This window comes from Uloborus diversus, chromosome 10 (assembly GCF_026930045.1).
Source record: "Uloborus diversus isolate 005 chromosome 10, Udiv.v.3.1, whole genome shotgun sequence".
Taxonomy (NCBI): domain Eukaryota; kingdom Metazoa; phylum Arthropoda; class Arachnida; order Araneae; family Uloboridae; genus Uloborus; species Uloborus diversus.
In genome coordinates, this window is record NC_072740.1 from 60,448,818 (window position 1) to 61,025,533 (window position 576,716).

Consider the following 576,716-nt stretch of genomic DNA (forward strand, 5'->3'; position numbering starts at 1 on the left):
TTTCTTGTGCACACTCCCATATTGCCAACTAATTTTGAGTCAAACATAAATGAAAATAATCCAAACGGTCTAGGCGCTATGCGCGTCACAGAGATCCAGACATTCTGCTTTATTATTAGTAAAGATTAAACTACAGATTTGAAAAATTACAAAAGCATTTTACATTTGCCCATAAAAGCAACATTGAACGCTGAAATGTTGAAAACACTAAAAAATGATAATAGACTTCATTTTTGTTCTTGTTTAATGATTAAAAATGTCATGACCTAGTTTGTTAATATTTTCATAATCAAATAATATAAATGAATATGTTACATAAGTAAGGTTTATCATTAAGTTAAGTCCGTTTCAACAAACAAAAAAAAAAAAAAGAAAAATATTAGTGAAATTGTTTCAAAATCTTAAAATGTACTTTCAACGAACAGTAAATTTTGCAATCATACATCCAAATATGCTGTACAATGCTTCGAACAACACTTTGTTTCAAATGTTAATATTGGTTGCACGTCCCAAATCCCATTCATCATTTTCTTCGCCACGGAAATAACGAAGGAATCCAAATAATTTACCGTAAGTATAACTGTTTGTCAAAGCCCAGCACTGTTCGATACCTACATTATTGATCCAGCATATCTCCACTATTACTGTAATTACTGACTCACTGATTACGAAAAAGCACATGATAGTCATAAAATGGCTGTGCTCAGAAAGTAATAATATTCTACTTGATATCATATGTATCATTTTCTTTGTGAAATGACACATTTGAAGCTAAATTGCGGACATGGCTTTAATTTAAGCAGCTTAGATTGTGCTTTGATGCAGATATATTAGATAGGTGTTGGTAGTTGCACATAATTTGTACGACGATTCCTCAACATTTAAATTTCTTTCGCGCAAAATTATTCTACGGAAAAATTTGTTTTAGGATTTAGTTGTTATTTACTGGTTGTTTATTAGCTATTAAACTGATAAAGAAAATTTAAAAACATACAAATAAAGTTATTTTCTATTCAGGCATGATTATTACTTCCTTTCACAAAAAAGAAAGTATTGTATTCGCGAAAAAAATTTCACTCAAAAATTGACATTAATTTCCATTTTGTTCACTCCCGAATGAATGTTGAGTTTTTTTTTTTCGACCCGACCACACATGCATACATATCCAAGAACGTATAGACACCCGAAATACCCATTTTGACGATTCCCGAGTTAATTACAACCAGTTTTCTCGTGAGGTCTGTATGTACGTATGTATGTCGCATAACTCAAGAACGGTATGTCCTAGAAAGTTGAAATTGGGTACGTAGACTCCTAATGGGGTCTAGTTGTGCACCTCTCCTTTTGGTTGCATTCGGGTGTTTCTAAGGGGGTCTTTTGCCACTTGGGGGGGGGGAATCATTGTTAATTTCGATGTAAACTCAAGTGGTGTTACTGCACTCTCAAAAATGGACTTTCAAATTTGACGAAATTTTCTTCGTTTTTGACGAAACCACTTCCAGGGATATGCTCCGAGCGAACCTTTCGTCAAATTGAAGAAACTGCTTTTGTTAGTGGTTTGAGGATGCGAATTTCGTCAAATGTAACAAAATATTTCTTCATTCTAGTTTCGTCAAATTAACAATCATTTTCGTAGTTTTGAGAGCATTAGTTTCGTCAAATTAATTTCGTCATATATGAGAACGTTAATTTCGTAAATTTTTAAGAAAATTTATTTCCTTTTTTTTTTTTATCTTGGAGCACATTAGTTTTTTTTTTTTTTTCAGAATACAGTCGAACCTCGTTAATTCGAACACGCTTAAAACAAATAACTGCTGATATGAACTTTTTTGCAATTTTTGTCTTATTGTTTATTGTTTTTCGGATAAAGCGAACCACGTTTTTAATCGATTTTAATGGTCCCTTTAAGTTCGTTATAACGAGGTTCGACTGTATTTTATAAGATTCGTGTGCGTGTGATCAAATCGTAACTTCAGAAGCTTACCACCGTAGTTTCCCATTTTAAAGCGTATAGTCACTTTCACAGGCCCGTCATTTATGGGGTCAGGGGGTCAATTGACGCCCCCCCCCTCCCGTCTTGATTTTTGAACATTCATGTTTTTACACATGACTGGCCGTCGTTTTACTTGGTTTTCTGTAAAAATTTTATCTAGTACAGACTCTTTGCCATATTTGGGGAAAAAATGAAATAACGGGCCTGCAGCCCCTCCCCCATAAAAAAAAGACAAGTAATTGTTGAAAAAAGAGGCACATAAAATATGTCAAGCAAATTTTTATTTATGTAAAAATGCAAACAAACAACTTCTTAAAAAAGGTAAAACAAATCATTGCAGATTAAACTCCCCATGGTATCCAATAAAACCCCCATAATGGGGGTTTTCCTCCAAAAAATCTAATTTTTGTCGGATATTTTCCAAATTTGGCACATAGGTTCGTTATTGGAGGCTCGGGAATTCACACAAGGTCGTTTATGTCTCTCTATGTGAGGGGGGGGGGCAGACAATCCCGCATTGAGGGTTCTCCGTAATAAAAAAAAGTTTTTGTCCGATTTGTCCGATCTTTTTTAAATTTGCCACAGAGGTTTTTAGATGCTCTAGAATCACGCAGGGTAGTTTTCATCACTTTATAAAGGGGGGGGGGGGGGGGGGGGGTCCTTGAAAAAAATCTAGTTTTTGTCGAATTTTTCCAAAATTTGGCACAGAGGTTCTTTGATGCCAGGGGATTCACGCAGGGTAGTTTTCATCCCTCTTTGGGGGGGGGGGAGGCAACCCCTATGGTAGTTTTCCTACAAAAAATCCAGTTTTTGTCGGATCTTTCCGAATTTGGAACAGAGTTTCGTTATTTGATGCTCAGGAATTCTCATAGGCTGGTTTTCGTTCCACTATGAGGGGCAACCCCCATACGGGGGGGGGGGTTCTTATGAAAAAACAGTTTTTATCACATCTTTTCCAAATTTGGAACAGAGGTCCTATGATGCTCGGAAATTCACACATGGTAGTTTTCAATCCTCCATGATGGGGGGGGGGGAGCAACCCCGCATCGGGGGTTCTCCTTATATAAAAAAAAGTTTTTGTCCGATCTTTTCTAAATTTGCCACTGAGGTTCTTTGATGCTCAGGAATTCACGGAGGTTAGCTTTCGTCACTCTATGGGGGGGGGGGGGCAACCCCGATGGGGGTTTTGCTTGAAAAAAATTCATTTTTTGTCGGATCTTTCTAAAATTTGGCATAGAGGTTCGTTCATTGATGCTCAGGAATTCTCATAAAGTAGTTTTCGAACGCCGCTATGGGAGACAACCACCAAATGGGGGGTTTTCTTATAAAAAAACCAGTTTTATCAGGACTTTTCCAAAATTGTCACAGATGTCCTTTGACGCTTGGAAATTCCCGTTTTCGTCCCGCTATAGAGTGGGAAATCATGTGTGTGTCGGGGGGGGGGGGGCTTATAAGAACCCAGTTTTCGTCTGATCTGTTCCAAATTTGGTACATTTGTCTTTTGATTAAAATTAGAAAAAGATTTGACAAAAGCCTGGATTTTTGTAAGGAAAATTCCACTAATGAGGGGGGGGGGGGGAGTGCCCCTAAAGCGGGAAGAATATTTCAAACTGTTTGGACTACATCGCGATGTAAGGATGGCGATGCATCACGATGTAGAAATTCCTACATCGCCCTGTCCTACTGGGAATATAAAAGTGCTACTTCCTCAGCAGACATTGGGTTCTGGAAAAATAAATCATGTGCCACTTTTATGCACAGTTACATCGATATATGCTCGGGAGAAATTTGCTGGGGATTTTCTTCTTCATTGCATTGCATGAAAAAATTCCAGAAAAAAAAAAGAAAAGATTTTTATCCAATTTATACCACAAATTTCAAAGAAAAAGTACAATAAAATGGACAACTTTAAGTTAGTATATCTTTGTTCTAAAATTAGATACAGTAAGTAAAATTAGATTATCTTAAGAAAAAGGTTACCTTTTTCTTTTTCCAATCAATTATTTGTTTTATTAATTTTGCTTGTATGTAGAATGTTTATTTGGCCAAATTTATGTTTTAATACAGGAACTTTATTACTGCATGCATTTCATACTTCATACTTTGAAAAAAATTCTCTGCCAAAATTGCAAAAGGTATTTGAAAATATGAATCTTAAAAAAATGCAGATGTGAAATAAATCTTTTGGTAAAATTAATTTAGTGTAATGTTTGTTAAATAATTATAAAATATACCTTTGTTTTTTACCCCTAAGTTTTTATTATTATTTCCAAACATGTGTAACATTAAATCAATGTATAATATACAAACACTCTGAATATTGCTATAATTATGGAAAACATCTTCGTCTGTCTTGGTTCTGATTATCTCCATGATGTTGGATTCATCCTAAAAGAGTTTTAAAAAGAAAATATATGTATAATAAGTAAAAGTGTAAGTCCATGGGTGTATGCCCTCATGCACATTGATCTTTTTTCTATTTCGAGGCAAGTTTTACGATTAAATGCAGCAGCTTATTTCTGAAATAAAGCATTTTTCCACAATTTCTTTCAACTGTTCCCCTTTAGTTAAAAAGCTACGATTCTCTTGTGACTTTAAGGAGCATCTGATTTCATTTTCATATTTTTCAAAATATGATTATTTCGACGGTGACAGCTATTTTTCCAAGCAGATTGCAAGAGTGAGTAATTTTTACAGCGGATGGGCAAAATTTTTATTTATTCAGACAGACAATGATTTCTCAGTTGGTATCTGAAATTAATTTCTGAATAGCGTTCTGGAATTAGAGTTTCTTCAATTTATCGACAATCAGCATTACTTAGCCATTAAACTAGTTAATTCCTTTGCATATCAAGTCGTGAATTTTCTTTTTTTTTTTTTTTCGAGCTATAAAAAAAATCAAGGGTGCGACAATTGTTGATCTGTGATTTTTTTTTTTAATTTATTTTTTATTTCAGCCGACAGCCAAAATACACCGTTTTCTCCCGACTTTCGTTTTCAGATTTGCAGTTTTCTTGACGAATGTTTTCTAAAGTACTCTCTCCACCACAAATTAGTTCTATTAAGATAATAACAAATTAAGTAGTACTGAAACTGATGTGATTATGATTTATTTTTACTTTTTTCAGAAATTTTATTGTGTTATGTTATCAATAAGTAACATTTACTTACCGAGCCTTACCTCTTCAAACCACTACCAAATTAGAGTCAAAAACCAAGGGCTCCAACACTCGATTGATTGATAGTATAGTACCTCGAAATCTTTAAAAAATATTCAAACAAAATCATAAAAGCGTCAGAATTAATCACTGGTACAAAAATATTCAAACGTCGCTCTACTAGTTTGAGACGAGAGAGTATTACCAAGGAAGTATTACCGTTTCCCCAAGCATATTTGATTTCTAAAATATGTCATTTTCACGCAGTAAATAAAAAACACGCCAAGGGAGAAGAGTTGCCAAAGACAGGGGAAATCCAATAACATAGTGCTTTTCTTTGTTTGTGTCTTGAGAACTAATTGTCAGATATCGATGGATTTTCTTTTTTGATTATCCTTTCAATTTTTTAATTAAAGTATAGCTGTTCGGTTAAAATTTCAGATATTTTACGTTGCATCCAGCAAAAATCACAACTGTAATTTACATTTGGATTGATTGGTAGTTCATCTATAAAATGCATCTTAGTCTGGTTTCATGTAGACCCGGATTTTTCATTTTTAGTTGACAATACCTTGAAACGTGAAATATGGCAATAAAATTAATGCTGCATTAATTTTAGCCGTAGAAACTATGTATAATAGAAAAACTCATAATTATCACAAATCATGTAACACAAATTGACATAGAAAAACTTATAAATTTAGGGTATTAAGTGTGGAAATAAACAACAAAAAATGCTTATCATTATTATTTTCAAAACATGCTTCTATATATGTATTTTTTTTAATAAATCGAGGTTAAACATTAAAATTCTATTTTCATTAATTTCTTTAATTTGCGGAAAAATTGAAAAAAATATTGAAAATATTCTGCTGAAATATCAAGCACAAAGATAGAGTTCTTTACGGAAATTAATATCTTCTCTAACTTAAAATGATTTGTATTAAATTGATATTTACTTTACTTCATGTTTTATGCAAGTAAGAAAAAAAGGCTCCACAAATAATGCACTTATTGCTAGAAACATCTGCCGTAGGGAAAGAGATTATATAAACAACACGGGGTAAGCATTTATAAGTCCTGTCTACGAGCATAAAAAAAAGAGGGTATCATTTCGGATCCAAAAGCTGATATAAGCGTTTTTATTGCATCAAGCGCTTTTTTTTCTTCGAGTTTCACCGGTTTTATTCAAAGATTGCTAAACAATTATTTTAAAATATTTTCTACGAACACTTTTGTGTTATAAAGTTCTTGATACTTTTGATTAATAATTTCTTCAAAATCATATTTTATTTTGCTATTAAAATATTTCATGTAGTTTTGTAATATTGTTTACCCAGTCCAAAATATTAATTTTTACTAATGGGTAGAGCAATATTTCATTGAAAATGATAAGCGTACGAACACTTTTGGGAGCAACTGTATAAATTATAACATTGAATTACATGTAGAGTGGAAGAAGAAAAAATATCAATACTTATTGGAGAATGGGTACATATTTGTTTAAGAATATAAAAATGCACAGTGAAAAAAATTTGAACTATTAAACTAACAAATAAACTTTGTTTTCAGAATTATTTTTGTAAAATTCATGGAGAAGAATGAAAACACATAACCATGCAATATATTCAACGTTGAAATTAAAAGCTTCAAAGTTCTATGCCTTTTATAAAAACGCTGTATTTATCATCTGCGTTAGTTTAGCTACGGTGGATTTTTTTTCTTTTCTTTTTTTGTAAGTTTAAATTTGTACAAATTCCGTGGTCATGTTTGACATTTTTTTAACGAAATAAAGGAAGTACGTTTTTGGAAACTAATGTCAATAAACCAATATTTCCTTTTGCAAATAAAAAAACAACGCTAATTAAGCCTAACGTGGAGGTGACTCAAAGTTAGTTCAAAAAACACACAGAGTTCTAAACCTAATCGAACGGTTCGTTTTCAATTTTAATGTGTTTTAAACACAACTATAAACACATCACTAAACAAAAATGTAACAATAAATAAAAGAAAAAGCACATTGCACATACAAATTTTAATAAATACTAACCTTTTTTTATGAATCCTTTAGGATAATTTAACGAGCAAGTACAAGACTGAAACGAAAACTCCCAGAATGCACTGCAATATGACGAAATCGGGACGAAATAATTTCGTCAAAAAGTTGAGATTTTTGGTTTTGTCAAATAGCACGTGATTTGGTGACGAAAGGATCGTCGAAAATAACGAAATAGTGCTCGAGGATTGCCAAATCGTCAAAATTGAGCGTTTCATTTTTGACAGTGTGTTTGGCGGACACTTGGCAATGTATCGCTAGTCTTGGTCGCCAAGTTTTGTCACCAACTTGGCGAGAAATTTGGCGATTTGTTTTTTTTTTTAAATCTGGTTTCAATTTGGCCACTGTTAGTGACATTTAGAGAGTAAACTATTGAATCACATTAAAATTGCCGATAATGGGGAATGAAGTTAAATTGGTGTAAAGGGAAGTCATGGGATGCACACATCAGCTTGTTTTTAACTGTTATTCTCATTTCAAAATGTTTTTTCTGCTAAGTTAAGAGTAGCTAAACTAATGTAAGGCTGTCACTGACGACTGAAAATGGCATCTATGAAAGAAAATTATCTAAGTCATTAATAAGTAGGGTAGACCGGGTCACGTTTACGAGGATTTTTTTCAATGAATTTTCTAATTTTCATGTTTGAACCTAGGAAATTTTAAACAGTGTGGTTTTATAAAGCAGTTAATGAAGTCAAAATTTGTATACTCAGTTGATGCTCAAATTGTGTTTTTAACTGTAAAAAAAATGTTTTTTAAGTCCAAGTCGGTTGCGTAAACTTACCCCGAACACGAGGCAAGTTTACGCATCGAGTGGGGCACGTTTACGCACAATTAAAAATGATACCAAGAAGTAAGTAAATAGATATTTAACCAAATTTAAATGTTTTACTTCTCTTAAAACACTTTAAAAATAAAAAAATTGCAAATAATTAATTGTAGACCATTTTATGGGCTAAACTAAAATAATATGGCTTATTGCTAATTAAACACAGAAACTATTTCGACATCTTCTTTATCACTATTTTACTAACAAAAATCAAGTATTTCTTTTCGCATACTTGAAATGGGACTGTGTTTTGACATATAAGACATTGAACTCTGTCCTGTCCTTTTTCCGATTGGTTTTGTGCTTTCAAACAATAGATGCAAGCAGTATTTTCTACTTCCTAAACAAAATCGTTCATTCATTTTCTTTTTACAGAGTGTACTAACTTTTTCCATGTCGTAGGTTTTAGTTTCATACTTTCTTCTTTTGATATCTTCTATTTCTGCTTCAATAGAAACTTGTAAATTTTGAAGTAATTTCTCCTTTTTGTTTTGTTTTTCTCATTTTGTTATTTTTTTCTTTGTATCTTCTAACTGCTCTTGTCTGAGGACTACTTTAATCGGATTATCAGTTATTAGGATAGTGAGCACTCTTTTTTTTCCTTTCCTTGTTCCTAAGCTTTGGCCACACTTTTTCAAATGGTCTCAGTTATGGTGCACTATACGTGACGATGTGGAATGCCTACTGGGAGAAATACTTGGATTATCGATAAGTCTTGTCATTGTTTTGACATCTAATGTGGTTCTGTTAATGTTTTGAACGTAATGTCTTTCCAACTTTAGAATAAAAAAAATATATATTACAGGCTGACTAGTGTATAAAGTTAAAGCTGAACAGGCATGAAGACAACACTATATGATTGTAAGCTATAAGATACGAATCTGTTACTTAATTGAAAACGAATGGTCATTTTCAAAACTAAATAACCTGAAAATACTAAAGGTTTGAGTCAGTACGGAGCGAAAAAAGCCTCAGGGGTCCGTTTAGAAGTAAGACAGAGTAGTAAGACACAGTGAGACCGTGCGTATAAAATAGCCCCATGAAAATGCGTAAATGTGCCCCGTCGGCAAGTTTGGATTTATTCTTACGTGCAAGACAATTTAATAGTTTTCCTGTATATACAAATACAATTTTCAAAAAAGAATAAAATTCTGCTATATTTTTATACATTTATTTGTTTTTAACACAGTATTATTTATTCACAATAAAGTTCAAAACGTTCATCCCAAAATTTACTCAGCTTGGTCGAAAACAGATTTTCCTATCCGCATGTTAACCGAAGCTCGGTGATGCTCAAAAACGTGTGGAAATATTTGCTAGGGAACAGCGTCGATCTGGTATGACCGTTGGCTCTCTAGTGATAACTCGTTTTGGAAGAAGGACACTGCGTAAACATATCCCACGTGTAAACATACCCCGGTCTACCCTAGTTATTACCAGGGCTATGGAGTCGTTATCGGAGTTGGAAATATTTTAGTGTAAAGGAGTCGGAGTTGGAGTCTTGGAGTCGAAGGCTCAAAATTCCAACGGTCGGAGTCGGTCTTTTTGCCCACAACTCCCCCAAGGCTAAAGGGCTGAAAGGCTGAAGTAAGATTGTCTTTAAGGTAAAGGGGTCAGTGTCGGATTGATTTCCAGATAAATAAATCGGAGTTGGAGTCAAAGCCTCTAGAATTTTTTCTGTAATGTAAACACTCCATTTTACAGTAACATTTACCATAAAAATTTCCTGAATTTTTGACAGTGTACAGCTGCTCTAGTAGAATAAAATATTGTTGCTAAAATGTTCGCAACAATTATCGTCCTTTTAGAAAACATTACTGATATTACTCGTATGCTTAATTTTATAATAGAAAAACAAAGCTTCGGAAATATCGAGGGTTCACAGCTTATCAAAATAAAATTCAACAGTAAAAACAGAAAAAACCCTCCACTCTTATCAAGGCTAAATAAACACTTGGTGTCATATACATTATGTCTCAAAACTCGCCATTAAATCCTTAGTTAATTTAAATTAACTATATTTTTGATGGCAATTATCTTCACTTCATAAAAATATTTCCTAGTTCAAAATTCACAGCATACATGTTCTGCAAATGTTACTTAATGCAGATTTCGGTCGAAAAGTTCAGAACTTTAAATAATTAACTGTAAGAAGAGAAAAGCGACATGCCATGAAAATTTTATAGATCTGACATTATTTTAAAATGAAAAATCGATCTTAAGCAAGCGAATAGAAGGGTGCAACGATCGACAATAAACGATAATCAAGTAAAATATTAACAGAGTTGAGTGTTTAATGGCTCTCAAGATCTATAAATTGCTGAATGGGATATATTTTTCATCTTGAAAGGGGAGAAAATGCACTAACTTTAATTTTCGATAAAAGAAAAGGAAGTTAATGTATTTTATCAATAAAGCAAAATGTAGCTCGTTGCTTTAGTTTCAGATAGCGCAGAAATTTCAGTACTAAGGTTTATCTAGCAATACACTTCCATCATAAAATAATTACCATTTTGAGGAAAACGAATTTAAGTCTGTTCTTATAAGGAATTTAATTCATTATTAACACTGAAAATTCTCAAGACATGAAGGCTCTGTAACAAAGATGAAATTTCCGTTCTAAGTGGCCTTGAACGCAATTTTATATTTATGTACTTACAATAATTATTTTACTTTGTCATTTCTGCTCGACTGACTTTGATTATAACGAATCCTTAGAAAACAAATTATAGATATGAGACTGCTATTTTTTCAAGGTCCGATCAGTCGTAGAATAAACATCTACAGCAACAATGAAAATTGATTTTATTGTAACATTTAGAAGTAGCATACAGCGGACCTTACACAGTCACAGTTATAATTAAATGGCAAACCTCGAGGTTTTTCTAAAATTGATCTTTCCGCTTTTTTTTTCTCATGCACACGTGTAGATTTTACAGCGAGAAAGATGCATAATTGGTTGCAAGAACCAGAAAAGCTGCCAATTAATGACCTCGACTTTTCGACGATGACATTTGTTTTATGACTTGACCTGTGTTTTTCTTGACAGACAAAAAAGCACACGTCAAATTAACGATCCATTCTATTTATTAGTAGATAACTACTTCTTTATCGACACTTATACTTTAATTCTTAAATTATAAAAGTTTGCTACATGAAAAGGATATATATCAGTTATAAAAATTACCAAAATTGTTTTGAAATGTTTTTTTTTTTTTAGTTTACTCATCACGTGCTGCATTAAGAGTACATTTCAAGTTGTCGAGATGGGATTGTAATTTAGTAAAATACAAATAATTTACATTTTCTAATACAAACAAATTACTTATTTTTACCTGAGAAAGTTAACTATTGTAGTGTTTTTTGGCACTCTTCTGTAACGAAAAATACTTATGCATTTCGCAAATGCATTGAATGTCATGGAAAAAAAAAAATATATATAACTCCAGAAGAAAAATAAACTATATACTTTTTTTTTTTTTTTTTTTTTAAGTTTATATCCTCCTAAATACTAAAGCTGTAAGAAGAAAGTTAACTATATTTCTTGCATTGCTTTCTTACACAAAAGGCCAATTTACAAATCTGAATGGCGGTGAAGATATCCAATTCAGTTAACTTCAAACTCTTATTTAGAATAGAGTGGAATCCACTGAATGTGTAATCCGTTTCAGTTCCAATTCATTGAGACATGATAACACTGTGAATGCGAATAAATCAGCACAATATTTATACATTGTTTTATGTACATATTTTACTTTTGTCCCTGAACTTTCATTCGTTTTTTTGAGTTGTAATACTTTTAATGAAGCAAATATATACTCCTCATGCATCGTCTCTTGTGCAATATAGTAAATACATGCAAAAACTTTCGCTTATTGCAATGTAGTATATATATATATATATATATATATATATATATATATATATATATATATATATATATATATATATATATATATATATATATATATATATATATATATATATATATATATTGTTGCGAATTCTGTAAATAGTAATTACTGTAGTAACGTAACCTGTAAATAGTTTCTTGTAATGAATATACAACCCCTTTACATTCGGCTGAAGTATACGATCCCCCCCCCTATTTCCTTTTTTTTCATTGATAAAATTTGATAACGGTCTACGCATTTCGAGAAGCAGTAAGAATGTTGTGGATTCGATGTTTATAAAAGCGTCCCGCATGATAAAAAGTTCAGTTTCGATTGAAAATTCGAACTGAGAGTGTATTAGCTCTGTTTATTGCGAGGCATTTCGCTGTGTTGTTTTTCGTATTTGGAAGTAAATACGTGTGTAACCGTTGAGTTTACGGTGTGGTGTGATATTTGCTTAATTGCTGATGATTAATTTAGCAGTTGTTGACGATCTTTCCTGTACATAGTGTAAATAAATTCTCTGTGTTTTTAATCAAGAACTGTGTCGTCCTTTCAAGAAAGTTGGAAGTCGCGCCGGATCCGTTACAATATATATATATATATATATATATATATATATATATATATATATATATATATATATATATATATATATATATATATATATATATATATAAAACTTCACATTTCAAATTTCATCATTTTCAAATAAAAACATCGTAACATGAAGAATCCGCTTTTTATGGACCAGATTAATAAATTTATCTCAATGATAGAGCCTTACTAAAAAGCAATAACGATTGCTTTGTCGTCCATTAATACTGTCAATGGCTTTCTTTCGAAAGCCAACAAACATACATCCCTTTCTGACTGTTCCCCAGGCGCCATTGACTGTCTCAAATGTCTCTTTAACACTTCCTACTTTTTATTTCTGTGCCCTTCTTCACATTCCTTGCGCGAAATCCTTTTATTTCTCTTTCCTTACGCTTTGGTTTTATCTCACTTTAAACGTAAATGTTCAAACAGAAGTAAACACGTCATCAGTTTCATCCAATTCTTTTAGACTTCTGCGGAGGGATTCTTCGACTTTTTTGGTAAATTGAAATTACGCAGGAAACCGGTGATGTTTACAATTGATTTCTCAAAGATTATTTTCATTTTTTTTTATCTCGCTGTTGTACATATAATGACTGTTGCGTACACTCAATAAATATTTTGCTCTTTTTTTATTCAATTTTTGTGCAAATTATTTTTGTGTGGTATATGAAAATTCCAATCAAGTTGGAACATAATTGACGAAGGTTATTATAAAACCCGCGCTAGGTAGTATCTTTTGTTATTTTAAGTAATTTTGTACTAGTTTACCACTTGAAACTTCGTGTATTTTAGGAATGCGAAGGATAATGGCTATACGCTTTGTGAAGTTTTTTAATTGCAAAATGAGTGCTCATGTAAACAAAAAAACAAGAAAAAAAAAGTTGAAAGCACATGAATTTTCTAATTACGTTTATAAAAGTTTGGCAAATCTCAAAATCCAGGGCTTTACTCAAAGTAGCTGCATCGTGTTGATTTCTTTTCTAAAAGCATTTCCTAGTTATTTTGTAAGGTTTTGATTTTTTTTTTACATGAGATTTTTTATAAGGTCCCTATCCATCGCATAAAAAAGTATTTTTTGATTGTGTTGCGAAAACTATTCTTTATAGCTACTCGTAAAGTTTCAAGCGATTTTTATGCGGTCCCTATCCACCACGCAATAATAGGCTGAAGTGTATTTCATCATTTTATTAAGAAATATTTAAATCGTTAATGAAATTATGTACTTTTGAAAATTACGTTGTTAAATGTCTTATCATTCAATTGAGTTGGCTGTCTAGGAATCTATATGAATAAGGCATATGTATCAACGATCTATATGAATAGAATAAGGCAAGAAGATAATTTAACTACGCGCAAAAGGAGAGACACATGTTAAGAGGAGGAAGTTATAACGATGATTTTTTAAAATAAACATAATGATTTTAAATGAAGGACACCTAGATATCGGCATGATAGCAACTGGTATATTAAAAGCAATATATAGTGCATTAAATCCTTCCATGTCGACCTTAACCAGGGGTTCTAAAAGTTTTAGGCTTTGCTCCCCCCACTGAACCCTGTCGGGAGCACCCCCCCCCCCCGTCAATGAGGGCACAGTCAAAATTCGAAACTGAAGCTAGTGTTATGATAGCTAAAGCAGGTTATAAAATAAAAATATTTATAATTTCGTAAACAAATTTTATATTACTAATCATAACTTTTATAGTAAGTTACCACCCTAAGCCAGGGCTAAGACAGAAATACGTAATGTAACTTACTACAAAATACCATGTTTTGCTATCAATCTTTGAATTGAACCGCACCATTGCTGCGGTCACTCATCTGGTGTGCTAATTCTACATTAGCTACCAGTTTGTTTGGCTCTCTTGGCTCCCTTAAGAGATTTTTCGCCTCCAGCTCAGGTAGTTCCTATTCCGAGCTGAAGAGTGCTAAAAAGCACGAATTTCTCAAAGTATTTTCTTGCTGTCGACTAACTGATAGCAAATACGAGTGGGCTTGAGGTGCATTTCATAAGATACAAATACAAATACAAATACAAATGTGACGACCAGCAACAGGCTCTAGGCCCAGCTAGGCTGGTCCTAGTCAATTAATTAGTCCCCAATGAAGATCAATGGCCCTCTTAAAGCTATCCACTCCCTTGCTCATTACCGCCTCTTCCGGTAAGCTATTCCAAGTGCCCACGACCCTGCTAAAGTAGTAGTTTTTCCTGATTTCCAAGTTAGCCTGAGATTTAAATAGCTTAAAACAATGACCCCTTGTCCTGCTTTCCCCGCAAAAATTTAATCCATTTACATCTTTCATTTTGATAAATTTAAATAACTGAATCATGTCCCCTCTGACTCTCCTTTGCTCCAGGCTCTACATGTTAAACATATTAAGTCTGGTATCATAATCTAAATCTGAGAGTCCCCTTACTAATTTAGTTACCCTTCTTTGAACCCTTTCCAATACAAAAATATCTTTCTTCAGGTAAGGCGACCAAAACTGAACAGCATACTCCAAATGAGGTCTTACTAAACTCCTATATAAAGGCAGAAGAACTTTCTTAGATTTGTTTGAAATAGATCTATTGATAAACCCAAGCATTTTGTTGGCTTTGTTACTAGTAATACTGCACTGTTGACTAAACTTGAAGTCCTGATTAATAAAGATACCCAGATCCATAACATTTTCTGCCTGATTTATGACTGAACTCTGTAAACGATATCTCATACGTTTATTTCCATGACCTAAGTGTAGCACTTGACATTTCCCTACATTAACTGCCATACCCCATTTATCTGCCCACTTAGTAATATGATCTAAATCCTCTTGCAGCTGTTTTACTTGTTCTTCAATTTCGACAAACCCCATAACTTTTACATAGTCAGCAAAACAATTCATGCTTCCAGAAATATTTTCATTGATGTCATTCATAACTATAATAAACAAAAGAGGCCCTAACACTGATCCCTGAGGAACCCCACTTAAAACATCACTCCAATTAGAATGATTTCCTCTCACAACTACTCTTTGCTTCCTACCAGTAAGCCAATTTCTAACCCAAAGTAAAGTTTTTCCTCCTATTCCTATGTCAGCTAACTTGCTGAGAAGAGCAACATGCGGTACCTTGTCAAAAGCTTTTTGAAAATCAATATAAACAACATCCACACATTTTTTGTTATCTAAAGCTGAGGTAACCTTGTCGTAGAAATGCAATAAATTAGTAGTACAGGATTTACCTTTCCTGAAACCATACTGCAAACTAGTCAACAGACTATTAGTCTCTAAGAACTTCATGATCTTAATTTTGATCAAAGTTTCGAAAATCTTACAAATCACCGAAGTCAAACTTACAGGTCTATAATTCCCAGCAATACCTTTAGACCCCTTCTTGAAGAGTGGTGTTATGTTAGCCAGCTTCCAGTCCTCTGGCACCGTCCCCGAGTTATAAGAAGCATTGAAAATATTCAAAAACCAATCCACTAACTCCTCTGCACATTCAACTAAAATTTTTGGATAAATATTATCTGGTCCCGGAGCTTTAGTTGCTTTAATCTTTTTCAACTGAAATAAAACCTCCTCCCTGGAAAATACAAAATCTTCAAGCTGTATAATAGCTTGTGTCTTGTTAGTGTCAACTGTTGAGATACAGTTATCGTTAAACACACTGGAAAAAAAGTTATTTAGAACATTTGCAATATCCCTAGCGTTTTGGGTTAAATTTCCATACTCATCAACCAAAGGCCCAATTTGACTGTTTCGAGCTTTCCCAGAATTAGCGTAAGCAAAAAACCTCTTAGGGTTCCCATCAATGTCATCTGCCAGCCTTTGCTCCAATTCCCTTTTCTGAATCCGTACCAAATACTTACAATTTCGCCTTGCCTTACCATACTGGAGTCTCTCCGCACTCTGCCAGTTCCTTTAAACTGACGAAAAGTGGCTTGCTTATAATTAAGAGCTTCTTTAGTCTCCCTGGAGAACCACATGGGCCAAGTTTTGGTACTAACACCTTTTCTCCTAAATGGAACATAGTCCCCAACCGTTTTAGCAAGTTTATCCTTAAATTCCGTCCACTGCTGATCTACGTCGCTATTTTTCAATCCTGACGAAAAAACCTCTTTCAAACTCTGCCTAAGTGCAACAAAATCAGTGTATCTGAAATTGGGCACAAACCTAAAATTATCATCTTTGCACACTTCAAATTTAACCCGGAACCTAATGCTGTTATGATCACTACCTCCAATATGCTCCCCTACACACAACCCTTGAACAAAACTACCTATGTCACAAAAAACTAGATCCAAAATCGCCTCCTCTCGAGTTCCCTGAGTTACAACTTGATCTAAGAAACAGTCACCAATTACTTTTAAAAATTCCTCTTCTTTGCCATTACCAGGATAAAAATTATTCCAATCAATACCCGGAAAATTGAAATCCCCCATTATGATAACGGATCCCTTACTGGACATGTCACTAATAATACGGTACATCTGTTCATCTTGTCCCTGGTTTGAATTAGGCGGCCTATAAATGTTTCCAAAGCGTAGCTTTTTGCCCTTACTGCTCATCAACTCCAGCCAAACCATATCAATATCAGTAGGCTTATCATTTATGACCAATTCATTGCAAATAAAATTGTCTCTAACATAAAATAAAACCACACCACCTCTTTTACCTACTCTATCCTGTCTGAACAAATTATACCCAGCAATATGTAATAACTCTGCATCAGATTCGGTAGCCCATGTCTCTGTAATTCCAATAACATCCAACTTCTCATCCATAACTATGCTTTTCCATTCATCCATCTTGTTCCTAATACTGCGAGCATTGGTATAGAAAACTTTAAGCATGCCTAAGTTGCTTTTATTTAACACCCTGAAATTTCCTAAATTACAATTGTTAACATTACTACTCTTGTTCGTCACTTTATTTACACGAAGGACTCTGCATTGATGAGGAAGAAAAATTTATAGATTTTACTACAAGTGGCGAAACCAAAAGACAGTTATGTAATAAATCACTATTTAAATTTTGGTCAGGTGTAGAGGATTATTTTTCCGCACTAAAAACAGGGGCATTTCGCATTCTTGGATATTTTCACCCCCCAACCCCTTGAAAGTGCTCACGCCCCCAAGCTGGCGCGCTCCACTGGTTGAGAATCACTGGTCTTAACTTTGCTAAAAGTATGAGATAATCATTGTTCTAATGCAGGTCTACTCCAAATTACATATGGCCAGTTTGATATATTAATTTCATCAGAAGTTATTTAGAACATGTTAGAAAGGCACAAAAGACAGATTTTTTTTCTCTTTTCTAATTTAAAGGAACTTCAAGTCTTCTTGGCCACTGCTCACTGGTCATAAATACCCTTCAAAAGTTCGTAGAATCGATGATCGATATGGCATGGTATCGGAATACTTTATGTTATCCGCGCAAAGAGAGGCCCAATTGTTAAAATTTCAAATAAAGTAATATTATTTTACAAGTAAAGTAATATTCGAGTGAATGAAAATTACGCGTTTTGATAATTAAAAATTGAAAATTATAGTTATTTAGATTTTAGAAGAAAATTACCTTTCGAATGATTCAAGGTAAGTCTTTTTTGCCTGCTTTTCATTTAATTTTATTGACTTAAAAGATTTTACAATTTTCGTCGTTCAATGTAGGGGAAAGAGGGGCACATGTGAACATGGTAAGTTTACTAAGATAACTTGAAGCAAAAAATCTTGAGAAAAATTCTCAAGTAATGGCAGTAACTTTCTTACTTCTGGACCAAAATTTTTAGATCAATGAGTCATTTTACATTTCCGTGGCGACGCCAATTTTTTTTTGCAGGTGTTAATTCCTCAAGTGAAAACATATTTTAAACTAAGTGACTAGTTAAACCTTATTATTTCAAACAATTTATTTGAAAATTTAAGTAAATTTATGACAATGTTGAAAGTTTCATATTGGATTAAGAATTCTTCAGTTTTGCGAGATACCTCTAAGGTAAATGATGGGGCACTTGTGAACGCATCACATCTATGGGGCACATATGAACAGCTCCCGTTTCTTCTCCGTACTATTAAGAATAGTGAAATAATGTTGGAAAAAGTAAATATTTCCAATTATGATTTTTCTATAGACAGTTTGTAAATGTATAGTTCATTATTATTATTATTAAATATTCATTTATGTATTTAAATTTTATTTTTCCCCCCTTACAAGACAGTTTGTCAATAATTTACCGTTACATAATATTTACTGGAAATAAAAATACACTATTTTCATTGAACTAAAAACAGAAGTTTCAAATCATTTTAAAATACATATTTTATCGTACTCTGCATGGAGCTAAAAAGCAATATGTAATAAGAATAATCTGTAAATAATAAAATATTATCTGTAATTTTTAGTCTTGTAAGTTTTTTGATGTATATCAAGTGATCAGATCAGGCTACGAGACGTTATATACTTGGGAGAAAGTCTTTGACACACACAATTTAACTGACACAGTACCATACAATTTAAACAGACACAGTATAAGTAAGAAACACTTCAATGTAATTGGTATTTACGTATACGGTTCATATTAAAGAGTCTTTTCTTGAAACACGATGCTTGTCTTGCCTTTTTTAATTGTGTGCGTATGTGCCCTAGGATTCTTCACATGTGCCCTGCTATATGGACATATGTAAAGAACTGAAGACATTTTTTAAAAAATAACATAATTAAATCTTTTTTATATATTTTTTTTAAATCTAAATCAAGTCTATGACTCAAAGAAAAGGCTCCTCAATCGTGGAGACATTTTTGCGCTGAGAAATTTATATATATATATATATATATATATATATATATATATATATATATATATATATATATATATATATATATATATATATATATATATATATATATATATATATATATATTTGCAAGTTAAAGAAACGAAAAATGATCACTCGGACCTCCTTTCCCCTATATATATATATGTATATACAGTTGGCTCTCTGTTTAACGACTTTCAAGGGACAACAAAAAATCGTCCTTAAGTATAAATCCTCTTCAAATAGAATGCTTTTAAAACTAAAGTGAACCATCTGGGGCCGTGAGAATTCGTCGTTAAATAGAGAGCCAATAACTGTATATATATATATATATATATATATATATATATATATATGCGAGTCTGATCGAAAAGTTGCAGGACTTTTGAAATTGCGCGGGAACAGAGAGTGCTAGAGACTTCCGGTTGGCAGCATTGTTTAGAGTAAGTCTTCCCGAGCACAGCTATTGTTTCATAATATTGATAACCTTCTCCAAACGGAAGTTACAGCTGTTTTACTGAAGCCACTTCTTTGTTTCTAGCTTTTTCGTAATGAACAGGAAAGTAGAGCAGCGCGTTTGCGTCAAATTTTGCGTGAAATTGGGCAAATCATTCGTGGAAACTTTCCAAATGCTTCAGGACGCTTTCGGTGATGAAGTGATGAGTCGTTCACGGTGTCATGAGTGGTTCATACGGTTCAAGGAAGGCAGAACTTCAACGACAGATGACCCTCGTTCAGGAAGGCCTTCAACTTCAACTGACGATGCTCAAGTGGCCAAAGTGAATGCCCTATTGCGTTCCAATCGACGTTTAACGATTCAAGAGATGGCAGAGGCGTGCCACGTCTCATTTGGGTCATGTCAGGAGATCCTGACCGAAAAATTGGAGATGAGAAGGGTTGCAACCAAATTCGTTCCACGTCTGATGACAGAGGATCAAAAAGCGCACCGCCTGGAGGTTTGTCAGGAGCTCTTGCAAATGGCCAGTTCCGACGAAAACTTCTTGAAAACCATCATCACAGGTGACGAGAGTTGGGTTTATGGCTACGACGTGGAAACGAAGGTGCATTCGTCCCAGTGGAAGTCAAAAGGCTCACCAAGACCCAAAAAAACTCGTCAGGTGAGATCGAACGTCAAAGTGATGATCACTGTTTTCTTTGATTCGAAATGTGTGATCCATCATGAATTCCTCGCACAAGGTGAAACAGTCAACAGATTTCGCTACCTTGACGCCCTGAGAACTTTGCGTCAAAAAATTAGGCAGAAGAGGCCTGAATTGTGGGCGACAGGCAAGTGGTTTCTCCACCATGACAACGCGCCCTGTCACACCGCCCTCCTCATCCGCGATTTTTTGGCCAAAAACAACATGACAACCCTTCCCCAGCCCCCCTATTCACCTGATCTGGCCCCCTGTGACTTCTGGCTGTTCCCCATGCTGAAGTATCCGATGAAAGGACAGCGGACGGACGGATTTCAGACGATAGAAGAGATTAAAGAAAAACCGCGGGAGCAGCTCAACAGCATCCCCGAAGAAGAGTTTTTCAGGTGCATGGGACAGTGGAAACACCGGTGGGAGAAGTGTATTTCCTCCAGAGGAGAGTACTTTAAAGGTGATAAGTTAGAATAATTGTTAAAAAATTTTAATAAAGAATTATTGAGAAAGTCCTGGAACTTTTTGATCAGACCTCGTATATATATATATATATATATATATATATATATATATATATATATATATATATATATATGTAGAGAGAGAGAGAGGAATCCCTTTTAAAAATTATTTTTACCTTCTTAATTGTACTCTAAGTGTAGTTTTATTTCACTCATTTATTTATCAAAATGTTAAACACTATAGTACATAACGACAGCCATAGGTTCAAATTAAAGAAAGAATTCAGCGTTGAGAGTATTATTAATACTTGAAAAATATATTACATCTATTCTTTATTTTCTTCTGTCTTCACAAATTTCAAACGTACAAAATCCACAACATTGAATATCTGATCTTAAAATGGACAGCACGTTCACAGATTCATTTATCAATCCGTTCATCTCAAACATAGCGTAAGGTTCAAACAGAAACCTATTTTAGTATTTTGCTTGCATTTCGTAAATCGAGTGATGTTTGCTTCCTCGATGCTCATGCAATATATCTAGAAGATTACTGTAATTATTTCTTCTTGCATAATCCGCTAGTATGTTAAACTTGAGTAGAGTAAACTCTTTTCGACCTGCGTTCGGTAATTTATGTTATTTTCCTTTGGAAGTTTTTGGTTGTACGCTAGACGAGTTATAATTTATGTACCGTAATTGTGGTTTTATGTAACAGTTCTTTCATGTTGTTTTATGTGATAGAGAATGATTGATTTAGTTTACTTGGTAAAGTTGAAAATAAATATTAATTGAAAAGAGGCAAAGATGCTGAGTGTTAAAGGAAATACTTTCGGAAAGTATTGCATATTCTGATTAAATAATAAGAAAACAGTTATTGTCTCAAATGTCAGTCTATAAATGTAAGAGAATGTGTTGAAATGATGCTAGAAATGTTCTTTAGTAATACTTGCCACTGTGTTATACTTCACAAAGTTTAATTTAAAATTTTCCTTTTAATTAATTTCTCCATTTCAATATACGAGTTAGAAAATATAGACAGATAAAAACTACTTGATTATCGCCTAAATTAATAAAGTCTCAAGATACCAGAGAAAACCAATATCTGTAGCTTCTGGTTTCAGCACGGAAATGGTCAGTACGTTTTTTGTTTTAATTGCGAAAATCTTAGAGAGCCTTGTCAACAAAAGTTAAAAAAAGGCAAAAAAGATTTTTTGGTAAGAAAGGTAAGTCCCGGGCTGCGAAAATATTGATCGGTGAACGAGATCTGATGAAAACAGTTGTGTGTTGTGTGAGTGCTTGGAGATTTTTATGTTCTTCCTATGAGAAAAAACTATTTTAGAAAAAAAATATTTTTTTGGTAAATTATTATTATTTGTAGCGTTTATTGATTTCCTGTAATAAATATTTGTAATTTACGTACTGATTTTTGTATTTGAAGGCAACCGGTAACCCAGAATGAACCATATGCTAAAATAATTGCATATTTTTAATTTTTGTTCTTTGTTGAGTGTATTTATCATAAAATTTAATATTCTTATGAAACGAGAAATATACTGAGTAGTTATTCCTATAGACCATGTAAAATGTCACATTTAACTTTTTTCTAAAAAAGTTGATGACTCCTATATATGGTTCATTGAAGGAAACCTTCATCTACATGGAAACTCCTTTTGATTCAAATGGATATGAATAAATTAAACTCATGATTACGTTCGAAGAGATTATGAAACTGCGTTGTTGCGTTAAAGAGAGAGAGAGAAAAAAAAAAACTTTCCATTAGTTTGCAGCATCTCAAAATATATATATATTTTTTAAAATAATCTTTTGGAACTGAATTATTACATTTTATAACATGTATTTTTTTCTTAAGTCGGTAAATTAAACGATTAATCATAAATCATTTATTTAAAATCTATCATTAACACCAAACTGTTCTATTAAATGCACCATATACATTTTTATCCGGAGTGAAAACGTTTAAACTGCAGATTAACATATCACATGTTGAATAAGATTAGTTTTTTTTTTAAAATCGAAAATGTGTACATTCTGAGTAAATCTTGATCCAACACGAAAAAAACCATCAATAAAACAGCAAAAAACCTTACTAATTTGCAAATTTGTCTAATGTTCTTCTTATTCTAAGAATAAATTAGCAAGCAAAAGTTATTTTAATATTTTATATAACATAAATATTTTATTTAAACCAAATAGTATAAGTATTTTGGTATAAATAAATTACTGAAACATAATGCTAACGTATGACTAAGTTATAAAAATTATAATGTATAATGATAATTCTGAAACATAAAATTATTTTTGGCGATAATGAAAGAGCCTCATATCTTGAAAATAGTCTTTGCTCTATAATTTTAGTAATGAAAAGAAGACTTCATAAACTCTAAACACATGAATCTGAACTAGTAATGATTAATTGTATAACATACATTCCTTAAATTGCCATTGTCTAATTACAAATAGTCAACAAAAAATTGAAAAAAAAAAAAGATTTTTCATGAAAAACAAATATTAAAGTAAAGCAAGCATCGAAAATAAAATAAGCTTAAGCTGGCATGCAGAACAGACGTATAATGATAACAGAAATTTCTTGCTGGCACTACGTTCCATTGAACTGAGGTTCGTTAGGGAGCAAGGTAGTTGCATTGAAATTCAGTTTTCGTTCTTTTTCCAATCTTTATGAATCCTAGATTTTAGAGAAATGGCAAACTATGGAAATAAGATTTGAACTGCAAGAAGTTTATTTACTCAGGGGATAAAACTTTTTCTATGTTGCTCTTCTCTTTTTCTCCTTTTTTTTTCTTTAAAATTCTCCTTTTTTTTGGTATTACATATATTTCGTTGTAATTCTGTATAGTTTGTTGGGAATGCAAAGTTACTGAAACCAGATTTTGATTGCCTTCAAAATTCTGGGGATTTCTCCTTATTTTTACATTTTCTGGGAAGTCTAGGGATATATATTTTTTTACAGCTATTTTAAAGTTTGATGTTTTTCATTGCCAATTTTATATTTTCTGATTGCTTCTTAAGGTATTCTCATCATGGGTTGATAAACTAAAAAAGAAAATTTAGATTGTTTTTCTTAAAACCGCAATATTGGATATTTTAATTAATTAAAAACTAAATGTAAGAGCAAATTTCAAACTGCGTAAAAGCGTAAATTATTTAGTAACCTGAATTGCATACAATTGGTGTTATTTAAAAAAAAGTATGAAAGTACAGAGCACTTTAAAGCGAAACCAACAAAATAGCACTTACTACACTGGCCTTAAAACGTTAAGGTACAACCGGTTTTTTTGGGTCTAAATTGCAAATGAATGAATGTAAAAACAAATTTAGAGGATATGTGCATTAAATGGTTTCTTATTGAATGCGTCATAAAAATTTGTATAAGTGTATTGCAAAAATGATTTATAACAAAAAAAAAAAAAAAAAAAAAAACAATGTTTGCTGATAAGTCCATTCTTGAAGAAAGCAGAACATCACAGTGTTATGTGGCAAATTGTCAGAGAAACAATACAAAAATGGGTTCTAATAAGGAATGTGTACCCCTAACTTGAATTCATAGGCGGCATCGATTTTCCATGCTGTTTATTAAGTTGTTGGACACTGGAATAGGAAGCGAAGACGAGACACAGAGTAAGCCTTGTTTCAGCTCATGTAACGTCCTTGGAGGGGGATTTAAAGCATCAGCCGGTCTGCCAAGATAGTCCCAAAGATGTTCTATCAGATTCAGGTCTGCATTTCCATTCGTCCCAAACCGTGATCCTCAAGATACTCCTCAACAATCCGAGCTTGGTGAGGTCGTGCATTATAATCCATCAGAATAAAGTCATTACCAATAGCACCTGCATATGGGTGGACATATGGATCAAGGATCTCATCCCAATATCTCAGACCAGTCAGAGTTCCTCCATGGAACACATGCAGGCCAGTGTGACCATCAAGCAAGATCCTTGCCCAAACCATGATTCCACCACCTCTATAACTGTGTTTTTTCAACAGTGTTGGATTGATGGTATCTATTGCGCTGTTCCCTCCAGATCAGTAGACGCCCTGAATCACTCTCCAATGTAAATCTGGATTCGTCTGTTAGCCCATTGCTGTTGGGTCCTGGAAACAAGTTCTGTTGCCCAACATAAGTAGATTCTTCGCTGTGGTCCGTTGAGGGGAACACACACAACTGGTCGTCTTGCATAGAGACCTGCATTGTGAAGACGATTTCGGACCCTAGTAGCACATATTCTTCTTCCTGATGCTACAAAGTGGTCTGCAACGAACTACGGCATAATAGTTGTTTTTATCTTTTGGGCCGAAAGAACTAGAAAACGGTCTTCTGCAGGTGTTGTAGCTCGTAGTCGGTTTGGAACAGGTCTTCTGGACACACAATCTTCAGGTTGGTATCGATCCTAAAGTCGCTGAGCAACACTACGAGACACATTGAGACGTCTAGCAGCATTAGCCTTCGGCAATCCCATTTCCATCTATCTAACTGCACTCCACCTTAACGAATCAGGTAAACAACATCTATGAGACATTTTCTAAACTATGTTGATTATTGTCATCGAAACTGCCTACAACAGTTGAAAATCAACACAGTTATCACACAAAAGTACGAAAGCTCGATATTTGCTCACTTGTAAAAATATGTTCTTTTCTATAAAATAAAAGTGGTAGCAGCTTTTTTTTTATAAATGGTTTTAAAGTTCGTTATTATCATTCATGCAAACTATGCATTTTATTGTTACTGACGTTTCTTTTTATGGTAACTTCAAAAAACATGTTGTACCTCAACTTTTTGTGGCCAGTGTACATTAATATATGATTAAATACTGTGTTATAATACAACGTATAAAATTAAAACTGACAATAAGGCAAAACGAATCAATCATTCGAGTCATTCCAAGCGAAAATATATTTTTTTTAAATTTAAATATTAAGTAATTTTGTTACCACTTACTTTTATGATTATTTGAATGATGGAAGTTTTTAAAATGTTTTCATTTGTATTTTTATGTAAGTAAAATTACATGTTGAACAGCATTTCTCGCTTAATATTTCATTAAAAACAAATTTGGACAATAGTTTTCAAAGAAAATTAACGCACCGCAATCAAAATGCCTTTATATCTTTATAAAGTGTTAGAAAACTAAAATACCTCTAACTGTTCAATCAATAATTGAGTTGAAACTTCATTTCGTCTAAGAAAGTAGTAATTGATTATCAATAGACGCTTTGAAATTATGAAGAGACATATTTATATGTCGTATGTAGATTGTTACGACATACATTCATGCGTTCAAATATATCTATATTGGTGTGCAAAATTTTGAGTACATTGTATCGTTATACTAAATCGCTGGTGAAACAAAGTACTAGTCTAAGTTTCGGCTTAGGTTGACCTACCCTTATCTAGTTTCCCATTTAAATAAACATTTCATGCAATAGATAATGTGTTAAGCGAGCTAGTGTTGCCTTCCCACAACCATGTATAACTGTTTTTTCGATAATTATCCTCATTCGGTTCTCAAATATTTTAACCCAAAGCAAAAGTAACAGATGTTGATAAAACGCTAAAGTAAGGTTTTCTACCTTTTCGTGAGCAATAATAAAGGTTGTTAAGTGTTTTGAGAGAATTGAAACCCCATTTAGTTTTCACAAAAGTTATAAATAAAAATGTAGATAAAAATATTAAAAACACGATGGTACACAGTTGTCTAAACAAAAGTGTGCAAATAATAGGACTGTCGTGATTTAAAGGTTTAACAATTTTATAATTTTTCAGATTTTCTACAAGTATCTTCATTGAAAAAGTAATTTTTCAAAGTTTTTTAAAATTAGATTTAGTAATTTCTGACATATATGACGCTTATTCGGCTCTATCTCACGAAAAATATGTTTTGCTTTTACAAAATCGCTATTTCTCAGAGGCAACATATCTTTGATTTTTAAAATACACCATTAGTTCAGTTATTCCATCCGAGGACTGCAGTTTCGTGCTTTTTAGCACTCATCAGCCCGGAATAGGAATCACATGAGCTGGTGGCGAAAATTCTCTTAAGGGGATCCCCTTATTTTCGCCAACAGCTCATGTGATTCCCAGCGGCGTAGCTGCAGTGTTTGCCACCCGGGGCGGTTCCTCAATTTGCCGCCCTTTCATTGTGAAATAGCTAATACTTTAAACTGTCAAGGGTGTTTAAATTAAAACTAAAAATTCAATTTATGACAAAAAAGACGCAATGAATTTCTGCGTACTTTCCAAAAAAAGGGGGGGGGGGGGAAAGAGACTCTCACTTATCGAAAATTGCTAAATTACGTAAAAAATTGCAATTTTAAGGAATTTTTAGTATAGCGAAGGGAAAGAAGAATTGGTTTGCTTCCGATTTTTTTTTTCAAAACTAAAGTCTCTCGAAGCGTTTCTTTGTTGATGTTAGGGGATCGGTGGGCACTGCAAGGAAATGTTCCGTAAACAAAGGTTTAAAATGCAGCTTAGGCTACTTTGTGGAGAGGTTTAAAAAATCGGGAATGGTCGGATACTCAATTCAATTATTTTTCAGTTCTGAAATATGCAATTTTAGGCTGTCTTTGGCAACGCAATTGAATGTGTATTTTAACGCAGTTGTAGGTGTAAGGAGAGAGAGGGACGCTCAGTTTTTTACTGAAATATTTTTTTAATTGAAATCAATTCGGCATGAAGGTTCGGCTTCTTTCTTTGAAAATTGTTCTGCACCAAAGTCTCAAAAACGCAATTCTAGGCTATATTTGGTGACTGTAAAAGATTCCCTAACCCCAAATGGCACCAAAAATGTTGTGAAGCCAGGCAGCTCTCTATGGAAAAATTTCGTAATTGACGCATGACTTAAGGCTTTGTTTGATATTTATAATGTTGCCAAAACGGGACAGAGGGAGGTTTACCTCCCAAAATCTTCCGTAAAGCTGAAGTTCATTTTAGGCTATCTTTGATAAGAAGAAAGGCTTAGCGAGTTCTCCCACCCACGCAAATTTCTATGAACGAAATCTTAGGCTATCTTTGGAGACGTTAGGAAAAGGTCTGAGGAGTTCGGCTTGCCTTCCTCGGAGAGTTTTCAAGATTGAACTTTCCAAAACGCACTTTTAATCTATGGAGTCATTAGATGAGGGGAGGGGGGGATTAAGGTATCTCTTACCGGGAAAAAATGCGAAACTGAAGTCCTAAAAACGTATTTTAAGCTATCTTTGATGACTTAAGATTTTGACTTAAGACTTTGATGTCTTTGTTTGGAGATAAAGGATAGTCAAGGTTCAAATGCTGTTTTCACAAATAAATATAAAAGAATCGAAGTTTTAAAAACGTAATTTTAGCTATATGTTGAGAACTTAAAAGAGAGAGTAGAAGTTTTCTCCAGGAAACTTTTCAGAATTTAAAGGCCTAAATGTTTACTTTCTGGCTGTGTTTGCTACGTTAGAGGAAAAGACAGGGTTCGGTGTTCTACCCAGACATTTGTAAACATTGAGGTCTAAAACCGTATTTATAAGCTATATTTGGTGATATCAGGAAAAGAGGTGAAAAATTCGACAACTCTCCCTCCAAAAAACGTTTTGAAGCTACCTTTCACGCTGTTGGACTGGTGGTAATAGATGTTCCCAACCGGAAATATTTGAAACTGAATACGCTAAAAAACAATTTTAGTCTAAGTTTGTCCAAGCTGAGAGCAACCAAATGTTAAAAAATGAAATTCGCTTACCTCAAATAAGGAGCAGACTGACATATGATCCAACGTTGTCAGATAGATATTCTCCTCTCAGAGCAGAGAAAACAAAAATACATTTTACTTCTTTTGAAATAGGGAACTCTTTTAATGAATGATAAATAAAAGTAAACCCTATGATGAGCAGTAAATTGTTTCGTGTACCGTTTTCTCCTCCCCCTTTCTTTCTTAATCTTGTCACCATTTTCCTGAAGTTAAAAAAAAGTTTTTGTTTCTTTAATGTAGGTTTTCAAAAATACAGTGTTAAATCTCTCTTATAACGAAAATGTGAAAATTTCATTGTTTTCTTCCTTCTGGAGTGAACTTCTAATGTCTAAAAAAAACATTGGTCTTATGAACTGCCCACTGCCGCCCCTCAGAAAAAAAACAAGGAATTGTACTTATATACTATCAAGAAAGACTTCTGAAAGTTTTTGAAAGAAAGCAGAAAGTTTTGTATGAAAGTAATTTTAATCTATCTGGTAGGGACACAAAAGTCATATTATTCTAAGATTTTCTTTTTGCCAGCAGTAACAGTTTAAAACCATAATTTCATTATTTTAAAAGACGTTTACCTTTTCCTTATCAAAAGGGTTAATTTGCCGCCCCCCCGAAAAGTGCCGCCCGGGGCGGACCGCCCCCTCCGCCCCTCCCTAGCTACGCCACTGGTGATTCCTATTCCGGGCTGATGAGTGCTAAAAAGCACGAAACTGCAATCCTCGGATGGAATAACTGAACTGGTGGTGTATTTTAAGTATTTCTGCCTTAACCCTGGCTTAGGGCGGTGACTTACTACAAAATATCGTTGATTTATTAGTGAGTTTTTATAATCCTCACATAATTTTTTTAAGGGAGGATTTTTTTAATGACAAATTTTGAGTTAAATAAGCAGTATTTGTCAGAATTTCTATTAATTGTCAGAATATTATATTTATTTGTCAGAAATTATAAAACTTTTGCAGAACTTGCAAAACTATTCATTTTGTTTAATGATATCTGCATTATTTCTCAATTTTTGAGCTCCCAATCCAGGCAACCCTAAAATTTGTTATAAGTTTCAAGCCAAATAAGTAACATTTGTGTGAAATTTAGATCTACTTTTTATTTTAAAAAAATCTGCAGAAATAACGGAAAATTTCTTCAAAATGGCTTTTTTAATTTGATGATACTTGGAAAAAATCTGCAAAATTATTCAATTATTCAAACTGTAACTCACAATAACTCTGTGATTAGTACACGTTTGCCATCGTGTTTGTAATATTTTTATCTATAACTGTATGCTGCGCTATTGAAATAGTAGAGTTATAGAAAATAAATGTTACGAAGAATACGTTTTTAAACGACACCAGTACATCGATATCCGCTCCCTTAACTTTAATCGTTGCCTGACACCCAATTTTCACTCAGCAGCAAATAGTACAATTGCTACCTTAAAAAGAGCAATCTTTTAAGGTTTTCCAACTCTGTTAATTGCACCTTAGCTGTTCCTATATTTTTGTTTTAAGGTAAATTGCTCATAAAAGGGCAAAGTTTTCCAGAAGTAACAACGAAAATGTTATCAAAAATGGGAAAAACAAGAAAATTGTTTTGTAAGCATTCCCTTACACAATCTTGAAGCTCGGTTTTCAGCTAAACCCAAGTGAAGCTCCCTGCGTGATTTACAATTCTATTCCAAATCTTCACGTTCCACTCTTTTTATCTTTAGTGCATTGTTCCTCTGAGGGAATTCTCAGAACTCGAGGGAATAATCCAGGGCCAGAAGACGATTTTTTGATTCGGCAGTTAAAGTTCTATGCCGTCACTGTTCTTAACGAAAGAAAAAGAATCGGTAAAATATGTTAGTCTTCCTGTTTTATCAGCGTTTATTCTACTGATAAAAATTTTCATATTGAACTACACAATTTTATGATACATCTTATTTTTTAAGCAAATCTGTGATATGAATTTGCTTAAGAGTATGGGTGAAACTCTTTTTTGAATTCCATGTTTTTTCCCTACAAATTTCCTTTCAACAGTGAGGCAAATCTCCCAATATAGGGAACGTTGTTTTCAAAAATTGCATCGCTTAATATAAGGTTCCCCTAAGCGAACTGCTTTATTTTGTTTTGGAAATTGATGCGAATTGAGATAAAATGAAAAAAAAAAGTGATGCAAAATAGAAAAACAGATATTGTGAACATATATGAACAAATAATATTAATAGTTATGCACGCTTTTACATATATAATCTGTTTTTATTATCCACTGCATGCAAATGAAAGAAAAAAATGATTTCTACTAATCACTATTTCAAGTTCACATGTGCTTCTGATATTGCGTGTAAAAATAAAAAGATAAATTGTAAATGCAATCAAGACATTATTCCTTTAGAAGTTCTAGTTTGACGTTAATAATTAATGCGAATTTTAAGAATGAAATGAAAGCCACTTAGCGTCTTTAAAAAATTTTAGCTGCAAAACATGATTTGCAGACATATTGTACTAAATCATTGCACTAATATTTTAACTTATGAAAATGTTTAAACATTTAATTTATTACAAATTTAAAATAAGAAGACATAAGCCCCTTTTAGTGCAGAACATTCCCGGAAATGACAATAGCTTAAGACAGCAATGTAGAAATGAAAGATGTTTGTTACCAAAATGATAGTTCTGGAAAAATTACAAAAAAGCAAATCATATGTAAAACGATATACATTTACTGAGTTCTTCTTATGTGTTTTAAATAGAGCCTGGATTTATTGTGTTTTTTAATGATGAACAAATTGTACGAAGTCGTACGCTATATGTTATCTATAAAAACTTGCTACTCAAAATAGTCTGCTCTTCACGCTTTCAAATTTTAAGTAGCCTTTTAACTGTCAAAATGTTCCTTTTTACTCTTAAAATAGTCTGCTTTTCTTGCTTTGGAGTATTGAGATACCTTTTTTTTACTGTCAAAAAGTCATCTTTTTACTGTTAAAATAGTCTGCTTTTCTTGCTTCGGAGCGTTGAGACAACTTTTTTTTACTGTCAAAAAGTCCCAAAGTTAAATCAATAGTTAACGATTTTTTCCTGTTTTCGTTTTTTGAGGGAGACAGAAAAAAGATGATATGTCAGTGTGACTATAGGTGACTAGAAAATAATTACCTGTATCAAGTAAAAAAAAAATCCCGAAATACATTTATAGTAAAAATAATAACAAAAACGGAAAAATTGAGGGAGCATGTTAACTTAATTTTGGAAGTAAACATTGAAAGTAGACATTATCAACTAGAAATGGTTAAAAACGCTACCTCAAAACCATGGTCAAAAGATTTTGTTAGTATCACTCATAAACTCTTAAAACAAATTATTCACAGGAATACAATTTCATGCGTTGGTATCACCGAAAAAAATCACGAGCAGATGCTCTAAAATTGAGTTAAAAAGACGAGAAAACTACGTAATTATTTAAAACTATTGTCTTAACTCTAAAAATATAATTTTGTTTTGAAATTTAAAGAGCCGTGCACTTCCGTTGAAATGTGAGTGCTCTATTCATGCAAGTAATTACTATTCTTCCTGTCTGGAAGTTTTAATTGCATTAAAACTGTTTATCTGCTCGGCTCAGTACAGGATTCCCTTTTCAACAAAGCGACGAACGAGATTATGCAAATCTTGAATTTCCAAGCTCAGAATTTTGGGATAACATCTTTGGTATGAAAGAGAGATGAAATAATGTTAGATATCTTGCACTAATATAAACTGATTATACTTGAGTCTTGTCTTATGAGAGAAAATAATGCATTGTTGCCTATGGCTATCTGCTTGTAGTTGAGATCACTGTAGTTATGAAGGATTATATAATGCAATAAAATATGCATTTATTTTGTTTCGTGCTTTAAACAATATTTGTATTTTTTTGAAAATTAAACACGTTGGTTTGCCGTTGCGTCTGAATTAAATAAATGAAAAAAGGGAAATGATGTCAACGTTACTTATCAAATATGCGCAAATAGCTCAGTTGCTGAACATACTTTTTGATAAAATACCACGCTTTTAAAAGCTAACTTCAAAATTAACACCAAATAGTTACTATTGATAATTAAGACGAGAAGCATTTAACTGTAATAATTAACTGTTTATTTTAACTCTCTGTTTATAGTTGCGACCCCCGTAGTTATGAAATATGATTTAATGCAATAAAATAATCATTTGTTTTGTCGGTATACTAAGTAAAATATGTATGTATATATCCACGGAAGTTGGCGTGAGGTTCCCAACTGCTAAGTCTCCATGTATTGTTTCTATGAAAATACTTTTTCTATATGAAGTAATAAAGTCACGGGAAATCTTTACAGTCATTATCTTCCTGCTTCAACGGTTATAATTATGTCAAGTAACGATCCTGTTCAAGAGTCGTCTTATTTTGGAATCCTCAAACAGGCGGCTTAATTTCCCAGTTTGTTTCAAACTTAATCTTCAACCTTGTCACCATTGGTAGTGCCGCTTATATTCGTTCGCCACTTCTGATTCTCTGACATGCTGAAAGTCTTTCAACTTTTTTTCACAGTATCGAACCATCAAAAAAATTACAAAACCTCTTTTGGCGACTAAATACTATAAAACCTAAACGAAAGAGACGCGTGAGATTTCCTACAATTGATACGGATTTAAATGCTGATCAATGAACGAGTTTCAGTGTGCGAACTGAACATCGGAATGATGTTGTTCAAGATTTTTAAAGCTGAATGCCCCCTTTCCACATCGATGGGGTCTATCAGCAGCTCTAATGAACTATTGAGGAGTGGAAAAATATTTCCTCAACAGACGAATCTCTTTTTCAACTATATTGTTCTGATAAGCATAAACATCATTATCACTCCATGAACTCAAAAAGTCAACAGGACATTATTTAAACTAGTTGTGATTGGTGATTGTAATACCGGTATACCGAATACCGGTATTTTGAGTAATTTTGAAATTTCGTAATACTGGTATTTTCGGTATTAGCTGAAAATATAAATAGTTTCAATCAAAGAATTGTCAAGTTTACTTATTAAATATCTACTTATATTTTCAAGTAGCTGCATTGCCCGGCTTTGCACGGTCTACCACGAAAATAAAAGTTTTGTCAAGTGATGCATGTTCAACAATCGGGCTTCAATTAGAGAAAAAAAAATACTACAAAATTTAATGTCAAAATAATCATTCTCAAAGAAAGAAAACGGCAAAACAAAAGTTAACAAAAAAATTTAAAAAAAACCCTACGTAAATACAACTAAAATCCTTTAAAGAAAGAATAAAGTAAATCGCAAATAATAATCAAAAAGGTAAATTTTTACCTCAAAACAATATCAAAATTTATTTAGTCACAGCCGAGAAAAAAAAGTGGCAACCTTCTGAACGCTAATTTAAAATGAGATCGCGCAAACAATAATTTTCCGATTTAAAATTTCTGTTCCATTAAGCTAAGCAGTGCTTTTTAATTTTTTCTGGTGATTTTACAGCCTTTTCTTTTGAAAATCGAAGGAAATGAATGAACTGTAAGGGTCTTTTTCGTGGGGATTCGAATGGGACCTGAATCAGAGAAATCGGATAAATATTTGAGGATAGAAAGAGCCATTTTTGGGTTATAAAATTAGATTTCTAACAGTTCGTTTTTTTTTTGTTGTTGTTCAAACTCCCCCCCCCCTCCTACGTTCCTTCTCGGGTGCCCGAGTTCCTCATTGCCAAATTTGGTCTAGACCCGACGTAAACTGTGGATTTGTATAGCGAACATACACACACACACATCTATATTCTATGGTTTATTTATATAGATGTACATTTCTTTTAGCATGATACAGAACCAAAATCAGTCTATTGATGTAAAAATTTGGCTTTAAAAAGCACGAACGAATAGAAGATCATTGAACGGAAAAATTGCAAAATGAAATTTTATTGAAAACGGAAAGATTGCAAAATGATATATTCATCAAGAGATGGTGGGATGAATAGCATTTTTGTGCAACATGTTTTTATTTTTTTCAATTTCCCTGACCACTCACTTTCCCTTTTGTGAAAGTTAATTTTGAGTGTAATTTCGGATGTATTTGTTCTATGAATAATTTATTCCAACCATCAATTGCAGTAATACTTTATGATATTTTCTTTAAATATTTGTCTGAACTGTACTGAATTTTGAAAAAAAAAAACTTTTTCTTATTTGTAAAACAAATGGTAATTTGTTGTCACCGGTATTGGTTTGTTGTCAGGTCTCGCTTTATACTTGGCAAGCTTATAGTTAGAAATTATATAGTGCGTAGAAACTTTTCATACAGGTTAAGCATAATCATTTAAAACATATTTTCAGATATTTATGCAATTATAATTGTACAGAATTTTTAAAAGAACGCGAAAACGAATAAGAGAAACTCAAAAGATCAAATTTAGTCAAGTTTATCGTAAATTTCAAACCAAAGGACTAATAATAAAAATCACACACAAACCTCTCTTGCTCAAGAGAAATGAAGTTGATGTTGGAAAGGTATCGTCTCTCGGAAAGAAATTACAGTTAGCTAAAAATCTAAAAAAAAAAGGATAATACTGCACAAAACACACACACAAAAAAAAAAAAAAAAGATTTTTCCAAAAATAATATGCAAGAGACCGATTTACTTGAAGGTGAAGGGCTTCTAGACAATTAGAGGAGGTGTATCGCACATTTTTATCAGTACCACCGACCTGCAAGAATTCAGAAAGAGAATTTTTAACTGCAGGAAAGTTGAGCACTATACGAGTTCCAGGCATAGAGACAATTCAATAAATGCATTATATTTTTCACAAAAATTGATTTTTTATTACAACATTTGTTCCATCATTTTGTATTTTTCCCAATACGTTTTCATAAATAATACAACTTCTGTACAAAATTATGACAAGTGGCAACAAAACAATATATTTTCAAGATTTTTTTGAGAAATTTCGAATACCGGTATTCCGGTATCACGTTTTAAAAATACCAAATACCGGTATCGAGTTTTTGGTACTGTATTTTTTGGTCCCTAGTTGTGATGGTATAGTGTCTGCACAGTTGTGAAACAGAGACCTTGGCATGTATATGGTGCATCTTTGAATTGTTGAGACATGACTTTGACAATCTTTACTTCTTTTTCGGATAATTGGGGAGGGTGATTGACGCTGAGTTGAGTAGGATGGCTTTCTTACTAGTTTTGCTGAAGTATCCCAATTCAAAGCTGCTCTAATAACACGTTTAATAACACGAGGTAAACATTGTGCGGATCATTGATCAACTAACCAAAGACAATATATACATACGACTTTGATAGGTGACAAGTCTTACTCATTTTTTTCCAAACACCTACGCCCATTTGTTTCCATAGTGCATATCGACTGATTTGATGCATGCCAACAGAACACTGCAAGACTCCACATGCCAAAGCTATCGAGTGGCTACAGCAGTTTTCTTTCTTTAAATACTGACATGGGGTATATTCCCGGGATTGAACATTGCTAAGATTCTCGGGGAAAATTTGAAACATGTTGTTCAGAAAAAACATGAAATTGCATCATTATTTAAACAGGACAAGAGGATCAGATACAGGAACAAAACAACTTATAGCGTAACATGCAGAATTTTGTTTTTAAGAAGTACCTTCACCCTACACTCAACATTTGTTAAAATTACAGTTCTTCAGGCAAAGTCTTTTTCAGAAATGTACCGTTATTTGCTGCATCATGTAAGTATGGGCGTCACATTTCGGTAAAGCAAATCATTTATTAATTTTAAAAAACTTCGTGAAGTATGTTTTAAGTAAAGTAAATAATAATTAAGTTTTAATATTAGTCAAACGAGAACACAAATAAAAATCTCTGAAGGATTTATAAAAAAAAAAAAACACATTACTTGCAAAATGCTTAATCATTATTTTAAAATTACATAATTAACACATTTATCGCAGTGACACTTTTGCATTAAAAGTAACATTTAAAATGAATGAAACTAATCTCAAATACTCTTCGACTTTTTATCCTGTAGAGTAAAATAATGCCTTTGTTACTTCTCCATTCTTTTCCCAGCTTACCAATAAAATCATTCTATCTTCATTATCTAACGTCAACGTAAAATTTTAAAGTAATGCTCTCTATAGAACTCATGGAAACCTTCCTGCTCGTAGAAATGGCGAAATAGTGGTGAATTCTGTACAAGCCCACACAAAATGGGGTGAAAATCATTGCGACTGATGCAGACGAACCAAAATGACATCCGGAAAGGGGATGAAAAACGGATTTATGAGGGAAGAAGGGTGGAAGCATGGGGAGAAAATGCGTTTTCAAGGAAAGATATAGATAAAACTATCCCGATGGTATTCGAACTGTGACGAAAAATGTGAAGGCGCTGTGACAGTGAAAAATTCCACAGTAAGTGATTATTTTCCATCAATAAAAAAGCATTTCCCAATCCAGTTCGTTCTTTCTTGTCTCTCAGAAAAGGAAAGGAATAGTATGTGTCTGTATTTTGGCAATCGCTGCATTATTATGCTTCTATTTCAAAAAAAAAAAAAAAAAAAGAAACTTTTCTTAAATACATACTTAAAACTGCTTTTGTATGTGAAATACTAAAATGTTAATTTCATCGATCTAAAAATTTTAATTATTCATTATTTCCTCCCATTATCGTATATAAAAGGAGCACCACATGACTTCATTTTACGTCACAAATAATGATTTTTAATCAAGACTTTCACAAAATCACCAACACCATAACCTGACCCGATTCGGGCGTGTCAATCACATTAAGGAATCAAAAAACATTTGAAATATTAACAAGTTTGTCACGAACCGATGCAAAAAAGCGTTTTACAGAGCTTACGTTTCTCATTATCGACAATTTTAACGTGATTCAATGGGTAACTCTCTAAATATCACCAATAGCCAAAAATTAAAACCAAACTTTTTTTGCCATACATTTTTTCCCATTATATTTTGAGGTATATCGCCCATTTGGCGACAAAAATTGGCGACCAGAAGCTTGGCGATGTATCGCCAAATGTTCGCCAAATTATAGCATCACTTGAGTTTGCATTGAAATTAACATTGATCTTCCCCCTAAAAGGTGTAAAAGACCCCTTTTGGAACATCCGAATGAAACCAAAAGGACAGGTACATAGCTAAACCCCACTAGGAGTCCACATACCAAATTTCAACCTTTTCGGCACGGTTTTTCAGTTATGAGAGATACATATACGATACGTACATACGGACGCCAGGAGAATACTGGTAGCAATTAACAACTCGGGGATCGTCAAAATGGATACTTAGAGCGTCCATACCTTCTTAGGCATACATGCACGTGCTCTCGGGTCAAAAAAAAACACTCAATATTCATTTGGAGATGAGTAAATTGGAAAATAAGGCCGAAATTCGAGGGACTATTTTTTTCGCGAATACATAGTTCCTTTACTACGCAAAAATTAGTAAAAAGTCCCAAAATTTTTTAATTGGCGCATATGCTTCATATTATTTTATTGTTTTGAAAGAAGGTAAAGTAAAAACCTTTTTACCACATAGAATTCTTCAATAGTACAAAATTGGCACACTTAAAATGCTTTGCATTAAATAAGATGAGTTGGGCAACAACTTTCACGTGGTAAGATAATGTAAATGCTGATCAAGGGTGGATACAGCTTCTTTTTTTGGAGGAAGCTATCATCAGAAGGAGAGGGGCGTCAATATGCAATTTTCGGGCAAGTATAGTGGGTCTGGGACCAATTTTTCGAAATATAAGCCCCAAAAGTGCTGGTTTACGCTGTATCGCTTTGATCGTTTAAGGGGGAAAGGGATCATGATACTCATAAAATCATGACCACCTCTCTGGATTCGCTCCTGATGCTGCCATGAAGAGACTTCTGCCACACATCGAATTTGCTGGGTGAATGTCTAGGGGTATTTCCTATAAGTAGAGATCAGCACTGGCTTGCACTAATAAAACACAATCAGTAATAACTAGCATGTCTTTTAAAGAGATCTAATGTGAAAGTTGAGAAGGTTCGAGTTTCGTTATTTTGTTATCCTATCAAACAGTTGAAGTCAGCAAAAGTTTTTAGTACTAGTTACTATCAACATACATGGTACATGTTGATTAAATACTATAACCACGATTTGTTTCTACGAGGGGACGTACTTTCCCCTTCTTAAAAATAAGATAGGGAAAAAAATTGAGAAACCAACTGTGTCAAAGCAGCAGCTAGGTGATTTGGCGTTCTAAAATTGACTATTGTCGATCATTTGAAGGCTTGTTGAGGTTGGAAGTATTCACTTGATAAAGCTAATGTGATTCGTTAATAGGTAGAAAGAACACAGAGAGTTTACATGAAATTGATTAATGATTCCTCAGAAATGAATTTGAGATCACTCAAAGATTAAGCTTTACTGACTGATATAGATATCAGAGATGAAGAAGTTAAATATTTGGAAAATTATTAAATAATTTAATTCTTGTATTCTGTAAAATATGCAAAATAAAAAAATGTAGAGGATTTATCAAGTTAATATGTATTAGAGAGCTTGATGTAAAATTGTTAAAAAACTATAAATAATGTTTCTGGTGCTACTTTTAGACTGCTACTCACCTAGTAGTTCTATAGTTGTAATTGTGGGTCAAGTATATGGCGTTTTGGAATGCTTTACCAAGGCACACTCATAATTTGATACTTTGAAACTTTACCAGGACCAAGACAGGGGTTCTAAATTTAGTGATCAACACAAGCCATGTAATAACCTTTTTGACAATAATGGGCATTTTTTTGGTAGTCTTTTTAGTAACACACTATTCTTCATACCTATTGCTAGTGGACAATAATTTTATTCAAATAGGGTAGCATAAAGCAGTGATCAGATGTTGCATTGGGAATTTTATTTGCAGAGTCAAACCTTTCTTGCAGCATTTTTATCAGCTAGTTTAATATACTGAGTGCTCACAAGGATACATGCAATGTTTGGTAGCAAAAGTGCAGAAGGTATACATTTCTGTAGGAGTTAAAATGTGACTTCTAGTAGTTCTTTGCAAGCTAGTCATAGTATCAATTACTTTCACGGTTCCTCTAATTCCGTTACATAGTCCATGTGATTATTAATGTGATTTACATTACCATGTGATATTGCATAGAAATGCCATTCAGCTCTCAAGTTGACATCCGTTTCGTGATTTCATAAATTAACAAAGTTCTTTCTATTTTTGTACTGTATTTGAGTAAAGTATTTTAGTACGCCACATGCTGTGTCACCCCCAGAACTATAGTATGTTCTACTTGTGAGTTCATTTTCTCAAAATTACTCAAGCAAGAAATGAAAAACGCATTTCTTTTCTTCTATTATGTAGATAATGTTTTTGCATATGTTTAAGTAATCTGTACATAAGTTAATGTACAGAGAGTATGTTTGTATGTATTGAAAATTTGCGTGTGTAGATTATCAGTATAGTTGAAAAATTTACTACGTAAACTGTCAATGAAGTATGAAGTACTCATTTCTGTCCAAATATTTCTCAGCGATCAAATTAAAATAATTATTTTTATACTTGCAATATGTTTTTTTAGTATAATATATTATATAGAGCACAATATACGTAATTTAAGAAGGTGCAATGAAGTTTTCACAATTTTTATTCCTGTTTTAGTGTTTTAGCACTTGAGTGGAATATTCAATTGGCCAAGAAATTTCATTTTTAATTCCATCCCCGTTTGGTTTATAGGGGTCTAAAAATGTCATTTTTGTCACTTTTCCGATTTTTGAGGAGCTGTTTTCTATAAAGGGTAAGGAAACACACAACAACAGTTACATATTCGTATTAGCGTGGTTCCAGTAATTAGTTTTCACAATATTTTATTTTGTGTTTCTGTCCCCTATGCGAGCTGTCACACTTTGAAATGAGTAAAATTTTTACATTTGACCTTTAACTTTAACCTGTTGCCATTATTCTAATTATTAAATTACAGCGACGTAACTCAGCATGTAAGACTATCATCTTACGCACTTTAACATCAAAGCGTAAAATTAAGTGCCATAAATGTAATTCAAATAGATTTTGGCCAAAATGCAAAGGTCTAAAAGTCCCATTTTTGACTACGAAAACCACGTTTGATGACCTCTAAAAAAAATCAAAGATCCAGTTTAGAGAAAAAATAAAAGTGGTTTTGAACATCTTTCATATGCAGATTTTAGGGATATGAGTTTCAAAAAAACTAAAAATGGTCGAGCGCACTCATCCGTCGAAGCTGTATGGATTGACCCAGCATAAACAAGTGATTGTAATTAAATTATTTTTAGGGTAGCAACAGTTTTAAAACTCATTGTTAGACAACACAAAGAGTTTTAATTGACTGCCAAAGGGTCCGAAATTTTTTATGAAAACAAAACTTTTGTTTTGACTTTCCAACAGCTTCAAGAAAGAAAATTTCTCCACATTATATCAATGCCTTCAGCCAAAGAGGATCCCTTCGTTGTATACAATTTTTATATTGTTCTACTTCAGGCAATAAGCTAAACACATGTTTAGTTTCTAATAGAATTTATTTAGGAGAAAATCCTAAAATAAACCTTCTTTTATAAAGCTGAAAGTATTACAATGCTTATCTGTAACAATTTATGATAAGCAACAGGAGGAGAGAGAGAAACGTTTTTGTTTTTTCCTTTAACTCTTACCACTTTAAACAGCGTTGAAAGCCTTATCAGAAACAAACCTTTGACGATATATATTGCTTTTTTTTTAGAACAACGTTATCCTGAACTAGCTGAATAAGTTACGCTAAACATCTTGCAAACAAAGTAAACTAAACTTTGACACACACACACACATATTTAATCATTTATATTTTTCTTTTATTTCAAGATAATTTTTCTAGATTTTTTAAAATTTCTTACCTGTCAGACTGATAACTAATTTTTTGAATAATCCACGTTTGAGAAACACACCATAGTCTTCTGTTTTAAAACTGTATCCTCCGTTATGGTTTGGACATTCGACATTTAGTTGGACGTTCTTCAAATTTTTTGCTGGGGTGGAAATCTGTAAAGAAAGTTAACTGTTCGTGAAATACACCGCCAGCTCAGTCAAAGGTATATCCAAGGTATATTCAATATAAAAAAAGTCGGCTACAGAAGTACATTGTTGCAGGAGGTGAAGTTTTTTTTTTTTCAAAACTATTTGTCGATTGTACCGATCAGATCAGCTCAATAAATATCTTTTTAAACGAAGGCTCATTACTTTTGGATCGCACCATGGAAAAGACCTTCAAATCTGCCTTAGATTAAGATCCTTAGATAGATACAGATAAAAAAAAGTTTCTCCCATTACTCACCGAAACTTGCTAAATTTGGCAACTTTTCTTAAAATTCCGGCAGATTTGAAAGTCTTATCCATGGTGCGATCCAAAAGTAATGAGCCTTCGTTTAAAAAGATATTTATTGAGCTGATCGGTACAATCGACAAATAGTTTTGAAAAAATAAAACTTCACCTCCTGCAACAATGTACTTCTGTAGCCGACTTTTCCATGACTCAAAGGGATCCCTGAAGTCCTGTTTTGGATATCTGCAAGGGCTGTCTTGACATGTGCTTGGATGTCCTCGATGGAGTGGAAACGTTTCCGTTTCCGCTCTGATTTTAGTAGTGGAAACAAGAAGAAGTCAGGAGGCCACAATTCCGAACTGTAGGAATGCTACGGCATCACGGGAGCCTTGACTCGGACCTTCTTCAGTTAGAACTCTTGGCACAAGTTTCGCGCAGACTTTCCGCATGTGCAACTTCTCCGTAACAATGCGTTTTACCGCTGTCTCCAATAAATCCAGGGCTTTTACTACTTGGTAGAGGCTCAAACACCAGTCCATGTTCAAATATTCACACACTCATTGCACATTCACGTCAGTACGGGCCGAGTACGGGCTTCCACACAGACTAGGGTTCGTCAGTCACCACTTCCCGGTCTTACGAAAGGCCTCGTGCTACTTTTCTACTTGCGAATAGGACAGACACTCAGTTCCAAACGCCTGTTGAAGCATAGCGAATGTTTGGGATGGAAACCGGAAGCAAAATTTTATCTCTTTGCGTTGCTCTGACGAACATTCCAAATTGCCGTTTTACGCACCTCCGTATAAGGGTTACTGTTAAAGCTTAATTAAACTGGATTCCGCGAGATTTGCAAGATACGTATAGCTATTATAAGTTTTCAATATTATTCCTATATTAGAGGCTATAAAACATGTTGTATATTGGCAATTGTTCAAATGATGTGCATGCCATGGAATAGCATGTTTTATTAGTAAAAACATGGTGTCTGTCGTTTCGATTTCCTTTGCAGATTCATTCCGATCAAGGGAGGAATTTCATCTCTGCTGTGTTTAAGGGCCTATGTCAAATTTTCGGAATTGAGAAAACTAGGACAACACCACTACACCCACAATCGGACGGCATGGTGGAGAGATTTAACCGCACAATCCTGAATAATATCTCGCTTATGGTATCCAGAAATCAACAGGATTGGGACAAGAAGCTACCTTTGTTCCTGCTGGCCTACCGCAGTGCTGTCCACGAGACTACTGGATTTGCCCCATCTCAGATGCTCTTCGGACGAGAGCTTCGGCTACCTTGTGATCTCGTCTTCGGTCGTCCTCCGGATGCGCCTGCATCGCCTGAGGAGTACATCCAGGATCTCCAGGCCCGGTTGGAAGACGTTCATAACTTCGCACGAGAGCGAATCAACATCGCGGCGGAGAAGATGAAGACCCGATACGACACAAGGTCTACTGGACATGAATTCAACGAAGGCGACAAGGTTTGGTTATGGAATCCCATCCGACGGAAAGGTCTGTCACCCAAATTGCAGTCGCATTGGGATGGACCCTACAAAGTCCTTAACCGACTAAATGACGTCGTAGTGAGGATCCAAAAATCACCTAATGCAAAACCTAGGGTTGTACATTATGATCGGTTAGCCCCATACTATGGCCATAGTTCATGAGTATTACGTAAACAACCGTGGTTGATAACATAAAAGTTGTAGATAATTTTTGCTTTTAATGCTTAGTAATATTTCTTGTTATTATTGTGTTTCCTATGCATTATTGGTTATTATTTAATGTGTGTATTTGTGAACTTGTGATAGAAGTTTGACATCCTTTCTGGGGATTGTACTGCCCGGGACGTGCAGTCCTTAGGAAGGGGGTAAGTAAACAGAAGTAAACAGAAAGTTTGCTTGGTTATGGGCGTACAAGGAAAGCTCTCCGCCTCCAAAGCTCCCGATTCCAATTTTCAAAAGTTGCTTCATGAGAAGCATTCAATGAAAATTAAGCAATTGAAACAAGTGGTCTCTTCTGTTAAGCTTCCAGTTATTAGTCCAGGATTAATTTTAGTTATTCCAAAAGTGGATTAACAAATAAATATTGCAAAAGACGTGGAACTTTAACGGAATGAATTGAAACAAGAAATTAAAAAAAAAAAGGACAACATATGACCTAAAACTTCGAAATCAAAACGAATAATGTGCTTTTAGAGTTCAATGATTAAAGATATCTAAATAAAAAACCACGTTTCCAAGAAAAATAGAGAAAACTAATTTCTTGACGAAGAATATTTATCTTGCTACAACTTTTCCGATTAAGGTTTTTCACAGTGCATTCGTCGCGAGTGTTAAACCCACAATTCCTGTGCAGGGTGACTGTTTTGCGGCCGTTCACATGTTCAGTACATCTGTGGGGATCTGAGGTATAAAAAAGTATTGAAATAAGATTCGATAAGAAAGTATTGCATTAAAGTTGTTAAACGTGAGGTCCATATCTTACCTCATATATTAATCAAGATGGTAAAAATATAATTTTTTTCAACTACTGTTTTTTTTTTTTTAAATGTACCATGTACTTAAATACAGCATAGTTTCAAGTTTCTTTGAGCATTTTTGCAGTGCAATGTTAAGCAAAGAGAACCTGTTAAAAATGTTTTGTTTTGTTTCATTTTTTCCTGTTTTGTAAGAGGTTAAATTTAGCTTTTCAATCATGCCCCACTCTTTCCTAATTTTTATGTTTGAAAATGAAAGGAAACTTAAAACACGTTAAAATATGCATTAAATTTTTCTTAGCACATACATTTACATTCCGTGTATATAAAATAAGAAATGTTACCCTCTATGTTCCAAATATGCATTAAACATGTAATGAAAATTGCACGCACATGTCTTGAAGTTGTAAAGAATTGAACTTAAGCGATATAAAATTGAAACATGCTAAATATATATTTTACAAACATTCGAATATGTTTCCAAAAAAAGTGTAAAAAAGAAAATACACTTAGACTATTAATGAAAATAACGTTTTGTTACCTATATCACAAAAACTCACTATGAAATCACGGCGAATACAGTCGAACCCACTTAATGCGATAGATGATTTCTCATTAAAAATTATTCAAATAAGCTGGATATTACATTAAACGGGATATTCTTTTAACCGATGTTCTAATAAGCGGGCTTGATTGTATTGCATAAAGACAAAATTGTTTTATATGTTAAATTAGATTCTTTTACATAAATAAAAAAAATCTTTATTTAAATACCGAAATTTGTAATAAAACAGGACATATAAGGTTAATCACGAGAACAGAAAACCTATAAAATTCACCAAACTTTTTAGCTTTAAGTCTAAAAAACTTAATTTTGTAAGAAATTAAAATTCGGCATTCAAACAACGTTTTAAAAATACGAATAATGAAAAAAGTTAAACTTTTAACCTTAGAACGGAAACTGAGCTACTATAAATTTTTCATTGATAGGACAGTTGAAATATCAGAACTATGTTTGCCCCTCATTAAAATATCATACATTTAAAATCAATAAACATTCAATAAAATATAAAAAGAAAACTGCTCATTATGGGAAACATGTTGTCTATTCAGTCTATATGTCTTGTATTAAAAATTGTGCCGAAAATGTAAAAGTTCTACTTTCCTACAAGACGTTGGGCGTGACTTCAGATGTTAAGTGATTCTGTACAAGTACGCTGAGATTAAATTCCAGAATTCTGGAACGGATTCAAAGTTTCTATCAGACACTAGGTCTTTTGATGCTTTCGACTATGAAGTTGGTCGAAAATATCTTAAAATAAAATCCATTTTTAGCACAATTGTTTTATAATTTTATCTTAGGAACTAAAAATAAGATTAAATTAAGGATACAAATCGTCAAATTTCTCTGTTGTTGTCATTAACCGATGTGAGCTCTAGACGAATGGATACAAAACATGTTACCTAATAATGGAAAATAATAGGAAAATATGTTTTTAACTAGTCAGTATTATGTTTAGAATTTCTTTCTAAGTGATGTGTTACGTTTGGACTTTATATATACCCTTAAATATGAATGCTGTTGACTTCAAAATCATTTGAAATACTAAATTATTTATAGAAAACGCTGAAATGTTTAAGCTGCGTATCATGATTTAGTGTCAAAAATAGCTTTGAACATTCAAAAGCGTTTAGTAAAGAATTTTTACGAAAATTAGGTATAAATATTTAAAATAAATTTCACAATAGTTTTCTATGGTCAAAATATTTGCTGAACAATCCAATTTCTTACTTGTGTACTCCAACACTACCTTTAAGTCTTAACATAGAATATTTTCTATGAGTATACTGCAAACACATTTAAGCAAGTTTCTATCGAATTTTAAACAGAGTCTCATTCAATAACAAACATCATTCTTACTATTTAAGGGGAGTCAATACCCTAAATATTTTCAAAAATTAGAATTTTTGATTTTGAAACTCCATTTCAATGCCTCTTTAATGATACAAACTTCTTGATCGTGCTAATATTAGAAGTAAGTTAAAATAAGCTTTAAAAAATGTAAACCTATTTTGATGAGGTATGATTTTCCCTTTATATTGCAATATCTCAAAATGGTATTTTTGAAAATTAGTGCTCCTTTTTTTCAGAAACTAAATTGTGTTAGGCCTTGAAATTTTTACCACTTATTACAAACATCTAACTGCATATACTGATGTAAATTTTTTCTCATATTCAAAAAAATTTTTTTTTATAGAGCTGATTTCGTGTTGCAAAAAGGCATTTTTTGAAAAAAATACAGTGACTTACACATTAGATTTTTTAAAAAAACTTTTAGCTTTTTTTCTGTAAAATTTTACATCAGTATAGAGAAAAGAGTCGGCTTAATGTACAAGAAAAAATCATAATTCTTGCGTTAATAGATTTTCATAAAAAAGGTACATGAACATGTGCAAATTAACATTGACGGTATAGGGAGTATTAACTCCCCTTAAAGCTAAAAATTCAACCTTTTTGCTGAGATAAGTGCGTCAAATGGCACCGCCATGAAGTTGATGCCTTGTTATCTAGCTCATTTATGATTCAATTGACTCCAAATTTTACACATTTGTCACATGACTCCGAAAATAATACATAAAGAATTCAACATGGAACTTAAAGTTTAAATTACGTTTTTCAGCACTTTTAACAAGAAAAGGCGAACTGCCCTCATCAAGAACTACGGTTATTAATGATCACAACTCTGAGAAAAACACCAAAAAGTAGTACAGTCGAACACGCTTGCAACTAGCGCGAAGACGCCTTAATATTTGCTCGTTGTAACCGAGTGCTTGTAAAAAACGGGTTCACACATTTGCTTTGTGTGATTTTTATTTCATTACAGTACGAAAGAATTTAGTTAATATGCTTTGAACTGGTCTTATTATTTCTTCCTTGCTTTACTGTTTTTTAAGTACTGTTTCTTTAAATACTCATGTCTTGAAGATTATTATCATTTTCACCCCTATCTTCCAAAATAGTTTGAAGCTTTTCTGGACATCAAAAGTCATTGACTATATTGAGCGTGGCTCAGCTTGAAATTCTTCATATTTGTCATTAGTTTGTGGCTTTCATGATTATTTTCATCCGTTTTAATTTGAATTAGAGCTACAATAATCGCGGAAGTAATAATGTTGGCAGCAACCACTCGACAAATATTTTTCAAATGTTCTCTACTCCACAAATTAAGGGGGTCCGGGACACAAAAATCGTCAAATTTTGCAATTTTTTTTTATCATGTAAAAAATTACTCCGTGTTTTTCTGCTTAAGAGGAGGTTTGAATCTTGTTTCTATCTTAAATAGAACGAAAGATATAATTATTTTTGTTTCATGCACTTAACTAATGTGTACTTAACTTTAAAACTTTAAACGCGTTTTTCTCCATGATGCAATTTTTCCTGATTTCTTGCATTCAAACTCTTATAAGTCAGGAACCGATAAAGATAAAGTAATGAAACTTGGAGCATATCTTTTTCAAACAGTTTACTTTAAATTTTATTCGTCGAATTTAAAGAAAAACGTTTACTGCAAAAATTACAATTTTTTTTAAAAAAATATCTTCGAATTTTTCGAAATTTTTCTTCAAATATTTTTTATTTTTTATTGAATCAATATTTTTAAAATCGCCGAATAAAAATTAAAGCTTAGATAGTTGTGCGTAATTCATTGAAAAAAAATTGAAAATTGTTTAAGAATATTTTGAGTTATAGCAATTTAAAGCAACCCCAATTTAAAAAAAAAAAACAATTAAAATTAAATAAAAAATTTTCTTTTTTTCATATTTATGTTATGATTTTGCTTATTAAATAAATGGTGAATCAGTGCAAAAAATTTCAAAACTCTAAAGTATATAATAAAAAAAAATTTCAAAATGTGTCCCGGACCCCCTTAAAGAAAAGTGCAGTAATCACTTGTTTTCAGGTTTTCTGACTCATCCCTTAATTTTGGTTGACTTTGGAAAGCAAAAGGAATTTTTCCCAGAAAGGATAAATTGAGCTGGAAGTCAATAGAAATTCTATGAATAACAAAATATTGTTTGCTTTAAGCGGGTTTTGCTCGTTAAAAGCCATTTATAATCCCGCAGACTTAAAATTGTACCAACCAAGTAATTATGATTTCCTTGTTAAATCCAGGTTCTCGTTAAATCAGGCATCGTTATTAGCAAGTTTGACTGTATCAAACTATTTTTAAAAAAAGTTTATTGTTAATACAAAACATAAAAAAAGGGCATTTACAAACTCAAACACAATATAAGCAATTTCATATTTACCTGAATGGAAAAGAGAAAGGTCAATGTCACATTCGGAGCACTGATTAATGGGTGTTTTTTTTTAGGTCACCCCTGATCACAGTTCGTGCACATACGTGCAGTATAAGCAGTACACGATCATATTCTCCACCCAATCCTTTGGTGTTTTAATTATGAGGACATTGAAGTCCCTTTAAGGCCTATCATGGCCCATTAAGGGCTACAATCTACTTTTGTAGACAATCAACTTTTGTAGATTTTTCGAGTCACAAGACAAAGTGACGGTACAGAACTTTTTTTTTTTTTTGAATTCATCAGCAACATTAATATACTTTCTAGAGCAATTTACAACTTTTTTTTACAGTATTGAACTAAAGTGGAATACGTGAAATTTACTGCAAAAAAAAAAAAAAAAAGAAAAGAAAAGACATGCATTTTTGAAAAGACTTTTCTGTAACAACTTTTGCTACACTTTTACCTGTTGATAGAAGATTGCTTTTTGATAACGCTTTATCACGACATAGCGAACTTTTGCTATCCAACTTAAAAAAAAGGGATGGCTTTATTGGTCTACATGGCCTGATTTGGTGCACACGTTTAGATTAAATGTACTAGAAATTTCAATTTTGAAATAAAAGAATATACAGGGTGTTCCGTTTTAATCTGCAAAACCTTTATTTTCGTAACTGATTATCCTAGATGTATACTTCCAATTGAAAAAAACGTTCAAAATCATATGCAGAGTTAAGACATTGAAAGTTTGAAGTGAAAATAGAAATAAGTCAAAAAATACAACTTTTTATGCGGGCCCCATGCCTAACATATATTTAGGGAAATAATCTCAATTCAAAAACAATTCCAACACAAAAAGTTTGAAATTAGTGCGACCAATATTCACCGAGACATGAAACGCAGCGTTTTGTGACTTACACCACTTTTCACTCGCCGTCAATGACGCCTTACGAGGGAAAATATAGCAGTTAGCATGTGTATAAAATTATATATGTGCATAGAGTGTGGCTTTTTGAATTGTTCGAGGTTTTGTCGTGTGTTTTTGCGTATCACGCATAACATTTGCATTTATTTTTGAATAGCAATGGAAAATGTAAATACTTTGTTTTTCTTACTTTGACGACCTGTCGCTCTTCTGAAAGGGCGGTAAGTTCCAATCTCATCTTTTCTATGGTCTCTTAAAACTTTAAACTGGAATATCTCCCTCAGTTTTGGTCGCACAAATGTCAAGTTTTTTTGTGTTAATAATATATTTCAAGTGAGATTACTTCCCTAAATATAAGTTAGGGGACCTGAGGCCCGTATAAAAAGTTGAATTCTGTATTTTTTGACTCAGTTTTATTTTTGCTTCAAACTTTCAATATCTTAACTCTACATCTGATTTTGAACATTTTTGAATTTGAAAGTATACACCTACGACTAACGGTTGCGAAAATAAAGATCTTGCAGGTTAAAACGGAACACCCTGTATATAAATTAATGAATTAATTAATAAAATTCATTTGTTTGTCATTATAGCATGTAATTTCTACTTGTGCTTTAAGTCTGACACAGTTTTTTTACTTATCTTTCCATATTGTTTCCCTGTCAATACAAGAACTTAACCCCATCCAATATACATACATGTTCCATCTTTTTAGGAACGACCGATAGTTTGACGTACCAACCGATTTGAAAAGCTCCAAAGAGACCACTTAGACTGGTGTTACTTTTACGGGGATTTAATTAATAGAGACATTAAGTAAAAGCTAAACCAGAAAAATATAACATAACTAAACAGAAACATTAAGGTATTCTACTTTAAATTCATCAGCAAACACGAAAATAAGCTTGAGTAATAATCAAATGCTTTGTAATTTAATACATTGGTTGGTATGCCAGTAGTTAACCAAACACAAGTAATTAACCACTGGAGCACAAATGCTTTAAGAAAATGAATAAACAGGAAAATATTCCTTATCTCATTTCTAGAAAAAACTTCTAGCATCCAAAGTAATGCTCTTTTAAAATTTATAGTTATAACTGAAGTTTTGAGTAGAAGTTAAGACGGAACACTTGCAAAGCTATCTAGAGAGTTTCAAGGAATTTAGTTTTAATACAAGTGAGAATTGTTATGCAATGAAATGTTTAGTCGTATTGCTTGAAGTTAAATTTAATTATGCAGTTGTATTTAGCGTGATATGTAATTCAGCCATGTTTGGTTTGTGTAAAAGAAATATATATTTAATAACTTATTATTTATATTAGGATTAAGGAATGATCGCTTACTAGTTTTCGAAAATCACTATTAGTGCTATTAATTGACCAAACGGTCAATTTATTAACTTATGTTTGTTTTAAAGTTTTTTTCCCTCCAAAAGCAAGGACTACACTATTTTTTGCTAAGATAAAGTATGTTAGAACTTTTATTTAGAAAAAATTTTTTTTCTCAATAATTGACTTGATGAGTTGATAAATAAATGTTCTTAGTACTGAGGAAATTAATGGAAGAGAACAAATAATAATAATAATAATAATAAAATAAACACAAACGGATACTAAAAGTAAAAATGACTGCTCACAAATGAAAAAAAAAACTAGGGTTACAAAGTATTTTATTTTTTCATTTATTTGTGTAAACATTTGTCATTCCCCTTTGCAAGAGGTTTTTATTCTAAAAAATCTGATTTAACTTATTCTTCTTATCGATAACACTTGAAGTGTTGTTTTTATTACTCGTATGTTTCTTAGAGAAATAATAAGGCATCAAAATACGAAAGATTGCAGCATTATTTTAACTTTTCAATTTATTCATCCGGACTAGAGTTATGAAGTGATATCGGACAATTCAAACCTCTGGCCCTGAGGCACGTGTGACAAAAAAAAAGTGATTGCGTTAATACGTATACTTTTGTAATCAATTTAACGATTTTCTTAGAAACTGTAAAATGCCACTTTTTTCTTATTTTAAATGTTACATGCACGTTTGGTAGGACTTAAGCTCTTTTTTATTGTGTTAGTCTTGACAAAATTCTATTAAATACGAAATATTTCATGTATCTTCAACGCTGGAGGGAATCGTATGCTATGAGTTGCAGAATTCTGTAAATATATCTATACGTTATGATGTGTTTAAGCATGAGGAAGTCTAATTTAGGTAGTCATAAAGCAAAAACACTTTTTTACTATTCGGGAATATTTTTTGTCACTTATGTTTTAAAGGGTTGTAATGAAATTAACTTTACGTGAAAACATAGCTTTAATAGAAAATAAATGTATTTTTTATTTCTACTAGTCTATTCTTAGGTAACTGAATGACGGGCTGGAAGTCAAGAATCATCATTTATCAAGTTGATAGTCTTAAACACATAGAAAATAATGCTACGTCTTTTTTCTTTCGTCATCATTATCATCATCATCATTATAATTCATTGAGTTTGCAAAAAGCGCTACCATCATTTTATATTATAACTGCGTTACCAAAAATGTATGACCTAGGCTGATATGCGTATTAGTTCAGGCTACTATGGCATAAGTTTTAAAGCTTGCATCTGTTCTGTAAAAAAAAAAAAAACACATTGGCGGATACTATTTTCACTTCAACGAGACTAAGAGTTATGAATAGTACTAGCAATGTTCATAAAGTAAAGGTAACTTATCCCAGAAAGTCGCAGTACATCGAGCGTGTGAAAAAAGGACGTGTGAGTAGTGAAGTTAAATGTAAATTGTTGTTTTATAGAGTGCATGACATAGAAAATTCAGTAAGAAATTTATCTGTTGTTCGGCGGTTAAGTACAAAGTATGGTTTTAACAACTTTCAACTGTTTTCAAAAATTAATAATAAGGTCGTGAGTTTAAACCAAGTTCTTCAATGGCAAAAATGAATCGAAATATAATCTTTGACAAAAATGTTCGGTGAATACTCCGGTAAGCATTAACGTAGATCAAATATGGACGAAAGTTACCTTACTGTCCTTCGAAATAGTCATCTCCTGTAGCTATGAACCGCTGAGGTCTGCTGTGCATATCCTGGAAACTTTGCAAGAAGTCTTATTTTAAGATGGAGTTTAAAAGCCTCCTCCAGTTTCGTTGGATATCACGAACATCGTCAAATATCTGCCCTTAAAAGCGGCTTTGAGTAGTGAGAAAATTAAGAAGTATGGAGGATTAAGATTTATATTTTCACTTTCCCTATTTTTTGCAGGAAATGTATAGGCATACTTTAAATTGATCTTCTGTTCATTCAGTTTCCAGTTATCAATTAAGAACCAACTCACTAAACAAGCACTTTGTAAAAAAAGTCTTTCACGGAACACAAATGACTCTTAGCTGAACTAAGGTGGGGGAAGATGGTCAGACTAAAACTTCTCAAACTTTTTGATTCGCGGCACCCTTTGATGAATTAGAATTTTCTCACGGCACCCCACTTCATCTTTATTATATACTATCGGTAGCCGCATGGCTTTGCCCGTAGTTGAAAATTATAAGGGCATTTGGCTCGCCTGTATATTTATAAATAATGGATGATGAATTTCTCGTCAATTTGCTATGGTAATTTGCTCGCCCATGGTCGCATATGGTAGTTTGATCTTCCACTTTATGGTAATTTGCTAGTCCAAGTTATGGTGATTTGTTCACCTACGTTATAATAAAATAGTCTTAAAATTGGAATAGAAAAAAAACAAAATCGAATTTTCAAAAAATCGTATCGAGGTTGCCACCCCTATGCTACAAACTAATTTTGTGCCAAATTTCATGAGAATCGACAGAACGGTCTAGGCGCTATGCGCGTAAAAGACAGAGATCCCGACACAAGGACTTTCAGTTTTATTATGAGCAAAAATAACGAAGATAAGTGCATCAAATGAGACCACCCTGAGGTTCATATCCTAATATCTCATTCATTTATGAATTATGATTGAATTGGCTCTAGCTTTTGCATGATCATCGGATGACCTTTTGAAACTAAGAAAAAAAACTAAAGAAGTGAAAATTTAAGTTTTACTAATGTTTTTCAGCAGTTTTAACAAAGAAAAACGGTTTAGCCTTATTAGGAACATAAATTAGGCTTCAAGAACAATAAATAACTTTTTTCATACTATTAACCTATAGTGGTGGTTAAAAAATGCATCACCGCGCCGCAAAGGAGAGGAATATCATCCCGACTGCATTCAACACACATTCAAGCATCCCGTATCCCGGATGATTTGAGGATGTATTTCTCATCAAGGAGTTGGTGGACTTCACTTTGTGCAAGGAACACTAAACGCTCAGGTGTGTATTGACATTTGGAGGAGAAATTACTTCCTGCTATCCGGGATCTCTTTACTTCAGTTCCAAACGTCATTTTCCAGGATGATTCTGTTCCGTGCCATAGAGCAAAACTGGGAAGTAACACATTCACTTTAAGTGCACATAATTTAAAAAAATTTTGAAAATAATTTAATGTTTGAAAATATTTTACATTTTAGTAGCTCAAAGACAATTTAGGGACACGTTTTAAATGCTTATGTAGGAAATTAAGTTATGATTAAAGTAGCATTTTAATCTATTTTTTTTTTATTTTTTCAACAAATGTACTAAAAGTGCTGCTACATTACAAAGCACATTTTAAAAGTTTAATTTTTTCTTCTCGTCAATAACACATCAAAGTTATCCTAGTTAATTTAATTTATTTCAAAGTAAACGCAATTAAAGCATTTTAACTATATGATACATTGTTTTAGACATAGGTTTTTTAAATTTCTGATTGCAATTTTAAGTTTATTCCAGATTAAATTTGTGAGACATTTATATGAACAAAAAGAATGATTCCATTTACAATAGTTCAAAACAATGCATAGGTTTTATGATAAAAAAATAATATTTATTAAGCAAGATATTTTTTAATGATATTAACTTTTCCACAATCGGTCCTCCTTAAAATAAAGTTTAATTGAATAACAACCAAAAATGAAATGCTTAGCACTTTATTTCAATTTTGGACTTCAGTTTTCAACATTTTCAACAGATCATCGGATCTCATTAAATATAGTTTGAACTCTTGAAACAGTCCCCTAGTGCTTTGGAAGCTTCAACAATTAAGTATTATCTGCATAAGAGCACTCGTAATATACAATACAGCATTTATTCCATGATTGCATAGACAAAATTAAAAAGTGAAAGACTTTTGACGTGAATCGATGTCCTTTGCACTTACCTCTGCATCCTTAATTACATTACTTGAAACTCAGTTCGCAATATTAGAGAAAACTACACTTTAAGTGCGAAAACGTAATTGAAATCGCCGGACCGCTTTGTGATACCAGCATACTTACTGATAAATACGCAATTAATATTGGCACTTTAATTAGCAGGTCCGATGCAAATATTTGAAAATGTACAAATAGAAACAGAAATCAAATGGCTAGGTCTAAAATTGTTTGCATAGAAAGTAATTTCAACTATCTAGAAAATTTACAAAATGAAATGAAGCTAAAGTTGGTGCATTTTTCAGTTCGTTTGTGTTTATATTAATGTGCGTATGATTTTTGCTTACATCGTCAGCAAAATACTGCATTGATTTTCTGGATTGCAAATTAATTTAATTCTTTTATTAGCGTAAAACTTTAATAATGTCGATGTTTGATGCATAGTCATGCATTCGCATTTTTAAAGTCATGATGTTCATTAAAAACATAATCCTAAGTTTTTACATAAAAGCTGGTGTCTTTACGGCGTCACGATAGATACAGTACGGCAAATCAAAGTCGTACAAAATCCTTATTTAATTGAACAGAAGTTAAATATTTTTTTTTTTTTAATTTTTGTTTCTTTTTTTTATATGCCACTCTAATTATAAAATATTTTAAAATTTTCCCTCAGTTTACCGAGTTTTTTTTTTGGTATTTTTATTATGCCAATTAAAAGACAGTCACTCGCTTATATCAAACACAAAGGGACCGCGATATTTGCTCGTTGGAACCGTGTGCTCGTAAAAAACGAGTTCATGAAAAAAGTCATAAAAATTTATAGTAGTTGCCTTTTTTTCCTTCTTCTTTTCAATCACTGTATTTCAAAGAAATTTGTTACTTTGCTTTGAACTGTCTGAATGTCTCTTTCTTATGTCATTGTTTTTGAGGAATATACATATACACATATATATAATTTTTAAATATTTCTTTACTCTAAAAATTAAAAAAAAAAGTGCTGTCATCGCATGTTCTCGGGATTTATGATCAATTACTAACTTTGGTTAACTTCGGATGATTTGGATGTTAAGAAAATTTTTTAAAGAAAATCTACCAAAAAAGGCTAAGCTGAGCTGAAAGTCAGTAGAAATTTTATGAATCCCAAAAATATTGCTCGTTTTAAGCGGGGCTTGCTCGTTAAAAGAGATGTATGCTCCCTTAGACTTAACATTGTACCAACCAAGTCTTTCTGATTTCCTCGGTAAATCCAAGTTCTCGTTAAATCAGGGCCCGTTTGTAAGCGAGTTTGACTGTATATGCTATCTTCAAAACGAACAAGAAAACGGCAAGGAAAATGAGTTTGTTTGCTCAATGTGCCTCTCTTTACAGTGTCTAATGCAATTTGTCATTTAAAAGATTTCAGCAATGATAGTTAACGTGCTGGAAGTTGACAATAACGTGCGGTGAACATTTCCGATAAGCGTAATACTGTCAAAGATTGATTTGAACAAAATCCGAGAGCCTTCGTGAGAAAGAACGATCGTGTAATGAGGATAATAAGTCGATCAAAGCTACAAATAGTAAAAACAGAGCTTAGATTCCCGCGTTTCAAGTTCCAAAAGGTTCAGTTTTTCACTGAAGAAAAGAAACTCTTGTGGCTCGAAAGATGCTAAAGCTTCTTAAAACCGGCCGCTAGTCAGCGCTTTCAGAGTTGTTTCCCCCCCCCCCTCATGAGAGTTCTTTAATATCCAACTAGCTCATTAGTCCCAGGATCAAAGGATTTGACCTGTAAACAATCCAAGCGCCCCGGACAAATATTGTTCATCTCCAAAATCCAAAGTTGGTCAGAATCTGAGACGGAATTTGCGCAAGCTGCGAAATAACTCTGATTTTTTGTTAAGGAGGCTGTTAAAATTAATTTAAAAAAGTACCAGCGTGATATTTAAGAAGCCTCTAACTTATGGGCCAAAAATCCCCAATGTAGACTGGACATTTTTATAAGACTAAGCCCCAGTTCATAAAGTCAAAAAGACTAAGAGTAGTAGGGTGGTTCGAAAAAAATTGATTTGTTCAATTTCGGAATCGCGTTACCTCTCAAAAGTTGTAGTTTGATATCCTCAATTGGGGATTTTTTTTAAACAAATTTCGAGTTAACATCATCAGTTCGCGCATGAGGCTGAAAGTTTGAAAAAAAATGTTAAAAATTGAATTTTTCAAAAAATTATTTTTTTTTCTAATTTGTGTAGTGCAACAACCACACATTATCATTATATAGCGTAGTTTGGACCTAAAAATACTTTATAGCTTTTACATAAGATCTTTAGTCGCGCATACGTAAATTAAAAATTTTAGTTGATTTTAACCCAATTAAAGGCGTATGCGCGAATTAAAGATCTTATGTAACAGCTGTGTAAATCATTTTTTTAATTCAAACTACGCTATATGCGGATAATTTTTGGTTGTTGCAGTACTATAAAATTTAAAAAAAAAAAATCAATTTTGAAAAAAATCAATTCAACAGATTGTTTTCAAATATTCAGCCTTATGCACGAACTGAAGATGTCAACTCAGTTTTTTTTTTCCAATTGACGATATCAAACTACAACTTTTGAGAGGTAACGCGATTCTGAAATAATAATAATAAAAAAATATTTCTTTCGAACCACCTTAGTAAGTAGACACCCCTCTCACCAGATCTGAATTACCACATGTATTATCTCTATTACCACACTTATTGTATTATTTGAAACTGAACTGTTGGTCAGGGAAGACAAGTTAAAATATAGAAGATGCACGTGATTCCAAACAGTTCTGAACGCGTCATTATTGTTTGAAGATGGCACTGTAATTTTTTTTAAATGTTTTTTAAAGATTTGAAATCTCCAAGAGTCTCACTCAACTAGAAAAATAGTTATGATCATTTCTAAGTAAGCATCAATTTGAAATTGGATTATTTACCTTTGCAAAACGAGTTCAGTTTTATATAGCATGAATCAACTCATTTATAGAATATAATGTGCCAAGAAATACCTGTTGTCATAGTTTTCTCGAGAGTGAAAAAAAAAAACATTTTTTGCTTTTGCTTTAAAGCTTTTCGGGGGAGTTAAAATGGTACAATTTTGGCTATTTTTTCCCTATTTATTAATTTTTTCGTTCTGCCGGCAGAAGATAATGAAGGATTTATGTAGCACCAATGGAGACTTTGACTAATCATTTTGATTTAATCGGGACTTTTAGATTTGCCACTAACGTTAAGAATGTTTATTGCTTATATGGATTTTGAGTGACGGACGTCGTTATTCTAATGGGAACTTTTGCAGAACTTATTCCAAATGGGAATTTTTCGAAGCTATTCTTGCAATCTAACGATGGGATTTAAAAAGTAAAGTGTTGATGTTTTTTTTTTTTTTTAATTATCTCATCTTAAAAAAGGGGGCTTTCGAACTGCTTTCCTTATCCAGATAGATATTTTTAAGGGGTTGTTGAAGTTAATTGAAAAATACAGACCCGTAGGTATACTCAGAACGAACTATCCGGCATTTCGGATCAAAAGAGGGTGAACCCCCTCCCCCCCAGGCTTGTTTTTGCTTCCTTTCAGCTTCATTTTATGTTAGCGTATTGCATTAGTTTTGCTCCCAAATAGATAATAGAATTTTTAAAAACAATAATCTTACACTTATAGGCTCAAATGACTTTCGTCAGATGAAAAATAAAATAACTTGGATATCGCAAAAGGAAAAAAAAACATTAACTGTGATAAATTGATAGATTTTTTGTTCACGTGCGAAAGTAAGTATCTTTGCATATCACGCGGTGGTTTTATTACTTAAATTATTTTATTTTGAAAAGGTTGATGATCCTTTATTTGAAAGTTTTTGTGGCATTAAAATTGAATGCAAATTAGCTTTGAGGACTTTTGCCCTCATTTTAATATCAATTTTTAGGAACTACTGTTCTTACTCTGTTGGGGATTTTAAATAACTATTGTCCTCACTGTAGTAAGGACTTTTTGGCATTCAAGCCAAGATTGTCCTGAGACTTTAGAGGGGACTGTTGTCCTCATTCTAATGACCTTTTTAGCTATTTTTACTTCCTTTTACAAAAAAGGAAGTATTGTATTCGCGAAAAAAAATTTCACTAAGAAATCGACCTTAATTTCCATTTTACTCACCCTCGAATGCATGTTGAGTTTTTTTTTTTCGATTTGACCACACATGTATAAGTGTCTAAGAACGTATAGACACCCGAAATATACATTTTGACGATTCCCGAGTTAGTTGCAACGAGTTTTCTCGTGACGTCTGTATGTACGTATGTAAGTGCGTATGTGCTTATGTACGTCGCATAACTCAAGAACGGTAAAGTTGAAATTTGGTACGTAGATTCTCAGTGGGGTCTAGTTGTGCACCTCCTATTTTGGTTGCATTCGGTTGTTTTTAAGGGGGTCTTTTGCCCTTTTTTGGGGGGAAATCATTGTTAATTTCGATGTAAACACAAGTGGTGTTACAACTTGGCGGACACTTGGCGACATATCGCCAGCATTTTGGTCGCCAAGTTTTGTCGCCAACTTGGCGACAAATTTGGCATTTTTTTAGAAATCTAGTTTTAACTTGGCCACTGTTAGTAGAGTAAAGTAGTTAGAGAGTAAACTATTGAATCACATTAAAATTATCAATAATGGGAAAATGACATTAAATTGGAGTAAAAAGAAGTCAAGGGAGGCACACATCAGCTCGTTCTCTTTAATTGTTCTGGAGAAGTAGTCAGTGCCGGCTCATGTGCCCTGAGTTTCTTCTCTCCGCTGGATTGTCATAACAATTAAGATAGTTCACACAGCGACCGACACAAACTGATAGGAATAGAGATTTTTAGAGGAGTATTAACTTTATTTACGAAGTTTCTTTATTCGAATAGGGATTTTCAGGGATTAATGTTCAAAGTCTAATGGGAATTTATAGGGAATGTCGTTATTGTTCTGATGGGCGAATTTGCATTTTTTTTTTAAAATTTGGATCCATATGTTGAACATGCGTCACTTGACGTTTCTTTTATTTTTGAAATAGATCGTGCTTTGCCGGGCGTCAATGCTAGTCGAGTATAAAAATTTGATTAAGATTCAGCATACATTGCACTTTTGAGAAAAAATCGCATTAACTACCTCTTAAGTACAGAAATAATACTAAAAAAATGAAACTGCCTCAATGTAAACCGACATGGCTCAATTTACCTTAAACGACTGTAGAAAAAAAAACATATTTTTGCTTACTCTAAAGTAAATATACCAAACACATAATTTTAAAATATCAATCAGATTTTAAGCTCATTTTGCTTAAAGTCACGAAATATTCAATAATTTGATACGTAAATGGCATGCATTTAGCTGAAAGAGTTTAAACATCTTAAATTCCGGTAATTAAGGTAAATTAATTAATTTAATGAAGTTCTTTAAATCATTATCATCCAAAAAATGATCCAGAAACTTTAATATTAAACTTCTACGAAGCGTGCAAAAGTTGAAATTGATCTTGATTTTCAATTATAAAAATAAAAGAATAATCAAATGTTAATTCATCCGTGTACAAAGAGCAAATTAATTTTGAGGGATAATTAGAAAGAAAAGCATGCAGTTATCTCCGTCATTGTATGATGATGAATTATTCATTAGTTTAAAAACTGAAAAAAGAAATGTTGCTTCAAAGAATATTTATTGATCATTGATATTTTCATATGGTTATGACATCGTTGGAGAAAATAGTTTCTTCTGCTTGTTTAGAATGTAGGAAAATAGTTTCTTAGTTTAAACTTTGCTGAAACAATAACGTACAAAACGTTTTCAAATAGATTTTTATGGCATTTTAAACGTTTACTTTCATTATACTTGTACATTACAGAGAACTTTTTTTTTTTGTAATTTCACTGTCTTTAAGCTTTTTTTAGTCAAAAAATTCTGATATTGCTTTTCATATAAATGACTTTAGATAAATGAATGGGTGACGGAAAAAACGTTGTATGTAGATTTTATTTTTTTCAGTTTAAAAACGATGAATATAGTCCAGAGAATGAATCACCAGTGTTTTTAGTTCGTTTACACTGCCAAAGAATGCGATAGTTGGGATTGAACTTGTAAATAAAGTGTTCATAATTTCTGAAAAATAAAAAAAAAAGCGTTGTAGGTTGCTCTCGGTGGCCTGTTCAGTATATTGCACTAAGCAGATTCGTTTTTTGGCTGTAGTGAAAAGGTGTTGTTTTCAACATACAACTTTTTTCCCACCGCCCATTTAAATGACTAAAAGTCCTCCATTTATGTTCAAAAAAATAAAAATGATAATCGAAAAAAAATTCCCCTTAAGTTGTGAAAGTACTTTTTGAAAGAGTTTATTAGATAACTGGAACTACAGTATATGGAAAATATCTTTGGACGAAATGCGATTCTTTTTGAACCTTTTAAGTTAGCAGAACTTATTTAAAAAAAAATAGTATACCCATTAATAATACTCAAAGTAGGAAGGAATTCGATCACTGACCAAAGTAAGAACGCTATTCAAATATGCAATGAAATGGTCCTCTAATATAGTCTCACAGTGAGTCAGGCTACCATGATAGTCGTCTAGATGCCAATGGGTTGTGTGCGCGGGCCCCGGAAAAACAAACTTACTTCCGAGCAAAAAAATAAAATATAATTAAAATTCTCTTAAGTTTACAAAACATATGCAACCAAAGATTGACTGAAGGTCATATAAAGCGAATAACTCGAATTTCAACTTTTATGGGAATAATGGCCACGGCAGTCGACGTTTCTTTCGTCGTCCTAAAAGCGCCATAATAGATACCTATACTGCAAATAACCAAACCTTTTTGAACACGAACACTTGTCTCCTTTTTTTAGAAAACTTTTTTTTTTTTTGAAAAATGTTTTATTTCTCTTTTTAGCTTCCTTTCAGAACATTGAGAGCAATGCGAAAAAAAAGAGCAATTAAAGGGTTTTTTTATTCACATTTATAGTTTGAACAGGTTTTTTTTAAACCCTTAAGTTACTTTTAAGCTTTTTTTTTAATTTTAATATTTAGTTTAGTCTTACTGCTGTTAAATGTAGATTTAATTTATTTAATAACTGCTCCAGTGCTACTTCATTTTCTGTAAATATTTTTCACATACGTGCAAGTAAAGACAAAGGGACAGTAAAGTACTTCATTTCACTGCCCTGCAGTTTAAAAATGGAAAACATTTCTGTAATAATAACAATGGGGCGAAAAAATGTATCAAGAATTGCAGAATATTTTTTGTCCAGAAAAAAATTCTGGAAAAGTGATATTTGTCGAAGTAAATAGTGAGTCATTTTTTACTAAGAAGTAAGAAACCATTTGTTGTACAATATGTTTTTTAAAATAAAAATTGTACAGTTTCATTTTTAAACACAATTATAATGAAAAAAAATCAATAGGAAAATTTAAAAGAAACTTAATAGCCAATGCTCTGCAATAAAGCGCAGAAACAGAGGAGTAATTGTCTATGGAGCTTTCCATCATGATGATCTCATGTAAGCATGGATGACAATATGGATCAATACAATATAGTAATCTTAAGGGGCAAAATCGTAATGGGTAATCATAAGAGGTCCACCATAGAAAGCATCCTTTATTCCATGACGAGGTAATGTGTCACAGTTCTCAAAGTAAAATAATACAAGGTCCGGCTATTAATTTCCAGTACTGACGTAACTGTAAGAGAACGAAAAGCCGGAAGATGGCGCTAATGATTGCATATTGAAGAGCGTTTTTTTACGCGTGCGCAGTGCAATCGGCGCCATTCTGAAGTGAGTGGTTTTCTTGGAAAGGGGGAGTATTAAAACGTGGCTTTTCAATTCCTGTTGTCACCATAATGCGAACTGTTTCAACTGGTTCCAGCGTGCGTACGGACTGTGGGAGACCTGTATGTGGATCATCATCGACGCTTTCGTGCTCGTCCCGAAAGTGTATGAACCATTCAAAAGTTCAAGTAAACTTGTTTCAACATTTCGTATGTTCCTGCAGCTGTCTTGCCCAATTCGAAGCAACATTTAATGTTAATTATTTCTCCATTTTCACGTCGACGACAGAAATTTGAGAGCTACATTTTAATGCGCATTTCCCCGAGAACCACTTACTTTAGAATGGCGTCGATTGCACTGCACATGCGCAAGAAAGCGCTCTTTAATGTGCAATCGTCTATGCCATCTTTCGACTTTTCGTTCACCTACAGTTACGTCAGTTCTGGAAATTAATAGCCGGACCTTGTAAATAAGAAAATACTAAATACTGATGTATTTCGTTACATGAAGACATTTAAATTTAACTAAGAACTTGAATTCTCTCAAAGCCTTTGCAATTTGAGAGCAATTTGAGAATTATTTTTAATCATTGCATACTATTGTATGTTGTGTACACTTGTATTAACATTGCGCTTTATTGAGCTTTAAAATGAGTAAAAACTTGTAAAAAATATGCAAAACATTTGTGAAAAATTTCCTTAAAGAAAAAAGTAGGACGGAAAAAATCGTCTCAGAATGTTTCAATGACTGTGCATCAAACTAAAAAAGCCGTCAAAAGAACTTCAAATTTTGGAGTAATTGTTTGCACCGTTTATCACATATATGTTCCAACTGATGGCAAAAGCAGCATATAAAATCAAGTTCAATAATCTAAACTTCTGCGCAACCTGAAAATAATGTACACCATAATATATTGGCGGAAGGTTCGCTCAATATTTTACTATAACGACATAGTGCAGTACAAACATTTTAAACCAAGGTTTCTTCTACCTTTGAACGCGTTACAAAAAGTATTGCTTCCCTTGTAAATTAATTCTTACCTTACTATGTTTAAATTTCTGAGCATAGCATTTAAAAAGCAAGTAATGTGTTTATTTCAACTGGTGCGTTATTTTTAAAAAATCTTTGAGCACGCAATCCCTTGGCAGTAACAGCTAAACTTCACGCAAGAAGAAAGTTTCGTTACGTTCTTGTACCGAATTAATCCCGTGGCATCGTTTGAAAAAAAGTTATAATTGCATCACGCATTGTATTTTGTGGTGTTTACATACTTCCGAGTTTTTTAAGGTTGTGTAAGAATTTGTTACAGTCACGTTACAGTTTGATAATGTTTTTGGTGATTTTAATCTTTACAAAACTTACCACTCATAAATGTAAGGCAAAGCAATAGTTAAGTGAATCAAAAATAAGTTTTCAAAAATTGTAAGCATAACTAACTTGGAAGAAAAATATATGTACAATTTATCTGTAAAAAATATTTAATAAAAAGACAAAAAAAAAAGAGAAAAAAAGAAACACAGACCTCAACGATTTGTACGACGTTTGTTATTTTATAAGTTCGAAAAAGACGTTTTTATTTGTGTGCGCTTTATTTCTTTTCATCAACTATACTCTTTAAAAATTATCCGTGAAACGAATGTGCAAGATAATTGGATAGTGTTCTTAAAGGATTCTTTCATAAGGTAAATTACCTAGGTCAAAATCTACAAACGTTGAAACTTTTCCTGTGAAAAGGGAAGATTTGCTTAGCTTATCCAAAACTTGATTGCTCTTAAAGCTAAAATTTTGAAAACGAATTCATCCAAGTGGCATTTTTCTACTAGCTTAAGGTAGCACGAAACCTTCTGTGCTGTTTTATAAACGTTTTGAGCACTATACTTGACCAATGGCCTTCTTAAATTTTCTTAGGTGGGAGATTTAATTGTATTGTCAACTGAATAGTATTGATAATAATAATGTTCATTATTATTATTATTATTACTGTAAATATTACTATGAATATTATAAAAAATCAATTACTATTATTATTATTACTATTGAAAAGATTGCTATTATTATTATTGTAAATATAACTATTTTTATTATAAAAATACTATTACTATTATTATTATTATTATTATATTTAGCATTACCCTTACCATAGCAATTGCTTAGTGTTTTAAGTAATAATTTAAACTCTTCAAAACAATTTAAATCTCCATTTTTGGTGCAGGCATTTCAAAATAGTTTTACATGAGAAAAAAAGACATTTTCAATGTATTAGATACAGTTCTAAACTTTAACTCTTCTACGTTCTTTATTCAATGAAGAAGAAGAGAAGCTTTAAAAAAATTCTTACAAATCTTTTTGATAACATAAAACAGATGCACGAAAACTGCAAATTTTTATTTTGCCTAGGGAAAAACTTCTTTCAAGAACTGTTGGGTTTTTTTTTTCTCTTTTACAACATACTCTCTTGTAACAACACATATTTCTCAGATTAAAACAGCAACAATATTTATTTAAAAGTATTTCTCCAAACTTAATGATATGAAATGCACACATGATGATAGATTTGTAACTTAAGTTTTAATGTTATATTTACTTATGATTACTAACTCGCGTCCGCGTAACGCCCCATTTGTCGTTTTACTCGCTATTTGTGTGAATTTCGAAATCAAGAGAAAGGTATAATTGGGGTTTTAACAGAGCAAAAACCAGAGTGTAGTCATTCTGTAGCCAGTAATATCTGATGCTAAATATCAAATAAAAATCTTGATCAACGCAACCACTTCAGTAGAACCATTGTTGGTTTCTTAAATTCAGGTCGGAATATTAGACGCATTTAAAGATATTCTATGATACCTATTGGCAAATATAGTTTTTAAAGAATTTCGGCAGATAAACTCTCAACATATAAACATTTAAAACTAATAAGTTGTTGCTGGTTTTGTTATACAAAAGACCTAATTTATAAGGTTTTATTTACTAATTCATACTTATAACAAATTATGTATAAATTTTTTTTTGTTTTGTATTTTGTTGTAAGATATCGAAAGTGTTAAGCAAATTGTTTTCCAGCCCTAATCAACTTATTTTCATCTAAAGCGAGCAAGGTAAGCATTTATATTCGGCACTTCTGGATCCAATGGTGCACGTTGTTATTCTTAAAAAAATATATATATTACTTAATCAAGTTAATTGACAAAACTCAAAGTAAGGTTTTTGTTTCTTTAATATTAATATTTGAGAAACAAAATATACTTTATTTATTGTACTTTATTATACTTTATTCATTGTATTTGATAATACTCAATCAATTATATCAGCTACAGTAGTTTTTACGTTCATCAGAAATGCGAACATCAGTTACAGCACATTTTGGTTGGTCTATTTCAGTTCCTTTATAAAGTAAATATTGATGCAAATGTAGGAAATATTAGAAAATAAATTCTTAGTTTGAATTTTTCAGTTTTCCATGAATAAAAATATTAAACAATACACATACTGAACTTTCCACGCAATCAATTTACTGCATTAACCCTCTTAAGCCGATAAGACTTGCCGTAAGAGAGCCGATATGCCGTAAGATTAACCAGCATGCCGGAAAATTCGAATTGTGAGGCATACCGGATAATTCGGGGTTCATTTCAAAAAAAAAAAAAAAAAAAAAAATCAGATTTAAATTTGAAAAACATGATTTAAGTAAAAAAAAACTATTTTTTTTTTCGAACTCATATATAATTACATTTATAGTAAATACATTCAAATTGAATATCGTAAAATATTTTTACGCCATGATCATCACCATTATTATTTTTTTACGCCATGATCATCATCATCATTATTATTATTATGTTATAAAACTGATATTATAGGTTTATGGTAACCAAAATAGGAAATAAAAAACTTTGTTTCGAATCAGTTTAAATATTGTTTAAAGACTGCATCAACTGCACTTTTATACTTTGTTGTGCTTAGATTGCAATTATTGGACATCGTTAAATTAAATTCTCCATTTAAAAATTCAATTAATGGTAGATTTTTATTATCAGATTTTATCAAAGTTGATGTTGAAATTCACACTCAAAATCATTGGCAAACCATCAAAGCTCTTCCCAATTTTATCTCGAATTAAAACGCGTCATAAGAATAAATAAATAAATTTTCATACAGAAATTCTCGTATTGCGCTCAGGACTTATCCAATGAAATATAAACCACAACCATAACAATTAGCTGTCCATTTTTTGAGTGGCAACGCCAAAACACTATGTCTCACCGACATCAGAAAAATTGTTTTTTCTCATCTCAAAAAATATCCATCGCCCAAAGAAGTTTTCACTTCAGAAATTGTATTATAAGAGGGTGAGAGTCGAACTCACGATGGGCAGCTTGTTCGATTCTTGAGGTTGTTGCGCTGCCGATCGTGTCACTGAGCCTGGTAATCTTAAAGAAAAAATCGCGCGTAAAGGAGCAAAGGCAAGCCGCGCATGCGCTGCATTGGAAATGTTGGTGAGGTGACGGTTTTATGGTGCCGTGAAATGGATGGTTTTTTTCCCGCCTCAAAAGTGCTTAGCGCGCCTAAAGAAGTTTTCACTTCCAAAAAACTGTATTATACTTTTTTTATTGTATTTGATAGTAATCAATATATTACTTAATCAAGTTATGAAACAAAAGCCAAAGTAAGGTTTTTTGTTTCTTTATTATTAAAATTAAAAAAAAAACCACTTTATTTATTTAAGAAATGAAAATTTTCCATAATCGATTTTTGACGAACATAGACACCAAAGGTCACCAGAATAGGTCGCCATGAAATTTTTTCTTCGGTAATAAAAAAATTATTTTAAATCAAATCAAAAGACGATTTTGACGTACACAGAAACTGACGAACAAATCGTAGATTCATATGTGCACCTTACATTTAGTAAAAAGATGTTCATTAATATCTAAAAATTGTGAAACAAAATTTAGAAAACGTAACTGTTTAAATATAAAAACTTTCTAAAACATAATTTTCAAAGTTATCGTGAAAAGACGTAGTAAAAAAACTATGACAAGGCAACAAATATTTTTCTCAATGGACTACGTGCGTGAGGACATTTCAGCAGAAGAGAGGTGGGGATGGTGAAGGGAACTGATAACCACTACTGCGACCATCTATACCTCTGCAACAGTCGAAGATAAATTTCAGCTACAGGGATCTTGCTATACACGTTCCGGTACTTATCACGTACCCAGAAAGATTTTTTGCCACATTTTTTATCGCGATGCGGTTTATATCCGACATAAAAATATATATTTTTATTCTTTATCCAATAGAAACCAAAAATTGACAAGAATAAATAACCTCTTGCTTGCATCGAATCTATTTTATCTGAAGCATAATCACGTTGTATATATCCCAGCTAAAATGGACAAGTTGCATCATAGAACATGAGTTTAGTCAAGTTCTTTAGTGAAACCGGCAACAAATGTCCGCCAAGTCACTCAGAAAAAAAATATTTTAAAGTTTTTTCGCGCAATTTACTTGCCTGGATTTTGCAAGTAAAATGCATACTGAAGCAAAACATGTAAGGCACATGTTGATTCATTTGTATCAATGCATTTGTAACAGAATGTAATAAAATTATTTATTAAACACTCTCACAAATGCATTTGTAATAGCTTGTAAATAAAGACTTTTATATCATGCTTTCTTTCGAAAAATGAAATAAAAAAAAATCAAGAAAGCCCAACATATTGTAAAACTAGCTAAAGAAAAACAAAAGTCAAAAATAAATGGAGTAATTAAAAAAAATATATTTAGGGAAAAGTGAAAGCAACATTTTTTTTTTTGGAATTGTGTGTTTTTTGTTCTGTCTGTAAACTAAGTGTTTCCATTTACCTCTTACGTGCTGTACTCTGAGTTAAATATAAACAACTAAGGTTTTAAAGTTTCAAATTTCTTGAAGATTAAACTTTGATATAAATTATACTTTGATGCATATTTTACACAAATAAAGCGCAAAAATTTTCTGTTTAAAGGATTTCTGATTAAACTTGGAGGATTCAGTAAATCATATGGGATCCACGGGTCACAGTTTCATAGTCATTGATGCAGAAGGTTTTAAACTTCTAAAATGATTAAGTATATTGCGATTTGCTTTCCACATCAACCTCATGGGAGAAAAAACATTGGTTTCATTTACCCGCTAGTCTGTGGACTGAAGAAAACACGCTGGGACATATGTAAACATGATGTAACTCTCTAATAAACATTAAGGAAGCCAATTGTTTCATAGCTATAGTTACTCTCAAAATTCCCAAAATTTGAACTCTCAATTCATCCAAAAGAAAAATCGGATGGTAAATCGTAGGTTTAAAACATTGAAGTTCTCTTTTCAATTACCCTCAAAGACCCTAGCATGCTGTATATAGTCAAACCAGCTTTTATAGACTTTGGTTTGTGCTTAATTCTCAAACAGAATGATGTGTTGATGTTGCAAATATTTATTTAATGGCATTAAAATGCATGTATTATGTTTAATGTTTCGACTTTGACAAATTTATACAAGTTAAATCTCTTCGAAATACATTTTTGATAATACAATTTTTTAAACTATTCCAAGCAGCGAAACGGGCTTTAAATAGTAAAAATTAAATGTTTATGATGAAAATCGTATGGGTTTTTGCACTTCAATAGTTATATTCCTATTTTGCAATCACTTTTTTTTCACGCCTGTATTTAACAGACAATTCAATCCATTTCAGACAGCTGAACCATTGGTTTGGTTGTCTGATTTATTGATCATCTTCGGTCAATAAGAAAGCAATCTTTACTTCAAGCTAATGACTGAGAGTGGAATAGTCTGGTAAAAACGGGTGTAAGTTTTTAGTAATATAGTCAAAAAGCTAAAGTGATAGTTATCATATGGTAACAAAACTAAACTGTAATTTTTTACGTGACGAAATCCGCCAAAGTAACCCGCCTGATGCAAATCAATGTCTTATCTTGTCCCTTAACCATAAAAGAAGAAGTAAAAACTATTTTTTTTTTTAATTTTTATAATGCCATCCTTTTTTTCCCAGACCTTTTGTAGAACGTGAAGAGTGATAGCGAAGGAATAATAAAAAATCATTGGGGATCTTTTAATTTTCACAATATTGCTAAATTCTTTTGAAATGGTACATGAAAAGGATAGAAAGAAAAGGGTTAAGACATATGGGGCATTCCAAGGTATTTTTGACATTTATGTAGAGTCCGTAACGTGACCTTTTTTGCCATAACTTTTTAATTTACTGTTTGATTAGCATATTATTTTATTTTGATCTTTTCCTACCAACACACCAGGTCAAATTAAAAGAATTTGCAAATCAAACGGTAAATTAAAAAGTTATGGCAAAAAAAGGTCACGTTACGGACTCTACATAATGTCAAAAATACCGTGGAATGCCCCATATATAAAATAAAAAATATCAAAATAAATTGTAATTATCAATTATTTTGAATATGTGCCATATGCATATTTGCTAATAACAAGTTCATCTTTGATGACCTTCGAGCAACTTCAAAGTTAAGGAATAGCAATCAATTCAAAAACAGTTGCTATAACAGTCTTTTATAAAAACGCTTTATAAAATTACTAGGTTTTCCAGATAGCATATAAAACAATATTAACAGTACATGAAAAAAAAAAAGATTTCTAATGAATTTCATTATGATTTAGAGTATCTGAATTCTCTAACTAATTATGGGAGAGTGTTGTACCTTGAGAAACTTTTCATATTTTAATTTTTAACGTCAATTATTTGAATCAAATTTAAAATATATAAGTTACATTAAAATACCGCAACATACTTCTATGCAATATATTTTTTAAAGTTCAGACAATTTGAAAATAAAAAGCCATTTAAAGTAAAAAAATCCAAGCTGTCCCAAGGAACAACATCCTATTGTACCTTGGGACACATCCTGTTGTAATATGGGAATATCTTCATGATTCAGGAAACAGCCATAGACTTGAACCAATTTTGCACCAGAAAAAAAATCATGGTAGTGAATTAAATCATGAATATTTAATAATGAATTATGAATTATTATTAAACATTAAATGTGTTTAAAAGACTACATAAGATTAGAACATTGTTCCATGTTCCTAAACATATCTTAATTATTAAGAACCATGCATATTTGTACCTTGAAACGTATACCAAGGTACAAAATGTTTGGCTGTCCCAAGTTACAATCACCACGTGGTTTAAGAAAAACCAAAATAATGGTCAATCTAGATGCACTATCAATATTTTCATACAAGCAAATTATTTAAAGTACTTCTCTTTTATAACAAAATAAAATTCAGTTGATTAACTTTACAAATACAAAGACAGAAAATTAATTAAAATGAAGAAAATATTTACATTTGAGTCATCAAATTTTCTTTCTCTCACAAAATCATCAATTTTACTCATTTGATGCTGATTTTTACTATGGTACCATTTAGTGGTGAAGCTTACTATTAAAGTTTTTAAAAACATAGTTGCCAAAAATACATTCTTAGAAATTAGCAGTGTCCCAATGTACAACACTCTCCCCTATTAACTTATAATCGGCACTTCATTTAAAATATTTTCCACTGAAATAAGACTACAAGAAATCAAAGTTCACATTAGTTTTCTATGCTGTCCAAACGACATCTGTTTTTTTTTTTTTTGTTTTTTTTTTTTTTTTTTTGTTTTTTTTCATCCTGAGTTTGATAAGGCTTTCTAAAAGAAAAACACAATTACTGTAACAGTCTGGCACAAAAACGCTTTGTAAAATTGCTATATTTCCAGAATACATTTTTACAATAATTTTTACAATATAAGAGAAAAAAATGATTTGTTCTGATTTAGAGTAACTGAATCCTCTAACTGATTAATTACTTACGATAGTCACATTATATTAAATATTTTTTCTCAAATTACAAAAAATCAAGTATTTTTTATTTATATTTTGTGCGGTCTAAAAAAAAAATCCTTGTTGTTTTCATCCTGAGTTAGATAAAAGCTTATAAAACAAATTCAATTCAGCATGATAACATTGATGAGCTCAAGAATATATATGAATGAAATGCGGAATTCTGAAATGAGTACAGTTAAATTTATGCGTCACATATTCATACTTCAGAGTAGATAAGAAAATCATTTATCAATGAAAAGAATGTCTCCATTTTCTGCTTCTCAAAAATGAATTTAAAATACCATTTTCAATCCCAAAATACAAAAATAATATTTATATGCTGTCGGATATTCTTTGTTTGAGACATTGTGAAATTTATGTATTCGATGTGCAGCGAATAGTGGTTTTTACAAAATAATGTTGTGTGACGAAGTGTTTCACATGACATATAAGCTGAACTTTCAATACATTAAAGAATGTTTTTCTTAAAAATCCAAGAAGGACGTAATGCACCCGTTTTGTTTTGTTTTTCTTCGTAAGTAGCCATGCTCTCCGTTCTTATTTCTACGCATCTGTTCTTTAAGTCATTTTTCTTGATTTCATTAGAATTAAATTACATACTGCATGGCTTAAAGAAACTAGTTTTATGAAATTGGGACTTTTTAGTGTGATCAAAAATGACATTTTGGCATCTGAAAATCATTGAATAATGAATAAAATTAAACATTAAGTATTAAGGATAAGTTTGAGAGATAAGTGCGAATGCTAAGTTTCTTACGATGGAGTTAACGTTGTAAATGTGTTAATTGTTTGAAGCTTTTAATTCTGATAGTCGATTTTATGTAACCAAAAAATTCACATTTTCCATATTTAATGCCTTAAGAAGGAGATATAATATTTAACTAAATGCTGCGGTTTCAAAGCTTTAAGTTTCTTCCTTATGTATAGGAAATTAATATGCTTTGTATAATGAGAAACGTTGATAAAAAAAATAACATGCTTGTACCAGAAAATAGTTGCAGAGAAAGTTGTTTTGCTTTAAAATGAAAAAAAAAGGAAAAGAAAAGAAAAAAAACCCTACAATCAAAGAATGCCGGTACTATTCTTCTTAACTGTTTTATACCAACTAGACGCCAATAGGAATCGGAATTGACATCTAATCTTATTTTCCAGATAAGAATCAGTATGCTCTAAGATGCTGAGATGGAAAATCAGGACATGCAGCTGTGTAGTCCCCCCCCCCTTATTTATTTTTTTTTTTGTTGAAAAATTAAAAAAAAAGGGAACCTGCAATAAACATTTAAAAAGAAAAGTTACATACTTTACGTTTTGACCTTTTTTGATCGATTCAAGTTGAAATTTTCTAAAACATTTCCAAATAGCCCACGCAAATAGTATTTGTGTGAAAAAAAAGAAAATGTAGTTGCTAAACAAGTAGTTAGGTTTGTGTATGGTTAATTAAACAAACAAAGGTTTTTTTGAAGTTTAAAGGTTAAAATTAGAAGTCTTCGCAAATTTAACTAATAATTTCTGACATTATATGAGCAATATTGTTGGCAGAAATACCTTTTCTTCAAATTTGTTCATCGAAAAATCTTACTTCAAAGGAAATATTAGAGTATGTCGGGGATCCCGCCTCACCTAAGTAGAAACTTTACTTTTAAATTTTTTGTTAGAGAAAAAAAACGCCTTCCCTCTCCCAATGTTAGTCCAGATGCTATGCAAAAATAAACTTGACCAAAAACTATGATTTAAATTGATTAGTGCTAACAAACTAAATTGCAGTTTTGGGGCATATTACCTTGATAGTTAGTCAATTCGCTTCACTGTTTCAGGTGAAATGCGCTACTTGAGGTAACATCAAATTTGTTATAAAATGCAAATATTATTTAAAATTGATTGCATTGTTGCAAATCAATACAAACCATAATTAAGTCGATTCTCGAAAAAATATATCGTGCGTAATGCTAAGTTTTTTTATTTTATTCAAATAACTATTTGTTAAATATGGGATTAACTGTATGCTATGCTTTGATAGTACATTAATGCATGTATTATTCCCCAACAGCATTTTCTTTTTGAAGGCTTTGGTTAGCTGGAAAAAATAAAAAACTTATCACTAAGCACAGGACATTTTTTTTTAAGAATCGCCTATATTAGCAACGAAATGGAAAATCAAAATCAATGAAAAAAACAATAATTATCGAATGGATAATAATGACATACACGAATTCAAACTACGCTCTCCTATCTTTTTCCCGCCAACTGGTAACTTTGAGCCATTACTGTATTATACATATAAAAAGTAAGAATAATGTTAGAATCCCACCTGGGATCACAACCCACAGGTTGGGAAATACAATAACTCGTAGCAATATTTTTGGCAGATCAGGAAGCCGCATGTAGTGTTTTATAGGTCAGAAAATTGTAAACTACACTGTTAAAACTACAGGTTGCGTTTGGCACCTTTCAGGGGGGAAACGCTAGTTCACCAGCGACACCCAATACGGAGCCGAAATCGCACCTTTTACAAGGGTGAAAAATAGGCATCTTTTAAAAGACAGACAGCGGGGGTGAAAAGAAGGAACCTGCGGAGAGATAATTGGCACCCTTACTGATTTCTACAGTAGATCCTCTTCCCCCCTCCCCCGTTTTGTGTGCGTTTTTTGAATATTATGGTGTTTATTGTTTGGGATTATGATATACAATGTCTTGGTACGTTTTTCACATTGACTTGATTTTGGATTAAAACTTGTCATTTAAGGCTTTTGATCACATTTCAGACTTTCCAACATAATTTAGAAGAGTTCATGACTTCAATTTCTCTATTCGACATGTAACCCTTGGATTGTTCAGTAGTTTTAAATAATATTGACATTTACTACAGCATGGTACCAAAAAATAAGAGTGTAGGCATTTATGGATAATTTACAGGCACAGCCAAAAATATTCAGTTAAATTACAATCACGGAAAAATAAAATAGTTTCATAAATTGCAGGCGTTTCATAAACGTTCAAAATATTTTAATCAAGAGTAACATATAGATACGTATATATGGTTCAACATTTGAATATCATATTTGAACATAAGTAATCTAAAAAAGAACTTTTTTTCTTTTTTAAATAGGAATTTATTTGACATTAAAAATAAAAACAAATTTTTAGCATCCTACATAATAAAAAGCATTGGAAACAGAAATTAGAAAGAAAAAAAAATAAACGCGTCTAGACACTGCATTCTTTTTTTGAAATAACACCAACGAAATATTTTCACGTAATGAGTCATGGCATAAAACACACAGAGAGATTTATTTTCAAAGCGTTTTTTTTTCTTCCTTTGCTACGTCTACGCAGCTATTTTATTGAGAAGATAAAGACATTTAGAGTATCTGCTGTAGCAGTTAGTTAAATCATCGCATTTTCTTCCCGGTTACTGATTAATTATTTCGTATTGATAACAATAAACATTTTTGGGGAAAATCCGCGAGACCGCTGACGCGACAAACAAGTAACACCATATATTATTACACATGATCATCACTATGTTAAAACGGTTAACTAGAAACAATAAGTAATACTCAGTTTACTTTGTTGAAACACAACTCTGAAAGCACTAAAAGCCTGTTGGAAAGCCTTAAATGTTACACCAAGATTAAAAGCCTGTACTGACGCAAGTTTTTGAAGGTTTGTCACAGAAATGCTGAATTTTAATCCAGTTTCGTTGTATATTCAATTTGAAAATTTAATGTACCAACAACTTTGTTGCAGCATCGTCGTCCGCCATTAAAGTGGCTAAACTGAACTTATACCGGAAAGCACAGCGCATGTGCGAGCGGGGCACCTTTTCGAAGGAAAAAGATTCAGCTATTGGCTACTGCGTGGGCTGATGGCCTTTCATTACCTTCTTTCACCCACTGAGGTGCTAAAAGATATCGGAACAATATTTCCTATCCTCCATGGCTCCCTGTAGTTCCGTCTTTGCACCCTAAGGCGGAAATTCGCTCCTATATGGCACCTCTGGTTATAACAGTGTATAATGTTTTGCATTCACTCTCAGAAAATTATCCTCAGATATCATGTATCTTTCGTCTTGTTTGACAAAATGTCTTCATGAAAAAAGCTCTGATTGATGTTTCGTCAAATTGCGTCCATTTTACCTCAAATTGATAAAAATTTCGTGATTGATTTCTGACTCAGCTAGAAGTTACTCGTAGACTATGCAAGTTGTCTTAAAATAGAAGAAATCATGAAACTGATGCACTTCTGAGATTATTGTATTTATTGTATTTGTTTAAAAGCACAATTTAAAACAGAACATTGAAAACATGCTAAAACAATCAATTTTTGAGAATGAAAAAGATGAGGATAAGATAACACTCTTTTATGGTCTAATTTAATCCTACAATTCCTGACTTTTCATTATCTCATTTGAAAAACTTGTGTAATTCTAAAAAACTGCACAAGTAACGGGAAAGTTATTTTTTAAGAATCACAGTTCAGTTTTTGTTCATAATGTAAGGGAAATTTGGAATGTGAAACGTGGTCTAACTATGAAATAAGCAACATAGAAAGACAAAATTTGAGATATGCAAGTTGGCTATACAATGTAAATAGAACTATTGTATGGAAATATATATATATATATATATATATATATATATATATATATATATATATATATATATATATATATATATATATATATATATATATATATATATATATATATATATATATATATATATATATATATTCCTAGAAGACTTAAATAACGTCGCCATCTGCCTGCCCGCTATTGCATGGTTTTTGTAAATATGTTGTATTTAAAGCTGGTCCTATATATATTACATGATTTGAGGCAATGAGAAGCTAAGGGATGTAAGTGGCAAAATTTAAAATCTGGAGGTAACCAGTACACATAGTAGGGGTACATATCTTCTGTCTTGAGGCAAGATATAGTTCTAGTAACCCTGGTAGGTGCTGCTGTACAGCATGATTTAGGGAAAAAAATCAATGAAAGCCTAGCTAGGACGTTATCTTCAAACGCGTTTTACTTAAAACTTGAAAATTGCCACTTACATCCCTTTGTTTCTCTCTCACACACACTACCTCTTATATCCCTTATTTTCATCGTACATAAAATTCTGACTAAAAGAGACTGTAAAGTTCATCTATTGACTATCTTTAGCCTGATACCATGAAATGTGTGTGTGTGTGTGTTTTTTTTTTAATAAGAAAACTTGTCAAATTGCTACACGATGTATTGTTGATTTGAAGCGGTTTTGGTTGAAACGTAAACTATATTTCAAATAATAAACTTTAAATAATATGTAATAAGATAAAGCATGCCATGCTTAAATACATATTATAAGAAATACCTAACTTTTCCTTGCTTCTTTAATACATATTAATATCATTTAAGTCTTGCTTGCGTCTTTTTTTCCCCAATAGGTTTCATTTTACTCAATTGAAAAACCAAAAGCTAATAACCATGAAACCATACAAGTTTTTAATGCTCCCAGCTTTCGCAATAATCAGAAACATGAATGAACGTTACGATCTAGAACAGAAGTTTTAACAAAACAGATAACGATTTTCCTGATAAAACTTTCATCCTTCCGAAAATATGCATCATTACAAGTCATGTCTGAACCAAATGAGTGCAATCTTTCCAGTTACAAATAAATGGAAATAAAAAATAATTTTATTGTAAATATTAAACTTAACAACACATATAGAAGCACATTTTCGGAAGTTATTTCAATAATATTTAAGAACTTCTCTCATAATCGTTAGAAATAAATGGTCCGTGACAATAGTAAATGGAAGTGACGTAAATAGAAATGCAAAGTTGACATGGGCAATTTAATGCTTATTTCAATGCGAAAAATGTGGAAAAAGTAAAGATTGATGCAATTTTTTGCATTTGGATTGATGAAGCATTGAAACCAGGTCTTTTTCTCTCTTTTTTTTTACGATTACAAAATGAGTAATTACCTTTAACATACCTATGTCTAAAGAACGGAAAGTTTGAGGTTTCGTTCAGTAGATTTTAAAATGGTTATTAATGCGTCGCTTTACTTAATTATACTCCTTTACGTTTACTTATTTCTCCCGTAAAAACGTTTTCATGGAGGACTCAATTTTGGTGTAAAGAAACATTTTCCCTAACCATTATGATATTTCATTACGCATATTCACACCATTTATGGTTTCAAAGCAATTTTATTTATGATAATCTTAAAAACGATCAATGATCCCAAAAAATGTATTTACATTGTGAACAACTTAAATTTTAATATAAATTCTTCCAGGCATTGAAAAACCAATCGTCCATTTTACCATTAAATGGACAATTGTTTTTCAACATTTGCAGAACTGTTGATTGAATTATGAGTATCAACTCAAAATAGGAAGAGGTGTTGTAGGGCAAATGTATACAGATCAAAACACAAGATTTCTTGATGTTTAACTTAAAAAGAAATATTAAGAAAGAATATTAAGAATTTTAGAAAGAACAATTACTTTTTAAATTGCTTATAATTTACATTTACAAATCTGTATATTATTACATATTATACTTACTTATTATACTTTGGTATATTTTATAACTACAACATTAAAAAACAAATGTTCAAATATTTGAATACTCATTAAACAGAACCAGAAACCTTTTTTTTTTCAAAATGGAAGATATAGGCTTGTGGATGCGGAAATATTCGATAATATAATGTTAGATTATTTATTTCATACACAATTGCACGTGTTTTGCATGGCGTGTCAAACTTTTGCATATTGTTTTCAACGTAACAACACATGTCATCGACTATTTGGAAATTTTGTGCTTAATTCAAGCTACTTTTATCATTTGTCTATCAGTTCAGAGGTATACATTATTTCTGCTGTTAGAACTGTATTTTCTGAAAGATGTTTCAAGTTATGAGTAAAACATAGATGCAGTAGCCATAGCTACATAAAGCAATAATTATAGGTGAAAAAAGGATATGGGTTTAATGGGACAAAATTATTTAGGTAAAAATAAAAGGTTTCCAACTTATTTTTCAAGATATTAAATTGAACATATATCTGATGAACAGTTATCATAAACATGTTAAAACGCGACCAAATTTTGAAATTGGGACACTATTCAAACTTGTTTTGTTGAACAAAATAGTATCACAAATATGCGTTATCGCAAAAAGGTATTTGCAGGGGTGGTACGGGCATTTTGAACTCTGTGATAACATTTAAAAAACTAAACCATGATACTATGAGTATGAAAACAAATCCATATATGTTCAAACGAAGGTAGTTCTGAAAGTCGAAACAATTTATTTCCGATGGCAATCTGATGCATCAAAATTAAATCCTAAAATTGTTGCATAGTTTTTTGACGTATAAAGAAAAAAGCTGATTAACAATTAAGTGTTTAAAATGTGTCTTATACTCATCCTTCTTTTCTGGATATAGGAATAATTTAAGATGTGTTAAAATTAGATAGTTGTTATGGAATCTTTAACTGTGTATTTTACTTTATCCAACCATAATAAATGTCAAATTTTAGAAACTCAAAAGCATTTAATATTCCAATCTCTTACCGCAAAGTTATGAAAAAACAAATTAGAAGCCACTGATAAAACTATCCAAGAAAGATAATGAAATTAATCATGAAAGACAATTAAAAAAATACCATAAGAAAATTAAAACGAAGGTACTGAAAAAAATCCCCAAACTAAGAAAGGTGGTTCTGAGGAGTGTTCGGACTATAAATGCTTATAATGCAGTAAACTTTACTCAAAGTCAATTGACGATTAAGTGTGTTTTTACTTTCTTCTATATCTAATATATAGACGAAAGTATTGGATTCGTGCAAATTTTCGAATTTCGAATTTTGACAGATTTGAACGTTTTAAGGTGTGCTGAGTCCATTTCGACCATTTTTGAAAAATGTCTCTGTGTGTGCGTGTCCGTGTGTGTGTGTGTGTGTGTGTGTCACGTATGTGTGTGACCAGTTTTTTTTGGCCGCTCTACAGCAAAAACTACTGCATGAAATCGAACAAGATTTGGTACACATATGTGCCCCTATGTGAACTTGTGCCCATTGGTTTTTGGCGCGAATTCCACCAAGGGGGGTGGAGCAATGGGACGTTTCTTGAGTTATGCATGCCTGCTATTACCCAAGAAGTAACTGGCGGAATCAAACAAAATTTGGTCCATATATTGCTCCTAACAGGAACAGGTACTGATTCAATCTTGGTGTAAATATCTCAAACGGGGGCTGAGCTGTAGAACGTTTTTGTGGTCAATTGTGACTGCTGTATCTCAAGAAATAATGAACGGAATTAAACAAAAATTTATCGACAAGTAGCCCTTAGAGGGTATAAGAGCTGATTCTACAGTGCTTGACAATTGCTAAGGAACAAGTGATTTATGCAAATTTGTACCTCAACCACCTGGCCAATGGAAATAAATTCAAGTTCAGATGGCGTGATAGACCAAGACTCGTTAGCTGTATAAAAGACAGTGCATACACGCTCAAAATTCGTACAAAAATTTACGCTGTTTGGTTTTTAACAAAAATTTCACTGGATGTTAAAAAAGGTTTTTTTCTCTGAAATTCTGTTTGGTTCTTGAAATACTTAAGAGTAAAATGTCAGTAAGACATCATTTGAGTATCTACGATCGTGGACGAGCGGTTGGACAACTGGAAGCAGGTCAAAGTGTCACCACTGTGGCTGCTGCAATGGGTGTATCAAAAAGTACCATATTCCGATTAAAGATGGCCGCTGAAGGTGGAAATGTTTTGCAAAAACATGCCGGGGGTCGTGGTAGGAGCACCACACCTTCAGAGGATCACTATGTAGTCGTCGTGGCAAAAAGGAACAGAAATTTCACTCTTGCACAGATAGCTGCAAATCTAACAACCGCTACCGGTACGCATGTTTCTGCAAGAACCATCTCACGGCGAGTAAATAATGTCGGTTTGTATGCACGGAAGCCTGTACATTGCATCCAAGTTCAACCACGCCATCGTCGAGAGAGATTACGCTGGTGTAAGGAACATGTTGGTGGGATCATCAGAATTGGTCTATAGTGATGTTCTCTGACGAATCTCGTTTCAGTGTGACAAGTGATTCTGGTCACCAACTTCTGTGGAGAGAGCGTGGAACACGTTATGCACAAAAATTTGTTTGCGAACGTGATTGGTACGGCCCAGGCGTCATGGTGTGGGCAGGCATCATGCACAAGGGCAGAACACCGCTTCACATTTTTGAATAAGAAAGCGATACGTCGCAAATGTATTGCAGAGATGTTATGCTGGATCATGTTCGTCTTTTTAGGGGGGCTGTCGGTCCAGACTCTCTCTTTACGGACGACGATACACGGCCAGACTGGAGCATTGAAGTGTCAGACACACTGCAAAGTGAAAACATTCTCCGTATACAGTAGCCTGCTTACTTTCCCGACTTAAATTCAATTGAACTTGCCTGGGAGGCTCTTGGCAGACGTTTTGCGGGAAGAACCGTCCCTCCCAGAACCGTACAAGAACTCAAATCCGCATTGAGAGAAGGGTGGGAAAACATCCCCCAAGCACTCCTCAATAATTAGTGGGGAGTATGGAAAACAGATGTGAATTGTACATCGGTGTCTCTGGTAATCATACATCATATTAAGGTACTCATGTCTCCATCATTCTGACCTAGATCATTTTTTTGTTGTTGTATGAAAATCATTTAAGTAGGATTTTTTTTTATTTTTAAGTTTTTATTTCATTGATGCAGCAATATCTGTATTATTTTGTACTTATAATAAAGGCACATCCTCCCTACTAACTATATATTTCGTTCTGTTTCTTTAATCATTATCTATTCTTAACTATTCCAAAAAACGTAATTGTTCCTTAGCAATTGTCAAGCAGTGTATATTGGTGTCAACAGCTGAAAAGAGGATGGCGCAATCGCACGTTCTTATTTTCCATTGTGAGCGCCCTATCTCAAGAAGTAATGCTACGTTCTGGATGAAATTCGGAATAAATGTAAATCTATATGTAAACAGGATTTGGTTCAATTTTCAAGCCAATCGCTCCAAGAGATGCTGATTTTTTTTTTTTTTTTTTTTGCGAATAAAAATAGTTTTATTAATGCAACAATAAGAAAGATAAATCGTAATAGACTGTCTTCTACATATTTCTCGTGGTTTTAATTGTATGGAAATGATCGGAAATATTATCTCAATGATTTAAAATTTTAACTGTTGCCATCTTTTGTTTGTAAACAAATAAATTATTTGTAATTAAATCAAGCAAGGCTTTTAAAATAACTTTCAATTTCTCGCTTTACTTTTGCTATAATTCAGACATTGGGACGGCCGTCAAGTTTTTGCTAGTGTACTTTTGTTTTTAATGGGAATATTGCTTCTTCGTCAAGCATGGGGAGGGATCAGAATTATAGGAAAAATATAGAAGAAAGTTTCGTGATGGCCACAACATACTAGTTTAGACATGAATACACATGGATACACATTTCCTGTGCTGAAAGATAGCGAAGGTGACGGAGAAGACTGTTTTAAAGTGTGAGTTTCTGGAATTAGCTGAAAAAAGAAACGCATTTAAAGAAAACATTTAGAACATCACATAGTCATTAAAAACTGGAAAAAAATAGAGTAAACTTATTTTTTTAAGTTCACTTGTTTCATCTATGTTTCTAACTAGCTTTTCACCGCCCTGTTCAAATTCATTCCCGGGGTAACGATAAAAAGTTATGTTTTTGCAAGCGACAATATTTTCTTTTTTTTTTACAGAATCATTGTTTTTTTTTTTTTTTTTTTTGTGACTACTAATGAATAATGTGTTCATGGAAACATGTTCAGCTTGCTTAATCAGCCCTTTGCCTTTTTTAAATAATATTTTCAACTTAATAAACTGTTCGCCCCTGGCTCCCCTGCATATTTTTGCCTAAATATACATTAATTTTCAAACTTTCCTCAATTTACTCCACAATAAGATATAGTGGGGTGCATCAAAATACGCTCATTAAAATGTAATTTTCAGAGGAAACAAGTAATATTAAACGAATCTGCGTCATGCTTACCTGATAAAAATCCAATGTATAAAAAATGTGTTTATCTTCTATTTAAAATAAATTAAACAGACTGATTTTATAGACTTTTTTTTTTTAAGTTTCATTTTCCTCCCACTTTCCCCCACACCTTCTTCCCGTTAATTATTTACGAATCCGGCTTGATAGCTATATTTAAAATGAATAAGCTTTATAAAGGAAACAATTAACTCATTTCTCATTTATTTTCTTTATATACTACATATACATACTATAAATTAAAAAAAGTATAATCGCATTTTACGATCTACTTTTAAAGTTTAATTATTTACCAACTTCACATTCTAATAGTCTGTAGTATTTTGCAAAATAATTATCTCTGATGAAATATTTGTTTTAGCTTTTGCTCTTCAGAACTTAATACCACTTCATTCATCTTTACAATTTCTACGAGTAAAAAGGCTAATAGTGGAGCAGTAAAGTATGTTTTATGTAGAAATATAAAATGCATTTATTTTTATTTGAAAAGGGTTTTTCTCTTTCCTTACTTTAAATATTTACTTTAAGACCAAAGAGCAGATATCTAGACATGTTTAAAGTTCATTTGATTTTTTAATGTTACAATACTTGGGGAATTTTAGTACCATGAACGTTTTAAAACATTCCCTTATCTTCTGATCTTAGTTAATTTGTCTACTGAATGAAATAAAACAAAATACACATTTTTAAGTGTTTACCGATCCTTAATAATTTTGTTTGTTGAAGTGTTTAAATCTCTCATCCGTAAGCAAATAAAACTAAGACTCATAGCAGAGAACATAAAAATGATGGCCTTTCTTTATTATAAAAGGATAAATTTCTAGAAAACCATTTCTTTTTAGTTTAATTTCTACACTTTTTAAAAGCTGAAGCAGATTATGCTTTAAATAAAATGTGCGCTTGGATCAAATTCAAGTTAAAGGAGCGTTTTTAGTTGTTAACTAGTGTTTATTTCAATAATTAAATAATGGGATTTTATGATATAACGCCATAGGTTTTGCCATTAGCTAGAGTCTTGGTTTACAACCTGCATTCTGGGGAAAGACTTTTTCAAAAGTCAAAAATATTTCAGATAGCATAATATTTTTTTTATAAAATAATACATACGTATATGGTAATGCCAATAATATTTAAACAAAAAAAATAATTAATTAAAAGTTAATACAACTTCATCATTTATAAAGTAGCAATTCATAAGAGTAATTTAGGATCTATGTATCTTAATTTTAATCTTGTAGTATCTTAATTAAAGATCTACGTATGTTAAATATACTATCAGTACAACTTCACTTACGTATAAGCATTAAAAAATATATTTTTGTAGTGAAACTAAAATGATTAATGCATTATTAATAAAATATAAAAACTTTCAAATTATTAAACACACCCATATTTGGGTTTACGAGATATCCTTTTTACTGCACACGATTACAAGCTGGGTTGAAAGAGAGGAGCTCTTTATTACCACGAAATGCGTATATGTAATAATATGAAATATTCGTGCTTCAGTACCTTGCTTCAATTATACTTAAATGTACTTGTATATTGAAGACTTTTAATAATCTTTAGTAAAGAACGTTGATCAAAGGATATTCTTACATCAGTGTTTTTTTTTTTTTAATGGGCAATTAAGAATTGCTTATTGTTTTCACTTGACCGTTGAATGACAAGATTTAATGACGTAAAGGTAATAAAAAGTGCTATTTGGGCTATTAAGTTCCAGGAAAAAAAGTGCATAATGTAAATTTATACTTTGAGACAGATTGCTTGAAACGTAATGTTGCAGCTTGGCAACAAACAACTAAAAGTGAGCAATGGAACACCGCATTGTACTAATGAAAGCAAGGAAGCAATTACCCCATAGGAAAAATGTGCGACTCGAGATTTTAATTTGTATGAATACTTTGTTATTCTTTGTATAGTTTTACACTAAGTTTATTTCATACTAGTGGTACCCGCACGGCTTTGCCCGTAGTTGAAAATTAAGAGGTCATTTGGTTCGCCTGTATATTTACAAATAATGGATGATGAATTTATTTACAATTTGCTATGTTTATTTGCTCGCACTTGTTATGGTAATTTTCTCGTCCACGTTATGGTAAATTGCTTGCCAATGTTATGGTACTTTTGCTCGTCCACGCTATGGTAATTTGCTCGTTCACGTTATGATAATTTGTTCGTCCACGTTATGATAATTTGCTCGTCCACGTTATAATAATTTGCTCGGTAAAATGTTCTTAAAATTGGAATAGAAAAAGAAAAAAATTTTGAAAAATCGCTTCGAGGTGCTCACCCCTATGCTACGAACTAATTTTGTGCAAAATTTCATGAAAATCGGCCAAACGGTCTAGGCGCTATACGTGTAACAGAGATCCAGAGGGACAGAGATCCAGATACACACAGACTTTTTCAGCTTTATTATTAGTAAAGAAGTTGCATTATTGTACTGCGTAAATAAAATAAATACTTCAGCGCAAAAGCAGAGCGCATTCATAAAACTTTCTGATAAGCTGTTCTACTGTTATTTGATTGTAATAATAACAACACGACAATTATGGTGTTCCAATTAAGAAGCATAATCTGATTTTTATCTTGAATTTCGAGATTTGTTTCTTCGAACGTGAAACACGCACCTTTTTTAACACCTAAAGAATAAACAACGCTTTCAAGAGAGAAAACAAATTAACGCACAAATACCCTTTCAATAAAATACTGATACTAATGGAGAAGTTTCAATGTACGACAACTCTGGAATCATATTTTACGAATGAAAAGCTTAGATCAAATAAAATGTGAACTGGAATTTCTCGATGTCTGTTTCTTTAACCATTAATAGTGTCAATGGATACTGAGGAAGGCTCCTATTTATTTTTGACTACTCCCAAAAGACTACTGAATGTCACAAATGTCCGTTTAACACATCCTTTTTCATTTCCCAGTTGTTTGTTTCACATTCTTTGTACCAACGTCTTGTCGTTTACTTTTTAGATTTGTTTTGCTCTGAGAGTGGTTTTATAATAAACGTTAAAAGAACTGTAAATAAAAGCGCTCTTGGTTACATTGTTTAACACAGATTTGAAAAGCGTTTTCAATCGATAAAACTCTATTAAGCTAATGGCAAGAAACTTATTTCTGACCATTAAACAGGTTTTTATCCGTGATCTGACATTTTAAAGTAAATGTTACTTCATTTTATACATATAACGTGAACAATAAACTTTAAAAAATATATGCTAAAAATAAATTTAGAAAAAAAAATATATTTTTTAATTTATTTAAATTGAAACAATACTCTTCAACCTGTAAAACTAATGCCTTTGAGTTGGTGCATGTATCGACAAATCCATTGTCATTTGGTCGAAATCCGCAGTTAAAGTTGCGTACATGTTTTCTAGTTACAAAACATAACCATAATTATTACTTGTGTGAATAGTGGAACCTGTGAACACAAATTCCACTTTTAAGAAAATCTTGAGAAATGGTAATAAAATCAATATTTTTCAAAAAATATTTTTAGGTCAATTTTTGAAACCCAAATCAGGATTCAGGTTAGATTTGTAAATTGCAACGGGCTAGGAGAGCATGTATCGACAAATCCAACGTCGTTTTGTCTAAGTCTGCAGTGAAAGTTGCGCAGTTTTCTAGTTACAAAACCTAACCCTAAATTTTACTTGTGTGACCAGCGAAACCAGTGAAAACAAATTCTACTTGGAAGAAAATCTTGAGAGGTGATAATGAAATCAATATTTTTGAAAAAAGAAAAATTATTTTTAAAATCAGTGTTTGAAAACCAAATCAGATCTTGGGTTAAATTTGTTAAATTCGAACGGGTCAATACACGTCAGAAAAATTTTACAATACATAAGTTGAGTTTTTGAAAAATAATCTATATAAAGTTTGAAACAGAAAAATTGCTCTAAATCAACGGAACACACACTGCAAACGAATTTCGGCTGCTACCGAGACAATTGTGTTTCTTTCTTGGAAGGTATGGAATTATTTCTTAGAAGTTAAACTTTACAAAAAAGTCGCTTCCTTTAAGGTGTAAGAATTATACTTTTGACATAATTGAAGTTGATTGTCAGTGAATTAAGTGATTTTTGAATAGATCGACTAGCCGCGAAAGAAAAAAAAAACTGAATTTAAGATTTAAGCAACATGCTAATAACAATTGCAACGCTTACAAAAAATAACATAAATCTCCGAAGTTAATACACAAATTCCATTAGCATATAACTGACAAAAAGGAAATAAAAAAATATATTTTCAGTGTGCTAGACTAGTAATTGCCGATCAGGAAATACATTAATTTGTTCTAATAATGATAAAATTTTTCATAAAAAATCCTAACTTTGTTTTCTTAAATTCATTGTACAGAAGAAACGCGTAGATTGGTATTTTGGAAAATGAATATATTTTTCTATGGAAAGTAAAAACGTTAAGCTAAATATTTTACCTTACGTCTTTCTTTTTCTGTTAAAAAATAAAAAAAAAAAAAAGCGACTTGTGAATCTACCTATTTATGAAGAAGAATAAATTCGAAAAACAAATACAAATAAAATAACACTCGATCGTTTTATGTTAAGGGATGAAATAACAGGTTTTAGAAAAGTGAAAATGAAGATTGATGATATTTGAATTTCAAATTCCATAGCTAGATTCCAAACATTGCATAATCGAAAGATGTGTCGCGTCTGAGCAAAAATAAATCACTTATATACGGCTTTGAGTTGTCATTTTCGTCGCAGAAAGTACTTGTTATTTAAAAGATTTGGTCAGTGAACTTTGCAAAAGAGAAGAAAGTCGAATCAACTTTAAAGCCATCAATAAGCATTTCTTTCGTAAGCTGAAAACTTATCAGTAATATGACATCAATTTCAGAGGCATAAAGCTAAACTTTTGCTAATTTTGTTGTTGTTTCTAATGGAGCTGCGAGACATGATGTTCCATACATAGTGAAATTCCAATTGGTTGGTATAAATTATACCATGTGGATTCATCATTGGTGGATAGCCATTACCGATTGAGAATTCTTGCTTCCACTTTATTCCCGGACTAATTCAAATATAATTTCATCATGCAAAAGGGCACTATTGATTTATCTGAGAGTAACCAAGCCAACTTCGTCCCCTTACCATGCTGCATAATAATACGACTTAGATGCTGACGATTTTCAGCATCTTGAATATTAACCTACTAAAATCCGGACCATGACCTTGACTGCAAAAATCCAACGCCTAACCACTGCGCTACCCTCCTGCAGTATATCTATACTGTAAAACCTATAATGCGAAATATATATAAAAAAAAAACTTTTAACAAATATAAGGTGGATGCGGGTAATAAAGCCTACCTAAGGGAGATTTGAAATAAAATAAAAACTATGTATACGAATCGACAAATTGTAATATTAATTTAATTGAACATACAGATCTATTACTACAAGAAACTAACAAAAAATAACCAGTTTTGCAGAAAACAGGCATGAAATTAAACATTTTTTAAAACCTTGTCATTAGACCTTATTTTACTATGGTCGGATAATAAGGCCTAAAATCTTTAATACTATTAAATAATCAAAATAAGCTTTCAACATTGATAATTGAGATCAATTGTAATATATATATGCATTAATCATGCTTAAAGTATATTTGTTTAACAACTGTCAGGGCAATCAAAATTGTTTTTGTCATAGACTTTCACACCGACACATTTCTTATGATACCAGTTGCCGCATTTTAGATATAGTCTTATGTCATTCATCTTATCCTCTCTCAAGTGTGTGACAGTACCAAACAGCATCGTTTTCTTTAGTATCACTTCCTTCATTGAGGGTTCACATCTTTTTTATTTTCTTCTCTTTCTTGTTTCTGTCAAACAAGTCTTTGATGACTGCAGTTCTCTGATAATTAATTTATTTTCTTCTAACAATAGGTGTGTTTTTTTCATAATGTCCTGTGGTGTAGGCATAAGCTACTGAAATGCTGTACTTTTTAATGGAGCGAGCCGCAATACCTTTCTCATCGTCCTATCTAGGACCGTAAACCATGTGATTAAACTTTTCAGAGGTCTGCTTGGAATACTACACTGAACCAATTAGTAAATTGTCGTTTCTTCTTATAAACATCCATAATGCATTGAGAAAGATTTAAAATAAGATGTAAAACTGACAAACATTGATGCTAAAACAAAGGAGTATAATAAGGCCTACGAAAAAATTTCGTAGACCGTATTAGCCGCTGACATCGCGTACAAAGAAATACACAAAAGTACAATAATTGGTTTATATATATATATTTCAGACATCAAAGATCGATAAAAGTATTGAACATAGAAAACTGGAGCGTAAAACTATATCTAAAAATTTAATATTACAAAACTTATTTAACATTCAGTCGGTCGATTTTTTATTATTCGTGTTTCACTGACACCCTGTGCAAACGAATCGGTGACATTAAGTGAGCAACATGTCGCGACCAGTATGAAGTGCCATCTATCAGTGTTCGCTACCTACGAGTGTTTCTTTGAGTGGATACGAACATTTTAAATTGTATTTTTGTTATTTAGTTGTTTAGGACTTATTAGCTGACAGGCCTTAATACCCGCACCTACCTTATATGCATACACATTTTTCGCTCCGGAAGTATTCAAAGTTTTTCTTAAAATATACCAAAATTTTGAGTTTTAGGGCAACACGTAAAAATTGTTACGTCTATCAATCCAGAACGTAGATTTTAAGAATATACTTCTTCCGTAGGTAGGACTTTGAGTCTTCAATTGCTCAAGTTCCATTTTGATTGCAATCCAATGTCTCAAAGGGGGTCTTGAAACGTTTCTTATTTCTTTGGAAAATCGACTTTAATGTCAGTTCAGACTTGGAACTATGGAGACCCCCGCACCTCCTAATTTAATTTTTTGATCTGATTTAAATGCCAGTTTTTCCGTGGCAAGTAGGTCCGTCACTTAAATCTCCACAACTTTTTTATAGCACTGAAGGGAAGGGAATCTCTAATACCCTATATCAGAGGAAATTGCAAGCAACCGACCTCAGCTATTTTAGATCGACAAATTCTACCAGCATTTACTTCACGCGTTTCCGATAGGTATTTGATAGGTAGATTCCGTCAGGATTTGAACCCGGAACCTTCCGATTCCGAATCCTCTACTCCCCTACACATCTAGATTACCGACAGTCCTGTCAGTGCAGAGAGAAGTAATGTCATAAATTGGCGACTATTAGGTGATATATCACCAAGTTTTTGGATGCTAAATGTGTTCGTCAACGTGATGATATGTCTCCAAGCTTTCGGCCTCCAAGCTTTTTTTCCTCCAAATTTGGCGGAACTTGAAATGAGATACCAATTCTAACGTTAGTTTGGTGATATTTAGAGAAATTCCCCCCCCCCCCAAAAAAAAATGGAAATGATTGATGTACATATGGGCCACACCAAAATTTTTAGGTAATGTGAAGATATTTTTTACATTGCTCTTCAAATGTGCTTATTTAGCCTCCCATCTATATATTTTATAGAATTTCAACAGCTGTACTGCATTACATTCTTTTCAAAATATCATGGAAAAAAATATCTATTGTTAACATTTTCCTACGAAAATGACCTATTTTTATCCCTTCGTCGAGAAATCACAAAATACAAAACGAATAAACTATCTTCGCAAATGTTGAAATGTTTTAACACTTATTAAACAAGCTCCCCGAACCTTGCATACTTTTTTAATTCATCATTTCACCAGAGGGTTGCTAGTGCTTTAGTTTACGGCCAATAACTGTATGGGGACCAAAAACTATACTGTATATCATACAACTGAAAAAACGGTATACAAGGAACTACACTCTTACCAAAGATAAAAAACAAGTGTATATCTTGTTCAAATTACCATTCCCACGGACGTGCATTAATAGGTAGTAGCTTTGTTTTGTGAAGAAAACGTTTGAAGGAATATTTTATTGAATTTTGTTGAGATTAATTAGCGGAACGTTATTTTTTTATTTTATTTAATGCAAGCACAATTACAACCGGTAAAATAACTCCGACTCTACTTCAACTGAGGGCTTTCATTGAGGTCTGATGTCTAAATTCCTTACATACCCAAAGTAAAAACATAGTTTTACATCACATAAAGGAACTATGGTTTTCGTATAAATAATAAAAAAGTAATAATTTTTTTCCAAATGCCATTATTTGACACGATGGTATAAAAATAAAGTACTCAAACATTCAATTTAGTAAACTCATTGATGACACTTCTTTTTTTATGTGTGTTTTCTTCATGTTGTCACTTTGCGAAGATGATCATGATTTGTATTAGAGCTGAGAAAAATGAGTATTGAATTCGGAAGGAAATGTCTACTGAATTCATTGTGATGTCACGTTTGTTGATGGATCAAAATATATTTTGCTACTGAGGCTGAAAATTTTTGATCCCATGTTATTTAGTTCTGCCTCGTCGTTCACTTTTCTTGAAGCATATTTAGAATAGACGGAATGTGATAGACGTATCTCTCTTTTTTATTTAAGGGCGAAAATATTTCAATAGAATTATTCAAAACAGGGGAAAAATCGTATGCAAAGAATTTTCCTTTCAGATCTTAAAAAAGGTTTTACGTTTCTCGTGTGTTTTTTTCCTCCATGAAATTGCTTCTTGAAATAAAAGAAAAAAAAACAATAAAAAATGTAAACTGTCATTACCACTCTGGCAAAAAATACATTACTAATGATTTTCCCAAAATTGTACAGGAAAAATTACTGGCATTTATGTTACCAGTACTTTTAATCATAAAATCATATTTTACTGTAAAATTTTACAGCAGAAAAAGCAAGAACGCTACGGCTAACTGTGTGTGTTAAAATACATCTAAGCATATTTTTTTTAACGAACTAGTTTCAGTTCTATACCTTGTTTTTTTTCTACTATTCACTTCTATTTGAAAATAAGTGATATCAAAGAGAAAAAAAGGGGTATAGAATGCTTAATTCATAACATTAGAAGCTAACCAATGACACATTCAAGTTTTGAACGAAATGAAAGACCTTAACCTCGTATGCGAAAGGACTACCATCAAATCTGTGCCTTGTAACATAAACGTTTTAAGCAGTCTAATATTTGTAATTAAACACTATTTTGTCAAAGATAGTTTTAAAAAAAATGTTACATTTTGGAATTATCATTTTAGTAGTAACGTACATTTTAGTTTTATTTGGAATTTGATCTTATGTCGCTTTTCTGGTTAGTGGAAGAGGTAGTGGTATTGCGAGACGCAAAAATTCAATTGCATTTTTTATCATTAAAAAACAGAAATTAAATTCCTTCAAATGGTACAACATTTATGACTGTAATTAGGTAATATAAAATAGGATCTAGAAAAAATTACGATATAATACAAAAGAGGAAAAAAAAATAAAGGACATGCAATTTTGTCTCACTGTTCTGAAGTATTAGCGAACTATGAAGGAATCTAAATTTACCTGGAAAAATATGATTGATTGTTGTCGTTTGGTTTTCGTATGAGCTATTGATTTTGGCAAGGTAATTTTCCACGTCGCACAGTGGGGCGAAAACGCCAAAAAGCGCTTAAAAGTGTTTTTAAACCTCTCTCGCTTGTTTGTTTACTCAGGCATGTTATAATGGATTTTTCTCGATTTGTTTGGACTCTAAGTCCAAAGTTCGCAGGTTTACGCAACTAATTCCTTTTCAGGGTATTTCTACAGACCATTGGTGACTAATTAATATTAATTTCTAAGAGGAAATAAGAGGACATTTTTTGTAGAGCGTTTTGAAAAAAATAACTTTTAATTCACCAGTTTTCGGTACTGATCAAAACCAATTATCTGTTTGAATATTCGATTATGCTTTCTTTTGTTCTTTTACTATCGTTGGACACGAGAGAAATTAAATATACCCGCCATTAATAAGAAAAAATATTTATAGATTGCTTTAAAGCAATTTGTTTAAATCCCCTTCATTCATGGTTCTTCACCTTCTAAAGGCTATCTTTAGCTTTGTAGTGGACGAAAGGCTCTAAAATTCCAGTTCTGATTGCCTAAGATATAGGCCTGTGCAAATATATTAATCCGCAATTGGTTGAATATAGAAAAAAAATACCTTTTGAGCGGTTTTTGTCGTTTTCGTCCCACTGTGCGTCGTCTCGACACACAGTAGTGATATTTGCCTCGTATTTGTTAGGAACTGATATAGAATAAATTAGATCATTCAGGATTAGTAAATTGACCTGAAGCTTTGGAGGGTCAAGGGGAAGAAGGAGGAAATGCTTTCGCTGGGTAGTCATTGTCTATTATAGTACAACAAAATCTTTCCTGCTGGAAAAATATCCAAAATCGCGTATCTGACTTTCTTTTCTGAGGCATGCCAAAATTAAAAATGTGGAAAAGTATTATTTTTATCACATTGCAATAAAACAAATAAAAATAATTTGAATATAATAAGTACGAAATGATAATATTTATGTTATATAGCAATAAAAGTCGTAATTAAATTGAAGCATCTTTATTTTTTTGATACAGTGCTTTCAAACTTAGCTTATTTTTATTTACATAAACAGGCTAGTTGTAACTTAATTTAATTCAATGTATAATTTCTCCATTTTAAATATAAAAGTGCCATGGAGACAGTGTGCAACGAAATAATGATGTATCACTGCTACTTGCTCAATGTTCTCTCATTGCAAAATATGAACACAACGGCTGCCATTCTCAGACCAAAAAAAAAAAAAAAATCCATCATTCTACTGCTAAAATGAACGCAAGTTAATCCTTATCTTATGTGAGGTTAATATCACCAGTCTATAAAGTTTATCTAACTGTTTTGAAACAGTGCAACGAACAATAAAAATATCTTATTTTAATGGGTTCAGACTATGATGACACAATTATTTTTCTTACATAATACTTGACAGCAAACTTTTTTCTATAACATTGTTCACAGTATGTCGATCTATTTTTTCAAAAGTCTACCAGGCTGAAAATATCCAAACAGAAAATACATTGCAGTCGTCTCACTGCTCTCCCTGTCTCAATGCACCCCCTACACCTTTAATTTCTATTGGTTCATATAATACAGGAAGACAGTTTGAAAAATCATTTTGGACTTTAAAACGTACTCTTATCAACATCTCTGTCGCAAGATATTCTATCGCAAACTTAACATTAATAAATACATTGATATTATAGGGTTTCAGATAATGTTAGACCCTGCTGGTACATAATATATAAATTAATATTGCATGAAAAAACAATAAAACAAATTGATAAATAGTTTTATCAGCAGAAATCATTGTATTGTAATGGTATTTGAAGTTCAAACGATGTTTTTGTAAAAATAAATATAATATGACCTCAGAATTAATGAAGTTATTGCTTATATTATGACTTTATAGCCTCAATAAATATTTTTTTATGAAGTCTTATAAAACAATGCAGAATTAACAAACTAAATACTCATTTACGAAACATGAAAAGAAGGAAAAATTTAATCATAGATATGTAAGTTTTTTGAACTGGTATAACCACGCATTTAATTATAGTTTAATTTATAGTTTAATCATTTTCTTTCAAAATAATGTTGTGCAATACCAGGTAAAATGTTTCTTAAAATACCATTTGCATTAGAGGCAAACTATACTAGCACTTTTTTCTAGTTACCGTTCTTAAAATAAAAAATTAATCATTAAAACTAAAGTTTAATTATAAATTTATAGTGCTGTTATTCTTTTTGCTTCGAAAAACCTTCTAAGCAAATAATTCATAAAATAATTTCGTTTACCTTTAATTATTGAAATTTAAGAATTAGGCTTGTGTTAATACAAGCAATAAAAATTTACAAATAAAAATTTAGCAGTGAAAATAATAACAATAATTAAACGAAATCGTTATTAGGGTAACCGGCTAAAAAAGTATAAAATTATTTTAAATAAAGCATTTCTTTTTTGATTTAAATTAATAAATAAAATTTTTAAAACAATCTTAAGTTTAGAGAGCCAGTTTTTTTAAGGATTAGGCAATCTGGAAAGTTAACGTTTTTGATCTTGCTGAAATTTTCAGGCTCTGTTCCTTATTTAAAACTTCAAAACACATTTTTTTTTTCATTTTCACAAAAAAAAAAAAAAAAAATAAAAAATTATGTTTTTGGAGGTGAAAGTTGGACTTTTTTTTTCTAGAAAATTTTACCAATTTCCACAAGCCAATGCTTTTTATTTTAAGAACGAACCGTAGCACTGACAATGATTTTCTGTTCTACTATATCCTCCATATACAGGTAGTTATCAAAATAAAGGAAACACCTGTGAATAAAAGTGACATTTTTGAGGTCGCTTCGTAAGTAATAAAGAATAAAACTAGATATCTTTTTTGTAATGGATAGCAATGTATATATTCTGGTAGTATTTGGTGGTTTAACCGAAGATCTGGAAGTCTTAGATATTTTTTAAGCGCGTGATGTGTCGGACCTCTCAAATTTTTAAAGACGGCAAATCGTTGGAGCGCGTCTAACTGGAGCCAGTGTGACTGAAACATCTCAACCTTTTGGCGTTTCTAGAGGTACAGTATCTAAAGTCATGACAACATACACACATTGCGGTAAGACAAACTGGGCAAAGCAAAGTAGTGGACGGAGAGAAGCTCGAGAAAAGAAACCGACTGGTATTGAAGTGAATTGTAATGTCTAAAAAGCAAACAACATCAGCAAAAGTGACAACAGAATTCAATCACCATCCGGATTCACCAGTGTGATTGATTACAGTTACAAGGTCACCTTTATAAACAGAACATTTACGGTAAAGTAGTGATTCACAAACATTTTTCAACTGTTTCCATTATTTTGGTAACTACCTGTATTTTAGTACGTAAATCTTGTGATTGATTTCTTGCGGTAAAGGTTAGAGGTCACCAAAGTTGCGCGCAAAAGTTTTTTTTCTGCAGCTTTGGCCGTCGAAATCTTCTTGCGCCAGCAGTGAGCGACAGTAGTATATGTTTCAGTAAATACACACAAAGAGTTATTACGCAAAAAGAGAAAGATTTGTGTGGCTGACATTTGGCGCAATGAAATATTTGACTCGGAAATCGCGGCAATGATAAAATTACATGACTCTCAAGGTCATCTTTTTCTTGAACCAACTGTCAGCAGACATGAAACTACATTGAGATTAAAGAGACCTAAGGCATTTTCAACTTTTACTTAATTCGAAACTAAACTTTGCTCAACGAGTGGTTTTTTGTGCTTGTGAAAAAATGCCAATTACCTGATTTCAAATATTTATTACTATAATTTGCAACAATAATATTATAAATTTTCTTAAACTAACTAAAATGGTAAGAAAAGATAATATAAATAGAACCAAATTGAAAGTAAAGACCATAAAATATTCAGTATGCGTCAAAAACTTTATCTGTTTACTTAAAGAGGAGTTTTTTCTCAGAACATTTCGCCTTCCCCTTTAAATAGATAACTTGTTCAGGTTTCGGAAATTGTATTTGATTATCATGAATCTGCGCAAGCGTGGTAAGCAAATCATCCGCTTCTTGTTGTTATGGTTGCTGTAAAAAAAGGAGAGCACTGTTTCTTTAATGTTGCTTTGTTTTGATATAACTCATATCAAAACAAAGCAGCACATTCTATGTTTACTTATTTATTTTAAGATTTTAAAAGAAGTTAAAGCAGTAATCTGAGTAAAGCTGGCAATTAACATTGCATCATTTTTAAAACGAACAATTTAATAGAGCTTTTAGTCATTTGTACAACAAATAAAAATAATTTTGAACAACTTACCGATGAAAAAAGGAGGACGAGATATTATAAGTAAAGTCGCATGGCCAAGTAGACATAATATTTCACGAATACTGAGTATTTTATAGACTTAACTTTCAATTTTGTTTCAAGTATATGTTTTATTTTGTTACCATTTTAGTTAAAGAAAACTTATAATACTGTTGTTGCAAATAATAGTAATAAACGTTTAAATCATTTAATTGTCATTTTTTCACAAGCGCCAAAAACCACTCGTTGAGAAAAGTTTAGAGTCGAATTGTGCTAAAGTTAAAAAAAGAGTTATATGTATGATTGTGTTTTAATTACAAGAAAGGCTTTTTCTCCAGGAAGTTTCATATCTGCTGATTCTTGGCGCAAGGAATTAATGACCTTGTAAGTCATGTAATTTTGTGATTTTCGCAATTTCAGAGTCAAATATTTCAGTGCGCAAAATGTCAGCCACAAATATCTTTTTCGTTTTGGATATTACTTTTTAGTATGTATTTACTGAAAAATATACTACTGCTCACACTGTTTTCCACGATGAAAGTTGCAAAAAAAAAGTAAAAGGAAAAAAAAATTGTACAACTTTGAGTGACCTCTGCGCAAGGAGTCAACCACAAGTAATTATGTACTAACTGATATTGAGAATACAACATAAAACAAAATAATTGTCAGGTCCACGGTTCATTCTCAAAGTAAAAAGTATTGGCTTATGGAAATTGGTATGTCTTCTCGAAAAAACAAACAAGTCCAACTTTGACCTCTTTTTTTTTTTTTGTAAAAATAAAAAAAAGAACCACGTATTTAGTAGTTTTAAACAAGAAAGATATTCTTAAAATTTCAGCAAAATCAAATGTGTCAACTATCCAGCGTGCCTGATCCTTAAAGAACTGATAGGGGAAGGTTGCCGTCAATGAACCGGTTCCATGATTAGACCGAAGATATTTCCCGTACCAGAGTTTGTGCAGACGCGTAATCAGTTTTAGTACCTTCTTTAGTCTGAAAACAGTCTACTGCAGAGTCGTCAAGTAGCTAAAATTATTTCACCATATGGTTAATCGGTCAGAAAAGATTTCTACTGTTATCTTACTAATTATCGAGATTTTCATTTAGTTACAACATGCTTTGAATATCAATGATCAATTAGGCGTAAACATTGACTTAAAAGAGTGCCTTTTCAGTACAATTCCCCACACTTCATGTTTCCCAATGATTCGTCATAGCAGTAAAACCTATAAAAATATTCAAAATGACACAGTTGCTATCATTGGAGCGCTGGGAGTTTCCACGATTGGACCACCTGACAAAGTGGTTCATTTATGGAAAATCTCAAATATTGTTGTAACTTCAGCTCAATTACCTTTGAAAATTGCTCAATTGTTTTAAAATAAATATGATAAGGAAAAAAATCTCAGTAAGTCATTAAAACTCTTACACTTTTTTGTAATTTTAAGACATTTTTTTTAAAAAATTGCTTAAAAATTTAAAACGTAAAATATACAGTTTTAAATTTTTTTGCTATTCCAAAAAAAGCAAAAATTAATAAAATATGGCCAGTGGACAAGTGAGAGCATGTAACGTGCTCTCAGTAGCTTACAGAAATGGTGGCATGGACCGTAACGAAGTCTGCCGACAATATAGTCCTGAAAGCAACTTTAAACAGTCGGATGGAAGATAAAAACCAGTTTGTTGTTACCTTAGTCACTTATTAGAAATATAGGAGGTAAGCCCTCCGAAATGGGATACGATTAGTGAATCATAGTTTGAAACTAGATCAGAAGTTTTTGGAATTACTTCCGAAAAATTCGGGAAATGGCCTTGCAAAAGGCTGAGAAAAATAACATGTCCCACAGATTTAATTTAGACAAAAAGTCTGTTAGTACTATATTCTCTGCTAGTTTAAGACTTAAGCTTCTGGTTTCAGTAATAAAATGGTCAATAAGTTATCTGAAATTTTAGAGAGCAAGTACAGTCTTGAGTCGAACGATAATTTTCTAAATCGATTTAACAAAACTTTCCACAGTTCAAAGGAGGTTGAAAAGATATTAGCTAAGAACAGTGAAGCAAAGGTTGAAAAAATATCAAGTGGGGAACGAGGTGTGATGAGAGAGAGAGAGAGACATCAGTTGTGTGTTGTGAGAGTGCTGTTTTTTTTTTTTTTAAATTTTTCTTTAAATTTATGTTTCTCTTATCCGAAAATAAAACATTTTGGAAAATAAATCTATTTTTCTATAACTTATTGCTATTTTCAGCGTTTATTGATCCCCCATTATAAATACTTGTAAGTTACGTATTGATTTTTTAATTTGAGAATGTGATCCATTGATGGAAACTCGATGGTCCATCCATAGAAACCGGTAGCCATTAATGAACCACATGCTAAAATATTTATTTTTAATTTTCATTCTTTATTGTGTATATTTATCATTAAAGTGAATATTATTTTTAAAAGAGAAATATACTAAGAAATTGTTCATATATTTAAGGGGAAATTTGATTTGGATTTGCTTTCTAAAAAAATCGAAAACTGCTCATTGACGGCAACCTTCTCCTACTGGTTTTTATTGTTATTTGCAACAAAATGGTGTCAAAACGTCACACCCGTAACGCTAGAATGGTCCTCATGAAATCGAAAAACCAAAGCAATTTTTTTGATTAATAATGTTTTGCAAGTAATAATGTCGAGTTCGTTTCCTCTAATTGATTTTTCAATTTTTAGCAGTAGTTGGAAATAATACTACCGGCTTCTCTTTTGAAAATTTTGTTATTTGAAAACACCAGCAAAAACATAAACTGACTCATTGCTCTAAAAGTTTGGCCAAGAGATAGGACTGGTGCTGCCAATACTTGAGATTTTTTCCAGATTTTTTGCTTGAGGTTATCCTAATAAAATATACCATGTTCACATGTGAATTCTTTCCCTTATATATCATAATATTGATTTTAAAGATGTGCGTTGTAAAGTTTTTTCATCTCAGTTTATTTTTAAATTTGAGCAAGAGTCAACTTTTTTCTTTATAAAATGATGTCTTTGGTATAGTTGAAAACCCAAAAGTAAAAGATCATGCTTTAAAAACTGAGATTATGTGTTACTTTCAGTAATGAGTTACAATAAAAGCCTTGAATAATGATTTACAATAAAGTCTTGAACAAAGATCCATGTCAAAGCAAATGGCTAATAGAGAAAATATTATATATTTATTAACGTGTTGACACCATTGCCCTATGATTTGTTGCTTGAGAAGTGTTTCGAATCAGTAACTCTGAATGGAAAATTACTTTGATTAATACTGTTGATATCCTTCGTTTTAGTAAACGTACTAATACCTACAATGATAAAGTGGTAGTTCTTTATGTATTGCATTATATATCTATATATGTTTTACAATAAATTTTTCGATATTGTCTAAATGGCAACATAAACTACAGTACCTCTTATTTATTATATAATATTTCAAGTATAACCACTTACAATCAGACAAAATGAAATTACTTGATAATATTACCCGTTTTTAAAATTTTTATATCGTAAGAAAATAATAAGTCGCTTAGTCCTGGGAAATAAAGTATTAGTAAGAAAACTTTCAAAGCAGAAATCTGCGAAAATTTGCAATACTGAAAAAAAATGCAATTATTATTATTATTATTATTATTTTGTTTGCCAATCTGTATTTTGAACATTAGTTTTTTTTTTAATTTAAATTATATTTAAGCCTTCTTTTTAAAGTTATTGTTTAGTTTTATTGCTGTTTAATGTAAGTATACTTGTTTATTTAAAAACTGTCTCGTTTTTTACTTTAAACTCTTTGAATCTATTTCACATACATGCAAGTCAGGGGAAAGGGAAAGTGAAATATTCAATTCCACTTTCCCTAAAGTTTATGATTGTAAAATCTTTCTGAAACAATAAAAATGAGATGAAAAAATATTTTAAAGACAGGCATGATCATTTCAGTCAAGAGAAGTTCCAGAAAAATTAAATTTACCGAAAAAAAAAGTAAGGCATTTTTACTGATTGACTTTTCTAAGGAACTAACAATTAAGTAAGAAGCAGTTTGCCGTACAATATGTTTTTAAAATTATAATTTTACAGTTTCATTTTAAACACATCATTTTATGACGAAAAAAAACCAAGAGTGGAACTTTAAAACAGCGTATTTTTTTACATTGTTCTCCCGTTAAATACTGAAAATTTAATTCTATGTTTTGTTTAAAAATTTAATTTAAATATTTTGTTTAAAAATGTAAGATTACTTACTTATTTCAATTCACCCCATGTTTCATCAGAAGTTGACGACTCTGTGCACATTTTGGTAATGATTGAAATTCACAGCAAAATTATTTTTAAAAAAAACTATTAGTTCCACTAAAAAAAACACGTGTTCTTATTTTTTAAAAATAGTAATTATCTTATTAAGTGCTTTAAATAAACGTTTAAACAAGTTTTAGGTACTGTATTAAATATGATTTAATTTAAAAAAAATCAAAAGTTTTATGGTTTGAAAAGTAACTTTTTTTTGTCACAGCGTTGGTACTAATAACTCTATCATACACTTTTATGCTTTCTGAACCGTGTCATTTGAGAAGAGTGGGTACAGTGAGACACGAAAATCAAATTGCAATTTTTTATTATTAAAAAATACAGAAATCAATTCTTTTCAAATCGTACGATATTTGTCACTCTCATAGGTATTAAAAAAGTGGATCTAAAAAATTCTACAAATTCACACAAACGAAAAACTAAATAAAAACGAAAGACAATTTCATCTAACTGTTCCCCCAGTAAGTGGGAAGAGTGAGACACAATTTTTTTGAATTAGCAAACTTTGAAAGAATCTAAATTCACCTGGAAAAATATGAAAGTCCATTACTTGGACTTTCCGTTGATTGTTGCCGTTTGGTTTTGGTATGAGCTATTGCTATGTCGTCTTATCACACAGTAGTGAAATCTACCGCCTATTTGTTTGGGACTTAGCTAGAATGACTTAGATTATTTTTAGTTAGCTAATATCAAAATCGTTCTTAATAAAGCGCACTTAAATAGAGATTAATTTCACCAATATCTAATCTGTAAACTGAAGCTGAATATTTTTAGTCCGAGAAGTGCATTCGGACATTGTCACTAACACAAAATAATTTTTAAATCGTAGTAAAAAATTGACGATTGATTATTTTATGTTACAGGAAATAGCTAAAATAAAAACATAAAAAAAGCTAGATTAAAATTTTTGATATAGTAAACAGCATTTGTCCTCTGATGAAAAAAAAAAGAGCATTGCATTTATTTGGACTAGACTAACGTCATGGTTAAAAAGATGAGATACCTTTTCAGTTGAATACAATAGAAATAAGCAAATAAGTGGTAATTGAAAATTAAAACATAAAAAACAATGGGTATGTAAATGAGTTTCTACACACTGAAATTTCAAAGACAAAACAGGAATAACTATTCACCTTTGCTTATTTGTATCTAATTATTTTATTGTGGAAGCATCCGTCTTTGAAGCGCTACGACATGGACAAAAAGCGTTATGGCATCTTTATCTACAGCTTAAAATGAAAACCTATTTTCTGTTCTCCCTCCATTTTGTTCCTCATAAATCGGTTTTACACCCCCATTTTCGGATGTCATTTTGGCTCGTGAATATCAGCCGCTAAGACTTCCATCCCTTTTTACTTGGGAGTATTCCAAATGCTCTGCTATTTCACCAGCGCTAGGACAAAGAGTGTTTTCCAGAAGATTTGGAAGAAAATGTGACTTAGTCTTCTCCGTTGACATCGGACAATGAAGATGGAACGACTACATCAGTAGATTATGGAACAGGAGTGAAAAAAATGTTCATGAATTATAATATTCTTACCTAAACCAGAACATGAAGATTTATCATTGGAATATTTTGTAGCTAAATTGTGTATGCTGTAAAATATATTCAAAAGAAAAATTTTCAATGTTTCTGTTAATGTCTATGAACAATCAATTATTTTGATACCCAAAAGAGATATAATTTGCAGTTTGGTAGTTCTTCCTCCATACACAAGGATTTTTTTAATTTTTTCATTAGTTTATCTGTTTTTTCCAGACAAAATTGACTATAGAATGCATTTAGTAGGATTTACTATCAAGTAATTTTGTAAGTCCGGAATTGGGGACACGTTTAAGATTAGAATCCGGTAATTGTCATGAAGATTTTTTTTAATGCATTTCAATGGTACTCTTCACCGGTTAAGCTAGAAATGGCAGGTACGAAGGTATCATTGGTTAAAAATAAAAAAAATAAAATAAATAGTTTCAATAGAGTTAAGCCGCTTATGCTTACTGAAATATTTGTTATCAAAATTTCTATAAGTAGATTTGTTTTTGAAAGCCACGTTAAACTTATGTTGGTTACAATTTTGTTAAATGTCATTTCTAAGTATTTTTTCCTAAATTTATATCTCAAGTCAAAACGTATGCCGAAACGATATATATTTAAATACTTTTGCATAGAGCTAATACAGTTTTATCGAAAGTGTCTTTTATATGAGTGTATGATAACTGTTCTTTAACGAAGAAATTTCAAAAGACGCATTTTCAAACACCAGTTTGCATTCTACAAATTCAATCGAAGCTACACCATATTTTTTCAAGCATTCCTCTTTATCCTTATTTTTTCGTGGATGATGCAAAAAATGTTTTTATTTCTTCCCTTAGCGTGTTACACATCCGGTAGTGTACTTTTTGCGCTTCGTTACATGCTAATTTTTCCATTACACTCCTTTCTTTAAAAAGAAAATTTCGTTTTCGATCACAAAAAGCTACTAATTTATCCTAAATAATATTTTTTGCCTAGTACTTTTTTTTTTAATCCCAATTCTCTATTTTTATGGCAGAGCCATGATCTTTTAATTATGCTTCTTCTCAATCAAGTGCTTTCGGATGGAAACTTCATTAATTACTTCCACTATGCAGCTGACGCATTATTAACGCCGAACAACACCAGCTTGAGGTTCTGTTTACTTACACTAGCATCCTTTTGTCCCAAAAAAGTTATTTAACCTGCGAACCCGATGTTAAGATAAAAAATTGGGTATTGAGAATTCTGAAATGCCTGTTCCGATGAAAGGTTATATCAGACATTTATTATTATATTATAACTGCAGAACTGTGCTTTTGAACTTGACAGCTGAAGCTTTTTTTTTTTTTTTTGTTTTCCTAATTTATGAATTCAAGCATTGGATGTCCATGCTTCACAAATGAAAGAAAGTTTTACTTATAATATTTTTCGCATTCACTGTAAAATTTTAGCAGTATGATGCACCAATTAAATTGAGGCAGTCTTCCAAAAAATAAAAGGTATTTTTTTTTAGTTCACAATAGGCAAGAAAGAAGTAAAATACAAAAACAGTAAAGATCTTCAGTAGCTGTCAAATCGGTGCTATTTTGTAAAGATCCATAGCACTAATTTTTGAACAAAGAAAAATAGCCCAAAGCATATTACTCAAGACTTCACTGATTATAAAATTAACTATCTAATTGCATTTTACGAGTATTAAAGGTATAATTGTAATTACACTAGCAGAAAAACATCCCAGCACCAAGAAAGACTTGTGTTCGATAAATGGATTTTGGTTGGCATGATTATACATCGATGTATCACATCGATTCATATTTTGTGCATCTGAAATTAGACTTAATGATTTGATGCTAGTTAAGAATACTTTTAAGATGACGATGATGCCGTTATCAACCGCTCACCGAGTTTGAACTAGGTCGTATGATAGGGCTACGAGAAGATAGATATCCTTTCGACACCAGTGGTGTCAAGTCAAAGATCACTGGACAAACGGAGACAAGATCTGATGTGCTTTTTGATGATATCAGGCTCTGCCACGGTGCCACAGATGTCCATATGTTGGTTAAAAGGATGCCAAGGGAACACCTGCTACAAAACTGTCTGCAGCCTAGACACTCTGATCCTAGGCTTTAAGTCATGGTCCAAAAAGCCTATGACAGCTGGAGCACTACCGTGGTTATCCCAAACAGACTACATGCAAATTTGAATTTCAGTCTGGTAAGTTATCCTGCAGTTCTGCCATTCATGAACAGCGTTCAAGGGGGAGTTTTTCAATAGGATAATGCTTGCTCCTACACCGCAGTCGTAACGCAACGTGCACTACAGATTGTTGACATATGAGGCAGTGAGAAACAAAAGGATGTAAGTAAAAAAATTAAAAATTTGAAGATAACCAATACGAATAGTAGGTGAACCTCTCCTCTGTCTTGGCGCAAGTGGTAGTACTAGTAGCTCTGGTAGATGCTGCTATGCGGTATGATTTACAAAAAAAAAAAAAAAAAAATTAATGAAAGCCTACCTAAGACCTTACCTTTAAACGTGTTTCACTTAAAACTTGAAAATGTAGACTTACATCATTTTGTTTCTGACTGCCTCATACCATCTTGTCCTGCGAGATCATCAGATCTGTCTCCAATTGAGCACGCATGGAACATCATTAGACGACAACAACAATATCTTGCAGAGCCAGCACTTACCGTCCCAGTACGGATACAAAAAGTACAACAATCATTGGAATTCAATACCACAATTTGACATTCGTCACCTGTACGACTCAGTGCTTTCAAGCTTGCAGGTTGGTATTCAAAGTTCTGGAGGCTTCACCGGCTATTAATGTAACAGCAATTCACATTTGAGATGCATTTTCTGGAGCTTAAATTAACCTGTGATCTTCAAAAATTAAAAATTAAATACGTTAAATAGACAATTGCATTCTTCAAATTTCGATGCTTTATAATATGTTTTTCTGGGTGTTTAGATCCTTTTTTTTTCGTCAGTCTATTAACGCTGAAAAAACTGCAAAATATACATACGGCTTAGAGTCTACATAAAATAAGTACGATTTTTGTCGTACGTTAGAAATATTTCTAGTTTAATTAGGGGCATAGTCGTTACGGATGAAACAGATAATTGTCTTAAATTAGAAGTAGTTTTTTCATTGATACAAACTACAGCTTGTGCTTATGAAAAATGCAAAGAAGGAGTGAAAAAATCTGATTATAAACGAATTTTTCAGTTTACACTGATACAATTTTCTGCAAAGTTATGATCAGTCTACTTCAGGCAGCAATTCGCTTTGGTCTACCTTAAATTATATTTATCATTAAATACATTTTATCTCAAGTTTTTAGTTTCCTAAAATCATAAATATATTTTTGAGACAGAACAGATATAGCTTTAACTGTATGTTTTATTGTTCCATGAATACACAGTGTTTGATTGTATCATTACCAGTAGTAGTTCATTAGTTTTGTAATTAATTTTTGAAAATCTACATAAATAAAACAAAGAATGTGTGTATGTTCCTATGCAAATCCACAGTTTACGTCGGATCTGGACCAAATTTGGCTGGGAAGTACTTCGGCACCCGAGAAGGAACGTAGGGGGGGGGGGGGGGTTCGAACTCCAAAAAAGTACTGAATCGTTCGAGTTTTAATTTTAGGACCCGAAAATGGCATTAAATGGCTCTTTCTACTCGAAATAATTATTCAATCAGTTCGATTTTGGCGCCATTTGAAAGCGCGCGAAAAGCAGCCGTAGAATTCATTCATTTCCTTCAAATTTCAAAAAAAAAAAAAAAAAAAAATCTGTAAAATCATCGGGAAAAAAATTAAGAAGCACTGCTAAGTCTAATGGAACAGAAATTTCGAATCAGAAAATTATCGTTTGCGCGATCTCATTTTAAATTAGCGTTCAGAAGGTTGTCATTTTTTTTTCCTCCGCTGTGACTAAATTAGATTTTCCTTTCGTTTTGAGGTAAAAATATTCAAATATTCCCTTTTGATTATTATTTGGCAATTTATCTTCTTTATTTTATTTTATTTTATTTTAGTTGTATTTATGGGGGGTTGCGTTTAACTTTTTCGGGAACTTTTGATTTGCCGTTTTCTTTCTAAGAGAATGATTATTTTGACGGAAATTTTATAGTATTTTTTTCCTCCAATTGAAGCCTGATTGTTGAACATGCGTCACTTGACATAACTTTTATTTTCGAGGTGACCGTGTAAAGCCGGACAGTGCGGTTAGTTATCTATAAAAGAAATAAACATTTTTATGCATGTTTATAATGTCAATCAGTTTATCTCCTTAAATATTTTACACACTGATCAAATTATAATAATTCGGATAACAATGTAGATCAGATAGTTACTTTCTCTTGATTTTATACAAACATTTCAATTAAAAAAACGTACAAATGTAAGCGAGGTAAACACTTTCCCGTGCGTCAACAACAATTGACTAGTAGAACTCGCATCTCATTCCCGATTCATTTAGTTTCAACATATAAAAAACAAAAACAAAAAAAAAACACTATTTTAAAGGTTAAATCAATTAATGAAAAAATAATATAAGTAGGATGAAAACACGAAGACATAAAATGATATAATAATCACTCTCTCAACTCGGCTAGGAACTATATTTCAGTTAATTCCAACAGTTAAGAGTTTAATCCTTTGTTTTTTTAAATACTTGTAATTAATGTTTCCAAATTTTACAGCTAGTACTTATTACTGAAGATACACTAATAGTATTAACTCAAAACTTTTTATTTTAAATGTGTAATTCTAATTGGAAGAAAAAACATGAAAAAAACAGATTAACTAGTCCCAAATAACCCTAATTTGAATCCCCCAATGTGTTTTCTTTTGTAAAATGCCATAAACTGAAAAAAAAAATTCCAATAAAAACGCATAAGTATGATGTATCTTAACCAATATCTTTTAAACAAAAAATACCAATTTTCACGAATCAGGCCGATTGAGGGGGGGGGGGCATATATACATTCTACAAGTCAAAAATTAACTTTAAGTTTTTTTTTTTTTTTTTTTTTTTTTTGTTTTCTTAATAATTAGTTATCAATTTTTACTATTTTTTGTTACGTTTTGTTTTTTACAATATTTTTACGGTGCATTAAGCATTTCCTTAGTACTTTAAAAAAATTTACGGGAAAATAGACTTAGAAAAAGACTTTTTAACTCTTTACGAAACTCTTTTACTTAAAACTCTTTACGAAAGAAGATTTTAAAAAACACTACTTTTAATATCAGTAATCATCATTCGTTTCTTAAGAAACTTATTTGCATTTTCTTCTTTGAAGTTTTTTGTTGGAAGTTCTACTTTATTTGAATAATTTAAAGTCACTAAATATTTTCAAAAGTCAAAGATTTCATTTTCCTTCTAAAATTAGTCCCCTAATATACGCCAGTGTAAGCAATCATGTAATTTTCAATATTTTCAAAGACTCGCTCATTTGATTTTAAAATTTAAATTTTTGGCAAAAGTTTTCGGAAGTTAGCATTTTCCTCGAAGCTCTTTAACAATTTGACATCATTTACTTTGAGCTAATTTTATCCCTCCCCAGCAGCTATTGTGGATGTTTTCAGCTTTTATGCGTTAATTTATAGTATTGTTCGTATAAATAAACATTAATGAGTTGTAAAGATTCTATTATAAATCTCGTGAAACTTGTTAAGTATTTCACTTAAACTTTTCTTTCTTAATTTTGTAGTTATTTAGTAGTTTAATTTCAAAAATTAACAAAACGGTGACAGCAGTCTTTTCTGTATTTTTATGCTGGTGCAAATGCAAAAAACTAAAAGCCCTCACATCTTTTTTGGCATCATCTTAAACTATTAGAAAAAAAGTCGATATTCTTGAGCATAGCTTTAAAATATCACATAAAATCAATTGATGAGCCGCACTAGATCGTAATCAATGATTTAATTTTAGTTTTCGTATTTTTTAATTACACTAAATTTCTTACAGATATCATTTTGTTTTAATTTCCCTAATAAAAAGTCGTACAAACATTTCATTACTTTGTGAGTTACTCCCCTGTTGAACAAAAGACCATGCAATACAATAACAAACAGAAAACAGCATTTACGAGCTAGCTAGCATAGTCTATACTGAAGTTACAGGGCCATTGATTCATACTTAATGCATATTAGTTACTTACATACTATTAGTTAGCATATACTTTTAATCGACAACACAATTTAAGTCGTTCGCGGGCCGATATGGCTGATGTTATTTCTTGATGCACTACGATTGCTACGAATTGTGGGCAATTTTAACAGTACCCGATACATAAACGAAGTTTTACAGCTCCAAGCTATTCCATTCTGGCAAGGATTGCCAGGGGCTTTATTCCAGCAGGATAATGCCCGTCCACATGTCGCCAGGATTGTCAAATCCTACCTTGATTGGCAGCAGGTACAGCTTCTTCCTTGTCCTGCATATTCCCCGGATATGTCACCGATTGAACATGTGTGGAATTTCGTTGGGCGGCGTCTCGCTCGTGATCCTCGTCCTGTTTCTTCGACAGAAGAACTTTGGTTGCGCATACAATCAATATGGACTATTTTTTCCGCAGGCAGATATTCAAACTTTGTTTCACTCCATGTCGAGTCTTGTAGCAGCTCTTATTGCGGCGCGTGGTGGCCACACAAAATACTAATTTCTATCTCCTTCTATTGTTTGTTTGGTTTGAAAACGTAATCATTTATTTGTACCATTACCACTCAACTGTGTATTAAATTTCATTCAACTGTAATGCTTCTTTTATGGTGTTGCAATTTTCACAAACAGGAGTGTAATTTTTCAACTAATAAATGTTAATATCAAAATATTTCCCTACTTTATTTTTTACGTTTAAATGTTCTAACGATGCGGTTAGCGTGTAAACATTCAATTTACTTTAACCATATTGACCCAAACAAATCGAGTTCAAGCACTGTTTACTAACAATATTTGTTTGGTATCTTCTAATCTAAATGGAACACACTTCATGTTAAATATTTGACATTACTCATGTAAAACTTTAAATTATACGCTGATATTATCACTAATTGCAAACATTTCAGAATCTATTAGCGGCTTTTATACCCTCAAATATAGAAATTAGGGTTTAAGAAGTGAGCTATTTTATGTTTCTATATCTATTTGATATGATGATAATCTATTGAATAGGATAATCTATTTGAACTTAAATACGTAGCAACTTTCGAATATGTAAGCGATTGCTAAAATTTCAAACCTAGTTTTAGGCATATTTTACGAAAAAACCAAAACAAGAAATTGAAGTAGAATCAAACGAGCTTTCATTGCAGTACATTAAATTGCTTTTCTTTCCCCATTTGCATTATTTTTCATTATGGGATATAAGGTAAACACCCCAGAAATGGGCAGTGCTTAATAGTGCTTCAGTAGTGACCGCTTCAAGGTTTATATTTGAAAAAATAGGATTCCAGGTTTTCCAATGGATTCAAACGTGCAGGAGGTATAACCTCCTGCACGTTTGAATGCGTGAAGGCATGCGTGCAATGATGAAATGTGCACATTCAAAAGTTGCATCAGCTTTTGAATCCATTGGGAGACCTGGAATCATATTTTTTCAAATATAAACCTTGAAGTGGCCATAAGTGGTGTGTTTTGTTTACCTTAGTCCTTTTCAGCGGTTTATGAAAAGATGTGAAAACATATACATTGAAATATGTGCAAGTAAACCCCTTGCGGCGCACTATATTAATGGTTAACTTGAACAGCTGGGTCAATAAATTGAGAAACTTTCTGAGACTGATTTTTATCATATTAAACTACTTTTGTACCTGAAGAAAGCGGTCAATTTACAAGGTGGTCAACTTTGCAAATTTTACTGTATTGGATCAGTTAGAGTAAAAAGAAAAATGGTGCAAATGATAACAAACGCTCTTACCACTTTTATCTTTTGAAGCTAAAGTGCAGGTATGTGAAAGACTAGGTAATATATAGATATTCTGAAGGTTCCGCGTGTTTCCAAATAATTTTCTAAGTCTCATCATTGGTTGAAGATGACACTATGAAAAAAGTTTCTTTTTTATCCATTTGTGCATACTGTCCTTTTAAAAGGACGCTTGCAAACGTTTCTGCAATTTATATATAAAAAACATATTTTGTTTCAAACCAAATAGCTTATTATTAAAATAAATTGTTCCAACTGTAATTATCCACGAGATAGCAGTACTGCATCATATTTCATTCTGTGCTTTTTCTGACAAAAGTCGAAAATAGTTGTTTTTAATATAGTTTCAGCATTGCAAAACACAAAAAGTGAGCTAAATTATTTAGTTTTCAATGTTACGAAAATCTTTTATATGCGATTATTTCAGTTAAAACTCTTTTACAAAGCACGTATTTCTCAAAACGTTAAAAATAATATTTTAAAGTAGTATTTTTTTCCGTCATTTTTTTTTCGAATGTAAAATAACCAGCAGTTTAGCTGGAAGTTCCAGAAAAAATAGAGAACTAAATCAATAAAACTATATCACTAGAAGCTAATTTATTAGCATATACATCAAGTTATAACGCGTAGTTAGGGATAAAACGTTTTCTAAACAATAAAAAAAGTAAATATATATATTTCAATACGAGATGTTTGCAACTGTAATAGGGAAACTTTAGAAAATGATAATAATTAGGTAATAGTTTACAACTAAAGCTTAAAATAAAAGACAATTCTCTTATTTCAATTCGTTTCTATAATAAAGGTACCTAACACAATGTAATAATTGCTAATACAAGCATTAAATATGAGTAAAAATGACAACAACGTGTATAAAGTACAAATAAAGTAGTATAAAAGAGTTAAAAACTCAGCAAACAGCATTTTGTGACAGCCCCGAAACAGCTGTTTGCTGAGTTTTTAACTCTTTTATACTACTTTATTTGTACTTTATACACGTTGTTGTCATTTTTACTCATTCCATAGTACAAAGTTTTCGACTGCTTTTTTACAAGCATTAAATATGGTATAATTTAAACGATTAACATTTAGCAGTTTAAAATTATATAGTTTGACTATAATGATGCAACTTGTTTAAATCCATTATTTTTGAAGAACCAATGCCAAGAAAAATACACACTTTACAACTAAGTTTTATTTAAATGCATAATGATATAACATCCTTGAATCTTGAGCTTGATAATCCTCATATATATAATAGAGAATTCACTGATCGAGTAACGCTCTAACGGCATCAAGAATGAAACTCGCGCTATAGCATAATAATTTGATAATACTTTTTTGGCAATGTTTGACATGCAGATAATTGCTTTATTTTGACAAGACTGAACTGGATCTGGTAACTTAAGTGTTTAATTAGTTAGACTAAACTGTACGGGAATTAAGAAACGAAAAAGTGGTTAACAGTTAACGCTAGCTGATGGAATACAACTAAAATTTCAACTATCAAAATATCACCAAACAGGCAATTGCTTCGTTCAAATGTAGAAGCAATTTTCACCCGTCATACCTTGACGGGCGATTTTCTAGTTATCAGTAAAAAAAGAATTACTCGTTTTATGAAAATATCCAAAACGAAAAGGAGGAGGAAGAGCATATTTAAGCATACGACTTTTTAGCTTATCATCCCAATGTGATAAGTAACTGAAACGTGTCGTTATGTTTACGCCTAACATTATATAGAAGCAGTTTTAAAAGTTTGAAATGTCGAATATGGCACATTTAAATTTTGGTTAGTTTGAATGCATACCATTTTTTTAGAATTGTTTTCAAAAGGTTTTTAAAATTGTAAGCAGTCAAATGCTTAACAAAATCCCAACGAAAAAAAAAGCAATCAAGAGTTTTTAAAGGTACTTTTCGTATACGTTAAAAAATTGCTTTTTTAAGTCAAAATAGCATTCATAAGTAGGGAATGAAATATTAAACAATACTGTTAGAAAAATAAAACTTTATTGGAAACTAAATGTACTAAAATGTAAGCAAATGTGATACAGTTACACTTTTTGTCACTTTTTTGTACGCAAAGTTTTTAAAAATAATTAAAGCCTGCGTTAAAAGTTTAAATGAATATTTACGCGTGATTAACTCGGCATTTATTTTATAATATTCTCGAGTATATTTATGATTTATCTGAATTTTTTTTCTTGCATTTAACAGTATTGCTTTATGGTGAAATACAATTATAAGATATATATGCATGACGCTCCTGACGTATATGAGACATTTGATATACTAAGAAAAGTTATGGCTCAAAATTTTAGATTAGATATCTGTATTATCAATGCTATAAAGAGATAAATAAAACTTTCGCTTTTAAACTGCTATATATTTTCTAGTTAGAAAAATACATAAATCAACTCTGAACAAAGTCGAACCAATCGTTCCAACAAAATCTTTTCTGTGAACATAATCGCGTATTTCAACACATTTCTTCTGAAATGTGTCCAAATTTCAGTTCAGTGTTTTTAAATCTCAAACTCTCAAAACTCATATCATATGAACTTTCATATATTACAGCCAAATGCATCATTTATGACATTCTGTCCCCAACAATTCTAACAGCAGTTGAAAACATTTTGCTTCTGGCTCTACGATTTACTCCATTTAACGGAGATGATTCTCCTACTCACACATTCAGCAGCGAGAGGGGGCGTTGGGGGAAGTTTTAGAGTGAAGGTCATGAATAACAAACAGGATCTAGATTGTTTTCCATTTTGTATATTAGGCTACGCTGTCAGCTTCGGAGTGGTTGTTTTTGATTTCGTGATGCGAATTACTAAAAAGAGTAACCCCACAGATACTGCGTTCCTCAAGCTGTACTTGGATAATTAGGGCTACGGATATTTTATTTTTCGAAATTCAACAAAAGTAGGGATTTACTTTTTAATTTCAAAACTTCTGGAAAGCTGCAATGGATTCGGGGAAATGCTGCAACCAAAAAAAAAAGGCAGTTTTGTGTGGAGCAACAAATTAAGGCAACAAACTTTTCTTCAATTTTGCGTGTTTGAGAAGATTTAACTCTAAAAAAAACTTTGGATTTCACTTTTTCATTTAAATTTTCAGTGAAATGTGAACTATACGGGAGGAAGTTATGCAACTTTAAATTTTGCTTTGAAATATGAAGACAAGGATCATTTAGTGAAAAAGGATTTTACTTTTCTCAACAATAAAAGAAACTTGTTTAATAGAGAAATTCTTCTGATTAACTTTCTTGCATTTAGAGCAAAACACGCAAATTATTTTTAAACCACTGCATATACTGATTTATTTTTGCAATTGAATAAACAAGTAGTAATATTTTCACGAATAAATCATTTATATTTTAGTTTACAACATTCTTCAAAATAAAATAATTTCGGAGATAACTAAAGTTAAAACTCTTTTAACTATATAAGTATTTAGACTAATTAATTCTTTGAGTGATCTAACAGTAATTTTCATTCGTACTTTTATTTAATATTTCATCAATTTCTAGATAAGGATTATAAGTTTACTAACCTTGGCGTGAGGTGGAATGTATATGTCCTACAGTAAAATAAAATTTTAGTATGCACTTATGGCTCCAAGAAATTTCGTAGAAAAATAATTAATGTAATTTGCAAAACCCTTCCAAAAGTAAACAAAAGTAAGAAAAATGAGTTTCAATAGTTACTGCATAATCTTTAACCAACAACCTGTATTTCCAAATAATTACTTTGTATTTTACAGTGTATCCACATTCAAATAAGTGTTTCTTTAGTAGAACATGTATTTACCATTGCATTAACGAACTTGCGATTCAAATTCCTCTTAATCTAAGAACGTTTTTGCCACTAAAGGACCCCTTACTGATTACAATTCCATCTCATTACAATTCTTCATATTAACAATTGAAACTGCTGATTTACTAATACAATGTCTTGCTTCCTTATACTTCGTATAATTGTTTTTCGAGAAAAAACTTACATAATTTTTGAAAATAGTCCAATAGGTTTTATCATAAGAAAAAGCTGTTTGATTTGTTACACTATTTATTTTTTTACACTACACTACTTAATTCAATGCATTATTACTCGTCTCATTAAATCCTTAGTAACTTTCTACACGAATTTTCCATACAAACAATGGTGCTTCATCAAAGAACTCTAAGACAAATATATTTGAGTCCCATCAATTTATGGACAAAATCAAGTGATATAGAGTAAGGATCTGAAAAAGATAAACGGAAACTTGCAATTAGAAGATACACGGACAAAACATTGCCCAGACATTTGGAATATACAGGTTTGTCGAAATCTCTTCTGTCAGCGTGACCTGGATAAAGATTTTTATTGCTGAAGAAGATTGATCTGTTGACGATACTATTTTACTCGTCTCGTTGTTGCTTAAGTCAACTGTCAAAACAAATAAATAAAGTAGTAAATTTAATGAAATAGAGGTTTGGATTAAGGATGGAAAATTATTGCAAGGATCAATTTGGGAAACAAGTGACGACAATTTTGGAACCCATGGGATCATAAGAAGAATGCTTAGGTGTCCTTTTAGCTGTTCATTTATAATCAGATTGATTAAGAATTGATTCCTATTGTGTAACTGCTTTAAATTGCTTTTTCAACCAGCATGTTTTTAACATCACGCTTTAATAGGCTATTTTATTCCGGTGATAAAATAGTTTAGTTAGTCCGTGTGATGGCCAACCTTCCCTCGGCAAACCATCTTGCCAATCTTGCTTCAAATATCAGTTTATTTTGGGTATTTTCTAGCCGAGGATTAGCTCACTTTAACACTTTACTACCTTTTAGTGAATTTGTTAAAGCTAGCTGATCCTCGGCTAGAAAAAAACATTTATCAAATATACTTTAACATTTTTCAATATTTCAGTGGAATGGCCTATGATGTAAAGTTAAATGCTTTTGCAATTAAAAAAAACACCTTTCAGTGTAATTTGAGATTTGGTTAAAATTAAACCTCGTGTTTATTCACTTAGTTATTATATTTCCAAAAGGTTATCCCGTCAGTTTGAGAAAATTAAAAGCAAAGTCACCTTCAGCAACTAGTTAGTAGTGATGGGCAAAATCGAGAACTTTTGATAATCGAGATCTCGGGAATTGAGTACTTCCCATAATTGAGTGATTGACAATCGAGATCTTTCGAAACCTAGAACTCAAGTGATTGATAATAGAAATCTCTTGAAATCGAGAACTCAAGCAATTGCTTTCTCGATTATTTTGAATCGAAATCTTGGAATATGATAATCGATACCTCGAGATGTGATAATTGAGAACTCGATACGTGATAATCGAGAACTCGAGATGTGCTAATCATAAACTCGAGATATGATAATCGAAAACTTGTGATAATCGAGTTCTTAAATGATCTTGAATAATCTAGTGATTCGATTATGATAACTCGATTATGCCCATCACTACTAGTTAGTTTCCTTTTACATGTAAAAAAACTTTATACATATATAGTGATCTAGTTTTAAATCAATATCAGGCCAAAATGATGAAAATTATCCACTCACAGTAAGCAGTTTGCCAACATTTGCGTATGTAAGCATCATTATTTTGTATGACCACGCGACAAAGAAAGGAAGTGTTAAAAGTCCATGTAAACGTATCTAAATGTACAAGCAAAACGATAATTCTTGTTACTTAAATAAAACACACAAAAAACATACGATAATGAAACATACTTAGAATTCAATCTTAAACATCGAAAATGCAATAGTACAATTCTAAGTTAAAAACCAGGTAAATTAATAAAATCGGAAATAATAACATTTTAATTACCTGTAACGGCATATAACTTAAGCTGGCAGAAATTGAAACCAAAACACTCGCATTATCTTGAATGCCTTCAAAAAACATCGTTAATTATTTTTCATAAGTAGTTTAGTTTTTAATCAAAATAGATATACTGGTAATATACTTGTTAACATCCATTTCTAAATAATAATAATAATAATAAATATCGAAAAAGGTTCTTGTATTCTAAATAACATATTACATTATACTGTTCCTGTAATATGTTAATTTTCCATTATTGTGTTTAGGTTCTAGAACTATGGCATCCTGAGAAACTTTGCGTAACAACAAAGACTAAAATGCTATAACATATGAGCGAAATACTTTCCACTAATGTCGCCCATTTCCTGTTATCTTTACCTATTGAGAACTTTGTAAGAACAAAGAATAATTTCACAATCAACTGTAATAGAAAATGCAGAGTAAATTAGCAAAAAAAATCTTCCTATGCCATTAAATGATGAGTATCCTAATATGGTATGTTATCAATACTATGAGGTACATCTTGCTGCAATTTGCAATAGAATTGGTTCAGACAAAAACCATTTGATTTAACTTACTCGCATTGTAAATTCTTTTTATATTAAGAATTGGATAAATATCCAAAAACCACAACTTATTCTTCGGGAAATGATCTTGAGGAAATTGCATCTGATAAAACTCGAATCATTCTTACCCAAAGCCGGACAGATGTCTTGTTGTTTTCGAAGACATAAAAAGATAAATGCACATAAGCATGGAGGTTTTACCCTGCTGACATTAAAAGCCAGACGTTTGCATTTTCTTCTTCTCAGAAAACCCTAGACAAATGAATTATGGCAGCATTAAAGTGGTTATACCAAGAATTTCTTTTAAAAATAGGCACGGATCTGCTTTACTAACACACTTAGCATTAGTTTTATTTTTGCCGTTAGTCATTCATGAAAACATTTTTCACTTAATAGTCATTTTCATTTTTAATAGTGCTATTCCCAATGCAATTTCGTAAAGGAATAATTTTTAAAAAATGGAGCATTTAAAACTTTTAGGTATTCAGCTGCATAGCTAGGGTTAGGCGCTTTTCTTAGTTAATAGTTGGTGATTTGAAGCATATACCTGCAGGAGTAGGTATCTTCAATTCTAGTTTCTTCGCAAATGAGTTATTATTGTTATTTATTTACTCTTTTCTCAGTTTTTTCATAACATGACTTAGGCGAACAACCTGAGACTGTCAGAAAGTTTTAAAATGGTCCTCTAAATTATTTTATCAAAACATGTTCATACGAACATTTTTTTTCTTGGGAACCCACTTTTGAAGCCATACACTTCACATAAAGTAATTTGGAGAAGTAATTATAAATATTGTTTCTCTAATAATTGAAATTGTTTGCCAGTAATGCTTTAGTGTTCTTGTTTCAGTACACAGTAATTTTCCTTTAAAGCGTAAAATACAAAAACACTGTTAGTAATTATAACATGTTAAGACGTCTTTAAATAGGTTTTTTTTATTATAATGATTAATGTAATAACTTATAATAATTTTTACTGAAAGGGTAATTATTATCAGTGAGAAATATTAATGTTTCGTTCAACAATTCACCGTGCTACAGTTTTAGAAATCAGTGCTTGAGTGAAGTCATTTTTAGTGCTAATAATAATAATCAAAATAATACACTGGTGGACAATTGCTTAGGACGGCTTGCAATATCAGCGTTAGCAACCACAAAATGGAAGGCAAAGAAATATGAAAATTAGAATAAGTTCAGAAAACAGTAAGACGTATTGTGCGAATGCAAATTTTGGTTTCACGATTTTGTTCGTCACGTGATAGCGCTGATAAGCGATGAAAAGTATTTGGCTCGTAAGACCGTTTTTGTTGAAAGGCAGATTTTGACACGAAAGAATGAATTGACGAACTTGCAATTTTCGGTATGTCTTGCCGACATCACTTAGATGATTTTATGGATAGCCGTATTACTGAGAAAATTGAAGAAGGGCAGAAAACAGCAGTTGTTTCCAGGGAGTTCGAAGTCAGCCACAGTGTTGTTTTAAAACTTTGGAATTCAATTCGAACAAATGGAATACGATGCGAACGATACTGGTAAGGCCGTGCATGCAGTGCGACTTCAGCAGAAGATAGGCATATTGTGCTTGCAACAAAAAGAAACCGGTGCAGCACAGCTACTGGGGTAGCAAATCAGTTTCTTGTTGTTACTGACAAGAAAATATCCAGAAAAACTGTAGCCAAACGTTCGCATGTGGTAGAACTATACTCCCGTTAGCTTGTTTTTTGCATCCCTTTGTCTCCAAGTCAGTATTTCCACTGTTTGTAATGGTGTCGTCAGCATCCTAATTGGAGGGAAGCCGACTAGGTTTGTGTACCATTCTCAGATGAAAGCAGGTCCAGTCTGTTGCCTGATAATGGACGACAACTGATACAGGCCGGAAAACATAAAAAAGGGACCAATATCCTACACGTTGGTGTCATGGTGTCGCTGGGATCACGAGCAATGACCGTACGTAGCTCCTGAGCTTCTAAAAGAGACTACGGCACCCATGGTGGCCATATCCCGTACTGACATCTTGCGCCGAAATGCCTGGTTACGGTAATAACATTTTTTAACTTTTACGCATTCAGCACAAAAAGACCGTTTTGTTCTTTAAACACTTTTTAAAGCCGTCTTGGTTTCGGAGCACAATTAGGGGAGGGTGGCCCAAAGCAGGTAGGTTTTCGAAGAACGCTTGAAAATTGTAGATTTTGGATTTTAATCGGAACAATTTCGGTTTTATTTCCTAGCAGGGTTCTTGAACTTCAAAATAAAAAGTTATTTTTGTATTATTTCATACCCAATATTTATTTATAATCAAATTTAGCAAACATGTGAAAAACTCGCTTTGCCCTACCATTGAGCCCAAGGTGGTCATTCCAAACTCGTCAGCTTGCGAGGTCAAGATTTTCGCTCAAGTGATCGGTTGTGACGTAGAAATTTCGCAAAGTAGCATTTTAATCTACTCCAACTTAGTTTGCGGCTAGGTTCGAGTAAATTAGAATACTACTTTGCGACATTTTTATGCTACAACCGATCACGTGAGCGAGAATCTCGATCTCGCAAGCTGACGAGCTTGGAATGACCGCCCAAAACGGGTAAGCTTAACTATTGTGGTTTCGTACATTTTCCAATCAAATATAAAGTTATAAATGATTAAAATAGTTGACCAGTTACCTGCCATTATATAAAAGAATTTAAAACAGCTGTACTTATCCAATTTAAAGTCAGTACGTTTGTCTATAAAACATAAAGAAATAACTGAGTTAATTAATAGTTTAATTAAGGGGGTCCGGGACACATTTTGAAAATTTTTTTATTATGTACTTTAGAGTTTTGAAATTTTTTGAACTAATTCATCATTTATTTAATAAGCAAAATCATAACATAAATATGAAAAAAAAATATTTTTTTATTAAAATTTAATTAGTTTTTTTCAAAAAAATGGGGTTGCTTTAAATTGCTATAACTCAAAATATTGTTGGTCAATTTTCAATTTTTTTTCAAAAAAGTATGCACAAATATCTAAGCTTTAATTTTTATTCGGCGATTTTAAGAATATTGATTCAATAAAAAATAAAAAATATTTGAAGAAAAATTTCGAAAAATTCGAAGATACTTTTTTTTAAAAAAATCATAATTCATTGCAGATCATTGCAAAATCAAATCATTTTGCAATAAACGTTTTTTTCAAATTCGCCGAATAAAAATTAAAGTAAATTGCTTGAAAAAGACATGCTCCAAGTTTCATTACTTTATCTCTATCGGTTCCTGACTTATAAGAGTTTGAATGCAAGAAATCGGGAAAAATTGCATCATGGAGAAAAACGCGTTCAAAGTTTTAAAGTTATGTACACATTCGTTAGATACATGCAACAAAAATAACTATAGCTTTCGTTCTATTTAAGGTAGAAACAAGATTCAAACGTCCTCTTAAGCAGAAAAAAACGGAGCAATTTTTCAAATTATAAAAAAAAAATGCAAAATTTGAGGATTTTTGTGTCCCGGACCCCCTTAATTGTGTGTATGCCATCCTAAAAAATAACTTTTTAAAGTTATACTTATCCTATGGTAAGAGAAAATCTAAGTCAGCACACGAGTCAAGAAATTTTAAATAAATATATGATTAAATCCTATACCACTTTGCCCAAAGGCACGTTTTTTATTTAAATAATTATAACCTTAAATTAATAATTAAAAAAAACGGAATAACCATCGTAGTTTATAGGTGGATAGTGTCAGAATAAGTTAATATTATTGACAATAAAAAAATAAGCTGGTCTTCGACTAATCACAAGTTACAAAACTTCTTTTTTTTTAATGTATCATTTTTTTTTTTTTAGATTTTAAATTTTTGGTTGCGCCTTGCCGCTTCAGTGCTGCTTTGCTGGGACTGATAATAACACGGGGGTGTTCGGGTAAACACGACATACGTATTCATCGCCGCTAACACCGCTTTGGGGGGGTTGCATACGAAGGCCTACCCGCTTTGGGCGACCTACCCACTTTCGGCCACCCTCCCCTAGTTACCGTCATTAATTTATTTCACTTGGGATCCAAATCACACTTATGTTTTACGCGCAACACAGCCCTTGGTGATCCGTCCTTAGCAATTTTCCACCAGTCTATATACCAGTGTCGTCGAAGCTGCCATCTATGTTTTTCCTCGCGCTAATTTTAGCGTTTTAAGGGGTCACAGTACCTTTCAAACATTTTTTTTTAAATTCAAGTAAATTTTCTATTCCTTTGAAATTATAACATGCATACTTCTTTCGTAATCAATAATTTATTTTGAAAATTAAAAAAATATTGCCTACTTTTTTAAAAAAATTCAAAAAATTGAGGAAAATTTCAATTTTTTAAAATCCTTAAGGCTTTTTTATTTTTGCACTAATTTAATTTTTTTTTTTGATAAACGATCACTATAATCATCTCTAAAAATCTGTGCATTCATTTGCTTATGACTTTATTTGAAAATTTTCTGTGATTAATTACGTAAAAAATCAATTTTTTTTTTAAGTTGGTTTTTAAAGGTTTAACATGCTATAAACATTTGAGTAACTTAGAAAATGCTTATCTAATGCACAGTTTTGTCAAATATATTATCCCAATTGCAAAAAGTATTACTTTAAAGCTGTATCTTTAATAGAAAAAGAATTCTTAGGGATTCTAATGACATGAAAACACACACACACAAAAAAAAAAAAAAAAAAACCATCATTGAGAAAACGCAATTTAAAGTTTTTCTTTTGCATAAGAACACATAGCGAGCATGGCCTAAAACCACTCATACTTTTTAAACATTTGAACTAAAGCAATGAAACTTTTCCCCTGTGTTCAAAATAGTTTTTAGTTTTGAAATAAGCAATAAAAAATTTTTTGATCGTTATATCATTTTTAAGGTATTGTAACCCCTTAACACTATGTAAAAATTTAAAAACCTATAAATATTAAACAAAAACGTCAACGTCATATGTAGAAGTACGAAACACAAAGTTTATAAAGCACAATTCAACAGTTATTTTATTATACTGGTCAACTGCTAATTTGTGCTTTGTGAACGTTGTATTCAATGTTGTTACTTTGCTGAACAAACGTAGTTATTCATTTCGCAGCGCGGTATGTTTTATAAGATTCCAATGTCTCGGAATAACATATAGGGTAACGACACCAGTCACAGACATGCTTAAGACATCGTTTTTAGAATAGCTCAATTTTCTGAGCCTTTTAGTGTAATTCGACTTTTTAAATTATTTTTCTCACATGCAAACACATCTCATCTAAGGTTTGGCTGCTTCTGGATCCTCTAAATTAGTTAATTCTATTTTTATATGCCCAACTCCGAAAAAAATTCAGACCCTCAGTACCAGACACCGAAAAACCAGATGGAGATTAGATACCGACATGACGGTAAACAAAAACAGACAGGATGAGGAAAGGATAAGTAATAGACGAAATTCCTTTTTTCTCTTCAAAATATACAAAGGTTCTTTTTATTTATTTATTTTTTTGGAACTAATTCCTGAATATATTCAAATGAACATTAAACACCAGCTGACCTCGTGGCGGCTGTTCATTATCTTCCAGCACTGCCTTGTAAATACCAACTGGATTGTAAAATTACTCTGATAACACTAGATAGTTGAACCCTATTCATAAGGCACATCAACATCAGTTTTACCCGCCTAAAAGGCTTATTATTTAAATCCAAAATTTTCACTATCTGTTACTGGACCCTTGTCTGTTACTGGTGACCTTACCCTACTATTTCTAACGTCATATTTTAACAAAAATCAGCTATTATTTTTTGTAAAACTGCTATTTTTGCATCATTTATCAGCTTCTTAGGAAATAGTATATTATGACACGTACACATTACATTAAGCACATTGAACGTTTTTGTATGAAAACCATTAGTTACCTAACTTATCACTTTATGACATTGAAGCAGACATGTGTAAGCTTTTTGCAACAAATACAGCACTAGTTGCAAGTCGAAACGTATTAAGTTATTACTTTTCAATTTGAGCTATTGCATGAAGTATACTAATCAAAAATAATTGCAACACGTAATTGGCTTTGATTTGAAATAAACAAGCTAAATAAATTATTGAAAACCATTAGTTAACTAACTTATCACTTTATGACATTGAAGCAGACATGCTTAATTTTTTTGCAACAATTACAGCACTAGTTGCAAGTTGAAACTTAGTAAGTTATTACTTTTCAATTTGAGCTTTTGCATTAAGTATACTAATCTAAAATAATTGCAACACGTAATTGGCTTTGATTTGAAATAAACAATCCAAATAAATTATTGGCGCACATAACCTCATTAATTTATTCCATTGCACGAATTGTTTTCGCTCCATAAGAGAGTTTAAATTCACATGTCAACAATAAAGAATGAATGTTTCCCACTTTAAAGTTTCTCTGTTGTTTTCAAGTAATTAATAGGTTAACTGTTTTCCATGATAGTCATTGATTTTAAATGCTCTCTGTTTATTTTCGGTTAAACAACCAGATGAACTCTTTGTCATAAATCAATTGTATTATTCAGCAGTATCTAAATCACCGACTCGAATTTAGTTCACTTTAAAGTTAATATTTATTACAGAGGGAATTCCTCAGTAGTTTCGATGTTGAATGCTGATGACTGTGAGTTATTAAAATGTATTAAAATTTTATTTTAACCAAGAAAGTATGAAAAAATATTGCTTAAGTGCATGCTATCATTAAAAAAAAACAAATAAATATTTTAAGAGTGTATAATTTTGTGCACATTAAGCCAACATTATTCCTTGTTTTGCTTTGCACAAAATGAAAAATTCTGTAGAAACTTATGTGTTTGAATCAATGTGTAAGACTATGAGTAAATAATTTTGTAGCTGTAATGTGGTAGAGATACTGAACTATGTATAAAAACACAATTTAAAATAATTCAATGTTTTGAAAAATAGTTTTGATAGTATAATTTCATTTGCAGTTGATCATTTAGAACATCATGTTAATAGTTCGTACATTTCTTCATTAAGTTACTCTGCCATAAGTTAGTTTTGTCATTCAGTGATACTATTAACGTATTTTAAAAAACCAAATTGTATTGCTGATCTGCCATTTCTTTAAGCCCTTGCATCGAAAAGCACGTTAAATTCATTAATCGTTTATTCAAAATCTAAATCTAGGTACCAAATCAGGCATTATTTGTTTAAGCATTTTACGCACAATAATGTTCCGTTTCTTAGCTTACTGTATAATTGCTTGCTTAATTAGATTCTTCAGATTTTTAGCGTAATTTAAAAATTATAAAACTGAAAAGAAATTTTGTTTAAAAAAATGGGGTGGTTTGAGTTTTTCAATTTTTTGACTATGCAGGAATTCAATTAATCGTAAGAAAAAGAACGGTGCACACATACAATATGAAAACCTTTTAAACCTTTCATCCCTAAGAAAATAAACATTACTAGTAATACGTATGAGAATATTATAATATCACAGATAATACTCAATGAACATTTAGCTTCTGGCTTTTGACAGTGTTATCGACTCTAAACTGATAATTGCTGATATTTCTACGAGTATATTGTGGAAAGTGCTACATGTTATGCATCACGCAAATCGTATTGGCTTTTAAGTATAATTGAAAACATATACTAAAAACATATAGCAGGAAACACCTGTATGTGTAGTCTTATAAAAAAGAACGTAGGAAGCAATTTTAAGTTTTATTTATACGTCCATTAATCTCGTGGTATAGATTTAAGACTTGGTGTTTGAATATACAATTTAAGTGTTATATGACGAGGAAAACTCATTTTTTCCTTTTATCGCGGCGAAAAGAACGGTTATGTTTTGAACAAAAGATTGTGTGATCATTTTTTACTTTTACATTTTAGATTTGAATTTTTATCAAACAAAAAAAAAAAAATAAGTAATTTGAAAACACCTTTAGTACTTGCGCGCTTATTCACTTTACGTCTAAGATTCATAAGTTAATGGGTAAAACCATTGTTCGCGTACGCTTAATTTTTTTAAAAAGAATCTTTCCTTTCAAACAACCGATTGCAACTTTTTTTTTCTCTCATAATAATGAATATATCTTTCTTGAAGCATATAGATACAAATCTTTTGATAACAGAATCTTCTACTGAACTTAAGGTCCGCCATAAATCAAAAGCATTTCTCACTTTTTAAAAAAAGAAGAGCGATTGCTGCGCAGGGAAAATGGTCTGGTCTTTTGTTTCCTTCCCAAAAGACAGCTATTAATGAACTTTGTTCGCAAAAAAGCCGAAATTGGAATGGATTTTCGACTAAGAGTTTTTTTCTTTTTTTGAAAAACAAATCAAAAAGCATTTTAAGGTCAGCTTCTTGGTTATAACGTATTGATACAAAATTATATTCTATTTGGCGACAAGAAATTCTACAGTTCTTATATGTTAAGACATTATGCCATAACCAAAATAAATCACCATTGTTCATTGTTAAGTTAAGCGGAAGAATACGGAAATGTGCTACATTGGTGTGCAAAAATTAAGGACGAGACGGTTTTTTCAATATAACTTTGTACAAAAGCTTTCCAAATCAACACATTTAATACCGTAAGATCCCCAATACGTAAGGACATGTGTAATGTAAGCAACACTTACTAAAAGAGATATCAGAGGGATAAAAAGAAGCTTTATTGAAAAAGTAGCATCTAGCGCAATGCGACTGAAGGCCGAAACGTCTCTGTGATGGGTGTCCAGCAAGAAACATCCGGTCTTTAGTAGGGGATATGATCTCCCCCGACTGCTAGGCAGGTTTCACAGCGTCTGCCCATGCTGAGAATGAGGGTGTCAATGAGTTGTTGAGGCATTGCTGCCCATTCGTCTTGCAGCGCCAATCGAAGCTCCCGAATCGTTACTGGTGGTAAGGTACGAGCTGCCAAGCGTCTGCCTAGAAAATCCCATAAATGCTCGATGGGATTGAGATACGGAGATCGTACCGGCCAATCCATACGTTCATTATCTTCACTATCTAAGAGCTGTTCGGCAGCTACTGTGCGATGACATGGTGCATTGTCGTTAATGAAAAGGAACTGCGGACCCATAGCGCCTCTAAAAAGACGCACATATGGAAGAAGAATCTCGTTACAATAACGGGTCCCGTTGACTGAACCTGCGTCGAAGATGTGAAGGTCTGTACGACAACCAGACAGACAACTCAGTACAACTCTGCAGCCACACTTGTCACACTGCGGCCTTCCTCCAACTTCCCAATGATTCGACCTCGGGTAAAAGCATCCAGATGTCGTCTAACAGATTGATTATTCGCCATTTCTCGCTGAGGCAGCAACTCGGTGTGATTTTAACTGCTATACGGCGTGCAATCTGTTTGCCAGAAATACTGATCTTACACCGACAACATGGTTTATACTACTCAGACACTCCCCCATTACGTCTGCTTGCATATCTGCGCATGTGCTACCGTACATCACCTTACTTAATCTCCTGATTGGTTTTTCTGTCCGCTCTGCCTCTTCGTTCAGCTGATATGCTAATTTTTCGACTTCGTTCTTAATTTTTGCACACCAGTGTATATCTACTTAGTGCTCTTTGGAACTTGCAAATAAATATAAAGTAATTATTTTAACCATTAAATATGTGATTAATACACCCATATTTTTGCTTATATACACATATTTTTGTTTAGTTTTGCTTTAATTTCAGCATGCATTTTATTGAAGTGAATTATGAAATGTTACCTTCAATGTGTAAAACAACTAAACTTATACATTAAGCATTAATGTTCAATATATTTAGTCAACAAAAATAAACATTTAAATTATGAGGTAAACAATAATGTGCGCGTTCGTCGCATATGCGTTTTGTTCTCTGCATAATTAACTGAATACTTTTGTATTAAATCGGTAGCTGCAGTTTTAAACAACAGGTGGAAAATGATTTGATCATATATTGAAATTAATATGTTTCTATATTTTTAGTACACTGAAAAAATAATGTGTAACCTTACTGTAGTGGTAGTATTTAGCACCTTGTGTAGCCTTACTCCGACGGTTAGCTTCCTCCATAGAAATGGAGTAACTTAACTGATAAAACTAGTGTAACGTTATGAGTGTATACCAGTTTTATCAGTTAAGTTACTCCATTGCTATGGAGGCAGCTAAGCTGCCACCGCTTTTACAGAGTAAGGTCAGACATTTTTTTTTTTTTTTTACGCTGTAAAAAAAAGATTTAATGTTGGTAACTGCTTTTTAAAGCAACGTCATGAGGGTTTTTTTTTTTTTTTCTTTTTCTCGGGCAAAGTGTAAGTCTTGCTGTTATATTAACTCAGTACTGTAACTTCAACGTCGGCTGTCGGAAGTAGCGAAAAATCAAAAACCGTTTCATACAATGTACTTTAAAACTTTTTAGGACTAATACGATGTATCAGCGTACCAAACCCCATTCAAGAATACATTTTTTAAATATTTTACTTACAGAAAAATAAAAGATAAATTTCCACGCCTTTGTTAAAGTAGATGTAGATGCAGTGTAAAACTGATCAATACTAAAATAATATGAACTAAATTCTTTACTATTAAAAAACGAAATTTTAGCTTTGAGGCGTATTGCTCTAACTTTCAGGCAATACGCTCAACTCTGTCAGGTTATAGGTCCCACTTGAAATAACATCACACTATATGTTATAACCCGTAAAAGTGATGCGAAAACTAATGCTACTAATCACATGAGTGAAGCAATAGAAATAAGACTTAACTTTAAATGAAGAAAGTGAAATTAGAGAAGAAAATTTTTTACATAAGGTTATCGCATAGTTATGAATTTTAAATCTTTCTCAGTTCTTAATCGTTCTACAGTTATTCCATATCTGATTGTAAATCGTAAATGTTTCATGCAATCCAAGTAACAGTTTTCATTTCATTGTTTCATTCTGGACGGTCCAAATACTTTTTTTCATCACATTCTCATTTTTACTCAAATGCGCGCGCGCGACGCAGAGGAGGGTAATATGTTTATGAGTATATGTATGTTTGTCCCTATGTGGCGTTGTACAGGCTAAACGCCTTAGCCAACGATTATTCCTACGTCAATCAATTTGTGTTAACCTTGGAAGTATTACTAAACACATGACAGTTATCAAAACGACACATGCAGGTAAAGTTTTCACTGCCTGAATTTTTTGTTTACAAAGTCTACTAATTCGATTTTCAATTCTAACATGTTGCATTTGTTTTTGTCATGATTCAGGGGACTGAGTTACGCAACGTGTGCTTTCTTGACGGGCTTTTTTAGCCTTGCGAGAAAGATTTGACTGACGAAGTTTCCGAGCTCGCGACATCATTAGTTATACAGGCTGTTTAAGTAGCTGTGGTTGACGTTAGTTCGCTCATTTTTTCTGAAGTTCAAGCATATGTAGCTTTAAGCCAAGTTAGGTCCCTAGAGGGACTAATAAATCAGTAGTTTAGAAAACCGCAAGTTACTTAATAATCCTTACGATATTCCTCTTACTACTCTACTACTTACTCTCGTTCCTACGAGATTACGATTCCTCTCTCAATGAAATAGTAAGATTGCATAGTAACTAAGTCAATCAAAATTTACTAAAAAGTCTAAAATAAAAGTAATTGTAAAATAAAAACGAAAAACCCGACTGCGTAAAAACAAAAACAAAAATAAATAAATAAATAAATAAAAAGAAAAGAAATATAAGCCCAGTAGTTTAAAACGTTATTAAGTACTGCGAATAACTACCCCATTGAATTTGGTTTGGTTGAATGGTGTTTACGCAGTCGGGGTTTTTGTTTTTATTTAATAGTTTTGTTTTTCATAAATATGATATATAAATTTAAACAGACAAAGAAGAAAGTATAGACGTTCAATGTAGGACGATATCTTTATTTACTTAATTAGATTTTCCTTAGTATTCGCAACAACCCTAAAGTAAATAAAATACTTTAAGACACAAAATTAAACTTCAAATTTCTAATAATATTATTCACTAAGTTATAATAACATTACTTAATGTTTTTCAATGATGTTACTTACCGGCAAATTAACGCTATATTCCAGAAACGTACATTTTTTTTCCTCCTCATTAAGGCAAAGCAATATGAATCCAGTTTAAAGTTTGCATGATAGAATGAAACGAAGAAAACCATTCAAAGTGCTGTAACCTTTTTTCCCACTTAATCCTCTAATTAGATCTTCATGGAGTTACCGCCGATCTTCAGCTCGGGTTAATTATCTTTAAAGCTTCTTTCCTACAGATTTAGCGAAAATAAACTAGTTTTAAATTGGGAAAAAAATCGGGTTTCGAGTATGTGCCTGTTGTACTTACAAATTGATAATAGAAAATGTTTTACATTAACACATTGTTTTGAAGTAATTGGTCCGAACAATAGGAATAGAAAGTGAAACATGCATATTTAAAGATTTAATTACGTTTTATTGAATTAGCACCGAAAATATGAAGCATGTATTGAGAACCATGCAAGAGTAGAATAACTATGCATGGTGATATGAAATAATTTCGAACTGATGTGAGATTTCCAAAAATGAAGCAATAATAATTTACTTACACTTTGCTTATTTACAGAGAACACAGGCCTGCGAAATTCAGGTCATGAAAAGTGATTGCACAGTAATGAATGATTTTGATACTATTTGCTACGTTGATTTTAATGATGACATTCATTTTAATTAATCGCATAAATATTTTTCACGAAATGGGTTAAATATGGGCAAAGAGCCAATTTTAGCATGGTTTTAGTCTTATTTTGCCATTGTAGGAGAAAGAAGATGTTTTTAAAACATGTGTAAGTATCACCTCTCCTCCCCGCGTAAAAATGCGCAAAGCTCAAGCTAATTTTCAGGCAACTTTTTTCCTGCATGTGATTAAGGGGGGTCCGGGACACATTTTAAAAAACACTTTGCTAAACATTTTGCTAAACAGTATAGAGTTTTGAATGTTTTTGCACTGATTCACTATCTATTTAATAAGAAAAATCATGACAAAAATATTTTTAAAAAGTTTTTTTTAGTTTAAATTTAATTTGTTTTTTTGAAAAAAAATAAGGTTGCTTTAAATCGCTAAAACTCAAAATATTCTTGGTCAATTTTTGTTTTTTTTTTAAACCTATGAACAAATATTAAAGCTTTAAACTTTATTCGGCGATTAAAAAAGTATTAAGGCAATAAAAAATGAAAAATACTTGAAGGAAAATTTTGAAAAATTCTAAGATAGCTTTTTTCTCGAAAAATCGCATCTTTTGAAGTAAGCATTTTTTTTCAAATTTGCCGAAAACAAATTCAAGTAAACTATTTGAATAACATATGCTCCAAATTTCATCGCTTTATCTTTATCAGTTCTTGACTTATAAGAGTTCGAATGCAAAGAGTAAGGAAAAATTGCATCACGGAGAAAAACGTGTTTAAAATTTGAAGTTAAGATCAATATTACTTAAATGCAAGAGCAACAAAAATAATTATATACTTTGTTCTAATTAAGATAGAAACAAGATTCAAACGACATTTAAGCAGAAAAAAAATGGAATTTGTTTTTAAATGATAAAAAAAGGCAAAATTTGACGATTTTTGTGTCCCGGACCCACTTAACAAATGTTAGCGAATATACAATAAATGACAAACATAGCTTCTGAACACGGTCTATATAAAACGTGTTTGAGACACTTTGCAAGATTCGGAGGCTCTCTCCAAAGACTTTTCAACATTGAAACCGTTGATCAGACAAACGCAATTACAGGCTTGGTGAGGGAAGTTGGAGGGGGCTTCAAAAACATTCCTCCAGAGAAAAATCTAATTAAAGTGCACGTTAACACAATATTAAAAATGCACTAAAAAGGCTAAAAGGAATATCTGAGTTCCAGGAAATTTCTCAGACTTTTTTTTATCTTTAACTTCTAATATTTCAATTTGCGGTTACACTTTGTTAAAATAATGGAGGAGGTAAGTACTCTGTCTCTGGACACGTTTTCGAAATTGAACATCTGTAATTGCACTTCTATACTTTATTTGGAGACATTACGGGTAAATGGGGTGGATTCGGCTGCTCTCCCCGGAAATGTTTGGAATTTAAAAAGTTCTAAAAATGCATTTTTAAACTCTTTTGGGTGATTTTAGGGGAAGAGGTAGTAGATTGGGTTCGATGAAGGAAAAGGGGGAGGCTCTCAACGACACATTGTTTGAAATAGATGTGCGGAAAACACCCTTTTTGGTTTGGTGAGGGAAGGGTGGGTAAATGTCTATCCTTCGGAAATTTCTTTAAATTCACGTCCTACAAATAGTTGTAAGTCATTTTTTGCATTATTAAGGAGATTCGTGCAGATCGGAGGCACTCGCTCGAAAATGTTTCGGAATTAAAGGCTAAAATATAATTTTAGGCTCGCTTTGATCTGTTCTAACGGATCACGCCCCCCTTTGGTATTAGTGTAACACTTCAATTTGCCACTCATTCAGCTGTTGCCACCTGGGGAGCTGCCACCAGCTTCTCCCCGCTAGATCTGGCATTCACCAAAGCATTTTTGAGGTTTTCGAAAGCCGCACCACTCTTCAGAGTCGCTGCCCTGATCGAACTAAACATGATGACTAAACAACAGACTAAAAAGTCTTTAAAAAACTAATAACGATACATATGAGGCTATTGACCCACAGTTTTAACACTAGAGTTACAGCGGTCTTCGTATACCTAGAAATACGGCGGGAGTCATTTTGACCCTCTGAGAAGAAATCTGCATAGTTTTCTACATAATATTGTATATTTGTAAAAATTAGCTGAAAATAAGCATATTTTTAAGTAATACAAGCTATTTAAAGGCCATAGAGATTTTATCTATACATAATGAACTATTTAAAAATATTTTAAAATACCTTTAACATAAGCAGCGCTGTTTCAGTTGCGTTGCAGAAACTTGTTCCAAATGTTCCCTTTTATGTACAAAAACATTATAAATGGTTCAAATTCTTGCAATGATATTCTCTATGAGGTATACCCGAGTTTCTGCTGTTTTAGTACAAGTAAATGTATTTGCATCGCTTTTTTTTCTCAAAGAGGCCAAAATAACATTTGCCCATGCTGACAGATAAAACTTTTAGTTCGAATTTTAAACAAATGAAAATTTCCTGAAAACTGTGTATTATTTCACAACACGATTATTAAGGAAAAGTGAAGGAAATATTAACATTTCTTTGAAAATACAGAGAAATAGTTATCAATAAAAGTGTGTTTGGGATCAAAATGACCCCACCAACAAATAGTTGAAGTGCTAAAAAGTCGTTCTAAAGTTTTTTACAAAGCCAGCAATTATTTAACTTAGCACAAATTCTAAATTTTTAATCAAATATCGTAAACTTCTTCAATGCAGTTACTATCCTATGTAGCATGAAGTTATCACCAGTGTAATGCTAAGAATATAATCCTATACGAGATTTTCAGTAATAGAAGACCACATGAGCATAAATAGAATTTTTAAAAAGAAATCAAAGTATAATAATATTGAGTCAAAATTGTAAACTATTGTTGAAAAAAAAAAGATTTACGAAGTGACTAAAGAATGAAAAAGTGTAGGTAAGAGAACATATTTCAAAAAAATAAAAAGATTACCAATTATCATTTTTTTTTCACATATAGATATAGAGGCATCACGAAATAATCATTTCAAACTAATCTTACACTAAGCTGAGTTTAAAATCAAACACATCCAAACCTTTTTTTATGCGGTGGATAAGGACCGCATAAAAAAAAATAAATAAATAAAAAAAAAAAAGTTCCAAACTTCACGAGTAGCTTTAAAAAGTTGTTTTTGCAACACAGTTTAAAAATATTTTTTTTATGCGGTGTTTGGGGACCGTATAAAAAAAGTCTCACATAGAAAATAACCCAAAAACGTACGAAATTGTAATAATAAAACTAAATCAAAATAAACCAAGTGATAATTTTTGCCAAGTAGTTGGACAAAATTTCCCGAATAAGGAAATTTTTGGGAGTTCACAGTGACTTCCCATCGGGGTGCCTATGTCGTCACTTGAAAGATACTACCTCGCACTCCTTTTAAAAAGAATTTCGTCAGTTAAATCCCAATTTGATTGAAATTTAAATATACCGCACAAAAAAAAAAAAAAAAAAAAAAAAAAAAAAAAATCGCACAAAAAAAAAAAAAAAAAAAAAAAAAGACCGCATGAAACTAGGTTTGGGAGTATTTGCTACAAAATAAATTCATTAAATTTATCACCTCAAATAAAGAAAAATATGTTGCACCACACATACATTCTGGTTAATGTCGGGAAAAGCCCCAGAAAAATTTCCCAAACGAGTCCAATTAAAATCCAAAGAAAGACAATGGAACTATTTATATGGCTTTTAAATCAGATTGGCAACGTGTCGCACATTCGAATCGGGATCTTCAAAATAATCATGTGCATGATAACCCATCGCAGCATTGACAAATATCAAAAGAAAAAATGTTTTTTCGTTCATCCATCAGGATGAACTCTTGTGTTTTACAAAAAAAAAAAAAAAAAACATCTATACATATTTTTTTTAAAGTTCGTTCAAAGTTTTTATACCATGTCGATAGAGCAGATTTTTGGTCATTTATTTTGCCCCAAAGGATTGTTCGCCTTGATGCCCTTTTGTGTGTTGTATGAGTTCCAATTGAAAGTTTTCACTTCAGCTGCATAGAATTATAGTTAAGTGTTTTCCAATCTTTACGTTCTGTCTCTGTTACTACCAAATGAAAGAATATATCAGTATCACAAGTTGAAACGAAAAATAAATTAATTTTTTATCATGCAAATTGCCATGATAACAATCACGCGGTTTTTTTTTCTAATATTTAACTAGCAATGTTCAGCTTTTACATTGCGAGAAGTTCGTCATGTCTAAAACATTTAAATCCGTAACATTGAAGAAGAAACCGTTTGTTACCGAAATGGTGTGTTTGTTACCGATGTATTTCCAGAAATTTTTCTTCGTGTAATGAAGTTCTTTTTTTGAGTTGATTTCTATGGTACTAAGATCAGTTTAAATGCATCGCTTTTTCTGTCAGACTATCTCAAGTTTTAAATGTCCCTAAATTTCTTAAAATGTGCTTCAAAAACATTATGTTCTCCTCAACTGTCCAGAAATGCACATCCCTCTAATGGGGTAAATGTTCACCGTAATTTTTTTACTAACGTTTTAAAACATCTGATACTAATTTGTAGTTAGAAAAGCCTATTAATTTTACTTCGTAAATATCTTTAAAAAATGAAAATGTCCATTGTCAAATTGGCACTTTTCCTTATATTTACCCATATATAGACATTCATATACGCGCCTCACAATTCTGAACGTTCCAAAAGGAATAAAAATAAATAAAAAAAAACAAATCAAGTAGTGGTATAACGTTAGTTTCAGGCAGACGAGACAGACTTTTTGGTTTCAGCATTCGAAAGTTTACCGTATTTCATCTAAACAGATAACAATGAATTTCCCAAAAGGTAATAAATGAAAGTAATTTTGAGAGCTGTATCATGAAGAACTGTCTAGAAAAAATAAATATGTTACGTCTGATGGGTTGAATATAATTTGAAATACTGGTAAATAGTTTCAGAAACTATGTGGTTATGCTTGTTACTAACCCTAAAACCCATTTAAGTAACACCCGGTGCACCCACTAGCAAAAACAATAAAATAGTTGCGCAAGGTCAATGAAGGTGCCATTGTTGGCTTGTAGCAGCATTATACATGCTATGGAGCTGTACATAAACGATGTTATACTTCTTTCAACAAATGTGACCCTCAGCCCCGTTTGCAGTAAAGTGTCACCCACTTCACCTTGTACCCTCTCTCTCTGTATCACGTGTCACGTTGTTTTTCTTAAGCATATTGTTATTAAAATGTATAATATCACACGAATTGTTATTACCTCCAAAATACCACAATTTCACGTACCCCTCCCCCCACAAAACGTGACATCATCTGTAGATGACCCTTTTATGAAACTTCAAACAATGTAAAAGACAACAATCTTTAGCATCTTTTCACCATTTAACAAAATGCATGAGGTGAATTCCAGGAAAAAGGGGACATGACACTTGAATTTTAAAAATTAATTTTCTGGCACTTGACATATACTTCTCTTCAGAAATAAATGAGTTTCTTGAATCTTAACTTGCTTTTCCCAAATAGTTTGATGAGTTTTAGAAAATCAAGTTTTCTCTTTGTGTTTCTACGGAGCAAAAAATCTCTTTTTTGTTACATACTGTAACTTCAACAGAATTGTTATCTCAGCATATAATATTTAGGTTAACTTTTATCTTTTAAATGCCTAGTTAAGCCTTTTGGTAAGTAATTTATTTTTTTTCAACCATGAAATAGGTCCATTACTAAGGGGACAATTCGATGTCCTTCCATTACCAAAATACTACATAGTTCACCAAGAACCTATTAGGTATAGAAACGAATGTTTTTTTTTTATGCAAAGCAGAATCATGTCCCTTGTCAGGAGGGCATAGTTGGAACTTTAATATAGATTTTATTTATATGGTTTTTAATGGTAACGGAAGGACAAAATAATACTGTAACGGAAGGACATTTAACTATAAGCTGGTAAAGGCTAAAATTTTAGAATGCTAGTACAAAACTAACTATTATATAAAGTTAGTGGTCACATTTAAAACATATATAAGTTATATATGTACGAAAATTATGTGTGCTTTTATTTAAAAATTTAACATTTATTTAAATTTATTAAAAGTTGTTTCGTGGTTTTATTTCTTCTATTGTATGTGATGGAAATCATGAAAAACTACACTTAAAAATTCCGAAGCCTGTGTGAAAATAATTTTGGTATGACATGATTGTGATATGACAAGCAAATTCAAGCAGAAACATTTGCTTAAAAACTTGAAATTTATATTGGAACAATACAATATTTTCAAACTGCTTTCAGATTTGTTGCCACAAGTCACAGGAAAGGACAGTTGAGAACATTAATTTAACCGTTAAACGTACGGCGAAGAGATCAGTAAATTCATAGATCAACTTTCAAAAAGATGGAGAAAAAAACATCCAAAAATATTCATTCTCATCTTGACACACAAAATATGCGCTATTTGAATCCTGTAACAAGTTATACTACTGAATATAGTAAGTACTTCAGCAAATTGAAGGAGATTTCACTTCAAAGTCAACAGACTGACTTTGAAAGTCAAAAAATAATGTTGAAAATGAAGATCCAGCTGAATCAAAAGCACCAAATCATAAGAAAATTCATAAGGATTCATTAAGTTTGGGCAAGTTTTGCTAGTTGAATGGAGGGGAAAGAAATTAACGAAGAGCAATGTTGCACAGGTGATTCATATAGAAGATGAAGAAATATAAGTATCTTGTTTGAAAATGCGTAATAATGTGGGAATAATCTTCGTGTTTGCTGAGAAAGAAGATAAATGTTGTATTGATCATGATAAAATTATTGAGTATTTAAAGAATTCAGAGTTGGTAACAGTTGGCTCAGGCATTAGATATCATTGTTTCTGACTGCTGTATTAGCTGAATAAATGTTTATAAGTTGAAATTTACTAAGTTTAATTGTTTTGAACTCTTTGTCCTTCCGTTACCCTTAACAAATACATAATTCATGTGCTTAAAATAATTGTTTTTTAAAACTAAAGGTGAAATTGTAATGATAGAACACTTTCGTATGTGCCCTAGTTTTTTTAGAATTTTTCCTTTTATAGTTTTGCTGAACTTTTGGGGAGAACATGACAGCGTGAAAATCATGTCGCAAAAACTTCCTTCCGTTACCGTTTTTTAAATTTGATTTAAAATAAAAAGTTACTAACAAAACATTCTTGGCTTTGGCATTTTTAACAACTTACCGTGATGTGTATAAAAGTCTATGCATCAGTTTTTGGAAAAGTATGTATTTTGATACGCTCACAGACAGAAATGCATCGATTATTTTTTTTGTAAAACTCTCCTTCCATTACCGCTGGAATTCACCATATATACCTATCTTTAAGCACATTTTAAATAAACTGTTACATACAAAAATTAACATTTCACGTATTTATTTATTATTGACAGCACAAAATAATAATTATTATCAAAAAATCATTAGAAAAAATAATAAGAACATAAGAATAAGACGAATGCTATGCCAAAGCTCAAATTTTATTTATTACAAAACAGGGGCTCATCGTAAAGCCATAAAACATGCAGGCGCAAATGACTAGTTATGGGCATGGTTAAGGTTTTTTTTTTTTTTTAAATTGGATTGTATTTCAACTATCATGTTGCTGTTCTAGTTAATGGGAAAACGAACTTTCACGGTGTTTAAACTAAAAATTATACTTTTATACTTGTGAAACTTTCATTAATTTACAACTATGATTTCTAAACATTTTTTGAAATAAATTGGAATGCATTGGTTTGACTAGTTTTGGCCAGACTCATTTAGCTATAGGCAAACTAAACGCTAGTAAAGGTCATGCTAGATGAGTTTAATTATTTTCTAGAAATACACAAAAAAAAGTATGCAACAATATTAAACCAGTTATTTGCCTTACAATACGATCTAATTTCTTGACTTATCAATTCGAGCAACATCAGAATTTAAAGAATGAATAACTGATAAATCGCTTTTGGAAGGCTTGTCCGAACAACAATAAAAATATATAAATTAATAAAACAAATAGAACTATTCTACTGCTGCTTTTTTATTTATAGTTTGCCAAATTTAGCTTAAGCTTTATAATCAATTATAAACAATAATTTTGAGTAAGAATGGCTAAAAAATTAATCACGGTCATGTAAACTAAATACATACTTTTACTTGACTAGTTATGGGTACATTAGCTTGAAAGGATCTTAAGTATCTTAAGTAATGGGAAAAAAATATATGTATATGATAAGAACAAAGCTAAAGAATGAGTACGTACAATAGAACTACAAACTGATAAAAAACTGCAATGCCAGGTCCTTAAGAAAGAAACCCTTCAAAACCTACAGGCAAAGAAAGTTCACTATTGGTGACTGCGAAGTAAAAACATTATAAATCACACTGTAGATAACAGCGTATGTTTGGAAAAATGTAGTGTTCTTGGAAGGTGCTATCTGAGAATCTACAAATTGTGTTCTTGGAGATTAAACTTGATATTAAAAAATACAAAACAAAGCTGTCCGTTACTAATTGGGTGTCCTTACCTAGTCCTTTACGCAATGTATTATTTTTCTACGCTCTGTGTCTTAGTTTACTACTCGTCAACCCGTCTATAACATATGTTTGCGTTATTTTCGCGATTAACAAAGCATATATTTTAGTAATATTTATCAACTCAATCAATTACATATAAAATTATAGACGTTTTAATAAACCTTAAATAAAAAACATGTGCCCAATTCATGCTAATGCAAGTGTAGTTTAATTTTACATGCGAATTATTGCGTTACTGCCATAAGAACAAAGTTTCGTTATCAATAAGAAATTCAAAATGAGGTATTTTCCAGTCTAGTTTACTGAAGATTGAGCTCAATAAACCAAGCAAATAATCAAAGTGCAATTTCTTCCGAAGAAAACTTTCTTCTAAGAAAAGAAGGCTTTGAAGATAATTAGCTGAAGCTAAAGATTCTCAAAAGCTCTAGAAGATCTAATTAGAAGATCAAGAAAAAAGTAATATCTGTTTTAAATGGTTAATTTCACCTTAGATTAGCTTTTATCTTATTCCAACAAACAAAATTAGACTTCTTCATTCGAATTTAGAGCACAATTTTAGGTCAAATGTTCCTTGCACGGAATATATCTCAAGGTCTAAAAAGCGGAACAAAACGATATTTTAAAAAGAAGATTCGTGTTTATTCATTGCAAATGGGGCATTGTTCAGCAAAAGTTTTTTTTTTTTTTTCAAGCATTTTATGTATAAGAAATAAAACCGTTATAGTGCTCTTGAATACATTTATACGAAGTGTACACTTGCTCTCCTTGGATACTACATTTGAAAATTTAAATTCAAAGCTATCTGTAATGTCAAAAAATATGTAGTCTGGCCACCCCACATGGTAAGTTACGGAATATGATTATTTAATATATATTGGCGGCATTTAGATTGCTGCATTTCAAAATCACTCTAAAAACTACTATACTTAAAAGCATAAAAAAAAAATTTCAAGCTGTTTCAAAGCTACAAAATTCACTACGTTATACGATTTCAGACTCGACAAAAGTGAATTTTCATCACGCAACAAAAGTTCCGGCCGAAAGTGACAACATCAATTTCAGCTGCTGATAGCTTTTTTTATCCATCTAGAACAAAACACATGATATAGTCAGATCTAACTTTAAAAAGCTTTTTTCCTCAAAAAATTTGGACTTAGCACGCACTGAGAAAAATGCAGTTTTCAAAAATGAGTACATTCATGCTTTCAAAATTTTTTTTGAAAGCTTTTGTTTAAATATGAGTACCCATGTTTTCAAATAATTTGCTGAATTATTTCATAGTCAAAAACGAGTATTTAATTCGGTTAATAACCAATTTTAAATTTATTATATATATTCTAAATTGAACACAAATACCTCAAAAATGAGCACACATTGATTCGAGTATTTGATGAGTATTTGAATGTTTCAAATTTGAATACCACATAGTCGGAGCCATTTTGACTCAGCAATATGTTTAAATTTAAGTACTTTTTCGTCATTTTTGAAATAGTTGTTTTTAGAGTGCTCTAACTCAAATACGGTATCGTGGGCATTTCATTATACGTGGTTAGTCTTTGTTTTTTAACATACATTGCAATATAATACATATAAAGTATTACATTTACAATACTAAAGTAAAATCCAAATACTTAAAAAAGTTTCATTTCAACGTTGATATTATGTTATTTAGAATCCAAAGACTAACTTTAAGGTGTCGGACGTTGTTTGAAGCACTTAGGCAGCATTCTGAAATTACGCTGACATTTGAACTCAAATTTCACTTAAATATAATAGCTGAGAATCAGGTATCACAATATGAATTAATGCACATTTAAGGCATCTAACTCGAGCACATTAGTTCTTTTTCGCATGATAAAAAAACGCACATTAGCTCTTTTTTGCATGATAAAAAAAGAGCACATTAGCTATGTTTTGCATGATAAAAATGCTTCTCAGTTGTTCTGTATTATTAACGAAATGAATTGTTTTGTACTAGATTTGTTTCTAACATGCTTTGTTAGCTTGATTATGTAAGTAAAAACGCGCAACTCCTTTCTGTCCAGAAATCTTCTGATAATTACTTGTTTGACCATGAGACAGATTATTTTCAGAGTTGGAATATTCCGGAGAAATTCTTTCTGTCCGGTGTTTTGCTCTAGAAATTTTGGTCCCGTTGATACTAATCATAACAGAATCAAAATCCATCCTTGTGTATGTACCTGTCAGTCTTTCTAGAAACTAGTGACCTTTATGGGTTAAAAGTCAGAGTTGGCACCTAATTTGGCTATATTTTGCTAAGCTGTTGTAAAATGACTGCAGCAGAAATTTATCGACAGATTTGCGAAGTGTACGGTGATACTGTTTTGAGTGAAAGCAAAGTGCGTCTATCAATAAGAGAATGCAAAGATGGCCGTAACAACGTCCGTGATGAGGAGCGCTCCTTTCGCACTTCTTTGATTACAGACGATTTGATGGCTTCAGTGGAAGCGAAATCTTTGCAAATATGTCGATGAATTTCTACAGCAGACAGGTTTCTTGCTGACAAAAAGCGTAACAGTAAGCGAATCTCAAATGCGGCGGGCAAGTTGGTAGTCTTAAACATTATGAAAGCGTAGAGCAGAACCGTACAGGTTAGCTACAGAGCTGAAAATGAGCACAGTTGTTCCCAAGGCATGCCCGTGCACGACGCACGTGTTCGTTTTGGTATGCGCGAGAGCTACTGGTGTCTAAAACAAAACGGATCTAACTTAAAAAACACGCTTCGTAATTGAAAATTTAGCAACAGAAAAAAACATCTAGACATTGAAACACATTGAAACATCTAGCTTGAATCTTTATAATTTTTATTTTGCTTACGGTATGAAAATATATGATTTTTCCCGACGTGCTCCATGTCCCTTTCTCCTCTTTAAGAACATATAGTATCTTCCTAAAGAGCAACATTAGTCATTATTAAATTCGGTTGCTCAAAGCTTAATTCTCGAGATGTATTTTAAAAAGTAATGGTAGTAACTGAATTCCTTATATTTATTATATGTAACTCAATTAATTACCAAAGAGTTCGGTTGCTGCATATACCAAATAATAAACTCCGTTGAAGCATACCGCTTTTTATAAACAAACGTAACCTGATCAGACGCAAGAAAATAATTAGGAAATGCTAATGACAAAAAGTCCGTTTGTTTCTCATTAATAATGTCTCATTAGTAACAAAAATAAACCACGTTTTTAAATGTTTTAAATTTTCATTTGTGTGAATAATCCACTTACATAAAAAATAACATTTTTGCCCTAGAAAGGAGTCGTCGTTCTTTTTCAGTGTTGCAGCTCAAACATTGAAAGTTCTTTAAAACCTTAAAAAATAACATTTAAAGAGAACCAATCTGTTTCTCTGTACTATAGTAATGGTTCTTTTGAGTTTCTTAGCACGCATAGCGTTCTCCTTAACAGTGCAAGTGCACGCGATATCTTGGTTTCATGCTGTTATCTGTTCAAAAAGTTTGCTTTATTAAAAGTGTTATATGAAAATACATCATGTGTTAGAGATAAAATCTTGAAAAAAAGAACTTCAGCAAAGCACCTATAGATGATATTATAAAAAGTATGGTAAACTAATGCTGAAAATTGTTACAAAAAAAAAAAAGCCTAGCAATAGCATTTGAATAACATTTTCTATTTGCTAACCTTAAAACAAATACATTGTCCCTTTAAAAAACATAGCATAACTATAAATATCTGCATTAATAAGGAACATTTCTTTTAAAAAATATATTTCATATCCCTGTTTGGTCAATTACAAGGGCGAACCCTGAGAGGGGTTATGGGGTTGCAGCCCTTCCCTCTGGACCAGAACCCTCCTCACTCCATTAGCGTCCTTTAAAATTATCTGAAATTTCAGTTTAGGGATTTCAAATTCTAAAAAAAAATCGGCTACAGAGTTCACGAATTTACCTGTCCCTAACATTATCTAAAATTTCGTGTTTCGAACTTCAATTTCGAAAACTTTCTAGCAGAGAGTGTCCATTCTCCAGCCCTTCTCTTAACTTCATCAAAGACAACCTACTATTGCGCTTTTAGGACTTTTTAAAAATATGTGTGGGAAGATTCCCGAACCACCATCCATTCTCCTAACTACAATGAAATAAGCTAAGAATTGAGATTTCTTTACAACATTTTCGAAAAATTAGTTAGCACCCTCAATCCTCCTCTCTCCACCTATCATTAAACATCTTCGAAAACTTCGTTTTAGGATTTGAAGTCCCAGGAATATCCGACGAAGAGTCTCCGAGCTCGAAGCTTTACCTGAACCTACACTCTTCTAAAAACACCATTGATTGTGCAGACCGCATGAAAATCGCATTCAAAAAATCGTTCGTTTTATAAATAATTTCGTTCGTTTTATAAAGAATTTCGTCAATTAAGTCCCAATCTGATTGAAATTGTCGCCAAAAAAAAAAAATAAATAAATAAATAAAAAGAAAAAAATAAATAAAACGAACAAAAAAAAAAGGGGGGGGGGGTCTAATTTTCGACGCAACCTAACCAATTTTAAGATATAAGAGATTGAAATATTCAAATACAGCACACAATTGTATATTTCAATGCCATAAATCTCAACAGGAAACCATACGATAGTGTAAGAATGGAAAAAAAAATCTAAAAAAGTAGAAATCGAAAGATATTGTAAAACATGTTTTTGGACAGATAAATAGTTTTTCCTCGTATCCCCGTTATCAAAATATGAGGTTTTAAAGTCTGCTAAAATGTTAAGAAAATTCACCAGACTTAGCCAGTTTTGATAAGAAATGGAAGATACATTTCATACGCTTTGAAGATAGATGTTCTGCTACATGCAGACGGTGAAGTCTATGTATCTCCAAGTCTTTGAATTTGGACACTTTTCTTCCTCTTTTTGTAGACTTTAAAACCCTATACTTCGATAACAAGCGAACAAGACAAATAATTTATGCGTCAAAAAACTCTCAGTATAGTCTTTCGATTGTTACCTAGCTATTTTTTTTCACTATTACTGTATTTGTGTGGTTCAATAAAACAAAGCTTGGTTCGTTCACTAATCAAGAAGATGGAAGAAGAATGAAATTATTAAAAAAAGTTGATACATTCGCCAATAGTTGACTGGCTTTGTTGTCTCCAACAACAGGTGATGAGTAAAATCAAGAGCAAAATCAAGAAGCACTTATTTCTGGTCTGTTCTTACTCTCAAATGTCATTCTTGGTTCTCATTTTTTAAAGGGGTTATGGAAGACATGAACCTGTAACATCTTCTGTTATTGCACAACGCAACACTATACATGAGTACATGTTGCAAAAATTCGTATAGTTCCTATAGATTTTTTATGCGAGATGGAGTCCCATCTTATACTAGAGGAGCAGTACAAGAGTTGCAATGGCGGCATCTTACTTATGATGGGGTAATAAGCAAGTACTCTCATATGGCATGACCTCCTCTGTCCCATGATCTAACGCTATGTGGTTTTGGCCTTGGTGGTACTTAAATCTACTGTGTAGTGTAAAGATATCGCTAATATCAATGACCTAAATGATCAAGGAAAATAACATGAGCATAACATCACTTCTGATGCATTACATTTTGCAGTTGAACACACCGCGCATTGCCTGGATTGTGTCTTCCAGCTCAATACTGCCGTGAGCAGGTAAAGGGCAGCAACTGCAAATTTTTCATTTCTTTGCATTTTTGTCATCTATTATACGTTATCTTTATTGTACAAGCTCGCTTATTTGTTTTCCGCTAAAACAAATAGGCGCGAAAAAAAAACGTCTAATTCTAACATTTTCCTATTGTTAGTATTGAATACACCACACGTGTCTTCAAATATCTCGAAAACTAATTTCTGCAGATTCTTCTTCTTCTACTGTCGTTTACCTGCACACGACTGAATGGACATGTGGAACTGGAGCTTCATTTGCATCACCATGCTCAAGTGTAATCTGTCTTTAACATTTTTCAATGAATTAAGTATGCCATGCATTTTATTTTGTAACTATTTGTTTCTGTATAACTCATTATACATTCAAAAGCCCCATCTGTTAATTTTTTAATGCTTCCATTTTTTTCGCTCTTCCTGAATAGTAAGTGTTCCATTTTCTGTTTTATTCGGATCATTCCTTCATGCTACATGCAGCTTCATATACATATACGTATTTGATAATGACCCAGTAAATTACTGATACCGCAATTTCATAACACCAAAGGGAAACATACTAAAATTTTTCTTTTAGATTTTTCTGAAATAATGATCACAAAGTGTTATGAAGCCTAAAATCAGACGGATCGAATTTCATGATCAGTTTTTTCGGTTTTTAGACTATTTATAGATATTTCTATTGACTCCAAGACATAAAGTCTCAGCAGTCTGCATTAGTTTGAATATGTTCTTAACAATAGTATGTTTTTACAATAAAAACAGTTTTGTCTCAACAACATAGAGAAAAATAAACTCATCCTTCTTGTTATTGTTGTTGTGCATTTTTAAACTATTTTTCACTGAATAGGTTTCAAATGTTCATCCTTAACATCGACAAACATATTCATGCTTCAAGCTCATAACAGTATGAAATATTTCTTACATAATGAATGTTCAAGTCGATTAACTTGTTGAAACCCTTTAAAGACAAGATAAATTCATTCATTCTGAATGAAAAAAAGGAAGAAAAAAAAACCTCAACCATCTTCTATTGAGGATCTGCACCCCATGGCTTTGGTCCAAGTTTGATGTAAATGTATTGGGAATGCATTTCCATTTATAAAAATCGAGGCATCTCTATGGTAACTAGTATTTATCTTCCGACAATAACAACAGCAGGGAAAAAATAGCCACTGAAATCCTTGCAGTTTCCCTGCTTGACTAGACGCAAACTCAATTAAACATATTTTTGAAGTAATGGAGAACTGTTTTTTTTAAGAAAACAGCTTTGAGAAGAAATGCAATTAGAGATAGAGGGAAACGGATTTTAGTTAAGATATAGGAAACCGAAATTTCTGATTTTGCAAAAAAAAAAAAAATGTTCTACTTACAAAAGAGTTGGCTTACATCCATATGAATATTGCAGGCACAAATTTTTAGAAACGGAAAGTAAATGAAGTACACAACCTACTTTTATAATCGAAAAAAATTTTTTTTTACTTACAGTAATAACGTAATTAACGCATTTTCAACCCAGTTTTTGTGAATATGCATTTCAAACGTAAAAATCTGTGTTAAATTCAATGTGTACAAATTTTACCCAAATCATGCATTTTCACTAAGATAGGAAATACTTAAGCAATAATTTAAAAAAAAAAATTAAAGCCAATTGTTACAATTGGCTAGACGTAAACTGAATTAACTATTCCAAAGTGTGTTTATAATTTTTGTTAGATTTTTCCTTAAAGTATATAATATTACTTCATTAAAGCAGTTTTGTATACGTTTAAATTTTGAATGTACCTCGATAAAGAAAATTAGTTGACCCTTACTTGGAATTTTCGTGATTTTTTCCGGTTTAGCTAAATTGGTAAACTAAACATTTTACACTGAGAAACGAATCAATTCGGTTATTTTTATGTTAGTAAAAACCGCATACGACATTAGAGAAAAATATTAAAACATGTCATTAAAAACATGAAATCAACAAAGTAAAAACACTGATTTCTGAAACAAAATGTAAAATGTTTTTCAAAAATCTGCACTTTTATGTGTTAAATGCTTAATTATTCATTTATAGTTACTGTATAGTTATTTCTATTTGATAAATATAGATAATTCTCTTATGCTTTCTGTTTCAGCAAATTTTATTATATTTATGGCGAAATAGTGAACCGATTAAGTGAACATTAAAAGAAAAAAAAAAGAAAGAAAATGAAGTGTGAAAAAGTGATGCATCCTCTTGAGTTTTCAAATGCAAAATAAATTATTTATGTGTGGTATTCTGAAATCTTGTTAAATTTACAGACGGGCAGTACCTCTTGAAATTTTACTTTACTGCTGTCTAGAAAGCTTTCAGAAGCAGATGTATTTGAATAGCAGTGTGCATTTCCATTGATATATTTGCATTGATTTCCAGTGCAGGAAATATAGGTGTGTGAACATAGCTCAGCTTGGACACAAAAAGAGCAGGATGTAGGCTTATTAAGTATTAAGAAAAAAAATCCTTAACTCTTAATGTAAAAAAAAAAAAAAAAAAAAAAACCTCCAAAATGTTTACTAATGTTCCGGAAAGATTGCAACTCCAAGAATATGGCAAAAGTTTGAGATTATCAGTTGTTTTTCTAGCAGAATAAGTGCTTTGCATATGCGTTAAAGTTTGTGCGACTATAATGACAGAATCTGAGAGACTGGGCTAACTTTCCTAAAGTTGAGGTCTATATTCCACGAAATTTCTGTTGGACGAATTAGGCAGACTCTTATTGTGCCTGGAGCCGCATCAGATACGACAATATGTCCGATTGTATATTCACGCCCTTTTAGTAAATACATTAGAGTATTTACGCATTAATTAATGATTTTAGTAATGAATTATATTAATAATAATAGAAAAGAAATAAAGTTAATTAATGTGCACATGCAAACAATAAGAGTAAACAAATGTGGGCACAGTTTATCGATATCAATTATTTATTTATTTTTTAAGCGAAGTATTATGAGCATGCATACATTTTTGACACGTAAAATATGTTTTTTTTTTTTCTGAAATGAAAATGGTTGCTTAAATTTATTTTCTAACGTAGAACATTTGATTTATTTGTTTTTTATGATTTCACTTATGGGCCATTTCAGCATTCCGTGTGTGACTTTTTGACACCATTTCGTTGCAAATAACAATAAAAACCAATATGATACTTTAAAAATATTTCTTAGCAGTTTCTACTGGATAATCAGAAAATATGTAATAAGTTTTAGATGGCAGTTTTACTTCCGTAGGGCAATTCTAGCTCTTTTTAAATAAAATTTTAAATGAAGCGTTACGTGTGTGACTCTAAAAATCTGAAAATTTGCTATACCTCATACTATTTTGTAATTTCCTGTGAAGTTTTAAAAGGTAAATGAATAGTATTTTTATGCATGTGTCTAAGTATACTGAGTAAGTATTCCACAATTTTTTCCCCTAAAGTTCGTTCAATAGCAACAAAAAATATTTTATTAGCGTTACGCGTGTGACATTAGGGCGTTGTTACGTGTGTGACCGCGTGCAAGAGTTGAAGAGGAGTTCCTAATAAAAATCCAGTTTACGTCGGATCTTTGCCAAATTGAGGACAGGGGTTCTTTGGTTATCAGGAGCTCACATGGAGATTTTTTCCTCCTGGGCTTTGACCCCCCCCCCCGACGAGGGTTTTCAATATTCAAGTTCAGATTGCATCGGATCTTTGCCAAATTTGGCACAGAGGTCCGTCTTTTGATGCTCAAGAATTCTAATAGGGGTACTTTTGCCACCTATGGGGATGGTCGACCACTTAAAAGGGTTTTTCCAGAAAATCCGTAAAACGGGGATAGTGAGGCCTATCAGTAACAATGATAACATTTTTTTTTAATTTAAAAAAAAAAGCCAAAGACTTCTTTATAGTTAAATTTTGAGGAATAAAATTGCTCATTCCTACACATTGACGGGAAACCTAAAGTTATTTTTTCTTTTATTTAAGCCTTATTGTTGAAAACACGCCACTTGACGCAAATATTACTTTCGAGGTAGACCGTGCAACGCCGGGCAACGTAGCTAGTAAATACTTAAAATGAAAGGATAATTTCACAAAACAAAGAATGATGATGACATTAATTTTTATTTGTATACGAATTAAATATCAAATGTCAAGCTTAAAAACTGAATCAAACTTCTAACCTATGCATATGTGGTTTAAAAAATTTGGAATGTTTTTAATCGTCCGTACAATTTATTCACTTTTTCTCAGAAACCATTTTCTCAGAACTCATAGTCCATTGTACTTTTGATCTTAAAGTATGCAGATAGCAAATGCTTAAGTTTAAATTGATCTTCCTGTATGAAAAACAATTCTTAATGCATTCTTTTTGTTTATTCATTATTTTTTATTATTATCATTATTTTTTAACCCTCATTGAGTCTTGGATTTAGGCCACAACATTTTTAGTTGAATTATGTAAAGTACTTTTTTTCCATTATATTCAAATAAATGAAAACCATTCAGGAGCGTTACGTGCGTGAGATCTTTGAAAAGTCTCGTTAAAATTTTCTGCCGAATGTTTGAAGATGAAAGTCTGGTTACAGGTATTATGTATCAAGTTAATTTATGATATGAGATATTTTTCTTCTAATCCCACAACGTGACCTTGGAGGAAAACTTTTTTTTTCTTTTGCGTTACGTGTGTGACCAACAAAAAGTGACCTGCATATTTTGGGGGGTAAAAAACTTCTTAAAAGTATTTATTGAAAAAATTACACAAAATTCTAGTGAAGTATTTGTGTTCATGATATTTGCTAAGTTTTTTTCAAAAAACAACTGATGATTAAGTAGAACAATGGCCCTTACATTTATTTCACTAACAATGCATTTTTGTTTACGTCTTCTAAATTTTACCAAATGAGGTTAAAATCTGATTTAAAAATATTTTAAACCCAAAATTGATGCTAGAATCGAAGAACAGATATTTTTTGTCAAAAAATAAGGTTTGTTTATATATTATTGAAAAAGAATTTTTGGTGTGTCAGGACCACTTTTCGTAGAATTGCCTTTATGCATGATTTTACATCTTTTCAAACTTATTTCCTGGAATGCAGACGAGGACACAGAATTTCTAATTTTTAGTTAAGAAACATTGAAAAAGTGTCGGTACTGCGCATCTTATATTTAGGCTGCGTTCTGTAACACATTTCTGAAGAACATTACGAACAACAAATTACGTTCTAATATTTGTTGTTGACTTGTGCGTTGTTATTAAACACTGCGGAAAAATTGGGTGCAATTACCACGAGAGATTAGACTTCTTTGTTTATTTACTGATAAAGCAACACAAGACACAAAGGAAATATCACCCAAGACACCGTAGTTAATCAAACCCACGACCTCCGACATAGGAAGCGAAACTTCTACCTGAGTCCCTTTGTTCTAAGATTTAAAAAGAAAAAAAAAACCAGACAGTTCAGCTGCAATTGCTGTGGAAACTTGAATACAGCTAGATGTGCAATGCGCATTATCCCAAAAGCCGTTTTCTTTACTGCGGAATAAGTCCCTGTGTAAAAAAAGCAAATTTACAGGCTCAGAAGTACAGGGTGAGGAGAGGGAACTTCCTTTTTTAAAAAATGAAATAATAGTAGCACATAATGAAACAATGCTTTTCACTGTTTTGAAAATAATATCTTGTAAGTGTTGATTTAAAAGGACTTTTAAACCGATATGACGTACAGTAACAAATCTTACAATGCCTGCCAATGATTCAAAGGGTTCTTTGAGCAAAACAAAACTATGAGACATGCAAAAACTATCGAAATTTTGCAGTCACTTTGTAAGCACTCTATTTCGCAAGATTGTGTGTGAAATAAATTTTGTACACTAAATCCTTTGTAAAAAACCTCAAACATCATATTTTATATTATTTAATTCATATTTTATCGTTTTAAATGACAATTTGGTCGAGCCCAATAGAAAGTTTTCCCCTCCTTTACGTGAGTCTTGCAAAAAACTGTGTTTATGTAAGTGTGGAGTTTTGTTATTGACTTTAACAATTGTGAGTATTTTCTTTAAAATATGTCTGTTGAAGTAATTCACGAGAAAAAATCATATTGAAGAAAAAAACGAAAGATCAGACAAGGAAATCTTATTTTAAACATTTTTATCGCAAGAACATTTGATGGAAATGCCTACTCAAACGTACCAAACATGAAGAACGAATGCCCCCCCCCCCCCATCCCATTCATAACACAGCAAAACTTCCATCCACTTCTAATCTCAGGAAGACTTCCGCCTCCAGACACCCCGATGGAATTTTCGGATTCCTTGCCTCCCAAACCCTGAGCTTCATTTGTTTGAGGTGCGCGCGCCTTTCGAACTGTGTTTTCATTGGCCGAAAGCTCGCGGTTCACCCCCGTCCGTACCACCGGAAGAGAATGGAAAGTGGGGAGCAAGGTCTCAGTCAGTTCACAGGAGTCTTCTGAACTAGACGCGCCATCGAACCCATCGAACTCCATGGAAAATACACGTTGCTTCAAGCCATGGCTCTTAATCACTGTCCTCTGCCACTGCTACGTTCTTATCCCACGTAAGTGGCTTTCCATTGATTGATGTTTTGTTTTGTGGAACTTTAATATTTTACTACGGACAAAACTACCTCTTCTTTCTAATCAAGAATTCGGAAGCATTTAGGGAAGTTTTATTAATACCTGTTAAATTTTAACTTTCGCTTTATTATCCCCAAGATGAATATCCACTAAACAAAATATATATGTATATATAAGTGGTCATATTATGAAATCTTATGCGTTTTGTACATTTAAGAAAACAAATACCAAAACTAAAAATGCTGATTTACTGCAAAGAGAGAGAAAAAAGCGGAAGAACATGAAAAAACACCTTACGATATATATATATATATATATATATATATATATATATATATATATATATTAAATGGTATATATAACTTGCGGAAGGGGTGTTGTACGCTGCTGTTTATACAGGGTAATACATATTACGCAGATACATATTACGTTTGGAAATGATTAAAACGGAGTTTTGATCAAGCTCCTGAAGTTGATGGGCAATTTTCGGAAGTTAGTAAAATACAACTTTGTTAGGTGATTTATCTGTGAACATAATTAATAAGTAGTGGTTTTCATTCATTCCTCTTAAAACACGTGTTTGAATGGTAGTATATCCAGTTATTAAGTACGTTACTTTTTTTTTATGAACGTATTGCTTTTGTTTTACATTGTATTTTGGATTCTTCACAGAAGGGCTTCTTAATCCTCGACCTCCAAGTAAAAATAAATTTCCATCAATCTCACGCAGATTTGGGATAGTCCGTGGAACTGTTTTCGTAACGGGTGTAGTAGCAAAGGGTATATAAGGGGTATGGAGATAACATGCGCGTTATAGAGATGAGCTAATTTTGGTTTGTTTATTTCAACTTTTTACTGAAACAGTCAAGGATTAAACAAATTACTTCCTGAATGGAAATCACTCTTTAGAATTGTAATTTTAGCATCCGTGATTCACATCTACCTTAGAAAATTGGTGAAATCTTTTTTTTTTTTTTTTTTGTCATTTCTATATGCGACACATATTCACTAAAACTGTATTTGTTAAGCAAAACAATGTCACTACCGGATTTATTTTTTTAAAACTTGCGTTGATGAAGTATTGTTTTTCATAGGATCAGGATTATAAAAGCACTTTTGTTGTGAATTGCAAAAGTTTTTAAAAGCGTGATAAAAGTATAATGAACATATATCTTTTTAGTATTTGAGGTAATTAATCAATTATCAGTTCGATATTTCTACATATAGCAGTTTCACAAAAGTTCTTATAAATATTTAAATCAAATTGAAATGCCGCAAAAAATGAGACCAAGAACCGAAATGTAAGTTACTGCTGTTTGTTGAAAAAATATAAATATAAAATCAGCAGACAATGAGTTTCATGACTATCAGAAAGCTCTATTGAATGAAATTTACATAATTTAATGCGTGGTGAAAATAATTTTAATTTTCGGAGAAAATGGAATTTTCTCCACGAGCGGATTATCAATGATATCTTTTCGCTATACGAAAAGACATATATTATTCGTGAGAATTCATCATCAACTAGATAAATATTTATAAATGCATTTATGTTTTTAAAAAATAAAAAACAAAAATGTAAAGCTTAATTCTTTGATTTTTTGATACATAGCAGAAATTTTTAAAAATAAATAAATAAATGAATGTGAAAAGCAAAACTTCCCCTTTGTTGTTATTGTACACGTTAATGGACTTAAAACTAGCTCGCACAAACACAGAAATTTGCTAAAATTCAGTTGGATTTTTAATGTTTACCCAAATCACTTTTGCTCAAAACATATATTAAACATAATCGTATACTTCGTTAAAAATCTTTAAAATAAAAATTGATAGTTTTCTGTTTGAATGAAAAACACACAATTACCTCAGAAAGAAAATTTATGGGAAATGCTGCATGAAAGTTTCACTTTTAATGCCAAACATTGTTAGAAAAGTATTTCACTCATAAAACATAAGTTGTTGAAGTCACTTCAGATTGATATAAATAAAGTGGTTAGGAGCATTATAGTATCCTTTAGGTAACATGTGCAATGATATCAGCAAATTATGTAGTAAAAATTAGCGAAACATTTCATTGCACTCTGACAAAGACAACATTCTATGTTACATTATTTCGAATTTAATATTTGACGACAGTTCACTAGCTCTGTCGACTGATACCTTTATTTTATACAGCTACGAAATCAGATGATCGTTTTAACCACGTGTTGCTTATGTTCATAATTATGCCTAAAAATGCAGAAGATAAAAACCAGTTTCTAGTATACCTATATTTAAAATAACTAAAAACTATTCATTAATAGAAATTACATTTTGCGAATCGCCGTGGAAAGTTAAGTGTAAGGATGTTATTATTTTCGTAAAATGCATATTTCCCAACAAGGGCAAAAACTTAAAATATGAAATAGTTTTTACGCTGACTTCAATAGTACTTCACAGTGTTTTATAAATTTTGTATGTAATTGTGTTATTACAAAATTTTGAAATATGAATCCTGCCAAGCAAATACATAAACGAAAATACGAAATTTTTTGTCACATTGGTTTTCATGGAAATACAGAAATACCTAGGTAAATAATACATAATGGAAACAATATTGTCGTGGGAAGATAAAGGGCAGTATCTGAAGAGATGAGTTTTTGATATATTTGAAGAACTCCGTTTTGGATTCCATACAAACAGCAGGGAAATGTTGGAATTCGATGCTTTTTTGCGTGATTCATTTTTTGCGGAAATCAAGTAATCAAGTTTGATCAACAAAGCTTAAGTACTGTCCGTTTACCAGGAGAAGGCCCTTGGCTCCGCCTTCGTCGCGTGGCATCAAACGATTATATTTCGATGTTTTCGGAAGAAAACTTATAATCATAGCATTTCGCTATAAAAGCAGTGGTTTTTAACGTTTAAGAATAACAAGAGTAGCAGCTGAAAGGTGAAGCGCAGAGGACAAGAAAAAAGGTATTTTTGCACATTTAATTGTCCTTCAAAGTAAAATCTGTTTTATGTACAAAACGGGAATGAGTTCACCAATCATCCGCGCTAAACATAACTCGTTCAAGTGCATTCGAGAAGACGGAGCGTAGGGTCATTTTGTCGTGAACGCAAAATCTAATAGATGACCAAAATGCGAAAATAAATAAAGTAATCAATTAATTAATTAGTAAAAAATTTAAAAAAAATAAGTATTTTCAGATACTACTCTTTACTTTCTCAAAGTAGAATGGCACAGATACATAATTATTAGTTAAAAGAAAGAAATATGCTATCGTGCTAACAGCTATAAATTAGTTTTGTAATTTTAAAGCTTATCTCATTACATTATCAGAAAGAAAGAAAAACAAAACGTGGTATCAAGTGAAATTGGTACGAGAATAAAATATCTAGTATTGTGCATCTTATTACTTCTAATTAAAAATATAATTATAATTGAGGTAGTGTGAAGCAAAGGGATTTAAGTGGATACTTTCAAGTTTTGAGTAAAACGCGTCAAATTAAGTAGGCTTTCATTGAATTTTTTTTCTAAATCATGCTGTATAGCAGCAACTACCAGGGCTACTAGTACCATCTCTTGCCCCAAGACAGAGGAGAGGTTCCCTTACCATGTGTACTGGTTATTTCCAAATTTTTAATTTTGCCACTTACATCCCTTTGCTTCTGACTGCCTCAATTGATCTTTATTTAACCTATTACGAAACTGAATTCATTAGTGAGCTCATTGCTAGTTTTTTCTTTATCACTGGATGCAAAACAGAAATGAATAATCTGCTTTTAATTAAGTTATTCGTGCAAAAACATCACGAATTATAATAAAAATTATTAAAATTGTTTCCCTTTGTTAATTTTACCGTTGGAAATTTGAAACAATTTTCAATTTTTCTCTTAATGAATAGTAATAATCATTTTGTCCTTCATAAATTGTACAGCAGGTAATATATATATATATATATATATATATATATATATATATATATATATATATATATATATATATATATATATATATATATATTACCTGCTGTAGAATTTATGAAAGACAAAATGATTATTACTATTTATTAAGAGAAAAATTGAAAATTGTTTCAAATTCGTCCAATTCAAAAATAAAAATAATTCAAAAATATAAAATTTAACTTCATATACGGGCCCCTGGTCCCCTAATTTATATTTAGGGAAATAATCTCCTTTGAAAGATATTACTAACACAAAAAACTTGACATTTATGTGACCAAAACTCAGGGAAATATTTCAGTTTAAAGTTTTAAGGGACCATGCAAAAAGATAAGATTGGAACTTACCGCCCTTTCAAAAGAATGACAGGTCGTCACAGTAAGAAAAACAAATAATTCATATTTTTCATTGCTATTCAAAAACAAATGCAAATGCTATGCCGTGAAACGTAAAACCACACGACAAAATCTCGAACAAAATTTTAAAAACCACACTCTATGCACACGTATAATTTATGTGTTACCACATGTTCACTGCTAAATTTTCCTACAAAAAGTGTTATTGACGGTGAGTGAAAAGTGGTGTAAGTCACAAAACGCTGCGATTTATATTTCGGTAAATATTGAACGTACGAATTTCAAACTTTTTGTTGTTGTTTGTTCAAACTTTTGGAATTGTACTTCAATGGAGACTATTTCCCTAAATATAAGTTAGGGGACATGAGACCCGTATCAAAAGTTAAATTCTGATGCAATTCCCCCTCGCCCCCGTTTTATATTAAAATACTGTCTAATCTTACTACAAGTTTTTGTATGATAATATAATTTGCATATAGATCAAAAAACGTTTAACAATACTTTTTGCAAGAAAGCTTAAACCAATAACCTTAGTGAAGAATTTATTTTCCTTCTTCATGAAACAAACAAGCATAACATCAACCACAAAACTATGTTTCTGCTGACTGTGTGAATCAAATGTACAGGGTGCAGCAAAAAAAAAAAAAAAAAAAAAACCCCGGGCAAGCAATTTTCCATGCAACGTTATTAAAAATGAATAAATTAACAAAATACAAAAAATAATACGAGTAGATCTTTAGCAATCAATAAATTTAATTGGTTTCAAACTAGCAGCCTTTTGCAGCAATACAGGGATGCAACAACTGCTTATTGAATTTTTCATTCAAGGGCCACAAGTCCTTTAATCAATCATATTCCCTATAAAGCAATTGGTTTAGAGAGTTCTAACTTACGTGTAGTTTAGGATAGACATTCGACTCCTAAATAGGCCATACAGAGTAATAAATGGGATTGAGGTTTAGCGAGTAGAGCGTTCACTCAAAAGATAATATCATGTCAAAAAAATGCGCCTTGCAAACCAAAAGCAAACCAAGTGCTTTTGCCCATATGAATCGGCGTGGAGTCAAGCGTCCAGTTCACATTGCTGAAGTGCTCTTAGGCCTACAGCTTATAAAATGTCATTCTGGTTCACATTTGGATTCTTTTTACAACCCTTATCCACAAAAAGCTAGAGATTTTTTTTGCTTGTGCTGATTCCATCAAAGACCAAGGCTGAGTTCGGATTTTGGCGATATTTAACATTTTTTAAGGTGCTTAGCTACAGACCAATTCTTATTGTTCTGGGGGGTATGAGCTGGTTGAATCTTTCAGCGTGGCGTTGCGGCCCATCTCAAACGTTTTTGGCATCTTTGGAGAACAATTGCCTGAACTTTTTGGAACTCGTAAAACTTCTGTTTGAGCTTTTTTTTTCCCTTAGTCGCACTTATCGGTCACAAATTCTCATCTTATGAACGACTGCTCTCGTGGAAGCCCAAGGATTTCATTGAACTCATTTTTGGATTACCTGACGATTAACTCAAATGTTCATTGTTCATTTAGTCAACTTTCCGGACATCGACGATCATTTCCAAGCCACTCGAAACGACATACCATTTCAAATACTGTTTCCCGGGGCACAACAAGCAAACGAACTGTAGTTCTACTTGGTTAAACAACTTAAAATAGCAAGTATTTTATTTAAAATTGTAAGAAAACCGAAAAAAAACATTAACTATGAAATATATTGTAAACCATTTCCTAGTAAAGTGAGAGACAAAAATAAATTGGGCACTTATTAAAATGAAATTACCTTTCTTCCATTCGATGATACAATTTTCGTCCGATATTCTTTTTTTTTTTGACGCACCCTGTATACCGCCGTGCTAAGCAAAAAAGTGGAATTTGAAGTTGGGCTCAAGCTGAGATATTGTGTTTTAGAGTTTGGCTCTTCCATATATTTGATTCAGATTTTTTTTTCTGTTTCTTTTTTCAAGTTCTTGATCAAATGACCCTTAAACATTTTATTTAAAATGTAAAATACGAAACAGAGAACAACTTGGTTCTAATAACTCAGTTTTGTTCAAAAGTTCTGGTATGACTACTTTTACTACTGTGCTTAGCACGGCCATATGAATAAACTAATAAACTGAAACTCTAGTTTAAGTTTTGGTTCTTCTTAAGAAAAACCAATTTAGTTTTGATTTGGACTTAGACTGGGTTGGAAAAAATCAAAACTCAATAGCTTTTATTTTCAGACAGTAACATTGTATCATTTTTCTTTCAAAAAAAAAAAATCATGTTTGAAAGTCGAAAATTTCAATTAATATTTGAAGTTTCAAAGGCAATCTAAAATATAAAATGTAATTTTTATGATTAGACACACATAACCCAATATTAATGGTTGAATGACAACTGGACTTATTTCTGGTGTTTAACCTTGAAAGCTCTCAGTTATAAAACAAAAAGGTTTTTTTTCCAATTAATCTTACCTTTATGTGTATTTCTGTCAAGCAGAAAAAGAAGATGTGTGGATAGCATATATTTTTTAATGCTTAACCCTTTATATGTTCCAAGAAACACAGAGCTATTAAGAAACCCTAATTTTATTCATAAAGAAATCAAAATTTCCAATTTTTCCAAATTTTCCCGAAAAAAAACCGGTAAAAAACCGTTTTTTTTTTCCACTACTTCAAAATTTCCGGAAATTTTACATCTCCACAGCAGCTAAACACCGGTTGTATGTAAAAACGGAACTCACGTTGCTTATGGCCGTGGCCATACTAATCCATTCTCCTAAGGCATATTTAAAACGGGATTTATGATGTTCAATGTATACATCGACTATTTGCTGCACGCATTAAACGCAGGGGCGGATTAGCCCATTACCCTCCCGCAGCTGCGCTTTTTTTTTTTTGTGGGTGTGTGTCCTCAAATCTGAGCGTCTTCGTTTTTTTTTCTTTCTTGTGCGCACAGACCTGTGCGCCTTCTGCTTTTACTTTTTGCGCTCCTTCGAACCTTTTTTACTTCTGTGTAATGAAACCTGTGTCCTTTTTTTTTCTTTCTTTTTTCTTCATTTTTTTAAAAATCAGTAATCATTTGGAACTATTTGTACTGAAATTCTACAACTTTTCAATTATCTATAGCTAAATATACATGTAAGAAATGCTTCAAAAAATGTTTAATTGCATTACATGTTCATTTTATTATTTCAAATCTTCGATCATTTTCTACACTCCAGAAAAACTGACAGCAATGCAACTTTTAAGATATTTTACATTTAATCATCATATTTTTTTTATTTGCAAGTTCATATATCTGACTAGATTTTACCTTACCATTTGAATCATCTTACCTGTTTGGAACTAATTATTTCTTCGATAACAATTTTTTTTTCGCTTTTTCTGCATGCTTCACTATTAGCTTTGAGTGCTTCTTAAAAATATAACGGAAACATTTTCACCGCTAATTAGGCATTGCATTCTGGAAAAGAAGAGCAAATGCAACTGTGCCACTACGGAGTCGTTAAATTTCCAAACACAAAAGAAAAAAAAATATTTTTTTTAGCTTGGATGTTATTTTTCTCCACAGTAAAGATGTTATTTCTTAATGTAAAATGAAGGGAAACCGGTCGGTGTACAAGTTTTTTTTATTTTTAAATTTTATTTTTTATTTATTTAAAAGTGTCCACGGAAACTTTTACCTAGTAATTTGAAATTTCGAAATCATGCTCTTTTTTGATGATATTGAATAGGTTAATTTAGTTTCATGCATTGTGAAGAAGAAAACGAGATTTAAAATGTAAATTAGTTGGAAATTTAATTATTTTCGTTGATTCAATTGCATTAATGTTCAAAAAAAACTTTAATTAAAAGCGTGTTAACTTCCAAATTAATTTTGTGCTTTTTTTTACCATCAAGTCTCCTAGAGCTTTACGTAAAACTATGGGGTTGCTGCAGGGAAAAGGCTGTTTGTATGACATATATATAGGTGTTTCAAAATGATATGGAAAAAAATATATTTTTATTCACATTGCTTGGTGATTGAGCAGTCGAACGGGAGTTGGTGAGCGGAGTGAGTAACGGGGCGGGGGGGGGGCGCTTAGTATACATTAGGTAAATGCACCTAATAAGACCCACTTAATGTTCAGGCCCTAGTATAGTTCTTATTCATCATTCAATTGGCTCCAATTTGTGTACATTCATCAAATGACTCAACAAAAAGAAAAAAAGTTATTTTATGGGAAAATTGTCTGTAAGAATACTTATTATTCTGGTGAAACCGTACGTAGAAATTAGTGAGACGTTACGCTATAGTTACATTACCATGGTGTAACCTTCCACAAGTGATGTGTAACTTTACACCAGTTATATCAGTTTACATACTCCAGAGTAGTGGAGACAGCTATGCTGCCACCGATTTTATGGAGTAAGGTTACACACAATTAGTGTAATGTCAGTATGTAATGCCAAACGTTTTGTGTTAGAAATGTTTTCTCATGCTTTTGAATTTAATAGTTCAAGTCTCGCAGAAATACTATTAAATAATTACATGTACGTAATTCTGCGCCACTTTACATTTCTGATATCGATGGGTCTAAACTTTTAGTAGTATAATGTATGCTGTAGTGACTCAAATACCAAATGTGCTCAGCATCTGGTAAGTTAACGCCAAACAAGTGAATGGGTTCAAAAAAAGATTTTAAGATTTAATGACCAAGTAAATGTTAAGAATCTTAGCACAAGACAAAAACGAGTTGATGTGTGCATCGGATGACTTTATTTTACTAATTTAATATCATTTCTCCATTACTGGCAATTTTAATGTGATTCAATAGTTTACTCTCTTAATATCACCAACAATGACCAAATTGAAATCAAATTTTAAAAAAAATCGCCAAGTTTGTCGCCAGTTCGGCGACAAAACTTGGCAACCAAAAGACCGCCAAATAATAACACCACTTGAGCTTACATGGAAATTAACAATGATTCCCCCCCCCCCAAAAGGGGCCAAAGACCCCTTTAGAAACACCCGAATGCAACCAAAAGGGGAGGTGCACAACATGACTCCACTAGAAATCTACGTACAAAATTTCAACTTTCTTAGACATACCGTTTTTGAGTTCTGCGACATACATACGCACATCCGCACTTGCATACATACGTACATACAGACGTCACGAGAAAATTCATTGTAATTAACTCGGGAATCGTCATTATGGATATTTCGTGTATCTATACTTTCTTAGGCACTTATCCACGTAAGGTCGAGTCGAAAAAAAACAAGAACTCAACATTCATTCGGGAGTGAGTAAAATGGAAATTAAGGTCGATTTTTAAGTGAAAAATACTTCCTTTATTGTAAAAGGCAGTAAAAAATAGCGAATCGTGACGTGCTTGAGTCTTGCTGCTTATACATGATGACAATGCATATACTCTTACTAATGTAAAAATCATAATTTGTTACACAAACACATCGTTTTAAATAGATCTGAAAAATTACGTCAAAATTACATCTCCTTATGTCAAAGAAGTAAACAGACTGATGCTTAGTGCACTCTCTCCCCTTATAAAAAAATCTATTTTGTCTCCCATGAAGGCTTACAAAAGCGCGTTTTGTAGAGAAGGTTTAAATTTTGCTTCATTGCACTAGTTTAACCCATAACAACCAGTTGCAGCTAATTCGTCATTCAAAATTTTAAATAATATTATATTCAAATAAAATTTGCAATGAAAATGAAATAATAAGGACACAATTTTTAAATTAATTTTATTACGCATATTACTCTTTTATTCTTAAGAGAGATGATCATTTTCTATATTAAACATTCACAAAATTTTTGAATATTTAAGATTCTACCGTAAAAGAGAAGAAATTTATTATAATGACGCGCTAATTGAAAATCAATAATCTAGTTGGAAAGTGATAAACAATAGAACATCTGTTATACGTTTTTAGAAATTGCATAACAGGTGGAAAAATGCATACCTGAAAGGCAGTTTCGGGTTGAACTACTAGGAACAAGTTGCATAAAAAGGATTAGAAAAAAATCAAGCTATGTGAGTCTGGAACCAGTTTAATCTTTTAATTTTGAAAGCCTCTTTGAAATGTACTAAAGCTAAGTTTCCCTCAATGATTCGACGCATTCATATCTTTGAAGTTTGGCATTACTAAATTATTGACGAACAGAAACACTGTGACGTGTCTGCAGTGTGTACTAAAGAGAAAAACTGAACTGATGTAATAGTTCGTACATAATCAACCCTAAACAGTAGAATTTTGATGTTTTGTGAATGATGAATTTTGTTTTTCGTTTAAGATGTCTAAAGACGTTTAATCTTCAAAATGTTCGACTTTCTGGAAAAAATAAATGTTATGCATAATTTAATTCTGAACAATTATACCTTACTTATTAATATACGCAAAAAAAAAAAAAAAAAAAAAAAAAAAAAAACTTTTGAAGTTATCGTAAAAATGCGTAAACATTCCACATAGAGATTTATATTAACAGCAGCTATTTAAACCTCTTTTTCTCAGATGCCGGTTTCTCATTTTTCTAGTTTTACGTGCGTGATATCTCACAAAGTTTCTTATATAGTTCCGTAAAACTTTTCATGCATGTTTGCGTGGTTTATTTTTATGATCGGAACCTAAGTTTATTAATTTTTAAAAATTATTTGTTTATTTTTTAAAATTTTATAAGATAATATCAAAATGTGTTAAAATTTTAGGCGAATATATATTTTTTAAATATTAACTTTCATTTTTACTTGAAATTTAGTTTTAGATCTTAAAAACAAACCAGACCAACATGAATGAAAAGTTTCACGAAAATTTATAAGAAACTTTTTGAAATATCACTTACGTAAAACAAGAAACCATCACCTGAGAAATAGAGGCTAAACTAGCTGCTGTTAACATAATTTTCTATGGGGAAAGTTCTCGCATTTTTACGATAACTGGAAAAGATTTTTGCATATGGTACTAAATAAGGTATCAAATTGTTTAGAATAAGTAATGCGTAACATATATTTTTTTCCAGAAAGTCAAAAATTTTGAAGGTTAAAAGTCCTTCGACCCCTTAAGATAAGGCTTCACGGATCCACAAAACAAACTTTAAAAATTGCCTAAGTTGGTATTTGATATAAAATGCATTTTTAATACTGTGTTTAATTGGTTAAAAATCAAAAAGAATTAATACAGCAACTCAATTAATAATTCTGAAGTGGGGAAATATTCTGCTTGGTTAAAGCACCTGCGTCTTACTTTCAAACCGTGTTTTAGTTTTAAGTCGTTCTGAGAGAAAGCAAAATAATATTAGTGTTTAAAGGAGAAAAAAAAAAATGTACATCACCATTAAATTTTTGCTTTAAAAATTAAACCGGTTTAGAAACATTCAACAACACCATGTAAAGGAGCCTAAAAAATGTTGATACTATATCCGTACAACGCTTCAACTCTTAATTTTTTTTCCAACTAGTGTAGAAAGAGAGAGAACAATTAAGGCAGTGAGAAGCAAAGGGATGTAAGTGGACCTTTTCAAGTTTTGAATAAAACGCGTTTAAAGATAACGTCCTTGGTAGACTTTCATTCAAAAGTTTTTCTAAGTCATGCTGTATAACATTATCCAAGAGCTAAATAGTACTATGTCTTGTCCCAAGACAGGGGAGAGGTTCACCTACCACTTGTACTGGTTATCTCCATTTTTTTTTTTTAATTTTGAAACTTACATTCCTTTGCTTCTCACTACCTCATACGTTCTTGCGAAAATTAAAGCATTCATGTTTTCTGAATTAAACCGCTTAATTAATCTTTTTCGTCAGTTATAATTCTATGGATAATTTAAACTGTATATTATTTTTTTATATATATATATATATATATATATATATATATATATATATATATATATATATATATATATATATATATATATATATATATATATATATATATATATATATATATAGATATAGATATTTATTTAAATTATTATTTTTTATTTATATACATTCTTCTAATGTCAAATTATGAACTGTTACAGCAGAACACAAGTTAAAGAACACGAACACAACACAAAAATAAAGGGTCTATTAATTCAACATATGTCTTGCCTACCAGTTTCACTCGGTGAGAAAAAGTATTGCGCGGAGCAGGACAGTGGGGTAGATGTGCCAGTCCATCATCTATCTGAAGATGCACAGAGCTAATATTGGAGAAGGAACAATTTTCAATGTACTAAGATGATAACGTAGACAGTCATGTCTGGTGGCAAGGCGGAATTCAGCGATTGCTCTAAGCCTTGAGCCATTACACAAATTTGGAATAGCATTCTTCCAAAACTTATGAGAAACACGGCTATCGAGTTGTTCTTGAGCACATACTTGGAGATATTTTTGAATAAGGCTTTTAATAAAACAGGAAGGGTATTGGATAAGAAATATTCTGCGTTGTTAAAGTACCTGTTTTAGCCTGCATGTGGGCTTTCTCATTACCTGGAAACCAACAGTGATCAGGAAACCTTTAGAGGACTAGTTTTCTCAAGTGATAATAGGTTCTTAGATATTGGTGACAATCCAATGCGTTTCGTGTATGGAATTTTTATCCGAAACGGAATTTTTATCCAACAGAGCAGCAGCTTGGGAATCACTGATGATAACAGCTCTTTTGAATTTTTTTAAGTGGCTTGGCAGATGGGACAGAACGTTGCGAAAGGCAACAATCTTACTTTTAAACGTAGTCGACCCGCAGAAATGTAGAAAGAGAAACTTTTTGAAAAAAGCTCCGGTACTTGCTTTTGGGCTATCAGGCAGGATGGATCCATCGGTAATGATTCGAAGAGACTGTAGTTTGGAGGGGAAAATGCTCAATGTTTTGAGAACGTATCTCGCGAAGAAAAAGGCTCCTTATTGGTTTAAGTTACTTTTGACCCAGGTTAAGATTGTTTCAGAAAGATTTCAAATTTATTGAATTTTGTAGTGGAACAAGTAATTATGGTTCATGCACAAACCTAGTGAATTTTTAAGCTGAAAAACTCCCCGTAGAAAGCCATCTGGGTCTTTAGGATTCCAATCAGGTCTTGATTGATTTAATTCCAGAGGGAAAGACATCTAGGTAATTTAATGATCTTTTCCTAGACCATTAAGGTCTTATCATGAATTAAGGTTCTTAAGGGCTTATATCAGTCAGTATAAGCATTGTGTCGATCGAGGTCGTCTTTACTACTCCAATAACACTACTTAAGGACTGATTTTGGACTTTTTTTCTAGAGTAGAGTATATTTTTCGGGCACGACAAGTGTTCCACAGCCGAAAGTCAGAAAGGGGAGAATGAACAGATGTAAAAATAGTGAATCATTTGTTACTTGTCCTATTTTTGTTTCAAAAAAAAAATATTGTGTTGCGTTGTTTTGTTCGTGTTTTACTTCAAAATTTCTTTCTGATAATCCGCTTACTAAGATTTGTATAAGTTTAAAATTTGACCAAACATAATCAATAAGTAAATAAATACATAAATTAAGTGGTCCGGTGAAGACCTCTCAAACCAAAAGCAAAAAAAAAAAAAATGTAAAAACGGTGATTTCCCTATAGATTTTAAGAGGTAGCAGAAATATTGCCATTCATTTGCATCTTGATGTCATTAATTTAGTTTAAAGCTTTGAATTGAAATCATTGAATTCAATGACTTACTAATTAGATCATTCATGTACTTATTTTGAATTTATGGTAGTTTTTACCAATTATAAAGATTTCTTCACGATTCTTTCTATATAAGTTTTTTGTATTACATACTTAAAGCTTAAGCTAAAAATATCGTTTAAACTTTAGTGATTAATTTTGACATTGGCCTAAAAGTAGAAAAATATCGTTAAATATTAATGAACATGCACCGCTCATGTACTTATGTATCAATGGAAATCGACTATTTGCATCATATGCTATTTAAATATTAGAAAAAGCATCTAGTCTTAATTTGAGTAAAAAATAGTGAATAAGTTCTATTTTTAAGATATTTTAGTAAAATGTCATGGTTTATGATAGAAATCGAAAATGATTAGAGTTACGTTTTACGCCATTGAAACCAATATGGAATTGAAAAGGCTGTACCAATGCGCAATTCAATTCCAAACGCTGAAAAAAAAAAAAAAAAAAGAAAAAAAAAACTTACATTTTAAGCGAAAGTCATCAAGGAATTGATTTTAAATAACAGTTTGAAAATTGAAGTGTTAGATAATGGTGAACAGGATTTTCACTTTCACTTCATGTAAATGAGTTTCAGTTTCTAAAAGAAACAGGGTTCAATTTTTCACGTTTACGACACCGAGTTCTGTTTTCTACTTGGCAAGACATTTTACTTTTGAAAGTTTTGATTGATTAAAAAGAAAAACTTTTATCACGCAAGTTTGATTTATTAGCATATTGGATGAAGGGCAAATTGATTACATGATTTGAGTGTGAAGGAATGACAGAAACAAATTAGAGTTTAAAATAATGTAGAGATGTTCGTGTTTCAAATAGTACGAATATATTTTAGGATTTTCGCATGTAAAAAAATCTTAAATGTTTACAAAATCAGTTGTTATATTGCAATTTTTTCAACTTTTAAAAAAAAAATTTCTTATACCAGCTTTCTTTTATTTTTTTCAAATATTATATTTTCTCCTTTGGGAAATTTAAAGATTTCTAATTTTCTTTGTTAAGATCAAATGTACGTTATTTAATTACCGCGGAAATTACGTTATAGTTACTGATATAGGACCATTTTCATGTTACCTCAAATGACGCATCAACAATATTTCTCTGCTAGGGTAATTCAAATTAAAAGTTTATAATTATGTCAAATCGAAAAATTAAGATTAAAAAAATCTCTTTTCTGAAATATGTTACGACTTACGTTTTAAAATGTCAAATATGTATAATAGGGCAACAAATCGGTTAATGTGATTGATTATTATCACTTCTTGTCAATTCTGTCCATTAAATTAATTTTATACTTAACAGTCACTCAATTTTTAAGAATTATTATAACAAATATTGGTGGGGGAAGTTGGGACAAAGTAAAGTAGTTATGATGGCTTACTTTTTTTCAAAACAAACATATTGCATTTTTTTTTACTTTACGGTAAGTACCAGAAGAATAACGCATTTTATAAAGTAATTTGCATCGAAGTGAATTTTTTTGGTTTTTAAAAATAATGATTCAAATTAATTTTAAGTAAATTTGTAAATAAAAAAAAAGATATTCACGTTTTTCTTTTTTGTGGGGACAGTGAAAAAAAAGAAAACTTCTAATAAAATAGTTTCTAATTGATCATTAAAAATAGTTCTAATCGAATGAATGAGCAAATATAATAATGAATGATGAAATGTTATAAATGAATAAAACAAACACTAAATGAGAAACATAAACGAATGAGTACTCACTCAATTATTTAAAAAATACTAAAGGAATAGGAAAATAAGTAAATGAATCTATAAATACGTTTTTTTATTCAATGAGGATGCATAAATAAATGAATAAATAAATGAATAGGTAAGTGATTTAACAACTATTTCACTTAGCTCCTTCTAATTTGCCTCGCATGCACTGAGTAACTGTATTAAACATTAAAAATAAGAAAGCTAAATATTGAATAAATAAATACTGCACAAAATATTAGTCGGTCTCAACAAATATTTCAAGCGATAATAACAAGAACTTCATAATTTTATAGTAACAATTTTTTTCTTTTGACTTACCACAAAATATTACAATATTAGTATACATTTTTCAAAATTGCTTGTACCTATTATTAATTGCATTCATCTTCGTAGGGTACTTTTCCAGATTGTAGTTGACTACACATGGTACTACATGGTTAAAATATTACCAGATACGTGATGCTAAAATCAGAGTAAAAATTTCCCCACTTCATTTTGCCCCACATTCTCGTACATCTTTACTAATAATAAAGCTGAAAGTCTCTCTGTCCGGAGGATGTCTGGATGTCTGGATGTCTGTAGGATGTCTGTGACACGCATAGCGCCTAAACCGTTTCTGCCGATTTTCATGAAATTTGGCACAAAGTTAGTATGTAGCATGGGGGTGTGCACCTCGAAGCGATTTTTCAAAAATTCAATGTGGTTCTTTTTCTATTCCAATTTTAAGAAAAAAAATATCATAAGATGGACGAGTAAATTACGAAATTATCATAACGTGGAACCGTAACATGGGCACAAGCCAATTGGCGAGATACGAAATTATCATAACGTGGAACCGTAAGATGGGTACAAGCCAACTGGCGAGAAAATTCGCCATACATTATTTGTAAATATACAGGCGAACCAAAAGACCTTTTGATTTTTCTATTACGGGCAAAGCCGTGCTCGTATCACTAGTACCCAATAAAACTAACTAAATGTATTAACGTGGTCTTGCTGGTTCGTCAAATATTTTAAAATCTGCATTTTACCTCTATCACTTTTGAACAAGTTTATACGTTTGACCAAGTCGGAAATAATAAGCGTCGTGTTCACGCTTTTTTAACTAATATTTTAACCACCCCATTTATTTTTTTTATTTTAGGAGAAAATTGTGAAATTAAAAATGACTTACCGCAACAGAGTATGAGCAAATTTACTTCATAAATAAAATACATCTGCTCATAGTATCGCATTACATTACAATAATTCCTCCATAAAAATGAAACAAAAACAAATTTGTGACAATTTCTTGTACCTTTTACGGCAAAAAGCATTTTACCATTTGCTTAAACGATTTAATATTATGTTTTGAAGATAAAGTTTAACAGGGGTTTTACACATTATTAAAGCAAAACGAATGATTTTTTTAACGAGCATTTAGTTAAATGTTCGGAAGAAAAAACATTGCAAATACATCTCACTACTCTGGTACAGTGTCTTTACAAGAGTTAAAAGCCAATTATCAAAGATAACAGATAAAAATATGTTATTAAAGTGATTACGTATTCTAAAAACCCTTCCATTGCAATGCTCAGCAATATTTTTGTTTCCGAGATTACTGCAATACAAGACTCTCACGAATAGTTCCTCCTGTTTTCTTTTGATCACTTAGTTAAGCGTTCAAAAGAAAAAACATTGCCAAATACATCTCACTATTCTATTACAATGCCTTTATTAGGGCTAAAAGCGACTTATCAAATCGAACAGATTAAAAAAAAATATGTAAATGAAGTTATTACGTTTTCGAAAACTCCTTGCATTGCAATCTCAGCAATGTTTTTGTTTCCAAAATTATTGCAATACAAGACTCTTACGAATATTTCCTCCTGTTTCCTCTGATAAAGTAGTAGAAAAAAAACATTATCTCGTTGAATATCTACAGACGACTGCTGTTATTCATTGGGTGATACCTTGTGCTTTTGCTAGTGTAAGCCTTCAAGAAAGAATGCGAAGAAATAGAAGTCACGTCTGTCAAGGGACGGTCGTAGGAAAAAAAAGGAGGGAATAAGTGTCGCCAGAGAATGACATTTTGCCTTTCTATTGAAATAACCGTCAATTTATTGGTAGCCACCAAAAACAATAAAAAGTTTGTGATCGAAGCGCCGTAGTGACGGCTGTAGCAAAGATCATTTCCAAAGTTTCGGGGGTTAAGATGAGCGAAAGTTCGTCTTCCTCGTGCTGTCGAAGGATCAAGTTTTCGTGAGGTGAATTTTCCGACAGCCTTTTTAGCGGCTTTGACCAACTTTATTCCTTATTCAATCGATAAAAAAGCGCGCGAGTTTGACGTTAGTATCTTCAAATCTGGGAGAAATAGCGCCAACGTGAGTGCACTTCGAATGTAGCTGCTGCGTTCATAGCTGTCAGAAAGGCTGCATTCCTCGTTGCTGCAATTCTCCATAACGTTCATTAGCCAGATTGGTTGCCGGAATGAGGGTCGCTAAACAATGCCTGTTAAATTCCTTTTTTCTGTTATTATTTTTATTAGCCAATCTCGTTTTGTTTTAAACCCTTTTTATTATCCATGAAAATGGGCATTTGGAAAGAACGTGCTAAAGTAAAATCCATGCTTTCATTCGCTGCTTAAATCTTTTAACACTGCGTGGTTGGAATATTCTTTTGCTGCAAGGGAGGTTTTGAATGCGCTATGTTCGTTAGAGCGTTCATTTGATAAGCTGTTGGGTTTTATTACTTCTCATGTCTAAAGCATTATGATCGCTCATTTTATGTATTTCTCAACCGTGTTTAACGGCTAATTTTCCAATCGAAACAAGAAATTTGTCATACCCCAATTACACGAAACGTTGTAAAATTAAGCATTGTAATCAGACTTATGAAACTTTCTTTATGCAGTATCACATAAAAAGCAATCTCTTAAAAAACATTTTTTTATTGATTTGCATGTATTTCTCGCTAAAATATAACTTCATAAATAAATGAAATAACTAGAATATTACTTATGTAAATTTAACTATTGTCGGAAAATGCTATTTTTTTTCTTTAATTTACATAAATAAATATATAATTATTAAAATTAAATAAATAATTTTTCCTTCATTTTGAGTTCACAAAAAAAAGTCTTAGCTGAGACACTTGGATAAGCCAAGTGCTAAACTAGATTGTTTTGATATACAGTAGTCCTTCATTTTATCATGGTTTATTTTACTCGGATTTGATTACACATGATTTAAGGCTAGTCGTATTTATTTTGTTTTACGAGGATGAGTTTTACTTTAACGCTAAAGTTGCATCGCAAACAGAGCAAGTGATCGCCTCCTTCATAATCCAATCCCCTGAGATTGCTGTTAAAATGCAGTTAACAATAATTTAGCTTACTAATAAACAAGCTTAGGTCACTGAACCCACTTTTCTTTTATTATTTCGAAAAATAAAAAACTCTGGATTTAATGATGTTACACTCATGCAAGTCAGGTCGGCAAAATTAAAAATTTGGAGATAACCAGCACAAATGGTCGGTGAACCCTTCCTCAGTTTTGGGGCAAGAGATGGCAATATTAGTCCTGGTAGGTGCTGCTGTATAACATGATTTAGAAAAAAATCAATGAAATCCTACCCAGAACGTTATCTTTATATTTGTTTTACTCAAAACTTGAAAATGTCCACTTACACCCCCTTGCTTCTTACTGCCTCAAATGATCTTTTTGATTTGTTAATGAAGGAAGGTCGCATTATGAAAGTGACATAAGAAATCAAGAATGCGTTAACACCCTACAATTAATGACTGCGAACAGACTCACAACCAGTTATTTTTATAAATAGTAAGTTTATTCATTTTTTTAAGTGCCGAACGGGAAGCATACAAACCGTCTTTGCTCAGGGGACCCTAAAGTAGTCCTGGGACTCCTGATGGGCTAACCGACGTAAATAAGTCGGCATGTGTTTTTCCCCATCCAACGCATGGAAAAAATTCGTTCCTCAGAAATTCCGAATTCACGAATTGAATGTTTTTACCCTCTACCCTCTTCAAATAATGTCTAGAAAAGAAATTTTCCGAAATGAAACAATAAGTTTATGTCAAACCAGCTTTAAAAAGATGAATGACGTTTTTAACGTGGCAGCCAATCAGCAGTCTCCAAATTTCTTACATGGTCTCCAGCAAAGTAAAGGTTGTTTAAATGCTGACGGGCATATGCATCGAAATAATTACTCAATTTAATTATACATTTAACTAACACTTGAAAGAAGTATTTGTTTTAATGACTGGAACCAAACCTATGTTTTTTAACAGTAAGATTAGATCTTAATTTAACGATTTTGATTTAGGTGCCATTTTCATTGAACGCAACCCCGCGTAAAACGTGGCTCTACTGTATTTAGAATGTGTCAAAATGTTTGGAAATGGAATGCAATGACTATTTGACACTATTGTACTAATTACTTTATGCAAATAACGTAAGTTGCAAATGAGAGGTAAAAGAACCTGTGACTTGGTGTTTCGGATTAATGGTCAATGTATGTCAAGATAAAGAAAAAAATCAGTTTACCTGTGGAATGAACAATAGTTTGAAAAATTTGTGGATCAGAACGAGTGTTTCAACTCTTGGAGGTTTTTTTTTTTTTTTATTTTTTTTTTAAAGCACAAAACGGCATTTAGTCACAAGTGATAAAAGCAGTTGTAAAATCCCACTGAGAAAATATATATTATGGCTTTAGGGGGGGGGGGGGCTAGGGGTTTTTTTTTTCGGGTGTTTGGGAACATGAGGTTTGGACGTTCTCATAGCTATTTGGTACTTCAAAAGACAATTTCAGCATAAATTCCCATATTGGTTGTGCCAAAAGTTTGTAAACACTTGCTTAAAATTTAATTTTTAGCATTGTGGAAAAAGTTTTCTTCTTGTTTTACTTCTATGCGAGCAGAATTTTAAATTTTTACAAGTGTGTACAAACTTTTGATACACCCCTAGTAATTAATCGAAAAAACTGTTGATAACTGCGCCATACATTCGGAGAACTCTACTCGAATGCCATACTTAAAGACAGATAAAACAAAAATGATGACAATATTTAAAGATCTAGTGTAACACATATTAAAAAATATATATTATTTGACTGACGATATTAACAATCGAAATCATTTAAACTAACGATGCCACATTTCATTGTTTATGTGAGCTCATTAAAAAAAAACTGTCATAAATTAAAATTACGTACTTTTACATTTATGCAAACAGAAAATCTAAACATGTTTTTTTATTTTTTTGAATTCTTATGCATAAGAAATGAAATGTTATAAAGGATAGATAACGTACGATTTTTTTTTCATTTCATTTAAATATCAAATTTAAAATTTTTTGAAATCGAAAGAAGCATAAATTTAACAACAAATTTAATACGACTTGTAGTATTAGTAATATGCAGAAAACTAACGTTAGTAAAATTTCGAATCTAAAAGCGCTTAAAGTCCATTCATTATTTTTCTCAAACTAAAACCGAATGTAAATTCAAATTGATGTGACACATCTGATGAATTATCACAGGAATTTTAAAAGAAATCTGAAACTACGATAAACAGCATCTAAGAAATCGTAATTTTCCTATTGCTAAATTTTATTTTTGAATCATAAATAGAAAAAAATACACTGCAGAAGAAATGAACACATAATGAATTATTAATTTTATTAAAATAAAGCTTCTGAAATTTTAATGCTTTTTACTACATAATTTTATGAAGACACAATCAAATTTTCTCATGAAATGAAAATAGCTTGCCCATTTGTTTTTTTGTATCATCTATATGTTCTAGCATCAGAGTTTAAAATTTTCTGGAAAACAGTTTTTGTAATTCACTACGCATAATGAATTATACGCATTTATTTATACGCATAATGAAGTTATTTAGTTGCTCAGGATTCTGAAAAACTTTTCTTTGTAAACACATTTTTAAAATTATATTGCAATTATGTCTACACATTGGTATTTTTGCGTAAAAATATTTTTATTTTTTTTAAATGCAGAATGGATTTTTACATCACCCAGGATTTAAATCAATTTATCCTCAATGTTCAGTAGCTGATATTATTCGGGACACAATGTCAATCCAAAACTAACTATTCTGGCCTTGAGGCTGAACAACAAATAATAGTGGAAAATTATTTTCCTAGATGATTCTCGAAATTGTGCTTGTCCTTCAAGTGCTTATATATATATATACTAGCTGACCCAGCCACGCGTTGCTGTGGCAAAAAAGTTGGATTAAAATAAACTTTTACTCATTATTTTGATAGAATCAAATAAATATTTTTAATAGAGCTTAAAATAGTATAGCCGATTTTAAAACATATGAGATTGATAATGGGCGTGATTCAATGTAAAAACGATTTCTAAATGTTCCTGGAAAATTATGGGCAGCTGATGTGGCCAATTTCTGCCAGTAACATGTCCTGCCAAAACCCGGAAAGTTTTCCGATAAAAGTTAATAACCTTCCTGAAATCATCTCGGAAGCCTCTTGAAAAATTCGAAGATCTTTCCATTTGAAGTTAGTCGTGTTTCTGGAACTTTAGTGTAAACTTAGGAAGGGATACAAAAAAAAAGCTTATCACCTTTCTGATTTATAAAGGAACTTCTATAAGCAGTAATGCAAACATAGATAAAGCTTAGCCAGAACTGCAAGCAAGTATCGAAAATTTTTACTCATTAACGTTTCGGATTTTTTTTTTTTTTTTTTTTACAGTGCAGGCTGAAGAGAGTACTTACTAAATTTTCTATGGAAAAAGCACTATACTTACGCTTAGTAAATTTTGTAAGTATGACTTCCGCAAAAAAAACAAACAAAAATAACTTGAAAGTGATAGTAAATATCGAATCTGATTGTAAAATAACCGAATGTAGAAACTAAGCGTAAACCACCATACACTTTTAGATTCTACACTACATTTTATTCACCTCAGCTTTCTCTATAGTTTGTAATCAATAACTTCTTTACGAAATACACTAATAGGTATGATAACTTTCCCACTCGTGAGTAGGCGATAGATAGTTTTCCCAAGAGATAAATATGTATATTTCAAGTACAAACCGCAAATAGACATTGTTTTGTCTTAAGATATTTATAGGGTGATTGAAAAAGCTAAACGCTTTGAAAGCTGAAGTCTTCTAAATATGCTTCAAAGTTATGACGCTATTAATGGATTACGTGGCAACACAAACATTTCTCCTTTAAACTTTCCCGACAAAATTGTTGACTTTTGATGTAGAAACGTGTACCGTTGCGTAATTTAGGTGGGTTTAAATCGCGAAAAAGAATAAATTGTTGAGCCAATTTTCAACCGGAAATCGTGTAGTCGCATTCCTGGTGTATCCGGGGAATTTAAAAATTCATTTGGAATGTTTACTGCTTTGTTTTCATCGACAACTGTATAGGCTTGTTCAGCATTAATGGGGAGCTTTTTTTTAAGCCGTCAGTAATGGCTCATTATTCGCAATAATTGTAGCTAAGACAGCGTCATTGCTCTGTTGTTATACGTTGCAAATCAATGTTAACTAAGTCGGTGGCCCAACTATCAAGTGACGGCATATCATAATAACTAAGTGGCAAATTTGAAATTGAAACGCAAAAACCTTCAGTTAAAACTAAAGCTTCATATTCATCTCTTGTGTAAAATCTGGATTTGGACATTTGTGTGTTTGTTAAACTTTATGAAATACGTCTTCAAACGTGAAAGTTATACAGTTTCTCCTTAAAAAAAATGATTGTATCGGATAGTATGTCGTCAAAATTGTTTTAAACAGTTGACGAATACTGTTTCTCCGTATGTCAAACCTGCATCAGAAAGTGTCAACTCCCAATGACTTTGTGCGACCAATAAATACAATTTGCGACATGCATCATATGTATTTGACAGTCGACAATTGACGATCTAAATATTTCTGTCTGTTCGGGAATGTTTACCGAAAACAAAACTGCAACAAAACCAGCGCGATTACTGTGGCAATTATGAGTTTTAAAAAATTAAATTTATCTGGGAATAGACTCTCAATTAGATCACTTTTCGTCTCAACGGCAGTGTAGAAATTGTCTGGCTATTTCTTGTACTGTATATTTTGATACAGATCAATTTCACCGTTTCCAATACTCAGCAATTGCTTAGAAAATACTTATGCGATTAGATTATTTTACATTTATACTCGCATGTTCATGGCCAATCGCATTATCTCGACATTACGCTATAAAAACGATTGTTTTAAAAATGCGTTGATTTCATCGGAATAACTGGTAATGTCTGCCGGAAGTCCCCAGACAGTATTCAGACGATTTCGCCTAAAAGTTTATCGTTGCCCTTCAAATCTTGCACAATCCTAGGATGTGCTTCGAATGAACCCTTTTACTCATGAGCCATAGTACACTTATCCCAAATTATAAATTCACTCTCTTGCAACACTACAGCCATACCACGTTTTTTTTTTTCTTTAATGTTACACATTGCGTTTTGTTTGTTATGAATATCTAATAGGCAACTTTAAAGCTGAATGTGCTGTTCGTCTACCATCTAAAAAAAGTAGCAGCAATGCATGACGATGCAATTGTCACTGCAATTGTCTGTTGCAAACGTATGTTTGCAAGAATTAATGATATTAAAAATCTCTTGGGGAACAAAATAAAGAAAATAATTGTTTTCCGCTTAAATTCATTAACCTTCCTGAAATTAACCTGGAATATTTTTGAAGAATTCAGTAGACTTCTTGGTTAAAGGCAGTTATGATTCTGGCTTCTTCAGAGAAGCCTAACGCAGGTTTAATATAATAACCTGGAACCTTCCTGCTTTTCTAAGAAAGCTCTCAAAGCATTAATACACCCATTGCCAACGCGAAGACGGACTCTCAAGTAAGTAGCTCGAATGTAACTCCTCTGCAACTCTTACAAAACTTCGTGATCCAGTTAACTTTTCGCACTCATTGGGTGTTGAGTCAATCTGGACGAACCGTAATCGCTCCGAAACCGATACACCTACTAAATACGTTTAGTTAATCTTGATACTGGTGGAGAAAAATACTTTTCACAACGGTGTGAAATCTGCAATTTGTAGCAATTCAAGGAAACGTTTTGAAAAATATAGTTGATTTTCTCAGGAAGTAAATAATAACCTGTAATATCCCGAAACGTTATATGGAAATTCTAAGCAGCATTTCTGAGTTTTTTTATCATGCTTTATTTAGCAGTAAGTCATACCATGTTAGAGTTGTATCGATTAATTAACTTACATCGCCATCTATTAAGAATTTTTAGAACTAAACAATTAATTCACACTATTATTGCATAATTAATATGAAATTTGCAATAAAAAATTATAAAAACTATCCTATCTTTTAAGTTGAACTAAATTACAGATAGGTATGAAATTTGATAAAAATCGGTTCAGTAGTTTCGTAGTTTACCCCGAACAAACATCGTGACAACGAGATTTTTATATATATATATATATATATATATATATATATATATATATATATATATATATATATATATATATATATATATATATATATATATATATATATATATATATATATATATATATATATATATATATATATATATGTGTGTGTGTGTGTGTGTGTGTGTGTGTGTACATAAATCTGTGCACATAAATACATCCGCTTCTTTTAAGAAGCGGATTTTATTCCCTCCCCCCTCAAAAAAAAAAAAAAAAAAAAATGCATTTTTTTTTTTTTTTTTTTTGTAGTGTTTTTCGAAAATAATTTTTTCAACCTTATTTCGGCAGAATAAATATTTCCCACCAAAATAACAAATGAAAAAAATTCGGGATAAAATATTTTTATTTAACTAGATGCAACACGTTTTCAGAGAATAGGAAATAAAATGGGATACATTGGTATTATTTTCCAAAACTGTCATGAAAAGTAGCAACAGGGAAACCTTCGACAAAGACTAACTCGCGAATTGAGCCAAACAACATTTGTTTATCTGCGGTTTTTGCTCAATTGACACGTTTTTTTGTTAGTAATAAGTATTAGCTTATGTGTATGCAAACGAAACCAAAATATTACTACCGGCGGCTAGTTTTCTATTTCACTTTCAAACTGGATACAAATATTTCCTTAAGTATACTTAGTTTAAAAAAACTTTTAAAAAAATCATGAAATTCTACGGTAAAAGTTACTGGCATCCATGTTGCCAGCAACTTTTACCGTAAAATCCTATTTTAGTGTAAAATTTTACGATACAATAAACGAGAGTTAAAAAACGCAACATGCGAGCAGCAGGTTCGAACTCGGGACCTTCGTATTCGCAGGCAGCTTTGCCGACCGCCATACAGTTGGGACACACCAGTGGAGGAAGAACAGTGTTATCTACTTCGATCTGTATTTCCGTGGTCAATAAGTTGGCGCAATTGTTCATTTTTTTCGGTACAATTCACTGTAAATTTTTTCTGTACTGTAAACACTGCATTTCACAGTAATATTAACTATAAAAGTTTCCTGAATTTTAGCAGTGTATAAGAAACTTCCGTAATTTCTCTTCGTTTTTAACATTCTAAATCAGCTTTTAATTCTCGGGGGTGTCTGGAAGAGTCATCTTGGCTCTCACTTAAATAGAAAAAATTACAAACCGGTTTTTTTCCCTTTCCTCGCTTTGTTAATTCATCGAAAAATTTAATGAGATATCTAATGAACTAAATTGGCATAAACAGCGTATTATAAAGTGGCATATAGCCCAATGTTAAGAATGAAGAAGATTAAAACATGTTTAAACAAAGATGGTTAAAACACATTTTTATGCTTCTAATATTTTATATAAATAATAAGTGTTTCTTTTTTGAATAAAAAAAGGAAAGACTAATGCTTCTAGTAACATGAAAATAAAACCCAAAAAATATAAAATGTTGTTTTATTTTTTTTTATAGCTTTTACATATGTGTTTTGATGACAAAACAATATTGAAAAGTTGCAGCTCAACACTTGTGAACTCAAACAGTTGGCTATCTACCAAAATCAAAATGCTACAAAAATATTTTCATAGTTATTAATGTCCTCCATCTTAAGCTCTTTCTTTCTGCATATTAAAAAAAAGAAACAAAGCCGAGAATAACATTTTATTTATGATTTCATTTAACAAAGAACTTCTTTTTTAACCTAATTTTTAATCCTTTGAGAATTGTTCAACTTTTTAGAGCTTTCCAAAAGAATACTGCTTTTCGTGCTAATTCTTTACATAAAATGCAGACAAAACCAGTCGCGGTTATACACAATGGCTATGTTACCCATTTATAATGTGGAAGGTGACGCGACAGAAACTTTTGTGCAGATCGTTTTAAAAAACAATTGTCTTTTCAGCAAGGATAGAAAACTGAGAAGTAAGCTAATTACCATGCACTTAGTGCTACATTAACGCATCCTAACACGTTGCTTAGTTTTATGATGAACAATTTGATCAAAAAGGTTTTTCTCTCATTAAATCTATTCTTGATTGAGAACTTACCTGGATATCGTAGGATGAGTTCTACAACTAGGTGACTAAAAACTTGGATAACAAAGATTATTCTAATTTGGTTGAAACTTTTTATTCCAAAGACATACATAATTTGAAATGGTAGTGGAATGACGTTAAAATCCAGTCTCCAAAAATTTTGAAAAAAATATTAATTTATTAATTTTTTCTCGAAGCAGTATGAAAAAAACTGAATTGTAGTTACCTATTTGTAATATTCACCTTACGATATATATGAGCGATTTCATTACTTATATAATAGTAATTTTCATACACTTTCAACGGATACTACCACGGATTTAGTTTAAGTTTTGACAGTATAGGAGTTTACAGTGATAGTTCATCATTCATTAACTAACAAATAGCATTTAATGAATCCATTTAAAAAAGAAAACTCCTCTTATTTGCTATTACAACATTTTTATGTTTAATTTTGGAATTTTCAAACCACATAAACGAAAAAAAGTTTTCAGGCAGCTAAAAAAGTATTTTAAACAGTACATGCGGATGTGTGTGCATTTTTCTACGTTCAGTTAATCATTGCTGTTTTTTTTTTTTTTTTGAAAGTATAAAAGACTACGGATAAGCTGCCCAAGAATAACTGGGAGTCTATTATACGTGACAATTTGCAGATAAACTACCAAATTCTTCGTCAAGGATAATGATCAGAATGATAAAAATAATGATCAGTAGTTTCAAAACAGGTTAGTAATTCCTGTGTTCAGGTTAGTAAAGGTGATAATTTACAGTAATCTCGCGATTGTCAGCGAATTAGAGTGGCAGGGTAACCGCGAATAAACGAGTTTTGCGCATAATCCGCAAACAGGTAAAAATCGATACTAGTTGTATGCGATAGCTTTAAAAATCAGTAACACTTGCATATACGTTTAAACTATAACTGGAAACGATAACAGCGTATGTAAAACTAAAACAAGGACAGCTCATTGTTGCAGCCGGATTACACACATATGCGAGCAAATATATCAACTGAAACACATCAAGTTAGGTTATTCCTTAAAATGAGAGGGATTTTGTTCGAAAAAACTGGTGTGACGACTCGCTTCGTGCGTAAGTGACGTAGATCTGATAATCAGTAAGTAGTGTAGATCTAAAGCAGTAAGTCGTGTAGACCTAAGGCAGTTAGTGTAGATTTTAGGCAGTAAGTAGAGTAGATCTAAGATAGCAAGTAGTGTAAATCTAAGATAGCAAGTAGTGTAGATCTAAGATAGCAAGTAGTGTAGATCTAAGGAAATAAATAGTGCAGATCTAAGGCAGTAATTAGTGCAGATCTAAGGCAGTAAGTAGTGCAGATCTAAGGCAGTAAGTAGGGTAGATCTAAAACAATAAGTAGTGTTGATCTAAAACAGTAAGTAGTGTAGTTCTAAAGCAGTAAAAAGTGCAGATCTAAATCAGTAAGTACAGTATATCTAAATCAGTAAGTACAGTATATCTAAATCAGTAAGTAGTGTATATCTAAATCAGTAAGTAGTGTAGATCTAAAGCAGTAAGTAGTGTAGATCTAAAGCAGTAAGTATTGTAGATCTAAAGCAGTAAGTAGTGTAGATCTAAAGCTGTAAGTAGTGTAGTTATAAAAATCAGGTTTCAACTAGTAGTATAGATCAAAAATTGTGTTTGTAATAAAAATCTAAAATTCATTTTGTTGTGTAGATATCTAAAACTGTAAGTTGTGTGGATCTAAAAATCAGTTTGCAGTGTAGATCTAAAACTGTAAGTTTTGTGGATCTAAAAATCAGTTTATAGTGTAGATCTAAAACAATAAGCTGTGTAGATCTAAAAGCTTTGATATCACTTGTAGGGAGAGAGGAAAATAAATAAGAATGTCTAGAAATAGATTTTTCACTCGTAAAGTTAAAAAAGGTGCATTTGTCTACTTTGAGTTAATCATGCCCGAAAAAAAAGTGTCAAACACCGCGGATAATAGAGAGTTTACTATATATTGTGAAAATTATTTTAAACGTTGTTCAATGTAATCTTCGTTTACCCCCTTCTTTAGTGAAGAACAATATATGCAATATATTCTGGTTCCATTTATTAGAATGGAATAAACCAATGAAAATCAGTATATCGTAGAAATAAAGATTTTACGTCAAAAAATACACAATTTTCCCTCTTCAGTTAAAATAAAAAATATCGCACGTGCATTACAAAGAAATCGAAAGAAAGTAAAGAAGAAGTCTTCCAGCCACTCTATTGAAACTGGCAAGACAGTTTTAGTCAAACAGAACAGCAAGAGAAAGTAGCATTGAATCAGTTTCATTTGAAATAGCGAATGAAATGCTCGTTTGCTTAATGAGCAGTTACTTGAAAGTGTATCGTTGAAAGAAACTCTTGTGAGAATCAACAAAAATAATCCACCCTGAAAAAATATGATGCATTGAATTAGAGCCCAATAAATAGCGTAATTATGTTGCCAAGCTTTCACAAACGCTGCAGATGAAGTGCAATACTAAGCGATTTCAAGTTTTTTGAACATATTAAAATAAATGAATAAAAATTGTGAAGTTTTGTAAAAAATCTAACAACACATACTGGGATGATCAAAAATTGATGATTTTTTTAAAACTTTTCCGCACCATGTTTCGTTTTTTGTTAAGAACTTGAGAAAAAAATGTTTTCTATTTTGTACTCTTAGTCACGTTTGTTAAGATCTTTCACGCTCAAAAAAGGTCCTTTTTTATTTCGAGCAATTTGTCGAGTGTCAAAAGTAAAGGTTGATTTGTTTCTAAGTTTTGTTTAAAAGGAAAGGAAAAAATCAAACATTCGTTTGACTTGCCCAAAGCAAAACAAAAAGGCAAAACTCGAATGTGAAGAAGTTATTTTTTTTTCTAAGATAATCCTTGATGGACTAAAGAGCCTTCAGAGGAGCATCAATATTTTTAACTTTTTCTTTCTTTTTTTATTTTTAATTCTTAAAATTTCGTATTGATATAAAAGTAAAATCTACTTGACGATTCTGCAAAATAACATTATAACACTGTTAAGCAAAAAATTTTCCCACCAATGCAAAGACACAATTTTAAACAACGTAAATTAGTTTGAAGAAAAAGAAGGCTAAAAGATCTATATTACCTTTGACAATTGAAAAAACTAATAAACTAATATAAATATAGTTAAAGGACAGTGTGTGATGCGTAACAAGGTTAGAATATATTGATAATTTTTCACTGCATCGAACTAATTTTGCTCAAGTTTCGCGAAAATTGGTGGACTGGTCTTGACCATCATATGCTTTGAAAAAACAATCATGCACATTTTATGGTTTAATATTAGTATAGATAACAAACAAACAAAGGTTTCTACAGTAGTTTATGCAGGGTTTATACAATAAAACTCCTACTTAAAGCAATAATTATGGAAATGTATTTTACTTTTATTGTTGACAAAAGTGCTGCATTATATTTTTTATATATCACTAAACGTTAACGTTTATTGTTAACAGCACGAAACTCATTACATTCTGAAAACTGATATAGCGTTCTCTGATGATGTTAAATAATATTAATTCGGACAAAGCATTTGTTTTCTCACAAACATTCAATTTATGAAATAAATACAAACTTTATGTACATATCGCAATGCAGGAATTATGCAAATGTGAACCGCACAAATATTCCAGATATTTCCATGCTTTTCCAAAATTTTATAAGTTTCTAAACATTTTGTTTTCATAAACCTATTCCATAATTTTATTTCTTTCCATTTCTCTAAGAGACCTGCTATGTCCACACAGAATCCAATAAACTCGGAAATCAGAAAAATTCTTATTCATTTGAGACTGCGCTAACAGCTTTTTTAGGAAACAAACCATCTTCCTTTGAGTTCATAGCCGGCTAAAACATTTCAAGATTCCCTTTGGTAAACATTAACTCGCATTTATCGATTCCACAACAAAAAGCATTAAAGTTTTATCAAGTTACATAAAACTCAAAAACTTATGGTAGCATTTGTTTTAACATTTTATGACGTAGTAAAATCTAGCGTACCATTACAAAACTAGAACGAGCTTAAAAATATGATCCCTTGGAGACGATTTTTTAGTACACCTTTTTTTCCCCGACGCTCATTGTCCGAGAGCTTGGCGGTAAAAATTTTGTTGCATCAAAGCTGTGTTTTTGTTTTTTAACCAATGGCATTCAAACCACCAAAAATCCAGACAGCACGACATCTCAAGGATGGTGATAAAAAGACAGTTTAATTATCGCGAAAAAATTTACGATCTTTTACAATAATGCATAAATTGGCTTCGCTGCTTCTAGAAAATGATTTCTGAGGGCAAGTATAGTTAATAGCTAAACAAAGATGTTATTTTATATTTTTGTTATTTGGAAAATATATTTAACCCTTAACTGATAAGGCAATATTTGAGTGACGTAAGTGGAAAGGTGGATATTTTGTAACTACATCATTATTTTGTTTGTGCACTCCACAAAATAATAGAAAATTAAAGTAAGGCAATTTACAAAGTTTTGTGTGCTATTTATTTAAACAAACACAACTAAAACAATACAAGTAAGCCACATACATATGCATATCAATCCGTAGGTGTAATCGCTGCATAGTCTAATTATTCTTGCGAGCTGTGCTCCCAGTTGAGAGCTAAACAAAATTTTCTTGATATATTTACTTCATATTGATATTGTTGATTACTTATTAATATGGTAAATGTTTGAACCTTTAAACAAATGTAAAGCAAAGTAAGATGCATTAGTAGAAGTAGCAGATTCTTTCATGCAGCTTTTTTCTATAGTCCTCGCAAAAAAAAAGTACCCAACGGTTTTTATTTTGCTCAGAATCTTTTATAGCGCTAATAAGCTTTTAACGATAATTGAATAAAAAGGAAATGATCCCAAGATGTAATTTATTATTCCGATTATGTTATTAAAAATACAATTAAGCATAAATTAACGGCCAATGCTTCGGAATCTTATTTATTTCGCAACATTGTCAAAATTCGTTTGTGATTCAATTTCTACTCTTTTCTCTGAAATAAACGTAAAGCAAAAACAAAGAAAACAGAATACAACAATCACATAGATAGTTTAACAGCCAAGAAATGGTTAGGCTTCAAGTGGTCAATGTTGGCATTCAGCAGTTCCAGACTAGAACATTGTCGCTGACAAATGGCATTACATTAAGATATTAACTTATAGCTCCGCGTTATCTGTAGTTCATATAAATATAAGTTGATTTTTCGTTCAAATATAGGTGCCCACGTAATTCAAATGATTAATGATAAGTAAATATCTTTACTTGTGACAGTTTTACTCTACTTTTCTATACTGGTAGGTAAAGCGCAGTATCTGCAAAAAAATCGTTTTTTTTTTTTTTTTTTTTTTCATTCTTGTCATCTATTGCACTTTAGCTTTTGTGTAAGCTTGTTTATTTGGCTTACACTGAAAAAAAAGCATGAAAAAAAAATCAAGTTAAAACATTTCCCCACTGTTTGTGTGAAATGGAAAACGCGTTTCTTGAACTATCTTAAAAACCCATTTCTGCAAATACTACGCTTTACCTTTCCACGGCATGATATATATTAAATTCATCTCCATTTAAAGTATTGACTTATTTTATCGTTAAGAGCTTCAATGCAATAAATACAAGTATTGTACATAGTTTATATCCCCACCTTTTTTTTTTTTTTTTCGAGCATGATATTTATGTTAAATTTTATTTTTGCAAATATCATTTTTTTTTAATACTGACGGGCTCATATATTCACTACAATTTTTTTTATTCATAAATAAAAACTACAGCAACAAAGTAAATCTTTAATATATTGGTTACTTAACTAGCAAAAATGCCCATAGTAAATTATTTAATGTATTTTTCAAAAATGTATCCAGTGTCGCAAAAACAATATAAAAGTTTTAGAAAAACACAAAAAAATAATGTAAGCGTGAAAGCTACGTAACTTTTTCGATGATACTAAAATAGAATGCTGTCAAATGACAGAGAATGATTGATGGGAGAAATGTTCTAAAATCGAACATGCGCATATTTTTATGCGTGTGCACAATAAACATATAAAGGGGGAGAGAAAAGAAAGAGCTAAAATAACAATAAATTGATTTCGATGTTCCGCTAATATTAGTGCGAAGTGTAAGAATTTGCTATTTACCTCCAAAATTAAATTCAATATATCGATAGAAAATAGGTATTAGAACTTCTCATACGACGCCACCAGTGGCAATAGCTCTCAAGAAACTAGTAAAAGCTTGTTTTAGACAAATTGCTTTTAAATGTATTTCTGGAAAAAGTCACCTTAATTTATAATTCAAACAAAGTAGGGGAATGCAGGGCAAATTGACATTCTTAAGATAATTTATTTTTTTTAAATTAACAATTTGAAAATTAGTTCTGAAAATTGCGATACATAAAGAAAGACAAATATATTTTCTAATATAACTTGCATTGAAACATTTTATTTTTGATAGTAAATTTGTACCTTCAAAAAAAGGTGAACATTTTTCACTTTTTTTTCATGGGGCAAAGTGAAAAATAAATTATTTGTCGAATGGGATATTTTCTAGTCGTCTATGTCGAATGGGATTAGTAAATATATTTACAAAATATTATATAAAACAAATGAGTAAATAAAAGAATGAATGAATAAAGTAAAATAAAATAAAACAATAAACGAATAGCTAAATAAGTAAATAAGTAAGTAAAATGAATCAGTTAATTGAAAAAGTAAATGATATGAATCATTTCCCTTTGCCCTTCATGCACTTAACTCTACAAAGCATTTAAAATACAAATAGCTAAATATTAACTAAATAAATACTACACCGCATATTAGTAGATCTCAATTAATGTTTAAATACTAATAACAAGAATTTTACAATTAAATAATAGCGAATATAATTTTTGACTTACCACAAAACATTACAGTACGAATATCAGTTTTTGAAAAATGGCTTATATTGCCATAGTATTTGATTTTCAGAAGCAATTTTTTCTGGACTTGAATTGACTGCATGGGTTTTTTTACACGGTTAAAATATTGCTAGATAGATGGCGCTAAAAACAGAGAAAATGATTCACCATTTCACATTGCCCCGCATTCCCCTACATAAATTTAAATATTTCATAACTGAGTACCGCTAAATGTTAAGAAAGAAATTAGACAAAACCAGCCACTTGAATCTGATTAGTAATACAAAAACAGAGTGGCCTCACTCATAGTTTGTTGTTCAATGAATCAAAAAATAACGACCTGAACAAAATATAACTTTATGATTTATTAATGATTATTTTTATCTTTATTTTATATTAATCTGATCATTTTTGACTGCTTTTTTAAATCATTTAGGCGTTAGCCTCACAGCAGTGTAAATATTTAAACTTATACCTCAAAAGACGGAAGTGGACACAGTAGCCATTTTGCAATAAATTCAGAAAAATTTTCAATTTCTTTTAACTTCTGTAACATGACTAGTTCCTATTCACTTTAGTATCACCTTGGTTTTCCTATTTTTGCTTACGGATAGAATTCCATATGCGAAATACAGCCGGCTGCCTATACGAGCCAAATTGCAGCTATCATCAAACAAAGTGAGACTAACACTTCACATTTTTGCGTGTAGAGATAGTATCACCTTTTTATGTAGTATAAAGTACTTTTTTAGTCAGCAGAGAAGATGTGTGAATACTTAGGCCTCCTTCACACAAGGTAACTTAGTTAAATCAACTTTCAAACGGGCGGTTATCAGGATGTGTAACCAGATACACTGTTACAAAAGAACCTGAAATTTTACGGTAAAAAGTACTGGCATCTATGTTGCCAGTACTTATTATCGTAAGTTTCTATTTTACTGTAAAACTTTGCAGTAAAAAAAAGTAAAAATGCTTCGGCTAGTTGTGCTGAACAAAAAACCAAAAATTAGAGTACCGGAGTTTGAACCTAGATCTTTTCTGTTGTATAAAAACTGTCTTAACCACTACATTGATTGGACCCGCGGAGAGAACGGGAAAAACAAAGAAAGTGCTTTGCGTCGTAAATTACGTGGTACACCAATTAGCTCTGCAATCGTTTCCTTTTTCCGGTACTTTTTGCTGTAAAATTTTCTCTGTACTGTAAACTCCTTGTTTTACAGAACGATTTACCTTTATCTGTTCCTGAATTTTTAACAGTGTAGAAATGTGAAGAAATCACCCCGCATCCGACATGACAGTCAACTTATCAGACACACCAGCTACACGTGCCGCTAGAATTATCATCCCAATGAATTAAATCAGCTTTTTAATTGATTCAACACATCTGGAATTACCAAGCGTTCGCTCTACACGCAAGTAAACTAGTTGAGTCAACTCGGCTCAGTTTTAATAACCTTGTGGAGCAGCTGCGCGTATAAATTCAGTGTATGAGAAAAAATGTTAATACAACTAAGTTGCATCGAGAGAACACATCGGTCATGGGAACACAAGGGCACAGAATTCATGAGCAAATTTTCACCACATTCCACTATATATATTCAAAATGTTATCAAATGTGAAGTGACTTACAAGTTTCGACGAACGTTATTGCTATGTTTCAGCATCGGTAAGCTCCAGGATTTAGATTCATTCTGTCAACCAAGATTTTGTTGCTGTTATTGGTAAAGGGATTGCTCGTCTTCTGGTCTTTATCAAAAAATCAGAGCTGTCTACATTACCCCAATTAACCGGTTAAACCACAAATAGTGGTAGGTACGGGGGACCTGGAGTGTAAAGTGTGCGAGAAAGGAGGTTATTCGACTTGATCCAAACTGCCATGAGGTGTCATGTGAAGATGTGACAGAGTAACGGATTAGTAACGCTGTTAACTCTTAATAGAAATTTCTAAAATTTGAGGAATCGAAAATTAAAACCATGTGTACCTTATTTCTACAATTACTACTTATTTTTAATATTAATTGCTTCTTTTAATTTTGTGACATACGATCAAAAAAGGTTATCTTACTTTGTGGTACCTGCCACGAGGCGTCTTTTTGGCCACCACATGACTGCAAACGATTTGCAAAGTGATCAGTTCTGCACCTTTTGTATTAACAAACACAGTCTAATTGAACAAATACAGGCTAAGAAATGAGATAAATACAGTGCTACTTCAATAACGCGTTGGACCACTTTTTGCTGCAAAATATGCCGCAATACGGTCCGACATTGAGCTAATTAAACTTCTGATGTTGTCCTGAGGCAGATGGACCCCCTAAATTTTTTACAGCCAGTTCTAAATCTTGCACAGAGTAGTACAGCGAAATCTGGCGTTTCAGCTGATCCCATACATGCTCTTTTGGGGACAAGTTGGGGGAGCGGGCTGGCCATGGAAGAGTCAAAAGGACGTTAGAAGTCTTGAGCAACTCTAGCTGTATGCGGGCGAGCATCATCTTGTTGGAAAATTGCTCCTGGGCCATTTAGGAACTGTCCTTTATGTGGTTGCAGAATGCCATTAACATAAAGCTGGGCCGTTAAGGTTCCACTTAACACAACTGGAGTGGTCCAGTTATCATAGGCTATAGCCTCCCAGACCACTTTTCCCGTTGTGCGGGCAGTGTGTCGTGCGATAGAATTGGTGGAGTGGTGCCTTTCTCCAGGGCGTCTCCACATCCGAGTGTGGATGCTATCTAACTCCAAAACGAATCGGGATTCATCATTGAGCACCACCTTTTGCCAATCAGTGACATCCCAAATCGCTCTGGCTTCGCATCATTGCAGACGGAGTTACCATGTTTTGGTGTTAAAGAGAGAACTCTAAAAGGGCGCTTGGACTGCATACTTCCGCAAGACGTTTAGAAATGCTTCGGGGAACAACTGCTACCTTTACGTCTGCTGGTATGGTGAAACGAGTCACTGTGGGAACCACGAGAGCTTGCCGCACGATCCTTCCATCCTCTCTCAGCGTGGTCTTCCCAGTCGCTCCAAACCCTGTTTTTTGCACGTGGGTACCATCTCGTGTCCACTGCCTCCAACAGTTTCTAACGGAGCACTCTGAACGGTTCACCTAGGCAGTAACACGACTCGTCGACCAGCCTTTAATTTTCATGCCGATTATCAAACCTCCCTCAAACTCGCTTAACTGTGAGAAACGCGTTCTAACTCGTCTACCTGGCATCCTTCACTCATTAAGGTACTCCAAAAATCCGAATGTAATCGTAAAATTTAAAAATCTTAAATTATGCACTGGTTTTTACAGCACTTTTTTTCCCGATTTCACCGATACTATAGGGTAAACCGTCATGCGCATTGACACCAAACTTGGTCATTTGCATATCAGATATCAATCTTCTTATATGCAAAATTTCGCAATTGTACCTTTTTTCTTTCTTGGGGCGCTATTTTGATTGTTCCTGCGTGTATTTGTCACATAACTGCCTTTTTCTTTCTGCTATGAGATATCTTTTGGTAGTCCAGTCAAGGCTGTAAATTAACACGCGGAAAACTCTGAATCGCATTCGACAGACAATATATTCCTAGCTACAAGTAAAACAATATCTTATTCTGAGCTTATATTAATCAAGTACTAACCTTAACTAAGTAATATGGTTTCTAGTCGATGAATATCCGTCAAAGTCGGCTGTAGCTTCAGATAAAAAACTAAAATAATGCTTATTTAAAGTAACGGGATTACGAATTAATTAAATAATTTTTTTTTAATACAATATAAAAGTTCTCATTCAAGAGCGGAAGACAGGAACATAGTTGTGCGATAATCAAACTGGTTTTTGAATAATCTGAAACACACAATTTTGTTTTATTCCCAGGTGAAAGGCATTACACCGAGCTCACGAGATGTTAGTTTCAGTTGCTTTCTCTGAGCTGTAAAGTGAAGCCCTCAAGCCGTTGTTTAAGCAATCACAGAAAAATAATTTCGACCTGAAAACAATTTCTATTTTCACAGTTGAAATGAAAGGCTGAGATTATTAATTTGCAGCTAGATATACGTTGGGAGGAATTTGCCCTATCACAAGAGCAGTCGCTAAAGCCTCTAATTAGCTTTGAATATTAGAAACACATAAAGTATTTACCACGCACCAATTTCAGAATTCGATAACAGCAAGTATTTGAGTTGAAAAGGGACATTGTGGGTTTTAGAAATGCTCGACATAGGTATTACAAGAAGGAAGTAAATATATTGTGTAGATACCGTAAATTTTATCTTTCATTGATAAAGTAGTAAGACATGAATAAAAATTAGAAATAAAAAAAAATAAAATTATACTTTAATGCTGAGCAAATCCATAATGTTTTAAAACTTAAGAAAAAAAAATCCTGCAATGAAAATTGCTTTTTTTCGTAGCTCTTTTTACATGCACTAAGAAAGAAAAATTAAAATATTGTACAGCTGTAAAAAAGGTAATAAAAAAGAAAGAAAAAGTCACTTGTTGTACTTTCTTTAATTTCCCCTCATTTCCTTTACATAATTTCGCATCATTGAACCATCTCGATGTAGTTCGTCAACAATGTCTTTATTTTCAATTGCGCGTAATAACATTTTGTATGTATAAATTTTAATTTTACGTAGTAAAGGGGGGAAAAACCTCAGCATTCAACTAATGCAACGAATCACATTGATCAATATTGAAACGGTGCCATTTTATCACCAATAGAGTTGTCATGCTTCAATAAGTTTCATACTCAACATATTTTCTGCGGCAAATAAATTTTCCGTATAATGTTTTCGAAAAAGAGAAATCGTTTTCCAATATGCCACATAACTTAAGGCACTTGAAAATGTTCTTCGATTTGTACGAAATGCAGGTTTTACTCGGATTTTTGCAATAGAGTTTTGAACAATTCTTATGCATTCAAAAAAAAAGGGGGGGGAGGGGATTGAGAACACAGGTTTTGAATTCAAAGGAAATTAAATCAGTCAGTAGGCTGATTAAACAAGCTTTCTATTGATTTTTAAGCAAAATAATAATAGCTTTAAAGAACAATTAAAGCAATGCGGTAAAAATGCAAAGTGAACCAGAAGTGAGGAATAATTTTTAAAAAACTAACAAATAAAAGGACGGTTTGCATGCGGTGAAAGGGAAAACGCAGGATATTTTTGTAAAGTAAAGAGCAAAATAAACTGAATTTTCTCTTTCACTAACAGAGGGCATAAAAATTAAAGTTATTGTTACATTCAAGTCAGCTTACAATTATTCAAAATACGCTTTCTGCCTCTTAGCAGTAGGGGAAGCTGCTGTACCCACGGACGGTTGTATCTACGGACGTTGGTCGGGAAATTCCGGGTACCGTCGAAAGAGATCCTGATTGGGGTTCAACGTGTGTCACAGCCCTCTCCAGTACCCCAGGAAATTTCAAGACCATCAAACGAACATTTAAGGTTCTAACACATTTTTTAGGTTTTAATAGGATCTAAGTAAAAAAAAAAAAAACATGAGCAATTCCTTTTTTTTTCGTCCATCATGGATTGTATTATTCATTTTTGTTGTAGGTATCATGACTGGCTTGCAAAACCAAAATGGCGTACCTTTGTACCCAAGGACACATAGCTATATGTACCCAAGGACGGCAATTTTCAGTTTCCTTGGGTCACACGTGAGTCTTCTTACAATGTGAAATACTTCAAGATGGTGCCTTGTCACCAACGTCCGAAATTTGCTTTCAACAATTATGATGAATTTGAAGTAGGGTTTGAAGACATAGTGTTAAAGTAACACCCACCTGTTGCAGGATCTACAGACCGTCAATCTCACCTGTTTTCATTTGAAGTCGACTTTTCTAGAATTTTGTTGATTTAATTTAAACTGAGTTTTTTTGTAATGGATTAATTTTCTAAGTTAAAGGCTTCAATTTTCATATAAATTGAGGTTATCATGTAGATACACAGAGAACCATAATATCATGAATCTAATTATTTTTTTTTTGTTCAAAAAGTATTAATTATTAATAACATCATTAAATCTCTTAAGAGTAATAACTTTTTAAAAGAGTTCACTAATGTTAAATATTAAGAAAAATTTTAAAAAAAAACGGGAAAAAACCCTTGATTAATTTTCTAAGTTTAATTTCTGTTGGATTTTTATTTGATGTTATTTTCAATGAATGTTTGAAGTATTTCAATATAAAATGGCTTATGAAAATGTGTTGAGTATAACTGAGTTCCTCAGAACTATTTATACATTATTTTTTTGTATGTCCATCGGTACAAAGGCACCTGTCTGCGGGTCGAAAGGGGTGTTGTACCCACGGACAAAAAAGATGGTTTTTAAGAAAAACTTTTTGAAGAAGAAGGCTTTGAGACTTTTACCTTACAAAAATTGCCAAATTTGATGATAAGTAGTAGATTCTGCCAGATTTTTTTTCCGATCGATTATCCACTCCCAGAGACCAGCAAAAATTGAAAAGTAAATTTTGTCCGTGGGTACAGTAGCTCTCCTATGTAGCTCGTAGAAGCATTTCCCGATCTGCCCAAAACTATTCATTCTTGTAATACTTCGAAATAAAAGCGTTTCTTCTATTACATAAATAATTTTAAACTGCGTAAATTAATTTGCTTTCATCGTCCACCTGAGTCTGATGTCGTAAAAAAACCGCAACAGAAATGCTGATTTCCAAAAGGTAACAAAGATCAAAAAGAAAACACTGACTTATAAAAGTTTGGGATAATGTTACCAGTCTGATATTTTAATAGCATTTTGTTTTGGTAGGTTGCTGCAATAATAGTGTATTAATAAAAATTATTTTAAAACCGTTATACCATTACTCGATGCAGTCAAAATTATGAAACACTTAAGCAAAAATGTTTATATTTGGTACGCAGTGTACTATGGTAAAGAATAACTTTTGGTCAAAGTTTAAAATTTGTCGACGAAAAAATTAAAACAGTTATAACACGTCCAATACTTCGGACTTCTTTTAAAATTAATATTTCAGGAACAAAAACGATGAAATATCAAACAAACTTTATTTTAAAATGTCCTCCAGACAATAAACATATAAGCATTTGAATTGAATAATAAAATATCATATACTTTTTAAAAAGTCAAGAAAAAAATCTTGTTTTGCGACGAGAACCTATGGTTGGAAAAATGAGCCATAAAAGTTCTGCCACCACAAACTGGTTTAAAAATTGAAATTCTTTTTTTTTTTTTTTTTGCATTCAATATGGAGTCTTCGACATTCCCCCTGCTCCATCACTGCATGCAAGCGCATGTGCAGTTGTAACACTGGATCATGTTGCTTTTTATTTATTTATAGCTGTAACGCTGAGCATTTTATCACCAATTGTAAGCTGAAAAAGGTTTTTTTTTTCAGAAAGTATAATGATCTTGAATGCTGTCCTCATTAACAAGAGTAGTTATCTTTTAATGTGTGTTGATTCGTAAACTTGAAATAAAAATTTACCAGCTATTTGTGATTTATGAACCAACGCTTTTTTTTTTTAATTTCACCCGTCATATTATTAATTTGATGCCTCATAACATTGTCTTTAATTTGCATTTTATCCGCCTCATTCATTGCATCGGAACTATTGTTCCCTGTATGATTTCGTTACACGCTGGTAAGAATAAATGTTTCACTCACCGTTGGCATGCAGTTTTCAAAGCAATTTGGCAATTAATTAAACTAGCAAGATTATATCTAAACTTTTGCGCAGGTAAAATACATTTCTATGCAGTAAGTTACCGCTCCTAAGCCAGAGATAAGGTAGAACTACATGATGAGATGACATCTGCCTCCAGCTTGGTTATTGCCTATTCCAGACTGTTGAGTTCATAACAAGACGAAACTGCGGTCTTTGGATAGATAACCGGACTGTCAATATATTGCATGTAAAAAAATCTCTGTTCATCTATTTTTTATCCAAAAATACCAGGGCACACCAAGGACCTTGCCTCGGCACACCGGTTGAGAAACACTGCCTTAGTTTATTGTTACACTGAACTCATCAAATTAGATTGCTTCTGCTTGTCACAGATATGATAATGCTAATCCAGCATGTCTTAAACTTCGTAGTGGTTTACAATATTGATTCTCACGAATATGTTTCTTATTTGTAGAACTCGTTTTTTTTCTAATTTTGATTTATTCTTCTGGCAAGAAGTTAACTAATTTGGTCGTTTTTCGTAAACTTTTGTGAATCTGACAATGATACTGGAATCATAGTTTTGACGAAATCAACTAAGATATGCCATAGATCCTGTTTCGCTAAAAGTTTACTAGACAAGCCTTTTTGAGGAAAAAAAAATATGGTGAAATGCAAATAATGACCCATCTAAACCTTAAGATACGACGGATATCGACGTAAAAAATTGTCCTTCTCTCAAACTGTTTCAGCGACCGTGTAAAGAATCACAATGCAAAACAGCTGCGATGAAATAAACTACGTCAAAATGGGGTCGAGAAGTTCTATTCTACGTCTATTTTAAGAATTCTGATGTTGTAGGAAGTAGGCAAATTGCCAAAACGCCTACGTTTCCAATAAGTAAATAGATAATAGTAACCTTGGGTTTAGTGCGACGACCTTAATAAAAAGATGTAAGGAGTACAAAAAACATATTGCAAATACATTAGATTTGCTATTCTGAAAGATAGAGTTCTTTTTAAGAAGGTTTTTATTTTCTCATTAATTCCTTTGTTTCAGTCATATTTTGTGTGTGAGAGAAAGACCCCCGTTAATAAATCTGATACATTTTTTAAAGTTACTGTTGATGAAATTCTGACTAATTTTATATTTACATAATAGAGTTAATCTTTAAAATTTTTATGACTTTTGAAAAAACAATTGTTATTTGACACAATTTTTCTGCTAAGTAGGGGAATGTGGGGATAGTGAATCGGTTAAGTTGGCAGATTTTTTTTCAAAAGGAACGAATCGGAAATTTGTTTTTAAAATTACACTACATAAAGGAAGAACATTGTAATTTATAATAAAACTTGCATTGAAACAGTATTTTTTATTTTCTTGGCAATAAATTTGAGTCTTCAAAAAAAAAAAGTGTAAATGTTTCACTTTTTTTTTATGGGACAAAGTGAAAAATTAATATAATTTTCTAATGAATCATTTTCAATTCGATTATAAAACATATTTTTTATCCAAAGAATCAGTAAATAAAAGGTTGAATGCATAAAGGAAAAGATAATGAAACACGAATGAATGAATAAGAAAATAAGTGAATGAATGAATAAATAAGTGAAATACTAAATGAAGGAATGTAAATACATTAAAAAATAAAAACACAAGTGATTTATAATAAATGATTGAGTGAGTAAGTGAAACTATTTCCCTTTGCCCCATCCACTTTGCACCGTATATACTTGAGTAAATGTACAATTTATTTAAAATACAAATAAACTTAATATTAACTAAATTAATACTGCATTGAATATTAAAGGTCTCAATTAATATTTAAAATGTAAAAAAATAAGAACTTTATCATTTTATAATTTTAAAAATAATTTTTGAATGACAACAAAATATTACAATATGAGTATCAAGTTTTTAAAATTGCCTTTATTACCGAATGCTTTAATCTTCGGGGGTATTTTTTTCCAGACTGAAATACATTACATATGGTACTATATAGTTAAAATAATACCAAATAAGTGGAGCTAAAATCAGAGTAAATATTTCACCATTTCACTTTGTCCCGCTAGTTCACTTTGCCCCATGTTCCCCAACATTATATTTTAAAAGAACGTTTTAATGAGTTTTCTTTTTTTTTTTTTTTTCCTTTGAAATTGGTATGGCATTTTTAATCATACAATTCTTATTTTGAGCAAGACGTTGTTAAATTACTATAATTTTTTCCGTTTCTTTATTTACTAGTCTAAGTTTCCTTCTCAGCTAAGAATGATTTAAAATATAATAGAAAACGAAATATTTAGTGTTCTAAACGATTCAGTATAGGGGAGTATCTTGTACCTTGGGACACTTCTAACTTCTAAGAATCTATTTTTAGCAGCCATGTTTTTGTAATCTCTAATAGCGACATTCACCAGTAAATAGTACCATAGCAACAATCAGCATCAAAATAGTTAAATTGATGATTTTGTTAGAGAAAGAAAATTTCACGACTCCAAAGTAAATATTATTCAATCTTATTTCATTTCCTGTCTTTATATTTGTAACACTAATCAACTGAATTTTATTTTGTTATAAAAGAGAAGTACTTAAAACATTTTTGTTATGAGAAAGAAAGATAGTGCATCGAGATTGACGACCATTTTGGTTTTTCTTAAACCGCGTGGTGATTGTACCTTGGGACAGCTAACCTTAGGACACGCCCAAGGTGCATCATATGCATGGTTCTTAATAATTAAGATCTGTTTAGGAACATAAAAAAATATTCTAATCTGATTTAGCATTTCAAACATATTTAATGTTAGCGAATTCATTGATTCATTAGTTATAATTTAATTTATTACCATGAAAAACATATTTTTTTTTTGTTTATTGGTGCTATGTTGGTTCAAGTATGGCTGTTTCCTGAATCATGAAGAGTTTCCCATGGTACTACAGGATGTGTCCCAAGGTACAATAGGATGTTGTACCTTACGACCGATTGGAACTTTTACTTTAAATGGCAGGCAATATTTTATTTTCAAACTGTCTGAATCTTAAAAAATATATTGCAGAGAAATATGTTGGAGTATTTCAATGTGACTTTTAGATTTTAATCTTGATTTAGGTAATTGACGTTAAAAACAAAAATATAAAATGAGTCCCTAGGTAGAAAACTCTCCCCTACTTTCCAAATTCGAAATGTTTGCATTTACTCTTTATTTATCAAATGCAGTTTTAGGAAAACGAACGAAAGGAGTTCTCACTAAAGTCAAAAGCTGTATTATTTCAGATATCTCCGTTCTCGGATCCATCAGCATAACAAATACTTTATTTACCGTTCATCATCTTTTCAACGAAGCGTTAAATTACCACTCAAAAACAAGACAGCGTAAATTAAGCTAGGCCCAGCGTATTCAAAAGCACGTATACCAATCGAATCAGAAACCCACTTGAATTTAATAAACTGCCAGAGCACCTCCTTTCAGCAATTAACCAGCCTGAGTGAATTTTAAATAGATAAGGCAGAAAATTTTTCAGCACAATTCTTAATTCCAAACGCTGTATTTGTTCAATCGTAAACTCCAAAGGATTACACCGTGACGGAATACATGCTGCAGATGAGGAATACAGGGAAAATAACCTGCGGCATAGAGCGAGAATTTTCCCACCCCAACTTAATGTTAATGCTATAGGACCTCAGACTTCACCACTCTAGTAAAATGGAAAAAGGACATCGCACAGAAAACGCGCCAAGTCAAGCGTTCACTTTTCTTATTACATACGTTCAGGATAGTATGGATGACATGCGAATAAGATTTTCTATCCTTAATCTTCACGTGGAGAGGCTTTTTGTTTTGGGATGAAACTCTATAAAGCTGTGTGAGGGCCTTTCTTATGCTGATAAAATTTATCTGTGAATACGAAAATATTCCTAAGATATACTATGGGTGAATATTTTGTATTCAATTTTGTTTTTTGTGTTAAGTCACAATAAGTCGATACTTCTTCCAATTTATTAAAATATCAGCAGTGAGCATCAAAGGGACGTAAGAGGAATCTTTGTTTCGAGCGAAACGCATTTAAAGTTTAGATCTTAGGTACGTTTTTATTGATTTTTTTTTAACATGCAGTATAGTAGCACCCACTAGAGCTACAGGAACCCTTTATTGCTCTAAAACAGAGATGAAGTATTCCTACCTTTTGTATTTATTACCTGTGCATTTTCAATTTTGCGCTCATCTCTTTGCTGCTCACTGCCTCTCTTATTTAAGATGTTGAAAATTTCTCAATATATGAATTAATTATTGTAAAAAATCCGTGCTTTCCTAAGCGAGATTTATAAAAAAAAATATTTTATCATTCGTTTTATATTGCATCAGCACTTTCCTTTCAATAGAGGTAACTATTTGCCTCCTTATTAAATGTAAACTGTGTATGTCTGCATTTTCTACCACGGTATTTCCACAGGGTAATAATATAAAACATTGGTATTATCCAGAAACTTTAAGATAGAGATTTTATATCAATGCTATTTGAAAGAATGCGTGCACTAATTTTTTCTCACCTTTCTTTATTACGCAAAATAATGTCAAAATTATCAAGAACCCATCCAATTAAATTTAGAACATATTTTAATTGGATTTATCTTTAAAGTGAATTATGTTAACTTTCCAGTAAATTAGTGTTAAATTATAATTGTTACTTAAATAACTAACTCAGTTAGATATGTATTTGAAAAAAGAAAGTAATTGATTATTATTTCTTTAAAGTTAGTTTTTTTTTTTTTTTTTTTTAATTTCAAATATTGATTTCACACTTTGATTAGATTTCTTCTGTAAAACACTTAAACTGACAAAATAAAAATTTGTCTATAAAAAACTGCCATAAAGCCGTATTAAGAGAGATTTCGAATTTCAAGCTTCGTAAACGTCCATAATATGAATTTCTTGGCACTTTCTTACTTGCCTTTTTAAAACAGATTTTATGAATTAAATATTTTTTTAAAAACATTCATTTCTGAATACGCAGTTTTTTTTCCTATAACTTAAAGTTGATGTGTTTTATTTCACGTATAAATTTATGACCTTATAATTAATATTGTAATTTTTTCTTTTCCTTTTTTTAAATGCAATTTATTTTGGGAATCAGCTAATGCAGTTAAAAGTTCCAATTACTTATTTCTACCGAGTAAGTTACTTATTTATATTTTATTAGTATGAAATATCTTTTAATAAGTCAAAGCATACAAATTGATATCGTTTTAAATAAACGATGGATTTTGCCAGAAGTAGGCTTGAGAAAACATATAAATAAATGTTCTTATACGTAAGAGAGTTTAACTGCTTATAGAAATATGGACATGAAATTTTAAACTTGTTACTGATAAGAGTATTTTCTTACTAGAAAGAAAACTGAAATATTCAAAGAGGATTTATTCAATTAATGTAGTTGTGAACGTATAAACTAAAAGTAAGAGTGACACAAAAGTGTTATTTTCTCTTATCTTACTTTATAAGAAACATAACTTAATGTCAAAAAAAGTCAACATGGGGGAACCATAGAGAACTGAGTAACAGCTGTAATTGAGTATAACTGTTAAGGTATCCACTTAAAGGAGGCAACGCATAAAACCATATTAGTCTCCCTCCTCCCATTTTTACTTAAATGAGCATACTTGATGGTGAGTCAAAAAAAAAAAAAAAGGAGAAGACACATGAAAATGAGTATTATACATGTAATTAGAGACCATTTCGAAACAACAAGCAAAATTTAGCTGTTGATCCAATAATTTAAGCTTTGGTGGGATGAGTTAAAGTACTTAAGTAAAATAAATAAAAGTGTAGATAGATAAAATTGCAGAAGTGAAGATAGAAAAGCGAGTTTTTACGAAGCATCATGATATTTTGCTGTTGTGTATGCATACAACATTTTTAATTCATGGGTATCATATTTAGAAAGCTCTATGAATATAAAATGAACGAAGAATAATTGCAGTATAAAAACTAACTGCTAGCAGGCATTTTTTTTAAGTTTTAAAGACTTCCCCTTTTATATACGTAAAACGGCGAAAAAATGGCTTGAAGCTGTCGCCTTGCCTAAACCTTTAAAACATTGTTTCAAAATTCGCGAAAAAGCCCCCCTGTTTTTCACTCCACAGTCAAGAGAATTGAAAAGAAGAAGTGTTCAAGCAAAAATCGATTTTATTCTATTTCCCGGTCGGCTGGCGGTTCTGTTACGGCTGTTAACCAGCTTTGGGCTCCATCTCCGTAGTCTCCTCCTAACCCCCTTTTCGAACTTTCCTCCCATCCTCTCGTTCCCCCCTTCTCGAAGTGTTCGCGGTTTACTTCCCGAACCCCCTCCACCCCTTTACACACCACCAGCTCCGAATAAATGCACTTATCTTTCCCCGAAAAGGACTGTAATCCAGTTCCTCATCTCGATAGGAACTGAAAAGAACCGTTCAAAAACACGTATACCCACGGCGACCGAGAGAGGAGTTTTCAAGGAAAACTTTTATGCTACGGTTTGCTTCTCAAATTGATAGGCTCTTTAAGCTGAAACCCTGAAGGAGGTTTCCTTAATGAATACATCTTCAATGCCTCTTAAAAGCTTGCTATCTTACTTCGAAACATCAGTTTTTCTTTTTCATTTTAAATTGCAAGTCTTTTTTTATGTGGCTTACTGGGCATAGTCAAACCAAAAAAGTATGATCATCATATCAAAATAACAATCGCTCTTTTATAGTTAGACGATCATCATATTAAAATAATAATCGCGTTTCTATAGTTAGGCGATCATCATATCAAAATAATAATCGCGATTTTATAGTTAGACGATCATCATATCAAAATAATAATCGCGCTTTTATAGTTACTATACGCTAAACGCTAGCATATAAAAATTTTATAATTGTTGGTCCGTTTAAGAGAAAGCCAAGAGTTCAAGGAAAACTTTTGTATGCTACGGTTTGCTTCTCAAATTGATAGGATCTTAAAACTGAAACCCTGAAGGAGGTTTCCTTACTGAATATATCTCCAATGCCTCCTAAAAGCGTGCTATCTTACTTCGACACATCAGTTTTTCGTTTTCCCTTTTAGATTGCAAGTTTTTTTCAGCAATCACGATTGCTTATTGTTCTCATTTGACTGTTTTGAATTAGTATCATTTTATTTTCCCACCAGCACCCTCTGCCAGCACCACCGTCGCGTCGACCGGCCTCACGATGCTGCTCCTCTTGCGAAAACCGTCTCCAGGTTGCATCCATACCCTACACACACACGCATACACACACGCCCACACACATACACACACTCATGCCCGCGCACAGACACAAACACTTATGCCTACATACACACACACGAACGCCTACACACAAACGCGCGTACACACACAGCACTGCATACACTACACGCACACACATGCATACATACATACACACACACACACACACATGCGCCTACACAAACACACACGCGCATTCATACACACACACGCTCGTGATTGCGAAAAACATAATTTGAATTCAAGATGCCAAAAATTCAAATTTAGATTTTTTTTTTTTTTTTTACGTGGCTTACTGGGCATAGTCAAACCAAAGAAGTATGATCATCATATCAAAACAATAATCGCACTTGTTTGGTTAGACGATCATGATATTAAAACACTAATCGCGCATTTATAGTAAGACGATCATCATATCAAAATAATAATCGCACTTTCATATTTAGAAGGTAAATGCATGCATATCAAAATTTCCTAATTGTTGATCCGTTTAACAGAAAGTCAAGAGTTCAAGGAAAACTTGTATGCTACGATTTGCTTCTAAAATTGATAGGCTATTTAAATTGAAACCCTGATGGAGGTTTCCTTAATAAATACATCTTTAGTGCCTTTTGAAAGCTTGCTATCTTGCATCGAGAGATCAGTTTTTCTTTTTTCATTGTTCGTCGCAAGTTTTTTTCGTGCCTTACTGGGCAAAGGCAACTCAAAGAAGTATGTATGATCATCATATCAGAATAATAATCGCGCATGTATAGTTAGAAGCTACATGCATGCATATCATAATTTTATAAATGTTTGTCCGTTTAAGAGATCATTCAGAAGTTGAAGTCAAATCTAGCGTATCATCCTGCTGTATATGTTAATACGTTAATACGCGAGTCAATTCATTGAAAATTCATTGAAAAAAGATGTTGCTTTTGTTTACCTTTGCTGTCTATCCAGTCTGACTTTTCGGCTTGATTAAAAATATTTTTTATTTATTTAAAAAAATAATTTGACGTACATTACTTGGCATAGTCAAACCAAAGAAATATTCTCATCTTATTCGAATAATAATGACAATCTTATAGGCACAAAGAATATTCATCTCAGCATTTTATAAATATTGGTATGTTAAAGAGAAAAGTCAAGAAGTTTACTTAAAATCAGGCGTAATTGTAAACAACATTTAAACTTTAATATCTTGATACACAAATTAATTCACTGAAAATCAAAAGCTATTGTCTCTGTTTACCTTTGTTACAAGAGCTGATCTGATTTGTGTTGCTTTTGTTTTTGTTAGTCTAGTTGTTTTATTATTTTTTATACATTCATTGATCCATTGATTGTAGACATCAATTGTCGTTAAAATGTATGCACTAATTTGATTCATCTATATATTGTGCAAAAACTTTTGAGAAGATGTAGGCAAATCATCAAAAAATGAGCAATTTTAAATACCTTGTATAGCTCGAATTATAGTGAGGCTCCTTATAATTCTAGCAAAACTTCAACCCAAAAGGCAATTTCAATACATTTCGGAACGAAAATGCATCAAAAAGTATACCTATTTTGAAATACTGCATACAAAACATAATTATTTTGATTGACTTTTGGTGGAAGTATGTATTTCATTCTGTGTTTACATAAAGTGAAAATATTTTTCATTTTGCGTATTCCGTGAATGCTTGGGGAAACTAAATTTGATCTCTACATTTAGTGTTTGAATGTTGGATTGGATTTACTTACTATATACACATGGGAACTGCCAATAATTTAGATCAAGCCTCACATTAGAAATGTTTATAATTTTTAAATTAAAAAGAACATTTACTGTCAGTAATTTAGAAATAAAAAATTCAGCTTACCATGATTTATATAGTTTTGCAAGGTGAACCTAGGAACTATAGTCTTAATGCACTTTGTTTCACTTCTTTTAAAATAAAATTTAAATATTTTGAAGCAACATACTTGCCAAAAAAAAAAAAAAAAAGAATTGACGATGAGAGAAACGTAATATGTACCATAGGGGCAAAATAAATTTTTTTTTTTTTTTTTGGAGTGTTAAAAATAAATAACAAAAAATAAATGTGCCCTGACATCCTTTAGTTAGTCTACATTTTTGCAAATATAATTTTTACTAGTTAATGATGCATCATTAAACTAACTTCACTTAGAACCTTCAATCATGTGTAACCACGCAATTCACTTGAGTTTTAAGTACATGAAAAAAATTAAGTAGCAACTAAGTGTACATACATATATTACATGACATATATTATACATATATATTTCATGAGTGCTAAAAATACGTTATTTAGGTGAACATGTGGTGAATCAATTATATTTTTTCATCTTTCACCACTCGGCTACAAAAGATCTCTCCTTCATCAAAATTGAATAAAAAAGAAACAATTTACAAGCTCGAATAAAAAAATCCATCACCTTTTTTAGCCACCATTGGATGTCGAAAGGAAATCCACGAGCAGACATTCTTTTCTTTTGAACAAAACCGCAGGGTCCGGTAGATATCCGGAAGATTTACTCCCGGACTCCCATACTTCGCTTTTTGAATCGGAACCCCAGCCGAGAGAAATTCATTTCAAGTTAGATTTTTTTTTCACAGTATCCATTTTGAGCCTCCCTTTCTTGAAAAGTTGTCTATTGTGTTTTTGACGGTGTAGTGAAGTTGGTTTTTCCATTAATACAGATAAATGCAAGCATCGATAGAACTTCATGAGAATACTTAATTAAAATCGGTATTTTCTTCCGCAATCTTCTTTTGTTTTCCCGAGAGTATTTGGTTTTAGGATACAGTTTCATCAATCAATGATGCATTTCAAATGATTCATTTAAAACTTTTGCTCTGACTCGTGGTTGGCTTAATTTATCACTCAGTGGTAATTGATTGGAGGGAAGTAATTAATTTCACTAGATTAATATGATAAATGCTTATGATTATTTCTATAGCTGGACTCACAAAGCGATAGACAAAATACTGTTTAACATCATCAATTATATATAAGTGCTTTTTTTTTTCACCACTTATTTGAAATAATGTATTTATAATGAAAAAATCTGAGTTTTCCCTGGGAAAAAAAAATTTCTCGAGAACAAAATAATGAGATAAAAAATTTTTTTTTTCGATCTGGGGTTTTGATTTTCGAAAAATTCACTACTATTTTAACTAATATCCTACAAGTCGGTATGAAACAGTAGTGTAGCAACTAGAAGTAATTCTTCTGAAATTCGATTCTTTTTTTATCTCCTCCCCCCCCCCCTTTTGTTTTTACATTCATTCTGACAAAATTTAGTTTATACAGATACGAATAGATTATTCCACCTTTTGCTTTTCAAACCATTCAAAACACTAAATATTGATACAATTTGATAGTAATATGATGCTCAATTAAATGTCCCGTAAAAAGAATGTTCAGCATTTTAAATGTAAAATCCAATCTTCAATTAGATTTAGCAAACAATTAGAAAAAAAAATCATCTAATAACAAATAAGAACAAAAGACTAAGTTATGAATAAAACTTTTTTCATGTAAAATACTTCATTTGGATACTTTGCTATGCATTAAGAGTTAAAATATTCCCTTGATTCTCTAGAAACAGACTGAAAAAGCAACAAATAAAATAAAAATATCTTCCTTTTTTTAAGTATATATTGCTTATCATTCACTAAATTTGGGCACCTAAGTGTACAATAAACAACATGACATGATACAATCCATTGTTTTCGTAATAAATTGTAGCTTAAGAACTCTCAAATCAAATTGGTTTAATGAGTAAAAATGAAACTGAGCTTCTTAGCACACCTTTTAGACTTTCAGAAAATATTAAAATATATATAACCATTTGTACAGCTGATGAGATATGAAAACTAATAATGCGACGTCAATGTCTGAAACTAAACAAACTCTAAGAAATCTCAAGAATCACGTACATGTAACGTTTAGGATAAGATGAAAGCCGTTCCTTTAACATGAACCTTAATTCCTGTGACAAACAGCTTTCTGTCATTAAGCCAGTAAGAAGAATAGTAGTCAAAAACCTCAAAATGGCATAATCTATAAAACAAGCAACAACATTCTTTAATGACGAAAGCTAAAGAACGCAGAAGCTTGATGAGCTGCATCATTAATCAGCACTACCCCCTCTAACAAGGAGAGATTTTCATTTTCATTCTTTCCCCCCCCCCCTTTTTTTTTTTGTTTATTTTAAAATGCGGAGAAGCATTGATTACATATTTTCTTACTTTTTGTACCAAAATATAATAGAGTAGAATGAATTATTTGATCTTTTTGAAGCTTTCCGTTGCTCAAGATTACCTTTAATGTGATTTTTGGATTATTAATCACCCATTACTTGCACTGGGTTTCTTAGATCAATTTTTATGAAAATGGTGGCACACCGTACAAAAATATTGTGGCACAAACATTTCATCTTTTATGCACCTTTTGGTGCAAATATGATTTATGCATTTATTTGGAAAGATTACACGTCAAAATCGAAATAAAGTCATTATCTCAAAGTGAATTTTGACTCATAGTCCACACACTGCATTCATAAATTCTTCCTTAAAAATTATTTATTTTTTGATATGTTAGTGCTAGAAATGAACAATAAGTTAGTTTACTAAAGAAGAAAGCTATTTTTTTTTATTATTAACTGAGTTGATTATATTAATAACTGCGTTGTTTATATTTCTGCTGCATTAAAACATGAACCACGCTTTGATTGATACGTAATAAAAAGGGGTAAAGTTATGGTTGCACAAGTAAAAACTAATTATAGTTTAGAACGAGTAAAATCTCGTTATAAAATCCTTTTGTGCTACAGTCGTACTTGTTTATAACGAGCTATGATTTATCGAGAATCCGAGTTTAACGAGGAAATCAGAATTATTTGGTGGGCACAATGTTAATTCTGCGGGAGCATAACTCGCTTTTAACGAGCAAACCCCGGTTAAAGCGAGCAATATTTTGTGATTCATAAAATTTCTATTCACTTCCAGCTCAGTTTTTTTTTTGGAAAAATTTCCGAAATCAACCGAAAGTTAGTGGTGAGTCAGAAATCCTGAGAACAGAACTTTTTTTTTTTAATTTGGGGAATAGAGGAGTATTTGAAAAATATTTGTTCATTAGGTGCTGCCAAAGTTGTCACTTCTGAGATATTACTGAGGTTGTTGTAGCTCTAATTCAAACTAAAGCAGATGAATATAATCACGAAAGCGACAGCAATAACGACAAAGAATCCAAGCTGTAGCGAGCTGTGGTTCTGATGTTTACACAGGTGCTGGGGCTGAGCCCACTTTACCTGATATCTATGGGGGGGGGGTCGAACACAGTCAAGTGCATTATATATACAGAAAAGCTTGAAACTATTTTGGAAGTTAGGGATGCAAATGACTATGTTTTTCGAGCAATGAGCATTTTTTGATTAACAGTAAAGCAAGATAGAGACAATAAGACAGTTCAAAGCATATTAACTAAGTTTTTTGGCACAGTACAGAAATAAAGTAAACACAAAGCATGTGTGTTTGAATGTTTATGATTTTTTTCACGAACCCGTTTTATTACGAGCACTCGGTTATAGGGAACAAATATCGAGGTCCCTTCGCTCTCGTTATAAGCAAGTTCGACTGTACTTATGAATCAGTTAAATGCTTAGTCGTGTATAATACGTTACACGTACGCCATGCAGAAAATCTTCATGAGGTGAAATAATATTTTAACGGAAAGCGATTGTAAGAAGAAACAAGAGAACAATACGTTGATACAAAGCCCTGTTAAGTCTTTATTTACTTACGAGAGTTAAACACGCGGATCGGTAATTACACAACTCAATGTACCTTTTCATAGCTACTTCTCTGTCAGTGGCAGAGATAAAGACTTGGGGGCCCGTCGCAATGCATTTTTTGAGATCTTCTGCATGATGAAAGGGGTACAACAGCAAAAGCAAAAGGAAATGGGTGAGAATGGATCCCTGTATGAAAAAAGTGGGAAAAAACTACTTTTTAGACGTAAAGTTGAAAAATCTTCAAAAGGTGATGCAGCAAAAATGTGGGAGCCATTGGGTCCTCTTTGTCTTTCACTCTAACAATAAGAGCTGGAGAAACAGGTCCTTTTCGCAGCCCCTATGTTACCAATTCTGAATGGTTTCCTGAAATTAACATTTTTTTTCAGTGCTAATTTTTTGCTAGTAATTATTAAAGACTATGAATTTCATTTAGCTAAATTCATGGGTCATACCAGCATCTTTAATTGTCTGGTAGCTTTAAAAGTTATCGTCGACATTAGTTACAGGGTTTTATGGGTGATTTTTATTTTTGTTGGGTTTGGTGTTTTACTCACATTTTCCCCAAGACAAAATTTCAACCTAATTCGAACCGATTCTTCTATATACGAACAAAGTATTTTTATTTAGAACGAATCAAGCTGTATTTGATATTTTATCTCGCATGTGTCTGTTTGCGGTTTTTAGTACGATCAAAACTTTAAAAATTAAATAAATTCAATAAAATTCAAAACATAACAGTTTTTTTAACGTTTAGAGTACATTAAGGCCAATGACAAGTAGCAAATAACAAATGAAACATCAACAGACAATTTGAATTGGAATACTTATTTATTTATAATATATATCCGACACACATATTCCTCATTCATAATGCGAAAAAGAAATCGAACGAACAACTGTCATTCTATTTTTAGTGATGGGAAAATTTGTGTCGCTTTCTTTCTTTATTTTTATCGTGCAAAACATGACTATCACTATGAGAAATGTGAAAGAAAAATGCAGGTGTTACGCCATCTGGTTTTAGCGCATACGCAACATTTGATTCTAATTTGTAAATAAAGCTTGGAAGCCTTTAGTATTTTTATTTGAATCTTCAGTGATATAACATTTTGTTTTGAACTATGTAGTTTTTTTTTCTTTCGAAGCGCCATGAAAACATTGAATCATAAACATTTTCGAAAGAAAAACCAATTGTTTGCTGTGACTACCTGTCAGGCCTTTGGTATAAATTGGAAAATTAAAATAACAATTTTTTTCAATGACATTTCCTTATTCAATAGTTGTTGGTTGTGTTGAAAATTTGCAGCATGCATTTTCATGAAAAATATACTATTACAATACAAAAAAAAAAAAGAAAAAAATCTCAAAGTTTTAAAGGATTAACAGGGTTACTTAAATACTATTTAGATTAAGGAAGCACCCTTAACTACAAGTACGCAACGAGTGATATACAAAAAGATTTATATTTCAATCAATAAATAAATAAACAAATAAAAAAAGCAAATAAATAAAACAGGTAATAATTCAGCGCATATATTTTTAAAAAATCGGGAGAAATAGTCACTAATTTTTATTTAGAAATATCTTTATCAAATAAACAAATAGTAGTCACAAACGTTGTCTTCTATTAGGAAGATTCCAATTTTTTTTTGTTCTCACATGCAAATGTATATTTCATATCCATATCTCACACTAAAAATACTTGGTAAATCCTAGTCCTACAATAATTAGGCGTAATGATTAAAATTGTAAGAAAATTGCATGAAGAAAATTTCCTCAGACAAAAAGTATAGACAGCGTAACTATGGTGCATAAGTCCTAAATTCATTGTAAAAATCTCCAAATTCATCCACACACCTATGTCGATTATTTTAATGCTTTCTTCACATAATAAAATGAAATTGTCTTTCAGTTTTTTTTTTTTTTTTTTTTTTTTGCTTAAATAAATTGTTTTACTAAATATGATAGTTCATTTACCCAATGCGATACACCGTGCTCTTTTACAAACAACTCAAATTCTACTGCATTCAGAATTTAAAGGAAGTAACTTAGCAGCTAAGCCCTTCAAAAAGAAAAACAGACATAAGCGTTTTAGGACAAGATACGACACAGAAATCGTGTTATAAATTATATTATTTGCTAAAAACAGCCCACTACTCCCCCATCTCGTCATGTCATCACATTCCAATAAATCATCTGATCATTTACTGTAACCTATCTTTCATAAAATGCACATACATCTAACATTTATAATATATAGCGAATAAAGAAATTCACGTGGTCTTCAAGAAACAATCAAAGACTTTCTAATTCTTTGTCTTTCCGATCAAAAACAAACTTTTTTTCGAACATTCTACAAAATGTTGTGCTTTTTCCTTTTCTATTATTTTAAAATTTACAAGGGATTATTTTTTGACTGGCATCAAATACATGCTAAATAGTTTAGTCAAGATTTTTGAATATAGGTGGCGCTGAAAACTCAGCGGAATATTTTGGCATTTCACTTTGCTCCGCTGTTTCACACTACCCTACATTATCCTACACTCAAACTTGAAAATGGCTTGTACTATTATAAAATTTGATTTTAAAGGTAACTATATTCGGATTTTAATTATATTTTACTATTTTACTTTGCCTTAAATTCTGGTACATTACGAAACAAAAAAAAAGTAAGAAAACAAAAAGGCATACAGATATATGTTAAATTACTAAACTCCAAAAGGGAAATCTCAATTCAAAAAAAAAAAAGAAATACTTTTTAACAAAATAAAAGATCCTGAAATCAAAAACATTTTTTTAAGAAGCAAAGCTATATGTTTTTTTCAATGTATCTTAAATATTTTACCTGGATTTGTAAGTGATTACTTTTTTTTGTATTAAGTAAAAACAACTCGACAAGCAAAACTACCATTGGCATCAACATCATAAGGGGAACATTTTCCTCAAAGCAGTTTTGTTACAGACCTCCTCGTATTACTGATTTAAGGTGAATTTTTATAGTGCGTAGAATTTAATTCATATTGGTCAGAATTAATTTTTTTCCAACTTTGAAATTATGATGCATTTAATTATACGCTTAATCGTAACAATAAAAATCCAGGCCAATTAGCGTGCCGATGTTATGCGTCACGCTATAGGAAAAAGGGCTAAAGAAAATAAACTACCCCTTCCAGCTTAAATGCATGAAATATCAAAACTATAACTTTTAAAGCAAAACTGCATCAGCTATTAAAGTGTTTCAGAAAAAGTAATCTTCTTGATTATTTGACAATATTAGATTTATAAAAATAGGTGCAAACAATGAAGAAACCATTTCTGTTGTCAACCCCTAAAAGTTTGTTTGAAAAATGGCACCTATGACATACATAAAAATAACAAAAATAGTGGATGATGTAGAAAATGGATTTATTAATAAATGCATTCAAGAAATAGTCCCGGGGAAATATTAGTTGCACACTTCTTTCGGTTTGAGAAAGTGACTTGCATTGAAAAATTTTAACCTGCCATCAGGATTTTAAAAGTAATCAAATTTTTAGTTCAGTATTTGTTGACATGCAGCTGTCATTTAATTTGTTTCCACAAGGATGAAAAGTCCAAACAATACAACTCACAAGTTGATGCAAGAAAAAAGACAAACAATGCACACAAAATTTTGAAAAATCAGATGAATTGAAAAAATATTTTTTTGCGAAACAAAAATGATCAGTTACATAGTCCAAACAATTTAAAACAGTCACCCGAAGGAAAACGAAAAAGGTACGAATAGCAAAAGAAAGAGATTTACTGTTCTAAACAATGGTTCCCTACAAATCATGCTTACACATATGAATCACCCGCTAGAAAATCTTTAGTTCTGCAGCAGAGTAAATGGCTGAGGAACTGGACTTCTACCTCGTGAGTGCTATTCAATGTGTGAGAAATGGCGGAAATAAATGTTTTTTGTCCCGTATTGTCAGAGATTGATAATCTCTTGATGCCCAAAGATACGCTTGCGCGAGAAAAAGTCATCGGAAATATATAGAGGACCTCCTCTATCTTTCTAAATCTAGTGCGGGAATATGGGACGGCTTTTTGACGATTTTTAAGCCGCCATATATCTTTCGATTTCTGGCACATTGTTTTGATTTCTGGGTAGATTACATTTTTTTTGCTCCCTTTTCCCTTACGAGTTTCTTTGGTGAAATGTCAATGATGGCCTTTCTAGCTACCAATGATAAATAATGATATATTTTATCATTTTTCAGGATAAGTATTTATATTTTTCCTCTAGAGGCACATTTACTGATGTGTTTGTATATTTTCTGAGTCAATTATTATTACATTTTTTTATTATTCAGAATGAATAGAAAATTTTGGAAAACATTTGGTATCTTCAACTACATTACTGCTCAGTAAATTCTACATTCAGGTGTTAATCTAATTTTATTGTACCCTAAAGAATAGTCTCTTATATTTCATCAGCCCAACTCTGAGATGGCTCTTTTTCTTTGAAATAAATTTCGTTTCTTGATGTCTCGATATTTTATTAGATTAACTTTATTTAATTTTTTACGTAAGCAAATAGTATTTTCGAAGAAATTCAATTGTTTTTGTTGATGCCCTCAAAATCTAATGAAAGCGTACTTTAACAAAAAATGGTAGGCTATGTTCCAGTTGAATATTTAATGTTACGCAATTGTTATTTCGTTTATTTTCTTAAATTTTCTCCATTGTATCTATCTGACTGAAATTGCCGACTCTCCTAAATGTACTATCCGTGACCCCGGTCAGGATACGACCGTGGAACATTTAGACGCGTGCGCTGCACTTATGGTTTTAGTTATGGTTAGGTATGATGGTTGAAAAATATTGTAGAGCACGTGCACTAATGGCATAGGTGCTATTTTTAGTGTGTGACATTAAAAAAATAAAACAAATTTATCCGGCTGATTACCACTATCACCATTATTTTGATTTAAAAAATAATTTCTTTAGGGTTTATATTATTAACAGTTTATGTGTAATATCCTTTCTCTAACTCACCATTTAAAAGGAACGTTTGTAGGTTAAGTCAATATCAGCAAATGAATCTTTACAAGGATTCCAACGCCTAATTGGAACAGTAAAATATAAAACTCTTGGTTTCTGCGCACTACTGGATAATTCACTTGGAATAAATACGCATTTTCTGTTTTTCAACTTTCACTGTGTTATGCTTACATTTAGGTTGTACATGTTTTGGAACAGACTATTAGTTGGTCACTTTTTTCTTTTAAATGCCAAACAAATCCTGTACCAAAACCATTATACGGAAATTAAGTCTTTTCCCCTAGCTACAATAAATTATTTTTCATTCGAAATGACCCTAAATATACTTTTTATTACTTTAAACGATTAATTATATTAAAACTTAACGTATTTTTTTCTTATTTACAATCTCAAGTACTTTTCAAAAGTTTTACCCATTAAAATACCTTTAAAATTTATTTGCTAATTAAACGCTTTCAAGAAACATAAGGGGTTACAGTTTATTATATTTGAATTAGGGCTGTCAATTTAATGCACTTTTCTGAAACATTTAGCGGACCGAACATATAATACTTGATATTAAATAACAAAGGCTCGGAATGGTCATTGCCTGCAAAAGCCATTTGCTCAACATGGGGCCCATAAAAGTTTTAAAGAAAACTGCTAAAAATATACCACAAAGTTTTTAAAAAATCAAGAGCCTTTAAGCGGCCCAGTGGCAATTCGTTGCAAATTTTTATGACCAAATTTATTGTTCCCTTCAAGAGGCTCTTAAATCCAATAAATTTTACAAGATTTCTAACAATTCTGCAGTTAAGCCTACTAGCATGTTTCAGAATGTATACGTGAAGCTTTTAAAAGGGGTAATTTTAAACACTTTGTAACTAAATTGCATTGTTAAAAGTGATTAAAACGATTTAGCTAGTATACATTTCATGAGATTTAGGGTTACCCTTTTTTCACGCAAACCGCAAAAAAATGTTTGAAATTCTATATTATTGGTTTCCAGTAAAATAAAACATCGTTAATCTATAAGCTCTCAAGAGACGATGAAAATGAAACGTACAGATTTTTTTTTTTCAATCTTTTGTTCTTATTTATGACCAGTAATATTTCTGATGGATATGTTTTACTACAAGGTTCTTTTAATAAAATAAAGTACTTTTTAGAGATAAGAGGTTTGAAGAGAGGTTTAAAGATGGTTCTAGACTTTGATGAACCCAATATTGTATGACGTAAAAAAAATTGTAATGCAAACTTTGAAATTGTACTTTACATTTTTGGCGACTTCAGCAATGCATTCAGTAGTTTATAATTTCCATATATTTACACCATAGACAATGTTGACGAAATTTTGACATTCATATTTGCTATTTTCTAGCTCTTTAAGATCTAATTCTGCATAAAATATTTAACGTTAGATAGAATTTAAAAAATGTGAAAATAAAATTGGTTTTTAAAACAGGGAGTTATAAAATTAATTTTATTACTGGTTTTTCAATAACCTTCCTATGCTCTAAAAGTTTCCAGACTGTTTGAAACTTAAACCGTTTCTCATTTTTAGATCATGAGAAAGGTTACATTTTTCAGAAGAAAAATTTTGTTTTTCAATGAATGGCCCATTTTCAAACACGTTTTACTCAAAACTAGAAAACGCCCACTTACATCACTTTGCTTTTTCTTGCGTTATATATTATACATATCTTTCAGTCAAATGTTAAAAGGTGTTTTTTGTAGCATATTTCCAGATGTCACATGCTGTAGGGACCCTAAATCAATGTATTACTTAAAGGAATTTTTGTTTCTTACTTGCGATTTGTTGTTTTATTAACAGAAAATTCGAGATTGTTTAATTATTCAAAATCAGAGAGTCAAAAACTTAGAAAACCTGAAGGTCAAGATATTTTCTCGCATTTGGCCAAAAACAGCATTCAACAGATAAAACGAAAAACCTCAATACCGAATAATATCATTATATAAATTACATTATGAATTTCTATTTCTTTGCAACAGGTATTTAATTTCCCCCAGAACTTCTGTGTACTATATTTTTCGTTTATTTCAAAAAGAGATTTATTTCACGAAAAGTAAACAATCATCACCGCAAAGGGTTAAATAATAATAAAGAGCTTGTAACTCAAAACTTGATTATTGCAAAATACAACCCTAATATTTTACTGAAAGTACTTGAATCTCAACCTCTTCCCCCAATTTATTTTAATTTTCAAAATCGTACCTTTTGCTGAGCTACTGTCCATTACATTTTCTTAGCACGCAGACTTAAGTAAAATGTTGCTGCACCGGGAAACAAACATTTAAACAAATTATTCCTCATTTGAGGGAATACCACTTGCATGAAAATGAACTAGGTACATTCTTAGCTGAAAGTTGCCCTAACTGATACATTTACTTCGTTCACTTCCTTTAATTGAAAATCCAACTTGATTTAACGCCATTATTTAAGTTAGGTAGCTAACTTTTCCTTTAATTTCGCCGTTACAAGAGACTTGATCATTTTTACTACTTATTTCTTCCTTTCCACATGCATTCTTTTTATTCCTCCTTACTACATTCTTTTCAAATTGACATTCATAAACACGCTATCTCACCAAACTCTCGCTTATTTAGTGGATTGTAATTACCATTATATGAATTAAAATTCCTCAGCAATCGCTGAATGTATCAGGTGTTGAAATTTCTGTAAATATCTTAAGAGAAGGGAATTGAAGGTTTGTTATTTGGTTACCCGATTTATTCTATTCGAATAGAAATTGCCACCATCAAAATTGCATTCTTTTAGCAGTTCCTTTGGCTAACTAGTTACACAAATGAGACTTCGTTATATTCGGAAATTGTGGTATGGTAAATTGTTATAGTCTTTAAATAAACTGCGTTTTTTAACCACCAAGACGTTTTATGACCCAATCTGAAAATTAATTCCTTTAAAAAAATGCCGCTATATTTAATCATTCGTAATTTCAACAAAAGGTATCATTGCAGTAAAATGAAGTTTAATTCAGAGTACGGTCAGTTGGGGTAAGTGGGCCACTGGGCTAAGTGGATCCCCCCCCCCTCCCCTTAAAATAAACTGAAAGATGTATACGACTGTTATACTTTTTTTTAAACTGTTCGTCTCGCTTTTAATCAGTGATTGGTTTTGCACACATTTAAGCTTCATGTAGGGGGTTGGATAACAGGACACATTCGAAAGGATGCAATAATTTTGATAACATTAGTATTTTTCAGCTTTAATGATCAACAAACAGATTTCATCCCTATTTTTTCAATGCTGAGTATTTTTCATAAGTTTTCAACTTTGTTTTTCTAAACGGTTTCGTGAGGAGTAAAGTATTAAATTGAACTCCATTCTTTAAGTAAGTTATCTTAGTTCATAATTATTTGCAGGCTTTTTTTTTTTTTTTTTTGTCGTCGTTAAGAAAATATGACAGCACTTTTTCAGACAAAGAACCCAGGTATGTTGGTCGACTTTTAGACAACCCAGAAAAAACGAAAACTTTTGGAAGAATTAGAAAAGCGCAAAATTCTAGTAATAGCAACAGTGAAGTTAATGAAACCCATATTGTGCTGAGTCTTGAGAAAAGGTAGATGATTCTGGCTTCTGGCATATATAGTGTAAAAGTAGAAGTTGACATTCCAGCAGTGTGGAATTATCATTAATAAAACTACAAACTTTTAACATGTCGCGTCGGGTTTTTTTTTTTTTTTTTTTTTTTTTTTCGCGCAACCACGAATTGCTTATTGTTTTCACTTGACCGTTGAATGACGTCTGCGTCCTCTGATTTTATTTTTCTATGCTTATAATGCAGGCGTCCATGTGCCTCGGAACTTGACTTTACACAATTACTTTTGCGCGAAAACAATATACAGCACACAACAACCAGCATCCAGCACATAACATCCAAAATCCAACCCTAGCATTCAATTTGAATTTTGACGTCTTGAATTCAAATTATGGTTGCATAAAAAGTCGTTAGTAGAATCAAGAAACCAAACCAGTACGGTCTTATCGCAATTCGTGATTGCGAATAACATCACTTGAGTTCAGAACATCAAAACTGAAACTTTTTTTTTTTTTTGCATTATAACTTCTTTTGTTGTAGACCTACAGTATAATTTAACACAATATGAACTGAGGATGAATGAATGTGATATCTTTTATAAAACTATTCCTTGCATTAAACTTTAAAGCAATCATTAAACCAACTTCAATTGGATGAAAAAGTAAATATTCCGTTTCACCCTAAATTAATTCTCACAAAAAGGCTCTTCATTTTCGTAACGCCACTAATTATTAAAATTCTAATTAACTGCACTTAAAATTAAAAGATGTTTTTTCTTGTAACATTTATTAACAAACTTAAGCCCAATTAAAAAGGAAACTTTTCCTTTCTTGAAATAAGGTAGAGTTAATTGAATGAAAAAGGTTAAAAAAAATCATTCCTAGAATCCAAGTCTCAAAAAAAAAAAAAAAGAATATTGTTTAAAAAAATCCGGAATATCTCTTTGCTCAACTATGTGGATTATAACGATTTACAGCAAACTCTGCGGCTGCCCATTTATTTCTACAATATTTTGCCTCTTACACAGTTTTTATTTTGCAAGTTTCTTTTAGGATATATTTTACACACAATAGCATGAAAACTATGTACATTTGTGTGGGAAAACACACAGCTGGTAAACAAATGCATATCTGTGCGTGTTTATGTATGGACCATGTATACCGCTCTTGCAAGATTTGTTTGCTTCTTTTTTTAGAGAGAGTTACTGCACAAATTATTTTATAAGTAGATTTTCGCTACTTTGCATTCCCTTACCTATATTTAAAATGAAACCCGTAATGATATAATTTTCGGAATATGCTTAAGAGAATTGAATAAAATGTGTTTCAAAATAAATATTCAATTTTGGATTGCTTAACTGATGATTCAAATGCAAGTTTATAATATTTTTTAAATATATTTTTCGGATGATGCGTTCAAGAGGAAAAAAATAGAAAGCATAAATTTATTGCTAGAAAATTATTGTACACATATCTCATTAATTTCCAGCTATTTTTAATTATCCTGTCTGTACTTTCGAGAAAACTAGACATTATTATAGTTAATATTAACGAAACTGTTATGACAATCTGAGGAAACATTTTGTTGTATGTAGTTAATTCAGTGTATTTGCATCAGGTGTTTACAGTGTCGTTACCTTTAGCAAACACAGAAAGTAAGATTTTTCTATTTATCTAGGCATTCACATTTGTTTGAAAGACATTTTAAAATATAGTAAGGGAATGTGGGGCAGAGTGAAATACATAACAAATCTTACTTTTTTTTCATATTGAAAAAATTGAATATGTGTTCTGAAAAATACAGTGGATAAAGAAAAAACAATATATTTTACAATAAAACTTGCATTGAAACATTATTTTTGTTATTGACCGTAAGTTTGTACCTTCAAAAAAAGGTCAACTTTTTTTTTTAATGGGGCAAAATGAAAATGAAATATTTTTGATTAAATAAATGAGTAAATTAAAGAATAAACAGAATAAAATAATGAGTGAATAAAATGGAAAATGAATCAGAAAATAAGTGAATGATTGAATAAATAAGAGCATTTTTCAATGGAGGAATGCAAATGAATTAATTGATAAATGAATACGTAAGTGATTCAATTAATTACTGAATAAAGTAAAGGAAATGAACTATTTCACTTTGCCCCATCCACTTTGCCCCGCATAGACTTGCTTAATTGCACAAAGCATTAACAGTACAAATAAGCTTAATATTAAACAAATAAATACTACTCTGAATATAGTTAGGTCTCAATTAATACTTCAAATGTTTGTAACATAACTTGATCATTTAATGAGGCCAAAAATAATTTTTGACTTACAACAAACTTTTACATGAGTATATATATATATTTTTTCAAATTCCTTTTACTATCATCTTTCATTTTCAGAGGTAACTTTTTGACTGGAACAGACTACACATGTGTTACTACATAGTTAAAATATTTCTAGTTAGGTGGCGCCAAAAGCAGAGTAATTATTTCAATTTCACTTTGCCCCACATTCCCCTCCATACTAAGTCCGATATAACGGGAGCACCAGGTCGCTTAGGTGACTTAAAAAAATACCTCGGCGACTGGTTTTCAGAACAAGAATCTTTCAGATGTCATATTACATTGCATTTTCGTGTACATTTTGAGAAATCATCTGCCTGATGCTTAATTTTTTGCTTCCTGTAACCTTAGGTTTTACGGATTTTATCAACTGCCCATTCAAATTTGAAAATATATTTGAAATATTTGTTACAGCAAGTTTTAATATCTAAATTTTGTTACTTAGAAGAAGCAAAGAATGAGGCTATTGTTTATCAAGAAAAAACTCTTAACATAAATTCTTAAATTAATGGTCAGATATTTCTTGATATTAAACAATGGCAGACCAGTGACTCCCAGTGAAAGCATTTCAAAATCTCCGTATTACAACGCCTATGATTTCCTTGCACGAATTGATTAACGAATTGAAAAACACAAATGGCGATTAATTTGAGGCAAAAATTACTCGTTCGCCCCTGTCCTTGACTGCAGAAACACTTCTTCCAAGCTACTGTTAAAAAGGTTTTGTCAAATAATGCTTTGCATGTGGTATTTTTTAATTGGTGCTTTTTCTACTGTCTAAACCAGTAAATGAATGATCCTTCTTGGTCAATTTTAGCGTTTTGAGATTTAATATGCAAAATTATGAATTATTATCTCAAAACCCACACAAAGAAAAAAAAACAGTTTTTCGAGTTTTACGTTAAATTTCTAAGAAGGATCTACCGACAAAGGTGGTATAATAAAAAGGAAACAAGTATTGCCGTTTAAGTAAGAATTGCCAATGTAGGCATGTATGTTTTGCCATAGTATTTATGAGAAAATATATTTTAAACTTAAAAACAATGCATGAGATTTTATACATTAAAATTATATTTGTTTACTATATCCAAAATAATTTATCTTAAGAAACATATTGGAACTGAGAATTATCTTACATGTAGCGATGAAAGTGAAAACTTGGAAAAACATTTGCCAAACAGACACGCGATGTCTGTCACCCTTACAGAAAAAGGGGCCCTTAAAGCTTCAGCCACATAAGGCATCACCCTGCAATTTTTCATGACATTGTAAAAGTCCTTTATAAACAATTTGATAAAATGTGGATAAAGTTGAGCATAATTAAGCCTCATCCAAATTTCAAAATTTAGTAATTTGAAATTGGATGACCCTTCGAAGTTTTCTGCCCCTACATTGTGGTTACACAAGTTTCCTTAAGAAACTGTTGTACTGTCTGACCACGGATTGTATGGAAAGACAAACATCCGTTTTACAGTCGGAAAGTCACAAATCTATTACTTTTAGCGATGTCAACTTTTGCAGAAGCAGCGTCTCATTCAAAAGGGTGGAATACACGCATCAAATTTTTACTTTTCCACCTCATTCAGATAGATTCGTCTCATCTGGACGTATGAAAATTCCATGCAATCCGTGGTTGGACAGTAATAGATAGTTACAAATTTGCAGTTCTTTATAGTTTCAATTTTACCTTCTAATTAGGATTATTATTCAATTTTTTTAAACAAAATTTGAGCAGAAATTAACATGTGAAAATACTTTTCAAAATAACGTTGTGCGAGTACTTCGATCAATGTCAATATAACAATTTGACAACATAGAACGATATCGTCTTTCAACTCCTTCAACACACAGCTCTGTACTAAATCTATAAAAGATAAATAATATATTATCCATTAATCTATGTCAAAATGAGCACTCCATCATGTTTGTTTTATATGTCATCTAAATATCAAATAAATCTCATTCTGTCCAACGAAAAACTCTCGGGTCTTATCATTATACTGAGTCATAAAATCCAGGTTTCTCAAAGTATTGAACATCCTACTTAAGGCAGTCATCATCCACTCAAAGTCATTTTCATCAAAATAGTAATTCTAAAGCATACTTGAGCAGAAGAAAACTTATCAAGAGTAAAAATAATAGTGATGCAAAGAACCTGTTAAGGAATATAACCCGTCGTCTTGGAAACGGGGGTGGAAACAGTGTCTGAATAAGCGAAATATCGATTACTGAAAGAGAATAAAGTAAACAATATGATGATGAAAATAAAAGATTCAAAATTCCCTCTTGAGCTGGGATCTTAACCCATCTGGATTGTAATAATATTTATTAAGCGAATTAAAAAGGGCAGTAATTTTATTTGATGATCTTTTGTTTGAACAACAATGCAGTGAATTCTGAGATTCAGATTTAAATAAGGAAAACACGTAAAAAGAAGTCTTTTCTTAGTAACTATTAAGCTTTGCCAATTCAATTACCATCGGGAAGTTTTTGATATGGTGTTGTCCGCTTTCCTCCATACCCCAAGAGTACAAATAAGGATTTTTTAAGTCATCACATGATTTCACATTTTATAGTCCTTCTTTGCACAGCTGTTTATTAAATTTTCTGTCCTACTTTCACTTTTCCTCTGGGGTTTCTTCACTAATAAAAATATTTATAAAATTGTGGTTCTTTTGTTGACTAAATTATGATTAATTAATTTAATAATTTTTCTGGAAAAAATAATTTTAGCAAAACAAGCAATATTTTTTCCCCTATATTTTGTAATCTCTGTTTTAGTATAGGCAGTTATTCAGTGAAGTTAATATTTAATCATTGAAAAAAATCCCCCAGACTGATTAGGCAGGATTAGAAATTACATAAGTAAAGGTCCTACGGAAATAATTGTACTTTCCTACAAGGGGTTTGACTAAAAATTGATTTTAACTTGGAAGTGCCTTACCTGCACATTTAAAGTTTTAATTAAGTTAAAAATTCATTAAATGTACAAATAAATAGTTTTCGATTTTATTTTATTTTATTTTATTTTATATATTATTATTTTTTAAATTTTACGTTAATATTTTTTGTTGATGTAAACGGAACATCAACTTTTAATTAATGACCATAAGTCAAAACAACTTTTGTGATCATGTCATTTAGAGAAAAAAATAAGTGCAGCATATATATTACGTATCAACATTATTTAGGAAAAAAACACAATAAATTGATTGAACTACTAAGAAATTAGGCAAACTTGGTTAGACACTGTTAATTAATAAATGCAGACACAACTTCATTTGAATGCAACTAAAACAAGAAAAAAAATCCATTAGCGTTACTTCAGCTAATTAAAAAGCAATGATGTCGATTCTTCGTGTGAATAACTTGACTTCAGTAAAACTGATGCTTCACTTTCTCATTTTTCAAACCTGGTTTCTAAAATAAATTTGGAGGAAAATGCCTAATTACACAGAACTCTATCCATTATTTCTTATCATTACCTAATGACGAATGCTGAAAAAGATGTTTCAGAAAAAAGTTTACATCATCAGTGAAGTTTTTTTAAAAGAAATTAAGGTATGTTAACTAATTTAATTACATATTATTTGATTTTCTTGAATGCCTCTAAATATGAAAACAATAAACGGATTCGCTGTATAGTTTTGGAAACCGTAATTACTTTAAATTTATATCTTCAAATTGATCGCAAAGTATTAAATACTTCTGGTTTTGCACTTTGAAGGACACAATATATCGTGCTTATATATTTAATATAGGATAAAAACTGGAGTTAAGTCGCCCTTCTAAAGCTGCGTAAAAACTCCCTGGTGATAATGCAACCTAAATTGGGCTGTTTTATTAAATGGTTATAATGCAACATGTTTACTCGACAAAAAAATGACGCATAATTCATTTTTTTTTAATATTTGTTTTTATTCCCTAACACTGCGGCAAAACTCTCGTATGCTTAGTGTACGATGCCACTATTGCCACTATTGTGCGGGAGTTACACAAAAAAAAATCCATAAGTGTTATTTACGAAGTAAAAACGAAATCAATGATTTTGGAGTAGTAAACTTCGTTGTTCGAAAACTTATTATCTTATGATCCTTCGTGAGAATCTCACTTCATTGGAAATAAAATTCTTCATATGTTTTGGTTATTTTTTAAAAATTATTTTTGGAATATTTTCCCTAAATTTGATTTTTTACCATTCCTATTATTAATAGTCGCTTAAAGTCCTGCTGTTTTCTTTACTATGTGCTTTGCTATTACCGAATGAGATATTTCATTCAGGTTCTCAGTAGATGATGACGGTTTCAAGGATCAGCGTGCCGTAAAGTGAGTTAAGATATACTGATTAGTAATTTACTTGATATTTTTTCATCCTCTTGTGGTATGTTTTTGGTACCAGCAATTAACTATCTGCAAATGTCAAAAATTAATGATCTCAATGACCGCTGTTGTTTAGAAAAAGGAGAAAAAATACGTAATATTAATCAAACCCACGAAACTAACTACAGTAATGTAGAAGTCAGTACCACAATGAAATTAGGCATGGTTATATAAAAGTCCAATTTAGTTTTAGCGGTATCCCGTAAACAAAAACTACGTTTGTATACCGGAACGCGGTGCGGCATGCATCCCTTATTGTACGATTCGGAAGTTGAAGACCACAGTTACCTCAATAGAAAACTCCTAATTATCCGCAGAATTGGGTGGCACAAGTGCTGCGGATAAACGACAAAAAGTCTAAAATTAGGGACATATAAGATAAAGATTGTCCTGGCTCAAAAACCTATCCCGTATTGATGCATAATAATTTCATCAAACAGTGAAAATATATACAATAGAGTAAAAATGTTTTTTTTATTTTTAACACACTTTTTATATTGTATTTTTTGTATTTTTTTCACAACAGAACTTAAAAATAATAAAGAACAAGTGCATGTACAATGAAAAAAGCACAATAAAAAATAAGTAAATAATTTTTCGGTAAAAAACCCAACAATTTTATTATTTGCTTTTTACTGCGAAAATACATATTACTGATTATTAAATGACTTGCGGATAACCCACCCCACGGATATTCCGCATGCGGATAGTCGGGAGCTTACTCTACTTGTAAAGGAGAACGTCATATATTCATACACAAAGATTTTATGATCATTTCACAGTTAGTTTGAGCTTTAAAATCATACATGGTTAAGATACTTAGAAGACAAAAACATTTTCAGTGCAAAGTGTTTAAACGTTTCGGTAGTGAAATTATGCAATTAATTTAAGATAACGATTTTACAGCTAATGTATGCTATCTGACTAGTTTGCGAGAAAAGTATAAATATATTTTTTTCGTTTATTTATGTATATATTTTACAAGCTAATAAGTGATTAACTGCTGACATATGCATTATAAGTCAGAAATGAGTTTTTGTTCACAACGGTAATTAAGTTCAATACCAATAAGTTTTGTTCTTATATATAGCATATTTTAACGAAATGTTAAAATTAAATATTGTTAGAAAGACTAACTTTAACGCCAACACTAAAGCTCAGAATAATTAAGCGTTTTCACTTAAAAATATAATCGTTTTAAATAGGTTATATATCATTTAGTTTACAGCCTTCTTTCAAAGTAAGCAAGTTATACAAAATATATGACCTGGAAGTGTATCATAATTAAGTCTCGTTAAAAATTAAAAATGCACAACGTAATTTATAAGTCAGAAATAAGTTTTAGCTCATAACGGTAATCAAGTTCAATACCAATAACTGTTGTTCTTATAGAGAGCATGTTTTTATGAAATGTTAAAATCAAATGTTATTAGAAAGACTAACTTAAACGCCAACGTAAATACTCAAAATAATTTAGGATTTTTACTTCAAAATATAATCGTTTTTAATACTTTATAAATAATTTAGTTTACGGTATTCTTTCAAACCAAGAAAGTTACAAAAAAAATTACGATATCAAAGCGTAACATAATTAAATCTCGTTAATAATTGAAAATACACAAAATAATTCAAACATTTGTAACCATTATATTTACCGGTTCCAAAAAACTATTACTTTGTTTTTACTTTCGAAAGAAAAATTCACTTCTTTGATTGTATATATCTTTCACTTTCAACACAAAGTCCCCAAACTCGACAAGTACAGTATTTTCCAGCTGGAAACCGGAAATGTATAGTTCAGCTATCATCTAAAGCTATACTCTACTTTAGGATATGATACTCATGATGCCAAAGCCGTTTATTTAGATGCGAAAATCTCGTAAGGGATGAATAAAGCTTTCAGGCTTCTGAATTCGGTGATCAAAAAAGCCGAAATACAAAGAAAAGGATATTCTGTTTATTTCTCCCTTGAGCCATACGGCTGTGTTTAACCATGAAAATATTTTAGAAGTCCACAAAGGAATAGAGAGTAGAGCTTCCGTCAGAAGTGTTGAAATTTTGTGTATTTTATTGCTGCAGAAATTTTAACTCTGCTATGCAGTCGATTCCAGTTTTAACGAAACTCAATGGACCACCTTAACCATTAACAAAATTTCACCATACCAATATTACGAATGTTGACATTGTTCCTCCATAACTTGAGCAGAGAATCGCGTTAGTCTTGAGCCTTTCGCTGAATTGTCTTCCCTAAAACGAGATTGCGATTGTATGACTCGTAATGTCTATTAACATCATTTTAAATCCAGAATGCTTTTCGCATTTTTTTACGAAAAAGTAACAATATATGTTACCAACTGATGTCAACAAGAGTGGTCTATTGCTTCTTTTGAAAACTGATTTTAACTCAGCCAGCAGTGACTAATCAACTGTTTTAGTGAAGTCTCTTTAGTGAATGATGGTTAGCGGCGGAAACATAAAACTTTTTCTGTATTGAAAAAAGGTTCCGAGTAAATACAGGGTGTTCCGTTTTAAAATACCTTTATTTTCGCAACCGTTAGTCCTAGATGTGTACTTTCAATTGCAAAAATTTTCAAAATCAGATGCAGAGTTAAAATACTGAAACTTTGAAGTGAAAATAAAAATAACTCAAAAAATACAAGTTTTTATACCGGCCCCCTGTACCCTAACTTATATTAGGGGAATAAATCTCCGTTGAAAAATAGTTTCAACACAAAAAAATTTGAAATTTGTACGACCAATATTCACCGATATATGAAATGCCAATAAGAATATTCAAAACGACGCAGTTTCTAGCATTGGACCACTAGCTGTTTCCACAAATGGACCACCTGACAAAGTGGTTCATTCATGGGAAATCTCAAATATTCTTGTAACTTCAGCTCAATTAACTTTGTAAATAGCTTAATTGTTTTAAAATAAATATGACGATGAGAAAATAATTTCAGTAATTCTTGAAAATTCAAAATTTAAATCATACTTATACAATTTCAAATACTTTTGCTGTTCCAAAAAAAAAAAAAAAAAAATCCAATGTTGGTAAAACACTGCCAGCTGGCAAATAAGAGCATGTAGCGTCTACAGTAGCTTATAGAAATGGTGGCATGGGCCTTAGTGAAGTCTGCTTACAATATAGAAACCTGAAACCAACTTTAAACAGTCGCATGGAAAATAAAACCGGTTTGCTGTTACCTTAGTCACTTATTAAAAATTTAGGAGATAAGCCCTCGGAAACAGGAATATGATTAGTAAATCATATTTTGAAACTAGAGCAGAAGTTTTTGGAATTACTTCCGAAAATTTGGGGAATCGGCCCTTCAAGAGGCTGAGAAAAATAACATATTCCACAGATTTAAGTAAGACAAAAGTCTGTTAGATACTATATTCTCTGGTAGTTGGAGACTTATGCTTCTGGTTTTAGTAATGAAATGGTCAAAAATGTTCTCTGACATTTTAGAGAACAAGTTAAATCTTGCTTCGAACGAAAATTTTCAAAATCGATTTAAAAAAATTCTCAACAGTTCAAAAGAATTGAAAAAGATATTAGCTAAGAACAGTGTTGCGCAGGTAAAAATATCAAGTGGTGAACCAAATGTGACGACAACAGCTTTGTGTTGTGTGAGTGCTGGGGTTTTTTTTTTTATGTTCCTCTTATCCAAAAAGTAAAACATTTTAGAAAATAAATCTATTTTATTATCTTTTAATGTTAATTGTAGTGTTTATTGATCAATCACCTGGCATAAATATTTGTAAGTTACGCATTGATTTTGTTATTTGAGAATGTGGTCCATCGAGGGAGACTCGATGGTCCATCATTAGCAACCAGTAGCCATGAATAGACCACATGCTAAAGTATTTAATTTTCATTCTTTATTGTGTATATTTATTACGAAAGTGAATATTATTTTTAAAAGAGAAATATACCTAGAAATTGTTCCTATAATTAACGTTACATGAGAGTTGGATTTCCTTTCTAAAAAAATCGAAAACTGTTATGTGGGTTATTGACGGCTACCTCCCCTATATATCCCCTATATATCCCCTATTTAATTAGCGAAATGAATTTTAACTTTCATTCACCGTCGAAAAACGTATACACTGTAAAAACGTTTCAGAAAGATTAATGGAAAATAATAGGCAGCCACGAACGTTTTTAGCTAAAAAAACATCCTTGAAACTTTCTGAAGAATTGGGAAATATCACCTATTAAAGCTCTTAATGTCTCGGAAACCTTCTAAAAACATTAAGTAGGATTAATGTATTTGATTAGAACTTTCCTGATTTACTAAGGAAGCAGCTCCAGAAGCAACAGAGTCCACGGCAGAACCTATGCGAGAATTGCAGGAAAGAACCAAACATAACCCTAGACAAACTAATGAGCAATGAATGTCTTCTTAAGCTTTTAAAATAAAAAAAAAACATGCAATTACAACGTTGCTCCATGAAGATTCACTAAAAACTTAATTATAAAAAAAATAGTTATTATTCATAACCGCGGTTAGCATAAGTGTACAATTCAATACAGAGCCATTTTTCCAACAATTATTTTCACGATATCTTTCCCTTTTTTTTTCTCTCTTCAGTCCTAATTGCTGAGGAAAAAAGGAAGTCTTATGCATGTAAAAAGCAATGAAGAATCTCACAGAAAAAGGGTGGGGGAAAAAAAAACGCTGTTTGCATGCTGTCAGATTGTAAGGCGTATAAAAAGTATGAAATTTTATCTGCTAACATATTTCCTTTTTTTCTGTTACGGCTAACTGGTTTAAATTTTATTAAATTGCTATATTAATAACAATGCATTTTTAAGGGAAGAAATAAAATCATTTTTGATTTTAAATGTGTAAAATATGTTTGTAAGGGCGTTAAAAATATTTCTGTTTAAGGCTATAAATAGTTCCGAAACAAGTTATTTTTGTTGTGATGAATTCTTTTTTTTTTTTTTTTGTGTGTGTTTCTTTGAGAATGAAAACTCAAAACTTAAAAATATATTTTGAAATGGAATGCTCTTGAAACTTTTTGCAGAAGTACTGCATTTTTCCTAAGCATTATGTTCAATGCATTTTCTATCGAATTGAATTCGTTGATACTTTTTTGTTTCTCCCCCTATTGAAGCCAAGAACCGTACTCATTATGTTTCGTATAATGTTTTTTTAAAAAAAAATTTAGCATTAGATTTTTTTCACAAACATTTTCTTCAAGCTTTTAATTTTATTTATTTTAATTTCTCAAATACCAAGAAAGATGTTACTTTCCCTGCATATCGTACTTTTGAGAGACCATCTTCGGTTAGCGTTTAGAATTTTTTGCAAAGTTTATCATGCATGAATGAAATTGTCTAATTTGCTAATTGCAGAAAAAATGAGACCAAATGAAAAAAAAAAAAAAACAAACATTCAAAGTTATGCTGAAGAGCATTTGAAGAAAAAAAGGGGAATGCAAGGATTTTAGAAATTTAAACAAAGTGGCCGAAATTACAATAATTTTCCATTCTCCCGCACTCAATAAAAAAAAGGAAATAATGTCTGTAAAAAGATGAGATAAACAATACAACTAGCACTGCAAGATTTTTACATATACTTTTTTTCTAAAACAAACATATACGATTTATTTCTTTCAGAGAGAATTCATTCTCATTATGGGGCTTCCAACCGAAATATTTAAAATATCGTTAGCTACTTTAGGCGTATGCTTATTAAAACGAAGTATTCTTACGTGTGGAATAGCTTTACCGTCATAAATATTATTTAAAGCTTCTCTTAAATACTTCTTTTTTTTTTACAGACCATCTGAAGGCGATACAACCATAAAAGCAAAAAGTAAAACCCACATACCTCATATCTTTTACAAGTGCATTCCGCTATCCGTCAAATTTATGATGTTGGTGTATATTGTGGTTAATCATAAAACCTAATGGCTGTTTTGGTGACATTAAAATTCCAGGAACTTAACTCTTATATTGAAAATGTGATGTACTATTTAAATGTTGTGCAACCTTTAAAACACTTGGAATCGATGCCTCGAAACCGCGCCACTATCGATTGCTCCCGCACAAATAATCGATGCTTTTTTTAAACTTTCCTTCCTGAAGGAAATTTTTCTTACGGTAGTAGATTGAGTTTCAAGCAAAGTGATTTCTGTAATGTTCTTGAAGAGTATGGAGAGAGTGAGAAAAAATGCAGAACTTGAAACTGCCTTTATTTACGAATCTATATTCTGGTTACATTAACGTTCCTTCGGCACCAGAAGGAATCAAAGTGTAAATGTTTTCAGATTTGATTTGCAATTTCGAAGTTCTGGGCTAAATGAAAAAGTCGATACTTCTGAAAAATGAACTGATGAAAAAAAAATCCTTCTGGAGTGAATTAAGAAAATAGAAAATATTGGCTAGTAGCTGAAACTCTATACGAGCAATTTGTCATCAGATGAAAGACTGCGTCAAAAGCTTGTCAAAAGGTATCTTTTAGAAGATTAATTATAAAATAATGTAAAGGGCTCTATCTTTTGTATTAATGTTTTTTATGATAACGATTAGTAAAATGCTCAGTTTGAATATTGTTTGATAAACTTTGATTGTTTTTCAGAGTGTCAACGCGTCTGGAAAAAGGACATAAGAGCAAATTCAAACAATAATGTTCTCAAAACGCAAAATCATAGTAGTTTTAGTTGCTAAACATGATTAGTTTCTTTTATAATTTCACAAAATGTAACGGTTACTCAAAAAGCAGATTTTTTTTAAATTGAAAAACTACTTTAAATGATTTTAAAAGTAGATAATATTGTTTCAGGTTGAAGACCCTGATAATAATTGTATGATATAATCTCTGAGATTTATCGTTACTGCAGAGTACTTTATTAGATCGTCACATGATTATTTGAATAGTTATATTCGTGCTATTTTGCCACCTCAAAAAATAGCGATTAACATAAGTTTTTAAATAATCACAGGAAAACATTTCTAACTGAAAAAAGAAACTACTAAGATAAAATATGTTTTCAATATTAATTTTGCAATTTTATTAATACAACTATTTTTTGCACTACTTGGATTTTCATCTTCAAACAACATTACTCAAAAACTTTAGAACAATTGCTTGTTATCATTTTCATCGATTCTGTAAAGCTCGAATCAACTAGTATAATGTCCACTTACATCCCGTTGTTTCTCACTGCTTCGAATATCGTTGAAATAAGTTCACTTTAATATTTGTTTTGAATTGTAACAGCTCTAAAAATCAAGCAGCTGTTTATGCTACATATTAACATGTTCTGTTAAAGATTTTAAGTTCATATTGCATTATATTTGTGCAAAGTAAAAGACTATTCCATAGTGTCCAGTGTAAGATTTAGACCGTTTACGAAAACACCGGGAAAATATTAACACCAGGAAATTGCGAAAGAAGATAGGAAATTTATCTTCCAATCAAGACCATCTAGAAAGGACAAAGTTATCGCAATCACAGCAGGCGAAAGTCACAAACCCAATTTATAAATAGAATTAAGCGATACGTGATACCAAAAGGCCCTAAGAAACAGCATCGAAGAAATGAGATGGGTTGTACAGACAGATAAAGATCCAAGGTAAAATACGAGGTGATAAGGCTCGGAATGCAGGATATACAGTCAAACGAATGGAACGTGTAAAATGAGAAACACCTTTCATAAGCACTTCACATCAGGAATCGTTACACGCCGGATGTACAAGAGTCCCTTCTACGCAGACATACACATACACACAAATCAGTTCATCAATTCACTTTACTTCCATTTCTTCTCCAAGAACGACGGTGGCAATTTTCACTGAGTAAATTACATTTGCTTCCATGCGTTTCCTGCGCTTTATATGTTTATTGGGAAGAAATAGAGTATAAATGTCTTTCAAAGCAATATATTTGGTACATCGAAGATGGATATTTTCTACCTTGTCTTGCAATTACTTTGAAGAATGCTAACACCAGATTGTTCCAAATAGTACATGTTTTGTTTCTCGGAAATATTTGAGCGATTTACTGATTCAGGAAGATTAAAGGAACAGTGTTTCTCTAAATAACAAGGAGTAAATGCTTTGCAATTTTGCGAAAAATAATGTATTAAAAAATGCATAATAACAAGATTATCGAGACTAAGGTTTACAAACAAAGCACGTGATGAAGAATGAATAATATTCAAACCGAATTGATGCCTTTTTTCCCTTCAGATTATTTAGCTTTTTAGTTTCAATTTTTTACATAACTTCGACTTAATACCTGATTTAACGATTTCCCCAATTTAATGATACATTTCACTGGCCTGGATCTGACTGCATTAAATTTCCATGCTCCTCGACTAAACGATATACTTGGTTTAAAGATAACTTTTTCCAGTCTCTTGATAATCGTACAATCGGGGTTATACTATTTTTTTTTCTTTTTCAGTTTGTTTCAGCGTTTGGCAATGAAGCTAAGTATGCTTAACATTGCTTGCCTGAGATTTTACGAAACTTCGATTTTTTTTTTGGGGGGGGGGGGGTTGGCATGCATTTTTTGAGAATTTTTTACTATTAAAACACATAATATATTATTACTATAATGTAACATAAATATTATTACTATAAATGAAAGTAATACTTTTTCAAATCGGTTTCCTTACGAGTGTGTGAAATATTTACAAAAAAAACGCCCAAAACATTTGAATTCATGATAACAGATATTGTTTTGAATCGAAGAGTTTATACTGTAGTTTAACCACTTGCATACTTACAGATTGATATTTACTACCACCTTAGATTTAATCAATTCTGTGTTTAAGCTCATTCCTACAAAGGGACCTTCAACATGAATTTTTTAACTTCTACTCGTGCGTTTAGTTTTTCGCAAAGAAAAACTCGAGACTATTATAAGTCATGATAATCATATATTTAATAACTATACGTCGATAAAAATTTTCCTTTATACCATTAACGAAAAAGTAAGTTTTTTTCAAAAAAGAAGAAAAAAAATATCGGCGTTTTTTACTTACCTACTCATTTCCTTTATCACTTGACTGAGTTGTTATTTTCGATATTCCTCGAACTTGCTTACGTCACGCAGTTCAACCAAATTAGCTTATAAATCAACGAAAGGTATAAATAATTTCTGGAAATAACCCTGACATTGAAAATATTTAAACATATTGAAAGTGTTTCAAATTTCTTTTAGTGAAACATAGTTTCGTACTTACGTATAAATTGAATATTTTTCAATGATATTGCACTAATTTCGTCCGCTGTTTTCATAAATTAACTGGTAAACAAAAGTATCAGAATTGAAGTGTTGGACAGTATTGTAAATGAATATTCGGACTTGAATACTCGACTGAATCTCAAATACAGAAGGTTTTACTTTATTGAAAGAATAAAATTCAAGGGTTTCCAGGATCACTGTTATCAAGAATAGTTTAGGTATTGTTTCGTGGTACACTTTATTATTTTTTAGGAAAGTGCGCACATTATTTTGTATACTTCCTCAACATAAGAAAAGCACTTAGTAAGCTTCTGCACCTCCGAACATTAGATTTGGTTTTATGTTTAAATCAAAAGAAATTTACAGTATTCCCTGACATTCTTTGATTAAAAAAATACTATCTTATTTTTGTAAGACTAATCTCTGATATAGAAATTGAAAAGCAAAGACGTTTTTTAAGCTAAAATCTTTGAGCAATTTAGTGAGTCGGAAAAATCTTAATATTTTCATTACAATCTCTGCCAAAATCTTTTTCTTCATTCTAATTCCTGAAATATGAGAATAATTAAAATCTTATACCCGCACCACTAAAACAAATTGCATTTTCCGTGTAGAAATCTTTTGTAGAAATCGCTTGCAAGTGACTTGAACATAAAACCTTGTAACAACAGTATTTGTGAAATTCGACTAAGATGTTAATTTAATGAATTGCTAAAAGAAATAAAGTTAGACGCGTGCAGATACAAATTAAAAACACATTAGTTGGAAGTTTTAGCTCATTTTTGTGTTAAAATTTTTCGGAAAAGCATAATAAACAACGTGCAATGTAAATATAACGTTAGAAACAAAGATAAGTAAATGAATACGTAAAAACGAGCACGTAAATAGTATTCAAAAATTTAAATTAGGAAAACGGTTTTTAAGTAGAGAGGGGTACATGTCTGTTGTCAGTCTGTAACTCAGTCTTGCCCACGTAATACCTTTAATTGGATTCAAACAAAACTTTCTCTTATTATCGGTTATGACACCGAATTCCCACATTTCATTTTTTGATGCATTTAACTATCGTAAAATCATGTGTAATTTTCAATTAATATCTGATATTAATTGATTTTCATTTACATATTAATAAAATGTGGCTCCAAAGCTTTTTTCATACATAGTTGAAGCCATATTAAAATCGGTAAAAAACAGTAATCAGAACTGCGCATTTACATTAAGTGAAAAACTTTAATCTTTCCCACATTTTCGGTTATAAAATCATACTCATATTTTTACAAATTTTAAACTAAATTCACAATTTTTTACCAGGAGTATGTCCAAGTGATAAACTGTGAATTGATTTTTAACATCATTATAAAGATTTAAAGTTTTTTCCAAAAAATAAGAATTTGGAATTAAAAAAAAACTCCTTTTAAAATATTCCTTAAATAGTTTGTTATTGTACTCATTTTTATCTAAGAAATTGAAATTAAGAATTTCTGCATTGAAATTAGAATCAAAATTTGACAACATGACTTCCAGTTTCCTTTCCAAGTTTGTAACCATATAATCTCTACGTACTCCATTTTTTCACCAGGTGAAATGTTTTACAAAACACATAAAAACATTTTATTTTATGAATGTAGAATAAAATTAGTAAGAAATACTCCGAAATAATGCCAAAATTTCTTTCAACTTGAAAAAGAAAGATAAACTATCTCAAGTCGTAAGCTCCAAGATTCGTTGCAATAAAGCTAGGTTTACCGAACAAAAAGAATTCAACAACAACTTAAAGCAACTGAAATACAATAAGGCACTTTCATCTTGTCTTTGGGTATCTGTTACTATGAAAAAGAAAATAGATTGAAACAGAAATAAAAAAGTGTCTCTGAACGAAAGAAGAAAAACTGTTTCGAAAGGAGAGAGTTTGATTTTAAAAGCGCGAGCTTAAGTTATGAACCTAGAGTCTGGATCTACCTACCCTGTCAGTCTTTTACTTTCTCGTTTCAATTTCAAACTCCTTTATTCAATGTTAAAAAAGCATTTTTTTCTGATAGTGATGTTTTAACATTGCGAAGCTTGAGACAAAGGCAATCTAGCTTTGAAAAATCGCTATCTAAATTGCTTTAGTTTCTCGTTTTATTTTTTTTTTAACTCTTTGAATTTTACCCTTTAATTTCCTTCTTTGAAGCCGTATTCTGAGAACTTTTTAAGCGGGATATTTGATAATATTTGTGTTTTTGAATCTTATTAAAGAGTCCGAAAATCAAGAAAAATGCATGAATTGATTTATTGAACCAGGAAGACGAAATACTTCTCTTCCACGAAATGTACTCTATTGTATTTGTTATGAATTCTCAGTTGCATTGAAGGACAAAACCGCAGTCTTGAAATAACTCGCTCGATAGATTTTATCTTAACGAGCGAGCATTAAACAAATATATGTATTCATTAAAGTTTTTATGTAGCGCTAAGTTCGAACAGGTACTTGTTACATACAAACGTATGTGTTAGATTTTATAAAGAAATGAAAAGATTTTTTAGTGTCAGAATTATTAGACGTTTTGTTAAATATTTGAAAAATTAGCTCACTTAGATAAGGAAAAATAGTTTCAAAATAAAAACTTGCAATGTAACTGAATATTATAATATATACATTAAATTTTCAATAGAATGAAGAAAATGAGAAATGTAATCTATGGACAAATACACATTTTTTTTTTTTTTTAAGCAGTTCCAAAAAGAAGTTTCCCTACCTAAAAATATTCGTTTATATTAAATTCTGACTTAGTTAATGAAAAGTGTATAATTAAAAAATATAAGTACTAGTGACAATGGCCCCAACTCTTTGTTGAAAAGAAATAATATTTTGCCATGGCGTTAATAAGTAAAACTCTAACTGGAAAATCATGTCATTTTTTTTCTTACCGTCTAATTAGACAATGTTCTTAAATCTAGAACTATTGAAAACTGCAATTTGATATGAATGTAGGAGCAGATAAAGTATGAACCTCTTGCGCAAGATTGACAATAAATATATATATATATTTCAACATAGAAGGTTTTTGCTGAATTTGAAAAGTTTTAAATAAATGATAAAAGTAAAATAAATCTAATAATTCAATATAGTGTTAAATGATGAAATCTTGAAAAAAATAAGGAAAAGTGTCCAGAATTAAGTCCACTAAAGTATAATACTACTGTATTTAACTCAATTTTGAAAAATGTGCCTTTTGATTGAAGAATAAGCTTTGCAAGACTAAGTTTAATATAACGCAGTTTGATGGAAAAGAAGTTTTAGTTCGTGTACAAAAGATTATCATTTTCTTATAAAGTCTGTGGAATGCGTGATTTTTTTTTCTTCATATAAGACAAATCCTTGCATTTAGAACGCGAAATTTTCCCGGAAACAGAGCAATATTAATGAGAATTTCTATCAAAACGTGCTAAACAACCATTCATTGTTTAAAAAAAATTATAATTCTAATTCTAAAAACGCTAAAAACACGTTTTTCTTTTCACATTTTTCTCACTAGAGCGCAATAGTACAGAAATCGATTTTAACACTGTGTAGCCACAAAACGTGGAAAGAAAAACTACCTCATTATTCATCTTAAAAGACAGTAACAAACAAATTTAAGAGCATAAAAAGCATGAAATAAAATTCCAGTTAGGGAAAGCATTAAACGACCGAGTAATTCGAAGAAAAATAAATATATTTAGTACACTCTAAAGTGTTTCCGGTAAAAGACTGGGGTATGTAATTTGCTTGGGAGATGCAAAGCACACTTCGACAAAAATGAATTGGACTTCAGCCAGTTTATTTTTTTGATACAATCTTCCGTTCCTTTAAGCACACCCCTTCGAAAAAAGCAATTGAGAACACCGATTTGGGGACTGTTTTCAATATATTGTCCGATACATTTTTAAAGCCCTTCATTGCATTTTTGTCATACTTTGGAACACGAAAATACTTTTGAAATACATTTAAATGTTTAAGGTGATTATGGATTCATGGCTATAGATTTATGGCAGCATTTTAGCTGCTAAAGGATATTAGCATACAGAAACATATAATTTGAAGTCTAAGAACACATAATGCCTCATTTCATCTTCAAAACCATTCTCGTTTCAAGTGAATATGTAATTTTCTGTGCCAAAAAATTTATCGTACTTTATTTCGGTTGTTTCATTTAAACCAGAAATTTTAAATTTACCATTATCTTTAACAATATTTAATTGGAATAGAATGTCCACAAAATATAAAAAGGCAGTTTTATCGTATGTATAACAAGAAGCGCCGAAAATGGAAATGCTTACTAACTGTTATTTAACATAAGGGCATTTAAATGTGACTTTCATTCACCTTCATGGTTATGCTAACGGTCAGCAAAATGTGACATCAACTTAAAAAAAAGTTAAATTTGGGTTAGTAGTACAGGAAACATGATAGATAAAAATGAGTGATTTTTTTTGTTTAAGTGACTATGTTCAGAATTTCCTAATCCTGTCCAGAAGCAGCAGTTCAACAATATCATTTCTGACAAGGTCACAAAAGATTGTTGCGTGTTCAAAAAAGTGACGTAACCTCATTCATAAACATTCCTAAACATCCGCCCATTGCACTTTGTACAACTGGAAACAATCGCATACGATTATGTCTGGTATATGTAAGGCCGCCGAGTGTAAGCGGGTCCCGTGTCAGTTTCGACTTAGGCGTCCTTCCCCATAAAACTTGTTGAACTTACACGACTGCCTTCCCAAGAACTGGGCCCCTAGTTTCCGATTGGGCTGATATAGCCATGGGTAGATTTCTAGATACCGCGTATTATCAGGGTCGTGCACAGAAAGTTTGGGGCCAGACAAATGACTTTTTCGGGGTTCCCCGTACACATTGTTTAAGCCTATATATTCACTTCTCATTAAGCTAATATTTTTCACACCATTCTTTGAAAAGTCACATGAAGGAAGTTTTAAAAACTTGTTTTCCTGTCCAAAGTAACGAAAGTTTTGAAAACATTTTCACTTCTAGGAAAATAGGTTATAGAATGATACCAAACACATTCAAGTTTTTCATGTCTTCCATCTAGTTTGAGCTTCATTCTTAAGAGGTACACCAAGCTAACAAAAGCATACACATACGCTGTGATACTAACATACAAAACAGTATCTAAAAAGCATATTTTAATTGTATAACATACTGTTATAAATTAGTGAAGTATTAATGTAAATAATGCATTGTGTTATTGCTTAACAATTATATAAAAATGTTGATCGAACCACACTGTAACACAAATATGTAATGTTACCAGTATTAATGGGTCTAACGTTACTGATGATTTCACAACAAGCACAAAGCTGGAGTTTTGGCACATCATTCCTGGACTGTTAATATTTTGCAGGTTGGTGTATTTTTATTTTTTAAATTTGATAAGCTTTTCCGCAGCGACGTTATTTTTACTGTTATTACTACATCCTACTAGTATAAATAAAAACACAGGTCCTTTAACAACTTAATCTGAAAATAGCTATCGCGCACCAAGGGAATTCGTTGAAAATCCATTTTTTAAAGTTTAATTTTCTCCAAAAGAGTTAAAACGCATATTGGTTTTTTAGTTTTCTCAGATAGCGGTAAGAAAAATCTTTTAAGCGGTGCCGTACTTTTGAAATTTAAATATTACGGAAGTTATGGTATAATTTAAAAATATTAAAAAAAAAATAATAATAAAGGATAAAAAAGGAGCTTTTTTTACACAATTTTATTGCACAAAGCATGTTTGAGTTTCGAATTATTGTCTAAAATGTTTGCTGAAAATTTATTAGCTGTAATAGGTATTTGCTTTTTGCTGAGGCTTGGATTGTAAATATAAGATATTTGATTTTAATTGGTCAACTTTTATCTACTCTTAATATGAGACACAAAATAATGAGAAAAAACAAACTTCCAGTGTTTTGATTAGGAACTTGATAATGCTTCCTTTTACTCTATCATTAAAAAAAAACATAGAGGGTAAGTGAGTTATTAGTAGTGGCAGTATGGCAGTATGGTGAGTTATTATTAGTATTTTTTAATGTTCTTAAAGTAAGCGCATCTGAAAGTTACCCAAAGGTACATCGCCTAAACAGGCTATCACACCTTGAACCATTAGGTCAAAAGCTTAACACCCTTTCGACTGAGCTATACCGACTCCCTAAAATCCGATCTAAAATCATCAACAAATGCAATAATTAAACTTTAACCATCAGCAAATTAAGATTGTACAATAAGAACTCTAGGCGACATCAGTCAGTCAAACTCTACCGTCTGGCTCTTGCCGTGTAATTGTATTTCGATAGCAAGGAATTTGCCATAAAAAAAGAAAAGAAAAACAAACAAACATTGCAAGAGTCATGTTTATTTAAAAAATAAGCGTTTGTTATAATTTATATGGCTTCCTTAAATTTTATAAATATTCACAGTGGGTAAAACGCGTAATTTCAATTGCAAGATCAAAACACGTGTTCCAGACGTTACAGTATGGTCAAACCAACAGCAAGTACAAAGCACTACTTTCCCAAGAACATTTTTTTTAAGAAAGTAGACACTTCATACATTATATGGCATATATTGCCGTGCTAAGCGCAAAAGTCATATGTGAATCTGAGTCCAAATTGTGAAATTGCTGTTTGAAGTTTTCTGCCTCCATGTATTTTATACAGATGTAACTTTTTAAGATTAAAAAAAATATTTCTCATTCACAAATAACCATAATACATTGTATTTAGATAAAATACGTGACGAAGAATCACTTAGTGACCGCAACTGAATTTTAATAAAAAGTGCAAATACGACTTTTGTACTTAGCACGGCAGTAAAAATCCTTACATTCCAAAACAAAAAATCCAAAACAAAAAAGTAAAAATATTTGCGTAAAAATGTCTCATTTGTACAAATGAATTAAACAAATTACGAAAACATGGTATTTGTAACAAGAGAAAGAATTTCAAATGCGAGAAATAAAATTTCACCAAATATTTTTGAATTCTAAAAAACATGAACTTACCTCGATGGTCTGTTTGGTACTGAACCCAGCCAACAATAGGGAAATTCTGGAAATTTTTTCGTTTTCATTTTTTTTTTCTGGTTTCTTTCACGCTTTTTTTTTTTCGTTTTTCAACGAAACCAAATAAGCAAACCTATTCAATAAAGCTAGCGTGCAATACATGACAAAAATAAAAAATACAGTTACAACGTTTAAAAAACAATTGATCTTTATAATTATAAATAGGTTGCAATGTAACTAAAAACAACTTTTTGAACCGTTTTAGAACTAAAAATTAATTTAGCTTGATATATATATATATATATATATATATATATATATATATATATATATATATATATATATATATATATATATATATATATATATATATAATACAAAACTAGAAATTGATTCGTCAGAACCGATAATTACGAAAACGGGCGCAGTACTCTTATTTAATGAGTAAAACATTCTCCCAGAATCAAATATTTAGTGCCTATGATTAAAGAAAATATGATTTACGAAATCTTATATTAAAATATGCGTTTTAGAACCACAATTCACGTTTTAAGTTTTTTGTTTTACTTCAATAATCCAGATTTTCCCTTTTCCTATTTCAATTGAATTCCAACAAGTCTTTTTGTGCCCTTTCTCAGTCAAACTCGACACTTTCTTCGACTGAAAAAGAGGAAGAAATATCTTACATGAATGAACATGGGTTGCGTTTACGTTACTTCCAGTTGTAACCTGAAAAGTGGAAATACACGAAGAAATTTCGTTGAAGAATCATATGAATAAATATTTTGTTTTTCTTTTTGGTGCACGCTATTCCAAGCGTACGCATATTCATGATTTACATCGACGAAAAATATGATTTTGGTCTGCATATTGCCTTTCATTTTGGTAGTTTTTTTTAAGACCAAAAACTTCCGCTTTTCAAATAAAATTACTATTACTGTAAACAAAAGAAATGAAGCGTATTATTGTTCATTTTTAGACTGTAAGATAACAGTTTGGTGCTTAATATATTTCGGATTCTATTTTATTGAAAATGCTTGAAATCAAATGATGTTTCAGCAAAAATTTCACTCTTGAAGTTTTTCATTTAAATTTATTTGATTAAACTCTAGCAAAAAATGTATTTTAAAGGCAATATTAGCGTTTTTTGAAACAAATTATTTGATACCAATAGTCTAATCCTTTGTAATTTATATTCAAGCGGGATTTGTTTTGAATAAAACATTTTAATTTAAGGCGGTGAGAAGTAAAGGATGTGGGCATTTTCAAATTTTGAGTAAAACGCTTTAATGCTGCGGTCCTAGGTAAGCTTTCATTGTTTTTTTTCTAAATTATGCTATACAATAGATTCTACCAAGACTACTTGTACTATCTCTTGCCCTAAGACAGAGGAGAGGTTTGCCTTACATTTGCACTGGATATCTCAAAAATATTAATTTTGGCTCTCACATCCCATTGCTTTTCACTTCCTCAAATGTAGCAGGTCAGGACGAGACGAGTCCTGATGCACTTTTGCTTTAAAACTTAATTAGGATGCTCACATTACTGAAAAACTGCTGATGAAGAACAAAAGTATAACTAGGAATCTTTCATACTCAAATTTAAATAAACTCAAATTTTCAGAATAAGGAACTCCAGCGGCTGTTCATGTTTTCAGTCGCAAATTGTGACTTATCTCGTTGCCAATACTAAGTTTCCATGTTTCACTTATATCACTTCAGCGTCCTTTTCAGTTTTGTGAGTGGTTTAGAGTTTTAAAAGAAATCTTACTAACATAACTTATCTTACTTACATAAAGATTTAAACAGGGTCGATATTAATGAACATGTTGAATGTCTTGCAACTTGCTCGGATATATATATATATATATATATATATATATATATATATATATATATATATATATATATATATACATATATATAGCACTTAACAGGGGAGGTGCTGTCTCACAGACCGCTCAAAGAATCATCCGATCACCCGTATTTCATTTTCAGTCCGATTGAATGGTTTTTCCTGATAGCCTTTTTGTTTTGTGATCTTGAACACCCCACTTGCTTTATTAGGCGCTTAATGTTAGAACCGCGGATATAAGTTCATTTATTTAATCAGTGTTATGGGGAAAGAAGCGCAAAATATTTGAAATGAGATTGATATTTGTTTAAAATTTTCTTAAAAGGTACGCAATGAATGTTCTAAGGACAATGAAAGCTGAATTATTTCTGGAAATATGATATGATATACTAATAGTTTAGATGCTGTGGAAAATGTTCCATAACGTCATATAATCACTTTTCTGGTACTAAAATTCTCTGTATAAATTTAATAAATAAAATGAAATCATTAATAGATATTTGATTCATTTTTATTACAAGTAGATAGTTATTTACTGCAGCATATGATTTTTCTCGAAAAATCTTAAGACTCTGACAAAATTTCCTCGGAAAAGGTAAATTTCGATTCGAAATTCAAAAATATTTTTTTCGCACGCTAATAAAAGTTCAAAGAAAATCTAAGGGAAATTACATTAATGTATCTTAATTACACGATTTAAAAAAAATGTAAATAGAGCGATATCTGAGACCTTACGTACCCCTGTTAAATCCTACTTTTCCACTTACATATTACGGAATATATATATATATATATATATATATATATATATATATATATATATATATATACATTCGATCCTTATTTTTATGCTTTGTAAAATATAGAAAAACTTAAAAGGCTAAATGTTGTCTACTATCCGAATAAGAACTGATTTATGTCTACAGTCTTTGCTTTTACAATTATTATAAAGTCTTCTGAAATAAAATACCGTCTTCAGCATTCAAGAATAAATGAGCACTCTAGGCAGCCCAGCCGATATCACCTGACAAAAGAGAAAAATCGTAAATCATGTTTAAGTCTCTCTACTGGGACAAATGGAAATATAAAGAACGCGTTCTAAGAGAACATATGCGATTCATACGTGTTAAATAAAAACCCGTACCATTCGTGGTAATACTTTTATACGCTATATTTTTGCTTTTATAGCTTTGTGGACTATAATAGGTCTCTAGTGAGTTCTTACGAGTGATGATTTTTTGAAAGCTATCGTTACTTCGAACGAAGTGTGAACTTGGAGTTAAAGATATATGAATTTCGATTTATAATGCATCGTGCATTGGGGGTTTTTTTTTCTGATTTCTGAAATACATGATCAAATTAAATTATTTCTTCTATGTTTTCATAATACTTCTTTTATCTTAATCACAAGTATATGAAGTTCAAGATGACAACGAACTGTCATCTTTTAGTCATGTAGGAATATTTTATCTGTACCGACATTTTGTTGCAATTATTTCTTAATTTTTAATGGTTTGAATGTTACACATTTCTTCACCCTTTTGCTATTGACTGAGGATATTGATGTATTTTCTCAAAAGAAGAAAAAATACATAGCGCTAAGTATTTGTTTATAATTATTTCGGATTTTTTTTTTTTAAGTTTTATAAAGATTGAATTTAACCCACTAGAATCGGATAACGAGTTTCTTTCGCATCACGTTAATGCCTAGACATCTAAATCCATTGGGTTAAGGCAAACATTTCAATTTTATTTAAGATAACTTTTTTCAAGCACCCTAAGTCTCTTTTTTGCTAGATATAGACATCCTTTAAAAAAATATCTCTAGATTAAGTAAAAAGTAACATTAAAGCTGATTAGTTTTTTAAAAAAATGTTTGAAAGAAATGGAAATGAGTATTAAAAAAGAGTTTTTTCCTCAACAGTACATGTTATAAAGCTTTACCGCCCTTAGGTCATGGATGAAGGAAAAATACATGCATACTCCCAACAGCTTCTCAGCTTCAATAAAAATACTTCTGCTTCTAAACCAGTTATTAAATATTCCAGACTGATGAAGCTATAACAAGGGCGAAACAGCAGTTTTTGGATGTGATACACGGACTGTTGGCTTGTACTTGAAGTTCTGCAATAGCCCTGCTTAAGGGTGGTAATTTAAAGCTTATTACTTTAAGCTTTTGCGTTCATTTTACTGGTTGAGCAGCACCTTTGCTCGCAGAATCTCGATGGTGGGTTATATTATTTTTCACTAACCATTTAAAGGTAAACGCAGTTTAAACGAAAGGGTATCTGCTGGTTATTGACTCTTCCAAACTGATGAGTAAATAACAGTGACAAACTCTGACTGTGGATGTCACAATCAGGCTGTTGGTATAGACTTGTAAAGCGGGCTTTCGTTAGAGGCAGAGATGAAAATTAAATTTAAAAATATGTCTTTCATATTCATGCAATTTTCCTTACATGAAAGATAGTTTCATGGCATTAATGCATGAATATGATTTCGGGAATGAAGCTACCGCGGCTGTCACGCATATGGCGTAACTAAAGGTCCATTTTTCACACACTTTTCACAGTAAGTATTGCTAGAATGCGGGCAATAATTAACCAAATGTTGCATTATTTTTGGTTTATCATCGTAGACAAAGAATTCCACTCCCGGGAGAAAACAATAAGATGAAGTGCCCTCTTTTACACACTGTGAAAGATTACTAGTATATGTGGGTGTAACGTTACACAAATTCTGCAGCGTGTAGCATCATTGTTTTAAAAACTCAAATTTTTCGAGGAACTTTTCGATTAAAGAAGACCTCAGACAAGAGCAGTTAGAAGCTGCAAAGAAAAAAAAATCAAAAAAAAAAAAAAAAAAGAAAGAAAAAGGGCAGACCAAAACAAAAAGGAGTAATTACTTTAAAAATTACAAGTTTCTGTTGAAGCAGAAATAGAAGACATCAAAGGAAAAAGTATAAAACCAAAACCAGCAACAGGGAGAAAGTTAGTACACTCTGTAAAAAGGAAATTAATGAGTGATTCTGTTTACGAAGTAGAAAATTATGCTTGCATCTATTGTTTAAAAGCACACAACCAATCGAAAAAAGTACATGACAGGGTTCCATGTCTTAGATGTCAAAACGCAGTCCCATGGCAATTATGCTCAAAGAAATACTTTATTTTTGTTAGTAAAATCTTACAGTGATGAAGAATTTCTGTTTTTAATTAGAATTAAGTCCTATGATTTTAGGACTATAAAATGTTCTTTAATTAATTATTTGAGATTTTCGTATTTTTAAAGTGTTTTTTAAGAGAAAAAATATATTTACATTTTTTTAAATATATATATTTCACTTACACCTTATTATCATTTTTTATATGCGTAAATGTGCCCCACTCGATGCGTAAACTCGCCCTGTGTTCGTTAACGCAACGGACTTGGACTCAAAAAACATTTTTTTACGGTTAAAAACACAAGCTGAGCAACAACTGATTATACAAATTTTGATTTCATTAACTGCTTCATAAAACCACAATGTCTAAAATTTCTTAGGTTCAAACATAAAAATTAGAAAATTCATTGAAAAAAAAATCTCGTAAATGTGCTCCGGTCTACCCTATACATATATATGGTAGAATCTTGGTTATCTGTCATAAACAGGCCAGCGGAAAGGTGGATAAGCGATGTTGACGGATAACTGGGAAGCTACTAAATGCTCCTGAATTAGTAACCCATTTATTCTTAAACTGTACCCAAATGTACAAGGCCTTGCTAGTTTTATCATAACAACTTATTTTAGTTTCTCTGTCTTTTATGTCGATTTCGGGAACTCGGAAGGAACATAGTCTTGCAATTATAATTATTGTTTCTTCCTACCTCCAACAGCGCGAGGACTGACGTCACAATCAATAGCAACTTCTGCAATGTTTCCCCTTTATTCAATCTTTTTGATGCGTCAAACTTGTTTTGCACTGGGAAAATGATCTTTATTTTTTTCACTTTCCGTGACAATGATAGTTAGTCAGACTACAATAAAACACACCGTAATAAAAAACTTACTGGCTATCGGCCTGCAAGCTATGCCTACAAACTGTCGATATACTATTTTTCAACTGCTGTTAAATTAATTAATTTAAAAAATTGAAATGCCGCTGCAACGGCGATAAAACGGAATGACGGATAACTGAAAGGTGGCTAACCGAGACTCTACTGTATTACCACTCTCATAAAAATTTGCCTTGTGTAATGCATAGGATATTTTTGGCTCTGAATGTTCACATCATGCTCTCATTTTATACTTTCCTTTCATTCCATTTTTTCTAACATTATATATTCTTTTAGTGTGAAAACAACGAGTTATAAAGAATAAATTATGTGTATTGTGTTACAGCATCCTAGATTAGTTTCAACTGATTAATCAAATCACACTGCAAAAAAAAAAAAAAAAAAAAAAAAAAAATCCGAAACGTTACTGATTATTTCCGTGGAACGTTTAGGGATTTCATCTATTTCCCCGTCAAATCAAGTGACTTTGAAAACAGTTTCCTGAATTGCTTCTAATGGCACGAATGCAGACTTTTGACAGGTATGAAAAATATTTTTAGCTACCAGTTTAAAATTGACTGAGCGTGTTTATTGAGTATATCGGCTTTAGTTCGATTACGGGAGGTCTATATTATTAGAGCTCCCAATAAGAGCGAATAAGTCACTGGATAGCTGCAGCTTTGCAAGGTAGAAATTGCAGGCAACGGAGATGCTTGGTTCTTACCTGCAACTGTGTCTAAACTTTGGTCTTGGTTGCATAAATGCTTCTGGAACTATCTTGGTAAATCAAGAAGGTTTTAATGAATTGCATTAAACCTGTCTAATGTTTCTTGAAGGTTCCGGAGACATGACTGGCTCTAACTGGGGGAGATTTCCAAATTCATTAGTCAGTTTCAAGGATAATTTCAGAAAGGTTACTGACATTTAGCTTAAAACGTTTTTTTTTCCCTTCCAAGATATGTTACAAGCAGAAATTGGGCACATCAGCTGCCCACTATCTTCCAGGAACGTTTCTGAATTAATTTTACAGTGCAAGAAAAAAACCAAGATAAAATTTTATTTCTTACCCAACACAAATTAGCATTGCAAGATGAAAAATAGCTTGCGTACGTATATTTTCATCAGTAAAAAATTCCGCAAATACATTTTTAAACAATAGATTGAAAGTTATTTTTTTGAAAAAACAAAAATATGGACTCCTCATAAAAGGATATTCTAAATGCGAAGATTTTCTTTAGTAACAGGACAAGTAGTGGAAGATATTCACGTAAGAGATATAACATACAAAACAGTATTTTACGTGTCCTTACAGCGTTGTACTTTCTCCTGTCTAAAACTCACGTGGTTATAACGTGACATAATTCAAAGGAAATCTTTTGCAAAAAGAGTACTCGCCAGACATTGATGGATAGAATACATAGATGATACAAGGGAAGATCTGTGTTTATTTCGTTTATAGTTTGTGATTTTCGTTTCTGTTCTTTCTAAAAGACGATTTTATATTTTCTTTTCACTTCAGTTTAAGGCGCCGATAGAATGTTATTTGTGAAACCATTTTGGACGGGTTCCGTATGCGCTTTTTTCGCTTTACGTACCTTTGATATGTTATCGTATTTTTTGGAAAACAAATATGTTTGCTGAGCCGTGTACGACTTGAAAATCCTTTTCCTATTTTGTACTCCTTTTTTCCATCGAAAACAAATTCTTCATTTTACTCCTGTTAAGGTTGGAAGCATTTTCAAAATGTGCGGTGATAAGATAGTGGATCTCGTTTTGAGTTTTAAAGCGAAATGGTTCGCATAAAAAAGTTTAAAAATATGCATAATTTTTCTCTTTCTTTCCTTCCATACTATTTATGTGTACAGTCAAATTCGTTCATAACAAATGCGAAGGGACCACGATATTTGATCGTTATTAATGAGTTTTCGTAAAAATTGGGTTCGTGAAAAAAATCATTCCCAATTTTACATTTCTGTGCAGTGCCAAAGAAGTTAGTAGTTTGCTTTGAACTATTTTATTGTATCTTTTCTGCTGTTTTCGAGGAACGTGTAGCCGGAAAACCATCGTCATTTACGTCCGTGGCTTCAAAATAGTTTGAAGTTTTTGTGCAAGTGTTTTGAAGCCATTGATTACATCGAGGGCTGTTGTACTCTGGATTTATGTATTATTTATAATTTTAATTCAAAATGATCATGACATTTTTCCAAAAATAGGATAATATTTTCTGACGTGGAAATCAGCAGAAATGTTATGTGAAATGCAAAAAAAAAAAAATCTCACTTTAAGCGGAGTTTGCTCGTTAAAAACGAAATATGCTCCCATAGACTTCACATTGTACCAACCAACTATTTGATTTATTCGCAAAATCCGAGTTCTTGATAAATCAGGGCTCTTTATAAGCGAGTTCGACTGTACTTAATCCAGGATTTCCTCAACAACTAAATATGAAAATGTTTCTTGGCGTAATGTTTTACTACAGTGTTTATACTCTCGCATTCCAGTCAAGCTACAAAAATATGTCAGCAATCAATTATTGTTTATAGCATGCACCAAACGAATTAGATAGATAGATAGATATAAGTGATTGTGTTTGTTTGGTAGAGATGTTTTACCACTTAGAATGCAAACATAAATCACTTTTTTACACGTGTTATTAGAATAATTACCGTTCGTCTATCAGCATTAAAGTAATTGAGAAATAAAAACCGCGTAGCTTTTTTTTTTTTTTTTTTGTAAAATGCATGCAATGAGCCACAATAACTCTAATATGGCCACTGCATTTCTCCGAATTTTTTCTATATAACTATAAAAGTTGTAAATATGTTATTAAAGATCATGTAATGGATAATTTTAACTGCATGAAAAATTTATCTCATGATATTTAACAAAGCCTCAGTACAGGTATTGAAAATAATGCGCAAGAATTTAATAAGAAAAAAATAATCAACTTTAAAAGGTAGGCATTATTAAGATCATCCTCCCCCCCCCCCACTAACTCTATTAAATATGAGTCCCTTGAGAGCTCGCCGATTGAGATTTTTTTTCACGCCATCTTTATCCTTTTAAAAATGTTTCATATGCTTTCAGTTCAAAACTATTTACAAAACTATTAAGCACATTTACTATATTTCTACACAAATTTTTATTCACAATAATCGTATTTGATGAAAAAAAAATCGTTTTTTCTCTTGGTCAGAGTATTTTGCACACGGCACGCGTTCTAAATGGTTAAGCAGTAGCGCATATATAATTATATATAGCTTACTCTTTATGTATATATGCATATTCAGAAGCTCTCCGTACTCCAGAACGAAAAAAAGAACTGGGATAAATTAATATTTTTGAAGGAGAAAATGTAACATTTAATAGCCAGATATTGTATTTGGGCTTTAATTTTGCTAAATTTCTGCCAGTAACAAAACTTGCAAAAGACAGAAAAGGTTTACGCTGAAATTCAGTAACCTTTCAAAAATTGTCCTGGACTTTTTCTAAAAAATTCAGAAATATTTTCGGCTAAAGCCAGTCATGTCTCTCAAATGAATCAGAAACTTCAGATAAAACTTAGGTATCTATTAAATAGTAGATTGGCACATTTCTGATTTACCAGTATACAATTTTACTTTTGATTGACCAGGAGTTCCTATATCATTACTCCAACCATGGTCAACTGCAGGTGTGTACTAAGCATCATTTTTGCCTGCATTTCTTTCAAAGCGAAGTAAAGGTAATACATTTAATGAATATGCTCAGCTAATATGTAAACCTGTAGCTAAAATACTTTTCACAACAGTATGCATTCGTGCAACTTGTAGCAATTTAGGGAACTTTTTGAAAAATATGCTTAATTTTTACAGGAAATAGATGAAAACCTGTGAAATTCCGAAATGTTGCCCGAAACTAATGTGTGACGCTTCGGAATTTTTTTGGAGCGTATCAAAATCCAAAACTTCAGCAGATAGTACGAGCAAAATTTAAATATATGCAAAACAAGATTTACTTAAAAAATCAGTGTCCTTTTTTTGGCATCTAAGATTTTGCGTGCTCTTATTTTTTATAATACACATAATGAGTAAAAGTACATTATCACTTTGGTAATGCAAAACAATTTGCAATATTTTCATGTTTTTTAGTATCTTAAACTCACATGTTTTTTTTTGCTGTAGCTTTTATATTTATACATGGATTTTGGAAGAGCGCGCTATATGAATTCAGGGGTTATTATTGAATTCCGTTAAAAACTAATTCGTCTTTTGATAGGTAAATTGATAGTAATAATATGTCAAAGAAGAGATTTTGGGGAAACTAACAATGGTTTATCCCCTTCAAAGTGCGAGTAATTTAAAAGGATAAATTAAAACTTAACTAATGATGCTGTTTATCTTTTGGTAATTTTAATTCAAATTATCTTCTTCTCATTGAAACATAATTAATGCCTCATATTTTTATTGAAACAAGTCGAAAAGTATTTGTCCTTTTAAAGAACCATTTGATATTTGAAACGGAAAAGACCTTTATTTTACTTTCTGTTAAGTATATACGTTCTTCTTTAATACGTCTTCGCAAAAGATATGGATACCCTTTTCCATTAAATATGTCTTTTTCTTTTTCTTTCTTCCTGTTGCTACTCATATTTCATCAAGTCAGACCATATCAGATGTAATTTTAGATGAAAGCCCCATCTATGAAAAGAGAAAATATACGAAAATAAATCACATGAAACCTAAAATAAAACATTTTCTTCGTTCTTTCTTTTTTACGCAACCTTTAGAAAATTTAGGGTTCTTAACACACCGGATACTTTGATTTTCAGTTTGTGGATAAATATATTTTTTTTCTAGTCATCAAGATAGTAGCTGGCACCTAATGATGGATTATGACACGCTTGATACTAGATTAAAAAGGAAATGCCAGCAGGAAGCCTGTAATCAAAGACATAGCTCGTTTCATCAACTGAAGTATTTCTGTTGAGATTATCTATTCTTGAGGCGAAAAGTGAAACAAAACATCTAGTTACTTAAAATATCCCTTAAGCTAATTTAGTAATTGGTTTCTAATTTAAAATGTACAGTTCAAATTAAAAGTATTGGGAGCAAAAGATGCAGTCAAAAAAGGTTAAAAATCTGAATCAAAATTAAGATAGAACATAAAGTTTTAAAATTCGAGTAATTTTTGTAACCAAACTTGTGTTTGAGGCAGAATTACGCAATGAAGAATGTTAAAGTTTTTCCCTAAATGTGTTTTAATAGAATAACAATACTTAAAAATAACATCCGTGTTAAGTTTAAGTGAAAGACACAAAATAATTATATCAACATAAACTAAACTTATGCATTAAACATCGTTAATTACAGAAAATGGAGAATGTCTTAGACATGGTTAAAAAATCTGACTAACCAAATAGTAAAATTAATTTTTTACATCATAAAAATATACGGATTGTACTCGTGCAGTGAAGTTTAGCAAGTGAACTTCAAAGAGTGTGTAAGTTATATTGTTGTTTAAAACCGGAATGCTTTTGATAAAAATATATGTCAAATGGTACCTTTCCTTCGTTTTGACTCATTTTCCCTTATATTTTAAATTACCTCTTCTAAATTATTCCTACTTTTCAAGGATTACCTGCTGATTGAGGTTATTTAATCTTTGCTTACGAGTTTGTTTACCCAGCTAGAATTGTCTTTAACTTCATTATTTCACTAAAATAAGTTTAGTGCCATCACTATTAAAAGATGTATTGCTTGAAACTTTAAAACATTTATGTCAAAAATTCTGTTAAAATAAACTGTGTACTGCAAGATTAATTAATTATTTTTTAAAAGTTGCGCAGAATAACTCACGGTGTGAATCGTTCATCAAGTACAATATTTAATGTCATCGTTGCATAAATTAATTTCTTCCGAGCTAAATGTCAAATTCATTTCTTTTGTTTCACCTCATAAAGACTTGCCATCTTATCGCAAATGACTTTCCTTCAGCTAAACAGGTAAGTTTTACTTATCCTTCGCGACGAGTGCCATCAGCATAATAGACTAATGGCCGTATTAACTGATTAGATGAAAACCCTCTTCATGAAGTAATGGAATAGTTTCGGGAAGAATGGCAGCTTGACAAATGCTCATCACAAGAAAATGTCACTAGCCCTGTATTTGTTTCTATAAAGACGTCTTTCTTTTCTGACGCAAAAGATTGCCATTTTTTGACATGACGTCAGCACAGATGACCCACAGTGATTGGTCTTAATAGTATCATATACTTGAACTGCGCTATCGAAATTTATCGGAAGTCTACATTTCTACTTGTATTCTGAGGAATAAGGAGGATACTTATAATAGAACGGAAGTCGAGAGTCCGGACAGCAACCGCCTGACGGCAAGTGGCGCCGGATAGCTGAGGAAAACATTTAGAGAGGGACCAGAAAGATTTACTACGTCATAACATACTTATTGATTTTATTCTGAACGACCAAAGAACAAAATGTATTGATACTGCGAAAAGAAGAGAAAAAAAGGATGTCGCTCATTAATCATGGGGTAAATTGTCACATCACTCTGAAATTAACTCATCTATATAGAAAGGGGTACTTTTCTCAATTTCATTTTACATCACTCTAGACAGAATAAAGCAATTTATTTCGTTATTCCTCCCTGCGGACAGCATGGCTTAAATGTAATTTTTCGAGGGGAAAAAATTAGAGAGAAAAAAGCTTCTTTATGCTTTTAAAAAATATTTTCAAAGACAGGATGTTTTCATTAAAACTCTTTTGAAAGGTTTTTATTAATTAGTACTTAATTAGGCTACATCTTTATTTTTACTGACTAAGATTATTAAGCACAATTTATTATTGTGCGGATTATACGCATAATAAAAGTTCTTAAACAACAATAAATGTTCTCCCAATGTGTACTTTATATTATTTTCATTAATGACTGCATGATTCTAACCTTATTCCAATTTTAATGTTAATATGTGTTTAGAATGATTTATCCGTACGCAATTAGTATTTTTGAATGTGAAAACGTTTACAAATACCCTTGCTGCGAGTATTACTAGTTTATAGACATCTAACTAGTAGTTAGTAAAAAAAATGAAGCGTTCATTTATTTTACAAAACATTTGAATAGCCTAGATTCTTAATCTGAGTGTTTGCTTTAACTTGGTACATGCATAAATAATTGGGCTTCCAATGATTTAAAGCGAAAGTAACAATTTTTTTAGTTAATTTTCTTTTGAAAGAGAATAGCATTATATCATAATTATACTATCGCTACCAAAATGTTTAACAAATGCAATTTTATACATGAAATAAAAAACGCTGAAAAATGTGTGTACAAAATTTACCCTGCGGTTTATATTTGTGTAAAAGCCTAAAATAATTAAATTGTTCGTTGTTACTTCTTGAAACTGTTAGGAAACTCTTCCTACTACTATAATATACATTTAAGAGAAAAATACTATTGTCGCAGATAAGTATAAAGCAGGGAAAAAACTTTATTCATAGTTCTTTTCAATTATTTTTTTTTTTAATTCGTTGGCAAGTAGTTCAAAAAGAATGTATTGACTTCAACTTCCGTTTCAGAAAAAAGCGTCAATAGATAAAAGCTGAGCATTTCTTTGCACGGCAAAAGAAGGACAAAATGGCAATTTGTCATAGCACCAGTCTTCCATTTGCAGCCACAGACCGTAGAAAAAAAAAGATAGTTTTACTTGGCGCTTCCTTTAGATCTGCTTTCGGTTTCCGTTAGCTGTTACGTCAGTTTATTTACTACATGTGACATGCATATTAATTAATTTCCTGACATGACTAACAATCTGAGCTTCTGAGAAATAAAATCTAAATTTTGTTAGAAGCGTTTCAAAAGCACTTTTATTCAAGGAAATAAGACTTTAGAGAAAATTTATTTCTCTTTTTTCCATATACATTTTTCACGCTGCAAGGGGTTCATTTTAAATTGTTTAATATGTATTTTTTTTAAACTTCAAATTCCTGCTATGATTTTATGCGTTAAGTGTATCACATCATATGTTTTTTTTAATACTTAAAATTTCAAAACACCTTCTTTTTACAAATATTTAAACTGAAAATATATTCAAATATTTCTTTCTATATAGTTTGCGTGATACAGAAATATTTACTATTTCTTTAGTTCATCTCGTTTTATTACAACATGCCTCATTTCGAAGAAATGTTACATTGTTATTTTGTGTAGAGTATCAGATATTCCATGAAGAATCAAGTATGCAAATATTATGCTTACAAAATCATGCATTATATTATGCATCTAGTTTTCAGATATGAAATAAGGATGTCCTTTTACTATTCACTTTCCTTAGTTCTGATTTTTAATCACATGTTTTCTCTTAAGTCTTAGTTTTAAATAATTTAATAAAGATGAGCTAAGGGAAACTACTTTTAACACATATTTAAACACTATTATATGACTTGATTTTATGAGTAATTAAATATGATTTATTATGGAGTTCCTCTTATACGAATAATCATTGATATTTGTTAATTAAGTTATCGGAAAGATCAAAACGTTTAATTTTTATATTTGAGCATTCCGTATTTAAAAACACGAATGAGCGGTTAAATTGGCTATGAGTGGGTTTATTGTTGACTAAAATATTGCTTCTATTACTACTGTTACGATTAATTGTGTCACTTTACAAGGTAAAATTTCATACAAGTACAAAATCTATATTATAATTTTGTCAGGAAGAAAAACACAAAAAAACACAGTCGCATTCAGAATTGACTGCTTTCAGAAAAATTAACTTTTCAGATTTTTCTCAATTGATTTTTTCTCCACACTGTAAAAAAATTCCGAAACGTTACTGGTTATTTCCGTGGAACGTCTCGGGATTTCACACGTTTTCACCTATTTCCCCGTAAAACAAGTATCATCACAAAAAAGTTTCCTGAATCGCTACAAGTTGCACGCGTGCAGACTTTTCACAGTTCTTTAAAATATTTTTAGCAACCAGTTTAAAGATTGAGTGAGCATGTTTATTAAGAGTATCGGCCTAAGGTTGCTTACGGCCTGTCCAGATTGACTAAGCTCCCAATGAGAGCGAAAATGTTAATGGATAGCTACAGATTTGCAAGGCAGGAATTGCAGGCAAGAGATATGCTTGGTTCCGTCTTGCATGGCTTTGGCCGTGGTCACTCTGATTTTTATGGAGCCTTCCTGGTAAGTTAGGAAGGTTCTAATCAATTACACCAAACCTACTTAATTTTTCTAGAAGGTTCTAGAGACATGACTGGCTTTCACAGAGCAGATTTTGCACGTCTTCATAAAGTTTCACGGTTAATTTCAGAAAGGTTACTGACTTTTAGCGGAAAGCGTTCCTGATTTTTCCAAGATATGTTACTGAAAGAAATTGGGCTCATCAGCTGCCCATTATTTTCCAGGAACGTTTCTAAATCGTTTTTACAGTGCATCGTTCATGTGATTTTAAGTAAATATAATACAGTGGACACCGGTTAATTGAATCAGTGGGTATTTGAATCAACCGCCTTAATGAACGAAATTATCAAAAACGGAACAAAATATACCTTTATTGAAGTAGCCGTTTTATTGAATCAGCCACTTTATGGAATCAAAAAATGTTAGAACATACGTGATTCATATAAGCGGCTACTATACAACTTTACTTACAAATAAAATTAATTTTTCTTATTTCATGTTTTTCCAAAAGTTTCAATTACCACATGATCTTGCACAAATTAATTATGATATACAATGCGTTGCAGTTGTATTTATACACAAATTTAAAAACGTTTAAAACTTTGAAAAATGAAAAGACCATCTGTTCACAGTCTTCCCATGCATCGTACGCTGCCAGACTTGTTTCTCTTGTGCCGCACAAGATTCCATTTTATTTTATTTTCTTTAAGTCGTCTCTTGTATCTTTTATTGTTTTTCTTCACATAATCTTTATCTTTAGGACACGTTATTGGACAACAGTGAGCAATCGTTTGCTACAGAAACTTAATAGATAGTAATTTGAGATTGTCGTCCAATCAATGTTTGTTTCTTAAAATTCTTCCTTACCGTGCTATAAGGCACAATTGTAGGATATAGAGCTTTCCCGACAGATTTCTCCTTTGAGGTATTCCCTTTTCGAACCTTCGAACAACATTCCTTTAGGAGCTAAATTTCATCCCTGTCTCTTCTGGAATGCCAATCTGTCCTCAATTCTTTTACTTTCTTTTTCTTAAGCATTTTTCTTTTCGAAAGTGTTTTTGATAAGAAAAATACAGTCATACAATAAACTAATTTGAAACATACTATTTTAACTTGTGAGAATTTCATTAAATCAAATGTAATAATCGACGATAGAAAAATATTTTTTCAAATAAAAAACTTTGATGTGTTTTTTTTTTCTTTTTTTTTTAATGTGATGAATTTTTTTCAGATATACAGCACAAAATATTTTCAATACGTATAATTTTGATGATCTAGTGGTAAATCAAAATATATGATTTTCATGCATAATTGGCAATGACTGTCCATTTATAAAAAATATTGTTATGTTACTAAACACGCTTTGAAAGCTTGTAACCGTGTGGAGGGGTTGGGGGGAGGGCCCTATTTTATTTCAGATATATAACTTGCATGGAAATGAGCTCTCATATAAAGGCATTTTACTTCACTTACAGATCAGAGATAAATGAGATACTGTCGAAACTATGAATATTTTCTTTCGATATTAAGAAAATTCTTAATCTTCTGTATTATTATATAATCAAATTTATTATTTCCTTCGGACATTCCATTAATTTTTGTAATAATTTGGTAAAAATTGCCATGATCTCACAAAAATGAATATCCACGATAAAGCTTTAAAAGATAAACTTGCTCTTCTGAAGTTGTTTAAAAGTGTAATCAAAAATCTTCAGTTGCTGAAAAAACTTAAAATTAGCAATCGGCGGAAACGATTGCATAATCCATTCTATCATAAACACACTGCTAAGTTGCTACTACGCATGAAAATCTGAAACGTAATAACTTAACTATTAAAACTGCTTAAGTTCAGAAAAAAAAATGTATATTTTTCAGTTCGAAATACTGTCATAATTCGAATCAAATTGCACATTTAGAATGAATTTTATATTACTTCCCGTACTTAAATTTGTGAAATACATCAATGTTGGAACATATTATTAGAAAATTTCAAAACCAGGAAACTAAGAAATAAACACTAATTTTGAAGTAGCCTAATACTGGGGGGGGGGGGGCTACATTAATGAGAAGGCAGTCACTGTAATTATTACATTTGACTACAAAATTGAGTAAATTTTAATTACAGTTCTGGCCAAATTATTAGACTAAATAGTTTTTTTTTTGTTTTTTGAACACTATTTGTACTAAAATATTTAATGTTTGCAATTGGCAGCACTCTCTGCTTTGTTTATGTTCTTTGTTTATCTACCTACCAGGGACATAACCTCAGTCAGCTTAAATAGTTCACTAGTTCTTTTTATTAGTGTGTTCTGTTATATTTGAAGCTAGTTTTAGGTAATTAGTGAGTATGTGTATGTGAGTATATATAATAGTGAGTTTAAACAATTTTTTACCTTCTTTTTTTAAACAGTTAAGAAATGGTGTAAACCTTGTGAAAAGTATGCCAAAAAGACTTAAAATGCTCATCAAGAACAAGGGAATGCATACTAAATATTAGATAATTATTTCACTGTTCGTTAATGTGTCTAAAGTTATGTAATCAATAAAGAATTTGCTTTCAAAACAGTTATAGTCTAATAATTTGGCCAGCACTGTAGTTTATTATTTTATTTTGATTCTTCCTTGAAATTTTTCTGCCCCCTAGGGGTTTAAGACCCCTGACATTTCTTAGACCCCCCTTGACTATTAACAAAATTTTGCATTTGATTCTCTAACATTAAAATAAATGCAGAAAAAAGTGGTGAAATATCTGAAGTGTTCTCCGAAATAAGCAACATAGTATAAACACATATCGTGTAACTTAATTAAATCAAGTTTGAGTCTTTACTGAAGTAATTCATGTGCATGAAGATAGTCTGTAGCAGTAGCTGATTAATGGTTTTGTCGCTAATTTACATATCAAGTAAATTTAATCAACTATAATCTGTCGAAAAGAAACTGAACCCTTTCGATGAACACATTTCGAATCTCACTTGAAAATATCAATCAATAATGACAAGTAACTCCGTAAGATAATAAAAGAAGCGTCTAATGACGTCCAATTGGGCCAAAGATAAATGACAGATATTTCTGACATGAATGGGAAGAATTTTAGATAATTCATCGGAAATCAAAAATGAAACGAAGTTTCACAAAATATTTTCATTTATTTTTCTGATATTAAGGAATGATCGATTTATGAGGAGATCGATTCATGAAGTTAGTAATAAGAGAGTATCACTTTTAGTTATGAGAAAAAATTTCATTATCCGGAAACGAAATTGTTTTAGTTGTGAGACGTCACAATAAAAATACTTTAGTTTTTTTAAATCTTTTAAGGGACTATTTCCATTCTATCTAACGTAACTTTTAAAGTTACAATATAGTGTTATATTTATCTAAACAAAATACTTTCTATAGCCGAACATGGGATATTTTTACTCAATAAATGTTTGTTTCAGCTTAATATATTTCAGAATTAAACTTATTCACCCAATTGATTATGTAGTTTATCTTTTTCAATTCATAAACTTTGTGACACCATCATTACAACTATTTGTCATTCGGAAATGTTAAAAATCATGTGAATGAGTTCGAATTTTTTTCTTCAATTTTAATAATCAATACCAATTAGCCTTTGTTTAATTAATTTTCCGTTTCATTGTGTTTTCTAATACAAAGTGTCCTTCATGCTTAAGTACTTTATAAAAGGTTAAAAAAAATTCTTTTGAACAAGAAGGATAACATTCCCGGTTTCAAATCATTTGGAGCTAAAATGTGATTTTTAATAGTGACGAAATGTTATAACAATATAAGTTATGAGTTATATGATACCTTCTACGTAAAAATAAATTTACCATTCAGCTTGATTTTTTTCCTGGGAAAAAATGCTATGGTTGGCATTATATACTTTGTTATACCTACTCCTAAAATAAAATAAACGATTGCGTTGAATTTTAAGAATTAAAATTTTCCGCACTTAGCTGCTTTAAATTCTCCAGACAACAAACAAGACCAGTTTTTTTTATAGTTAGTTAGCATTTTGGGCTGTCAATGTTTCAAATATTTGTATTTGTTAAAAAAAAATAAGTAAAAATAAAAATTTTTAAAAATAACATTTTTACTTTAAATTGCAAAGATAAGTTTTAGAAACATTAGTTTAGTTTATGCTTGATGAGCAGTTGATCTCTTCTATATGAATTGAACAATTTTTAACGGCTTATTCGTCCACTTTGTTTCACAAAATGTAACAAAGTTAGGAGGAGTTGAATATGAGGGGTGGTTGTCCGTGGATGAATTTGGGGGGGGGGGAGGAGAGTTGAGTGATATTTGATGTTATAAATGCAAAGTGAAGTTGAATGTAATTCATGTATTAACTGTTTAAACTTTATTACGCAGAAATAAATGGATAATTAATAAAAACAAATGATTAGTTACTTAAATCAGCAGTGTTAGGCAAGACTTGTACTATTTAAGTGAAAATGACCCTTATTATGCATTTTTTAATCTAAAATTCTGTTCATTAGCATCATTTGAAGCAATATATGCCTCTTTGGTACAGTTTATTGTTTTTTTTTTTTTTTTTTCAAGGGGATCTTCTGTTTTAAGATACATTAGTTCAATACATTTTTAAGAGTAAAAACAGCCATACAAGCATTTTAGGATTTTCAGACGTGACCACATGGTTTGTAACGAAAGCATGTGAAAAGCTGTAAAACTATTTCTAGCGGTCACTATATACATATCATTCATTGGTAAAATCAGTGAGTTATTTTACTGTAACGTTTTTGTAACATTTTCTAAACATACGGCCGGTGCTCAGAACTTTGTCACCGTCCTCTAAATCAAGAAACTTTATATAATACTCTGCCCAACAGTGGAATATTAAATATTTCAGGGGCAGGGGGGATGCATCCACGAATCTACCTACGTATTAATGTTCATGTGTTTGAGATTTTTTCCTCTCTAACCCTTCAGAAGAATATTAATGATTAATATAATGCCTTCTCCCCATCCTACTAAAAATAATAACTATGAAACTCCAAAACAGAAAAAAATGGGAGGGAGGGGAGCAAAATTTCTAAAAATTGTGGATGTAAAAAGGTGGTCATATTTGGAATCAGTGGTCATTTGACATAAGGATCAGCAAGCATAGTGTCAAAAATATTTAGATTTTTTTTTCCGTGCACTCATATTAAAATGCTCCTGATCGGTCTTAGGTCTAAAAAGACAATACGGTTGCAGCTATATGGAATTCACATTGACATAACAATTTGGGTATATATTTCTTTGTTTCACGTTTTCTTAAACGTAGAACTATTTGCCTCTTTAATTTTTAAAACAATGATGAGTGAATAATTTAATAAACCTTACGCTTGATTGAGTGATTGATTGATTAACGTAATTATTAGTCCTACAACTATATTTGTTTTGAAAAAATGCCATCATTGCATGAAACGTACCGTCAAAACCATTATTTGCACATTTTTCCACTTTCTCGTAAAAGATGCAGCTTTTTTTTGTCCACCACTACATATTGAGCTTTCTTTTTAGTTAAAAATTTGAATTAGATAGCAAAACCCTTTCGCAAAAAAATCTAAATTAAGGAGAGGGCAATTATTAAAAAAAAAGAACGTACATGAAAGCCTAAGTTGACATTGTTAACATATCATTAGTTTTGTAAATCATATAACATCATCAAGAAAAAGAATAATGATTACGAAATGACTAATTGAAGTTCATCGCTGAGTATAATTATTTTTTAACTAAACGATGACTCTATTTTACTGTAAAAGTGCAGCCAGAAGATAATTTTGCTTCAATTAACTTCTTACGATAAGCATATACTTGATGAATGGATCTTTAAGAGCTAAACAATCTTTTTGGAAAAAAAATGAAAAAAAAAATGAATTTCGTGATTAGCACATAATAATTCATCTTTGTTTGTATATATTTATAGTTATTTAACCAGGTTGGTGAGGGAAAAGTAAACCGTGTCCAGTTTTAGTTTCAAAATGCTCAGCAGATAGTTTTCCTTTTTTTCCAAGTACAAATTTGGTAATCTGTAACATTTTCTCGCTCATAATTGCTACATTGTATTCGTCTCCGAATTGTTTTTTAAAGGGTTTGATTCCCTTACACTAAGGAAATTAACTAGACTAAATTCGCTTCTCTTCACAGCTAATTTCATTTTTAAAATTGACGTACAGAAAAATATAGAGTTCCAGTACTGAATGGCGATATAAAAAAACTCAAAAAGAGAAATAAACCGTAAAGTATATTTTTATAAGAAAATTATATTTATAAAGAAATATTTCCAACGTTCAACAAAAAAATATTCTAGTAAGCGGTATGTGCTATTTTTTTTATTATAGGAATTAATTATTATTGTTCAGTTCGTTAGGTATTAGGGTACCGATGTTTGATTCAGCTGGCTCGGTTTATGACAAACATTATGCATCGAACAAAAATATATATGCCGTTAAATCAAATAAATTACTTACAAAATACAAAAAAAAAACTTATATGTTTTTCTAGAAAATGAACTTTAATGTACAAATATACTTTCTTTACTAGAATTTTATGACAAAAATATTTTTATTCCAAATTGAACAAAAAAGTGCAAAGTACTTTGTCGTATTAATGTAGTGCTTAGAGTTTTATTTCTCGTATAAGTGCAATGCTTCCTAATTTTGTTGGTGGTCCAGTTTAGTAGCACAAGAACGTTCATAACTTACAAGCGCAAAAAGAGAAACACAAGAACAAGTCCTACAAGTGTTTCGATTTCGATTCCGAGTCACAACTGACTACAACTGTATTTATGTCGAGGACTGCATACTAAGTGCCTTGCCTCCATTAGTTTTTTTTATACCGATAGATGGCAGCACCATCACCGGATCGAACAGTTAATGAGAATTTAGAACTAGACCAGGAGCTAATAGCTACCTGGTGCTAGCACCCCCAGAGGTATCGTTTCACTTGGAGGACATTGAGACCACGAGCATATTTAACGTCGCCCAGTCCCCTTTAATGACGACGGTGGATCTTCGACCATCGAGGTTCGAACTCAGGCCCTCCGGCCCCGAATCCGACACTCTACCGATCGGGCTACCACGACCCTTACAAGTGTTTCTTAACTCCGTGTTAATCTTCGAATTTAGATGTTTATATGCTCGACATTGAAATTGCGACACTAAGGAGGAGTGGCCCAGAAAGAATGAAATTTGGCAAAAAGACAGGGACAGCAAGGAACAATACGTGATCTTCATTTCGAACAGATTATAGAACGGAGAGATATTCAGATTATAGAACGAGAACGGCTTCACCTCAGTAGGATGCAGAACCACCGAGAAGAAACACGTTTAGGTACTGAGTCAATAAGTGCGGATGATGTACTGAGGGATGGCTCTACATTCCATGTCAGTCATTTGCCAAAGATCGTAATCTGAACGAAGCAAGGACAGCGTTTGCAAACGGCGTCCAATCACACCCCGTACGTGCTCGATTGGCGACAGATCAGGAGAGTACGGTGGCCCCTGAAGCATCTATGTACCTTGTAAAACGTTTTGGGCATTATAAGCATTGTGTGGTCGGGCGTTATCCTGACGAAACATTGCATTGGACACCCCATGAAGGTAAGGGTATACTACCAGCGTCTTAAAAAAAATGAAATATAAACAGCAACCATTACAATTAGCTGTCCAATTGCAGAGTAGCAACGACAAACACATGTATCACCGATTATCAGAAACATTATTGTTTTTTAAATCTCAAAAAATGTCCAAAGCATCTATAGAAGTTTGCACTTCAAAAATATTATGTAAGCTTTAAAATGTTTTCTTCTGGAGAAGAAATTCACTGACCCGGGTGAGGATCGAACTCACGCTCATCGGAGGATGAGACTCACGCGCTGCTAACAGCACTACTGAGTTTCGCAGTTCCTAACGAAAGCAACGTAGTAAAGGAACTTTAGAGAAGCCGCAAATGCGCTGCATTCCAACTGTCGGTGAGGTGATGGTATCGGAAATGGATGGCTTTTCTCCAAATTAAAAATGCTCAACGCACATAAGAAGTTTTCACTTAAATATTCTCACACCAAGCATATTTAAATGAATTCGCTTAGAGTTTTTCTTACTTTTTTTGTGTGTGTCTGATTTATAACAAAGGTTTAATTAATATTTTGCGTATTATTTCAATTTTTATTGTATGCCTCTTTGCAACTGAACGCGAATTTCCTACTGAATTGATAATTTATTTATTTATTTATTTATTTTTGGTTATTGTGCCATGTTTTATAACAGTACTCTTAAATTATTGCATTTTTTTGCTGTGTCATTTTGTATGTCATTTGGCAAGATCTAAATTCTTAAACGAACTGTGCATAACTATATAATTTCGACTCAAAGCAACGGTAGGATGTTTTAATGTTGCCTTGAGATGACAACATTTTAGAAACACAGGGTAATCAATCGATTAAAGCACATATGGTTAAAAAATATATATTTTTTAAAAGAAAATGTTTCAAAACCTTGCAGAAATCCTTAACTGCAAAAAAAAATATTTTTGTAAGACACAAATTTATTATTTTTTTTTTTATTTATTTTTTTTTTTAATTTTTAATTTCAGTTTATTAATACCAGAGCAATAAACTCTTTAACTAAAAATAGTATCCAGCTTCACTTCGTGCGATTAGTAAGTCAAATGGAAAAATTAGAAGCTTGTGGAAAGCGACATTTCGCGTCCTGAGGATACAAAATGAAGACACATCGCTTTGTCCTCAAAGACTTGGACACTAATGAGAAAGAGTGAGTCAAGCCAGGATTAATTTGTGACTCCTTCAACTGATCTCATACTGGCACAACGTCCATCTAAGCAACCATTCTTAATACCATCCCTTGCACATTTTTAAGGAAATTTCCCCAAGAAGGCTGTTTTGGAAGACTGAAGTGGAAACCTTTTATAGTTATGTGCTAGTGTTGGACTCTTTTTGAATATTGTACAACAAGCAAGAGTTTTAATCTAGAAGAATGAATATTTTAAATAACTGTTAGTATGTTTGCAAATTAATATAAACTAAAGTTAAGAATGTACAGTAGCTCAATATTTCTAAAATGACTCAATTTTGCTATAAAATGTACTAAATCTAGGATTTGAATAGCTTGTTATTAGTAAATTTATAAAAACTGAGCTAAACGCATTTTTTATATGTAAAAACAAAAGAAAATGATTTTCATATATAGATATAAACAACTTCATACTAATAATTTTTCAAATTACCCAAAACTAAATTGTAATTTAAGTAAGATTTGCTATTGTGAAGAATCAACAGTTCTTCGTAATAACGCGATATGAGTTTTCGTTTACACTTTAGGTGCGACTGAACAATGCTCTGAAATACGTTGCTCTGGACAATGTTCTGAAATTCAGGACGTGCACAATATTAGCTTTACATTCAATAAAAAAATAAAAGGTCAAGTCTTCTCTAATAGTGTTATTAATTACAAATATCAATTAAAAAATTTGAACAATATTTCGTGAAGAATAACTATATCTTGCTGGTTGAAAACTTAAAGAAGGAAAACTGTATTTCTTACATACATGTGCTTCTAATCATGTTAAAAGCCAATGCATTATACTTGTCATACAAAATATTGTAAACTACACTTGTTTTACTTTTTAAAATATTTTATGAATCTAGAAAAAAATATATGAATGGCAAACGAGACAGTAAGAAGCAAAGAATGTAATTGAACCTTTTTTAGTTTAGAGTAAAAAGCGTTTTAAGTTCCGGTAATACGTAGACGTTCATTGGAAAGCTAAATTAAACCCTGCAGTGTAGCTGCATCTACCAGAGCTGCAAGTACTAAATCTTGCCCCAAATCAGCGGAGAGATTCACCTACCATTTGTACTGGTCATTTCCGAACTTTCAGTTTTGGAACTTACATCCATTTACTTCTGACTGCTACATATATATGAATATTTAAAGTTTAAGTCCCACGTTTAAAACAATAGTCAACTACTTTCAATTAAATAAAGCAGTTCTGTACTGATCTTTTCAGCACAAGTTGTTACTGTTAAAATTATTCACGGAAAATTTCTTTCCGTAACAATTAGTTTCTTTTGATCTAGGATTTTAACTTTTTTTTGAAAACTATTCCGGGTGTCTTTAAAAAAGTTAAACTTAAAAAGATATTGTATGTTACACGATAACCTTCGCACATAGTTTATGCACCATAGGGTTAAGAACTTTTAATGCACAATAGCTAAAATCGTAAAAATTCAAAATAGAATAAAACCATTACTATTACTAAAACTAATTACAAACTTCCAGTTATATAAATATTAGCAACATTAGAGGTAAATATACAATTACATTATATAGTTTGATACATGTTTGTTTCATTAATAATGTTATTTTAGATAATATGAGCATTAACAATACTTCTCCACGAGAGAAATCCACTATATTTCAAGAAATGGCAAGTAGCTCATGCTGAGCAAACGTAAGTTGTTATAAACTGCAACGCTCATTTATCAAGGGATCAAATTTATGTAAATTATTTCTGAAACGAAACACTCCCAAATCAGTTTCCCTCACAATTTAAGCAGGGGAAGGAGTATTAAATGCTACATTGAGTTGAGACGTTTAAACGTACATGAGATTAAATTTTATAATTATCATTCAAACTCAAAGGAGGTGGATATTATACCGTCTCACAATGTGTATGTTCAAATAAAGCGCTGGAATGGTTACTTGGAAAAATATAAAGTTATTTCGTCGATTCTAGTTCACTATTTAATTCAAATCATATCCTACTTGAAAATTAGGATTACCAAAAGCGAATTAGGGAGATCATTAAAATTTAGCAAGCTTCGATACTCTCACAGTGATGTTATAATTTTAGTATTGAATACTATCGGTAATAATAATTATCAACTTTAAAAATTATGTCCTCTTACATAAAAATTAATTGTTTTTCGACAATTGTTATTAACTACTGAGTACTGCGCGTTATAAATAAACTTATTATTATTTTTTTTACAAAAACTGCATTTTTTTAATGTAGTATATTTTAAAAAAAACAACTTCAAAGAAGAGTTAGTATTCAAATTCATTATTAACGAAATACATTTTTTAGATTTGCTTTAAGGTTTTTAATGTCACTTTTAAAATTAAAACTAAAAGAGGCATCTTGTATTAGAAAATTTAAATTAAAAACATAAAGGTAAGCTTATTTAGATCCAAACGGAAGTGTTAGTAATGTTTTTGAATTAGTACAGTGAGCGGAAAATCTATAAAATAAAGATCTTCAAAATTAATGTTTCTAAATTGGTCTTTTTTAACTGAACAAAATCGTAAACATCAAAAAACCCCAAGAGAGCAATTAATATATCATACTGCATTGTCGTAAACTTTGAAAAAAGAAATAGCATATGCTATTGCAATAGTATTTAAATCCACGGTATTTCTTTTCAAATTTGAAATAATTTTACCACATTATTTTGCAAAACTTTTCGTCACATACAGTTACGATTGTGATTCTAAATCTACCTAATAATCCTGTGATACAAAAAGAAAATTCCATCAAATATTTACCTTAATATTATAAATTATTGTTTTTTTACGAAATAAGACTTTTCTTTACACTCCTCATCAAGCACTAATTACTTTTATTTTCTAAAGTGTAACACACTTTTGTTATTTAAACTAAGCGTCTGTTTTTTCCACCAGTATTTAAAGATAACTTTAACGTACGATTATTTATTACTTAGTGCCTTTTTATCAAATTTCGGCTTGAAAACTACGAATTAGTTAGTGTACTAAGTCGGCACAAAAGTAGTAATACGAAACTTGACACGTAATTATTTATAAACATAATTATTTGCAGGTACAATTCTTACTAGCTTAAGTAGGTTACATATGCAAGATATTTTATTAACATAATATGTCTAAACCACTATGAAAGTATCAAGCAAAGATGTTAAATGAAATGCTTTACCAGGCTCATTTTGGACCCGAAATTGCTCAAGGCAGATGCTTTAAATGATGGTATATCAACTTGGCTACTTTCCAGTGAATCCATGCATTACCAAACTTTTGCACAGCTGATGAACGCAGATTTCATTAGATGAATGCTGTACAGCACATAATAAAAATATCTGCTATCTGTTTAATATTTAACACAATAACGTGGTGGGAATAAATTTAAAAAGAAAAATAAGCATAGCAGAAAACAGTTTGCAAAATTGGTTTCAAGAGCTGCTACATGCTCTAATGCACTTGAGAGCAGTTCCAGAAGTTAATATTTCAATCCCATACTCATTAAAAAAATCCGGGTTTCGTTTAAAATGTCTGTGCATAAGTTGGACGATTATACAGGAAATTTTAACAACCTTTCTTTTTGTTCAGTGAAATTTGTTCTCAGTCGATATATACAGGTATATAATAGTTTTTCTTTGTTTACTTGCTCATACTGATACACGCCCAAGTATAGCTATAAACATAACTCAAATGCTTTCTTTAAATACTCATAGGCGGATTTAGGACTGAGTTCTTGGGGGGGCAGGATTTTTTTTTTTTTTTGGAGCAACATTTTTAATTGCCCTCCCCCCTCCCATGTTTTTATCTGTTTTCTGTGATGCATAAAGCCATTCTTTACTTCTTTATGTGCCGTTTACATTACTGTGTGTAATCATGCTGTCCTTTTTGAATTGACCTTAAAAGAGAGGGAGCTGGTATTAAGAGAGTGACGCAATAGAAGACGCAATAGAGAATATCTCCAACTTTAGGGGGCCTGGGGGTCTCTGGAGGAAATTATATAAAATGGATATAAAATTCTGCATTTTGAAGTCTTATAAGTGTTAATTGGAAATAATAGGCAAATCATTTTTAAAAAAAAGTTTTACGCTTTAAAAGTGCTTTGTGATGCTAGTTAATACTTTAAAAGAAATGGTGCGGAGGTTTAGAGAATAGGTATAAAGAGAGTAACATACTACCCATTTGAACAATTCTTAATTTATACACTTGATAAGAAATAAAATTGAAGCACACTTTGCTTAGGAGTTTCAAAGACTTGTCTAATTATTTTCAAGGTTTGGTTAGTTAGATTGGGTTTTTGGTTCAAGAGCCCTAATAGGCTATACTGCGCCAATTCTTTTCAGGGATTTTAGAACCAATAATTTGCACTTTCCAGTCTCTAAAATTGAGTAGTAGATTATACAGATGTACGGTATTGTTCAAACTTTGTAAGAAACGCCTATTTTAAGTTTAAAAGAAAAAATAAACTTTAATTTCTCATTACAACTTTTTTTAAATTATAAGTAGTGCAGAAAACGAAAAGGAATAGGGGTAGTGTATCATTTTTTTCCCGGGCTAAACAGATTAACAATATGCAGTAAAAGTAAGATAAAATCAATCAATACAAAAGAATTTCCAATTGAATTTCCAAAATTCTGCATTCGGGATTAAATAAATAGCAAGATATGAAGCATGTCAGTCACAAAAAAAATTATTTCAAGTAATATGATATGTTACAAACGCGAGAACCATGATTTTTACATTTTTGATGCAAGATGTAGCAAGGAGCTTAATTTGACACATTTCGGCATTCCTCCCCCTACAATTTGTTAGAAATTTTAAAATTTAAGGTTTGTAGCCACACGTTTTCAAATATTCAAGGTTTTCAAGTACTTGAAAATGAATTAGTTTTTCAAGCATTTTCCATTTTTTAAAGGAACGAATCGCAATTTTTTGTGAGTTAGGGGTCCACTTCAAAGTAGGGGCGCTAAGCTATACTGCCGTGCTAAGCACAGATGTGGTATCTGCACATTTTGTCAAAATTGAGTTATTGTCACCAGGTGATCGTTAGTAATTTAATTTACCTAAATGTCAAGTTTTTTGGCGATTTGTGAACGCGAAATATTAAAAAAAGCTTTAAGAAAAAAGTCGTAACTGCACAGTTTGTGTAGTTTGCTAAGACAATTTGAACGTAAGTGACAAATACTAAGCCTTTAAAGTGGTATCTGCGCAGTTACCACTTTTTTCCTTAGTATTTTTTGTAGATACGACTTTTGGACCTTAGTAAAGCAGCATATTTAATAATGTAGCAGTTTATTGTAACACAGAATATTAAAATTAGTTTACCGTTGAATAGTTGATACAGGTTGATAATAAAAACTAATACAACTTTGCATAATTGTTAAAGTAAATATTCAGCTTTTTCTATTTAAATGTTTATTTAAAATGAAATTCTAAAAATGAAATGCATGTAAAATATTTATATCTAATTCTTTCATGCAAAAAAAAAAAAAAAAAAAAACGCATTTCATTCTACGGCCAGTAATATTTTTATTTAAGTATCGTCTGCTGCCAAAATTATCTTCATGCTCGGTAAAAATGAATCTAGAAAATAAAACATTATAAAAAAACATTCTTTAAATATAAAAAAGAAGGCAGATTCTGTTAGATTTGTATCAACAAAATAAAGCGAAAAAGCTAAGTCCAAAGAAAGCAGATGTTTTTAGTATTATTTAATAATACTTTGAGCACGTTTTACTAAGCTATTTTTGTCGTATCTGTGCAGATACCCCTAAAAATGCTTAGTAATTGTCACTTACGGTGAAAATAGATTAGTATATGAAAAGGTTTTGAAAAGAAAATTTGTCGTAACTACATTTATTAATTTTAAATTAAGATTTTTACAAAAATACTCTCTCACGGTTTTTAGATAAGTTATTTACGAAACAACTACCGCAAGTTGAGCATTTAATTAAGTCATAAATGAAAGAAACGAGTTGTAAAACTTTAATCGTCAATTTCTCATTTTGAGCTCTACTGCAGATACCACATCTGTGCTTAGCACGGCAGTATAGCTTGTTTATCTTATAGGCAAATCCGGCCCTGCATGTAATTCACTCTTACCTGCAGATTTTTGTTTGATTTTTTGTAATTTTAACGAAAATTCGTCAGTTTTTACAGTTATAGGATTTTTACGATTTTACCAATATGTGTAAGGTTTTTATCGGTTTTTATCAAATTTCAGCAAATTTTTCCAAAACTTTTGATGACTGAGTTACTCAGATTTCAATAATGACAATAACTGTCTCATTTAGACTTAGATGATTATGACTTACCTTAATTTTTAAACGGTATTTAGAAAGTAAGGAAAATGGTATTTTCCTAAGTAAAAAGATTCAATTAATCAGAACGTTCAGATAACTGAAATTTATTCAGTTTGTGATAGTATTTACTTTTCTTTCTCAAAAAAAAAAGACAAGCCGAAAATTTTCCAAGCGCATGAAGTACAGTTCTAACTACTAGTTTCATATATACAAATTTCTTCCTTTAAAAAATAAAGAAAACACCATTAGAAAAACATTTCATCAGGTAATAATGCGATCTTACAAGAATTGTGCAAAGCTTTCGTGCCGGAAATATATCTCCCTCACTTTTTCTTTTATTCAGACGTTTTCCTTACAATGTATGATTCTGGAAAATCAGAAATTTAATTTTGAACTGCTAGGGATTGAGATTCCTATTTTTTCCCCTAAAAAATTAACGCATTGTTTACAGTGATTTAACGTTCTGTTTGTTCAATGGTTGGACAATTTTCCCAGTTTTTTGTTTCATTGTTACATACATTCGTTGAGTATGGTGTTAACTGTTACATTTGATAGTATTTTGCTGTACAAAAACCTTTCAGCTATGTACTTCTTTTGCAATTGCATACATTTCAAATCAGCCACTTTCATTTGAACGTGTGATACCAGAAGGTTCTTCAAAATCTTTCGTTTGTAACAACCCAAAACATCTAGTTTTTGAAATCACGCAAATTGAAAATAAGCATTCTGAAAAGAGAAAACAAATCGTAACGAGTAGATCATTCTATTAGCGCAAATTGGGGAGGGGGAGGGAGGGTCCCAAACGTTAATTATTATAAGTGTTGCAGCTGAATGCATAGCTCGTTTAGCCTATACTTTCATTCATATACTTGCCCAACTGGTTTTCTGTCCAAAATAGTGAATTTAGACCAATTTTCAGTACCCCAGTGACAGCTGTACTATTTGTATTTAACATTTAATGTTCGTTTTTTTTCCTTTTTTTTCTCCCTTCAGAAAAGAACATTTGCTATTCTCTTCATTTTCATTGAACTATTCAAAAACGAAAAAATCATGTTTTTTTTTGTTATAAGATTTTGGAAGACAAGTTGCTACTATATGAACTCCTCTCAAAACTGGGGGCGTTGCCCCCTTTGCCTCCCCCCTATAAATCCACCCATGCTCTTCAGAACTATTCAAAAACAAAAAAATAATGGTTTTTTTTTAATTTTAATTTTTGGAAAATGTGTTGTTACTACATAAAATCCTCCCAAAACTGGGGGGGCATTGCCCCCTCTGCCCCCCCATAAATCCGCCCATGTAAATACTTGAATTTCGCCTGAAAAATTCGAGAAAAACTGATCTTTTTGAAGTTATTTTCATTAAAATGAAAAGTAGCTATGACAGCCGATCACTAAGTAGTAACAGGCAGACCAAAAACCAAGTTTTTTTTTCTTTTTTTGGATAAATAATTTTTTGCAGTTACGCTTCTTGCTAGCAATTAAGCTAATTTTAGTCCGGTACTGATGCGCGTCAATATATAGGTGTAGTATAAACTGCAGCCTTTGATTTTTGTAAATGTTACCTTGCTATAAGCGTAATAGTTTATTCAAAAGAATGAAGGAATGAATAATTGATTGAATGAATGAATAAAACATGTAACAATAAACGAATAAATAAATTAATATGTCAGCATATAAATGAGTAAATAAAATAGTAGGGTCTGGTGGGGTAAAGTGGTCATAAAATCGCTGGTTTTCAACTTAGGTAGATAATAAATAAAAATGATTCTCTAAATACTTCAACTTTTTTTGTTGTTATTTTACATTGCATTATTAAAGAACACGGTACATTGCATTTCAGGGAAAAAAATATTGGTTTAAGAAGTTTTATAACACTTTCATTTCCCTTTGTATTTATGACCACTTTACCCCATGGGATGGGGGAAAGTGGTCATAGCATGGGGTAAAGTGTTCATAGTTTAAAAAAAACTGCAAAACCGTTACAAAAAACCCTAATTTTGGTATATTTTGGTTGTTTTTATATTTACAAGTATATGTACGAGTATATACGGGTATACACGAGTATACTATACGCGTCTTGTAGACATGAGAAAACATGTTCATATATGAATAGATATATGTATACATCAGATGCATGCACGTGCCTACTCAAGTATATACGTGTATACATGAGTATATAAGCATGTATACGTGATTACCTACACGAGTATATATGTGTCACGTGTATAAGCGAGTATATACGCGTATAAACGAACATCATATGCGTGTTTTGCACTTGTATCTCGAGTACATGTGTGCATAAACGCGTATAAACGAACATCATATGCGTGTTTTGCACTTGTATCTTGAGTATATGCGTGCATACATGAGTATATACGTGTACAGTTGACGTATATACGCATATATAAGTGTACATACATACTTATACGGGTATAAACGAGTTAATTCGTTGATATATCCAGTGCGTGTTTGGGGGGGGGGTGCGTGTCTACTCACGGAAATATATATGGAAGCAAGAATATATACGTGTGCTTACGTGTAAAGACGATTATATACCTGTTAGACGTATATACGTGCATTTACGTGTATACACCAGTACATGTATCCACGTATATCCACGAGTATATCCGCTAATATACATGTATGCTTACAGAATGAATCCAAGATCTTTTGCAAATTCTAAGTGGTGTGAAAGGGATAAGAAGCAAAGAATCATAAGGAACTTATGTTTTTTTTTTTGCTTCGTTGACGCGCTACATGCACAAAAAGTCAGAAACTGATGTTAGCAAAACAGGTTACAAGTTTGTTACATAAAGATGATTTTACCCGACATTTTAGTTTTTAAGAAATATTTAGAGCAGTTGTTAAAAGTTACGGCCTGTAGTAGCTCTAATATACGCATCGCAACAAAGGCGCAGCGACTGATGAAAGTTTTTCAAAAGTCTCGTAATTGCAACAGAGTGATTGCGATGCATGTATTACAGCTGCCGGCCGCAAACTTCATCAATAACTTTAAAACTTTCTTAAATCCTAAAATGTGGTGTAAAATCGTCTTTGTGTAATAAATTTGTGACCTGTTTTGCATCCACCAGTTTCTGGCTTTGCGTGCATGTAGTGCGTCAGCCTTGAGTTTATTCCATATGTTTCTTATGATTCCTGCTTCTTATCCTCCCGTTTAACACCTTTTAATAATTTGCCCAAAACTTTAAACTCACCCTGTATACATGTATATCATATGTTTGTATGCAAGTGTCTACTCGAGTACGTACGCGTATATACGTGTCTCCCTGAGTATATAATTGTATACATATATATATACGAGCATAAGTGGGAATATACGTGTATAGTTGAATGTCTATCTGTATAGATAAAAAAATACTTGCAGATATCCAAATACGTGTTTATTGGTGCATTTATGTGAATACGTATATATACGTGCCTACACGAGTATATGCGTAAGCATACGCATATACTCGTATATTTAACCCTGTTTATTGTAAAAACAATACATATTAAGTGAAATTAATATTAAATTTATATCTGCCTTATACTGAATGATTAAGTGACTTTAGAAGAACAATATTCATTAAGCCTAATATTATAACCACTTTACCCCATCTTACTTAAATTGTTCTAAAAAATTATCCAAAATAGATTCAGCTAACTGCTAATTAGTAAGAGTTCTTGAGACATGTAGGAAGCTTCCTGTGCAGTCAATCTGTTCATAATTCTAACAAACAAAATTTCCCAAGGAAGTTAAAAAAGGTGTTTAGATTTTAAAAATTTTCATATTTACACAAAATATTTTTTTTTACCAAATAAAATTTTGCCAGTTGTAAAATTTTGTATTCAAAATGTAGTATCTAAATGCACTACCCTAAAATAAAATTTTCACATTCATTCGAACATTAATTTCCAAGCTATAGTCATTTATTTGAATTATGACCACTTTACCCCATTGACCACTTTCCCCCACCAGACCCTATTGAATAAGAAAAGTAACGAATGAATTAATAAATAAGTGGATGAAGTAAAAAGGAATGTGAATGAACTAGTGAATGTATAGTACAATGATTCATTAAATAAATGAGTAAATTAATGAATTATACTTTTTTCACTTTTTTGAGTGCTCTTGATAAATTATATCAAATATTTAAAATCAAAACATACCTAATATTATATTTTGAAAAAATATTGCACTTAACATCAATAAACTCAATGACTATTTAACATGCTCATTACAAAATAATTTTGTAACAAGGAAAATATTTTTTCCTAACCACAAAATCTTACAAAAACGAATTATCAAGTTTTTAAAATGATTTGTATTTTAACATACTTTGACATTTGAAGGTATCTATTTTTTAGGCGGAATAAATTACCTGTTTAATAATAAAATTTAAATTTCTGCTAAATAAGCGGCGCAAACCACAAAATCTTACAAAACAAATTATCAAGGCATAAAAATGACTTGTATTCTTACATACTTTCATCTTTTTAGGTATCTATTTTTTAGCCGGAATAAATTACCTGTTAATAAATTTAAAATTCTTGCTAAATAAGCGGCGTTGTAAATTATTTATGCTAAATATTTTATCATTTTATTTTGCCCGCTACTTCACTAACCCACAATTTCCCCTTCTGCACTCCTTTGGATAGTTACGATGCAATTTATTAAATGTAAGCCTACAATGACGATAAAATCAGCTTCATGCATACTTTATTATAGATGCACAACATGAACTAAGAAGTGTCTCCGTTCATAACAACATTGATATCAACCAGAAATATTAATGAAACCAATACATAAATAAATCTGAGACGAAAGTATTAATACTAAAAAATTCTCAAAATCCAAGTTTAAGGTCTATCTTAGATTTTGTCATTCAACTAACCTCGCACTTAATGGTATCTGTATGTTCTTTGACTAGACAGGTGACAGTTAGTGTGACACTTTCGTGTCAAGATTGTCTTAGCGATTGGATTATTGGCCACAGATTGTCAGCCAGGGAGGCGAAATATTTTGACATCACGGTCATGGATGCTTAACGCTTGCGCTGCGATCAATAAAAGTAGCTTAGTTCTTTCTTTATAGGACTCAAACGTAAATGCATTTGCAATTTCGTAGAAATAACCCTATTTATATGTGCTATGCTTCTTAAAAGATTCAATCAAAGTTGTGCGTTCTTTTTCAAGGCAGTGGAATAGCCCTTATATATATTTTTTTTCCAAGTAATAATAAACAGAAAAATAAGAAGAAGGAGATGAATAATAAATAGCATTTGCTTCTTATGAAATCCTCTGTGGTTGGAAATCATTTAAAAATACTAAGACATTTTTTAAAACCAAAATCATGTAAAATGAATTTTGAAAAAAAGCGAAAAACCTGTTTTTATATCATGAAAAATCGTCAAACGGTTTGAAAAGTCTAGTTTTTATTTTTAATTCTCATTAAAACATTTTGTAGCAATAATTGAACAAAAAAAATACTACTTTTCAATCGCTTAAAAACAATTAATCTAAAAAATGTCGTAGTTTGCTCAATTTTACCTGCAAAGATTAGACTATGTAATGAAAAAGGCTAAATTTTGCTGTTATCAACGCATAGTTAGTGACTAAAAGGTAATTAATTTAAATATTTACATCTGGTTTTTTCGTTGAAATTGCTTTAAATGCAGTAATATTGAAATAATACTTCTTGTTATTATTATTTATGTTTGTGATCAAATTTATCAGATATAACAACATTTTTATTTAGCTAAAAATTCTTCTAATGTGTTACTTTTTTTGTTATTCTTATAATTTTCTGTTTGGTTTTTATAGATTGAAGCTGGTTTTTTTTTTCTTTTTTTTCGTTTTTCTTTAAATTTTCCACACTACAGAAACTCCAAAATGAGTTGCTTGATTTTTTTCCCCAGTCTTTTTAAAATGCTGCTACGTCGCTATTCGAAGCACCTTGCTGTATATTTTTTATTTTGGAAACATACAAATTTAAAATAAAATTTCTGGTACTTAAAAAAAGGGAAAGCACAATGAACTTCGTCACAACTCTCACAAATTAGTTTTTAGCAACATCAGTTGTTTCCAATAGACGTTAAACACTTTTCAAAATACTACAAGATATTGATTTTTGAAAATTAAAACAGTTAGTAGCTTAGTTCCGACATTAAATTTTTCAAGGTAAACACAAGTCTTTCGTTCCTCGTGCACAGCATAAATCACAACATCCGTCTCCGAGCAAAAGAGAGATCCTCTATCGCCATCCTTCCAAGTCATTTCAAAGAGCTACGCGATGCAATTTACTTCAAATATTCAGATCTCTGTGGAAAAGGTCCTTCAGACTGAAGTAGACAGCCCCAAAACTTAAATCCATTAGTCACTCTGCAAACAGCTAAGTGCCTCATGCGTACAATGTGTTGCGAATTAATAGTACTTGCTCGCAACTAAATTAATCAGCATGGGAATTGTTTTCTTGGTCTTTAGGGTAAATTAATGAAGCTTTTTAGAGCAAATCTCTCTTCCCCATGCAGCTATTAACTATTCCAAAGTTACCCTGGCTCTTCTTCATTTTGCCTGCCATTGCTTTCCCCTATCCCCATGCTTTAGATGTCATTAGATTGGATCCTAGGGAATTAGACGCCATGCCTTGAGTTATATCTCAATTTGGTACCAGAATTTTACTTCATTCGAAGTTATTCGTTTTGTAATTAGTTTAGCAAGATTTTTTTTCTCCGCTTCCCACACCAATTGGAAAGTGTTGCGATTGCTTAGTGGGTAGAGGTGAAGGTGGAGCTAGAGTATAATGATCTGTAGCACCCAAGGTCCTAACTTATTAGGTGGAGGTAAGTCATGAATACAAATAACAGTCTTTAAATTGCCAGACATTGAGTCATTTCAAATTGTGTGTAATTGCATTCGCGTGAAATGTATTGTGAAATAATCAGTACTTAATAGGGAATCAGTGCTAAAATTCCTAAGTATGATAGTTATTTCCACTTGTTGAAATTTCCTGTTTAATAATGTTCAGAATAAAAATTGGCAAAATATGATGTAAAAGAAATAATGATTTATTTCTTTTATGGGATTTCCGTGTGTTTCGTTTTACATTTATTTTTTTTAAATCGAATCAAGCAATGATCTTTCTTATAATGTGTTGCTATTATAATCTTTTTTTTATTTCATAAATAAAATACGATACATATTAGTAAAGTAATCGAAGTTGATACTTACATATTGCGTCGCAACACTACATGAACGAATGTTTTTTTTTCTACAAAATAAGTGAACTTATTATTAAGTAGATTGTAGAGCTGCCCGTTTAATGCTAAATACAAAAACACAAACATATGTGTGTATTCAAAAATGTGCGCTTAAATATACGGCGTGTCCCAGGGGTATAAAAGACGCAATAAATGTACAAAAAAATTTCAACAACTTTTAATTCAAAATATTCTTTATTAGAAGTAATACACAAGTTGACACGATCTTCCAGCACCTCCATGCCTTTTAAAAACTGCTCTTTTGGAATACTGTTTAATTTCACTGTCACAGCTTCTTGTATCTCGTCTATAGACGCAAAACGGTAAACTTTCCAAGTCCATTTTTCATTTTGTAAACAGTAAGTAGTCAGGGGGACTCAAATCAGGTGAGTTTAGTGGGTGCCTGAGTACAGGAACCATTTTTTGGCCAAAAATTGGTTGTTAGTGACCGCGATATGTGCTGGTGCATTATCGTGCAAGAGGAGGAAAAAAGGTCTTTCCACAACTCGGATCTAACAAAAGCAATTCTTTTAGACAAGCAATCGAGCACTTGTTGGTAGAAAGCATCATTCACAGTAGTACCTTGAAGAACAAACTCTTTGTGGATGATACCTTTAGAGTAAAAAAATGATTAATATTGTCTTAACTTTTGATTTTTGAAAGTGCAATTGTTTTGTTCGCGGCGAGTTTTCGCCAACCCATTCAACACTTTGGCGTTATTCACCATAAGCCATTTTTAACATTTCGTTCGTTTCAGTTGCACTTTTACCAACTTCAATGCAACATTTAATTGCAACACGTTGTTCGATATTTTTATTCATCTTAAATAATGACAGTGACCACTTTGATGCTCCCACGCAAATTGCTACTGAACAGCTGTATGTAATCCGATGAACTTGAAACTTTGTATAGAGGTAGAGAAAGGTTGTAGTAACTATTTGCCAAAGTTTCATGAAGATGGCGGAAGTAGTACGAATTTTATAGCCACAATCTTAAAACTTTTGGGACACACAGTATATCCATGAAATATTTAAATTTAAAAGTAGCTTTTGAAAAACATTTCCAACCTGAAAGCCAAACAAGAATATTTTTGACGTTACTAGAGTAGTATTGCTGTATTACCTCACTTTGCTTCACTTTTTGAAATAAAATTAAGTGATTCATTCTTTTCTTTGTTATTCTCAAACTTAATCTTTATAGTTTTACAAAAAGTCTGCACATTCAAAGCATAGCTTGAAAATAAAATCATACTTATAATTGCTTAAAGTATTTACCTTGCGAGACTAAGATTCATTTTTCTTCTGAATAGTTTCTGACTACTGAACTAGTTTCTTCTAACTACTTAACAGCAGTCAGTTCTCTCGCAACTTCTGGTTGTGTTGGTGAGCTTTTTGCACTGATGAAGAGGCTCCATTGTAGCCTTGAAATAGCTATATGCTGTATTTTCTTCAAAATTTGTGCTTTATTTACGTTGTTTTTCACCTTGATCATACTTAACAGCAGTTAAGCTTGGTTAGATTCAGTAGTTTCTCTAAGGGGCTGGTTTCTGCAGAATAAAAAAGGTAACTTTTATATAACATTTAAAGTATAAAACAATAATTCTATTTCCAGCTACATTTAAAAAATGTGTGCATATTAAAAATAAATAATTGCAAATAATCCTGAATAACTGATTTTCATTTAATATCAAAAAACGCTTTAAACATTTTTTCCGTTATTTCTATATACGCGTGTAACAGGTAGTATATTAATAAAATATACTGCCAAAAATATCGGAAACATAATGTTTTTTTTTTTTTTAATCCAGAAATTGTCTTCGGAAATAAAGAGAAAATGAAAATTAAAAAATTAAAAAAAAAATAAATAAATAAAACCATGAGTTTTTATTTAAAAAAAGACGCTAACTGATGTTCTTAAAACGTTCTATCTTTGCAGATTGTCATATGCACATTTAATTACGCAAATCTGAATAATCATCTATTTCTAAAGAAATACTACTTTAATCAAAAAGGGGGAAATGCTCCACATTAAATAGAATAACGTCCTATATTATCTTCTTTCGACACCGCGTTATCCATATTCTTGAAAAAGCTGCCATTATGGAGAGATTTCTTGTCTCATTATTCTTTCGCACTCTAGGCCCCACACTGAACTGTGCCTCCGTGCTTTATCACTTTTTCACCCTAAGCTTGGAAACAAATGGAAACTGGTGGCTGTGAGACTTTATTTGTAGTACCATCAAAACACCGACGAGTGGAATCGTGCTGGACACGAATCCTTGGGCACAGATAACGTTTCTTCTTTGGAAATATTTGAGTTGTCAGGTTTCAAAAGAAAAGCTGAAATGAGATTTTTTTCGGAAGCTCTAAATTGGTCGAGACTTTTTCCGATATTTATTTGAGCTAGCGGCAGTTTAGAGGGAAAAAAGATATTTGCATGAGATTGCGAAAGTATACATTGATTTTGCTTTAGTTGAAGGTTAAGTCATTAAAACCTTTTTTTTTTATTTATGTAATACATTTATTTGTTTACTGTTGACTAAATGAGGAACTCGGAAATGAGAAATATTGCTTTCAAATACATTCAAAAATATCTAATTTACTTTTTTTAAAGTTCTTTTAAAGCAAAGTTTTGATCTTTGTAAGTGTCTAGCTCTTTGAACGTATTTATGATTCTTGCTACCTGTACAGTACATACAGGCTATCTATTACATACGAGATCGTAGAAAAGTAACTTCCGCATCACAGGAAGCCCTAGTGGCTTATCCACCGAACCAATAGCCAATAGAGCCAAAAGTTTTGTTTTGGCGGCATAGTTCAGAACCAAAACTATGGTTTTTCGAAGGCATGTGCTCGAAAATCTAATGATGACAAACGACGCAGTGCGCACGGTTGCGAAAACAATTACCGCATTTTGAAAATTTCGAATGGCGTAAATCGAAAATTGTTTGTTTAAAAATCATTTGAAAAACAAATGAGTTTTTAGGCTAATGACAACATATGAAGCAGTGAGAAGCAAAGGGATGTAAGTGACAAAATTAAAAATTTGGTGACTACTAGTACATATGGTTGGTGAATCTCTCCTCTGTTTTGGGGCAAGAGATGGTACTAGTAGCCCTGGTAGGTTGTTATACAGCATGAATTGGAAAAAACTTTTCAATTAAAGCCTATAAAGGACCTTATCTTTAAACGTGTTTTACTCAAAACGTGAAAATGTCCACTTACCTCCCTTTGCTTCTTACTGCCTCATATGAAAGGAGAATTTTTGATACTAGTAGCTTAGCGCACAAGGTTGGATGATATTTGTAAGTCCCATTCGAAAAATATTCTCGCTCGTGGTTTTTCATTACACTTTCGTTACATCTCGAGAAGGTGTGAACAGGGACAAATTGTTTTTGCGTGAAAAATATGTCTCAAGATGCTCTTTCGTTAGCTAGTCATTTTTATTTACTATTGCAATGATCGCGTGGTTCCCTGGTAAGAATAAACTTGAAGTTGAGAAGAATTTATTTTGTGTTCTGTAAAACTGAGAATTTATTCTATATGAAAAATTTTGTTATCCTTTCGTAGAACCTCAGCATGTCATAGTGACCGCATAATTAAAACTACAACAGAAAAAGAAAACTCAATTGTTTACATAAAATGTTATTCCGTCACAGTAAGAAATTTAATAAATAAATAAAGTATAAAGAGCTTGTGATTGAGAACTGTAAAATGGCATTTGTGCTGCTTGCGGCAGTAGGTAGTTGGTACTGCTGTACAGATTGATTTTGAAAAAAAAATCAGTGAAAGCCTACCTTGGACCTTATTTTTAAACGCGTTTTACTCAAAAATTTAAAATGTCCACTTGCATCACTTTGCTTCTTACTGCCTCATTTGTTGTTTGGTTTTATAATTTCTTATTATTTATCTCACATTTAATGCAGTTTATTATTTCTTTTTACTTCTTTTCATTGTAGGGCACTGAAGGTCATTTCTCCAGTTACGTGTGAAACTTATTCATTAGGTATTAGACCCATTAATGCTAACAACATAAAGAGCGAAAACATATTTTTCAGCAAATGACCACACATGTTTACCTTTTGTGAAGCGTACTGGTATAAATTACGTTACGTTCGAGTACTCAAACAATGAAAGCCATAATGTCGCAATGGTAAAAAGAGATGAAGGTACTCTCCGTGTAAAACTCAGCTGAAGACGTAGGAAAATAACGAGAAATTCAATCCTGTATTTGCATTTTAAACGGAAAGCTTCCGGAAAAATTTTCCTCCTTTATCTAAGAGAGAGCACGTTCGAAGCAAATGCGCTTGTGTGGTCATGTGCTCTTAGTGCTATCCTTGCCGATTTTCGACTACGCAAAAATGATAGAAGACTTACAGAAGCGTATTCAGGAATATAGATGTAAGAAGGGGAAAATGGTTGAATACATCCAGCTTTCTGCATGAATGTTCGCTTAATGTCTGCGATATGCGCCTAGGGGATTTTGAAATTTTATCGCTTGGCAATATTATATTCCGGGTTTTGTTTCCGTACCTGGATCCTGGCATACATATGGTTACATTATTTAAAACGTTTAGGTTAAGTGAGTTATGCCTCAGTATATTCTAGCTTTCTGAGAGTCCTATGCAAACAGGCGTATACAGATACGTATACGGCTCTGTATCAAATATAGGTACAGGATAGACAGTTATAGGGATAGAGTATTTTACGAGGTGATGATTTGTAAAATATACCATGAAAAGTTTCAGTGATAAAGGTTATGCATGTCTGAGCAGAGGTAATTTTAAAAGTTGTGGGTGGCATTGAAGATGGTTGACAGTTGAAAGTTTTTGTTTTTAGATTTTCTGATTGAAAACTTCTTTAGAAACTGTACTTAGTTCTGTAGAGATAATAAAGTCAGAGCAAGTCAGAATATTTTTGATGTGTTCCCATATTCTTGTAAGTTTTAAAATGCTACTTAAAACACTGTAGGGAAGACTGGGGATACTTGATCCCTGGGGATACATGATTCAACAGCCAAAAATGTACCAAAATCATTAAACAGAGATTTGAAACCTGACAATTATATTAAACTTATACTTGTACATAAAAACTGACACTTGTTTTTTTCAGCCATTTTCTTTTAACTCAAGAAATGATTGTCGGATTGTGTCAAGGGAAACTTTTTTTGGGGGGGAAATCATTCTGAAGTTTACATTACCCGTAAAAAAACAACTTAAAAAAATACCAAAGTGTAATGTTAAAGTATAGACAGTCTTTAGTAATTGAAACAAATTTTAGTAAATTGCCTCTGATTGTTAATAATCGAACAAGTATGATTTTAAAAATCTCACGTGTAAAAATGCGTTTAGAGGGATACATAATCTCAGGGATCAAATATCCATATGACAATATAAACGAAAGGAAAACAATACAACTTTTTTTTACTTAGTTGACATCAACTTTAAACATTCAAAACCACGTAAGAATGAATTCAGTTGCTAGGAAGTCGCTTCACTGGAAGCTTCGACCACGCTAACACTGAAGATGGCAGCCGCAGATGCGGCCGAAAAGTTTGGAGCAACAGCGCTTTGACAACGGCACAACAGCCCGGACTCTTTCGACATCATTCAAAACCATGTTGGCATAGTAAAATTTATTATAATATGAGTGATAGATTTAAGCAATAACTGCAATAAATTTGCTAAACAATTAAAATATCAGTTTACACATGTAACGTACATAACACCTCAAACATATAAACATAAACTAACTCTACTGATGAATTATGTTCTGATCAGCCAAATGAGCTTGAACAAGTTGAAATAGATGTCAAATCCTTGTTTGAATGAAAAAAAAATAATTTTGCTATAGTTAGATTTAATACAAAAAAGTGAGCTGCCCATTATGTAGACCCATTAGCGGATAGAATGCGAAGTTGAATTTCTAGAGTTTGAAATAAGTTTTCTAAAGCGAAAAGGTGATACGCTTAATCAATCAATTTTTCCTGAAAAATTGACAAACTGTGTTAAGCTGCACTCATCCAGTTGGGTTGAGTGGAACTTTAAGAAATACAACAAACGAATTGTTTACATTTAACTTTTCAGGTTTTTATAACATATGCTAATCTTTCTCATCTTTTTATAAGTACACTGATGCTTACATTTTTCATTCCTCTTTTTAAAACTTTGTTCAATTGATAAAACTCTTAATTTTTTATTATTGCAAGAGAAGAAGCAAATAAGTTGATTTTTGTGCTTTTCATCCTATTTTTTTTATTTGTTGTAATTTTAGCTTCATTATGCTACTTTTTAAAAAAATTGTTAGTTTTATTTGTTAAATGTATTGTTCACAACTGTATTGTTGAATAAGTAATTGATCAAAAGCAAAAAGATAGTGGAATTTAAAACAATTTTATTTTGTGTTCACTTTATTATAATTTAATAAAGAAAATTAGAAATAGTGTTAATTTTTAGAAACATTATGTAGTAAACTAAATCCCATAAATAAATTGCTGATCTGATAAAAAGTCTATGTATTTTCTCAGTGGGATCAAGTATCCCTTGGTGTGGGGATCCATGATACCTTTATGAAATTATTGAAAAAAAAAATATATTTCACCAAAACTATATGTTTAACTTCAACTCCAAAAAAAAAAAAATACTGTCAGATAATGGAAAAAATTACCTTTGATCATGTACTTTTTAAAAAAAACTGATAATTTGCAGCACAGAAAGAAATTGAAAACTAAAGTGGGGCTCAAGTTTCCCCAGTTTATTTATAACATATATCGCAACAATTGATTCGTCTAAGGATCAAGTAATTAGGGAAAAAACAAACACAAATCATGTTGCTATCTTAAATTTTATAAGTATATTATAAAATCACATTTTTTTTTCTGTAAACTGAAAACTGTTTTGTGAACTATTGCAAATGTAAGTTACATAAACGAAAAATATTGCTAATGTTTTTCATTAGCAAATGCAGAAAATGCATGCTTAACGCAAAGTATTATAAACTGAATTTATTTCATATACTTCAGATTTTTTTTAAAATTTGATATAGAAGGAGTTTTTGAAAATATTCAGCAATGATTAAATTGCGTGTAGTTGTAGACGTATGTTAAAAAATTTGCTGACAAAGGATAAATGGTGACTATTTTTATTATCGATAAGTAACTTTATTTTAATTAGAAATAGATAAACTTATCAAAAACTATCCCAACAAGTTAAAAAAAATACTCCTAAAATGAAGTTTTGAGACATTTAAATCTAAATACTACTTTCTAAGAAAAATACAAGAAAGACAACCCAAGATAAAACTTTGCACAAAAGCAGCATACAAATGACAATTCCGAAAGAATCAATTACAAAATTGATGAAATACGGATGTATGCCAACAGAATAAAATCTTTCAGCAGAAAAACGGAAAAGACAATTGCTGGGGAAACGTTTTCGAAGTAGCGGCCAACAAGGTCGTATTTCTCTGTGCCCATTCAAACAAATGTTTCTGGTTTTCTTTTATGTGTCATACTGGGAAAATAATCGTAGCAAAAACATTTTCTCGTAAACGGGGCTAAAGTGTTGTTTAAATGTATTGAAATTCTTTTAATGTATCCGTTTTCTGAAACATCTAATATTTTCGTCTAATATTCCAGTTATATTGCAATTTAACAGCATATATTGTTTTTCTCCGCAGACACTGAATGCGAAAAGATGCATATGTAATCAGTCAAAAGGGTGTAACACACGAAAACACAAAATAATATAAAAGGTAATCAATCATAGTCAATTATAAATTTATATAAAATGATGTATATGTTTTCTTTAAAGCCGTAACTATGAACTAAGAAATTTCTGCAAATTATATACTATTTTCATGAGTTTCGTCCATCTTGTCATCAATGCCGGTATTTGAAAATAAAAACACTCAAGTGTACTATTTAGGAAGCGTGTACAAATGAGCGAGATTCATCTTTTTTACTGACATATGTGTATATATATTTTTTTTTCATATTTAGGGTACTCATTGCAGAAACTGAAGATTTTTCATAAACATGAACGTCAACAAGTACATGAACGTATTACAAACAGTTAATTTTTCATTGCCAAGGTTATTATTATCCACGAAACATGCTTGGTACATAAACTTGTGATTCGTTTTATCTCAAATATGTCTTATCTTTCGTTAAACAAACCGTTATTTATTATTTGACTATCATTCCAATCACGTTTTTAGCTAATTATAGAAAATTATGAAATTAGCGGTCCTTCTGCTACGTGTTATCAAAATATGGTTGTTTGTTCGAAGAAACCTTAACTCTGGTAAAAATGTTGAATCATTACAATAGCACAATAATCAATATACATGCACTCAATTCTTGCACAAAACGTAGAAGGGATTATATTGAAAAATAAATAATGCGTTCTTTTAGCTAGGCCCAATAATAATAATAATAATAATAATAATAATAACACCTTGTCGTGGATAACTTTACCTAAAATAAAAATGAAAATGCTATCACTGTAACCAATGATGGATTTTACTGTATGATTTTCAACAAAGACAAGTCTGTCAATAATGTAAACTTAGAAAACGATGCTTGATTTCTTATATTTCAATTTTTTTATTGAATGAAATGTGTATGAAATTGAATGAAATTGTATTACATCGAAGTTTTAAAAAGTTAGATTTTATCTATCAAGGATAATACAAAAATAATGTGTGATAAAAAAAATGTTTATTTTCAGTTTAAAATACATTTTACAACAATTTATGTTTAAAGTTTTTGTTTTAAATTGGAACCAGAGCATAAAACCTAGCATAATGACTTTTTTGTTAGAACTTTTTAAACGTCAAATGCATTGAAAAAAAAAAAAAAAATAAATTTTATACGTTTAAAGTAGGCACCTGTCAATCTATTTCCACGTTATTCTTGAAAATACTATTTGTACCAGAAGTACCTAATTTTCAAAATTGCTGAAACAACTGATTGCAATTGTATTTACCCGAACTTTTCACTGCTGATCTAATTCGTAATGAATATGCAACTAAACTAAGTATCAAGATGCTTCACGGCATGATTCCGTGTAAATAAAATTTAACGTATATATTAATTCAATAAATCAGCTATCTTTCCAGATACTCTGAAAGTTCTTGATATATTTAACTTGACAGGTTAGTGGTATGCAAATGTGCATAGCAACACTCTAACGTCAGACAGTGTAGCGAGTACCAACCTGTCGTTTTCCTTTAATGTGATGAATGAAGAGCGTAACAACACTGGGAAATAATAGTGAATTTAAACGCATTGTGGTAAGAGAGATTTAAGCCCTACTCATTCACATATTTGTTAGGATTTGGTGCATTTCAAAGCTCTTATGATGAACAATATGAATGCTGTTGCGAAAATGTTGGAACAAACTATCGAATATTCCAGAGCTAATGTACTTATTTATAGGCATGTATCATCAGTTAGATAAATACATACTTGTAAATATTAGAGCTATCGGTTTCATTTATTTATTTATTTATTTATTTTTGCCTCCAATTGAATAGTTTTAATTGATTTGTAGAATATTTCTTTATTTTATTTCATTTCGTTTTATTATTTATTTATTTATTTAGTCGTTTGCTGGTTTAGTTATGCAACTGTACTCTATAATCTGTTTTAGAAGTCGTTAAAAGACGAAATGTTGGAACAAAGTATCGAATACTCCAGAGCTAATGTACTTATTTATCGACACGTTTCTTCAATTAGATAAATAAGTACTTGTAATTATTAGAGCTTTATTTTTTTGCTGTTTTTTTTTTTTTTTGCCTTGAATTTAATAGTTTTAGTTTATTTGTAGCATATTTATTTATATTATTTCATTGTATTTTATTTAATATTTATTTTTTTATTTATTTTGTTATGTAACTGTGCTCTATACTCTGTTTTAAAAGCCGTTAAAGGACAAAATGTTGGAGCAAATTATCGTATATTAAAGATTTAATGTATTTATTTATAGACACGTTTCATCAATTAGATAAATAAGTACTTGTAACTATTAGAGCTATATGTTTTTTTGCTGTTCTTTTTTTTTTTTGCCTTGAATGTAATGGTTTTAGTTGATTTGTAGCATATTTATTTATTTTATTTTATTGTATTTTATTTTTTATTTATTTATTTATTTGTTTTGTTATGCAACTGTGCTCTATAGTCTGTTTCAAAAGTCGTTAAAGGACGAAATGTTGGAACTAATTATCGTATATTAAAGAGTTAGTGTACTTATTTATAGATACGTTTCATCAATTAGATAAATAAGTACTTGCAAATATTAGAGCTATTTTTTTTTTCTTTGTCTTGAATTGAATAGTTGCAGTGGATTTGTGGCATATTTATTTGTTTTATTTTATTTTATTTTTTCTTCCATTCTTCATTTATTTGTTTGTTTAGTAATGCAACTGTGCTCTATAATCTGTTTCCAAATCCGTCAACGTTACCTTCAGAAAAACTGAATAAACATACTTTCCAGTGTATATTTTTGTTGAATATTTTGTAAACTTAATTACATTTTGTTGCATTAATAGTGTTTAAAAACTATTGTTATTGTTCAACGAGACTGTAAAGTGAAACAGGGAAATTACTTCTTAAACATTAGTTGTTCTTTTTTTTTCTTTGCTGCTTCAGCAATGTTAATTTAACTCGTTTTTAGCTGTTATGAATGTAAAGAAATTTACATTTTTAGCAAACTCTCAAATTTAAGTATAAGTTGCAAAATTGGGACACTGAAAGTATAAGCATCATATAGTACTAAAGAAATTATACCGTTTTCTTGAATTCGTCGTCAGAAAAATGTACACAACTCACTTCTTTGAAAATAAAAAAATGCGAGAAATCAACGTAAAATAAACACGAAACTGATATGTCTTTAAAAATGCATACAGAACCTAAATGAAGCACAAACTAGTTGCACATAGAACTTTTAATGCATATACTGAATCCGTCAGTATGCAACTGCTTACCCGTCAATTTGAAAAAAAAAAAAAAAAGCTGTACTTCTTTCATCGTTACCATGTGTGAAAATTTAAAAGAGATAAGGTACGTCTTTAATCAGATAATAACTATAAAAGAAGCGGTATTTTAGTTTTAACTGAATAAATGTTCATATAATCATAAAAATGTTAAACTGGAATCGACAGGGAACAAAAACCGAAATTCTATTTACACCTATATCTGGAAACGCTGCGTTCTTGAAGCAGCTCTGGGACATTGATGGCATTTTTTTCCTGGTATTATCCATTCTGAAGCACATTAATCTAAAATTCCTGCAATAGAAGCTTTTTTTAAGAAGATGTAGCACTCTTTTGTATTTCATACTGTATCTCTTACTTTGAACCTTACTACGCACGTGTCTTCAGTAACGTGACAACACTACAGTTGCATTATATGTCCAAATAAATAACTGTCATTCCCCCCTCCCGTATGTTTCTGTTTTTCCAAGAATCGGACCAACGATTTACATTGAAATCAGACAGAAATACACTTCAAAGTCGTTCTTAGAATATGTAAGTAATCTATATAATAACCTTTATTAATCCTTGAACAATAATCTTTATTAATCCTTAAATATGCAGTGTAGCCACCAAATACGGAAGACATGAGCACACTTAACTAAATTTATTTCTCAGGAGTACCAATGGAGGGTTCAAATTAAAAGTATCAGTATTAACAGAATGTTACAAAGTCTAAAATAAATATATATTGTTATTATCCATAGCATTTATTTAAATTTTAAAATGAAAATAATTTTTTAAATAAATGAGCTGCGCCAAATGCTTAATTTATTTGCTGGAAAATTGATAATTTAATCGTTAAATATTGTATTGCAACAGTTTTAACTATGCATTTTATTTAAAGCAATTCCTAATTTGATTTTCGAGAAGCATGCTGAGATAAAACTGATCATTGCATTATCTTTTTATTTTTATTATTACATTGTCATATTTTTCTTTGTTACGAACACATGTTCTGTATTTTTAGTTCGTTTACTAAATTATCGTCCTATATACTATTTTATCTTCCAAAAAGCGAGTCTTTATGTGCATTTTAGATTGAATATGATATTCATTTTTTCTAAACCAAAAACATTAGTCTAAGGTTAAAAGCTTTCAATAATGGTCTGAAACATAACCTAGGAAATCTTATTAAGTGACAAATTTATTTCGGGAATCCATCAATTTCTTCACAAATTTAGCTAACAGTTAAATTTTCTAGCTGAAGTGATAAATAGATTTTACCTGCTGCATACCAAGAAAAAAAGACGTAGAAACTGGACGCATTTTTTACAGAAGCCGAATGTTTAGTATTAAAATGCACAGATGGAGGAACTTTAAAAGAACCAATAAGCGCGAGGAATTGCCAAAGAGTTTACTAGAAATCTGTCTAACATTCCTCTTTCATGGTTATATTAGCAATATATATTTATCAAAACAAATAGACGCGCAATGTGTGTGTCTGTAATAAAGATAATTTAACTTTTAAGTTACCAATGGTTAACCATCTATAATCTTTAATTTGCACATTTCTTCCGTTAATAACACATTTTAACCTGTGAACAGTTTAACCTTTGAACTGCAATGTGGTAACAACAGCTATGAGTTAAGGGGGTTTGTAAACCTAACAGTATATTTCGCGCAAATTCTGTAAACTCTTGTAAATTTAAGTAGGAAAAATTCTGATAAGTTTGATTTAATTATGTATCGAAATACAAATCCGTATCTCAGAGCCAAACTAACGTAAGTCACATAATCCCTTCTTCACAGGAGAGAGGGGAAACGCTTGTCAGGCGCATAGAAATGATGGGACACGCGCTCTTTTAACACTGATAAATATTTACAAAGAATTTTTATTAAATTACGCTTACATGGCGCGATGCGAAATACGGGTCTACACACAATCCATTAATAAACGGAAAACCGAATCTTTTAGACCTACAGTGCTGGCCAAATTATTAGACTAAAGAGTTTTTCTTTTTTTGTTTTTTGTACACTATTTGGACTAAAATACTATTTATTTTACTGTTAAAGTACAGTACATACTGTATACTGATTATTACGTTATTTTTAGCATAATTAAATGTTTGCAGGTGGCAGCACTGTCTGCTTTGTTTATGTTCTTTGTTTATCTACGTACCAGGAACATAAACTCAATCAGCTGAAACAGTTCACTAGTTATTTTTATTAGTGTGTTCTGTTATATTTAAAGTTCGTTTTAGGTAGTTAGTGAGTATGTGTATGTGAGTATATATAATAGTGAGTCTAAAGCATTTTTTACCTCCTTTTTTTAAACGCTAAGAAATGGTGTAAACCTTGTGAAAAGTATGCCAAAAAGACTTAAAATGCTCATCAAGAACAAGGGAATGCATACTAAATAATAGATAATTATTTCACTGTTCGTTAATGTGTCTATAGTTATGTAATCAATAAAGAATTTGCTTTTAAAACAGTCTTACTCTAATAATTTTGACAGCACTGTAAGCTAGTCTGACTCTGAGGTATATAAATAAAACAGTACCGTAAGTGAAATACATACGCGTTTGAAACCATTATACATGTAACCATTTCAAAATCTTTGAATGCAAAAGTTCAACCCTTCTGAAATGCAAGACAACTCCACCACACCAGTTAAAGGTTAAAATACTGATTTCTCCTATTTCTTTCTTCTCACTTTGGAAACCAGTACTCCAGACTGTGTTGAATCCTTTTGTGTTTTGAATAGAAACCCAGCTGATAGATTTATATCCTAATCGCCATATCCCGTCATGCATGTTGAAAGTTCCTGGTGCATTTAACCAAGCCGGCTACTGACATGTAAATACGTTTACCAAAGCACGCGAGCTTTTGCGACAGATGGTATAGCAAGCCCTCCTCCCCTAACTTTCAGCTTTCCCCTAATGCGATGGATGGCCAGCCCTCACAAAGCGACCGCTTGATGGTGCATTTAAACGCATTGTAGAAGACGAGATTTGAGCTTAACTTATTCATATTCGTTTGTAGGGATTCGGTGCATTTCGTGGCTCTCGCTTCTGACAGGAGGAAACTGAGTGCTCCCAAATGAGACGAAGAATTATTAGATATTCCCAAATGGGAGAAAACGGAAACAAGACTTAGATAAATACATCACCGCGATGTTTGAATTAAATTATAGAAATTCTTTAAAGCTCGTTTTTAGTGTAGATGCACCAATTAGATATGAGGGAATAATGGACTAGAATAAAATAGTAGGAGGGATTGAAAAGAATGTCGATTTTTTTTAATAATTAAGTTTTGAACAAGGTTCTCTTTTTTTTTTTTTTTGTCAATTACGTAATTCTGCCGTGGGCAGGTAAATGGCAGTAACTGAAAAATGTTCATTTTTCCCTTTTTTTATTATTTTTTTATTTTTGCATTTTCGTCATTTATTGCACGTTACAGTACAAGTTTGCTTGTTTGGATTCCGCTGAAAAAAAGCGAAATAAAAAATCCCTTCAGATCCCAACGTTTTGCTATAGTTAGTATGGAATCTAAAGCGCTTTTTTTTTTTTTTTTTTTGATATCCCGAAAATTCATTTCTGCAGAAACTGCGGTTGACCTGCCCTTGTTATCAATAAACTTTTATACTCTGTGTGCGCATTTTCAATTCCGGATAGATAAAAAATTAATTGGTGTTGGAGCAAACTATATCGGAATGGACTTTAAATGCACGTCAAATTTTCAAGTTCTTGACTTTTTAAAAGCGATGTAGCGACCGCAACAAATGAAAATCAGATAGTGCAATTTTAAGTGAATAAATTCCAGCTATTGTTGGCAAAAAAAAGGTGAGGTTTTGAAATTTGGTTATACAAAACCACATTGCTGAAGGCAAAACCTGAAAAAAATTAACAACCTATACTCACCTAATATTGCACAGCATGATTTCTCTATATTAAGATCGTTGTGTCAAATAAAAACCACTGATATCTAAAATGCCCTTTCCAAATATTTTTCTCCAGGCTCATTTAATTTAGCTCTAAATCGAGCCATTGATGGTTCTAGCTCAACGCAATCTTTACGAATACACATCCATATGAACAGGTCTCTTTTGAAGCAGCTGATGCATATGTAAATTGTGAAATAAAACTCTAAAAATAGAACAATTAATTCAAATTATCTCAAGTATGAATATTACGGTGACATAATTTCTGCATGAAAGACACGTTACTGTTTACAACAGCATTTCTAATATTAGAAATCTCTAGCACTGGGAACTGTTAGGTAAACAATATCTCTTACATGTAATTTTAAGAACAACAATACGGTATGTTTAAGGGGAAAAAATCTGTTCTGAAATACTCAAGAAATTCGAGCTTTTTCTTTCAGAGAAAAGTCGGATAAAGTATCCCAAATTTTATCGTATCGCGATTCTGCTTCAAAAAAAGAACAATTTTCCGACAAAGAAGGACAATAGAATTTATTTCAACAAAAGATTTTTCTTCTTGGTAAAAGATAAATGTTTTGTAACCAATGCCTGTTTGGAAAGAAAACAGCTCTTATTTGTAAAGCAATATCTATGTATGGTTTTTACCATTTTATATAAGTTAATGCTCGAAAAAAAAAAGGTTAAGTTTGTTGGTTGTTTAACAATAAATATATTAAGAAACACTTTTTAACCAGTGATAGTTTTCAAAAAGAGATGTATCATTAGTTCATTCCGGTACATTGAGTGCTGATGGATTCCAACTTGCATTTCGCTTTTCCGTACGAGGTTATCAAATGTAGCAGAAACTGAACATTAACTTCCACTAAAAGTAGTAAAAGTGGAATTTAAAGAAACTACTTTGTTTCCTCTAAAAGGTTTCTATTTTCCTATGAAAAAAGAAACAATGGGACAAATAAAAACATGGGTGGAGAAGAAATAAGTATTTAAAAGCATTTATTCGTTGCTAATTCGTACGAAAATCAAAGCACAACATCATTTTTTAGACCAATCACTTCATACTCAGTACTAGGAATTTATGTTGTAATAAACTTAAGATAGTTCCGAGAGGAAAACAAAAACAATAGTTTCTTGTGTACTAGAAATTTATGTTGTAATAAGTTTAAGGTAAGAAATAAATAAATACCTTTGTGCGGAGAAGTAAATAGTATTCAAAATCGTTTTTTGACGCACAAAATTAGCGGATTACTGCTTACACGTGTTTCGAAGTTACAGGGAACCTCTTTCTCAATGCAAATCGTGAGCTGTTGAAAGGAAGACATCCGGTAAACGCAACGAGAATGAGCAGTAGACAGTTAAAATTGCAAAAAATAACAAATTAATAAAACAAACAAGACAAAATGGAAATCAGAGCCGAAATTTATTGCAGGATTTACTTTGAGTCAAAACCTTTAAGATATAAATTTCATCAAAAATCCCACAATAATGAATTTTGCTGACAAAATGAAGCCGCTAATGAAAACATTAGCAATAAACATTAGCAATAAATTTATGTTAAAAAAGAGGACCTCGAAACACGTGTATGCAGCAATCTGCTAGTTTTGTACATCATAACGTTGTTGAATACTATTAAGCTTAAGATACATGTAGTTTCGAGAGAAAAAAAAACAATAATTTCTAGTGCCAGAACATACAAGTACAAAAGGGCTGCTCGAATGACTAGGCTGCAAAGGTTTTTGAATCAAATTATCTAAAACTTAATTAACTTCACAAGTAAAGCTTGTACTCCGGTGTTTTTTTTTTTTTTTTTTGATTACGAGTTTTTTTTTTTTTTTTTTTGACTAATTAAGAATGGGAAATAACGTTGATAAATTTTTAGATATCTTTTAAATTTTTAACAGAACAACAGTATTTAAAATTTGAACTAAATCTAGTAATAAATTTACATTCATGAATCATTAAGTTTCTAAAGCTTCACCCTGTCTTTCAGTAAAAAAGTGAAAATAAATAAGATGTTAATTTGATCAGTATTCGTAATGTATTTATAGTGAAAATCAAAAATTTATATGAAAAAATGTTAAAACGCTTTAAAACGTGTTCCCAAGTCGTTAAAGCAAAGTAAACCACCAAATATTAATATTTTGCAACAGTGGTAGATAATCCTAACTGGGATCAAAAACAATAAATGGTTTTACAGCTTAATTTAAAAGTTTTCCTCTCCACAACAGTGTTATATCCCCCCGATTTCCTCCCTTAAAGACCATTCTGACTTAAAAAAATGAGGATTAAAGTTCCTCCCCCTACCCCCCCTAATAATAATCACTATACAGTCAACTCTCAATAACTCGAAGCCCCAAGGAACCGGCTAAAACGTTCGAGTTACTGGTAGTTTCAACCGCAAAAGTTTTGGACTCAATTAAAAATCCGAGATAAAGGAATATTCGAGTTAAAAGCTTCGAGTTATCGAGATTCGATCGTATTTCAATTCGATTTTTCTTTTCTTGTGTACTGTAATTTTCGAAACAAATTTAATGTTTTATATTGCTGATTGGTTCGTCTTTTGCTGCATCAGTATAACTATGCAGCTTTTCGTGATAATTTGGGCCTACAGTCGAATCCCGACTTACGCGAGGAATGCGTTGCAAGACCCCTCGCGTAAGTCGAAATTTCGCGTTGTGGAACAACGAATGTTCATAATTTTTTATAAGTATACCCAATTATTTTAAACATTTGTAAACACACCCCGAATTGTTTCAAACCATTTCTTAACTATATATTATCGTATCTTTTATAAAGAGCTGGTTTTTTACTGTATTTTAGAAAAAGAGTTATTATTTAACATAAATTATGGTTATGAAGCACAAAATCAATGATCAATAGGAGAGAGAGACATGAAATAAAACAGTAAGGTACTTACATTATGTACATTACAGTACTATAATAGCTCTGAACAGTAGATATAGTAAGCTTAATTATTATTTTAAAAATAAAGACGATGATAGTTTATGCAGTGCGATCAGACTGCATGCACGTTAAGAAACTTGTTAGAAGAGGAAGAAGAAGAAGAAGAAAGAGCGATGGTTCATCTTCGGCATTTTTTGTATCATCCAGGGTCTTTTTCGGTGAATCAGTCACCTTTATCAGAAAGGATGTTATCTTTGGTTGCCTTAGTTTGTCCTTCACTAAAACAAGTAAATTGTTGTAAGGAGCTATAGGCGACGCAAGGTGATTAGCGAAGGAAAGGGAACGCATCATATTCTGATCTATATCTTGCGTCTCCGACAATTTTAGCATTTGTCTTGCGTATGTGCTTATTTGGTTAAGGACTTCAAAATTCAGTTCGGGCAGCTCTCTTTCAGGCTCTTCTTCTTCATCTTTTTCCTCACTTACAGATTTACCAAATTCTGCTAGGTCAGAATCAGACGGAGTTTGGCCATGGAAGTCGATGAGATCATTTATATCCTCTTCCTTCATATCGGAGAAGAAAGCTTCATCGATGCCTCTGCCTTTTGAACTGCTTCACGGTGAATGTCTTCAGAAGCAAAGCGTTCACAATCATGCACGATATGTGGCCAAAGTTTCTTTCAACTTGCATTGGTTATCTGTGTTTTCGTGGCTTCTAATGATGTGCCCATGTTTTGCAGTGCAGAGGCAATTGTGTACTGCTTCCAGTACTTTTTCTGGTTGACATTTTCCACACTGTTCATTGCTTGATAAGGTTTTAGAGACACTCCCTTGTATTGGCCTTAAATTAAAATTTAAAAAATGGCTTAAAAGTAACTCGCCTTAATAACGCTTGCAGGCCATTCTATTTTAACACAACGTTCATAGGTAGAATGAAAACAAAAGTAAAGAATCGGAGCAGTTATGTGCACGAGTACACTAATTTAAAGCAAAGCGTTGTTTAGATTAGTACATTGTGAGAACTTCCGTTTTCAGTGATGCTAAAGGGTTGAAAGTAAATTCACGAACCCAATATTAAGTTTCAACGAAACCCATTCTAAGGCTCCGCGACACCTTTCCAAAAAAAATCATATTGCAGCCGAGCCACATTTGCGTGAGTTATATATATATATATATATTTAAAAAAAATCATTATTCATGGAAAAACTCGCGTTATAGCCATTTTGCTTAAGTCGGATCGCGTTGTAGCGAGATCCGACTGTAATCCTATAAACTCGGGGCCAAAAAAACAAGTTGTATAAGTTCGAGATTGCCCTGGGAGTTTCAAGACGCATGATCATCTCATATTAATATTCATTTTAGAGTTAATTCTACATCAAAATACATCAAAGAGTTCAATTGCAAGCATTTTAAAAATTATGTTAATTTTTAACAAAATTGTCAACGTTTAATGATTTAATCAACTTAACACACTTTAACTTCACCTTTTTATTCTTACGCACTTTATCAATTCATCTGTGAAAGAAACTATCTGAAAACCAGAACATGATGAATGACAGCTTCATTAGGTTTCTACGCCACTGCCAATCGAATGTGGCATTTGTTTCTTAATCTAATAATGATTTTTCCTGCCATATTCTTTACCTTTTTCGTGATGTTCATAGTTGTATCAGAACAGCACCCTCTGCCAGGAAACCAAATTTTCAAGGATAATTTGCTTTTATGGGGAAAAACATATTTGGTAGAATTTGTTGCATTAAAGTGTTTTTTTTTCTTCAAATAGAAATAATTTAATAATAGTTAGTATTAAGTGATGCTGAACAGCTCTTTTCATTCATCAGTACATTTTGGCTATTTGTTTTGTTTAAAACAAAATTGTAATGTTGAATTAGTAAGTTTGCAAATTATGCCATCAAAGTGATGATTAAATACAAAAATGCATTTAAAGCGAGAAACTTTCCTCCACAAAAGTTGCTTATTTCCCCAAGGAAAAAATAATTGCTAATGGTTTGCTCTCTAGCCTAGAAGGTTTATTAGAAGAACATTGTCATGGGTCCCGTAAGGTAAAATACCGCGAGTACGGCTAGAGAAAAAAAATAAGACAGAAATAGTACACTGCATTATTCTGTAAGTGGATAAAAAGTATCAGTATATCGGATTGGATTAGCTATTATGATGCATGCAGACATGAATAAGATTATGTATCAGTGCATAAATGATTTATCTCATCAATTGTCCAACATTCCATTATTGACACCCCATCCCTATATTCAATCCATCTGGAACATATAAAAAATAAAAAACGTAAACTAAGGTAAACACACCAGTAGTGGCCCGTGCTTCAACAGTGGCCACTTCAAGGTTTATATTTATTAAAAATAAGGATTCCAGGTCTCCCAATGGATTCAAAAGTGCATCAAAGGTGCAGGAGGTACGTTTGAATCCAATGAGAAACCTGGAATCCTGTTTTTTTTTTTTTTTTTTTTTTTCAAATTTCATCCTTGAAATGGCCACTACAGAAGCACTATTAAACATTGGCCACTACTGGTGTGTTTACCTTAGTATGCCTCAAAAGAGAGAGGACATTAAGGGCATTGAACTTTTTTTCCCATAACTCCTTAATTTTCAGTGAGAAATATCAGGATTGGTGGAAAGGAACATGCCGTTCTTTTGCAATAAAGATTTCTTTAAAAGCATTCATGAAAAGCCATTTCTGGTCAGGAGTTAAGTAGATCACTTTAAATCTCCAAAATTCACCACTCTTCTAGTGACTGAGCCTACGTTAAAATTACGTGAAAATTAGTTTTCTTCGATTCCCTAGTCTGCGCACTTTACACATTCTGTAATTTTCATAGAAATTTTTGCTGTATTTTTAAAAGCACTGTAGCTGTAACTTTGCCTGAAAGCACATCATGCTAATAAGTCGAATTTGGTTTTTAACAAGTTAGACATGTAACCGGTATGAAAATCTCTAACAAATATCTAGAGTCCAACATCATCGGCAACTCGTACATGAGTAAATGCTGATGGCATGATCATCAATCGAGAATCCTTAGCGATCGGAGTAATAACTTGGTGTGCTTCAGGTAGTGCGTTAGACTTCCACCCACATTCCAAATTAACTTTTCTGTATTTATGCTGCTAATTCTCTGATCTTTACTAATGATTAAACCTGAAAGTCTGTGTCTCTCTATTTGTCTCTTACGCGCATAGTGCCTAGACCGTTCGGCCGATTTTCATGAAATTGGGCACAAAATTAGTTTGTAGCTTAGGGGTGAACTCCTCGAAGAGATTTTTCGAAAATTCGATTTTGTTCTTTTTCTATTCCTATTGGTGGATTTAATTCCTCTGCAGAAATACCGAGCGAATTACCGTAACATGGACTAGTAAATTACGATAACATGGACGAGCAAATTAGCGTAGCATATTAGTGAGAAATTCATCGTCTATTAATTGTAAATATACAGGCGAACCATCTGACCTTTTAATTTTCTATTATGGGCAAAGCAGTACGGGTACAGCTAGTGTTTAAATAAAACTAATATTGTCACAGTAAAAGGAGGACAAACGATAGTATGATTTTAATTTTTGGTTTATGTACAGCAGTGTACTTTAATAGTCACAGCACTGGTCGGAAACAGTATTTTGTGAAACTATCAGTTTGAAACGTAGCTACACACACACACACACACACAGCTAGGATGGCAGCTGTGGAACTTTTGAATATTGTTTTTTTTTTTTTTTTTATTCATTGCAAATTTCCTCATAACTGCGACAACATAGGGAAAGCAGGTCAACTCTATAGAAGGGACAACTATATAGAGCGGGGGGAGGGGGGCGCCAGAGAGCCCGAATGAATTTTATACTAAAATGTAATTTAAAGAAATTTGATTAAAATAGATTAAAAATTTAATGTTGATTGTTATAAACATGGCATAATTATAGTAACTTTAGTCATTTATGAACGTTTTTATAGCTGTATAGCAGTAATATTTTGTTTTTTCTTTACTAAAGTTATAAATATTAAATTTCAGATCTGGCATTATAGGTGCATAAGTTCCCGAAATTTCTATCTTAGGTCCAGCATTTACAGTATATTAAGCTATCGCCTTTGAATAATTAAGATTTCTTCATATAACAAGAACTGGGATTTGTTTAGTCCTTTCGACTCATTTTTAATGTGTTTTTAGTACACTTCGACTAATCAGAATCACAACACAAGAGAAAAGCTTTTTTCTCATATTTTTTAGTTCATGAATGATCAGTGCCTTAAAACTACATCTATGAAATTTTTCATTCAAACAAAAATATCAATTTCAGTACAAATCCTCACGCATCTTTTAAAGTTATTAAAAGCTCGAAGGAACTTCATTTCTCGCTAAATCTTCTATCTCAGAGAGAAGCTCATTAGAGAAGAAGACTTTAACTTCAGAAAAACTGAACTAAACTTTCAGACATCTTAACTAACTTAAACTAAACTTTTTATAAACATGCTCAAATTTAAAAAAAAGCAAAAGAACCTGACGTAAAATAGGTAAAAATAAGTGTGTTAAAACTTTCATATTGTAAATAGATTTATGACCATAAAACATGATTAAATTGCTTATTAAAATAAATAGCTGAAGTATTTGCTTTTCTTCATAGTTGCCTTTTTTGCATAAGTTTAATGATTTAAAAAGATAGTCAGAAACCCTTATTACTTAATATGGAAAAGAAAGATAACAAAAACCTGGTAAATTTACCATTCATGTTTAATGGGGAGTAATAATGTCATCCATACGTATAATTGTTTTTTGCTTAGAAAACTTTTGTTTTCTGAAAAAAAAAACAGCACTCTAAAATAAATCAATTTTTGAAATTGTGAAATTAACTAAAGCAAACACGGCAATACTCACCTTTTCCCATATCTAAAGCCTACTTAAAAAAAATTATGTAATGTTTTTAAAATAATAACTGCTATTTTTTTATGAATTTTAAGGACGTTTTTGCAAGAATTCAATCTTGAAATCTTATTGAATTTTTTACATCATTATTATCAATTTAATTACTTCATTTTGTGTTTTCTTTATTATTGTAAGAAAATAATCTAAGAAAAAGTTTTACTCTCTGAAAGAGTTCCGAATAAAGGAAAAATATATGCTTATTTAAATCAATTGCATTAACACAAATCATCAAAATGCATTAGTAAAATGACTGTTTTAAAAATAGCCATTTAATTTTTCAAAGAAAACATAGTTAATTGAGAGCACGATAGAAATATTGAACCGAGTATAAAAGATAAATGAAAGCTACAATGAAAAACAGAAAGCATGTCATACAAAACTCAGTTCGGAGGATTACTTTAAGCATACTTTTACGCTACTAGGGTCATCACAATTTCTTACCACACTTGCTCTTGTTCACATAGTCGGAATTTAATTTTATACTCTGATTTGATTTTCAGTAATAATAATATTATTATTTTCAATCCTTCACTTTTTTTCGTCATGTTTAATATGATATCGAAATAATCTAAAAAAAGGGTTTTACGATAAAAAAAATTGCAATACAAAAGGGAAAAAATGCGCTTATCTAAATCATTCTACATTGAATAAAAATATCTAAAAACAATGATTAAAAAGTCGCTTGTAATGACCATTTCATTTACAAAGGAAAAATAGTTTAGAGTAGCATAGTAAACTTATTAAAGCAAGTGCTTAAGAAAAATGAAAACGTGAATAAAAAATAAAAAAGCGTGTCATACGAAATGCAGATCAGAAGATTACTTTTAGCATAATGATTCGCTACTCTAGTAGTCACAATTTCTTGGCACACTTGCTCTCGATCTAAATGGAATTGAAGTCACGCGTAACTTTACGTTACGCTTATTGATGTGTGCATATACACCATTATGTCATTGCACTAATGTTCCTCAGTGCGAAATGATATCTGCTAAGTATTCTCACTAAAGCATGGATTCCATAAATGTCATTTGGTTACAAAATGGTTTGTACCATTACCGCATGAATATCTACATTTATCTCTATGCGTAATTACGAGCAAAAACTACTATACACATATATTTATGTATTTATTTATGTGTGTGGGTGTGTGGGACCACCTTTTCAACTAAAATACTAGTAGTATATCCTAATCTTTCTTTAAAAGGTAATAAATATTTAATAAGTCAGAAAGCATAGCATGAATATCCCCATTTAGCTCTATGCGCAGTTTTGAGTAAAAACTGCAATACATATATATTTATGCATTTATTTATGTGTGTGTATGCGTATGAGAACACCTTTTAAGCTAAAATATTTCAAGTATAATATAATCTTGCTTTAAAAGGTAATAAGTATTTAATAAGTCAAAGGGCACCGCGTGAATATCTCCATTTATTTATGTGTGTGCGTGTATGTGAACACCTTGTAAACTAAAACACTACTAGTATATACTAATCTTTTTTTGAAGGTAATAAATATTTAATAATTCAAAATTCACCGCATGAATATCTCCATTTGTCTCTATGCGTAATTGCGAGCAAAAACTACTATACACATATATTTATGTATTTATTTATGCGTGTGCGTGTATGTGACCACCTTTTTCACTAAAACACTAAGAGTATATTCTAATCTTTCTTTAAAAGATAGAACTTAATAAACTTAATAAAAGGTAGAATTGAACATATTTAAGAATTCAAAAGGCAGACATTTAAGATTTTCTTAAGTCCTCATAAAGTGTAATAATCTGCTTAAAAGTTGTTTAATAATAATATAAAACTTAAGCATAAATTTTGGATGCATGTTTCTGATAAAAGTTGCGATGACACATCTTTTTTTGATTTGTAATTTTCGACTTTGTTTAAAACTGAACAATAAATTTTTAATGCTTACAATTCGTAATCGCCTACTTCCTTTTTTAAGTAAGAAGGCAGTAGTAAAATATGAATCAAATTTTATAATCGTCTCAGCGCCAGATAAAATTTTGCGAATAATATTAGTAACTACGCTTGTTATCACTGGTAAATCGTTTTAAAATGATTTGTATCACACCGTTTTGCAATTTTCTATAAAGTTTCTTTGCATTTGGTAGGCTAAATGTCACATGCCAAACTTTTCAGAATTTTCCCAACAAAGAAGATTCACGATTTAGATACGAAAATCAATCGTAGTATCATTTATCACTGAGCATTAAAATGTACTTATACTTTTGAAAAGTTAAAAGTAGAAAGAAACTTTGCTTTTAGTTTGAGACCACTGAAGTAGTATAAACATTGTATGTCTTAGGAAAGTGCTTATTCTTCTCTCAGCCAATGAAAGAAGCACGGGCGTTTTGCATATTAGTATTACATTAAACATATTGCAATTATGTAATGAAACAATAATTTAAACATAATAAGAACGAACAAGAAATAAATATACAGTAACAGTACTTAATGAAAAATTTAGTTAATAAGTTCAATATTATTGAACGATTATAGCCATAATTCCGTTACGACAACACTATTTTGCTGGTGCAGGGCTTTAAACTCATTTTTTGATTGTTTCAAACTACAGGCTAGTTGTAAATAAAAAAAATTTTAAATATTATATCTTCACTTTTAATACAAAAGTACCGTGGGAAGAGTAAGACACGAACAGTGCCTCAATGTTCCCTTATTGCAAAGTATAAACACAGTTAGTGCCATTTTAATACAAAGAAAATTAACAACATCATTCTACTGCTAAAATTAACTTTACATAATAGGTTAATAGAAATGACTTTTTGAGACATTTGAAGAAACACCTTTCGGATTCCATACTAACGATAGGGAAATGTTGGAGTTAGACGTTTATTAAATGATTTTTTTTTTCAGAGGAAACCAAATCAGCAAGCTTGTACAATAAAGTCAAAGTATAATGTATGACAAAAAGGCATAGAAGTGAAAATGCAAAGTATGCAGTTATTCCCTTTACCGTCCCACGGCAGTATAACAATATAAAGATTTAACAATGAATGATCATCTATTTATTCATTCATTTATGTAGCTATGATTTTCGTTCGGAGTTGTTGGTAATATTAGTACTTAACGACTCAGTATTTATACTGCCATTATCACTGTAAAACAATTTATTAAGGGTACATTCTATGAGAAAAAAAATGTGATGATGTAAATAAAAGTCGGATTTTTCTTTTTTGTTGTTGAAGATCTAGTCACTTAAATAGACTTGAATCTATCATTATATTTTTCAGTAATGTAATTCAAAAATTCAAACGGCAATCATTTTTGTTTAATGCATTCTTTTAATGTTTGATAATTCTAATAAATTTTTACTTTGTTTTTATGAAACTTGGTTTCGATATAGCACGATACGTATTGACATGATTTCTTCTAGGCACATGATTAATTAGTGTAAAAAATAAGTTAAAGAGTTATTTTTAAAAAGCTCTCGTACAACACGGTTTAGATACTACACGGAACGAATTAACCATGTTATGCGAGAGACGCATATATATATATATATATATATATATATATATATATATATATATATATATATATATATATATATATATATATAATACACATTTTTTAAATACTTTCAATGATCAGTATAAAAAAAACTAGAAAGAACAAAAAGACAAGGAATAAAGTAATTTATGCTGCAAAGCATCGAAAAACCCAGAATTAGATACCGATGCATTCCATTAAAGGAACGTCTGGAATAGTGTGGGCGGAGAATCTTTTCCAGATTCTGGAAAAGCTTGCGTTTTAGCTGACTCAGGCTAGGGTGTTATCTGTGAAAAGGAGCTATTGGAGCTAGAGGATGAAACGAACTCGCAGGCGCCGTAACTCCGTCTCGCCAGTCAGTCTCCTGAGCAACATGTGCAGGGGACCAATGATGGATTCAGTCTCCGAGATACTGAGCCACTTACATTTGTGAGTGATCTAATCGAGATTGCTCGCTTCTTTTAATGAGCTTAATTGAACGTTTTTAACAGAAAGCCAAACTTAATTGGGATGCTTTGAGATTTTATTTCCGAGTCGTTCTGACAAGGTGTGATCGCGTGTCATTACCATTTTAACACAGTGTAAGAAAGGATTAATGTATTCAGAATGAACGGCATTTGTGGTGGTTTTCCTCTTTGAATACGTCTGAAACATTTTTCTGCTTTTAGAGTGGTAAACTTTTTTTTTTCTATATTTTGAATCGATTTTCTTAAAAATGAAAATGTGCTGTTTTTCGTCGTTTCTTTTATGTTTGGATAAATGACTAGTTATGGGAATTGTTAAGGTTTTTTTCCTAAACATTTCGATACAAATGTTACAATTCTAGTTAATGGGAAAAACTACCGATATTAGAGTTTAAACATTTTACGTTTTCAGCTGCAATATTTTGATTAATGTTCAGTTATCATTTATATACATTTTCAGAAATTAATTGTAACACACTGATTTAGCTAGCCATCGTCCCAGACGTTAGTTATGCGGAATAAAACACTAGTAATGATCATGCTGGTTCAATTATTTCTTGGAAATACACAAAAAGTACTCAACAATATTAATGCAATTTATTTTCCTATGACTATCATTTTATAAGTATACATTTTCATGACAAATTGGTGTTATTAACTAAACTCATTGTCCTATTTTTTAAAATTGTCAGCATCATCATTCAAAATAGACATCGTTTTCAAAATGGAGTTTATCAAAGAATTTAATTCTAAACAAACAAGCTAATAATTATGTTCCCATCAAGTTCTAATGCTTGATTATTCAAACTCAAATTTAGAAAAAGGTATACTTAATTGTAAGAAAATGTTAGCTATTTTTCAAATTTTCACAAAACTCAAGTATCTTAAATTATCTGTTAAAGCAACATTAAAATTCAAAAAATGGTTAACTGACAGATCACTTTTGAAAGGTTCGTCTTCACATCAACAAAGATGAATAGATAAATAAAATTAGCGTGTAAGAGCAAACTGGGAGATAGCGTTTTGTTGTCATAAATGTATTTAGGTTTATATATATATATATATATATATTCTTTCTGCTTTTTATCTTGACCCATATATAGATACAAACTGCTGCCATACTTAATGTACTTAACTCACAATAAATGAAAAAAAACTCTTTTTCTCAAACGCATCTTTTTTAAATTATCCCTTTCGTACAGGGAAAGTGAAAATACATACGTTTCACTTCGTTAATGTGGCTGATCAGGCAAACAATGAAGATGTTAATGAAATCTGATTTGAGGCGTGACCCAGCCGCCCACTAGTCAAGCTACTCTGATGTTATACGAAGCGAGTTCACCTTTAAAAGAATGTAATGTACTAGTACTCATCTTCCAGAACTAGCGACGCTTCGAAGAAAAATAGGCAAATTGTGTAATTTGAAATCAACAAATAATGCATGAATAAAGATGGGGAGCGGCTATCCGCAGACAAATTGCCAGGTGTAGCCGGAGCATTAGCTTCATTGGCCATCTTAATGAACAGGTCATTAGAGCAGACTTGGCAACTATCGATCATTTTGTGGGTGGGGACAATGTGCATACTCAATCCTAAATTCTATTAGACTGTGCGGTAACGCGAAGAGGTTTAAGCTTGAGGATTACACGCTAGCTTCCCAACTACTCTAAAAAGGTTCAGAGGAACTCGGGGTCGATCAGTTAGATCAGTTATTGCTCTTTAATTCTCATACTTCCAGCACTCGTAAAATTTAAATATTTATGTTTTTTTAAGCCATTGGTGCTTTCTTTTATATTTTTTGGAGCTATTCTATGTTAATCTTACATCCCATAAATTTGACGTATATATATATATATATATATAGGGTAAACCTACCCAATTTCGTGATACTAAGGATTCAAACAGTATAATCGATAATTTTTTCTGAATTTATTGACTTGATATTTTTTCCATAGACATAGTAAACTTTATTCTTAATTATTAAACCATCAAACAGAATTAATACATGATAATATAATGTAATTTAATTATTTTCCAAAAAAGTATCACATGTACCTAAATTCGTGATAGTCTACCTTATTCCGTGAGTCAGTGTACCTAACTTCGTGGTAATGACTTAATCACTGTCACTGTCATTTTCTTCATTACGTGCACATACACTACACATGAACACTGTTGGTGGATTTTTTGAGTCAACTGCCTGGCAACTTTCATGATACCAATTTAAACAAAAACAACATTGGATCCATGGGCTCTTGTTATGTCCTTTGTAGTAACTTTCATTACAGTTGGGGCAGAACCATTCATCTTCAGCTTCACCTTTGCTCTTATTGGTGTTCTTTTTGGCTTTAACCAAACTGCTGGTACTGGCACTGACACAGGATTTGGTAGTGTCACTAGTACTGGAACTGGTACTGGCGGTGTATTACCACATGATTTCTCCCCTGGAAGATGAACTGCAGCTGATGGATCACGCCTCTTCCTTGCAGGTTTTGGAGCACGTGCTGTAAAATCAGGTAGTTTTAACACATCATCGATGCCTTCCTTTGTAGCAGGTGCATTGCTGACTGACAGGGAATTTTCATCCATACACCTGTTATCCACGTTTGTTGTCAGGGCTTCATCAGGAAATTTCATCTTGTTTAGTGGGAAAACACCAGCCTTGCGGAATGCAGAAATAATATTTTCTCTGCTGAATGCTTCTAGAAAAGCGGGACTGAACATCCCATGGAAATCGAATCTTCCTGGTCTTCTCAGCGGATTACCTTCTTGAAACTGCCTCAGGTGTTTCTGCCAAGCCAATTTCAAAGGCCGGTATACTACTACATCCAAAGGCTGTAGCAAATGACTTGTGTGGCTTGGAAATGTTACAATTATGATATCATGCTCTGAAGCCATTGCAATGACTTCAGGAGTTATGTGACTCGCATGTGAATCCATTAATAGCACCACAGGCCTTGCTGAGGAAATCCCCTGGACAAATTTTTGAAACCACATCAGAAATAACTCTGAGTTTATCCAGCCACTCTGAGACACTGCAACTGTTACATTTGGAAGCGCCCCAATTTTCAAACCATCAATCATTCTAGCGCCTTTGAAGATCAGTAGAGTAGGTCCAAATTCACCTGCGGCATTGATGCAAGGTAAAACGGTGTGAGTTTCAGCCTTGTCAGCAATTACTCGATTATAGACGAACCTCTTGCCTATTCTTGTAACAACTCGTCCAGACTTCACAACGTAGCACAGCCCCGTTTCGTCGCAGTTCCAAATTTGTTGAGGTTTGATGCCTTCTGGAAACTTTCCATAAACCTCAGAGAGTTTGTCGTAGAAATCATTGAGTAACACCCTATTAGAATTGTTTGCCCGATATTGGGACAAATTTTCGGGTGTTCTTAGGCCTAAATTGTATCTGCGACGAAACTCACGCCACCACTTCCAACTGGCACATTTTTTCTTGTCGCTGAATGGAAACGGTTTGTTGTTTGAAGCACACTCCTTCTCAGCAAGGGAGTATGCTATGTGCCTGATTCGACTGACCGTCAAACCAAACCCAAGCTCCTGCATATTAATGACAAATTTCACTAACGAAGTTTCAGTTGCTAGGCCTAGAGCAAACGGTCTCCCCACTTTTCTCACATCCACACTGTCACTGTCACCTTCACAGCGTGTTATGTAGTCTTTCAATGTGCTCCATGGGATGAAAAAAATTTTTTGCAGACTTGTACACTGACCAATTTTCATCCACTACCTTCCTCACTGCGAGTTGAAGTGTTTCCTTTGAGTATTTCTTCCGTTTGTTCCCACCTTTCTCTTTTTTCCCACCGGCTAACTTGCTGTAAATAGGCGCCATCTGTCTGAAAGTAGCAAAATTTCATAAGAAATAACTGTGTTTTTGTAAGCCTCCGTTACGATTATTACACACAAAAACAAGAAACTAATATAAATACCACATTCATTATAGTATTAATTTAAATATTAGTGTAAGAAATATTAATTTTCTTAAGAGATTACATATAAAAACGTACATTAATTATTGCAAGGAGTCACACCACGTGCACACTGTTCTCTTCTAACTGACAAAATGGCTACACAATAAACCAGTTGCCGGAGACCTCCAAAGCTTTGCATGGGTTTGGACAACACCCTGCCATCTATGAGGAACATGTCAAATTAAGTGTACACAACCTACCTAACTCCGTGGTAAAATAAATGTTTCGTATCACAGAGTAAGGTATGTCACGAAATAAGGCACGAAATATTCACCTTATATATATATATATATATATATATATATATATATATATATATATATATATATATATATATATATATATATATATATATATATATATATATATAATTATTTTTATAAAATTATTTATATTCAGATTCATTAATAGCGAAGTTAAAATATTTACTCCCATTATAACAATGGTTACATACAAAAACTTGACAGTAATGTAATTTATGTAATTTTAAGTTCAATTTTTGTTGTTAATAACTTTATTGCATAATGATTATTAAAAGCAATCTCTCCAAACTATGTTTGGTCCGACTTTATAAGGGCAGATTACGAAAAAACACTCTCTTGGTTTTATTACAACTGCTGGATTTTATAAAGCGTAACAGCAAAAGACAAAACCAACTAAGAGTCTTACAATTATACATGAACAGTTTAGCAAAACATTGATTCCTTGTTAACTATTAGGTTGAAGTGTGCGCAAACTCTCCTATTTTCACCTTATGTGACTCGAACTCGAATATATATTTTTTTTATTTCGAAGTTTTCATAGAGTCACAAACTCTTAAGAAGGCTGTGGAAACTTTCTATAACAACGCGAACATTGATTGTTGCATGTTATAGCAAGTTAATCAATAATTAGTTCTTAGACATGATATCTTGATATGTTCCACATAACGAAAGATTCACCTATCAAACATACGCTAAGCATAACATGTAGAGTTTCTTTGAGAGTGAAGTTGGTGATGCGTTGATCATACATTGACATTTGGTCAGGCATGCCTTCCAAAACACGGAGGGAATTGTGGCTCACGATATATATATTCTCTTCAATGAATTATTTCTGAATTCGACATATGAATAATAGTTGATTTGTTTCAGTAAAACTTTTAATAATGCATTCCGGTTCAGATGTTTCATTTTACTGAAGCATTTATCTTATGCTTAAACCTTTGAGCTGAAACGTATTCTTCGCTTTGTGTACATTTCCTTAAGAAGCAACTCTATTTTTATTGTTATACAGCCCCCGATGGTCTCCCCAAAGAGGAAAACAGACATTTAGCTAGAGGGTCATGCTTTGCTCTACGCTATGGAATGAGGAAATCACAGGCACGAAGGAGACAAATAAGGGCGGTGGTAGGGGTAGCGAAATGCGATTAGCGCCGCGGAATAAAGCCCTGATAGTTCCTAACTAGAAGAACCCTTCACACTAAGCGCTGAAAAAGCGAACAATTGAACGTATCCCGATGTATCAATGAATTGTTCTTTGCGAGTTTTATTGTTATGTTGGAACTTTTAGGTCTTCGTCGGATAAACTAGGTGAACCGTAGAAAAATCTTTATCTATCAATGTGACCGAAAGGCTATCAAATTTGAACTACTGGTTGAAAAAGTTTCTCATTTTGGGAGGAAAATTTTTGGTTTTGAAGACAAAGGGAACAATTTCTGAATACTTAGCAATCTATGAACTTATAAAGTTTTCACTTTTTTCCCTCATTTCGCTCGTTTGCATGTAAATGAAAACAATGGTTAGTTTGCAAAATAATCTCATTTAGGCAGATGGCTTGAACCGGCACGCCCGAAAACTATTAACAAACATCTCTTACAGTTTGATTATTCTTTGCAAAACTAATTGCGGTTTCAAAAAGGACAATGAATTGAAGTGTTGCATTATGCTTAAGGTTTTGAACATTACTGTATAGAAAGAAAATAAAATGTTAGGAAATAGTGATTTTACATAAATATAAAAGTAAAATTAAAGATTACAATGTATGTTGCAATATTAATTGCACTATTGAAATTATATGTAATAGAGCTGTATGTTTAACTGTTCAATACTTTTTTTATCCCTAAAAGTAATTTATGTACTTTTGAAGTAATGTTATAATGAGAACGTATTCGTTTTTCATTTGATTGTCTGTTGCTAATGTTTAGCACCGCATTCCTGTTTGTAAGAAGCAAAGACGGAATGATAAAAACTTGTTCACGGTTTGCATTATTGTATTTAGTATTAGCGATATTTTCAACTCCCCAGGAAACTTATTTAGCTCACTGAAAATTGGAAATACGTCTCAAAACTTTAAGCAAATATTTGTTCACGCTTTTTATTCTAAATGTAACATTGTGGAAAATAGGGTGGAGCAATTGTAATTTCTAACGCAGAAGGGGTGTGTGGGGCAAAGTGAAATAGTTAAGATGACTGAGCTTTTTCAAAATGAACAAATTGGAAACGTGTTTTGAAAATTTCAGTACATAAAGAAAGAACATATAAAGGAACAGTAAAGGAATAACTAAATAAATAAATTAATTAATGTATAAAGAAAAATAAATGAATGAGTAAAAGAGTGAATGCATAAGAAAATAAGCGAATGCATGAATAAATAAATGAATTACTAAATAAAGGAATGTAAATTAATTATTTGATAAATTAATACGTAAGTGATTTAGTAAATGATTGAGTAAATAAACAGAATAAAATACTTCACTTTGCCCCATTTACTTTGTCCCGCATGTACTATTTGTACACAATGTTTAAAATACAAAAAGGCTTAATATTAACTAAATAAATACTGCCCCGAATATTAAAAGGTCACAATTAATATTTTAAGTGTTAATAACAAGAACTTTATCCTTTAAAAATTTGGAAAATAATTAATGACTTACAACAAAATATTATAATTTGTGTATACATTTTTGAAAATTGCATGTATTATCACATGCTTAATCTTCGTGTGTACTTTTTCCCGACTGGAATAGATTACATATGCTACTATACAATTAAAATATTACCAAAAATGTGGCACTAAAAGCAGAATAAATATATCACCATTTCACTTTGTCCCGCTATTTAACTCTGCCTCACATTCATTCCCTTACATTTCAAAATTTTTAAAGGTTTTTACTTTAAAATGTCAAGCATTCTAACCAAAAATAGTACACATCTGTTCATTCATTGTTGTCTTCCAATTCATTCTTCGAAAATCAGGTTCTTTTTGAAATCTATCACTAATAGGGTCTTAACTGCTTTGATACTCCTTCGAAATCAATTTCACTCATCAGAAAATTGTCTAGGAGTATAATATTACTCCTTGAAAAAAAAAATCTAGTTATATCTCTGTTTAGTTCAGATAACATTCACTAAGCATTTCCTTTTGTGATTTTGAGACATACTGCAGCAAAATAAATGTTATTTTTTCAATTAAACAAAATTTTACTTTCCTCTGAGCAAAATAAAGGCCCTGGATCAAAAATGTTCTAAATATTTAGAGTCAAAGCCGATGTTGCATTAAATTTGTTTTAAAACACACAAATAAACACAACTATGACATTAACGCGAACTGTTATTTATATTATGAATATTTTTAATATAAATATAATAGCAATGAGCTTATGAATTTTCTGAAAGCTGAGGATATTTATGAAAGGTAAGTTCAACCGTTTTTTATTTTAAGCAGTTCTTAAATATTTTTAAATACAGAGTGTATCATTACAGCGTTTACAGACTTTCAAGGCATATAGTGTACACCTAGACGATGGGAAACCACATAGCAATTCATGGCCGGAAACGCTTTCTTGGCGCGTTAGTGACGACACAAAGCACCAAAAAGACAAGACACGAATAAGAAAAGAAAACATGTTTATTGTCCTTAGTACAGCAAAAAACTAAGAAAAAAGAACATAAAGAAGCCAACGATCGTCATCAAAGTAGGTGTTCGAAATTACAACCCCGGGCCGTGATGCATGCCTCAGGGCGCTTTGAAGATCAAACGTCAAAGCGAGTACGGCAGCAAAAACCGCGTGTGCGCATGCACCATAAACTGATGCTTCGGTTTAAGTAACAACATCTATCGTAAACACAAAACAAAATCTTATCAGCATTTTTGCTGTATTAAAAATAATAAACATGTTTTCTCCTCTTGTTCGGGTTCTGTTTTTCTTGTGCTTTGTGTCGTCACTATCGCGTCCGGAAAGCGTTTTCGACCATGTATTGCAATGTGATTTCCCATCGTCTAGGTGTACTCTATCTGCCCTGAAAGTCTGTAAACGCTCTATTGATGCACCCTGTATACACTTTTAATTAAATGAAGAAACTTTTCCTTAGTGATATTCTGAGAGTGCTCAAAGAACACTCTAAAAAACAAGTTATCAGAAATTGAGAAAAGGAAGTATTTCACTTTCGCTTCACAACACGAAAGTAAGATTTCCTTAAATGGTTTGGTTTAATATTCATATTTCTCTGCAGTCTTACAAAAACTTCGTAACATTTTATTGCAGACAAACTAAGATTTTTAACCGTTTTTTACCTTGTGTCATTGAATTATTCAAACTGTTGAAGTTGATAAAATCAGCTTCCCCAGTCTTTCATAAACTTAATCACATCGTAAGGTTTATTGAGTAAAGTGATTTTCAATCCATTATTTAAAAAAAGTTGACGAAATCAACAAAAATATTTTATTGCGGTGAGCTTAATATTGCAGTAGTTTTTACTATACACCATTAAATATGATGCAAATGTATAGCAAATGAAGTTTCAAAATGTTTCAAATAAAACTTAAATTTTCCAAAGGAACATACAACAAGTAAATTTCTAGACTGTTTTAGTATAACGCATACAAAAAATGTTGTTTGTGCCTGCGCATGTACCCAAAAATATCAATATTGCTGCTAAAAAAATTGAAGTAAAATTTTAACCTCACTCTTGAACTGAATATTATGAAATACTTCTTAACATCAGTAACTCTTTTTGGTACCCGAATTTTTATGATCAATGCCGAAAATATTTTGTTTTGGACATCGAGCGAAATTAACTTATTACGTTTGTATCAATCTAGTTTCAATTTAAATAACTTTTAGAAACGGAAGAAAATACAAATATTTTTTTTAACATGCAAAATAAATATTGCCCTGACCCATTTCAGAAGCTTTGTTAGGATAAGTAATTTAAGAGCTATGATTTTTCTGCTTTTAAAACTCATTTTTAAAATACATTTATAAGTAATAAAATAAATATAATAGTGAACAGAGTGGAGTTAAAGGTAAGAGAGTTTCTCGTCTATTGTATATATTTATGAACTAATATTCATCTTTCGAGTCTTTAAATAAGTAGTAACACAGTGTCATTGGAAGCAATGGACAAAAACAAGGAATAATCTTTTAGGTAAGTAAATATATTTTTATTGTAAAAATCATTTAACAAATCATTAACATATTTCAGCTATATTGAAAACTAACAAACCTTTTTAACTTATAGGTGGATTTGATTTGTGACACTGGGAACTCCTTCTTGCAGAAAACATACTATGGGGATGAATTTTGCGTACTCAAAGAGATTTGCTTTGTGAATTATGGAAAAGCAAAGTATGTCATTTGCAGCTTCTACAGAAATTAAGAGAAGATAGGAGGTTATATAAATTGAATTTCCTGTTGTCAAAACAGAAGATCTGAAGCAGAAAAAACATGTTTATAGTACATTGAAAGTCATATATCAACAGACTTAAATCAAAAATGTTTTTTTAAACTATAACAGTGTGCTTAATTTATCCTCAAAATGAAATTTAACTATCATTTCAATGTACATGGAAATAAACTTCAGACTTTATGATGATGGTAATATTTTGCTTTTTTATGTAACAGAAAATCTTAACATTTATTTTCTAAAGGTTATTGTAAATGATATTTTATGTCCTCGACCCTATAAATTGCATTTTTAACATAAGTAAATTATGTTACTTTTTACAGTCAAAATGAGAAAATTTTATTCGGTGACGAAAGAAAATTATGAATAAAAAAATTAAAAAATCGCACACTGGGGAGACTGTCTCAACTCCTGAAAGTTCTTGAACATTCGATTTTCTACGTTTTGAGTTGGATCTCTACTTTTTTTTCTGTATGTAAAATGATAATTCTTTCCATTCTAAGATATTTATCTTCAGATACTGTAGTTTCTTTCGCTCGATAGTGATCTAAAATTGTAAAATTTTCAAGTTCTTTTATTAAGTAATTTACAATAACTCGAATATTAATAGTAATTTTTATGTTTTTATTAATAGTAATTTTTATGTTTTTATTAATAGTATTTTTACTACATAATTAAGCTTATTTTTCACTGAAAAAATCCTACTTCTTACCATTACATACGCCTAAATATTTCAACAGAAGTAAAACTAACTTTTACTGACAGAAACTAGATGCCAGATATATCCTTTTTTTTATTTTTATTTATTATTTTTTTTTAATCTTTTTTTGAATAGGTGACGCATTTCTAGTAATCAAGTATTTTCGATATGTTTTCTAATCTCAATTTATCATAAAAACTCAAATTTTTGTTGTATTCAATAAAATTTCAAAGCATTTTCTATAACATTATATAATGTTTTTATGATTTTATGCAAGTACTTTTATTATAATTAAATAGGCATTACTAATAAACAATAACTTGTTTTTTTTAGGATATTTCTTGTTATTCCCCCATTTTAAAGCAACAGATATACTTATAATACCACATAAAACTATGATTTAGTTCCAGACCCAAAGTCGCACAGAAAGCACACACACGCGTAACTGTTTGCTTTCACAAATTTGTATATGTTAAATAAATATTCTATAATACTCGTACGTTTATATTTAATAAACGTTCATATTTAATAAATTATAAATTCGGCAATTGGTGTGGAAAAAATATATTTACCAAAAATAATAACCTAATTTACCAATTTTTAGAAATCCTTCCTTACAGATGTACGACCCCTTCCTTAAAAATATCACAAGTACTATAGCTTCTTAAATTGCATGAGTTTTTAAAGAATTTTTCAAATAGGACTTTCGGAAAGTAATAGGAATTTCAAGAAGAATTGTTCTTATAATTTGTTAAATATAATGACTTTTCGGTCATTATATTTAATAAATTATAAATTCGACCGTTGGTGTGTAAAAAAATATGTATTTACCAAAAATTATAACCTAATCTACTAATTTTCAGAGATCCTTCTTTGCGATGTACGATCCCTTCCTTAAAAAAAATTATAAGTACTATAGCTTCATATATCGCATGCGTTTTTGAAGAATTTTTCAAATAGGACTTTCGGGTTAGATTAGTTAAAATCAATATGCATTATTCTTGATGTATTTTTTTAACCAAATATTTTACTTGCTGGCCTAGATATCTCCACTATTTTTTTTTTAAGTACACACATTTACTAACGGAAATGCAAGAAAAATAACTCTATTTCTTGAGTAAAATATGTCATGTATTAGAAACATGTCTTTGTTTTCTATATATCACAGTCCTACCCCTTCCGTTTGCGAAGAGAAAATATTATTGAAAAAGTATTTCCGAAGGGTATTTTTTCATTTGTTTCCGCGGAAAGATTTTATTTCCGAGATGGTATTTCTTTCAATGGAAGTATATATTTTTACCGCAACAGGGACTACTTTATCGAACTTCCTTTTCTCTAGATTTATAGGTTTCTATTTTTCTTATTAAAATTTATCGATTTCACGTGCAAAGTTTCGGGTGGAACTTTATTTAGAAATGAAATCAATTTAAATAAAGAACATATTTTATTTATTTTCTTTTACAGCTACTGAAGTGTTTGTCGTTTTTAATGATATTATCTAAAACAGTATAATTGTAATAGATCGTAGTTACATTTTTCTTTAAATTTATAATTAAATTATTTAAATATTAATATTTTTATGAACAATTTCATTTCAATAAAAATGTACGCAATGAGCAAAAAATACTTTTTTTTCTCTTGTTTTGAATCAATACACAACTAATTTTTATTTATTTTACTTATCGATTTTTTCAGATACTTGAAGTATAAGATCTTTTACCTAAATTTTCTCATGCTTCTTAGTATCTTCACATTGTATTTTTTGTTTTGTTACTACTTTTAAATTGTATTTCGTTTAAGTCTTTATTAGATATCTTTGAACACATGAGCTATCATTTTTACCATTGTGATGACGTACATAAAATTTGAGTAAAATTTCAGCACTGACAAACTTTTGTAACTACAAAAGTTTGTTATTACTGAAGAACCCATAATTTTAATGTTTCTATATTTTTGGGACATTGTTGAAAGGCTTGGAGGCATTTCCAATAACTTTTTCGATGTAGATAAGTAAATCTTTTCTGGGTGAAACTGAAAAGGTATACGATGATTAAGGGTAGTTTTGGTTTCTCCCTGGCACAAAGTTAGTAATTCTAGTTTCTCCTGGTAGCAATGTTTTTAGTCTTTTGTGGTCTTCAGTTTATAAGTGACGATTTCAAAATTGTTTTCAATACAGATAAGTTATTATTTTCTGGATAAAACTTAAAGGGATAACATGATTTTAGGGTAATTTTGGTTTCTCCCTGGCAAAAAGTCAGAAGTTAAAATTTCTCTTGGTAGCAATATTTTTACTCTTTTGTTGTCTACAGTTTATAGGAAATAATTTCTTAGATTTAAACCCATGCATGTAATAAAAGTATATCTAATTTCATATATCTTCTTCTATCTATACATATAATAAAATAAGATGTTTGTGTGTGTGTGTGTGGCGCGCATCCCGGGAAAACGGTAAGGCTTAGGAAGATGAAATTTGGTATACAGGTGTAGTTTTTGCTGAAGTTGTGCACCTCGGGCTTCGATTTTTGATATTTTAATTAGAAAAAAAGTTATTTAATGTTTTATGTGATTTTTAGCACTTTTTAGTACTTTTAACCTCACAGACCCCGAACCAATCGCGCCAGACAAATATTTTTGGTACTATAGTGTCGGAAATTTAATTTTAAATATGATGAACAAAAAAATTTTGAAGATAGAGCAATTTTTGTATTTTTTATGAATTTTTGAAAAAACCTTTAATTTGAATGTTTTTCTGGGTTTTATTTTTTTCTAATATCATCCTGCGAGAAGTATCAAAGCCTCATTTCTGAAATTTAAGTTGGTAATAGTAAAAACATTTCGCCCTCTTCAGAAGAAAAAAGTTCTTAAAAATACGCAATAGTTTTTTTTTTTTTTACAATTTTTTTTAATGCTGAACACATCATGTCCTTTCACGCATCAGTCGAAAAAAGCGTTCTTCAATCTTTTATGCCTGTGACGTCACTACTTGGGTTTTCGATTCGATATTTACGATGGAATCTTAATCGCAAGCAATGTTAATCTTTTTGTTTTACTATATAGCTTACTTCTACATTTTCTGACGTGATGACCACGTGTTTTTTCGGCAGCGCTTGCTTTTTTTTCTTTCCTTTTTTTTTTGTTTTATTTAGGGATTGCATTTATTTCTTTTTCCATCCCCCCCCCCCAAGCTGGACCTTTCGCTGTATCTATATTACGTTACATTTCATAGTTGTGCGCATTAATTCAATAAAAACAGTGAGATTTTTTTTATCTTTGTCAAACGCTACTTTTTGCACACTACGGGGAATTTGAGCTTTTTTTTTTGTTCTACTTAAATAAAAAAAAGCGGTTTTTTGAGTGTTCTTTGCTTTTATTAGGAAATGGGTGAGGAGGTCAAAATAAATAGAGATGGATAAGAAAATGCAGAGATAGATTGTAAAGGTAGATAGCCGCCGAAGGCGACAATCTTGACGTAAAAATGTGAATGGCACAAAAAAAAGATAGAGATGGATTGATTAATACTGCTGCCAAATTTATTTAAACAACCGCCGAAGGCGGCAAACTTGAAGTAAAAAGGTAAATGACAAGTTAGCCAAACAGCCGCCGTAGGTGGCTGCTTGCACATTGGATTTCAATGCCCCCCTCCCTCCCCCCCATACACCATGACTTTGAAAAAACAATGCTTTCAAATAAAAGTGGAAGTGCATTTTGTTATTTTTCGACCAAATTTGCATGAAGAGTACGTCGTTTGTGTCTTCCCTCCCCCTCCTTTAAAAATATTCCAAACGACGAAACTGGAGACAGATCTAGAAAATATTTTATTCAAATTATTAATGATAAAGATAGATATAGATTGATTGACACCGCCACGAATTTATTTAAGCAGCTGCCGAAGGCGGGACCCCTGGCGTAAAAAGGCGAATGGCGTAAAAAGGCGGACCAGCTGGTCGCCGCAGGCGGCTAGTACATATAATAAAATAAGATGTTTGTGTGTGTGTGGCGCGCATCCCGGGAAAACGGTAAGGCCTAGAAAGATGAAACTTCGGATACAGGTGTCGTTTTTGCTGAAGTTGTGCACCTCGGGCTTCGATTTTTGATATTTTAATTAGAAAAAAAGTTATTTAATGTTTTATGTGATTTTTAGCACTTTTTAGTACTTTTAACCTCACAGACCCCGAACTAATAGCGCCAGACAAATATTTTTTGTACTATAGTGTCGGAAATTTAATTTTAAATATGATGAACAAAAAAATTTTGAAGATAGAGCAATTTTTGTATTTTTTATGAATTTTTGAAAAAACCTTTATTTTGCATTTTTTTCTGGGTTTAATTATTTTCTAAACGCATCCCGTGAAAAATATAATAGCCTCTTTTCTACAATTTTACTATGTAGTAGCCAGAACATTTCGTCCTCTACAGAAAAAAAAAGTTTTCAAAATTATTCAAAAGTTTTTTTTTTACAATTTTTTAAAGGCGGAACGAAGATATGATCTATCGCTTCACCGAAGATCTGCTGTCCGCTGACCGCATCGAATATGACGTAACGCACCCACGTGATCTAACTGAAGTTTTTTCTTTTCTTCCTTTCGAAGGATTCATTCGCTTTTTTTTCTTTCCAGGTATTTCATTTGTTTCTCCCCCCCCCCCCCCCGGATGTTTTGCTAAACATTCGATTTCGGTTAACCAGACGGACCACATCGGATCGTTTTGGTCCCAGTCACTTTTTTTTTTTTTTGAATTTCAATAAAAGCAATGATTTTTATACTTTGGTAAACTCCGGGTACCACAGAGACACCAATTTTTTGAGCTATTTTAATAAATAAGTAAGCGCGCTTTTTTGCATGATTTTCTTTTTGTTAGGGAATTAGATTGGAGGTTAGATCAAAATAAATAGAGATAGATGAGAAAATTTAGAGATAGATCGAATAGGTAGATAGGTATACATTGAGCGTACAAAATATGTTTTTTTTTCGAATTAATACTTTTTTTCTTTGAAAAAAAGATTGTTAATTACTATCAGAGGTAAATTTGCATGGATCTAGAGAAAGATAAATCTACAGGTCGATGTACAGTTAGAGATAGACAGACCCGTTATTTAAAGAACAACAACGGAGGGGGGGGGGGGGCGCTACGATTTGAAAACATAATGCTTTCACATAAATTGACGCGATTTTTGTTATTTTACGACTTCTTGGCGTAAAATGGTGAATGACAAGTAAGCCAAACGGCCGCCTTAGGCGGCTGCTTGTATATACATAAAAAAAAGATTGTTAATTCTGTCAGAGATAGATATGCATAAATCGTATAGATAGATAGATAAATATGGAGGTCAATATAGTAGATGGACAGCAAGAAAGAGACATGCCCGTCGTTTAAGGAACTTCAACGGGGTGTCAATGCCCCCCCCCCCCCACACACACCATGACTTAGAAAAAACAATGCTTTCAAGTAAAAGTGGAAGTGTTTTTTGTTATTTTTCGACAAAATTTGCATGAAGAGCAAGCCGTTTGTGTCTCCAATCCCCCTCCTTTAAAAATATTCCAAACGACGGAACTGGAGATAGATCTAGAAAATATTTTATTTAAATTAATAATGATATAGATATATATTGATTGATACTGCCACGAAACTCATTTAAGCAACCGCTGAAGGCGGCAACATTGGCGTAAAAAGCCAGATGATAATATTGCTATATAGAGAAAAACATTGATTAATTCCGTCGCTAAATTGTCTAAGCAGCCGCCGAAGGCGGCAACTCTAGCGTAAAAAGGCGGACCAGCTGGTCGCCGAAGGCGGCTAGTATATATATATAAGTATCCTTTTTTGTTTTACCTGTTTTCGCAGCCTTTAGAATTTCCTGTTAATCCCGTAATAAAGTAACTCGTTTCAATTTCGTGGCAGACATTTTTATGCCACTAACTTACCTGTAAATAGTCAGCTTTCTGTCAGAAAATATATTTACATAAAAAAATCTATCTAAAAACGAAATCATGAACGAAATGCTCTTTTGATATTGATTTATCAATTTTTCTCGTTAGCTGGTTTCTTTCGCTATTTTTCGTGCTCTTATACTAGAATAACATTCATATTTCTCATAAATCTCAGCCAAAAACTTTCCGATCAGAGCAACCTCGAACTGAATACTTGTAGACTATTTGCAATTTAAATCCTTCAATGGTTTATATTTTGAAAATCTTGAAGTAGTCAAGAAAGTATCAAAGTACCGAATTACATTTTTATGAAGTACCCATCGGCAAATGGCTGATAACGTATGAAAACTTGTAAGAAATCCTCATTAGTCTGAACTAAAACTTACTTCTTTAATACTTTTTTCTTTAATACGAAGTCATTAAAATAATGTGTGTATCATAATAATCATCTTGGCGGGGTTTTCCAAATATCATGTTTATCCAGCCGTGAATTCAGGAAAAAATGATTTTTCTCGTGTTTCTAAAAGAAAAATGCTGAATTTTTCATGATAGTAATCTTGAGCAACACGAGTGAATTAATGCAATTTCGTAACACGTCCATGTTATTATAGCAAAGAAATAAAGGAGTCATTTTCCTACGAAAGCATTTTAGCGTAATTTAGACATTTTCTTTCACATTTTGTTATGTAAAAGAACGCCTGATTCTTAGTTTAGGGAGTGAAAACATATAAAACAATTTATGCAATATTAAGATTTTAAAACTGCTAATCTGTCTTTAATTTAAAACTATGGATACATATTTTGACCAGAAAAATACGTATTTTGCTCTGTGTAAAAACTTCTCTTCTTTAAGATATATGTTTAATTTAATAATACGTTAATATAAACAAAATGTATGGCATATATTATTACCAGAAAAATTATCATCAATATTATACAATAGCTTTAATTAAACTGTAGAAAATATTTAAGTTTTTTTGCCGAAGTTTTGCTAATAAAAAATGGTGCAACATGTTAAACAAATTCTAAGCGACTCTCCACAGAAAGAGTTCAAAAATTGTCTTACTGTTGAATTTTGAAAAACATTTAAAAACAATTATGAAAGTAAATTAACTTAAGCATTTTTCTCTCTTTCGTAATTTGGCGTTCTTTACTATAGACAACTACTAATTTTCCTGGTTTTGGGTTTAGTTTCCGAATCTCAAAACGCTTGCTAGGGCTTTCAAGTAAGAACGCAATAAAAACTTCTTTGCAATACAGTGAAATCTCGTTACAACAAACTTCAAGGGACCGCAAATTTGTTCGTTTTAACGGAAAATTCGTTGTGATAAAAATCAACCAATGTAATAGAAATTAAATCGAAAATGATAATTTATTTTTTTCAAACGAATATTTCGTTGTATTGATTGATATTCGTTGTAACGGAATTTCACTCTATTAATATACATTGGGGAGTAGTGGTTTAGATAAAGATATAAATAAGTATGAGGTTTAAATAAGTTTCTGAGAAAAAAAGAACGTGTAGTAATCAAATGCCTTATCGAGAAATACCTACTAGACGTGAAATACACCACCAGCTCAGTCATTTCCAGCCGAGGACTGCAGTTTCGTGCTTATTAGCACTCATCAGCTGGCGGTGTATTTCATGTAGTTCTGCTTTAGCCCTGGCTATTGGGCGGTAATTTACTGAATATACCATGCCTGCCTTCAATCCTCGAGTTGAACCGAACCATTGCTTCATTCACTCGTCTGGTCTGTGCTAATTCTATTTTAGCTACCAGTTTGTTTGGCACTCTTGGCTTCCTTAAGAGGTTTGAGAGATCTCCAGCTCAGTCACTTTCCTATGCTGGGCTGATGAGTGCTAATAAGCACGAAACTGCAGTCCTCGGCTGGAAATGTCTGAGCTGGTGGTGTATTTCATGTAGTTCTGCTTTAGCCCTGGCTATTGGGCGGTACACTGTAAAAATGGGTATTCAAAAATAATGAAAATTTACTCATTTTTGAATACTTTCATTACTCAATATAGCTCCGAATCAATAAGGTTCAATTTTGAGAAACACATGTACTCATTTCATGACTCGTATTTCTCGTATGTTTGTATTTGATGCCACATTTACTCATTTTTGAATCAATTGTATTCAAAAAAAATGAATACATTCAGAGTTTCATTTTTGAATACATTTTTTTTAACAGTGTAGTTTACTGAACCTACTAGACGGTTCAGAAACAATTTTTGTTGTCAATAATGATTTGTTAGAAAGAGACCTTGCTAAATGCGTTCTTTGAATAAACATTTTAAAATCTTCTCAATATATTTACATTAAAAACGATTCAGAAACGGTCCTGGGAAATAGTGGGCAGCTGATGAGCCCAATTTCTACCATTACAAAAACCAGGAACGTTTTCTGCTAAAAAAACAGTAACATTGCTGAAATTATCCTCAAATCTTTCGAAAGAATTTGGAAATGACCCCGGTTAAAGCCAGTCTGGAACCTTCATGGGAAGTTAGGTACGATTATCGGAATTGATTAAAATCTCCTGATTTACTAAGAAAGCTCAAAAAACATGGCCAAAGCTAAGGCAGAATAGCACATTATGAACCAAGCATCTCCCTCGCCTGCAATTCTTACCTTGCAAAGCATCAGCTATCCAGAAACGTATTCGCTCTTACTGAGAGCTTAGTCAATCTGGATGGGCCGCAATCAAACGAAAGCCGATATAATTTTTAAGCAAGCTCAGTCAATATTTAAACCGGTTGCTGAAACATATTTTTTACAACAGTAAAAAGTCTGAATTCGTGAAAATTGTAGCAATTCAGGAAACTTTTTTACAAAGATACTTGATTTTATGGGGAAATAGGTGAAAACCCGTGAAATCCTGAATTGTTACACGGAAATAATCAGTGACGTTTCGGCGTTTTTATACTGTGTGATAATAAATCACTATTATTACACGCATCAGGCAGGAAATAATTTACAATTTGCGAACAAAATTTCAAGCATTTGTAGAGCGTTTAAAAAAACATATTGATCTGCCGGTAAGACTGTGCATTCACACAAGACAACGATTCAACACCAAAAATAAACATTGTATTTTTATACAATAACATCACTACCATCCAACCTGGGCATTACTATCATTTAAGCTGCGCTCACCGTCTGTAAGCCGCTTATACAATATCATAGCTATTATTCAATTAGAAAGCGATTCCTTTTAATGGTACCAGTCACTTAAAATGATTCGCGCAAAACTCTGAACCAAATCTGAAATGCCATTTAAATCGTGAAGCCAAACTCTACGTCACTTTCGCTACGAGAACGGCGATCCATTAAATTAGCATAGAGTGCAGTTGCTGATAATTGATACCACATGTATGAAGTTTATCTTTCAGTATCCTCCATTGCTTCCCTTTCAATTTGACGTCTTGTCATGTGCATGGTGATACCGACCCACTGATGCTTCAAGAGCGAATGGATGATAAGAGGCCGCTACACTCTTCAATTTACCGTAATGGAAGGAAATGGATTCATTCCCTTTCAGTAACAGATCATCTTTAAAAGAGATATTAACGGAAATTCACCTAGGCAAAGCCTTGGGAAATAATTCTGTAAACGAAACCATTAAAACCTTAACATTTAAATTTACCTTTCTTTTCCCCTTTTTTAATTCTTATAAAGCAATGATATTAATTTTATTAAAATTAAAGGTGGCTATATATTAAATTCTTCATATTTTCTCAGACTGTTTTTTCCGCGAATGGGCATATTTGCTCAAATTATATTCTTGTGCTCTAGTTATATTCTTGTTTTCTTTATAGTGTTTAATTGAATTTACTTTTTTAAAGATTAATGTTATTATTCTTGATGATGCAGATATACTATTTTTACACTTTTAGTGAATTGTATTCGGTTTACAATATAACTGCTGGTTTAAAGCATCTCGCTGTAAATTGAAAATCAGAACTAGTGTTATTACAATAGTGCAATAATTCATAGTGATAGCAATATTCAATCCTAATAGTGCAATAATTTAAGTGCAACATCTTTTTAAAATCATTTAGCACAATTTTTGACTCCAAAGGTGTGCGGCGTTTCGTTTTGAGAGTAAACAGCTCAAAGTTTTGAGTTGCCGTACAGATTTACTGCCAGTGAACAGTAACTGATGATAGAAAACGAGTTCATGTGGTCCAGGGAATTTAACTTGCAAAACTCTTCAGATTTGCCCAAAACCACTGACGGAAAGTAACTTCGACGACCATGAAAGTCATTTCAAGTCCGCATAGAGTAACTCTAAACATATGAATGAAAATAGGGCATGATAGCATGGTGTGTTGGTTAAATAGAATACAGCCGCCCCTTGGGTAAAAAAAAGTACTTGTACAACACGGCTTCTATACTACACGGTACTTTTACAACACGGTTTCGATACTACACAGTACAAAATTTGCGATTATTATAACACGTATTGAATATGACACGGTACAAAAGCATGAGCGTAACATTACACGATTTTGATGTAACGCGAAGTCTCAAAGACATTATTTCTTTTTTGTTCAATAAACAGTTAAAAAAATAAATGATATTATCTCTAAAAAGTGTTTTACTCTGTGTTGATGAAACTGGTATAAAAAACTGTGTCTGTCTTCAGCACAAAGTTTGCTTTGCTCGTGTGACACTACTTTTAACCTTTAAATACTTTATTTTTCCCATCAATGTTTTAAAAAAATATTAAAATTATTTTGCTTCCAATACATTATAAGAAAAAACCATTGGGATTAAACATAAGCTAAATTTGGCAGACGATAAATAAAAACATGTATCCGAAACACAATATAAAACAATACAAATACGATGATTCCATTCATTTTATTATACATATATTTTTTATTGTTTCTCAGACGAACTTTACTGCTGCAGAAAAGCTCAGATTTTCTTTCTGATAGTATGCAATTTTCTTAATAAAGAAAGTTGATAAAAGTTCTTCTTGTTGTGCATAATAGTTTTAATTTGAGGTCTGTAAAAGAATTAAGCTGTAGTGAATTTCTTTTACATTTATAGCGAATCTAATTTTGCAATAGTGAGGCAGGTTTATGCTTGGGGGGGGGGGGGGAATCCGATTTTGTTTCGTATGTTTTATTGCACCAAAATTTCAGCTATTATGATAGTTATACTTCAAAACTTGGTTTCGATATAACACGGTACACCATGCCTAGATTTGTATTATTTTAAAATCTCGCATAGCACGATCGGTACAACACGGTTCATATTGACCTGATTTATGTTATGTACATAATTTATTAGTTTAAAAAATAAGTTTATCAAATGTAAAAAAAAAAGTTTCGTATAGCACGGTTTCGATAGTTACGAAGTAACCGTGTTACACGATGGATACCGAGACTCTTAAAGATACGCTGTTATCATTGATCTTCTACGAAACATTTACAAGGATAGATCTAAAAACTTAGCAAAGGTGTTAGAAAAAAAATTATAAAACTTTGTCAGTCTATACACAGAACTTGTAAAAAAATATTTATTTTATTGATATGTGTTCTTAAAAACCGGTTAAAATTTAAAATGGGAATACTTTTCTTATTCAAGCATTCTCACAATTTTACTTTAATGAGACTTATTGAAATCGAAAACTATCAAATTTAATGATCAGAAAGTACTATGTCAATGCAAAAAAAAAAAAAAAACCATACAGCAAATAAATTAGTGCTTTTAAAACGTAATTATATTGAATCTACCTTTGACAAAATTAAGTCAGAACCTCATTTTTTTTTTCTTTTCATTTCTTAAATTCTAAATGTTAATAGATCTATCTTAGTCTTAGAGAACCCAAATGTAATAAACCGATGAAATTAATTGAAACCGGTAAATTATTTTTAGTCGGTGTTTAAATTTTTGATTATATCGTCAACTAGATACCAAACTCGGTTAGTTTGTAATAAATCTTATCATTAAAAAATTTTAAATGTTATAATAATATTTTAAACAAAATATTTTATGCCTTTCATTAAATGAAACGTTTTAAGGGAAAATATCGCATTACAAAAATCACTTAAAAGAATCTCTGTGAGTTTCTTTCCCCATTTTAACTTCCAAACTCTTCAAATATCACTTAATGTACGGCATGAAATCCAGCGAGATGGATTCTTGAAGAAGAGATTGATTGTTCTGCCATTGTTTTTGCTATTTTCTGTGATAATGAACTGCGGTTTAGACGATTAAATGTTTGGAGCTTCTTAGCCTCTCCTAAAGCGCTACGGATTTCATATGTCGATATCATCTAAAGATTTATAGCTCTGTATTTAACGTTTTATTTTACCTGCCGTTTGGTTAGCATACATTTTTAAAATTAAAGCTTTGGACAGAAAGTTTGCCAATAAATTATTTAAAAAATATTTCGTTTCAGTTATCAGATATAAATTTAAAGATATGTGTGTTGCGTACATTACAACAAAAAAGGTTAAGTCTTGCTTAAGATATAATTTAAAGAGTTACAATTTAGTACTTGTTTTCATAAAACAATGGTTACATATGAAGCAGTGAGAAGCAAAGGGATGCAAATGGTCTATTTTAAGTTTCGAGTAAAACGCGTTTAAAGATCAGCTCCTAGGTAGGCTTTCATTGAAATTTTTTCTAAATCATGCTGTACAGCAGCACCTACCAGGGCTACTAGTACCATCTCTTGCCATAAGACAGAGGAGAGGTTCACCTACCACCGGTACTGGTTATCTCCAAATTTTTAATTTTGCCACTTGCATCCCTTTGCTTACTACCTCATATGTCCTAAGGAAGAAATTTACTAAAACCTCGACAGACAAAACTGAGAATATTTAACGCGCTATGGAAGAGTAAGGCTTCTCTTCTGTCCAAAGGAGGAATCATACGTAATACGAAAATTGAGTTTGACTGGAAAACCTAAACTTGTGTTGGGAAAAGTGGTGCAAACCCGAGTAGGTGGAGCAAACCAACACCTCTTGGTTTTATTCAATATGCGCTACTCTCAGGTGAAATCAGTTTTAAAAGGCTCTATAACCAAAGCATTTGAAGCTATATTTCGTGCCTGTTAGCTCCGGCGCGGTTTAGGAGCTATTTGTTGTTGTTTTTTTTTTTTAATGTTCATAACTTTTTTCTTCTAATAAGTGAGAAAAATCGTAATTTATGTCAGAGAGAGGGCTTATATGAATTAATTATTTATATGAACTTACTGTATTTATAAGTAAACAATGAAATTTTATTACAACTAATACCAGTAGAACCAAATATTCGCTTTAACGAAATAAATTTTCAGCCCCGATTCAATTTCATTACATTGCTTGAATTTTGTTACTACAGAATTCCCGTTACAACGATCAACGCGTTCCTATGAAGTTCGTTGTAACGGGATTTCCCTGTACATTAAATGTAATGGATTAGTATTAGCTTTGTAAAGAAACATCCCATATTCTGCAATTTTTTTTCAAAATAACCAAATTTGTTTAATCGAGCAAAATTGCACTTTACGGAGCATGGAAAAATCGCATTGTGGTTGGTTTTCCCCGATCATTAAAAAAAAAAAAAAAGACTTGGAGCTTGAACTTGCATGATACAAGCATGTAGCTGAACAGTTATTTAAATTTTTGATGATTTCAAAGTTATAAATATCGTATTTGGGTCAACTGAAAAAGTAATAATAGCATTTTAAATTCAAAGCAAATTGTTTAAATTTGCTTTAATAATTTTTAAATTATTTTAAGTTACGTTCTACACATTAATAGAACACAGTGGTATATTAAATTGGTGCGGGGGAATTTAAGTAAAGGAAATGAAATTGGAAAATTATAGAATAAAGAAGGGAAAAAAAAAGAAGGCGACTTTATTTGTAGTAAGTTTTGCTAGAAAATTATAAAAACCTCATTTTTTTGTGTTATTTTTGTGTAGACTGCAGGGTAGACTGGGGCACGTTTACGCAGTGCCCTTTTTTCAAAACGAGTTATAACTGGAGAGTCAACAGTCATATCAGATTGATGCTGCTCCCTAGCCAATATTCTCACAAGTTTTTCAGCATCAGTCGAGCTTCAGTTTAGCATGCGGATAGGAAAATCTGTTCTCAAGTTGAGTAAACTTTGTGTTGAACGTTTTGAAGCTTTTTTTGAGTAAATAATACACAGTTAAGGACAAATAAATATATAAAAAGTAGCAGAATTTTACCATTTTGGAGAATTGTATTTGTATCGACAGAAAGGTTATTAAATTTTCTTGCACTTTAAATATAAATCCAAACTTGCCGACGGGGCACGTTTACACATTTTCATTGGGGCACATTTACACACGTTCTTACTGTGTCTTACTACTCAGTCTTACTTCTAAACGGGCCTCGAACGCTCTTTTCGCTCTGTACTGTTTCAAATATTTAGTATATTTTCAAGTCATATAGTTTTGAAAATCACCATTCATGTTAAATTAAGTAAAAGATTTGTATCTTATAGCTTACATTCATATAGTGTTTTCTTCATGATTGTTCAGCTTTAACTTTATACACTATTCAGCCTGTAATACATTTTCTTTATTTTAAAGATAGTAAGACATTAAGTTCAATATACTAACAGAACCACGTTAGATGTCAAAATAATGAAAAGGTTTATCGATAATCCAAGTACTTTCCCCAATAGACCTTCCACATCGTCACATGTGTACTTCCCCAACTGAGACCATTTGAAAGAGTAGGACCAATGCTTAAGAATTAGGAAAGGAAAAAAAATAAGGATGCTAAAATCCTAACTGATACTCCGATTAAAGAAGCCCTCAGACAAGAGCAATTAAAAGCTACAAAGAAAAAAACAAATTGAGCAGAACAAAACAAAAAGGAGAAATTAGTTTAAAATTTACAAGTTTCCCTATTGAAGCAGAAATAGAACACATCAAAGAAAAAAGTATGAAACCAAAGCCTGCGGCAAAGAAAAGTTAGTACACTCTGTAAAAAGGAAATTAATGAACGATTCTGTTTATGAAGTAGAAAATTGTGCTTGCATCTATTGTTCGAAAGTACACAACCAATCGAAAAAAGGACAAGACAGGGTTCCATGTCTTAGATGTCAAAACGCAGTCCCATGACGACAAGTATGCGAAAAGATGCTTTATTTTTGTTAGTAAAATCTAACAGTGATACGAAGATGACTAAATAGTTTCTATTTTTAATTAGCAATAAATCCTATGATTTTTGCGATTATAAAATGTTCTTTAATTAATTAGTTGAGATTTTCTTACTTTTAAAGTGTTTTAAGAGAAATAAAATATTTAAATTTGGTTAAATATCTATTTCATTTACTCCTTGGTATCATTTTTAATATGCGTAAACGTGCCCCTCTCGATGCGTGAACTTGCCCCGTGTTCGAGGCAAGTTTACGCAATCGACTTGGACACAAAAATATTTTTTTTACGGTTAAAAACACAAATTGAGCAACAACTGAATATACAAATTTGGACTTCATTAACTGCTCCATAAAACCATAATGTCTAAAATTTCCTAGGTTCAAACTTAAAAATTAGAAAATTCATTAAAAAAAAGTCCTCGTAAACGTGCCCCGGTCTATCCTATCATTTTTCTTTCATTTCGTCCTGACTTTTCATCAAGCTCTTTGAACTGGTAGCTTTTGTTCCCATAGAAAGGTATATGCTGTACGTTTTTTCCTCACTTTATTTTAAGATTTTCCCTACCCATGGGACAAATCCGTTATTTTACAAAGGAGGACAAGAAAAAAAAAAATCAATAATGAAACACTAAGTGCAGATACATGCAGCACTTTTTAATTCAGAATATTGCCTCTCAAACGGATAAGGAAGTATACTGAATAATATCTCAAAATGTCTTTTAATTTCATACCCAATCTTAAATCTGCGGTTTCTCCACACTTTTTCCGACCCTTTAAAATTTCTTAACTGGAAAAATTCCTTTCGAATCTGGAAGCAAAGTTGCAATCGTTATCTTTCTCACATACCATTTCCTAAAATAGCTTTCAAAAATGACTTACAGGTGTTCACCATTTTAAATACAGCATACTGTTTTTGGGTTTTTTAATTCATGAAATTTTAGCTATAATTTTTTGGATATTTTGATAGATTTTCGTGCAATGATTTTTATAATCGTTCTTTACAGCGTGTGTAAAGGAATTCTACCAAGACTTTCCATTAGATTTGCTTAAATTTTTATCATTTGGAAGTTTGAAGTATTAGGTATTGTTTACCTACTTATTCGTTTGTCTAAGTAGGAAGTAAAACATGAGTGTAGTTAGCAGGGATGCGGAATGGGAGTCGAAAAGTTGGAGTCGGAATCGAAGGCTCTAAAACTTCCAGTGCCGTAGTTGGACATTTTCCCTCCGACTCCGCAGCCCTGGTATTTTGTATTACGAAACGGCAGTCTAACTTCTGTTGCGTTAATGAATGCTGTTTCATTATGTGGAGGAAACATATCATTTTAAATTCCAGGAAGATCTAATATTATGTTTCAAATAAAATTGTCTGAATTATGAATTGAAGATGCAATTGGAAAGGATAAACTGAGCAACTAGAATTTCCACTTGTTGATGTGTAGTCCACAGGTGTAGGGGACAGTCGGTCAGAGTAGCCATGGCAGGCAAAGGGGCCATAACAGATACGGGAACTATAAAGAGCTGTCATTTGCAGGAGAATGCAAGAACTTTTTCAAATGAAAGTAATCAGTCAATTTGCAATGTCAATCCGGTAAGCAGGATAATTTTTAAATATACTATTATAAGTTTTGGGGATTTTCAGTCTCAGTTTGTGTTCGTTTTTTTCTACGTAACCAATTTATTTGACTTTTCACGAGATATTGTATAGAAATTGGTAGCTTTCGTACAATAATCTCATTTTGCAATCGCATAGTTTCATCGACTTGTGAGAAGATAACAACTGGTGGATCAATCGCCGAAGTGGGCAAAGCTGACCATGGTGGCTGCTTGCCAAGCACCAATTCCTCCGCCGGGTGGGGGAGAGCGTCAGATAAGGGTCAAAAGAAAGGATCCTCGGATAATTTTTCATCAAGACACCCAAAAATATAAGCAACAATTCAGAGGATTAAAAAAACAAGAAAAAAAAAAGAAACATGGAAAAACTTAATGTGGATAGAAAACCATTAAGCACAGGAAAATAAGCTCAGAAATAGTGTCATTTAAAAGTAATGACCATTAGGTGCAATAAAATATAAAGTTCCTCAACTGCAACGATTTTCTCCATTGTTTTCGAAACTTAGTCGCTGAAAGAATGGGAACTTGTCTGAGTGAATACAAAAAAAATTCAAAATTTCGCCACCATAGGGCATGTTTGTAATTTACCGTTTTCAACAACACCTGTATATTTTCAACAGTTTAATATTTTTTTAAGCGAAACATTTACAACATGGTGGACACCATTTTTGGCTACCTTCCGGAATCTTGAAATAGCATGTTGCACAATTGACCGCAGTGTGCTCTGGGAAATGCTACGAACATGTCGTGAAATGGTATACTTAAGATAAAGTAAAATTACATAGTTATCATAATTCACAAGACATTTCAACTGCCTCAAATGTTAGAAATCACATGAAATTTTGTTTGGGGATCGGAAAGACTACTGATTACGAGTGTGTAACTGATGACGTTCTTTTGTGAAGTGATATTTGAGGACCTTCTTAACACGAAAGCAAATGTGGAGGTTGTATGGAGGAGCTGTATCTGTTGAAGGTGGTCGAAAACGAAACCGATGATCCAGTCGTAAATAGGTATTTCATTTAAAGCGCCCTCTGGCAGTTAAATTCTGAACTATTTCTTCTATTCTCTTGAACGAATTCCCTTCTTTTATTATATTCCACAGAACATATTGTTAATCTTCTGAGCAATAGTTTTGTCTCTCGACAACTTTGAAATAAATCCGTTTAACCCTGGTCACCCTATAGAGAACACGAAAATCGGTGAAAAATTTATGTGTAAAAAATACGAGTTATGTTCTAAGAACATCATACAAAACCTAATAATTAGGAAAAGAAAATCGTTTTAAGAAATGAAAAGAAGAAACTGTTTACGTGTTTTTTTTTTTTTTTTCACTAAGGTTCACACTTATTTCTGCAAAACGAACTTTCTAGAAAGTAATGAAAATTCTAAGGAATGTTCTTTCATAGAAAATGGGATTATTTCTCTTTATTTTTAAAAAAATAAAGCGTTTAGTGTTAAAAGAAGAAAACAACGATTTTTTATTCCCCCTAAGAAGAGACAATAACATTTTCTTGGGGCTCATTTGATCAGTAGTAAAAGAGTTATTAGAGGTTTTTAATGGTTTCTGGCATACGTAATATTTAGCAAAAAATGAAATACACTGTTAAAGGGAATCAATTTTTAAAAATCTAATGAAGGTATTTTCAGATGTAAATGTAAAAAATATTTCTAAAAAAGAGATGCTGAGAACGTATATTTTTTCAGCTAAAAAGTAAATTTAAGAAATAAGGGGTTGAATAGCTTCGTTCCAAGAAGCATAAAAATCAAAAATTTTGGTTCATAAAATCAAAACCATTAAACAAAATATTTTTCCAAGAATTTTCAACTGTTGTTTCTTTTACGAAGAGATCGCGATTTCTTCAGCTGCCAAGTAGCAAATTGCTAGTTATAAAAATATGCAGTTACGAAAGGTGCTGGTAATCTCTCATAGTTTGTCTACTTTGAAATGAATCGTGGTTGTTACAATTTAGTTTTTTATTCAAAATTTGAAAATATATATAATTGGCCGGATAATAATAAAAGAGAAAGAAAATTCTATAAATAAAATTGCAATTTCAGATAATGTTTTGAAAACCACTAATACCGGATTTGCTTTATTGGTAGACACATTTTTGAGTTAAGATTTTTAAGAATAACAAAGCATTGCAAAAATTTCTTATTCAAACTTTAAACTCCTAAAGTGCGCATTTTAAGAGATAACGCTTTCAGAAATTTATCACACACGCAATGCCGAGATAATGACTTTTTGTTCATCCTGTAATATAATAGTTGTTGAAAATTAATCCAAACATAAAATGTTATGAAACAAAAAATTTGAAATTGTGTATTTTGTCCATTATGTTGCATTGAGCATATAACAGTTTCTGTTATACAAAATTATGTATACCTTGTACTCCTGTGGCTCGAAAATAGTATGAATCAAAGCTAACGTAGCGAGAGTTTGTCTCCTGGAGGGGGTGGGGTTCAAAGAAACCTTAAATCCCTCCATTAACCTTTTTTAATTATCATAATAGGATTGATGTTATTCTTTAAAACCAAGGGCTCCAGGGGATTTGCCTCAATCTCCTTGCTACATGACTGTGAACCAAAGTTGATACTATGTTCATACTTCAACTCGTATACAAATATAAAAATTTTACAATTATTTAGTAACTATTTTATGTTTCGAATCGTTACAGAACATATTGCATTTTCTCAAATGAAAATAAATGTGACTCAGCTTTTAAAGGAATTCTACTATTAACCCTGGTTTTGCTCCTAGTAATTTTTTAGCATTAGCAAAACTTATTACTAATTTTTGAAACCGAAATCATGTCCTGGTTGCAGTTTAAATTCTGAATGTCGACTTAAGACATGTTACGATTTTGTCAATATAATAATTCCGAAAATAATTTGAACGTCTAAAACCAAGGTATTCAGAAGGAGACGAAAATACGCGTCATCTTAGAAAGAAAAGAAAACGTAGCGACTATAAAATTTTTACTTTCAATAAAGCAGAACATTTTACGCAATTTTAAAAGTACTGTGTGCTTTACAAATGTGCTTAAATGTCAAAAATATGTCTTTTAAGCCAAAATAAAATTTGTAAAAACATAAGCTGCTAAGAAGGAGTGAATCATGAATCGAGATTAGTCCTTTAAAGGAGAAAAAAACAAGGAATCTAGTCTCAAAGTAGTAGTTCTGTGTCACTGACAAAGCTGTAGAGTTACAGAAGTAAGTAATAGTGAAATTTTACTATGAATCATAGAATGAATACATTAGATGTTTTAAAAAATCGAAAAAATATATATTCATAGAAATATGTTTGAAAACTTTTTGAAAAGTCACTAAAACTAATGAAGGAATGTATTTGAACACAATTTCAAAGCAATATTTTTTGGACTAAATGCTGTGAGAAGTTCTCTTCCAAATTATAAAGAGAATTGCTCCCGAAATGAAAACCTGACAAACTTTCCGTAATATTTCAGTATTTTCCCTACTTCCGAAAATCCATCTGAAACGCATCATAACGCCACAAATCAAACTGAAAACTTTTTCGGATCCAAGAGCGTTTCATTTTGAACAAATTTATAAAAAATATCTAATGGCTATAAAATTTTGTCTTTCGTAAAAAGGCTGAGAATCTGAATATACTTTTAAAATACTACGAGGATATGTATGCATGACCCAAATATTTTCACCAAACCTCAGGAAACCTAAGCTTTACAGGATTTGTGATTTTATTTTATTTTACTTCTTCAACACTCTTAACGAGTAAAAGATGCAAATGACTTCGAAGTCATCTGTGCGAAAGTGAATGCTTTTTGTCTTTCTTAAGCACTTTACTCTGATGGAAGACTTTGTAAAGATCTGTAAATCTGAAAAAGGTGTTATGGTTTTTTATCGCTTCAGACGCTGTGCCATTTATCGGTTTTCCAACGGTGCTGTAGATAAAAAAAACATCTTATATATTAGTCTACGGAAAATTTTATGTAATGAGTGAGATAATAACTTAGTTTTGTTTTCATTGTCATAATTGGTAAATAGTTTACATGCAAAGCAATACAAGAATATCTTTAAAGATATGTTTCAAATAAATTTTTCCGCAGAAAAAACGATTCGTTATGAGACCTATTTCAAAATTTGTGGCCAAACTTAGATGGTCGCTTGAACTAACTTAAAAAAAAAAAATACTATAATATCTATTTTGAGCCCTCTCCCCCCTTTCCATGTATGCAAGAAGCTAAATAAATAAAAAAATGACAACGAGAAGCAAGCATTTTTAAACGCATTTTAGGGGGTGGAGGGAGTTTAACTTAACAATGCGTAGAGTTTTTTTAAATTGCATTTTCTTTCTTGTTTTACATGCTTGACAACGTGCATTTTCGCTTAAACATTTAACAATCAAGGACTCGTTGATCATTACAGCTGTTTAGTAGTGCTATAGTATAACAAGATTAGTCGTGCTATAAAACTTTAAAACATATTAGTATGAATCAACATTTTAATAACAGTTTTGAGTAGAATTATTAGTGGCTTTGCTGCCAATCTTATTCATCGATTGCATAATGGATTTACAATAATGGTGAAAGTTCTGTGTCAAATGTCTACTTGATCTCTTTTAAGATCTAATTACAACTGAGAGCTTCGTTTCTTCACTTCCTTTATAAACTTAGTTTTTTATTGAAATTTTAATTCGTCTCTTACTTTGTTATGTATCTATTATTAAAATTATATCATTAAGAAACATTTTGACTGATCAGATAAGCAGGAATAAAATCTTTTCATTCAAAATACCCTCTAGTAAGCGATTAAGAAAACTTATTTCACATGTATTGCAGCAAAACTCAATTTTTCGCATTTATAGAAGCATTTAATAATAATATAGCTAATTTTACATGGTGTTGTCATAGTTACAATTCTTAAAATACATGAGTTCAAAAGGAAAATTATTTGTAATAAAAAGTGAAAACCGTGGTTGTTGAGCCATCTACAGTAGATTTTCGAAATTTTATTTTTTGTGACAAATTGTTTGTCACAAAACTGATTTCTTACTTCTTATTGCAGCATTAATGAAATATTCTCAACAAGTTTTAATTGTTTTTTTTTTTTTTTTTTAAACAGAAACAGCAAGTGTGGTAGTGTCCAACATAACATTACTGACTGAATCAAATCGCACAGATTACGTCTTGCAAGGCGAAGCTGCTTTCCTGCACTGCAATTACCAGACATCACCTGATGAAACTCTGTCCTCTGTCCGTTGGGAATGGACTAGAAGAGGTTCGGATGAGAGGACAGAGGTCTATGTCTGGAGACCAGGACGAAGACCCGTTGCCAAAGAGATATTCTTCGGTCGAACTGATATTTCCAACACTGACCCAAGTGTTATCATCATTAGAAGTGCCCATATGGAGATGGAGGGGAAGTACCGTTGCTTGGTACAGACAAATCAACCACCTGTAGAACACACAGAATTTCAGTTAATCGTTATTGTTGGTAAGCGGTTATTTATAAATGCACATGTAGAATTGAACCATATATGTTTTTATTCTGCCAGTAAGAAAAAAGTCAGTCATACGTAATTCATACATGTTTTTAAAGTATAGGTTCGCAAAAAAAATGCCTTACTCTTTGTTTATACTTTAAGTGTATTTAGAACACATTAAGTTAAATTAGTAGAAGGAAATGATGCAGATAAATGCCTAAAGTTTCTTTTCATTTTTTAGAGGCAAAAACTTCTAATTTCAAATGTTCGGCTTAGTCATGGCATAACTATAAAATATTTTAATACTAATGCAAAAGTCTACAATAAAGTCACCATCAAAAAGAAATGTTAGTTTTATTTAAAAATCGGATTTGTATTAATTTGCCCCCGTAAGGGGGAACATTGATCAAGGAAGTGGGGCAGTATAATACTGGTAGAGTATGATTAAAACCAAAATATATACATATTACTATATTCCAGCATAAATTAATTAATGCTAAAATCAAAAGTCAATCATCTTTGTCATTATTGTATGTCATAAATTTCCATCTACTATCCAAGATTCTAGATTTCTTTTTACTTCGATACAGTCGCAAACCGGTATGCTAAAATCAAGGCATTGGATAATCTCAGCCCATTTTGCATCTTGTAAAATTTCTATAAATAATATTGTTACAAATTCTGTAAATAATAATTATTGTAGGAACGTAACCTGTAAATAGTTTCCCGTAATGAATATACAACCCCTTTTTCATTCGGCTAAAGTATACGACCCCTATTTTCTTTCTTTTCATTGATAACGGTCTACTACTTTACAGAAGCGTGTGGAATATTTGAGAAATTTCTTTTCGGTGTATTTAAGCCGTTAGCGATGGATAAACAGTTAGTTTCGATTGATATTTCGAACTGAGAGCATTTTGCTCTGTTTATAGCGAGGCATTTCGCTGTGTTGTTTTCGTATTTGGAAGTAAATACGTGTGTAAACGTTGAGTTTACGGTGTTGTGTGATAATTGCTTAATTGCTGATGAATAATTTAGCAGTTGTTGAAGATCTTTCCTGTACATAGTGTAAATAAATTTCCTGTGTTTTTATCAAGAACTGTGTTTTCATTTCAAGAAAGTGGAAGTCGCACCGAATCCGTTACAATTTGGCGCCCAACGTGGGGCTACTTCAGGACTTTCTTGCAGTAAGTGTGACTTTGGACATTTTTTCATAAAGACTTTTTAAATTTGGACTTTATTTTTATGGTGATTACTCGCGCAATGGATGAACAATTAAAACAACTGCTTGATGCAATCAACTCTGTGAAGAGTGATATGGCGGCTAATCAAGAACAATTAAAAAGTGACTTGACTGCAAGTTTTACAGCTAATCAAGAACAATTAAAAAATGATATGGCAGCTAATCAAGAACAATTAAAAAATGAATTGGCGGCTAATCAAGACCAATTAAAAAGTGATTTGACTGCAAGTTTTACTGCAAATCAAGAACAATTAAAAAATGATATGGCGGCTAATCAAGAACAATTAAAAAGTGATCTGACTGCAAGTATGTTGGCAAATCAAGACCAGTTAAAAAGCGATTTAACGGTGCTGAAAAAGGACTTAACGGTGCTAAAAAAAAAGGACTTAACGTCTAACCAAGAAGAAATTAAAAATGACCTTATTTCGGTAAAGACTGTGATGGAAAATAAATTTAATGACATAGAGCATCGAGTTGATGCAATTGAAGAAAAATTTGATACCGTTGAAAGCCGATTCAATGCTGTAGAAAATAAATTTGAAGATGAAGATAGAAGATTTCATCTACTTAAAGAAGAGATCTTTAAGGACGTGGAAAGGAGATTGGCGACCGCGGAAAGCAGCTCTGTACAGTTTGGCGCTCCCACATCGGTTGCTCGACCGTCCATTAAACTTGCCACATTTGATGGGAAAACTTCGTGGCAGGTTTACAAAACTCAATTCATGATAGTGGCGGAAGCGAACGGATGGGACTCTGCTACCAAGGCCTGTCATCTTGCAGCATCCCTGAGAGGTGACGCAGCGGACATTCTCCAGACCCTTCCGGACAGCCAGCGCCTGGATTTCGCCGCCCTCACATCTGCGTTGGAGCTTCGCTTCGGTGAGAAGTGCCAGAAAGATTTCAGCCGACTCCAGTTGAAATCCCGTTTCCAGAAAACCGGGGAAACCCTGCAAGAGCTAGCGGCGGACGTCGAGAGATTGTCTCATCTTGCTTTTTGTGACTGTCCTGCGGATGTTCGAGACAACCTGGCACTCAACTACTACATCGACGGGGTTCGAGATCCGGAAATCCAGAAAGCTCTACGGATGGCGGATGTCAAAGACCTGAGTTCTGCTGTTGTGTATGCAATGAAGTTGGAGGCCGCCCAGCAAGCAACCCGCAAGGATCGCCATTCAATCCGCGGCGTGAAAACTGATGAGCCTGATCCGGTTTCGTCACGTTTTGCTGATCTGGAAAAGCAAATAAAAGAAATTGCAGGAATCCTCAAAAGGAATTCGGCTCCCAAGGACCATAATGGACAATCACTTAAGTGCTGGAAATGTGGTGGCGAGGGTCACTTACGAAGAAACTGTGAAGCTCGTCAAGAAACCAGAGGGAAGAGCACCTCTCCCTCGCAGGTCCAGGAAAACTAAGCCATGGCAATCTCGCGGGGCGGAGGTCGCCAAATTGGAATGAGCCCCATCTTAAAGTTTTCCAGATTTCATCGACGAGTGGCGGCAGTAATGGACTGTTTGTTTACGCATATGTAAACGGGTTTCCCTGCGAACTGATTATTGACACTGGAGCCAATGTTACGATCATTAGAACAGATGTGGCTCGTCAATTTGGACTCAACATTCTGTGGACACCGCCCTGCGTTACCCTCCAAACTGTGACAGGTCACAAGATCGAGATTGAAGGTAAAGTGAACTTAGAAATTGTGTTTGGAAATGCCATTTACCATCATACCGCATTCGTTGCTGCTATCATAGACCCCTTCATTCTCGGATTGGACTTTTTAAAGAAGTATGACTTCAACCTCGACTTCAAGACTAACGAGCTGCACTCGACGAGAGAAGACATAGCAGTCTTTCCCGCAGAAAGTGATGTAAAATCCGCTCATCAAATAATTGCCCAAACAGATTTATCAATTCCCTCAAGGTCAGAATCATTAATACCTGGCTCCATTGAAGAAAGCAATAGTTTTAGATTTGGACTCATTGAATACCCCAACTTAAGCAATAACCCAAAAGGAGTGCTGGTGGCATCTACGCTTGTGGACCTTTCCAAGGATGTAATTCCTGTGAGAGTCGCCAACATGAGTGAAAGGCCAAGGAATATCCGGAAAGGCGAAGTGTTAGCAACTTGTACTCCCGTAAACTGCATCATTAGAAGAATCAATTCCCCCGAGACTGTGTCTTCTGAGTCCTTGACATCGAAGTTAATTGGGAGTGCACCCTTATCGAAGGATCAAAGAACTGCTGCGGAACAATTGGTGGACGACTTCAAGCATCTGTTTTCATCTACATCGGAGGATGTGGGCCGGACGAATTTAACGCAGCATAGGATCTACACTGGAGAACACCCCCCTATTAAACAGCATCCAAGACGACTAGCGTTCGCCAAGAAGGAAGAGGTTGAGACCCTCCTGAAAGAGATGAAGGAGAATGATGTAATCGAACCGTCATCCAGTCCTTGGGCCTCTCCCATCGTCTTGGTCCGAAAGAAAGATGGCTCCACCAGATTTTGTGTCGATTACCGACGACTGAATGAAATCACCAAGAAAGACAGTTACCCTCTTCCACGGATAGACGACACCTTAGACACTCTTTCCGGACACAAGTGGTTTTCGACCCTGGACTTGAAGAGCGGCTACTGGCAGGTTGAGATACACCCTGATGACCGAGAGAAGACAGCGTTTACAACTGGACAAGGCTTATGGCAGTTTAAAGTGATGCCCTTCGGCCTCTGCAATGCACCAGCTACGTTCGAACGTCTTATGGAGACAGTGTTAAGAGGACTTTCCTACGAATCCTGTCTGGTCTACTTAGACGATATCATCATCGTGGGACGCAGCTTCGAAGAACATCTGGCAAATCTTAGGAAGGTGCTGCAAAAGCTTAAGGAAGCCAATCTGAAGTTAAGCCCGTCCAAATGTAATTTGTTCCGCCGGGAAGTGAACTACCTTGGTCACATCATCTCTTCTGAGGGTGTACAAACCGATCCAGAGAAGGTATCTGCGGTCAGGAGTTGGAGTCGTCCCGAAAACATCCATCAGCTGCGAAGTTTCCTGGGGCTCTGCACCTACTACAGGAAGTTTGTAAAGGGTTTTTCCAACATTGCACGACCTTTGCATAAGCTGACGGAGAGCAAGCAAAAGTTCGAATGGTCCAAAGAATGCGAAGATGCATTTCTACGACTGAAGGAGGCTTTAACATCAACGCCTATCCTCGCCTATCCTCAGCCTGAAAAATCCTTCATCCTGGACACTGATGCGAGCAACGAGGGCATCGGAGCTGTTTTATCCCAAGAAATTGACGGAAATGAACATGTCATCGCTTACTGGAGCAAATGCTTATCAAAGTCGGAGCGAAATTACTGCGTCACCAGAAAGGAGTTACTGGCCATAGTGAAAGCTGTAGAACACTTCCATCATTACCTCTACGGCCGAAAATTTCTGCTTCGGACAGATCATGCCTCATTAACTTGGCTTTTGAACTTCAAAAATCCGGAAGGCCAGATAGCCAGATGGATACAGCGGCTCCAGGAATATGACATGGAGATCAAGCATCGAAAAGGGTTATCTCACGGTAATGCTGACGCTTTATCAAGGAGACCCTGTCCTGAGAACTGCAATTATTGTTCCCGAATCGAGAAACAGTATGGAACGACTAGCCCTACCGCCTATCAGGTGACAGTGACTCCAATATCATCAGAACCTGATCCATGGAGTGACGACCAAGTTCGAAAAGATCAGCTTGAAGACCCCGACATAAAACCAATTTTGGAGTTCATGGAAAGTGACAGTCGGCGACCTAGCTGGCAGGACGTTTCCATCTTCAGTCCTGCAACAAAAAGATACTGGGCTTTATGGAACTCGCTCCATTTACGGAACGGCGTACTGTACCGGAAATGGGAATCTGACGACGGCAAAACATCTAGGTGGCAGTTACTACTTCCCCGATCAAGGATTTCAGATGTTCTGAAAGAAATACATAGTAGTGCGACTGGAGGACATTTTGGTGTCTTGAAAACCCTCAATAAAGTTCGGGAGCGCTTCTTCTGGAGCAAGGCGAAGGATGACGTGGAGAAGTGGTGCCATTCTTGTGACGCCTGTGCTGCTCGTAAAGGACCGAAGAAGAGAAGCAGAGGGAAGCTACATCTGTACAACGTTGGAGCTCCTTTCGAACGAATTGGGATTGACATCCTGGGTCCTCTACCAAGAACTGCTGATGGGAACAAATACATTCTTGTTTCCATCGACTACTTCACCAAATGGCCGGAAGCATATCCCATTCCAGATCAAGAGGCTACCACCGTAGCAGAGACTCTGGTCCAACACTGGATCTCGAGATATGGAACACCTTTGCAGATTCATTCCGATCAAGGGAGGAATTTCATCTCTGCTGTGTTTAAGGGCCTATGTCAAATTTTCGGAATTGAGAAAACTAGGACAACACCACTACACCCACAATCGGACGGCATGGTGGAGAGATTTAACCGCACGATCCTAAATAATCTCTCGCTTATGGTATCCAGAAATCAACAGGATTGGGACAAGAAGCTACCTTTGTTCCTGCTGGCCTACCGCAGTGCTGTCCACGAGACTATCGGATATGCCCCATCTCAGATGCTCTTCGGACGAGAGCTTCGGCTACCTTGTGATCTCGTCTTCGGTCGTCCTCCGGATGCGCCTTCATCGCCTGAGGAGTACATCCAGGATCTCCAGGCCCGGTTGGAAGACGTTCATAACTTCGCACGAGAGCGAATCAACATCGCGGCGGAGAAGATGAAGACCAGATACGACACAAGGTCTACTGGACATGAATTCAACGAAGGCGACAAGGTTTGGTTATGGAATCCCATCCGACGGAAAGGTCTTTCACCCAAATTGCAGTCGCATTGGGATGGACCCTACAAAGTCGTTAACCGACTAAATGACGTCGTAGTGAGGATCCAAAAATCACCTAATGCAAAACCTAGGGTTGTACATTATGATCGGTTAGCCCCATACTATGGCCATAGTTCATGAGTATTACGTAAACAACCATGGTTGATAACATAAAAGTTGTAGATAATTTTTGCTTTTAATGTTTAGTAATATTTCTTGTTATTATTGTGTTTTCTGTATCTGTTAGTTATTAATTAATGTGTATATTTGTAAACTTGTGATAGAAGTTTGGCACCCTTTCTGGGGATTGTACTGCCCGGGACGTGCAGTCCTTAGGAAGGGGGCAATGTTACAAATTCTGTAAATAGTAATTATTGTAGGAACGTAACCTGTAAATAGTTTCCCGTAATGAATATACAACCCCTTTTTCATTCGGCTAAAGTATACGACCCCTATTTTCTTTCTTTTCATTGATAACGGTCTACTACTTTACAGAAGCGTGTGGAATATTTGAGAAATTTCTTTTCGGTGTATTTAAGCCGTTAGCGATGGATAAACAGTTTAGTTTCGATGGAGATTTCGAACTGAGTGCATTTTTGCTCTGTTTATTGCGAGGCAGTTCGCTGTGTTGTTTTCGTATTTGGAAGTAAATACGTGTGTAAACGTTGAGTTTACGGTGTTGTGTGATAATTGCTTAATTGCTGATGAATAATTTAGCAGTTGTTGAAGATCTTTCCTGTACATAGTGTAAATAAATTTCCTGTGTTTTTATCAAGAACTGTGTTTTCATTTCAAGAAAGTGGAAGTCGCACCGAATCCGTTACAATATGTTACACAAATTCTTAGATGGTCGTAAAAACCTGTGAAACTATTTTTGGAGCTAATGAAGAAGATGATATCTCATTTCATTTCTGCAGCTTTACAGAACTTCTCCTCGAGATATTAAAATGTCAAACCCGGATGCCATATTTGAATGCTGTCTTTCTCACAGACAATCTTTTCAACACAGAGCTGGCTTTACTCTTATTTATTTTCCATCTATCAGACACTCGAACTGTCAGTCCAAGGTTTATACGTTTATACGATTTTCTTGAAAAAACACTATGTTTAATATATGATGAAATTCATTACTAGTGTACACAAGCGGGGCACTTTAGAACACCATTGAGTCCATGAAGACAGTAACAGGGCACATTAGAGCATATCAATGTGTCCCATGTCCTGTTGTATCAAACTTATCACTCACTCCTTTCAAAAAGAAGATACTTCCAAGAGAAGTATTTTGACTAGTCTAATGCCCGTCATTCCTCATTAAGTATTCGAAAAACCTAGTCTGTCTGTCTTATAAATTTATCTCAGTATTTTTTTCACTATGATTTTTTTTAAGTTTACTGTCTCTTTTTGTCACTGTTTTATTCGTATAATAAAACTAAATTAATTTCACCTCATGTCTCTATATGCTTGACATTCATGCCAACAATTTTTAGTCAACCTCGAAGTTCACTCTTCAATAAAAATATTGAATGGCATCATTGAGGCTAGAATAAGGATAAAAGCTGTAGTGCCACTGAAAAATCAATCATTCTGCAACCGTTTTTTTTTCCCTTTTGTGTCATACGTTTAGTAGCTACTGTTCATGACGCAAAGATAAATGATAAACGCTGTCATAACCATTCTTGTCAGGACAAAGACCAAGAATGAGACGATCGTCCAGTGTACTTTACATTTGATGTGCTTAAGTTAAATGAATGGAAAAATAGAGTTCAATGAAAGTGTCAGATAAAATAGACTGAAATGTTTGAATGGTTAAATATGATACTAGCATACACGTTTATACATTTCTAAATTGGGAAAAATTCTTCCTTGAGAATAAGTTCATAGAAAATAAATGTGTTTCGTGCTTTTATTTTTCAATTGACAAAAATGATATTATTATTATTTAGAGTAAATGACTAGTTGTGGGCACCCAATCAGTAAAGAACCGATTTGTCTTGTATTGACAACACAGTTGAACTCGCTTAAAACGAGCATGAAGGGACTACGATATTTGCTCGTCATAACCGAATGCTCGTAAAAAATGGGCTTGCGCAAAAAATCTTAATAATTCACACATATTTGGCATGGTAATTTTTATTTCTGGACAGTTCTGAAGATGTTGATTAGTTTTCTTTGAATTAGTCTTAGTGTCTCTTTCTTGCGTTAGTATTTTTTTAAGAAGATTCATAGCAAACGAAACATCGTCATTACACTCCTGACTTCGAAAACAGTTTTACTGCACATCAAAAACCATCGAATTTGTTGAGGGTAGCACAGCTTCAAATTTTACACATTCGTCTTTACGATCGTCGTTTTTTTTTTTTTTTCCCACCTGCGTTTGTTTAAATATGAGTTTCAGTGTCCTCGGAAGTGATAACATTGATATCAATCTATAGTCAAAGTATTATAGTCAACTATAGTCAATGTCTACTTCTCAAACTACTTTTCTACGACAGAAGTTTTAAAAAATAGGCCGTCATAACTTGTTCTCAGGATTTATGACTCGTCACCAACTTTAGGTGTACTTCGGAATGCTAAAGGATATTTTCCAAAAATGGATAAGCTGAGCTGGAAGTCATATGAAATGTTATGAATTACAAAAATACGGCTCGCTTTAAGCTGAGTTTGCTCGTTAAAATCGAGTTATGCTCTCATACATGTAACATTACACCAACCATATGTTTCTGATTTCCTCGCTAAATCCGGGTTATCGTTAAATCGAGGCTCGTTATAAGTGAGATCGACTGTATCAAGTTTTCATCAAAATTCCAGGAACACCCTCAGGGGATTCTCAAAATAACATCTTTCAAAAACAACATATTTTTTTTCAAATATTAGTTTTTACCTTCATTGCAATAATGCAACTCAATCATCAAAAGTGAATTTTCTTTACATTTTAATTTTTAAAGGGTTTCTTCCTTAAGGATTCTGTTTGAATCAAATCATACTTTATTGGTACATACTCATTCCTTAGCTTTTTATCTATAGTATACGTATATGTTTGCAATTAATTGAGATAGTTAAGATCCTTTCAAGCTAATGTGCCCATAACTAGACATGTAAATATAAGTATTTTAGTTATAGATACATATAAGCATACTTAATTTTTTGGACATCTTTATTTAAAATAATTATTTAGAATTGATGATAAAACATAAGATAAATTTACAAAGAATAAATAAAAATGCAACAATAGACTAGTTATATTTATTTTATTCGTTTACTTATTTTCACTGAAGTTGTTCAGACGAACCTTTCAAAAAGCTATTTTTCAGTTATCCATTTTTTAACTTTGATGTTGCTCGAATTAGTAAGTCAAGACACTTTAAATTTGATTATATTGTAATAAAAAAATTAGCTTTAGTATTGTTGAATAATATTTCTATGTATTTCTTGAAAATAATTTAATTTAGCTAGCATGACCATTGACCATCACTAGTTTTTAGTATGTCCATAACTTAGTTAGTGTGACCATATCAAGTCAAACCAGTGTATACGAATTTGTTCAAAAAATAAAACTAGGTCTGTCGTATGTGCACTCAAGAAAGTTTTAATGACGGAGGATCGCAACTTCTCTGCGTAAAGTGGCAGCACTTGACAATAGGCCCACAAAAGAAATCCAATAATTTTATTAAACAGCACACAATTTAAATTGTTTCAACTGTGAATAAAATGAGTTCTAAAACTATTAAATACACCCAAACCTGTTTTAATGCGGTGGATAGGAACCGCATAAAAATGTCTCACGTTGGAAATAACTCAAACACTTACAAAATAACTAGGAAATGCTATCTTTAAAAGAAATCAAAGTAAACCAAGTAATGATAATTTTGCCGAGTAATGGGAAAAAATTTCCCGAAGAAGGAATTTTTTGGGAGGTTACAGTAACTTCCCATTTGGGTGCCTACGTCGTCACTTGAAGATACTACCTCGCACTCGTTTTAAAAATAATTTCGTGAATTGAGTCCCAATCTGATGGAAATTTTCAAATACCACACACACACACACGAAAAAAAAATGCACAAAGAAGGTTTCACAAAAACAGGTTTGCGTATTTTATTTTTTTTTTTCATTTAGTAGGGTAGACCGAGGTACGTTTACGTAGTGCCCTTTTTTTAAATCGAATTGATGCTGCTCTCTAACAAATATTATCACAAGTTTTTGAGCATCAGTCGAGCTTCGGTCTAGCATGCAGAAATAATAATCTGTTTTCCACCAAATTGAGTTTTAAAGCTTATTGTGAAAAAAATAATACTTAGTTAAAAAAGAACAAACAAAAAGTAGAACTTCGTCCTTTTTTGAGAATTGTACTTGTATGAACTGAAATGTTATTAAAGAAATTTTCACGTTAAAAATAAATCCAAACTTGGCGACGGGGCAAGTTTACGCGTTGACGTCGGAGCACCTTTACGCACGTTCTTAGGTTTTTTACTTCTAAACATGCTCCGACGTTTTTAAACGGTTAAAAACACAAACTGAGCAACAACAGAATATACCAACTTTTACTCCGTTAACTGCTTCATAAACTTGCAATGTCTACAATTTCCTAAGTTAAAACATAAAAATTAGAAATTCATTGAAAAAAAATCCGCATAAATGTGCCCCGGTCTACCCTACATCAAAGTTTAGCTAAATCGAAATCTCAAGTCGAAAGCAGGAGGTGTGTTGCGTAGATCATTTGATGCAAAATCATATGCCGACGGGTTTTACCCAGTAAGCTTCCACTACCTCAACACAAGGAATAGACAGTCAAACTTGCTTATAACGAGCGCAACGGGACCTAGATATTTGCTCGGTATAACCGAGTGCTCGTAAAAAACGATTTCGCGAAAAAAATCATAAAAATTCATCATAGTTGCTTCTTCTGTACTTCTGTGTGTTGCTTCACTGTACAGTTCCAAAAAAGTTGTTTACTTTGCTTTGAACTGTCCGAATGTCTTTTTCTTACGTCATTGTTTTTGAGGAATATACATAAACGCACATAAGTAATTTTTAAATGTTTCTTTACTCCAAAAATTAAAAAAAAAAGTGCTGTCATCACTTGTTCTCAGGATTTATGATTTTTCATTAACTTTGGTTAACTTTGGAATGTTAAAGAAAATTTACCAAAAAGGGCTAAGCTGAGGTGAAAATCAATAGAAATTTATGAATCGCGAGAATATTGCTCGCTTTAAGCGGGATTTACTCGTTAGAAGCGAATTACGCTCCCCTAGACTTAATATTGTACCGACCAAGTATTTCGGATTTATCGCTAAATCCGAGTTTTCCTTAAATTAGGGCTCGTTAAAAGCGAGTTCGAATGTACTTTTAGAAAATATGCAGCATATTTTATAGCAACTTGTGCGGTATTTTTCGAATCATCGCAGCTGTAAGTTTATCTGAACGCACTTAATGTTGTGAAGTAAAAAATATTAAATCCCGTAAGCCATGTGACCAATAGGAAACGCTCTAAAAAAATTCTACGCTATCAAATGGCAGTGGCATCACGTACGTGGATAAATACTGATGGCATTTCTTCTTCTTCTTCTTCTCGGTTCATCTTGTTCTCTTTGTAACCCAAAATAAAGATGAGGGATGCGTACGTAGATCTTTGCCTCCCTTTCGTATTATAGGAGAACTTTAAAATACTAATGACATTTCTTCTTCTTGTTCTTCTCGAGTTTAGGATAACCCGAAATAACGATGAGGGATGCGTACGTAGAGCTTTGCCTCCCTTTCATATTATAGGAGAACTTCAAAATACTGATGGCATTTCTTCTTCTTCTCGGGTTTGTAACCCAAAATAACGACGAGGAATGCGTACGCAGGGCTTTGCCTCCCTTTCGTATAACAGGATAACTTTAAAATACTGATGCAGTTCCGACTGAAAAGCCTCAGTAGTTAAGTAATCTGAGCGATATCTGGAACGCATGAGATGAGGAATTAGGCTCCCACACTTGAACTAGATTAGCCTTCGGATATTTGGGCAGTAAAGTCTGCCGCGTAATGAAAAGGATAAAACATTGAAAAAGGAATTTTTGATATGTTTTTATAGAAGTACGTAATATACATATTGTCTTGTGATATGATCAAGAGTAAATCATATTAAGGGATAAAAGTATACAGAATAACTTCAATTTAACGATACCCGATTTAACGATTTCCTCAATTTAATTAAACATTTCGCTGGTCCGGTTTTAACTGCATTGAAAGTATATGTTCTACGATTTAATGAAATCCTTGATTTACCGATAACTTTTCCCCAGTCCCTTCACAATCGTTAAATTGGGGTTATACTGTACTTGTCTTTTTTGTGAAACTTTTTTTTTTCGAAAAATCCTATTAAAATCTGCCGATTATGTGCATTTGAAAGGCTTCTGTGCCTTTACAGAAAAAATGATGCTAAACTCGAATTTTAATGTATTTTCTTATTTCAGATGCATGCAGGGAAAACGTTTGGTCTACAAAACTAAATAACTGCTCTGAAACGATACGAATGAATTGCGTGGGTTTATTTCCAAAGCCGTCAGCTTCTTGCGGTGTTTATGACGAAGACAAACGTGAATTTGTTATCAACTATCCTTTTGATCGCATAGTTACATTAAGAAATCACACGTATGAAGTAACACTCACGAAGCATTATGAAATTTCGAACTGGACAGATTATAAAAATATAACATTCACGTGTTATTTTGTGATTGATGGAACTTCATGGCGGCGTGGAATCAAGTACAGATTATTTGGAGGTAAGGTTTTTTGATATGTTTATATTTATGATTTATATGGTAAGTTTTATTGCATGAAAAATTTCAATTAAAAGGATATGGAACACATAACATCTGACTTCAGGCTTTGAAAGCTTATTCTGCAGCTCTGATCTCAGATATCTAGTAAGCTAAAATAAATTGTGTATTTCACTTTAATTTATAACTGAATTCGACAATAAAGAAAGTAGGATATTTTCTTTGTGTTTCAATTTTGTTTTAAAAATGCTTAGTACATTCATTTATATATATTTCTACAGAAATTTTAGCATCAATTATAAAAATCGTACAGTATGCATATTTAAATAAACAATTAAATTGAGTTGTTGAGTAAATTTGTTTAAAATTTGCTTTTAATACTGTGCACGAAGAACAAAACGCAACTGATTAAACTCATAATATAGTTTTGCAAAAAAGCTTCGGAGATTATGTGAAAAATAATCTAAAGAAGTTGTTCAGTTGGCAAATTAAATCTCGAACATGTTAACTTAGAACAATGCAATTAAAGCTCATAGCTTGCTACTGCTTATAGAGTAACTTTGTGCAGCTAATGCTATATTTTTGCTCTTGAATGTGAGTGATAAGTAAAATTTATTTCAAAACATATCCTTTTGTTTCAATAAACGTGTTTGAACAATCATTTTTCATATTATCGTGCGTAGTGTGTTTTAGTCCTTTTGATTGAGTATTGAGAAAGTTTGTGATACGAACTATATTTTCATCAATTAATATCCATTGCCGTATAAAACTGTCAAGCAATAGGAAGTTGGAATAAAAAGTAAAGAACACGAACTAATTTTTTTAAGGAAAAATATCAATGTTACATATAACACTAATATAAGTTTTATGAACGTAAACAAAGCGAAATTTAATGATTTATTAAGAAAGATTACATTTATCAGAAAAATCAAGAGCTTATGTTTCTTTTTTGCTATAATGTTTCAGCTTCATTAATATTTGACCGGTTGCTTCATACCAAATGCAAAATATTATAAGCAACCAAACATACCAGTGTGAAATTAAAAACTTACCATCTCCACAGAAATTGATATAATCTTTAAAAGTTAACACTAACAATCTTTTGGTGTACATAACTCTTAGCTTCTTTTTAAAAGTATTACGTATTACGTATCTGTAATAAAATGCATTTATATAGTATGTCTATAAATTTGAAAATAATGATCTTAGAGCAAATGTATTAAATTATCCGTCTGTGCTCGGAAACATATTTTTTAAAAATAATTTGGACATTTTTAAAAATATTATTTTTTAACGGCATATGTTTCAAAACTATAAAAAAATGTAAAAAAACAGGCTTTTAAAGTATTATTTTTTGAAAACAATGGATAAACTTGAAGAAAAATATAGCGAAAAAACGTGTCTTACGCTGACAACTATGGACAAATGTTGGTTCAAATCACACAAAAATCCCTGTTGGAATACATTTAGACGACACTTATGTGTGTTTTGCTGTAAAAGATTTTTTATGTTTCAAAATAGTTCTGAAATATAGCAGATTAAAGTTCCTATACTGGATTTTTTTTACAAAAAAATGCTTTTGTTAAAACCTATGCAGATAAGAATGTTACTTAATTCTACAATTGATCTTAATTTTTAGAGGAGATCAGCAAGCATATTACAAAAAACTATCTCAGAAAATTTTACATCAATACTTGAATAACTTTTTAAGATATCATTGTTACAATAGACAGCTTTCTTCAAAAGCACCATTCTTTAGAAAAGGCATTTAAATGCACCTTCCGGTCTGGAGTTTGGTTTACGACTTTGTAGTATTGCAGTTAAAACTCCAGTTGTAATTCATGTTGAAAAAAAAAAATCAAGACACTTTTAGCAAGCTACAGACTACAAAAGAGAATCATTGAAAAAAAAAGAAAACTTCATCGAAAATGCTAATTTTAACACAGTCGGATACCTTAATGTAGGAAATTAGAGCTTAGGACTTATATAAGGAAATTTCGAAGCAGTTTATAATGTTACTGCTATACACAGAGCTAAGTGGGAAATAAACCTCCTCATTTTCTATTACCCCATTTTCTTTTTTCGTAACACCCGCATATTCCGCTGCTAAATATTTCTTCACCTTTATGCATAAAACTTAAAAAGTACTTAGGGCAGTGGATGGCCTGGTCGGTAAGGCACCAGCCTTGAGGGCCAGAGGGTTTCGGATTTGATCCTAACTGGTCGAAGATCCACCATCTTTATTAATGGTGACTGGGGGTCGTTAAATATTCACACAAAGTTCACAAAGGTCACAAAGTTCTTCACAAGTGAATCGATACCTTTGCGGCTGCTAAGCCAGGAGTTGTTCAGATTTTTGGTTCGGTTCTAAATAATCGAAATGTTGATAGATTTTGCTGTCATCTATCTTGTGCTGTCGAAGCCAAATTGGACTCCTGCCTGAATTGGTGCTCAATACACGGTAACCGTACGTCTCTCCCTTAAAACAAGTAGCGTCGCTACTCGGGCTTGGGTATTTGAATGGTATAAGTTACAGCAACAACAACAAACAAAAAAATACATTTCTGTTTCTTAGTGCATAAAATATACTCGTTTATTATCAATCTAGAAGCTGATGAATGAGTTAAGATGCCTACGTTTAAGGCCGGGAGCTTACATTTTTGCCGTTTAAAGTATTTTAATATTCTAGAGTAGAGTAAAAATCTATACGGCTTAAAACTTTTCAACACAATAAGGAACCTAAATAATCGTACAGTAAAAGTCTTTTTCATATTTGACCCATTAGTAAAGCAGTTATTTCGAACGTACAGCAGGACTGGCGACCGATTTTAAACTTCTGAGTTGAATTAAATGGCAAAACAACGTAACAAAAGCATGTACTACCAAGAAAGTACTGCGAATAGCTACTTGAGCATGAGATACAGCACCTTCCATTGGTGCCAAAATGCTCAACATAGAACAAAAAGGTCATAAGTAAATGTTGTAAACAAAAGACACCGCTATTTAGTATCTTTTGGTTGATGTGTGTTCATTACCGTCTTGTAGTTCCAATGAAAGGTCTTCAGCCATCAAAAAGTTAATTTTAGCATTGTCTTCACAGTTTATGGTATTGTTAACGGTTCCGGTGCAGCTTCCACTTTCTTGAAAGGACGACACAGTTCTTGAGAAAAACACAGGAAATTTATTTACACTATGTACAGGAAAGATCGTTAACAACTGCTAAATTAATCATCAGCAATTAAGCAAATATCAATCAACACCGTAAACTCAACGGTTACACACGTATTTACATCCAAATAAGCAAAAATACAGCTCAAAAGGCTTCACAAAACAGAGCAATAAATGCTCTCCAGCGTACCGCTGCAACGATTCACAAGCAAAAACTAACTCGAGATTGACTTTTTATTATGCGGGACACTTTTTATAGACATCGAAAGAGAGCTCTCAAATATTCCACAAGATTCCCGAAAATCGTAGACTGTTATTTTATTTCTTTCCATTCGAAAATTTTATCATTCAGAAATGAGGGGACTGTATACTTCGGCCGAATGTACGGGGGCTGTATATTCATTTCAAGAAACTATTTACAGGTTACGTTGCTACAATAATTTTAGATGAAAGATAATTTAGTAAACGCCTAATTTAGCTAGATTACGACAAATTAATCATAAAGATAATTACTATTTACAGAATTTGTAACATTGCCCCCTTCCTAGGGACTGCACGTCCAGGCAGTACAATCCCCAGAAAGGGTGCCAAACTTTGATCACAAGTACACAAATACACATATTAAATAATAACCAATAATACACAGAAAACACAATAATAACAAGAAATATTACTAAACATTAAAAGCAGAAATTATTTACAACTTTTATTTTATCAACCATGGTTGTTTACGTAATATTCATGAACTATGGCCATAGTATGGGGCTAACCGATCATAATGTACAACCCTAGGTTTTGCATTAGGTGATTTTTGGATCCTCACTACGACGTCATTCAGTCGGTTAAGGACTTTATAGGGTCCATCCGAATGCGATTACAATTTGGGTGAAAGACCTTTCTGTCGGATGGGATTCCATAACCAAACTTTGTCGCCATCGTTGAATTCATGTCCAGTAGATCTTGTGTCGTATCGGGTCATCTTCTCTGCCGCGATGTTGGTTCGCTCTCGTGCGAAGTTATGAACGTCTTCCAACCGGGCCTGGAGATCCTGGATGTACTCCTCAGGCGATGAAGGCGCATCCGGAGGGCGACCGAAGACGAGATCACAAGGCAGCCGAAGCTCTCGTCCGAAGAGCATTTTAGATAGGGCATATCCGTTAGTCTCGTGGACAGCACTGCGGTAGGCCAGCAGGAACAAAGTTAGCTTCTTGTCCCAATCCTGTTGATTTCTGGAGACCATAAGCGAGAGATTATTCAGGATTGTGCGGTTAAATCTCTCCACCATGCCGTCCGATTGTGGGTGTAGTGGTGTTGTCCTAGTTTTCTCAATTCCGAGAATTTGACATAGGCCCTTAAACACAGCAGAGGTGAAATTCCTCCCTTGATCGGAATGAATCTGCAAAGGTGTTCCATATCTCGAGATCCAATGTTGGACTAGAGTCTCTGCTACGGTGGTCGCTTCTTGATCTGGAATGGGATATGCTTCGGGCCGTTTGGTGAAATAGTCGATGGAACCAAGGATGTATTTGTTCCCATCAGCAGTTCTTGGTAGAGGACATAAGATGTCGATCCCGATTTGTTCGAAAGGAGTTCCAACGTTGTACAGATGTAGCTTCCCTCTGCTTCTTTTCTTCGGTCCTTTACGGGCGGCGCAGGCGTCACAAGAATGGCACCACTTCTCCACGTCATTCTTCGCCTTGCTCCAGAAGAAGCGCTCTTGAACTTTATTGAGGGTTTTCAAAACACCAAAATGTCCTCCAGTCGCACTACTATGTATTTCTTTCAGAACATCTGAAATCCTTGATCGGGGAAGTAGTAACTGCCACCTAGATGTTTTGCCGTCATCAGATTCCCATTTTCGGTACACTACGCCGTTTCGTAAATGGAGTGAGTTCCATAAAGCCCAGTATCTTTTTTTTGCAGGAGTAAAGATGGACACGTCCTGCCAGCTAGGTCGCCGACTGTCACTTTCCATGAACTCCAAAATTGGTTTTATGTCGGGATCTTCAAGTTGATCTTTTCGAACTTGGTCGTCACTCCATGCATCAGGTTCTGATGATGTTGCAGTCACTGTCACCTGATAGGCAGTAGGGCTAGTCGTTCTATACTGTTTCTCGATTCGGAAACAATAGTGGCAGTTCTCAGGACAAGGTCTCCTTGATAAAGCGTCTGCATTACCCTGATACAACCTTTTTCGGTGCTTAATCTCCATGTCATATTCCTGGAGCCGCTGTATCCACCTGGCTATCTGTCCTTCCAGATTTTTGAAGTTCAAAAGTTAAGTTAACGAGGCATGATTTGTCCGAAGCAGAAATTTTCGGCCGTAGAGGTAATGGTGGAAGTGTTCTACAGCTTCAACTATGGCCAGTAACTCCTTTCTAGTGACGCAGTAGTTTCGCTCCGGCTTTGATAAGCATTTGCTCCAGTAAGCGATGACATGTTCGTTGCCGTCAATTTCTTGAGATAAAACAGCTCCGATGCCCTCGTGGCTCGCATCAGTATCGAGGATGAAGTATTTTCCAGACTGAGGAAGTATGGGTGTGTTATGTTCAGATTGCCCTCTTTAGGGAAAAAGTGAATGGACATTTTCAAGTTTTAAGTAAAACGCGTTTAAAAATAACGTCCTAGGTAGGCTTTCATTAATTTTTTGTCTACATCATGCCGTACCGCAGCACCTACCAGGGCTACTAGTACTATCTCTTGCCCCTAGGCAGAGAAGAGTTTTCCCTACTATTTGTACTGGTTGCCTCCATTTTTTTAAATTTGCCACTTACATCACTTTGCTTCTCACTGCCTCATACGAGGTGTGATCAAAAAGTACGGTGAATGATTTTTTATAGCGGCAACTGCTGAAGCTACATCCATATGCTGTGACTTTATTATCCAGTAGCATGATCATCTGAGACAAGCAGGGACAATTTGTATGACGTTCGAGTTGTCAGTCAGCTGCCAGATCCGCTAGAGTGAGGTTAAGTTTATTATGTCTGTCGCGCAACATGGATTTTGAGCAACGCATTAACATTATGTTTTGTTTTAAATTGCAAAAAGAGCTCACGAAATATTACAATTGGTGTACGGCAATAATGCGGTAACTCTGAAGACTTTTTACAAGCGATATGACCGAGTTCAAAACGAAAATGAGACTGTTGAAGACGAGCAGCGTGCAAGACGGCCAGTAACCTCGAAAATAGAAGAAAATGTGCAAAAAGTGGAAACAATGATCCGTTCAAACAGACGAATGACTGTTTAAGAGCTAACGAAGTCTTTAACATCTCGTACGGTTAAGTTCAAAGCATTTTAACTGATTAATTGCAAATGAGATGAGTTAGAGCAAAAATTGTTCTCAGACTTTTGAGTGATGGACCGAAAGAAGATCGTGTTTCACAAGTTTCTGGAGCGAAAAAAGTATTCCTGTCTGTCCACATCTTCCATACTTACCATATTTTGCACCATGTGACTTCTGGCTCTTCTCACAAATTAAAATTGTGCTTGATGGAAAACGTTTTAAAACCATTGTTGACATTGAGAGGGCTACGACAGAGCAGCTAAATACCCCTCCGAAAGGCGCCTTCCAGAAAGGCTTCCAGTCATGCAGTCAGCAGTTGGATAAGTGCATAGCTCCACAAGAACCCTACTTTGCAGGAGATTAAATCAAATTCCATGTAACTTTATTACTTTATAAATTAAAATTATTCACCGTATTTTTTAATCACACATCGTACATTAAATTCCCTTCATATCTTTATTTAATGGAAGTGGAGTCAAGTTCTTATGTTTTTTTTCTTTATATAATCGCTTGCCTTTCATCAGGTTTTCTGAATCACCCTGCATTTTCTTATAGATATACATTTTTATAAATTTGCATTTTTCACATGTATCGTATTTCATACAAATATAGGAAAGTGGAATTCTCATTCATGTATTATGTTCTAAAATAGTTCCACTAACATGTTGCTAAAAATGAAGTCAACGCATTAAAAGATACGCCAATAAAGCTGAAAAACTTGCTGAGCATAATTCAGCAAACATTGGGATGTATTTTTTTTTTTTTTTTTTTGATAAAGGAAAATCAATAAATAAATAAATAAATAAATAAATAAATAAATAAAAATAAAATCTACCAATGTTTACTGAACCCGTAGAACTTTGAGTGGAGATTAATTCGCTAAAGAATAAATAAAACCTATGGTCAATAGCGAGTTACAGAGAAAATTATCAATTATCTGCAAACTCACGAATTATGCGTTTACGAATCGCTTACATCAAAATATTCATTTGCGTGATTATTTTTTTTTACAAAATTCATATTTTATTTAAATAAAAGTAAAATATAAGTAAACTACTGGGTAAGTACACGCGTGTCAGCTTAGTTGCTTGTTAAAAGTAATAATATTAAAGGGTAATACACTAAATTACTTGCTTAAGTAATCACACATACGTTTGTGATGTTTTAAGTAACAATATTTTGCTCATTACCTTGTTTTTGTTTCGTGAACCTGTTGTTGAAATTGGGACGAATTGATGGTAACAAATCCAAACAGCGTTAAACTTCTAAAACGTGCATGGTTAGGCGGAAATTAAATCATGAAAAAGTATTTAACTGGTTAGAATTCTGTTTTAACAGTACATTGAAGTTGATAGAAACATTGCTGCATTTACGACTTACATCTTGCAACTAGCAATTTAACTTTAAAATCAATTTATGCAAAAAGTAACAAGGGAGTAAATGCTGTTGAATAGCAAAAATGAAGTTATCCGTTTCTGCTTCCAATTAATCCGCCAGCTCTCTGTGGCCAATCTTTACTTGTGTTATCTGTGTTAAATCCATTAATATCAGTATTTTGTATTTCAAAATAATTTCAAGACGAGAGAAGCAAGTTCGTGCTGATGAAATCTCCGCGATTACTTTTAGAGAATTACTATTTACTCAATTGCAATCTAAGAAATAAATACACTGTTAAAAAGTCAGGAAACTTTTATGGTGAATATTACGGTAAAATGGAGAGCTTACAGTACAGAGAAAATTTACAGTAAATTGTACCGAAAAAATAAAAAATTGAAAGGCGCCAATTGCTACACCACGTGACTTACAGTACGGAGTAGATAACACCGTATCTCTCCTCACTCGATCTGTCCTAACTCGAATGGCGGGCACAAAAGGCCAATCCGAAGGTCCCGAGATCGAATCTGCTGTTCACATTTTGTGTTTTTTACTCTGGTTTAGTCTACCGTAAAATTTTACAGTAAAATAGGTTTTTACGGTAAAAAAAATCTGCCAACATGGATACCAGGAACTTTTGCCGTAAAATTTCAGTTTTTTTTTTCTTTCCAACAGTGTAGAATCGTACTTTGTTTTAATAATGTTACAATCCACGACCATAAAGAAATTGAAGTCTTCCTTCTAAACAGTGAAAAAATTTAAGTTAATATTTAAAGTTTAACTTTTGCAGACTTTAAAAACTTCAGGCCTAAATTTACCGCCAATTGTTTTCAACAATCTTTGATTCCATTTATTGCTTGATTTATCCTTCGTACTCTTTTCTCTCGATCATTCTCTTCCTATACTACTATCATATTTTATTTGTTTTTGTATTTAATCATGATTAAAAACAATACAAAGCATTGTCCAAAAAGACATTTGTATTTTTCATTGCTCGCGCCATTAGTTGAATAAGTGCACCAATCAACATTACATATGTATATTAACAAATATTGTCCTACATTTGTATAACGCATATTGTTTTTTTTTTTATATAACTCTAATACATTTTTACATACAGTACATCATTTTGAATACAAAAGAAAATACCAAATATTTTTTTAATTAATCAATGTGTATAAGAGGCAATCCTAAAGTATAAGTAATAAAAAATCGTACCTTAACCACAAAACTAGCCACAGCACAATTTGCGTCGTTTGCAATGCAGTGTAAAGTTAAATGCTGCTTGTTTCGTTTAGAGAATACAATTCAAAGGAAAATCATCAACAGCTAATTTAATGATGAGATCTAAAATAGTTACTACATTTTGAAACAAATATTCTTGAAACGAAATACAGTATACCTAAACTAAGGCTATGTAAATACATTTTTTAAAATAGTAATATGGCGTTGCTGTTGTCCTTTCGTTAAAAGTGACTTAAGATATTACGGCATATCATTGAACACAGATTTCAAAATGTACGAGTAGTATTAGAAACTCACTCTTAAGGTACTGAAGCCTTACAGTAACTTTAATTGATTTTTTTTTTTTTTTTCAAAGCTCTATGTTACTGGAGTTAATGCCTCTTTTTATAAAATATATCAGTGCATTCTGAAGTGCAAAAAAATGTAACCCATAAAAATCTGAAAACTTACTTTTATAAATCGATGATTGTCTTTAAGATGAGATGAAAAGAAAAATGTTATGTGTACAATAGAAATATATGATTTGATGCTGGAAAGATACGTCATGCGTAAGATGACGATTCGGAAATATTTCTAAGAAATCATTCATGGCATAGAATTTTTCTCAAAGATAGATCAAAGTAGAAAAAATGCCTAGGTCATTAAAAACAGCGTCAGAAAGCGAAAGAAATAACGAAAAGGCGGAAAGAGAAGAAAAGCATGGCAGCAAAAAGAGGAGCGTAGATTGCTATGAATCGTTAAAAGTCACGCTGTTCTTCTCGTAATAAAGAGTTGAGTGAAAATTTCTCAAGCATAGCTTGGTACGTCAAGCAAAAGAGTTTTCTTGAAAAGGTGTTTCATTCATTTTAAAATATTTCAAGTTATTTTCCATTTATTTTGATTCTCGACGGGTGCAGTTATTAGATTATATTCAGAGTAAAACGGTCCCGCGCTTTCAATTATGTCTTTTAATTTTTTATAAAAGGAATTTTTGCTCACAAAGAAAGATAATTACTATTTTTGCATGTGTGATACATGGATTGAAATGAAAATAGTAAATGAAAATTTCCGGCTATTATGCGCATTTGGGCATTGTGTGATCAAATAAAGAGTTTCCTTTTGTTAAAAGATACTGAAATGCTTTTATTCAGGGAAATGTTAACATACTTTTTCCGGCGTGAAAGTATGTGTACTTATAAATTGTTGGCATTAGGTATTTAATGCTAAAAGTTATAAATTTTATTTCTGTTACTATTTTCATTTTTAAAAAAATCTTAAATTAGAAAAACTTCGATTTCATCTTCAACGAATGTATATTTAAAAATCATTTATCAGAAGGAATTTTTGGATGGTGAAAATGTTTTATTTCATAAACATTTAATGTTATTTAATTTTCTTGTGTCTCGGTTGAAAAATGAAGGTACAATGCATGATCTTAAAGTTTTATAAAAGCGCATACAACTCATGTTAATAATTTAAATTTAAACATCTTTTGAAATAAGTTTAATAAATGATATTAATACTTTGTAAAAAAGAAATTTTTGAAAGAAACGACTACCTATTCTCCTTTGTCCTTGTTATTATAGACCATTGCTGCTAAAGCATGTGTTAAAAAATAAGCGCTTGAAAGTGCAAAATTATCCACTGCGGGAACTGATATTTGTATGTGTCGAGTCTCAGTCATTTGGTGTTCATGCATTTAAAGCATGAAAACCTTGTACCTCAAAACTACAATGTTAAAAATTCAGGACTACTTTCATGATAAATATTACTGTAAAATGGACAGTTTACAGTACAGAAAAAAATTGCAGTAAATTGTACCGAAAAAAATAAACGATTGCAGCGCCAATCGACACACCACGTGACTTACAGTTACATATAGGAATAAATGGTAGTATAAAGTTAAAAACATACCAACCGTGCTTTGAACGGCAATCGTCGACATGTCTACTTAAAGATTTTCAAGACATTGTTTTAGTTATATCGTCCTAAAAGCAGTTGACATAGAGTATTCCACGTTTGAATAAACTAGATTGATTTCAACTAAACCAAAACAGTAATCAGAGATTAGAAAAAAAAAAGCTGTTACGGTCAACAGTTAAACGTGATCGCCTTATTCACGAAAAATCAACCAAGTGCGATTTCTTGAATTTGTTTATATTGTTATGGCCATGGCATTTTTTAAAGATGTGCCGGTTATGGTGAAAACAATTTTCCAGTTTAGCTTATAAAGCTTAATGCGACTCTGTTTAAATGGATCCGACAAGCACTGAAGTCTCTGTCACCCGAAATCATGAAACCTAAGTTCAGAACTCAATTTTGACTAATAATAAACAAGGTCGGAAAAAATAGACAATCTAGAATTTGCCCGCTCTCCACTAAGGAAGAAATGATGTACGAAAAGAAACCAAGGACAGAACGAGAAAATGACAGAATTTTTTTTAGTTTAACTAAATTTAAACAAAAATTAAAGGAGTCAAAATTGGAAGTTAAAACAGGAAAATGACCAAAAAGTCAACATATGATGAAAAATAATACTGTTATCACATGCTTTGAGCTATTTTTATAGTGCTTTTAGTCTAGGAAATACGCAGGCATTCTAGTGTTTACTGGTGACTTATGTAAAGCGTTTGAGATTCTTCTTTGTGTCATAATTGATAATTTAACGAAATGATAAAAGATTTCAATAGTAATCATTTGAAGTGTTTTGCTGTTTAAAAGTTTTTTTGAACTATAAAATTGGGTTTCGTAATCTTTAAATTTTATTTCAGTTCTTTTTTAAAGTGTTAGTGCTGTTCCTCCAATTGATAATATAGATAAAATACCATGATTTTTTTTTAACTTCTGGATATTAAATCAATGAGAAATATCATAATTGCTATTATTTGTCAAGTGTTCCAATTTTTTCCTTCACTTTTCCACCCGTTCCACGAATAGTGTCGATTAAAACAATTCATATGATTATATTACCCTCCATCCCCTTAATATTTTTGCAATTTAGAAAACTGCAACTTCAATGCAGTTGAAGCCAGATAAGGATCACTATAGGAATGCAGTGAAATCTCTCGAAACGGCCACCCTAGTCTAACGGTCACCCTTGTTTAACGGCCACCCCTGTTAGCGGCCAGTTTTCCACGGCACGAAATTTTTAGCCTGTTAGTGTACTGTTAAATTAACCCTTAAGAGCGGCCACTTAAGCCCATCTGAGCGCCAGGATAGTCGCCAATCTGGGCCTCGAAATAGAGCGGCGACTCCTTTTTCATTTCGTTTTTTTCTTAAACTTGACTCCTTTCGTTAACTGAACGGCCAGGAGTTCTCTATGCATTTTTGTGGTGCCGTTATTTTTGTACTGTGCTTGTGTGGAGACGAGGGGGGAGGGAGCATTTTGATCTATAGGCACCTGTATTTGTATCATTTCTCCAATCGGCTATTTTAGTACTCTATGAGGATTGATATTTTTTCCGTAGAAAGAAAACAATTTTTTTCTTAGGGTAGATAATTAAATTCTATTTTTTTTAAATTCATTAAATGATGATTGTAAAATAAATTTTTTAATTTTCAGGTGGTATTTTGGATTTAGATGATGAAGATTTTAATATTATTGGGATAAAAAATGTGAAGTTATAAATACAGGAAATTTTGGAGAAATTTTATATCATTGCTAATTCGAAAGTCTTAACTGATGACTCAATTCGGGATTTGCTTTAACAAATTTTTAAAAAAATTGTTTCTGTTAACGGTAAACAAACTGAATTCTTTTTTTCCTAAAAGAAGAAATCATGGAATAATACATTTTCTTTTCTTTATTTTCATAAAAAATCATTTTAAAGTACTGAATCATATCTTTAGTAGTGTAGTTTGAGTTCAATAATGAAAACCCTTAAGAGCGGCTACCACCTCTGAGCGGCCACATTTTCACGGAACGAAGGGGTGGACGCACGGAGAGGTTTAACTTGTACAATTAAATTTGATGAAGTCGAAAAGTCGTCACATAAAGGCATTTCTTTGTAAATAGTTAATACGTGAAAGGTCTGTCCAAATTTTACTATAATGTAATGCTGTCTCCATTCAGTTACGAGATTAATTGATCCAACGAAATCATGAAATTTCAATAAATAGAAAGATGCATAAATGACTGAGGGTTTGAATCTCATTTTTATAAAATGAAAAAACTGAGGGCGAAGCAAAGAATCATAACATGTTGCATGCATAGTCAATGCATGTTGTAGTATAGAATAAACTAGCCGTGTTTTCTTTCAAAAAGTCAGATTTTACATTTCATTATTATAACCTCTTATTTGTAAATGATAATTAATTGATGCTGCTTTGTTTCTAAAGTTTATTTTTTTCGCTCAGATAAAGTACTTTTGCCCGTTTTTTAATAATGTTCAATCTACCGTACCATATCTCCAACAAATATCTTTAAAAAAAACCCCTCTTTTTTGCCGTCAATAATCCCCAAAACGTATATATTTAGCAAAAAATTCACTTCCCTGAAAGCAATGGAGGAAGACTTTTCATGACTACGCAACTCGACATTAAATATCTATTTGTCATGTTTGCCCTCAACATAATGCTCTGAAAAGTCTTTATCCATCCAAGACCATTAACAAAGCTAACAAATCAGGTAGGCAGTTAAGTCGAGTAACAAATCGAGGCAGTTAAATGAAGCGGTAGTTCCATCAGCTTAAGCACAGATGGTCAGTGATGACAACAATTTGTTACTCGCCTATCTCTTCTGTTTTCTGGATCATCAATACAGACACCATTCTTCGTGCTCTGTTGGTCAGTGATGTCCTTTCTCGGCACTGTATCTTCAGTTAGGCCTAACTTGTGTAGCATTCGAAAAAATATGAATCAAACCAGGATCACATCAGAAAGTGAAAGATGGTTTTTTGGTTCAGTGATTCAAAAAGCGCAGATAAAAGGAGTCTTGACTTCTTGCAGTGATTTTTTTTTTACCATCCTACCATGTTCTGACGATTTGATTCATTTCACTTCGGCAGGAATGAGGCTAGATTCTATAATAAGGACTGTAAAATTTTCTTGATCAGTAAATTAACAAGCTGTTCAAAACTTACTTCATAAATCATCTGAATATAAAATGGCTTTTTTTCATTGATCATTATTTTTAACAAAATAACGATCTCTTACTATGTGGATGATATTGATAATGCGTGAATTATTTGCAGATAAAGAAATTATTATTATTTTTTTTAACATTTTTAAACAATATGCTATAGACAAATGTAATAAATTAACATAAAATGAACATTGCAGCCTTTATGGTAATTATAATCACATCCATTAACTTGATTTCGAAAGCTCATTAATTTAATTAAATCCCTAATGGAAACATTTTACTTATTTTGAGCTGGAAATAACTTAATCTGTTTGCATGAAAGCATAAAGTGTCATTGTGCATTTTACTTTGTGAATTAAAATTTCTAAATACTCTGATAATGCGTGCAAAGTTAGTTAAGTTTCATGATTGAATTTTCTTCATGAAATATTTTAATCAACACATAGTACTGAGACATTATCTAAACTTCTAAACAGTAAAAAAGTTTATAATAGGGCTGAGTGGGGTAAAAGGACCATAAACTTAGCTATTTTAATTTTTGCTAAGCTACACTTAAAAAAAACATCTAAAATATGTAAATTGCTTTGAAATACATCTAATAATATACTATTTGAGAGTAGCTGCAATGTTTATTTATTTCTTTTCAAACAGAGAAAATGTTTAATCATGACCTCTTTTACGCTTGTTATTGCGATCATTTTACCTCGTTGATTTGCTGAAAATTAATGTAGGTTGATAAAATGAAAGAAAAATGAGGATAAGAAACATTGGAAACCGAAAAAACATAATTATTTTAAACATTTGCTTTTTATATTTCGTAATTTAAGTTAAATCCAAGCAACTTGTATTATTCTCTACGATTGCATTTTGCAGGCTCATCCAGTGTTTGTAGTACGTAACCTTAAAATTTATCTACATTGGTAAATTTATTCTGGAATATTTAATGAGCTATTGAACGTAAATATGTTGTCCTACTGACAAAATTTGACACACACAGGTTTAATTTTAAAAAAATCCATTGTACATGGCTCATGTCCAAACATTGGCAGATAATTTGTCTGATGCCATGGTGCTTTCAGCTTCCATTCTTTCTTAGACCATATTCAGATTTGAAGCAATTGTTTTACTCAGCAATAAAGAACAGAAAGTTTTTTTTTCTCTTTCTTTTCACATATATCTTCCTCTTCCTGAGGTCTCAACCATAGTTTCCATCAGCACCACCTGTACTTGTGTAGAGATACAATCATACTGTTTTCACATTCCTGGAAGCAATTTTTGCTTTATTGGATGCGTGTGGCGGGAGAAGACCTGTCGACTTTTATGTCGTTTGTTTCTCCAAAAATAGAATTAATTAAAACGATAAAAATTGCTTTAGAATACACGAATAGCTAAACCTAACATGATGATCATTTTACATCACTTTACTTAAAGTGCTAAAAAACAAAAAATAAAATAAATACAAATTACCTAAATATAGTATTCTAGGGATTCCTGAACTTTTGTTTTTATTCGCGGCACCCTTTGCAGAATAAGAATTTTCTAACGGCAAACTAACCTATCTCTGTTATATTACTATGTATTGATTCAATGAATAGTTCGTGACACCATTTTTTTCTCCATGCTTCACCCACTTTGAAAACCCCTGTAGTAATGCATTCTCTATAAAAAAGAAAAGCTTAAATGCATATTGAAAATAGTTAGAATTATGGATTAAAAACCAAAAGTAAACTTCACAGTTTAAATAGCAGAGTCAAATGAGGCAGTGAGAAGCATAGGGATGTTAATAGACATTTTAAAGTTTTGAGTAAAACGCGTTTAAAGATAACATCTTAGGTAGGCTTTCATTGAGTTTTTTTTCTAAATCATGTTGTATAGCAGCAACTACCAGATAGTCCGGGAGCAAATGGTTTCCCGTGCGATTTTTGTGATACAATTATAGCAGTTAGTTTTTCTGAAAGGTATTTGCATGAGGAAAACGAATTCAGATGTTGCCACCCCCCAAAATGGTGCACGGGGGCGGGGGGGCAGCTATAACTGCCGTGGGGGGCAAGTGATTTCCCGTTCAATTTTTGTGATACAATTGTGTGACTTAGCTTTTCTGAAAGGTATCGGTACGAGAAAACCAAATTTCGATAATGCCAACCCCGAAAATGGTTCAGGGGGGCAGGGGGGCGGCTATAACTACATTTGGGGGGGCAAGCTGTTTCCCGTTCAATTTTTGTGATACAACTATGGGAGTTAGTTTTTCTGAAAGGTATTGACACGAGGAAACCGAATTTGGATGATGCTACCCCCGTAAATGCTGCAGGGGGGCGGAGGGGGGAAGGGATTATAACTGCATTTGGGGTGCAAGCTGTTTCCCGTTCAAATTTTATGATATAATTATGCGAGTTAGTTCTCCTGAAACGTATTGGCACGAGGAAACCGGATTTAGATGCTGCTAACTCCGAAATTGGTGCTGGGGGGCAGGGGGGGCGGTTATAACTGCGTTGGGGGCATGTAATTTTTCGTTTAATTTTTGTGATACAATTATGGGAGTTAGTTTTTCTGAAAGGTATTGTCACGAGGAAAACAAATTTGGATCTTGTCAACCCCGAAAATGGGGCAGGGGGGCGGGGGGCGGTTATAAATGTGCAGGGGGGCAAGAGGTATTCTGTTCAATTTTTGTAATGCAATTATGGGAGTTGGTTCTGCTGAAAGGTATTGGCACGAGGAAAACGAATTTGGATGTTGCTATCCCCTAAAATGCTGATGGGGGGCAGGGGGGGTATGACTGCAAACATAACACACTTATATATTCAAAATTTCTCGGTTTACAACAAGTTTTCAAAGTTTAATATGCTTAAATCCACTAATAACAACATTAAATGCAAAAAACTCCGAATTAAATTGCTGACACGTGTTTCGAAGCTATTAAGAGCTCCTTTTTCATTGTAAAAGATGTGAGTTTATGAATGAAAATTCATCCGACTAAAGACGATCTTTCCATTGATAATGGGTTCCTGGTAACAAAGTTTATCATTTCAGTAAAAAATATTAGGAGGAAGGGGGGGGGTCCCCCCCCCCAAATTTTTTGTACAGGTGTTTCTTTCGGTTTCAGAATATAAAGAGTATTTTTGAACAAAACAAAACATTTATTGAAACCGTGACTTTTGTTTTATTATGCCAACATTATAAATTTTAGGTAAAATAACAGAAAAACTTCATTTTTTCCGTAACAATCATGTGCTGCCAAAATATTTAAATCGAAACAAGAATGTAGAATTATATTTACAGAGATCAACACATAGACACTCATTTGGTAACGTTTGAAATAAAAGATACATTTTAAATTAACCATTAAAATAAGTTTTTTTATACACAAAACCATTTCAGGAGAATATTTGATCTTTCTTTTTTTTTTTTTTACTATGCCAACATCAGAAATTTATGGTAAAAGATCAGAAAATCAACATACTTTCCGGTACAATCATGTGCAACCAAAAGAGTTAAACAAAAACAATATTATGGAATTATATTTGCAGATATCAACGCATAGGTACTTAATTAACAATGTTTGAAAGAAAATATGCATTTAGATTAACCATTAAAATAAAATTTTTACATGCTTAACCATTTCATAAAAATATAGCTATCAAGAATTTTGAACAAAAAGTAAGCAATATATAAGTAAGCAATACTAATGAATAACAGCAATTAAAAATCCGTATCACTGTCAGATTCATCGGAACTGCTTCCCCCTTTCCAGTTAAAACAGTAATTTGCATCATCCAGATCTAAACATTCGCACATGTCCGTGCATGGAAATCCACTGCGCCTGCATTTGCATAAAAGTGTGGAGCATTTACTTTTTTTGCATGAGCATTTTACCAGTTCTAAAATCGCCTGTGGGGCAGGTTCCATGTTTGTCATCTGGGGAACAAATCTGTTGTCGTGCTTTTCCCAACCATGACCAGCATCTGGCTGTGGAATGTTTGGGCACGCAATAACATCATTTTGCCAAATCATAGCTTGATAGTGTGCTCTCATAATAGCATAGCGAAGAGCTGATTGTGTTGGGGGCATTTTCTCTGATTCGGCTATTTTCTTTTGAAATAAAATAAACCAAACAGAGCCAACATCCGATTTAGAGCAGTTTGGCATATAAAGTTTACAAACATACCGCTCTAATGCAGCAAACGTATCGTCAGAGGGTGTAGAATGCAATCCTAAGTTTGCAAAGGCTTGCAAAATATTTGAATCGCATTGCTGCAAGACTTTCCAACAAGATAGTTTACCCTTCCCAGCAAACACTCCAGTAGTGTCACATCCAGTAAATGCATGAAAGCCAGGTAAGGCGTTTGCTTTTTCTTTCCCTAAAGCCTCGTATATTGGTTTGAGAGCAATATGTCTCTTCCCTTTACTGCTCCCTACAATGCACGAAGTTCTGGAGCATAGCATGGGGTATCGCCGTAGAGCCAATACAACAACATCCGTATCTGGCGAATGAATGTGTATACTAGAGGCATCTCGTAAAGTTGCATCAGCAGCGTGTAAAATTAACTTTGTGTCTGCTTCTTCGTGTGAGCTTCGTAGGTGCTCCACCGAAACGTGGGTTGCTGCCGCTTCTTTTCGCCATGCCACAATGATTGGTAGTTTCAACTCTGAAAACCGAAAAATAATTTTATTTGCCAAATAGGCGGTTAATTTTTCTTTATTTTGCACACTTGATAACAAATTTCTCATTGTGATGTGTTTTATAATTGTTTGGTCTGTGATATGATAAGTGATTGACTCATTTCCATTGCAGCGTTTTTGACGAGTTGCATTTTTCAGTGAAAGAGGAATGTCATATCTATCAAATACTACTTGCACTTCATCGTACGAATTATAATATGCTTTTACTTTTTTAAGGAAATGATTAGCCAAATCTTCACATGTGTTAATATGTTGTGGCTTATCAAGGCTTTGAAGAAATGCCATTCCGTCTATAATTGCAACACGCATATGGTTGGGCGTCTCTGGGTCTTCGAAATCTTCATTCTGAATTAGGGATTCAAGAATGGCAAGAAGACCACTCTTGCTATTTGGTAAAAGCAAGTCACCTTCAGGTGTGAAGAGTGCACGCGGCACTACCGAAAGCTCGAAGTTGGATATAGCATCCCTGAGATCTGCAGTTGGTCTAGATTTTGCAACTAATAGCAATTTCACAAATAATGCACGGTCTTCTTTTAGCTGCAATACCTTAGTCTGAATTTTCACGTTTGTTGTTTTTCCATTACTTTTAAACATATTTAGTTTCAACATCGTCATTTCGTGCCATAAATTGGTTTCATTACTTTGAATGCGTGTTTTCACAAACTTGTCATAAGCTGCCTGGCCAATGACGTTTCTATCGCAAGTATCTTTCTTAATGCTGTCATTCATGACAGCCTTAGTCATAAAATTGGTGAGATCAGCTGATGTTTCTTTAAAGATATTACCTTGGTTCTGTAGCACCTCTGCGAGAATTTTTACATTGTGCTCATTATTAAACTTTGAAAACTTGTTGTAAACCGAGAAATTTTGAATATATAAGTGTGTTATGTTTGCAGTCATACCCCCCCCCTGCCCCCCATCAGCATTTTAGGGGATAGCAACATCCAAATTCGTTTTCCTCGTGCCAATACCTTTCAGCAGAACCAATTCCCATGATTGCATCACAAAAATTGAACAGAATACCTCTTGCCCCCCTGCACATTTATAACCGCCCCCCCCCCCCCGCCCCCTGCCCCATTTTCGGGGTTGACAACATCCAAATTTGTTTTCCTCGTGACAATACCTTTCAGAAAAACTAACTCTCATAATTGTATCACAAAAATTAAACGAAAAATTGCATGCCCCCAACGCAGTTATAACCGCCCCCCCCTGCCCCCCAGCACCAATTTCGGAGTTAGCAGCATCTAAATTCGGTTTCCTCGTGCCAATACGTTTCAGGAGAACTAACTCGCATAATTATATCATAAAATTTGAACGGGAAACAGCTTGCCCCCCAAATGCAGTTATAATCCCTTCCCCCCTCCGCCCCCCTGCAGCATTTACGGGGGTAGCATCATCCAAATTCGGTTTCCTCGTGTCAATACCTTTCAGAAAAACTAACTCCCATAATTGTATCACAAAAATTGAACGGGAAACAGCTTGCCCCCCCAAATGTAGTTATAGCCGCCCCCTGCCCCCCTGAAATATTTTCGGGGTTGGCATTATCGAAATTTGGTTTTCTCGTACCAATACCTTTCAGAAAAGCTAAGTCACACAATTGTATCACAAAAATTGAACGGGAAATCACTTGCCCCCCACGGCAGTTATAGCTGCCCCCCAGCCCCCCTGCACCATTTTGGGGGGTGGCAACATCTGAATTCGTTTTCCTCATGCAAATACCTTTCAGAAAAACTAACTGCTATAATTGTATCACAAAAATCGCACGGGAGCTAAAATTTGACCGTTTGCTCCTCGACTAAGAGCTACTAGTCCCATCTCTTGTCCCAAGACAGAGGAGAGGTTCACCTACCATGTGTACTGGTTATCTCCAAATTTTTAATTTTGGCACTTACATCCCTTAGCTTCTCACTGCTTCAAATATAAAATCGGAAATATTTATCTTTGATAGTAAAGGAATATTGGCACAAAAAGCGAGGTCATTTTTAAATACTACTTATGTTGTGTTATAAATGTAATAAGTTGCAATAAATGTCACTTACTGCCTGTTTTATAAGACTGCTTATTTTACCTCACCTGACCAAAATACACATAATAAATAAAATTGCAATAGAAATTTTGTACTTCTTTTTCGTTTTCCTTTTATTTAAAAGACATAATATTTCGTATTTAAAAGGTTTATCATACATGTGTCTAAATACTTCTACCAAAGTAACAATTAAAGAATATCCCTTATGCCAAAAAATAAAAGACTGCAAAAGTATTCTAGCACTAATGTTTAATGTTAGTTTTTTTTTTTTTTTTTAAGAAAGTATAAAATACAGTTTTCAATTAAAAGTTAAACACTAAAACACAATGATTCAATACCGAGGCAAAACAATCAAATATTTTGCAGCGATTATATAAATGTTAGCAATTATTTGTTCTTGAATAAAATGCTTTATTAGAATAAGATCATATTCCTTGTGACAGTAGCCAGATGTAGTTTCTTCCCCATTTGCTTGCTGGTAATGGGAAATAAAAAGAAAGAGGTGAAGAAAGAAAAAAAAAAGCAAAGAAATCATGGTGAAGAGAGAAACATTTCAACGTTGCGCTTGCAAAGCAGACGGAAATGGATAGAGACCACATTTTCCTGGATCCCAAGCACAGTCATGAGGCAATTGGTCTCGATTAAAAAGAGAAAATAAAGGAATAAGACACCTTTTTTCTGTATTAGTTCCCATATAAGTAGCTTTATTCACTTTAAGTACAGTCAAGCCCGCTTATTAGAATATCGGTTAAAAGAATATCCCGCTTTATGTAATACTTTTTCAATGTACCAAACCGTTGATGTCCATTATTTTAATCCCGTTTACTGGAATATCCCGCTTATTAGAATAATTTTTCGTGGAAAATTGGCTATTCCATTAAGCGGGTTCGACTGTAGTTGCAAAGAAGCTTTAACTACGACTGGAAAATGTATACCCGATATTTTCCACCTATATTCTTCCAACTTACATTAACGTTTTATTCGTCATCGAAATTAGCTAAATATATCGATACACACACGAACATACGTATAAGCATATCTTTTATTGTGGATTAAAATATATTCCCGAAACATAGAGTTTAAATGCCGACATAAGACATACAAAGAAAGAACAGTGTGTGATGTGTTTGCGCACCGGTCGCGCCTCGTACTTAAAGTTTATTAGTGCATAAAGTGTATATGTATACGTACTAAAATAAATCTCCGTGAAATTCCTTTTTCATTTTTTATTTCTCGGAAGAAACTGACTATTTAAAATGACATTTTTAATTCAAACCGGAGTTCTCTTTTCAAAACTAAACTAACCTAACTAAAATTTAGACTCTCAAATTGCCCCCTGATTATCCAAATGTAGGAGAATAATTGTAAGAGCTTACATGAGAATATATGGCAAAATACAACCTTAAAAGAATATGTTACTCCTTAAACTAAAAGAAAAAAAATAAGGTAAACTTCACACTTAATGCCTTCATTTTTTATTTCTGATAGCAAGAACTGCTATTAAAACCGACAAATGTTTGAATTATATATATATATATATATATATATATATATATATATATATATATATATATATATATATAGAGAGAGAGAGAGAGAGAGAGAGAGAGAGAGAGAGAAAGAGAGAGAGAGAGAGACAGAGAGCAGTGACCCATGGTTCGTATCTAGGTTCTTAAGTAATGGAGTACATATTTAACTTTTCCTTCGATATTATTATTTGGGGTTTTCAAAGTAACATAAATCTATGTATTTTTAATGCACTTGTGTTAATTTTTCTCAATTACATGTAGAAAAAATCGCTCAAAAAGGCAAAGTGGCCACATGAAATCTATAGAAATATGAAGTTGTTGCACAAAAGAAAGGCATCTCTTTCCATATTTTTTCACAGCTCTACATCTGTTTAATAAGTTGCAGAAATAATGAAACATTTAATATTTGTTGAGCCTAAAGTAATAAAAATAACTCCCGCAATTCGATTTCACTATTGTTTCTTTTAGAATTAGTGTTTCATAAATTTGAAGTAGAGCTATTAGCTATCTATTACATTTGAAAATGCTTCAGTACCTCTGTGGAGAAAAAAACTAAATAGAATAAAATCTAAGTAGAGTATAATTCATTTGTAATGAACCAATAACTCTATATAGATGTGTCCAAAACCATATTTCAAGGACACTTACCTTTTTCAATCAACTGCAACATTCCTTCTCTTCAAAATTAGTGGCAATATTGCACCACCAAAAAAAGCATGAACACTTCACATTTTTCACACCCTTTATCCCAAACACGTGAAACTTTTTCAAGAAAATACCATAATTTGTCAAACCTTTTTAACGAGAGGCTGGAGTAAAGATAACTTTCGAAAAATCACGTTTCTGGTCTTTCTTCAAAGCAAGAGAGGGCATTGTTTAGGGTAGGGTAGCCGTAATTTAATACCTCTTTTGTAGTGTTCGAAACAATAGAGCTCGAGAGATACATCGCCTTGCTCCAACAAAAATTCGAGTTAGTTTTCTTTTTAGACGATGAAACTTTATGCTCCAGTAAATTCTTATTATTAAAGAGAGTCGCGAAGGTTAAAAAAAATATTTGTTTGTCGCGCTATTCTGAAAAGTTCTTGTCCCCCGAGGTGACGAAAAGTACTTTAGAAGGTGGAAAGATCTTTACGCGGCAGTGAACCCTATGGAACGTCTTCCCAGCCTGGAGGTTGAATTCGTTCCTTGTACAATCGGACAGTGGAAAAGAAGATGGATACAATGGCATTTTTGCAATAAGTGTCTCATGAAATTTGCTGTTTCCCATCTCTGATTGGCGGTTGACGTTTTAATCGTGAAGCTTTAGAATGCTGGTAAACAATAGCACTTTTTTAGCAATTTGGACTCAAATTATGAAGAAAATATATTATTCGGTAGATTAGTTTTTATTGCTGTATACCTAATTGAAAATTATATTCTACGAACTATTTTTAATAACTTAAACGATAGTAATTTATAATATAATATTTTAGCTTCTGTAAAAAATATTAAATGTAGTAGGACGTGTCGAGTCAGGCATTTTGTAGTCATGAACGCCATTTGTAGTTTTTTATTGCCTCTTCTTATATCATGAAGTGTAGAAAGTAAAATTAATGACAAAAAACCAAAACGTATAAAAAAATTAAGGCAATCCTTCATTCCGTGGTTGTTATTATTACAGTAGACTGTCATACTATATTTCAATATAAACAAGTCGAGTCAGATGCTTATTATTCACTGAAAGGCATTTTGTAGCCATGAGCGCCAGTTGTAGTTTTTTATTGCCGCGTCTTATATCATGAAGTGTAAAAAGTAAAATTGATGACAAAAATCAAAACGTATAAAAAAAATTAAGGCAATCCTTCATTCCGAGGTTGTTATTATTACAGTAGACTGTCATAATATACTTCAATATAAACAAGTCAAGTCAGGTGCTTATTATTCACTGAGAGACATTTTGTAGCCATGAGCGCCAGTTGTAGTTTTTTGTTGCCGTTTCTTATATCATCAAGTGTAAAAAGTAAAAATTGATGACAAAAACCAAAACGTATAAAAAAAAAATAAAGGCAATCCTTCATTCCGTGGTTGTTATTATTATAGTAGACTGTCATACTATACTTCAATATAAATACACTTGTGTCTATTGCAGTTATATCACGTAGCAAATATGTGGAAGAGTGATGAACATCTCTTCGAGGACAGGGAAGAGCAGTAAAACTTAACCTATATTTATTTTTAATTATTTATTATTTTATTCTTTTGATATAATTTAACTGTATAAAATCTTCATCTGGGTATCTTTTTAAATCACATAATATGCAAATAAATAAACACTTTCATGACATAATACACGGTTTTAAATTTCAAAAAGTTTTTAAAAATTAACGGTGACTTGGACACTGCTTGGGACATCTTTTATTGGTAAATTTAAACTATAGTGCAATTTTCTTTTCAGTTTATATTCTCATTCAGTTGCCTATCAAATATAAGCGTGAACAACTGAAATGTGTACGTAATTTGCTGCCCGAAAAGGGAAAGTAACTGTTGGATCCCATACATAGTTTTACTATTGAAGTTCTCGAAATGTGAAATTCAGTATCACTGCCAAAACTGTTATCAGTAAAATATAATAACTGACTGTGTTTTTAAAGCTATTTATAGGAATTTTTATTGAAACATAAAATGCATTCGTTTATTTTCAAGCTTGGCGGAAATGAGCAAACAGAAATAATAGAACAACCGATGTTCCTAGATTTATCAAGCATCATTTGACACATTTAGTGATTTATACTACTTTTCTGAAAAATCCCGAAAAGTAATTGCTGCTCATTTTTCAAATGATAAGAGTTACGTTTAATCTTTTCATTAAATTAATGGCTCTATCCTTTAATGCATGTATCTTTATCATTCGGTCCTGAAATTGTTTTCTGTCCTTAGTTTTCTCTGAATGACAGCAGCAACATGTGCCGACATCAAAAGGTTACTTAGTAAGCTTGTTACTAAGTTTTATTCAGTTATTAATAAGTTTGATTCATTCATTTATCCATCTATAAATTAATATATTAATAATAATTATTTATCTGTTAAAAACATTTTTCCAATTTTAAACATTTATCCGTTGAACTAACAATTATTTGAAGGTTTTTTTTTTTTTTTTTTTTTTTCAATGTTTTGCCTCTCCTGTAATCATTGCAAAGAACCTAGTATGGGAAAAAATGAAGGTTTCGGCGTAAGAAAGGTTTGTTCCATCTTATGTGTATAAATATCTGGGTAGAAAATGAGCACCATACAATGGCATCTAATGAACTTACAATTAAATTTCTGTCTGTTACTTATTTTTTTCATGTTCAATGATGGATACTTTACATGGAACTGCACTTTTTTGCCGGCACTGTATATATATATATATATATATATATATATATATATATATATATATATATATATATATATATATATATACTGCTTAAAACAATTAAAGGATATTGAGGTTTTGGGTTGATTTTGAACCTGGAGAGCTTTTGAGATGATTGATACATTATCGACAGGCGTTAGTAAACTATTTGAGAAAAAAATTACATTTTTTTCTCAAATAGTTGCGTATGCTTTGTGCGTATGAGAAAAGCGATTTTCTTAAAAGAAAATCGCTTCTAATAGGGGGTATGATAACCCCGGACGGCCAGCAATGTAAAACACCTCTAAAGTATGGAATTAATGAGGCTATTAATGAGGGGCTGGCGTATTCTGCCCCACTCCTCCTAAAGCGCTATTTCCGGTTCTTGAAGAGTTTGGGGAGGTGGTAGACGTCAAAAACTCGTTGCCTAGAATGTCCCAAACATGCTCTATTGGATTCATATCTGGAGAATACGCTGGCCATTCCATTCGTATGATTCCTTCCGCCAAAAGAAAATCATTCATCAAGTAAAAACGATGTGGTCTGCAATTTTCGTCCATTAACATGAAGTCACTTCCAATTGCTGCAGGGTAAGGGATTACAATAAGTGTGAGGATCTTATCCCTACTTTGTCGACCGGTCAGAGTTCCATTTGGAATGACATGCAGCTCGGTGCGCCCATCAACGGAGATGCCAGCATGCACCATCACACCACCACCACCAAATCTGTCACTTTCGGGCGCGAACACTGGATTGTTTCTAGTGCCAAGCTCCCTCCAGATGAAAATACGTCATTAAATGGATATAGACAAGAACGGGACTCGTCAGAGAAAAAAATATTGCTCCATTCATTTCTTCTCCAATTCACATGCTCTGTTACCCACTCCCTGTAGCGCGACGACGGTCTCTCTCAGCTAATGTAACACAAACTATTGGTCGACAAGCATACAGACTTACAGCGTGAAGGCGATTTCGGACAGTTTGTGTCAAAATTGTGGTGCCAGTACCCGAGCGAAGGTGTAGTTGTAGTGGGGTGGCATTCATACTTCGGTGCCTCGGAGCCGTTAAAGCTAAATAACGGTCTTCGTTGAGCGTTGTTGACCGTCTGCGACCTTGCCCTGTTCTTCGGCCAGCATTTCCGGACTCTAAAAACCGTTTAAATCTCGTAAAAATCATACTTTGCAAAACTCCAATAGCTTCTGCTGCCTTCCCTCTAGCCTGACAACCACTTTAGAAGCTTCTGATTCCGTTAAATGAGTTCGCTGAGGCATCGCAGTCATCTCAACAACGCGCTTACTGAATGTCGATCATTATTTTCTGCTTTGTCTTACAATAAGTTAAGAGCGAAATCTCATTCGCCGCCACTGAAACGTTGTCTTCGACATCAAACTTAAAATTTGCATACCGCGACGCTTGAAATTAAGGAGAATTTGCATTTGTAACTGCCTTCTTCGATTCTATGCAAAAAAAATATTTGCTAATACCTTTTTTTACTCTTAAATACTTGAAACAATTTCTTTTCCGCTAGCAAAAGTTTCTAAAAATGTACTTTTAAAAAATTTAAAATTATTTCACATTTTCGTCCCCCCCCCCTTCGAATACATCTTCTAAAAGACGTAATAATAGGTCAAACCCAAGTTATAATAATAAATACGGATGAAGAATTGTATTATGAAAAACATCACAAATTGTGAGTTTAAAAAAATAATAATGTAAGATTGATTTTCCAAGATTCCAACAGGCTTCACTAATATTTTTTTTTTCTTTTTTGCGTTTCGTGCTTTTAATGGGGTGCACTGATGAGAAACGTACCTACATTTCTCCTTGAAAAACGTTTTTATTGCAACTCTGCATCAACGTTTTTACTCTAATCTTAGTAGGGAACGAAAACAGGAACATCATACTTGCCAATATGGATTTATTTAAAAAGTTAAAAAATAAAGAACAGCCTACTGTAACTAAATAATAAAACTTAAAAATTTAAAATATACAATTACTTATGCTTTTTTTCACATTGTTAATTAGTTGTTAGTGAACTAATTAGCTTGCAGCTTCGGTTTAATTTTCCGCGAAAAGGGATTTGCTGCAGTATTATCCAAAAGGGCTCTCTTATTAAGCTACTTAATTTAACCATCACTGCGGCACTAAAAAATTGCTTTAAAATAAAATTATTGTAACCAAAATTTAGAACTATCGAAGTGATTACTAATTAAATCAAGATTCATTTAATAGTTTTTGTTCTAATTATTTCTTACCTTTAGTTTCAAATTGATTTTTTTGCACTTCTTTAAACAATTAATTAGGTTATGTTCCATGTCATAGCGTTCCTTTAATGATGAAAGTGTATCTTTAATAACTTCCAATTTCGGTTCGGTAAAACCTCTTTCAAGTGGGGACGTTTCATTCTCCTTGTACACATATCTTGTTAAAACATACGTCCCCCATGAAAAAAGTAGCTCTTTATCTACATAAAAAATGCTGTGCGAAACGATATTCAAAATAACTAACTAATAATGTAACTAATAAGTTTTATTAAGTTAAAACAAAATTAGATTCGATATATTTATCTATTTTTGGTTTTAAAAAAAACTGATAAATCTCCGATATTTCCATACAATGTTAAACAGCCTTAGAGCTTTTCAGCTGCTTACGTAATTCGCAATTTTTTAAAGAAAAATGTATTTACACACACTGAAGTCATTTACCTGTAGAATTACTTTTTTTTATTTAATTGGTGTTCTCATCATCAACGTTTTTGATATTATGTTACGAAAGACGACGGATTTAAGGTTTTTGGATATAGGTTGTTCTTAAAATTAAAAAACTTTCTTCTCTAAATCTGATGATTACACAATAAATAGGAAAAATCTGATGCAAAAATTTTATTGAGAAATCATGGCTGATCAAACAATAAAATCTGTACAACTTGACACATAATAATCTCTTTCCTTTGGGATAAGGTAATCAATTAGAGATAGCAACGTCGAGCTCTTTTTAGGCATTCAGTCAATTATTTCAGCAATGGAGTTTCCGATGCAAGTCTCCAAAAGAACTCTTTACAATATACGAACCATTTGTGGTTCAGAGGGACAATATTAGCGAACCCAAAACCTGATCTTTTTCGTTTGCGTAGAATAAACAGTCTTGAGAAACCATTTCTAGATGATTATTCTATGCCAAACCATCATCTATTGTAGAAAAGCAAAGTATGTAATTAATGTGTACTGAAATGAAAATGTGTTCTATCAGGACAGTCGGTGGGATCACTAACAGAGAAACATTTCCAGACCGACAACTTCTCCAAGCATGACACTTAATTGAACGAATACAGAAACGTTTCCTCCAGAATTCAAATATATCTCTTATTATGATGGGAAGTAAAATTGGAGTCGTCATGAAAGAAGTGATCGCTTTCCCTGCGTTGCTGTCGAAGAACCTGTCTGCATACTGTTTGATGACATGCTCTCAACAAAGCATACGGTGAGGTAGCCCAAAGTGGGTATATCGCTCAAAGCGGGTAGGCAGTTGTATGCCACCGCATGGTGTGCAAGCGGCGATGCATACGTATGTCGTGTTTACCTGAAAACCCCCGACTTTCAATCAGCCCCAGCGAAGCAGCGGTGAAGAGGCGGGACGTAACCAGACTTAAAATACAAAAAATGATAAATTTCTAAAAAAAACTGAAGTTTTGTAACTTGTGATTTGCCGACGACCCACTTAATTTTTTTATTGTCAATAATATTACGTCATTCTGATACCATTCACCTAAAATTACGATGATCATTCCATTTATTTTAATTATTAATTTAAGGTTGTAATTATTGAAACAAAAAACGTGCTTTCGGGCAAAGTGGGCAGGGCAAAGCGGGTATGCCCGCTTTCTATATGTTTTATTGGCAAATGTATGACTTTGATTTTCTATTTAAATAGGATAAGTTTAACTAAAAAAAAGGTATTTTTATGATGGAAATTTGCTAATCTATTGATTTAATCAATTATTTCTTAATGTTTCATAAACAAATATGCTGACTTTTTAAATTTAAATTCTATAAGTATAACTTAATTTTTTATTTTTTTATGATGGCAGCTAGCTAGTCAATTGGTTTCATCATTTATTATTTCATATTTGACTGATAAATGTATCAAATCACAATTAGTTAAGCTTACCCACTTTTCTCGAACTGCTTACCTGCTTTAGGCCCCCTGGTAGGGCAAAACGGGTATTTCGAGTGTTTGTAATGTTTGATAATACATAAATATTGGATTTAAGATATTGGAGGAAACACTTTTTATTTTGAAGTTCAAGATTCTTTCTAGGAAATTAAATCAAAATTGCTACGATAAAAAAGACAGAAACTACAATTGTCGATCGTTCTTCAATAACATACATGCTTTGTGCCAACCTCCCCTATACCAAAAAACTTCTGTCTAACAGTACTACGGCGTAAAATCGACTTCGAGCGGTCTGACTTAAAACTGAGTTTTGGAGCGAATGTTTTATTGAACGAAAGTAGGGGTCATACTCTGACCTTTTCTAGTTACCAGCTTTAAATGTCCAAGTGTACATTTTTAATAACTAAAACTACCAAGTTCACGAAATCAGTATCTTATGGCACTCTTATGGCATTTACAACAATGATATGCTTTGACTCGCCTGTTAACCACTAATTCGGTAAGTCTTTTTATTTGAGTCTATATATTTATACAAATACCAGTCTGACTGGCACAATACACTTCGAGCATTATATTTATTAAGATTTAACAGCAATACATTTAACAATACACGTTATTTATTATTATCTATACGCATAAAATGCTTATGCGTGACGCAAACTGAGCTTATATTTCTTTCTTTCCTTTGGCAGCGTAAGTGAACGGAGGGCCCGAGCCCCCTAGTCATTTACATTGTTTTCGGTGTTGCTATATTTTAGAAAGGCAAAAAATAAAAAGACGTTTTAGAATCAACTGAAACATAGCAGATGCGAGTTGGTATTGCATTTTATACGGATTTTTTAGAGTTGAAAACAAAGTATACTTTAAAGCAACAAATAAGAACAGTTGACTACTTTAAAATTTTAAAGAAATGGAAATTAATTGAGTGAAATCCCATATCACTTTACTTGATAGAATCCATTAAATAGTATTTTAGGAACAATAAGAAACAAGATTTTTTTCCTCAAAATTGTGTCTATTATGTAGGAACTGGAAACAATAGAACTGGAGTTTGATGAATTTCCTGCTCTCTCAAGAGTTTAAAAACATCCACTCCTGGCACGTGTTCAATTTTTATTTATTAGATCTTTCCAAAATTCCATTCACTTAAATTACATTAGATATTCAAAAAAAAAAAAAAATGTTGAAACGGAAGTAGAATAATGAAAAATGTCAATATCTAACTGTTTTGTTTTTTTTTCAATTTTGTGCATGAATTGCCCAGTATATTAGTAGCAGATTTTTTATGTGCTTTAGATATAAATATGGACTTTTGGTCTAATTTTTGTTACGTAATAGCGTAATAGCTACGTAAAGCCAATAAAATGTATCTAAAGAAAACTTACAAAAATGCAATTCACATAAATTTTTATGTTGAAAATTATTTTTGTATGAAGAAGACAAAAATGGTTGAATGTGTAAGTTCTAAGCATCACAGAGTCCTAAAGTATATTTTTCGGTATTTCGAGAATAAACTTTTAGAATTATGGTTTTGAAATTTATGAACAGCTTTAAAAAACGTTTAAAAATATGTTTCAAATTTTCATAAGCAGAAGAAATCATTTCATACTAGTGAGTATTTCTTTTCTGTGAAAACAGAAGTGCAGATGCTATAAACAAACCAGGGAACTAAGTATAATTCTTTCCGCTGATTATCATACAGTTAATAACTTCGTCGATACTCAGTCAAACTTTATGTACTTTCTGTATGGATAGCATTAAGTGAAAGGACACATATCCTTCCAACTTATTCCCCCCTCCCCTTTCCATATTTATTAACCTCCCCACATAGTCAAACACTGAATTACTTCACTTATATTATTGAATCAAACTTGAACCTTTTATATGCTTTCTCTTCCCTAATTTTAAGGGAAAAACCAACCTACACGTCATATTTTTATATGTTTTATTTCTTTTTTTGTTGCTTACTAAGCTGATATTTTTTTTATCAAAAAAAAACTTTTTTAAAATAAAACACAAACTTCAAATTTGTATATCCGGGGTAAAGTCGGAAACTACCGTACCGATTTCTTTGACATTTTAACAGTCTATCTAGGTTAGTGATAGAAACGTTTACAGACCGATTTGAAAAAAAAAAAAAAAAAACGATGAAAAGTTATTTTTTTTTTTTTTTTTTAGTTTCGAAATTTTGTTTTTTGACCCAAATATGGATCTTACAACTCGAAGCAATTATCGTATCGTTTCGATATTGGTTTAATTTAAAAGAGCAGAAAAATACATTTTTAGAATATTTTCTACCTGTGTCTAAAGAGAATGGATTCAATTAGTAAACGAAGAAAAAAGTTCTACTGTTTTACGTTTGGAGAAATCACTTTTTTTTTCAACGTTTGCATCGTTGACATTTTGCTCAAATGTAGATAAATTAAATTTTTCAACATGTTCTTAGGCTTCTACGATAATCGGGGTCTTAAAATTTTCCCCTTTTGATTTTTTTTCCCTTTTTGATTTTCCCTTTTCCCTTTTTGATTGTGAAGCCAGTGGTCAACATGGTTACGTCTTTTATTTCTTTTATTTCTTTTGTTTCCTTTCATTTCTCCCCACCCATCGCATTTTTAAAAATATGCTTTATTTTTTAGCGATCCAAGCTTTTGTTTTCCTTCTTAACATGAATTAAATCAAAATATTTTAACTGTTAAATAAAAGTCGCCGCTCTTTTTCCCCTTAACTTTCATGGAATCATGTTCAGGAAATTATTGAAAATGTCCTATGAAAAGCGCTATTCGCTGTAAAAAATTACATTCTCCCACCTCCTATGCTGTAAAACTTCTGTTGGTTTGTTGCTTACTTTTTGTTTTGCATTTTGTCCTTTATAATTTTAATGAATAATAGTTGAATTAGACCAAAATATAAAAAAAATATAATTATATTTCTGTGATATTGGTTTATGTTCATTACTACCGATTCTAATTTACAATGTAATTATTTCCTCTTTAATCATACAAACATTTTACTTTGAAACTAAATTTTAAGTCAAAAAGGAAATGCAATATTAAGTAACGTGAGTACAGTTCAACACACTGCGAAAGATTTGCTTATCGCGTTTACTGCCTTCAACATTTCCTACGAATTCGATGTTTTTGACTCTTCCATCGAGCACCAACAATATTGAGCCACACTTTGCTTTTTTTCTCTCCAAAATACCGCTGTTGACGTTAGAAGGCTAATCGTCTCGTAGTCCTTCGTGTCAAAGTCCCAATCAACCGTAAATATGTAGAAATCTTGAAAAATAAAACTACTATACGCATAAGAGAAGTTACCTGTAAATATACAGGCAAACCAAATCCCCTTTTAATTGTCTTCCACGCTCAATGACTAGTAATAGTATAAAAAATGTGTTCGGTTGAACGGTACTGATACCTTTATTTTTAAAAAATGCTGGCAATTCTTTGGGAAAAAAGGTTCCCAGAAAACAAATAACTTATAAATTTTCTTTTATTTGCACTCTGTACTTTAAAATAAAGCACAGAAAAAAAACTATACACAATTTCTTATCCTTCAAACTCAAAATAGATATTTTTCTTGGAATCTTATTACACTCAAATTGACGTTGGTATGTAGTTCTGAAAAGCTATTTCGTTTTGAGAAAAAGTATTTAATTTGAAATTAATTTTACCTGAGTTCATTTACTAACGAGATACTTTTCCAGAAGTAATTAGTATTTAGTAAAATTAATTAGACGGAAACTGAACGATAACCTTTAATTTTTTAATTAAGTTATTTTTAAACAAATGTAGTGTAATTTACTGCAGTGAAATGCGGGTAAAACATTTTGTCTATAGCTGCCACTAAATGCTCGCGGTAATTTAATGATTAAATTTATTCAGAAAGAATATTTTAATGGAACTCGAAATTTAAATATAACGCATACTTTGAGCACCTGTTCAGTTTGAAAACACGGAAGGTGCTGATTTCTAGGAAGGCATTTTAAATTAAGCTGCAAATTCCCGTCACACATTGGAAGCGCGTAAGGAATACTTTAAATCAAAAAAAAAAAAGTATTTCAGTTGCCTGAATAATCACTAACGCGTTCCGAATGCGCTTTGTTATAAAGAAAGTGTACTGAAATGTGTTTCAAACTTTATCCGAAACTGTACGGAATCTATTCTGCTTAGCACATTTAAAAAATTAAACTTGGAAACACATTTGAAATATGATTGGGGACACAATTAAGGCCAAATTAGGAAATTTAGGAGAGACAGAGTTTGACTCATTTGGACACACCTGTGAAATCATTGCTTTATTTGCTACAACAATAATATCTACCAAAAGGTCGGGTTTTTTACTCTATGTAAACTCTAAATGTACTTTGATAATGTGGTGGGGGAAGGGAGACGGTGTTCTAGGACACCCTTGTTGTTTGTGGCAGATCATTGTCCTACTTTAAAAAGGCTCAAGGGAGCCCTGTCATGAGAACTAACATATGTGACTAAAGCATGTCTTGAACATACCGTTAAGGTGTAATGGTGTTGTGAAACAATATTAAGTGTGACTGTGGTTGGTATGCAATGGCATTTAATAACATCACATCAGCTGTGGGTGAAATATACCGATGAAAAGCTGAAGCACATTTTTGAGCGTTCTATATTTGACCTCCACGCACTTATATGATTAACGTCGCTGTCCAAATTAAATCTGGTTCCGTCGCTGAAGACAATCTGGTTTCATTTCGAACCTAACTCCATCAAATATAAATTACTTTTAAATAAAAAAACCGCCTTCAAAAAACACAAAGGAACTAAAAAGCAAAAAATAACCGATTACAACTACATACTATTTCCTACCCACACCTAGAAATGAAATTTATTTTACAGTTCCAATACAAAAATCAATTAAACTATTCACCCAATTATAAAATAAATACTGATATTAATTACTATACGATGAATTATTTTAAATGCCTAACTAATTATATACGATCTCTTAATTTTTAATAACGTTTTGAAGTCGGGGCCTCTTATAAACTACTACCCAGCGTAACTGACAACCCACTGATCCTGAATTAAACACTAATTTAACTGAACACGAAATTAGTCTTTAAAACTAAACCTATACAGATACGTTAGGTAGTAGTTTATAAGAGGTCCCGACTTCAAAAGGTTATTAAAAATTAAGAGATCGTATATAATTAGTTAGGTATTTAAAATAATTCATCGTACAGTAATTAAAATCAGTATTTATTTTATAATTGGGTAATTAGTTTAATTGATTTTTGTACTGGAATTGTAAAATAAATTTCATTTCTAGGTGTGGGTAGGAAATAGTATGTAAGTGTAATCGGTTATTTTTTGATTTTTAGTTCCTTTGTGTTTTTTGAAGGTTTTTTTATATTTTTTATTTAAAAGTAATTTATTTTTTGCTTTTTAGTTGTGTAAATATAAAATAAGTTCGTAGGATAGAGTATGTGGTACATGACGCTGAGGCCTTTCTTACGCGCAAGTCGAGTACGAAAACGTCGAACACTTGAGTCTGAAAACAACTAAGATGAGCACGATAGAGAAAGAAATAGACCACAGCGTCTCAGAGACTTCCGACGACTGCGAAGAAAGGCTTTTTCAAATGCGCAACTATGTACAAAAAATGTTGTCTTCATAATTAGTTCGACTTTATCAAAGTTTGCTTTCCGAAAGCAAATGCACGAGTCACTACACTGCAAAAAATAAACTGTTGTTTTTACAGTATAATACTGGCAGCTCACATTCCAAAGAAAAACTGTAAAATTTACAGTTCTAAACTGTAAAATTTGTAGTAATATACTGTCTTATAACAGACTTTTACTGTGAAATTTACAGCGATAAACTGTAAAATTAGCAGTAATATACTGTCTTTTAATGGAAATGCCCTGCCAAATTAACAATGACTTACTGTAAAATTAGCAGTAATATACTGTTTTTTAATGAAACTGTCCTGTAAAATTTACAGTATCAAGCTGTAAAATTAGCAGTAATACACTGTTTTAGGAATGAATTGGCCTGTAAATTGAACAGAAATAATATGTAAAATTAACAGTAATATACTGCTTTTTAATGAAATTGCCCTGCAAAATTAACAGTAACAAACTGTAAAGTTAGCAGTAATATGCTGCGAAATCAGCTGCACTGCTCCATAAAAGCAGTAGTATACGGTTTTATAAATGATTTGTACAATAAAATTAACAGCAGTAAACCATAAATTAAATAGTTATAAATTTTTATGCCAAAGAGTTTTCTCCGCTATTGTTGTCTCTTTTCATAGCCGAAATCACTGCTTTTACAGCTGAAGTACAATATAGAAAAGTAAAGCAATTGATTCTGTATGTACGTTGTAGAAATCAGCCTACAAACGAAATCTGAAGTTTTCAACAACAAAAATAATGTTTTAGGCTATGAAAAGCAACAAGTAAAGAAATATAAAAGCATTTTACATTAAAATAATTAACTGCTGCTAAATATATGTTTTATTGATATTAATTTCATTGTACACAAGATAAATCTATGCCCGTCTTTATATTTTATAAACACCTGTTAAAGGAGGAAAAATGGTGCTTTTTCATTTCTACAAAAAACTTTTAGCTTTTATTGCCAACTTAAAAATTTACAAATAGAAGGAAATTGCAAGATATGGTATGAAGCTTTATTTTAAGAACAATTATAACCTTTTCATAAAACAAAACTTTTTGATCCATGAAGGTAGTAAAAATGAGAAGTTTTTTTTATATATATAACTGAAAACAATACATCGTATCTTCACTGAAAGTACTTTTTTCACTTTCAGCATTATTGTAATGCTAAAATGAGCAGCATAACGTAGGAAATGTTTTACAGTATGCAATCCATTATACCTTTAAGTTTATTTTTAACTTGATACATACAATTCTTTGCATTTATTTTCCTTTTCTGGAAAAACAGATTATTTTCATGGTTTTCTTCTTTTTTTAATGTTATAAGTTGCACTTGTACCTACTACTAAACTAATGTTATTTCACACCATATGTGCATTATTCAGCATTTAGACTGCACAGAATGGTTTTTATTGTAAACTGAATATTATTATAGATTAGATAATACTTGATATTATTAACCTTTGAAAGTTTACATAGATGAAAACAATAAATATGTGACAGTTCAGAATTCCATAGCTACTAAACAGAAACAATTTTTCACTCGGTATAGCGAAATCTGTCAGGTTTACATAAAGTTTAACTTTATATTCTGTTATTCTGCTTTCATGAGAAAAAACGAAACATTCACACCATTAAAAATTGCCAAATTATTTTATTTCGTATACATTACCTATAAATACAGATTATTACAGTGAAATTGCAGAAATTCATTTAAAATCGAATGCAATGTTTTCAAGGTCAACATTTTTACATTACGAACTTGATTCTTCTTTGTGACATCTTTACCGACTTTGGTGCCATCATTTGGCCTTATATTATGAAAGCATCTGCCAAAATAAAAATTGTTAGAATCTCAAACTTGTGGACACCAAAAAACATACAATCAAATTACGTAGGCATAAAAACACGCCCTAGAATGATTAAAATTATGACTCTGAATGATCTGAAATTAAGGTTGCCTTGAGAGTTGCTTTTAATTTGAAACCGCTTAACATATACCTAAATTGTAACTGAACCGTTTATTTCAGGAACCAGTTAAGCGCTAAATATGTTATTTTAAGGAGGAAAAAAAACTGTTTGGCAGCAATTTGCAAACTACGCATTTGTAACGGTGGTTATTAATGTTTAATTAAAGTAGACCTAATCTGGATACTTTACATAAGAACTCAAAAAAGGAAAAAAATAAAGAAAATAATATTTTACACTTTATCTTCCATGTAAAGAAATGCACTTATACTGGTTTCTGAAGTACAATTTAAAAAAAAATCCTTGTAATTTTCGGTATTTTTGAAGGATTTCGTAATACATATGAGACTGTTGATTAAGAATAATGTTTATTATTTTCGATCGGATAATTGAAGTGATCGAGAAAATAACTCCTTCTATAAGTCAAGAATTCCAAGTTGTCCAAAATGAGAAAGCTAACATCTTGGCCTAAAGAAAAAATAAAAATGTTTTAAAAAGGATAAAACTTGTATCTAGTTTCTTCTTATAATAGGCTTCAGATTATCGGATTACAATATGTTTACTTCAAAACAATAATAAGGATGAGGTAGAGAAATATTTTTTTAAGAAATGGAGCAAGGTCGATGTTTAGGACAACCAATTGGGAAATGTTGGGGTATTCATTTAAAACAATGAATACTCTATCTAGCCTCTTTTAGTACCCCCCCCCCCCCCGAGTTGCTATAGTAGCACTGAAGGTCGTATATAGATGGTTTTTCTTTCTTTTTTTTGATAACCCATATTCCTTTCCAACCCATATTCCTTCCACACTCGAACTATGTTCAACTGATAACAGCTTCATCTTTTTCTTTGACAGCTCCCCATCGTTAGAAATCTTAATATATAAAAATCAATGTCCTGAGATAACATATATATATATATAAATATATATATATATATATATATATATATATATATATATATATATATATATATATATATATATATATATATATCAACGCACAGCCGAAACCGCTGAAGCTTCAGACTTGAAATTTGGCAGGCATGTCCGCATGATTACAAAAGTAACCACTAAGAAAGGATTTTTCGAAATCTCAATTAGTTCGGGAGAAATTAATTAAAACCCCTTAATTTCTGCGAAATTAAAAACCTGTCATTGAAATTCAAATCCCTTATTTTCAAAGGCTTTCCTCCATTCAAATCATTATTCAGACTTCATCTCAACTTTTAGCGAACTATAAATTTGGTATTGTTTTTGTTTCTCACGTGATCCTTCGAGGCTTTTCTCAAGTCAAATCATAATGTTTCTGTCTTTTGCTTTTATTTTTTCAAAACTAGAAATGAAGTTTTTGAGAACATCATCACAGGCGGACTATTCTTTTGAATTTAGAAGAGTGCAGTTTCCTGTTAAAGTTTGCTTTGCAATAACCATTAATAAGTCACAAGGACAGACATTAAAAGTAGCAGGGATCGATTTAAGAGAAGACTTTTTTTCACACGACCAATGTTATGTAGCTTGCTCCAAAGCCAGTTCATAAAGCAGTTTAATAGTTTTAGCACCAGAAAAAAAACTAAAAATGCTGTATACAAAGAAGTTCTAGCTTTAACATAGGTATAACAATAAAATGTGGATGACCTGTGTTTGCAAAGATAATCAATACTTTAAAAGGATCGTTAATAACAGTTAAAGATCGGTTAAGAACAAGGGCATATATATATATATATATATATATATATATATATATATATATATATATAAGGAGTCCAGGGGCCCCGGGATCCACCCCAAATTAGAAAAAGTTATAGGTAATAAGTAATTATTGTGGGGGATTTTCGAAACTAGGTGCACCAAGCACTGTTAACCTCTGCTAATTCCATTACCCGAGCAATGCCGGGTACGGGAATGCTAGTCTGAATATAAAACAAAGTGTGACGTAAAGTAATTACTTAGAACTCTGTCTGTACTTAATATGAAATATTTTACATACTTATAATTTTTCAAAAAAAAAAATTTCATATATTTTATTCCACAAATGTGTTATTATATTGTTAAAATTTAATTTTTTGGAGCTTTTTTCTTAAATACTAAGGAATCACATAAAAGAGTCATTTGAGTTGAAATAAAATAATACCGTAAGAACATTCTATCTTATGTCTTAATATTTAAGCAAATATAAGATGTTTCATTTATATTGTGTCTTTCAAAATGGTGACGCCCTCTCTCCCTCCCCCCCCCCCATTTGAACAGATATCGATGTCCCTATTTAAACCATCAGCGACTATTTTTTTTTAAGTGGCACTTCTTTCGAGAGGATTTACACAATTTATCTTAAAGTTTTTCAGAATTTACCTGAAATCTGGAAGAAACAATTCTATATTCCTAAAATCAAGATGGCTTAGTTCAAGTCAATTCAGTAAAAAATGAAGATCGGTCAGAAAAGTTAAAAGTTTTTAACAAAGGAATAAATCGTCAAACATATCAAAAAATAGAGTAAATCTGGTAGTGCCAGTTCCAATCAATAAGAATTTGTAAGTCCACATTTGGCCCGCCGTCCTTGTTGTAAACAATGCTACCCTTCTTGAAAATGCGTTGCCAGAAGACCGCACCACTTTTTAACTGTAGATTTAAACATACTCACATTTGCAAAATAACTGTTTTTTATTCACATTACAGTAAAAATAATCTAATTTTGTTTGATAAGTGTCACACAAGTCTGAATATGCGAAGAAAGTTTCATAATCTGTAATATATCGTACTTTAAACTTTAATATTTATTGTTGCTATCATTATGAAGTTGGCTTTAAATTTTGTTCCTGCAATTTTTACAAAATACGTACAATAAATAATAAAGTACTTAACATTCTGTTTTGGTTCCTTCTATTTTAATAACATGTAAAAACAAAGAATCAGTGTTCCAAACTTTACTGAAAAATTTGAAAAAAAAAATAAAGAAAATAAAGAAATGTACGTCTAATTTCGCTCTAGCAACTGAAATTTCTATATTCCGGTGATTCTTGAAGAGATAATATTCAACTACCCGTAAAAACTAATATTGAACTACAAATTTAAAAAACTCAGACTTAAATGAATAGTATGCCCGATCACATTTCAATCAAAACAAAATAAAATTTAGTTTATCTTGTTCCAATCCATGGTTCGTGATTGCAACATAGAACCTAACAAAGGGCCACAAAAATCAGTTTCAGGGGCCCAATATGGCACGCAGACCGTAGGATAGGCTTCAGTGGCTGAGAACGCTCTAAAACTCAAAAGCATTTGTGATTACAAATCATATCCGTAAACACAAAAATATAAATGAAAAGAGATACTTATAAACTTTCGTTGCCGGCATTCATGTCACTAAGTGAATCATCGCAACATCGTTCAGACTAGGGTCTTCTTTGAAATTTGAAGCGGAACACAACCGCGAACTGCCATCTTGATAAAATGAGACAAACCATTATTCCATTCAGTTCTGGTCACAAGTTAAGAAAGTTCTTTACATTTGCATACCACTAAACTCAAAAAAAAATATTGCATTAGTGAATAAATTGAAATGAAAAATTCAGGTGCCTAAAATGAAATTTGTAGTTTATTTTTTTTCGAAATACCTAACCGCAACCATACCACCGGGCACAAATTCAAAATGAAATCAACTACAATTTTATTTTCTACGTACCTGGAGGGAAAGGAACAAAATATTCGCCAGCAAATTCCCCCCTTCTTGGCACGCCAGCACACGGAAAAAAAAATGCTTTAATACATGAATAAAAAATATATTACAGGCCATCCGTTTGTGTGCGCAAATTATAACTTAAACATAATGGAATAATTGAAACAAAAAAACTCTAAAAAATATGTCATTGCAATTCTGAAGTCATTGCAATTCAAGCTTTACGTAAATTTTCCCTAAAAAAAGGTTTTGTGAAACAATCTGCTAAATTATTTTTAGTTTCAACAGATTTTATTCCAAATTCATTTTCATCAATCGAATTCCTTAGGAAATGGTACCCCACATCAATCTGCTTAGTTCTGCAATTTTCTATTGCAAATCTAGAAAAATCGATCGCAACTAGAATGTCACAGTACAGAGTACTATTAATCACTCTAAAATTCTGAACTCTTTTCGTGGGCAATTCATTAAAAATTCTTTTGATCCATATAACTTCCTTAGATTGTTCACTAATTGAAATATACTCCGCTTCCATTGTTGACAGTGCTACGCATTTTTGTTTGAATGTACACCATATTATTTGAACCTATACAAAAACACTAGCCCCCCCCCCCCTCCCTCCCTCCGCCATTGAAATCCGGTCGTCGTGATTCGAGGCGTAAGGCGTAATCTGTATCAGAATGACAATAATTTATTTAATTTACAGACAAAATTTAGATTTCAGGGATCGACAAACCCTTAAGCTTGTCTCGTAAATCTCCTGTTTTAAATCCGCATATAGATACGCGTTGGGTCCATTTCCAAACTAATGTTTGCAATGTAGTTAATACACAAAAATTGAAAAGAAAGCATCAATCAAAAAAAAAAAAAAAAAAAAGGAAATTGATGGAGAGAACACTTGCGAAAAGTATCCCCCCCCCCCCAGTTCTGCTTATCTGTTTTGCTGTGTTTTGCCAATCTTCACTTTCTGGCGTTCTCAAACTTTGTTTCAAATTCGAAGGAATTACATCTTCAGAAATGTTTGCTTCTAGCTTACTTGAACTATCCCCCTCTATCTTCATCAGAATCTGATAGTTTTCGTGAATTATCATCACAAGTGAAATCTAACTATTTTGGGTCACATTCAATGTTATTTTCAGGACAATAAACCTCGGCTTCGCGATTCGGACTTTAGAACCGTCGTGTCAATAGAATAATACATATCCCTGCATTCTCTACTTTGCCTTGGTATTTCTTTAACCAATTTAATTCTCAACATGATATTTTATTATTTTCAGGATATTCTTCTTCTACTTCAGATTTACTCAGTAGTGAAATAAAACTGTATTCCTTTATTTCCTGTTCCTGTCCCCCCCCCCGCCTAGAATTTATTTTCATATCCTACCATGACTCCCTGTTTAGCTCTCATATCCGATTTGTTTATTTTTTGTTTTGGAAGTCTAATATAATAAATATAGTCAAAAAAACAAGGGAGTTTTTAATAGATGGCTTTCTTCCCCGAAATAGCTCAAAAAAGGTTTTGATTTTTCCTTTTAAATCCGCTCTAGTCCGTAAGTAGTGGAAGCACATATCTGCTTCGGCTCAAAACTGCTGAGACAAACCAGTTTCATTTAAAAGTGTCCTAATTCCATTCATTAATGTTGAGTTATAGTGTTCTATGCTGCTACTTTGTTAACTGGAGGGTTTGTTAGTTTTTTCGATTCTTATGCTTTGGTCGCTAAGGTAAATTTCAAACCCGGGAGTTCAGAAATTCCTTTCGGTTATCGGATCTTTCCCGCAAATATCTCTGTTCTCTTTTAAAACCTGACAAAGTATTCGAAAACCTCACTTTTCTTCTTTAAGAAATAAACCGAAGACTTTCTTGAAAAATCGTCTATTATTGTGAAAATAATCCCACCCCCCCCCCCCTAAAGAACTCAACTGCTAAGGAATCTATCGCATTTAAATGCAAAAGATCTTACCCGCCTTTGGCTTGAATCTCCGTTGCAGGTTTAAACAAAATTCTCCGATTTTTTTCATTTTACCCGAATAACAATCTGACATATTTTTACTTTTTATATGCAGTGAAAGACAGTGAAGTACAGAATCACACTTTTCAGTATTTATGATATAGTTTTTGTCTTCATCATAAACACGTTGATGCCAAACTTTTAAGACTCAAATAATTCTAAAAGTTAAAATGTAAGGAAACTGACGAGTTCAAGGTTACAAGAGTTTCAAATTCTACTATAGTTCTCGATTCATCTACTTTTCTAAATGAGCATGTCCTTCAAGGCGAATAAAATATGACAAAGAATGCGTAATAATTAAAATATTCTACTTTAAATTAAAAAGCAGTAATTTTGACGAGAACGCCTGCCAGATCAGAAATGAAAAGCTGAAAATTTTAAGAATATAGCCAGGTACGGCCTGAACTTAATTAAATATGTTGGAAAGGCGTATAATTTGTCGAATGAAACTTACATATTTGCCGATTAATAAAATACTGGTGCATGCACACATTAAGTACGCACAATTAAGTACACTATCTAATGAAATTTGGACATTCGAGAATTCAAAAATTGCAACATTACAATTATGTCCCTAAATTTGCCGAATCGCGGGATAAAATTTTTCCAATATGGCAATTTTAGGGAGGTCATAGAGACTTCCCGTAACCTCCCATCGAGTGTTTATGGATATAGTTTCTAAAATTATTTTTATGTTCACAAATTTCAAAGGTACTAGTGCATTTTTCCTGAAGTAAAATTTTAATTTCTTGCCGACGCAAATATAAAACTTTTAAAACACAAGGGTTTCGTGTTTGTATCTAAAGATGCTTAATTTTTATTAGTTTCTTTTTGGAGTGCTTCATTGATGATTTTTTTAATTATTATTATTTTAGTTTTGATCGATAAGTATGAAAGTTGGCTCCAGATTTCAGAGAATTTTGAGTCGTTCAGACATCAGAGTATTGTATTTCCAAGTTCTTCAACAAAAAATATCAGTAAACTTGATACTGTTTGCATGTCTCTCAGTCACGTTGTTATTTTATTTATTTACATTTTATTCATCGAATTATGTACAGGTTATAAAAGTTACTGACGCTATAACGTAAATTTTATCAATAAAATGGTTAAATGCAAACTGTTAAAGAATTTAAAACAGAATATAAGAAAGAAAAAAAAACAGAAGAAAGAAGTCAATCACGATACGATAAAAATTTACTAGAAAACATAAGAATTTAAATTTTAAGTACTCACATCCTATATGTAACACAAAATACAATCGTAAACAAAGTCTAATGTTCTAATAACTTTAAATACGATCAAGGAAGGAATTGATTTCTTTTTAAATCAAATTTGAGTTTCAGAAAATGTTTAAAAACTATCATACGTGCAGTAAAAATATTCAGAATCACAACTACTCAGATTTTTGCTATAAAGCAATCGCTACAACTTAACAACTAAACGAAATTGCAAAGTCAACATCAACGAATATTGGGATACGAATTACGATTTCAAAATAAACACTGTTATTTTACATACATTCTCGATGATAAAGAAAACTACATTTTCAGGAAAAGGGAATGAATAATATAACTAGTACTTACCTTTAACTTGGATTACAAATGAGCAGTCCTGCCTCAGCACAGCCGAAATATCAACAAAAATGGCTGTCGATACCTTAAATTCATTAGTTTATCTTCCCGTATGAAAGGAAACACCTTTTGCGCATCGTTTTGCGCAATCTAAAACATTTTTACAGTTTTTCTCTGTTATTTAGCAGAGCAGTATTAAGCTGTAAGAAAAAACAGTATATTACTATAAAAACAACAATTTTTTTTTGCAGTGTAAAAAAACAACAGAAATTGCTTAAATTAAAAATTGTAAAGTTGTAAATTATATTTCACAACAGTATGTATCACACAACCCTCGATAAAGCTGTCATAGATTTAGGAAAATAGAACTTTGCAAAAGGACGATTATACGTAGCTCTCAGCATAGGCAAGACTTGAAGTAATAGCTCGATTTGATTTAGAACCCTTTCAATTTTTAGCTAAACCTCACAATGAACGACCATTAGCAGAAATGCAACAATAGATACATCTCATTTCTAATGAAAAGTATAGACTGGATTCAGTATTTAGTTAGAACCATTTAAATGTTTACGGTGTCCCAAGCTACAAATAAACTGTAAATTGCAAGTCGTAAAATTGTAAATTATAAATTGTAACATGGTAAATTGTAAAATTGTAATTTATGTTTCACAAGAATGTTCAAGTTTACGTGTCATGTAACTCGTGATAAAAGTCGCATGGTTCTTCAAATGCCCCCATTATAGATGAAGGTAAAAAATTCCATTGGAATGAATTTTACGTTTGCTGCAGAGAATCCTTGATTCAAAATGTTCATTATGATTACTCTTAATAATAATGTTTTTTAATACTTTTTTTAACTATGGGTAAAGAAAACACATACCTTTGTTTTATGGCATTTTTTAACAATGAGTTTTATATTTAATCGTTCGTGAGGGAGATTACATGAAACTTATTGTTTTATACCCATAACATTTCTCTCTAAACAAATAGGGTAAATCAAAGATTTGTAATTAGACCACCACCTATCCATTAACAGAAAAAAAAAACATAAAAACCGGTTCACTGAGACGATATACAAAGTGAATGACAAATCGCTTTAAATCTGAATATAATACTTGAAGAGTTCCCTCAATTTCATCAAACTCGAACTTGATTACCATTAGACCACCGAGGAACTATACCGTTTCAAACATTTAAAAAAAAAAAATCCTAATTGGTACAGGCAGGGGCGTGCGCATAAATTTTGGGGCCAGTCACAAATGACTTTACTGGGCCCCTCTCCATATTGTTTTTACCCCTATAGTTCACCCCAATTTTTAAAAATATTGGGCCCCCTTCATTCTCAGGCCCAGGTTAACAGGTGTTCTTTCACACCCCCTCCCCTGTGCACGCCCCTGGGTACAGGCGTCTTCGAGTATTTATAGAACATTGTACAAAGAAAAAACTAATCTGACGAGTTCAGAACCTCCTCCTTTTTTTGAAGCCTGCTAATTAGAATAAACCTAATTTCAAATTAAACTGGCAGCATTGTGAAATAGTAAATCTAGAATACTGGTTAAACTTGAGAAATCAGACACCAGTTACGAGATATTATTAAAGAATTTAAGTTAAATCATTGGGGGAGGGGTGTTCTGTATTTAATTCCCCTTGGAAATTTACTGCTTTGCTACATAGTAAAACATTGGTAACACCTATAAGTAAAACGTAACAGGCGGCCTTTTATCGGCGGCACATCACACTTGCAGTTAGTGTGATGTAATGGGGTATCATGTCATAAGATACACGTTATCCTCCAAAATATTGATCCATATCCCCATAACAGCCCAGCGTCACATATGTCGGCACTCTTAGAGAGAGCACCAAGAGTCATTTTTCAGCACGACAGTACTCGGTCACACACAGTATGGGTGTCACAGGAATTCCTCCACCACATTATCACTTCCTCTGACCTGCACGATCCCCCGGTTTATCACAGATCGAACATATTTAGAATGACCATGGGGCGCTAAGATGGAGACAATATGAGTTTAAACGAACTAGATGCACTTTGTAGACCGAATTGAAGCAAATCCAATAGACCAATATATACCAATATATATTGAATCAAATCCAATAGACCGTCTCGCAAGATGACCTATCTGGTCGTCTTGCGAGACTTTTATGCCTTATTGCCTCGTGCATTCTCGCTAGAGGTGAACCAACAGTGTACAAAACTTTCACTCATTTGGTACTTGCATATTTTTATGGCAATGAGTGCATATCAAGAATTTTGCCTTCAAAAGCTCTATTTTCGCAACCGTTAGTTGTATATATATATATATATATATATACTGCAAAAGACTTTAAAAAACGAAATACGATAGTGGAAAAATACGAAATCTATTTTTTTTAATTGGTTTTTCTCTCCCCCTGTGTCATTTCGTAGTGACTGACGTAACATTCGCAGCTGATTTTCTAACTCTTTTTACCTAAAACCTGAAGAACTCTGGCTAAATATGCAGATTTAAAATGTGTAAGGGGACTATCTTTAATTTCTACGAAGAATTTGAAGCAAAATAATTGCTGATAGGTATTTATTTTTTCAGCAAAAAAGGCATTCTGACTAACGTAACATTTTTGCAACCTTGAGAAACAATGCTTATGCTACGAGTAAATGTTTTCTGAAAGTTACGCAGTCATTTAAAAGTTGCTGATATTTTTGTAAGAGGGAAACAATCTACTTTAAAAAATATTCTACATATTTACTACACCTGAATGTTTTTGGCCCTTAGTGGTGCTTTTACGAAGGACTGTGTGTGACTAACGTAACCATCGAATAACAAGCAATGCATACATATAAAAAACTTTTTGTAATTAATCTATGCACTTACATTACTTTTACATTTTTTTGGAACTTTTTGTATGTTGCGTTATGGGGTCCTTTGCAGCAATAAAGTGGCGTAGTCGCATAATACAGTTTGCACATGCGCGTGACAATTTATGAGTCGAAATTCGTCACATGCATTGCAGACTTGACTTTGATGGTCTGAATCCAAACTTGTGCAGACGTGGAAAACTACATCCGTAACGCATGTAATGTATTTCGACTGAGACACTGACACGCGTATGTGTAAATAATTTGGTAATGCGACAACACAATTGAGGGCATTGTTTTTTTAGTTTAAGTAAGTAGCACCTTCTAGTGGTGACATTATGAACTATTTGAATGCTGTGTATTTTCCAAAATGAATCTGTTTTCTAATAAAAATGCATGCATATATACCAGGTTGTCCCAAAAGTTCTGCATCATACAAGCATCGAAATAAAAAGCAATGTAATCAGAAACGCAAAGTATTTTATTCAGCAAAATACAGGCCATTGTGATTCAGGACAGCTAGCCATCGTTGTGCCAAAATTTCAATTTGGTGATGATACCATGAGGCAGGTTTCGAATCAAAAAATTGTTGACAAGCGTGTGTCACCTCGTCATAGTCATGGAATTGTTTACCACACAGGAAGTGCGTCATGGAACGAAACAAACCGTAGTCGGAAGGGGCAGTATCAGGGCTATAAGCAGGATGCGGAAGAACCTCCCTGCAATCGAGTTCCTCGAGTTTCGCTTGCACTGTTCTGGAGCGATGAGCTGGTGCGTTGTCATGTTGCAGCAATACTCTCTTTCTGTTTGTCAGAGCGGGGTATTTCTGTACAAGTACAGCGTGAACACGCTCCAGTTGTTCGGCATAGAGGTCCCCTGTGACGGCACGGCCCGCAGGAACCAATTCGAAGTGAATAATGCCATGGATATTCCACCAAACACACAGCATGACCTTTTTGGCGAATCTGCGCTGTTTCGCGTGGGCCTGGGTATCTTGACCTCGTGGTACGCACTGTTTGCGCGTGTCTGGATATCGGAGAAACACCCACTTCTCATCCCCAGTAACGATTCGTTTCCAGAATCGATCATCCCTTGGGTTTTTCAAAAGTTCTTGACCAGAGTTTCACTCTGTTATCGGCCTGCCGCCGGGTCAGCTCATGTGGACTTTGTCTCGGTCGCTTATTCCTGTAGTCCTGTTCAAGGAGCCTCCGGTGCACTGTATTTTTGGATACCCCTATCCTGCGTGCTATCGAACGTGTGCTGGTTTGAGGTTCGGCCAGGACAGCAGCTGCTACAGCGGTCCCAATATCCAATTTTGGCCGCCCACTTCGAGGCTGCGCTTCCAGGCTCAAATCGCCAGACGAAAAACGTTTGAACCACCGAGATGCTGTGGATCGAATGATCGTATCAGGTCCTTCAACTGCACAGATTTCCTCACTAGCAGCTTTCACACTTAGCCCTTTTTTCCAGAGAAAACGAAGCACGGCACGTGTCGCAGTTTTTGAATCACACATCTTTCGCGATATCACACTACTACTACGGACGCTATTCTCCTCAATAAACATCCACACTATTCTATGACCTCTACTTGTTCCCCTGGTGGCAGTTTTGAGCGCATGCGCATCTTACTGTGTTGTCCGATCCACGTCGCAATCTGCATACCATTGATGGTGCAGAACTTTTGGGACAACCAGGTACATATATATATATATATATATATTGGGACACCTTTATATATATATATATATATATATATATATATATATATATATATAAAGGTGTCCCAAAATTAACGCCAGATTTGAATTAAATAGAAAACAGAGTTTTTAGTACTTTAATTGTAATTTTTTTATTGAATCGTGAAGTACATAGGATAGGGTTATTTTTGAAATAAAACATCGGGCAAATGGCCTCCACGGCTTTGCATACACATACACTCTTTTATAAAAAAATTCCATTACCATTTTGCATAAATCTGGCTGAATTTCGTTGATGCTGCGTTGAATCTCTTCCTTTAATGCACGGGTGGTTTCAGACTTGTTGACATAGACCCGTGATTTCAAATAACCCCATAAAAAAAATCTAATGGTGTTAAATCGCATTATCTAGGGGGCCAATTTTGATCACCAAAACGAGAGAGTACACGACCTGGAAATGTTTTATGAAGTAATTGAATTGTTTCTCGGGCTGTATGGCATGTGGCGCCGTCTTGTTGAAACCACATATTGGCCACATCAATATTATCCAATGCCGGCAGAAAGAACTGTGTTATCATGTCGCGGTATCGAGCACCAGTAACAGTCACTGCTTGACCAGCCTCATTTTCAAAAAAGTATGGCCCAATGATGCCTCCAGCCCAAAATCCACACCAAACTGTGACACGTTGTGGATGCATTTGTTTTTCAATAATCACATGGTGGGTTCTCCAAACCCCAAAATCGGCAATTTTGGCGATTAACAAAACCATCAAGATGAAAATGTGCTTCATCGCTTAAGATAATTTTGCTCGAAAAATCAGCATCCATTTGATGATGTCCAATAACCCATTCAACAAACTCTCTTCGGTGTGCATGTTCATTAGGTTTCAGTTGTTGGGTTAGTTGAATTTTGTAAGCATGGAGACACAGATCTTTAGTGAGTATACGCTGCATAGAGCGTTTTGAAATTTGCAGTTCTTGTCCACGACGCCGAATTGATTTTCCTGGATTGTCACCAACACTTTCACGCACTGCATCGATATTTACATTTGAATGGCTTGTTTTTGGACGACCAGTGCGTTTGACATCTCCAACTAATCCAGTCTCCTTGAATTTTCCAATTAATCTTTTCACCGTAGACGAAGTTAAAACACTATTCCGACCATATTTTGAATTAAAATTTCGAACTGCGGCTGCTAAACTTTCATTATTTTTGTAATACTGTTCAATAATAAAGACACGTTGTTCTATCGTATAACGCTCCATTTTTTTAAACCCTAACCCCTCAGCTATCAATTGTTTTTTTTTTTCAGAGATGCCAACACTATTTTGCACAAATGGCAACAAAATCAAATCTTGCGTTAATTTTGGGACACCCTATATATATATATATATATGTAAAATGAATCTGTTTTCTAATAAAAATGCATGCATATATATATATATATATATATATATATATATATATATATATATATATATATATATATATATATATATATATATATATAATTCTGATTCAAAAGACACGAACGGAAATACTTTAAATATTCTCAAAACCAACCGAAAAAGTCGTTTAACAGGGTATTAAGGTGTAGAAATTCTGTTTGACGTCTGCCACGGCGCCTGTATAAGTATCGATTTATCCTCAAATATTTACCTTCATTGCCTGAACTAATCTATAGAAGATTTCTATCACTTTTTAAAGCACTTCTTTTGGAGTTATCGTTCTCCAAACTTTTGCGAAAGATATCGATTTCTTGGACATTTACAAAGAAAAAATAACATTGTGTTACTTTACCGTTTCTCGTATTTCTGAAAGTTAAATGCGAACTTTGCTTTTAGCTCAAAATGAAATGGAATGTTAAACTTGTTAGATCCATAAACTTTTTTTTTAATATTATGATATTATAATGTACGTAATACATCTTCCTACCTCATCATTTTTGTTTTCTTATTTTTCAATTTTTTTATTGGAATAAGCAAAGTAGAGTGATGCGTTAAGCTCATGTCACCGTTAAGTTGAATGCTATTTTTTTAATCTCCTGGAAATTTGATTATAATTATGAAATACCCTTCTGGCTTATGACTTTTATTTCCTCATTATTCAAGTATATTATTGAAACAATAAAAGGATGTTTGTGAATATATTAAGTTCATCAACTTCACTACAGAAAAAACGTGATTTGATTATCAACTCTTATTATAAGTCTATACGAGGCTTAAAATAATTACTACCTTTAATATATTTTACAAACAGAGTTATTTAATTAGTGCCATTTTCCACTGCATACATTAAAATAGTTGTTTCAAGTTATATTCCTGTATATTTAGAAATTTGAAGAAATTTATCATGCAATAGCTTGTTTGTGTTTTGATTTATTGAAAAGAAGATTTTATATTATGGAAGTTGGTTCCTCTTTACTAATGAATCGATGATTAAATTCTTTTAAGTACTAGTTTATTAATTACCGTGGAGTACATTAAGAAAATATATTTAGGTAAACTAACCATTACTTCATTATCTACTATTAAATCATCTTGTAAAAAATGTATACCGTGAATTCATTCGAAATCTCATGAGAAAATTGATCATGTTAGCGTACTTTGTATCTACTAGAAAAATACAAACGTTTCTGTTCTTAATTCCTTTGACTAAGCTGCTTGATATGGAAATCAATATTTTTGCATAACTTTTCTGTAACTTTTCTTAAAATATTTCATTAATATACTTGTTCAATTTAACTTTACGCTTCTGGACAATAACAAAACACATACAGTCGAGCCCGCTTAATGGAATAGGCAATTTGCGAGGAAAAATTATTCTAATAAGCGGGATATTCCATTATCCGGGACAAAAATAACACACATCAACGGTGTAGTACATCCGAATTTTATTACATTAAGCGGGATATTTTATTATCCGATATTCCATTAAGCGGGCTCGACTGTATTAGTTTTAAAATATTAACTTTTATATAGGAATTGTATGAAGAGGACTATGTTTAATTATAGATTAGGGGAGACCGGGTCTTGTATGCAAGTGTACGAATCTGCGATATTTTTTCTGTTTTCTGTTTGGCGGATCTGAGTAACCTGTCACATGACAATGAAGATGCCTCGCTACTGTGTGTTTTCAGAAAGATCTACAGCGTCGTATGAGTTGTGAGGCGGAAAAAATGTTTTCTTGCAGTCTAGGAAAATGTTTTTATCCGTAGATATTTTCTTTTACAACCTATAATAACGAAGTGAATCCTCAAAACTTATTACTATTGAATATCCCATATTTCGCCGAAACAAATGACGTCATACTTAAATTATTATAGGAAACAATAACCAAACTAGTGTAACTTAATTTAAGCATGGCGTGTTAGGGCAAGTAGGTGCACTTTTTTGGGGAGGGTAAGCGTGCGATTTTGCATACGTACCCCAGTCTTAGATTGCTAAATAACTGAATCATAAACAAATTGAAATAAATGAAATGACTGGATTAATTTCACTATGCTTGATCGTATAATATCCTACATATACGTCTGTGAAAACTTACATACGCACTTACAGCCTACGTATGCTTGGTGCTTCCAGGGAATGAGAAACTCAAAAGAAAAACTGACAAGAAGAAAACACTATCAAATGCAATGTCACACGCAGCATTACCTCTGATTATTTTGCTTAACAATAACGAGTCTCATGTGTCAACATATTGACTTGATTCCATTAAGGCAAATGGAATAACCCTCTTCACTTTAAGTTGGCCTAAGGAGAAAAGTGTATGTGTCCCATTAAAAAAATATGAGAATACGGCCTATGATTTTAAGGCTGGTTAACACTACAGGGAAAACTGATTATTTATGTTGAGCAGAACTGGTCAGACCCTCACTCTCCTGAGTCTCTAAGTAGTAGGCTTATATTGAACTTGGAAGAAATTGAAACTGGATACGCCTCCACTAGAGCAGACTCAGTTGCTGTCTTAGTAGTTTAAAGATTTTCCACATCATCTCCTTCCAGTAGTTTTGACCAAAATTATGGTGATAAACATCATTCCGGGTGGAATATTTAACTATATGCAAATTTTTCTATTTCATTCTATTCAGTAGTAGGGTTTCCCATGCGCCAACTAAAGATGGTGTAAATCTCATCCAAACCAGCATGTGCCGCAGAGCATTACCACCTAATCCTCAAGCAGGAAAGTGAAACCAAAAAAAAAAAAAACCGCGAGAGGCAAAAAAGTTCTACAGCAATATTCACTGATAATTTGGGCAAAAAGGTTCTTGAAAATTAATGCTGCAGCAAACCGAAAAGTTCGGGAAAAAAAAAGAACCGGGGGGATCTAGTGTATTAAATGTGACCATGTGTGCCTACGAGAAGAGTTTTGGAGGAGCACCCATTTTCTTTAAATGTAAAAGTGCAATTCCTGCGACAGTATGAGATAAGCTAATAATCTTGTGCAACTGTGCAACGTTAGGACCTATTTACATGTTCATATTGCAGTCTATATAACTGATATACCTTTTTTTTTAAAAAATTATTGAAGGATGAAAGTAAATGTACAACGTTATTCAATTTATATAGTGTTTGCCTTTATCAACATCAACTATCAACTACTAAAATCGAAGCGGAACTTTTTCTGCTGTGCAATATCTTTAAGCAAATATAATACTAATTTCGCAGATATTTTACTAATTGGTAAGTTTTACTTGTTTATTAAAAATAGTCCTGAAACTTGATGTCAAATTTACCGCGTCGAACAGGATTTTTTTCCCCAAACCACTAACTTAGCCCATACAGTTCGCCAACTTACCCCGTAACGGGGCAACATTGCAAAGATTCGCAAAATATTATGTAAAAATACGCAAAGCATAGTAGTGTAATGACGAAAATACGACTTTATTGCTAATAGAAAAATTACGACCATATTGCCGTTTGAGATTATTAGTTCTGTACTTATAGCACGCATATAAACCCTTGATGGGGATATTTCCCCCCGGACTATCCTGGGTTATTCTTAGCTATTTTTAATAATTTCGTTTAGTCCTATTTTTTTCAAGTTGTTCAGTTCTTTTTTTTTTTTTTTACTAATTCACTATGAATCTTACAAACACCATTCACATAATGTGAAAGTAAATGATTTCAGTACAGTTCTTCTCTAATTTGCTGTACATGAGTAACATGTTTACTGCACATATTGACTGCATTGGTGAAATTATAATTCTAGAAAAAATTTAAATTTCTGCAAAATCATTTAAATTGACCTTTAGATCTAACTGTAAAAAACCACTGTTCAAGATCATATAGTCACTACTTTACAAAAACTGAACATTTATACTGTGTATTAACCTTGCAAATGTTTAACAAAATCAGAAAAAAGTGTATCTCTAATGCGTTGCTTTTATTCAAAAATGCTTTCCCAAACGATTTTCGTAAAAATAGTAAAATATATTTTTTTTAATGGAGAAAATCACAGAATTTAAAGACAATAACCGCGTAAATATTTAAAATGCATTATTTAAGCTCTTTTCTCGTACAAATAATAATCTTAAGATGTGTAGACATTAGAATGGGTAATAAGTTCTACGCTTTGGTTTTATATTTCTTCAGGTAAGGATAATTTTCTAAGCAAAATTGCTGTCAGTTTGGATTTAAATTTGAAGAAAAATTCGAATAAAGCGAAAGAATCAGTAAAATGGATGTAGATAAGAAACCTTGCACATTACAAGTTGAATGAAAATTACAAAACATGATTAAAATCTTTAAAATAAATTGTTAGATACTTAGACCAGTTATTTCAATTTTTTACAGGAGGGGTATGTTAATGGAAGTTTCATCGTAAAACAACAAAAATCATGTCAACTTATGTAAACAAACACTAATTTTTCTAAACCCGGGATGCAGCTGAAACCTCTGACCCTTGTATATGATAGGCATGTCTCAAGCACTGTACACATATTAAGTAATTGTTTTTACTGATTTATCAAAAAGTAATTTCCCCAAAAAGCGTCCGAAGTAAAAAGTCCGGAGTGCAAATGCATTTAATCAAAAATGCAAAATAAATTCAACTGAAAAGTCACGAAGAACATAATACTATTGGACAGATTTATTTCCCTTTTCACGACAAAACTGAAATACAATGACATTGTAGTAAATGGTTTCCATCTAAAATGCATTTTCTCAGCTACTTCAGAAAAATAATGAAGTTGATCTTCATTACTTTTTCCTCGTTTTCTTATCCACCTGCTCTCTTGTCGAGCCCAGATATATGCGTAAGTATGATTTATGGTCCTTCTCTGTCTACATTTGCAAATTAGAGATAATGTGGCTTTGTCTTTGCTTAGTGGGGCAACCGTAACCGTCAGCCTCTCCGTCGTATTAGATATTTGACAAAAAATATTAATGGGCGTTGGCAGGATATACCGCAATTTGTTTCAGAGGTAATAAAATAAATATATATTTATTTATAAGTGGTTTTCTCAGTTCAAATAAATATGTTTAAACTGAGTACACATTAAAAATAGTAAAAAATTCCACGCATTGTTTTTTTTTCCAACCGGTATGTTTACGTATTAGGAAGAAAGTGAGAAAGTTAGAAAAATTTACAAAGAAAACCTTTGTTGTAAAAGTATTTTGTTCGGTATGATCTTATATGCACAATGTATTCAAAAGTTATATTTTCTATTATGTTCAAAAGATATTACGAGCCTAGTATATAATAAATAAGGAGATTCCAAACTAATATATTTAAAAACAGAAAAATAATAATCGATCAAAAATACGTTACGTGATTTTTCTTGATGGACAGTAAATAATAATTTCAAATTTATAGTAAATTAACTTAATTCAAAAATGGAACACCAAGACACAAATGAAAATTAAATATAATTTAAAATATTTAACTAATTGTTAATTTACTGAAATGCTGCAAAAGCTTTGTAAAGACACTAAGATTTTTTCTAATTAGCGTTATATGTCTTTCACCATGCGCTGTTACTTTATATGATAAACGACTTAGAATTCGTCAATAGACTCATTATAGTAAAATTTAAAATAATATTTTGAAGTTGATTTAAATAATTTTATCAAATGTATTACAATCTTAAAGTATAATATGAAAAAAATAGCAAAACATTTTTGTTGGCCTTTACATTAATTATTTAATTATTTATTTTTGTAAAAGAGTTAAATAGTGCAAAATAATTAAATAGTTAAAATGGGACACACACACACACACATGTATGTATATATATATATATATATATATATATATATATGTGTGTGTGTGTGTGTGTGTGTGTGTGTGTGTGTGTGTGTGTGTGCGTTCATGGTGTAGCAAAAATATATTTAAAAAATAGCCAGACAACAATCGGGAACGTTCGACATTTCTTTCCGAATTTCTTGCCAAATACATGATAAACTGTTGTGTAACTTTCTAATAACATGCATGCTTTAGCAAAAATTATCATTAAACATTTAGTTGTGAGTGCATTTATTTAATCCACAACAAATTAAGGGGAAAACATTATTTTCCTCATCCTGTATTGTAAAAATCAAGAAAAAAAGATGCAAATTTTATAGAATGGATTACTTGCTTCGTACAACTATTTCGTTCATTTTCGTAGTAACACAATTACAAATACTTGGAACCGAATCTTTATGTCACAAATGTTTTCCTTTAAGAAATTTCAATTTACTTCGATATTTTATTTTTTAACACATGGTACCCACACCTACATGCTTCAGATTTTTTTAGAACTGAAAGGAAGTTTCATTTATACGTATCTAAGCCCTCTGCATATCACCGCTTGAAATTTAAGAAGGAAAAGAAGCAGCTTTAGAGGGACCCTCTCTCTCTGACGGAAGAAGTTTAATGATGTGGAGAGCATTCATGGTTAACTTCCGATGGCTTTCACATCATCAAAAACGGAAAGTTAAGCATTCCAGAATGTGTCGCAAACACTTCATGCTTTATCTCCGTCGATTAAGGAAATCATAATTCTCTTTTAAGGACTGTAATGTGGCAAATCATGCCTAAGTCACTATTGCTGACTGTTGAAAAGAAATTACTATGTTGAAGTGACCAGCATTTGCCTCAGATTACACAGCGTGTGATAAAATTTAGCTGCAAAAATCCATCACAATAAGAAGCTACATAGTACATTAAGGTGACCCCCGTGAAGTCATATTAAATGCTTCGGGTGAAAGCTTAAAGCTGAGCAAAGATAAACCTTATTCAAAGCATTTCGAACATAAATTAGGGCATTTGTACTTTGTAAATATAAGTCTCTTAGAGTAACCAAAAATGTGTTCTCTTTAAGTCATTTTATACAAATGCTTTTGTACTTTTCTCCCATTCAATTAATTAATCATAACAGTTTTCTCGTATTAGCTATTTTATTGGCTAATTGTACTTTCATAATATCATACTTTTTTCTTAAATGTCATTTTTTGGATTTGTCATATTCTAATAAGGAATATGAAAATTTTTGCTATGCTATTTTTGGTCTCGTATCATTTTTCAAAGGTAATGCTAAACTGTCTATACGTTCTTAGGCACTTATCCACGCGTGGTCGAGTCGAAAAAAAAAACTCAACATTCATTCGGGGGAGAGTAAAATAGAAATTAAGGGTGATTTTTGGGTGAAATTTTTTTCGCGAATACTATACTTCCTTTTTTGTAAAAGGAAGTAAAAATAGTTTAAGTCAAATGTGAAAAAGTCAAAACCAATCATGGTATCCACATTTCTAAGTTTTAGCTAATACTTAAAATCATAGGAATTCACGGTAGCTAACCATATATTAAACATTCTTCATATTGTGTAATAGTAAAAACTAATCCATTAGACTACCACAGCAGTGGACTACTAAATTAATAAATAATTTTTCTTTCTTAGATTACGGTTGTGATCCAGAACCACCTTTACCTGGTCCAGGAACATACAATATGTCAGAGGAAAAATCATGTTGGAATCGGGCAAGACAAGGAGCAATCGTCCACTATAGTTGCAACAGAACAAAGATCTTGCGCGGACCTGACACTCTTATCTGCAAGAATGGTTCATGGTTGCCTGAAAACCCATTGTGGACTGGTCCAATGAAGCCTTATTGCAGTGAGTATTTAAAATATGGGAAAATTGTACCCATCAGACAAAGGTCACCTTCTGTCACTTTACTTTCACAAATGTCGTGTAGTTGATCCCACTGTTAGACCTCCTATAAAGTTATATTTTTTCCGGGATAAAAATGTTTGTTGTGTTAATTAAAAATTTAAATGACTCATGAAAACATATTTAAACACTTAATTTTAATGATGAGCTGATGTTAATGCTGCTGCTAAATTTGGTGTAATGAAGCTTTTCTGCAGGAATATAGTAAGCTTTTTTTTAAATATCTTAGAAAGTACGTCATCTGACACATGAAGGTAAAAATATTGCTTCAGTTTAATCTTAATTATCTGTAAAACACGTGTTGAAACTGTGACAGAAATCATAAAAAAGCTGTAATGTGAATCCGGGAATAAATTTTCTCTTCTTTTTTTTTTTCATTTTTAATAACTGTTAAAAAAAGCTATGGTACACATAAAATAAAATAAATCATGCTATACCATCCAATGACAAATATACAATATGTGTACTGCGACAAAAGAAGTATGTAAAATAATAGTCATAATATTATTATTTTTTCCTGAAACATTACATTGAAGTGCGTCAACTGTATTTTCAATGTAAAACATTGCACTTGAGCGGGAGTTATGATGCGCCTGGCATAATAAGAATAGAATGAAACATATTTTTCGCCTGGAATATTAGGTACTTATTGAATCAAATAAGATTGGATTGGATACGTCAAATAAGGCCATGTAGACCAATAACCCATAGCTCTGTTTTTGATTTAAGGTGGCAAAGATTAACGTGATGATGATTTTATCGTCATCAAAAAATGCTACTGGTTATAAAGAATTATCAACAAGCAAAAGAATTATAGTCGTTTTTCTGAAGAGTCTTTTCAAAACGTCCTTTTCCTTATTTTACAGTAAATTTTATTTCTTCATGGTTCCCTGTAGTTAACTAGCATTGTGTGGAAAAGTCGTTAATTGTTCTGCAAAGCCTAATTTATGTAGTTGACAAATTCAAAAACAGAACTATTGTTGTGTACTTTCATTTTTTCCTGTGATTGATAACTCTATAAATGTAGCCCAATAAGGTGATGATTGACCTTATTTGTGCTACGGTGTGCTTATTTAGGCACTGAAGGATTGGGTGGAAGATATGGGCATGCTGCATATGTGCATTAACAGTGTGCAGGAGGGACTAAAAACAGAAAATAACGACGCATCAGTTTCCCAAATGGAACGCTTTTTCTTGATTCTTTCTCTTGAAATATATATATTTTTTTATAATGGGGCTGCATCAGGCTATTTAGACTTTAGCAGACTGAGTGCCATCCCCCGATACGGCATCCAGTGTTTTATGTGCCACCATTAAGGAGTGGATGTCAATCGCAAGGAAAGTTTTGACGCCCTGTTTCCACCAGATGGAGGCACCTGGGCTCTCTTTGATGCGAACCTGCACTATGGATTTATTTTTCCGATGGAATTCGAAGTCAAACGAACTAATAAGGGATCTTTTTCATGTCACATAATCATGCGTCATGGAAGCTGACGATTTTCTGCCTTTGAAATAAATAATATGGAATTTTTGAGTTTATCAAATGAGTGCATAACTTGGACTAAATTGAAGCATAAATAAATGAGATACAAGACCGTGAACCTTAGGCTGGCTTTATTTGGCTCACTTTTACTGTAGTGAAATGAAATTCTTTTGAATTGGCATTATGTGTGATGATGTGTCGTAGAATCCCCACCGGATTGAAAACTAAAATTTCTTTTGCCAGTTTCGTTAACTTTTTTTTTCTATTAATATTTTCTCTAAATTTAATGCGCATTCTATAATGAATATCGGTAAAGGATACTACTGTTTTCTTAGTCATATGCTGTGCTGTTACCTGACTGATTATCGTATTAAGAGATATCTTATGTATGCTTATTGCAGGATGAGAGTTTTACGCTGCTTATTCCAGGTTCTGAAGGCTCAAATCTATTTGAAGTATGTAGATTAATACTGCACATGATGAATTTGCCTCTTCTTGTGTTGTGTTTTTGGAATTAGCACTTAACTATTCTTCCAGTGCTGAAAACAAATGATCAGGAAGATAGTTGATGTTAAGAAATAGAAAAACAAGTTCCTATTCTTAATCAAACCCAGAAAATAGACTCCAGTAATACAAAAGTCAATATCGTAGTAAAGTAATATATGGTTGGATGAAGTTGTATTTAAACATTAGTGGTGTGTCGCAAAAAGAAACTGAAAGTAAATGATCATGAAAATAGTTTATATTAAGAAATAGAAAACAAGTTCCTACCGTTAATCAAACCCAGAAAATAGACTCCAATAATACAAAAGTCAATATCGTAGTAAAAAAGACATGGCTGGATGAAGTTTTATTTTAGCATTAGCGGTGTGTCGCAAAAAGAAACTGAAAGCAAATGGATAGTTGATGTTAAGAAATAGAAAAACAAGTTCTTATCGTTAATTAAACCCAGAAAATAGACTCCAGTAATACAAAAGTCAATATCGTAGTAAAGTAAGACATGGTTAGATGAAGTTTTATTTTAGCATTGGCGGTGTGTCGCAAAAAGAAACTGCGGCATGCATTGCATAACGGAACGCGGTGTGGCTTGTTTCCCATATTTTACGATTTAGAAGTCTTACGCCATAGTTGTCTAGTCTACTCTCGTAAAGAAAAATCACGCATTCATATATACTGTACTTTTTCAGGCCGTACATAGTTTTAACCAGGAAGTCATATATGGTAACAATATTTGTAGAGCATAAAACTATTTTTGTATCAGGAGTTTAACAGTTTCTGTAGGAAAAATCTGCACTGAACTTAAATTTACGATTATGTATCTGAATTTTTTTCATCGAACTGGGCATCACGCAATGAAATATCATGTTGCATCTATACTGTGCGCCTTACTTCTTTTTATCAATAATTACAGCAAATACAAGGAAGGGTGTGTGTGGCATCTACTCCTGAAATTACCCAATTAATGTTTTGTCTGGGAAAAAAACTCCTTGGTATTTGTTAAATCCTTCATGAAAGTTTATAATTTATCAAACGAGTGGTTTTAGTTTCAGTCAGGTCTGAATTATGTTCCTTCAAGTAAGTTACCTCATTACGTAGCTATTGCAGTGCATATATTTTTAGATATACGTTATACCGCTTTTAGGTATGTTTTTTTTTTACTATTTTTTTAACGGCATTAAAATTTCTAATCCTAAAATGTGATAATATTTTTTTTTCAATGTTATGTATTAAAGAACATATTTTTTTGAAAAATTGATTTGTTTTTCTTTCCTCAGATTCTGCTCAGCAAATGAAACTCAATGTGACAAAATGGATAAGCTTTGTTGTTGTGATAGTTACCCAAGTACTATTCAACCTTAGGAAATGAAATTGTTTCTTCATGCCGTTAAAAACTTAATTGTTCAAAGTCTTTGGGCCTTTTACCCGAAGTTTGAAATATATGTGTGCAATGACTTAAGAGAGCAGCAGTGTAGCTTGCGTGAGTCATCGTGAGCAACGGCTTCGTTTTCCGAATGTTACTTTTACAGAAAGTCTAGCTTTAGAAACTCATGTGTAGTTGGGAAGTCTGAATTGGCAAGGAAATGTCATAAGGTGCATCCAAAGTAGTATTGAAAATAATTTAAATCTCATTATCTACGCTCTAAGATAGTGACCGCCACTTATATGAATCATGTTTGTTTCAAACAGTTTTGGTTCAATAAAGCAGTTGATTCAACAAAGGCAAAACATACAATTATTTTGTTAATGTGGAAGTGTACGCACAAATAAAGAGATCTATTTAATTTTTAGTCCAGTGTGCTGTTCACTCAAACTATTCATTATTTCATTATTTAAAGAGTTGTTTCCTAAAACTAACTGAAAACAATTGACATTAAAATTATTTATTATTTGCTTCGAAAAATGCATCTGCTGTGGATAGCGCAAAATAGGAAGTAAATAATTTAGACTTAATAGAAAACTGTCACTGAAAAGTGAGCAACATCCTGCCTCCCTCTCTTTTCACATACAAAACATAAACAAATAAAATAAAATCTAAATAAATAAATAAAATAATTTAACTCATTTTTCTAAAAAAAAAAAAAAAAGGCAAAGAAAAAGCACTGCGCTGATGCACCACGTGTTTGTGGGAAATGATTAGACATATACAATTTATTCATTTAAGCGGCCTGTTTGATTCAAATATCTGGCAATATTTTTTTTTAATGTTAAAACTAGATTTCGTTTTGTTTTTGAGGATTCGATTCATATAAGCGGCTGATTAAATTAACCATTGGTTAAATAACCCGGCGCTCAGTGTATTTGCGTTTATTTTATGAGATTTTTACAAATGAAGCAGTGAAAAGCAAGGGATGTAAGTGCTCAAAATCCGAAATTTCGAGATAACCTGTATAAAGAATAGGAGAACCTTTCCTCTGCGCTGATGCAAGGGATAATACTAGTAGCCCTGGTACGTTCTGTTGTACAGTATACTTCCGATTATCCGCGGAATTGGGTAGCACAAGTGACACGGACAATAAAAATCGTGAATTGGAACCTTTCGTTAAAATTCTTCAAACCTTGAAAATATATACAGTAATATTTTCAAAAAACAGACATTAACATTTGCTTTTTATTGCGAAAATACATAGTCCTGATTGTTAATTGACTCGCGGATAATCCACTCGGGGATATTCTGGTGTTTACTGTATAGCATGATTTAGAAAAAAAATTCAATGCAAGCCTACCTAGGATCTGAACTTAAAATGCGTTTGTCTCGAAACTTAAAGTCCGCTTACAGCCCTTTGTTTCTCACTGCCCACACATGTAAAAATACTTATAACTCACTTGTAGCGGTATTTTTTATTCATTTATTTATTTATTTATTTTTTAACTACTTTTATGCGTTTGGACTCTTCTTTACCATGTAAAACCGAAATCCATGGCGAAAAAGGAGCTGAAAATTCTTGTAAATTCCTTGCCAATTCAATGCTTTCCAATGCCGTTCTCATTGCTTACTTGGCAACTCCAAAATCTACAAGGCAATGCAAGCTGCAGCATGGTAATGAACGTGCGAGCAATTATAAACTTATCTAATTCTGTAGATAATACTTTGAATCTGTTTTGTTTTCCAAGTGCATAGTCCATGAAAATCGGACACTGTAAAGAATATATAACTCGCCTCGCTTTCAGATTTTGGAGACCCATGTGAGATACTTCACCAAAAAAAATAAATGTCTGATACTGAACAACAATATCCTGGCCTTTGCTGGGATAAACTTTGCATCACAGAGACCAAGACTGATTTAATGTGTTTCCGTAGATGACTAGATGACTAATGAACAGCTGCCATGTTATGAAATACGCTGTTTGCATTTTCACAAAAATGTCTTGAAATGATATTGGTGTTGATGATAAGATGCTTTTTTGCAAACGATAGCTGTTATTTAACATGATCTTTATAGTTTTACTGTTCGTATGAACACGTTATTCGAAGCATTTACAGTGATACAATAATTCATTTTTTAAAAACCTTGCTTCGCGCACGTGTGTTATCATATGTACTAGTTAATCGATAAATGTCTGCAAAACAATTAAAGGCAAGTAAGTGAGAAAAAATAATAAATTTCATGATGGAACTGATGTTAGGAGATGCTGTAATGATGATGCTCTAATGATTACTGGGAAGTTCTATTTTTCGTAAGTGGATATAAGAGGACATCAAACTGACGTAAGAGAACATTGTTCGTTTTAGCTTCACACTGGGGTAAGACGATTTAATCTAACCAGTCATTGCCACATTCCAACCACTAGCGATATTCTACATTGATAAACCATTTTCTTTTTCCCATTCCATTGCGAATTCCTATTTAAATCTACAATTCCTGCTTTTATATTTTGACCAAATATTTTCGACACAGTTTGTATACATGTAATATGTGTGCATCAAGCGAAAGTCAGATAAAAAGAAATTTACCTTTTTGTAAACATAGCAATGTCAAAAGAAATTAAACAGCGAATCTCAAAAAATCCACAGAAGTATGTCGCTCTAAAACGGTATCGAAAAATAGTTTTTTTTTTTTTTTTGTCAATTAAAACTATCTGTACTTTACATGCACAGATAGTTTTAAAAATATTCTATACCCAGAAGCTTTTATTGCATTCATCATTCATTTATGATTCGATAAAGTACCAATGACGCCTCAATGCAAAATTTGATCTAAATTACTTAAGAATTTCTCATTTCGTTTATTGAACCTAGCTTTACAAGTCTTCTGTTTATAAGTAAATTTTAAAAAGTTTATAATCCAGATGAAGCACACGTGGCGATTCGAGATGTTACAGTTGTTAATTATTTTTTGTATTTTTATGTTAACAAACTTTAGATTGAGATATCAAAAAGTTCTGAATTAAATGGTGGTCTTACTAACTCAACAGCTTCTATTCATAGGGATGGAAGTCTTACACCATTCAGGTAGTGAAAGATTAGATGTCCACAATGGAGCCGCTTTTCGTTAAAAGTATAATTTTTTGACATTTGTAATTTACCAGCAACAAGAAGTTATTTCCCGTCCAAGTCATAACTCACTGACATAAAACAAAAATTTAATTATTCATTCTTCTAAGTAATGTCTCTTTCAGATGGGCACCATAAATCTCAATATCAGAGTGCACCAGAAACGGTAGAAGTTGCATTTTTAAATTGCAATCTTTATTATAAGACTTTCATCTCATGAATTATATTGTTTAAAGCAAATAGAAGAAATTAAAAACTAAATTATATAACCATGTTGATTGTTGCAACATCTATTTTAAAATTTGCCTCAAAAATTCTTAAACACTCTGTCTTTTGATTTCATAAAAGGCTTAATAATTTATGTTTTACGTAAAACATTAATTCCTACGTCATTTGACTATATTTAAAGAGATGTACGAATAAAACATTATGAATAAATACTTCCTTTCGAAATACATTTCTCCTTTTTCTGTTGATTATAAATTTTATAAACAATACATTTCACGCAAAAGTATAGTTTTTTGTACAAATCAAAAGTACCCCCTCCTCTCTACAGTCTTACAATATTTACTCTTGTTTATAGTAGTTTTTCTTACTAAAAACATAGAAAATACAAAACTGTTTGAGACTTGTCTTTTTCTTTCCTTTAAAAAATTATAAAAGTGATTTTTTCCCCAGTAAACTATAAAACCTGTCAAATACGGTCTAAATCGTAACACAAGGTGAGCGCAAGTGTTGGAAAAGAGTTTTAAAAAAATCATATTTTTTAAAACTACTGCACACATTGTAATAAGTTATATATGAATGTAAAGAGAAGCGTAGCAAGTTTTTTTTAGTTACAAATGTTCGACGTTGGACTCTTGTTAAACAATGAATAAATACTTTCTTTCAAAATACATTTATCTTTTGAAATGATTATAAGTTTCATAAACAATACATTTAACTCAAATAAAGTTTTTTTTAAATAAAAAATATCCTTCCCCAATCCCCATAATTTTGCAGTCTTTACTCTAGTCTGTGGCAGTTTTTCTTACTGCAGACATAGGAAATACAAAACTGTTTAAATCTTGTATTTTTCTTTTCTATCGAAAATTATAAAAATTATTTTTTTTTTCCAAACTAAACCATCAAACCTTTTGAATATAGTTTAAATCCTAAAACAGGTAAGCCCAAATATTGGAATCGATTTATAAAAAAAATCATATATTAGAAACTACTGTACATATGGCAATAAGTGATAAATCAACGTAAATAGAAGTATACCAAGGTTTTTTTTCAGTTACAAATGATCCATGTGTAGCCCTCTTGCTAAGCGACAAACATGTAATTAGCCTGTGGAACGAACTGAATTACAATCCAGTTCGTTCATACGACTTTTTTATTTCTTTTATGAGATTACTTAATAAATACATTGATTATCACCCACGAGTCCGAAAACACTACAAGAACATAAAGAACTCATTTGTGCATCATTATGAATCATTGACATATGCATTTCAAAAACAAACTCAAACAATACATTCAACAAACAATTTGGCAAACGCTTTACGAACTACAAAGTGTGGAACGAGCTGGATTTTAGATTAGATCTTTGTCGTATAACAAAAGGGTAACACATCAAACACTTTTAATTGAAAAAACAAAAACTTTGGTATATTTCTCTTTAAATTTATGCTTCGCTTTTCGCTGTTTGTTCAGTAGTTTCGAAAATATGATTTTGTGAACTTGAGGCCCTCAACTAGGCTCCCCTGTTCATCATCGTACATTATATGCGATATGAAAGAGGAAATTGCTGCGTGATTATATGTTTTACATTTAGCAATACATTCCCATTCATATCCCAAATTTAATACATAATCTCATTTTTTATGAAACAAACTGCGTTTTTTCGTTATTAAATATTTTTTGTTTATTTATTATTCTTTACAGACTTTCCGGTAACAGCTGTGGCACAAATACACTAGTTGAACATATAACACTTTGGCTGAAAAGTTCACAAGAATAATAATTTTCAACCTCCCCTCCCCCCCCCCCCAAAAAAAAACGTATATTGAAATACAGGGTCGTTGAAATTTAACTGACAGAGGCTAATATAGTTCTCGTCTAACCGAACAGATTTCTATGAAATTTCAAATATAAGTTATGTAGATTATGCGACGAAAGTTTTACATAACGAAGAACTACATAAGGTTTATCCCAGAAAGTTGCACTTTTTTAGAAAGCAGTCTAAATTGCCTCTGTATGGATCAAAAGATTGGACTTGGAGTAATTAGTTTATGTTATTGCAATTTCTCTACGAAATCTGTATGAGTAAAATGACATCGAAATGTGAATAAGTAGGATTCAAAATTATGAACGGTTAACTCGATAATAACGAAACATCTTACAATACGATAGCAAAGATGAATTTTCCACAATTGTTGGGTCTCCGTACTTTAGTACTTAGATGTGCAGATAGTAACGCGGATAGTACTTCCAGATAGTAAAAACAGCATTTTCATTGAAAAATTGGCAGCTAAGTCCTCATCTGGATGTGAGTTTGTCATTCGTCAATGTAGCGAAAGAAGAAAACCTTTTTTTCGTAAGGGCACAACACATCCCACTGGATATGTCAATGAGTGCTTGCAGAACAATATCTAGCAATGTCTACCAAAGCACAAAGCTCTGTACTATTCTGCCTTGATTTAGTTACCTTCACATTACTCAAAATTGGCATCAGATTGGTTTTTTCCAAAAAGAGCTAAATTGTTTCATAAGAAATCTAATATAACCCCGATAATGTCATGTTAATGCTGCTGGGTTCTTGCTTAACAGATGCTTCGAAAAGATGAGAAGTGTGTTTAAATTTTACAAGTTTTAAGAAATTACGGTTGTAAGGAAGGAAAAAAGTTTTAAAAATAACTATGCACAAATTGATGTACAGCATCAAGCAAAAAGGGCGACTATTTTCAAAAAAAAAAAAAAAACTTAACAAATTCATATAATGTTTCTTTATCTTATAATAAAGGTATTCAACCCCGATAATGTCATGTTAATGCTGATGGGTTCTTGCTAAACAGATGCTTCGAAAAGATGGGAAGTGTGGTAAAATTTCACAAGTTTTGAGAAATTACGGTTGTAAGGAAGGAAAAAAGTTTAAAAATAACTATGCACAAATTGATGTACAGCATCAAGCAAAAAGGGCGACTATTTAAAAAAAAAAAAGCTTAACAAAATCATATAATGTTTCTTTATCTTATAATAAAGATATTCAAAATCACAATAAGTTGAAAACTTCCTGGGGCAAGCCTTATTTTGAAATATTAGCACTAGGTGGAGATATATTGTTAAAATTATATTTAAATGAGTAGGCAACGTATTTCCCCCTATAAGTGTTTCGTACGGTTCAAAAAAATCTTTCATCCTCAGTGAACTTGCCTCTGAATAAGAAGAAACGCGCATCAATCGTAAAAATTATTTTTTTTATTAATTACACTAGTCAACAAAAACGAACTTTTTGCCTGCATCCTGTTTTTAAATAGTCAATTCCTACTAATTTTGGATCGATAAAAACGAATATGGTAGTGGATTTTTTTTTATTAGCTCTTGTTTTCAACATACACAAAAGCACACTGGAGAAAGATTCACATCAACCACATATTGATTTACAGGTAAAGTTAAAAGGAAAAAAAAAATCCTGTGCAATAAGTATCATTTAATAGGTCCTGTTTATTATAAAATGTTCATTTTTTCAAAAGCAGTGCTTGGTTTTTGGCTTATTGTTGTGTAAACGCTTCATTTTCGATTGCTTTTTGTACGTCAAAGAAGGACCATATCTTGTTATAGTTCAGCAGCATTTAATTAGCATTAACTCAGCCCAATGACCCTGATATCTGCGTAAAGATATCTTTTTGAAACCTTTCCTTATACTTACTGCTCATAACTTTAGTTTTAAAAAAATATTCTGGAAGAAGTGAACAAAGTAGAATTTCAGAAACACATCATTCATCAATGGTCACAGAACTTCCGTAGAGATTGTTTGACCAACTGTTTTTAGTTCTCGTCTTCTCTGCTGCTTAGAAATACTTGTAATATACCCTTAAAGGCTTCTTGGGTATTTTTTTTCTCCCGTCGCATTTTTTTTTTAAACTGATTTTCATAATTGCGCGCATTTGAAGGGCCATTAAAAATTCTCTCCTTAACCTTAGCTTCAAAATATCTTGGAAATTTCCCTCTGAGGTATTGGAAAATTGTCTTTGTTCACAGCTTTCACGAAGTTCTTCATTATTCCCAGCAGAATGAGCGTGGGTGGAAACAGAAATGGGTGGATCCACTAGAGGCTGATTTTAGGCATTTCTCCTCTCAGAATTTAAATTTATTTAAGTCCATTTTTCATGTAGTGAGATTTTCTATCCCAACCTGGGGTCGAAGTTTAGAAGACAGTCAGTCCCATGAGGGGGGGGGGGTCTATCAGCCAGAAAAAAGAGCATTAGTGAGAACTCACTAAACTATTTGACTCTGTATCTTGAAAAATAGAGCTAATCTCAACTTTTTATGGTGATTTTCGTGTTTAGAGAGGCAAAATACTCCGGAAATAGCTATTTTTGAGCCGGATGCATTTTTGGTGTTGACTAGTGTTATTACTGCTTCGGAAGAACTCCGTGCTTATCTGCAAATGAGAATTTTGAAAATGCGACGGTCGCTTTCACATTGTTGATCGACAAGGTATGCACATGGAGTACGCAAATGAGTAAATAAGTAAATGATATCAGTTTCTTTATTTGATAACTGTAATCTCACCTTTTTACGTCATTGAAGCGTCACCTATGGATGAAACTTCAAACTACATTTTTACAATTGTTTGCAATAATCTTGTCCGCATTATTTATGTAATAGATATTTAAAGATTCGTTTGGATCCGTTCAGTACAACCAGAGTTGAAAACTCTGAGTACTGTTGGTTTAACTTTAATCACCTTGTATAAACGCTTTTGCAAATGAAAACAATATGTTGACATCCACCCATTTTCTCCTTAGCGAAAAAATCACTTTTGATAGTAAATTTAGAGCAGCATTTATTCTAATATATAAGGTCCACCTTTATTTTTCCGCAATACGCATTTAGCCATTCCGAGCTATTTACTCTAATCCAATGATGTAAAGATGGTTTAAACCCTTAAGGTTACATAAAAAAGATTAGGGAAATAATGAAACCTTATAGTTTTAGATTTGGAAATTCTGAATACTGTTTATTCAGTTTTATTTTCAAACCATAGTGCCCAGATCCCACTAAGCAATTCTTGGACTTGTAACTGCTGCATTAATACTATTACAAAGTTGGTAACAATTTGAAAGCAATTTTGCTTTCAATTCAAAAACGTCATGCCTCTCAGCCTTTTAATTATCTTAATTTTATAGCATACAACTTTAACCCTGTTCCTTGTATATACTCGTACTTTCAGAATTAGCATCTTTAAATCAAAAATAGTCTTGCGACAGTTGATGTAATGCAAATTTTGTTACAAAGTTTGTTATAATAATAAAAAATCTTTTAAAAGGGGAAAAATGTGTGAGAATTTAAATCGAAAACAATTAAACAATAGATGTCAAAACATGCATTAATTTTAAATATACATATATTCGGAACTATACTGATAACACCTTCGAATTAAAAGTTAACTCTGTTTTTCAGATTATTTTTACCGAATCTCCATGAAATGTTTTATTATGTCATTCATTTTACTGCATGAAACAATGTCTTTTTAACATCTCTAAAGGTTTACTTTCAGCTTACGTTCTTTCAATGACGCGGAATAGAGACTTCAAAAATAATTTCTTGCTCTCTTATGCATTATTGTTAAGCTTCAATTTTCAATAACTCAATCGGATTTGATTGTAAATACGAAAACAAAGCATACAAAGCACAATAAGCAGCATTATAGTTAAGAGTTTCTTATGTCATTCTACTAAAATAACCACCCTTAAAGCGTTCTTCGGAAAATGATAATGAAGTATCAAACTGCAATTACCATTAAAATACAAAAATATTTCATATTTGTTTAATTAGTGTTATTGAATTAACCTGCAATTAATTCAGCAGCGCATTTGGGATGGCTAATAAGCATAATCTTGGAAGGATAATACTTTGAATTCTCATCAGCATCTTTGAATTAATTATTCCATAATATTAGATTCTCCGCTTGCTAATCCATATACCTCTAATTTTAATGTTAGTAAATCTCTAATTTATCTTTTGTTTCGTTATGTATGATTGTTTTTATAAATTCTTGCACTAATTAAAATTTCGTATCGTCAACTGTTTTTTGAAAGATTTAAGAAAACAAATATTACAGACTTTTTTGTTTTGTTTTTTGTGATTAAACGGATTATCGGCTGCGTTTACCAGCTCAATTCATAAGCATACTAATAACAAAAAAAACACTTATTTACAGAAGCATTATGATGAAATGTCAAATGGCATTTTGTTCAGTTGCTTAAAATCCTCAGAAGTTTTAGTTCGATTTTGAGTAACATTACATTTAAAGATATGTAGTGTTACATCTGGAATGCTCTCGAATTTGACATAAATTGTTAAATGTGTTCTTGATTGATAAACTATGGTTTAAAATTTAAAACTCAATGGTTGAAAGATAAATATTTCATTTATACCTACGTAACAAAACACTTACACTCTCAATTTCTTCTTAAAGTATTATTTTCAGCAAAGAAGATTTTAAGAAATTTTGAGATTAATTCGTAATTTACAAAGTATTACATGCCTATATTTCAAATGAAAAAAAAAACGTTCTCATATATTTTAACGCACATTCTAAAATTATTGATAATGTAGCATTTGAAAGTTTACGAAAAAAGTATTGTTGTTACTTTGAATTGTCTGTTCCAAATTTGATATATTAAATTTATGTAATCAAGAAGATGAATGTAATAAACTTCTTTTTGAGCATTGTTTGAAAAATGTTTAAATAAAATTTTCAACTGATGCCTTGATATTTGTTATATTTGAAAATAATTGAGTATTTCACTGTTTTGCTGAAATGTATTAAAAATACCATTGGGAAAACATATAACATTTTCCAATAATATAGTATGAATGTTTAAACAACTCTTACATGGGGTCAGCTGGGATAATTTTGAGATAATGGAAATAAAGTTTTAATATTTTAACTTTAGATCTTACCCTGTCTTTTGAATAGGTTGAAAGATCGAATATTGTGCATTTATTTCCAAACTATACTTCCTGGGAGCTTTATAACCTACCTGGAAGGATTCTTACCTTATATAATCTTCTAATATACCGTAATATACTGAAAAACGAAACATTTTACAAATAATTAAAGTACCCGCAAAATTTTTGTAAAATGTACCAAAAAACTTGAATTTACATCACAATCTAATGTATATTATCTTCAAAAAAAAAAGTCAAAATGATTGATTGAAGAAGATTGACTGATTAGTCAAAATGACAGGATTAGTTGCTCCCAGTAACCCTGTCAGCAATATGTATTATTGGGAGGACTGAAAAGGAATATATTTTTAAAAATCGACTTTTAAACATAGTGTGGCAAAGTTGTGAAGTAGGTCTGTTTTGAACCCTGAAAAAATTTATCGATTTTATTTACTATCTAGTCGCACCCTTTCGACTCCAAAAATGGGGAAATTGACAAAAATCTATGCTTTTTCAAAAAGTATTTTTCCGAAAATTTATTTCAAAAGTTTTTTCAGCATAGTGCCGAAAGGTTGTGCGACAATACTGTCAACACCTTCAAAAGATGTATTATTTTCTATAATAAGCCTTTGTCACCGAAAAAGGGGAAAAAATTTATTTCAAAGCTAGTTCTGATATGCAGTGGAAATGTTACCTAATGAATCACTTAGAGCCCTGAAACTATTTGAGCAAATTCCGTTTAATATTTTGTTGCGCCCCACTAAAATTAAAAAAAAATGAGACAGAAAACAACAATTGATTTACTGTAACTAGTGATTGCAATACCAGTATACCGGTATATCGCATATCGGTATTTCGAGCAATTTCGCAATTTGGCAATACCGGTATTTGCTGAGGTAAAATACCGGTAATTTCGGTATTAACTGAAATAATAAATAGTTTCAATTAAAGAAATTTTCAATTTAACTTATTAAACATCTACTTATGTTTTGAAAGTACATTTCTTTTTAAATGATATGGAACCAAAATCAATCTATTGAAGCAAAAATTTGGCTTCAAAAGTACGAACTAATTGAATATCACTAAACAAAAGTAGTGGAAAGATTGCTAAATAATATTTTCATTACTAGATGATGAGATGAATCGCATTATTGTGCACCATGTTTTTATTTTTCTATTTCTCTGATTACTCACTTTCCCTTTTGTGAAAGTTAATTTTGAGTTTAATTTTGAATGTATTTGTTCTATGAATAATTTATTCCAACCATCAGTTACAGTAAAACTTTATTATATTTTCTTTAAATATTTGCATCTACTGTACTGAATTTTGGCAAAAAACTTTTTCTTGTCACTAAAACAATTGGTAATTTGTTGTTACCGGTATTGGTTCTTGTTTGGTCTCGATTTATACTTATCAAGATAATATTTAGAAATTATATAGTGCCTTGAAAACTTGCATAGAGGCTAAGCATAATCATTTGCAACACATTTTCAGATATTTACACAATTAAAATTGTAAAGAATTTTCGAAAAAAACCTGAAAGCGAATAAGAGAAACTAACAAGATCAAATTTAGTTAAGTTTCTCGTTAATTTCAAACCAAAAAAAGGGCTAATAACAAAAATCAAACACAAACCTCTCCTGCTCAAGAGAAAATTATGTTAATATGGAAAAAGTATAGTCTCTTTTGGAAAGAAATTGCAACAAGCTATAAATCTAAAAATATATAATAATAATACACAAAATACAAAAGAAACACACACACACAAAAGAATTTCTCCAAAAATAACACGCAAGACACCGAATTATTTGAAGATGAAGGACTTCTAGAGAATTAGGGGAGGTGTATCGTGCATTGTAAACTGTACCACCGACCTGCGTGAATTCAGAAAGAGTATTTAACTTTTTGAAAGTTGAGCACTAAATGAGTTCCAGGTTTAGAGACAATTCAATAGATGCATCATGTCCTTTACTATTATTGATTTTTTTATTACGACATTTGTTCCTTCATTTTATATTTGTTCAAAATACGTTTTTATAAATAATACAATTTTTGTACAAAGTTATGAAACGTGGCAAAGGTAAACAGTATATTTTCAAGGCTTTTTTGAAGAATTTCAAATACCAGTATTAATATCGGTATTCCAGTATCACGTTTTAAAAATACCGAATACCGGTATTGAATTTTGGGTCCGGTATTGCAATCCCTAACTGTAACCAATTATTCTGTTAAATAATTGGTTGTAGTAAATATTAATTAGTTACAGTAATCTTTAGCTTGTAATGTAGTTTTGAAATTAGTACTGGCACGTATTAATAGGTAATATTACGTAATTACGCTTGTTAGAACCCCCATAAAATTAAATCAGTTTTAATTGATTTAACATTTTGCTGATTCAAAAGTATGCACACACGTCAATAAAACTTTTCTGTGACAGACTATGTTTGTTCCGTGTTTGATTGAAAACATCCCCCAAAAATGACAATTAGAGGTAACTAGAAAAAAAATAACCAAGGGAAAATGCTTTAACGCAGTGGTTCCCAACCTTTTTCACTTCGCGACCCCCTTTTCAATAACTAAACATCCCGCGACCCCCTACGTGTCCCCTATATAGGTAATATATATGTGTGTATGTGTTTCTGCTTCGGCACAGACATTGCGAATATTTAACATAATAGCTCAAGGTGCTTGAGATATTTTATTTAAGCTTAATGTTTGTTTTATTTCTATAATTACGGAAAGAAAAAAAAGACAATCTCGATAATATTAGGTCTATATTCCTGTACTTTCAAAATTCATGCATCCTAGCTGTGGCGAATGCAGGATTTGGTTTCCTCCAACTTTCATTGAAGTGAATGATTGCATTTCTCTTATCATTTTCCAGCAATAAGTGCCTCCTCTGCCATGTTAGTGGATATTCACTTTACTTTCAATAGATATCTCTTTTTTGAATGTAGTTGCAAGAGTTCAAAAGTTAAAGGCGAGGATGCGAACTATTGTTCTATCCTGAATCCTCTAAAAGACTAATCTGAACTTAGTTTCAACCCCAGTTCCTTACAGTCATATTTACGGACATCATTTACATAGAAAGACAGTTCAAACACACGCACACGCATGCTATTTAAGGGAAAATAACAAATATGTATACAGTACTTGAGAAACATGATGCGTCTTTTAATGCGATCCACAAATAGATCCAATTTTGGACTTCTTCAAAGAGCGGAACTGCTGATTTTCAAAAGCATGCGTCATCGAGGAAAACAAATAGTAGTCTGAAGGGGCAATGTCTGGGCTATATAGCGGGTATAGTTGGACTTCCCATTTCAGCTTATCAAGCTATCTTTTGACCGGCTGCGCAAACAATTGGCCGAGCGTTATCATGTTGTAAAATTACCTTTGGACGTTTTTCCCGCAGTGGTCGGCTCAAACGCATCAATTGAGATAGGTAAAGTTGTCCTGTGATGGTTTCACCTGATAGTAGCAGCTCATAGTACACTTCCTTCTATTGGTCCCACCAAATGCAGAGAATGGCCTTCCCATCGTAAAAATTGGGCTTTGGCGTCGATTTTGGTGTATCGCCGGGCAGCCCGTATGATTTTTTGCATCTAGGGACATCGTAATGGACCCATTTTTCGTTACCGGTAACAATACGATGCAAAAATCTTTTCTTTTTTGCCGTTGAAGCAGCTGCTCACATCTGAAACAACGGCGTTCAACATCCCTCGTCTTCAATTCATACGGAACCCAATATGGGGGGTTTCCTTTGGGATCATTCCCATGTTTTTTAAGTGAAGAGATATGGCTTGTTGAATAACTTCTAATATTTTTGCTAGTCCTTCTTGCATTTGGCACGAGTCTTCGTCCGATATAGCGTCCGTCCATAGCAAAACTCACATGTGGAAATCGATGAAGCATGTGTTTGTTCCCCGTAATCTTCTTGCAGCATACAATGACCTTCAGCAGCATTTTTCTTCAAATGGAAGCAGAAAAAATACTTTTCCGCAAATTGTGTTTTATTGGCACAAAAGTTGACATATATTCAGAGCACACAAAAACTAAGCTTTTTCTACTTTTTTTTTTCTAAATCATGCTGTACAGCAGCACCTAGCAGAGCAACTAGTACTATCTCTTGCCACAAGACAGAGGAGAGGTTCATCTACCATTTGTACTGGTTATCTCCAAATTTTTAACTGTGCCACTTTCATCCCTTTGCTTCTCACTACCTCAAATGTAATATATTCATGTTCTGATCAGCCGCTATATTTAAACTTATTAATATGATTCTATGCTGTTTCTTGCGTCCTCATTGGCTGATTGTTTCACTTTTAAAGAAGAAGCAAACCTACAATGAGTTTGAAAAACCATTTTAAGCCTCTAAAAGAAGTGTTTCCAAAATTGGAACATCAATCACAAGCAAAAATTTTGACGTTTATATTACTTTAGTCATTTGCATTAATTTATAGAAACAAGTACTGGTCTAGAACAAACTAATTTGTTTATAAATGTTTTTAAAAAATTTATGAAAATAATTCCATTATTTAATGTAAGCAAAAGATTTCCTTATAGACAATAAAGTATACTGGCAATTTGTCACAATAAAAATTAAGAAAGGTATACAACTTGAATGTAAGAAGAGTGACATTTTGTTTATTTCTAAAGTATTTGCAGTCTGCCAAGAAAAGTGGTTCCCCGCCTCAATTGGTTGTAAATGTAAAAGGCTCGTGAGCTCTGATAGCGTAACAGAACTACCAGTAGAACACAATAGGTAAAACAGTTATCAAGCTTGAGAAGAATCTGAGGTTTCTACAACTTTTGCCAAAATTGGTCATTCTGATAGTTAACTGATTTTTATAGTAAAAACAGTTTTACATAAGACATTTGTCATTTATATATGTAATCTTATTAATACATTTATTTTTCGTGTAGCAGCTTTCGTAATTGTATTTTTTCGCTTATTGACTAAATTAATGAGAGCGGTTTCATAGCGTGGATTTTATGCATGAGTCAAATACTAGCGCTTAATTTATATCTAGTGCTTGGAAACATTTGAAAAGTTTAGTTTTGAAAATAAAAATCAGTTTCAGGCCACCCGCGGAAATAATATTAGTTTTAAATCGTCATTTGTACAACATAACACAAAAGTCAAATACATCTCCATTTCCAACAGCTGGATGTAAAAGAGGAGTAATTATTTCCATCTGCACTCGTCGTTCTCATTAATAAGTCGTAAAGTATCCGAGCAGATTTCAGCTACTAATTACTTCATAATTCAACAAACCTCTATCGCAGTTCATGGAGCATATTTTGATAAATAACTTAGCCGAGGATTTATATTATGTGGTCTGAAGTGTTAGAGAACCATTCGTAGTATGTTGCTTAATTGAAACATCTGCAATAAATTAATTGCTATAAAACCAAGAAAGCTTTGCATTAGCAATTCGCATTCTTGTAGTTAAGTATACGAATGTAGATGCATGTCTACTTGCTGCAGTTTAGTTAAGCACCGTGTATAATTCCCCCATTATAGTAAAACTCGGGTTCGTGCTGAGTAAGTATACGATTTGCAAAGTAAGATGTTATCTTAAAAATACGCTCTATGCCTTTAAATTAGCGCAAAATGTAATAGATTAGACTAATACGATTAGTTATAGTTACTTGGATTTTTTTTTTCTGAAGTATATGAAATAACAAGATGATGTATGTCATCAAAATCTAATCAAATTAATAAGGGTTTCGGAGTCGAACTAGTTTTGGAGTAAAGAAGTCGGAGTCAACGGCATAAAATTTTATGAGTCGGAGTTGGTCATTTTCCCACGAAGTCCGTTTCTCTGCCAGTACTCTCAGAGCCGGAGTTGGAGTCAGACTGATTCTGAAGTAAAAGAGTCTGCGTCGAGTCGGAGTCGGACTGGTTTCGGAGTAAAGTAGTCAAAGTCGTAGTCGGAGTCGAAGGCTAAAAATTTTTAGAGCCGGAGTTGGAGTTGGTCGAATCCCTCAAAGTCTACTAATCTGGCTTTGCTCGTGGAGTTGGAATTGGAGTCAGAGTGATTTTGAGGTATAGGAGTCTGAGTCGGGGTCGAAAGCTCTGAAATTCCCGGAATTCTAGTCAGAGTCAGAACCGGAGTCGATCGTTTCCGCTCCAACTCCGCAGCCCTGAAACTAATAAACAAATCACAGCTGAAATAACTAGTTTTTAACGTTTCTATTTTATTTTAATTGGTATAACAAATCAACAAAATCAAAAAATAAAACATTATGAGGAATGTTGAAAAATGTGTATGCATTCAAGTTAATGTATTAGTTGGATTCCCGAAAAGCAAAATTACCTTTATATTTCCCTCAAATACAACGCATGCATATTTTTATAGCCTTTTTTGTGAGCTCATATTTTTTTCATTATTTTTCCGTTCAAACAAATGGGAAAAAGAAATTCAATCGTAGATTCACTGGAATGCGTTTTTAGTTTTAAAGATCACTTCGTGCAAACTCGAAGTAGCCTTTTTTCCCCCCACTAAAAAACAGTATTTTTTGAAAGCGTAACCTTCTATGCAACACTGCTCTTCGCTACGTGGTTGCCATAGTTACCACCGTTATTATCACCATTATTAACGCCCGCTGATTTCGGAAATTTAAATTCCGATGCAAGAGGCATGAAAATAATAAGGAAATCTCTTTTACCAAAATGTTTTTCAGAATGGAAATGAAATAAAAGACGACATACGAAATAAAATTAAGACTTAGCCGCATTGTATATTTTTCTGCAGATGTTTGTTTGCTCTTTTGTACAAATTAGAAGTATCAGACTCAAATGTTCTTATATTTTTGCGTGGCCTGCTAGTCAGAAGGAATTTTTAAACCTAAACATTCAAAGAAGTTTATCTGCTAAAGGACGAAAAAATGGAACTAGAAAATAAATACGCTTCTCTTGTTTTGCTAAGAATGCAAATTATTTTCTAACACATTCAAATTTTATGTCGACTGTGAATAATAAAACAGTATCAGACAGATTGTTGCGTCTTCGACAGTACTGTGGCACGTGGAATCACGTTTGCTCTAAACAGTTTAGATTCCATAAAGCAGCTGATTCAATAAAGCGGCTAATTCAATAAAACTGGATTTTGTTCGTTTTTTCACAATTTGATTCATTAAAACGGTTGTTTCAATTAAGCACTGATTCAGTTAACCGGCATTTAATGTAATTTAAAAAAATCAAAATGGCTGCCAAAATGTAATGTTGAAATTTTACATCACTTTAGGACTGAAAATATGATTTAAGTAACGTTTAAAGTAAATTGGTTTTCGGTATTTTTTAAGCCACTATAAAATCCAATTATTCAGAAATATTCGTTTAGGTGAAATGACACATTTTAATATGTCGACATGTCACTTGACATGCGGACTGTGGTTGTTCTCCCTTTGCCAGTTGATTTCTCTAGCAGCTGATTGTGTCCATCTGACATCTACTTTTTGCGAATACTTTGCATTTGGCTTCTAACTTGACCGAATATCTTGCCAAATTCGGTGCCAAAATCCTAATGTCCAAACAAACAAACAGACGTAAGCATATTTTAATTTATACTTACGCACTTGAAAGCGCAAAAGGATTCGCGCCTAAATTCGCTTTTAATTGAAAATTAGTTTTTAGATAGTACTTAAACAGCAAAATTTCGTGGAAATTTGATTTTTTTGTACATTTTCATGAAACAAACTGTTAGGAATGCTTTAAACTAAAATAGTGCGTCTCAACACATTAGATATTAAGGTATCGTGTTAAAAAAACATGTAATTCCACCAAAAACATAGAATGTACAAAAATTAGTTTTGTTTCAACCGTTAAGAGTTGTGAGATCTCATGTAAAACCAAGTAGGCTGTTTTGGTTTATATCTTGGGAAACTACCATTTAACAACTTTGTCATAAATTGTTTCCTATTAAGTTACCTTGCAATGTTTATCGTGACCATATTAATATTAGACATCTTATTCCTATAACAAGTGACTTGGCAATTGCATTCCAACATAATAGCATGTATATAACAACATGTATATAACATGTATATAGCACATGTATATAACATGTATATAGCACATGTATATAACAACATTCCAACGTAATAGCATGTACATAACAATAGCATGAATATACAACAGTGATTTGAGCGCTTTGTTTACGCTTACTTACATACTGCGTAAATTAGGCTTACTAGCACTTTATGTTACATTAGGAGTTATGATTTTTTTTTTAATTGACCGTGCTAAATGCTTGAAAACTGCAAACAACAACAAGTTAGAAGTTTTAGTAAAGCATAAAGTACAGTACACATAGCGAAAATTAGACGAAATAACCTTTTTTGTGTGTTGGGGGGGGGGGGGTGAAATCCACTAAAACTTGTTTTATTTTGTAATAAAACATCGCCGATGATGATATATTTTTTCCTAAAATATGTATCATCTAGAGTTCGATGATTTTTTTCGGGATTTAGTTTGAAAATGAGATTTCGTTTTAAAATTATTGTAAAGAGACACAAGCGTTTTTAAAATCTGACAAACGGAAAGTTTCTAAACAGAGTATTAATCAAAACTAACGATTTTATAACCGTTTAATCACACTAGAGTTTCGCGAAAAGTGTCACTTGATATAAAAAATCGGAAATTTCCATTTACTTTCTACTTGAATGATTGTAATTGGATTCACGAGTTCGTCTTAGCTTACCCAATATCATTCCAGCAATATTGTCACTGAGGTTGAAAAAGAAATAATAAATTAGAGAACCTTTATTTAATCACAGATCTCGATACATGAAAAATAGAAATTTGATTTCAAACACTTAAAAATGTAAAGTTAGATACGTGTCATTTTGTGAGAAAAGTTGGCGTGGAAAAAACTGTTTAAATTACAAGCTCTGATAAAAATAAATACAGGGTGAGTCAAAAGCTCGTTTAAACTTTAAATATGCATAAAATTGAGAAACTTTGCCAAGGAAGTGCGGTCTGAAAAAAATCTGCTCATAAGAAAGATCATTTTTTTTTTTGAGCAGTCACGAGGGCTAATTGTTTTCATTTGACCGTCCTTGATTTCCGGTTCCTTTTTCATCCCCACCGCTGTCTGCAGGCGCGACTCTTCTGGTCCTGAGCACTAACCCCCGGTAGCCGCTTCTTCTGGTCGGTGGTGTCCTTGTCCCAGACACAGGCACACTCATACACTCACATACATACGTTCCTTTACACACACGCCAACGTGCATACACACAGCTCTATGTACACACACAAGCTTGCACATACACAACTATACATACGGAACCACCCAAGAGGAGAGGCAAACTTGGAAGGAAAGGAATCGTTTCTAGAAACAAGTGAGTGGGGTAGTAATCAATGAGTAGGGTCCTATCGCGGCTCGTGATTGCGAAAAACATAATTTGAATTCAAAATTTCAGAATTCAAATTAATTTTGAAAATTCGAAAAAAAAAATTTTTATCAGCAAAAAATGTCAGAGGTGGCTTACAACCTGAAACACGAGAAACAAGACAATAGTAATTATATTTATTTGTTCCTGCTATATCAATTTTTTAACAAAAGACGTTGACCACCCGCCTTGTTTGGTGGTCACAAAAGTCTGACTGTGATTGGGAGGTCTCGGGTTTGAATCCTGGCTCGGGCATGGATGTACTTTCTCTCTCCTGTCCTTGTCCTTTCTTTGTGTGAATGTGTTGTTATTCTGTGAATGGTTGCCTACCTATAAATGGATTCTCATGGCATGTGTGCACTGTAGCAGTCGGACTTCTCACCAAATTACGGTACAGTTAGAAAAGTGAAGCAGTGCACCCCCAAATTGCAAGCTTAGCTGGCACACGACAACAACAACAACACCATCATTCTTTATAACACTGCATGACGCAACTGAAGTTACACATGACCGTTACAAATGAAACTAAGAGTCGGAATGCATTGCAGAAACTCCAAACATACCTTAAATTGAGGAGGATGAGAAGACAAAATTATAATTTTTGAATGATACGTAAAGAAAAATGATTGTATTTATCTATTATCTTTACAATGAACTTAAAGTTTTCAACTTCTTAGTTTAGGACATCCTCCTCAATTTACTCTGAGGAGAATGTTGAACAATTCTTACAGAAGTAACAAAAAACTGGCTTTCTGTTGTTCGGTTTGTCAGATACCTCTAACGGTGTAATTTTTAACTGTTTTTTTTTTTTTTTTTTTTTTGCTTCTTATAAGCCCATATTTGCAATCTGCCGTTCCTTAATGTAGTTTCTTCATTTTTAGTCAATTTTTAAAGTTTCAACGAACTTTTGACTCAATTCGTATTATCAGGTCTATAGTTTAAAAACATAGTATACTTAAATTTCAGGCGATAATAACTATGCTGAAACCTATCGCTTTATTTCAGAGTTAGCTTATAACGAGTAATATCATTACTGTTCCTTTTTCTTTATATATAGAAAACTCAAAAATCCCTGACATGAAAAGTAAATTAAATTTTTTTTTTCTACGTATAAGATATTGCTTAAAAAACGAAAAAAAAGTGCTAGTATTTGAGTAATTTAATGATGTTGGTTCATCAAACAAAACGAAATAAATAAAAGCACAAAATTTGCTAATTTTACCACTTAAAATCAAGATTAAAAAAGTGATATTGTTTCAGTGAATTTAAAACTTTGAAATCTCTAAATTACGTACTAATATGCATTTCAAAGGCTAACTTTTCAAAAAAAAAGGCAGCAAATTTTAAAGATTTTACAATTATGCAGTTTTTTTTTAAAAATTGTTGACTATAATAAGCAACCTATATATTAAAAATAATTGAGATGCACACACGAGGCAGTGAGAAGCAAAGGGAGTTAAGGGGGAGTTTTAAAGTTTCTGAGAAAAATGTGTTTAAAGTTCTCTAATATTTGGTAAGCTTTCATTGAAAAAAAAATCCGAATCCCGCTGTGTAACAGCGCCTATGATGGATAATAGAACAATTTCTTGCCCTCAAACAGAGGATATGTTCTCTTATCACTTGCACTGATTATCTCCATTTTTTTTTATTTTGGCACTTACATCCCTTTTGTCTCACTGCCTCATATATAAAAGAGAATAAATTTGAATGTTCTTTGTTTCTCATTTTATTTTTTAATCATTCTATAGCATTCCTTCATATTGACAAATTAAAAAATTAAATTTATTATTAAATCATTTTCTTCCATTTATTTTTACATGAATATTTTTTTATTTGTACAGAATCACGAACTAGCTTTTCTGCTTTGCATTTGTGTTGTTTTAAACAACTGCTGCTTTCAAGATATGAAAGGAAAAATACCGTTGTCTTTTTTATTTGTTCAAATTAATTCATGCGTTCATTTTTATTTACTGTAACCGTTATGATTTTGATGAAATTTTTGATGTGACTTAAACAATTATACTTTTCTACTTGCGCATTTTAAAGTTTCTTTTCTTTTCTAAAAGATGTATATGAATAATTCTGCCGTAAGTTGGTAAAGGGCAGTAACTGCAAATTTTTTATTTTTCATTTTTTTTAGCATTTTTATCATCTATTGTACGTTAGCTTTATTGTACAAGCTTGCTTATTTGGTTTCCGCTGAAAAGAAGATGCAGAAAACCTTCTAATTTCAACACTTCGCTATTGTTAGCATTGAATCCAACACACATTTCTTCAAATATCTCGAAAATTTATTTTTGCGTGGAAGTATTTGCAAAATGCCGTATGCCGACATGGCAGAATTGTCCTTCGTTTTCAGTTCCACATGAATCGTGTTATTAAATGAAAAAGACCGAAGAAGGAAAATGCTCTTATTGAGGTAAAGACTTAAACCTACAGTGTACTCCAAGGGTCTCCAATCCCCCCCCCCCCGGTCACATCTGGCGCAGCGAGCAGATTTGTCCGGGCAGTGAGAAGCTTAAAAACTGAGGGAAAAAAAAACATGATAGTATAATTCCTTTTGATCATTTCTTAAATAAAGCCCAGAAAATCTCAAAAACCACTATTAAGCGCTTAGCTTAAAAATAATTTTTAAAAAAATTTTTGGTTGTATAGAAAGCTAGTGTTAACTAAACCATCTGAACTGAAATATTGTTGGATAGTTGGCTCGCCTTGACTCCAAAAATTTACAATGTCGCCCTGGTGTAAGAAAGGTTGGAGACCTATATACGCCGCACTATTTTCATAGATAAATTTAACAAATGATTTGATTGGCGTGTTATGGCAGCATGCCTTTTGTCGCTATAATTGATAATTTTTAACAGCATGATCAGAAACGTGCAATTAATTACCAACTGTAATGAAACGATACAGTATTAAAACTTGTTTACGTCTTTTTCTGCCTGGTTTTGGAAACAAAAATTTCCTACGCGCACTATATACAGGGTTGTGAAGTCGGAGTCTGACTGATTTCGGAGTAAAGGAGTCTGAGTCGTTAGAAAACAGACCGACTCAGACTCCGGCCTTCTTTTTCTTTTAAATATTTGATACCTCTGCTTGCCTTAAAAAAAAAAAAAAAAACTGAGTACCGAATGGTTCAATTAAATGCATTAATGCCAACTAATAAGAAAATAACTGTCATTGGCAACCAGTTGGCTTAATTGTTTATCGAACTTTCTGTAATAGCCAACTACGCCTCCCTCTGGTTTGCTTGTTTTTTTTTTACTTTTTTTAAACTAATAGCAACTGTCACCAAACGGTTTTGTTGCATAATATTTTCTAAGTCACTTTCAAATAAAAATATATTTTTTGCTTCTATCAGAGTTATTAAATAGGCCCTTAAGCAAGTCGAGGCCCGTAACTCCGGTGTAAACTTCTGACTGTGTTCGGTAAATTCAAATAAGCGTTTGCGCAAAAACGCGAATCCAAAAGATTCGATAAAATATACCTGTTTTAAATATAAAGACTATATCAAAAAGCTTGGTTCTCAGCAAAAAGTATGAAATGAAATAAGATTATGATTTCTTGGTTACAACACGCAATAATTGCATTTAATCTTAAAATCTTCATATTAAGGTTAATTCTAAAGCAGCCAATAACTTTAAATTAAAAATTGAGTGAATTAGAAATATAGGTATACTAAACGTTATTCGTACAAAGCTGTATACCGCCGCGTTTCATGTAAAATTTGCTCCAGACGTACATCAGTGCTCCACCTCTGTCCACAATAAAGCGCCCTATTATCGTTGACAGTATATAGATGAGACATAATTTAAGATTTATTGAGGAAATCATTTTTTTTAAATAGGGTTTATAAGTAATATCACTTTTACGATCGCAATTGTTGGATAATTTGATTTTGAAATTTAATTTCTACATTATATGCATTTTATGTTCACAATAAAATACAGCGCGAAAGTTTCTTTAAAAAAGGAATTAATACTTAAATCTCTGTTTTGAAGGTTTTTCTCCTTCCCATAAGGGGGAAAATTGAGAAAAAAATTAATAAAAAAGGTCGCAGTCGGACGTTTCAAAGTCCAGGAGTCGGAGTCGGTCATTTTCCTTTCGACTCCGCAGCCCTGCTATATACATACCTAAAAATTTCTGATTCTATGAGTTATAAAATAGAGCCTTCACTTTCCTGAAGAAGTGTGTAGACAGTTCATCATATTTCAATCATTATCAAGAGCAGACCATTTAGGTCGACGACAATCATCAGTCGTTTCATCATTCTTTTGATGAAAACTGTTAGAATAAAAGATTGATGAATATTAGACTGGAGATCGTCGGGCGCCACAGCCTTTTTTCTACTTCACTAGAGCTGTCAGGCAAGAAGTATAGCTTGTTACAGTAGTAGAGGTAAGTGTGAAATAGGGTTTGTTCAACAGAAGAGGTTTTTCATTGAAACATCGTCATGAGAATCTTCGGCTGATTAATTATAGTCCCAATAAATTTTACCGACGTGGTTTAGAAAAGGCTTTGGAGCATTTCAGAGAAGTAAAAGATTTTTTTTTTTTTTCAACTTCATTGTTCAGAAAAGGAAAGAAAAAACCAGTACCATAAGTAAGAAAACATGCTTTCTATTATAACTGCATTAAATGTTCATGCCGTAGAAATAAATATGTGTACATTGAGTAGCACTCGTATTTCTCAACAATAAAGACATGTAGGGTCTCGTAAATTATTTATCTGTTATTCTAATTTCACAATCTTTTGAAATCTTTTGTTAGCATGGTAAACGGTTTTTAAAAAAACGGATAGATTTTCTCGTCAAATATTTCAGACTTCACGATGATTTTTAAACTAAAGGTTTGTAGTCTAACAATATAATAACTTTCGTAAATTGTTAACTAGTAGATGCCTTTGTTTACTGTCTAATTTACATAATGTAACTGAAAATCAAATATTAATTTCGGAATTGTTCTAGTTTGATATCTGAGTACGAAAAAAGGGGGGACGACACATATCTTTACTACAAAAGCTACATATCTTTTACCACATAAAAAAATTCAGAATATACTAGAAATTATTTATCAAGAGACTGAGGCAAAATTACAATGAATCAAAAAGACGAAATCTAAAAACTTTAGAAAATAAGATTACAAAGAATTAGAAATAGAAAAATTGCAGAGATTTTTTTCGTGAAAACAGAGATAGTTGTTGTTCTAAGCAGCAAATTTACAAAAAGAAAAAAAAAACTTTGTACTATGCCAGATATAATAAAATAACTGCGATACAGTACATTGATCGAAACTAAGCTCTCAATGTTCATCGTTAAGGGTTTTCCCACTAGCCTGAGCTTGGATAGAATTACGAGCAAGTACCGGCCAGCTCGTTTTTACGGCGACAAGAGCCTGGAATAGCACTTTTGTAGGGGATCATCAATGGGAAATTGAATCGAGGAGACAGTAAATTTCTCATATAAGCTGAAAAGATTGTCAAGATAGTTTTTAATATGTTAATATGCCATGTGAAGGAATGCACAAAAATACATGAACTCTCTGCAAAACTGTTATCCAACAAGCTTTCTCCAAAGGTTTTGAACAAGTACTCGTATAACCTAGCAAAAATACTGATTTTCTTCCCTGCATTCCTGTATAAGTAATTTACAAACGAAAAAAAAAATATTTCTCTTTGAAGCTGTTAAAGAGAAACTTGATCCATGGTTTTTAAACTCGTTAAAACATACCATACATTTTAAATCCCATGTTGTCCTTGCTCAACAACTTTATATAATAAAAAACATCAATTGAATTTGATATTTTAATATAGTGGATGCTCTTAAAATGTTATTGTTGAGTAAATATGTCAGTCTTAGCTATATGCTGATGGAGAAACTTGAAGCACCCAATGGCATTGTAATAGAAATGGTAAACACCGCAAATGTATCCGTATGTTGTATTCTTTTCCCTAGTTCTAAACTATATTTTAAAATTATTTTGTTTAATATTTGTTGTATGTTAAGGATATGGTGTTAAATAGACTGAAAATTATGTAGTTTATCATCGACCTAGTTTTCCCGCTTAAAAGTACTAAGAAAGGTTCAGTTCAGTGTTGTCGAATAATTATTGATAATTATTCTGTCTCCAAATGAAGGAATCGTATGTTATTTTAAGCACCCATAAAGTTCTAGTTACATGAATTAATATTTAAAGACTCAAAAAATTATCCGTCGTGGAACTGGCCTACAGAACTTAAGCTTTTACTGAAGAACATCAGCTTATAAGGTTGAAGGTTGAAAACAACAAATCGCATAGCATAAGCATTGCTTATGTCGGCCATATAAAAGCATAGCTTATGTCGGTCAGTTAAACTGCTATCATTTTTTTTTAATGTTAGAAACATATCACTTTCCGGGAGAAAAAAAAACATCAACCTTTCGGCTGGCACTAGCTGACTGTGCCATAGAGGTTTCGCATAGATGAATAGTTCAACGATTTTATATAAACTAAGCTCTGTGTATGCACATCAAGTATAGTACGTTTTGGAACGTTCTTTTATGTTTGTTTTTAGTTCATTCCAGCCGCACAACGTCACATAAGAAGCACAGTTTTAAAATAATAATAATAATAATAATAATAATAACGAAAGAAAAAGCAGCGTTTACCATTAAAGCCCTGAGTCGTAGCTTAAGTAGAAACACATTAGTGATGGGCATAATCGAGTTCTCATAATCGAATTACTCGATTATTCAAAATCATTCGATAACTCGATTACCGTATCTCGAGTTCTCGGTTATCACTTTTCGAGTTCTCGAGCGATGAACTTCTCGAGTTCTCGATTATCACTTTCCGAGTTCTCGAGCGATGGACTGCTCGAGTTCTCGAATATCGCTTTCCGAGTACTCGAGCGATCAACTGCTCGAGTTCTCGATTGCCACTTTCCGAGTGCTCGAGTGATCAACTGCTCGAGTTCTCGCTTTGAACTTGTCGAGATCTTGAGTTCTCGAGATGTTAAGTTCTCGAAATGTTGAGTTTTCGAGATGTTGAGTTCTCGAGATGTCAATCACTCGAGCAATGTTTTTTTCGACCGATATGATAATCGAATGAACCTCTCAATATAGTTGACTTCTGACAGGGGTGCCCACCTAGGAAGGGAGGGGGGGTCATGGCTCAGCCTGTGCCATTGACATTTTTAGGGGGGGTGTTTTAAGGGGTATTTTTCTTTTTTGGGGGGCTCCGCGATATTGAGAGGGGCGCCTTTGACCTACGGGGGGCACCTCTGCTTCTGAAGTGATTCAATTGCAGGGGCGGATCCGCCATTTAGGGGGTCAGAGGGCTGGCTTTGGAAAATTAATGATTTTACTTATGAATGGGCATGGTTTTTGTTGTCTTCCGAGAAGATTTGCATTGAACCCTTCCTCCAGAAAAATTTGGAGTGACTGACGGGCTGCGCTGCGGTGCCCACAGGGGAGGTGGATCATGGCGCAGACTGCGCCATTGAAATTCTTAATGGACGTTAGTCATATTTAGGGAATATCCTTCTTGAGGGTGGGGGGGGGGGGGCTTGATTTTAAAAGGTGTGCCATCACACTTGAGGAATAGATATCCTTGCAATCTAAATGGTGTTATCAAATAATTGCCTCTTGAATGTTTCATTCGAATAGTGTTATAATTGAATGTATGCTGTCGAATGCTTGATTACCAAATGATCCTTTGGAATGCTTTGGTAGTCTAATTATATGTTTGGTGGAAGTGAAGGTTGGGGGCGCTAATAAGGTTCTAACTTGAGATGCATAAAAATTATATTTCAGGTAAAAAGGGGGAATACTTAAGTTGAAAACCTGATGGGACGTCTTCCCCCTTACGTCCACCTTCGACTATACCATTGGGTAATGATACAAGTGTAACAGGCATTAACAGACGTTTTAGAGCCCAAATATACAGATTACTGCAGACACGTGTTTCGGGGTTTCAAGGAACCCTTTTTTTCAACGCAAAAAAGTGAGATTGTGGATGTAGGGACATTACTGGATGTCTTTAAGGACCATTCATTAATTACGTAAGGGTTCTGAGTGGGAGGGGGTTTGAAAAATGTCTATGTACTTGGGGGGGGGGGGGGGGGTTCAAACCCATTCTTTTGCAATATTTTCCACGTCTATGTTTTACATTTGAAATTGCGCGGTCAAGTGATTTGACAGGGATTATATATTTCATTTACATATGGAAAATAAATAACGTATTAGGATAAGCTGTTTTTAATTTGTTTTACAAAGAATGAATAATGTAAAACATAATAAAAGAATCGCACTATGCATGGCACGTTTTATTTTTAATTAGTATCGTATCGTATACAAAACAATGTCGAAAAAACATTCAGTCTAAATTCCTACTTTCTAGTAAATATTTAATTACACAAAAAAGTTTAATTTAATAATAGTGAATTTAATTTCGATTCCAGTGATGTTATATTCGTTATTTTATTATTTTGAAAAACGAAATGGAATCTTACGTAAGAATGGGGGGAGGGGTTTGAAAAATCTTCCGTACCCTTACATGGGGGGAGGAGGGTCAAAAATTGCCAAAATCATCCTTACGTAACTAATGAATGGCCCCTTACATGCAAAAGCTTACTATTTTGTTGAAAAAAGAGCACCTTAAAACTCCAAAACACGTTTCTGCAGTATTCTGCATATTTGGGATACAAAACGTTTGTTATTTCATGTTACTTCTCGGCACAAAGGTTATTTATTTATTTCTTAATAAAACAAGTAGTTTACTTCTCGTGTAATTCCTTCCTAATATGGGTGCAAATAAGTTTTAACACCAAACTGTGGAATTGTAATTTTTAAGGGATTTTGTCTCTTTTGGGGGTATTGCTCTCGGGGAAGAGCTTCGCGCCTTCGCTCTTGGGATGGATATATTTGGAATGATTTTAAAATCGAATGATTGCTTTTCGCTTGTTTTATTTGAATGGGGTTGTAAATGAATGTTTGGCGTCGAATTTTCGATAATTGAGAGATTTCATAATAATCGAACGATATTTTTCGAACGAAAATTGTTAATTATCATATGAGCGGATTTATGGAGGGGCATGCGTTGTGAGAGTGGCGGATACAACGAGAGGGTCATGGGGGTCATGACCCCCTCCCTCCCACCCTAAACCAACAGTATCCGTACACATTGTGTTCAAACACTTCATGCATAAAATGTAAACAATGACAGTATCTTTTCATTTCATTAATTATTTTTCAAAGTAAATATTTGAACTACTACTTCATTTCATTGATTATGAAATTAATTTACAACGTTTATCCCTAACTAGGTGCCTTATTCCTGACCGATTTGGTGCTTTTTATTGACTCCCAAACACGTTCAGACATTTTTCGTATCTAAAACGGGAATTTCGTTCATGGGGGGGAGGGGCTATCTTCAACATGACCCCCCCCCCCTAAAATGGTTTTCTGTATCTGCCCCTGGTGTGATTCGGCGGTGAAATCTTGAAACAAAGGGTAGAGAAACGCTTTCCATACTGTTTTGAACTTGACAGTTATTAAGATTAAATATGCACAATTTTTATTAAAAAGTGAGGGATAATGATAATATGAGCGGGTCTTTGGACGACACTAGCAGGTTTAAACTCGAGAGTTGTTAAACTTAAAAATATATTGAACCAGCATTGTACAAACCGTGTAATTGAAAATTTAAGGTGGTCTTAGCTCTTTTTCGGATTATTGTTTCTTAGGGGGAGGGGGAGGTGGAATTGTCATAAGAGGCGCGCCATTGCTCACAGGAACGGACGAACACCCCTGTCATTCTATAAGATTTCAGAATCAAATAATTGCTTCTAAAGTGCTTTTTTTTCGGATGTGATTACTCAGAAAGCACAGTTCGTTGAGATAAAGATTTAAAACGATTGTTAACGCTGTGACAACCATGTTAAAACGTTTGTGAAACGTTTCAACGCAATGTGTTTATAATGCAGTGAGGCCCATTCCCCCACCCCCCTGGCGATGACAGTCATCCCTCAAATGCGACGGAGAACCCCCAGAACGAAAGCCCCCTAAAATAAGACTAAAAGCCCTCTTATAAGTTATCCTCTCCTCTTCAAAACTTCAATGGCGCGGTCTGCGCCATGGATTCCCCTCCCCCCCCCCCCCCGCCCTCTCTCTCGTGGGGACCCTTGTATAATATATTGCTTGTTGTCGAATGTTCGGTTATTGAGCGTCTCGGAGGATTTGAAAATCCAATACGTAATCTGCTTTTCAGAGAAACTTGGTAATCAATTTAAATCTTTTTGAGGACCAGCGGCAGCGCACGGAAAATGAAGCGCAGCTACGAAACCTTAAGTTCCGAAATGGACCGTCGCGAGCCAAAGCATTTTCAGTACTTTTGCCTCAACACACTTTCAGCACATCAATTGACTCCAAATTTTTAAGTTGAGTAAATAATATACTAATCAACATTTATGAAAATATAAGGAATATGACTGTACCGTTTCCACCTCTTGTGTAAAGACGACAAGAGAATGCATGGTCTTTTAGAGACGTTTAATCAACATATCAATATTTACAGCTATATTACAAATTACAGATTATTAATGTTACAAAGATATTTTGAACTGCGAGAGCCACACTCCGCGACTCATCTCTCTTTGCAATACGAGAGTCTCTCCTCTTTGACCTCTTTACTTTCTCTTATATACGGGGATTCGTTTGGCGGGGAATGCACCCCTGTTTACAAAAGTCAGACAATGTTGACAAAATGCGTTAAGATCTTTTCCTTCTGCTGTCTGTGGTTTTCAACCGCGTTGACAAGATGGCTGAAAAATGTCCCCTATAGTTTCACAGACATCATATCACACCAAACGGAGAAAGTTTATGTGCACAACAAATGTCCAGCTTCGGATAGAATTCAGCTATTCTGAAGATCTAATTTCGAACATTTCTCAGAAAAGGGGAGCAAAAACCGTATTTACGTGTGGTCCTATACTTATCCAGCTCCCATACTGGTGACAGATATAAAACACCCGCGTAACATGTTTTTCTCACGATGAGTGTGGTCTGGAAAAGAATTTCTAGACCGACCCCACACATTAAATTACAACAGCAAACAATCTGGAGAAATCGCATCGGTATAGCTCCTTCCCCCTTAGAAGAACTTTTCGATTAAGAGAAAAGTTTCATTTTTCTGGTGATGACACTCACGTACAGTTGATTACAAAAATAGCACTTCTATAGGCAGTACTATGCTAATTCAGGAGTTGCAATTGACTCAATACTCAATTTCCATTTTAAAACAAATAAACTACTTTACAATTTTACTTCTACAATGTAAACACAGTGCGAAACTTGTAAGGGTCATATAATTAAAATAGAAAAATCATATATGAATTACAAAAGAAAACAACCACAAAATTAATCATAATATAACGCGTTCATAAATGCATTAAAGGTAAAAAGCATCAAATTACTTCACTTATTCGTGAACATTGTTAACGTGCTATTCATTAGAACGCAGTACGAGTACACAACAATTAACCAAACTATACAATGCAATTTAAAATTGTATAATTTGTTATAGTTAAGATTAACAACATTTAACATAAATATTCAGCATATTTTACCGGCATCCTGACATATGCTAGTCTTTCCCCCAAGTTAACAAAACAAACTAGGTCACTCGTTTCTTTCGTTCCAAAAGGAATCCTTCCCGCTCGCGACACTTCGTATAATGCGCAAGACACAGTAACTTGAGAAGTATCCTAAGTTGAACCCGCGTAAGGGGATTCCGAAAAACGAAAAAGCGATGATCTTTTACTTGCAGAGCCACTGCGTTCCCTCTTTCTCGCCCCGGAGAAACTCTACACTTGGACGTGCTGATAGCAGTTAGTTTTGCTTTCGGGATTCTATAAAGAAACTTCCCTATGCTCGAAGATGCCTCTGTATTATCCGAACAAAGTACTACCGAATTTCCAAAACTCTTAATTAAATCATTTACTAATTCTGTAACGAGAACCGGCACAATTTCCTTTCCTAATTCAATAAAATGTGTACATTTTAATGGAATGTTTTCCTGAGGATTGCACGGCATTACGTTATCGAATGAATCTTTTTGATTCGTATTTTCAGCTTCGGAGCCGTTCCTCTCTCTAATCTTCAGATCACGATTTGAACCCCTGTTGCGAGCTGTGCTCAACTCATTTCTATTATTATCAAAAAGGACCACTTGCGAGGAGTTTTCCTCTGTTCCTGAAACCAAAACCTGCCCCTCAACATAAAGACAAGTTTTTTTCTTGTCATCAAGGACATCCTTCAGATCTGAATTTATATCAACTGCTGCCCCATTCCCACATTTGGTCAGTGAGAAATTTATATCAGAACCCGGGGGGCTCCCGCTCATCGAATCTACCAGGGAAAATTCATAGCCGGTCCTTTCTTTGATCAACGCGGCCGTCCGATTTCCCAACAGGTACCGATTTCGATCAAACACATCTCCGCAAACTGCGGCTTTTGTTTTCACTGTACCAAAAGGCCCTGAAATTTCTATTTCAGCTAGGGGTAATGTTACTACATCCAGACTTAATGGTTGCCTTATCCTTACCTTTTGATCGCACCAACTCGATTGTTTTACATATTTAGCGTTGAATAAATCAATGGTCGATCCTGTATCCCGATATAAATATATCGGATTCCCATCCACGGTACCCTCGGTGTACGAAATCAAGCCCTCTGTTAGTTCTGCCGTCTCTATAAAATTTATAGTTTCTATTTCAGAATAGATACAATTGACAGATTCCACTCCGGCTCCCTTTCCCAGTTTTGGACAGGCAGGCTTAATGTGGCCTACCTCATGACAGTAGTAACACCGTGGAGCCGCGCGTTTTTCGAAATCTTTCCGAATTTGCACGTTAGAAGAATTTGCCGACTTAGATGTCTGATTTAATTCTCCCGTCTTATTTCCTGTTTCTTTAAAACCAGTACCCTCCGCAGAAAATTTAAAATTTCTCTTAGAATTTTCCTCAGATTTTGAATTATGTTTTCGGGCTTCGTCGTAATTATCAAATTGTTCTGAAAGTTTGGCGGATGATTTGTAACTAGTCCAGTCGTCTAGAAAATGACTTTTCATTTCGGGACCGGCACGTTTTTTTTAACTGATCCACTACCATGAGCTCTTTCAATTGGTCAAAAGTTTCTATTTCCAGCCCCGCTAACCATTCATTTAAATAATTAGTGATTTCAAAAGTGAAATCTTTCCAGGAATTTTCGGTTTCTTCTGATGTTGAGTGAACTTTTGTCGAAAGACTTCTGAACTTAATTTATATCTTTTTAGCAACACTTGTTTTACATGATGGTAATCCGATGCTACTTCTTCGGGTTCCCTCGCGATCAGCTGCACTATATCCAGTGGCAACAAGCTAAGCAAATGAGCGACCCAATTTTCCTCGGGAATTTCAGCTCTCTTTGCTTGTCGCTCGAAGATCACCAGATATAGGCTGATGTCCGATTGTTTCGCATCAAATTCAGGAATTTGTTTCTTAATGTTCAAGCGCGACACGATAGATGGCGGTCCTACATTATTATTTTCAAAAAGGGAAGGGTTTTCACATTTTAATTTTAACATTTCTAGCTCGTGTTTCATTTGAATTTCTTTTTCTTTTAATGCATGTTCCCTTTGTTTCTCCTGTTCAGCCCTTTGTAATTCTTCTACCCTCGCCTTTTCAGCCCTTTGTAATTCTTCTACCCTCGCCCTTTCAGCCCTTTGTAATTCTTCTACCCTCGCCTTTTCAGATCTTTGTAATTCTTCTACCCTCGCTTTTTCAGCCATTTCTTCCTCTAATTTCCTAGTGGAGATTATATTTTCGAAGAGGGTCCTAACAAAATCTTCTTCGTAATCGTCGGAACTCGTAATTGCCTTTTTAAGTTCGACAAGTTTCCACTCCGGAGTAACGGTTACCCCTAAATTCTCCGCCAGGATTAGCAAATCCTGCTTCTTTCCTTTTCCGAGGAACGCCATTTCAAAGAATACAAAATTTACAACAAGAAATTACTTAATTAGCTAATTAGAAAGCAAAAGAAAGTTAATGTACTCGTACTTGAGTTCCCACAGTTAACTTTTAAATGACTTAAAATGTACACAATTTTCCCGTACAAGATTTGCACTGTCATACATTTAACTAATTATAATTAAGCTAATTCCAAAACTTAAAACTTAATATAGCAACAAGTCAATGACAACTCAAGAAAAAGCAAAGGTACATACCCCAGATTTTCCTGCGCGCTTTTCTTCTTTTTGTAATCCACAATTGGCACGTGCACAATAGATTTTCTTCGGCAAGATTTGCCCACTAACACACACACACACTTTGAAGGTCAGCTTGACCTTTTCACAGTATGGTCAGTTTGACCATTTATTGGTTGATCAATATGATCACAAAAGCAGAACGTTGACGGCGTTTCTGCTCTTAAACAGGTCCGGTTGACCCTCTCTTCAGCGCGAACACAAGCCTCCGTGACTGGATTCCGCTACAGCAACTTGCGGCCAGTTTGACCGTTTCCAACGTTGCACAGATCAAGGTGATCTCTTCAGCATATGGTCAGTTTGACCCTTCCAGCGCAAACAGCGAGATCCTGGAGAACTCAGAAACCTTCGGTCAGTTTGACCGTTTCCAACGCTGCAATCCTAAGATCAGGATGATCTCACAATCTTGTGGTCAGGTTGACCACTCACAAAGCGAACAGCAAATCTTTAAGAGACGCGAAAGTTTCAGTTTCGTTCGTCATTTCTCCTTTTTCTCCGCTTTACAGGAAGACGAAAACGAAAAGCCCCCTTTTCGCAAGAAGGGAAACAAACTCCGCTTCAAATAGCTGTTCGGGAATTCTTCGAGGAGCGGGAGAAAGCATCGACTTTTCTTCTCCTCTCGTTTTCTTTATGAGCAAAGAGTCAGTTCAGGGTTATCTTTAGCATCCCACTTCTGACACCATTTTAAGCTGTACCGTTTCCACCTCTTGTGTAAAGACGACAAGAGAATGCATGGTCTTTTAGAGACGTTTAATCAACATATCAATATTTACAGCTATATTACAAATTACAGATTATTAATGTTACAAAGATATTTTGAACTGCGAGAGCCACACTCCGCGACTCATCTCTCTTTGCAATACGAGAGTCTCTCCTCTTTGACCTCTTTACTTTCTCTTATGTACGGGGATTCGTTTGGCGGGGAATGCACCCCTGTTTACAAAAGTCAGACAATGTTGACAAAATGCGTTAAGATCTTTTCCTTCTGCTGTCTGTGGTTTTCAACCGCGTTGACAAGATGGCTGAAAAATGTCCCCTATAGTGTCACAGACATCATATCACACCAAACGGAGAAAGTTTATGTGCACAACAAATGTCCAGCTTCGGATAGAATTCAGCTATTCTGAAGATCTAATTTCGAACATTTCTCAGAAAAGGGGAGCAAAAACCGTATTTACGTGTGGTCTTATACTTATCCAGCTCCCATATTGGTGACAGATATAAAACACCCGCGTAACATGTTTTTCTCACGATGAGTGTGGTCTGGAAAAGAATTTCTAGACCGACCCCACACATTGAATCACAACAGCAAACAATCTGGAGAAATCGCATCGGTATAATGACATTAAAAATATAAGGAATATGACATTAACAGAAGCAGGGCCGTCGAGAAGGGGGGGCAAGCCTATGCATTGCATAGGGGCCCGTGAGAGATTTGGGGGCCCGCGAAGCGGGCCTTTGAAAAAGAAAAAATCCCTCCCACCACTTTTTCCTTTCTTTAAAAAAGAAAAAAAAAGAAAAGAAAAGAAAAAGCTTTTTAGTTTGAAGAAACTCTTTCTCCTAGAGATTACAAGTTTTCAAGTTTGCAAGTTCGAAGTGAGAATTTTTTTTTGTCCTTACCTTCAGAGCCCACTATCGACTCTATCAACCAAAAATAAATATGAATTTTTTTTTCTTTTGTGTAAATTACAAGGCTAAAAAAAACAAAAAAAAAAAAAAACGCTTATTTCTGAAAGATTACCAGAATTGTAGTGAAATAGACAAGGGGTAAAAAATGAAAAAAAAAAAAAAAAAGCGCTTGCATTTTTAGCGTTCGAGACTTAAAACATTGGCAAACAACTCAGTTTGATGAAATATTTTAAAATATGTATTGATTTGAGTTTTAAATTCAGTGATACAAAATGAAACTAATTCTAGCGTTGTTTAAAAAGTAAAAACGGTTGCCTAATTTGGGAAAACATTTTGGACGAAGCACTTCTCATCAAATGTCTAAAAAGGAAAGCGGCACTGTTATGTCACTCAAGGGTGCCCACCTAGGGGGGGGGGAGCAGGGCCATTAAATTTCTTTTGGGGAGGGGGGTGCCCTTTCTCTTGGGGGGGGGGACTCCCCTGTGTCACTGTATTAATTAGAGTCAGTGTTGAATTTACCATTAAGCTAAACAAGCTATAGCTTTAGGTGAACTTCCCGAATGGTAAGAGGGTGTTATTTTCTCATTAGTATCTATTTTTTAAATATTTCCACCATTTCTTTTAAAGAATTTTATGCATTGTTTAATCTAGATAATTTTTCAATTGATTCAGCGTTGTGTTTGTCGGTGGGTAAAAGGGATAATCAAAACTAACGGGGTCGAAAAATAAAATATGTAACCGAAAGTCGATGTGAGCAAGTGATAGACTTTGTGTCATATCGTTTCTTCTCTCTCGCTTTTCCTCTCTGTCAATAAATATCAACGATTTGTTGAACCAAGGGCAATTTTTCTTTTGTATTGCCTTAATTTGCAAAAGAGTGCATAAGTTTAAAACATTTCTGTATTTTGTTCTCCTATTTTTGCTGATTTTTTGTAGTTCGAATTACCTCTTAAAAGACCTCAAAATGCAGAATTTTTTAATGCATTTTTCAAATACATTTACGGGGGAGAAACGACCGGACCCCCTCAAATTTGAGGTATTCTACCTTCAACTCAAAGGAGGTCCCTGTATAACTGTCCTGAAAACCCTGCTCGTCCAAGGTAAAAAAAAAAAATAATAATAAAAATACAGTATAACAAAACATTTTTTAAAAACACATTCACGGCTATATCGCTATATGTGCCAGAGGAAGACACATAGTTGGGAAAAAAACTTAAAAAATAGCCTGTTTTGCCACTAATATAATGTTGTCCGAGCTACGAAAATGGTCCCTCATACTTAAACTAGCCTAGGGCCCACTAAGTCAAAATCCAGCCCTGTATACAAGAATCTCTTTTTAATAACATTACAAAGTTTGATTAAGAAGAAGCACACCAAAGCAATTTTAATTGAGAAAAAAAAACTTTCAGTTAAAAAAAAGAACAAAAAAAAACCTTTTTATTAGACCTAGACCCATTGACAATATTTAAGATATTTATGTAAAAGCAGAGCGAAGAAAGAGGAGATTCAAGTAAAAAGTTAGGGGCCCTGAAGAAAGTTGCATAGGGGCCCATTAATCCTGTCGACGGCCCTGAACAGAAGCGAGTAAAACAAGAAAAACATTTAAATTCAACTACGCACGAAAAACGTAAATGAGCACACAAGAAGTCACAAATATCTTGAGTATAGAATTTAAAAATAATAATAATAATCTGTGTAAAATGTCATTTTTGTTTAAAAAAAAATGGGTCAAAGAGTGAACGCTAAAACAAATCCCACACGACAATCTTCAATATTTCTTTATAATGCATTCAGAAACATTTCAACTTCACTCCCTACACTTTTACTGTTATTACATATTGTAACGGATTCGGTGCGACTTCCACTTTCTTGAAATGAAGACACAGTTCTTGATAAAAACACAGGAAATTTATTTACACTATGTACAGGAAAGATCTTCAACAACTGCTAAATTATTCATCAGCAATTAAGCAATTATCACACAACACCGTAAACTCAACGTTTACACACGTATTTACTTCCAAATACGAAAACAACACAGCGAAAATGCCTCGCTATAAACAGAGCTAATACACACTCACGGTTCGAAATCTGAATCGAAACTGACTGTTTATCCATCGCTAACGGCTTAAATACACCGAAAAGAATTTTCCACAACATTCTTACCTCTTCGCGAAATGCGTAGACCGTTATCAATGAAAAGAAAGAAAATAGGGGTCGTATACTTTAGCCGAATGAAAAAGGGGTTGTATATTCATTACGGGAAACTATTTACAGGTTACGTTCCTACAATAATTACTATTTACAGGATTTGTAACATTGCCCCCTTCCCAAGGACTGCACGTCCCGGGCAGTACAATCCCCAGAAAGGGTGCCAAACTTCTATCACAAGTTTACAAATATACACATTAATTAATAACTAACAGATACAGAAAACACAATAATAACAAGAAATATTACTAAACATTAAAAGCAAAAATTATCTACAACTTTTATGTTATCAACCATGGTTGTTTACGTAATACTCATGAACTATGGCCATAGTATGGGGCTAACCGATCATAATGTACAACCCTAGGTTTTGCATTAGGTGATTTTTGGATCCTCACTACGACGTCATTTAGTCGGTTAACGACTTTGTAGGGTCCATCCCAATGCGACTGCAATTTGGGTGAAAGACCTTTCCGTCGGATGGGATTCCATAACCAAACCTTGTCGCCTTCGTTGAATTCATGTCCAGTAGACCTTGTGTCGTATCGGGTCTTCATCTTCTCCGCCGCGATGTTGATTCGCTCTCGTGCGAAGTTATGAACGTCTTCCAACCGGGCCTGGAGATCCTGGATGTACTCCTCAGGCGATGAAGGCGCATCCGGAGGACGACCGAAGACGAGATCACAAGGTAGCCGAAGCTGTCGTCCGAAGAGCATCTGAGATGGGGCATATCCGGTAGTCTCGTGGACAGCACTGCGGTAGGCCAGCAGGAACAAAGGTAGCTTCTTGTCCCAATCCTGTTGATTTCTGGATACCATAAGCGAGAGATTATTTAGGATTGTGCGGTTAAATCTCTCCACCATGCCGTCCGATTGTGGGTGTAGTGGTGTTGTCCTAGTTTTCTCAATTTCGAAAATTTTACATAGGCCCTTAAACACAGCAGAGATGAAATTCCTCCCTTGATCGGAATGAATCTGCAAAGGTGTTCCGTATCTCGAGATCCAATGTTGGACTAGAGTCTCTGCTACGGTAGTAGCCTCTTGATCTGGAATGGGATATGCTTCCGGCCATTTGGTGAAGTAGTCGATGGAAACAAGAATGTATTTGTTCCCATCAGCAGTTCTGGGTAGAGGACCCAGGATGTCGATCCCAATTCGTTCGAAAGGAGCTCCAACGTTGTACAGATGTAGCTTCCCTCTGCTTCTCTTCTTCGGTCCTTTACGAGCAGCACAGGCGTCACAAGAATGGCACCACTTCTCCACGTCATCCTTCGCCTTGCTCCAGAAGAAGCGCTCCCGAACTTTATTGAGAGTTTTCAAGACACCAAAATGTCCTCCAGTCGCACTACTATGTATTTCTTTCAGAACATCTGAAATCCTGGATCGAGGAAGTAGTAACTGCCACCTAGATGTCTTGCCGTCGTCAGATTCCCATTTCCGGTGTAGCACGCCGTTCCGTAAATGGAGTGAGTTCCATAAAGCCCAGTATCTTTTTGTTGCAGGACTGAAGATGGAAACGTCCTGCCAGCTAGGGCGTCGACTGTCACTTTCCATGAACTCTAAAATTGGTTTTATGTCGGGGTCTTCAAGTTGATCTTTTCGAACTTGGTCATCACTCCATGGATCAGGTTCTGATGATGTTGGAGTCACTGTCACCTGATAGGCGGTAGGGCTAGTCGTTCCATACTGTTTCTCGATTCGGGAACAATAGTGGCAGTTCTCAGGACAGGGTCTCCTTGATAAAGCGTCAGCATTACCGTGAGATAACCCTTTTCGATGCTTGATCTCCATGTCATATTCCTGGAGCCGCTGTATCCATCTGGCTATCTGGCCTTCTGGATTCTTGAAGTTCAAAAGCCAAGTTAACGAGGCATGATCTGTCCGAAGCAGAAATTTTCGGCCGTAGAGGTAATGATGGAAGTGTTCTACAGCTTTCACTATGGCCAGTAACTCCTTTCTGGTGACGCAGTAATTTCGCTCCGACTTTGATAAGCATTTGCTCCAGTAAGCGATGACATGTTCATTTCCGTCAATTTCTTGGGATAAAACAGCTCCGATGCCCTCGTTGCTGGCATCAGTGTCCAGGATGAAGGATTTTTCAGGCTGAGGATAGGCGAGGATAGGCGTTGATGTTAAAGCCTCCTTCAGTCGTAGAAATGCATCTTCGCATTCTTTGGACCATTCAAACTTTTGCTTGCTCTCCGTCAGCTTATGCAAAGGTCGTGCAATGTTGGAAAAACCCTTCACAAACTTCCTGTAGTACGTGCAGAGCCCCAGGAAACTTCGCAACTGATGGATGTTTTCGGGACGACTCCAACTCCTGACCGCAGATACCTTCTCTGGATCGGTTTGTACACCCTCAGAAGAGATGATGTGACCAAGGTAATTCACTTCCCGGCGGAACAAATTACATTTGGACGGGCTTAACTTCAGATTGGCTTCCTTAAGCTTTTGCAGCACCTTCCTAAGATTTGCCAGATGTTCTTCGAAGCTGCGTCCCACGATGATGATATCGTCTAAGTAGACCAGACAGGATTCGTAAGAAAGTCCTCTTAACACTGTCTCCATAAGACGCTCGAATGTAGCTGGTGCATTGCAGAGGCCGAAGGGCATCACTTTAAACTGCCATAAGCCTTGTCCAGTTGTAAACGCTGTCTTCTCTCGGTCATCAGGGTGTATCTCAACCTGCCAGTAGCCGCTCTTCAAGTCCAGGGTCGAAAACCACTTGTGTCCGGAAAGAGTGTCCAAGGTGTCGTCTATCCGTGGAAGAGGGTAACTGTCTTTCTTGGTGATTTCATTCAGCCGTCGGTAATCGACACAAAATCTGGTGGAGCCATCTTTCTTTCGGACCAAGACGATGGGAGAGGCCCAAGGGCTGGATGACGGTTCGATGACATCATTCTCCTTCATCTCTTTCAGGAGGGTCTCAACTTCTTCCTTCTTGGCGAATGGTAGTCGTCTTGGATGCTGCTTAATAGGGGGGTGTTCTCCAGTGTAAATCCTATGCTGCGTTAAATTCGTACGGCCGACATCCTCCGATGCTGATGAAAACAGATGCTTGAAGTCATCCACCAATTGTTCCGCAGCAGTTCTTTGATCTTTCGATAATGCCGCACTCCCAATTAACTTCGATGTCAAGGACTCGGAAGACATAGTCTCGGGCGAATTGATTCTTCTAATGATGCAGTTTACTGGAGTACAAGTTGCCAACACTTCACCTTTTCGGATATTCCTTGGCCTTTCACTCACGTTGGCGACTCTCACAGGAATTACATCCTTAGAAAGGTCCACAAGCGTAGATGCTACCAGCACTCCTTTTAGGCTATTGCTTAGGTTAGGGTATTCAATGAGTCCAAATCGAAAACTATTGCTTTCTTCAAGGGAGCCAGGTATTAATGATTCTGACCTTGAGGGAATTGATAAATCTGTTTGGGCAAATATTTGATGAGCGGATTTGACATCACTTTCTGCAGGGAAAACGGCTATGTCTTCTCTCATCGAGTGCAGCTCATTAGTCTTGAAGTCGAGAGTGAAGTCATATTTCTTCAAAAAGTCCAATCCGAGAATGAAGGGGTCCGTGATATTAGCGACGAATGCCGTATGATGGTAGGTGGCATTCCCAAACACTATTTCCAAGTCCACTTTACCGTCAATCTCAATTTTGTCACCTGTCACAGTCTGGAGACTTACGCGTGGCGATGTCCACAGCAGTTTCAATCCAAATTCACGAGCCACATCTGTCCTAATGATTGTCACATTGGCTCCAGTGTCAACAATCAGTCTGCAGGGGTTCCCATTTACATGTGCGTAAATGAAAAGTCCATCACTGCCACTACTAGAAGAGGAAATCTGCAGAGCTTTAGTGGTGGTGATTTCCTTCCCTCGCGTAGCTTGGCGAGCCGGACAACTCCTTCGCAGGTGTCCTTCACTACCGCATTTCCAGCACTTCTGCTCTTGTTTCTTTTGGGCTGTTATGCTGCTCAAATGTCTTGTCAAGTCACCGAGTTGTCTCTCAAGTTCAGCGAGGTGGGACGACCTGGAATCAGACTCATCAGCTTCCTGAGTCCGGATTAGATGGCGATCCACACGGGTTGCTTCTTGGGCGGCCTCGTATCTCATCGCATACACAACGGCAGAATTCAGGTCTTTGACATCCGCCATCCGTAGAGCTTTCTGGGTTTCCGGATCTCGAACCCCGTCGATGTAGTAGTTGAGTGCCAGGTTGTCTCGAACATCCGCAGGGCAGTCGTAAAAAGCAAGATGAGACAGTCTCTCGATGTCCGCCGCAAGCTCTTGCAGGGTTTCCCCAGTTTTCTGGAAACGGGACTTCAACTGGAGTCGGCTGAAATCTTTCTGGCACTTCTCACCGAAGCGAAGCTCCAACGCAGATGTGAGGGCGGCGAAATCCAGGCGCTGGCTGTCCGGAAGGGTCTGAAGAATGTCCGCTGCGTCACTTCTCAGGGATGCTGCAAGATGACAGGCCTTGGTAGCAGAGTCCCATCCGTTCGCTTCCGCCACTATCATGAATTGAGTTTTGTAAACCTGCCACGAAGTTTTCCCATCAAATGTGGCAAGTTTAATGGACGGTCGAGCAACCGATGTGGGAGCGCCAAACTGTACAGAGCTGCTTTCCGCGATCGCCAATCTCCTTTCCATGTTTTTAATTTTCTCATCCACATGATTTTCAACTGTTGCGATACGGTTTTCTACTGTTTCAAACTTTTCATCAAAAGCATCAACTCGATGCTCTATCTCATTAAATTTGTTTTCCATCACAGTCTTTACCGAAGTAAGGTCGTTTTTAATTTCCTCTTGGTTAGAAGCTAAATCATTTTTCAGTACCATTAAATCACTTTTCAATTGTTCTTGATTAGCCGCAATGTCATTTTTTAATTGTTCTTGATTTGCAGTAAAACTTGCAGTCAAATCACTTTTTAATTTTTCTTGATTAGCCGCCATATCATTTTTTAATTGTTCTTGATTAGCCGCCATATCATTTTTTAATTGTTCTTGATTAGCCGCCATATCATTTTTTAATTGCTCTTGATTAGCCGCCAAACTTTCAGCCAAGTCACTTTTCGCAGCATTAATTGCTTCCAGAAGTTGTTTTAATTGGTCATCCATTGCGCGAGTAATCACCATAAAAACAAAGTCTATAAATTCAAACAGTCTTTATGAAAAAATGTCCAAAGTCACACTTACTCCAAGAAAGTCCAGAAGAAGCCCCACCTTGGGCGCCAATTGTAACGGATTCGGTGCGACTTCCACTTTCTTGAAATGAAGACACAGTTCTTGATAAAAACACAGGAAATTTATTTACACTATGTACAGGAAAGATCTTCAACAACTGCTAAATTATTCATCAGCAATTAAGCAATTATCACACAACACCGTAAACTCAACGTTTACACACGTATTTACTTCCAAATACGAAAACAACACAGCGAAAATGCCTCGCTATAAACAGAGCTAATACACACTCACGGTTCGAAATCTGAATCGAAACTGACTGTTTATCCATCGCTAACGGCTTAAATACACCGAAAAGAATTTTCCACAACATTCTTACCTCTTCGCGAAATGCGTAGACCGTTATCAATGAAAAGAAAGAAAATAGGGGTCGTATACTTTAGCCGAATGAAAAAGGGGTTGTATATTCATTACGGGAAACTATTTACAGGTTACGTTCCTACAATAATTACTATTTACAGGATTTGTAACAATATTTAAGTCAGCGAATGAAAAATAAAAATAAAAAAGAGCGAATCAAGAAAGAAAAAAAAAATCATGAACTTCAATGCACTTCAAGCCACACTTGTAACGTTCAATGGGCCGGGAGTCCCAATCTTATGGAAAACGCAGCCAGAAATATTTTACCCTCCCACCTCATGTATCAGTCAGATTAAAATATAATTCTACTAACAAGAACACAAAAAAAAAAGCAATAAACAAGAATAAATGAGTCCGTTCGCGCAGCGCAACGATTCCCCTACTTGTTTACATTATTAACTTCATGTTTGAGAGATCGAAACCATTCGAAATAATCACGTGATATCTCAGAATCATTAGTTTCAATGCATAGCCGTTCGAATAAATCACTCAAAAGGAATGTTAAAAAAAAATTAAAAATCGAGAAATCAACTCGTTACACAAATTGAGATGGAAGGGAGAGAGGGTGAAAGCGCATCACTTCAATCGCTACGGGGAATCCACTGAGGTCCTCCAAGAGTCAAGGGCCCGCTGCCAGTTTTTTTAGCCGCTACCCATAAACTTATATAAGTTTTTCTACTCCAAGCCGGGTCGTTCAAATGCCGAGCTCCTAGTTTCTGACAAGCTAACAGTAGTGTTGACAAGCAATGAATACAATAACTTCTAAAAGCCAGGAGGGTTCGTCCCTTATTATACCAGTAAATGATAGGCTTAATGGCACATTCCTATTTCGAGCGCACCCCTGCCAAAACAACTCGGGAATTCAAGTGTTCCAAAAGTCAAGGGTATCCCCCCCACCCCCTTTCGCAGGGCGATATGGCGCACCCTCTCAAATGTTACGGAGCATCCGTCTAGAAAAAGCCCCCCCCCCCCTCCCGAAATGAGATTTAAAAAAAAACTTTCAAAGAATCACTTCTAAAAATTTCAGTTTCGCAGGCTGCGCTATGGACCCCCCCCCCCCCTCCCGAAAATGAGATTTAAAGAACCCTCTCAAAAAACTAGACCTAAAAATTTTAGTGGCACTTTCTGCGCCATGCCCCCACCCCTCCTGAAAATGAAATAAAAAACACTCTAATAAAAACGGAAAATGGCGCAGGCTGCACCATGCGCCCTACCCCCTTTTAGTGGGCACCCCTGTAGCAGTCAACTCAATTCTGGAAAAGTTCATAAAATGAACTACTTGAGTACTCGATTCAAACGTCTCGAGATCTCGATTTGAAACATCTCGAGATCTCGATTAAAAAGATCTCGAGAAGTCAATCGCTCGAGTACTCGATTATAAAGATCTCGAGAAGTCAATCGCTCGAGTACTCGATTATTAAGATCTCGAGAAGTCAATCGCTCGAGTACTCGATTATAGAGATCTCGAGAAGTCAATTGCTCGAGTACTCGATTATAAAGATCTCGAGAAGTCAATCGCTCGAGTACTCGATTATTAAGATCTCGAGAAGTCAATCGCTCGAGTACTCGATTCGGAAGATCTCGAGAAGTCAATCGCTCGAGTTCTCGATTTCAAAAGATCTCGATTATCAATCACTCGAGTGATCGACTTGAAAAGATCTCGATTATCAATCACTCGATTATCAGAAGTACTCGATTCCCGAGATCTTGATTATCAAAAGATCTCGATTATGCCCATCACTAAAACACATCCGCCATTTTTGGGCTAAACGATGCCTTCTTCTATGTCTGCTATGGTGAAGTAGCATGTTTTGCTTCGTAATTGTGGTTTCTTATTAAGTCCATGTTAAATCACAATCATCAAAGCACGCTACTTCACCGTAGCAGACATAGAGGAAAGCATCGTTTAGCCCCAAGATGGCGAACGTGTCGCTACTAAGAAAACAATGTAAATATTCAGAAAAAAAATCACTTGAAACATGCCTATTAATCAAGGTACTATAAACATTGGTTTGATGGAGACTTTTGTTGGATGTCTTATCATCCATCAGCTTATTTATTTTGCACTGAAAAAGGCCGAAACTGTAATGCCGAAAAATATGTCTCCAGTAATCTGAAATTTGTGCTTTTTGACGTTGTTATTTCTTATTTTGTTATTGGTTTAATTAGTCTGAACATCGGGAAGTTCTGAAAGTTGTTTGAAAAACATATTTTCTCAGTAGGGAAATGATCTTGTTGTGTGGTATTGCCACATAGTGTTACGTGCCATCGCCATTCATTACAAGATGAATATAACTACTTTTAACTGATTACAATACGTAATATTTGTTAGGTAAATAGTTATTTCGTAGAAATACGGGGATACACCTGTGAACTAAATTGTTACAATAAAAGACCAATATAGAGCCTGACAGTTCGTGGTTATTAAAGTGATGAATGAAACTACACCCGAATGTGTAGATATCACCTAATTATCACTGATAATAAACTGATAAAATATAAACGCATTTGTTTTACTTATGTCAATTCCGTTTCTCACCGTTACTTTTCTGTCCTCGACTCCAATTTCCAAGCAAAATGAATTCAATTCAATTTGTTTATTAATATAGCTTCTGAATACTAAATCATCTATACAAACGTAATAGCTGGGCATGTTCTACGAAATACATTAAAGTTTAGCTCAAATTAATCCAAACCCTTAGCTTTCCAAGAAAGGAAAAACATTCCAGCCTCCTTTCCGTGCCCTTTATGGCTAATCTTCATTTCGCTGAAGCGATTAGAATGCTAAAGAGAGTTTTGGCAAGAGTTTGCGCGAGTAATACAATTTGTGTTTTCTGTTTAGGTGTATTTCATTAAAAGCACTGGGAATCGATTGAACCCATCTTCCAAGTAATGATACGTAGTTAACGGATTATCGCAAAAACTACATCTTTTTTACTTCTGCTGTTTCCACGAAAAGTTTAAAGTAATTAAGAAATGTATTCCCTTTGCCGTAGATTTAATTATTTGCTTGAATGGACGCAGAATAAGTTGAAATTACTTCATCAATAACAAGTTCCCAAGATTTTTACTTGTTCGGATTCTCCTTTTAGATCTTTTTTCGCCTGATGTCTCTCTTTGTAATTTTATTGACAGAATTTGAGTTCCGTGCTTTTTCTACCTGCATTAATCTCGGGTAATTAAGTCGCGTTAAAAAATGCTTTCTTTCAATTAAATACGCATCTGTTAAGGAAACAGACCTGACAACATTCCCGCCCTAAGACTGTCAGAAACGAAACAAAATAATTTAATCATTGCATTATTTGAAAAAAAAATACTGAAAATAAACGGATTAGCGTCATTTATGTAGCACTGCGTTTTGGATTTGGTTACTTTTAGTTCCCTCCGAATTGTTAATTACCTGAAGCTTTGCTTTTTCTTGAAATGTAATTAATAATATAAAATGAAATATTTTAGTTTATAAAATGAAACTAACTAAGTGTTAAAATCTCATGAATAAATATTTATTTTTCTAAGTACCACTTCATCACTGACGGTTTTTTACTTTTCTCCGAAGCTTGTCACTACATAACCTATTTTTTAAATATTTTTTCTAAAATATTTGACTTTTTTAATGTCCAATACAAACTTAAAAATTGAACAAATGCTGATTCCTAGGTACCATTAAGTAACACACACATTGATGGAGGTTAGGCCAAGGAAGAGGCCTAGTTACAGATGGCAGTCTGGATTTGTCAAGCTTTAGACACTTTCGAGATTCTCTGTCACTCATCATGACCTGTAAGCATAGTTTATGCATGACCAAGCAGGCAACATCTTGTCGTCCGTGGACTCCTGGGAATTACTAGAATATCTTCAATTCCCTAATGCTTTGGTTCTAGCTTATCTTAGATTTGTAGTATATATCTTTCTTTTATTATTTATTTTATGCCGAATTGCAGATAACAGAAAGAGCTTGTAAAACTTCTAATGCTTTGGAGATGCTCTTCCAGTCAGTCAAGACCTTTCAGAAGTCAAAGCTGAAAGGTCTTGACTGACTGAAGTAGCTTGTCGTCATGCACTACTGGGAGTCACTTGGATATCTTCAGCTCCCCTACTCTTCCAATCTTGCTCCTGTTAGATTTGTCATTTGCATCTTGTATTCATTACTTGTTTGATATTTAGCTTTGTAGAATGGAGAAAAAACGGCGAAGATCTGAGTTGAGCCTCCTTCTGCGAAACAGTCCAGTTTTCAATTAGAAAAACGCTCTTGTAAATGTTGTCAACACGGTAAGATTTAATCTGATGATGGTAGCTTTTTTCTACTGATGGCCTAAACAATTATGGGAGCAAAAAACGAGTGTACAACTATTAAATATATCATGAAATACACCGCCAGCTCAGTCAATTCCAGCCGAGTACTGCAGTTTCGTGCTTATTAGCACTCATCAGCCCGGCATAGGACTAACTGAGCTGGAGGTGGAAAACCTCTTAAGGAAGCCAAGAGTGCCAAACAAACCGGTAGCTAATATAGAATTAGCACTGACCAGACGAGTGACCGAAACAATGGTTCGGTAACTTACTGAATATTAAATATATCGTCAAAAATAACAATACTTTAAAGCAATGTGGATAGCCTTCACTTCTCCACCAAAATATGCTGGATATTTTCCTGGAGAAACCTATAAAGAGAAGAAGTTAGACAAAAATCCTAGGTCAGTTTCTATGCAAATATGGTATTTCATTTTATGAACGCTGTGTACATATAGTATATACATAAACATTTACTGCAACAGAATTTTGGACAGGGTTATAAAAATTTAATGATCGCAAGTTGTGACCTATGTACTTGATAAGTTTGTACTGTTTCAGTGTAAAATTTCAAAAAGGCTGAAAGGGAAGAAAGTTGAAAGAAAGAAATTCGTCGAATTTGAAAATCGAGATTTATAATAAAAAAATTTCAGAATATTGAATGTCACTGATGTGCAAGTTTAAGCACTAGTAAACGTAGAACTGATCATGCTATATGATACTAAGGGTTTTGCAAGTGTCTTATATATATTTTTTCACCTTTGTTAACGAATTTTTCATTGAACTAAGAAATAAGCCCGCATTGTAAAACGCACAGGTTAATATCCAAATGCATGTTTTACTCTTATGTATTTTTTATCATTATAAATACGAGCACATTTAAAAAAATGGCTTTTAAAAAAATTCTGTTACAGAAAGTACAGAAACAGAAACTATGAAAAATCCTCTTTATTTTAAAACTAATGTTTTATATAAAAAACAAGCATTCAAATCTACGAATACACCTAAGGCATGTGAAAACCTAACTTTTTATGCATATTAAAACTTCTAAAATGAATAAAAAGTGATATTTTAAAGAGATTATGTAAGGTAAGCACACCAGTAGTGGTCAATTCATCAGTAGTGGCCACTTCAAGGTTACTTATATACTTTGAAGAAAGTGATGAACAATAATAATGTGATTAATATATTGATACTTAATATAACCATCATATTGAATCAATTTGATTCATCAGTTATTTTAATTTAAAGTAAGTAATTTAAATTATTCGGATGGGAGAATGTTAGATGACCAATACTGAAATTTTCAGATTTTGGAGTGGCCACGACTGGATCAAATTTGAAGTAAGGGTTAAAATGGATAAAAAATTGAACAAATTGAAATTCAGACAATTTTAAAAAATGGCATGATTAAGGAATAGTTGAGCCATCATACGCTCATTGAGATTCAATTGAGGTAATTAATGTTGTAAACCCACAGTTAAAAAATATACTTCACTGTGGTTACTACTAATGCGGTTTAAACCTTGAAGTGGCCACATCTGAAGCACTGGCCACTACTGGTGTGTTTACCTTATTGTACGTAAATAACTGATCAGAAAATTATGGAAAAAAAGTTGAATTCCGACACTTTGAATTCAAATTATGTTTTTTTCGCAATCACAAGTTGCGACGTGGTCCTACTCATCGGGGTTATTGTTTCTAGAAATGGCTCCTGTCCCCCCCCCCCCCAAGCCTGCCCTTTCTCCTGGGTGGTTCCGTATGTATAGGAGTGTGTGTGTAGGCATGTGGTGTAGGTGTGTTGTGTTGTGTGTGTAGGAGCATGTGGTGTGTGTAGGAGTATGTTTGTAGAAGTATGTGTGTGTGTATGTGAGGTGACAGTGCTGGTGCATTGGTGGGGTCAGTGGTGGAGGAGCAGGGGCCGGTGGACGGTGGTGCTGCATATGCCCTGGTTCAATCTGAAAAAGAAACCACGACGTCAAGAACGGTCAAATGAAAACAATAAGCAACCGTGATTGCTCAAAAAAAAAAAAAAACATGTGTACATTGTAAACACTCTCTCTCTATATATATATATAACTTGAAAACCTTACATTTTTTGCACATCGCACTCTGTGTATAAATCACTGAATCATTTGGTTTTTGGTAATGATGATATTTATCTTGATAGAATTCGAAATTACTTCTAGAGTAAAATCATGTAAATTTAGGGAAACTGAAAGGCTCATTTAAGTTCTACGGTTTTACAAAACATTAAGCTTTAAATATTCACGAAGTCGGGAAGCCACGAAATGAGCACTTCATAAAAATAACCGCGGAATATTCCAAGCTTCCTCGCACTGCATGAAGAATTGCTCCGAAATCATTTAAACGAACGTAAAAATATTTTCAAATATAATGGCAATCGCTTGCAAACCTGAACCGTTATACGAAACAAAATTTTTTAAAAACGGAGATAGTAACACTTTAACTTAAGTATTTGATTTAAGAGCAATTTTCCATAGAAAATGATCGCTATTTTTCAAGATTAATAATCCATTTTACGTGATTTAGTTATGTAGAAACTTCTCTGAAATAAAAATGGATGTGGGGAAAATTCATTGTTTTGCATTAAAATAATGTAATTAACGGTATAGTTTAGAAATTGTGAAAAACATATCAAAGGTTAGAAAAAAGCAAGCATTTTTTTCCCCTTAATACTACAGTAGGTATTTATTACCCTTATAGTTTTAAAGCTGCGTAATAAATTCTCACATAATGTCTAACTTAGTAACTTCTGTAAAATTTGAAATTATTTGCACTCGGTAGTTTTATTTCTGAAACTGAATTTATAGTTTAAGAATGTTTAAGAAACATCAAGTGTTTTAAATATTCTATGAAAGAGAAGGCGTTGATTGTTAAACCATTGTAAAATTTTTTGCATGTTCCATGAGCTTGTTTAGCATAGGTTTTAGTAACACAAGCCAAGTAATTATGTGTACACTGTTAAAAAATTTCCAGAAAATTTACGGTAATTGTTACTGGCATTCATGTTGCAAGTAAACGGTAAAATTTTACGGTTTCCTCGGTAGGCCACAGCAACCAATTGGAGCTGGGATCGCTTATTTCTCTGGGATAAATTACCGTAAAAGTCAGCGATGCTGTAAGTCCGCCATTATACAGTAACAATTACCAGAAAATCTTCCTGAATTTTTAAACATTGTACAGGTAAAGTTAAATAATCATAGTCAGCTAAAAATGCCGTTGATTGTTAAACCTTTGTAAAATGGTTTGCATGAACCATAAGCTTGTTTAGCATAGGTTTTAGTATCACAAGCCAAGTAATGTGTACAGGTAAAGTTAAGCAATCATAGTCTCCTAAAGATGCCAAGCATTTACTTAAAAAATTTATAAACTCAAAAATCAGAAAAAAAAACAGGTTTATCTATACGAGATTCCTCCTATTATTAGGAACCATGAAAAAAATACAAGACAACAACTGTGCTCATACCAAAATCAAATGGCTATAATCTTTTTTTATTATTATTATTTAGTGGAGTTTAGATTATTTTAATGTTTACTAATTCAAAACATAGGTGTCTCACTGTTGAAACTTACTGGGAGAACAATGAGACAAAATTGCATTACATCTTTTTTTTTTCTCGTTTGTGTGGACTCGTAGTTTTTTCTACATCCACTTTTATAATACCTATTACAGTGATAAATAATGTACCATTTGAAAAAAACTGATTTTTGTGTTTTTTAATAATAAAAAACGTAATTGAACATTTTCGAGTCTCACTGTACCCACTCTTCTGCAATGTATTTAATTCATTTTCGTAAAAAAAAAAAAAAATGCTTCACCGAAATTTCACGATGATCCTATTTTAAATGTGTACATCCAGTAAGTGTATTTTATCGACAAAACGGAACTTGTGATTCTGTGGTATCCAAAAATACAGTCAATGGAAGCTGCAGTTTTTGAGATCACAATAATACATTCTTTGATCCATCTAACAATGAAAGCATGTTTGAAGGAGGATTGAGAACAAATAAGAAAATCAAAAGAAGCATTTCTAGTTGTCTGCAAAATCTTACCAAGATCATGTCAAACATTAGAAAGTTGAACGGAATAGCGAAATTCGTTCGGGATCAAAAAAAAAAAAAAAAGAAGAAAGCTACGACCACGTTACTTTGCTTTCTCCTCGTGAAAATATTCTGCAATCCAAAGATGCATTGATGTATTTATTTTTTGTAGTACAACTTATGCTTGATACAGATTTGTCTTCGATTAAAATACCTTTAAGTTACACTTTGTATGTTTTTTTTCGTATTTCAGTGATGTTATTAGGAGTATGCTATGGATGCTATGGATAGAGAATTACAGGCAGTTTATACATTATCTCAGGAAACACTGATGTAGCTCTCCTTATATATTTATTTATTATTTATTTACATATTTATTCATTTATTATTTATTATTTATTATTTATTTATTTATGTATTTATTTATTTCGCAGTTTTAGCGAAAAATAATTGAGGAGAAAACGTTATTTTTTTCTTACATAAAAAATTATCTGAAATTGCTTTCATTGTAAGGGAATGTGGGGTAAAGTGAAATAGCTTAGGCAAAGTGAAACGGTGAAATATTTACTATGTTTTTAGTGCCACTTACATAGTAATATTTTAACTATGTAGTAACATATGTAGTCTATTTAAGTCAAGGAAAAATTACCTCTCAAAATCGAAACATATGATATTACAAGCAATTTTCAAAAATTGATACTCTAACTGCAACTTTTTGCTGCAAGTCAAGAATTATTTTGATAGTATCAAATGATAAAGTTCATGTTATTAACATTCTAAGTTATAACTGGATCCTTCTAATATTCCGTGCAATTTTTTATTTGATTAATAATAAGGAGTAATTTGTATTTTTAATATTTTTCACAGTTAGTCAAGTGCATGCGGGGAAAAGTGGATGGGGAAATAGTACATTTCGTTTATAGTCATTTACTAAATCACTTACACGTATTCATTTATTAACTAATTGATTTTCATTCCTTCATTGAATACTTCACTTACATTAATTCATTCTGTCGCTTATTTTCTTATTCATTTACTATTTCATTCACTCATTTATCTTCCTCATGTATTAATTAATAAGTAAATTATATAGTTAGTTTATGGTTTCGTTATATTTTCATTTATTAAATAATCCTTTTATTTGCTCACTAACAGTACCCGCACAGCGATTCCCGTGCTAAAAATTTAATGGAATAAATAAAAATTGACGCCCCCTCCCCCTCTAATGTGAAATGATCATTTTATTTTGTATAAAATACGTACACACCTCTTTAAAAAAAAAAAAAAACTATTTCAGTTTCTTGGGTATTTAAAATTTTTCGTCAAGTTATTAAATTAGATTTACAGTTGCTTTAAAACTCTATTTAGCGAGTGAAGTGGTTTTTACAGCAATTTAAAATATTTCGCCAAATAAACAAAAAAAGACATCAAATAATATCTTTCAAGTGTAAAAATAGTTCCGCAACTCTATTGTTTATCGCCAAGCTCTTCCAGCAACCACGTTCTCATAATCCATCCGTCTAACGAAAAAAAAAAATACATCCAGTAGAACATTTAAAAATCATCGTCAGAAAAAAAGAAGAAAATGTCGTACATTTCACTCGGATAAAAACAAATCAAAAGTTTCTTTTCTTCCAAAACAAATCGTCAAAACAATGAATTACATTTACGGTTGTTTTAAAGCAATAATCCTAGACTGAACTGCTCAGCGCCTACGCGCCAAGTGACCACGCTACCGGAACCCAGCCCTTTTGCAAGTGAAGCGGATGTTTTTTCTTTGGCAAAGAAAAATGTAAACTACATCACTCATTATGCCTCATTCATTATGCGCTGGGGGCCTTCGTGGCTTTGTGGTAGAAACTTCGCTTCAAAAGCCGTAAACGTGGGTTCGATAACCTCGGATGCTCTGAGTGGTGTATTTCCTTTCTTTAGGCTGAAAATCTTTCTCATAATGTCTTATGTGTGAATAAATAAAAAAAATCCAAAATCTCGAGGCAATGGCCCTCAATCCTTCCATGATTATTAACTATGGACACGTAAACAACTACAGTAGTGTCATATAATTTAAAGGCAACAATTTTCAACTTAATTAAAAATTATTCCGTCAAAACGCATAAACTTGAATTTGTCAACATAGTGCATGAAAAATTATTTAAATTAACAGTTTTTTATTGTTATTTCTCTATCACGAAAGTATTCGTCAGTTAAAAGATTGAATTGTTACACAATTTCACAAAAATATAGTTTTGTTCTAAGAAGTCCAAAAACTTGGTTCAGAAAAGTCATTTTATCACGGAGCAGAAAATAGCACAAACATTGAGGAAAAAGGAATAGAATTTTTTTTTCTCCGTCTTGTTTTTCATATTTTAACAATGAAGTGCAGAGAAAAAAAAGTCAGCTGAAATGAAAATAATTTCACTGTAATCGCTTAAACCTTAAAAAAAAAATAATAATAATTTGAATTTTGACATCTTGAATTCAAATTATGTTTTTCGCAATCACGTGTTTTTTTGCGTGTGTGCAGGCATGTGTGTGTGGGTATGTGTGTGAGTGTGTGTGTAGGTGTGTGTTTTGTCTGTGTGCAGGCGTGTGTGTAGGTGTGTGTTTGTGTCTGTGTGCAGGCGTGTGTGTGGGTATGTGTTTGAGTGTGTGCAAGTGTGTGTGAGTGTCTGTAGGTTTGTGTTTGTCTCGGTGTGCAGGCGTGTATGTGTGTGTGTAGGCGTGTGTGTGTGTGTGTAGGCGTGTGTGTGTGTGCAGGCGTGTGTGTGTGCAGGCGTGTGAGTGTGCAGGCGTGTGTGTGTACAGGCGTGTGTTTGTGTCTGTGTAAGTGTGTGTGAGTAGGCATGCATGTGTGTATGTATGCGTATGAAATATGGACGCAACCTGGAGACGGTCTTCGCTAGAGGAGTAGCATCGTGAGGTCGGTCGACGGTGGTGCTGGCAGAGGGAAGGGGGGGAATAAAATCATAGCACGCCAAAAACAGTCAAGTAAGAACAATAAGCAATCGTGATTGCTCAAAAAAAAAACTGTCTTTCTGTTACACATGGAACTAAAAGGCATTATTTTCTCTATTGTAATTAAAATAGCAGGGCTGTGGACATTACCGAACGCTGTGGATAGCTGTAAAATTAAATCCCAACAAAACATTAATGTGAAATGGAGCCAAGTTCGATCAAAATGAGATTCTGGGTAGCCGGTGTCACCGACAAAATAGTTCAGATCTGAACGGGTACCAAGTTTCATAGCTGTTCCTCATAGAAGTTGGACTGTCCCATATTTTTCAATTCATTCAGAAAACATTTTTTTTATTTTCTTTGATTCCGGATTTTAAAACTGCGCCAAATTTTGGTCGTCAATAAACAATTTCCAAAACATTTTACTGCTCCAATTAGACAGTAACTTGCCAAGTTTAAATCCGGGATCAAAGAAAGTAAAAAATTGTTTTCAAAATGAATTAAAGAACACGGGGCAGTCCAATTTCCATGAGGAACTGCTATATGGAACTTGTTATCCGTTGAGATCAGAATCTTGTCGGTGACACCGTCGACCCAGAATCTCAATTCGATCGAACTTGGCTACTGTTCACATTGATATTTTGTTTGGATATCATTAAGTTTTGAAAGCTAAATCATAGTAATGCTCTTCTTTAGAATTAAATATAAAAGAGCGTACAAATACAACTTCAATCCCCCCTGCTTTTACAATGCACTGGTTTCTTTTCATTAGTAATTTCGAAGATATTTCGATAACTGGGGGTTTGGCGCTATCGTCAATTATGGGCTATATTTGTTTGGTTTGTCACTATCAGCTAGGCCATGGCCGAAGTTCATTAGCCCTTGGTCTTTGGCGTCCACAAATTTGGCGACAATTGGTAAGACTCCTAGTTTTCAAACTCTTCCCAATTTCTACATTGTCTGGGGCAATTATCATAACGTACATCGTAAAATATGCAGAATTGGCGAAAACATTTCCCCATCGCTTATAATTCCGTGGCGCCAAGTTTGTGGTCCTTTAAGAAATTAAAATGAAGCGAAGCTAAAAGACGTAACCATGGCAATGCGAAACAAAACATCAGTAATTTTAATGGAGATTAGATTTATTCGAACTTTATTTTTAACGGCTTGTAACTTTTTTTTCCTTTGGAGATAGAAGGTTAGTTTTTCGACCAAAGGTAGAGATATATCTGGAGTAAAAAATGTCGCTTTTTCGAACGGTGTCAACTAGAAAACTGAGGGACAATTCCTTCACTTTTTATTGATAGATTTAATGAAGAAAGTATTGCCAAAATTTCAGCTAAGCCTAAAAAAGTTCGAGATAAAAATGCAAATTGTTCCCGTCGTAATGAAATTAGAGCATTGAAACAAATTGCTTAAAACGCGGAAAACTCTACCCTTTTCAATGATATAAAATATTAATATGTGCAAGTAATTTTTCACCCCTTTAATAGCCAATAATAGGCAATTTACGTGAAATTTGGGCCTAAATTTGAATAAAAAAAGAACTATTTATCGGATTTTTTTTCGAATTATAGCCTATGTTACTCAGTAAGAAAGCACCTTTCATATAGTGAAGGAATTTTTCAAATAGGTGCAGTGGTTCCGGAGATTACTTCAAACATATAAACATACAAAAATCCGCCCTCTCTCTTTATAATATTAGTAAAGATTATTTTGTTCAAAATTTTTTTCCCAGTCGAATAGAAAATATTTCATTCCGAAAATATTTTTTTTTTTTTTTGACTTTGCTTCATGAAAAAAAAAGTGAAACTTTTCCACTTTTTTTTTTCTTGAAGGCACAATTTTACTGCCCCAACTGAAAAATAAATTTTAATGTAAGTTTTATTGTAAAATACAATGTTCTTTCCTTATGTACTGTAATTTTTCAAACAAATTTCCAATTTGATCATTTTGAAAACGCTCAATCATCTTAACTATTTCACTTTGTCCCACATTCCTCTACAACCAATTTACTGAATGTAATTTTCATTGTTAAAATTTTAATCATGCATTGTTACATTTAGAAAATCAGGGAATCAGGGAACATGTATGAAAAAGTGTCCTTCCTCTATTCACCACTTAACAACATTGCATTTTAATATTCGTTTATGTATTTACATCTAAGGAAAGTTTTGACGGAGCATGAGAGAGAAAGAAGTAAATTAAGCAATTAACTTCATCTGTAGTTTCAGAAGTTGTTTAGACATTTAACTCTTTATTCGATTTGGTCGTATGGAGTTTTAAGATCAGCTGCTCCAAATCTGCTGTAATTTGTCGTAGAACAGCACCATATCATCTATAAAGCAATATATTTTACTGTACGATTCCTTCAAAAAGTAGTTTTGATTGCATATTTCTAAAGATATGTTTTTTTTCGACATGTTAAGCAAAAGACTCATGTACAGTGCTAGCCAAATTATTAGACTAAGACTGTTTTAAAAGTAAATTCTTTATTGATTACATCACTATAGACACATTAATGAACAGTGAAATAATTATCTAATATTTGCTATGCATTCCCATGTTCTTGATGAGCTTTTTAAGTCTTTTTGGCATACTTTTCACAAGGTTTACACCATTTCTTAACTTTTTGAAAAAGGAGATAAAAAATTGTTTATACTCACTATTATATATACTTACATATACATACTCACTAATTACCTGAAACTAACTTTAAATATAACAGAACACACTAATAAAAAGAACTAGTGAACTGTTTAAGCTGATTGAGGTTATGTTCCTTGTAGGTAGATAAACAAAGAACATAAACAAAGCAGACAGTGCTACCATCTGCAAACATTAAATTATGCTAAAATAACGTAATAATTAGTGTACAGTATGTACTGTACTTAAACAGTAAAATAAATAGTATTTTAATACAAATGATGTACAAAAAAACAAAAAAAAAATGCTCTTTAGTCTAATAACTTGGCCAGCACTGTATGCATTACATTTTCACAGGGCATCAAACATGATATACAGTTTTCGAAACTTTATATTTCGCATTTTTTTCTGCACTTAGTGACACAATAAGTAAATACTCCAGCAGAGACAAATTCTACACTAGACATCTTGCCAGACTAAAACAATACACAGCTTAGCAAGTAAAGCCATGACCTCAAGACCTTAAACCAAATAAGTTTTACTCCTTTATTTCAGTAAAATGCTTTACAATGGAAATAAATTGTTTGATGTTATTTTCTGATATCATACACATGGAAAATTTTGAAATAATGAGAGCATGATTTTGCTTTTAAATTAGCAAAATAAGGTTATGCGTAAATCCCTATCAATCACCGAATGATTTGAATCATAAAATATAACTTTTCCTCTTTTTTGAGGCAGATTATGAATCATTCTTATATTTTTAAGATACAAACGTTCAGTTGAAATTATGCCAAATGCTTCGAAATATCGAAAGATATATGTTTGAAAATGATGTTCGAAAAAAAAATGTACAAAAGCTCAAATTATTAGCCCTAAAGAATGTCTGATACATTAGGAATCGAGACTTGTGTTTATAATGTTTTAAATGCTTGGCATAAGACATTACGGTATAAATAAACTAAACTATTTTCTTTAATTATTATCCATTGTTTCCGTTGTTTTGGGTTAAATTTCTGATTGTTTAAGAGTACACAAAATTAAGATATGCTTTAGATTCATTTTAATGTATTATAATTTTGAAGATGTGCTTGATAATAAAAATGACAAAAAATGCTTATTTATATACGTAATTTTAAACAACTTACGAGGAAGGAAGCATCAATTAGAAATAAAACGCCATATGCACCTTTCATTGCACTACTGTCTCGTCGAAATCTAATTAATTCAAAATTAACTTTCTCACGAAAATTTTAAACAAAGAGAACAATGATTGAAACAATCGCCAATTAAAGCGTTCATTTTAAAATCAGAAAGAAGACAAATGTTGTGAACACTAATTGTTTTAAAAAATATAAGGTTACTCAGAATTCAAATAAAATTAAACAGCACCAATAAAAGTCAAAGCAGAGATTATATTGGTCATTAATACGTGCTAAGCACTCCATAAAGTAGTAAATTTTCGATTGTATAACGATCAGTTTTGATGGCTGTAAATATTTAATAGGTATAAAACTTCAGATACTGACATTTTAAGATGCTAATGGACTTCAAAATAGCTAGACATTGGCAAAATGAAGCATTAAGTTCCCTGGAGTCCTTTTAACTACATGGATTTTTTGAAACTGAAGAAAAAATGCGAAGTGCTGCCATTGAGAAAGATACGTTTTATAAGTTAATTAAAGAAAGTTAGAGAAACAATGATAATTTTAACGCCTTCTTAATTTATTTACCGAAGCAATAATGCACTTGCAGAGAATCGGCAGCAATTTGAACAAGGCGCTAATCAAATTAAGCTTTGCTGTCGATATAGAACCACGTGACTTCATCAAATATACAGCGGAAACAATAGCAGAGAAGATGCCCGAAAGCACTTTTCTTTTCTTAAACAAACGTCAAATATAACTTAATATTTTCCTAATTTAACACCAGGTTCTCTTTACAGCATTTTAGTCTTTTCCTGTAGCCATCAACTTAAGTCATAAGAGCAGTCCATCTTGATAGTTTCTGGTGCAAAGTGACGTTGTCGTGTTATTAATCTTGATCCGATTACAGCTCCGGAGCAAGTTTCTGAACGAAATAAAAAATCTGAATTTTGACACCTGTTTTAGTTTCAACTAGGCATTTTGACAAGACAGTCCGGAGCTTCATTTTTTATCGTTACTCTGCGATAAAAGTGATATACTTGCAAGAAAAATGTTTTTTTTTCAATTCCTGAAAATTTCTCAAAATTGTTATTCGAGTTCATAATATAAATATATTTTCTACAGAAAACAAACCAGCTAATATTTACTGTATGAAAACGTAGAATATATTAACTGAGTAGGAAAGATATGACAAGATGACTATAAAACACATTTTTAGTGCAACTTGTTCCTTTATTGAACAAATTCATTAAATCCGACAGATTCTCGATGCCTTACATACCTAACATATGTAATTTTTAAAACGTATAAAAAAAATAACATTTTACAAGAAAATTACAAACCAGTTCTTAAGGAATTTAGAGACTGCAGTTTGACACTTATTAGTGTTTACCAGGCATGAATATCAATAGCGCAGCTATAGGTAGCAAATTTCTGATAAGAATTGAGACAACCTTGACTCTTGTAACTAACTTCATAGTTCAAAAACTAGCGAGAGGGGCGGTGCGCAAACATGGTGCAGTTCCACCGTCATTTTATTACCAGTCTGAATGTAATCTCAATTCTTCAAGAAGTTTCCTACCTCCAGCTCTGTTATAACTATTCCAAACTGGCGGTAACTAATAGGAGCAAAACTGCTGTTTCTGGGTGTCGTAACGAGCTATTTGGTTTTTGTTTGTAGTTTTGCAAATACTTTGGCTAACTTGAAGCTTAAAACACTAATTTGTGTTTAAAATAATTTTTAAACAAACACAAAAGTAAAATAAAAATAAGTAAAATAATTATAGTAAACTTGAAGTTTAATATTTTCCTGCTAGTATGTCTCTTTAGGTGAGTAAACTTTATCATAGAGAAATGCGAGCGTAGGTTCGATGTGTTGAAATAGCATATATTTTACGAATAATATATTCCAAAACGCAGTTAAAATTGAAAAAATATATATATCATAAATAATTGCCAGTTTAAGGTATTTTGTTGCTATAAATATATTATGCGCTTAATTTCTCGGTGGATACGTTAACAAAAAGGCCGACATTCTGCCAGCTAATTAAAACATCCGGCTTCTACCAATTTTCTGAGAAACAGATCAAAATGCCCACAAGCACAAAGGTTCAACATATATCCATTGCATTCCTAACTAAAATGTACTTAATATGGATTTATTTAATCTGACCAACGTGTCTGTCAATTTGAGGTTCTGCACAGTGAAACTCTACAAATAAAACTGAAATGTTGCTTTAAATTTTACCCAGTGACAAATTTTAATGTTTAAATTAAATATTTTTTCAGAAACAGATAGACTGTTGATCATTATTTAATTCATATTATTATATAATTCGCATGCAATTTTGAAAATGCGTTCGTATTGAAATTTATTTTTTACCTACACCGTAGTTGACAAAATAACCTTTTTTTTCTCTCCTTCACAGATAGAGGTGTTCTATACTTATTTTCAACTTTCTCTATAACGTCAAGATGCAAAGTTACCGCCAGCTTTCTGGTTTTGTTTCCAAAAACATTATGCAGTTCTTCCTAGAATGATTTCTCTGGCATGCGAATTCAAACTATTTGTGTGTTGCCTAAAGCTGGGATTCCCAAAGTGGGTGCCACGACACCCTAGGGTGCTGCGTGGAGAGGCTAGGGGTGCCCCAAATTGTCCAAAGCATCATTACAAATTTATATAATAGAGATAGACAAGGGTGCCGTGAGAAAATTCTAATTTCTTAAAGGGTGCGGAAAAGTTCAGGAAACCATGGAGTAAAGAATTAAAAGTGTTTTTATTGACTGTTAATATGCTGAATCCGAATTTCATTCACTTCACACCAGGTTTTCTTGCAAAATCACTTTACATTTACGTAAATTCCATTACAAATTTATTCATTAATCTTTCTTTTGTATTAAAAAAAACGATACTTAATGCTTATAATATGCTGAAATTAGTTATGTAAGGTAAACAAATAATAGTAGTGGCCAGTGCTTAAGTAGTGGTCATTCCAAGGTTTATATTTGAAAAAATAAGATTCCAAGTCTCCCAATGGATTTAAAAGTGCATCAAACGTGCAGGAGGTATTACTTTTTTGTCGTTGAGTCTGTTAGGAAACCTGGAATCCTATTTTTTTCAAATATAAACCTTCAAGTGTCCATGACTGAAGCACTATGAAGGCCACTACCGGTGTGTTTACCTTATTTATTCTTTAGACAAACGAAAACTACGCTGTGACAAAAAAATAAAACATATTTTAGGGGAGTGTAAAGTTTCCGATGCAAAAGAAAAAGATAACCACGTCGATTAATATTGTTATTATTTAATTCAATACAGTTTAAAAATAGCAACATTTTCAAACAAGAAGCCGGTAGTTTGGTTTCTAACTACTGTGAAAAATTTAAAAATCAGTTACAGGAAACGAATTCGACATTTTTACCTGCAAAAAATTATTAATAAACAAGATTGCTTTGTTTTTTTTTATTTCACATAATACAGGATCACAAGTTAACAGGATCGCCGCACTAAAACTTTTTTTTTTCAGACGTCAGCAGAGAAACGCTGTCAATGGCTCATTTTAAAATAAAAATTAATAAGAAAAAATCACAGAATATTTTTTCAAGTGTTTCTTTATTACGCAGCTATTATATTAATAAATATATATCAATTGCTTCGTCTAAAAACTTTCAAAAATAGGTTTGTTTTGTATCGAATTTACCTTATCCCCCCCCCCCCCTTAAAGTATTAATGTCTCGTGATAGGAACTCCTTGGCGTCTCATTACGTTTCAGCACGCTAAAATACCCCAAAAACATTCAAAATTTGGTGGTAAAAATTTCATCCTAGGCTATTGATAATGTTACTTGTAATTTATTTAGTTATTATGTTAAATTCATCATAAAAATTCGCCTTCACACAGATGTTAAAAACTTTTCTGCAAAATCTTAAATGATATTTGCTCATCATAACGTTCTGCAAAAAGTTTTTAGTTCCAATAAATTTATGTCATTGCCTAACGTAAAATCGGACCTGATAAAGAATTTTATCAAAGCTATAAATCGGAATGCTACTGAATTCCCCTATTTTAAAGATAAATTCAAATCTATACCTCAAATCCAGACGAACGTAAATCACGCTATCAGAACTTTTCAGGAGAACGTAAAAACGTTTGTATGGTACATATAAAGGTTGAGAATTGTACCTACTCTTACAACACTGGTTAAAATTACAAAGATCATTGCTTTTAGACTTACGTTGTTACGGCTCAATGTGGAACGGAATTCTACTTACAATGCAATTATAACCTGAAAATTACCCCTTTTTGGACTTATGTTAATCTGGCTCTGTTGTACAGAAATATTTGATGCTAAAATCAAACTTTTATTGTGTATTGAATCATAGTTTGAGGAAGAGACACCGAGTTCAGATTGAAACTAAATAAACTAGAACTCGCAACTTGAGATGCTTTTACCTTTTCAGTAAAGAGCTTTCTTAGAAATTATCCAGATAATCTCGGTATGTTGAGCTAGTATATGTAGACACAATGTTTACAGCTTGCAGGTAATCTGTACAAAAGCAGTGGTTTGTCGCGAAAAATGAATTTTCTACAACGGATATATGGATTTCTAAATGTTAGACTCAGGTGTTGAAGATTGCAATAAGCGTAGTGAACGTTTTCACCGTTACGAATTTATTTAATGGAAACAAACATACTACTGTGCAAAATATAACAATATATTACTATACAGAATATGATAAATGACTCTTGCTGATTTCTCAATAGAAAAACGCCACTGCACAAGAGTAATCTACACAGAATCTTTGAAAAAAAATTTGTTGTATGTTAATTATTTTTAATCTGCATACCCAACTACTTGGCAATTACCTTTTAATCGTCAAGTGTTATAATTTGTAAAATAAGATAACTTGTTGAAGGCTTCGAGTTTTGCGCAGAAACCTCGCTCTAAATTAGAGCATCATAGATAACCTCAATCTATGAGTCAACGGGGGTTTATATAGCGGTTTATTTTTAATGTCGGATTGACCAGCATCTTAACTTCTAGTAAGCTTCATCTTTACCTACTGGGAAAAATGCAGTTAGGCTTTAGGATTACAAGAAAGTCAAAGCAAAAAGGTGGGCCTGTGGGTGCAAAAACATCTGGCGAAGTTTCTTTGGCTTTCAGTATCGTCACATAGCTTTGCAGCAGAGTCCCGCAACTCACATCCGTTCGCATTGCAAACTGCAACATCGAAACACGTGCCTGCATCATTTGCAAGCAATTGTTTTCATAAAGTTGTATTCACTGTTTATCGCTAAAATGTAAATTTATTTCTGATGCCAGATGTTATCCAATTATGATCGATAAAAATAATGTTATGGGTCTGCTATACAGTTATGGACAATGAATAGAATATAATTACGGCAATCAAATTCATGCAACTTCTTGATTAGGACATGAAAGTATGGTTTTAAAAGTAACCATATAATTTCCTTAATTGTATTATTGGGATTGCAAATAACATACTGAGGTTCGATCCTGAATGAACTACATAGTCCGACTGACTGGTTCTGCATCAAAATGCGCACTAATTAGTCTATGGATTGTTATTATCTGAAACTATATTTATTTTATGATCCTTGAAGAATCAGCTAATAATGCAGGAAAGGGTTTTACATTTGATTACTCGTTCCTTGTGTACCTGCGTTGAATATCAATTATGGATGAAAAGCTATTAGTAAGAGTTTTTAAAAAATGAATATGATTTCTAACTGTAAGTGAGCTTAAAAGTTGAGTAAAATAGTTTGTTATATTTTTATTTCATATCCGAAATCAAAAAAAAAAAAAAAACAAATTTAGCAAATCCAGAACTTATCCAGTCTTGTCTAAAAAATTATCATTCACAAAATTGACTGTTTATACTATTTCAGTATGATTTTGAAATAAACTCCTGATTATCCGCGGAATAAGGTGGCATTGTAACAGCGGATAAGCGAAAACCGCGGATAATCCGAATAATAGGTAAAAAACGGTACTACTGTATATAATAGCTAAAAAATAGTAATAACACTCACACATACATTTAAATTATAGCGTAAAGCATTGCTACATACGTTTCAAAAAAACATTTAATGACCATTAAAAAAATAAAATAATGTGTGAAAAGACCCGCGGATAATCCGAACCACGGATAATCCAATCGCCGATAATCGGGAGTTTACTGTAAAATAAAAAAAAAAAATCCTGTAGTATAAATAATATTGTTGGGTCCATTGCCAAAGAAATACTGTTAATTAAAATATATTTTCAGAACTACAAAAATTAAAATTTAATGCGCTCGCTTTATTTCGTATATTCTAACTGACTTTAAAAGTCGATTATTTCTGTAATTCAGAAATATTCTAGTCGTTTAGGATTTGGGAAAAGAGTTCCAAAGATCATTCGAAAAATATATAAGAAATTCCTCTGAGTGCTTTAAAAATACATAACCTAGGGATAGATAATTTATGAACATTTCTTGCATAGAGTGAATATTTTCTGCTTCATATGAAAAGGAAATTTATGAATGCCATCATTGAAATAATGCATTTTCACTGACAAAGAAATAGCTATTTTCGCAGACAGTTTCAAGAATAATGGATATTCTTTACATAGATCAAAACTGTCAAGCCAGAAATAACTTTTGACGCACTGTCCACAAGACTGTCACTTTTTTAAAACGGTGAAGACTTAAAAAGTAAGATTATTTAAATCATTTTTGATATTAAACGAGAGTTCACTGCAAGGAAACGAAACAATAAACTTATTTTACCAACTAAAAATACAAACTGAAAATCGTACGTAGATTACTGTTTGCATAATAAAATGAGCCTAAGATGTTTTTTTTTTTTTTCGGTTTTACTTCAAAAAGTAGTAGTTTAGTGAAGCAATAAAAAAATACCTTTGTACGAGGAATAACAGGAAAACATCCAACGTTGATTAGCACAAGTGAACAGATTACAGAATACACGTGCTTCGGGGTTTCCAGAACCCCCTCCCCCCTTTTTTTTTGAGCCGCTTTTCGAAAAAAAAAAGTTTCTGGAAACCCCGAAACATGTGTATTCTGTAATCTGTTTATTTGTGTTAATTATTGTTGGATGTTTTCCTGTTAGTATTTTGGTGGTTTAATTGACCATCATCGTCTTGTAGAGATTCACTTTTCTTTTAGAAAACGAACATTGTATTTATTGCTTATGCCAATCCAGTAACACAATATTTTTGTTTAAGTTATATTTGTACCTCAGAGCCAGACTGACGTTAAGACCAAAAATTTCGTTTTTCAGTTTATTAGTGCATTGTATGTAGAATTCTATTCCGCATCGAGTCATGTGAGCGTCATTAAAAAAAAAAAAAAAAAAAAAAAAAAAAAGAAAAACGAGCTGATGTGTGCATCACATCACTTCCTATTACTCCAATTTAATGTCATCTTCCCATTACTAGCAATGTTAATGAGATTCAATAGTTTACTCTCTAAATATCACCAACAACGGCCAAATTGAAATCAGATTTGAAAAAAAAAAATTCCAAATTTCTCGCCAAGTTGGCGACAAAACTTGGCGACCAAGTGTCCGCCAAATTATAACACCACTTGAGTTTACATCGAAATTAAAAATGATTTCCCCCCAAAAAAAGGGCAAAAGACACCTTTAGAAACACTTGAATGCAACCAAAAGAAGAGGTGCATAACTAGACCCCACTAGGAGTCTACGTACCAAATTTCAACTCTCTAGGACATACCGTTCTTTAGTTATGCGACATACATACGCAAATACGCACATGCATACGTACATGCGTACATACAGACGTCACGACAAAACTCGTTGTAAATAACTCGGGAATAGTCAAAATGGATATTTCGCTTGTCTATACGTTCTTAGGCACTTATCCACGTGTGGTCGAGTCGAAAAAAAAACTCAACATTCAATCAGAGGTGAGTAAAATGGAAGTTAAGGACGATTTTTGAGTGAAACTTTTTTCGCGAATACAGTACTTTCTTTTTTGTAAAAGGAAGTAAAAAAGATCCTTTGTAATTATTTACCAGCCTTAAAAGATCGCGCGTCCCATCTTTTGCAAGCGCCAGATAACCTTTTTTTCCACTCTCCTGTAAAATCGCGATTATGTGACTTACGTTGTTCTTGGTTCTGAGATACAAATATGATGCCCTATTTTTATTATGTGATACAATGGATTGTTGATGCTACTATATACCACGACACAAAAATACGCTTAGAAAAGGATTCGAATACCATACGAAACTAATAGAATATTAGTTGGTATCCTCAAGTGACGCCATCAAATAAGATGCAGAAAATTCTCAAAAAGTTCTCAGTTCATACCACGCGAATTGTGATAAAAATATTGTGTACATACTGCAACAATACGCAATGCCTTAGCAAGATACCTTAGCAAGACAATCTCTGTCCATCGACTTTACTTTCGAAGTTACTTGCTTTGTAATCTTTTTAGCCGGGTACCTCTGATAACATATTCCTGTTGTGTGCTGGTCATGGATTCCTATTCCACTCATTTTCATCTATTTTTTTATATTTATTTCATTTATTTCTACAAAACAATCTAAGTTTTAAAGTACGTATGGTTTTATCCCTGTTTTCATTCGTATTTTGTTTGAATAGTAAACTAGAAAATAACCCATCATGGTATGATGGGGGCAAATAGCTTTTTAACAGAGATTGACCTTCTAACTTGACGTGCTCAAATAAATAACTGTACCTCAAAGTCAGACTAACGTAAGTCGCATTTTTAATACTTTTCATGAAAGCCTAAAAACGTTTGGTTACTGAATATGAAGGTTGGGACTTGCCTTCTTATCTTGTCACTGGTAAAATTAAAAATATATAGTGTTTTTTTTTTACTAAATTATGTTGCTATGGCTTTATGCAGAATGGGAATATATTCATTCAGTCTGACCACAGATGACACGGAAAGACTAACTTCCGGTTTACAGGCGGAAATGGACGTATCTATTAGTTTTCATGGGATACTACTTTTTAAAAATAAAATTACGAAATTTTAGGTGCTCTAACAGTGAAATAATGTCCTCACTCTAATTAATTATAACCTTTGGTGTTGTACTAAGGTAGAGATTGACGGACATACCCGTAAGTTCATCCATTTTAGCGCAAGTATCATTGTTGGTGACGTCAGAGTGTTACTCGATCAGTGATTTCGGCTGTTATATATAGGAGGACAACCAATGGTAGGGCATGAACCCATTCGCTCTTGATGTACAAACCATGTGTCATCTTGACTCAAAATAGTGATCCATCTCTAATTTAGGGAAGATAATGATTATTCACATTTACTACTGCGGCAAGTCTTCTAGAAATAACGCTGACTAAAATGATGGCAGGCAGCCATTTCAAAATCATAGGACTAGCAATAAAACTTCAAGGAAACGGAGGCGTCTTAGTGCTGAACATGTTAAGATATCCCGCGACTTGAAGTGCAATACGTACTGGTCAATCACCAAATTACAACTAAAATCATCATTTAAACTTTGTTTTCACTACCTTTTTTGAGCGGTTTTTTTTTTTTTTTTTTTTTTTTTTTGCTCTTTTTTGTGCGGTGCATGACAATGTCAATCAGATTGAGACTCAACTGACGAAATTATTTATAAAACGAGTGCGAGGTAGTACCTTCAAGTAACAATGGGGGCACCCCGATGGGTGGTTACTGGGACCTCCATAATTTCTTTATTTGGGAAATTTTGTCTGTCTGTTCGACAAAATTATCATCACTTGGTTTATTTTTATTTTGTTCAACTAACCATTTCCAAGTTATTTCCTAAGTTTTGGGGTTATTTTTTACGTAAGACTTTTTTTCTGCGGTCCCTGTACACCGCATAAAATATATATATATATATATATATATATATATATATATATATATATATATATATATATATATATATATATATATATATATATATATATATATATATATATATATATATATATATATATATATATATATATATATATATATATATATATATATATATATATATATATATATATATATATATATTTCTTTACTCTGTTGCGAAAACAACTTTTTATAGCTACTCGTGCAGTTTCGAACCATTTTTTTATGCAGTCTCTATCCACTGCAGAAAAACAGGTTTGGTTGTACATTAGGATGGAGTGAAAAAAACGAAATTGAGAAATGTGTTTAGCCTGTATGTGGAAAAATTGTCTCTTACCAAGCCTATTTATCATACAAAATTTCAGCTAAATCAAACAATATCTTTTGCTGCCCATTTGAGGTTCAATTTAAGAATTTGGCCTCATTTTTCACCTAACTCACGAAAATGAGCTGATAAAATATAATTATCTCCCATTCGAATCTACGAATGGTTGACATTAAACTGGAGAATTAAATACTTAATGTGTAGTTAGTTGAATGACCTAAGTAGTTGCGAAATGGCTTTCTAATGTGCATCAAGAGCGCACATCGCATATGCTGTCTTTGCGTTCACCGCTATCAACGGGGTTCTTTGTTCTAGTTTGTTGTCTTTCTTATTTAAAATGTTTTATTTAAATTCTAACTATTATGTTATAACTTCAAATGTAAATGAAAAGGCTGTTTTTACATATAAACAGTTTGAAAAGAAGAAAAAAAACATAATTAGAAGTCAAGATTTTTTTTCACCAAAGTAAATGAGATAAGTGTCAAGCATATGAATTCCATTGAAATATATTGAAGTAATTTTGAATTCTTTAACATAATTACCGAGTTCAGCAATTTATCCCCTTTAACGCTCTTGAGAGCTCAACCAGCTCTGTCACGCGTTTTCTATTGTTGGTCAGAATTGACCAATATAACGTTTTCTTGACATTACTGTATTCTATTTAATACGTTATTCTATTACACTGTAAAAGTATTCACTTCCAATAATACACGGTGAATTAGGTTTTATTTTATAGAGTATGTATACAATAATAACATATTCTGTTGAAACTTTCACGTTCTCTGATGTGCATTTTCTTGAAATATATAACCGAAAAGATCTATTAGCTGTCGTTAGCATTCTAATGACTGTATTCTTTCTTAACTCTGAATTATTACTTCAAATGTAGATGAAGACATTGTTTTTACATGTAAACAATACTTGAAAAAAAAAAAAAGAGATCAGTAATTTTTCCATTTATTATTTTTTGAATTAAATATCTAAAATATTTCTTCTCTTTGCTGCTTGTGAGATTAATTACTAACATTTGTGCCCTGCTAAGTGCTTTATTCCTGGCCGATTTGATGCTTTTTTATTGACACGCAAGCAGTTTCAGAAATTGTTGGTATCCCAGACCGTAGGATCGTACATGTGTGTGTGTGTGCGAGGGAGAGGGGTTAAATTTTCAGCATGATTCCCTCTCTTTAATGTGGTAGTCTGTATCTGGCCCTGTCCGATAGATCAGCCTCAATTAATATAAATGCTGCTTTAAAAGATATGGGAATAATTACCAACGAAGATTAAGCCAAGGTAGTCGATCGTAGCAAAATCAGAAGGTAAAGAAGAAAAACCATTGACTTGAAAAGAAAAATAAAGAATAACCCTCTTCTGCAGAATATGATGTACTTTGACGGTCGAAGAGGCAATATTTTGATTCAAATTAAGTACTGAAAAAATAAAGCTAGAAAGACAACATAAGACCAAGTTGTTTTACTTTACTCTTGTAAACTGTATCAAAGTATGCTGTGCCGTACCCTCCTGTGTCTTATAGCTCTCATAAGATTAAGATAAGCATAACAGCATTTTGAAAGAAAAATATTGATGTTTCTAAGTTACGAGCTATGGGTTAAGTGCAAACAGCGATTAATACACGGTTTTTGAAAATGGAGTTATAAGGAAAATTGAGATTTACATTGGACGTTCATTGCAGTGGTTTATTTGTTAGTTACAAACAAATGAATTACCATTACGCCAGATAATATAACATTACGGTGGGAAAACAGCTGGGCCAAAGGAGTATTGTTTAGAAATAGGGGACACACTAGAATAATGTTAAAAGATGACTGTGGTGAACTTTGTACAGATCAATGGTATGTCTATCAAATATGGAATATAATTTCGAATGGAAATATTTCAATCAGTTTGTAAAGAAAGAATACAGTCATTGCAGAAGGCTAACAAAAGCTAATAGATCTTTTCGGTTGCATATTTCAAGAAAATGGCCATCAGAGAACGTCAAGGTTTCAACAGAATATGTTATTAGAGTATACTCAATTATATTAAACCTAACTCATCGTGTATTATTGGAAGTAAATACTTTTACAGTTTAATAAAATACCGTATCTATCTTATTTACTTTGGTGAAGAAAAATCTTTACTTGTAATTGTGTTTTTTTTTTTTTTTTCAAACTGTTTATGTGTAAAATCAGCCTTTTTATTTACATTTGAAGTTATAACATAATAGTTAGAATTTAAGTAAAACATTTTAAATAAGAAAGACAACAAACTAGAACAAAGAACCCCGTTGATAGTGGTGAACGCAAAGAAAGGACAAACCAGAACTGAGATAGCATATGCGATGTGCGCTTTTAATGCACATTCGAAGGCCACTTCGAAATTATCTAGGTCATTCAACTAAGTAAAAATTAGGTATTTAATTCTCCAGAGTTTAATTTCAGCCATTCGTAGATTCAAATGGGAGATAATTAAACTTTATCAGTTCATTTTCGCGAGTTTGGTGAAAAATGAGGCTAAATACTTAAAATTGAACCTCATATGGGCAGCTAAAGATATTGTTTGATTTAACTGAAATTTTGTATGATAAATAGGCTTGGTAATAGGCAACATTTCCACATACAGGCTAAACATATTTCTCAATTTCGTTTTTTTCACTCCACTCTATTGTACATTTTGTTACTAACCAGTACTCAAATAACATGGCTTCAGTTTATTTTCATTCATGTCATTTAGGTAGGAACTTTTGGTATGTACGAATTTATATGCATGGATTTCATATGAATTCCCAGTAGATGATTATTTGATTCAGTAGTTTCCTCGTAAACTAATTAGATATCAATATTTATTTAGCTCAGTTACTTCATTTAAACTAGAAGGGAGAGAGACAAAACCATTAAGGTAAGATCCTTTAGTAAAGGTTTTGTAAACATGATTTACTACCACTGAATTGATGCTGCAGTAAATATGTTTAGGGAATTATACACACAAACTGATGTTTCTCTGAATATATCTAATTGAAAAATAAAATAATAAATCATTATTCTATAACGTTAGTAATGTGCTTAAAATTTTGCAATGAATTAAGCAAGTAATTCATGGAACATTCCAATTCTTTTCTGGTAACACAGGCCAGATAAAATTTATAATTTTTAAAAATACAAAAAAGTTTTTGAAGATCTTTATGTTATTTGGCTTCTTGGTTTCGAAAATGGCCTCCATTTCTCTACATCACGTCAGGATTTTGTAAAATAGATTTACATTTTTGCTGAAATCCTCCATCAAAATTAATTATAAATGACAATTATTCTTTGCAATTTTGCAGGTATTATCTGTAAAGTGACTTTTATTCATTTAAATATATATAGAAAATAATTCATTAATGGTGCTACACATTTATTCTTAAACAATCATTCCTGAGATATTTTAGAAACATGACTCGCTTTAATGGGGAAGGTTTTTGGTTTATTTTATAAAGATTCGAGGATACTTCCAGGAAGGTTACTGGTCTGACAATAGTGATTTTAATACATTTAAATGAATATAGAAGATAACTAATTGTTGAAGAATAAATGTGCAGCAAAATGAATGAATTGTTTTCTGTATATTTAAATAAATAAAAGTCGCTGCTTCAATTTCTTTTTAATTCCAATGGCAAGGATTAAAAGACCGCTACAGCCGAAGAACAAGAAAAAGAGCAACAAAAGAAAATGGAAAACAAATACAAGATAAAACGTAGAGCTGCAGCAGAAAGCCTATAAATCCAATCGGCACCTTGCCTCCTAGTATCGGTCCATGAGAGTTTAATGTCTAAACGCCGGGCAAAGGGTCCCAGATTGCAGAGGGTGCAAGGAGAGCTAGAAATTATATTGACGCGATGTGAATGCTAGGGAAGATAATCATGTACCGTGTCTAGCACCATTTTATATCTGTGTTTATTTCATAGGAGAGGAAGTTTGCCTCTTCATGGTTTTGACGAAGATCTAATGTTAAGACTGTGTCAAAACTCCTCTGACATCTTGATTTTAATCATTCGCTTAATAGTACCAAAATAACTTCTGTCCTAGTAGTTTCCAGGATCGTGGTACCCTTTTTGGTCAGAGAGTCGACGACCTCATTGCCCTCAACGACAAAATGCGCAGGAATCCATTGTAAAACGATGTCCTTGTTACTATCATGCAGTCTCTGTAAAAGTTTCCGACACTCCAGGACTACAAAGGACGTGGAGCACAATGAAGACTCCAAAGTTTGTAGGGCCACCTTTGAGTCACTGCGTAATACAGCTCTCGAAAAATCACTCAAGTGACAGGTCAATTGAGTGAGATCAACTTTGATTGCCAGTAACTCACAGCCGAAAAATGCTCCATAGACTCCAGCTAGGATAGCGAATGAAAAGAGGAGACTAAAAATACCTGCACATGCGTTTGGTCTCTCCGGTAAACGGGAGTCATCGGTATAAAATCTGATCCAATCTGGTTCGGGACATAATGTGTTGATGGTCTCACAAGCAAACAGGATCTCTGACTTTCATTGAAGCCTCCTAAGAAAGATCCAGGCTTACATTAAACCCAAAAGGCTCAGCAAGACAAACGGGCAATTGCAGAGCTTTTGAATCTCACAAAAAACTGAGATTTCCCTGCAACTGCAGAACTCTCTGGATAAACCCATTTTTAGTTTTCAAATTTCTCTCTCGCCCTAGATGTCTTTCCACAGTTCTATAGAATTCGGAATACGTCTAATCTTTTCCGATAACAAAAGAGCTTTTTCTTGCAACATTGATCTAATAGACCTTAAACCTGTATACAGATGCAAAGCATCAATCAGAGTAGTTTTTACCTCTCCTGTATTAAAACGAAACGCTTGATTACAAATCAACTCCAAAGAAGTTATGTTTCATTCCGATGAGGTCACCAATGGTTCACTGCAATAATTGAGCAAAGGAAGTTTAAATTAAAGGACTTAAAGATTCTTATTAGGGTCCTTGAGGAGCAGCCCCATTTACATCTTGCAAGGTGTTTAATATCAGCCGATTTGAGACCATATTATTTTTTAAAACACATAAGTATACATATAACATATAAGCACATATAATAACATACTAGTGGTACCCGCACGGCTTTGCCCGTACTAGAAAATTAAAAGGCCATTTGGTTCTTATGTATATTTACAAATAATGGATGATGAATTTCTTGCCAGTTGGCTATGTTATGCTAGCTCATGTTACGGTGCCACGTTATAATAATTCGGCAGTTTTTAACGTTGTGATAATTTGCTCTGTAAAATTTTCTTAAAATTGAAATAGAAAAAGAACAAAATCGAATTTTCGAAAAATCGCTTCGAGGTGCACACCTCCATGCTATAACTAATTCTGTGCCAAATTTTATGAAAATCAACCGAACGTTAGAGGTGCTATGCTTGTCACACAGATCAGGATATCCGGACAGACAAAAAGGCTGCCAGCTTTATTATTAGTAAAGATAACTTAAAACATATAAGTATATAGTGATAGCTTGGCACCTTCCTCCTCTATCAGGAAAGCTTCTAAAGCACATATGACAGAAACTGAGACGGAATAGCAAGAAATTCTTTCAAAACTGCAATATCAGGAGACTTTATTTCGCTCTTGATTGCGCTCAGTCAACCTGGAGAGACCGTAACTAAGCTGAAGGAGAAACACTTAATAAAAAAAAACCTAGTTTATTTTATACTGGTAGCTAAAAAATTTTTTCACTACAGTATAAATTCGGCCTTCATGGAACTTGATGCGATTCAGGAAACGTTTTCGCAACAAGACTTGTTTTTCTCAGGAAACTGGAGAAAACCCAAAAATTCCGAAAATTTACCCGAAGTAATCAGTGACGTTTTCGAATATTTTTACAGTGTGTTGAAAAAGATTTATTGTTGATAAAACTTTTTCATCAGTTAGGCTTTCTGATGAAGATGAAGCATGATCTACCGAGCTTTTGCTACCCTTCTTAGAAAAAAAAAAAAAAAAAAAGAGGGGGGTGCAGCCTTATTACTCTACATGGCTATTTTTAGCACTTCCACCTTGTTTTTTAAAAAACATTAATTTCTTAGGTAGGTTTGTGCAATTAAATAGAATTTAGGCTCGTGGACCTTTGTTTGCATGTCATACACCAACTATTTTTCTTTTGTTTACGTGGACCCCCTGTGGGGTGAGCGAATATCTGGGGGTCCTTAAGGACCACTTTGAGAGCCAATTACATAGAAGTATTGAATGTAAAATTAATTAAAAATTCGTGGATAGAGCAGGTTTCAATAACTAGGGGAATGTGGGGGCTAAGTGAAATAGTGAAATATTTACTCAGCTTTTAGTACCAACTATTTAGTAATATTTTAACTATAAAGTAGCACATATAGTCTATTCCAGTCAAAAGAAAAAAAAAGAAAAAAAAATAACGCCGAAGATTGAAACATATGATGAAGCAGGCAATTTAAAAAAATTGATACTCATATTGCAGTATTTTGTTGTAAGTCAAAATTTATTTTTGTTATTACAAAATGATAAATTTATTGTCATTAACTATTTAAATATTAACTGAGACCTTCTATTATTCGGGTCAGTATTTATTTAGTTAATATTAAGCTGATTTGTATTTTAAATATTTTGTAAAATTAAACAAGTACAAGCGGGGCAAAGTAAAATAGTTTATTTCGCTTACTCACTCGATCAATTATTAAATCAATTACGTATTCATTTATCAATCAATTCAATTATATTCATTTTTACTAATTTAATTATTTATTTATTCATTCACTTATTTTCCTATTTATTCTATATTTTATTCCCTCATTTATTTTCATTTATATATTAATTAAGTTATTTATTTGCTAATTGTTTTAATATCTGTTTACTTATTCATTCAACCCTCTATTTTCTGATTCATTTAATGAAAAGTTTTTTAATAATAGAATAGAAAATATTTCATTACAAAATATTTAATTTTCCACCTCATCAAGAAAAAAATGTGAAAATCTTCCACCTATTTCTAAAGGCGCAAATTTACCAACAAAAATAAAATATATCGTTTCAATGAAAGCTTTATTATAAAATACAATGCTCTTTCTTATGTACTGTAATTTTCAAAACAAACTTCCAATTTGTTCCTTTTGAAAAAACTCTCATCTTGAATATTTCTCTTTGCTCCACATTCCCCTACAAAACACATAAATTCTAAACGTTTTAAAGAGGTATGTTTTAAATATCAATATTTTTTTTTTGAAAAAATATTTCTATTATGAGACAAAATTATTATATTTTGTCTCATAATAGATCATGACATAATTTTGTCTAATATTTTGAGACAAAATTTTTTAGGTTCTCAGCAGAAATTTAAGTTTTTGGTGATTTATTGTTTATAGTCCGGAAAAATTATTCGACTTTATGAAAACGGAACGTACATTTGAACAATATTGTAATTATTTCTAATGATTCATAATTTATTCCTTAACAAAGCAGTAAATATGTTTCAAGTAAAGTTCATGTAACTTTTCCTTTTTGGCTGTTTTTCTCAAATATCTGAAGATTTTAAGACTAATTCATTTCAAAACATGAAAGAACGAACATTAAAAAAACGAACGAACATGCTGCCTTATTTACAATTTAATGAAGATGTACAAAGTGTGCTTTTAACAATAAATTTAAATTTTGAATCATTGTTTCATTTAGCATGGAGATAGTCAAAATACAGAGTTATTCTTTTAAATTGTATTGTATTAATCCAATTTCGCTCAACAATTGTTCATGATGAAAAAAAAGGAATTTTTCTGCTTAGGATTTTTGCCTCACGCATACAGAAATGATCATAAGTTTTAAAAAATGTTTAGATCACGATTACGAAAATGAAAAAAGAAAATAAATTTATTTCTTTAAACTATAAAAGTTAACAGTTTAAAGCTGGAAACTAGTTTAAAACTTTAAAAAATTGATACTAAACTTTTTTTAACATTATCCACATCTATATTGAATCATAAGAAAGAATGATTTTAAAAAAATGTTTTATCCCCTGAAAGAGATGATAGCCGTCTTATGGATGCCAGTCAGGAAACACATAAAAGTGATTATTTTCTTCTGAAGAATCTTAAACATGTCAAAATCAACTATTTTAGTAATACTATCATATTTTTCTGAAATGAAATGAAATCCAAAGTCATGAAAAAGATAATGTGATTGAAGGAAATCTGAAATATAGATTTTTAAAAATTTCCTTGATGATTAAATTTTTCTCGCTGCTACTTTTAACTTTTTTTTTCGGGTATGGGAGAGGGAGGAATTGATTGAGGGGGGTGACAAGGGCTTATTGACAATTTACTCTTGTTTTTCTGAGAGGGCCAGCTACAGAGCTTGAAGGATTTTTTTTTTTTTTTTCAGTTTAGTTTGTTTCTTTGGCAGCTGTTTATGGGCTTTGATATTTGTATTTTGAACCATTGTATTTTTTTCGGTTAGACTGATTTTTAACCATTCATATGCGAGAATAAATTTACAAGTTGAACTTCTCTATTTTGTTATCTCGTAATGAAAATGTTGAAGGGATATCTTCGTTCTGATAGATAGAATTTTGACTACTCATATGAAGTAATTTCTGTGGACAAACTTTTTTTTCTTTGACGTTCTAACGCCTACATTCGTCATATTGAAACTAGGAAGCTTAAAAAATACGACAAACCAAAGAGCAAGAGAAAAAACCAATAAACAAATAAAATCATACCATTAACATTAATTACAAATCATAAGTAATAAAAGTGTGAACATTATTTTCAACAGTGTTTAAGCATTTCGAATTTTCTAACAAAATATAAAATCTAAAATTTATATTTCGTCACCTCAGAACAACAGTATTATATACATGAAATACGCCGCAAGCTCAGTCAACTCCAGCCGAGGACTTAAGCCTTGGCTAATGGCGGTAATTTACTGAACAGTATTATGTCTTACTATTGTTTAAACTAGAAAATCGCCCGTCAAGGTATGACGGGGAAAAAATGTTTCTACATCGGGACGAAGCAGTTGCCTGTTTGATAATATTTTGATCGTTTAAATTTTTACCCTAACTCCGGTGGATTAATCCTAAGCTCCAGCAGATAGCGTTCATTGTTGACCACATTTTCGTTTCTTTATTCTCCTAAAAATAGTCTTACCGGTAAAACAGTTGGGTTACTGAATCCAGTTCAGCCTTTTCAAAATGCAGCATTTCCCTGTATGTCAAACATTACCAAGAAAATATTATAAAAATATTATGCCGTGGCACGAGTTTCATTGTTGGTGACGTCAGGAGCGTTACTCAATCAGTGAATTCGCTATTATATGTATGAGGATGTTCAGATGTCTCATTGTTAGATGTCTCTGAGGTGATGATTTTAAAAAGATGAGTTTTCATGTGTGAAAATGGTATTGAAAGCTACGATAAAGACGACAATAACAGCTTAAAAATTGTCTTTTAAAGTAGCAAATAAACAGTTCAATCGCAAGCAGTAAAAACAGATATTGACTTACACAACACGTACGTAGTGTACTGGATATCAAAAAGCGTTTAACTTCGATTAAATCTTGTTTCTTTCCTTTTTTGAATCGTCAACGATCACGAAGTTTTAGCGGGAAGGCCACCAAAAGAAGGGGTGGGGAATCTGCCTTTTATATGTTGCTGCGTCCCAGTGCGAATATAAATCAAGGTTCTGTTTTCTTATTTCAGAGGAAATAATAACAGAAGAAAAGCACAAAACTCAGAATGAACATTGTTTGTGGTTTGAAAACTGGAGTTGAATTCCGACCAGTTAAGGGAATAATGCTGTGTATAAATCTCATTTACAGAAGGAATTCCTAGCGGGAACGCTCTTGCTTAAAATGCAGAACGAGTATTCTTATTATTTCGCTCTTTTCTGGAAACTCCCAAACGAATCAAATCGTAAAAAAATAAATACGTAAATAAATAATATAAAGCGAGAGATTGCGATGGTCACTGAGCAGACTCCCTGACGGTTTGTGCAACTAGCGGCTTCAATTTGCGGCCCACGTTTTCTCAAGCAATGTTAATTCACATTCCAGATAATTCTGTGCTTTGAATAGTAATTTCCATGGCAGAATATTGCATTTGCTTGTTGAATACTAGAGCATTTGGTTTCATTGTTGTTTGCTGCTAGACCTGGATGGGGGGAGAATGTGGAGATTAAAACTGATGAAGAGTCTTCCAACAGTTTTCTTCTGCTTAGACTAATGTAGTCATCAATGCATTAAGTAGTTTGGAAAAGTTTTACAAAAGGCCATCAGCATTTTAAATGGTTCGCTGATTTTCTATTAACGTTTTTGCATTTTCAGGTTTCAGCGTAAATTAGTATTCAAAATCCATACATTTCTATCAAACATATAGATTTATCTTTTAAAAACAACCCAACTTTTTTTTAATGATGTTCTCAATTTGTTTATAATGATCGTGTAATAAATTTGTGACCTGTTTTGCATTCATCAGTTTCTGTCTTTGTGTGCATGGTGCACGTAAGCATTGAACTAGCGACCATATGTCCATTTGTGATTCTTGCTTCTTATCGTCCCTTCTAACATCCCTTTAAATTTTGCCCAAGAGTTTCAACTCACCATGTAAGTATTGTAATTTTTCATAGGCTGTTTGTAAATGCAGTTGAAAAACGATCTTTTATTACTTAAATGATTTGTATACAATCCACAATAAAGTCGCATTTTTGTTGAACTGCAATGCTTTGCAAACTTGCTCGAGTTGAGTTGTTGACCCGTGTGGGATACATTAGTGAAATGGGAACAACTCATAATATACATCAAAAATATGACATCGAGACTGCGAGATATTTTAAGTAAGCGTAAAAATCTCCCTATTAATAAAATAAAACGAAATTAGAGTTACAAATGTTTTAAAAGTAGGTATTACAACAAAGAAAATTTAAGTTTCAATATTAGAAGTTGACGTTCAAAAACGGAAACACTGTGAATTGACTAACGTTATTTTTTTAATATATTTTAGTGACTCTAAGGGGATAAGTATGCAAACTTGCACACTTACCCTCAAAAAATTCGCCTACTTGCCCTAACTTGCTATATTAAAATCCGTTTTCACAAGTTTGGAAAAGGCTTTATAAAACAATTACGAATAAGCCTTCATTTGTTGCAATGTTAAACGTTATTTTCAAGAAGCTTACTGATTTTTATCGGTAAACTTTCCTGTGTTTTGTCGGATACATTGCTGGAAAAATTTAGGAACATTAGCTGCCTATTGGTTTTCAAGATTGTTTCTGAATTGTTTTTACAGTACATAAAAAGGAAGAAAAATTATTAAAACAAACCAAATGGTGTCTCCGCTGTCTACTGCGCATAAATTTTCTGCGCGAGTGACGGCGTTGCAGGAGTGCGTTTTGTGTGATTCGAAAAAAGTCAATTATTTGGGATGGGCAGATTTTTAGTTTAAACTGGAAGATTATCGGAGAAGGGTTTCTTCCTCCATGTTTACCACCAGTAAAACTGATGGGATTTTTTGTATGAATTTTAATTGAATAAAAAAACCAAATTCTCTTTCTTTCATAAGTTAATTTTAAAATTCTCTTCGTTTAAGGTTATTTATCGCGGGAAACTCCTTGGGGGGAAAATGAAAGAAACAAGCTTAAAATTAAAGGGAAAAAAAATTACGCTGCTGATGGCCGCTAAAGGCTAGTGATTAATATAATAGCAAAGAAGTCGACAAGGGGAGAGCAAGTATAAAAACGCATGGCATTGAATCTAAGAAATTCAACACGTGTTTAAACCACTACACTGGAGGAAACAAAATCAAGACAAAGGTACATTAAACGCTTGAAAAGATGGGATATTTTAGTATGAGTATTATTCAAATTGGTAATGGGAGTTTTATGTCTTTAAATATCTAATATTATCATTAGTTTTAAACTACGTGTGAAGATCAATAAAACAGCTGTTAGTTTAGTGTCTTATTTGTAAAGTTTCAGGCACTATAAAAACTATTGAACTAATTAGAGAAAATTTAAACGTTACGCTAAACGAAATGAAATAATTATTGCGAACATCACAATTTAAGAAAGCACTGCTCAATACTCATGCAGTAGTAGTTAACACTTTACATTTTTAAATTGTTCTGCTCGTATTAATTACTAATACCACGATTATCATTAAGTACTGATATCGGAAATTAGCATTTAACTACTCTAATGTTTTCTCTAATCACTACATTCTTTTATATGGTATATCAAATATGTATTTGATTTCTTTTGTCGTTATAAGTGATAGCAATATCAACAATTTTCAGTCCAAAACTAAAATTCAACCCTAGAACTTATAAGCTAATATCTATTACGACATATTTCAATTTAAATGATTGTGTGTAGAATTAGAGAAGTCATTCTTTCCAAAAATTTCGTATTGTTATATTGCATTTTTTCTTTTTCGTTTTGTTAGAAGAAAGTTTACCCATACTTCTCTTCGCAGTAAAAGTTAATTTATTAAATTATCCGTACTTCAAAATAACAACCATTTGCAGTTTTTGCTTTCACATTTTCTTGTCAGTTTAAATTACTCTCATTCTCTCACTTTCACGCCGAACAAAAGTTAATTTTATTTAATATTTTAGTGATCAGTCAGACGTATTCCTTCAATAAGAAGCAATTAGCTCATATTTGCCCCCTATGAGCATTTAAATACTTGTTTAAATGACTCAACAACTCGGGGAAATAACTTCAAAGGACATAATGCGCTGCCATTTGCAAGCCACATAAAGTTACAAATGACATGTCATTAAAAATAACGCGGACGGTGCAATCACAATCCAAATAAAACGCGGAACATTTTTTGAAGCAAACGGGCGTTTCTCAGAAATTATTGGTACGATTTGACGTTAATATGTCCTCGAAAGAAGAATGAAACGGCCATAAAAATGGAACATAAAACGACACATCTTAATTGTTTAGCCAGAAGTTACCTTAAGTAACTAATTCTTTCTACAAAAATCGAGAAATGGCTACATTTCAATGCAAGCACTGAGATTCAGAGAGAAAAAATGTACGCGGCCCCTTAAGCCGACAGAGACATAGAAAAGTTATTCCCTGACTCCTTACAGGAACTTTGCAATGGAACATGATTAATCATAATTCTTTTCTCCTATCGTATGAATGTAGCAGAGAAGGAACGTGATATATGATGTAAAATGATCTCTGGGTAAAACGAGTTGAAATAAAAACGTAAAGCCATTAATGTACCTCTGGGAAAGATGAAGAAAAGTTTTACTCTTCACACTTTTTTCACTAGCGGTTTTTTTGTGGTCGTTAACCCACTGTTGGATTCGGGTTTTATTGCTGCGGCGGAAGTTTTTGATTTTAAATAAAGCAGTTTGGAGTTGCTTAATTTTTCTTACGCCTCCGTCTGTCAGGGAAATAAATGTAAATGAATTTGCTTTTCAATGCATAAACGCTGTTTTAAAAAGAGATTTCGGTTTAGCAAAAATGTATCTAGCACAATATTAGGAACCTCATCTATAGAGAGAGATAGAGAGAGAGGATGTTTTGCGATAATTTTCACTATTTCGATCCTGGTGCAAAGATTAACAAATTTTGTAAAATTTCCCCTTTTCGCAACGAAAGTTTCAAGTATGTAATGCAAGTTTTCGTGAACAATGTTTTGAGTAAACACAGATGAATCTAGAGCAAATTGCTCAATTGCTATACTTATGTACTGAAAAACACTTCCTTTAAACTTCAGTGTTAAACTTGTGACAGTTTTTATTCAAAAGTTTCAGTGTACAATGTTACTTGAGACAAAACAAATACTAAATGGATTTTTTTTTCTTTTTTTTATGGAAACCGTCCCATGTCTTTGATTTATTTTTAGTTTACATCACTAATTTAAGTCTTTAAAAAAATCCTCTCGAACAAATGTTTTAAACATGAAAAAAAAAACAGGTAAAATGGTGCACTTTGCCGCAAAATAAGCAGCACGTTTATGTACGGTTGCAAAATTCATGATTTCCAGGGAATTTTTGTGTTCAAGGGAATTTTTCTAATTCAAGGGAATTTTTAAGGGAACCTTTAAGAAATATGCTCTTTAAAATGTGATACACTTAAGATTTCAATCATGACTATATTCCCCCTTGCAGATAAAATAACCTCTTAAAAATTTCATTGAAAAAATGCTACAATCTCATACTTTTAGTTTAAGAAAGTGAGCTAATAGATGTAGCATACTCCACAAAAAATAGCATTAATTTCGTATTTTTCATCATAACATGGTCTCAAGAAATATTTGTGAGGGCATATGAAAAATCGGTTGTTACTCACCGTTAATCAACCGGACTTTGCCGTAATTTTCAGTGCTCTTTGAGGACAAAATATATATCATCAAGCCTTTAAATTTTCAGTTACTGGAAAATAGAAATAATAGTAATAATAGACAAGTAAAGGTCGCAAGCAGGCAACCCTTAAAAAGAAAATGCTTGAACTCAGATGGATACTTTTCTGAATATAAATGACAAAACTTTTACACTTCTGTTTCTGAAAATTGCAATACCACGAAGGACTTACGCGAATAAGCTGAAAATTGCAGGAAATGTAAAGTAGGGCACGATATGCAAATGATTAGAATTTTAGACCGGTAGCGCATGCGTATGCTGAGCAGCGCCCTCTGAACGGCGGATCGAACCGAATATAAATTGACGGCTGTAGCAAGGCGTGTATGATTATCGGTGGTTATATGCTAGAGTAAACGTTAACTGAATCTTTACTATGCCTCTTCGACGAAAAAATTTTAACTAAAATATCGTTACTCGTCCTTCAATATCAATTATATTTAGCGTTTTAGCTGGATAACACCGCGGACCCCCTGGCATAGATTCACAGACCCCCGGGGGTCCGCGGACCACAGTTTGGGAAACTCTGGTTTAGCCTATAGATAAAATTAACATATTTTATGCGACATAAGCTCTTTTAAGTAAACGCATTCTAACTTCATGAAATAAGAAAAAAATGTAACCCTGAACATTGTGTTTATTTAATTGAAGTACCTAAAAAAATATTGTGATAAACCATGGTGCAAAATCAAACTGACACATTGAAACTAAAATTAACTAAAAAGAAAATACACTCTATATCGAAAACCAAGCGAAACTTCCGTTTTGAAATGCAGAACCCCCCTCCCCCCCCCAAATACAAGGGTATTTTACGTTGCAAAGATATAGTTACATTTCATGGTTCTCAAATTTATTTTAAATCCTACAGTGCATAACGATTGTCCGCAGAAATATGAATACAATTTCGCGTAAACGTTAAAAAAAAAAAAAAAAAAAAAAAAAAAAAAAAAAAAAACGAACCTAAAGCGTGACAAATCATTTTAGTTATGACTAAAGTGATTAGAGGAGAAGGTGTAAAAACGGTCACAGGTGTACATATGCGCATTCCTAATTAATAGGGTGGGCCGAAAAAGGAAATTTTCGATAAGCAACTTTTAATAGATAAAAAAAAGTGGTGTATTGCCATCCTAACCATGGGAAAAAATAATAAAAAAAATAATATTTATGTCTTCAGATCGCGCAAAGACTGCTAAGTTTGAAAAAAAAAGATAAAAAATGACCAATTTTCAAATATTTTTATGAAAATCCTAATATTTAAAATTTTGTTCTAATATCATTGAAATGATTTCTATTAACATTCTTTTCATATATCTTTGAAAATATTTAACTAAAAATCGACGTTTTTAGCATATTTTGCACATTGCAGTATTACTTCCGTGAGATTTCTAGTTATAATTTTTTAACAATAAATTTGTACTATACAACTCTTTCTTGGAACTGCAATTATATTTTACTGTATACCCACCCTAACAACAAGTTGAACCCACCACAAGTAGGTAGATGAACTTTGTGTTCCACCCTGCCATTCCCAAGAATTTATGTATTATTTAAAAAAAAAAATTTCAATAACTATATATTATTTTAAACAAGTTTCTAAGTTTGGATTAAGGCTTGAAGTTGGACTTGTGACTCAATTTTCGCATTGATGATCGCAAGCATAAAGTTTTTCACGTTAATCCATATCTTGTTTCATCCCAAAATGCTCAACCTAGCGACTCACTAACCAGTTTAATAACTTAACAACTGCCGGAGTGTAAAAGAGTATTTCCTGAACTATAGTTAAAGCTTCAACTGTTTTCGTAAAATTAAATATTATTAACTTAGAAAGAACTTGGTCGGAAGAAATTGAAGTTTTAAAAACTGACTTAAAAAGCGAGCAAAAGTACATGACAGTCAATGTAATACAGAAAGCAAAATGTGATATTGACCTCGCTCTCCCAAAACCAATACCTTTCAGTCATTAGCAGTCGTTAACACGTGCTAACGGAAAACAGGGGCAGTAACTTTTTCAAACTAAGCTACTAATGGAATGAAGACACTCGTAAACTATATATTTGAAAATTATGCTTCTATGTTTCGATAAAATTAAAATTTAAAGAAAAGAACAAACTTCCGTAAACGTAGACCTTCCGTAAACGTTAATCAAAGTTACAAAATCTACAAGTCGGGTGTTTGATGATCTTCTAAACATCGTGGATTCGGTGATTCAAAGAAATGCTTTTAGCTGTTTTTGAGAAAAAGTATAGTACGCATTCATTGTAAAAAACGTTATAACTGGAGATCTCAAAGAAGAAATACTGCTGTGTGCAAAAAAAGCTGAAAGCGTCGATTTTTCGTTAATTTCACGATACTTAGCGGCTAATGCGCGTACTAAAAACTGTAAAGAAACGCAAATATTTTCGAAGATATATGAAAAGAGTGTTAATATAAAGCATTTAAACGGTATTAGAAGACAATTTTTAAATATTTAAATTTTTATAAAAATATTTGAAAATTAACCGTTTTTTTTTTACCTTTTTTTTTTTTTTTTTTTTTCAAAATTTGCAGCCAATGCGTCAGACACAAATATTTTTTTTAAATTATTTTTCCCATGTTTAGGTTGGCAATACACAACATTTTTTTCCCTATTAGAAGTTGCTTATGGGCCGTGGTAGCCCGATCGGTAGAGTGTCGGATTCGGGGCCGGAAAGTCCTGAGTTCGAACCTCGATGGTCGAAGACCCACCCTTGTCATTAAAGGGGACTGGACGACGTTAAATATGCTCGTGGTCTCAATGTCTTCCAAGTGAAACGATACCTCTGGGGGTGCTAGCACCAGGTAGCTATTAGGTCCTGGACTAGTTCTAAATTCTCATTAACTGTTCGATCCGGTGATGGTGCTGCCATCTATCGGTATATAAAATAATGGAGGCAAGGCACTTAGTATGCAGTCCTCGACATAAATACAGTTGTAGTCAGTTGTGACTCTGAATAGGAATAGGAAGTTGCTTATCGAAAATTTCCCTTTTTCGGCCTATCCTACTTCTTAGTGGCCGTGGCAGGAACTGAAGACTATCGGCGAGAAGTGTAGATGGGGCTATTTGCTAACATAAGACAGCAGAGAACAGTTCGGAATATTCTTTCAAGAAGTGTTAATACAGCGTGAGTTATTGTCCAAATTGGTGTTTTTTCTGAACTGCAAACTTTTAAAAGGTATGTGAAATTATTTTCTTTTCATGTTTTTATGTTTAGTTTAAAATAATTTCACGTTGATGTCCGGAAAATCGGAATTCTTAAGCTTTTTTTTTTTTTTTTGAAGCATACTTTTAATCACGCACGCATTTACGTTACCTATGAAAGTGGTCATCTTTCTTAGGCAGGTTTGATGTAAATATGAGTTCCATTTAAAGGGTGCTTGTAATTTCACTAATCTAGATGTCATCCCCGGTGAGGACAAACCAGACTAAAGCGATACAACTTGTATCTTTTTTGATGGAAAGTTCTCTGAAGACACTCGGGGAGAGGTGTGGGTGAAATGTATTATGTCGCAAATGCGGGCTGAAGGAGCTAGTTATGTTTACTTATTTTTTCTGTAACAAATAAATTCTCCACTACTTTGTACCTATTGTTTTATTCTGCTTTAAAACTACTTTTAGTGGCTTTTTTTTTATTGCTTTGCCATCTTGTATTTAGGAAATTTGTCATAGCTGTATATTATATTTGTATATTTCCGTATTTATAGTTGTTTATGAAAGAAAAAAAATCTTGAATTTTTCCTTTATAGCTTTAAATCAAAAACAAAAGAAGGATTCCGTGTTCACATCTTTTTCCTCTGTGTTTCAAATAACGGGAATAAATGTAGTTAAAAATAGTGAGCTCATATAGGCATGCAAAAGCTGAAAAAATTGCTTGTAATTTCACTAATCTAGATGTCATCCCCGGTGTGGACAAATCAGACTAAAGCGATACAACTTGTATCTTTTTTGATGGAAAGTTCTCTGAAGACACTCGGGGAGAGGTGTGGGTGAAATGTATTATGTCGCAAATGCGGGCTGAAGGAACTAGTTTTGTTTACTTATTTTTTCTGTAACAAATAAATTCTCCACTACTTTGTACCTATTGTTTTATTCTGCTTTAAAACTACTTTTAGTGGCTTTTTTTTTATTGCTTTGCCATCTTGCATTTAGGAAATTTTTCATAGCTGTATATTATATTTGTATATTTCTGTATTTATAGTTGTTTATGAAAGAAAAAAATCTTGAATTTTTCCTTTATAGCTTTAAATCAAAAACAAAAGAAGGATTCCGTGTTCACATCTTTTTAATCTGTGTTTCAAATAACGGGAATAAATGTAGTTAAAAATAGTGAGCTCATATCGGCATGCAAAAGCTGAATTTTTTTTTATTCATTTTCCAGGAATTATTTACTTTCTACGTTGATTAAACTATGCGAAGTGTTTTCGTTTATTGGAATAAAAAAAAATAGTAAAAGAGACATATTGCACAATATATTTCCTTATATTGATATGTTGGTAATCACAAATTAAAGTTTTTTTACTAAACGTTAAATACTTTCATTCTGAGCAAAAAAATACATTCCTGGGTATTTTTATTTTGCATACATATTCCACGTTATGAAAATGTTAATTAATTATAGTTATAAGTTTTAAAAAAACGTAAAAGTTAAAGAAATTGTTTCTTTCTTGTAATATTTATACAAGTATGTATTTTTAATAAAATATTTCCGGAGCGTTTCCATTTTACTGAATGCTCTTTATTTCATTTATAATAAAAATTGAATGATTTTATGGAACACTAGAGCTCTAGTTGAATGAAAGCACATTCCTTCTGCAGAATCAAGATATCTCCCAGAAAAAAATACTTTCAAATTAAGCATGCACGTGTAGATTCATGCATGTATATGTGTTTAGATATTAAATTGGAAATGTAAAGCGATATTATTGCAACAAGTCAGCTATGAATATTACATTATAATAACTGTCGGAAATGTACCTATAAATCAATAACTGCCAGATTTACTCATAAACCCCATCGAGAAGACTGCATCTACAAATAGGTACAGGAGGTCTGAAGTAGAAATGTGCTTTGAATTACTAGTCTCTCAATTGAAGCAACGTCATCAGTGCCCCCGAACACTGAGACAAATGACAGAATCGCACCTACGACACGTGGAGGGGAGTGAAATGAAATGATATACACTTCCCCTCGAGATTCTGTACTTGTAAATGCTCACTGGGAATAGGGTTTAATCTGGGTTCGTGCTTTGAGAAGAGTAATGTGGTTAATGCTCAGAAGCAGGGTATGTTTTCGGTTTGATTATGATCTAGATTTGCAAACGTTTGATTATGAGGATGAGTGGCGTGTATTTCCGCAGCTGGAGATGCTGGACATGTGGCTTTGTACGCGATATCTGCAAGAGCGATAATGTCCATTTATTACATCTGCCGATCAGTTGAGTGCCATTGACATATGAACACTATTCTGATTACGTCACACTTCCGCCACGTCAGCCACCAGAGTGATCAGAGAAAAAAAAAATTTACGGAGATTTGTAAGCAAGGAAGTTCAATAGTTAAATCAAACCAAAATATTTATTAGAAATTTTATGAATATAATATTAATCAAATTATTTACGAATAGTTGCTCGAAATTGTAGATAACGGGAGAAAAGTTCACTTTTTTTGGTTCATTAAATATATACAGGGCGTCCCAAAACGACCGCATAAACTCTGCACAGCTAGTTATAAAAACTGCCCAAAGAAGGGTTCATGTACGATTCATAGTTCACGAGAAAAATACGAAAAACAAAGTATGACGTCACTGCCTGCCGGTACAAGGAAAAAGCACTTTATAGGACATGTCAACAACAGTACATTGTGTATGACAAAAAATACGTGTAATGACTTTTTAAACATTATCGTCTGGATAAATATGCAAATACTGATCTCTCAATCTTTTCCATTTCTAGTCATTAGCTAACTTTTATAGTTTAGCAGTAGAATCTCTAGCCCCTTAAATCACATCTTTTTTTTTTTTCGAAAACACTAGTTAAAAATGAGTCTTCTTTTTGGGGAAAGAAATGAATACATAGGTATAGAGTGAAAATCAAGTTTTGCAATTTCAGTGAGTGAGGGGAGAGGGTGACTAAGAAGTGGAGGGGCAGGGTAAAAAAAAAGACAATATTTTCGTCACTGAAACTTTCAGATAAACTGGCATATGTTTCTTTTGTCAGTCTCTTATTAACAGATAACGTTTTCTAAGAAACTTACAAAAACACTTAGTAAAAATTAATTTATATTTAACGTTTATCTGTCACGCAATAAAAAATGGATACCTTACTCTTTCCCACCAAACAGCCAGCTCCTCTCTACTGCCGTGAGCAGCTGGACGGCAGTAATTAATTTTTTTTTATTTTAATTAATTAATTAATTTATTTATTTTCATTTTTGCCATCTATTGTCGATAGCTTTATTTTACGAGCTTGCTAATTTGGTTTCCACTGAAACAAAAAAACGCAAGAAAGAAAAGTCTAAAGCTCGTTCCTTCAAATATTTCGAAAACTCATTTCTGAAGATACTACTGTTTACCAGCTTACTGCACACACACACACACAGTATAGCAATGAATTCGTAACTTATAGCTAAACTTCAAAATGCACTACCGGGCAAACACGAGCAGAATTCCGCATAATGGTGCTATCTATGGTAAATAAGTTTAACCATAATCTACGAATTTTTACTTCCTTTTATAAAGAAGGAAGTATTGTATTTGCGAAAAAAAATGTCACTCAAAAATCGGCTTTAATTTCAATTTTGCTCGCCCCCGAATGAAAATTGATTTTTTTTTCCAACCTGACCACACGTGGATATATGCGTTAGAGCCTAAAGACACTCGAAGTATCCATTTTGACGATCGTCGAGTTAATTACAACAAGTTTTCTTGTGACGTCCGTATGTACGTATGTATGTGCGTATGTGTGTATGTGCGTATGTATCTCGCATAACGCAAAAATGGTATGTCCTAGAAAGTTGAAACTTGGTACGTAGACTTTTAGTTGGGTCTAGTTGATCACCTCCCCTTTTGGTTGCATTCGGATGTTCCAAAGGGGGTCTTTTACACATTTATGGTGTAAAATCACTGTTAATTTCAATGCAAACTCAAGTGGTGTTATAATTTGGGAAACACTTGGCAATATAGCGCCAAGCTTTAGGTCGCCAAGTTTTCGCGCCAACTTGGCGGCAAATTTGACTGTTTTTTTTTTTCTTTTTTTTTAAATCTAGTGTCAATTTGGCCATGTTTAGAGAGTTAACCATTGAATCACATTAAAACTGCCAATATTGGGAAATTTTATCTGTATAAAACGTTTCCTTTGTCTCGGTTCGCAACAAACTTGGGATGAAAATATTTTAAGTGTTTCTTTGCTTACTCCGAGACACTATTATCATTAATTGGAGTAAAAGGAATTCATGTGTTGCACACATCAGCTTGTTACTAGTATTGATCTCGAATAGATATTAGAAATAAAATAACGCACGGTACAGGATTGCCTGTGTGTGACACGGGCATGTGCATATTTACTGGTAACTTCATTCGTGCCAGACCTTGGATCAGGAATTAGTAAATGGAGGGAAAAAGTCCAATCATTGACTTAGCAAAAGCTGAGACAAAGACCCCAAGTCATGTCACTCAACAACGACGAATGGTTGACACGTTTTGTGTGAAACTAGCGAAATAGACCTGATTTAGTTCAATGCTTTGCTTTAAAATATGTCAAGAGACTTAGGATCTTTGCTTCACGAATAAAAGTCTTCACTAACTCCATTTTATTTCTTCTCAAAGTGTCAGACAAAAGCAAATGCGTTTAGTGATAAAGAATTCTTATTACGCAGCATCACTTGTGCTATCAGTTGAAAGTTGGTTCATAAGACCTTACACGTATGCATAATACCATATTTAAAACTAAGGTATCAGAGCTTTTAAACGCAAGATTGATTTCCTATTCAGCCATTGCTCTTCTACTCAGCAACTAATAGAAGCTTTCTGAAATTTAAATTTTAAATGTTCAAGTCTAAAACTCTGTTAAACGTGAAAAATATGTGATGAAACTGGAGCTGAAAAAGTCGACCTTTTGTTGTTTCAACAAATTTATAAAATGGTCGACTTATACTCGTTTATTTTTTAGGTGAGAAAAAAAGTGCTTTTCTGCTTTGTACTTGGGAAGATTTTCAACAAAAGCAACAACTAATACAACTTGAACAATTTCCCCAATTTAGTCAAAGATGCATCTTATTCTTTTCTTCTCTTGCGTTTATCATTCGTTTTCATGATTTAAGTATTTTTGCGTGCTTTTTGTACTTAATTCGTCTCGATTACTGAGTTTTCTCCTGCTTCCATTTTTATAACTTGTAACTAACAACTGCTTTCATCGAATTTCGGAGATATAATTATAATATTATATTCCAAAATGTTGTTTATTTTTCTCATAAAGCTTTATTTTCTTGAGCTGAAAATATAAATTATTATAATCTAAGACATGCGTATGCAATATTCATTGCAAATTATGTAATAAAATTTGTTAAAGAGTTAATATTATTACAAATATTTTAAAACTACCGATTAAAGTACTTTTAAATAATTAGCATGCACTTTAAAACGATTTGGGTGGCTGCAGAATCTGCTACTATGTTGAATCCTTAGTGATGATGCATTCTACCGTGGCAACATCTAAGTATGTAACACCAACCGATTAGATGTTATATGCAAAGCTATCTAAATTAGGGTGTTCTATTGATCTATTTCCAAATAGTAAATCCGGCTCAATTTCTCTGTTATAATATGGATATGTACATATACACTCCAAAGTTTTATCGATCTTAAATTACCGTCAATCAATTCGTGTCTTTTCTTTTTTTTTTTAAGTTTTTCTGTATAGTTTTTAATTGCATCTATTATTTTTGATGTTAAACATACTTTCATATAGAACTAAGTGACCATTTTCCTTTGCCAAGTGCGTACTCATAAAAGAATATAGGTACTGAAATCTTAGTTCAAAAATATAAAAGGAAAGTAAGTAGAATTCGTACTACGTGGCCGTTACACGAAATAGTCGCCTTTTTTGTCTAGCTCGTGACAAATCATATGAGCAATTCATTCCATGTCAAAGCAATTTTCGTTAAAAAATTCCAAAAAGTAAATTTTGTATTTCACCATTTTCGATTTTCATGTTCGCATGAAGGACAAATATATGACAACATCAGTAATTCTGCCAATTTCTCGGTTTTTGTTTCGAAAACTATTGAAATTACCTGTAAAAAAACTGAAAATGTGCGAAAAAGAAGGAGAACTGTGTTCTTACAAGTGACAGTAACTTCTCTCCTAGTCAATGTTGAATAAAAACTCAAAAACCGTTGTAAAGCAATGAAATAGAGCTTTCTTTTGGTATATTACATGACTTTCTTGCGACAGATTTAAATTTCAAGGTCATTCACCGTGACTTTCGACATTGAATATCTCTATTAGTCGTCACGTGCGGGACAAAAGAACCGTTTTCCGTGGAATGGCCCTGTACCAAAAACTAGACCATTTCGCATAATTCGAATCGCGTTGTAGTGTGAGTTCACTATACCTTAAAAAACATGCGCATTTAAACTTGTATTTCACAATTCCAAAGAGATAGGCTAAAACAGATATGTTTTTAATGAGATACTTTGCAAGCATATAACGTAAAATTCGGCGTAAAAAATAGATAAATTGTTCATAAAGGAGAATACGGTATTTTGTTTGTAGAAAAATAATTGACTTTTAGAATTCAATCATATGGAAGGAAACGTTTAAAAAAAGAAAAAAAGATGAAGAACAAATAAATAAAGAAAATAAAACAATCGAGTTTTAACTTTATAAGCTAAAGGGCAATTTGTAGAAGAAAGAAAAATATTCAATAAAATGCCTCTAAATTCTTGAAGGACGCGTCCAAAATAACATGTATTGTTCGTTGCTCTTCGAAGACAATTTATGGGTATTTTTCGCGTAAACTGCAAGAGCATTTATAAAAACATTTTTAAATAAACATCAGATATTCTTTATGAAAGTGTCAAACGCAACCGTTAAACGAGAATGAACTGCTCCCGAGAAAGAAACAGAATGTTTCCAATCATTTTAAATTTTATAAAAATGTTGCCAAAACCATAAGGACCGAAATAAAAAAAAGTTTGACACGTCATATGTCGTAACAGAAGGTATTTTCGGTAGAAATGAACATCAATAACAATATTTTAGTGCAATTCTATAAGAGAAGAATATGTTGGCTCTAACTATATGTTGACATATATCATCGAAATTCTAAAGGACATTTTCCTTCTTTTTTACTGCGAAGCACGATTTTAAAGAAACATAACTTTTGCAGACATTTATACTATGCGTCACATTTTGACTTTTCGTTTCATGTGCTCTGATTATCAGATTAAAAAAATTATTTTCTTTGTGATTTTTTTGTTTTTCCCTGCTTTTGTATGCACTAAGCTGAAAAAATTGGTTTTCGTTACGGTTTTTATTTATTTAGTTAGTTACTTTTGTACTTTATTCTATAGTGTACGTTTTAACACTGACTCCGGAAATTACTTTTATCTTTTTTCAATCTATAAGAATTTCATGTCTTTACAAATACTTTCTATGATAAGTGTGTGTGGAGCCCAGGCCTTTTGAGATCGTTAACGGTGTTAGGCAAGGGGATGCTCTTGCTTGCCTTCTTTTCACAGTGACTCTAGAAAAAGGGATCAGAGATGCTGGAATTAACATATGGGGAACAATTTTTAACAAGTCAGTGCAAATTTTAGCATATGCAGATGACATTGACATCATCACAAGATCTGAAAGCACAGTCAATGAATCTTTCTTAAACCTAGAAAAGGCTGCTAGAAATGCCGGGCTAGCAATAAATAAAGGGAAAACCAAATATATGTTTTGTGAATAGAAAGATTATTCTAATATTTCATTTGACATAGGACAATATAGACTTGAATGTGTTAAAAAGTTTACATACCTGGGCTCTGAGATAGAATATCAAAATGAAACCAGCCCCGAGATACGAAAAAGAATTTTTGCTGCTAATCGCTGCCTTTTTGGTCTTAGAAACCAGCTAAAATCCCACATAATTAAAAGAAGTTGAAAATTTTACTTTACAAAACTCTCATTAGACCATATGCTTCTTAAACATGGTTATTAACAGCATAGGAAAAGAAAATGTTACAATCTTCGAAAGGAAAGTTCTACGAACTATTTTTGGCGGTATCAATGACAGTGAAAATTGGTGACGGAGATACAATTTTGAACTTTATAAACTTTTTAGAGATATTGATATTTTGAAATTTACCAAACTAAACAGAATGAGATGGTCTGGTTATCTTTTGAGAATGGAAAATGATAGAGCTGCATTAAAGATCTTCAATGCAGTCCCTTTTGGACAGCGACAAAGGGGTAGACCAAAAAATAGATTTGTCGACTGTGTGGATACTGATTTTGACATCATTAAAATCAAAAACTTTAGGTCAACTGCAAAGAGGAGGAGAGCTTGGCGGAATCTCCTAAAGAAGGCCCAGGCCCACAACGGGCTGTCGAGCCATTTTTGATGGTGATGGATTATTTCTTAATTAGCTGGCAAATTAATTTTCTGTAATATGCCGGCAAATTAAATATTTTTTACGAAAAAAAAAAACGAATTAAAATAAAATCATGAATAATTGAAACATGAACATAAACTTAAAAAGGTTTTCTATCATGATTCGTTCTTTACATACACTACGAAATGTTGCATCAAAACTAATAAGGGGTCTAAGCAAAAGCCTGGGGGAAAATATTGCACAATTATTTTCTAAAGGAAATTTTCAAAAAAAAAAAGCTATGATCCATAAATATTCACTTGAAACTCTTGACAGAACGCTTAAAGATCTAAATCGTAATACTAGACTGTTTGGTGGTGCTGCACTGCTGTTGTCCAGTGATACCAGACAGACAATGCTGGTAATTGCACGTACTATATGGCGACGAAATTAATGCATGTTTTTAAAAAACTCACATCTGTGGCGAAGTGTCAGTAAACTCTACCACACTATAAATAAGCGTCTTAAACTTCAAAATGACTTATTGGAACTGTTTGAACAATTATTTAACGTTAGCGAAAGAAAAATTGTATTGCATGAAAATAGAATTCAACCCCTACCCCCCCACACACAGTTTTTCAATATGGTGGCTTTGATTGAAAGTATATTTTCCTGATTTACAATCTAAGTACACTAATACTAATTAGCTACATGAGCGAGCTGTTTAGGGCAAAAAATATAAAAATGTCGATGCAATTAATTTTAAAATACAAATTTCCAGGTAATGAAATAACGTTTCAAAGCGATCGGCACTGTTGTCGATCCCGAGGAAGTGGTTAACTTTCCTGTTAAATTCGTGATTACACTGGATTTACCTGGAATGTCGCCTCATAACATGCGAGGAAAAATGGTTCACCAATCATTTTGCTTCGAAATTTTACTCGATTGCACCAAGACTGTGTGACTGCATGATACTGGTCATTTAAATGGTCAGGAAATTTACTGGGACAGGAAATATACTTGAAGCTACATTTACGGACGGAGGGAAACATAGGGGAATGTGGGGCTAAGTAAAATGCTGAAAGGTTTAGTCTGTTTTTGCATGCAGTTTTGTAAAATTAATACTCATATTGTGATATTTTGTTATAAATTGAAACATATTTTTGTTATTATAAAATGATAAAAATCTTGTTAATAACATTTTAAATATTGATCGACGCCTACTATTACTCAACACAGTATTTATTTATTTAATTTCAATAGTATTTTTATTTCAAATATTTGTACAATTTGTCAAGTACATGCGGGACAAAATGGAAGGGGCGAAGTGAATTTAATTCATTAGTTCATTATTAATTTCATTTACTTATTCAATCATTTTTTTAATCACTTGCTTATTCATTTATTAATTAACTCATTAACGTTCCTTCCTTTAATAATATACCTGCTTAATCATTAATTTAGTTCTTTTCTAATTTATTCACTCACTATTTAACTCGCTCATTTTTTTTCTTATATCGTCACTTCAGAGCAACAGTAGGATATTTTAGCCTTATTCCTGGGATTAGATCTCCTAGTGTTGCTCTGAGGCGACGATATATTAATTAATTAGTTTATTTATTCGTCTGTTGTTTCATTGTCTTCCTTTAATTAATATTTCATTGGAAAAATACTTTATCTTTCTCTTTGCCCCATCGGAAAAACAAAGCAAGTTTATTTATTTATTTATTTTTATTTATTTATTTATTTTATTTATTTTTTTTCTGAAAAATGCGATTTATCCTAACTATTCCACTTTGTTCTACAAATTCCTTACTTGCATTTTAAACAGCAAGTTTCAACGTAAAGATGTTCTTCTACCAGGGGCTTCTCTGGTCTCTTATTTCTCGCCGCTTACATTCAGATCCTTGCAATTTCCCATTCACAATGACCATTAATAAGTCACAAGGTCAAACAATGTCAATTTTTGGATTTAATCTAGAGAATCAGTGCTTTTTTGCATATATATATATGTTGTGCTTTCGAAGTTTGGCAAACCCTCAAGTTTGTTCTTTTATACATCCCAATGATAAGTTTCAAAAAATGTTTGTCAAATTGGAATAATATAAAAACAAATTTTTGTTCCTGTTGAAAATGTAAAGTATAAGTGAATGTATATATATATATATATATATATACTAGCTTACTACCCGGCGTTGCCCGGGTGCTTTTTAATGCAACATATCTTTTGGACAATCAATTGAATGAATTATTTCCAAACGAGCGTAAAAAATACATTCACAACGCTTTCTTGGCTCAAATCTTCAAAATACTTTAAATAACACAGAAAATCAAGCATTTGCCGAAAAGGTAGCATCAACTTAAAGCAAAAAAGTGTGGGGAATATTGTTTGGTCTCTGTAGTGTCCACTGGTACGTTGTCCGAGGTTGAATCAGACTGCCGGTACGTAAATTGTCTTCATGGCAAAGACAAATGATTGTCTTTTGCACATCGTGTGGGACAACCTTTTACGTGATGCTTCGAAAGAAAAGCGTTGTGCCGCCTTTGTAGGTTTTGTTTTCCCCAATACATCAAAAAATGCAACAGTACTTATCACATGCATTTTATTCAGAAATAAATCGTGGAATGTTTCCTTAGAAAGAGTCGTGAGCTTACCAAAAAATAAAAGTCAATCCCTATATCAGGCACAAATATATACAAAATAGTCTTCTTGGACACGGTTACAATATTTTCAGATTAATTTAAAATCATCCTCAATGTCCAAAAGCTAAACAAATAGTCCACCGTACAGAAAATAAATTCAGTCAGTTTTGTTAACAGACCATAACACTCCGTTTTACAGATTTTTTGCGGTGTTTTTAAGAATGAAGGTATCAAGGGATAGGTTATTTTGTATGTTTTCAGGCAAGCACATTTCGCAGAAAAAGTTTGCTTAGTATAAAAAAAACTTTACCAAATGTGTCTGCTCGCTCTTGCCATGGTGATTTAGTGCCATGCCATAGAGTAAAATTGGATAAGTGTAACTTGCCTAAAAAGACGCACGTCGGCTACATTTTATTTTCTTACATTGACGTCAAATTTCTATTTTCGTAGGTAAAAATGACAGTTAGACAGTAATATTAATGTCTTGTAAAGATTTAAAGTTTGTCAAGCTTTAAGTTCTAGTTCAAATTTTTAAGATCTAATACTTGCCGTAAATGTTATACATGATATCACACTGATGCAGGTAGAGAGAACATGTATTTAAGTTTTTTGCTTTAGAGCAGGGGTGATTGTGACTCCATGAAAAAATACCTGAACTTTTTTCCAAGAAGAAAAAGTGTTTTAATGGACATATATATACACATTACGTGTATGTACACATTATTTATATACATAATTATTTGTTGGGGCTAAAACTCGAAGTTTTAATTGGACTTAATACGTCCATGTGCATGGAGGGAATTGAATTATTTTAATTTTTCTCATTTCTTAAAATTTTTCAAGGAATGTTTTATTTTCCTCCAGTGTATCTGAATCCTTAACCATTAATTACATTCATTTACTAAAAGTGCTTAAAGATTTCAGAATTAAATGAGTTTGGGGCGAAAGGGGCAGCATGTATTATGATCACTGTGCAATAGGGCTGGGCGATATCCGAATTTTAATACCACGATATATCCCTCTCCAAATATCGATATTTTCGATATATATAGGTCATTAAATTCAAAATTTAAGTGGGGGGACTGCAAACCCTATTACATAAGTATCTGCAACAGAGAAAAGCCGTAGGCCATCTTGGTGAATAAATATTTTAGCAATTTATTCTAATAATATAGATACAGCAAGGATTTTCATGTGTTTGTGTCGGGGGGGGGGGGGAATCATGAGACAGATTATACCACAGAAACTTTTGGAGAAATTAATTTAGAAGAATTTAAGTCTTTTTATTAGTGGGTGGCAATTCTTGAGGGAAAGGGGGCTTAGTAAAATTGAGGGGTGCCATCGCAGTCGGGGGGGGGGGGATGGGCACCCCTAGTTACTTCATCTGGCATATTAAGATATGCAACAGAGAAACGCTATTAGACATCTTGAAAAGAAAATATGAGAAAAAAAATATCAAGTAACCCTCCTTCCTCTTCTTATCTAGTCTTTATTCCATCTCCCACCCCAGCTGTACTTCAATAATTACCATAGAGATTGCAAAACATGACGGTAGCTTACGCTTTATACCAAACGAAACGTCTTCAATTTGGAAATTCGGCGTTTCATTAAACATCGACCAAAATTTTCAATAAGTGGATTTTTCTGAAAATACAGGAGTTCCGGTATTTTCGAAGACGAAGATACCGGAAATCAAGATGAAAATACCGGAAATCCGGTAAAATAAAGGAACACAATCACCCCTGTTTAGAGAGAGTATTCCTTAGAGAGCATCAAAATTTTAATTTAGAGGGATACAATCGTCGTGAGAGGTGGGAATGGGTCCACTGACTACATTACAGTCATTATTTTAAGGTATGTAAAACATTAAAAATGGAAGTAAGTGGACGTGAAGTTATTGAACGAACTATTTCAAAACCGTCAATTAAACTGCGTTATAGAGAAAAAAGTAGGCGTGTGCCTTTTGGTCACTATCCGTGTTAGATTTTGTTTTTTAATTATTTGCATTCCGTGAAATTTTTTGAAAAATAAATGTCTTGTTTGTACTTACAACTGTATAATAGACAAATCTTTTGTTTACATTTTACAGCATCTTGTTGCATATTTTGTTCTTCTTATCCATAGCTTAAAAGCAATCGAAATGTATTTCACGTTTCGAAACGTATTTTAAAAATTAAAAACTTAAATGACTCACATTTTTCTAATCCATAAATTTAATTCAAAACTTTCTCCTAAATATTGTTCTTAATCCCCCTCCCAGCAGCAAGAAGAATTACATTTGTAAGTAAAACCAACCTTGATCAAGTAACATAAAGCTATCTATATCGAAAATAGTTATATCTCACATACATTTACAGCACTTAATCGTCCAATGTGGTTACACGTGAGATACAAAGTGTTTCACCTTATCCCTATACTGTTTAAGAGAGTTTAAGCTGTTACAGCGATAATTTTCCATCCATATCTCACAGCACTTCTTCAATGACGGTTGAAATGCTTAACGGTAGCTACAAACTTCCAATATTTTTCGATTGTTTACAATAGCAGTTATCGACCTTAGCTTTTTAATTGGGAATGCAGCTTTTTTCAACTTATTTCACGAAGAAGAAAAAACTTCATATTGTGGAGTAATATTTCCTCGTGCCTTTAAATAGTAATTTATGTGTGTCAAAAGTTGCATCATACCTGCTAACAGATATAAAACTATTGCTAGTCTGCGAAGATGCTTCATCAGATGTACTATTACTCGAGCATTAAGGTAATATAAAATTTCAAATGAAGACGTTTGTTTATATAAAAAACGGAGCATTTTTTTGCAGTTTAAAACAATTCAAATATAAATTAATATTTATTTGCATTTTTTCCAAACTTAAAACTCCAACCCTCCCAAAGTGTATGAATTCCGCTGAATTATATTTCCGTGTGGTTTTGCGGGGGGAAAAGGTTTACAACCTTTAATTTTAGCACATATTGGCAATCCTAGTATGGTAGCTTATTCGCATGTAAGAAACGTCATGACCATCCCCCTCCCCCTTGAAAAACAAATTCCAGATACGCTACTAAGCACAAATATAATTATTTTGCAATTTATTTGTGAAATTAGTATTTTTTACTCTTGTTCTTTGTTAGAATTCAGCGATTCAACTTAGTTGAACCGAATTAGGTAAAGACCTGACGTAAACCATGGAATAATATAAAGAACATATGCAGATTAGTTTTAAGCACCATCCAACATTAAATTGTTGAAGCTTGTACATGGATAATGAATGATACCGAGCTGGTTTTGATATTTTCTGGGCTGTTCATGTTTGAAATTCTGATCTATAATTTCGTTCTACCATTACTGCAACGGAAATACCAAAAGAAAGCATACAAAGTAGGTAGAACCGTCGAAGACCGCAATGCATTCCTGCTTTGCAGGATGCTATTCAAAAATCGCTTAACAGCAGCATTTTGATTTCTTTCGGTTTTCTTGACAAACATGCTTTACTGTAGTCGCGAATCGACATTATCGGCCAACGTTGAGAATACCTTTAGTTTTGATTGCATTTAAAATATTTCCTGGTGGTTATTAAGTTGCAAATCATTTTTATTAGCTTGGAATTAAAGTTCCTTAATTTAACGATAGTAGTTAATCTTTGAAGAAACTTCATCTAGGGCAGTTTATTACGGGCTTTTCGTTAAGACTAAATTAATAACTATACACAAATTCGTTCGTGTAGAAAAGAGTAATTTTATGACTCAAAATATGAATTTAGACCATTTTGGGTCTTTTTAAAATTTAAAAAACCAGCCTATATTAACTCCTGAGCAACAATTTACCTTTGTGCTAAATTTGAAAGAAATCCGACGAAAACTGGATTTGTAGAAGGAACATACATTCCCACACACCCACAAACATACATGTTCTTTGATAGCTTGGAGCGACTTCTATTTAACCGAATTAGGTTTGGTTATAGTTGAACTGAATTACTTAAAGATTCGACGTAAATCGAGGAATAGTATACAGAAAATTTACACATTTCAAATTGATTTGGTAAGGATCATATGAATGAAATAGATGTGGTTTTAATAAAAGTATTCTAATGCTGAAACAGTCGAAAATAGTGCGTCAATCTTGAATGTAATATTAATACCTTACTAATGTTTGTATTTTCTCTCCTACTAACGTGGAAAACACTGATAAAAAATTACACGCAACCCTTACTGTTGTGGATTTTTTAATTGAACAATATTAAAAATTACAATTTAACGGTAGCATTCAAATTAAGTAGAACCATGGGTAGCATCAATGGATCCCTGGGGCTACGAAACGATGTACATCATTACTTCGTATATCTACGGTTCTCTTACCAAACACGCATTTGGCTTGTCGCTAAAAGACATTAACGGCCGTTGTTTATGATACTTTTTGTGTTGATTGTGTTTAAAATATTTACTGGTGGTTATAAGTTGCAAATCATTTTTATTAGCTTGGAATCAAAGTTTTTAAATCTAACGATAGTACTTAATCTTTGAAGAAACTTCATCTAGGGCAGTTTTTCACGGGCTTTTCATTTAGACTAAATTCATAACTATACACAAATTTGTTTGTGTCGAAAAGAGCAATTTATGATTTAAAATATAAATTTGAACCTCTTTGGATCTTTTTTAAATTCCAAAAACCCGCCTATATGAATTCCTGAGTAACAATTTACCTCTGTGCCAAATTTGGAAGAAATCCGAAGAAAACTGTGGATTTGTATAAGAAACATACACATATACCCACACACCCACAAACATACATCCATTTTTATATATATAGATAAATTAGTTGACCAGGACAAGATCGTGTTTATTGAAAATAATGTGAAACAAATGTATTTTTAATAATTTAGTATGTCAAATTACAATTTTGGCGTAATACATAACAAAAGAAATACAGCAATGAGCAGCATTAAGGAGCTGATAAATACGGTTTTCCTTAAATGGTTAATTTAGACGTAACACAAAAGCATTATCGAGAGCATGAGGGGAAACAAGTGGTTTTTAGTGGTCTCAAAATGAAAAAAATCTAAGAGTGATCGAAGCTGGATAACCTAACATGGCCATATATTTTTCTCTACAATACATGACGAGTCCGTCATCTTGCCCTATGTGGCAGAGATTTACGATGCGTCATTTGTTTCAGTTGGATTCAACATCAACCAGTTTTACGGTACACTGCTCACATAAACTACGTTAACCATCATTTTACAAAATGAATGAAAATTAATGTGACTTACTTTGAAGGGATAAGCCTTTATTATACAATGAATAAAAATTAGATTTGTAGGATCTGTGTGAGTGGGTGTGGAGAGAGATAAATATAATTCATATAGAAATGTATCAGTGAGTCAGCACATGAAAACAGTTTATTCTTTGTTTTTCAGTACCTAATTCATGACACAGAGTTTAAAGTATTAATACAACTGTACTTTCCTGAACTATCCAGTCTACAAACTCATAAAGGGAGAAGAGATCCACGAATATTTCATCTCCATCTAGTGAACGTAATCCATTCTGGCAAATCTGATCTACTCGACCGAAAGCAGCACTCCCTTTTCTAAATGGCACGTCTAAGCTATGAATCTTCCAGACGGCTGGTCAACCAGGAGGGCGGAAACTTTATGCAAATTTCTCCCTTAAGGTTCTAAACGACCTCTCAGATAAAACCTTTTAAAATTTATGATTTACACACTTTTAAAGGCGGCTTGCCCTCAGCCTCTCTGGCGCCCCAATAAGAGATCTTGGAGCGAGGTCATCGTTTAATGACTTGTTCATGGCTCTTAACTCGAGCTTTCGATAAAGTAATGTTAATGCTCATCAAGTGGGAAAATATTTACTCGAACGGTAACTTCAGATTTTGAGAGCTGTGCTTACCAAAAATTGTTGCATTTCCCCAATTTAATGAGAAGATGGGTAAACTGAATTTAGTTATTGATGTGTTTAACTTTTATCTCTTTACGCTTCTTTCGCACTTTGATTAAATAATGAGTGTAACAAATTACAGTAAATCTGTGGTCAGGGTATGACAAACGCACGGTCTTGCAAATCCCTGGACTTGGGCGCGATAATCTTAGGGGCACCAAATACAGGTTACATTTTCTTCTTTCTACTTTTCTACTTTGAAAATGTTCAGCTTTTTCTGTGAGAGGGGCACCAAAATTTACCAGGACTAGGCACCACGTTGGCTTGATCTTTGACGTAATAGCTTTTGCTGTATGTAATACCTCATGCTAAAATGAATGTAGACTTGGGTTGTGACAAAAGGATTAAGGCCTACTAGGGTTGGTGGGGGTAAGTGGGACCCCTTTTGATAACTGTTCGTTTTTGAAACCTTATTCAAAACTTTGAAACAAAAAATTTTAACTTATTGTCTTATTTTATCTTGGACATTATTAATAAACAAGAGTTCAGCATTATTTTCCGAAATAGTGCTTTAAATATTCTTAACCATGAAATTTTTAAAAATAAAAAACAGATGGATGGCTCACTTACCTCATAATAAGGGGTAAGAGGGTCCCCCATCCCTTTTAATTCAATTTAAATCAAGCATATCTAAAAAAGGGGGTTAAGAGGTTTTACTTGGTAAAAAGGTATATGTTTTTAGTTTGAATCTTTTTTTTTAAATGTATCCCTTTATGAGATATTTACTGTCTTTTAAATCTGTATGATGAAAAATTTTAAAACAAAAAAACAAAACAATTTCATCTTTGAAATTTATTGAAAGCCTATAGGTACATATAACACACATTTTACATATAAAAGTGTGTTGAATGACCGTAATACAGTTGATTAAGATCTGTTTTGGTAAATTTGCCAAACCTTTTAAGTTGAGAAATATATTGTTAACACTAAATGGCTGTGGGTATTTAATGTTGGACAAGAGGAAGAACTATTATCACATCATCCTCGGTAATCATTCCATCCTAATCTTCGTCAGGTCAATAAAAAGTCAGTATTTCAATTCGTTCTTGCGAAGTCAGCAGTATTTTTTTTATTTATATAATCAACTTCCAACATTAAAACCTATCTAATATTTTATGGTTTTCTTTGGCGCAAGGTTCACAAATACATAATCACCAGTTTTTGCAGCTGAACTATCAATTCCTACTAGATCATCATTATCTAGTATTTCATATTTCATCAGAGTTTCTTTAGATTTTGAAATCTTTACAATTATGAGGGGACTCACATACACAATAGTTAGGTGTCCAATTTAACTCTTATACGGAAAATTTACTGGGTAAATGAAATACCTCCTCTTAAACACTTATTAATAATATTTTATACAAAAATACTTGTTGCAGTATGCCCTTTAAGTAAAACTATACATGAAAGTTTAATGATTGTAAAAAATAATAAAATTCCTGGAAACATTGCTTTGAACAATGTTGCTTAAACTCGTAAAAAAAAATGTTTCAGATTTTTTTTTTTTTTTTTTGACTTAGTTCTGTGACCTAGAAAAAAATTTTACGAAACCCAAATTTGTGCAAAACCAATCACTGTGATAGAATATGATATAATCAGTAAATCATATATATATATATATATATATATGTGTGTGTGTGTGTGTGTGTGTGTGTGTGTGTGTGTTTGTTCAACTTTGAATTTGAGAATCCTTTTAACTTTAATAGAGTAGGATATTAGAATTATTTTCTAGATATAATGATTGAGTTACAGTTAAGCATTTGTAATTACAAGTTAATTAGAGGAAATCCAGTAGTTTACTCAGATGTGACCAATGGTAATTATAGAATCCCCTAAACTTCCAAGTTCCTACATATGCTAACTAGCCTTGTCCACTGATATGTTTTGGTAGAGGACAGAAAATCAGTACAGAAAATTAGATCATCCAAAATCAATTAAATGACTCCGTATGTAATGTTACTTCTTCGTTACACTCAGTATAATGAAATTCTTGGCTAGGTCTTTTAAGAACAGTTTACTGCAAATAGACTGTTTATAATACTATTATAGTCAAGTTACAGGTCGTTATTAACTCTTCCAAGAGCATCGTAGTTTGTAGACGTATATTCAATTTAACTGCGAACCAAATATGTTAAAAACATGGGAAAACATCTTAATGAACGTGGACTCATAATAGTCTGAATTAATGAGAAATCAAAAAAAAAAAAAAAAAATATATATATATATATATATATATATATATATATATATAGCTGATTGACTGAGGGAAAAACAAACTTGCGTTTTTTGAAATCCGTACAATTAAATTGGTTCATCTGAAATCCGTATTATGATATTAGTTAAACATGAAAAAAAAAAGAACTGGTTATTAAGTTACTAAATAGCGAATGACGACAGCCAAATTTGTATCACATAATTCCTTAATAAGTCAAACATTTTGTAAATGTTGCCATTTGAAATTAGTAATACTAACTTGCTTTGCGAAAAGTAATCATAATTTAATCACATAAGTCATTAAAAAGTCAAACAATTTGTGAACTTTACTATTTGTAATTAGTAATCTTAACTTGCTTTGCGAAAATTACATACGATATGTAGTATCCGATTGAACATACTACTACAGATGTAACGATAAACGAAAGAAAATGTTACATAAATTTACTTGAGAACATGATAGAAATGAACAAAATATATGATAGATGTTTAAGGAGATATGAACTTTCTCAACAAGCTTACGCACAAAGTCAAACACTAAAATCGCAATACAGTGAGATATATCGTTGTTTATAATATTCACAATGTGAAGACACTTTTTTTTTTTTTTTTAATATTTTGTATGCATACATGCATGTTTAAAATACTTATATTTAACAACAATCTGATTTTGAGATTTTGTAGCATTCAATTTGATTCTGAGACCATTGTTACGAAAAAAAATAATAATAATTAAAATACTGAAAAAAAAAACATTTAGGCTTGTGCTTCATATTGTTTTCTTTTTGCTGCTTTGTTTTTTTTTTAAAGCAGCTTAAACAGGGGAACTGTATTGTGTATTTATTGTTTAAGTCAGTAGGACATAAACAAAGGTGCCTCTCTATTTATTTATTTATTTATTTATTTATTTATTTATTTATTTATTTATATATTTATATATTTATATATTTATAAATATATTTATATATAAATATATTTATATATAAATATATTTATATATATTTATATTTATTTATATTTATATATATATATTTATATATATATATTTATATTTATATATATATATATATATATATATATTTATTTATTTATTTATATATTTATTTATTTATATATTTATTTATTTATTTATATATTTATTTATTTATATATTTATTTATATATTTATATATTTATTTATATATTTATATATTTATATTTTTATATTTATATTTTTATATTTATTTATAATTTATTTCACAATCATCAGTTTATATTTATACGAAAAATGGATAATATTTATTGCTTAAATCATCATAGCTAAAAAATCTAATAGAAGACACCGGCTGCATATAATAAACATTACTGATGAAAGGAAATGCCATAAAACGAAAAAGGTTTGTTTTAAGTATTATTTTGCTGTTTTTTTTTTCTTTTCTTTTTTTTTTTTTTTTTTTTTGTTTAAAAGTGTAGAAGCAAGTTTCTTTTGCACAGCACATGATGGAAAACTTGACAATATGTCATTTTTCACGCGTCAACAAGAAAGCACCAACATTTTCAATGCATCCGAAACAATGTTAAAAGTTTTGGCGTGAATACAAAACAGGCCATTGACGGATTTTAAGCTTGCTTCTGATTGCAAAAAAATACATAAACCCGTACTTGCGTTGAATGATCTTACGATTCATATCGAAAATGCCATACTTCCCCATTATTACAGAGAAACATTAGTACGCATTTCACGACGCCAATGATAAATTGTAAAAAAGCAACTTTTTAGTAATACAAGCATTTCATTTTCCTTAATTTCTTCAAAGATTAATTTTCATAAATGTAAAATTAAGGTGAGAATAACAATGAGATGAATATAAATGATCGCAGAAATTCATTAAATTACTTGAAACAAAATCATTAGTTAAACTGCGGATAAAACTTCAGCACTCAAGTTTTCCAACTGTAAAACAAATTACATTATATCCATCTTAAGCATCAAACTAATCAATCATGCATAGAAATTTTTTCTCGCGGTACGCAGGAAAACTCTAGTGTTTTGGAAGTACAATAGCTCTTGCTGTTAGCTTTTTAGCTCTATGACACAACAAATGCATTAATTTAAATTCATTTTCTTGTGCAAAATATAACATTTTTTTTCATAGGTTTTTTTTTCTGACTGACTTCAAACGTTAACGGTATTTCTATTCTTACAAAACTATCTCGCTAACATACCTACGATAATTTCATTAAAATATGCTTCATCCTCATTGACAAATATTTCACTTAAATGGGCATTTTTGATGCTAATTACGCTTGAATTTCCATTATCAGTAACGGGTCAGACTCGCTAAATTATAAGCTAGATCAAATGAATCGAAACTCCGATATCGAATAAAATTTGGCTGGTCTCTGTGGAACTATCGCTGGATAATAATATTTCCCATTGTAATTCCGATGCGGAAACTTGAATTGCAATGATCCTCTGGGAGTGGCGACTTTAAGTGGACATTTTCTCTGTTCGTTAGTCCGACAATAAGTTAGTCCCTGTTTTCACTGAAAACGTTTAGGATGCTTAGAATCCTTAGGTGAGAATAGATTTTAAGAACTATATTTTTACTAATAATAAAGTAGAAATTGGAAGTTGTGAAGGCTGTTTCTATAAAATAAAAGGTATGTGTTTATTGCTCAATCTGTTTGCACAAATGAGATATTTTTGCCACGTATTTGCTCATTATTCCCGGACTTTCAAATGTTGGCTTTTAATTGTGATATACTTGAATATAAGGAACCATTAGGAATCATAATATGAAGTATCAGCTTTTTAAACATCCTTCTATCGTTACATGAAGTCTCAGCTTCCTAATCATCATTCTATCAGAATATGAAGTATCAGCTTTCTAAACACAATTTTATCAAAATATGAAGCATCAGCTTTCTAAAAATCATTCTATCATAATATGAATTAAAAGCTTTCTATAAAACTTCCTTGTATTTAAAAAGTAAGTATGTGTACGTGCTGCGATTACATCTGCGACACATAAAAATCGTTATTTCTCAAGTACAAAATATTTTTTTTTAAGGTGAGGCTTCATTTTATGTTTTATAATGTTTCCGTTTATTTGAATATATCACGATTACAAGTCAAAGCTTGAAATTCTGGGATTGAAGTGCAAATACATGCGTAATAATGTCACGCCTGTGCAATGAATTGAGCATCATTTTAAAATATGATTCATATCATCACCTCAGGGCAACAGTAAAATATCTAATCAAAGATGTAAGATAGCCGGCTGTTGCTTTGAGGCGACGATTTTTTCTTTGTCATTGTACTGTTACATTACAGTTGAGGAATAATTTATCCCAAGGAAACATATCCACTTAAAAAAAAAACTCATGTTTTAGCATTTTCTATATCTTTCAGATGAACTCTATCAAATCCCACAGTCTATAGAATTAAAAGCGGGACGAATCCATAGTTTATTAAAGGGTAAAGTTTGGCTTTTCAATCAGAAGGTAATAAATCCGTCCCCTACAGTTTTTTCAAGTTATTTCAAACAAAAGGGAACATATCCTGACTAAATCTGTTGAACGAAAACTACTTTTGTTTTTCAAAAGAGCACATATCCAAAATCTCCGAATTTTTACTTGGTGTTCTTCGAAAGGGGATAAAATATCTGCTGGGTGACAGTTGATTTTTTGTATGATTCATGAAAAAGACAAAGTTTACTACCGTTAGAGTGCATTCACTGCCTTCTTCGGTAAACGTGTCAACAAATAAGCTCTAAGGACCATGAAGTCGATGGAAAATGCATTGACGAGAAGAAAACATTGATATACACACATGTTTAGTTCAATCAGCAAACCGGGTTGGACTGTTTTTTTCCTTTTAACAAATATAGTAAATCTTTATTAGTGTTTTAAAAAATGAAATTTTTTTCCACAACCGAAAATTTTACCAAAAAAAAAAGCTTTTTTTTGTGTGTGTATGTGAATCTTTCAAATACATTTTTTAACTGTGTTTAAGGGATAGACTTTTTGCTTTTATTACCTTTTCCCTTGTTCTATTTCACTATATCCTGGATTTTATGAAAGAATATAATCATGTCATGAACACTAATAAAGTAAAAAGCTAAGAAAAATTCTTACTTTCCCATCCCACGAATGAAGTTCATAAATTTATGATGATCAAAACTAATATTGTTCCGTTAGACTCATGAAAGCTTGATCTGCAAATTTTAGGTTCAAGTACTTCGATATGAGGACATGAGTAGGTGATGTATTAGAGTTTTGGCAAAGTTGGAGTTATCAAACTTCTGGTTTTCGTTCAAAAGGGCACATCAGCGCGTTTTTCGAACAAAAAAGCACATATCCAAAATTAAAATGATGATATCTCCCAGATTCTTTTTGTGTGAAAATTTCTTACTCTGTGACATAATCTGCTATGCCTTTGTGCTCAATTGTAAGCACATAAAGCACAATAAAACTATTTTGCTGTTAGTTTAATTCGTTTTTTTCATCTCCTGAACAGTTTTGGAAAATGGATATGTTTCCTTTTGATAAATTAGTCCTCAGTTGTCATTAGAATTTATGATAGGGGCATGGTGGCCTGATCGGAAGGCATCAGACTTCCGATGGAAGGTTCCCTGGTTCGAGTCGGTCGAAGATCCATCGTCTTCATTCAGGGTGATTGGGGGACGTTAAATATGCTCGTGGTCACAAAGTCCTCCAAGTGAAACAATACCTCTGAGGGTGCTAAGCCAGGAATTATTCGACTTCTGGTTTGGTTCTAAATTTTTGAACTGTCTCTAAATAGTGGTGCCACCTGTTTTGTGTTGTCAGAGCCAAATTGGACTTCCACCTAAATGGGTGGTCAATGAAAACGGAAGCTGCATCCAAGTGGTATAAATAACAACAACAACATAATTTATGATTGATAGACATGTCTGTTAAAACGTTGTGCGATAAATACCGAACAATATCCTTAAAACTTTGCTTGCGTATCCTTTTATTAAATTGAAAATTTTAACGCTGCATTTCAATGCGTAGAGATTCCTCACTTCTAGGTGTGTCACCATAACCTCTTCATTTACTTAGTTTCCTTTTTAGGTGAATTCATTCTGAAAAATATTCCTTAAGATTGTAATTCTGTTTCATGAGTCTCAACGTAAAAGAGAAAAAAAACTTACAAAAGGGAATGAATCATGATTGATTAATTTCAAAAATAATTGTTGACGTAATTATCATCTGTCCTTTTCTGTAAATAATATTTAACATCGTTTTATATTGTTTTGGAAAAGTTATAACATTGTCGTTTCTTGTTCTGTGATCGTTTGGAGCACACGTTCTTGCTTTTTGTATACCCTCTCCCATATCATTTCGAACATGGGTTTGTTTAACAATTTTGTAATTGCATTCAAATGCCGTATTTTTCACAATTGAAAATTCTTTGATCTAAATTTGTCATTTCAATTTCATTTGTTACTATTTTTGCTTTTGTGTGTTATGTGAAACCGATGCATGAGCAGTGTATACCCTTTTTTGACATGTGGCGAAAGATTGGCAATAGGTTGTGCTGTACACTGTAAAAAAATTCCAAAATGTTACTGAGAATTTCCGTGTAACGTTACGGGATTTCAATGGCTTTTATCCACTTCTGGAAATATCAAGAATCATTGTCAAAAAAATTCCTGAATTGCTGCAAGTTGCACGAATGCAGACTTCTCTCTGTTGTAAAAAACATTTTGAACTCCCAGTTTAAAGATCAACTGAGGGTATTTATAAGGTGCATCGACTTCAGTTCAATTACGGCTCGTCCAGACTGATTAAGCTCCCAAAAGAAGTAAATAAGTATTTCGACTACGTAGCTTTGCAAGAATTGCAATCAAGAGAGAGATGTTTGATACTTACTTGCAATTCTGGCTTTGCTTTGGCCATGTTTGGAACTGCATTTGGAGCTGTCTTGATAAATCCGGAAGGTACCAACCTGTTATATTATCCCTACCTAAGATTACTCTGAAGTTCCAGAAACACAACTGGCTTTAAACGGGAAGATTTCTGGATTTTTCAGGGTAATTTCAGGAGGGTTATTGAATTTTAGCGGAAAACTTTCCTGGTTTTTGCGAGATATGTTACTGACAGAAATTGGGCATATCAACTGCTTATTATTCTCCAGGAACGTTTCTGAATCGGTTTTACAGTATATATATATATATATATATATATATATATATATATATATATATATATATATATATATATATATATATATATATATATATGCGTGTACATCATCTGAAAATGACGCAATTTGGTTAAACTAATTTCCGTTGTAACTTTATTATACTCATGAAACAAAAAAGTATAATCATTTTTTAATGAGCGTGTTTCAAAGGCAACAAAAAAAGCAGAAAAATATTGATGTGAAGAAATCTTGTCTTAAAATAACTCCGGGTTTAAACTTTTTTTTTCCCTTTGCACTTGCAAAAGCATTTGCGAAAGGTGATATTATGTCATAAACTTTTCGTACTACTTTGGCGCCATTGTTCTATGAATATAGTAGAGCTGTTTCCATGGGCAAGTAATATTCTTGGCATAAATGTGGTTATGTGGAATTGTAACATGCAATTCAGCATGTAGAATCCTTTTGAAAGTAAATTATGTGATACACTCTCTAAAGGTTATAAGACAGAGAAGCAAATCTACACACACTAATTTCCTCCATTTCATAAACTTGTTTTCAGCTTTTTAAAAAAATATAAATAACTAGCTGTTTGACTTGGTTTTGCACACTGTATCTCGAAAATAAAAGTTAGGTCAAGTGCCACATGTGCAACAATCTGGCTTAAATGAAAAAAAAATGTGTAAACATTTCCGTCCGAATCACGGCAACAGTCTCTAAAAATCTCTATTTAAAGTTGAATATTAGGCCCTAAAAATTCCCATTCAAACACAAAAGCTTCATAAATACAGTTAACGTTTCCCTAAAAATCACAATTTAAGTCAGATTGCGCTTGGCGCTGCGTGGGATATCTCGTTTGTTGCATTGATCCTTGGCAAAAAAGAAAAAATTGAGGGTACGTGCAGCCCCAGAATAGAGTCAAGAGACCCTAAGAATCCTCATCCGAATTAAAACACCAGTTCCCAAACACCCCTGCACAACATCGACATCATTCCCTAATTATGGATGAAAAGTCACCCGACAACAACTAATTTCGACAAAAGACTTTTCATTCATAAGATGACTTCTTTTGAATTGCAAAAAGTGGTTCATTGTAACCTCGAAACACATATGTATTGTTTCATGCAAATTTATGGATTTTGGTGTTGCATTATTAGGGGAGCTAGGGTCTTGATGAGACAGGGGTAAGTAGTAACAGTGCTTTTCACTAAGAATTTAAACTTTATTAACCTATTTTTTTGACTCAATCTTACTGTTATAATGTACCGCGTCACGTCATCACCGCCAGTGTCCCGCCAGGCGACGCAGTGAGTGGGTGTGTGCGAGCCCTCCGTTATTGGCAGATAACGTATTTTTTGACCTTCGTAAATTTTTGGTTAGCTTTATTATTTTTGACTAAATAGAGCTTTCAATATTTTATTTCGTACTAACATTTATCTATGTATGATGTATTATCATAGTTTTCAAGATTACAAAGTTGTTTAAATAGTTAACACGCTAAATATGAAAAACTATGATTTGCGGTTAATTGTAACAAAATCTCGGGGTATGTTGTAGCATGTTACAACTTGCTAAATATTGCTGTATGTTATTTGTAATGTAATAAGGGATTTAAAGCTTCCGGTGTTTGACCTTTAAATGTAGCTATTTTCCAAGGCAGTGATTTTTCGCCCTCTTTTGTCACTGATTATCCAGATCCCACTGAACAATCAGAAAATTCTCTAAATGTGATTGAAAATTTATCGTGTTGAATCTCGAAACTGCAAACGAACCAACTCCGAGTTGCTCTGGTCTAAACAAATTTTCCCCATCGAAAAGTAGACCATTACCAAAGGCACCACAACAGAAAACAAATATAAATAACAGGCGTAAAAGGAAGTCCACTGTTTTGACAGACACACCTGAAAAAGAAGGTTTTGAGAGTGGAATATGAAGAAAAGATGAAAAGAAACCAGAAAAAAGATGATAAAGATAAAGAAAAAGTAAAGGGAAAAGGCAAAGTTAAAAAATCTGCAAGCAATAAAAATGGAATAGAAAGAGTAAAGAAATGGGTTTTAAATTCGGATTCATAATCTGAATCTGAAGAATGGTATTGTCTAGTTTGCAGCAAAGGGTATCGTCATTCAAAAGGTGATTGGGTTGAATGTATTGTATGTAAGATTTGGGCACACGTAGGATGTGTCAGGGAAGATACTATTTCTTTTATTTGTATTAACTGTAACTCAGATGAAGACTAAATTCATCGATAAAGAGAATTATGAACACTGTAAAAAAATTCCGAAACGTTACTGGTTATTTCCGTGGAACCTTTCAGGATTCCAGAGGTTTTCGCCTATTTCCCCGTAAAATCAAGTATTTTCACAAAAAAGTTTCCTGAATTGTTAAAAGATGCATGGATGCAGACTTCTCACTGGTGTGAAAGATATTTTTTGCTACCAGTTTAAAGATTGACTGAGTGTGTTTATTAAGTGTATAGGCTTTATCTTGACTACCGGCCGTCCAGATTGACTAAGTTCCCAATGGGGGCAAATATGTCACTGGGTAGCTGCAGTCTTGCGAGGCAAGGAATATGCTTGATTCTTGCCCGCAATTTTCGTGTAGCTTTAGCCATGGTTGCTCCAATGCTTCTTTAGTACATCAAGGAAGTTCTAATCAAATAATTTAATTTTTTAGAAGGTTCACGACTGGCTTTAACGGGAGATATTTTCCAATATTTCAGAAAGGTTACTGATTTTTATCGGAAAACGTTCCTGGTTTTTGCAAGATATGTTACTGGTTGAAATTGGGCACATCAGCTGCTTATTATTTTCCAGGAACGTTTCTGAATCGTTTTTACAGTGAACAGACTGATTATTATAAGATGTAAGAACTAAGAGATAATTAAAATACTTCGAGGTTTATAATTTAACTTACTGTGATTTCGAAGTGCCTAGTTTGTATATAAGTACCTATGGTAGAATTTTAATACAAAACAGGATTAATAGTTTAAAACTAAAATATTTAAATTGTTCATTACCTAAAAAAAGTGTATTTCAGTTAATTATTTAACAATAGATGCATTTAATAGAAGCATCTTATTATTTTCGTTAAATACCTAATCATTTGTTGAAAACAAAGCAAAATGAGAAGAGAATATATGATTAATAGTGTTAAATTCATGTTTTTTATTGTTGTTACTATATGTCCCAATAGATGTTACAACGAACTCCAAGTACAGGGTAACACTTCCCTTTTTTTAGAAAAAAAAAATTCTGAAAGAGATACCTATAGATGTGATGTTTTTTTAATTAGACTTCATAGAAGAATAGTCAGAGTATCAATCAAAATTTATTTACTGATAATTTAACCAATACATCTCAAGATATGACACCATTTTAAAAAAAATGTTACAACAAGCCCCTCGCTTCCCTACGTTTTACTTTTCAGCAAAAACGCATTTTTTGATTCCTTCAACAAGAAGTGAAAATGTAGCAGTTCATTTTAGCAATTCCCTCTCGATTCACTTTATATGCTTTTAAAATGAAGTATTTATGTTTCAATGCACAGATGTTAACACTACCGTTTTTAATGCACAGATGTTAACACTAATATTTCAGTAAATAAGTTGTTGCATTAAATGATCATTACTTCGGAACAAATTATTTAATGCAAAATTATCGCATTGTTTACAAACCCATAAGCCCAAAGACTTTTTTTTTTTCTATTTTTGTGTTGTCTGTGAGGCAAAAAAAGTTTTACAAGAACGAAGATCACATTTTACATGCCTTGATGAATAAAGTAATAAGCTTTCAACTATTTCTCTTAAAAAAACTCACGCACAAAGCTAAGAAAAATATTAAGGAAACTTCGAAAACATTCACCCTTGAAGAAACTTTTCTTAATTCTAAGATTCCAAATAACATATTGTTTTTGATGATTTTTATTCAATGGAGTTCAAGTTTCACTTAATGTAATAATACAGAAACTTTTCTGACATGTGACGTTCGCTTATGATTATTTTTCAGGGAACGTTAAAAATTGAATAACAGATTACTTAGGTAAGAAAAATAATCTTCTTATTTATTATCTTGTCAAGAACTAACTTCTGTCTCTCAAAAAAGGTATCGAGAAAAATGCAGTAAATTAGTTCGAAAAAACGTTAGCTTCGGCACAAGAGAAAATATAACGCTTTTGTATTGCTACAATATTTTTTGCTGAAAACTAACATGTTTTGTTATTTTATTATCTTTGATTATTTTTAGCGCATTCTGCACAGATAATTTTTATCTTTGAACGGATTTTACACACTTTCAAATTAAGCATTCATGGAGACAAAATTGCTATGAAACAATCATATATGTACGTAGTAGGCACTTAGAGCTAAAATGGATCAAGTCCATTTTTATTTAGTCCACTTTAGCTCTGCACTTCTCATTTTATGAACGAAACATTTCGTAGCCAAAATCTACTACGCTCAGAGCTGAAGTGCAATAATTCAAATTGGGTTTGATCCAGTTTAGCTCTGATGCCTCATAGTTTCAAGTTATTTGAAACTTTAGTGCAAGAATGTTCTTCGGTATAAGAAATTTAATCTTCGTGAGAAAAATTAGCTAAGCTGTTGTCCAAACACATACTCTATTTTTCTACAAAGCATTCATGCTAGTTTTAATGATATCAAAAAATACAATGATGATATTATAATTAATATATATGTTACCGTTAAAGTATGAAATCCGTTATTTTATAGAATACCTAGTTATTTCATGGAATAACTGATCTTGTCCGTTAAAGTTGTAAAACTTTCTTGTATTTCATGGGTTAACTAGTTATTTCATAGAATAACGATCTGCAGTCCGCTAAAGTATAAAATAATCTATATCATACTAGGTACTGGTCAGGAATTAAAAAACTGTTCGTGTAAAACCCAGTGTGTCAACAAAAAATGTTTTTGTTTGAGAAATAATGTTCTTTGTAATTCCAAGTTTCATTTTAGTAATCCTTGTTGTAACAAATGATTTTATGGTACGTTTTCATAAATACCATTTATACGCTGCATAAATTAGATAAATTGTTTCTTTTTCATTTTAATTGTCTATCATTAGTTTATTTATAGAATACCTATATATATAGTTATTTCATTTTAGATAAATTGTTTATTTTACACTTTAACTGTCACGCATTAGTTAATTTATAGAATACCTAGTTATTTCATAGGATAACTAGGTAAAGTGCCAAATTAATAACATATTACACACTTTAATGGAAACGATCAGTTATTTCATAGAATAACTAGATATTCTATAAAATAACTGCATTATGTACTTTAACGGTAACATATACATCATGAAAGACGATAGGGGACTAACGGCGAAAAAGTGAATTTCGCGGATAGTCTGCAAAATAGTTAACAGACAATACTAATATATTCAATAGCTTGCAAATTTTTTACACTACACATACATGTCAATCTACCTAAAATTGCTAACAGTATATGTAAAAAAAGGGGCTCAAAAAAAAAAAATCTCTTATTACTGCGAACGGGTTGCACAAATAAGCCACAAATCGTGTAAACAGATCAACTAAAATAAATCAAACTTGGTTAAGCCAAAACATATAGGGAAAAGTGGGGATTTTTTTCGAGCAAAACTGGTCCAGTCACTCGTATATATGCGTAAAGAATGTAGAAGTAAAAATTGGTATTCACCTAGAAAGGTTTCGGTGACCTTTGAAGGTTTGATGTCATTGAAAGAGAGCGGGAAGAAAGAAGTAAAGACGTCTAAAATTAAATTATTTATTTGTTGAGTTAATTAGGGCCTTTTTCTGCATTCTATAATCCATCACATCAAAAATAATAATAATATTTTTTAATTTAAAAAAGCTGTGGATAAAGGACAAAGCGGGTACTCTGCTCGCGCATAAGGACTTAATTTATTTACTGATAAAAATAGAACCGTATAGAAATTTAATCCAAAAAAAATCTATCCCTACCAACCATGAATTCACTGTCAGTGTGTTTTTCTATAGAAGTATTAAAGGATCCCTTCAACTTCATGAAATTGTTACGAAGCGTGGAAAAGAGTGATAGATAATTAAGGTTATGGATGCCTATCAGTTTACTTTTCGAATCATATTACAACTTCGTGAGCTCAGCTCGATTCCTTTCAATACCATTTTAACTGTTTAAATAAGAAATCAGTTAATACTGTCTTTCTAACTTGTTTAATCCTCATATATATTGTAGCGAATTCACTGATCGAGTAAAGCTGACGTCACCATTAATGAAACTCGTGCCACGGCATGATAATTTGATAATATTTTTTAATAATGTTTGACATGCAGAGAAATGTTTATTTTGGTAACTTAACATACGGTAACTTAACTGTTTTACTCGTAAGACTGTCATTTTAGGAGAATGAAGACACGAAAAAGTGGTCAACCATTAACGCCATCTACTGGAGTATAGGGTTAATCCACTAGGTTAAAATTTCAGCTACTAAAATTTCAGCAAACAAGCAATTGCTTCGTTCAAATGTAGAAACAATTTTCACCAGTAGTTTTTTCTAGTTTTAAAATAAACCTCTCGCAAACTCTAACGGCTGTTGCATTGGTTATAAGTTTTATTAACTCAAAATTCAAAGTACTTCTGGGAAGTTTTTTATACAACAAACTGTTATTTGTTCAAAATAGTGTTAAGTGCATTTTTTCTATAGTATAGTTAAATAGATGATAATATATGTGCTTTCTTATGTTAGTAGTCTACAAATAGCCAAAAAAAATAAGTTCTTGCTGAATTTTTAACTGCCCCCTTACTTTTTCACACGAATCTCAACACTGCTTTACTTTAACTGATTAATGCAGTAGTTTTAATCACCCTTTCAAAAAATAGGAGTAATATCTGAGCGAAGAAATTATTTTTTGAGGGTTTCATGATTGAAACAATGCGTAGACAAACCGATGCACTTTTTTATTTAATTTAACCCCTAGCAGCCATTGTTAATGACTCATTGTTGAATAAAATAACAGAATAGCAAACTCAAGACTTTCCTTCAAAAGAAGTAATAACACTTGGATGAAAAAATAATAATTTTGTCTCGCTCATCTTTTTAACACTTTTCCGGTTGAACTGCTCCGGTTGCGAAGAGGAGGGGAAGAAAACAATTTTCATTACTTGAGTTTTCGGCTTCAGTTCACTTGATCTTTTATTTCTCTAAGAACGCTTAACCTTTTTCGTAATTTTCACCATCCCTTGAAACAAAAGTGATGCTGAAAAAAATGCATTAAATTTTGTGCAAAGCGTGTTTTGCAGTAAAGGAGCAATTACCAGAGCGGAAATAATGCCGAAATTCTGGATTCTTGTTTGGTAATGGTGGCTTTATTTAAAGCCGTTGAGAGAGCCCATTTATCAACCAAATATTTCCCAATTATTGTTTCTGAATGTGAATATCACCAGTAAGTTCAACCACTTCTTTTTGTTTTCTTCATCATCTTTTTTTTTTTTTCAATAATCTTTTTTTTTTAAATAATCTTTTTTTTTTTTTTTTGCTTAAAATCTCAATTCAATTGAAGAACGACTCAGTTTTATGGAAAATGATGACAGCACTACTGCATGAAAATATTTCATGAAAAAAATGCTAGTTATACTAGTACATTTGCCCGTACTTATTCTGCTTGGTTACCTATCGTGAAACATGAAAGAAAAATATCAATGCCCGAATTTGAAGAAAATTTGGGGAGAAATTGTCATAAACGGGAAACATATTAATATCAGACCAAAGCATTTATATCATGCATGTTTTGATCAAATATTTTCAAAAGTTTACTATATATCTAGTGATGCGATAATGTTGAAGATTAATCAGTCACAGAAGGCGGTATTTATTGAAAAGGAGATTGGTATAAAAACAAATTGCACATCTAGCCACTTTAGTTAGCTGTTAATAAAATAGGGCAACAATGGGATGCAGGTTCATCATGAGTTTCAAGCAGCCCATGGCAGCATTTACAAAATATCTTTAAGGGGGTCCGGGACACATTTTGAAAAATTTTTTATTATGTACTTTAGAGTTTTGAAATTTTTTGAACTGATTCATCATTTATTTAATAAGCAAAATCATAATATAAATATGAAAAAAAATAATTTTTTTATTTAAATGTAATTAGTTTTTTTCAAAAAAATGGGGTTGCTTTAAATTGCTATAACTCAAAATATTGTTGGTCAATTTTCAATTTTTTTTCAAAAAAGTATACACAAATATCTAAGCTTTAATTTTTATTCGGCGATTTTAAAAATATTGATTCAATAAAAAATAAAAACTATTTGAAGAAAAATTTCGAAAAATTCGAAGATACTTTTTTTAAAAAAAATCATAATTTTTGCAGTAAACGTTTTTCATATTCGCCGAATAAAAATTAAAGTAAATTGCTTGAAAAAGATATGCTCCAAGTTTCATTACTTTATCTCTATCGGTTCCTGACTTATAAGAGTTTGAATGCAAGAAATCGGGAAAAATTGCATCATGGAGAAAAACGCGTTTAAAGTTTTAAAGTTATGTACACATTCGTTAGATGCATGCAACAAAAATAACTATAACTTTCGTTCTATTTAAGGTAGAAACAAGATTCAAACGTCCTCTTAAGCAGAAAAAAACGAAGCAATTTTTGAAATTATGAAAAAAAAATTGCAAAATTTGAGGATTTTTGTGTCCCGGACCCCTTTAAAAGGTAATTTAAAAACGTCAATTTTGAGGTAAAAATCTTTAACGTGACAACTTTATTTCAGATGTTTTCTGCTTTGAGTTTAGATAACGTCACTTGGAAGCGGTTTGTAGTCGTTTCTGTATTTTGTTGATAGACCTTTTAAAAGTAGTCGATACATTTAAAAAAAAAATCATGCAAAATTTATTAGATGATATTTATCTTGATGCAAATATACATAAAAAAGCAACAATGAACAGCTCAGTTAAAACCATTTACCTAGATTATATTTTACCAATAGGGATGAAATTTGGTGGGGTTTTTTTTTTTAAGTAGAAGCCAAACAAGCAAGCCTGCACGATAAAGCTAAAATACTATAGATGACAAATATGCAAGAAAATGAAAAATAAATAATTGACAGTTTCCACCGTTTAGCCTTCCCACCGCAGATCTATTTCAAAATTAAGAGTAATTCAATAGCAAAAGCAACTACTTCATAACACGTTAAACCCGAAATTTGTTTTGTTGTTATTCCGGATAATCATTTGCGAGAACTAAATAAATCAATTTTGAATTCTAGAAAATAATGCATTTCAATTTGAAAATGAACCCTCATAAAAAAAATTTTCACCAGAAATTGAATCACTTCCTGCTTTTAACATAATCATATTGATTTTGAGATCAAATAAGTCACTTAAATTGTCACCAAATAAAACTATGCACATGAAAAGTATAGCGCGGTAAAATAATCATTCATTCATTTATCAATACAAAAGATGAATCTTGAATTTAATAAATGAGTCTAGACTCAAAACTCTTGCATATTCTTAAACTTCCCAGCTCTTCGGAAGTTTCAGCATTATTCATTTTTTTCAAACCGTTTCTCTTCTTTTTGATAAAAGAAAGAAAGGAAGAAAGTGACATTTCTGAAGCTATTTATCATTTCTCGAAATATAAGGATATTTGTTGGGATATTTTTACGTTTTGCTTTCAAAGTTCTTTTTATTAAACTGCCACCACAACGGAAATGTATTCAAAATATGCATAAAATGTTCGTATTTTTCAACGTTAAATGAATTTAAACAAAAGTTTCAAATATAAATCTACTGAAGCGTGTACTTGTGCGTAAATAATAACGTATTTTCCTGAGATGAAAATTGTAGCAGTTTTGAGGAATACAAAAAGAAAAAAAAAACTTTCTTCATGATACAGAAGTTTGCATTCAAATATATTAAATGCAATAAGAAAAGAGAAATGTATACATAAAGCATGTTACAAGAACAAGAAGAGACGTTCATTCACTTTGTGAAATTTGGAATGTGTTCCGCTATGCAAAAAGTGACGAAAGTAAAATAGAAAGAAATAAACATCAGTTAATATCAGGTAATAAATAATAATTTTAAGTCCAATAATATTTGATAAAAATAAACTTTAAAGTTAAATTAACCAAGGCAAAATGTCTTCATATATTTCGACTCTTCCATAATGATGTTTGTGTATGGAGTACTCTAGAAGTGGACGTATCTCCACTTTACTTTCATCACTATCTGACTAACGGTCTAATGTTTGTTATACAGTTCTCTCAAAGTCTTTAGATTCATAAACTTCGACAGAATACCATCTATGCCGTAAAACAGCTGAGTTCCGCTATATGTTCCGGCGGAGCTTTTACAGAGTTTTGGGGATTTGGAAATATTTTGCGGCAAAACATCTAGAATAACAAGGCGCCAAATTCAGTTGTGATACTACATGGATATTATTCTGCTGATGTTTATGATTCTTATATGTTCAAGGTGACAGACACAAGGTAACTTGAGACATTCGTATTCTCAAACCCATTTGACAAAGTCTCGTGTTTGAGATAGCCCAGTCTCAGAAATTTTACAGCTTGTGCTTATTTCTGAGATAATCCTGTTCTCAAAAGTGTCTCGACATGTTCTCATTTTTGAGATACCACTGTATTCAAAAGGGATTTGGTTCGTTCTCAAAACTAAACAGATGTTGAATCATTCTTAAGTAGAGCGGTATCTCTAAACTGAGAACAAGGTGAATCATTTTTGAGAAGATGATACGTTTCAAAAGAAAGATTTCGGTTTTCAATTCTAAGGCAAATTGTTTCGGAGCCGTTTCCAGTAAGTGATGCGCTTAAAAATTAGCTATTTTGTCTCAATACTAAGAAACCTGTTTTAACAGTATATCAATAAGGCCTACCCTCATTTTTCGTTGCTAGCAAAATTTCGCTAGATCGTGATTTTATCGCTATCAGAATGTCTAACTGATGATGAAGTATTATCAGCAACCAATTTATCAACAAGCAAAAATGTAGCAACAGTTATTGCAAAAAAAGTCTTGTTGAAAATTTGCGATCTTATTTTACAGTAAAATTAACTTGCTCAAGGTTTACTGCAGTTTACTAGCATGAAAAGGCTTAATTGTTCTAGAAAGCCAAATTTATGTTGCTGTCGAATTGAAACAGAAAAATGTCGCTGTGTACCCGCTACTTCCATTTCAATTCATGTATTCAATAATTTTCGAAAAGTAGACTGCTGCTCAATAAGACGATGATTTTCATTATTAGGACTCCAGTGTGCTTATTAAGATACCGTAGGATCGGATAGAAGCTATGATACCCTGTTTCATGTGCTGCACATATGTGCACGAATTGTGCGCAGGAGTGACTAAAACTCAGAAACTAACGACGTATCAGCAATCAGCATTCGGCGATTGATTTTTTCCCTTTTCCATTGAAGTAAATACGGATTTTTTACAATGATTTTAAGCTAATCAAATGCTGTTTAATCTGCTTTTATTTCGATTATCAAGATTTTTTTTTTCATTTGATAGTACTTTTTATCGTTTTCTCAGTGCTGACTTTGTTGACGACCTGAGTTCTTAATAAGACCAATACGCCATTTTTTCATTAAACTGCAGTCAAATATATTTTAAACTTACATTTTACTATGAAATTATATATAATTTTCATGAAAGTACACTTCATTGAATAAGTCTAACAGATTAACTTATTTTTTGCAATAACAAATTGTTATTCCCAAAATTGCAAGTAATTCAAAATTTTGTATTATAAATCTATGCTCTTCACAATCTCTCTCACCTTCAAAACTATTAAATGCAATCAGAAACTACAATTCAACTACTTACTTCCACAAAAACTAAGTACTCGTACCGGGAACTAGAAGGACTTTCACAACGACAGATTTAGTGTATAACAACCACCAACAGCGTACACAGAGGGTCTCTGACCGAAAAGTATCGAACCTGTGACCCTTCTATCACGAGGCCAGCTCCTAACCAATTCTATACTTCAGCCCCTAATATTTCAAGCGTTACAAATCGCAAACATTTCTGTAAAAAATTAAGCTTCATTTTCTTGCATAACCCATAGCAAAACAGTCATTTTAAATTTATCTTGCTTTTAATACCATAAGTAAGCTGAAAAATTAGCTGAACAAGAAACATTCATCCATTCTACTCCATGTGAATGCGAAATTAATACAGAGTAACGGCAAAGTAAACACTTAGTATCTGCAAAAAAAAAAAAAAAAAACATGGAGTAAATTATTTGCTTAATGATTCAAGTAAAAAAAAAGAGTCTGAAATATAAATGAAGATTATCATATTTCCTTTTCTCTATTAACAATTGTTTCAGCATCTTCACAGTGAAAAAACGGCCATTTTGAGAAAAAGGAATTACGTAATTACGCCTTATTGTAAAGGTAGTTGATGTCATTTTCTTAAGCACTCCGATTAACTGAATCTTTTAATTAAATTTATGCAATGCAGTTATACGTGTGCGGAAAAAATCAACTTAGTGAGAAATATCATAAGAATAAAAAGTTTTAAACAAAAATGCCATGAAGTGCATTAAACTCCACTCCATTTTTTTCTTTGAAAAAACAATTAAAATAAGACCTGAAATTATAGTGCAATTATTTGTGTTGGTGAAGGTTGGTACTTATTTATTTGCAACTATAAAAAGGTATTCTGGCCGGGTAAGGAAAGTAAAACGTGCGCATTTATTTCTCTTTAAAGCACTTTGTTTATGCATTTTTCCATGAGGGCTGGTAATTTTAAGTAAAAGTATTGCTATTTTTCCTTGAATTGTTATTTTTACTTGCGGCTATTTTCTGGAAATTCTATTTGCATTTAACTTATGCTATTTAACAAATTGTAAGTTTTAAATATACGTTACTAATATTGAAATTAGTTTTAAAAACTTCGTTTGTTTAAAGGAGGCGTAGCAAGCAATTAATTATTAAGTTGATCATACACATTAGGTACTTATTCGAGATTTACCTTTCTCTATGTATAATAAGGGGAAAATAACGTGGCATGGACAAGGGCGCTTGAAGAATCATATGCATTGGGTGTAAAGGCATTTACAGTTGTCCCTCGTATAACACGGTTAAATAGTTCCATGTAGTATGGAAACCGTGTTATGCGAGATTTTTTTTAAATAACAATTTTACTTTTTTTCATACTAATTAAGTATGTGCATGAGAAAAATCAGGTTAAGTTGCATCGTGTTATATCGAAACCGCACTGTTGAAAATTCAGGAAGATTTTGTGGTAATTGTTACTGTCAAATGGCGGACTAACGCATCGCTGATTTTTTACGGTAGTTTATAGTACCGGAGAAATAAGCGATCCCAGCGCCAATTGGTTGCTGTGGCCTACCGAAGAAACCGTAAAATTTTACAGTAATATTTAATTTTTACGATAATAGTTGCTGGCAACATGGATGCCAGTAACAATTACCGTAAATTTTCCGGAAACTTTTTAACTGCGTGTTCCGTGTTATATCGAAACCGTGCTATACGAGACTTAGAAATAATGTAACTCAAGGTATGTGTACCGTGTTGTATCGAAACCAAGTTTAATAAAAATAAAGTAAAATATTAGGGTTATTAGCAAAAATTAACAGAATGTATTAAACAAAAATAAAATTCCATCTTTTATAAATATAACATTCGTTTTGTATCAAAACCATGAAGCATTAAATTCAAGTTTCGTACCGTGTAATATCGAAACCGTGTTATAATAATCGCAAATTTGGTACCGTGTAATATCGAAACCGTGTTGTAGAAGTACCATGTTATAGGAGGAACGCCTGTACATCATAACCAGAAAAAAAACTTTACTAGTTTTTTTATTTTATTTTACACTGGTGTAAGAAATTAAGAGAATTTTCAGAGTTGGTCAATTATCTTCAGAACTACTGGACCGATTTTAATGAAATTTGCTATGTACATACATTAAAGCAATACAGAACAAATAACCATCCAAAATTTGAAATACGCACGCATAATCATAAGTAACACTCATTAGAGCCGGATGGTATGAAACAGCGATTGCAAAATTGAACAAAAAAATGGGTTAGTAGGGGGTATGGTCCCCTCTAACAGACCTATAGGCCTTGCAGTGTAACTTCATACTTAAAATGAAGCAGTTATGGGATCCTGAGGCAATCGTTTCCACTCGTTCAACAACGCTGTTCTCAGGCTATGGATGATTCCCGTAGGGGGTGTTGCGAGTTGCTATTGTCCTTCCGAGAGCGTCCCAGACATGCTCTATAGGATTGGAGTCAAGAGATATGCTTGGCCAATCCATACTGTGAATATCCTCCCTTTCCCGAAATTCGTCGACCAGAAGAGCACCATGTGGCCTTGTGTTAACATCTATCAAAATTAACTCAGGGATACCAGCGCCCCTTAAAAGGGCTCCAAAACCACATCCCTATACCTAGCAACTGTCCCAGATCCTCTGTCAAAGACATGGAGGGGTGTGCAGCCATTTAACTTGATGCCTGCCCAGACCGTCAAACCACCAACGCCATTAATGATCGATTTCGCGGATATTGGAGGGTAGGTAGCGGGTTCCTGCTTTTATCCATATGAACGTGGGACAATAATAGTCGGTTAAGCTGAACTTCTACCCGCTACTTGCCTTCCAATCGACCATTATGGAGGAGGAGGTTTGACGGTCTGGGCAGACATCATGTTGGATGGCTGCACACCCCTCCATGCCTTTGACCGAGGCTCTGTGACAGTTGCGAGGTATAAGGATGTGGTCTTGGAGCAATATGCTCACATCTTGAGGGACACTGATAGCCCTGAGTTAATTTTAATGGATGTTAACACAAGGTTACATAGAGCTCTTCTGGTCGACGAATTTTCTGAAGGGGAGGATATTCACTAAATGGATTGGCCAAGCAGATCTCTAGACTCCGATCCTATAGAACATGTTTGGGACACTCTCGGGAGGGCAATAGCAACTCGCAACGCCCCTACGGCGACCATCCATAGCCTGAGAACATCGTTATTAAACGAGTGGAAACGATTGTCCCAGGATCCCGTAACTGCTTTATTTTAAGTATGAAGTCACACTGCAAGACCGATATGTCTGTTAGAGGGGACCCATTGCCCAGACTAACCCATTTTTTTGCTCACTTTTACAACCGCTGTTTCGTACCATCCGGCTCTGACAAGTGTTATTTATGATCATGCTTGTGTATTTTAAGTTTTTGGTGGTTATTTATTTTGAATTTTTTTAATGTATGTACATAGCAAATTTCATTAAAATCGGTCCAGTAGTTCTGGAGATAACTGACCAAATCTGAAAATTCTCTTAATTTCTTACACCAGTGTATTTATTTACATATTTTTTTTATTTATTTTCAATGTCTATTTATTTATTTTAATTTATTTTTTATTTATTTATTAATTTATTTTAAAACATATTCTGAAAGGAAATGTTATCTTTTTTTTTAAATTGTTGAATTTATAAGTTTTGTGTGTCTGACCACAATATTTTAGAAATTTTATGTAGGATAGCAGGGTTATGACACGTTTTTATGAATCAGAATGACCGATGAGGGGCTTCGCTGCGGTGTAGGGGGAGAGCAAATCGCGGCCTCGGCCTTGCAAGCACATTTATTGGGAGGCTGAAAACTGTAAGTGTAGTGCTGCTGGCAAGAAAAATAGACCTATTCTAAGATTAAATGCGCGACATATTTTGTGTAAAAATCTTGAACCAAGCAAAAACTAAATAAAAGACTCAAAAATTATTTAAGAATACATGATTTGAAAAAAAAGAGGAAAATCGTAAATAGAATTTCGACTTGACCGTTGTGTGGCTATTCTGCCGTGTAAAGCTAAACGGCAGTATCTACAGAAATAAGTTTTTGCGATATTTGAAGAATTGTGTGTTGGATTCAATACTTACAAAAGGGAAATGCTGAAATTAGACGATTTTTTTTCCGTGTCTATTCTTCAACGGAAATCAAATAAACAAGCTTGTACAATAAAGCTAATGACAAAAAAGCAAAAAAAAAAATTTTAATTTTGCAGTTACTGCCCTGAACCTGTCCACGGCAGTATTATATTGATGATCAAAATTAATTAGTATTATCATTCATTTTATTTATAAATTGTTATAAACTCTAAACCAAAAATCTGTAAGACGGAAATGCCAACCGCAAGTGCCTTTTTAAACAGTCATTTTCATGATAGTACGAAATCGTATGAATAAGCAATTTTAGGATTTTAGGGTGACTGAACTGGAAGACAACGCTATCTGCTCCCCCCCCCCTTCACTTGCGCTTGTGGATATAAACAGTAAGATTATTTTTTTGGTGTATATATATATATATATATATATATATATATATATATATATATAGTATATTTTTAAAAAATTTGAATACTAGGGGACAAAAGTGCCCCTTTGCACCTTCCCACCGGCACTCATGGACGGAAACATGAGGTTAATAGATCGGAGGTTAGAAAACCGGTTATTAACAGCAGCATTTTTCTACCTTATTTAGCTGCATGCTTTCCAAATATCTTTGTAGCATAACGATATCTGCCAGAAAAAATCTAACGATTAAATAAATTTTGAAAATTTTAGGGTTGAACTGGTTTTGATACTAAACGCCTGAATTATAACGTGCAGAAGCTGCCAGTTAATATCTTGAATATTGAATTAATAGATATCAAGAAAAAAATTTCTGAGTTGTATTCCTATATAGGAACCTGTTATTTATTGTGTCATGCAAGTTTATGTAGGAGAGCTTAAAAACATATTTCAAACTGATTTTTTTAAATCCGATGTAAGTAGAAATATAATTATTTAAAAGTAGCAGCTTCTTTCGTTAAAACATTCCTTTTGCAGCTAATTTGTTAGTTACAATTAACAATTGCTTTTCCATTTTGACAACATACATTTCGATGAAAAATTTTCGCTATCAATGATTTTCACTGATTCGTACATTAAGATGTGATTGCTCAAGCATGAATTTGTATGTGTGTGTTTAAAAATGTTACTCAAAATGATGTTTTCTCTCAATCCTAAAATGTTTCTATTACTTTCTTCAAATTGAATCTAGTTCTCTTGCATTTGAAATTTTAATGCAACTCTTTTTAATCTATCCAAATTGATTACTTTTCTGTATAACTACAAAATGCACTTTGTCGGAAGACGATTAGATATAAAATCTCAATAACTAAATCAAGCGATTTAGCTAAGAAGCAGAGCTTAACAAATAAACTTACATTCTAAAATCCAATAATACACATTAATACATAATACACGATACAAACTGTAAAAACATACTATTTTTAACATGTGGAAAAAGTTCTTGGTAAATATCTCAATTGATAGCAAGCCTTCGCTCTTCATCATCATCTGAAAATACAGTAACTCTATTTTGGTGATGATGGTAGTTTGTGCAGCGGATGCCTTGCTGGTTACGAATCCGTCACTATCGAGACCAGATGTTGACCTCCCACTGCCTGCTGGCTTTAGAATACCCCCCTCCGTTCTCAGCAGATTTCAAGTAAGAACATTGTTTTCCCACACAGCGAGCCAATATTGACCTGGGAATAGACAAAAGACTCGAGGCGTGCCAAGTAACATTGCTGTTGGAAGTTTCATCGGGGCGGGTGCCATTGGAAGAAAATGGTCATTTGGAGGAAGTGTTCTTTCGAAGTTATTGTTGAAATAGCAGAAAATCACGAAACGGAACTTTGGGATGAGTTTTTAAGTATTGGATTTCTCTTGTTAATCGCGTGACTTTTTTAATGCGATTTTCAGTTCCACCAAGGCAGAGATGGGATTGACTTCAATAACTTTAATGATTAACAGTGTCAAACGAAACAATTGATCGAAAGCTTCTAATCGTTTTACTCCTGACATCAGGAGATCATTAAGACATTCAATTTTAGTCATTTCAAAGAAATTAAAGCAGTAAAAAAAAGGTATTACATTAATAAAATTATTAAATATTAAATTAAAATCAAGTAAATAATGCCTATATAAGCAGTGTATCAGTATACTGTTCAATAGAAAGTTTTTTATATATGTTACGGCCAAAGTCCGAAATCGGCCAGTTCGCGAATTGGCTGGCCAATTCGCGAACTGGCCAACATTATCAAAAACGTACCGGCCAAAGCCCGAAATTTTCTTCATTTCGGGCTTTGGCCGGCCAATTCGCGAAGTGGCTATGGACGATCGGCCAAAGTACGAAGAGAGAAACTAAGACCAGATTGTGCTTCCCTGTTAACAATGTAGCATTTTAAAATAAATACTTTTGTGTACAGTTTTTTTTTTCTTGAAATTCACTTGTTTCACAAACGAAGTTCAAATATAAGGGATACCTCTGTGTTAAAAATGAACTTATAACACATAAAAATATGATCTCGTGTCATTCTGTTTCTATATTAAAACCATAATAGATATTATTCAGTGACAGTTAATGATGTAACAACGTGATTGCGTAAAAAGATTGGATTTGCCCCCTTCAAATGAGCGAATTACATCTTAAATAAATGCGTTGTGTTAAGTGTGCGAATACAAAGGTAAATTGAGGCAGTGAGAAGCAAGGGATGTAAGTGGACATTTTCAAGTCTTGAGCAAAACGACTATAAAGATAACGTCCTAGGTAGGCTTTCATTTAATTTTTTTCTCTAAATCATGCTGTACAGCAGTACCTACCAGGGCTACTATTACTATCTCTTGCCCCAAGACAAAGGAGGGGCTCACCTACCATTTGTACGCGTTATCTCCAAATTTTTAATTTTGTCACATACATCCGTTTACTTCTCACTGCCTCTATTGAATTAAGGACGTTGGCAGTCTTTTTCTGCTCCATAGACCTAATTTTAAAGATTCTAGATCATATTGTACCAAGAAATATTGTTTCAAAAGATTTTAAATTATTTTGCAAAGCCTCAATACTATGGGTTCATTAAGACAAACATAAAGAAAAAATAGCTTTCTTGTTAATATTATTTAAAGAAATTACTTTGATGCCGCGTTTTATCAAAATTCCTCTACATGTACTTATTAATATTTTATACATAAATGTGATTATGTTTATTTTAATTTACACTTAGTATTGTTTTTTTTCCCTTGTAAAACAGTTCGTATTTTTATGAATCAATATTTCGGAAGGGAATGCAATCTGGAAAACTTAGCATATTTTTCTTATTTTTTTCTTTTTACATTAAGGAAAGGTTGTTCTTACTGTCATAGTATTTATTTTAATTCTTCCTTTTTTTCAAATAGTTTTTACTCACGTTTTACTACATTTATTTTATGTTAATCTGATTGTGCGTATTTTAACTGAATTTTTTTTCGTCTTGCTGTACTTGCAATGAGTATTTTAATTTTAAACTTTTTCTTCTAGAGGATACGGAATGATCATTTATATAAATTGTTCTGTATTTGAGCTAAATTCTTTTTTCCTACGGGGGATGAAGGAGCAAGATTTTCTTTTTGTTCTAGATACTACGTGTTTTTAATTACCTTCTTTTTTCCTGCGAGGAAGATGGAAGAGCGGGATTATCGTTTAAACGTTTTCGTACGAAAGGTATCATTAATCCATGCGAGTTTGATTCGCTCGCTAATCGACAGGGTTACGGTAGCGTTGTTATTTGGCGAGTTTGGAGAAAAAACTACGGAATTTTTTCATTATTTTACATTTTAAAGCAACTGTTTATGTAATTTAATTGCTTTTCATTTAGTGAAATATTTTAAATTGCAGGTATATATTATTTTTTTTAGGTTCTCTTAAAAAGTGTATGCATTTTAGTATAAGAAAATAATTATTTTGCATCAGAGAGATGGGGTGGGGTAGATTTTCATTTATTCAAGTAACTTCCTTTAAATTCTTTGTACGGGCATCGTCATGTAGGTATAGCTCATAATTAACAAAAGTACTCGCATAATTTTCGAAATGGCTTATCGCACCAACACAACGGTGTGAATAGCCCGTGGGTACAGACTAATTGCACGGACTGGGCGCAAAACAGGCTAAATTTCTCCTCTTCACTATCTCGTTTTTAAATTGTCAATTCTACGCAATTGAAAGCAGAAAAAAAAACATTTGTAGCTTTTTAAATCTCGAACTTTTTATTTCCAACAAAGTATATATTTCAAGAAAAAAAAATCAGACATGGATATTTAATTAATTTTTAAATGGAAACAAGTCTATATTATTCATGCAATAAGTCACTTACAAAACTTGTGCTGCCGACAATTACTCGAATATTTGGATTCTTATCACTATTTTATGGCTATTTTTTTTTAGTCATGATTAATTTTGACTTGGAGATTTTCTCTGAGATATGGTTTTGCAAAGATTTTTTGAAGTTTCTACTGTAATAGAAACTAATGATCATACATCTACCCTTATTGGGAGTAAGGGTGGTAGAGGGATCTTAAATAAAATTGATTTCAAGTAGAATTCTAAAGAGAGGAGCACACAACAAATCCCTTACTTGTCATTAGGTTTGGTTTCAAAATGAAAATTATACTATTTAAAATTTGTGTCGCAAACACTGAAAGGTTGAGAAACACGGCCTTATGTTTAATTTTAGCTGGGTCGGTCAAATATTATGTAAGCAGAAAGGAAAGATCCCGAGGGCTACTTATTTTCTCTGACAAGAGGTGAGGGGCAATAAAAATTCTAAGGTATGCATTAAATAACGAAGCAGTTACAGTGCAACAACAAAAAACGTGGGGAAAGAGCATCCTGTGACGTACAAAATGTCATAAAATCTTATGTAAGCAAAAGGGGAAGGGAGTATAGCGTATGTTTATTTTTTCTCACAAGGTGAGAGAGAGGGAGGGGGTACAAAATGACCAAAAGTTGCTTAGACAATACTTGAATGACCCCTTATTAGCTATCGAATATGATTTCAACTGAAAGTATTCACATATAGAAGTGCAAATACGAGAAATACACACTCATAGCTCCGTCAAAGAACTAACGGCAAGTAAAGCGCGATCTCAGGGACGTGATAGCATCCTCCGATGCCATCATGTCAGCCTAATCCAAAACTAGGGGCCCAACTCGGAATCAAAGTAGTATAACTTTTCCTGGTGTTGTGAGGAGGGGGGGGGGGCAGGTGACGATAATGACAAGGGGCTCGATTTGGCTCTCGGCGGCCCTGGACCAACCTCCTTCCTAGTTTCTATCACTTGCACTCCCCGCCGTACCTTTGGAAGCGACAGATATGTCATATAACTGTCAACCTAAAATCTACCGTAATCATTTCGGGCTTTGGCCAAGGATTCCCGGCCACTTCGCGAAATGGCCAGCCAAAGTAGAAAATGCAATATTAATTGCAAGTATTTCGGGCTTTGGCCAAACCTCTTGGCCAGTTCGCGAATTGGCCAGCCAATTCGCGAACTGGCCGAACTTCGGGCTTTGGCCGTAACATATATATATATTAAACAGATTGATAGATCAAAGTTTCTGAGTGTTTTTTTTTTTTTTTCAATTTTTTTTTTACTATATTCCTCCGTTTCATACTTTTCTTCCTTATAAAACATTAATTTAACAGCTTTAGCGACCTTTATCTAAATGTAAATATTTTTATGAACTCGATTCATGTATCTTAAACATTTATTGCCTCTCCCATATCTGTGAAGCAAAGTGTTTCCTATATGCTACTACAGAATAGTTTCGTCACACCCCACTTATTTAACTGTATTATTCATAGTCCTCACCTTTTCTAGCAGTTGAAACTCGCCACATCCTTTAGTTGGAAGCTTATCAGAATCTTTCAAATAAAAGCTCCCACTCCCCTTTATTTTCAGCTATCAGGAATGGCTCATTGTTGTCACTTGACTGTAGTTGATGTCCTATCCTCTTAATTTTATATTTACAGTGAAATCCCGTGAGAACAAGGTTCAAGAGACAGCAAGTTTTGTTCGTTGTAACGAGAATCTCTTTGTAATGGAATTCAAGCAATATAATGAAAACTAAACCGAGACTGAAAATTCATTTCATTGAAATGGATATTTCGTTGTGTTGAGATTCGTTGTAAAGGGATTTCACTGTAATTAAATAATAATACGACTATATTATTTAAAAATCATATAATCGCATCTGAACTTTATCAATGGTTTTTGAACTAAAGACTATGTCTCTGGACTTGATCTAATGCTCTCCCGACTATATACAATGCTCTTAATATTTATCTAAAGCTCTCTTGATTTTGTAGAATGTTCTCTTGACTTTTTACTTTACCCTCTCGACTTAACAGAGTCCTGTTCAGACAAAAACAGAATCCATCACACAATATCTTGCACCTAACCCTAAGCATCCAGCCACTGGCATTAGTTTGAATTTTGATATCTTGCATTTAAAATAAAATTTTCAACACTGTTTTCAAATATTGTTTTTAATATGATACATTTAAAAGCATATTTTTATGTCCACTGCGCTACAGTATTATTTAGATCATAAAAATTTAAGAACATAGAGGAGAGGTCCCATGAAAAAAAAACTAAGTTCACCATGTTGACAATGTTCAAGCTAGTAAATATATGTTTGTGACGTCATTACTTAAATATTTCCTCAGTACAAAGCGCTTCCAAATGCTTCGTAAAATTATTCGCTTTCATGCTGTACGTTGCAAAATACATTATATAATACGCACATGGCTATTTCATCATTTGCATTAGTACTAGCATTAATCCCTAAATTTTGGTATTCTTGAGAATATTTTTAAATTTTTATTTGAGGAACCACACTCGCCTGTTCAATTGCTGTTGCTACACAATCTTCTAATGCTATAGTTCGAATAATTAAGAAAGTATTTACTATTTTCAATAAAGTTACCACCGTGAAGATGTATCACCTTGAATTTCAGCTAATAAGTAATTACAAAATCCACAATCACGATGGATTTGAAGTGGCAAAATAGACTTAGTTGAGACAAGTTGTCAAATGTGAATGTATTCTCGTTTTTACACAAATTCTTCAAAATAAAAAAAATGAAAAAGATTCATCTGAGATTCCAAAACCTTCTTCTTGCAAGCATTACTTAATCTTTTAGTACTTATTTTTGTAAAACAAACAACTCCAGAAAATGGTTTTGTCTTAATTGTTTGCAAATATAGAAATAGCAAGTCATGATCATAATTCACAAGGAATTAACTCACTATTAGGAATAAATCATATCTTATTACATGTACACACAACACAATTAAAAACACAGAATCTTGCGACGCATCTACTGGAACTTAGGTTTTGAATCTCAGCCAAATAAAACTTCTTAGATATTAATTAAATTACTTATGATTACATAAAAGTTAAGTCGAGGTGAAAAGAGTGGCAAATTTGGCAATTTACTGTGTATATTTCTTATCTGTTATGACGTGTGCATCCATGAGCATCCTTGACTCAAGTGTTTTCGTGCAAAGAGCCAATCAACTAATACGCAAAAATGTAGCTACAAACTGTTAAAGGATATACCATCTTGGATCTTTTCCAAGTGGCAGTCTGCTGTGATGGATGTAAAATGTTCTTTGGTGAATTATCACAAAGATGTCATGGTAAATGCGATATTCTAGACGACTTGTTCTTTTTTTACGGAAACTCTGCTAGTTTATCTAGTAAGCATATGCTAATTAAAAAAAAAATAAACAACTAACAATCCTTCTACGTTTTTAAAATTATTAGTTTAACTATTAATGAGGAACTTAGTACTGTCCATGCGTTTCTATTTCGCACTGGTGAACAAGAATAGTGTTATGAACAGTTATATGCATTTGAATTTGTCTTTGTAAATATACCCATTCAGGGTTGAATGATTTTAACTACTTAAGTTTTTCACTCGAAACAAAAAGAGAAAATACATTTGTTAAAAACCAACTTATTGAAATAGAAAATTAGTCATATTCTTTATTGTTAAATGGTAGATATAAATCGGTATGTCCTAAACAAAACATTACAAATATGAATCAAAACATAGTAGGTAAATGTGTAATTAATATTTAGTTCAATAAAACCATGCAATTCCGATTATAAAACAAAAATTGTCACCAATTCTTACTTTGACATCGATTTGACTCTGAACTAGAAATAATGGTGATCTTTTCTGAATTACTGTGTTGTGATTAAGTGTTGCTCTTGATGATATGATGCTTTTGTTTGACCAAAATAGAGTTAGGGCAATTCTTTGTGATACTGGGACACAGTTTAACTCTTCATAATGCAAAGAATCTGTTAAATTTAAAAGAAATAAAACACAATATCTTTTTTAAATATTACATGAATACTATATAAGGGGCGGAAAATATTCTGAATTATTCGGGACTATTCCTGATTCAAATGCAGGATTATACTGTCGTGTGCAGGTATAGGGCAGTTACTGCAAAATTTTCATTTTTTAATATTTTTGCATTTTTGTCATCTATTGTACGTTATCTTTATTGTACAAGCTCGTTTATTTGATTTCCGCTGAAAAAAGGGCGCAAAAAAAGTCTAATACCATCATTTTAATATTTTTAGCATTGAATCCATCACACATTTCTTCAAACATCTCGAAAACTCATTTCTGCAGATACTGCTGTTTTTTTCCTGCACACGGCAGTGTACGGTCAGTGTTGCCAGATTGGGGGAAATTTTCCCATTTTGGGGAAATCTGGTGCTCTCTGGGGAAATTTTGGGGAAATGAGTTTTGAGGGGAATTTTTTGGAGAAAAATTTTTTCCTTGGGGAAAACCTGGGGGGAAAAAACTCGGGAAAAAAAGATTTTTTTTCCGTATTTAAATTCGCGTCAAGAAGTAGTGGGAACATTGTTTGTGTATCAAACAGCGTTGGATTAACTTTGCTCAAGTTTATGGAATTCGCATTTCGCATTATGTGGAATATTATGCTATGGAATTCGCATTAATGTTCTGCGTGAGTAACTGGTTGATACATGAAACAGTTAAAAATAAGTGTGATGAAGAGTGTTCTTGGATAAATATATACAAAAATCATAGTTTAAATGTACATACAGAAGCAGAGTAGTAAATGCAAGTAGAAAAAAATATTTGGTTATTTCTTATCTCTTGGTCAGGCGCTTGTATTTATGACTAGTGGCACTCGCATGGCTTTGCCCGTAAGAAAAAGAACAAAATCAAATTTTCAAAAAATCGCTTAAAGTAGCACACCCCCATGCTACAAACTAATTCTTTGCCAAATTTCATGAAAATCAGCCGAACGGTCTTGGCGCTATATGCGCGTTAGAGATCCTGACAGACAGAAAGAGATCCAGACAGAGAGACTTTCAGCTTTATTATCAGTAAAGATAAAGATAAAGAAGACAAAAAAAAAGCGAAAATGTGAAGAAAAAAAAGTTGGAGAATTTTATAAGAAAATTTGGCTATTTGGGGGGAAAAAATTTTTTGAGAGACAAAAATATTAGAAGAAGTCGATTCATTTTATGAAAATATTAGAGGAAAAATAATTTTTGCATTTGGGAAATTTTGGTAGAAAACATCGCTTTTTGGGGAAAAGTTGGAAGGGAATTGGGGAAATCTGGATTTGACCATCTGGCAACACTGTGTACGGTGCAGAATTGCAATTATTTATGTAGTTCGCGCTAACATTATCTGTTACTAAGCAAATGTGTGCTCTGGTGGCATTGTAAAGAGTGTTTGCGTTTTTTTTTTTAAATTATTCTTTTGCATGTGAAGGTTGATTGTAAGTTTTAAACAAACCGTTTCTTAAAATGTAGGAAAGGTAAGGATATAATCTGGTGCCTGCCTTTATGCAGAAGCAGTTTGGCGATTTTAATTACATTTATCCATTAACGCCATTTTCGGTGCTCTATCTTTTCTGCCCATTAGTAAGGGATGTATATGTACGCTGCCAAAAGGACCCTTCCTGCAATGTTCAGCTCAAGACTCAGAATGCTTCTAAACTGCTATTCAATTCGGAAGCGTAAAAGATATTGTTTAATGATCAATTGTTCATTTGTAAGAAGCAACTGAAGCAGGAAATGGCTTTTAAGTTGCTGACAATTAAAAGCAAAGGAACAGAGGATGAATCTTCGAACGATTGTTCTAGAAAATGAATCGTTACACACCATTATTGATGCAATATTTGTTGGATAAAATACAACTGTACAATAAAGCTGGTGTATTTTATTAAAATAAATGACTAATTGTTTAAGAAACAATAACTGGAATGAAAGTGAAAGAGCATATAATTTGAATTGATTAATTAGTTGAACATTGGTTTACCAAAGAGGTGATTTCGTTATAAAGTAAAAAAGGTAATTTTAAACGCTCGAATTGAATATTTTAAAACAGACTACTGCTTGTTCAAGGATTTGGTGAATTATAACATGTTCCCAATATTTCTTCATTTAGCATTATGTAGTACTGGTTCTGAAGTGTTGCTACTAAAAGAACAAATGCAGGAAAATATTGCATATTTCCAAAATAGCTACAAGTAATTATTAATTTTAAAATTTAACAGAACACATAGAAATTTTTTGCCATAATTATACTTTATTTTTCAAGATTTTCCGGCAACATGTGGTTATATTTTCGGCATTAGTGCACTAGTTCCCTTTTCTTTTAAATTAATAAAACATTGGCCAAATATTTAAATATGTGAAAATTGCAACACCACGAAGGACTTATGCGAGTGAGCTGAAAATTGCAGGAAATGTAAAGTAGGCCATGATATGCAAATGATTAGAATTGCAAACCGATAGCGCGTGCGTATGCTGAGCAGCGCCCTCTGATTTTTTTGGCATTTCTCTGTACAAATAAACTAAATAATAGTTCATCCATTTTTTTAGAGGGTTAGGCATGGGTTTAATTCTGACACTGAATCTTGACTACCTCTTAACAAAGTATACGAAACACATCATTTAATTACTTCAGGTATAAGTAGTAAAAAAAAAAATTGCAGCACTAGGCTCCAAACAGAAAGACTTTCTCCTGCCAAACAAAAAATAATTAAAAATAATGGTCTTCAAAAAATTGTTGAAAAAATCATCATAATTATTACGGGAAACTTAAGTTTTCATAGAGTACAAAGGACGAGTGATGAATGCGGCAGCCACCGATGTAACGGACAATTTGCCTTTAAAAGAAAACATGACTGCAAATTTATCATTTTCTGTGACATGTGTAACAAAGACTGAAAGAACGCGCGAAATAGAAAATTGTCGTTGGAATAGAGGGAAAAAATATTTTGGCCAGCCTGAAAAATAAGCCTGCTGCTGATGAATTATCAATGAAATGTCTGAATGTCACAGATTATGATAAAATTATGATAAGGATGCAGAAATGTGTTTTTAATTTGAAAACTTTACAGCTTTTGTAAAAAAACACTGGTGACAAACGATCAAAAAGTAACTGACTTTTTTATCTTTATCTGTTTCGGGAACGCTACCAATTTCGTTAAATTGAAAGATGTGCTTAGAGAACCCCAAATGTTTACACAACTTCACTTTAAACTCGATTCTCTCTCTTAATGTTCTTTGTATTGTTGTACTACTTCATGCTTCTATTATTGGATTTCAGAAGAAACTTTTCAGTTTTACATTATCAACGGAATCTAAAGAAAAATTACTGGTATGATTTTGAATTGTATTCAAAAAGTATTATCGTTTTAAGTGATTGTTTACCAATTTAATACGCTAGTTTTTGAAAATTAAAAAACTCTAATGAATGTATAATATTTTGAATCCTAAAGAAAATGTGTTTCTTACTGCACAATATGTTTAATAAATATCTAATCGTAAATTTTATAAAATATAAAGTTTAGCAAATTAAAAATAAGTCATCATCGCAGAGATAACTACAACTTTTATTTGATTTAATTATCACAAATGATTTATTTTGTTGTTTTAAAAGCATAACACTTGGTTTTTTTACGAATTTCCAAGATTAAAGTTACTCATATAGCGATTTGGGATTTGTATCTTAAGGTTGAATCTCGTTTTATTGTTGTATTTAGAAAACCTTTATTAATTTCAAATCAATAAATTTTAGCATGAAATTTCCTAGCTTTAAACCTTTATTTAAATAAAAAGATGTATCACTTTGAACGATAACGTATTCTTCTGCGTTTAGTGATACATTTATCTATGTTTAAAGAAAAGAAAAAAACTATTAATCAAATGATTTCAAACTTTTTTGTGTCTAAACACAAAATCACCTAAAACAAACTTCAACAATGCTGAGATATCTCGTACGTAATGTTATGATATATCTTATTAGTCAAAGAACATTGCAACTGATAAACTGTTTGATTATTAAATTTAGCATGCTACACGACAGTATTCAGGCAGAAAAAAATCCACTTTTGCAGATTTTCAACCCTCTCAAACACCTATCCGTTTCATATGTTCTATGTAAGTGTTATTGAACGTCATACCTCCTAACCACCCAATGGGCACAAAGGAAGTAGTGTGGCACATACTGTCTAATAGCATTCTGAAATAATTTTTGTTTCTGCGGAAACTGCTGCAATATGGTTACTTAAATCTTAACTGGCATATTAATGTAATAGGCATTAATATTTTTAGTTTCATCATCTCGGTACTATAGCGATATTGAGACATAGCGAAGCATAGGAATGTTACAGTCAAATTTACAAGTTTGTAAATAGGTTGTACGAATGGCAGGAGAGCCAATCTTCTGTTTTGGTGCAAATGATTTTAATAGTAGCAATGATAGGTGCTGCTACACAATACGATTTAGAAAAACCATTCAAATATAAAATCTGCCAAATATCTGAAGTTTCATCGCATTTTACTTAAAACGCAATAACGTTCATTTTAGTCCCTTTATTTCTCACTACATCGATTTTTAATTTAAGTAAACATAATTTTTAATACAAGTATTTTTCACACAAAAAAACTCTACAAGTAAATCCTTAGACCGTACCGATTACCCTCCCCTCTTCCCTCCTTTTGTTTTCTCCACCTTAATTGACTCTTTATTATTGTATTTGTAAATATCTAGTCTTGTTTCGTGCCTAAATGTGAACTGCTCTAGATGCAGCATAGCGCAAATTTCCTTCACGTTCATCATATCTCTCGTTTATAATATAATTCTTGTTTTGTAAAATAAAGCATAAACTATCAAAATCTCTGTAACCAGAGTATCATTTCTAGCTTTCTGAATTGCATTCATAACTTTCATGGCAATACAAAGAAGAATATGCCATTCGTCAAATAGAATTGAGTAAAGATTTCTTTCAGGCGAAGAATGGCACAGCGGGGTGAGGAAATGTTCTTGACGGGACGAATCAGCATCATGCCGTTCAGTTCGTTATTGATTAATGATAAATGGCAACCGCTTTTGAAGGGGTAAGAACTTTCTTTAAACTAAAAATCTAAAGCCCCTTGGGGGCATACAAAAAGATTTATTTCTAACAGAATAATTACTAAAGGTTTATTTTTATATGTGGGCTCATTTTAATGGAAAAGTATGTTCGAGTTCTTGAAATTTTCCTTAGAATAGTTGAGAAAATTGTTTTTTGTAGGTAAAGCTTAGAGAAAATTTTGTGGATAAATAGTATTGTATTAAAAATAAATCTGTCACTTTTGTTTTACAAGAATAATTGACGCTATAAGTAAAGGAGGTAAGCATATTGTACATCAAGAGTACGAAAAGTTTTATTTCACTTGTTTACATGCTTCTTTACGTTCTGTTTACATTAAAGTTAATTAATTTTTCTGAAATAACTTTTTTATTTGGTGAAATAAGTTAGTTAATCATAGGAAGAGAACAAAAAATTGTCCAGAAATTTCGCATTTGCTTAAACTGTTATCCAAAACGTTGTGTTTACTTAATAAAAGAGAATAGATTTGTTTTCATCTAATAGAAAACATATGAAGAAAACCATGTCAGTTGTTTGCATTTTGTTGTTGATAATAACAATATAAGAAAAATATTTTATTGTTTACTACATTTAGTATTGTATTTTTGGGAGACATCAAACACATAACTGACTTTTTTCTGTCTTCATGAATTTAGAAAGATGTATTACAATAACTTAAAAGATTCGAGCAGCAAAAGAAAAACGTTTTTGCAAAAACACACACACACACACACACACTCACATCATGCAGACACAGAAAAGGGAAGTACCACGCAACTTCAACGTTTGCATGTGACAAAACGTCCATCTGCAAAGCATGTAAAAGATGTCTTTCTTTTCTCACCGAAACTTGTTGCATTTGGCAACTTTTCCTAAAATTTCGGCAGACTTTAAGGTTTCATATTTCAAAAACTGGGAGGTGAAGGCAAATAATTTATGCTTCCAAAAGCGTGTTTTACAATCTCTTTTCAATTGCTACTTAGATTTGAAAAACAATTATTACATTACCGTATGGTGTCGGTCAGTACCGTTCGATCAAGTCAAACTTTTCGAAAGTATACTCCAAACGAGCTGATGGTTTTCATCACATGACTACTTCCTTTTGTCATGTCCCTGACATGTCATTTCCCTATTACTGGCAATTTTAATGTGATTCAATAATTCACTCTATAAATATCACCAACAGTGGTTAAATGGAAATAAGATTTTTAAAAAAAATCGCCAAATTTGTCGCCAAGTTGGCGATAAAACTTGTCGACCAAAAGACTGGCGATATATCGCCAAGTGTCCGCCATATTATAACACCACTTGAGTTTGCATCGAAATTAACAATGATTTTCCCACCTAAAAGGGACAAAAGACCCCCTTAGAAACACCCGAATGCAACCAAAAGGGGAGGTGCACAACTAGATCACACTAGAAGTCTACGTACCAAATTTCAACTTTCTAGGACATACCGTTCTTGAGTTATGCGACATACATACGCACATACGAACATCCGCACATACGTACATACAGACATCACGAGAAAACTCGTTGTAATTAACTCAGGAATCGTCTAAATGGATATTTCGCGTGTCTATACGTTCTTAGGCACTTATTCACGCGTGTCGTAAAAAAAGCTTAATATTCATTTGGGGGTGAGTAAAATGGAAATTAAGGTCGATTTTTGAGTGAAAATTTTTTCGCGAATACAATACTTCCTTTTCTGTAAAAGGAAGTAAAAAGTATTATTCAAACATTTTTAAAGCTGATCTACAATTTTTAGAGTTAAATAACTGGAAAACTAATAAACTCCTGTTTGTGAAATTTGCAACACCACGAAGGACTTACGCGAGTGAGCTGAAAATTGCAGGAAATGTAAAGTAGGGCTTCATATGCAAATTTCGAATTGCAGACCGGTAGCGCATGCGTATGCCGGACAGCGCCCTCTGAACGGCGGGTCAAATAGAATATAAATTGGCGTCTGTAGCGAGGCGTGTATGATTATCGGTGGTTATATGCTAGAGTAAACATTATTTGAATCTTTACTATATGCCTCTTCGACGAAAGGAAGCGAAATTTGAGCAAATTTCAAGGTTTGAACAGGGCAGAATTGTCGGCCTTCGTGAAATGGATTGTCTTATCGTGCAGTAGCCGTTCGTGTGCAGCGTAACAGCAGCACAGTCATGCGTGTTTGGAAGCAGTGGACGGACGAGGATCGCACAGCTCGGAAATCCGGGAGTGGACCCCGAAATGTAACGTCAGCTCGCAATGACAGACACCTGGTGCGTATGGCGCTGACGGACCACACAGCTTCTTCTAGACAATTGCCAGGACAGTGGTCAACAGCTACAGGTGTTTCATTGTCTGCTTCATTAATTCGGAGACGCCTGCTGCAGCATGGGCTGCGCGTAAGGATTCCTTTATACAGGATTCTTCTCTCGCAAAACCATCGCCGCTTCCGGCTACAATGGGCCAATGTGCATAGGAGCTGGCGTGCTGATTGGCAGCAGGTCGTCTTTTCTGACTAATCCCGCTTGAATTTGTGCCACCATGATGGCCGAATTCGTGTCAGGTGCTATGCCGGTGAACGGCACATTCCAGAGTGCATTATCGAACGCCACAGTGGACGAACACCCGGAGTTATGGTCTGTGGTGCTATAGCATATCATAGACGATCACAATTGCTACGAATTGTGGGCAATTTGAACAATACCCGATACATAAACGAAGTTTTACTGCCCCAAGCTATTCCTTTCCTGCAAGGATTGCCAGGGGCTGTATTCCAGCAGGATAATGTCCGTCCCCATGTCGCCAGGACTGTCAAATCATTTCTGATTCGCAGCAGGTACAGCTTCTTCCTGCCTGCATATTCCCCAGATATATCACCGATTGAACATGCGTAGGATTTCGTTGGGCGGCGTCTCGATCGTGATCCTCGTCCTGTTGCTTCGACAGACGAACTTTGGTTGCGTATACAAACAATATGAAATTCTCTTCCGCAAGCAGATATTCAAACTTTGTTTCACTGCATGTTGAGTCGTGTAGCAGCTCTTATTGCGGCGCGTGGTGGCCACACAAAATACTAATTTCTATCTCTTTTTATTGTTTGTTTGGTATGAAAATGTAATCATTTATTTGTACCATTATCACTCAACTATGTATTAAATTTCATTTAACTATGATGCTTCCTTCATGGTGTTGCAATTTTCACAAACAGGAGAGTATTATTCATTAATGGATCATTGCGAAATTTTGGTAAGAGTCACCACCCAATGTCTCTTGTTTTTCCTTACTTTTTTCAAAGTTTTAACACCACTTACCTACTCACATATTTTTCGCTAATTACTAAACACAAAAATATCTTTAAATAATAAATGGGTGATTCCAGGGTCACGTTTAGGACAGTTTGGACAAAATTTTCCTTACAGTTTTATATCTATACAAATTAGTAATCTCTAGAAGCCAAAAGTTTGCTGACCAAGTGAAAGTACTGGACAATTGTGAGTTGTTGAGTAAAAAAATCTTTTCCGAATTTCTTTTTAAATTGGTATTTTTTAAATGAAGTTTGCCTGTCACGTGTAGGACAACTGCTTTAGAGTTCTTTACTTCGAATATCCTTCGAATCTGTTGTTATAAATCTGTTAAATATATACTTTGCTTTCCTGCTAAATAATTTTTAGTGTTATAAAAAGAAACAAATAGAATGCCATTCCAAAGAAATTCAGACATTTTTTCCCACACGTGACAACTCTATATTTCTTGTCAAAAGTTTATTGAAAAAAAGATAATAAACAAATATTTCTTCTGTTTAGAAACCACACATACACGTGTGATTTCTTAGTCAAAAAAAAAAAAATGTTGCCTTTTACACATGTTGAAATTAAATATAGATATGTCCCGTGCGGTACAAAATGTCTGCATTTTCGTGGAATGGTCCAAATAACTTCTTCTTATTTCCTTGATAAAATTACGTTTAAGCTCCATAGTTTTGCCCCTATGAAGGATTTACTCTGCAAGTAAAATACCAAAAAATTACGGTATTGTGCTTTGGAATTTAACCTTAATCAATTATAATTTGCATAAATGTTTCAGGTTAAAGTCTGAATTATAAAGATTTGAATAGTTCATTTCCTCTTCATTCAAATGCCTTCCTTTGAAATTGTTTTCAATGTTAGTGCATTCAAACATTCGACATAAAAGGATTCCATTGTTCTAAAATGATTTTCTAAAGTTTATGAATTCTTGGCTGGAAATGAAAGAAAAATTATCTGACTTCTAAAACCCAATAAATTCATTCTTATGCAAATGCTTCACAATAAACGCTACTTAAAATACATAATTAAAAGTTAAACGTAAATCTCAGAGCTCATTTTAGTACTTAGATCAAATGTGAAACTACAAACCATTCAGCAGCAATTAAAGCTCATTAAATTTAAGTAGTTTTAATTTGTTTTATATTCTGCCAACAGAGATTACTCATGAACTACAATAAAGAAAATCTTTTAAGTAACAACTAAAGATACATGCATGTCCTTTTGGATTTTAAGTTTTTTTCTTTTTTTTTTTGCATCTATTTACCATTTAAAAGTCTCCTTAGGATATTTTTTGGAATTTGTGTAAATATTTTTGCACTGACTTTTAACAGCTTTTAAAAAACGATATTTTATTTTTATTTATTTTTAATCTTTTTTTTTTTTTTCAGAAATAAGCAAGCATTGAGAAATGCGGTGTAATAAATACCACATATATTTCTAGATAGAATAGTCATTTGTAATTTTTTTAAATTAGCCATTCGTTAAGATTTTCAGTTTTGCAAGAAAGAATGCTCATTAAGGTTATGACTTGAAATTATTTTGCATGCTTTTATACCCCCTGTGGTTGTAATTGGCGTACACACTTTTAGAAAAAAACCTATAAAAGTTTCTTTGGAATTTAAGATTATTCGCCAAAGCACCTAAAAAGACTAAAATAGATAAATCCTACAAAATCAAATTATGTACTTGAATATCGAAAAAAACGCATTCAAAAATCAGTTCGCTGACTACAACAGTCCCTCAATAGCGAAGCCGACCACGCGTCCGAGCCGTGCGACATGGTTCCTCGCAACTATCAACACTGTCGACCAGCGCCATCTCGATGAGTTAACTCACTCAACCATATTTTAGAAATTCATAGAACTGAAGTTACTCCGTCATCTTTTAGTAATTCAATGAACTAAACAATTAATTAAACATTTAATTTGCAATTACAAATCTTTCGGTCAATCTGATTTTCAAAAAATAAGCTATATCCTTCCTCAATAAATGGACTATTCAACGCAAAAAAGATTTTTTTAATTCAAACCAGTAGTTCCTGAGATTAGCGCGTTCAAACAAAAAAAAAAACTCTTCAGCTTTATATTGTTAGTACAGCTTGCTTCCGTTGTGTTTGAATAAAGATTCCCGCTCCTCACAAGTTTTGAACAATAGAAACAAACCTGCAACTTACTTTGGCTTCGTGTTGGCATCTTTATCAACTAAAACATAGAACATATAATAGAATAGTGTTTGTCGTGATAAAATGGCTGATGAAATATGCTGATAGTGTAAAAACAATATTTAAAATAATATGTGTAAATTAGTGATAACTCATAGTTGAAATTCCCATCCGTTGCCCTCCAAGATGTTTGACGCCGTGGTGGAAGTCTTGGTGGACTTATTGATGGTATCTGCAATTTCAGAACTGCTCCGTGGTAAAAAAAAAAAAAATAGAAAGGTTAAAGATGCAAAAGACTGACAAGTTTTGAACAATAGAAGCAAACCTGGAACTTCTAGGAACAATTGGAATTCTGACAGTCAACTAACTCAATGGCGTAATCATTTCAGGTTTTCTTTAGGCGATATTATTCCTAAAAAATATTGTATGTTCTCAGGAACAACCTGCTCATTAAGTAAAAATGAACAAAAGTTGAACATATGGAAATACATTTGGTAAATATTGGTAATAGTATGGGAAATGCATTTGAAAAAAAAAAAGGTTTTTTGTTTCCTTCTTTTTTCTCTTCATTAACAGGTAACTCAAATTAGCGGTTTATGTCGGAAAAGATGCATTCTAGCAGTTCTTGCTCAAATAATAGAATATTATTATGAATGTTATGAGATCTTTTTGGGGAGATAATTTTATATTTATGTACGAGTTATATACAACATTCGATTTCCTTAAAGAACCTGGTGCATATTACATCATATTTTCGTTCGCAATGTACGATAGAACTTCCGTACTATATATGTGCTCTATTTTGTTCTTCTTCATACCTAAACGGAGGATACTACTGTAAATATGTATACTATAAACTTCAGATTCAAATATTTTTGCTTTGTCACTGTCTGCTTTTATTCCAAATACATAAGAGGTTTTGATGGATTCAGGCTTAAAACTCGCTTTATCTACAACCATGAATTACCTTTAACTTAACATATCCGTTGTCTATGTATTACTGACTATTATTTTTACCGTACAAGAGATGAAGTTAAGGGCAGAATTGGCAAAACAGATTTATCTGAATCTGAAGTTTACTTTCACTAGTATGTTTTAAATGTGCTTCAAAAAATATAAGCCATTGTGGGGATTTTCTGAAGCAAAGAGGAAAGAAGCTGTTATACTAGTGATAAACATAAGCTACTCTGAAAGCATTCCATCTTTCTAATGATACATAACAAGATGCCAGTTTACTAACTTAGACGTTTGAGAGATGGACGAATTCTCCCATTTATTCGCTATTGTATGCGCTGAAGCAGGAGTAAGGGCGATAGGTCTTATCTCCGGGGGAAAATATTAAATAATTTTGCTGGTGTGTACCACGTGACTACGACCTTCAGGATTTTGGCGTTTTCTTTCTATATGTCTCTACGGAAGATTTCGACTCTTCAACATGCCTTATTGCAGTGCACATAATTGCAATGAAAAAAGAAGAAAAGGACGATTATCGTTTTTCAGGTATAAAACTGATCTCTTTTTTTTTCTTTTTTTTTTACAAATTAGCAATTTTATTTATAGAACATCAACTTTTAAGAAGAAAGTAAAAAACGGTTTTTTAATTTAATGTTTTTAAACTTTACAAAAATATTCTTTTGATCAACCAGAAGTCACGTAAAACACAGGATTTCACAAACAACTTTTTTCGAATTCCGAACACAAAGTATTAAAAATGTTTAGATTTTCTAAAATTTTCTTTATTATTCAGCGATAGAATTTAAAAAAAAAAGAAACATTTGCTGAAAAATAAAACTATAAACAAGGTTCAAACACCCAAATTTGGGAGGAAAAATTGCAGCTCGTCTTTTGGAAGTTTTTTTTTTTTTTTTTTTTTCATCATTCAATTTATTTATTTTTAAAAATCTTCTTCGTGTTTTTTTGGGGTTGTTTTTGCAATAGATAAAATCTTTATCCCTTACATTAATTTTCTTTAAAAAAAAAATTACGGGGAAGATAGGCTATTATTTACTTTGCCAAAAGTAATAGCTCATACCAAAACCAAACGGAAAAAATTATTCATATTTTCCCTGGTGAATTTAGGTTCCTTCAAAGTTTGCTAATTAAAATATATATATATATATATATATATATATATATATATATATATATATATATATATATATATATATATATATATATATGCGTATCATTATTCTCATTCACTAGGGGAACAATGAGACAAAATTGCTTCGTTTTTTTTTTTTTTTTTATCGTTTGTGTGAATTCGAAGTTTTTTCTAGATCCACTTTTATAATACCTTTTACGGTGTGAAATATTGAGCCATTTGGAAGAAATTTATTTCTTTGTCTTTTAAAAATAAAAAATATAATTGCATTTTGAAACAGTTAACATGTTACAAAACACTCACATAAAACAACAGAAGATGGTACTTGTAACATTTTTTATTTAGAAACAAAACTGATGGAGCAGGAAAGCAAACTTCTTCAGCTCTAGCAAATAACCCTATCCAAGTGTGAATCATCGATTGGAATAAAACTTTGCACATCAACGGGACACTTAAAAATGTTGAACCCGCATCCCCCCCCCCCTCCCTCTTTTTTTTTAACGGCAACAAATACCTTTAACGGGATGAAATTAACCTCCTAATATTGGATGGTTAAAAAAATATATTCATTTGTTTTGAATCCAAATTACAAAAATTAAAACAATGATTGAAGATTTGAAAATACTAAACAAATTAAAGTTGACGTGATTCAGGATTTTTCTGAAAATGCTATTTATGTAAAATACTTTTCATACGTGGAAGCTTAAGCAGTGCTGAATGTAGTGTAAGTGTTTCCTGCTGTATAATCTAATGTAGTATACTAACAGATTCTATCTTGTTTTGTCCATCCAATTATTCATCATTTAACAATCACGAAAAATATATAAATATGTTTATGCAATGAACTTAAGCTAAATTAGTTAATAATTAGCACTGATACTTTATTTACCATAATTATTTTTCCGGCAAAAATGTCTTTTTAAAGATCTTTGTGCGAAACGTTCTGCTCTTGTTTCAGTAAATAATCAGAAAAACATTTGAGTGCTCTAACATTCCTTTCTTTAAATACTAACGCTTCTGCAAACATAAATGTAGCACAAAATGTTGACACAAATGTCAACACATAGATTGTATTTTGCATTCTTAAAAATACAAAGTGATGGTTTGAAAAAAATCAGCGAACGCTCATTATTTTAAATGTTTCAATGTTTATTAAGGTTGCTTACGTTCGATTTGAAAAAAGTCTGCTTATTTGAGTAGTATTACAAGTTTGTTTTAGTGCAGATGATGGCTCAAAAATTATATATTTAAGTTAAATGTATGCATTTTAAAAATCATTCTGAAGCTTTTTTGAAAACATTATTTAAACCTTGTGGAAACATTTCTATTGTTGAATATCAAATATTAAAGTTTCTTTATAATTTGCTTTCAAATATTTCGAGTAATGTATTGAAGATTGTTAGTGCAAACGCAATTTTTGAAGCTTCATTTGTCGCCGTTTTTTTCATTAACAACCTACTGCAAATAACTCGCAATAGATTTGTTAGACAGGGAAATCTACGATGAGAATAGTAGAAGAACATTTCTTAGTCTTCATCTTGACGATTACTCGAGTGATTTTTTTGAAATCCTAAGATACAAACTGAATTGGAGATGAGTATATTTTCGTAAACTAGCCTCCAGACATCTCTAAATATGTTAGATTAAGTTTAAATCTGGAGATTGAGGGGGTATTTTCTAAACTTTAGGACAATTTTCGAGGCACTAGATGCAAACGTTGAAAACCATGTGCTTCTTATAGTTATTTTGATAAAAACAAAGTTGTTCCCGATAACCAAATTTCTGGCTAAGAGTTTAAAATTGGTTTTTAAAATATTTAAATGAACAGCATGATTCATTATTTCATCAAAAAATTCCAAACTACTGAGTCCTGATGCTGATATGCACCCTCACACAAAAACACCTTCACCGTCCTGATTAACTGATCCAACTAAGTTCTTAAGCTTAAGTTCCTCATTTTTTCTTCTATTTACAATTATACAACAATTCAACAAAAAATGTTTAATTTATTTTCGTGTGTAAGTAAGACGTAATTCCAAAACGTTTTGAGCTTATTTATCATTGAGTTTGCGACGAAAAGCGTAAGCTTTCTGTTTTTCCCACGATCAAGAAAATTTCTGCGGGAAGAGGTCCCATTTAATCCAGCTAATCAGAGAACTTGGCGAACAATTTTAGGTGAAAATTAAATGTAAAAATTTTCATTTAACTCTGCAGAAACTTTTACAGCACTCAAATGTGTATTTTTCATAATTTTTTTAACTGTAAATCTCCGATCACACTTTGTCAATTTTGCCGGTTGACCTTTTCTTACCTTATTTTCGGTCCGATTCTTTTCTTTAAAGCATTTTATCAAGTACTTTACTATAGAATGGAATAAAATAACTAATTTAAAGACATTTCAAACCAATTTACCGCTACTGTGATAAAAAAATTCAAATTTCGAATGGCATTTGTGTTTTTTTACAAATACCAGCCATTTTAAAGTAATGAGCACAATATTAAGGAATAAATAAACAAAAAATTAAAGCCAAATGACTTTTAAGGGTCGACACAATGCAAAAATAATAAAAAAATGACATATGATAATTTTAATCATGAATTTATTTGAAAATAGTTGAGTGTTCGATGACTTTTGGGGGCGTGTTATTTCTCTGTCTCTTCGTTTTTGGACCCATTTCAAAAAGAAGATCCGTCAATATTTTGAAAAAACTACAGGGTTTTATTTAGAATGACATAGGAGTGATGTGAAAAAATATTGGACTTCATATTCGAATTCAGTTTTGCGTTATTTTGGTTTTACTCAAAAATTTCAAAGTGTACGAACACTTTTGGGAGCCACTGTACATAGGAATTTGTTATACCCACTTTACATCACTATATCACAAGGTATATCACAATTGTAGGGGCGGAACATTCCCAAAATGAAAATATACATAATTATTATGGTATACGCCATACTTAGTTTAATTTTTAATCTTAATTATGTTTGTAAATGTAACTTGAATAAATATAAGCATTACGGGAAGTTTACTGCAGATCTGCCGTCGACATGTGGTGCTTTCAAAACATTTTTACCCCGAGAAAACTTATTCACACATTAGATTCATAAAAGTGAGTCCAATACTATGGTTTTACACCAAAAAATAAGTGAAAATTTGCAAACTCTAACATTTTTTTCCCTCATTAAGTTAATGTAAGTAATCGCAGTATACACAATCAGTTTAGAAAGTTAAGAAGTTCTATACCAACAATACTCAGTAGGGTGAGCCGAAAAACGCTTTATTTTATTTCTTTATTTCGGTGATGGGTAGTGCAAAAAAGATGCCATTGATGAAACAAAGTGCACATAAAAAAATATGAATTTTTTTTGGACAATGTCTTGATCTACGGCAATTAGGTAAACGTTTCGACCAAATGGCGTTTTTTGATGTTTTTAGCCAAAATTAGTAAAAATAGTGTTTTTCTATTTTCTATGATGGGTAGCGCGGAAAAGGTGCCATTGGTGGTACTTAATTTCTATAAAAATGTGAGTTGTGTGGTATAGTTATTGATTTTGCTATAAATGCGTAGAAGTTTTGGCAATTTTGTTTTTTAATATTATCAATCAATTTTGTCAAAAGGTAAAAATTTTGTTTTCGCCATATTTATCTGAAGGAATTATATAGTTTATTATATGTAATGAATTTTCTGATGCGTGGTGCGTTATAAATTAACTACTTATAGCGGATAAGTTTTTTTCAATTTGAAATAGGCTATTAGAAAACTTAATGCAGCTCTTTTTTTGCTTTGCGCTCGAAACCAACGGGAATAACTCATAATTCTTTCTTAATCACTGATTTAAATAAGAACAAAGTTACTATCTTTTAACTAAAAGCAGTTGGGTGAAACGACACTCCCGTATGAATAGGAAAAAAAATAAATAAACCGTGTCATTGAAAAAAAAGAAAGACAAAGCGAAACTAATGAATCTATGGTCTTTGTGGTCCAATCACAGCCAAGCTGATGGAATGCAAAAAATTACTTATGCTAGCTACCATTATAGGTTACCTTTGCCATGTTACATGGGCAAAAGAAAGGGAAAATACTGAAACCTAGACCAGAAACACATAATTAATAGTTTTGCAACTGTTTCAACTGTACTATGCCGTGAGCCCTCCAGATTTTTTAAGACGATGTGCCCTCCAGTGCTTCAAGACAGCCAACCAGTACCTATTACGTAGCCTAGATGGCTCACAGCTGCCTACAGAACTCTTTGCTTGCATTTTAGTACCTCAAAACCGAAAGAAACTTTACGATGTCTCGCACTGTTCGTAATATGAATTAATTTGCCCGTATGATTCACCTAAAGAAACGACCAGGGTACGCAAAGGGATTTCGACAAGTAAATAACAGTTATCCTGAGAGGTCACAACAATGCAAAAAGAGCAATGGCAACAGACAAAAACCAAGATATAAAAACATTGTTATAAATATTGATTGAAACGAATTGCCGCAATTGAAAGAAGAAAAAAGAATCAATACATTCGACTGTTAAAGGTAGTATACGGTTCCAAAATTAAAATTTAGGTTCACGGAATTCTACGATATGTGTGATTTGGTTCTCAACCAATATCAGTCAACCTTGAATCACGAAATGTCTTTCGTCACAGGAAACTTAAATAAACATAGTATCCAAAACAAGATTAGAATCTTAAGTCTGCTTTGCAAGTCCTATTCCAGCTGTGAAGTAAATAGAAATACTACTAAAACAGTACGGAAGCTGCAAATGGCCATGAAGAAAGAGATGCTTTCATTTTAGCAAAACTGTAATAGAAATAAAAGCACTAAAATGCAGAAATTCAACTCGAGAAATGCTTTTATTGCCTAAAACAGTGTAGATAAAAATCTCTGTTTGGTGCGTGGGCAGAAATTTTGGTGTCACGTACTTTTCACCGACACGGAATTTCCTTCCCTTCTTGTTTTTCAGTTTCCATCTTACCTTTTGACATGTTTAAGGAGGGAAGAAATTAGGGTAAACCTAAATTTTCTATACATTTACATCTTCTGTTCTTTGTCGAGTTCTGTGCTGTTTTACCTTAATTTTGAATTTGAACGCAGCTGCACAAAGTTTTCTGATAGAATATTTCAGATTGAGTAGCTTATAAGCAATAAGTAGTAAATTTATAACACGCCAAGCATCTAAATATGCTTCCAGTGTAACAAACGGTATAATTAGTTCAGATAAATTAGGCAAAAACAGTATTTTAACGTTTTGATAAAACTCATTAAAAACTTTGAAGAAACAAGAAATTGCCAAAACTTCAACGCATTTCTACCAAACAAAGGAATTAAATCCCACTCCTCAAATTTTCTATGGGAATTTTGTGCCACTAATGACACCTTTTCCCTTCACTAAATATCGAAAATGTAGAAATATTTTTTCAACTAATTTTGCTAAAAACGTAAAAAAAACAGCATTTGGCCGAAACTTCAATCCAATTGCGGCAGATCAAGAAATTGTCCAAAAAGATTTATTTTTTTATGTGCACTTTGCTCCACCAAAGTCACCTTTTTCGCAGTACCCATCATCGAAATAAAAAAAGTGTCTTTCGGACCACCCTAATGCTCAGTCTGTGGCTTTTCCGTCGCATGTGACCCGATGAATCCCCTAAAAGTAATCTGAAGTAATTTTAAAAGAAATCTAATTAAAAAAGTAAATTATGCGCTGGATAAATGTAAAATACGTATAAAGTAAATTTTACATCAAAATATAATGCCCAAAAACAATTGACAGAATGAAACACATAGTTGTTTCCATTTACTCAGTATTTATCAAAAATACAGGGTGACCTGAAATAAACAGAAATTTTTGAAAAATTAAAAAATGGAAAACGGTTAAGCTTAAAAAAAAATTTAAAAATAAAAAAAACTTTTTGCAAAAAATTTGTGTGCCAGGACATAAATTTTACCTCCCTGAGTGCCTGGTTTTAAACCAGCGCTTTTCTACGAATGCATTAAATTTTCCACTGCAGTATTTTCATATTTCTACCATCGGCTGAAACTACATTTCAGTTATCAGAACTGTTTTTAAAAAGTTACATTGGAAAAACGCGTGAGGATTCAAAACAGTTCTTGGAGCAACTTCGTGGCTTCATGGGATAGATCACAATTTTTTCCTTCCTTAGTTTCTATTTTAGTTTCAAATATTTTTGAGGATTCAGTACATCGGTTAAATCCTTGAACCCTAGAGATATGTAAAGAAGTTATCCGAGACGAATATGCAGCCATTTTAAGAGACACTTTCCACAACATGTTTGAAATTTCGTCCTCCCGTCACAACATGACATGTGATTTAGCCGACGATGAACATTTTGAATATGCTTTTTTTTTTCAGTCATTAAAAACTTCAAAGAATTGGTTGTAATTTTCCGGGTTTTTTTTTTTTTTTTTTGTGATTTATTGGTTTAATATTTGCAGCAGCACCATCTATTGAAAAAATTTTTCACTAGAATAAGAATACAGGAAGTATACAGGCAATAAGAATACAGGAATAACTTATGTCTCTTTCATTAATTTTCTGCAATAATTGTTTCTTTAAACTAAAATTCTCCATTTTTATAATTTTTTTTAAAAGTCTACTTATGACATCATGTAGCTGAGAAGGGGAAATTCATAAATAAATAGTTTTTGTAACCTTCCGCGTGACAAGTGAAGCTATTTGAAACCTGGAAATTCGCATTCTTTGATACGATAAAGAGGAAAATGTTAGATCACTGAACTTAAAAAAAAAAAAGAAAAATTAATTTGTATTTTGACATCTTGAATTCAAATTATGTTTTTCGCAATCACGAGTGTGTGTATGTAGACGTGTGTGTTTATGTGTGGGGGGTATGTGTGTTTGTGTGTAGAGGGTACGTGTATGTGTGTGTAGGCATGTGTGTTTGTGTCTGTGTGCTGGCATAAGTGTATGGGTAGTTGTTTATGTGTGCGTGTGTGTGTGTAGTTGTGTATGTGTGCGTGTGTGTGTGTAGTTGTGTATGTCTGCGCGTGTGTGTAGAACATGGATGCAACCTGGAGGCTACTTTCGCTATAGGAGCAGCACCGTGAGGAGCCGGTCGACGGTGATGGTGCGGAGGGTGGCGATGGGAAAATGAAATGATACACTCTCAGAAATGGACTTTCAAATTCGACGAAATTTTCTTCGTTTCTGACAAAATCGCTTCCAGGGATATGCTCCGAGCGAACATTTCGTCAAATTGAGGAAACTGCTTTCGTCTCTGGTTTCAAGATGCGAATTTCGTCAAATGTAACGAAATACTTCTTCATTCTAGTTTCGTCAAATTGACAATCATTTTCGTAGTTTTGAGAGTATTAGTTTCGTCAAATTAATTTCGTCATATTTGAGCATGTTAATTTCGTAATTTTTTGAGTTTATTTCTTTTATTTTTATTTATTTATTTATGCATATATATATATATATATATATATATATATATATATATATATATATATATATATATATATTTTGAGCTGATTAGTTTTCTTTCTTTTTTTTGAGAATACAGACGAACCTCGTTAATTCGAACACGCTTAAAAAGAATTACTTCTAAAACGGACTTTTTTGTAATCCCAGTCCCATTGTTTATTGTTTTTCGGATAAGACGAATTCTGTTAAGAATAATCGATTTTAATGATCCATTAAAGTTCGTTTTAACGAGGTTCGACAGTATTTTATAAGATTTAGTCAAATCTTTACTTCAGAATCTTACCACCATAATTTCCCACTTTGATGCGTTTAATCACACTCACAAGCCCGTCATTTACCTGGGGGGGGGGGGGGTTCATTCATGGGGGTTGCCCACCCCCCCCCCCTTGATTTTTGAACATTTATGTCTTTACGTTCGAAAGGCCGTGGTTTTAGTTGGTTTTCTATAAAATTTTTGAAGAGTATACATCTTTTTCCACAATTGGAAAAAAATCGAAATGACTGGCCTGCACCCCCCCTCCCTCCGCCTAAAGCAAAAGGCAAGTATTTGTTGAAAAAAGAGGCACATAAAAGATGTTAAAAAATTTTTTTATTAATGTAAAAATACAAGCTGACAATTTCTTTAAAATGTGAAAATAATTATTGCAAATTCAAGTTAAAGAACAATGTGAAATGATATCTTCTAATTAGGGCTTTTTACGATGCATCGATACTTCGTAAAATTCCGATGTATAGTACACCCTACATCATTACACCGGTTTAGAATAGAAACCTCTAAACCGATAGCTCGGTGTGCTCCACAAGTTTGCTTACATCCAAGCTTTTTTTTTTTTTAATCCAAGCAAAAAAAAAAAAAAAAAGAACGGAAACCCGCATGTTAGTCCGGCCCCATAAACTCCCCATGGTATCTAACTAAACCCCCATAAGGGGGGGTTTCCTGCAAAAAATCTATTTTTTGCCGGATCTTTTCCAAATTTAGCACAAAGGTTCATTCTTGATGCTCAGGAATGCTTATTGAGCAATTTTCGTCCCGCTATGGAGGGAGGGGGGAACAACCCCCATGGGCGTTCTCCTTATAAAACCCAAGTTTTTGTCGGATTTTTTCCAAATTTGGCGCAGAGGTTCTTTGATGCTCGGGAATGCACACACAATGGTTTTAGTCCCTCTAGGGGGAGGGGCTACCCCCATGGGGGTTCTCCTTACAAAACCCAAGTTTCTGTCGGATTTCTTCTAAATATGGCACAGAGGTCGTTTGATGCTCGGGAATTCAAAGGGTAGTTATCATCCCTCTATTGTGGGGGGGGGAAGAGGGAACCTATCGGGGGTGTCTTCTTATAAAAACCACGTTTTTGTCGAATCTTTTCCAAATTTTACACAGAGGTCTTTTAATGCTCGGAAATTCAAGCAGGATAATTTTCGTTCTTCTAGGGGGGGGGGGCAACCCCCTATTGGGGTTATTCTTATAAAAACAAAGTTTTTTGTGGGATCTTTTCTAAATTTGGCACAGACGTCCTTTGATGCTCGGGAATTCACACAGGATAGTTTTAGTGCCTCTATGGGGAGGGGGGGACTACGCCCCTGAGGGTTCTTTTAAAAACCAAGTTTTTGTCGGATTTCTTCTAAATTTGGTCCAGAGTTCGTTCGATGCTCGGGAATTCAAATGGTAGTTATCGTAACTCTATGGGGGGGGGGGGGAACCTCCATGGGGGTGCTCCTTATAAAAACCACGTTTTTGTTGATTCTTTTCCAAATTTTACACAGAGGTCTTTTGATGCTAGGGAATTCAAGCAGGGTAGATTTTCTTCCTCTATGGGGGGGGGGGGCAACCCCCATTGGGGTTCTCCTTATAAAAAGTAAGTTTTTGTGGGTTTTTTTTTTCAATTTACACAGAACTTTGATGCTCAGGAATTCTCATTGGGTAGTTTTCGTCCAGCGTTTGGGGTCTTTTTTTTTTTTCAAAAACCAGTTTTTATAAGATCTTTTCCCAATTTGGCACAGAATTCCTTTGATGCTCGAGAATTCCCCCGTTTTAGTCCCGCTATGCATGGGGATTCCCCCGCGTGGGTTTTTGTCGGATCTATTACAAGTTTGGTACATTTGTCCTTTGATGTTTGTGAATTCCCATAGGGTAGTTTTCGTGCCAAATTTGGGAAAATTCTGACAAAAGCTTGGATTTTTGCAAGGAAAACTCCCCTAATCGGGGGTTTGCCGCCTATAGCGGGAAGAATAATTCAAATTGCTTCAACTACTCGCAATGTAAGTTTGGCGATGCATCACGATGTAATAATTCCTACATCGTCCAGCCCTACTGGGAATATAGAAGTGCTACTTCCTCAGCAGACATTGGGTTCTGGAAGAATAAGACATAGGTTACTTTTATGCAGAATTACATCAATATTTGCTCATGACAAAATTGTTGGAGATTTACTTCTTCATTGCATCACATAAAAAAATTCCAAAAAAAAAAAAAGAAAGATTTTTATCAAACTAATACCAAAAATTTTAAAGAAATAGTGCAATAAAATGGACAGCTTTAAGTTTGTATATCTTTGTTCGAAAATTAGATATAGAGAATGAAATTAGATAATCTTGAGAAAAAGCTTACCTTTTTCTTTTTTCAATCGATTATTTGTCTTATTAATTTTGCTTCTAAGAAGAATGCTTGTTTGGCAAAATTTATGTTTAACACAGGAAATGCATTATTGCATGCAGTACATACTTCATGCTTGATGTACTTTGGTACATACTTCATACTTACCTGTCTGAAACTTCAAAGGAAATTAGGTACCTGTATATAACATAATTTATTAGAACCTTACTGATTTACTAAGAGAGCTCCATAAGCATTAACGCAACCATGGCCAACGCTAAGACAGAATTGTAAGTAAGAGATTCAAAGGTATGTAATGAAAGTAGTGACAAGAGTATCGAGCAAAGTTTGCTAGTTTTTATCATATTCTTTTTATTTTCCTTTCAATTTTTCAATTGAAATTTTACATAGCCATTTTAGTTTGTCTACAGCAAAAACCATTACTCTAACTTAAATTTCGACTTACCAGTAGTTCATCGATGAAATGCTTCTGAAGGGAATTCCCTTTTTTTGCTGATAATTCCTTGAGGCAGCAAATATGGCAATAAAATTAATGCTGCATTTATTTCAGCTGTAGAAACTATGTATAATGGAAAAATTCATAATTATCACAAATCACAAATTAACATAGAATTTAGCGTACTAAATGTGGAAATAAACAACAAAGAACGCTTTATAATTGTTATTATTTTCAAACATGCTGCTAACTTACCCTTTTTTTTAAATCAAGGTTACCTTCAATAACTTATTTTAAATTTGGGAAAAATTGAAAAAATATATAAAATATTTAGCTGCAAAGCACAAAGATATAGTTCTTTATGGAAATTAATATTCTCTTTGTAACTTAAAATGCTTTGTATTAAATTAATACTTACTTTACTTCATGTTTTATTTTGCAAGTAAAACCATTTAAAAGAAAAAAGAAAGAAACAGACTCAACAAATAATGAAGTATTTATACAAAATAAACAGGATCATTTCCGAACCATAAGCTGATAGCCTGTTTGCTTTTATTTTTTATTGCATTAAGCGCTTTTTTTCCTTGATTTTTATGGGTTTGTTTAAAAGGTTGCTAAACAATTATTAAAAAATATTTTTTATGAACACTTTTGTGAGATTAAAGGTCTTAATACTCTTTGATTATTAATTTCTTCAAAATCATATTTTATTTTGCTATTAAAATATTTCATGTAGTTTTGTTAAGAATTAACTATAGAAGATCTATTGTTTACCCATTCCAAAATATTAATCTTACCTAATGGGTAGAGCAATATTTCATTGAAAATGATAAGTGTTACGTACACTTTTGGGAGAGAGCTACTGTATAAATTATTATTGTATTGAATAAAATATTACATGTAGAGTAGAAGAAGAAAAAAAAAACCAATACTTAGAAAGGGGGCGAGAGCGGTACATTTGTTTAAGAAAATAAAAATACAGAGTAAAAAAATTTTGAATTATTAAACAAAAACACTTCGTTCACCAGAATTATATTAGTAAAATTCATGAAGAAGAATGAAAACACATAACCATGTAACATATTCAACGTTGAAATTAAAAGCTTCAAAGTTCTATGCTATTTATCAAGGCGCTGTATTTATTATCTGCGTTGCTGTTGCTACGGTGTAATTTTTTATGTAAGTTTAAATTCGTAAAAATTCTTTGGTCATCTTTGTCAATTGTCTAATGAAATAAAAGAAGTACGTTTTCGGAAACAAATGTCAACACAAAAAACACACATTTTCATTTGCAAATAAAAAATAACGCTAGTTAAGCCTAACGTGGAGGTGACTCAAAGTTAGTTTATACAGAATTCCAAACCAAATCGAACAGGTCGTTTTCAATTTTAATGTGTTTTAAATACAACAACAAACAAAACACTAAACAAAAATGTAACAATACATAAAAGAAGGCACATTGCACATACAAATTTTAATAAATACTAACCTTTTTTATGAATCCTTTAGGATAACTGCCGTAAAATAATTTAACGAGCAAGTACAAGACTGAAACGAAAACTCCCAGAATGCACTGCAATGTGACGAAATCGGGACGAAATTATTTCGTGAAAAATTTGAGATTTCTGGTTTCGTCAAGTATCACGTGATTCGGTGACGAAAGGATCGTAGAAAATAACGAAATAGTGCTCGAGGATTGCCGAATCGTCAAAATTGAGCGTTTCATTTTTGACAGTGTAGCACGCCAAAAACAGTCAAATGAAAGCAATAAGCAACCGTGATTGCTCAAAAAAAACAATATTTTTCACAGCCATTCCTTATTAGTATAATCTGAATGTAATCCGTACTTTTTTACATATTTAATCGATAATTTTTCAACCAATATCATTTCTTGTAAGTTACGAGTCTCGAACACTTTATTCTAACTCAGTCATAACAACGGAAGGATCAGAATTATTAAATAAAACGAGCTGATGTGTGCATCACATGACTTTCTTTTACTTTAACTTAATGTCATTTCCCCATTACTGGCAATTTATTGTGATTCAAGAGTTTACTCTCTAAATATTACCAAAAGTGGCCAAATTGAAATCAGATTCTAAAAAAATCGGCAAATTTGTCGATAAGTTGACGACAAAACTAGGCGACCAAAAGACCGGCGATATACGTGGAGTGTTCGCCAAATTATAACACCACTTGAAATTACATCGAAATTAACAATGATTTACCCCCAAAAACGGGGAAAAAACCGCTTTAGAAACACCCGAATGCAACCAAAAGGGGAGGTACACAACTAGACCCCACTAGGAGTCTACGTTCCAAATTTCAACTTTCTAGGACGTACTGTTCTTGAGTTATGCGACATACATACGGACATACAGACGTCACGAGAAAACTCGTTGTAATTTATACGGGAAGCGTCAAAATAAATATTTCGCCTGTTTATACGTTCTAAGGCACTTATTCACGTGTGGTCGAGTCGAAAAAAAAACTCAATATTCATTCGGGGACGAGCAAAATGGAAATTAATGCCGATTTTTGAGTGAAAATTTTTTCGCGAATACAATACTTCCTTTTTACTTTCTTTTACAAAAAAAGGAAGTATTGTATTCGCGAAAAAAATTTCACTCAAAAATCGGCCTCAATTTCCATTTTGCTCGTCCCCGAATGAATATTGATTTTTTTTTTCAACCCGACCACACGTGGATACATGCCTAAGAACGTATAGACACCTGAAGAATCCATTTTGACGATTCCCGAGTTAATTACAACGAGTTTTCTCGTGAAGTCCGTATGTACGTATGTATGTGCGTATGTGTGTATGTATCTCGCATAACTCAAGAACGGTATGTCCTAGAAAGTTGAAATTTGGCACATAGACTCTAGTTGGGGTCTAGTTGTGCACCTTCTCTTTTGGTTGCATTCGGATGTTCCAAACGGGGTCTTATACACCTTTTTGGGGTAAAATCATTGTTAATTTCAATGTAAACTGAAGCGGTGCTATAATTTGGCTAACACTTGGCAATATATCGCCAAGCTTTTGGTCGCCAAGTTTTCTTGCCAACTTGGCGACGAATTTGGCGGGGCTTTTTGTTTTTATCTGGTTTCAATTTGGCCATATTTAGAGAGTTAATTATTGAATCACATTAAAACTGCCAATATTGGGAAAATTTATCTGTATAAAACGTTTTCTTTGCTTCGCTTCTCAACAGACTTGGAATAAAGGTATTTAAAGTATTTTTTTGCTCACTCCGGGGCACTATTTTCTTTAAATTGGAGTAAAAGGAAGTCATGTGATGCACACATCAGCTCATTTGTAAAAGGAAGTAAAAAGCATAAAAATTTGGAAAACTAACTAATTGCTCTAAAATCACCTTTGAATGCAATTGATTTTCATGAAATGCACTGTTTGATCCTTGATTAGTCCCATTAATAGAGAAAAAGGGGTGCCAAATGAACTAAAAGTAAGAGAAAAAAATGTAGGTTTAATAAAAACTCAAAATTAGTAATTGAATCACATTTCAAGCAGTATATATTATTTATATTGTTATACTGTTGTATATTGATATTGTTATAATATATTATTGTTATACTATTATGATATGGTTACACTATTCATTAATATCAATAGTATGACAATATTAGGTACTATTGATATACTATTGATATAGTTATACTAGTAAATATTATTGTTAATTGTTATTGATATTGTTGCAGTTTTACCTAGTTCAATAGTGAAATAAGGAAAGATTTAGGCAAGTAGAAGGAATGCATATCATTGGATTTTATGATAGTGAGTGAAGGTATACTAGGAATAACCAAACGCTGCTTTTCACAAAAAAATAATTACTATCATCAATATATCCAGCACTACACAGTAAATTTTCATGCATTTTTTTCATGTTCGCAAAATGCAGTGTTTGAATATTAGTGACAATTCAACAAGCAAAGCAGTATTTTATATTCCATTTTGTTTTACGTATTTACCAATTTATGTGCGTTAATATCTGTGATATGCTTCTACTAATTGTAACTTTAATATGACTTATTGCACAACTTGTTCTAATTTTTAGACTCATTTCATCTTTTTCAAGGTTACTAATAAAATGTCATTGTTGGTGAAACACTGAGTCTCGAGGAATATCATCACAACTTATTTTAGAGCCGCAACTTCGCTGAATTTCTCGGAATCACCACTCCTTCATACACTTTATTGAATAATTATTAATTTAAAAAAAATAAGTAATAAGTTAGACAGTAATAATGCAATAAACAACAGTGGGTTATTTTTTCGCAATAAATCTTCAGTACATCCTATTCATTGAAGATAATGAAATAGTATCATCGGAATTTATCCTAGAACTCAGCAACCGATTGGCTTTAAATATTCAAATTATAAAATTTAAAAACATGATTACACTATTACTGCAAAGAAATGTCTTAAATTTAAAACATAATTATTACTAGTTCTTTCATCAAAGAGAAATATCTAAAAAATGAATGTTGTAATTATAATAATTCTTCCGGTTCTCTTTTCTTGCATAGTATGATTTCCCTGTAGTTGTTCCATTTTTAAGTCTTATTAACTAGCAATGAAGCTTACAATTACTCGATAATAGAACTACGTATTTTTACATTTAAATAGATATTCATTATAAAAGACAGATAAGAAATAAACGTGAAAGTTTATCTGTGAAATTAGTATCTTTAAGAAGTAGCTATTAGAAGTAAGAACTAATTTTCCTTCTTAATAAGAGTTAAACTTTAGAAAATAGCAACAGTTTTCTTGTTTTGTGAATTTTTCAAGAATTTATTCAAGATATAAAATCTGTTCCAAATGCTTGAATATAGTTAGAATGAATCATTTAATGTTGTTTGGAACATATTATCTCAAAAACAAAATTTAAAAATAATTTACATGTCCTCACTTGTTATCTCCTATGTGAGTATTACTAGGTAATATCCTCAACGTTAGTTATTCCGTATGTTCTCTTGATATACAGAGGCCACCGCTTATATGAATCACGTTTGTTCTAAACAGTTTTGATTCCATAAAGCGGCCTTACTCAATACAGTGATTAATTCAATAAAGCTGGATTTTGTTCAGTTTTTGGCAATTTGATTCATTAAAGCAGTTGATTCAATTAACCACTGATTCAATTAACTGGCGTCTACTGTAGTATATAAAAGCTTTGAGGCACCGGAAAAAATCCGTTTCTCCTTCCACTCTATCATAATAGAAACAAATCAAAGGCCATGGTTTAACTTTACCCTTGTGTAAAAGTAAGTTATTCTTCAAAATTTATAAATAATTCTATGTAAAATGCTTTATTCCAACCCGACGTAAGCTGATCAATAAATGTATTTATTTTCTTATTTTTTAAAATAAATATCGGTATTAGAATATATTATTAAACTGTGCATGCAATGTTTCATTTATGAAACCAATTTTGCTCTTTTGATACTCTTAGAACTATACTAGCATTACCTGACATTAGAAATGAAAAATATCGTAATTTTTACCAACAAGATCACGATTTATCAACATTAATGAGCAAAAGATTTTAAGTGCGTTCATGTTTGAAAAAGTTATGAACTTCAAAAATCAAAAACCTGAACATATTTGTTACCATTATGTTACCACAATTACATTCTGTGAAACAGAATAAAGATGATTTTTAAAAAATAGAACTTAAGTCACGTGTAATTTCGCAAGAGGAGGCTATGGCTTCCAGAATCACACAATTAATCAGATTTGACTTTCAGGTATAGTTTTCATTGGAGGTGATATCAGATACCCAAATATCCATAGCTTTTTTATCTGGGATTTCATACAACAAGGTGGGTTATTCAAATTCTTCGGGAAAATCTTGAAGTTTATTGGTAATTTATTCATTCCCTAACTCAGAATCTGAGACTTCATACAACAAGGTGGATTTTTCAAATTCTTCTGGAAAATCTTGAAGTTATGTTATAATCCATTTATTCCCTGACTCAGAATCTGGGATTTCATACAACAAGGTGGGTTTGATTTTAAATCATTCATTCCTCGACTCAAAATAAGTTACTTCAGATTGTTTGTGATATACGAGTATGTTAATATCCGTATAAATCAGTTGTAACTGTTATTTGCTACATAGGAACTTAGTTAAATTTCCTTTTATGGAATCACTTTTTGGTAGAACTGAAAATAGGTTCAGCATGGTAACAAAAAGTTCCAAGGTGAATTTTCATCTATAAAATAATTTGAAATGTTTACTTTCGATAACAGTGTTTGAGTTTAAACAACATTTCGTATGACTTACCAGATTTAGGCTTCTACTATCTTACAAAGTCTGATACGAAAAAACTAAATGAGAATGTTTTCTGTCTACTGTCAAACTTATATTGCGTTTATTAATGAAATTCATTCTGTAATCAAAATGTTTACTGTCTACTGTCAAACTTATACTGCGTTTATTAATGAACAATAATTCCATAATCAAAATGTTAACTGTCTACTGCCAAACTTATATTGCGTTTATTAATGATCATAATTCCATAATTAAAATGTCTACTGTCAAACTTTGATTGCGTTTAAAAATGAACATAATTCCATAAAATATAATATAATAATATTTTTAAAAATGCTATTGTAATATGTTTTAGAAAGTCAGACATACCGCTTAGATTCAAATTGGTGATTTTATTTTTAACAAAATACAGTAAATAATCTCTATGCAGTAACAAAAACTAAAATTAGTAAATTTAATTTTAATCAATGCCTTTTTTTTTTCTTTGATTTTTTTCTTTTTCACTGTAATATGCCATCGTTCAGTGCGGAGTTGACTCGATCAACTTCGCATATTGTACGGAAAATTGAATTATTTATTTTTTTATTTAATCGTTTGGCATTTGAAATTAAAGTAAGAGAAATTAAAACTTTTAGCATGCTAACAAGGAAATCCCCATTCGAGTGTCAGTCTGGTAGGCAGATAGCAAGGGGCAGTAATTGCAAATTTTTCTTTTCCTTTTTTTTTTTTTTTTTTTTTTGAATTTTTGTCATTTATTATAAGTTTGCTTTATTGTACAAGCTTGCTTATTTAGTTTCTGCTGAGAAAAAAATCCCCGAAAAAAAGTCTTATTCTAATTTTTCCCTTATTGTTAGTATTGAATTCAAAACGGCTTTCCTGAAATATCTCGAAAACTCATTTCTGCAGATACTGCCCTATACCTGCCCACGGCAGTAGTATTCTATGTACTTTTACGTACTTAAATAATTCATATAAAATCAATATAACTTAATATAACATCTCTAAAGCAAAGTAAGTTTGTAAACCTGTTATATGTTTTATTTAAATCATATAAAAGTAAAATATTGTTAAGTAAAGAAAAAAACGGAATTTAAGCAGGAAGATCGCATGAAATTAGGTTAACTTTACTACATCCGTCTGTATCAAAGTTAATTTTATAAAGGATCCCTTTCTTTAGGTCTCAATATCCATCTATTACATATATCATTTTATGGTAAACTGATTTTGTTTTTCTTTCCTTCCTCTAGGATTTTATGCAAAAAAAATCAGTCTAAAACTTTTCTTCCGCTAGAGCTCAATCTATCCTTCCAATACTAAAGCACGGCATCACTACACACTTGTCAAATAAAATCAAGAGCCTTCTTTTCTTTTAGATAATCACTCGTTTGGGAGCAGAGGATAAAAATTGCTGCAGTCAACCTTTCTCGGTAAAAAGGGCTGTTTGTTACTCTGAACGCTCTATGTGTTGAAAATCTATCATTCTTAATGTTTCTGTCGAATAACGAATCTCGTTTTTCCTTTTGCCATTTTTCTTCTCTAAAAACGATGTTAAACTTTATGGGTTTATCCTGCTTGCCCTATAACTAAAAAATGCTGTCTCTCTTCTTCCAATATCTTTCCCAGGCATAAAACATTCTGGGAACTTGGTTAAATTTTGAAGAAAAAACACAATTTGAAGTATTGGTGTGTAATAAATGTTTTTGAAGGCATTCCTACCTAGTTAGCTATAGTTATGGGAGTTAGCCCTAGTTATGGGAGAGAAAATATTTGAAGATTTAACCGTATGTCTTCATAATTATCAATAGGTTTAGCTATTTGTATCCGCAATTAAGAAAGGCTGGGCCATGGCTGGGTTTGCTTTGGTATTATAGATAATTAAAAGAAATGGTGTCACCAATAAACCGCGTAATACACTGGCCGCAAAAAGTTAAGGTACAAACTTTTTTTTTTTTTTTGCGTCTAATTTGCGAATGAATGAATGTAGAGACAAAAAAATTGGAGGTTATGTGCATCAAATAGATTTTTATGTAATGCGTCATAGATATTTGTATAAGTGTATTGTAAAAACGATTTATAACAAAAAAAGCAATTTTTGCGGAAAAGACCATTCTTGAAGAAAAGAGAACGTCACAATCGTATAAAGTAAAATGTCCTAGAAACAATACAAAAATGGGTTCTAATAAGGAATGTGTCCTCCCGTAACTTGAATGCATTGATGGCATCGATTTTCCATGCTGCTTATTAAGCTGTCGGACACCGGAACAAGAAGCGAAGACCAGGCACAGAGTAAGTCTTGTTCCAGTTAATGTAACGACCATGGAGGAGGATGTAAAGCAGCAAATTGTCTGCCAAGATAGTCCCAAAGATGTTCTATCGGATTCAGATCTGGAGATTGAGCTAGCCAACCATTCGTTTCAAACCGTGGTCCTCAAGATAATATCCTCAACAATCCAAGCTCGGTGAGGTCGTGCATTACCATCCATCAGAATGAAGTCATTATTAATAGCACCAGCATATAGGCGGACATATCGATCAAGGATCTCATCCCAATATCTCAGACCTGTCAGAGTTCCAACATGGAACACATGCAGGTCAGTGTGACCACCAAGCGAGATCCCTGCCCAATCCATGATTCCACCATGTCCATGACTGTGTTTCTCAACAGTGTTGGCTTGATGGTATCTAGTGCGATGTTCCCTCCAGATCAGTAGACACCCTGAATCACTCTCCAATTTAAATCTGGACTCGTCTGTGAGCAGCACAGAAGCCCATTGCTACTGGGTGAAGGAAACATGCTCTCTTGCCCAGCATAAGCGGATCCTTTGCTGTGGTTCGTTGAGTGGAACACACACAACTGGTCATCTTGCACAGAGACCTGCATTGTGAAGACGATTTCACACCGTAGTAGCAGAGATTCTTCTTTCTGATGCTACAAAGTGGTCTGCAACAAGCTGCGGCACAGTAGTGGTTCTTCTCCTTCGGGCCGAAAGAAGTAGAAAACGGTCTTCTACAGGTGTTGTAGCTCGTGGTCGGCCTGGAACAGGGCTTCTGGACACATAATCTTCTGATTGGTATTGATCCTAAAGTCGCTGAACAACACTGCGAGATACATTGAGACCTCTAGAAGTATCAGCATGAGACAATCCCTTTTCCATCCATCCAACTGCCAGTCACCTTAACGAATCGAAAAAAAGACCTCTCTGACTAAACTCTATTGACTATTGTCACCGAAACTGCCAACAACAGTTGAAAATCAGCACAACTTACACACAAAAGTACGAAAGCTTGATATTAGTATTTTTTTTCTTACTCATTAAGATATGTTATTTTCTATAAAATAAAATTGGCAGCTATCGTTTCTTTATAAATGGTTTTAAAGTTCGTTACTATCATTCATGCACTATGTATTTTATTGCTACTGCCATTTTTTTAATGGTGAGCTTCGAAAAACATGTTGTACCTTAACTTTTTGA

At 32.5% G+C, this 576,716-nt stretch overlaps 1 protein-coding gene across 1 annotated transcript; it reads left to right on the plus strand.

The window, feature by feature from the left end:
* The first annotated feature begins 149,998 nt into the window (after window positions 1-149,998).
* On the plus strand, window positions 149,999-407,873 carry LOC129231018 (uncharacterized). The gene is made up of 5 exons (XM_054865265.1): window positions 149,999-150,112; window positions 332,792-333,163; window positions 345,718-346,026; window positions 404,251-404,466; window positions 407,782-407,873. Exons 1-5 carry the CDS (start codon window positions 150,040-150,042, stop codon window positions 407,871-407,873), a joined length of 1,062 nt encoding a protein of 353 aa, XP_054721240.1. The 5' UTR covers window positions 149,999-150,039.
* The last annotated feature ends 168,843 nt before the right edge of the window (window positions 407,874-576,716 follow it).

Bases quoted from the DNA above. Each gene is read 5' to 3' on its own strand.
- LOC129231018 (XM_054865265.1), top strand. From the start codon at position 150,040: ATGGAAAATACACGTTGCTTCAAGCCATGGCTCTTAATCACTGTCCTC. The intron at 333,164-345,717 runs GTAAGCGGTTAT...TTCTTATTTCAG, and splicing joins TCAGTTAATCGTTATTGTTG to ATGCATGCAGGGAAAACGTT. The intron at 346,027-404,250 runs GTAAGGTTTTTT...TTTCTTTCTTAG, and splicing joins CAAGTACAGATTATTTGGAG to ATTACGGTTGTGATCCAGAA.